Source organism: Anopheles funestus, chromosome 3RL (genome assembly GCF_943734845.2).
Source record: "Anopheles funestus chromosome 3RL, idAnoFuneDA-416_04, whole genome shotgun sequence".
Lineage (NCBI taxonomy): Eukaryota > Metazoa > Arthropoda > Insecta > Diptera > Culicidae > Anopheles > Anopheles funestus.
Window position 1 is genome coordinate 48,462,964 of NC_064599.1, and position 571,466 is coordinate 49,034,429.

At 39.7% G+C, this 571,466-nt stretch overlaps 61 protein-coding genes and 1 long non-coding RNA gene across 126 annotated transcripts; 25 read left to right on the forward strand and 37 right to left on the reverse strand.

The window, feature by feature from the left end:
• Positions 1–5,742: 5,742 nt before the first annotated feature.
• LOC125772340 (uncharacterized) lies at positions 5,743–9,807 on the reverse strand. Its single transcript, XM_049443948.1, has 2 exons — positions 6,798–9,807; positions 5,743–6,461 (listed from the first exon to the last, which is right to left on the reverse strand). The coding sequence occupies exons 1-2, from the start codon at positions 9,760–9,762 to the stop codon at positions 6,088–6,090; spliced, it is 3,339 nt and encodes a 1,112-aa protein (XP_049299905.1). The 5' UTR covers positions 9,763–9,807; the 3' UTR covers positions 5,743–6,087.
• Positions 9,808–47,479: 37,672 nt separating this feature from the next.
• LOC125772348 (frizzled-2) lies at positions 47,480–52,769 on the forward strand. Its single transcript, XM_049443958.1, has one exon. It carries the CDS (start codon positions 47,556–47,558, stop codon positions 49,617–49,619), a length of 2,064 nt encoding a protein of 687 aa, XP_049299915.1. The 5' UTR covers positions 47,480–47,555; the 3' UTR covers positions 49,620–52,769.
• Positions 52,770–61,898: 9,129 nt separating this feature from the next.
• LOC125769918 (cytochrome c oxidase assembly protein COX11, mitochondrial) lies at positions 61,899–62,818 on the reverse strand. The gene is made up of 2 exons (XM_049438972.1): positions 62,316–62,818; positions 61,899–62,254 (listed from the first exon to the last, which is right to left on the reverse strand). The coding sequence occupies exons 1-2, from the start codon at positions 62,685–62,687 to the stop codon at positions 61,934–61,936; spliced, it is 693 nt and encodes a 230-aa protein (XP_049294929.1). The 5' UTR covers positions 62,688–62,818; the 3' UTR covers positions 61,899–61,933.
• A 232-nt stretch (positions 62,819–63,050) lies between these two features.
• Positions 63,051–66,440, forward strand: LOC125772343 (fas-binding factor 1-like). Its single transcript, XM_049443951.1, has 2 exons — positions 63,051–65,363; positions 65,424–66,440. The coding sequence occupies exons 1-2, from the start codon at positions 63,252–63,254 to the stop codon at positions 66,438–66,440; spliced, it is 3,129 nt and encodes a 1,042-aa protein (XP_049299908.1). The 5' UTR covers positions 63,051–63,251.
• Positions 66,441–66,508: 68 nt separating this feature from the next.
• On the reverse strand, positions 66,509–67,922 carry LOC125769916 (anionic trypsin-2-like). Its single transcript, XM_049438970.1, has 4 exons — positions 67,612–67,922; positions 67,106–67,551; positions 66,873–67,037; positions 66,509–66,793 (listed from the first exon to the last, which is right to left on the reverse strand). Exons 1-4 carry the CDS (start codon positions 67,748–67,750, stop codon positions 66,509–66,511), a joined length of 1,035 nt encoding a protein of 344 aa, XP_049294927.1. The 5' UTR covers positions 67,751–67,922.
• A 129-nt stretch (positions 67,923–68,051) lies between these two features.
• On the reverse strand, positions 68,052–115,932 carry LOC125772358 (rab11 family-interacting protein 4B). 29 transcript variants are annotated; one of them, XM_049444003.1, is made up of 13 exons: positions 115,801–115,931; positions 114,676–115,326; positions 101,672–101,794; positions 100,528–100,663; positions 100,327–100,416; positions 98,564–98,608; positions 94,558–94,596; positions 93,473–93,575; positions 72,528–72,662; positions 71,200–71,486; positions 70,793–71,087; positions 70,400–70,438; positions 68,052–69,519 (listed from the first exon to the last, which is right to left on the reverse strand). In XM_049444003.1, exons 3-13 carry the CDS (start codon positions 101,778–101,780, stop codon positions 69,400–69,402), a joined length of 1,398 nt encoding a protein of 465 aa, XP_049299960.1. In that variant the 5' UTR covers positions 101,781–101,794; positions 114,676–115,326; positions 115,801–115,931; the 3' UTR covers positions 68,052–69,399. The 29 variants fall into 29 exon arrangements, with proteins under 29 accessions (XP_049299960.1, XP_049299958.1, XP_049299959.1 ...); XM_049444001.1 differs by having other exon boundaries at positions 93,473–93,587; XM_049444002.1 differs by having other exon boundaries at positions 94,558–94,599.
• A 36,427-nt stretch (positions 115,933–152,359) lies between these two features.
• Positions 152,360–154,924, reverse strand: LOC125772357 (uncharacterized protein K02A2.6-like). Its single transcript, XM_049443973.1, has one exon. It carries the CDS (start codon positions 154,022–154,024, stop codon positions 152,360–152,362), a length of 1,665 nt encoding a protein of 554 aa, XP_049299930.1. The 5' UTR covers positions 154,025–154,924.
• A 1,213-nt stretch (positions 154,925–156,137) lies between these two features.
• On the reverse strand, positions 156,138–157,510 carry LOC125769978 (gamma-glutamylcyclotransferase-like). The gene is made up of 4 exons (XM_049439091.1): positions 157,396–157,510; positions 157,295–157,329; positions 157,075–157,214; positions 156,138–157,014 (listed from the first exon to the last, which is right to left on the reverse strand). The coding sequence occupies exons 1-4, from the start codon at positions 157,398–157,400 to the stop codon at positions 156,574–156,576; spliced, it is 621 nt and encodes a 206-aa protein (XP_049295048.1). The 5' UTR covers positions 157,401–157,510; the 3' UTR covers positions 156,138–156,573.
• A 179-nt stretch (positions 157,511–157,689) lies between these two features.
• LOC125769974 (39S ribosomal protein L2, mitochondrial) lies at positions 157,690–158,810 on the forward strand. Its single transcript, XM_049439086.1, has 2 exons — positions 157,690–158,268; positions 158,329–158,810. The coding sequence occupies exons 1-2, from the start codon at positions 157,794–157,796 to the stop codon at positions 158,745–158,747; spliced, it is 894 nt and encodes a 297-aa protein (XP_049295043.1). The 5' UTR covers positions 157,690–157,793; the 3' UTR covers positions 158,748–158,810.
• LOC125769965 (lon protease homolog, mitochondrial) lies at positions 158,797–162,489 on the reverse strand. 2 transcript variants are annotated; one of them, XM_049439057.1, is made up of 8 exons: positions 161,966–162,489; positions 161,642–161,909; positions 161,228–161,498; positions 161,022–161,151; positions 160,647–160,951; positions 160,150–160,572; positions 159,872–160,059; positions 158,797–159,797 (listed from the first exon to the last, which is right to left on the reverse strand). In XM_049439057.1, exons 1-8 carry the CDS (start codon positions 162,341–162,343, stop codon positions 158,914–158,916), a joined length of 2,847 nt encoding a protein of 948 aa, XP_049295014.1. In that variant the 5' UTR covers positions 162,344–162,489; the 3' UTR covers positions 158,797–158,913. The 2 variants fall into 2 exon arrangements, with proteins under 2 accessions (XP_049295014.1, XP_049295013.1); XM_049439056.1 differs by having other exon boundaries at positions 161,228–161,549.
• A 246-nt stretch (positions 162,490–162,735) lies between these two features.
• On the forward strand, positions 162,736–170,003 carry LOC125769963 (uncharacterized). Of its 2 annotated transcripts, XM_049439054.1 has the most exons (9): positions 162,736–163,684; positions 164,034–164,167; positions 164,235–164,372; positions 164,448–164,629; positions 165,001–165,336; positions 165,770–165,911; positions 166,713–167,143; positions 167,783–168,041; positions 168,111–170,003. In XM_049439054.1, the coding sequence occupies exons 1-9, from the start codon at positions 163,468–163,470 to the stop codon at positions 169,260–169,262; spliced, it is 2,991 nt and encodes a 996-aa protein (XP_049295011.1). In that variant the 5' UTR covers positions 162,736–163,467; the 3' UTR covers positions 169,263–170,003. The 2 variants fall into 2 exon arrangements, with proteins under 2 accessions (XP_049295011.1, XP_049295012.1); XM_049439055.1 differs by lacking the exons at positions 165,770–165,911; positions 166,713–167,143 and having other exon boundaries at positions 162,737–163,684.
• A 159-nt stretch (positions 170,004–170,162) lies between these two features.
• Positions 170,163–171,660, reverse strand: LOC125769969 (WD repeat-containing protein 74). Its single transcript, XM_049439067.1, has 3 exons — positions 171,453–171,660; positions 170,363–171,380; positions 170,163–170,292 (listed from the first exon to the last, which is right to left on the reverse strand). The coding sequence occupies exons 1-3, from the start codon at positions 171,538–171,540 to the stop codon at positions 170,241–170,243; spliced, it is 1,158 nt and encodes a 385-aa protein (XP_049295024.1). The 5' UTR covers positions 171,541–171,660; the 3' UTR covers positions 170,163–170,240.
• Positions 171,661–172,342: 682 nt separating this feature from the next.
• LOC125769972 (luc7-like protein 3) lies at positions 172,343–177,250 on the forward strand. 4 transcript variants are annotated; one of them, XM_049439083.1, is made up of 9 exons: positions 172,343–172,668; positions 172,729–173,094; positions 173,162–173,367; positions 173,449–173,586; positions 173,666–173,796; positions 173,878–174,124; positions 174,862–174,984; positions 175,071–175,195; positions 176,221–177,250. In XM_049439083.1, the coding sequence occupies exons 1-6, from the start codon at positions 172,567–172,569 to the stop codon at positions 173,922–173,924; spliced, it is 990 nt and encodes a 329-aa protein (XP_049295040.1). In that variant the 5' UTR covers positions 172,343–172,566; the 3' UTR covers positions 173,925–174,124; positions 174,862–174,984; positions 175,071–175,195; positions 176,221–177,250. The 4 variants fall into 4 exon arrangements, with proteins under 4 accessions (XP_049295040.1, XP_049295038.1, XP_049295039.1 ...); XM_049439081.1 differs by having other exon boundaries at positions 174,862–175,195; XM_049439082.1 differs by lacking the exons at positions 174,862–174,984; positions 175,071–175,195.
• A 126-nt stretch (positions 177,251–177,376) lies between these two features.
• LOC125769967 (uncharacterized) lies at positions 177,377–182,542 on the reverse strand. 2 transcript variants are annotated; one of them, XR_007419122.1, is made up of 3 exons: positions 181,230–182,542; positions 178,812–181,091; positions 177,377–178,733 (listed from the first exon to the last, which is right to left on the reverse strand). XR_007419122.1 is itself a non-coding variant. In XM_049439065.1 (2 exons), exons 1-2 carry the CDS (start codon positions 182,100–182,102, stop codon positions 180,306–180,308), a joined length of 1,659 nt encoding a protein of 552 aa, XP_049295022.1. In that variant the 5' UTR covers positions 182,103–182,542; the 3' UTR covers positions 177,377–180,305. The 2 variants fall into 2 exon arrangements, 1 of the variants encoding a protein (XP_049295022.1); XM_049439065.1 differs by having other exon boundaries at positions 177,377–181,091.
• A 2,069-nt stretch (positions 182,543–184,611) lies between these two features.
• On the reverse strand, positions 184,612–218,851 carry LOC125769966 (protein Fe65 homolog). 6 transcript variants are annotated; one of them, XM_049439064.1, is made up of 13 exons: positions 218,536–218,850; positions 204,464–204,519; positions 191,222–191,453; positions 190,820–191,148; positions 190,427–190,739; positions 190,164–190,353; positions 189,966–190,093; positions 189,138–189,236; positions 188,725–188,855; positions 188,460–188,659; positions 188,194–188,376; positions 187,941–188,108; positions 184,612–187,856 (listed from the first exon to the last, which is right to left on the reverse strand). In XM_049439064.1, the coding sequence occupies exons 3-12, from the start codon at positions 191,413–191,415 to the stop codon at positions 187,962–187,964; spliced, it is 1,914 nt and encodes a 637-aa protein (XP_049295021.1). In that variant the 5' UTR covers positions 191,416–191,453; positions 204,464–204,519; positions 218,536–218,850; the 3' UTR covers positions 184,612–187,856; positions 187,941–187,961. The 6 variants fall into 6 exon arrangements, with proteins under 6 accessions (XP_049295021.1, XP_049295020.1, XP_049295019.1 ...); XM_049439063.1 differs by lacking the exon at positions 218,536–218,850 and adding an exon at positions 208,748–209,118; XM_049439062.1 differs by lacking the exon at positions 204,464–204,519 and having other exon boundaries at positions 218,536–218,851.
• On the forward strand, positions 205,334–207,143 carry LOC125769973 (thymidylate synthase). Its single transcript, XM_049439085.1, has 3 exons — positions 205,334–205,988; positions 206,077–206,423; positions 206,488–207,143. The coding sequence occupies exons 1-3, from the start codon at positions 205,628–205,630 to the stop codon at positions 206,695–206,697; spliced, it is 918 nt and encodes a 305-aa protein (XP_049295042.1). The 5' UTR covers positions 205,334–205,627; the 3' UTR covers positions 206,698–207,143.
• Positions 218,852–219,136: 285 nt separating the features above from the next.
• LOC125769983 (ninjurin-2-like) lies at positions 219,137–220,070 on the forward strand. The gene is made up of 3 exons (XM_049439097.1): positions 219,137–219,476; positions 219,551–219,736; positions 219,802–220,070. The coding sequence occupies exons 1-3, from the start codon at positions 219,387–219,389 to the stop codon at positions 219,985–219,987; spliced, it is 462 nt and encodes a 153-aa protein (XP_049295054.1). The 5' UTR covers positions 219,137–219,386; the 3' UTR covers positions 219,988–220,070.
• A 1,980-nt stretch (positions 220,071–222,050) lies between these two features.
• Positions 222,051–224,698, reverse strand: LOC125769968 (transcriptional adapter 3). The gene is made up of 4 exons (XM_049439066.1): positions 224,066–224,698; positions 223,316–224,000; positions 222,383–222,779; positions 222,051–222,313 (listed from the first exon to the last, which is right to left on the reverse strand). The coding sequence occupies exons 1-4, from the start codon at positions 224,382–224,384 to the stop codon at positions 222,149–222,151; spliced, it is 1,566 nt and encodes a 521-aa protein (XP_049295023.1). The 5' UTR covers positions 224,385–224,698; the 3' UTR covers positions 222,051–222,148.
• A 353-nt stretch (positions 224,699–225,051) lies between these two features.
• LOC125769980 (uncharacterized) lies at positions 225,052–226,359 on the reverse strand. Its single transcript, XM_049439092.1, has 4 exons — positions 226,104–226,359; positions 225,870–226,030; positions 225,587–225,797; positions 225,052–225,519 (listed from the first exon to the last, which is right to left on the reverse strand). Exons 1-4 carry the CDS (start codon positions 226,173–226,175, stop codon positions 225,427–225,429), a joined length of 537 nt encoding a protein of 178 aa, XP_049295049.1. The 5' UTR covers positions 226,176–226,359; the 3' UTR covers positions 225,052–225,426.
• Positions 226,360–226,968: 609 nt separating this feature from the next.
• On the reverse strand, positions 226,969–228,125 carry LOC125769976 (histone H1-like). The gene has a single exon (XM_049439089.1). It carries the CDS (start codon positions 228,011–228,013, stop codon positions 227,291–227,293), a length of 723 nt encoding a protein of 240 aa, XP_049295046.1. The 5' UTR covers positions 228,014–228,125; the 3' UTR covers positions 226,969–227,290.
• Positions 228,126–230,225: 2,100 nt separating this feature from the next.
• Positions 230,226–231,957, forward strand: LOC125769977 (histone H1-like). The gene has a single exon (XM_049439090.1). It carries the CDS (start codon positions 230,341–230,343, stop codon positions 231,043–231,045), a length of 705 nt encoding a protein of 234 aa, XP_049295047.1. The 5' UTR covers positions 230,226–230,340; the 3' UTR covers positions 231,046–231,957.
• Positions 231,958–232,474: 517 nt separating this feature from the next.
• On the reverse strand, positions 232,475–240,212 carry LOC125769962 (ATP-dependent helicase brm). The gene is made up of 3 exons (XM_049439053.1): positions 239,255–240,212; positions 233,399–237,731; positions 232,475–233,320 (listed from the first exon to the last, which is right to left on the reverse strand). Exons 1-3 carry the CDS (start codon positions 239,771–239,773, stop codon positions 233,157–233,159), a joined length of 5,016 nt encoding a protein of 1,671 aa, XP_049295010.1. The 5' UTR covers positions 239,774–240,212; the 3' UTR covers positions 232,475–233,156.
• On the forward strand, positions 237,865–239,177 carry LOC125769975 (uncharacterized). Its single transcript, XM_049439087.1, has 2 exons — positions 237,865–238,650; positions 238,731–239,177. Exons 1-2 carry the CDS (start codon positions 238,180–238,182, stop codon positions 239,106–239,108), a joined length of 849 nt encoding a protein of 282 aa, XP_049295044.1. The 5' UTR covers positions 237,865–238,179; the 3' UTR covers positions 239,109–239,177.
• A 472-nt stretch (positions 240,213–240,684) lies between the features above and the next one.
• On the reverse strand, positions 240,685–242,097 carry LOC125769981 (acyl carrier protein, mitochondrial). 2 transcript variants are annotated; one of them, XM_049439094.1, is made up of 4 exons: positions 241,817–242,097; positions 241,623–241,733; positions 241,158–241,245; positions 240,685–241,089 (listed from the first exon to the last, which is right to left on the reverse strand). In XM_049439094.1, exons 1-4 carry the CDS (start codon positions 241,979–241,981, stop codon positions 240,998–241,000), a joined length of 456 nt encoding a protein of 151 aa, XP_049295051.1. In that variant the 5' UTR covers positions 241,982–242,097; the 3' UTR covers positions 240,685–240,997. The 2 variants fall into 2 exon arrangements, with proteins under 2 accessions (XP_049295051.1, XP_049295050.1); XM_049439093.1 differs by lacking the exon at positions 241,623–241,733 and adding an exon at positions 241,417–241,542 and having other exon boundaries at positions 241,817–242,095.
• A 6,310-nt stretch (positions 242,098–248,407) lies between these two features.
• On the reverse strand, positions 248,408–253,211 carry LOC125769971 (SPRY domain-containing SOCS box protein 3). 3 transcript variants are annotated; one of them, XM_049439078.1, is made up of 3 exons: positions 253,050–253,211; positions 251,705–252,061; positions 248,408–249,320 (listed from the first exon to the last, which is right to left on the reverse strand). In XM_049439078.1, the coding sequence occupies exons 2-3, from the start codon at positions 252,047–252,049 to the stop codon at positions 248,568–248,570; spliced, it is 1,098 nt and encodes a 365-aa protein (XP_049295035.1). In that variant the 5' UTR covers positions 252,050–252,061; positions 253,050–253,211; the 3' UTR covers positions 248,408–248,567. The 3 variants fall into 3 exon arrangements, with proteins under 3 accessions (XP_049295035.1, XP_049295034.1, XP_049295037.1); XM_049439077.1 differs by lacking the exon at positions 253,050–253,211 and adding an exon at positions 252,273–252,720; XM_049439080.1 differs by lacking the exon at positions 253,050–253,211 and adding an exon at positions 252,128–252,258.
• LOC125769982 (uncharacterized) lies at positions 250,946–251,704 on the forward strand. Its single transcript, XM_049439095.1, has 2 exons — positions 250,946–251,106; positions 251,181–251,704. The coding sequence occupies exons 1-2, from the start codon at positions 251,055–251,057 to the stop codon at positions 251,597–251,599; spliced, it is 471 nt and encodes a 156-aa protein (XP_049295052.1). The 5' UTR covers positions 250,946–251,054; the 3' UTR covers positions 251,600–251,704.
• A 624-nt stretch (positions 253,212–253,835) lies between the features above and the next one.
• LOC125769970 (dual specificity tyrosine-phosphorylation-regulated kinase 1A) lies at positions 253,836–261,303 on the forward strand. Of its 8 annotated transcripts, XM_049439073.1 has the most exons (6): positions 254,454–254,716; positions 255,741–255,785; positions 258,261–259,117; positions 259,787–259,967; positions 260,139–260,297; positions 260,372–261,303. In XM_049439073.1, the coding sequence occupies exons 3-6, from the start codon at positions 258,534–258,536 to the stop codon at positions 260,588–260,590; spliced, it is 1,143 nt and encodes a 380-aa protein (XP_049295030.1). In that variant the 5' UTR covers positions 254,454–254,716; positions 255,741–255,785; positions 258,261–258,533; the 3' UTR covers positions 260,591–261,303. The 8 variants fall into 8 exon arrangements, with proteins under 8 accessions (XP_049295032.1, XP_049295031.1, XP_049295030.1 ...); XM_049439075.1 differs by lacking the exons at positions 254,454–254,716; positions 255,741–255,785 and adding an exon at positions 253,836–254,297; XM_049439074.1 differs by lacking the exons at positions 254,454–254,716; positions 255,741–255,785 and adding an exon at positions 254,350–254,428.
• Positions 261,304–262,699: 1,396 nt separating this feature from the next.
• LOC125771743 (probable chitinase 10) lies at positions 262,700–265,212 on the reverse strand. The gene is made up of 3 exons (XM_049442691.1): positions 264,231–265,212; positions 264,050–264,161; positions 262,700–263,958 (listed from the first exon to the last, which is right to left on the reverse strand). The coding sequence occupies exons 1-3, from the start codon at positions 265,118–265,120 to the stop codon at positions 263,722–263,724; spliced, it is 1,239 nt and encodes a 412-aa protein (XP_049298648.1). The 5' UTR covers positions 265,121–265,212; the 3' UTR covers positions 262,700–263,721.
• Positions 265,213–265,544: 332 nt separating this feature from the next.
• LOC125771750 (probable chitinase 10) lies at positions 265,545–266,857 on the forward strand. Its single transcript, XM_049442699.1, has 2 exons — positions 265,545–266,240; positions 266,366–266,857. The coding sequence occupies exons 1-2, from the start codon at positions 265,662–265,664 to the stop codon at positions 266,648–266,650; spliced, it is 864 nt and encodes a 287-aa protein (XP_049298656.1). The 5' UTR covers positions 265,545–265,661; the 3' UTR covers positions 266,651–266,857.
• A 3,057-nt stretch (positions 266,858–269,914) lies between these two features.
• Positions 269,915–270,773, forward strand: LOC125771755 (peritrophin-1-like). Its single transcript, XM_049442704.1, has 2 exons — positions 269,915–270,552; positions 270,636–270,773. The coding sequence occupies exons 1-2, from the start codon at positions 269,963–269,965 to the stop codon at positions 270,640–270,642; spliced, it is 597 nt and encodes a 198-aa protein (XP_049298661.1). The 5' UTR covers positions 269,915–269,962; the 3' UTR covers positions 270,643–270,773.
• A 218-nt stretch (positions 270,774–270,991) lies between these two features.
• LOC125771741 (uncharacterized) lies at positions 270,992–274,184 on the reverse strand. The gene is made up of 3 exons (XM_049442688.1): positions 274,060–274,184; positions 273,388–273,950; positions 270,992–273,204 (listed from the first exon to the last, which is right to left on the reverse strand). Exons 1-3 carry the CDS (start codon positions 274,064–274,066, stop codon positions 271,099–271,101), a joined length of 2,676 nt encoding a protein of 891 aa, XP_049298645.1. The 5' UTR covers positions 274,067–274,184; the 3' UTR covers positions 270,992–271,098.
• A 28-nt stretch (positions 274,185–274,212) lies between these two features.
• On the forward strand, positions 274,213–275,979 carry LOC125771756 (peritrophin-1-like). The gene is made up of 3 exons (XM_049442705.1): positions 274,213–275,205; positions 275,273–275,508; positions 275,585–275,979. The coding sequence occupies exons 1-3, from the start codon at positions 275,199–275,201 to the stop codon at positions 275,891–275,893; spliced, it is 552 nt and encodes a 183-aa protein (XP_049298662.1). The 5' UTR covers positions 274,213–275,198; the 3' UTR covers positions 275,894–275,979.
• A 3,525-nt stretch (positions 275,980–279,504) lies between these two features.
• Positions 279,505–281,394, reverse strand: LOC125771748 (probable chitinase 10). The gene is made up of 2 exons (XM_049442696.1): positions 280,403–281,394; positions 279,505–280,337 (listed from the first exon to the last, which is right to left on the reverse strand). Exons 1-2 carry the CDS (start codon positions 281,123–281,125, stop codon positions 280,125–280,127), a joined length of 936 nt encoding a protein of 311 aa, XP_049298653.1. The 5' UTR covers positions 281,126–281,394; the 3' UTR covers positions 279,505–280,124.
• Positions 281,395–285,184: 3,790 nt separating this feature from the next.
• Positions 285,185–286,958, reverse strand: LOC125771749 (probable chitinase 10). Its single transcript, XM_049442697.1, has 2 exons — positions 285,821–286,958; positions 285,185–285,744 (listed from the first exon to the last, which is right to left on the reverse strand). The coding sequence occupies exons 1-2, from the start codon at positions 286,399–286,401 to the stop codon at positions 285,432–285,434; spliced, it is 894 nt and encodes a 297-aa protein (XP_049298654.1). The 5' UTR covers positions 286,402–286,958; the 3' UTR covers positions 285,185–285,431.
• Positions 286,959–290,960: 4,002 nt separating this feature from the next.
• On the reverse strand, positions 290,961–291,758 carry LOC125771753 (protein obstructor-E-like). The gene has a single exon (XM_049442702.1). It carries the CDS (start codon positions 291,657–291,659, stop codon positions 291,024–291,026), a length of 636 nt encoding a protein of 211 aa, XP_049298659.1. The 5' UTR covers positions 291,660–291,758; the 3' UTR covers positions 290,961–291,023.
• An 8-nt stretch (positions 291,759–291,766) lies between these two features.
• LOC125771747 (peritrophin-44-like) lies at positions 291,767–293,383 on the reverse strand. The gene has a single exon (XM_049442695.1). The coding sequence runs from the start codon at positions 292,892–292,894 to the stop codon at positions 291,938–291,940; it is 957 nt and encodes a 318-aa protein (XP_049298652.1). The 5' UTR covers positions 292,895–293,383; the 3' UTR covers positions 291,767–291,937.
• Positions 293,384–293,884: 501 nt separating this feature from the next.
• Positions 293,885–295,445, reverse strand: LOC125771744 (uncharacterized). Its single transcript, XM_049442692.1, has one exon. The coding sequence runs from the start codon at positions 295,396–295,398 to the stop codon at positions 294,277–294,279; it is 1,122 nt and encodes a 373-aa protein (XP_049298649.1). The 5' UTR covers positions 295,399–295,445; the 3' UTR covers positions 293,885–294,276.
• A 295-nt stretch (positions 295,446–295,740) lies between these two features.
• On the reverse strand, positions 295,741–296,935 carry LOC125771751 (probable endochitinase). The gene has a single exon (XM_049442700.1). The coding sequence runs from the start codon at positions 296,788–296,790 to the stop codon at positions 296,092–296,094; it is 699 nt and encodes a 232-aa protein (XP_049298657.1). The 5' UTR covers positions 296,791–296,935; the 3' UTR covers positions 295,741–296,091.
• LOC125771742 (uncharacterized) lies at positions 296,923–298,548 on the reverse strand. The gene is made up of 2 exons (XM_049442689.1): positions 298,435–298,548; positions 296,923–298,340 (listed from the first exon to the last, which is right to left on the reverse strand). Exons 1-2 carry the CDS (start codon positions 298,439–298,441, stop codon positions 296,998–297,000), a joined length of 1,350 nt encoding a protein of 449 aa, XP_049298646.1. The 5' UTR covers positions 298,442–298,548; the 3' UTR covers positions 296,923–296,997.
• A 314-nt stretch (positions 298,549–298,862) lies between these two features.
• On the reverse strand, positions 298,863–301,421 carry LOC125771745 (probable chitinase 10). 2 transcript variants are annotated; one of them, XM_049442694.1, is made up of 4 exons: positions 301,166–301,421; positions 301,002–301,066; positions 300,146–300,938; positions 298,863–300,080 (listed from the first exon to the last, which is right to left on the reverse strand). In XM_049442694.1, exons 1-4 carry the CDS (start codon positions 301,170–301,172, stop codon positions 299,914–299,916), a joined length of 1,032 nt encoding a protein of 343 aa, XP_049298651.1. In that variant the 5' UTR covers positions 301,173–301,421; the 3' UTR covers positions 298,863–299,913. The 2 variants fall into 2 exon arrangements, with proteins under 2 accessions (XP_049298651.1, XP_049298650.1); XM_049442693.1 differs by lacking the exon at positions 301,166–301,421 and having other exon boundaries at positions 301,002–301,112.
• A 2,444-nt stretch (positions 301,422–303,865) lies between these two features.
• LOC125771752 (peritrophin-1-like) lies at positions 303,866–304,730 on the forward strand. Its single transcript, XM_049442701.1, has 3 exons — positions 303,866–303,898; positions 303,979–304,565; positions 304,639–304,730. Exons 1-3 carry the CDS (start codon positions 303,883–303,885, stop codon positions 304,684–304,686), a joined length of 651 nt encoding a protein of 216 aa, XP_049298658.1. The 5' UTR covers positions 303,866–303,882; the 3' UTR covers positions 304,687–304,730.
• Positions 304,731–304,893: 163 nt separating this feature from the next.
• On the forward strand, positions 304,894–306,048 carry LOC125771754 (peritrophin-44-like). The gene is made up of 2 exons (XM_049442703.1): positions 304,894–305,009; positions 305,074–306,048. The coding sequence occupies exons 1-2, from the start codon at positions 305,006–305,008 to the stop codon at positions 305,673–305,675; spliced, it is 606 nt and encodes a 201-aa protein (XP_049298660.1). The 5' UTR covers positions 304,894–305,005; the 3' UTR covers positions 305,676–306,048.
• Positions 306,049–310,165: 4,117 nt separating this feature from the next.
• LOC125769602 (pleckstrin homology domain-containing family G member 5) lies at positions 310,166–384,887 on the forward strand. Of its 9 annotated transcripts, none has more exons than XM_049438360.1 (17): positions 331,451–333,709; positions 334,064–334,242; positions 357,930–359,785; positions 364,380–364,469; positions 366,957–367,427; positions 369,569–369,660; positions 370,752–370,843; positions 370,925–371,208; positions 371,294–371,456; positions 371,611–371,705; positions 374,620–374,754; positions 374,900–375,226; positions 376,328–376,579; positions 377,896–377,967; positions 378,847–379,475; positions 379,928–380,035; positions 380,486–384,887. In XM_049438360.1, exons 3-17 carry the CDS (start codon positions 358,289–358,291, stop codon positions 380,835–380,837), a joined length of 4,659 nt encoding a protein of 1,552 aa, XP_049294317.1. In that variant the 5' UTR covers positions 331,451–333,709; positions 334,064–334,242; positions 357,930–358,288; the 3' UTR covers positions 380,838–384,887. The 9 variants fall into 9 exon arrangements, 8 of the variants coding, with proteins under 8 accessions (XP_049294316.1, XP_049294322.1, XP_049294321.1 ...); XM_049438362.1 differs by having other exon boundaries at positions 331,451–332,615; XM_049438361.1 differs by having other exon boundaries at positions 331,451–331,985.
• On the reverse strand, positions 320,234–323,065 carry LOC125769713 (protein snakeskin). Its single transcript, XM_049438522.1, has 4 exons — positions 322,944–323,065; positions 322,650–322,831; positions 320,735–321,061; positions 320,234–320,669 (listed from the first exon to the last, which is right to left on the reverse strand). Exons 2-4 carry the CDS (start codon positions 322,698–322,700, stop codon positions 320,574–320,576), a joined length of 474 nt encoding a protein of 157 aa, XP_049294479.1. The 5' UTR covers positions 322,701–322,831; positions 322,944–323,065; the 3' UTR covers positions 320,234–320,573.
• A 124-nt stretch (positions 384,888–385,011) lies between the features above and the next one.
• On the forward strand, positions 385,012–399,753 carry LOC125769603 (anoctamin-5). The gene is made up of 12 exons (XM_049438367.1): positions 385,012–388,858; positions 391,028–391,551; positions 391,916–392,318; positions 395,669–395,974; positions 396,041–396,994; positions 397,086–397,250; positions 397,319–397,632; positions 397,699–397,838; positions 397,921–398,126; positions 398,478–398,583; positions 398,656–399,024; positions 399,263–399,753. Exons 1-12 carry the CDS (start codon positions 388,274–388,276, stop codon positions 399,379–399,381), a joined length of 4,191 nt encoding a protein of 1,396 aa, XP_049294324.1. The 5' UTR covers positions 385,012–388,273; the 3' UTR covers positions 399,382–399,753.
• A 127-nt stretch (positions 399,754–399,880) lies between these two features.
• On the reverse strand, positions 399,881–401,540 carry LOC125769659 (tubulin polyglutamylase complex subunit 2). 2 transcript variants are annotated; one of them, XM_049438467.1, is made up of 4 exons: positions 400,904–401,540; positions 400,677–400,844; positions 400,379–400,611; positions 400,174–400,290 (listed from the first exon to the last, which is right to left on the reverse strand). In XM_049438467.1, exons 1-4 carry the CDS (start codon positions 401,094–401,096, stop codon positions 400,264–400,266), a joined length of 621 nt encoding a protein of 206 aa, XP_049294424.1. In that variant the 5' UTR covers positions 401,097–401,540; the 3' UTR covers positions 400,174–400,263. The 2 variants fall into 2 exon arrangements, with proteins under 2 accessions (XP_049294423.1, XP_049294424.1); XM_049438466.1 differs by having other exon boundaries at positions 399,881–400,611.
• Positions 401,541–401,668: 128 nt separating this feature from the next.
• LOC125769698 (alpha-endosulfine) lies at positions 401,669–404,419 on the forward strand. The gene is made up of 3 exons (XM_049438506.1): positions 401,669–402,038; positions 402,785–402,908; positions 402,997–404,419. Exons 2-3 carry the CDS (start codon positions 402,837–402,839, stop codon positions 403,312–403,314), a joined length of 390 nt encoding a protein of 129 aa, XP_049294463.1. The 5' UTR covers positions 401,669–402,038; positions 402,785–402,836; the 3' UTR covers positions 403,315–404,419.
• Positions 404,420–404,715: 296 nt separating this feature from the next.
• LOC125769674 (viral IAP-associated factor homolog) lies at positions 404,716–405,827 on the reverse strand. Its single transcript, XM_049438481.1, has 2 exons — positions 405,582–405,827; positions 404,716–405,488 (listed from the first exon to the last, which is right to left on the reverse strand). The coding sequence occupies exons 1-2, from the start codon at positions 405,585–405,587 to the stop codon at positions 404,796–404,798; spliced, it is 699 nt and encodes a 232-aa protein (XP_049294438.1). The 5' UTR covers positions 405,588–405,827; the 3' UTR covers positions 404,716–404,795.
• Positions 405,828–406,063: 236 nt separating this feature from the next.
• Positions 406,064–407,461, forward strand: LOC125769678 (protein crossbronx homolog). Its single transcript, XM_049438485.1, has 4 exons — positions 406,064–406,376; positions 406,454–406,518; positions 406,608–406,711; positions 406,782–407,461. Exons 1-4 carry the CDS (start codon positions 406,309–406,311, stop codon positions 407,229–407,231), a joined length of 687 nt encoding a protein of 228 aa, XP_049294442.1. The 5' UTR covers positions 406,064–406,308; the 3' UTR covers positions 407,232–407,461.
• On the reverse strand, positions 407,317–409,840 carry LOC125769639 (uncharacterized). The gene is made up of 5 exons (XM_049438442.1): positions 409,254–409,840; positions 408,902–409,177; positions 408,497–408,799; positions 407,945–408,109; positions 407,317–407,882 (listed from the first exon to the last, which is right to left on the reverse strand). Exons 1-5 carry the CDS (start codon positions 409,377–409,379, stop codon positions 407,529–407,531), a joined length of 1,224 nt encoding a protein of 407 aa, XP_049294399.1. The 5' UTR covers positions 409,380–409,840; the 3' UTR covers positions 407,317–407,528.
• Positions 409,841–415,457: 5,617 nt separating this feature from the next.
• On the forward strand, positions 415,458–439,293 carry LOC125769613 (uncharacterized). Of its 3 annotated transcripts, none has more exons than XM_049438400.1 (7): positions 415,458–416,595; positions 428,285–429,067; positions 429,179–429,305; positions 432,748–432,868; positions 433,359–433,435; positions 434,285–434,666; positions 434,804–439,293. In XM_049438400.1, the coding sequence occupies exons 2-7, from the start codon at positions 428,510–428,512 to the stop codon at positions 436,293–436,295; spliced, it is 2,757 nt and encodes a 918-aa protein (XP_049294357.1). In that variant the 5' UTR covers positions 415,458–416,595; positions 428,285–428,509; the 3' UTR covers positions 436,296–439,293. The 3 variants fall into 3 exon arrangements, with proteins under 3 accessions (XP_049294357.1, XP_049294359.1, XP_049294358.1); XM_049438402.1 differs by having other exon boundaries at positions 415,458–415,836; XM_049438401.1 differs by lacking the exon at positions 415,458–416,595 and adding an exon at positions 426,593–427,392.
• On the reverse strand, positions 439,253–442,139 carry LOC125769619 (sodium- and chloride-dependent glycine transporter 2-like). Of its 2 annotated transcripts, none has more exons than XM_049438414.1 (7): positions 441,980–442,139; positions 441,604–441,838; positions 441,113–441,536; positions 440,112–440,850; positions 439,820–440,029; positions 439,585–439,755; positions 439,253–439,506 (listed from the first exon to the last, which is right to left on the reverse strand). In XM_049438414.1, the coding sequence occupies exons 1-7, from the start codon at positions 442,007–442,009 to the stop codon at positions 439,405–439,407; spliced, it is 1,911 nt and encodes a 636-aa protein (XP_049294371.1). In that variant the 5' UTR covers positions 442,010–442,139; the 3' UTR covers positions 439,253–439,404. The 2 variants fall into 2 exon arrangements, with proteins under 2 accessions (XP_049294371.1, XP_049294372.1); XM_049438415.1 differs by having other exon boundaries at positions 441,926–442,112.
• A 937-nt stretch (positions 442,140–443,076) lies between these two features.
• Positions 443,077–445,334, forward strand: LOC125769633 (ankyrin repeat, SAM and basic leucine zipper domain-containing protein 1). 3 transcript variants are annotated; one of them, XM_049438434.1, is made up of 5 exons: positions 443,077–443,526; positions 443,583–443,727; positions 443,792–444,250; positions 444,332–444,819; positions 444,890–445,334. In XM_049438434.1, exons 2-5 carry the CDS (start codon positions 443,641–443,643, stop codon positions 445,227–445,229), a joined length of 1,374 nt encoding a protein of 457 aa, XP_049294391.1. In that variant the 5' UTR covers positions 443,077–443,526; positions 443,583–443,640; the 3' UTR covers positions 445,230–445,334. The 3 variants fall into 3 exon arrangements, with proteins under 3 accessions (XP_049294391.1, XP_049294392.1, XP_049294393.1); XM_049438435.1 differs by having other exon boundaries at positions 443,077–443,467; XM_049438436.1 differs by lacking the exon at positions 443,077–443,526 and having other exon boundaries at positions 443,553–443,727.
• Positions 445,335–445,351: 17 nt separating this feature from the next.
• Positions 445,352–446,473, reverse strand: LOC125769663 (exosome complex exonuclease RRP42). The gene is made up of 2 exons (XM_049438471.1): positions 446,284–446,473; positions 445,352–446,218 (listed from the first exon to the last, which is right to left on the reverse strand). Exons 1-2 carry the CDS (start codon positions 446,338–446,340, stop codon positions 445,376–445,378), a joined length of 900 nt encoding a protein of 299 aa, XP_049294428.1. The 5' UTR covers positions 446,341–446,473; the 3' UTR covers positions 445,352–445,375.
• Positions 446,474–448,084: 1,611 nt separating this feature from the next.
• Positions 448,085–450,159, reverse strand: LOC125769464 (uncharacterized). Its single transcript, XM_049438197.1, has one exon. The coding sequence runs from the start codon at positions 450,101–450,103 to the stop codon at positions 448,085–448,087; it is 2,019 nt and encodes a 672-aa protein (XP_049294154.1). The 5' UTR covers positions 450,104–450,159.
• Positions 450,160–471,132: 20,973 nt separating this feature from the next.
• On the reverse strand, positions 471,133–473,232 carry LOC125769723 (uncharacterized). Its single transcript, XR_007419090.1, has 3 exons — positions 471,873–473,232; positions 471,708–471,805; positions 471,133–471,637 (listed from the first exon to the last, which is right to left on the reverse strand). It is a non-coding gene; the product is annotated as an uncharacterized LOC125769723 (long non-coding RNA).
• Positions 473,233–478,277: 5,045 nt separating this feature from the next.
• LOC125769465 (uncharacterized) lies at positions 478,278–480,069 on the reverse strand. Its single transcript, XM_049438198.1, is given in 2 exon segments — positions 478,278–478,730; positions 479,396–480,069. Coding segments are annotated over 2 exon segments (915 nt in total). The 5' UTR covers positions 479,981–480,069; the 3' UTR covers positions 478,278–478,400.
• A 5,440-nt stretch (positions 480,070–485,509) lies between these two features.
• LOC125769672 (uncharacterized protein K02A2.6-like) lies at positions 485,510–486,626 on the reverse strand. The gene has a single exon (XM_049438479.1). The coding sequence runs from the start codon at positions 486,293–486,295 to the stop codon at positions 485,534–485,536; it is 762 nt and encodes a 253-aa protein (XP_049294436.1). The 5' UTR covers positions 486,296–486,626; the 3' UTR covers positions 485,510–485,533.
• Positions 486,627–517,245: 30,619 nt separating this feature from the next.
• On the forward strand, positions 517,246–520,634 carry LOC125769630 (uncharacterized). The gene has a single exon (XM_049438429.1). The coding sequence runs from the start codon at positions 518,710–518,712 to the stop codon at positions 520,186–520,188; it is 1,479 nt and encodes a 492-aa protein (XP_049294386.1). The 5' UTR covers positions 517,246–518,709; the 3' UTR covers positions 520,189–520,634.
• A 12,069-nt stretch (positions 520,635–532,703) lies between these two features.
• Positions 532,704–553,281, forward strand: LOC125769466 (uncharacterized). Its single transcript, XM_049438199.1, has 2 exons — positions 532,704–533,433; positions 552,908–553,281. Exons 1-2 carry the CDS (start codon positions 532,927–532,929, stop codon positions 553,268–553,270), a joined length of 870 nt encoding a protein of 289 aa, XP_049294156.1. The 5' UTR covers positions 532,704–532,926; the 3' UTR covers positions 553,271–553,281.
• On the forward strand, positions 541,836–548,149 carry LOC125769694 (uncharacterized). Its single transcript, XM_049438503.1, has 3 exons — positions 541,836–542,014; positions 547,156–547,356; positions 547,416–548,149. Exons 1-3 carry the CDS (start codon positions 541,981–541,983, stop codon positions 547,592–547,594), a joined length of 414 nt encoding a protein of 137 aa, XP_049294460.1. The 5' UTR covers positions 541,836–541,980; the 3' UTR covers positions 547,595–548,149.
• Positions 544,462–547,156, reverse strand: LOC125769721 (putative nuclease HARBI1). Its single transcript, XM_049438526.1, has one exon. It carries the CDS (start codon positions 546,980–546,982, stop codon positions 546,233–546,235), a length of 750 nt encoding a protein of 249 aa, XP_049294483.1. The 5' UTR covers positions 546,983–547,156; the 3' UTR covers positions 544,462–546,232.
• Positions 553,282–571,466: the final 18,185 nt, after the last annotated feature.

Consider the following 571,466-nt stretch of genomic DNA (forward strand, 5'->3'; position numbering starts at 1 on the left):
GGTACCAGCTGGTGCTGCTTGACATTAGGTAGGAAGTTGGTATGAACTGAACAGTATAAAATTATTTTACTAGATTATGGCAGCGTTTTCTTACTTCGTTTCAATAACACTTTACTTACTTACGTTCATGTCAATTGAAATGGATGTAACCTACACATTTCGTTTCGACATGATGTGTATATTACATTTTTTATGAAACATAACTTGGGCGGTAACTTTAAATTACATTTCAACATGCCATCTGTGACTGATCACTCTTTAACATTTGAAACCCCAAGATATTACGTATAAATAAAGTAAAAGCTGTCGAGCAATATAGTGTAACCAATACCAAACCTAGTCTTAGTTGGATTAGAAAGGACCCAGCGACAAAAGTTTTACTCACTCGAAACATTCTCGTGTTACAAAAATTTAGATAAATTCATATTCCAACTTCAGCTTCAGACAATGTCTACAATACACATTTCATAACATAAATTATTTACCGCCAACTATTACGGGTAATCGATCTATACATTATGGAAATGAACGTACGCTATCCATTCCAAGGAGCAGCAGTTGCTGGATCAGTGTACTCCAACCAAATCGTTTCACGATAGCATAACGTAGTGGATTCACTACAAAGCACTTAGAAACGTTATGGAAAGGATTTCCAGCGGGAATCATTGAGCAAAAACTCCATCTATGTCGTTTCTGTTTGGGGAGTGCTAAAATATAAACAAATTGAAATGGTTGTATGACCTGAAACAACACGAACGTGTATAACATTGTAAACATTTTTTAACTCTTTCCTGAAAGTCGCATGCTACTCTTTTCTTCTCAGCAAGGGTTGGAAAACTGATTGAATAAACTAATCGTTCTTGAGGGATAGCGTCTGTGTGGAACACTATTTGTTCGAAGCTACTTTAATATTATTATATTGAAATGTTTCACTGTAAATGCTTAAATTATTTTATTTCGTTATCTTTTGTTTGTTCTACATTTGATAGATGTAAAACTTGTATTGACCGTTATTGAGGTACAATTTTGTGACTTGTACTTGAAATGAACGTATTTATAGTATTTTAAAATTTGATGTATACTTGATACATTTTATTCTAGTACTAGCCATCCGATATATTCATAGCTCAATATTTTTTTAGTTCTTAAAAAAATGTTATGCACATAATGTTTAACATGTTTAAATTTATTTTATTAAGATCAACTGCATGCATATAACTATTCCTGCAATTTGTTTTCACAAGAATCAATTCAGATGATATGATCATTATAACCAGTCCATCTACCGCGTCCAAATTTCCATTCTTGATTGACTGACCACCCATGTTGGCAAATCGTTAAAAGTTCCTGTACGACCCACCAATTATCATATGCGTTGAGTGCGAAATTGCTGTCCGTATTCATACAATCAAGCTGCATCAGAAGTAGCAACTTGATTAGTCCGAACCGAGGCTGTTAAGTGCAGTACTGGAGAATGTGCTTGTTAAATCTGCCACAACTACCAGTAGCAGCAAAAAAAAGGAGCGTGAGCAATATTCAGCACTGCCAAAGGAACGTACCACTACATTCCCGTGGCTCCTCCGGTTTATGTGACTCTGTCTCTGATCTGTTCCACAGTTTGCAGCTGTATCCTGTTCAATGTTTCTTTTACCCGTCCATCCTCCCCGTATGGGGCGAAAGTCTGCGATTGTACGAGCTCTCGCCAGCATGTCATCCTGAAACGACAGCTAAATCAGGTCAACGCCAAACCATCAACGCCAACAGTTGGTGCCATGGTCGGTTTTATGAGTCACGATATGAAATTATAAACAATCCATCCCATACAATCAAAGTCTTTCAACGTTCATTGCATCGTGGTACCGTTCACCCGGCGCTTCTACAGCTTGATGGAACACAAATGGCAAAGAATGAAAGGTTTTATCAGTAATTCTAACAACACAAACCCTTGGGGTACGTTAAAATGCTGCCACCGGACGTCGCGTGATGGCGTTTTATTAATTAATATTTCCTTCAGATTCACATCACTGTCACGTTTTGATGTTCAATTAATTGTGATATTTATTGAAAACATTGCCTTCATATCCAGTGTATATCAGTATCCGCGTGTCACAAGTACCTAGCAAAGCAGTTCCATGTTGTGCGAGATTATTCGTTCAACATGCCACCCAGACTGACATTTAAATAAGATCAAATACTAAATTTACACGATCGACTAGTTACCGGGAACCGTATGTTAGTGCAGCTGAAGTATTTTGTAATTCAAAAGCATCTGTTCTACATACTGTAATATTAATATGACTTTATATGTGATAAGAGCATTGAGTTGATAGCCAGTGAAAATTAACACACAGCTCATTAGCTTCTTGTTTTTGTTTCAGTTTTTCTTTAATTGCAATGCGTATTAAAATAACTATAAAAACATCCCCAACTCTACTATCTGCCAGTGTCACAACTTCGACTCATCGTACATGACAATATGTCGCCGTAAGGCGCTAAATCGAACACTACGGATGAGTGTTTCGTGTGTCCTTGACGTACCCTGCATCTTGGGAGTTCGGCAGATTGCACCAATGTACGAAATAATACGTCTTATGCATAATCTTTTATTTTCTTACCACTTTGATGACCCCATCTAAACTAAACCTCGTTGATAACGTATCTCCAAACAGTACGGATGAGTGTCGAGCAGAAGCCAAACAATTTGTGCCGGTTGTTTAAAATAGACTTGATAGTGACAGTCGCACGTTTTTATTTCAGATTATCGCCACCTACTTTTGTTTTCATGCACTCATTCTTATTTATTTTTTCTTTTTTTTTCTTTCATTCTTCCTATTTTTTGTATGTAGATTGGTGAAGTCCAATAACCTACAGCTCGTGGAAAATATGTTTATTACAAACCATTTGAAGGTCTCAAGCCAGTTATAAAATCAATGAACAAGTACGCGTATTACACAGAAGAATGATTATATTTAAATAAAAATCATCACAGACACGATACATTCACAAAATCAATTTCCATAGTCATTAGAATCGTTCACTGATGTTTTGTAAGCAATCAGGTACGTAGTTACCAGGCCAATTGTAAAGATTAAATGTATGAAAATGTCACCAGACGTTTGTTTAGAGGATGGTGCGTACGATTGTACAGATTGAGTGAATCTCGTTTTGCCGAAGTTTGTTTGGTTTTCTTGTTCGTTGTTATTTTATTTTCTAATTCAACTTTCTCTACCACCACACCAACCGAACTGATCCTTTTCGGGGCTTTACGTATATACACACATACCATTATTACGGATCGTCATCACTGTCTCATAAATATTCATTTTTTCCAGCACTTGCACCTTGCAAGGCCCGCCTAACCTTTGCCCCATCAACCATGAATGCGCACACACCGGACCTAACTACATATTTCCAGTGTGGCGTAGGCGAGGGACGATTATTTGGGCAGTGTGTCTTCATCGGGGTGCGGGAAAAATCTCGGGAAAATATACACGCCGTAAATGAAGTTACGCATCGAAGGTCCTCGGAAAGATCTACTCCCTTTTAACAATCTTGACGTTTGTTTGAGGTGAAGTTTACCGAAAACAATGCCTAGCCGTTAGAAGCTGGACCAGAAAATCAGTCCGCACGAAGCCTGATACCCATCCCAGTCTACGTACGCACTTTCTCGCCGCACCGCGTGTCTACGCACACATTGGCTGGGTTGAAATATTGCGATCTATAAATATTTATGAAAAATGTCCTCTGAAACCACGTGTTCCTGTCGAAAGCATATCACTAAAACCGAACCCCTGAACGCCCTTTGGAAAAACTCCACCGTAACCCAATGCATTGGGATCACTTTCCCTGACAGACGCTTTGACGATGATGGAAACATAATTGGAATGCGTACGTGTGGTGCTGAGCAGTTCAGTTCGGTAGACCTATATCCAGAGTCAACTTGATGACGGCTGGCGCTGGCGTACGGTAGATGATTCAGGATTTGCGAATCTGTCATCAGTCATACCATTGTTGGTGACATTTTGTGCGTTCGTCAATTTTCCAACAAAAATAACAAAGATTTTAAGAGAAATATATGCGTTTGTAACATACAGCTGTAACACGTAACAATATTGATGTTTTAAAGATGTTATTAAACAACGCTTACAAGGAATCCCTTATGTTAACTGAAGCACAATCAGACGGTTATATCGTAAAAAATTTAAATATTTTATGTTTAGGGCATATTTGAGAAGGTTTCAAATGTTATCCGTGGACTACACTACAAACGAGACTTATCATCGAGTCCAAATAGAATTAGATGCATTTTTTTGCAGCAAGTAAAAAAATGAACAAATTAGAAATTGTTTACTATTTTCGGTTTCTGTACTTCTCACTGTTAGATGATAATCATTTAAACTATTTACTTTACTTCACCTCATGCAAGAAACTTATTGGGAAATTTTTAAACGTAAACAAGTAAATCGAACACGGACAACGCCATAATAATGAATTATGAATAAATAAATTAATAAGTAAATCAAACGACCAGTTCAAATTGATTGTAGTCCAATTTTCACTCTATGCAAAATGCGTGTATTTATATCAATTTAAACTTTGCCATGACCAATTTCAACGGTCGTCTTCGTATACGTTTTCCTTCTCAATGCAGTGAAATCCTGCTCTAGCCTCCACAAAGAGCCAATAAACTATGGAGACTGGGAAAACTAAGAAATTAGCAGTAAACATTTTTCTCTGCAGCATACAATGTAAGTGTGTGCGTGGATTGTTCCGAAAAAAATCGACCACTTCCGCAAAAACGGCAGAAATCGATGGCCCTAATTACCCATGGTCGATCGATGTTTACTGGATCGTTAGCCAGTCAAGCAGCAGACAAAGGCAAACAACAGCAGCAGCAGCATAAACTCCATCCTATTCGCCTTTCCCCGTTCTACGCTTCCTGTGATTAAGCAGATTTCCCATTTTAATCCTTTCTTTTGCCTCTTTACGCTCCTCGCTCGCTGCGTAGACGACGAACAACGCGAACGAAGAAAATGTGGTGAAGCGTTCGTCATCGTAGTTTGTCTACCAGCTTCGCTTGCCCGAACGCACCGCAAAGGGAAGCGCACTGAGTTTAATTAACTGGGTTGATTACTACTTCCGCTATTTTCCACATACCTGATTAACACGTCTGCCACTGTGCTGCGCTGTTTATAAATAGACGTACCAATGGGCTGGTCCCGGGGAAAAACATTGAAACGGCATCGAAACGCATCGTCCCGGTGGATCAGCCAGACAGCCGGCCATGTACGCGAAGGGGCAAATGCGAAGATGAACAATATTTATGCGTGCTAGGCTTGCATGTAAAACGTATCGTCACACAGTTTGTTGCAGATGATTTATAGAACAGCTCTTTAATAGTTTTCTTCACTCGACCGTAGTTTTGCTCCCGTACCTTACCGTCGGTAGAGCCGCCAGTTTGGACGCGGTCCTGCTGCTGCTGCTGCTCCTACTACTGGAACTAGTGTTGTTTGTGTTTTAAATTATGCATCCACTCGTTCACGTTCAATTTCATTCTGGCTCTTGCGCTCGTGTCGTTACCGTTAATTATTTCGTTCCCATGCTGTGTTTATTTGCGCTTCACAATTTAACGCAATTTATTAGGATCATCATTATTGGGGGAAAAATAATATGTTCGCGATCGATCCCTACGTTGTGAACTTTTGCTTTTCTTTCGGAACGGTGAAAAATTAATCTGGAGCGCGGTTTCTCGCTTGACCGTTCGGCGTACGTATTTTATTACAAGTGCAGTGATTTTTCGCAATGGTTCTTAGCCCTAACGGTCCTTACACTAACACAACTAACCTCTGCGTTCGTAACGCTACCCCGGTGAAAACAATCATGCATTAATTGGAATAATAAATTTCAACTGTCAAATGAGTGTAACGCATACGAAACGTAAACATACTCCTCGCCTTGATGTACCATCAACAAACAAACTTATCCTTGCTCGCCTATGTCAAAACACCGCGTGGTATCGCAAACGGATAAAAGTGTTAAGTATCAAGTGATTCGTGATCTTTGTGCAAGTGATATTTCCTGACTTCCTTATGCTCCTACATTTTCACTGGATATTGGTAAGGGACAGATCTTCGTGATCGGACGTTTTATAATTCCCTTAGGTGTTCGCAACGTGACTACGCGTACTAGTCCATCCGCGCCGGGGTGAACCTCTACGACTCGTGCAAGCGGCCAGCGAGTAGTTGGCAGCAGCTCGTCCACTACGATAACCATTCGCCCCGGTTGAATGTTATCCGTGTTCTTAGCGATGCGTGGGTCCTTCTGCAGTTCTTGTAAGTATTCCTTCTGCCAGTGTTTCCAAAACTTCTGAACCAGTAGTTGAAGTTTGGTCAAGTGCTGTTCGGTGTTTATGTGTGCGTGCGTTAGTTCCGGATCTGGTATCGCCGTCATCGATGAACCTACTAAAAAATGAGAAGGCGTTAGTGCGGCCAAATCATTAGGATCATCGGAAAGTGGCAGCAGCGGACGAGAGTTCATTGCTGCCTCGATTTGATGCAGAACGGTGTAGTAGCCTTCAAACGATAATCGTGTACTGCCCAGTTGACGAAACAGGTGACGCTTGGCAGTTTTTACCGCAGCTTCCCAAAGGCCGCCAAAATGGGGAGCTCTCGGTGGAATCATATGCCAAGTGATTCCATGTTCCGCGCACGACGCTGCGATGACACTCTGTGCAGTCTCACTTCCCAATCTCGCAAAAAGTTCCTGCAGCTCGTTCCTGGCACCTTCGAAGTTTTTACCGTTGTCCGAATGGATGTGCTCCGGAACACCTCTCCTCGCCGTAAATCTCCGTAGAGCAGCGAGAAACCCTTCGGTTGAAAGATCACCCACTAGCTCTAGATGAACCGCCTTGGTTGTGAAACACACAAAGACACACAAATATGCCTTCAGCGATGCAGCCCGCCGATGCGCAGGCTTTAGATACAATGGGCCTGCGTAATCCACTCCTGTGACCGCAAACGGACGACTCGGGACTAATCTACCTGAGGGCAGTTGACCGGTATGCTGCTCTGCTGCCGTAGGGTGATGACGAATACATCGGATGCAATTCCTCACCACGGCTTTCACCAACATTCTTCCGTTCAAGGGCCAAAATCTTTCCCTTATCGATGACAGCAACAAACGTCCTCCACCATGTAGCAGCAACTTGTGGTAGCTCTCTGCAATTAATCGAGCCAGTGGGTGGCCCTTAGGCAGCAACGCGGGATGCTTCGACTGAAAGGGTAGCTGCGCCAAGTTCAATCGGCCACCAACTCTGATGATACCATTTTTGTCCAAAAATGGGGTAAGTCGACGTAACTGTGACTGCCTTCTAATTTGTTTCCCCGTTTGCAGATCACTCAACTCTTCCGCGAAAGACTCACGCTGAGCAAGCCTTAATAAAGCGTCTTCCGCTGCTGCTCGCTCAAGAACGCTCAACACCTTCGGAGATGCGGAATTACTGGAATGCGCATTGCCTTCGTTGGAATGCATGGCTCCTTCACGTCTTATGCGCCGCAGATGTGGCACCATGGCAATGAAACGTCGACAATAACCTACGACATTTACCAGGCGAGTGAATGATGACCAACGCAAAAACAGCTCGTTGGTACACGTCGCAACGGCTGCTGTTAACACCTTCTTCTCTTGAATTGCCTCAGGAGGCTCCGTTGGATCAGACATAGGCCAAACATCCTCTGGTTTCGTCAACCATGCTGGCCCATGTCTCCATGCCATGCTGTTGTTGAATTCCAACACTTCCATCCCGCGTGACACCAGATCAGCGGGATTTTCGACTCCAGCTATGTGTCGCCACTTTGCGTCACTCGTAAAATGCTGTATCTCGGCCACACGGTTGGCGACAAACGTTTTCCACGTGGTTGGAGGCGCCCTAATCCACGCCGTGCAGATAGCTGAATCGGTCCAAAACCATGACGCATCAATTTTCGTAGCGATTGCCCTTTTTATTCGATGGTGCAAATGTGCTGCAAGGACGCAGGCACATAACTCTAGTCTGGCAACCGTTAGTTGCTTTAAGGGTGCTACCTTACTCTTAGATGCTAGAAGCATCACCCGAACTCGTCCCGGCTCTTCACACCGTACATACGTGCATGCACCATAAGCTGCTGTTGAAGCATCGGAAAAGGTGTGCAGCTCAATCTTACGTGCGCCGGGAACCAATACGTATCTTTCCATACGGTACTGTGAAAGGGATTGGATCTCCTGTTGAAGCTGCTTCCACTTACTAACGATGCCTGCTGGCAGGGCATCATCCCAATCACACGAGTACGTCCATATTTCCTGCATTATCATCTTTGCCCGAATGACTATCGGAGCTATCATTCCCAGCGGATCATACATTTTAGCGATGGTGGAAAGTACAGATCGCTTTGTGATGATATCGGTAACTGGTTGACACAATCCTTCAAATAGCAACCAATCTTCTTGTGGAACCCAACTGATCCCAAGTGTCTTCACGGCTTCATGGGAAGCGAAGCTCATCTTGGGAGTTGTTCCAATTTGCGACTCATCGAGTCCGCGCAGAACATCAGGACAATTAGAGGTCCATTTGCGTAGCTCAAATCCGCCTTTAAGTAGCAACTCAGCTAACTCATCTCGTAGCAACGTAGCCTCTTCTACCGAGTTCGCTCCTCCGATGAAATCGTCTACGTAGAAGTTCTTTCGCAAAGCCGGACCCGCTCGTGGGTATGCGTCACCCTCATCATCCGCCAGCTGAATCAGAGCACGCGTAGCAAGGAACGATGATGGTGCCAGTCCATAGGTAACCGTATTCAGCTCATAAATCTGGACTGGTTGCTGCGTCGAAAATCGAAAGAAGATTCGCACTAATGGACGATCATCAGGATGAAGTAATATCTGCCGGTACATCTTTGCTATGTCGCCTACCAAAGCCACTCTGTAGGTGCGAAAACGCAAAAGTTGATCAAGCAGTTCGTCCTGCACCACTGGTCCCACACAGAGAGCCTCATTAAGGGAATAACCGCTTGTAGTTTTCGAAGAGCCGTCAAACACGACTCTGATTTTCGTTGTAGTGCTCGACTCTTTGAACACGGGATGGTGGGGCAGATAGTACGACTCAACTGGCTCCGGCAGCTCATCGCGGACCAAACGCATATGCCCCAACTCGTAGTACTCCTTCATAAATGCGTGATACTCTTCCTTCAGTTTGGCATTTCTAACGAAACGTTTCTCCAACAGCTCGAATCGACGTTTTGCACTTGTTTTGGATGCACCTAATCGTACCCCAAAGTCAGGATGACGCGGCAAACGGACGATGTACCGACCATCCTTATCTCTCGTCGTGGTTGTCTGAAATAGCTGTTCACATCTTCGTTCTTCGGGCGAGTATCCATCTTTCATTACCAAAGATTCGATTTTCCAAAACCGTTCCATGCTTTCTTCCAGTGACATCATGCAAACAGCGTTGGAAATAATTGTCTGCGAATTAGCAGGGTAATGCAACATTGCCGAACCCGCTACAATCCAGCCAAACACGCTGTCAATCAATGATGGAAGGTCAGGACCCAAGTGCACTCGTGCAGCACTAGGGAAAAACGAATAATAGTGCTTCGCGCCTATTAATAAATCGATTGGCTGTGATTTATTAAATTCCGGATCAGCTAGCTCAATTCCTTTCGGGATACACCAGTGGCTAATAGCTATGTTCTCTGAAGGAATATTAGAGGTTATTTGGTCCATCAACATAAATTGTACGCCACAACTGAAACGCTGTCTTTTCGACCGAATCTCAGCAAACACAGATTCACGAACATTGCGAGATACCTTACCAGCTCCCAATACTTTGACGTTAGCTGGAGACCGTTTTATCTGCAGCAATCTGGCAATCCTTTCGGTCATCAGGCTCGCTTGCGACGCACTGTCTAGAAGAGCACGCACCGAATGCTCTTTGCCGTCAGCATCTACGATGTTCACTCGCACAGTTAGCAGAAACACCTCCTCTGAACGCTCCGTCGTCTCAGTAACGTTGAGCGACTGAGCGTATGCGCGATCCTTCGGCTTCGGTGAATCGGGACGTTCCGGTGAGCCTTCTTTCGATCCTGCTGGTTCATTGGAGCGGTGCAAAAGAGTGTGATGTCTGTCACGGCAATGCTTGCATCGGGAAGACGTAAGACAATTTCTTGCCCAATGGCCCTTCCGTAAGCAGTTATTGCAAACCTTCTTCTCATTTGCAATCTGAATACGCTCAGACAGTGGAAGGCGGCAATACTTGTAACAACTGCTTAGGGCATGCTCGTGTTGGCAATATGGGCACTCTTTAGAATTGCTCGTAGTGGATGAGCAGGAAGAAAGCTGCTGCGGGGCGCGCCGCACGGGATTCGGGTGAGTACTTTCCTTCGTAGACTGATGATTCATCGATATGGACTCTAATATCCGCATTTTTCTTTGTAGGAAATCTATTAGCGTTGCGTAGTCAGGTGTATCGAGCGTGGAAGCATGATCCTCCCAGTTCTTCAACGTTTCCTCAGGCAGTTTTGTGCACAACACATACTCCAGAATAGTGCTCCACTGTTCAGTTGGCTCACCCAACTGGTGGAGCATTTTCACATGTCTGTCGAAATCATCGACCAGCCTATGCAGTGCTGCATTGGATTCCTTTTGCACTCTCGACATGTTGAACATGGCTTGCAAATGCCTCTTTTTTTGTAAATACTCATTGGCATAGCGATCGACCAATGATTTCCATGCAATGGAGTAATTTGAGGAACACAACGGGATGGAATCCAGCAGCCTAGCAGCTTCTCCTTTCAGTGCTGCTCGCAGATAGTGAAACTTTTGGATATCCAGCACTTCGGTGTTGTTGTGAATAAGTGCTTCAAAAGTGTCACGAAACGTTGCCCATTGCATTTCATTACCGTCGAATTCAGGCAACGAAATTCTTGGCAATCTTAGCTCCGACGTTGCAACGCGATTCGATGATGACGCGATGGCTACGCGCGGCGTCGGTTGCATTAGTGCTTGGAGGCTTGCTCTCACAGCCATTATAGCATCCTCCATCGTGGCGCGTAAATGGCTTTCAAGCGCGCGTTCCTCCGGTGCAGCACCATTTTCAATCATCTGCTGCACACCGTCGTATTCGACTGAAACTCGTTCAACTTCCGCGGCATAAAAAGGCACTTTAAGCTCGTCGCGCGCCGGAACGAAATTTGCAGCAAATGCAGCAGCACGATTAATCTTCTCCTCCAACGTCACTCTTCTGGAACGCAAGTCAGCTGGTGATGCCATTGAACCGACGCTAATGCTCACAGCGATGGCCGGTCAAACGACAAAAAACACAAAATTCGCGAGGACGAGTTCACAACCAAAAAACTCAACACCACAAATTTCCACAAGCAGCCAACAGTCAATAATCACGATCAACAATCACGGTACACGTACAGTACGTTACAGATAGCTGACAACTTTCAACAAATAATACAAGTGTTCACACTCAGTGCAATAGTGCAATCTTGCAACACGCAGCAATGATCACTCTGAGAAACCGAAATTAATTTCACTCCGAAAGAATATATCCTGGTCACGGCACCAAATGTTCGCGATCGATCCCTACGTTGTGAACTTTTGCTTTTCTTTCGGAACGGTGAAAAATTAATCTGGAGCGCGGTTTCTCGCTTGACCGTTCGGCGTACGTATTTTATTACAAGTGCAGTGATTTTTCGCAATGGTTCTTAGCCCTAACGGTCCTTACACTAACACAACTAACCTCTGCGTTCGTAACGCTACCCCGGTGAAAACAATCATGCATTAATTGGAATAATAAATTTCAACTGTCAAATGAGTGTAACGCATACGAAACGTAAACATAATAATTTAAAATAACAACCACACCAACAGCATTCCGCTGTACATTTATGTTTGTCACAGTTGTTATTAATTGAACGAATTGTTTGTCGTACAACATGTTGCCTTGAACCGTTTCTCTGGTTTTCTTTTTCGCGTGATTTCAACTGCGAAGAAAAACATTGATACCGTAGTAAGTATTGATCTGTTTTCTGATGATGATAAAAGCTTCATCTAGAATGTGATTTGAAATGAGTTCATTTTTGGCGTACACTCCCAAAACCATAGCCATATCATCATGTTTAATTTATCAATCCCCATTCCCATTCGGTGATGATCATCAACTGCACGAGTATGATACTTCATATCGGTTGATGGCAATAACTCAAATCATTATCGCTTCGACGCTGCATTTCAAAAACTCCATACTCCATACACTCCACTCCAGCAGATTGTGTAAAGAAATAAACATACACAACCAACTCCTGCACAGCACAAGCGACTATCGTTCTGGCACCGACCGACCGACCGAAGCTGATCGGGACACATCTCCTCCAAATGTCGACAAAGGCCCTCACACTTTCAATCGATTCCTCAGCAAAGAGAGATAACGAGCTGACGATATACTGATGCCCAATCGGTTACACGGAGGCTTCGCTTAATTGAGTAGCACCAGACGGGACTTGCTACTGATTATTCTGCTATTAATCAAAGCGTTATCGGGAGGCATACGGTCGGCTGTAGTATCGCCACACATTGCGCCGTCCTCGCCGCAATACTTCGCTTGACGCAATCCAATGACATGGCTGCGTTGCGATAGACGAGTTGTCAATGCCTGTTATCAGTAAACCGCGGGAATTCAGCTAAACATCATTGCGTCGATGAGCTCTACTCGCGTACTGTTTACTGACGACCAAAGCACTTTTGCTTCGTAACGTGCTGCTTCTATTCCCCCATCAGTCTATTTGAACGGACATACATATATCCGAAAAGAATCGTATTTGTTCTCTTGCAACCTACATATGTGGTACAATAATATTGCAAATGGTTCTATATTCCATGTCGAAACGGAAAGTAAATTGTTACCGATTATTAGAATTATTTTACAGAAACAATTTGTAGTATCATTTGTTCAAAGTTTTTACCTTCATGTAACACCATCCATACGATTACTAAGAAAACTTGATTTTCAACGGTAGTGGAAAGATGCATTATGAAGTTTCAGGTAGACTAATTTAAGAAGAAAAATAACTTTTGTGACAAAGCGAAAAAGGTCTTAAAAAAGACCTTAGACAGAGACTTTACATGCTGTATCATAGAAAAGAAAAGCAATTTGAATAATTAGATGCATTTAATTCAATAATTCTATGAAATAATGAATAAAACAGATCATTACTACGAACTTGGTCTTATGAAACAGAATACGGGTTCAAGTCTGACAATTAGCACTGACGACTTCGTAGCAAGAACTGAATATTTGCTCACATGTTTAAAAAAGGTTCTGTGAGTCTACCTAGTCATGCTAATCATGCTAAGAATAGCAGAAAATGTAATCAACCCAAAAAAATATCTCTTAACAATTGAAAAAAAACTTCCTTCGGTAAGTTTACGTTTGGTAAGTAAGTAAAACGATTCCATTTTGTGTTAAAAGTTAAACAACTCATATTGCAATTCCCTTCAACATTAGACCACAACAAGTACATGATTACGAATGAAAATCTAAAGACTGTCAGTCAAAGCTCTATGCTCATCTTTCGATTACCTTGTCTAAACCAGACGAACCATACAGAGCTAATCAGCCAACCGTTTCAGGATTCATTTTTCTTCCACCATTGAATCGTTGGTCGTGACGCCGTCGTACACCATCAACGTTCCCGCGAGTATCTGCGCCTTTAACTAGCTTCTCGTTATGCGAATGGAGCATCCACTTCCACCCAGTACGCTCGAAAAACTTTTCCCTGCCAAGCTTTGCTACTTCTAGCAGAGTATCTTAAACAAAGCGTGGGCTGGTGCCTAACCTTCGGTTTGTTTGATCTGTGCTTGTCGATAGCACACAACGCTCACCGTAGCGTCCAGAAATTCGGGGGTGATCGAAACAAATTGCCTCATTCCGAACACCCTGCTAAGTCAAATCAAACAAAAATCCTCCTCCACTCGCCACGGTGCCATTGCCCATGTCGGGGAACCTTCTGTGCGAGCATGCTTCCCTCTGCCCGTAGCACCTTACGCGTGCGATGAAACCCTGCCGAACCTGCCAGTCCACCAAAGCCACCCCGAAGAGATCCTGCCGAGATTGTGTGCAATGATTGATGGGACCCGCACTGAATCCTTAACACGCATATGCCAACTCGAAAGCGACGATGTCTTTTCGGTAGTTTTGTTTTATGGTTGCTGCCATTTTGCATTTCCAACCGAAATACCGAGAAAAGTGTTCGGCCACGGAACGAAGATAAAATGAAAGTTTCTTGCCATATTGCTTCCCTAAACTTTACTCTCCATTTGGAACTTTCTGGAAACCATTACCAGATGTCTAATTTTTTACAATTATTTCATTTCAGATTTTGGTGTTTCTTCAATGATCGACGTCAAATAATTTCCTCAGTGCAAGGTAAGTTTTTTCCACTCAAAAACATTATTTGATACTAAGATACACTGGGTAGAAGACATTTTATTTTTCGCATGGTTTTAAGACCAACTGTCCGTGACAGATTTGCTTACTTGTGGTGGGCTATGTGGTGATCGTTGATAGTTAATAGTTCACGTATGACTCAGCAGCAATCAAAAACAACAAACATATATGCAACCCTGAAACTTTGACTCTTCACCAGCATCCATCTGTTTGATCGATCACTGGAGAGGCCATGGTTCGGGAAAATTGGCCTTTTCTCAAAGGACGCATCCAAAACAAATTTTCAATAATCGAAAGATAAAGGCAGCTCGAAAGATAAAATCATAGCCACCTGGTGAGGCAACTAGAGACGCATGAATCGCTACAGAACGGAATTCAATTATAGAAATTGAAGCCTAGGCCCACATAAGCACACCTCCAGCAATTTTCAAACCGCCCCTGTTCGACCTTTCTCCCACCACTTGTGCGTCACTTCTGCAATAGGCTCCAGTAGTTCGATCGAAGGGATGGACGCATAAGTCGATCGTTTAGTTTCGTCGTGTCGGTTTTTGTACCAACAACGGTGAGCTGCCAGCTCCAGCCCCAAGCCCAAGAGTTTCCCCCCGAAAGCGGCGCGTTCCGTATGAGACAGGAAACATCCACGCTCGCCACCTGCCCCAACTTTTACGACCGAATGAGTGGCATGGAAGGCTGATTATGCTTATGTTTATGCCCCACACACCTTGAGAAATTTTGAACATCAATCGAACACATCTCGTTTGCTTCACACCGTTTCGACAAGACACGGTTTGGTGTGTTTCGTCTTCACATCCGAGATGGTCTGCTCATATTTCGTTTGCTAGGCTTTTGTGGAGGATGCCTTCCTGGTCTGGTAGTTGCTTCGTACACCGGCGGCACCAACCAGGCACGGTTGCCTGTGTGAGTGCGATGTGATCGAGGTTTTGTCTACCTTCCTACACCTTCGTTTGCTGCTGATTACCATTGCTGTGTGTTTTTTCCTCCCTGCTGGTTCAAAAGCCCGTGCACACACTGCACTGTTTTCGATTTGGTATGCTTCTTTAAACTTTATTCTTGTTGGTTTTCCGCATCAAAACATTTAAAATTCATCTTGTTAAGATGTTTTATTTATGGAGATTAGTTTATTCTCTTCTTCCACCTTCTCTGTTCTGTTCTGCTCTGTTCTTGTGGCTCTCGTTCTACCTCTTACACGATCTGCCCACCCAGCGGTTGCATGCGTTCCTGTCGAGGTATGAGGGTGTAGCTTTTGTCGCGGAACCTCAACTGCTGCTCACTCGCTGGTCAAAATGCGGCAGCCGACCAGTCAGTCGGGGCAGTCAGGTTTTTTTTTCGCCTTTTGGTTTTGTTAATTTTCAATTACGTAAGTTGCAAACAGATTAATTTCGATTATCGTTTACAGCTGTGAGCCGTTCATGCGTTCAGTATCAAAACAAACCATAAGTCATCTTTTGTCTTCTACGATAGTTAGCAAAAATTATTTCAACATACACGTTGTGGCCCTTTTTATTTCTATTCTTTGAATTTTGTTAAAGTTGGTTAAGATTTTTTCTTTTAATTTAAGGAAGTTTTACTCCCATCATCGAAGAAAACGCGTTTGTTCTTTATTCTTATTGTTCGTTTTTTGTTTTGGCTACTTGATTTAAATCTCGCCGGAGGATCGGACAAGGTAGTTGCACCCCTCAAACATCATATCTGCTAACGAGACAAAACCCAAGCGTTTGGTTGTAAAAAGGGAAGAAAAATAAAAACCGATTTACTCCTATAACACACATCACCTTCCCCTGCGCAGGCAGTACAACACGCAGTCCGTGCTGCGGAATGGAATTGGAGATTGCGTTTTGTTTGTTTAATTTCGAACACGGTTTTCTTCCTACAACGGCATTGTTGTAGTTACTTCTTTGGCTCCTTCGTTTTCGTGAGCGATTCGTGGACTCATTCCATTCCGATCCATCTTCGATCAGTCCAATCGATCAGTAGGGTCATATATTATGGTTTATCATGATTTCGACTTGTTTCTTCGATTCTTTGCGCTGTGCTTTCTGTCTATCTTTTTTTTTCTGTGGTTCCTTTAAACCACATCGTCTCCTTCGCACAAGTCACAAATGCCGTTGTGTGTGTCTACCTCAGCGTGTTGCCTGCGTGTTCTGCAGATGAATCTGGAAGTGAGCGATGTCTCCGGTACAAGTTTTAGTGTGGAAATTATTTGTTCCCAAACGAACGTGTATGGCAAGGAACGATGACAAACGAAGATACGAGAAACATGAGGCTAACGGAGCTGCTCAAAAGGCTGCTCAAAACACCACTGCTGTTTGTTGTATGCTAATGTTCAAACACTGATTTTTTCTTCCATACACAATATGTGTATGCCCCGGGACGTACAAGGCGCTTGAACCAATAAAACTTGCTTAACTGGAACGGCGATGGATTCAAAACAACTTTTGAGTCACTTTAACTGGAAGTTTATTTGTGCTTTTGCAAAAACATTAAGTCACTTTTCTCCAAAAGTTACCGTTAGTCTCGGATGGAGAAATGTCAACCTTTTCTACAATTCTGAGCAAATAATATTCTTCATCATCGATTGATATTTTAATGAAAATGCTTCCAAATGAATGTAGCTTTCAAAGCAAAACTCTATCTTTTTAAACAAATCAAAACCCTTAACATGTTTGTTCTTTGATTGTGAGACAACAAATTTAACAAACATCTTTCACAATGCATTTCTATTCTTCAAAAACGATACATTCCAACAATTTTAAAACATAAAATGTTTATACAGGTACACTTTAATATTTCTACATTTATTAGCATCATAAACCGAAAAAGGTAAAGTAAACACCAAAAGGTACCAAAAGACCAATTTCGTTCCTAATCGTCTAAATGAAGGACCAATGTGTTAAATAAACAGGAAGGCTGGGCTTGTATTTTACTTGCAATTATTTGATAATGTAGCGAAGGTCAAATATTATCCGACGAGATCCGAGCAGATAAATTTGTCGCTCGGTGCGTGCCGTTTCTTCTTACCTGTGCACGCTGGAAAGCTAAAACGCCAACCCAAAGAAGACATAAAAACAATTTATACACTCATTGAAACGTTCTGCCAGGACCTTGTGCCGGGCTGGAGGATGGATGGAGTAATATATCAATTCTCACCAGACGGATTCTACAAGCAAAATGGTTTCTATACGTTTAATAAGTACTTTCAGCATACTTACTGACATTAGGTGCTGTTTTATGCATTATATTGAAAGTCAGCAAATGACCAGCCCTTTCATCAGCGTCCGGTACCTCAAATAGTGTGCCACATTCTTCAATGCATCCGTTATGTCTGGGAAACCTCACCTCGTTCCGTTTACTCACTTTCATCGTCGCGCTGCTGCAACATTTTCTTGCTGCAAACTTTATCTTCCACTCTTCAGGTACCATAAGGTACCATTATTTATCTACTAAACTTCACGATGGAGAACCACCGCGCCAGACAGACAGATGCATCACACGGATGCGGTATGCCGTAACCAGTCGAACGGGGCATCTTCTTTATTTGCACGCTGCACTGCACTGTAGTGCACGAAGGGGAAATTATTTCGCTTTAAAGGAAAGTTGTTGCGATTCTTGCATGTTGTGCCAGCCGCAAACAGATAACGTTTTAGATCCATCGATGGGGAAAAAGGTGAAGAAAAGTTGCAGGAGACCGCAGCTTATGAAGATTATTATGCTCCGAACGTTTAAGAAGGGAAGAGAACGTGTACGACTGTTTACACATAGTTTTTAATCAAAGATAGACATAAGAGTGCACTTGGCAGATATGCTCGGCGAAAAAGCATGGGATTGAGGAACTGAGCCATCTATCAGTGGTCTACATTTCAGTAGTGTCACTTGTGTTAGCAGTAAAATTAATACTACAGACTATTTCATAAGCATACTTTTAAAAAGTGTTGTTTGATTAATGCAGTTTTATTTTATAAGACGTAGACACTTTTCTTGGCATTATTTTTTTTTTACAAGTAGCATTTCACGACCTCCATAAATTTGAAGCAGAGCATTCAGCTTGCAGCGCATTTGGATGTCGTTCGTCGACTTCACCGTATTCATTGCAGACGATGCACTCACGCAAGACACCACAGATGGAATGAGTCTAGCCTTTGGAGAAAAAAAGACAAAAAATGCAACAAAAAAATCTTTAATGGTTTACGAATGCACATGCAAGTCAAGCAGGGTTCGTAATTCTTGTTTTTCAGCCAGTGCTAACAAATATATTCCAAAAAAGGTGGTATGATTGTGTGTTCTCTTTCCGTGCAAAAGAAATTCCATAAGACTTATTCAAATAAAACAAACCACAGTCACAAAACGCAGAGTGTTCATACAGAGTTAAGCAGCTTTTTCATGATTTTTTGAATATTCCAAAATGTTTCATTTTATTTTTTATTTTCTGATTCCTAAATGTTTACCATTGAATCATACACGATCAACGAACCCTGCATATCGTCGATGTAAATACATGCTGAAACGCACACCAACTTGTACGTAGTATTTTTTTTCTCGTCTGTTCCCTCTCATGTTGCTCTCACAATCTTCTTTTTCTCTCTTACCCATGCAAACGCTCTCTCACCTAACGTGACCAACCGATGTCACGCACACTAGCACGACTATACGCTCGTACTCACGCACTTTTTCTTCACTCTCGCACTTCAATCTCAACTTCGGTCGCGTGCGGTTTGACAGTGCTGCGCTCGAGATCACGGCGCTATACTTTGTAGCAAGTGAAGTGAAAAGGTGTTTTTATCAAGTGTACCACGAATCTTTCCCGAACTACAGTCGTTTTCCTGAAAAGTGTAAATGTGATGCATCAGCGTAGTTTGCAGTGAATAGTGAATTTTGTGCCAGGTGAAACGGGTTACTGAACGCAAGTTGTTTTCCACTCGAGAATGTTTGAGAGTGCGCTACTCAGTGTGTGTACGAAATCGAAAACCACCATGGAGTGAAGGGAACGCGCGTGATGTTGTAGGTGAGTGAGATGCTGTATAATGTTGGCAATATAATTATTTGCGGTACAAAGTTAGATTTTATATGATGGTTTTCACTGTGTCATTTAAGACGCACACACGTCTTTAACTTGTGTTAGAGAAAAAAAACACAGCCCAAGCAAACGAAACGAGCAAGTGAATAAAACGATGTGTCCGTTTTCGCTCTCTCTCTCGTGAAGAAAGAATAATGGCTCCCAAGTGAGCCGCGTGGGATGTAAGTGCAAGCGAGAAGGAAAACCCCGTATGTGCGAGAGGCATTAGTGCGTGAGATGAAAAAGAAACCCCAGAAAGAAAAAAGCCACTGTGTGTATGTAATTGTGCCCGCTTCGGCGTAATGTCAACAAAGCAAACACTCTGAAGCAATGCAAAACAACCGCGTCCGGCGTTGCTAGTGAATGGTGATTGCTAGGATGGGATTTTCCGAGTGATATTGCCAGCGTGCCACGAATGAAAGGAAAACATTCAGTGAAAAACGTAGCACACCCGTGGAAACTGTGTTTAACCCTTGGCCGGGCTCGATGCTGGAAGGATACATATATCCATAAGAAAATTTTAATCCAAAGTGTTTTTCTAATACAACATAAGACATGAGTGAATGTGCCAGGTTCTTCAACGTTTTTGCAAGGCGACACGGTTCATGTGAACGATCCAAACATTGGTACACGCGCTGGAAAAGCAACATCACCATCGAACATCACATTTCAATTAAGAGAGCTTCGGAACGCCTAAACCATCGCAAATCGTGGTTGGAAGATATTCGAACGTTTTATATGCGAGCAAAATTAATCGATTTATTGATAGGAATTTCGTAAATAGCTTTATGACGCTAGCCTATTTCGGACTACCATTCCGGAAGATCTTTAATTCATACGGCCCGATACAGCTTTGGGTGCAGAACTGTTTCGCATTTTCAAATCGTAACCAGTTTATAGCAACTAGCTGGTAATTTTTTTTGAGAGCGGCTTCTTTTTGCTACTGTGCTCCAAACAAATGTTCTAGAAATATTAGTACTGTTGGCCGTTGGTTAGTATATCTGCCGATGGGATTTTAATTGGCATTAAGACAGGAACACAAAGCGGAGTAAAAAAAGTATAAGCCACAAAAGCAAAAAGCTTCGCTACGACCTATTTTAGGTGCATGAAGTTTTAATAATTTTGTAAAATCAGAATTTGTTCAAGCAACTGCATAAGAACCTACGATTGTTAATTCGTCAATGCAAATAATTTTAGCATTAAAATTGCGTTTAATGTAAAACTTTCAATAGTTTTTTTTTCTATTAAATTCAACGCTTGCATACATTTTAATAAATTGATTCAACGATAGTGAAACCGCAAACGTACACTTAAAAAATTACATAAATCTCTCTCATAAAAACAAACCCAGATAGAAAGCTTTTTTCTATTCGTTGAGTTAAAGAATGTTTTTGCTTGCACTTAACAAACGGGATGCAAATCACTCCATCCTCAGACTGATGACGTTGTCCCAGGCCGAAATGCAAATGAGCTCTTTGAACTCCACCCGGCCCATATCATGTGACCATTGGACCTATCGAAAATGTTGGAAAAAAAAGGTCCCTGCACGTACCGTACTTTATATTTTAGGTTGTTTTGCTTTGACACAATACCATTCTATCGCTGCTGTACAAAAACAAGAATGAATAGGTGGGACAAAACAATGGATAAAACCAAACTATGCCGAGTTGCTGAAATAGTCCCGACTGTTTTGGGATTTGGTGTGGAAACGGGTTGCCCCAGCACCGTATGATGTATTCACGGTTTTCCGATTTGACCGCACCGGTTACCGGTAGTTATGCGCCATCGCAATCAACATCAACGAAACATGAATATTCAAATGCAGGTGAAGACAGAGCGCAAGGAGCAGCAGTAGTAGTAGTAGTGCACTCATAAGAACGAAGATACACCTTTGTAGAGGAATTCGGCAAATAGCTGCAACAACTGCAACTTAGAATAATACCGCTCGGTGCATTTTTGCTCCAGTCTTAATTCAGCAACGAAGCGTAAAAACTGGAGCGAGTTGATATCTTTGTATTGAAAGTATTCACTGAATCACTAAGCAGTAAGTGCTATTTGTTTTAAAGTACTACCTTGGTCGAGAACCAAATATTTGTACTAGTACGTGAGATGAATAAAAATGGTATGTACATTCTGTAATCAAACACTACTACTACCAGACTGTCAAAAAGTATAAAAATTGCCATGTTTTTTATGACTTCAGCGAAATGTGCGATGGGTCTAATCGCCATCGATTTGCAAACGTTAAACTGTACACGAATTGATTAAAGTCTTCGTTCCCGTGTTCTGCCCATGTTTCGTGACTTGTCTGATCGTTTTTTTTTTTTTCAATCAATTCCTCAATCGTGTTTCAAGAAACATTGTGGTCAACTCTCATAAAATTCGTATCCGTATAGTTGCGCAAAAAGTACAAAAGCTGATGTGTCATTTGCTCTTAAAGGGAATTGGCGATGAATTTAAAATTCGATATATTTACATACAAATTTCAGTCATGCGCTATTTCACGTACCTGTACTGCTTATCAATTGCTCCTGAGTCACGCACATGGTACAGCTTAAATTTCAATTAAAAATGGTTGCAAATAGTGATTTTCTGGGCATCCGTTTGTAACTGATAGATAGATTTATATACTTACAATTCCAATGATTAACTTTTGTTAGATCTAATAAATAATAAGCATATAAATAAACATTGTTCTGGTGTGACATATTTTCGTCATACAAAAACACTAAAAGAAAAAACTGTAATGTTACAAACGATTTATCTGTTTACTCGCGTTGATATAAATTATTTATTTTACCCCTTTAAATGTATCTTGCACCAAATCCATCCCAGCGGTCATCACCATTGCTAGATTGTACAGAAATGATGAACCATAGCTTGGGGCAGTTTTAAATTAAAAAAAAAAAACACCAACGATAAAAGAAGATCATCGAGCAAACAACGACCTTAACTTGCGCCATTTGTTGCCTTTCGTACCAATAGCGGTTGTTATAAATAGATGTGCACCATTGGTCGTACGCTTAAATCATGCCCGTAAAATCTTTTTTCCTGTGCAGTGTAGGAAGAAGAAAAAAATAAGACAAAATTAATCGCTGACCAAAGGAATGCGTACATAAAAAAAAAATACGTAAACGAATGAAAAAAAATCGTGTCTGAGAAAAAGACTCATTGAAAAAAATGTATAAACTTGGAGACAGCAAGAGCTCAGTAACGGAGAAATAGATGTGAGAAAAGCTTTAAATGAAAATTCCATTTCCTCAGCAATGCCAAATCATAACCCACACACATACAATGGGCGGAGAACTCAGTTAACTAAAAAGAAAAGTTAAATTGGTGCCACAAAAATGTGCCCGCCTGTCCACAGTTTTGTGAAAAACGATCGTTGATCGTTAGGCTGCAGCCTAGGACACAGGAAAGAAAAAAAGAAGTGCTGGTCGATTGTTGATTCACTAAGCATGAGGAATAAATTCATCACAGCTAAACTCAAGCAGACGAACTGAAACAGTTGCTGCTGGACGAAGTTTATTTGTTATTGTTTCAGCACCCGTGGAATTAAACAAGAAAAAGCAGTGCGCAGTGCTTCCCAAGCGACCAAGCGACTCCATGAAACATAACGCCGGGGAAAACACGGGGTTCAGCATCCACGCTCTCACATCCCACCGAAACCGCACCGCCACGCACAGTCACTAAACAACTTTCGAAGCGTTTCAGCTACTTGACGAAACGGAAATTTAACGAGCACAAATTTACAGTTCTAATGAGCTGGACTAATTTTTCACTCTTTTTTTTTTTGGTTTTTGGTGCGCTTTAAAAGCACACGCGTAGTTAACTCGTTGGTCTCATTTTGCAATGTTTTCTATCTTCTTCTAGTTCCGGAAAAGTCACTCAACTGTAGCGAGTGGTGTCATGAACAGGATGGAGCAATCGTCTAACACATGCATTTGAAGCCATATCTACTGCCCCTGAAACGCCCCGTTCTGTGATGAACGTAATAGCATTGAATCAACAACTTTAAGAGGTAAGAGTTGAGCGCTGAGCTTGACAAATGTATGCTGCTGTACAATTGCAAGCGCTTAAAGGATATTTTATAACGAATATACAAATTATAAACCACAACCGGTCGCTCTGATAGTTGCTACCACTTCCGACTAATAGACGATAAGCAAAGTTAATTAAATATGATGTTGTATGCACCGTAGAACAACTACCCGCGAAGAGAATTAAAGTTACCCTAATGATGTTAAAACGCTCCCGAAACTGGGGCATAAAAACGAGAACGAAAAAATGTTACATGATCATCGCCTTCCCATAAGCTTCTCAGCTCATTAGCAGATTATCCACGACACGACCAACCTTTACCAGGGAGGAGCTCACCCGAAACCAATCGCTCGGCTTCTGCGTTTCGCGAAACACTGCCACACCACAAGGGGCGGAAATTGGGGTTGGATTGCGTTGCTTTAAAATGCAAACAAGCCATTCTTTCGTACCCCCAATACGCGACACAGTACGTGGGCTCACGCAAAGAATTTGTCCCGGTGGCTCTTCCATCGCCTTAACGAGCATGAAGTGATCATCCGCATGGATTGATAAGTTCCTTGAGATAAGCTACAATACTTTCTAACTAAATATTTGCCACACAACATTACGGCTGTGCTTGGTTTTGTGTGTCATGTTCTGGTTCCACATCGGTAACGAAAATGGTTCAAACCAAATCGAGAACATTTTCTACAAATGCATACACTTTTCAATCCGACAACCCAAACACGATCACTGGATAGGTGCTGATGACGGTCGGAAGGAATCCGTACTGGAGACGCGTCGGTCAGCCGAGGGCAGGATTCACCTTCAACAACACCGGCCATACCCCATTCCCGTCGCTTCAGCGAAACAGCTCACGCGAAGATCGCCAGTTGCTGATATCATAAATTTTCTTCAATTCTTTTGGTTTTGTTTGTTTTTCCCCACCCTAAACCTGCTTCGCCGTGCCGGGTTCCACCGTTCTTGAGTTGGAGAACCAACTTATACGAACATTATGCTACATTTCTGCCGTGCCATTTATGCTGCTCGCGTCCGCTACTCTGTGAACTGCTCCGGGGAGTTCGATCAGCAGAAAAATAACTATAGCAAAACCACGGCGCGCGTGAGCAACAGGGACAAAATGCTGCCGTCCATGGAGAGGGATAAAGCCGTTGACGTGTTTAGTGGTCTTTCGTACTTTGCCCAACGATCGATCCTGTGCATATCGTTATGCTTTGCGAGGCAGATGATGCTGGTCCTACGGTCACTATGTGGACATGGTCAAAGAATGCAATTTCTTCCAGTTTTCTTTTATTGGAAGTTTTGCTCACTGCCCTTGAAGATATTTTTTCGTGCATCTTATATGTGTTCTTGGTTTGGGCAGCGAATGAAGGATGTAAGGAGTACAGCAGAATATTGGAACAAGTTAATTAAATTTTGATAAGAAATATCGTGACACGTGTGCTGATGTAGAGTTTTAATTGATTTAGTTTGATTTACCAAACCGTTGAGCTATGTTGGTCCAGTAATAATATTGTTGTCGTCCCATCTTACAATGTCTTCTCGCTGACGCAATACACAACTGAACCGATGGAACTATTCCTGCAGAAACCGCGGGAATGATACTCTATTTTATCCCATCACGCCACATACAATGTTTCCGACAGATATCTTGGGAAGCTTGGAAAAATTGAACGATGCAGAAAATGTACTATGTAAATCACTCAAAATAGCTTATGGAGGCAAAAGCAACATTCCATCGATGGCACTGGCGAACGAGATGCCGTGAAAGTATTGTCTGCTCTGAGAAAGAAAGTAGCTCCATAGAATGGTTGTACGATTGTTGCTCTCCGTAACAGGGGGCTTACACAGTTTGCTTTTGCGACCCCAAACGCTGAACTCTTGCAGCAGTTGATCTGCACCAAATCAAGCGTATTTCGCGCTCTCTGCTCAAACTAATTTAGAAAGTTCACGTGCGGAAAAAACAACAGCACGCAACGACCGACCCGGTGACGCACACCCTCCCATTTGCCCATTGTTGTTGTTTGTCTGCCGTAGAAGTTGAAGTGCAGTTTTCCTCTGTTTTCCTCACCAATTTACATGCGGCCTGAGATGTTCCGAGTGAACTATCACCGGATGGTCGTAACGAAACATCAGGTCGCGATCGGTAATGATTTCCTCTTTTGGGTTCGTATCTTCAAGACCCAAAGACGAGTGACGGTGGAAAATGCGAGCATGATTGTTGGCATTCGATTGCACTATAAGACGGTCGCGGGCACGACATGATGATGAAGTATGCAAAAGAAACGAATGATTTTGTTGCATTCTTCGGTCATGAGAGAAGATACGCAAGCGATCTTACAGCAGGGTAGGGCGTAGCAAAAACTTTTGCGGTGCAAAAGTTGAGGTTACGATTTGTTTGTTTTGCTTATGAACAGGAGCTTCTGTCTTGCCACACACATGCCACATGAATGCGAAACTTACGAAAAAAATCCCCCGACGGCCACGATGGTGCGTTTACTATTTTCGCATTCGTTAGGGCACCACCACCAGTGATGCGCCCTGAGAAGTAGGAGCGGATTGGGAATTCTTGAACCGCACCCCAAAAAACACGTGAAGCTTCTCCCCACGGGGCCGAGACCATGTAATATCCGCTTCGGCGCGATCATTTAGGCAATTATTCGGAAGCACAGCGGTAATTATTTGCCGAGTTTATTGTTATCTTTAATACGCGAGTTAGTTCAATATTGATTTTGTGCTTTTCACGCACCATGTTGTGCCTTTGCGTGTTTATGGTTAGTTGCACCCTTGCTTTTTTTCTGTCTCAGATCGTGCATAACGTTCAGGAGTGTAAACAATACTCGAAACGAGCTATCTGCAGCAAATCATATCTGAATCTTCCTTTTAGTATAAACAATCAAAATTGCCATACATTGTCTAAATTTTTGCTCCTCAAGTGGATCTTTCACATAGTGAATATGGGATCTTTTAAATGATATTTTTGGTTAAAATGTATAAAGTATGTGCGAATTTATTTATGTAAGCATAAATAACAAATTGTTTCTGAGAAAAAAAAACTGGAAGGGACTAACTCTTGTGTTCAGACCAATATTCGCCATAAATACATCATTTGCGGCTTTTTGCGATATTTGCTTTATTTGCCAACAAGCACGGCGAATGAAAACAATAATTACATACATAAGCAGACCCAAGCACATACACACATGCTTATCATCACCTCATCCAGTTTGGAGTTTCGTTTGTTTTTCTTCCCGTTGTTCTCCTTTCATTCTGCAAAATTGTTCAATCCAGTGCGTAGCACGAAACACGCTAAAGACCACCAAAATCAAACTATCTTCGCAGGGCGAAGAGAGCGAAAGCAAACGAGGCAGGGCCGTAAATTATTTGCCGATTTCCATCTCTTCATTTTATGGTTCTTTCTGTGGTCCTTTAGGCTAAAGTGGTTCTACAATTGGGGGAAGTGCGCAATACTTTCAATGCGTTTCCTGGGAGGAAGCTGCACTTGCATCAAATTGCACTCCGTCCGCCCGTTGCAACTGTGCCGCAAGGTGCACATTTGGCGTTGATGGGCTTAAAAAGGGTTCTTTCAACAATCGATCCTTAACAAGGATTCGGTTGCTTCGGGGTTAACGGGCGTTTTAAAGCTGTCACCATTACGATTTTTTTATGGACTTGAGATACTGTTTAATTCTGGTGTTTAAATAGAAAAGTATTGCTCCAAGGAAATAAATTGCAAGAGTTTTGCTCTTCTTGTATTATATTTAACTATATTTGGTTGGTTGAAATATTTGCAAAAGTTTTTTTTTTAATTAATGTTGTCTAACCAACATTACGTTCCAACTACATGTTCTAATTGATTTCATTTCAACGAATTGCTCGAGTACAGCGACAGCAACAGAATGATTCAGAACATCGTTGTAGACTGTGCGGACATGGAAGAGGAAAAAAAAGTATGCAAACACGGTAACACTAAGCGCGACTCGATGCTAACGATCCTTTTCAACGCATCTGACTCGACGGAGTTTTCGCGTTGTTTTGTTTATGCATGCCCTCATGCAAACACACGAACGTACGGTGGAGGAAAAGCCACACACCACGGAGAGCAACGTCCACCGTGCAATCATTTCTCACTCCAATTTTATCTCCCGCCAGCTCCCAAACGCGCATCGAGCGCGCGCAACCCGCCACCCCGGTTCGATCGGGTTGTGTTGGTTTCGGGTTTGGTTGGTGTACGAGATTTTGCCTGCGCGTATCGCGAACCGTCAGCGCAAACCGTTCCGCGTCCCAACGGTGGCAGCGACCCGTGGCTGCGTCCATGGTGCGAACGAACGACAGCGTGAGTCCGAGCATACGGAGCAGTACGGGGCTTGTTTATGCTGATGATGTAGCTGATGATGCTCATGATCGAGCACACGTCGCCCGCAGTCGCTCGTTTCTCGTTTCCGGGACCTGGCGGAATTTCGTTCTGTTGCTTTCTCGCTCCGGTCCACTAGCCACAGTTTTCGTGCCAACGTGCCAACGAAAATGCTAAAACAAACGACGTGTAATGTTTGCATTACTCATTCCCCCGGCGTGAACGCTCCCTCGATTATCTCGCTGAACGTTCCTTTCGAACGTTCCTTGCCCCAACGCTCCAAGCACCACGATCGTCTCTCTCCGCGCGATCATGCTGTCATTTCCAAGGCTGGAATTGGCCGTGTCTTCATCTCGCGCCTGCCGGGTAAGGCAGCCGCTTCCTCAACTTGCCTCTCGACTTTCGTTCGATGAAAAATTAGCATCAAATCAACTGTGAAGAGAATAACTTACCCGACCTTGCCTTGCCTCTGTTAGTTGTTGAGGATAATGGTAGGTAGTTTCTCGAATGACTAGATTTGGACTGGTGTGCGTAGTGTATTGGGTGCGTTGATTTTCTGAACTCAAAAAATATCGTAAATTGTTTTTCTATATCGACGTCATCTAAAAATCAATCGTCTCTGGATATACTTGGTTATATTGTTGAAGAAAAAATTGTTCTATTATTTAGTCGCAAGTTTGTTATAGAATTAGCTTCCTGTCATAATATTTGATTATAGTTCCTCTGGTATGATTTGTACGCAATGCATGACTCTCCTCCATTTCTTCGGTCCGCAGCTAATGCCACTGACAATGGAGCTAATAAATGGATGACATTTATCAAAAACAAAAACCTTATTCCTTCGGTAAAGTAAAATTCCACGCAATAAGAAAAGGAACGGTGCGAACGAAGCACAATACATTGTAGAAGGCAGAACGCTTTCAAAACAGATAAATCTTGCAGTCAAAGTACACGCAAACACCTGAGCGTTGGTTTACATTCTTCCAATGCTTTACATGGTAGTGATCGCAAGCCTGGGTACGAACGAAGGGTAGGGTAACGTGCAAGAATGGGAAACCAACGGTACAAAACATAAACCAGGACATCTCTCCGGACGGCAAGGATGTTCGACGGGTGGTAAACAACGTAAACTTGCCCGTCCAGTCCGATGCAGGGGACTCCCTGAGGGCAAGAGCAGCTAAACGAGGCTGAATGATGCATACCAATTTGAGGCTTCCAGATACGCACACACTGGAACCTTGCTCGTCTGCCAGCGCGACATGGTGGCGATGCATGTGGAGTCGAGCATAGTTTGGGTTAATGAATTTCCATTCTTCATATGGTGCGGTGTAAGATGGTGGTGTGGTACATGTATACCTTGTCGTTCGGCTAGGGGCTAACGCACATGTTCCCTGATCCTTCCGCCGAAGAAACAGGTAGGAAATGAGCATACGCTTTCTCCCTCGTCATAAACACCATGGACCGCAGGATATGACCAGTTGACTGACGACGCCTTGGTTGTAATCTCAAACTCTTATTTGTCGCTGTACTTCATCCCCATCCTGAACGGATGAACCCCATTGAGTACGGAACGACGGCCCCCGGCACCAGCTGCTCTGTTCGGTCCGGCAAAATAAATAAAATAAACACACCACCCTCAGCCCTTCGTTTGGTCCGTTCCAGCGCTAAAGGGAAGCCCTACCAGGAACGGAATGAAATCAGATATCCTTTAAACGCTTCGCTCACAGACTGGGCTACGGCATGGGGTAGGTGAAACCAAATGCGTGGAGCTGTGGTGGCGCGAACGTATGCCGCAATGTTCAACAAGCAGCGTGTCGTGTTTGAAAGACAGACATCAGACCGAATACATCTCACATCTCGCATGCACGTTGTTCGTCTCTCCAGGCAGCCCAACATGAACATGAGCATATAAACAGTGCGAAGACGACCGATGTCGTCGTGCGTTCCTCGGAGATTTGTTTCTCCGGCCGAGGAATCTCTCCGGTTTTTGTATGTCCGGCGCGTCCACGGCCCGGCTTGGGATGGACTTGATGTGTGGACCGTGCCGCATCGTAGCGGTCGCCGCAGAACCACGAGAACCATGCAGCCCTCCTGCTGTGTACGTTCAAGTTGTTTAACTAAGCGTCGCGATCAAGGCGGATGGCTCGACGTCAAGAAGGAAACGTCAAGAGAGGCAGTCAGCGCAGCATAAAACACAAGTGGATAGAAGCAAGACGCCTCCTTGGCACATTCCTGCTCGGCGGAGCTGCTTACGTGTACAGGTTTCTTTTCATTATTTTTATGCTTTGTTTCCCAACGGCAACAGTGGCACCGCATGTCCAATATCCCATGGTGTTCTCGGTAGTGTCAGATTTGTTTTGTTTTGATTAAATATTCATCTTATTTTTATTCCTGCTCGTATACATCGCAATGTCTTTCCGCCGCGAGAGGTCCTATGCAACTCGCTTTTTATTGCAATGTTGTAAACTGACTCATTCCACTATTTGGACAGAGTGATCTGCGATAGTATTAACTACGAGTGATTGTTTGTCTACGATCATAAAGTTTGTTGCGATATGTAACGTTTGATAAATTTTATAAAATGCCACATTTTTGTGCGTGTTCATTGAAACTTTAAAATTGGTTCTCTCCATCTTGTGGATATTGAAAAAAAACAAGCTGGAAATAATTTATTTCACTATAGAAAAGAACAATCTACCTCGACGGTTTTAATTTTCACTTCCTACGCGATGAATTTTACCGAGGCGACATCTTATGATGAGACGATGGTTATAAATTGTAGAAAATATCGTTATTGAAATTCTTGTATTCTGATACGATCGTAAGGAATCGGAAAGAAGCACCACAATAAAACAACACTGCTAGGGAGATTGTTCCAGGAAACGGTGTTGGCCAGCAACAAACCAGCGGGCGAACTAACATTTTTTTTTTGGAAATCTGATCCGATCCATTGAGGACGATGACGGTACAACCAGCCAACCAAGCTTGAACTGTACGGGGGATGGCAAGACTGGCGCGAAGGTCGACCGTAAAGTAGATCCGTGTTTCGAAACTGAAAGAAGAAGTATCGTACGGTACGAATAGCAAGCCACCAAAAACGAGGAAAAGAAAAAAAAAAGATCAATTGCATCCACGACCCTCAGACTTGCGTGGGACTGTCCCAGAATTTGGAATTCTACTGGCTACCTTTTTTTTCGCCGCATTTCAAACAGAATCGGAGAGTGCATCTTTGCGCGGGCACATCTGGTGGTGGTGTCCTTTTTAACTTGGATGCGCTTTGTTGGTTTTATTCTCCCAAAACCATCTTATCCACTGCAGAGCCGCACTCTAACCCAACTCGTGGGATGTTTTCACGAATGCAGGAGACAGGCTGAGTCTCGAGAAAGGCCAAACACGGACGGTGCAATATTGAGAAGCCACCGCTTTTTGCTGTCCGTTATCTACTCGGTTGCATCTTCTAGATCGATGACAGCACAAGGACTTGGATTGGTGCGGTACACCACAGTACACCTTATCGAATATCCACAAGGGTTTTCTTTTTAATTTTGTTGCAAGCTAAACTTACAAGTATTTCGTGAGCTCGTGATTACCACCATGGACACCCGAAGTTCTGGTCGAGTGTCGTTGTCAAGCGCAGCACATTCGTGTCTTGTCGATTTGCAGTACACTGCATTCGGGCTATCCGTTCTTCTGCGACGAAAACAGTGCTAGACTAATCGAAAAGTGAAGAAACATCATAAGAGCGTACTGCTTTATCACCCACCCGTAATTCTGCTCCCTGAAACGCTAACCAGTAGGTAAAAATTTTAAAAATAAACAGTACATCATCGGCCATGCATTTGCTAACGAATAGGGATGGTTTTAACTGGCAAATACCGACCCCTGCCAGTTAAAATGAATGGTTGTCATCGCCGTCTACCGGTACGGTAGTTGCTGCGAGGTCCAAGATGTCATATTTCGCAGTCTGTAGGTCAATAGCGTCTACGTCGACGCCGAGCGGCGTCATGGACATGGTACATGGACTACAACTAACGTGTTGCAATCGCTCGGACCACATTATCTAGCAAGGGTTTGTGATTGGAAAGTGTTGATAATAGCTTTCCTACGCCAACGTGGCGACAGGCTGAAAGTTGTCGTTGGATAAGTCGTCTGTGTTGAACCAGTGTCCAGCGCTAAGGGGTTCTATCGTCTTACCTTTTTGTGCTTTTGGGCTTCGTACGGCTGGTCTTGCGTTACTACCCGGAAGCACACCCGCTGGGATTCTGCAACATATACGTTATTTCTTCGGCTTTAACATGGACGGTTGTGTTGGGTGTCGCATAGGAATGGAATGGTAAAAGAACGCTATGAAAACTATCCCAGTGTACTGTCTTGTCGTTGTGAAGGTAATGCTTCATCCGAGCGAATGTTAAGAATCCCAATCGACCACATTTTCTGTTCAAGTTGTCACACGATTCTGGCGTTTTTTGGCGACATGGTTATGGTTGGTGAGCGCCGACGCTTCGTTACCACGTTAATTAACCACGTCTGTTGGGTTGCTTTCCTCGTTCGTTCGCTTCCTTGTGTTGTGTTGAGCGGTACGCCGACTCGTTAGCTTTCGTGAAGCGTGAGTTGCGGCTCCGGTCATTAACGCTCGACGCCCAAGCTGTGAGCTATCGAATTTCAGGGATCGCTACAATATACGAACACTGTGCCATGCTTATGCTCGTCTCAGGAGACGCTGCATGTTTCGCTGCATGTTGTGTATAAATTAAGGACAACGAAAATGAACTCACCTCCAGCCAAATGTAAAGTGTTTCAGTCGTGGGTCCTATCAATCCTTCTGCATCACTTAAAATAAGTACCTTTTCAAGGACAAGATAAGGGCTTGTGCACTGTTGCAATAAGTCATTCCTTAAATTAACTCTGTTCCAAAATCTTGGTTTGTTTAAACAACTAAATTTTCCTATCTCTTCTAAACTTTTTCGATGCAAAGTATACTTAACTCCATAGTAAAACTCTTCCAGTGGCAGCCACACTAATCAAGCCTAATCTGTAAACAATCAACCTGGAAACTCATACTTATTCGGGCCTTCTACAGCTGGCGTGCAGATGTTGTTAGAAGCCGATTAATCCGATTTCTACACTGAATCATATGCCTACATTGGCTGGTACAAGAATGGCGTGCAGACAACAACAAGGGAAGTGGTAGACTAATCGAAAAACTTTGTCTCTTTGATCGCTGGGGTTTTCGTAAGTTTTACAAAAAATAACAACTTGAACAGAAAAAAACGGTTTGCCCATGACAAGAAAAGTCAGCATAAAACTTTTTCCGGAAACATCATTTGAAAGCTATGTGCAAAATTGCACAGAAAAAAAACACCTCAACTTTGGATAGCCGGGGTAGAAAAATGTTGCTACTGATAGAAAGAAATAGAAAGGAGCGGACAAAGAAAATCCTTCTTCAACCCACGTGTGTCTGATTTGGGGGGGAAGTCCGACTTGCGCACCAGGTCCGCACACCAAAGAATAGGGCTAGAGAGTTTTCTAAATGGAATTATGCCCATCGCATGTTTGCTATTCAATCGTTTGTGAACAATTTTTTTGGTTGATTTTTTCTTAATAAACAATGAAGGACATAACAATGAATTTTATGTCACAATAATGAGATGGGAACAAGTCTTTTTATTGCAGAAAAATGTAAAACTATGATCTATCTTTTTTAAGACGAACTCAAACCAAGAGAAAATTAGAAATAATTTATCAATAATTTAAATGTTTAAAAATGAAGTATTTTTCATGTTTCATTCTCCAAAAACATTATTTTCTTTAATTTTGTTCGAGTGTTTTACATACTCGGATGTGACTGAAACTACGAATATTTCACTTAATAATTTAGAGAACTTGTTACTTTAATATTTCTAAATAAAATGTTACTATACCTTGCGATAAACCTAACGTTTCACGCCCTTTATATTTTGTTTCATGGTTTCATGTCAAGTCTTAAGCGATCGTATATACCACAGCTTACATTTAAAAAATTCAATTACGCTTCCTTTCCATCTGCGATACAAGCTTTCCCGAAATCTTTATTTATGTGACATCAAACTAATTAATCTTTTTTTCTTTTCACTTTAACTTCTTCTGCATGACACCATTTTTCTCTTGTACACATTTTCTTGCCCTGTCTACTTTTTGTACCATGACCATGGTCATATTCGCAGGTATGCTTCCGCAGTATTCATCTCTGTCAACTGACCGAGAATAAATACACCAATGTTTAGTCGACGATAAACCAAGAAAGGTGCAAACTATGTTTCGAACCAATGCTGACCAACGGTCTGATGTGATGGTTGTCGACTTCCGCTACTTACAGCTAGCCACGCGTTGTCCGGAAAGCGTATTAAGCCTGGGTGGACATTCAATCTAACCGCCTATGTTGGTGGCCTGTTACAGTTGCGTGTCCGTATCTTCCCACTCGTATGACAAACGCGTAGCTGTGATCGTAAATTAAACCGCTTGCCACAGCTCAATACACGAATACTCTCTGAATATGCGCCTATAGACGTTGGTTCACCCTTTTATTAACCTTCTTGACCACTTCTGCATGGCTCCAAGTACACTAGATTCGAAAAGAGATTCGAAAAGAGCACAATTGTAAATATTATAACTTTATATTACTCGGAAATATTTTCCACATTTTAGTAAAAAAACTCGTTTAGTAAATTTACCTTTTCCAGTATTACTTTTATCAAAATTTCGTAAATTTCGAAATATCGAACTGCATATCGTATATCGCAAGACACGATGCAAAAATCACATAGAATGTGTAATGAGAACAAAACGCTACATTTAAACATAAATTACTTCCACATTAAAATCAGCTTCTGCCCTCTCATGCACAACAAGGCGTTACTGGGCAGCTTCTGGTTCATCGCGTTTTTTTCCCCTTACACACAGCTACAATTCACTTTTTTGTCATTCGATAAAGGGAAAGACAAGCTCCACACAAGCATCATCAGCCCGAGTAAGCGGAATATTAAAAATGCAAAATATCAACTTCACCGGAGCAACGAGCAGACGATATGACGAAAATGGTCGAGTTTAAGATGGTTTGAAGAAAAAAGGCCATCGAGTATCGCAACCTTCGCGTGTCTCCTTATGATGGTTACAAGCGTGTTTCATCGTGTGCCATGGCAACATGGCTGATCATTGTGTAGGACCTTTGCAATAGGAAAAACCACAGACTTTGGCGGGAATGCACGCACTCGCCCCGTTTGCCCATCGCCAAATAAGCGAGAAAATATGAAAACGCGAAAGAGAAAGGCGATTGGCAAAGCCAACGCACACGGGAGTCGAGTGCATGTATAAATAAATTGTCATAAATAATTAAAATTTATTTATTTTACTTGCTCCGGTTTGAAACCCCGAAGGTTTGTTTTCTTTTGCGCCCCTGCGGGAATTTTCCTAGGACCTTGTTGTGGCGAATGAAGCCGAAAACGGGAGAAGAAAAAAACAAATGATAGGAATGAAATGTTCGTTCGTCATCGAATCGCGATGCTATCTGTGTGTTTGTAGGCAAGCAGGAAAGTTGGGGATGAAATCAACCCCATGAGCAATTCAACCACGCCTGCTAATAAATACTATTGCCGCTATGTTCTGGCCTACAGGCGAAGTGAGATAAAAAACGTGCACATACGCATATACACGGTACGCTGTCGATCCCAATTAGCCCTTTCTCCCTCTACCTCACTAACGATCATCCTGCTAAAGCGAGAATGCGCGTTGGGATCGCGCATCGATACACACTAACACATTCAAAGACACCATGTGTGTACGCTGCGTACGAGCGCCTGCACGATCCTAGGGGCGTGACGCGGGTCGATGTGGAATCCATGTGGAACGTTCCATCGTACGCATCGGGATTGCTCGCAGCGTACGGGCGCATGCACGATCCTGGCGGATGAATATGGAAGCTTTCGAGTCCATGTGGAATCCTGTCGGAATCCATCACGGCGTCCATGTGGAAAGCAACGCTAGCCCTCGCAGTGTACGAGCGCTTGCACGATCCTTGCGGGTGAATGTTTAATGCCGGTGAATGAGTCCATGTGGAAAGCAACGCGTCCGCAGCGTACGCGGTGGTCGTAGCGTGCAAAAGCGCATTCACTTTTCTTCATTTATTTGTATTAAAATTATTATTTATTAACAAACCACCGATTACAATATGTTGACCACACTTTGGGCTAATAGTTGCAAGATTTTCCCGTGAGATATTTGAATAAAATAGTATTATATTTCAATTACAAAACCGAGGTATTTTACGCTACAATTCTATGCCTTGCTTTAGCTATTTCCTCGTGGCCGCCCGTAACGTACTGGCTTTGGTTTTTATCAAATAACTAAAAAAGTTGAAGAGCTAGACGAAAATGATGTTCTACAAAGTTGTAAAGAATAACATTTTGCATCTTTTAAAGATTTTTGCAGATTTTTATACAATTGATTAACCATGTTATTTTGATTAAATATATCGGGGATTGCTTCTGCGTCACAAATTTAATTTTTAAATTCTTTCAAACATACGATTTGGATAAAAGTGTAAAGGACAGTGTTGACCTACTTATGAACAACTGTTATGAAAAATTTTGGACTTCTGAACAGCTTTTAAAGTGATCGTTCACTGCCTGTAGTCCCATCGTTCGACACCTAATCGACGCATCCTGTTACATTCATATTCTTTACCTATGTACCCGAACGCATCACTGGTAAGCGAGTCGGTGTTTAGCCGGTAAACATTACTTGGCTAAGCAATGCTTTGTGGTATGACTCAATTCTGATCAGAGGTATTCGGTTTCCCCTAGTCGCACCTACATAACATCCTGTGTTCATTACCTGCCTACAAGAACCAGTAACACCTTCCGCATGCATAGGCGCGTAGCGACAACGAACAGTGCTAGTTACCTGTCGTCTGTCTAAACGCTCATGGGGAAAAAATAGCACGTGTAGCAGCTACCTCGTATTTCTGTGTGTTTAAAGAAATGTTCCATAAAGCCACACCTTGAGGGTAGTTAAAAAGGTCCAAACAGCGTCTAATATTTTTTATCGGAACGGCCGTATGGTAGGAAACAAACCTGTCATGCAATATTTTTCCCCAAAAATATCTAAAAGCACGAAAGAATAATTTTTTGCATCATACGTGCAGTGAAATCCATTCCCATTCAGCTTCATTTATATACGGTACACAACGTACCCCCTCAACGACTGGTCGGATGGCGCAAATGTAAGCATGACTTTCTTCTACACCAATTTCTAATCCAATGTTCTCTATCATTTCAGCAAAAGCTCCAAGGAAGTTGTATGGGGAAAAAAGATTCTCTCACGCTCTCACGAGAGAGTGAATTTGAGGAACCCCCCTGGCGTTTTTATTTTCTGGAATTCATTCATTTTTTTGCTAAAATCCGGCGTAGGTCCACACGCTACGAACGCTCGCGGGCGACTGAAGCGGGCGTGGCTACGCGGGGCTTTATATACCAACCCGGTTTGAGTGTGTGCGTGTGGTCGCTAAATGTCTTCCTCCGGGACTCCGCGGTGGATTCCGAACAGACCCGTTAGGGACCATGAGAACAAAAGAAACTCGACCGCATGAACTCGCTTTTGCATGACTGGGAAGTCATGTTAGAATAAATTAACCACCGCGGTTTTACTTTTCGAGCCGGGTACATACTTGCAACTTGGAACATTCGAAATACGCCGTAGAAGTGTTTGCTTATGCACATTGTGTGAAAATTTCCAATGCAGTTTATGTGGAGCGTGTGTGTTCATGAAGATGATAATTGCAATTAAATCTCTGATGTATTTTGTTTTGGAATATGTAAAAGCCCATACTTCGTTACAAGTATGTGCTCCGTGAAGCATTCAACAATGTGAAGGATTCCTGCTATTTTAGTACATGCTACAATATACCTTTATATGGCGATCACTCATAAAAAAATAATAAAGTATATATGCCGCGAAAGAAAGGAAAGTTTTGCCGAAAAATTCTTTTTTCTTGATTTAAAACATAAATGGATCATTTTACGATCAACAGTACCTATCTATCAAATGTGAATAACGATAGCGATCCCTTTTTTTCGTCGCCCACACGATATTTTCTTCTAGTTTTAAATGACATTCAAACGATGAGGAAGGCAGCTTCCAGTGTCGTAGGTCTACTTTCAGATGGCAACTAATTTATGATTACCATGACCATTTTCTGACACTAATGATCCCTCGAACTTGCACGATTAACGCTAGCAATGATTTGAACCATTGATGCTTGCGACATTCTTGAGTTTTATTTAAAAAAAATGTTTTATCGAAATATCATTTTTACGATTGTGGAGCAGGAAACATAACTCGGTTTTATATTTAATTACCATCGCCCCATGTTGCAATAGGTGTCACTAAATTATTTCAGAAATTTCAGTACCAATCTCTGGAATTGCCGTAATAACCTCAGATACCATGGGAAGGGAGCTCACTACATCGCCCTGTGATAACCATTAGTCTAAGTCAATATGACAAAGTCATATGAAATGGTTCCATCGATCCATTAATCGAGGGTTACGTTTCGGAATCGTACCATATGGGTTGGAAAAATACACGGACTCTGGTGAGCGATTACAAACAGGACACATGACACCCAGATGAGGGTACTCTTCTCAATGTGGATGTTATTTGCATTCGAAACGAAAGTGACAGTTACCATTGTACTGGATTTGGTGTAATATGCACGGTGTATCAACTATGATAAATTGGTGATTAGACATACATCTTTTTTTCATACATATCTCAATTTTTGTTTTTAGAGCAATTTTTTTGCCTAATTTCTCCGAACTTCACAACATAAGTTATAGTGTCAATCATAGTTCATACAGGCGTCTTATGACATACAATTCACGCAATAAGATCATTCACTTAGCATGATGTGAGTTTTCTTTCAACATGTATGTCATTTTTCCTGCAGCAGTAGAACCGCTTAGGAATGATGATGAGATGTTTACCAAACGCCATGCTGGCTGACAGTATTCGATTTCCAGCAAAAGCGGGACCTCCACTCATGTTTTTCCAATTTGGAAATAGATTAGACGAAGCGGCATCGCCGTTAGCGGGGGCCCCTAGTGCTTCACATCCGCTGCATGCAGTGTTCAATTTCCGGTGACAGACGTCGCGGAACACCGAAACGGAAGATGCCCGAGTTCCTGCTGCGAGTGCCTGTACGCATGTAGTTGCGCTGCACTGATACGCGAGCCCGTTGTTTGTTATTGATTGTTGCAGTGAAAATTAAGATTTTAATAGTGTTTATCTAGCAGTTCCACAAACAATTTTCACTTTTATTTATTTTCCTTAACACCGCTCCGAAGCGTTACCATTCCGTTGCGCCGTATACCAAGGAAAGTTGCTTCCATTTGTGCAGTTTCTTACATTATTTGCCTGTTTTTAGTATGGGTTTCTTTCAATTCTTCTCCCCTTTGGATGACCACATTTGAGGAGTGCATCGGAGCCAAATGCAAATTGTTGTTTGTCACTGTCAACGCTAACGCTGATACGAGTGGTTCAGCTTCTCCAAACGTCCTGTGCGCCATTGCACGATCATCGTTACAGCGCATATTGGTAGGCATATTAGCATGCGCATCTTGATCGTGAAGTGCAACGGTGGATTTCCCTTATCACGCGATTGTGCCTTCCCATACTCCCGGTGGTCTATCAATCGGGCCTTCGACGGACAGCTTCTTTCGAGCAAACAGAAGCGAGCACTTAAGAAAGCTATATCAGTGTCGACAAACAAGAACGCATACAGTGGACACAATGTCAATGTTTGCCGATAGGCGTATCCCTCAGCAAACAGCTATGTGTTTCACAATCGATGATGGTGATTTATGCACAAGATTTGCACTACTTCTGGGCAGGTTTTGTGCAATATGAGTCTGTTTTCTTTGCATTAGGAAAGTCAAACAGTTTACATTTGATCGGCATTTAGCAGAACGCGGCAGGAAAAGATTGATGAAGCTAAGTAAAGCTCTCGTATGAAAAAAAGTACACAAACAACAGTGTTTGAGTTTTTTGTACGCCGGAGCAGCTAAATTCATCCAACGCCATCGCTCGAACTCTTTTTCACACAGGATATGGCATCTGTGAACTATTTTCAAACAACTGCCAATTTTATCCAGCAGCTACGCAAAATTGGCGTTGAAAAGTCAGAAATTATTATTAATTACTATCTGTCGTTAAGTTGGAGCATTTTTCTCTTTCACCCTTCGCTGCGTGTCACTCCTAGACGTAACGAAACCTTCCCATTTCTGGGTGCGAATAATTTCGCTACGTCTGGTACTAATTTCTTGTCATCCGCTTTCCGCCTTCTCGACGAGTCTCTTGTGGCGTGGTTAAGAAAAGTGGCAAAATTATTTTTTCCCTCTGCGCCTTGAACGCGGACAAAATAAAGGCACGAAAAACGCTACGTTCAATATTTTCACGCTATGTCAATCATCGCACCGATCATCTCGCGGCCTACGGGGTGTTCTTATTTTCTCCCCAGCGCTACCGACGGTTTTCTACGCGGCGAGCCAACCGTGCACAACCGTGTATGTATGTGCGTCGATCGGTTTTGTTTGTCTGACTAGACCGCCAGCGTCTGGGCAAGCCAGTGGAATGACGGTCTGACGGTGTGATGCATTAAGCGAGAAAAAATTAGACTACAACTTACACAGGAAAAATAAAAACCAACAAAACACCATACAGTCGCATGCATCACGTCCAGTCGGGGCTGCTTTAAAAAAGCGAATCTATGTGGTAGAAAATATTGAACATGTTGGAGAAGTAAAATAAACAGAAGGACTAGGAATGTCGAGCTGAGAATACATATTTAAACAGTTGAAGCCGCACCAGACGCTCGTGTCGATACCAATCTAGGGTAAAACTTTGAAAACCTTTGTGTATTTTGTCTGGTGGTTTGTCGTCAGTAGCTGACACACGAACAAATGCAATCGTGTTGGTATTTTTGGTGTATTTATGGCTGTTACGGAATACGCAAATACCTAATACAAAACCACATTGGCTAAATGATATATAAATCGTAAATCATAAACAAATGTATGTGAACGATCATCTGGCCGTTTCTTTTCTCTCTTGGCATTAAAAGTCGTCCAAACAATCGACCTACCGCAGGTCGCCCATCAACAGTGAATTGTAAAAATTTGCACCTCGAGAGATGTTTGGATTTGTCCACGGAGGCGTGAAAAAAATTAATGCCACTTTGGGGTAACACTGTCCTTTCAAAATGACCATGAGCCGCGAGTTTACTTTTTTATGAAAATAAACATAACATCATGTATTTTAGTACCGACAAGGTAAAGCTCGTAGCAAATTCATGGTATTTTAGCGTCATTTAGAAGATTTGTGCTACATTTTCTAACGGTTCAATTTTTTTTACGAAAGCTTTGATTATTGAACCGTGCGACAAACCAGCTGTCGTGGGCTCACAGTCGGGTGGGATCGGTTATAAGTTTAATTTGTGTTTTTATTTAAAGCAATTTCAATGTATGTTCTGGGTTTTGAACACACAAACAAGACCAAAATTATTATCTAATAATTGTCTACATATTAAATTATGCTGTCTAAAAATGACAGTGAGTTTCGTTAGTTCCTGCAAAACCAATTCAAACTTGGATATCCGTAGCGTCATCTGGATTTCACAAAGTTGATTTTATGTTTTATAAGAGTAATGGCTGTATCAAACAAAATTCATTTCTTTGCTTCTCTTTGATGCAAAAAACATGTGTGTCCACGGTTTGTTCCTAGCTGCCCCATAGTGGAGTGTCTCCCTTGGATATGAGTTGTTGTACTAGGCGGGAAATTGTAAAGGTGTATATCTATTACATTACAATCGATTTAATCGACGTAGGTAGTAAAAAACAGGCATGTGCGGGGGCCACATGCGTATGCTAAACAACTGACACATCGAGAACGATTGTTTGGTAATCGTATTTCCTTACGCGGGCCCGTTACATAGCGATTGCCTTTGGTTACCTGTCGATTTTATACTTTCCTTTTATCCGCTACCTACAGTATACTTACCAAGCGTAACGGATGCTGTACCATCACACAACCCTTGAAGCTGTTTGAAGATTCAACGATAAGTGAGAAGGAAATGTCTATGCGCATATTTTGCCCGTAGTGCCTGATAGCACAGAATCCACGAAACGAAAAGGATGGTTTCATGCAATACGGTTTAGCAATTTCGCATATTCAACATCGTACGGCCCAAGCGTTTCGGGGTGAAAAAGAACAACCTTTACCAAACCGTACGATGGCGATGTTGCATTCCGGCCGTGTGAAATGCTATTTAGCGCCTTATTGAGATGACATTTTTTTTATTCGTTTATTTCTCCATCGCAGTCATTCGAGAATTTGCCGCGCCAAAAGATAGTCTCATAGGAAGTGCGAGAACCACCAATCGGTCGGTCGATTGGAAGTCAATTGATTCGACTTGATTAAAATTGTTAAAGTCCATTTGCTCCATTCCAATAGCTCAAACAGTGTTCACAGAAACTATCGTTGATTGTTTTTTTGTATGGTTTTGGGTGCGTGTGTGTCCGCGGGTGTTTGTATTTTACAGCTATAGAGAATTGTTCGCAGAAGGTCATCACGAAACAATTGCTCAGATTGCTGTCAAAATATTTATTGGACACCATCATGCTTTCAAAACAGACGACGTTCGATTTCGCACGAGAAAGTGTGATGATCTTGAGGAACCCTGAAGGAACGCAATGGACAAAGCTTTCTTCGCCACAGTTGCAACTTTTTGCACGATGCTTTGTTCACATTTATTTACACACTCTTTCACCCTTTCCGTTCGCTGTGTAATTGGTCCACACAGCTTAAATTAATCGAACATCATCAAGTGCACGGCCGGGATGCAAAATACCACAATTGCCCACGCCAACCAAAACCACGATCGATGGAATTGAATCGATGAAGCCAGCCCACGGAGCGCGCTTAAGTAATTGATTGGAAAATAAATATAAACACATGACATATTCTCGTCGCCAACGTGGCTCCGTCCGTTCGTACGGTTCCTCGATACCCACGGCTTAAGTGCCATTACCGGCATAGTACCGCCAGGAGGATGATCGAGCAATGACGCCATGACCCGTAACTGTACACCGTTTCTGTGAGGTTGCTGTGCATTAAAACCCAACGAGGTGGATGAATTGTTCTGTGTGTCTATGTGGGTTACCCACAGAGCCGGGCATAAATTCATAAACTTATAAATTAAAATGCAAATAATCGACACGACGATCGAACGCACTATCCGAGTGTTGTTGATGTTAAAGATTTATGTACGGTGCTCAGGAAAGTGCGGATTGGAGTACGGCTCGGGTTGTGTGTATTTTTTTTTGTTCTACTTTCTCATTCATTCTTTGTCCCTTTCCTCATTTTATACAAATCTGTCCCATAAATTACGTGTATGTACCTTTAGCGAATCAGAAAGTGGCGGAATGCAAGGGAATCTGGTTGTTAAAGAGAAGAAGAAGAAAAATCCACAACACCAACTGACGGGGTCTACTACAGCCTCCTCCGTAATCGCCAACGAATGAACCAGGCCTGCAAGAGTGAACCCTAACCACGTCGAGAGATATTCAACATTTTTCTTTATAAACAGGTTGTCAGCGGGACAAGATCTGGTTCCCGGGCGTTGGGAAACGATAAATTTGAATAACAACAAGCGCATTGCGTTGACCTGCTGCTGCGCCAAGGGTGTTGCGATACTGGGGGCCCGTTTGCACGCTTAGTTTAGAGCGTACGCGTAAAACTGCGTTCAAGATTGGGCGATCATGCTTCAACTCATGCACACTCCGTCCACTCTGTTCCTCGACGATGTGAACAACTCGGGGAACCGTTTTTTTTTTCATTTTGTTTCAGCTCATTTGTACGCTAATTTCAGCTGCTAAAACCGTCAAGAAATGGTATATAAACTAGCTAAAAACTTTTTGTAAAACAACATTCGTCTGCATAACGAATGTGATTTCTAAGAATATGAAGTTTAGATAGACTTGTTTGCTAGACTTTTCCCTCCTAGCATCGTTCAGCTGAGGTTTTTTGGGAAGACTCTGTGTTCCGTAAACACCGCACCGTATCTACTACACTTATTGTAAACAATCCAGCCCCCGGTGTCAATCGATACACACTAGTTCGAGTCAGTTCAGTTAGTTCATCATGTGACCCGTTCACTTTCGCCTACCATCGCCCCGGAACCATCCAGTGCCCGAATGTGTGCTCACCGCTCGTACGTAAACTAATTCAATTCTATTCATGACGGTTTCAGCATAATGTAAACGCAAACGGATGTCCCTACGCTTCGATGCTCGTTTTCCGGCTGTTCCGATTTTTTAATGTACCGTATTGCGTTACTTTCCGGGGCTGATGCGCTTCTGCTGACCCGGCCCGGCTGCGTAGGTTTATTTGGTAATTAAAATGCAATTAACGGTAGATATTTTCGTGTTCCGGGGAAAATTGAACCAAACAAAGTAATTGACCGAAGGGAGCTCGGTCACGGGACAGAAATATGTCCTGTGGAAAATCATAAAGAGATTAATGGTAATTCAATGTTTGTGGCATAATTCAGTCAGAATCGGTTGTGGTATACGCTAGATACAAATTAGTCCGGGCTCTAGGTGCTCCATTTTATTCAATTGAATGCATTTTTTTTGTTTTACTTATGATAAGCTCAGAGCTACAAAACGATGGTAAAAGCGACAGTAAAAATGTAATGTAACGATCGGAAGAAGATTTTCAAAGCAATATATGGAAAGTAATATTGAAAGCTGAAATCATACCAGCAACTCGCATCTCGCACAATCCAGCATAACATTGTGTACATTTTCTCGATTGTGCTCTGTACAGTGTGCGCAGTCTGTTGTGCTGCCCCCAAAATGCAACAAACTTCCAGATGCAGTTGTTTGTTTGCGTTCATGTTTACTTCATCGCATTAGAACTAGCTGCTGCAGCTCGTACCTGTGTGTGCCAGGGTTCGGGGGCTTGAACGTAGACTCATGCATTACTACTTACTGCTGGTACGCATAGCGCATCCGCTTGGTTTGCAGACGATGCAACAACAACATTCGAACATCATCTCTCAGCTAACAGTCTTTCGGTATCTGGTTTGATTTTGACAACCTCCTCTCTACTGCTGGTTCTGTTGTTCCTTTCCGCCGTACCTTCCGAATTGCTACGTACCTTCCACACATGCACCGCATTCGAGTGCAGGATAGCCGTGTCCGCGGAGCAAGTGCAGCGGGCAAGAACGCTGAAAGACAAACAACGTCGGATACCCGTGCAACTCAAGTTCGATAAAAATAGTTTACAGATAATAAAATTTAATGCTCTCCGTCTTTCTAAACCGTATCTGCTACCGGTGCAGACACACCGACTCGATGAAACATTAAGCGAGTTACCGTAGACACACAGCACATCCAAACTTTAACGTGAAATGGTTGGTTGTGCCGTCCGTGTCATTCCATTTTCCTTCGCTTGCAGGACCGGATGACATATGCCACAGTATACATATGATGGCAAATACACCTGCACACGAGACTAATGATAGACACGCCCTGCCGAGAGATGTTGCGAATAGGTCGTTATTGATCACTTCCTGTTGCCCCGTAACGCAACACGACCTGTGTATCTGTGCACGCAACAACTTGCAGGCGAAGAGTAGAAAATAGAAACCTTTTACAAGCAGTGCAAGCAGAAGATTTTGTAATCCATTTGCAATCTGTTGTTGCACGTGTATAATTTAACGCATAGAGCACGCGTTCCATTTTAATCATATCATGATCGTACCCGGCTGTAAAGTGTACTGAAAATAAGACTTTATGGTGTAGACCATCCACCCAAACCCAAAGATAATGAAAAGATTGCGAACAATCCAACCAAGAGATTTGGAGGACATCACTGACATCAAATCACCATCATAAGTGTGAATTCAACCAAACATTTTTTTTTCAATCGAACGAAACCCGGCACGCTTGACATTTGTTCTGCACATATGTTGCTGAACACAGTCTTCCGCACGATTGGATTACCACCGCCGGGATAGGTGCGGGGCATTGCTTTGCCAGAAACTGATAGAATGACGCGAAAACATGGAATAAGAAACGCAAAGTGTCAACCTTTACCAACAAGACAGCGTTAGGTTATGCTACAACACCTATCGAATGCAAGTCACCTTAAGCTTTATCAATACGGGCAAGAATGGGGTGCAAAGGAAACTGTTTGCCAAACCACACACACGCACTGGGTGGCAGAAATCTGATACACTGATGGTAACTTAACGCCAGGCGTTTTCCTGGACAAAAACTTACGCCGGCGGTTGGATTCACTTTGGTGCGGGACAATCTGCCCAAGTGTCCCTAACACCTTCTGGACGTATCGAACGGCTTACCGAAAGAGGAAACCAGCTTGTGTAATAATTTTAACACCTTCCAAACACTTCACCCAAAGCGGTCGTCTGCTCCTCAAACAATTATGTGCGCTCTTTGTTCTGCGGCTCCCCGAGAAGCCGTAGAAAGAGCCTTCCGAGAATCTGTTACCCGGTGCAAGAGTACACACCCTTAATGACAAGGATAGTACGCCACTTTCCGATTCCCCATTCGTCGAGACATAAATTGACTCCCAAGTCAAGCTGCTCGTCTTTGCTACTTTCCTGCTTTGGCAGGGGGGAACGACCACATCATTTAGACATTTACCCATCGTTCCGTTTAATCGAAACAGTCCTTTCTTTGATCGACTCCTTAGGGAGAGGGCTCTTTCATTAACGTGCTCAAGCTTTGACATGAGGACAAGGATGCCTTTCTCGAATGCGCGCACACACACAGAGGCATTGGTTCGTTTCGAACAGAATTCAACTTCATTTCGCACATCTGTTCCCGTCATGTATTTACTCAGAGTACTCACAGCCACCCCGGGGGAAAATGCATCCGACAACACTAATACAGGATGCGCATTGTTGTTGTAACTTGGAAGAATAGAAGTGCATCAAATTGCACAATTTGCCAGTCGCCAGTTTACGGAACACTTTCATAATGTAGTTTCATCTGAATGTTCAAGTCTAACGATATTCATGGTATAAATAATGTGACTCTTTCGTGAATCATATCTCGTATGAAGTGCCAAAGTGACCAAATATTAAATGCATAGAAGATTATTTTCAAAAAACCCTCTTTCGCTTTAGTTTCCAATATTGATATATCGTCAATGTCATTAGTTTATCATTACTAAACGGTACCATTTATTTCCGTTTCTTCCACAGAGTTCATCGTTTTAGGCGATGCCGTAAAAGCGTTATAAAAGAACGTCCGAATGCAATTATTCATCGTATCGGCAGCACACACCGTTTGGGGATGTTTCGGCACGATGTGGACAATCTAACCGTAAAGACCACATTTACCACGGACGCGAAGCTACCTGCCAAAGGGATTTAATCAGCTTATCGAGCAATTGAGTGTAAAGGCACCAGAGCGCCTGCCAGTAAAAAGAAACCCCAATCAAACGAACACCAACGTACCACGTTTGGCAAATATACAGACACGATGGCACAGGCACGAAGTAAACACAGAAGACAAACAATGCGAAGTGCATTGCAATACGCTAGTGTACGTTGTATTACCTGCGTACTGCCGATGCTATTGTTGCTCGCGATCAGCGGAAGGGTCGATGGCAGCTATCACTCCGGTGTTAGCCCGATGCCGCACGTGCCAGCAGTACCGAAAGATCCTAATTCACGTTGCGAAGAAATTACCATCCCAATGTGTCGCGGTATCGGATACAATCTAACATCGTTTCCGAACGAGATGAATCACGAAACGCAGGAGGAAGCCGGACTGGAGGTGCACCAATTTTGGCCACTGGTAGAAATCAAATGCTCGCCAGATTTGAAATTCTTCCTTTGCTCAATGTACACACCGATCTGTATCGAGGACTACCACAAACCGTTACCGGTGTGTCGGAGCGTGTGCGAACGGGCGAGAGCCGGTTGTGCACCGATTATGGAGTCATACAGCTTCAACTGGCCAGAGCGAATGGCTTGTGAAAATTTGCCTGTTTCGGGCGATAGTGATAATTTGTGCATGGAAATGCCGAGTGAGGAAGAGCATGGCGATCGCGGTACAGGCGGTGCCTCCGCCGGCGGCAGTGGCGGTTCGGGACATGCTGGCAAACCGACGCGCAAATCGCACGGTGGCAGCAGCAGTGGTGGTCAAGGCAGCGGTGGTGCCAACCAGCAAAACAACAAATGCAAGGGCAAGAATTCAAAAAACTGCCAAAATCCCCCAGGGGAAAGAACAAAAGAGTGCATGTGCCGGTGCCGGGAGCCACTGGTCACCCTGGGGAGGGAAAGCACCACAACACTACTGCACCATCACGGCAGCCTAAGCAGCAACCAAAGTGTAGAAAGGGTCGGCGACGTGCAAAACTGCGCGATCCCGTGCCGGGGAGCGTTCTTCACCCAGGAGGAAAAGGACTTCGCTGGCATCTGGATAGCGCTGTGGTCCGGCCTATGCGGCATAAGCACCCTAATGACACTGACCACCTTCCTCATCGACACCGAAAGGTTCAAGTACCCTGAGAGACCGATCGTTTTCCTGTCCGCGTGCTACTTCATCGTTTCCTGTGGCTATCTGACGCGCATCTTTCTCGGCCACGACGAAATCGCATGCGATGGGAAATCGATCAAATACCCATCGACAGGGCAGAGCTCCTGCACTATGATTTTCATTATGATTTACTTCTTCGGCATGGCTTCGTCGATCTGGTGGGTCATCCTTTCGTTCACCTGGTTCTTGGCGGCTGGACTGAAATGGGGCAACGAAGCGATATCGAAACATTCGCAGTATTTCCATCTTGCCGCGTGGCTCATTCCGACCGTACAGACTGTGTCGGTTTTATTGCGACCTGCCGTTGACGGTGATCCTGTCGCCGGTATTTGCTACGTCGGTAACACCTCCGTCGAGAATCTGAAGAACTTCGTGCTGGCTCCGTTGTTCATGTATCTGGTCGTTGGAACTACCTTCCTGATGGCCGGATTTGTATCGCTGTTCCGCATTCGATCCGTGATCAAGCAGCAGGGTGGTATCGGTGCCGGGTCCAAGGCAGACAAGCTGGAGAAGTTGATGATTCGGATAGGCATCTTCAGTGTGCTGTACACCGTTCCTGCGACTATCGTCATCGGTTGCCATCTGTATGAGGCGTCCTACTTCGAGGACTGGATGACCGGACTAACGTGTCCGTGCAAGGTGGCACCCGGTCTCCGACAGAAACCACTGTACTCGGTGCTCATGCTGAAGTACTTTATGGCGCTAGCCGTCGGCATTACATCGGGCGTTTGGATCTGGTCCGGTAAAACGGTTGATTCATGGCGGCGGCTCTGGAGAAGGCTGTTCGGTTCGCCCGATCCTACCGGTGCGGGACAGGTACTGATTAAGCCGCGACCTCCGCTACCCCAGCCGTACGCGACGTCCGGTATCGGTGTGCCAGGATCAGCGGCAGCTTCGCTTCTGGCTACACCGTACACACAGACCGTTGGCAGTGTGGCTTCCACCAGCCACCATCATCTGCACCATCACGTTCTCAAGCAAGCACCGCTGAGCCACGTATGACCTGGAGATATAGGCGGCGCATCTACCTTAACAGCCGGATCCGGATCGGTCGTTGATCCGCGCGCCGTCTCAGTCGTTGTAACGCTTCCCGGCCCGCAACCAGGGCAAGCACTCAGCGATTATGGTCCGATATAGTTGACCGTACGACCAGATACGGCAGCTCGAAGAATACCACCCAGCAATCTAAGTGAACTGTGAATACCGCATCGGTCCGCAACACTTCCAACTCGACGATTTGCTTCTGGAGGACGAATGCTTTCTCTCGAGCCATATACAGCCATTGCACATAGACACACACACAAACAATTGTTTGCGCGAGTTTTGTAAGAGCAGAGCAGTGTGTTTTCGTCCATTGTCCAGCAGGTGGTAGCAATACGTTAGGAATGGAGCCGACCGAATGCGAATGCGGAGCGTGAAAGCAATTCTTAATAGTATTAAAACCAACTCAACTCAAATCGATACTACTTCTACTATGCGCTAACTATGTGGACACACTTGTCATTGGTGTACGCGTGGTGGCGCGAACCAGACTAAAATGCTGCTACCACTGATCACACCATACGCTATCATTATGCTCTATCTACCTTATCCGTAATCATGCGCCCCACATACATCATATGAATATGAATTAAAGCTCCCTGCGAATAACTTATCCGACAGACAAGCATTATTGTAAGGACAGTTTCAAGTTAGCGGCTCTCTTTCTAGTCGACGATGTGGTTAGTAGTGGAATAGTGTTTTTAGAGATGGTAATAGATACATTGTTCGTGGCGATGGAGTATGGAGTTGTGGATGTTTGTAAGTTATATTTTATACATAGAGCTAAACAACCCACAAACGTAAGGAAAGGAACGGAACAAAACAGTACGGGAATGTAAGCACTAAAAAAAACCATTTCTTCCGATCGTTGTCGATCGGTAGCGATCGAAAAAAGTGAAGTGAATATCGAACAATAACTGCGCAAGAAAGAAGGAAACCGCAAGTGACAATACCTTTTCACTCCTATTCATACAGGCAAGAAACGAAGCAAAAACAAACGTGTTTTTTTTTTAAATTATGTAATGAACATCGGGCATTTTAACCGATCATCGACCCAAAAGGAAGGCATCCTCTCAAATGTCCTCACTGCCACCAACAATTATGTTTCTTTCGAATCATTACACTTTAAACAATTTCCACCTAAAAAGGACAGTATTGCATTGTCCTTTGTACTATAGTGCTTCTACAGCAGCGAAACACTCAAAGTAAATCCTACTTCTACAAAGGTGCATTTTGATGAAACTTTTATACGTAATTAGAGTTAATTTGAAACGCTATTCGAAATTAAGCAACGAACGTAAATTGAAATTTACTACTCCCTGCGTCCTTCCGGGAAGCAAATAGCAGTGTGCTGTCCAAATCATACATACATATTTGCAAATTATTGTCATCCATTCTGTATCTGTGTTTGATAGAGTTAAGTGCAGTCTCGCCGAAGTGCGTAAATTGCATTTCGTTAGAGAGCAACAACAAAAAAACATACAAACGCTTTGAAATCTTGTAGTCCCCTTAACTCAACGCTTCGAATGTCTTCATGCCTTCTGTGCACATTGTTGCAAAACGGATTGCATTTGCTCTGCACGTTATTGTTTTGTTTACGTTTGTTTCTTTCGTTTGTAGCGCGTTCCGTTCTTGGTTCTTGGTTTAGCTTTCTCCACATCTGTTTGCCAAGTTTCATACTCTCGTCCAGTGCAAGTTTCTCTCAGATTGCCATATAAATGTCACGGGCTCGACACCCTATCCACGCCATTGGGGAGGGGTTTGCAAGTGACGGTTAAGGTGTAAGGTTAGGTTTAAGTTAAGCTTTGTTCGATTCACCTTCCACTAGGGATTCACTTTACGGTCGTGTAAGATACGTTTGGAGATGCTTCATGCAACGTTTTTTTTATTATTTACTTAGTTTGTTTCATTTTTGTTACTATTTGTTGCCTTAGGTTCGGAATGGACGTTGCAAAACTGTCGGCAATTCTGTTTTGCATTTGGTGAACCAATGAAACGTATGTTGTCTCCGCTTTGTTTAATATATGGCTTAACAATAGAGTAGACACCGAATCTCATCCTCCACCCGTGATAGCATCCGATGACCAACCGGTGTAAGCCACGGGTTGAAGGATGAACTGTACATATCAACCGGACGCAATGGCAAATACATTTGGATGCAATTTTGTACGCAGAGTTCATAGTATCCGTTTCAAATTGTTGCCACGTCAACCATCCCACGTTGTAATGTCGCCAAACACCTACAGACAAAGGGACATAGGTAACGGATTATCCAAAAAAAAATGAGCAAAGTGTAAATGTTTTGTAATTTATTTGTCACCCTTGGATAGGTTAGGCTTAGGTGAACCGATCAGCTTGATCCAGATGTTCGTTATATTGTATGGTCGGAGGCTCCTCCAGCCCCAATACCCAGAAGCATGGTGTATTCGCTTTTGTACAGTACGATAAACAGATACTTAGATGCGTAAGGTACAAGAGATAAAAGCAGAACAATAAGAGCAAACACTATCTTTAATCAGTCAGCAAAAACATCGTGCTGGCAACAGATAGATAATAGCACATGATGATGTCAAACAGTACGGATATTTCGGATTCGGTTGCTTTCCTGAAAATCACAAAAACCTATCAAAAATGAAATCTCGGCATAAAAGCAATTGCAACACTAATCGGAACTGTCCTACACTCATTAAGGTACAGGGCAAAATATTCGTTTGTTGTCTTTCGAGTCTTTTCAACGTAAAAAAGCAACCCCCAAAACACTATTTATGTAGCGCAGTGTGCAGACTGTGTGTAATAGAGATCAGGGAACACCAAAGGCAACTAAAGCTCCCACATTATGTTATCCCTTCGAATGCTGCTGTAATTACATCTCGTTTCGATCTAAAGGTTACTGCTGATAACAAGTTAGTGGTGAGGGAAAAATAAAACAATTCCAACGATCATGCACAACATGGGAAGATGGACATGCGCGCCCAAAGTGAAGCGGCGATAGTATCCAATGGATATTGTTTTGCGCTGAAGGTTCAACAGAAGTGAAGAAGAGAAAAAGAAAATTTACAAATAAAGGACAAGTTTTAAAATTATCTGGTTTTAACAGATACATAGACTGTATACGAATATTGTTCATTTATTGTGTTGCGTAGGGAAAAGCACAACTGTCGCCGAAACCAAATGTTTGCGTTTTTAATTGTTTCCTTTTTTATCAATATAATGCTTCAAGCTTAAAATCTTGGCCTTGGTTCAGTTTCGTTTGGTTTCGGCAATAGGATGGTAGGTAACAGCATAAACTGTCCAATCAAAGAGCAAGCAAGGATACACCCTGGGGACAGCTACCCGGGGAACCTCGCTGCGCAGGAAGAAGATAGTCATAAATCAAAACACGAAATAACAATTGTATATGTGTGTGTGTTAGGATTATTTTCCGCTCCCAGTGGTACGCACGTGCGGGAAACTTATAAATACTAGCGATAGAAACCCAGCCTCGGTGACATACAGAATACAACCCTTTTTTGTAGGCTGGTAAAAAAACAACACATATATATATATGGAACGTACGCGGATGTACGGCATATGGGAAGTGCACACAAACAAAACAACAAAACAAAAGAAATAAACTGAAAAACGCAGTAAAAATCTACTATTGTAAGAAGACAACCTCTTATACAGTGGAAACGAAAGCATATTTTTAATTGTTTAATAAATTATTAAAATAATAAAAAAATAACTAAACTGTCTTTCAAAATTATTGCTGTAAAGAAATGAAAAAATTAAAATCATATTGCCTCATATCAAATTCATATCATATAAACTATCATATCTTATAACATCAGTTTTTTTTCCAATATTGAATTGGAATTTTATGTTTTAGTAGATTGAACGTTAGCAATCTAAATTATGGTCTTCGGTCATGTTTTTATAGATTTTATATCCAATTTTTGAATAACTTTGAATATTTAATAACGTTACAATAGTGTTCCCAAACGTGGATTGTGTACATCGAGACACAAAATCAATTGACCAGCGTCGGTTATGGAGGTTAAGTTTACTTACATTTGTAAAGTACTAAATGTAGTAAAGCTTTGAGTAAACTCTTCATTTTTCTGGTAGTTTTTTTTTCTCCTGGTGTTTCTTAAGTATTTTTTGTCTTGATCAAAATGTTAAGTACCATCTCTGTTGTTTGTTTTCTCCTTCAGCATTTTTTGCATTCTTTTGCTATTTGATTCGCTATTTGTCGAACATTAGTTGGTAGTACGTATTGTTAAACATTTTGGTATTTTTTCGCTTCATCTCTAATTTTCATTTCTTTGAGTTGAACGTCACTTGTTTCATCTGTATGTTGTTATCCTGGAGTGATACATAAACTCCATGTTGGATAAAACTTTAAACTATATGTTTATGGCGTTTTTACTGAACAAAAACCGTTGAACATAACTTTTGGGTTCAACGTTGGAATCACATCTGATTTCCTAGCTAATTTTTAAATGATCTCTTTATTGGGGCTTGGTATCGGTTCCACACGACAGGACTGTGTATCAAATCCCATCCGGAGCATCGCCCCGTAGCAAGGATTGACTATTCGGCTACGTGATAAAATAAGTCTAGTAAGACAGAAATGGTCGGCCAGACACCTCTAAAGCCAAGAAAAGAGAGATACATCATTTTTAGTATTAAAGAATGTACTCGAAATCGATTCGATGTGCAATCGAAATTCAGATCCTCGCATCTGCTTTACCTTGTCTATCTATATCTACATTTTCTCAATATTCAAGATTTCATTTCAAGATTTAATTGATGTTACAATCAGCGATGTTTAGACGAGTCCTCTAAACCGTTCACGATCGAGCGCCGTCGTCTGCCGATCCAATATCCAGGCCTTCCTGGCGGACGCATCAACGCCATCGTTCTATCTCAGTTTGGGTTTACCACGCCTCCTCTGTCCATGTGGACGAACTAAAAAGACTTTACGGGCTGAGTGGTTCCACCGAAAGCTGGCGAGTCTAATTCGTTATGTGATGAAGTTCATTATAGCGTCTCTTTCTGGACATCTCTCGAACGCGTCTCATAGGGTTTCGTCAGTTTTGGACAGATACCACGTCTATCGACTCAGAGGCATATGAGTACTGAGTACTGGAACTGTATATAGTCCAAGCTTCGGACGTCGCGACAAATGTTTTTAGCGAAGAAGCTCCCTTCGACTGTAAAAAGACCTGTTGGCAGTCAGTACCGTAGTACGTATCTCAACATCAATGTTGTTGTCGATGCTCACCTAGGATAGGTGAAATTGTGTACTTGTTATAAATGTTTTTCATCATTATTTGAACTAGCTCAAAGTTCCATCATCGCACATCCGATGCCCTAACTGCATCCTGCCGATAGGGTCTAAAGACATCAACTGCAAAGAAACCAGCGAAACTCTCATCGAACCCTCGAGCTAAGATGAAATTGCTGAAGAATAACAAATTGTTCAAAACGCGATCAATGTTTGCCTACAATTCATTATTTTCAAAAAGTACACCTTTATCACTCGATCACCTTTAAGTTATGTGAAAAAGTTGAAAAACTGTAAAAAATAGTTTATTTTAACTTATTCGAACAAAACAATGTAAAATAAATATGTTGACTTTGTAAATGACTAACAAAATCGAAACATTTTTTCAATGTTTAGTTTTCCAGATTTACATTCGGGGCATTTCGTTTAATGGATAACTTCATTATCACTATTTTCTGTGCAGTACTTCTTTTTATATTTCCATAATAAAGAACAAATAGCTGTTGTTGGTGTTTCAGTTGTAATTTAAAATCATCCCTTTCGTAGTGTCAATTTACTTGAAGATGAATACCTTTCCACGCTGAAGATATCTATAAGCCTAGATTGAACAGACATAAATTGTTCTACCAACCTACCAGCTGCTAGCCTGTCTCTATCAAACACGCCATGCTAATAATTTCTCCCCCGATATAGTCAATTTTCAACGCCTAATCTGACATAAATGTGGGGCATCACTTCATACCGTTCATTCCACAAGACATCGCACCGTCAAACGTGATCGTACGACGAGAATAGCAGATGGATTTTGAAATAAAAGTTTCACCCTTGAAGAAGAACCAACGTTACCGCGTAAACCTATTTGCGGCCTCGTCAAATCGTTGTCCTATTGACTCCATGATGATGATCGTCATCAGTGGAAATTTATCTCAACGAATCTGCCACCCATTGCTGGCCCCGTTTTATGATGTCGTTGAAATTCGGTCCGCTGCATTTTCACCGAATTTTCCTACTTGATGTGCGTACCGACCGAGCCAGGAGAAGCTTTCTTTTTCCCCTTTCATCTCTCTAGTTGTACTAGAATTGGAATAGATTCATTATTCAAGTTGCATGGCTTTGCACAGTTGTCAGCGTTTTTTCATACTGTTTTTTTGTTGTTGTTGCAATTCAAGAAAATACCATCAAAAGAACGCGATGGAACTGCAGACGGAATGTGGCGATGCGAACGTCGATTAGTACTGCTAGAATACTAGTGTTTGGTTGGCCACATCCATTCGGTTCTTTATGGTACAGTTCCCGAACCCATTTCACATTCGTGTATGTGACAAAGTGTTCAAGGCAAACGTCGATAAACTAACACAATGAATTTTTGGTAATTGCTTCGTACGACGAACGCATTACTTCTAATGCATCTTCCGTTTCCCTTTGATGTGTACATTAAACATCACACAACAAATTAATTGAACTTTAACACTGATGAAAAATATTGAATTTTAGACAACTCATTAAAATTGTTATATGATTTGCACTTGCATGATTTGCGATAAGCGAAACAGATACACCCAAAACCAAAAATTCAAAGAAATCTGTATCTTATACCAACAATTCCTATGAACATTTAGGAATTAAAATTGAATTGCTTTGAGAACATTGAAAATTGCTACAGTTCCGCTTTGAACAACTTTCACAATAACTTCTTTTAGTATCTACTCAGTTGACAAACTGAGTAATTTCAAACAGATAAAGAATCGTTTCACATGCCAACATTTCTCTTTTCAGTGTATTTTTCCCGTTGGGCGAGGAAACTAAAGCTCGAATTTCGGGATATTTCACCTCTTCAATGATTATCCATTATTTTTGGGGAAAAAGTAATACCAATTAAATAAAACTCAACTTTACACTCACCAGCAGATCACAGCATCAATTTTAGCATTTGCTCTACGATTGGGTATTTAATTCTACAAGCCGGGTTTCTGTACAATTTGAAAATTTCATGTAAGTTGTAGAGAGCCCTCATCACTTTTTAAAGATTTACGAATTTTGATCTTTTCGTAATAGATCTTTTTAAAAAATCATTTTTACAGCTGGCCCTCCGTTTTTTGGGGTGTTCTTTGAAGTTTCAATACACTAATTCAAAGAATTCGTTGAATAATTGGATCCTTCGACGAACTTTCGAATGACTAGCATCTAATCATAGGTACACTTCTGTATGGAAAGACGGACAGACGGCTGTCCCATCGGAAACCAAGATTTAGATCATCGCGTGTTGTCTTGCATGAAGTTGGAGAATGTTAGGCACTCCTTGGTGACCAAAAGATAAGATCTATCTTAAAAAATACGTCGTGTTTTATTAAACGTTTCCTAATAGTTTTCCAATTCATTGAGAAAATGTGTTCCTATTGTATTTTGCAATTGTAGGAGTTATATTTATACAGGGTCCCATAATCTTTTGAACGCGTCCCAGAAAATTTTGATTTCGTCCCATAATCTTGAATTCGTCCCATAATTTTTTAACAGGTTCCCAATTATTTTTGAATGTTACTATATGGAGCTAATTTCTTCCCTAAAGTTCTCAGAACACGTAGTGCTACTGAGTAGCTATTTATACATTAGATTGGAAGAACGCAAATAATCAGGGTGTGTATAAATATAGTTAAACAAAATCATCTCTATATTTAAAAAATGTATATCAAAAGAACTTCATATGAGTAAATTTTCTGACACAAGCAACAAATCGAAACAAGCAGAAATAATTTTTTTCGCTGTTTTTGTTTACTACTACTAACTTGACTATTTTCCTGGTGGTGGGTCATGTTGCTTCTAGGCCCTAAGTGGAATGATAGTTAGCAAATCACCCCTAAGTTAAGGATCTTAGGGAACAAATCGCAAAACAATTGATCGGGTTGAGGCTCATGTTTGGTTACTCATGTACGGATTTCAAAACGACTGACCATGGGACGAATTCAAAAATTTCTGGGAAGCGTTCAAAAGATTATGGGACGAAATCAAAAATTTCTGGGACGCGTTCAAAAAACCTTAGGAAAGAGTCAAAAAATTACGGGTACCCTGTAATACCGTGCGCATCATGTGATAAAATCGAAGTGGACACTTATCACGACAAGAACTGAAGATTTGTCTTGTCTTTTGCAACAAAGCACGACTTAAACCATTTTTCGAAGTCCTCATAATACTGTAACTGCTGTTCAGCCAGTCATATGTCGAAAGGAATGCGGTAATTTTATGATAGTTTAATGTCTGGGGAATGAAGAGACAGAGAGAGAGAGAGAGAGAGAGAGAGAGAGAGGTACCACAATATTGAAATAAGTTTTTACCAGTTTGGCATTAAACAATCAAACGTTGAACATATTGGACAATCACTTTGTCAAGCTGAGCCGGTCCCTCAATCTCTTGAACTGATAGTGTTCTTCGGTGGTAGTATCGTTTTTATTCAATAAGTCATAATAGTGCATTTCGATCAATTACCTCCTGTTTATCGTCTTCGAATATTGTTCGCTTTCGTTCACGGAGAATTTCGGAAACGATGGAACCAACCTTGACACATAGATCCACTTAGAGAAACATCTCTGTACACATTTACCAGTAGTCAATAAGCTTTATCTGCCGTTTGACTCATTTAAAAAAGACATTCAGTTCCCTAAAATAATGATTACCATCCTACTTATTTAACTGTGTTCATATAACCAAACAGTAAATGTGTTAAAACAGTTGGTTGCTATATCCTCTACCTTATATTTGGACAATTTGAATAAGTTTAAACCAAAGCCGCAATTTCAGTCACCTAAATTGATCCAAAACGAATGAAACTTATAGCTTTTGTTAATGTTTAATACATTTTGAAAATATCCATGAAATTATTTCATGGGCAAATATTTAAATGCTTCCCAAATCAATTAACTTCTTCACTAAATGTAATCGAGTATGAACAAAAACAAACAAAAATATAAAAAAATGTCGAGTAGTTATTCGCTCACTTTAAAACTCAAAATTTTACGCTCTGCTTGTAAGTTAAAACAACTATCACCGGATCCCGGTTATCTCCCACAAAGCAAAATGGCATTTAATTGATCCCTTTTAATAAATCCTTTTTTGCGCGCGTGGTACACTGGCGTGAAATTAAAATCCATCATCACTGCTAGTATCACGCCGAGTGTATCACTCGGTGATGGGATTTCTTTGCGCGACACCATGACACCTGCTGCACAAAAAGCGTATTGCCATCGCACTGTAGGTAAAATCGTTTTGCTTTAACTACTAGCGCACTTGCCATTTTGTTGCTTCGTCCATACGACAAGGGTGATTATTTTGCGAATGTATACCAGAAATCTGCTCACCAGGGTGCCTTTTACTGCCGGCAGATGAAAGTTACACTCATCCTCCTCTGCCTCGTGCCTCATTTCAGTATTAAAGGTCCTTTTTTTCGTGTTGTTACTTAAAAAAAAGGTACCACCCGTGGGGGAGTGGGGTCGTTGTTTTTTTCCCCTATCAAGCTCTGCAGAGCTTGTTTGCCTGTCCTGCTGTCCTGTTTCGGCAGTGACGGAAACCGGGTTGCGTTATTTTTTCAACCATCCAAAGCGATCACAAACGATGACAAAAACTGCAACGAATGCAAATGAGAAGGATCGCTCGGGGATGTTGTGTGTCGGTAGTACATTAACACAAAACCAAAAAAAAAAAAAAATGGCGCAATTTTCCACACTTTCACTCTTCGTCATCCTGTGCCGGAATTATAAGTGTGCATGTGTGTGTTTCCCCTCCCCATCTTTTTGTTGTTGTTTGTCGACATTTTCGCTCATTCCAAGGTGTTGCACCATAAAAATTAACCACCAACATATTATGAACGCTCCGAATGTGCGATGCACGGATAAACGTTTCCGCATACAAGGTGCCCGCCTCATCTCATCTCCACTGCGTATAGTGTTCTTAGTACTAAACGCCTCGCATTACTCGGTTACTTAAAAAAAATGAAAGTAAATTACAAAAACATTTTGTTGTATTTTCCTCCTTTCGCAGGATCACTCCGTTGCTTTTAGGTGGCATTTGTGTGCTGTGTGGTTTTTTTTTACTTCCAACATTTTCCAACTGTTCATATGATAAGTCTGTTTTAAACCGTTTTTGAACTCCATGTTAGTGTGTGTGCGTATGTAGGAACATATTTTTGAAAGAAAATTAACAGCCACAACACAACAGCATGACGAACAGCATCACAAGCACGAACAAGCCGCCCATTCTGGCTTTGATATGTGGAGCGATTAATTAGGTGTTAATTAAAGGGCTCCTTTGCATCTATCATAGCCAACGCGACGACAATCCTGGCACTAGAATTGGCCTTGCTTGACACACACGTACGGTACATCCGCTATACGCAATGAACAATCTTGTGTGCAAAGTGTCGGTGTGGAACGCTTTAAAACGGAAGCATGTGTGCACGGAAGTGCGTGTGTTTTTCTTGTTCCTTGTTTACAATTCTTTTTTTTATTAATAATTTACTAATGTACTAACAGAAATGCATTACGTTTGTTTCTCTTTCGCTCCACTTTATAAAAAGGATATAAAAAGGCGGCCAAAAAGGATTTTAAAGTTCGAAAAGGAGTAAAGTGGCAAATATCCTTTTAAACCTCTCGTTTCTCTAGTTCTTCTCTGCATATTCTAGTAAATCCAACGACCAACAATGCTGACAGAGAGATGGTTTCGCCAAAATCACGGATTGTCCTTTCTAAACATTGCACTCAAGACAGACAACTGTCGATGTTTTAGCCTTACATTTACCATTCCCATTGTCCTTTTTTGTAAGTATTTAAATTTAAAATCAATGAATAAATCGTGCTAAACTAGCTATTCTGTCGGCTACATGTTTGTAATTCTGTTTTCGAAGGAAACAAAATAAAAAATGGTTTAAATCTAATTGATAATAATGTTTTATAATCCAGTTTGCATATTTTCTTACTGATATATATATATTTCAATTTTTTTTGTAGGTTAGGGTTTTAGTCGACAACTACTGTAAAGCTATGAAGGATGCAATAGTTTTAGTATTCCATCAGGGAAATCATCATTAATGTTCGATTTATGTTATTTTAAACGTTGTAATGAATAGTCAATATTCCGTTCTACATACTGATTTGTTCAAATGCAATATATTATGGAGGGCAAATCAATAAAAATGAACAGTTGAACCTGGTACAGTTCGAGTACTCAAATACACCTCTGAGACATGTACGTTTTTCAAAATTGACTAAAACCTCTTAGCTGCGTTCGATAAGAATAAAGTTATGAGGATATTGGTTCCCTTATATATGCAAGGATCGTGTATCAAAACCTATTCGGACCGTACCCTCGTACGCTGAACTGACTATCGTAGTATGATTAAATAAAGTACCGCTACATATAACAGGTAGGCCAAGATCTGTTGAAGTTACAGTTGATGTAGGTTAGGCAAAGGGCCACTTTATGTAAGATAACGTTAAGTAAGTAACCTATACTGTTATTGAATCATATCGTAAACACTGATAAAATATAAATAAAAACAGATTTGCTAAAACATACTTCTTTGCTGATTCGTGCTACAAATAGAGAAATTATTATATTGCTTGATTTGGTTAATTGACTGTGACCCAAAACACTCATACCAAAATAGTAATTCTTAGGATTCGAAGATAGTCACGCACAATCTATTGTCCTTGCAGATCAAACCATTGTTTGGAAAATCTTTACAAATTTTATTTTATATCGCTATTCACAGAAAAATGATTCGAAAGAGGTTTGAGAGTTAAAACGATACAAAGATACATTCCTTCTAAACAATCTCCTTGTAAAATTTTCTTCGACATTAAACATAAAAAAATAAATACGGGTGAAAGTACGCTTCATTGAATCATAAGATGGAATACTCAAAATGGCATCTGAGTTAAGCTATGTCATCAATGAACATTTTAAGGATGGACAAAACTCTCGTGTAACAACGTTTTAAAACTTTAAACATATTTCTGCTTTAACCATGATTTTTTGCATACACTGGCATCTGTATGTTTACACCATCTTTCGATTCGAAGAAGGTGTACGATAACGTTATTGAATCTACTAGTTCCATCTTAGGGTCCTCTATAAATTCCGGGTCGATATAGAAAAACACCGGCAAGTCTACTTCTTCGTGCGGATTAAGCTGCTGTTCCTCGAAGCAGAAGCACTGTATTTTGTTGAAATATGCTCCTGCTTCGAACGGAATCACATTGTATGTACTAATGCCAATCACAGGATGATCGGTAGGATTTTTGGCGGAATAGAACGCCAAAGCAGTTTCACCGGGAACGACCTAAAAATAGAAGAAAATTGATATCATTAGTTAAAGGAAAAGCAAACCTTATTCAAAATACCTTAATTTCGGTTTGTTGTGGTTTGAAATTCCACCGCATCGATGCACCAATATCCGCATTAAACTTTATCTTTAACACTCTGTCCTTCACTTTTTGCATAGTCTCAACCTTCTCACCATCGTGTCCCTGACTAGTGGTTCCTCCATAGCTGTAAGCCTGGCAGAACATTCGATATAACGGAACGGCTGCATAGCTTAGACCGACGGTCAACACACCGGCAGCAGCCACATAATACACTGTAGATCGTATTTTAAACTTTCGTTCCGTGTCGATACCTTTGCCATTGAGCCATCGTACCGGTGCCCTTGCCAGCGTTGAGCTACCAGCTTTAAAAGATGACCTACAGGCAGTGCGTACGATGTTTGTCCACATTTTAATTCAAAGCTATTGTAACACAATATTTGTACTAGTGCAGTACGTTTCCTAGTTCATTTCACTTGTATATTTTATAACATTTTCCTCTACCAATTTACACTTTTTGTGCGAGCCGACCTTTGTTGATGTTTTATGTTGTTATGTCATTTCACAGCTGATTTCGCTTTTCGCCGCAAGGCCCATAGAAACGTCAAAATTGGTGTGCCTAGTGAGATGGTTTCGTTGCACAGTGGGTTTGTTATTTAAATTCAAATTCGGTTTGTTCTGTTTCTGGAAAGTCTGTTGCTACATTTGCTTTTACGGTTTCTCGTGGCAAAAAAGTAAATTATTTTAAAGTTATTTTCAAATTGTTATATAATTAGAATTCAGAAAAGAAAATACAGAAGAAAACTTCAGTTGAGGCATGTTTTACCGACGAAGAACACAACCAAGCTGTTCAACTACAAGCCGTTTCTATGGCAACAGAAATTATTCAACAAACTTGTTTATTATTTGTAATCTGCCGTATTTTAGCATTCATCCGATACGATTTTTATCAGTTCTCTTCAGTGTATAGTAACAATGAATTTCGACCTAGACGATCCCCTGGATGGTTTGCTAAGTGATGGCAGCAATGATAGTTTGTTTGGAAATGAAACATCCAAAAAACCAACTAAAGCCAGCAAACCCGGTAAAATGGAGGACTTGTTCGGTATCAAAACGGACCCAGCAAAAGGTACTTCGATTCCCAAAGCTGTGGAACAATCTGGTGCAGCGTCGGAAAAAGTACAACCAGCATCGTTGGATTACACGAAACCTTCCATTTCGAATACCCAACAACCGTCGAGCTTAACCAGTATACAGGGCAGGAAACCGGACACCCTGGCTAATAAGCCCGGTAGCTCTACTGCATCAAACAAACCCGCTACTCCTCAGAAGAAAGAAATTTCATTTGATGATAGTGACCTGTTGGCAGATTTGGGTTTCGATCCGAAAAAACCCAAATCCAAATCCAGCATTCTTGACGACATCCTCGGTGGTACATTAACGGCATCAACAAAGGAAATACCACCAAAAAGTGTTATTGCCAAACCCAGACAAAGCCTTACCACGACGCTAGAAGAACCGTCCAATACTGGAAAAGTCGTTTCACGCCAAACAACAGAGAATCCAGACAACCCACATCCCGAAAGTACAGTTACGGGAAGCTATGCACCCACTGGCAATAGTGTTCCAAGTTCCGGTGCAATGCCAAAGAGAAGTGGACGTCGAAAATCTTCCGTCTCTATGCTGAACGATCCTTTGGGGCTGTTTGGTTCCACCACCTCGGAAGAAAAACCTTCACGCACCGAAACAAAGCAACCAAAGAAGGGAGGCGCTGATTGGTTGGGGTTGAATGATGACACACCACTGAAGGAAATGGATTCCATCGCAGCAACTACAGCAACACTCACCAAGCAACGTGAATCCATAACATCGAAAGTACCAGTTGTTTCTGTTCCTCAACAGCAAGATATTTCCGTTGAAGTACCTGTCCTACCAAAGTCAGATAAAATTCCATCGCCTACTAAAACAGTCGTTGTACCTTCTCAACCTATTATTCAACCCAAACCAATATTGCCCGACCCTCAAACAATCACCAGCACGCTTCAGTTTGTAGAGGCGGAAGCACAAAGTGCCATAGCAACGATGCAGCAGCAAGAGTTTCAACTGTCCGTTGCCAGTCAAATGAAATCCCAAGAGCAAGCACTGATCGATATGCAGCAGAAACAACAAACTATCCTGAAGCGGCAGGAAGCTCAGTTTAACGAACTGCTTCAAAAACAAATGCAACGCCACACCGCACTGGAAGATGTCCTTGCAAAACAGCAGCAACGAATAAATGCAAACATTCAACTCATAATGAGCCAACCAGCTGCTATGCCCGTCATCCCACTTCTGAGCAGCCAAAATACGGCAGAACACTTCGAAAATGATCCCCAAAACGCTTCGGAAAAAAATCCAATCGCAACGATAGAACTGCAAACGGATGTAAAACGGCTCGAAATGGAAAAACTTCGACTGGAAGATATGATTTCGAACCTTTCGGCGAACCATGAACAGGAATTGTCGATACTCGAATCAAGCTACAAAAAACAACTCGCCTTCCTGGAGGACAGTCTTCGTATCATGGAAGCAAGGCTAAAGCACGATAATAAGCAGCTGGAAGAGTTTTATCTGGCCAAAATTAACTTCGCCGAACAAGAGCAACTAAAACTCGTCAAAGATCACGAAGCAAAGCTACAATCGATGGAAGATCAGCACCGCAAAGTGATCGAACAACTTAAACAAGGATACGAAGAAAGTCTTGAACAGTTACGTCAGGATCATCGCGAAATGATCGGTACCATACGCGAATCGAAAATGCTTGAATTTTCCGTCGTACAGGAAAATCAATCCTATCTGAACACGCTCAAAAGTGCTTCTAGCTATCTAGAGAATGCATCCGGAGATCTACAGCAGCTGCGAGATACGTTGCAAGATCAAATCGAATTTTCACAGAAGGAAAAAGAGCTCCTGTTGAAGCAACGCGAAAAACAACTCGAGGATCAGCATAGGCTTCTCGAGCGCACCCGAGAGGCGACTGCCGAAGAAAACGTCCGATTGCTTAACTTGGTGGAAATGCTCGAGGGCAAAGTTACCGAGATGACGAAGGTTAGATACTTTTTACTATTACTTGCATGAACCCATTTTTATCTCAATACAACCTTGCAGATATCGTCCGAAGAGCGATGGGAACATCAGCAGAAGTGTATCAAGTTAGAAGCAGAACGGCAAAGTTTGGACAAAGAAAAGCACTTTCTTCGCGAACGCCACGAACGTGAGGAAACTCGTATCGCTGAACTGAAGCGCACACAGTTAGAAGAACACGCTCGTCTGATGGATAAAGTGACACAAGAACGGCAGATGCTGTTGGAGGAGAAAGCCAAGCTGGAAACTATGGCTCAACTGACGTCCGGTGCTGGGTCTGGCCATGGTTCCGGTACATCCCGGGCTGAAGTGGATGCCGCTCTGAAAGTGGCCGAAGAAGCTGCTCGTCTAGCCGACACCGAGAAAGAGCGCTACCTTCACCTGCAGCGTCAGCTCGAATCGAAACGCCGTGAGATGCAGACGCGTGAAAGTAAACTGCGTGAAGCTAAAGATGAATTAGAGACCGCTATTGATAGAGCTTCCCAAAGGGAGCGGCACGCGGAAACCGTCTACCGTAGTCTTCGCAAGTCGGAGCAAAACATACAGCTCAAGGTGCAATTAATACAGCGACAGTTTCTTGAGGTATCCGAACGGGAAGATCGACTAGCGAAGGAAAAGATCGAATTCAGTAAGGAACGGTTGGAGCTTCAGGCCGCTAGAAGGAAGCTGCTTCAGACACGCTGCAGCCTATGCAAGATCGGCGATAAGTCACAGGAAATTGGTGATCTGCTCACAACCAATACGGATTCCGTGGCTGACGATTTGAAGCTCGAGGCTAACTTTGTGGAAATGCAAAATCGGTTGGATTGCACGGGTCTGAAGTTGGATAACTTTTTCGACAGTGAGGTTGATCGTCAAATGAAGCTTTTCCTTGAACGTAACCAGGTGGATCAGGGAGATGATTTGGATTTGACGGACAACCAAAGAAGACATCGAGAAATTGATCGTGATTTGGCTCTGCTGAATTTTGATGCTCTTTTTCCGAAGCTTCGATCGGATGAGGGTCAAGGAAGTAATGCTACACACACTTTACCTTCGTAAGAGTGTATTACAAATGTTCGTTCTTCAATTACATAGCAAATATATCATTTTAAAGCTACAGATTCGCATCATGGAGTTTGCATTGAATTTCTCATCGCTCTGCGACGCCGCACAGATTCTTTGTTCTGCATCAATAGTTGGGCTGCTACATTTCGTACTGCACGACACATTTCACCAAAATTTACATAACTGTAGTCAATGGTTGATGTTTTCCTAATCCATTCGTAGTGGTTCCAAAGCCGTTCGAATCCACCCGGAACGTACGAATTGCACGCTCGGTACACATATGACATAACACCGACGAGCTGCGGTTGCCCATCCTCGATAACCACCAGGGGTCCACCAACGTTACCCTGTTATGGAGCAGATTGAATGAAAAATACCCTTTTACTATGTTAAGTCACATGGATATGGTGGTGGGTAATACAACACCGTGCAGATGCTTCCTGTTCCGTTCGTGTAGATGCACACTCGAGTGTCGTACACCAAATCTTGCAAATCCCAAGGGCTCAGTAGCTCTTTGCACAGGTCGTTTGATATTGCTCGTGCATCTAACTTTTGTAGCTTCTCCTTGTACTCATCCTGTGCAGCAGTATCCTGGAAATAGTAAAACTTTGTTTAAGCGCACGAAAGCATATTCTCTCTTTATATAGTGCATTTGTTACCTTTTCAGCTCCCCAATCCGTGTACATTACTGCACTGCCTTCCGGAATGAAACCTTTCCTAATTACAATTGGCTGTACGAATCTATTAAACTCAATGTACTCGAGTGTGCGAACCAGGGCTATATCGTTACGAGCAGCTTCGAAATCAAAGAAAGGGTGATACGTGTACGAGTGGATGGAGCGGAATTGATCATCTGCTTTAGACTTGAGTTCCACCTGTCCAAAACGAATCCGAGCTAATGTGGACAGCGGTTGCTCCGGATAGGTACGGAGCAGTTTCCATATGAAGGACGCCTGCGTTATGATGTATCGCACGTTAAGGATGGCACCACTACCTAAATGACGATCCTGTTCAATAAATCGAAACGACACTTGGTACGGTACTTCCTCCTGCTCGACATCCGTTCCCGAAGCCATCCTTTTGTCGCGATCTGCTTGCAAAGATGCTGCACAGGAGGGAAACTTTGTATAGTTAAAGGTGAGTGGTTAGATTTGTTTTTCATTACCTATGTAGAAGCAGAGCATCGTTGCTCGTAGGAGCACTCTTGACCAGCGTCCCATACTGTTGGTAGACGATTCGCTAATGAGAATAGGTGCCATACATAACGATTTCATTGAACCATAAATTATCATTGACATTTGCATTCCGTCTCTAGCTAGAGCATTCAATCAATGATGTCGCACATACTTTCTACCAAAAGCGCGAGTGATAAGCGCGATCGATGAACAGCGACAAACCATTGGAAACATAACATCATTTCGGTTGTTTGACTAATGATAACATCATCATTATCAATTCATCAATTAGCTGACATCATCTACATTTTACCACCGATATACACACAAGCGCACACCTTAAAATGAATCATTTTCTAATGTGAATGTCACCATAATTCAGCCCCATTCTCAATATAGTGAAACTCTCTAATAGATAGCGAACCAAATGTTTCTATGTATGTTGTAAGTATTTTTATTTCTGCTTCTAAGTAGTAATACAGTTGGGTTTTGTTTTAGTAGAACGCTATTTTGGCATCCATGCTGTTAAAAGAGAGTGCTTCTTAGATCGCTCCCTAACGTCTTGCACATCGATCGCATCGAAAACGCTTCCTTCCCCACCTTTCTTCACTTCGTTAATTGCTCTTTAGATACGCCAATTATACCCTTGCTATCTGCTTCTCATCAATCATTCATTTGCTTCACAAATCACTTCGCAGTGCAACATTTGCACCGCAATAACAATAACTTGCTCACGAAATAGTCGCAACTAGTTATTCGCTGTAAATAGTACCTTCCGAATATGTTTTGTTAATACGCTTTTAAACTGAACTTACTCCCTGACACAATTGTTATCTGTATTATGGATACATCAACACACGGTTGTTGGGATGCTACTTAAAAGAATTTTATCAAAAACTGTCTAACCCTTTTGTGAGCCTTTCTAACCATGCATCATTGTTCGTTGCTACCGTAAACGAGCAGTCATGTAAGATAACAAAAAAAAACCCAACCGAAAAACTTGCCACAGCTAAACCAACATTTTGTGGGAATAATTTAAAATGCGAACATGATATACACGACTTCCTGGTAATTAACTGATTTAAGCATTGCTTCTTTTATAATTTTAAATTTAACCTTTCATCTTGGCCACTCGTTTGCTCGTTCATGAACTACCCTGCTGTACGTATAACAATAGTTTACAACACTCACATCAAAAGGATTCGAAACATATAGTCTACAGTTGAAGGCTACTGTTGAGTTATCACGATTTTGGTAAGTGCTTAATGCAAAGCTGCACAGATTTGAATGCAAAGGCAATTTTTGATGTGCAATTTTATGCTAGCGACTTGGAGCAACCATTATGGAGGGACGTACTTCTTGTCGAACAATACCAATGTGTGACAGTATCATGACGCGAATTTTTCTATGATAAATAAACAGCGAATGTTTCTTTACACTCGAACAAACGAATTATGTACGTTCGTCGTTTTAGCAATGCCTAAGAAATTATAAACTAACAAGCTACGGCGTTCATTTTGTTTGTGTAAATTCTTAATGTAGTCAGTTATATAAAAACATTATATTGCTTGCTATTTCCCTCCCTAGACGTTGCTCAAACATGAACGTTCGCTCTACCCTGACTTCTGCCTTCTGTTTTCTGTGCCTTTTACCATACACTCAGTTCTACACTGTGTGCATGTGTGTAAAGTGATGCATTCGGTTGATTGTAAAAAAGCGAATGTAATTTACAATAAGCGAACCGACCGGCCCAACAGAACCCAAATCCCAAATCCAGTTCAAGCGGCCTTCACTTCTAGCAACTGAGGATAGTTTTCCACCACGTTTAACAGCATCGTGTCGATGTAATGCTTCAGTCGTCGGTTTTCATCCTCCTTTTCCTGGAATGCCACCTGTAGCTGTAAAGAAGCACAAAAGGCATATTGTCAATATTAAATGATTAAGCTTTTGTACAGCCTGTGAGTGGTGAGAAAGATTTGGAACCAACACCAGCATATAATACGAATTATAATACGAACGAATTTAGAGCACACTTAACACAGATTAGTTTGCAAACAGATAAGATTGTGAACCAATAGTTAGATAGACAACTCAATGATAGTACATATTTTTTCGTTTTAGCACATTAGCCCAAAAATAATCCTTTCTTTGGCATCAAATAATATATTTACAATAGAAAAAACGAGGCATCAAAATCCTTTGCTTGTGGCGATAGTTGAATATTATTAGATAAATAAAGGTTAAGTTTCAATAAAGGCAATGTTTCAACATCAAATACATTCACAGAATTTTCTTTTGAAACACCTATCACATAAAACATAACCTTGCATTTAAATTGATTTTTAAAGTAGTTTTAGCCATTACGAATGTGATTTGGTAATTATTATTCAATATTTACAATCTTTTTAATTAATCGTTATAAACTCAAACAATATTATTCCATTAAACTTGTATGTTAATACGCAAATAGTCCTGCTTTTTAGAACACTAAAAACACATTTCACTTTTAATGACCAAACTCTATTTTATAACATCATCGAATATTGTTAATAAATCAGTAGAATGTTAAGTCTGCAAACAATAATACCAACACCACACCCAAAGCTAATGTTAGTATGAATAGAAAATGAAAAAATCCGCTAAAATAGAGACAAAGAAACGTAATTCCAGCTTGATAAGTACGAGGCAAAAGATTCCCATTGATCGCAAAAAATATTATATGGAACGGTGGAGTGAGAAAAAAAGAAGAGTATACGCCATCATTACCGTCAAACTAACCTGTGTTAATGACGCTAAAGTGGTCGAATCAACGGTATCCTGTGAAGGGGGCAAAAAGAAGAAGATACAGAAGCGTGACAAAGTGGAAATAAACAAACAAGTAGACGGTGAGGACCTAACCGACGACGTACCACAGACGGATATTCGGTTCCGGTAAACGAATCACCATCAAGTAGGATAACGGGTGTGACGCAACGCCGCCCTACCATGGATGTGGTGATATCTAAACTAATTTAAGCTCTAGTGATAAGAGTCTAGATGCAATGTGATTGAACACAAAGAAACGAAAACAAAACACCCTAACCATTCTGGACGTAGAAAAGCAAACTTTTCATCACCGTACGACAAAGCGACGCCTTGGGCATACGATGGGGCACGGGAAGGCTGTATTACCTGATTCTGGCTCATGGCTTCTAGCTCTTGGGCCAAACTATTCGATGTGCCGTTCAGGAGATTGCGCCCTTCCTCGATGCTGCGAGTCAGCATCATAGCCTGAAGTTCTTCATTCGCTTCTTCCAGGGACTTATTTTTCTGGCGCAGTTCGTCCATTTCCTGATGCAGTTCCTCAAGTCGAAGAGACTCCGGTGAAGTCGTGGGCAGCGCGGGCCCACGCTCAGAACGAAGTCGTTCACACTCTTTGTCCAGCTCTACCATCAATTCTTCGGCCGCCTGCTTATCAGCTCGATGTCTACAAAGTAAAGTGGTGTGCAAGAAGAAGAAACAAACATTAAACATATGATCAGACCATGCTCGGAACACCGAAACTGCCTTGACTATTTATCAGCGGCAACCACACTCACTTCTTCTCTTCCGCTCTCGCCTCAACGAGATCTTGCTGGGAGATCATCAACGAGTCGCGGGCTTTCTCTAACTTCTCTTCGGTCGCATGCAGATCGGCCGCCTGTTTGTCACTTTGCAAACGCAATCGCTGAATCTCCTCGCGCAGGCCAGTTACTTCCATCTCCATCGTACGTATCCGGATCTGGCAGTTTTCATTCTGCAGCTTTGCCTCTCGTTCGACACGGGCCAATAGCTCCCGATGACGCTTTTGTTCTTCGGCCAATCGTTCTTCCGCTCGTAGCTCAGTCTGTAACAACAAATCAACAGTTTATAAATGAAAACAGTTTTACAATGCGATTGCCAATGGTCGATTCTACGACCGGATGGGTGGAAGCACCCTTGGGTGGGACCATCCGCTTCCGCCCGATCGGCATGATCATTCATGCGACAAAAGAGCAATCGAATCAAATGCGACAAATGGTTTGCAAGTGAATGTGGTCACCGTCGTCACCGTTTCATTTGCCAGAACAATTTCACGCGATTGTGTTTGTGGAAAACGAACAGAATGAAAAAAAACCGGCACCATTGAACTGCCATTCAATTTAGTTGTTACAACTGGGCATTTATAGCATGATGAAATGATTAATGTAACAACACACACTCCTATGTCAATGAACTTTAGCAAAAATCAACACAATCTATGTTATAATAAACGTAACCACAGCATATAAGCATATTGTGCTGCCGTGCATTGCATACGACAAGTAAATCTTACACAACTGAGTATGAATATTCAATTTCATTTTACCCCTTTTTCTTTAATCATCTTTTACTAATAGTAAGCCACACTGCGATAATATCGTCCATATGTCCATATCGCCATCACCAAAAAGGGCCGAGGCGGTGAATTGCTAATATATACCTTTATTTAATTTTCCCTGATGGGCAGGTTAGGCATTTTTACCCATTACGATCATTTCTTTCCTTCCCGTGTGGTGAATGGTGCTTGCTTAGTGCCGCACATTACTCTACGTCACTTCCTTCAGCTCGCACACGCACACACACATATGATTTTATGTTCGTTTACATTTTCTATGAATTTTAATTAAAACAATACATCGCCAAAGATTTCCAATTAAGCAATCAACGAAGTATTGTGTAAGCAAATTTCTTCTTTTAAACCTTTGTTCGAACAGAAAAAGCTATGTTAAGAAGTATGTATGTACATGTACAATTAACATTTTTTTTAAACAGAAATGCACTTAAAGTATGCAAAAAAAGTGTGTGAAGCGTTGCTGTTTACACTATACTAGTAGAAAAAAATTATCCAATTTCACCGATATCTTACCTCTCTCAACTGTTCTTCCAGCATGTGATAACGAGCCTGAAGAACGGCATATTCCGTTTTGGTTCTACTCGTACGATCGTCGACATTGCTCTGGGTGTCTGCCAGATTGGTGACTTGCCGTTGTAGTATTTCCAGCTGAAAATTTGTAACAAAAAACAAAAACATGTTCGTTAAAGCGAATCAAATTGATCACAAAAGCAAAACTTTTAGCATACACAAAATATGATGAATCATTTGCCGAAAACGACACGCAAACTCATAGATCCAGCTACCTAAGGTTGTAGACCTCTACCTAATTTCTTACAAGAATAGCAACTTTATAAATATTCGCAACAGCAGTATTCGCAAGACGTCACACATGAAAGATTTGTTCGACATACAGGCTTGCCAAAAATACCGCAAAAATTTGACTTTTTTAGATACCGCTGTCTTTCCTTGCTCCTTTACAAATACGCAACCCAACTCCCTCCGATGATGTTTGGCAATGCTACTTACTTGTTCGTTTAAATTATCACATAAGTCGGTCTTGATTAGATCGCTCATTTTACTGCTACTGTTACTCGATTTTAAAATGTACTTATTGCCCAGCTCCGGATTGTCGTTGATCAGCTTCAGATTATTGTTGATTAGGTTGTTTTTGGCGTTCTTCTCCTCGATCGTTCCCGAGCTGATGAGGTTGTTCGTTTTGTTGTTGAGCATTTTGATGTTGAGTATGCCGCCGCTCACATTACCATTCGCTGTAATGCTGTTGTTGTTCAGCTGGTACGTCTCGTGCGCATTTCCGTTTTGGTTTGGGTTACCGTAATCGTCCAGGAAAAATCCCGACTGTGGTCCGGACGAAGGGAAGTCATTTGGATGCAGGCTGAGGAACGTTTCCTCGTCGATCAGCACCGGCTGATCGGGTGGGATGTACCCGTTTAAGCGTAAATCTTCTAGACTAGATGAGGACGTGCGCGACTGCTTGTCGAGCGACGTAGTGCCGATGATGCTGTTGTTGCTGCTGCTGCTACCATTTACAGCGTTGATCGGCACAACAACGGTGGGACCAACGAACTCAAACTGACCCTGCCACATATCGTAGTCTAGATCCAGACTGTCCGGTTGGCTGGTCGAGGAGGGTGTCGTGGTCGATGTCGGCGTCGTCGACAGGTAGTCGACTTTCTTCGTGGTAGTCATCATTTTTAGCGGTGAAAGTTTGTCACTAAGTCGGTGCCAATTCATTGGGCTGGTAGCGATCGGTCATTATTTACACAGAGTACAGTCACAGGCTAAAGGCTTCGCGTGTGCCTCCACCGTTTCAAACCGTTCACTATTTGCACTACACGCTAATGTATTATTTTAAACATTTGTTCGCATACACACTGGATGATCTGTTTAATGATAATAATTTTTACGCAAAATTATTCGCTAATTGTTTGCTTATTCGTTTTGTTTTTATAAGCAGCTAATAATGTTGTTGATGGATATGCACTGAAGTTATCATTACTGTCCAATAGTTGATATGATAACAAATACCAGATCATTAACCAACTAGAACAGATTTTGTATTCGTAAAGTTCGAACGCACACTCCACTGAAAATAAAGTTCCCATTTATATAGTACAATGATCTCTTCTTGGCGAAAAGTGAAGACATATAAAACACTGCACATACATATAGTAATAAAATTAACGAACCGCATGAACTTTAATTCGCTTCCAAATCGGACGTAAAATGGACTGGTCGAAAAAGATTTATAATCACACACTCCAGCACGGATTGTTTGCTGTGTAGTTGCTCCGTTTCTGTCTACATCTCTGATTCGGTTCACTATATCGGAAGCAATTTTGGTGATAAATCAACATTCACTTGACATCCGTCGCTCTACAATGCGCACGCCGAAACTGGGTTAATGAACTTTCAAATCTGTTTCACGTAGACCTTTACGATTTCTCAAACCATGCTTAACACATGCGACGATGTTGATTACGTACACGTTTTGTACGGTGGTGTTAAAATGTTCATGTTTAAGTCATATTTAATATCATGTATGAATTAATCAAATTATTTGTATTTTTGATTTGATGCATTAAATACGATTTCAGAGGAAATGACACGCAACCGTAAAAACACACACTTATGTATGTAAATAAACAATTGAATATATTAACGCTATTTTTCATCTTTTCTTCAAAATTTCATAAATGTACATTGCTGACGTGAACATGCTTGAAACCTTTTTTCCAGCTGCTACATTTAACTGAACCGTTCACGAATGTTTCGACACCTGCACCGGTACCTGGCATAAATTAATTGTCTATGGCACTAACATTGCTTGATTTTTCATACCGCTTCGTGGTACCCTCGTGCATTTCTTAATGATGAATTTTCTGTCGATGTTCAATTAATGTTTCGTTCACTATAATTGTGTCCATTACATTAGAGCTGCCCGTTCACCATTCCATTGGCAAACCAAATTAATGAAATTTCAACCAACAAGGCGTACACATTTTTCACATAGCAACAACATAAATATGTCATTTGTACATCCTAATCTTGATGTTGTTACGTTTTATTCAGCTTTCCACACTTTGTTGAAAATAATTTGCTCTGCAGTTTTAAACAAATCACACACGTAGCAAATGGAATTGTACATAGAACAAAGAGTCTAACATAATACAACACTTAATCATTCACTGTAGCATTTTATAATAGTAAAAATACCCCTATAAGTAACCTAACTCCTAGATTTTCGATTCTGACAAACAGTTTCGACTGATACTAACTCCAAAGGTAAGAGAGCTGTGAACTACTGAAAAAAACACAACATTGCCTTGACAGTAGAATCTACCTCACAGACAACTGTACCGTGAAATGTTTTATTCGTTCCGTTCGCATAAACAGTTACCATAATCGTCGAACCAAGCCACCAACTAGGGGACTCCGTGCACGCATACAAAAACGCTTGTTGAGCTACAAAGCTAGCTTCTGCGTCGACGTCCCTCAGCGTTTTTCTTGAATGGAAAATCAATTTACCACTTGGTCCGTGGAATTGGCTACAGTCATGCAGGAAAGCTGGTTGGCTTTGTAGTACTACTGTTGGATAACAACGGTTAGACGTTTATGCTGCCGTCTGTGCTGGTGGGAGTCGTTACTACACACGCATAGTGAACGAATAACGACCGTACCAATTGTTGATCCGGATACAACCGGATGTGTTGCTTTTGGTCAACTTCATCTTTTTCTACAGTATGTGCAGAAATTCTTCTTTCAGAAATCACCAAATTACTATTAAAGATGACTTCTTCAATTCCATTACTGCGCTCATTTATATTACAGAAACCGGCCAAAATTTCCTTTATTGCCATTCATCCATCGATCGTCAATGAGTTTTTTTTTGTGGCATTTTCTTGATTGATGCAGCAAGATCAGCCTCATCATTCATTTGGGATGGATTTGGTCGCTCCATTTGATTGATCCGCAGAACCACCATTTGTGTTATGCAAACATATTTCGTTAAAAATCGCTCAAAGATACAAAATTGCTTCCGAATTTGAAGTTAAAAAAATGTATCGCAAATCATTAATTAAATGTTTCTTCATACAATTTCAAATCCAAAATGTATGTTTAAATTTTATGAATTTATGAGCAACATAACCCATATTTTCATCCTACATGTCTTTTTAATAACAGATTAAAATTGGAGTTCCAATATTGCCACCAAATCTTATTTTGGTATCTAATAATGTTTTTTTTCTTTTATTGGTAGGTATTTTCATTTTCTACATTCAACAATGTACTCCTCAGCATTCATTCCACAAAAGTTTATCGATAATATCACACATTTTACTTTCGCTGATGGCTACGCCGCTCCATTCAATTTTTCTGCTTTCGCTTGATGCTTAATTGTAGCATTCATCAAACATGTTGCATCTGCCTGGATCTAATATTAGATGCCGGAATCTTTTACTTGCTCACTGCCGATGGCTCTCGGACCGGAGCTGCTCTCGGTACCGACGATCCGTTTCGCTGTGTTCAACTCTCGTTCAAGTACAGTTGTTCAATTTCCGTTAAACAAACCATTGCATTCACCGATTCCGTATGAGAACCGGGCTACGAATTGTGGTACATGCAGCGAAGGTTCCACCCTCAATACCCTTCACCTTCAGTAACAGCTTGCGCGCCCAAGGAGGAACGCCGCCATTCGAATGGACTGAGTTTCATGAATAATAAATCTCTTTTCAATCGTACATTCGTTGGTGTGCCGTGTTCCTTCTGCTTTTCGTCATGGTTTAGAGCTGCACGGTGCGCTAAACCTTAAATCCATTCACGCTCCTTATTTTCTTATTTTTGGGATCGTACTGGATGGAAACTGGATCGAAAAACAATGACCCTACGGCTAAGCTCACTACTGCTGGCGGCCTCGAAGGGGTACCTCACTACAACCACTATTGATCATTGCATTACATCATGCTGGCCAGTTAGACGAACCCAATAAAGTTACCTTCTTTTCTTTTCGATTACTTTTCTTCAACAACTAAACCGATCGTCGTTTCGACCATCAATAATGCCCGGAACCAATAGCTCTTGTCAATCTAAATTCAAGTTGACGGTGACATGACTCTCGTGAGCGGAGATTTAACTTCCCTGCTTTTCCTGCTGCACTTATAAGAAACACAGTTTCAGTCGAATATCATTCAGTTCAAAATAAAACGAAAAGATAAAACAACCACAATGCTTTACATTCCTTCGAACACTGAAACGTAAACAGGCTCCATACATCACTTCAACTGAAACAACTAGCTTGGTGGCACGTGCCGAAAGATTTTTCTATCGTCGTTTCTGGATGTTTTGTTTTCTGTTGAAATCCAACATAAAAAAATACAGTCAACAGCGACTCGACGTTGACGACGTCCAAGGAAAATGAAGCAACTGTTTGCAAGAAAATTAAATGTCTTGCAAACGATGGTTGCAAGTGGAAGGTTGCATCGTGTATCAGCATACATATGCAATTCCCGTTCCATTTTGCTTCGAGTGGTCATCGGCCCTTGAGAAAGAAGCCGTTTTCAAAACAAAGAAAGTCTTTACACACATTCACCATTCAATTGAAACTTATGCTTTTTTGCAGCTGTACAAGTAAAATAGTACGCTGATGAAATAACCAAGGGACCAGAAGTCATTGATCAAAGTCAAATCTATTAAAACGATCACTACCCGCACAGCGAAGCGTTATTGGTGGTGTCAAAGATGATCAAACACATTCTTAGTGTGTGAATGACGAAAAAATATTTCTTTTTTCTTAAAAAAAAATATTTTTATATATTGGATCGTTTGAGTGTCCATTTAAAAACTAACGCGTTCAAAACTGAATTAAGAACCTATTGAAAAAATTGATATTTAAAAAAATATACAATAAACCAAAGAATAGTTAATAAAAAAAAATAAAATAATAAAAAATCCAATGACAAGTACAAGTAAATTGTGCAAAGAATATTTAGTAAAAAATCAATCGGATCTAATGTTTCCGAGATATTCGCGTTTGAACAAATGCATTTTTGCATGAAGATAAGGTAACTCTTAAGGTTCTGTTTTTTATTTTTCCCTAAATGGATCTGTTATTTTAATTGCTCTTGAAACCGTGTGTTTTAAGAAAACACAAAAAAAAATCAAATTTTTGTTTTCAAACATGCTTATTGGCCGCAAATGTTGTACATATCGCGATCGAGCCATCAACTGAAGGTTAATGTGATGATCATGTGAAATTTACTCACAAGCACACAGCTAGTTGATCAATTTCATTTTCATTTGCATGATATTCTCCTTTATTCTGATGGAATCAAGTAATGATCACACTTAGTGTAACATAAGTATTAAACGAAGACTAGTGCATTAAAGTTAGTAGTATACAGTACACATTATAATCATAATATGCCTTTCTAGTAACATAAAAATCTTGTACCAATTACAAAAATCATAGAAATTTCCACGAAGAGAAAGCTTTGGAAAAAAATACACATAGTTTAAGCAGCGTACTTTGCTCGACGGCGAAAATTATACCATTTTATAGCTTTATGCAAAACACTCCATCAACAAATTATCGACACTGTTTAATGCCTACCATAGCACAGCCCACAGTATGCTTTTTTCCCGGAGGTCAATTGAATTGGAGCTTACGCAAAGTTTGTTATGCAAATGGTGCAGCACACGGTGCAATTGCCCTGGTGCAACCTCCTTCAATATATTTGCACGAAGCAACACTATCCCAACGGCACGAACGTACAGTACGCGAGCGTTGTTCCCTCCAACACATCCATCACTGGAAGCGAACGGTAACAGCGATAAACGAAAGGAAAATTTCCTGCTCGAAAGTTGAAAAAGCAAAATAAACAGTCGTACTATGTGCTTGGCATGCAGGAGATGCAAAGATAGAAGACATATGACCAAGTGGTACACACGGTTGCTACCAACGCGATCGTCTACCAGGCGAATTGTTATTGCTGTCTTGCCCCGCGCCGGTGTGATTATAAACTGGTCTTTTGAATGCACCGGAAACTGTAGGCGTTTGTGGGTAATGTATGATTGTGCTAGTACACATTGGCAGAAGCTATGTCAAGAAAAAAGCATGTCTAGTATGGTACAACATAATAAAATTAACCATAAAGAATTACAATTCTCCCAAAAATACGTTGATTCGTTCTAATCAATAAGAAATATGAAAGATGTTAAAAAAATTAATTGATATAAATTAACTACCCTTTTTACTCCTCATCGATTATCGTCCACTCGATCAAATAACGAAGTTGAGATCAAATTATAACCAATTATCGCATTTACACGATCAACCACAAGAACATAAATTTTTTTAATTAAACTTATGTGTTACGTATACCTACATCCGCCAAAAAAAATCTGAAACATGTATCGTGGAAAATCAAACCACTTACTGCGCTATTGCAAACATATTTATGCATGGGAAATTGAGCATCATCACACATCGCTTGGGAAGTTAAATGGACTACAATTTGGTTCAAAATTGCACTCACAGCTCTGAAGAATTTCCTAATCTCAATAAATTAAACAATCAGTAAAAAAAATGTATTTTCAGACATTTACGGTTTACTTAAAACAGAGATTTATCCCAGGAATTGGTTTCATAATTTACACCAAATTACAATGCTACGTTGATGATCGTCAGCGCTCGCACATACAACATTCGTGCAACGGTGTAATGGAGCCGGAACTAAAGTTATATCCCTTTTTTTTTCTTAACTCCAACCAAACACGGAAAACTGTCGGAACAAAAACAAGACGAAACAAATGAGGATGCTTCACATCGAACCGTTGCCATCATCTATGGTTGAGAAATGTACGCCCTATCAACATGCATCTGATTTTGAAATGCTTTCGGGTGCGATGAATGCAACATCCGTCCCACAATCGACGATTCGGGCGACAATTTATACGCCCATCAACCGAATTCCCCTCGCTGCAGCAACGTCACTTTTATGCAACAACGTCGCAGATTTAATGCAAAGCTTAGCTGCTCCCATCGGGGAAGATAAAACATTCTCCCGCGGCGGATCAAACGGCGCACATAAATAGCAGTAAAGACCCGGCTTTAAAAAACAGTCCAGTTTTTTGTTTTTTTTCGACGGCTGCATACAAATCAGGAGTGCAGCAACATAACAAGCGTTTCAAACGTTCGCCAATGATTGTGACACCGGCCACCAAATCCCATGTCGCGTTTGAGACGGTTTCAAGTTGGCAAGCAATGGCAGCAGATGTTGAACTTCCGTTGAGGTCGTGAGACATATTTACCTCACTACTGATGTTTTGTCAACAATAGTGGCATAGAGTGGTGTTGCATGTTGCTCCCGTCTTGTGAAATTTTACCAAGCTAATGCTTTCCAAATGGGGTAGGTATGAGAACAAAATTTAAATAAGGCGCACTTTAATCAAACACTTCTAACAAAAACGCTCCATGCAATATTCAGTGTTCACGAACTTCTGCGACGTTCTAGACTAATTACAAATAGAGCAAACAAAGCAAATCTTCCTAAACATTTGCATACTTTGCATACGCAAACATCATCAGTTGGAGAAACACAATGGTCTCACAACATTACGAACAAAGCTACATCGGGAAGACAAATGATGACATTCATGAGCGAAACATCAGCTGCTCTACTGCTATAATATCCAATTCATCTTCCACCGTTGAACCAATGCTATATAATACGGCAATCAAGGATAGATCCCTCCCCAACTAGCGAAACAAAACCATGTTCGCATAAACTGCTTGATTTTAGGTACGAACGAGATATTACCTAATGTCTTGTGTTTCGAGACGAAAGGTGCGACACTTCCGTACCAATGTTGTCTCGCTGTACTGTACTTTTGCCGTCTTCGGTTGTTTGTTACACTAACCCAATGCACCATTAAAACTCCTTGCATATACACCGAACATGTCTCGATCGGAGACAGTGAAGCAATGAAAAGAAAAGCATTACATAACCCTACCCTGAGGTGTGATTGATCACTGCACAATGTGTTTCCAAAAGTAAAGCAGCGCTCGATACTGCTACAGGAGGATTTAGATTGCTCTCTTCAAGTCATGTTTTCTCTTTCACCATGAACCCGGCATAACATCAAAGTGTTACGCTGCCCCATGTTGAATGTTCACCCTTGAGCAAGATGCTGCCTTTGGGAAATGAGCTACTAATCCTGTTTGATCTTAGATCTGACCATTACCTAATCAAAAAGCTTAAACGGTGTTTTCCGGTAAAGAAACATACTAACCCATTGGACCAAGGTTTGCTAAATGTAAGCAAGGTACGTTCTATCCACACCTCTGTTTTTTTTGTTTATTTTAATTCCAGAAACCATTGGTATATCGTTGGAAAACAAGCACTGACGATCATTGGGCTGTGTAAACTTTAAATGTAAAAATTAGCTCGAAACAGAATTTGATGTACTAATTGAAAGAATTTGTCGATGGATAGAAACGATACACACCAGTGAGCAACGGTATTGCACAAGGTCCTCGACTAACAGTCAAACGACCTTCGTAAATTGTAGACCAACGTTAATAAACCTTTTGGAACAGACAATTTGGCCTCTTCCTACTACTGCCCAAATCTGACCTGAATCACCTGATTTCCAAACTTTCCACTTCATAAACCCCGGGTTTTGCTGTCCCTCTGCCCCAAACCTTCTCACAAATGGTGATCTTGCCTGTATTCGCCAACACGGTTGGAGACCGTGAATATCCTCATCGAAGGAAAATGCACGCGGAAACACTTCAATTTCGGACGATTTTCGCTTTACACCTCAATTAGTGCTCTGCATGAGCGATTTGTGTCAGCAGATGTGATGCGGTGCAGGTTCGATATTCGTCGAATCAATCTGCCGGATCTTTCAAAGCTCGAATTTCATCCAGTGGTAGATCATTTCATTACAACGACTGTCGGCAATGGTTCAATCTTACCTGATTTCCCCCGTTTCTCATTTGCAATCCGCACCAATGCTTTGAAGAATTGTGTTTTGCCAGCACACTAAATACCAATCAATGGAATGTCTTTTTTTGCGCTCCAAAATAACCGCTCGAAAAGGAAAGGCGTGCAAATTGACACCCAACGATTGTTCCCAAGCAGGAAAGGAAGGATCGATTGAGTACAGCAATTTGAATTTCAATACGACTACGGGCGCTAGGTAGAAAGGCTGATTATTTAACCGACTGCAGCGATGGGGCTTTTCCCTTGCATTTTCTTCTTGCAGATCATTTACTGCTTTTGCGATCGATTTACTTCCGGATAAAGTATCTAATTTAAAAAAAAACCATGTTTTTTTCTTCTAACTTCCTTAGTTGGCTTATGCAGTACAAAAGCCAAATATTAATGTCAATTATTGTGCCCTCAGTAGGTAACAGAATGACAGCTAGTGACTAATAAACCAAAAGTCACGACATAAGGAATGCTCCACGCACAACTTCAGCTCTTGCTCTACGTCAGAAACTACCAACCAATTCAGGAGCTAATTGAGCTAAATTAGTGCAAGTGAAACGTTGAAGGCCAATTTGAACAAACTTAACATGTGCGTGAGGAGCGATGCACGGATAACCGACTCGTATGTACAAATATAGCGGTAGAATCTGTTGTGCGAGTTTCCCATCTTCTAGAAAGGTAGACAGCTCACTGGCAGGCCTATGGAAAAGCATGTTAGAATTTCAACCAGAGCAGAAAGTCTGGCAATCAAGCAGGAAAAATAAAAATAAAAAATCTTCAACCGAATTGATCAGAATTGGATGGAAGAATAGCGGTGCATAACTTGTGCGAATTCACCCACGAGATTGCGCAAGAGAGTTATAGTCCGCTGAACGTACTTAACACTACCGCACAACTGCTCCCACTGAAGATAACAGATATTTGCAGCAGCAAAAAAAAAGGGAACAGGCACCACTCTCCAAATACACCACCACGGACCCTTTTCCAAACGGAACGTATTTTTATCGCACCAGCAAGGCGTATCCTATCCATTACCTGCGTCACACGTGCCGTGGTGGTATACAGCGTATGTATGTTTTATCGGATGTTTTGGAGCTTTTTTCATGTTACCAACATCCAGCTGGTAGTGGCTGTAGCGATTAGCGATGCAATTGTTTTACCGCATGTTTAACACACCTTTGCCATGGTCTAGTTACGCGGGTTGGCAGTTGCCGCACCAGAAAACCCGAACTACCGATTTGGTGTGTGCTAGAGAAATGGGTCAGCCAACGGAATTGCTTTCAAGCTTTAAAATTCGTTAGCTCCCGTAATACTGACCAATTCATTGGACAAGGGCATTGCGTATGTGGGAGAGTAGAGAACATTTTTCAAGCTACCGTAAGAAGTATGTGGTTAGTATTAATCAATTATAGTTGACTAGAAACGTAGAATTACCAAGATTGAGACGCTGGCCGTATACCAATTGTTGAAAGGTTCGTTCCGATATTTCATGCGTTCTTTTGATTTTACCTTTGTGATTTTAATTACTTTTGGTTTCATCTGTCTTCAATAATCGTTTTCTAAAGTTTTATGTTCCATTGTTCTTTTAATACGACAAGAGCAAGATTTTATAAAATATTTTTACATCTGTTCAGCAATATAACATTTTCTGGACGTATAACTTTTCCAATATATCTTAAGCAATATATATTGCGATAAGTTAGGTAAATTTATTTAACTCAAATGTGATTTTGTAATTTTGAAATAGTGGACATACTAAAACGACAAATTTAGTGTTAAAAAACTCTCATACAATCTATTTGCGAAATTTCTTGCATGATGTTTAAGTGTCTGTAACACTTCTATGGATTTGACGACCTCGTTCGTCACACACATGTCCATGTAGGGCACCACACGTACAACTGTAAAAATATATCCAAATGTAGTCTTTCTTCCATATAGCTGCCGGACTTGGCGGCATCATACTTCTTCAAAATGAATATATGTATGTGCATAATCAACTGTGCACAGCAAACAAACTATACTTGCTCGCGAATGTTCAACAGTTCCCTGACCAGCAAACCGGCAACTTGGCCCATCTTGATAGAAGACAATATCGTAATTTGATGCAGTATATGGTGCGCTAGGTAGGTGTGCTATAGCCATAGTTGTAGTAACGAATTCGTTCTGTTTTACACAGTCATTCCCACCTTTGCAAAGAAATTTGTGTCTGCTTCAAGTTCAGGTAAATTTAAGCGTCGTTTTGGTTGGAGACGTTCAATTCAAATGTTCCTTTCTACGCCATTGTTTATTCCGTACTTTATCTCCAGCCAACGAAACGAAATCTTTACTTTTTTTCTATGTAATAAGGTAGTGAACCGACCATGACTCTTATTCTCTTATTCTCTTTGTCTTTAAACCTCAAGAATTCACATTTTCGAAACATTCTTTGATTATCCAAATGTCAACTCAAGTTGGTTTTAGTTTTAAATGCAAACACAAAACAGTTAAAACATTCAACTTCTGCATACAGAATCTCATCACCTACGAATACTCTAACCACTGACTAGAACAAGCAGCAATATTCGTACATTTTTGCGTTAACAGTAAGTAATGGCAACAAAGCACTAGTATTGGTATTAACACTGGTTACGCATGACGTAAGTGAGCTGAAATTAGCGCTGATGTGAAACCGTCGAACGACCCAAGTATCATCATTCCACGCCAAGCCGAAACACGGCACATCGCGATTATGGACACGGGTAATTACGAACGGAAGAGGGCACATGCTCATATGGTTGGCTTCTACATTGGGAGGGGAATCCATTTACTTTCAGCTGTGATGTTTCGTGTGCTTTGCGGACAGTTGGGCCAAGTAAAATCCTAAGCCAAACACCGATAAACGATTTGTCAGGCGTGAACAAATTCATTCCTTTTCCAGGAATGACCTTGATCGACAAAGTCTTCAGGGTGTCGTTGCGGAAATAGAACGCAACGTTACGCTGATAAGATTATCTTTCCTCACTGGTGTAGATGGTGTGGTGCAAATATGTTGTCCGCGCTGAAATCAAGTCTGCTAAACGAGAAGTTTCATTTTATAAACTGCTTCAGTGGCGAATGTCTTCCTATAGTGCCTCTTCCTATTGTTTTTTCCCCTATACTTTTGTCCAATCTCTTTTCACTGTGGACCACTCAAACGAAACGAATTCTTTCATGCTCGATTGACGACCATCAGCTACAGCCATGGTTCTGTTGTGTTGTTTCTAGAATCCGCATACGCCACTACTTAGGCAATCATCCATGACCGGTACCAATGCTTCAACTTCACATAAGCGAGTAAACTATATGGGAAACGACCATATGATTGTTGGTCGGATCTGCTGCTTCCATAACAGTAAAGTTCCCGTTTCTTCAAACACCCATGCATCCAAATGAGGCAAACCTTCACCAATGCATACTTCTGGACAGAGGCAACAAAATTATAACAATCCAAAGAATCAACAGAAGTACGTTCTTACACGCAATCAATCCACCAGTAATCGTGGCATTACGCTTGATAAAACTAGCCACAACTGTTCTCTAACGAGGGCCACCAGTAGTGCTACATTGTAGGGTTGAACAACTCGGGCAAGGCCACGTGTTTGAACTGGAGTATGAGAATTGAGAAACCAGAAAAATAACCATTAACAGCACCAATTAGAGACGACAATACAGCACCACGGTACTGTTGCGCCCTTTTGTCGGCCCTCGGCAATCGTTTGTACGGAAGGATCCAATACCAACCCTTGCTCTCTTAGGACTAGACTATTTCTTTATTTCTCGACAAATAACAAAACACGATTGGTAGAAAGCGACCTCATAGGCAATAATGCAGCCCATGCACTTCTGTCAATATCTGGAGCATCAGCGTTTTCCCACGACTTTTACGATTTTCAATTTTCCACTCTTCAAGGTACGTATGTCGACCTTTGCGTTCCCAGCATATTTCTATTATTCTTTCCCATACTTTACGTTGGTTCCAAATACGAACAATATTCTGCTATTTAGGTTCGAAGTGAACTTCCTCGTCGGATTACTCCCCTGCCGTGTCTAAGCGACTGAAAGCTTCATGACATTTTCATGACATTAAATGGATCGACGGTTCTCTTTTTGGGAAGTTGTTTAGATTCTGTAGACGATGCATCATTTAAGTGAAGAAGCTGGTAGTCATCCTGATCGTGCTTCGCTCGAGGGACGCCAATCTATTCTTTGTCCATTTCCACGACTCCCACAGAATCACTCAAACAACGGATGAACAGACACTGTTACATCTACATTGTTCGCTCTTCAAACGTGATGCACACATCAGGGAAAAGCGTGAACCGGAACCAGTTTCGTGATTTCGAAACATAACTCGCCATAACTTGCCACGGGAGATCCAAACTTCAGATGGTAAGTGTGTCATCGTGCGGACCTTATCACTATTGTTGTGATGAAGCAGCTTATGATGAACCCATGTTCGAAAGCCATGCGATGCGATCCGGTCAGCGCACAAATGCTCCTATCATCAATAAACTACGTGTTAGACCAGCAGAGGACGTTCAGGAGACCCTGCGCCTTTTCGAACGTTTGAGTGCGCTTCAGGGTAATACATAAACCGAAAAAGTGATGCCTCACTGTTCACAACACTATCAGCTGCTATTTCAACGCTTTTGTAACCATATAAAATCACATTTTATTTTATGCCGTCGTGGCGCATGTGTTATCACTTTCTTATCTCTCCCACAGCCTCACACACTCTCACGGTGCACCACACACTCTCACACCTCGAAATGATCATCAAATCGCGCGCGCGCACACACATTCACACAAACACACAAACAAAAACGCAAAAATCGCCACTAACGCCGAAGAAAGTATTTCGAAAGGAAAGTAAATCACACTATTCATTGTAAAACACGCGCACACATCAAAAAGACAATCGCTCAATCTCTGGCCTGGTGGTTTGGGTGCGATTGTGGAATGGTGCGCGAAAAAGAAAAGTGCCATAATTAAGGCTTCGAAGCCGAATACATCATCCTTCTTCTCACTTGCAAACGGTAACGGATGGTGTGCAGGCTACTGAAGATCGCGAGTAGCTATAGCTAGGCAGCTAGGTAGTGAAAAAGATCCGTAAAAATGTTTTAATAACACAACCCAACGCCATACCGAAATAATTGTGGTAAATAATGCACGAACGCAGCCGCACACGAATGAAACTCGAATATGCTCTTGCTGTCGATGATGATCACGAAAGATTTTTTTTTCCTATCTGAACTAATGCCCCACTCGTGTTGATACGTACGTTCACACACCAGAAACACACACACACAGGCGTCTAAAGCCCCAAGTGCATTCACACGCACCCCAATGCACGATAACGGATCTCTCGGCCAAGATTGTTGATTTTTGGCTTGCAAACAAGGTTTCGAAGGTACGGGGCACAGATAAAAGGAAGAAAAAAAAAACAAAATAGTTGCAAAGTAAATTAACCCTCAAAAGGAAATCAACGCACCAACAACCAATGCACGGTACGGACGTTTCGCGAGCAACTGACGCGTTTGTCCGCGATCAAAACAATGCAGACCGCGATCGAGAGCTGTAGCGATTTTGTGGGGCTCTCTCTTTGTGCAAGCGAGCTCTCTTTTTCGCTCTTTTACTCCCAAGTTTTCTCACGCTGCTTGCCTTGATTTCATGATTTACACAGTCTCCTCCAAAGCAAACACGCTACGCATATAAAACTCTCCAACTAGCGTCGACCTTTGAAAAGTACAACTGAGCGTACCGTTTTAAGGGATTCTCTCAAAAATGCCTTACATGCCGATGAAAACAAAACCTTTGGCATTCAATATACCGCAAGCCTGTTTTATCAATGAATTGTTTGCAGAAAAAAGGTTTTATGCTTTAAGCAAACAAATCGAAAGATACTCACATAAAACGACATACAAAGACACTAAGTTTTTAGTCATAGTGTGGAATTCTTGTATGACAATATGTTTAAACTAAACTTAAATAGCACATTACAAATGTACACATTTAAAGGGCACACAACGTGTCAAAATAAATAAAAGCTGTTAAAGTCTGAAGCGAAACCCAAACCCCAATTTGTCCTTCAATTTCTGAGTTCTCGTAGTTGATTATTTATTCAACCATACTAGATAAAAATTTACATATCACCCCATCAAGTTCCTGTCATTCTTGAACACCCAAAATGAGCCTTCAATCTTCGCCCAACGTGAAAAACGAAGCACAAGATGGTGTTGATCTTTTACGACAAATAAAACATATCGCAGCGCATCAGCTGTTAAACCTCTTAACATCAACGATATTCAACGAGATTTCAACATCCACTATCGCCGGTGAGCGCTGTTTGGTAGTTTATCTAAATTTAGCTGCTCTCGGTTCGTTGACAAAGAGCTTCAACAGCACAGAAAACCGTCACCAGGGCATAGTCTGCATATTTGATGCAAAGATGCAGAGGCATGCAACTACCATGATCGCAATATGGCGCGTGGGATTATAGTTTACATTTTTACGAGCGTAGTACGCCTTTTCGAAAATAAATAATTAAGTGGATAAAGTTGCGTTGGAACATTAAATTTAATGCTAATTTATGTAATGTATGATTGACCAGTTTGCTATTTCTATTGGCAAGTTTGTCGAAGGTGCGGTCCTATAATAACGCGTTGAACACCTAACACTAGCACAGATTGTAGGAGTTGGAATCTATTTGGATTCCAAAGCAAATTAGCTATGTTCGTTATGTAGAAGGACATATTTCTTTAAGCTTCAAAATATAATTATATACAGTAAGCAAGGGAACAAGCAAAAAACATAATTTGAAACGCATTCTAATAGTCCTCCAAAGGTTACATGCTATGGAAATGGACGAATGTAGTTTACGAGAATGAGGATGTTCATTTCTTCTGCTGTCGTTCAATTAGACAAGGCACTGATTGTGCAAAATACTAATTTCTCATGTTACTTAAACATCTGATGGCCATTAGGGAGTTTGTAGCAGCTGAAACTAATTTATTTACATCATCTTTAGCATTCGGCTATTTCTTTCCCCTTGAAAGTGATAGTCGAACAGCGCGTGAGTGGAAGTGAGGTAAGTCTTTTTCAAAATCACAAGCTCTGTTCTTGGTCACATTTGTAGCCGCCCATCCCAGTTTAACATCGCATGTGATTCATTAAACAATTAGCAAACGTAAGCCAAAGCAACGGCTTCCGGTGAATGTCAGCTATTCACAGCATAAATGTCAAAGATCAACACAAACTGTTATCAATTTAGAACACGTTGCAAACTTCTGTTTTCATGCATCTGTAAGTAAATTAATAGCACCATTTTGTCGGATGATCTCATCGCCGATAGATACCATTCGTACGAATGGCGTATGCAGTAGCATGTTGCTCAACATTCATGACAATCGTGCCATGACGCAGGGCCATGTCGTCCGAGCGACAACAACAACGAGACACAATTCTCATTCTACGCGTGGGTAATCATCTTTCAAGCACCAGTTAAACAGCTTCACATCCCACTAGAGAAAACAAACTGCTCTAACACATACATCTTCAAAATAGCATCAGACATTTGCAAAACGATGACATTGTTTTGCTCAACAGCATTCAAATACGTCTAGTCACAAGCTGTAGGAGAGCTGCTATTCAAATTGATGCTGAAAAGGATCAGCAGGAGACCCAACAACAACGAACAACTTGGTTTTGTAATCATTTTTCGCAGAGTACCAATTTTGTTCCAACTATTTAGTATGTTTAGTGTTCAGTTACTACCCATGCACAATCAAATGAAATGTCTTGAATTTCACACACCACAACAATATTGCAGCATATAAATGAAATTCTCCCCGGAATAAACACTGTTTAAGTTTAGTGTTTTTAGCACTGGAATTAATTTCCTAATTAATTTTAACTCATGCTTAACCGAGTAAAAAAATTAATTTTTGGTGGACGCGTTTGCTACGTTCGCTATATTTACCATATGAAAAACATATGGTGTTAGGTCTATTTTTTATATCATTTCGCAAATTTTGTTCTAGTTGATAATCAACCCCTCCTATGCTTGATCACACCAACGAGTAAACATCTTGGAATGATTCGTAGTGTATCTACCAAATCATAAAAAGACAATATTTCTGTCGCGAACATTTCAAAGAAATTAATAAACCTCATTTGTGTTTCTTTTAACATTTGCTATTGACATGTTTCATTCGTAAACAGTCAAATGAGTTGAAACTGCACTGTTATTACGAAACTGTAACTGTAATTTTTATAAGAGAAACTAATTTCATTTTACCGTTTGGCTAAACAGTAGCACTGCAAACAATCTGTTTACTCATTGCTGTCGCTTTTGTTTATTCATAAATAACGGCCCCCCCTAATGGTCGAAGAATGCAAAAATAAGTATACTCCATGATCGCCAGATGTTCCAGATGTTCTGCGAAAGAGCAATGAATTACCTAACACAACCAGCATCTCTCTGCTTCCGCTTAACTTTACCTAACCTCTTTGAAAAGATTACCTACATTTAGCAAACTATCTAGCCGGAATTAACTTGCGAAAATGATATCAAATGTTTGCAATTACCGTGACAAGATTGTTCATAGCTCATCGTGAAATTAGGCGTTAAAGCGAATTAATTTTACTTCCACCCGAAATAGACCACCTAGATGGTTGAAACGCACGACTCTCAAAACAGAGTGATTTAATTTGAACAACTTTGAAATAGCATACCACTAAGCGCGTCCACCAGCAGTGACGACCAGCGACGAAATCGACCGTTTGTCTTGAGAATTTCTCAACGCAAAAATTTCTTCCCATGATGCTTAGCACAGCGCAAATAAAGCGAATGTGAGCTTTTTGTTTGGTGCATAAATATACCATTTTGGGCCAAATCTCCTCCCATTAGCACAAAGGAAAATATGTTTCTCTTCCAGGCAACAGAATAAACGAGAGCAGGTAGTTTTAATGTATTAAATTCATCACATTTTTTCTTTCTAATGCCAATTCTACGATCAGGTATTTTTTTATTCTTGTGGCTAATCCACCAATACACTTCCGAACATCTGCATTCACAATCAAATCTTTTTTAAATATGTTAAAGATTAAAACTCAATTATTAACCCAGACCAAGATAAACTTCACCTAAATATTTGCTTCATTTTCGTTTACACCGTCCATTGCCAATGCCATCGAGAATGATCGCATTTTGCTGAGTAACTCAGCTGATGCTTAAATTCGAGAGCAATATTCTAAATATAAACCTCTACTACTCTGGATGTTACACCGTTCACCGAAGCGTCTGTAACCAGCAGAGTAAGTATTGCAACTATGGCGCTCACTATCCCATTTTATGTCAAATGTAAATCATATTTTCTTCAGCAGCTACTTTAGACCTTGAGGAACCCGGCGAACAAATCATCTCCCAGCTACATATTAAACTTGCGTCAGCAAACTGCACCAAAAATAGATCACTTTTTGCATTCAAACGCATACTGCTGAAACTTCTTGGAACAGAATGATATCACCACATCAACATTCCCAGAAATGTGTGCGAGTAATAAAAGGGAAAGACCAAACACGAGAAATCATACTGTTGCGCAGAAAACTGTTTCAAACCATTCATCTGACATTGACCTCAGCGGAAAGTGCGTTATAATCATCTTCATTTACAGTTTAATGTGATATCGCGTGATATCAAAGAATACCGTTTTGCATCTGTATTGTACATAAAAGCGTCACCATCAAGATTTAAAAACGGATTAAAAAAAAAAAAAACAAACGGACCAAAACATCGAAGAACTATCGCTCTCTTAATCTTTCATATCATGGGCGTATTTTCACCATTACCTTTCCATAGAATATCATGTTTATTCAGTGAAACCTAGATTCCATCGGAACTTGCATGCGTATTGACAGTCATTCCCTGAATTGAGCTATTTTCTCACCCAACTACATCTGCTAAATCTTAATAGACCATTGTTAGATCTCAACCGCTGTACTAATGCTGCCTGCCTACAGCCACATTTAAGAAAACAGGGTCATTTTCCGCTCACTGTTACTTTTTTCTCAAATATCTTTTTCAAGTGTCACAATAACACTCACAAACGATTTTTCATTTTTCACCACTTATGTTAGGGCAACAAATGATGATTTACTGTTTCCGCATGATGGTTAAGGGTGTGAAAGTAAACGCAGCAACTGAGCTTCAGTTTAACTTTCAAATAATGTACATTTTTACTTCACTTCAAATTTATAAATAAAAAATTAAAACAAGAGGCAAAAGCATAATTTTTTCGAATGACTTATACACAATTATCATTAATCATTAACTGAAGACGAAATAACTTTATATTAAATGTCGTATAGAAATCAAATATCGTAGAAACAAAAAAACAAACAAACAAAATACCCCAATATGCTGACAGGAATACTACAGAAATGTTCAACATTGCGAATATCTCAGAGAATTATAATCAATAACCAACCACATAGTTATACTTTAAATATTAATCTTTCGTACATTTCTAACCAAGATTTTCTTTCTAATTTTTTTCACGATTTCCCTTTTTTTATGCTGGTCATGATATTTTAATATTTATCGAACACTGAACTGGATTGGATATTATAAAAATCCAACTTAAAATGAGAAATCTTACGTCGCAGTTAAATTCATTTCTTCGTGGATGAATTTTGTACAAATGTTGAATGCTACTAGAGCACAAAACGAAACGACAAATTTTCCGCATCATTTAGTCGATGCATTACATTATTGTACACAATTATACGCACAGGCAAGCAAAAGGGAACGTCCTCATTATGTCGACTAATGTCCCACTTGTTCTTTCAAGCACTAATCTTTTATTTTTTTTCTCTCATGTTTGCGGCTCACACGAAATCTCATTTACAAATATTTAGGTTGTGAGCATAATTCATTATTCATTAACCATCAGAACGATTCATTATTGATATCAGAACCATGTTTGTATTACATTCGCTGTGTTATTATGTTATTATGTTAAATTTAACAATCTTATCAATACTGTTGTTTGCAATTTAATTATCATCATCAATAAATAAATTACTTATCATTAGTTTGGCATGATTCATCATATGTGTTTTAAAATAAATACATTAACAACTAAATTACATTCACATCCAACGAATCCTTCATTACATTTTTTTTAGATTTTTTTTCATTAAATACCTGACGTATTCTTGATCGTATGTACTGTAAAAGTACTAAACGTACGGCTTCTAGATTAGTAATCCCCAAGCTAGAGGGTATCTGATGTACACGGTTTCGAAGATATGCGAATATATCAAATTGAAAGCTCAGTGAGTATAGAGCACAAAATTCACTAGCCACAAAGTGTACCTTGGGGAGTACTTGTAATTTCTATATCAACAACTAACGTAAACTTCATATTTCAATTTACATACCTTATGGTTTATGTCTTGTACGTCCTCCAAACTGACATCGCTGTACATGTCTTCGGCCGTATCACAGTTAGAGCTCCTGCCGGATGAGTTAAAGCTCGACGATCTATAAAGATGACTAGAGTTGCAATAAATGTGAGTCAACATTATACCATCGTATGCTATAAAGCTATACGAACAAAGCGAACAAGCTTCTAGTTTGCTATAAAGCTTATGGTGAGTGAGCTTTTTCTCTCACTCAGTGCTCACTATAGCCAATTTTTTTTGTACACAAGGGTTAATGTTTAGATGGCTTTGAACTACGCTTTTGCTTCCTACGTGTTGTTTTACGATACGTATGGAACATTTTACTAAGGACGTAAATTATGTTTCTGCTTGCATTTTATATTATTTTATAATGTTCGATAGAAAGAAAGTTGATCTTTTGTTATGTTAGTCGTTAATAAAACAAAACTAAATTATAAACCAGCTTTTTACATTTAGTTCAAAACAATGACAACTTTTCTTGAGCGGCTTTCTTTAATCAATGTTTGTCCTGTAGTAGATGTATGCAAATTAAAGTAGCGAGTGTCGAATAATACGATGTGTGTTTACCACTTACATCCCTAGTTTTTGTTTTATTTCAACCTTTCTTTTTATTTTGAATAGACAAAAAGCTCTTTGTTGAGGGCTGTCGACGATATCAAATTATGAAAAGACTCAAATAAAGTCTTTGTTGAAAAAAGTATGAATCAGCCAAATGTTAATACATTCTCCTACCAAGGTCGAAAGGGTAGTTTTACATATTCAGACATGATGGCCTTCGTACAACTAAATTTACCATGCTAAGACACATTTTAATCTAAACCCATTGTTGATCAGGTTGGGATAAAACGAAAATTAGAAATTTAGAAAACACTCGACCGGTAAATATTGTTCCCAGTGTTTCAGGACTTTCAAAGGACTAAACATGTATAATGATATACATTATACCTAGAACTGAACGAAAATTGCATCTTATTTCTAATCAATTTAAATTAATTTGCACTAGATGATTTGTTATAGTTTGACTAACATTCAATGATTCATTCAATCATTATAAAACTTACTTTGCTAAGGCATTGGATCCTAGTTGTCGTTTGCCAGAACTGCTGAAATGAAAGAAGTAAAAAAGGTTATGTTTTAGTGAATGTAAAAGTAATCAGCGATAGCTTCCATCTATGTATTTGTAGATTTCGGTTAGTTGGCTCAAGAACATTACTTCTAAAACATATGTGACATGAAAACAATAACGGAAAATATGCTTTGTTCTAGATTGTCGATCAGTTAGTTATATGTTCATTTTAATATCACTTGAAGTGACTACCGTGCAGGTATGCTTTTTTTACATATCTTTTCATATGTATTCGCATATATTTTCCGCTTTACTTCTAACAAACGAAGAAAACCACAACCTTGTGAAGCAAGAATTTATTCGTAAACAATCGAAAAATCTAGCTTACTGAACTTATAGAACAAAACATTCAAAAGGCTGATATTGTTGATGTTTTCCATCTGCTGATACCATCAAAAAACCGCCAATGAAACCAAAGTAGAGGCTATAAAATAATTAATATAAACCTGAAGCCGATAACGAAGTATGATTTAACGTGTCTAATGATATGACGTAATTGTGCGCTCTGGGGTTTCCAAATACTAAGTTAAGCCGATACATCGTATGGAAAAATTCGCAAACAATATTCATGGACCAATTGATTATTGTAATATACAAATTTGTATTTCTCAAATGCAATTTCTTAAAAATAAATAATTGTGCCAACGTGATGATATAACATTTATGTTGATTCCGAATAAATTTCTCTTTTTTTCCTTGTATCTTCTCCAAATATCAACAGAATTTGATAATGGTCTACATTCTCATGTATAAATGATTGACGCTTGTTTTGCTACCGATGGGTAACCATTTTACTTTAAAGCGTCAATGAATTCAGTTACGATAAGATGCGGACCCTTGCCTATGTTCATTTGATACAGGTGTACGATATGCGGCATACACGTAAGTACCAGTAAAAAAACATGTTACATTACGGAATAAACAACATCATTGGTTTTAAACAATCTCAGCATATTTGGTTGCATTGTAGCATTTAGTTTATCAACTGATACTGATATGGGTTTCATACCATTGGGCATCAAAAATATTTTGATTAGCACAGGCACATCTACCGATAATTGATATATTCTCTTAACTTTAGACAAATGCATTATGTACCAGTAAACTTGTCAGATGTAAAATCAAATTGTAAATTATATCTGCTTTTACAACGCGTCGGAACGAAACATACAAACAAATTGCCGGCTGAATACACCGTTGGCGTCTATCACGCTGTTTAAGGGTATTCCTAAACCGTGTCAGTGTCCATCGTTGCTACACGTTCATCCAAAGCACTATTATGCCGAACCATACTAACACCGCGCTAAGTAGCACCAAGCCTTCCAATAAAAGCGCAACTAAGCAGATTAGATAGGGATAGAGCTACGTAGAGACCCGATTGTGCTGGTAACATAAATGAGACGAAACAATAACATATGCATAACCGACTTTTACACAACCCTCTCTCCTAATCCCGTAGTGCACGTCCACAAACCTACATATATCACCCAACAACAACAAAGTAAAACTATGGATGCGTAACGTCCAGATAGAATTCAACAACAACCACACGCGGTCAAGCCACGGGGGCGTGGGTTAATACAAACTTTCTAGCATTGTTATACACCATCAATTTATAGAGGTTATCCATGGTGTTGGGGGACGACTGGCAGCGTAATGCGGGACGGTTACGGGAACGAGAATTTCAATTAACGGTTATGTCTTGCCAAGGTAGCAAAATACTATCAAACTAACGTTACCGATTTTCACTATCCGGGATTAAAGTACACTTGTTCACTTATCGATTTCAACATTAAAAACTAATACTTCATCTTTGGTGGCAGCTAGAACATTGATGACGATACAAGCAACTAACTAAACTCTTTCTTTTAAATAACGGATAAAACGGATTTTTACTCTCATTCGCAATTGGCTTCGTACGGCAGCAATCTTTTTGTTATCAGCTGATTAGCAAACACTTGCGTTACAACAAACACATACACACTACGTAGCGAACATGTGACACTACACACTAAAATACCTCAAGCGCCACACGGTTAAAATGACAATGCTTGTGCCACTTGTGGACAAATTAACTTTCAAAATACAACCCGCAGTCAAGTTGCACAGAACTGCACATTGCTCGGGCAGTTTAAATCTCGCTTCGTCACCTGGAAGCACTTAGCTTCAGCTGATTGCACGAGGGACGAAACATTATCTTTCAGCCGGTGTTCAAGGGTTTCACTTTTGCTTGTATTTCGATCACGGTTCAACAGTGTCACAATTCCAAAATCTCGCTTCGACTAAATCGAGACCAGCAGAACAAATTCACATACACTGTGGGGTTTTTGCACACCGGATGATATCATCGATCGCACAGCGAAAGCTGTTTGTCACGAGAGCAAAAATGTTTTTGACCGATCCCACCACCTCGATCAGGTCGGTAGGGTCCACCGAATAGGGTGTGTGTACGCAAATATGATTTGCGGTATAGAGCTCGTGCAGCTTGGATTTCGTTTACTGCTTTGTCTCTACCTTGCCAGCGGTTCCACTGTACAACTACAACTGACTACTTTTGTTCGATTGTGCCGTGGGGCAGGCTGGCAGGCAAATGTACGACACCAAAGCACTCTGACAGCCGATGAGGCTCGCTAACGGCTGCAACTAACACTATGTACGTTATGTTATTTTTGCTTGCCTGTGACAACATGAACGTGAAACGCGCTTTATTGGATATCGTGGTAAAGCCTTCGCGGTGCGGCTGTCTGTGTGATACGCCCGAACATCATATGCGTGTGCAGCAGGCAAATGGATTTATGTTTTGTTGATTTTTTTTCAGTTTTTTTGTCTTTTGTTTTAATTTCTACCAGTTTTACGCGTGGCGATTGTCTGTCAACGTAGATAGGCTGGCATGATTCGGTTTTCTCTCCAACAAATATTGTGAGCGTACGGAACTTAAATCTGTAGGTCGAATGCTTTAAATGTTTCTTCAATGTTTCGATTTCATTACAAGCATTTGTGCAATTCTTTATATGAATCATAGCTATTGACTGTTAACAACCAAAATAGCTGTGGTATAACGCAATCACCTAGGGACAATGAAAGATTTTCGTTAAAAAATAGACATAACATTCCAGAGGGAATTATAAAACATTAAACATTCCTAAGTCAGTGACACAAACGCAAACGTTCCGTTGTATGAACGAAACAGCATATGTCGGCAAAGGAAACCAGGTAGATTGAAACGTGTCGCTCGCGTGCTGAATACCTTCATCCAATTACTGTACAAATCTCGACGCATACACATAACCAGCGTAAAATCTCTACCAGTAGTCGAACAAATACATGGATACTTTCACCGTCATGAATTGATGCACGATACGCTATCATTGAAGAATGGAAAATCACAAATAGTGAAAAATATGCAGTTTAAGTAATAATATTACCATTCAAACCATGTGAAATATTTATTCAACGAAAGCATTACAAACACAATCTTTCCAACAAACAGAAAGAATGTTCATACAAGTACAACTTTCTATCACACTACTTTCTTTTCATTTATGACACTTTCACACTACTGTGTGACAATTCTTGTAAAAAATTGCAATAACATTCTCCATATCCACTTTCTCTCATTGCACGCATCGATATCGAATTTATTGCACCAGATAACTAACAACCACGACGCTCAGCCTCAACCACGAGGAAGTCAGAAAATGCAATGCATATAAAAACTATCAGTTTTCCAGTACAAACAGGAAACAGAAGAAATTATTTTCTTCATGGTTTTTTTTATAAAATAATGCGGTTTATATGTTTTTAAGCTGACATACAAAGATCTACAGAAGTTATTGCTTGAAGCAATGAGGAATTAGTATTTCATGGTATTAAATAATACTTTTTTCTCCGACAAATTCCATTTCATTTTATCAACCAAGGATTGCTGAACGAATACTTACTGTCTCATTGATCCCCAGCGTCTGTTCGGTAGGTTGTCGTTGTGGCTGAAAGATATGTATGGAAAAAATAAAAAAAGAATAAGTTACACAAACATTTTTACATTACAGAAATCACAATGACACATAAAATTTAAACACAAACATTTAATTCTATGCTTCAAAATATCAATGTTTCTACAGATACGCAAAAAGAAGATCAACTGCTATAAATATGAAATAAAAGAATACAAAATGTTGTATTCTGTTGTATTCAAAAGAATGCTACTAACGACCTACATAGCTTTACTGAATATCATCGCATCTGCTAGATGTACACTGTCAATATTCTTAGAATTTGAAGAATTTGATTACTAATAATTTGAAGAATTTGATTAACTCTTAGGATATAAAAAATACAGTGCAACATTTTGAAATTTGAAAAATAATTTTTCGATAATGTTAATTTGTTGCACTTTTCTAACTTTTGTTCAGAGTTCTCTAAATAAGTTCAAAAACACCGTACAACACTCGGATACCCTATTATGATAACTTGGAATCGTTCTATTTTAGTTAAATTGGAAGTCGTTTGGAATACAATTATCCAAACAAAAATTTATTATCATATGTCTAGATGGAAGCTTAACTACAGAGAAACTTCATCGAAATTTAATTGAGAACTCGGCAGAAAAAACTTTAATGATGGATTTTGAATCAGCAGGAACAATAAAATTATGTTTAATTTGTCAACTAATTCTAACATTCAGGAATTGTCTTTATTCCTTTTCTAGACCATGAAAAATGTGAAATCGTATCTTTGGTTAATGGTCATTTACTGCCCTTATTTTGACCATTTCTATCACAAATATATTTTATAAATATTAGACAAGCTTTTAAACTTACACAGAATAGTCTATAAGTAACATAACAAAATAACATTTTCGTAAAAATGAATTTAAACCGAAAAACTTTACACAATCGTTTCAATGCAATAGCTTTTTAAAGCGTGTCTACGGCCGGAAGTAAACTAGAGATTTTCTTTTCATTAAATACTGTAGAATTATACTATCCAAGCTTAAGCGTCTGTGTTTGAATCAATAACTAATTAAATTATTCTCTCTATCGTTTTACTCTGCTTTTAAACTTGCTTTATCATATTCTCACTCTTGGTAATACATGGTAATATCATGAATCCTAACTGCAGTGTTGTCGCTTCATAATGTAACTGAAGCGTACAAGCTTTAGATTAAAAAATGATCCAACTGTTTCCACTAGCAAGCTTCCGTTATTTTTGTTTATCTCAGTACTCTCAGTATTTCTATTGATTTTGCCCTCATTGCTTTTTACTTTAACGACACGATGCGTATTTCAGAGACAAAAACCGTAAGAGCAGCCATTCTACAAGCTCTTGTTATTTTACATCAAACAATATACATAATCTTATGATTCTTTTTCATAAGCACTGGATATTAACATATCATTAACAACGTTTATTGACGATTACATTTTTTTTTTCATACGATGTTAACCATAATGGTACCTAGCCAAAACGAAGAATCCTTAAAATCTCTTAAAATCCTCAGATAATTATTGCATTACAACTGTGTTCTGTTTACCTTCTAGTATGCTTTGCTACACATTGCCAGATTTTTCATAACTTTGTTGTATCCTGACACATTTTTCTTAGATATTTTGTTCAATGAAGCACATTCAATAGATATATTTAATATTTTCGATTTGTTGTCAGATTGCATTGTTACTTTGAGAAAAGTCATCCATAATCGAACCTTTTAGGTGCACCGCGCAAACTGGTTCGGCTCCACGAATGTCTGGTAATTCCGGAATTAGTAGGATTGGTCGGATTGCCATTGCTTTCACTGTTACCGCCAGCCAGATACATAAAATGAGGGAAAAAACACAACATGCATATGTTAAACCTCGCTTACATCTTTTGCCATGCAAACACAGAATGTTCCAAAGTTACTTACCCAACCGTTGTGGAGTTTAAATGTGGTGCCAATTCCAGATCGACACCACCCGCTTCTGAGATTGATATGTCGTTATCACCGTAGCATTCAAACGATTCGCCATCTGATAGTGAGGAACATTGGGATTTTGGCGCATCTAGGAAGAATGAAAGAAAATATAACATTAATAAAAATAATAATCATTAATAAAAACTTTATTATTTGTATTAATATTATTAGTATGGTTACAACATTAATAATGTATGATGTGCATACAAACAAAAAAATTCCACTTTCCGCCCAATTAGGGTTTCATACTGTCTCAACCAACCAATCAAAGTTAAATAATCGATGAAAATAGATATATCAAAGCCATTATTACGCAATGCACGTTCCAACTAACTTAGCTTGATTTGCTATCATCGTAATTTCTGTGTGAACTATGGATACCCACGATTCCACATATCGGACAAATGAGAAAGCATTCCATGGCACGTAACTATGAACCATGGGCAACTGTTCATCGCTAGTTGTTGCACATAAACAGACATTAGTTCCCTACGCACTAAATATTGAAAACATGCTGAAGATGTACCGTAGAAAGTGTTTCATAGATGACAGCATGGCATTGACATTAATGCATATCTTCGGAAAAGTACGGTAGCATAACCTGAGGCAAAATCCATCATCACAGGAAAGTGATAACTTACTTTTGCCACAAACTCTCTCTTTCATTGTTCCGACAGCATACGCTTGGGACGAAACCGAACAGCAAAGTGAAGAAATTTCACGAAAAATAGTGGGGAAATGAAAACAGAGCATATGCAAACACCCTGTGTTCTCTCAGCGCACGCATCTATTCCATTGCCTACATTTAAGCAATACAGCCTGTGTCTTGCTACCGATGAAAACGATCAACACTAATTTATGGAAAGTGAAAATAATAACAAACCAATATCGGTCACGGTAGACACAGAGCCAGTGGAAATTGTACATGCTCAATTCAATAAATGTAATGACTATGAGATGCACAACATTAATACTCAACAACGACGAATAGTTATAGTAAATGTTCATAAATAAGAAAAAATCTTCCGAAGTTTGGTTTTTAATTGTAGTTGTTGATATATACATGCAAATCAGTTAAAAAATGGTTTAATCTTACCTGTACTTGGCGGGCTCGAAGGAACTGGACTCGTATCTACCGAGTCAGCTGTTATTAGGAAAGATGGATGTTGTGTTTTTGAACTTTTTGAAGGAGAAGGAGCCATCATCCCGAGATAGTAATCTGAAATAAAAGTGTGTATTTATTAAAAAGGCAATATAATATGTGTGTACATGTGTCGAACATGTACATGTAGTTGAAATAGAAAATGAGGATTAAATATATCATAAAGTGTTTGTACATTTTATTATGCCAAACAGATGCATGTTTACTCTTTGTAGCGAGGAAAACAGATAATGTTATCTTTGTATCCTCCCCTTTTCATATTTAATACGCCTCTTTTTGTTAACTAATTTGCTATAAAAATAACTTCTGTATGGTAATTCCTTGCAAGAATAGTTTTCTGTTTCAGAAAACAACTATCTATTTTTTCGAAATCCTAAATAACAGGTTTAATAAAGATATACTATAGCTAGAACTGCAAAAGTGCTTACATTGTAGCAAAGATAACGCTCTCTTTCAATTGTTTTATATAGCTTACTGCTTGAATCGTGCTGTTATTGTGCTGTTATTCTCTAATACCCTGACTCGAGTATATGCTTGAGATTGAGAATATTGAGAAATTTTTGTAATTATTTTTCTGCAACCACCATTTAAAATTGAAAATTGGTTTATATTTTTCACAAGTATGAAACTTTTTGACGAATCTTTGACTTGATAGGGAATGTCCACAAGTTGTTCAGATCAATTTTAATACACAAAACAAGGGAAAAAATTAATATCACGAAAAATTTATGAATTACTGTATGTTACATTAATAATTTATTTTACGTATTTATTTTAAATAAATAAACAGAACATATTTTTCCAATTTTTCATTTCATCAGGTGTAAATATATGATATGTACATTGTATGAGCTTCAATTCGGCGTGTATTGGATTGTTTCAGATTTCATTTCAATCGTATGAAACAAAAATCTACCACGTAACGTGATTTTCGTATAACGACTAAAACACTGGAACAGATTAAGCTCGTTATAGGAAAATGTTTATACCATCTGATGATGCCCTCAAATATGTTGTCTGTGCAGCTGCACTATCACAAACCATATATCCCCACCATACTCTGGCGTGCATCAACAACGATAACGACCACCTGGCGTGTTATTAAAAACTAACGGAACACAGTTGCACATGAACTGATTCTGTAGTAAATAACATCACTCCGCAGAGAACATAGAGCTAACCAAGAGTGAATATGAACGAACGGGTTTATGCCAGTACCATGACTAATTATTGCTAGAAAGCACACGCGTTCACAATACCAAAGCTTCGACTGCACAAGAAAGTATAGAATAGTTTATCTTCCGAAGGCATGCATCTGATTCTATTCTCTCCAAATGCTACAGAGGTAAGAATCTTACACCGTCTACCATGTTCACCCACCGATGCAACATGGAAAAGTGTATGGAGGTTTTCAAAATGTGCATTTTTTAAACATTCCATCGACAGCGTCTGAATATGTGTAACTCACCAGAACGCGCAGAGAAACAAAAACTCGTACAATTATCCGCAATGTGTGTAGAGAATACAATTATGTTTCTTTTTTGTTATTCTTTTACGTTGAATGATTCGAATGTGTGGCCCTAGACGCAAGTCATCTCTTCAAACTCCCAACTAAACTCCCCCTGCGTTCAGAAAAGCTATCACGACTTCAAACTTTATAATAAACCGTAAAGTTATGCATATACGTACAAAAGCTCCGGATTATTACACACCGTAGCCTATTATCCTATTAAATATCATAAGAATAATCGCACAGGTTAATTAGGTTTGGCATTGTAAACCTTCATCAGCTACAGAGTTGCAAGCATAGCTCTATGTCCACCAACCAATCAATCAATTCGACCAATAATCATGCCCTGGCTCTATTCTTTCTTCGCTGCTCAACCTTTTATGGATGAAATTCGTTAGCAGCAACATGCTCATACAACCAAGGCCGCAACATGACTGCCGAATGTTTTGGTAGCAGCGAAACCATGACCAAATTTGCATCAATTCCATACTGTTGCTTGATCGAATCTGTGTGTTTTCTTCTTCTATAAATCCATATAATAACGCTGAATGTCACTGCAGCGCAAGAGTCATTCCAAGCGAATGTGTCGAAACGATATTTTCCATTTCGCAGCAGTACGAAACATATTTCGAAAAGCTTTCTTCGTGCATTCATTTCAATACTCATTCCAAAGAGGTCATTACACCTTGACCTACTACAACTAATGTTTTCGTGCATGTGCTGGGAACCACCCATGACAAAACATGTAAAATTGCTTTTCTTTCCGTTCTTCTTTTGCTGTCCGGAATAAAATCAGTCTGTAGACAAAGCGATCCCTCCAGTTCTCCTAAGTTCACAACTTTTCCGTCATGAACATTCCCAAAGCCACGTTGTCTGACCGCAACGGCACACAAATGGAAACGTTGCTGACGATGGCGTGCCTTGAATAGGTGATTGTTGGAAAAATCACCCAACTGGCACTGAAGAACTTTTCCGACCACATAACTATTGATTTTTTGGTGCTACGTTTCAACGAAAACTAATGATTAGACTCTTTTTTTTCTTTCGACTAAGCGGCTATTGATTTTTACATATTTTTTTTTTTGTAACATATCTCTTCTGTAGCTGTGTCTGCTAACACTGTCTTAATTATTGCTTAACTGTGAGAATATAGTTTAATAATTTTCTAGATTATAACTGTTAAAGATATTTTTTCAATGAGACGTCATATATGTGGTTAGGTTAGAAAAAAAAGATGATCGGGCTACCGTTCTGTTTGTTCGTCGGGTCATGGGAATTAAACGAGGGGACCCGATGTGACAGGACGCGATGACAGGAGTGAGAGTTGCAAATGAACAGCCGTGAACTATAGACGTGTTATAACGAATACCAATATTATGTAAACACCGTTCCCAAACCAATAAAAAACCTGGAATTATCATCCCTTTATCATTACATATATTTGTTTGTAATTTAAAAGGCTTATTTTGCTGATCTGTTTGCATGGAAAACATGCAGCAAATAAGCCGCCAAACGTAAAAGTCCATATAAAAAAAACTAGTGGAAGGTATCATAGAGCCCAACATCAGTGCATCGTCTAAACAGAATCTTATGCAGAAGTTTTAGCATTGTTTTCTTTATTTACCAGAATAATCCAAATAGCCAGCGACTAGAAAGACTCACAACAGAATTGTAGAACCAAACACAACCATCGGCATAATTGCATAGCCCATTAAAAATGTAGCTGCATTTTAAACCTGGCGCCCCCTATTATGCATTTACTACATTCTTGATGAATTGAAAAATGCTGCACAACCGAACAGAGCATAACCAAAAAAAAAACCTGGTGACAACATTTTGTTCCATTCGTAACCACATTCCACAAACACCAACATACCAACGTTCACAACATTCAGTCACAATCGATCAATGGTTCGAGTGGTGCTTTAAGACACACCACGGGCCAAAGATAGAAGAAACACTCGTAAAAGAAATTGTATCTCCCAATAAACCTACCTTACCGGATGCATTTCTATCCATCCTGCCATCGTGGCAGTGTAGGGTAAATAGGAGCCATCGCTTGAGGCTTGAACCAAAGTCCGAAACCGATTGAACCATGAAATTTGTTACAGATCATTGCTTCACTTTCTCTATTTTTCCCTCCCAGATCAAAAGACCATCAAACGGGGGGGTGGTGTTATTGTCCCATCCAAGCCAATCATTTGAATCGTACGCCAATCCGAGCGTGCAGTTTCAACCCGATCAGAATCACTCTAATTTAATACCACACCTAGCGCCCTGCCATGCATGCCAGCAGCCATAGGCTGCCGACAGGGACACGGGATTGACCTGCACCGACACCGTTTCCGGATTAGACCGGCATAAAAATAGCTTCGACTCGGACGCTGAACGTTCGTTGAATGGGAAAGGCAATTGTAGAATCGCGTAAATTAGCCCTGAGCATAATTTTGTTTTGATTTTTACTTTTCAAACCCTGCCTTCCAGGTAATAAATCGGGAAAACAAAAGCATAATTTAGCCCAAAAAACTCAGAGCTCGTCTTGACAGCTTTTATTTCGAAACATCACTTGTAAAAATAACACACCACTGTAACAGGTCCACATACAAACACACACACACACACTGTGTCGCATAGAAGTGATCGTAGATGCTGTCATCTTGTCTTTGAGTTTAGAGAGGCAGTCGTCACTATATACTGACCTTTACTTAGTGAACAGCGTTGTGTGAAAAATTATACGACAAAAAGACGAACGAAACCAAGGATAAACCCACATTTTCTTATGCCGAATACAGCTAAACCAACGAGAGTAGTTTGAAACCCCCTAGGCCAGTCTCAGAGATCAGTAAAAACGTTGTTTACCTTCTCAGTCCGTGATGCACTGTTGCAAAGAAACATTAGACGCTATTTTTAATTTCACACTTAACTTTTCTGCCTGGATGATTTCTGCTCGTATATACAGGTTTCGCACCAGCTGTATATGTTTAACAGAATCGATATTTTTAATCTACGCGAACAGGAATATTTATGGTTTGCGTTTTGCACTGTTTATAAATCAGAATGTGCTAAAGCATCGAAACATCCGTTTTACGCACTGTACTATAAATTATTGTTGCTTTTACTATGGTTTAATTATTTTGCTTCCAAGCAAGTTAAAGCATCCTTCAAAAATATGATCCTGCTTCTAAGTAATAAAAGTCAAATTGTACATTTCAACACTTTCATCGTATAACATATGTGTTGGCCGTCGATGATATTGCGCAATAGTTCATTTATCACCCAAAAGCCACTGTAGCACATGGCGATACGATCATCATTTTAGGTTTCCTTCGAAGAAGTGCATCTGTCATGCCCTATCGCTAACACATGTTGCCCTATAAGCGAACCGAACCATTTATTGTCTTCAGTATCCCTCCGTGCTCCATTAACACGATTATCTTTATTTCCGTTTCATCCCGTGTGCGATATGCCGGTGCGAAGTGTCACGATCATCCTGCTCGCTGCTGCAAAGAAAGATCCATCTGTCCCAGTTTCCTATTGGTCCATTTCTTATGCGATCCTTCACCAACCGAACCGGAGCTTCTCGACAACATGTGTTTTACCAGCGTATGACCCGTCTCATCCTCTGCACGGCCCATGACGCATGAACATGTGCAGGGATGATGAAGATGAGTGCAACTGCATCTTGTTTTTCTTTTCTACCGAAACCGCGCTGCACTCTATTTAGGCAGGCGTTGAAATTATCCGGTTCGAAAAAGAAATTCAAATCCAACATCTGCCTGCATTTGAAACCCAGCGGAAGTAAACACATCCTGGAAGAAATATGAACCTATGCTCAGAAATGCACAACATCACGCTGGAAGACATTGCTAATCCTCTAGACTTTTCTGCAAAATAAAAAAAAGGTTCACATGCAGTGATAATATGTAAGTGAAATAACGAATGTGAGCTTTTCGAGACCCAAATCTGAAAAAGGTTCCGTGGGAAAAATCGGTTCGCTGGTAGTGCGCTAATCAACATCCCCTCACGTGCCCTCAGAGGAGCCCTAGCGATTATATACAACAGCAGCGCCTAACTATTAAAGCACCCAGAGTAACCCAGTCGTTGATCACACGTTCGATGGTAGCCACGTTTTCCGCCTTTGGTTGTACCAGCCGTACACGGGAATTGGAGCCGAAGCCTAAAATCGCAAGCGCCTATTTTCCGCGCTTTCGCTAACTATTCGGTTGCATAATTATGATGCCAAAGCGTTACGCGATATCTGCACCGATACATCTAACCCCCCAAATGAAGAAAACCAACCTCAGGACCGGTGACTAGTGATGCGCGAGTCGCTACATCGCCGGCACTACCGATTTACAATTCTTCTTTGACGGCTCGGTAACATGCTAAGTCATTTCCAAGCTAGCAGCGGCACCTAGGCGACTGTCTAGGCAAGAGTCACGTGAAATTACATTTCTACTCGCTATAAAAACGATTTTATCTTAAAATAAGGTATGCATATTAATTACTACCCCTGATTACATTATCGTTGGGAGTTTCGAAAAATGAAAAACAAGCCATAAATCCGTACATTACAGAGTTAAAGAGTTCGATACAAACGTACCATCATTCATAGATGCATCTTCGAAAGAAAATCGTTGCACATCATTAACACCTTCACGCCTCAAGTATTTTGTTTGTTTGAGACTTTTTCCGAAAGGATGATTTATTCCTACCATGGCATTGTTTACTATTTTAATTGTTTCATTTTCCAAACCCCGAATGGAACTCGTAACAATTAAATGCTGTGCGAAAGTAATTGTACTAATCAATCAACCGAGAACTCGAAACAAAGTACTGACATTTAAAGTTTAACATCGTACATTTGTAGGATCTACAAACTGTCATTTAACGAATTAGAGTCGTCTGTCACGGATGCATTGGTCATGTCATGAGAATGATTCCGGACTACCAAACCCATATATCTTTTTAGATCGCACTGATGGACAGAAAAGACGTGATAGGTCTGAACTGGCATTCCAACTAACATTGGATTAAGACAAAAACACAAGTGCAACATGATGTCCAATTAAAATAATACCGCCGCGGATCTCTTTTTAAGATTAGCTAACATTGAAAACAATATTTCTTAGATAAAATCTCTACGTTATCTTGCTGCACCAAAGTAGAGGAAATCATTAAAAGTACCTATAATGATAACTATATTTTTTCACTACACCACCACAATCAGAGCACAACCGCAAGTGATCAGTTTGCTTTATCGAACACCATTTGCAAACAAAAGCTGTACGAAAGCTGTGCCGAAAGTCAAGTGCAATCTGTTGTTGTTCATGAAAAATTCATCAGAAAGCATTTCTCCCTTGCTGACCGGTGTAATATATTCATAAACTCTTGCCATCACGTGGCAACGTTTTGCGGCGTCTTTTCCTCCTACTTTTCATAGTGAAGCTACACAGCTTAATGTTCACTATTAATTTGTACAATTTATACTACATTTAGATTTTCTTAAGTATGCAATACGTCATGTATGGTCGTCTGCTGTTATGAACTGGAAATTGGAGAAAGTAATGTGGGATTTGTGAAAGAGAATTTAATTTTTTTATCTAAAGTTCAAAACGATAAAACAATTAAAATGAACACTAATAGATTTGGTCACATCCTCTCCTTAAATAGATTACAATACGATGTGTAAAATAGAACAGTAACACGAATAACACAAATATAATGGATGAAAGTTGCTGCGTTTTTCAACATTGACCATATACAGCTTATATTTGAACAAAATAAAACTGGAGATATTACGAAAACAGAAAAGTGCCTCATAGTTGGTGAAAAGTATTAACCCAATAAAAACAGATTTGCCTTACTTTTCTGCCAACCGGGTCACATGACACGTTTCAGTGGAGTTCGGTCCATAGAAATTCATACCACCAAAAAGCGCACTATATACCCAAACAGCTGATTATCTCCAGCTCCAACTTTGAGGACGGATGGTGAATGAGTGTAAGGTGTATGAAAAAAAAATAACAATCATTTTCTCAAATGACCCATATACACAGCGGCACAAAAGCCACATAAAAAAGTCACTTTAAAATGAATTTTAAGCTGACAGCTTAGCAGCTTCACTGTTTGATATGCCCTGAGAAAATTTAAACAGTACCAAAAATTAATATCAAAAGATGTTTTTTTTTTAAGTCCAAACAGGTTAAATATTGGTTAAAAGCATGTTTTTCAAACTTCCCTAATTTCACACAATAAAGTAATCCGCTTACGGCCTAAACTACTTGACAATACAAATGGTTACTAACAGAGGCTGCTTGAGAATAATTTATCACTTACTAAGTTGTTTATCACATTAAGCATCTTTCAACGGTTATCGTAATACTTCACCATACATCACCGAACATATCATATAGATGGTACTTGAAAAAATAAGCAAAACCCTTCAAAATGCTCCTTTGTATGCAGCTGAAAGAATACCTTTTCTATACCGCAGACAGGAAGTTCGTCATTATTCCTGTATTCCAACTCGTGCCACCATTTTTAAAATGCACCTCTAAAGGAAGTAAACTTTCCGTCGTAGCCTTGTTTCGATTTTCAACCCCTACCACATGGTAATTGTTCTACCACAAACTTTCAGTCCGTTCTCAACCCTAAGTTCGAACCTCTTTCAATGAATTCCGGTTGTTGTTTTTTTCTGGTCAGAATTTAAAACTTTATAGGTAATTACAATCTCCATATTTCCTTTCTGCCTCACAACATTTAACACATTTATCAAGTGTGCACCATAAAGGGACGATGTGGCAGCATTTTTTTTATCACCAGCATGTACACAAGCGACAGTACGTGATTTTTCAATAAACATACTCAACAATATCCGCAAATACGTAACAACCAAGACAGAAGACGTGTTTCGTTACACGACAGATGTCTTGTTCGTGCTTTTATGGACAATGCTTTGCAACAGAAGAAACGGAACCCGGCACAATACGCAGCTTTCATGAGATTCCTTTTTCCCAACTTTCAGCTTCATACATATTTTAATTTCACACGAAGTAGTGCGTATTAAAGCCCATCATAATTAACATTTGATTGTTTAAAATGTTTTAAAATAAATTCCAACCGTAACCATTCAGGGGAAATAAACACTCAAAAGCTGGACAAAAATATATGATAAGATTTTTAAAAAGAACAATTGCTTCATATATCGGACGGCAAGCATTCACATGTGAAAGTAAGTTAAAAAGCAACTGTTACAAAAAGCACAACATATTACGCCGTGTTGGGGATGGCTTGGGAAAAACATAACTTCGTTAAAAACCATGAGAAAACCCAAAGATTACATTTTTTTGTAAAGAGAACACTTGAAGAAATGGCTATTGGCGGACGTTTAAAGCATTTTTAGACGAAATATATTCTTTTCACATTTTTACTATGTTTAAAATTTTATCTTCAAAAATATGCAAACACAAAAAAATATTTTTTTTGAACATACTGATTGTATGACTTCGTTATGCCTAATGTTTGTCCAGAATTTTAAAATGTAGTAAAATGCACGACACACCTGACACGAAGTTATTTTTAGACATTATTTAAACTATGACTAATCTTCTTTTGTGACAAAGTTTTCTCATACATGCACCTTCGGTGCAAAAAAAATTGACAAAGATAACATTTCCACTCATTCGTCCTATTTCTGAACGGTTTACCGGCTCGTAATAAAACATTGTTGTTTTCCGGTAACCATATCCCACTACACATCCATACACACTAACATTTTAACATTTTAATCAACCGTCCGCACATAAAATATACTTCCACTGTCTTCAAGCGAAAGACGTAAAACAAACGCGCTCATGGCGAAGGTTTCCTTCAAAGAGACCACACCAGTTTCAACAAAAAAAAAAACAGTACGCATGAAATGAAACAACGTGTGCTGTACACGGTACCCCGGCCACCATTCGCTTGGTGGTGAATGGAACGAAACATACTAATGCATGCACGGCGATCGATGGCTAACATCCTCCCGCGCACGTCCGATTTCCTCCACGTATCGATGATTTTCTCACATATATTTTTCAAACTAAAACCCACCCTTCGTCTTGCATATTTTTTTTTGTTTGTTTCATTCTTTTCTTGGCCACATTCGAATGATTCAGTAACCTGCGAAGCGAAACACTTTACAAGCCACCCGATGAGATGGATAGGTTTCGTATAGTTAGCAAAACACCAGAACCAATACGACTCTGCAAGGAGGAGTAGTGGCAGCAAAATGATCTTTTGATAGGCAACCGATTTACACGCTCGTTCGGATTATATGTTCGTATGTTGGGCCAATTGTACGGATGAAAATCATTATATTCAATTTTATCTTCCATGTATGCCTGTATGTGTGTGTGGCCGGTGGAAATTTTTAATGGAAAAAAATTACAACCACTTACTATCTTCATTTTTTTCACTCTAAATTTATGTTTTGCTCATGCTTTTCCCAATTTTGGAAGGTTCAATAATGCGCTGGTTATCCACTCACATGGATACAGCAGCATCCTTCGGGTCAAGGGGTTCACGCGAAATCAAAAACCCTGCCTCACCGAAACGAATAAATTAATGGATTGAAGTGTTTGTTCCCATTTACACATTTCAACCAATATATTACATGTTCAAGCAACTTTACAGCGTTTTAATTAAAGAATTCGAAATGTTATTATTAAACTTCGTCAGAAAATTTTTATTGAAAGGATTGTTTATCAGAAATTTCTTTTATTCTTTATATCTCTATACTTTCTGGCATATTACGAATTGCGAACATAAACAAAATTTTGTCTTTTGAGTATAACAACGAATCGAAACAAAATGTGATTTCCCGGACAAAAAAGGAACGTATTCCAAAACAAGAAATTGTTGAATAGTTCCAAGTCTGGACTATACGACGAGTGAGACAGAATTTCCACTATTGGCCAAATTTTTTAAAAAGGGGCCTAGCATTATGAAGGTGGAAAATTACTGATTTGTGTTTAGTCGCTTGAAACGAATTAACTATCCTTCCCCATCTGATGGTTTGAACACTTGGAAGCAGCTCGTAATATAAGACATCGCTCTAACCACTAATCAAAAGGTCTCGTGTCAATGTTTTGCAAATTAATTAATAATTGCGATTCACGCAAATGACGCATTTTTGGTACAAAACTTGTCATGAATTCGACGGATGCAATGTTTCGGTGACGTCAACCGTTGTAAAACGCTAGAAACTTGGCAGTAGACACAACAGAGCAACAGATATGTGGGATGGCAGAACAAAGCATTTCAATATATCGCTTGAACTTGCAATGTTATAAATGGTTATCCAGCATTTGGCGACCTTCCCAATCCACACCAGCATCACCACCAAAACCCTTCGACAGATTATGGTTGGGAGACTTCCGGATGCAAAAGTAGCCGTGGAGACACCTTCCGTAAATTGGCGATGGGTTGGGAAGAATATCAGCAACCACCAACTGTCGTCAGTCCAGCGAAGCCCTCTGTATTTGCTGGTCAATAACAAAATCGCTCACGGACAGCTAATGCAGAGGATGGATCGAGCGTCTTCGGCTTGCTCAGTATGCTCTCAGATAGAGACCCTGGAGCACAAATTTTCCAAGTGTCCTAGGGTATCTTATTCTTGGAGCATACTGTTGCAAAAAATGGCAGTCTTCGTTCCGGACAATTCGTTTCCCTCCTCTTACCTGTCCTAAGTAACATTAATTTAAGTAAGAGGATTCTCGTCCTACGTTTGTTTGCAAATTACGTCATCCACATTGTTGGAAACAAAAATGCTGTGATTGATATAACAATCCTTAAATGTTCTTTGTAATTCCTGTACGTCCGTATGTGTTCTATACAATGTGGAAAATAGTTTGTAAGATGTTTTAAATAAACACTTTTATAAAAATAATTGCAATAACTAAACTTTCAAGTCCAATAGGTTGAAAACGATAGAAACTATACTCGTTTATAGTCAATAAAAAAACCAACATTTCAAATAACGACACTATGAACCATTCTAGCTAGCCTTTTCTCCTGAAACAATTTTACTTATTGTATTCTTCTGAAAGGAACACAATACCTATATACCATCGTACATTATGTTTTACTTTTTTTAACTATAAATAATAACCTGCATTCTTCTGAATGTACCATATTCAGTACGCGTTCGTTTTGTTTGCATTATGCCGGTTGTTTTCGCAGGTACCTTAAAAGATGAAGTTGTTTTGTTTATGTTTGCTCAAGATGTTACTCATCTTACATGTTCTATCGATCAACAAAAATAGAAAAAGGGTTCTATTCGCCGTAGATATGCTCTTCAAACTCTTTCGAAACATTTCGAGATCAATGATCCACTTAGCTGAAGCTCGGGAGAGGATGGTACTAATGTGCTCTGTTGTGAGGAAGTTTTTTGGGGACTACCGGTAATGATTGATAACACATTTTTTTCATCTTCGAATATGTATGAAATGTGTATTTCTTTAAATAAAATTATTCTAACTTTGTTCGCTAAGGTTGTTTTTGCCTCTTGTTTTCATTCCTTCACCATAAATCCACCGTTACTATTACACAATCTACGCACTGCTCTCAATCAGAAAACTCATCACCGTAAGCAGTACTTTCCTGAGTCGTACACTGAGTGTTCAATAGAAAGGGGAATGCGTGTGCTATTTGCATGCCTCAACACCACCACCCGCTCTGTCTTTTACTGTTCGGTGATCTGCCTGAAAATGCGATCGTACGATTTGAAGCCTACCGCAGAAACTAACCGAAAAAAAAGCACCAAGAAAGCCAGATCTTAGCAGGCATGGTAGCATATCGTCCATCCCTCAGGTTACATGACGAAACGATTAGGTTCATTTTACACCAGGTTCACATTTGAGTGAGCAAAAAGAAAAAAGAAAACAAAAAGCAACACAGCCTCCTGCCTTCGCCTGTTTCGCTCTCACACACACCCTGTTGGTGGTGGATGCGACTCCAAAACCGGTTCACCATGGCGGTCAAAGCAATCGTACAATGGTGTGCACGGTTGCTTTTGGGGTTTCCCCCGCTCGAAGTGACGGGTCCGTGACTATTGAGAAGGGACCGAAGACGCCGTCCATCGATGCAGAGAAGAAGCAAGACACGATGGTACGAAAATATAAGGTAAATGCAAGCTACGGCTGCTGTTCGGCCGGCCATAAAAGTGGAATGAACGGGGACTGGAACCATCCGGTCGGGAGAAACACAAGCGTGCACGAGCGAATGAGAGAGCTTCAGCCTGGCGGCCGGTTGGATGGACGAGTGCGAACAAAACCGCTCGATGGATAAGCATTCGAGAACAGCGGGTGGTGGTGGGGTGCGATGAAAACAGGCCAGAAGAAAAACTTGTTTCGCCACAAGGCGGCGCACGGCCAGAGAAGCCTACCTTGAATGAAGAGACCGAAGATATTTGCTTCGAATGGTACTGCAGACGAATTCCAGGCGAGGCAGGTTGTGTGTATGCCAGGAGGGTTCTGTTCAGGTGGGATGGCGATGAACACGCGATGAGCAGGAATTTCAAAGGTGAGCTTGGGTTCACCCTCTGCTGCTGCGATGTGATGATCGTGAGGCTTTTGTTGCTGGTCTGTTTTTGCTGCACTCAACCCACGTTCGCCTATTCTACGACGCTTTGTGTTTGCGTTGCGAATGCTGCCTGCTCGCTCGGTGATGACTTTTGCCTTTCGACGGCTCGGATGAGCTTTAAATTGCTGCTGTTGTGGAGAGATATCCTCGAGATTTACTCAACGCGCACCGAGATCCCACTTTGCTGCAACGGGAATTTGCTGTTTGCAACTGTATGTGGCTCACTTTCTATTTTTCGTTCCCGGCGCTGACGCAACTGCCTCTTTCTAGCAGGACGTTTTTGCGAGATAACTTAGAAAATTATTCAGTAAAAAAACACTACTTGCTAAGACGTTTCACTAAACAGACACTCCTTGCGTGATACAACTACACAAAACCGATTCACTGTTGAACAGATACACACACTAGTTGTTTAAAAGAGACAGGTTACACGACACACAACATTTTAGCACTGCTGAAATGAAGGAGAAAAAAAAGATAACGCCTCTCTGTAGAGTTGCTGCTTCCGCTTCCGCGGCATCAAAAACAATGATCGTTTCCTCTGGAAAATACATAGTAATACGTGGTAAACACCCAGCCAAATTTGGCTTCTAGCTCCACCATTTCGTACCAAACCGGATCGCACTATTTACGGTAATTAGATCGAACATTGAATGTAGTCACAAGAGCCACACGCAAAATATCTACTTCTCATGGCTCGGAGAGAAGAAAAAACAACTGCAACAGAGCAACACACTTCAATGCACTTGAGCTTTTTTCTGTGTTTTCGTTTTCCACCACTCACACTCCACAGAATGCACTTGGGTGCGTCTTCTTTTTTTTCCAAGGGTATGCATGTGTGTGACACCTGTGCATTGTGTCAGCGCGCTTCAAGGTGCAACGAAAATACCGTTACTTTCTCTAAAAACCAATTGTAAAGACATTCTACCTTGCTACGTCAGAACGAGACGCGGTTCTCTCTGCACTTTCCGTCCAACACTTCCGTCGTTGAGCATGAAGCAACACCGAAAAACGCGCGATGCTCACTGAAAGTAAATAGAAAATAAAATACCGAGCCTCGCTTATCCGGGGGAACACATTTTAACCAGTGAACGTTTCAATTCCCATTGTGCTGCGCTTTGATGTGATGCGGGCGAAAATTCCCATACAGCAAACTTGTGTTGAATGTTTTGACAGATTTCGCTACCAGCTGTTTCCCAACTAACAAAAAGGAACAAGTTTGCACGTTATAATGGCGCGGCGCTGGTAGCTTTTGAGAGAAAATTTAAATCTCATGCTTAGAGCGATTTCACTCTCGCACTGAACTGGTAACCAAATATAATCTTTTCCAGGCATTATTAAAATCGCACAACGTTTATCAAGCTCTCAGTAATTTCAATACTACCTATTTTATTTCTAATAAAACTATAGTTTTTCTTTGATAAATAACAAGAAGTCTATTTTGATTCACTTTATATCCAATAATTTATTCAAATTCAATGCACTGAATATGCGGACTATTAGAAACATGTACGTCCAGCTCAGATCAAGTTAGATCACTGTGCAGAGTATAGGCCAGTTGAGAAACAAACCAATATTTGGGTCAGGAATAATTCAGTTTTGTATCGCTTTTTTATTATAATTTTGGTGCGTTAATATCTGCGCATTTTTTATGCAACCAACGTTACACGAATTTAAAGCAAACATACTAGTATTATTGTTAGGAGAAACAATATTTGCAATAGTATTCGGCAGAATTGAGCAACAAACTTCAACTTAAGTGTGATATAATTGTGCATTGATGAAATAAGTCACGAACCAATAAAGCAGAAAGACGTTTTCATAGCATCCGTGTATAATTAAGAGCTACCCGAATAAATATAATGCGCTTACCACGTGGTTCTAATATAAAAAACTAGTTTAAGTGTATGCAATTAAACAGATTTTAATACAAACTTACTTTAAAGTTTATCTACTTTGCTATTCGATATCATAGTTCATACCTCATTTCACCATAGAATGGCATTTTTAGCGCTCTGTCGCCGGAAAATCAGACAAAAAGTTTCCCATGCTTGTAATCAACAAACATGTCCAACACCCTTAGATGCCCTACCATTGCCCGCCGAATCCGGTGAAAGTAATGACCAAGCTAATGAGCAGGGTAAAATGTTTTGGCCATCGCTTTCTTGATATTTGCGCAAACAAAAAAAAACAATGTCTGTCCTTTTTATACATACTTTTGACCCTTGCAACCGGAACTTCCGCCCAAGATTGGATGGAAAAAGGTGACCAGCAAATCAGGTGAAGTACTTTATCGCTTGTGTTCACTTTTCCTTTTACACGGTCAGCCTTTGCAACATTTAAAGGTTTCTCTTTAGTATATGGAGCTTCGGATTTTTCTTTTGAAAAATACGGGAGGAAATAAAGTTCCATAAACATGGATACCATCAAAGCCAGGGAAAGTATTGAAATATATTATTTTTATACTTGCGTTGATTATGTTTTAAACGAATTACAAACATTTAATGTTTTTGTAAATTGTTTATGTTTTACTATCTTTAAGGTAAGGTGTATTTAATCATTTGTAATAATTACTACTTGACTTTACTTGATAATAAATAAAAAAACATTAATTTAAACATATCCTTTAAGTACATTAAGCGCAGAACAAATTTGAGTTTTTTATGCAGCATGATCTACAACGATGTTTAATGTTGATATAAAGTTTATGTAAATGGATAATGGTTAGCTTGTATTATTATTGTTGAAACAAAGCTAAATCCAACCAAATTGAAATTATCATCTAGTGTCTATGCTTGGTGGCAGGCTAATACCATTGTTTATCAGTTGATGTTATACATATTATTTGTATCCATTTTCAGCCATACCGTTGGAGTCTCGCAGGATGCAACAAAATTCGCCTCGATCCCAGGTGCTTCATTCTAGCAGGTCCTGCAGTTTCCATCTAGCCAATATCCAACAAGTCGGATTCATAATCGAAACGCTGTTACGAACAAAGCACGTACTCGTCTTACGATCAAACACCCCGAGGAAATCAAGGTCGGAGTGAAGCTAATTGAATTGTTCGCGTCCTGTTCCTTTTGCGCTTCGTGTGGTTGAGGAAAGGATCTTCTGATACACATAGTTCTGGCTATATAGTGTACTATTCTCCGAAACACGAGTTCGTAACGCCGAGGAAACGGATATTGAAAATGATTATTTTTACGAGGAAATCATTCAATAAGGTAGATCGTTGAATAAAAACGACCAGTAAACGATTTATATTCATGATGTTATTGCATATTTTAGATTGATTCTCAATAGTTATGGAATCTATTCGAATGAGCTTATAGCATACTCCAAAAATGTCTAAAGTTTTATTAAACACTGGAATAGATTCTAAACACTTTTGTGTTTAACGTTTATACAAAATAATCACTTATCTTCGTTTGTGAGGATCATAGCAGCTTGAACGAAAGCTCCTTTTTAAACCATGCTAGGCAGTCTATTAGCATGGAAAAACCAAGTGCGCGTAATTTCGGCCATAAAACTAACAAAAAGTATAAAATGGTAAACGACCGTTGGCGACATTCACATTTCCGGCTGAACGGGGGGGTTCGCTCACATGAGTGACTTTTTGGTAGTTTCCTTGGCTATTACGAGAAGACTTGGACACGTTGGCTACAATTCTGTTCATCCGCTGGCTGTGTCTCTCCGGGGTCGTATTTCAAATGGCAACTTTTTTGGCAACCATTCTTCTCAACCTTTTACGGATGAATGCTTTTAAAATTTTGTCTTTAATTACGACAAATGCGTTTGGCGCCTTGTCAACATCAATATTCTTGACGCACTTTTTCCTTGCATTGCAAAACTTTCTTCTATTCTGCGTCCTGCTGTAATTCAATTCGTGTTGAAGCATATACGAACTGCGTGTGTGTGTGCGTTGCGATCTTTGATAAGGGTGGATTCTCTTTCATTCAAGTGTGGAAATCATGTAATTTAAGACATATTTCGATAATTTTTCAGTAATTAAAATCAATAGTTGACTTCTACAGGCCGTTCTGCATGAATAAAAAAAAATCAATACTTGATATCCAGTATAGATCTTTCTTTTCATTTTTCTTGTGAAATATGAACGGAATTTAACGGAATAATATTCCGCATTGTTCTAGAATCAATGACTTTCAAAGACTTTCCCGGTTGGCTATGCTATTTTAAAATGAGGTTTTTCAATATCATACTGCTATAAGTATATAGCTTATTTAGTATATATGAAGTAATTTCAAATCGTAAAAGACAACTAATGCTATCGAAATACGTTTTGTTCATTTTTATAACGTGGTTTTAACACTCCTTTTTCCATTTCGAGTAAAACGTTTAAAAGTGATAAAAAATATTTACAAAATGCGCTGAAAGCTACAATTGTTGTTTCAATTAGTTCAGTTTATATTGTAATTAATTATTTCCCAATTTCAATTGGATACCAATTACACGCAAAACAAAACGTTTTATGAATAGAATGAGATCACACAGCGCACTAAATGACTCGACTTTTGGGGGTTATTGTGATTGATAGTTTCAATTTCGAAAGCTTTTTCCAAACCGTTTTTTTTTTTTTGCACTGAACGTTGCTCCATTCACTCAGAGCGTTAGTACCAATCAATTTCGACGGAAACAATTGCCTATAGTGTATGAAATCTCCGTACAAAATATTCACTTTTTATTTATCGTTCTCCCCAACCAAAATACGCATTCGGGATAAAAAAAGGAATGCAAAATTTGACCCATTAAGCTACGCAAGTGCGACATTTTTAATTCGTAATTGGAATATCAGATTCAGCAGTTGGCCGGGTGTCAGTGGCTGTTGTTTTCTTTCAATCCTGCAAACCATACACTTTCCACAGCCAATGAAAGGTTTAAACGGAAAATCATGAATCAAAATATTTTTGCAAAATTATCAATTCACGAGCCTTCGTTTCAACGGCGTACACGTAAGCAATGCGAAATTAAAAACGCTTTTGCTGGCCGATAAAATTCGTTGAAAAACAAAACGATTAAAGATGTATTGGCTAGTGGGTTTCGATTGGACGGAATGTTTGATCATATTTTCCGTTGATTGATTTATGGTGTAATTTGAGAATGCATTGTGCCCTTGTGCACAAATGGTAACGAGTCATCGGTTCAAATAACATCGAAGGGAATGGAAATGGTAAAATTTCGTTCATAGAGATTTTCACGAAAGGAAATATTTCTGTCAAGTACTTTTAAAGATTTTTCTTTTTTTGCAAACATTAGATTAACTTCATTATTCACAATATAATTTATAAATTAATTCATCCATTTTTATTCCATTTTTAGATTTTATCATGCCTTTATCACAATGCACACTGACAGTTCATTATTAATGATATACATTGTGCATGTTTAAGAATATAAATATTAACTTCAACGAAATAAATCACCTGCAAAAAAAAAACAAATGCTTTGGCCGCAGTTCATTTTTATACTTGCATCAAATTCTGCAAATCTTTTGCCTGTGAGCCGGACCGGTGTGTGCGCAATCTGTCACCTTGATATACGTACAATTGTGGATGCGAAATTGAATATCTCGTTTTCTGGACGGTTGCGAATGGCAACGGGATCTCCTGTAATGCCGATGTGATTTGTTTAGCGTAAAAGCTTCCGATGCTTTCCGAGCTTCAACCAATGTGTCCTTTGCGATTGTGGAGCAACGTACCGCCATCGCGCACACATTACAGTTTGCCCATCAATATCAATAACGGTGACACATTCATGTTTATTTAGCACGACCAGAACGCTTTGCTTTGACTAGCACCGAAGCAAAAGGTACGAAGGCGCGGTGACGTAATAAAAACGAAAGAGAAATGGTACCATCTTCGTGAATCGACCGGAAGAAATACACACAGCAGCACCTTCCATATATTGAGACGTTTTCTACTGTTGATGGTGGTGTTGGGTTGGGCTGGTCGTAATGTAAAGTGATTGAAACACCTGCTGCGTAAAGTTTCTGCTAAAGAACAGCAGGAATGTTAATGTGGATGTGATACAAAAGCGGGCTGTTTACTGTTGTTCTGTTTGTCGAAGCTAAAGACGGAAGGTATTGTTGTTGCTATCCAAAATGTCATACGCAGCATAACCGTGAGTGGATATGCCATATCGTTCAGAATTTCTAGTACCCAAGGCTATGTTCCCTCATACAAGCATTCACGTCATGATCATCACTTTAACGACCACTTCCATTTTGATATTGTAAGAACTTTGTTTCCATATTCCATACTGGCCAAAAAAAATATGCTGATAATTAATCAAACTATCTAGAACAAAGTGATGTCCTTCAAACTATTTTTAAAGATTGGAATGATTTCCTAGACAACGTCTCACTCTCAAATCCACTTCCTCTCAATATAGAAAACCTAACATATGGACAAAAGAGTGTATAAACAGATACATAGGTGTACTTTCAAAGTTATTTATCGATTTTTTTTTCATTCTTCAATAGGTTCAATTATTAGTGTAAAATATTTTGCCACATTTTTATCATGTATTTTATGTTTTTTTGCTGCATCCCATATCCTTAATTTCTATATCTTTATCCTAATATCTTGTATTTCCTCAATAAACGATTCATTTCGGGATTGTGGTAGTATGCTGGTGATTATAATCATGATTTTTCATGTCTTTCGTGTAATCAAATTATATTTTTGATATTTTACTTATTTGAAATTTAACTTATGAAGATATTTATGATGCAACTGTTAATGTTTAGGGGAATTTGGATTTTTTCTTTTATTTAGAATTCCTTAGTTGTTGCCCCACTTTTCTATTTTGCAAATAAGAAATCGTAGGATTCTCTTGAATTCAAGTTGTATGAAACACTACGCACTACACAAACACTACACAAATGACTTCGAAATAAATGAAAATTATACAATTCGGTACTTGGTAGGATGATCCAGGACAGAATAATTCAATAAATAATACTATCCTAAAAAGGAGGCCACTCAAATGACCAGCTGTTTGAAGCTTCCCATCAGGCTCCGTGTCATTAGAATGGCACAGGAAATCGGTTAAGCCTTTTTAGGCTGGAACACGTGGACAGAGGACGCGTGATGGCGTTGGTTGATACTATGCTGAACAAAGCAATACCTTTCATATTTGAAAAAAAGCCAAGATATGTAGGTATTGAGAATAGAAAGTAGTAGAGAATTTTTGGGTGGCCGTGTAGTGTATGTGATCGGTCTCTATACGACAGGATCGGTTATCAAGTCCTATCCTGACCCCGTACACGGGATTGACAATCTCGCTACAGGTATTTAAAAGTCAACGAAAGCCAGAAGTGTCAAGCCAATACCTCTTGAGGTTGTAGAGCCACTAAAAAGACGAAGAAGTTACATTAGTATTAGTTGCAGCAGTAACAGTAGTTATTTTTTTCGTGCAAACTACAAGAATATTAAAAAGTAAAGTGAAATAAAATCGTTACATTTCCAAGAATTTCGATTTGCGTTCAAGGCACTGTATATCATTAACATTCTACTGTATTAGACAAGACGCACAGTTTAACGACGTGTTCGATAAAGTCAAACTTAGACTATCTTGCAAAACACTTTCGTTTAAGTATATCACGGTTCAAGTATAAATGTTATCTGGACGAAAGTTACTAAAAGATTTGCTTGACTTCTCTCGAGGATGGTCATTCGTTAGCACACAGACGGAAATTTATGATACAACTTTGGCATCCCCTCGATTGTTTCGATAAAAGTTAACTACGCTTGAGTAATGAGTTGTTGAACTTACGGTGTGCAGAGGACAATCGCACCCACGCTGTAACATCCGTCCCGTCCGGCAAAGTGTTGAACGATCGCCAGAAGCATCGAGCAACAACAAAATGACTGGAACAAATCGTCAACGCTGCCTTAAAGATGCTGCAATGGAGCAAGTTTCGAGTTTCGTTTAACGCTTCGGTAGATTAATTGAATTTTATACAGTATAGAAACTTTGTACCTTCAGCTCGTCGCCACACAAATGAACTATCATATGCACTTTTCCTCAACGGACACAATCACTCCAAAACACATCCTTATGCAAGACCTCGCCCCCTCCCAAGCAACAAGTTGATACCACCAAGGCACCAAGACCAAGTGCCACACTGTGAATGACTTCTAAAGTGAACCAATGCATTCAAAATGGGTGTCGGTTGCTTCAAAAACCTCCCGTCCCGGAATCGAAAAGTTTATCTGCCTTTCGTAACGGGCAACCGGGTGTCACCGCAATTGTATGTACATACATCGGTATCGAAGGCCGTTTTTCTGGTCGCACCCGACAACAATGGGCACTTTTATGACCACTTAACCTTCTAATGCTACTCACATCACCCTGGCGAACTGGCGAAACGGAACCGGAAACTGTGGTTCTGTCACAGCTTTTTGCTTTCCCCTGGAGAGAAATCCTTGCACGATACGCGTCACTGGGCTGCTGTGGTAGCTACATACACTTGCACCATTTACTTATGCGCTTTAAAAGCTTGGCAAACTCAATTTTAAACTATTTATAAATGTATGATAACCATTTACTTAGTAGCATCGGGATCGGGTAACATCGACCCGTGTACATAGTGACACGGGCGAGCAGGAAAAACAGGAACAAACTTTACTATTTTGCAAATTCCAACGCGCCGTTTGGCACTAGCTAGGATATTTCCCCAGTCGCTGTCAAGTAACGAAAATTACTTTTCTTAGCTGGTAGTAGTGTTCTAGCTAGTGCCGTTCATAGCTGACACTGGTAGACGATGTTTCTATACCCTTCGAATGACAGTCCAATTTAAAAGTCTCTACAGAATTCAGGACTAATTGGGTTTTCGATCCTAACACTAGCTATACTATAAAGAATGTAAGTTGAATGATAGAGTTATATACATTCTACTAAATATTTCGACTAAATACGCGTATTGATATATTCCTCAAATGAATCAAATTGGAATTAAACGACCTTTAGTTATAAGAAACTAGTACGCTTTTTTGTATACTAGGTCCTCTATCCATCCCATCAGTCAAGAGCACATTAACAACAGGAAAGCTTTCATCCAAATCATTACCACTCTCGCAAGATGAGATGGGCATGAGGAAATTGATATAATTATCACCATTTCCCGAAAATTGACCACCACACAGAACTTGGCCCACACGCGTAACCGTACGATGTCCACACGCTCGCTAGTGGAACTCATGCATTATTCATCGCAGAAATCAAACACCCCAAAAGTTTGACTAATTACTGATGCTTCACCGCCCGGTCACGGGCCCGTCAAATGGATTATATTGACGTTTATTGGGGGTGATATATTAATAAAACACGATGTCAATGAGCAGCACCAAATGGAACCACAGGAACGCCCGTCCCTGGGTTTTCGCGCGTCCAGCAAAATCGGGACTAAACCTGACAAGTATGACAAACGAGACTGACGGCCGGATACCGGTGTGTATACCGGTCGTACCGGGGGTTTCACGGCCAACGCCAACCAACCATCACTACCGTTTGGTGAAGTTTTTATCGCACTCGTCGCACGACCACCGTGTGATGAACTCGTTCGCGAAAAAAAGTACCCCCGGGAAGAGTAATGACATTTTTTATTTAAGTACTACTACACCATTCCAAGTGTGCAAGCGTTCCCTGGTGCCAATGCAACATAACAAAAAAAAATGAAGATGAACTCATGAAATTTTGATGTCATTTGCTTATTTCCTTGCTCATGTGCTCGGGGGGCAATTTCGTTTGCATTTGACAGCGAATGTTTGGTGATCATCCTAGATCCCAGGCCGCAGACCAATCCCGGGAGGTTTTTTATTTTATGTTAATATTAATCCCTACAAATGTACAATTGCTTGTCGAATTTGTTTTTTTTTCCTCAAATGTGCCATATTATGGAATTAGGTATAGCAGAGCTTTGCTTTGATTTTTTTTTAGCCTAAAAATTAATTCAGCTTCATAAGCTCTAAATGATATTTTAAGCTTTTGTTGCTTTTCACTAAAGTGTAAGACATCAACAGAAGAAGTATAAAACTTAACCTTCGAACATTGGGCTAAAATTAGGCTGAAAACATACCGGAAGAAAACCATAACGAAACGCACCCGTGCCACCCCGGGGGTTAGGTTTAGGATACAAACTTAATTTAATCCATTAATTTGGTGCCCGATCATATCTTCCCTTTCGGTGCACATTTTCATATCCGCCCCGCAGCCGTTGTTCATCGAAGATTCCATTGGCATGTCTTATTGATTCAATTATTTTATATCATCCAACACCAGCGGGCGCATTTTCCGACGTCGGTCGGTCGCAAATAGTGGTCAGATTGAAATGGCAAAACAAGATAAAGAAACACGACCTGACAGTGTGCAAAGGCAGCACAGTCCTTTTTGATTTCCGTGTCTGTTCTTTCTTTCCCGGCCATGTTCGCTATACTGCTGCCCGGCCGGGAGCAGTTTTCGTTGGCCTCTGGAACGAATGCCTTAACTTTTGGGAAATTCGTACCGTATCCGGACCGTCGTCCGACCATCGTCACTGGTTGGTGGACAGTGGCAGTTTAATGGCAGAAAATTGACCCAATGTGACGTGATTGCCATATTCAATGTCGGTTGTCGGATTCTTTTGAGCGCTGACGTTTGCTGGACCGCGTTTAAACTCTGTTTTGCCGTAAGAATGGGGAGCCCCCTCCGTCTCCTATTTATCATTATTCAGCAAGTTTGTTGTTGTTTTTTTATTTTGATCCAATGTTGAATTTGTGCTACTTGTGCGATTACATGCAAATCAGTTTTCTGTTCGCTATTTTCTTATACCAGTGTGGGCAAATAATGCAGAAGTACGTGCAGCGTTTGCTGTTTTCGTGATATGGGTGTGAAACATGTATTTCATTTTGTATTTACTTTAACATAAGAACACTCTTTAGTATAATCAATTTTGTTCGCTTAATCTCTAGGAAGATATTTTCGTTTACAAATAAATAAAAAAAAAATGATTGTTTTTTTTTGTTGCTAAACGATGCTGTATCGTTAACACCAATCACTTGAAGTTAAATATCACACGACCATTGTTGCGGTATGGCTCTCTCTTTACGAAACCATTAGGATTGTTTTCTTAATGGAAATTTTTGTAAGCTCCACAGACACAGATAAAACCCGATGGATGTTCATTCGCGTTACCCCCCAAAACCATAATTCATACACGAGTATTCCGCACCGTGGTACTAATCTTTTTAAAAGCTTCACAAAATCGTTTCGCCTTTGTGAAATTCACAAGAGAATTTGCTTTGCACTGAAACGCACGAGATGTTTTGCATTTCTTTTTTCTTTTTTTTATGTTTTTTCCTGCCGTTTTCTGCCGTTGTTTTGCTTCATCAATAGCCCACTCAGCGCGGGGCAAACGAGCGAACGAACGAACGAACGGTGTGGATGTGGAATGCGTTTTTATGCCGGGTGTGTAGTATTTCATACCCCACAGCCAGCATTCGGGAACTCGAGACACATTAATGTGTCTATGGCTGCACGCGCATTGTTGTATCTTGGTGGTAAAGGTCCTGCCATATACCAAATCTCGCTTCCCAAATTGAAAGCGCACACAGCGAAAGCGCACATTCATTCACAGCACACACAAGCGGCAGAAAAGCAACGAGTTGAGAAATAAAGCACATACACAACGGGGCGAAAAAAAGTATGTTAGAACATATCTAAATAACCTCCCGAACTGGCCAACTAAATCCCAGCAGTAAGGTTTGAGCCCAAAATGAACAGATGTGGTGCGTTCCGTTCAGATGAGGTAGTGTAGTACGGTTCCCTAACCGTTGCGGCAGCATAACCATAACCGTAACATGAAGAGCACATTACTCATATGATAGTGCCTTTGCCATGGTTATGGCCAGTACGTGCCCGACCGCTGGAAGGCGGTGGTGGTCGAAATAATCGACAACGATACGATACCGGGTAAGATAAAACAGATTTTATTTACGGAACAGGGAAGGAGCGCAAAAACAGAAAGAAAACAACAAACCTTCAATGCCGAATCAAATGAATGTGCACAATAAAAGTGGGGTTTAGATCTTTATTTTTATTCGACCAAAAAGGTTTATATGAAATACTTGCTGCGCATTGATTGTGTATCGATCCCGCCAGATGATACAAAAAAAAACATTGCGTAAGTGAATATGTTTGCTAAATCACAGTTTGAAAATGTTTCATTTTATTTGTTGATTTTTTGGGGGAAGCATTCAGTAAAATTCATGACAATTAACAAATAATTGAATAATCGATAATTAATTGAAACTAACGTTAGTAATTATTATTTGATTTGAATGATTTTGACCACATTCAGTAATATTTTGTCCTAGAATTTTTAGGACAAATAGAGTCATGCTTTGGATGTTGGATGCAACATACTCAGACTTCATAAACAACCCATTAACCAGCTTCCCATGAAAGTAAATTAATGAAGGGGTTTTCATGCTTCGGCTAATTAACAGACCAATTGCATGATTATTAAATGCCTTGTTGACTACCGATTGGTTCATTTTGATGGTTGTGGCTTTTTTGCACAAACAGAGAACAACAAACAGTTTCCGTTAATGAGGAACCATCCGCAACGATGTGGTTACTTAACTGCTACGCATCTGGTAGACTACACTTAACGTTTACCGAAAGCATACAACACAAATAAGGGAAAAATGGAAAAAATATTTAAACCCCCCGGGTGTTACTTACGAAGGTTGAATTTTATCAATTTTCTACATTTAACCAACAACCGTACGGTAATGATTCCAATTCAATGGAAGGAATATACATCTTAGCGAAGTACAAAATTGACGGGTCATTGCATGCGGTCCATCGATTTCGAAATAATGTAACGTGTGCGCGATTTCTGCCAAATCACCATTTTGGGGCACGAACGTAGCGTGAGTGTTACGTATTTATTTCCACGCCAAAGTAAAGCCAATATTGTCACCCGCAGTACAAACGTTTTGCGGGCAGATTGTGGTTACAGACAGCTTCTTTGTATTTGCACAGCGCGCTTGGGCACAAATACGCACGAGAAACTTTTCCTACATGCTAATTGTTCTTCGTGCATTTGGAGAAACTTTTCAAATCTTGATAGCATTACTGTCTCATTTTTGCCACTTTGCTTCCTTTTGGTTGGTTTGCTTGGAACGTAGCTGTGCTTGTGGGAGATTTTTTTTTGTTTTGTTTGCGTTTGCTTCACAATTCAAACCATCTGAGTGTGTGCACATGTGTGCGGAACGATGCGGGTGGATTTATACTTCTTGTTGTTCGCCGTGTGCTTCAATTATTATGACAAATCAGAGTATGTCTTTGCTGGCAGATATTTCAGGACGGAGGAAAAGGAAACCGAAAGTAACACAACAAACTTTTACCTTTGCAGGTACACGCATTGCGGGAACGATTGTTTTTAAAGAATGTCCCTCCTGCCTTTCTTTCTTCCACGGGTTGTGCAACCAAACCATTCGTTAGTAAACTTATCAAAAACACAAAGTTGGTAGCAAAAGTTTAAAGCACAAAATTCGAAGACATTCGATTAACGTATACAGTTGTTTAAATTTCGATGGTTAGAAAATGGTAAAATTTTTATAATTTCTTTTCATTTCATTTAATCTTTACGCTTAATTATTATTTTTTATTATTGTTTTTATTATAAATACATATATCTGCCATTTAGGCTAAACAATGATCCTATTATAAACCTAGAACTAATACAAAAAATTAATACTAAAAATTAACAATAAAAATTAACAATACTAACGTAAACTCAAAGCGGAAGTGAAGGAAAAGGATAAAACAAGAGACAAGGATAACATTAAGATACATGAGGGGTGTTTAAAACACGAGTACGAAAGGAGCAAGTTAAGTATACGTTATCAATTTTACATTCCTTGTCAAATGATCTCTTTATGCATTTTCAACATTTCGGTGGAGGCGCATGGTGGCTCGTAGATCAGGAAATAATCATTTTAAGAATGGTGGAACTAACTATTTTGCTATGTCGTAAAAATAAGCAATAAGTATACATTGGTTCTGCCAAGAAAAGAAAGATGATAATTATCGATTATTGTCAATATTGTAGCTTATCGATAATATTGACTATTTGCTAAAATGCGAATAAATGATGAATACATCAACATTCCACAATGATCGACGTCTACAGTGCTGAAATAGGTTAACACACGACTAAACCTTTCTTTTATACACACCTAAAAATATTTTGTTGCAAATTTTCCTTACTTTCTTACTTATTTTTGTCCCTTTCATCCTTTTTTTCTTTCTATTTCATTTATAGTTCATCTATCCTGCTTGTTATGTATGTTATTCCTGCAATGTACTGCAACCATATTATTCAGTTGCTTTAAATTTAATTCAATAAATTGTGACAATTTCGTATAACAAAACGTTTCTTATTCATGTGCATTTTCAATACGTGGTCATTTAGTTTAACTTCCAGGGTGAAGGAAAAGATCACAATATCTTTAATCTTTATGTTAAAATTTAGCAGCACTTAACGTGACGTCTGCAGTGAGCCAAAGACTTCTATTTGACACTCTGACAGCCTTTCTCGAGATGGAAGAAATTATTCCCCGATCGGATATATCCAATATACATAAAGTGACCCACTATGCAAAATTACTACGCTCCGGTTTGACGCATGGCGGTCAAACAAATCTTCCAAAGGAGTTGCCTTACCGGTTTACTAGTGTGCTCATTTTCCATACGGTGTATGTAGTTTTTGTTTCCATTTAAAAATGGGAAGCTACAAAAGACGAATGATGGATTCATCTCTATTAGGTTGCAAAAAAATAAAATGGAAAATTACTAGAATCAGTCCATTTTTTAATGCATACATTAATACGAACTGCATACTAATATACATGGTTACATAATATTCCCGCTTCTTCAAACGTAACAGCAAACTACTAAGGTACTAGCAGCAATTTTGCGACAAAAATATGTCGTGGTTTCACCTTTTGATAGCAAAAAAATTCCCTTGTTTTTCGTGCTACATTCAAATAAGACCAGTTTCTGCATTCCAATCCGTTAGCTGGCTAACTTAACAGTGCACATGGTATTGCAAGGCATGTTGCAGTGCAACAACCAGGCAGAAATTTTACAAAAACCTCTCTTACAAACCATTTTGATTGTCAAAGCTCACCTACAGATAACAACGAACGGTGGCGGTCGTGTTACAAAACCGTACAAATAATTTTCCGGTTTCCATCTCCCGTTCAACATCTCCAAACCTAGAAAAACATAACGAAAAAAAAAATTTGCGAGAAAAACAACACCAGCCGGTATTAATGCTGGCCACACGGAGCCAGGTTGCAGAAAAGCATTTGTAAAGAGCTTCAACTATCTTCATGGATGCTTGTGGTCGTTGCAAACACGCTCGAAGGCTTCATTTAGGTCAAATGAAGTCCTCCAGGTGGTTCATTCGTAGAAACTGAACTGAACAATGCTTTTTCCCTGCTAGATATCAAGCACAATGAAGATGAATGGATGGCACACACAAAAAAAAAACAAATGGCACACGTGACTTTGCTACAGTTCTAATGTTTCACAAAAAAAGGTTATTGTCTTCACTGTCGTTGTGAAATTTGTTAACCCACCCTAGCAACACAGTTTACACACGTCATGCTACCTAAGGCTTGTTAGTTTTATAGTAATCAATGCCCAAAAACAACTGCTTTTGGTACTGCTTGTTTGAGTCACTCCATGTTAATGCACATAAATTGCAATTGCGAGCCTTTTAAATTGAAACCAAAGTTTTAAACCAAAAACCAGCTGCATAGAAAACCACGAAAAATGAATCATTTATTGGGAATGATGTAAATAAATAGTGCAATGATTTAGAAAATTTTAAATAAATATAGAAAAATCACACCATTAGTTTTTATGTATTAGACTAGCTTTGTTGGAACAGTTTATTTACAGTTGCTAAATCAATTTCCTAACAACAAACATGGGCAATAGTTTCATTCATTCGTGTGATATGGATAGTACAAAACTTCCTTGGAAATGTATAAAAATATTCCATGCTTTTGTTTTGTTTTCTAAAAAATGGATTTTTATTCAACCCTATTTCAAAGAATAAATCACCAAATCTGCCTGGACTCAACTTTAAAAACATATGATTCCAGTAAATTGCAGTAAGCTAGCGTCCAATCCATGATTGCGATGATCAATGCAGTAGTAGTACGAAATGAAAGTGATTAATTTATGTAAAAGAAAAGAAAGAAGATACTTCGAACCTTTTGCCAGCAAACTTCGGCTGACAAAGAGTATGAGAAGTTTCTGATGGTGGATAATATTCATAAATATTTACCTTATAACTGGTTATCAAACTACACATCTGCCATCCGAAATAGTCTCGATTTAGTAAAGAGTTGAAAGAACTGTAATGATTTATTATATATTATAGTAATTCCAAACATTAAGAACATCCTTTCGTAACGAAACGATAAAAAACTGAAACAGCCTTAAGTTATAATTAATTTTCTACACTAATCATTGATTGTTCATAAACTTAACGTTTGGATATTGTTATAAACGACTAGTTTAAACCATATAAATGAGGATATAAGCAAAAGGAAAAAGTACACTTTTGCAAAAAAATCATCTTTCATGAAATTGCTATAAAAGGAATAATATGGAACAATTAGAAAAGTTTTTAAGTAGATAATAAAGGTTATAAAGCGAATACGAAATATAATACTTAGACATATTTGTGGTATTTTACTTACATGCTATGGTTATGTTATGTTTGAGGTTTATTTTAGCAATATAGCTATATCTCTCTACAGATCCAATTGAAGTAAGTAACATATTTTTGTACAGCTTAAGCTCGACGAATATAGTTCCTCGCTTGAGTTTTTCAACAATAATATGCATCGTACGCTCCCAAACAAAGCCGTTACGAAAACCTAATTTCTAAACTGAAAACTCAATTACGAACACTTCCATCCATTCAGCACAATGGAAAAGTTTCGTCTATTGTGAACAATGCCCCCGCTGCCAGATAAGGGAAGTAAAATATGGCTACGTGGCAAATCATTCCTCAACAAGACGCGGTCAACGCTGTTGCTATATCGGAATCATGTGTTGAATGAAAGATATAACCTAAATGTGGAGGACAATTTTTTACCAGCTCGCAACAACACCCGCCACCATCATCGTTGGTCCATCCTTTGCCGTAGGCCATCATTTTCAACCCAAAAGCTTCCGAAAACGACGGATCTGGGCACACCCGTGTCTCTGATGTGCTTCTGTCGCATTACGGTTATCGCTTGCTCCATTACCGAAAAGTAATGTCTGTCAATGTTCGGTCTTTAGTGAGTAAGACGACTGTTTGCGAGCTTTTTCCTCTCCTTGCCGCCCATCGTCGCCTTTTCTTTGTCACAAATTTTACTCCCCCATCAGGCCGTGTTATCAGGTGGTTTTTATTTTTCCCACAAGAAAATGGGTCTTGGAAAATTCAATTATCGTAGACGCTGTCATCGTGCCCACTAATCTTGGATGTCTGTTTTATTTGAGTTAAAGTATTAGATTTTTATTTCCGCTCTATTGTTCTATATTGGCATAAACATTTAATAACATCCATTCTTGCTCTGTTAAAAACTAAAGTGATTACTGTAAGTCTTCATGTTCAAGAATGAATAAGCATACATTCGACTAACAATTTCCGAATGAAAGTTCTTCGTGGTTGAAATTTATTATACCATTATGTTGATTATTATATCAAATAACATGCTTAATATGCAATGAAATTATCTGTCTCTAAGAAACAGAAATATAAGCCTAATGTAAATCTGCTCATTCTGATTTTAGTTGTGTTTGTTAATATTTGAGGAACAACTATTACTTGACAATGAACCAGTTCTAGCAAGTTATAAAGTTTTATAAATATAATAATTGGACATGCTCATTTAAGGAAAATCAAATCTTATTATTTAAACTCATAAGCAAAAATTGAATTTTAAAACAAAAATTTAATAAATTAAAACACTGCTTGCAGTGTCCTCCTTACTGAAATATTGCAAGATAATGTCCAAATAATTATTTGAATAATCCTTAAATTTATAAATAGTCACATTTCAAATCAGCAGAAAGCTTAAAAAATTACGTTTGTTCCATCCACAAATTATTTACAATATCTTCATTTTATGGAAAGCTACATACAATATTAAATCAAGATAGACCTCATTCCTCAACCTATCGCAATCAATTAAGTTCAAACTCACACAAACTGCTGCCATGCGTGAATCAATATTTACATTCAAAGATAAAACAACAACGGAAGCAGCCCGAAACGTGGAAAGCACTTATGCTTTGCTCGTGTATTCCGTTCGTTTATTCTTCATTGGCCATTGGCATACTTGCCGCATGAGCCGACGCTAGTTTTCAAGTGGCGGGAAAAGAGAAATTTTCGAAGCTGATAGCCAAGGTTCTACTAGCAATGGCGCTTTTCCTTCAAGCCATGCAAGGAGCGAGCAGCGAGTGAAGTGCAAAGATTGACCAGTGACGGTTAAATCCTTGCAAAAAACCTCTTCACGTTTCTGCACGTGGTATTAAAAGGTATACCTTCGTACGCACGTGCTAGCCGTGTGTTTTGTGGGTTTGTATTATTTGTGTAAACCGCACATTCACGAGGCATTCCCGGTATTTTGGAACGGAAACCGACAGGGCGAAGGGTTTGTGCAGGGCCCAAAAGTTGTGCTTGTGTTTGTGCCGCTGGTTAAAGCGCGGTCACAACAACAATTTGGAAAAGTTCCCCAGAACCGAAGATTAAACTTTGCTATCGCTGGTAATTCGCTCGGTACCCACAGTTTGTGGAGAATGCGCGCGGTAACCACCATGTAATGAAAAGCTCAAATATAAACCATCTCACTGATGAACAGCGCAGCAATACGTTCGCCTACTTATTCGCACACGCTTTGTTTCCGTACCTTTGTGTTCCCACCTTCAAGAAATATCTTGACAACCGAGATTTGTGTTAGTGTGTGTACTACGTTAAAGGAAAAGTAACGCGAACTCTTCGTGGAGATTCCGCACGGGTCTTCTGTACGGGTGGCAATCTATGTAGCTGGGCTGCAGGAAGCAGGATTTGCATATTTTATGTTTATTTTAAGCCCCGGTCTGATGTGGGATAATGATGTTTTGCCGCGGCAAAACAAACGATTCACCGTTTCGCTCCCAATTCGTGTCGCTCTCCAGTTTGCTGGTTTGAAGTAGGCAATGGGAACTATGTTCCTGTGTTCCCCCCCACCTGCAAAGGGGGTGGTAGGTAGTACTCAGGTGGATGAAATGCACCGCGGCGGTACGATATAGCAATGCGAATCAAATCCTTCGCTCCGGCAAAAGATGGCAACAGAGCGAAATGGGGCGCGTTCGGGGAGGAGTGCCAAAGCAAAAGGGTGACAGATCCTTGGAGTTGGGTCATACTTCGCACGTAGGTTCGTTTTGGGTTTATGTCTTCGCGTGTGGGATTTGTGTAGAGCATTATGCGTACCGCAAAGGCCGTAACCACCGGCGCTTTAAACGCTGTGCTTAGTGGACTTCGTTCGTTGAGTGGCTGGATTTCGTTGGAAGGATTTTTCTTTTAACTACCTAGCTCTATTGCATATACGTGGTACGTGTGCTACAACATATGTTATTTTTAAGTTGACTGCCTAAGTGGAAATATTTGGCAATATTTAAAGAAATTCAAGTTAAACAATATCAAACAAAATTCATTAAGCAAACCGATAAAAATGGCAGGTTTTGGCTAATCGTAACAACATGATAGGTTGTACCTTCCATTTTTTATTTGATTTATATTTACCACTACTAGTCGGAAAGTTTTGAAACAAAATTCAAACTTCAACAAACAAATTCAAACAAACGAAAACTAGCATGGTCAACAGTATTAGTTACAGTAATAACTGTATTGATTTGAAAGCATAGTCAAAAATAATCTTTATGAATTATTTAAAAAAAAATACAACAATGAAAATTTGTACTAATCCAATTTCCAGTCAGTACTGCTATCAGCTTTAAGCCATGACAAAAGCTACTCTATTTTTTTCTGCAGGCAGTAGTTTTCCCTGTGTTTTCGTACACTTGTTTTACAACCGCCAACATCTCTATTAAACTTGGTAATTACCTATATTCGAGGACGCTTCTCTTTGTCATGGAGTTTGCTTTAAGTTCGGACGACTCTTTCATACCCAAACATTTATTCACCCTGTTCCTGCCCATTCATTAACGGAAGTTTTGCTTTCATACTGAATGCGAACGCTAAACTGATGCACCGAACCAGGATGACTCGGTGCACATTCAACAGTGCGGTAATTTTCAGCTCTGTTAGGTCTCCTAACCACACTGCCACAAAAGTTAGTCCAACGAATGGGCAAGAACATTCGTTGCTTTATCGACTATTGCTTTAACTATTGGTATGTAGCTGAAAAGGGAAGCCGAACATCGAAGTCGAATCAATAGCACGCAAAGTTTCCAGATGAGTTTTGACGTTATGAAATAAAGTCAACTTACAAAAAAAAACAACAGCATTTCAGGCGTTGACGATTGCACTGCAGAAAACCAATCGAAAATTAAGCTAAACTAATCCACGTGGCATACCACGCGGTCAGTAAAAACTGTACACAACCATTTTGTTTCTAGGTCAAGCAGCATTTAACACATCACAGCAGAAGATTTAGCTTAAAATCCACAAATTCCATCATGCTACTCTTTCATGGCCGTCGCTAGGTTCGTGCAGGAACATTCTTCGGATTCCGACTGGAAGCCTGTTCATTCCGAATCGAGCCGTCGTTCGGGTCGTTCATTTAGTTTCCCCTTATTTCCCCTTCACATTCCAAATTCTCCTATTTCGTACTGTTTCCCCTTTTTTCCAACGAGCGGGGAGAAAAGGTTTTGTGATGAACGTTTAAAAAACGCTTCGTTGTTACACAAGCTTAGTTGAATCTATTCTAATAAGTTAACAATTTAAAATAAATTCCTGCTCATAAAGCCTCTAAAATAAAATCTTTATCTGATTTTCGACCCTCATCAGTTCTTTCATCAAATCCTGATATATCTGTTCTACATTTTCCAACTGTTCACTTAGCTTCAGTATGATGTTGGCCACGTTTTCCAGTTCAACAAACATCGTTATGTATCTTTTTTTAAAGTTTTTTTTTTTGCTCGGTTAGAACGGCCTTGCCTTATTTTACCACGTAGCAGGATAGTCAGTCCATGCTAAGGGGAGACGGTGCGGATAAGATTTGAACCTGATCCTGCCGTGTGGGCCGGCGCCGTTTATCACATACACCACCGGGCCGCCCGTCTCTTTTTAAAGTTCATAAGTAATAAATTTCAGCGGCTCTCAATGATGATTCGGCCGCACATTGTAATGAAAGATATAAGCGATGTTTCAAAATCATTCTCTAAGTTGCTGAATACGCCTGTCGCCGACAGGGTCACTCCGTTAGATGCAGACATAAGAGCTGCATCGGCAGTCTGTGTGCAGAGGTTGATCGAGTTTCGCGCCCCAAGCCGGTGCCGCGGTTTTCGCGGCGTCAACAATTTAGGTGCTACGATCAATCGCAGCCCAAAATGCTGGTGCATCGTTGATCGCACGCACCACGAACCTTTGCCACGGCTTTGCAACGTCGGCAATTTGGGTGCCGTGCAACGATAAAACAAGCCAGCAGCAGGTGGTGCGCGTATGTAAACTTTATTGTTAGGTAAGCAAAAATTTAATATTTAAGAACGTTAATTTTAACCAATAAAACCAGTATGTCTCAAAGTACCCCGGTGTGGAGGCTTCAGATATTAGTGCCCAAGTCGGCGTGAACTGCGCCTGTCTCGGGAAGGTTTATCCGAAAACTCGCATAAACTACAACGCCTTTTGGATATCTCAAAGGCTCGTTTCAACCATACTTTCCAGATTTTCCATCAAATTATGGCAGTTTGGTAGGTGTCTTAGTCAGCACCCTAGCGCGTATCTCAACAACCCAAGATAGGTAAAGTTTTGGATAACTGCAAAAGTGCGGTCACATATCCGTATTGGTACCAGAGCCATAGGCATAACCAAAGTGTCCTTTACTATGGGCTCATTCCTGTGGCAAGGATCCGGAGGCATATGTGTGCCAGTGAACAACCTAGCCTTACCCCGAAACCATGGAGGACTAAACCTGCATATTCCGCATATCGACACGCATAACATCCATTTCATCGACGTATCCATGCCTTAGAAAGGTTGTCATGCAACTGGTATACATCCCGGACAATTCCCAACATTACCGCCCGAGAACTTCAACGGATTTCAGTTGAGAGGCTTGCTGACTCCAAAATACAGCAGGTATTCCCAAAACTGGCGATTAGTTTGGGCCAGCATCAGCTCTAGGCGGCTTTCATCCGTACAGAGATCCGTTCTGTATCTGCTGATCCACAACAAGGTAGCGCATGGAGAGCTAATGGTAAAAGTGAACCGAGGATCATCAGCTTGCACAGAGTGCTCTCAGGTGGATACACTGGAACACAAATTTACGTTGTGTTCCAGAGTGTCATCTATGCTGCAAGCAATCTACAACATCGATCCCGCCCTTACTCCTTCATTCCTGTCCCTCCGCTTCCCTATACCAACGAATATTAGTAACAGTAAGTGGATCTAAATCCTACGTTTGTTTGAATCCACATTGTTGGAAACAATAAAGCTGTGATAGATGAAGAAGTCCTTAAATGTTCATTGTAACCTAAGTTTTTGTTTTTTTCCTCTCCTTTTTGTTCTACCTATTTCTATTTTAAGCTAGTACATAAGTTTATTTCTCTTTCTTTTCTTTTAATAAAATATTTTACAAAAAATCCGTACGTCACCCTTGCGTAAGTCGAGATTTGTTTGCATGCCCGCTGTTGCGTGCCCAACGCGCGCATAAACGGTTCGTTGCAAAAAAGCTCAAACGTAGCGTTTTTTGGTAACACACGACGTGCGCATGAACGGCGTAAGCCACCTTTCATGTAGGTTGCTTACAAAACATTCCTAACGCCACAGAAGCGCTGACGCTTTCCAAAACATTCTGCACCGCGGAAGCGCTAGCCGTCGGCGTACGCGAGGTATGGCCGTTCTAGTTACGTCGTCGTAAGTAGGTTAGGGTTCCTACGTTCAGGTGCAGGTTCAGTTAACAAATAGGAAGTAAGTAACAAATAGGAAGTAAGTAACTAAAATAATAATAAGTTAAGTTAAGCTTGTAAACCAATTCTTGAGTATATAAGGAGTGCTCGCACTCGAAATAAATTAATTGCAAACCAGAACTAGAGAGTTTCTCTTCAGCTTTCAAGCTTCCAGGTTTCAGTTCACCCGGGACGGCTCGAAGTGTTGGCAACCCAACTCCCCCCTCTTGCGGCATAGGTTCTCGATCGCGAAGAACAACTAGCGGAGAGGTTTGTCATTTCGACTTGGGAGACGGGATCATCAACAGCGTTCGAGTTCGCTCCCCATCGGTTGACGGTTGGGGCTAAGGTTCAGAGTGGCCATTTCCTTCGCTTGGTCGAACCTGTAGTCCGCCGCGCAACATTGGTGGCTCCAGAGAGGAGACTCACCTCATCTCTCACATAGAGAGAAACAAGCTCACAGGAAGCTTACCCCATCTCTCACATAGAGAGAAACAAGCTCACAGGAAGCTTACCCCATCTCTCACATAGAGAGAAACAAGCTCTATTTTAGGTGTTGAAATTAGAATATTTTACACTATTCAGAAAATTTGAGCTTGCATCATGACAACTCCTTTCGTGGATAACAAGAATGGCCATTGCCGTCTCTGCGTTATGCCAGACGACGAGGATGACATGATCGCCTGCGACGAATGTGATCGCTGGTTCCATATTAAATGCACCAAGTTGAAGATTAAGCCAGGCGTTGACACTCCTTGGATTTGCATTAAATGCACAACTGATCGCATAAAATATGCATCAAAATCAGCTGAAAATGTGACCATGTTGGAATTGGTCAAAGCTTTACAGCAGACAACCCTTCAAGGGCAAACGCAATTGAAGCGATCTACGCTGTTAAACTTACCGTACTTCGACGGAAAGTCGAAGGACTGGCCCAAGTTTAAACAAGCGTTCGACGAGACGACCAGGGAAGCTCAATTTAGTTCCTTGGAAAATCTCAATCGGCTGCAACGCTTCTTAAAGGGCGATGCAGAAAGAGCCGTACGATCTCTTTTCCTCGATCCCGACAATATTCCGAAAATATTGGAGCGATTAGAGGAGCAATTTGGTCGGCCAGACCAAGTGTACCAGGAAATGCTGAAAGATGTGTTAAGGATCAAGATTGATAACCAATTTAAAATTCCTGAACTTTCAGACGCCTTAGAAAATTTAATAACCAACATGAAGGTTTTAAATAAAAGCGAATATTTTCGTGATCAACGTTTGATCAATGAGCTTGTCAGTAAATTTTCTACTGACAAGCAAATTCGCTGGCTGGAACATAAAACTGAAGTAGAAAAGGGCAATAGGGTTGTAACGTTAGAAGATTTGAGCGACTGGTTGGTTCCTTGGGCAAGAAACTTACGACAGTTAGTAAACAAAAGCGACCGTACACGTAACCCGATTAATTTTCATAGAGACTTTAAAAATCAAAGAAAAGGAAATGTTAGAACCGCCGCTCCTATAGTAGAAAACATAGAAGTTGCAAGCAAGACAGTTCGTAACTCACGTGACTACACGGCGGATAACAACAAAACTCTGCAAGGTCAATCGAAATCGGTCATCAATAATCGTCATGAATCAACGAACGACCGTGCATTCTCCAAGCAGAAACCACCACCTACAGCAAAACGCTCTTCAAAACACCCGGCCGTGTCAGCAAAGTTTGAAAAACAACAACAACATGCCTCTGTCTGGCCAAACCCATCTTCAAGCAACTCCACTATAACGAAACAAAAAATGCGCACTGAACAACCATCCACTATGTCAACTCAGCAAGAAAAGTTCCAATCGAAGAATGACAAAGAAAACTGCATCGATAAATTCGAACTCAAGAATGAGGCGGACACCTTTGAATCTACTCAATCGAGCCAGCAAGTGTACTACCAAATAGTTCCTGTTACCTTACGAAACGGAAATATCAGCGTGAAAACCTTCGCCTTCCTGGATGGTGGATCATCGCTAACTCTGATTGAAGAGACCATGGCGGAGAAGCTTAACCTACAGGGGCCCAAAAATCCATTCATAATGACTTGGACCCGGGACTTGCATGTGCAAGAAGACGAAAGTCGAATAGTCCGATGCCAAATAAAGGGCAATTCAGAAAAGACTGAATTCCTCCTAGATGGAATCCGAACCATCCATAATCTACAACTTCCACGTCAGACCATCGATGCCAAAAGAATGGCAAAGGCCTATCCCCATCTCGCCTTGCTTCAGAAACGTAAACTTGTTACATCCTTTACAGACGCATATCCAACCGTTCTTATAGGACTGAGGCATAGTCATCTTATGATTCCCTACGAGCGTAAAATGGGAGGCCCGAACGAACCCATGGCAATTCGAACCAAACTTGGATGGGTAATCTTCGGCACAGAAGAAGACCAGGAACTAGGTGACACCGAACACCTCATGATCCATCAAAACGAGGAAATCATGAACCAGATGATTCGACAGTACTTTTCCATAGAAAACTTCGGAGTAAAATGTGTTGAACCGGTAAGGTCCAATGATGAAGAACGCGCCAGAGCCATTATTCAACAAACCATAAGAAAGAAAAACGGTCGATATGAAGTAGGTTTGTTATGGAAACATGACGAACCGAAGCTCCCGAATGGACGTAACAATGCAGTAAATCGTTTACGTAGCTTGGAAAAACAGCTGACAAAGAACCCAGACCTCAAAAACTGGGCACAAAAAACCTTCGAAGAATATGTAGAAAAGGGTTATATCCGTAAACTGACCGCTCATGAAGAAGCAGCAAAAACATCGAAAACGTTCTACCTGCCCCACTTTATAGTAGTAAATCGCAACAAACCTACGCCCAAGCCGCGTTTAGTATTCGACGCGGCAGCAAAGGTAAACGGTGTCTCTCTTAACTCGCTACTCCTAACCGGTCCAGACGAAATGGCTTCACTATTCGGAGTTCTAGTGCGTTTTCGTGAAGGAAATGTGTGTGTTACTGGTGATATACAAGAAATGTTTCACCAGATCAAGGTTCGTCGCGAAGATCAAGACGCTCAACGCATTCTGTGGCGTAATTGTGAGGAAAGAGAACCCGACACGTATGTGATGCAGGTGATGACGTTCGGAGCGACTTGTTCTCCGGCTTGTGCGCAAATAGTGAAAAATACAAACGCGGAAGAGCATAAGGAGACACATCCTTATGCATTTAACCCCATAATACGGCAACATTATGTGGACGATTACTTGGACAGCTTCCACACCTTGGATGAAGCTATCACCACCGTGCGTGAAGTAATTGAAGTGCATCAGAATGGAGGTTTCCACATTCGGAATTTCACCTCAAACAAGTGCGAACTACTGAACAAGATCCCAATTGAAAGAGTGCAGAAAAGAAATGAAGTGGTGAATTTCGAGGAAAAGAACGCTGAATTCGAGAAAATATTAGGTGTTCAATGGCACACATCTACGGATCGTTTCATGTACAAAGTGAACTTTACTAATATTGACGTACACAAGAATCCTACAAGACGTGAGGCTTTAAGTTGTGTCATGAGAATGTACGATCCCCTTGGCTTAATAAGTCACCTAACTATCCAGGGCAGGATCCTCATGCAAGCTATAACTACTGCGTCGGACTCGTGGGACGAGCCCATTCCCAACAAACTGGAAGCTAAATGGAAAGAGTGGTTGAAACTAGTGTGCAGTGCAGAGCAAGTTAGTATCCCTCGGCAAATTGTGGCTCCCAGTTGTAGCGTAGCGGAACTTCATACATTCGTCGATGCATCAGAGGAAGCATTTGCTGCATGTGTGTATGCCAGATCGTGGTCAGGCTCGTCATATGTCGTCAGGCTGGTAGCAGGTAAATCACGTGTTGCTCCTATCAAAACTCTCTCCATTCCACGGCTGGAGTTGCAAGCTGCAGTGCTGGGCACGCGTCTAACTGAAGCAGTTAAGAAGGAGCTTCGAATCGGCGTAGAACGAACGGTATATTGGAGCGATTCTAGTACAGTTCTGGCATGGATCAACAGCAATCATCGGAAGTATCACCAATTTGTTGCCCACCGCATCAGTGAAATTTTAGATTCCTCTTCGGTAAATCAGTGGCGATGGGTTCCTTCCAAACAGAACCCAGCCGACCTTGCAACCAAGCTTTCGAACGATGAAGTTATGTGGTTCAACGGACCAAACTTTCTGAAGAACAATGAGGATGATTGGCCGCAAAAGATACCCATATCTACTACTGATGAAGAGAAACGAGTAGTAGCTATCCATCGAGTAATTAATTCGGTAATACCAGAGGAGCATTATTCATCATGGGAAAAGTTATTGTCTCATTCGTTCTATATGAAAAAATACATCGATTATCTGCGAGATAAGAAGAACTTCACGAAAAGTATAAATCTCCAAGATGTGATCTCGACCAGAAATGCCCTGTACAGAAAAGCCCAATGGGAAGGGTTTCCCGAGGAAATGACGTCCCTTACGAAGGGGGAGGCCGTCAGCCGTAAAAGTTCGCTGAACAAACTAGCTCCATTTTTGGATGAAAATGGATTGATGAGATCGCGAGGTCGTTTAGAAAATCTCACATTCCTTACCAACGATGCAAGAACTCCAATTCTTCTTCCTCAAAAGCCCCGAATCGTCAAGCTAATCGTGCGCCATTACCATGAAATAAACCTTCACCAAGCAGACAACGTGGTAATTACAGCTCTACGACAAAGGTTCTGGGTAATTAATCTTCGAGCGGTGTTAAAGAATGTTAAAGCATGCTGTCAAAGATGCATTCTTCGAACAGCTGCTCCTCGATCCCCGATGATGGCACCACTTCCAGCATTCAGAGCAAACCCGTACAAGCCTCCATTTCTTCATACAGGAGTCGACTACTTCGGTCCAATCGAAGTAAGTGTCAGACGTTCTACTGAGAAAAGATGGGGAGCAATCTTCACTTGCATGTCTACTAGGGCAGTGCATATTGAAGTAGCCGAAAAGCTAGACACAGATAGCTTCTTAGTGTGTCTGAAGAACTTCCAACATCGTCGTGGCAAAATAACACACCTGTACAGCGATAACGGTACCAATTTCGTTGGAGCCGAAAAAGAATTGAGCCAGCTGTTGCAAGAAATAGACCGCAGAATGGGGAAAGAAGCGGCATTGAAATATGACATTCAATGGACTTTCAATCCACCCGCAGCACCACACTTCGGAGGATCATGGGAACGATTGATCCAAACAATCAAAAAGGCCCTTAGATTCATGTTCGAACAATGGAACCTCCGAAAACCAACACCCGAAACCTTGCGCGCCACGTTAATTCAGATTGAAGCTATGTTGAATTCGAGACCCTTAACTGACATTCCGGTAACGTGTATGGAAGATGAAGTGTTAACGCCATTCCACTTCCTAATTGGCAGAGCAGTGGACGAAGTACCTCCTTTCGCAGACGTTCCGTCAGGTGTAAATCGGAAGCAGTGGAAGTTGGTACAACACCACGCCAAAATATATTGGGATCGATGGAAGAAGGAATATCTTCCTACCCTTATCCGACGCAACAAATGGACGGATAAGATCGACCCATTAAAAGTAAATGACGTCGTCGTCCTTACCGACGACAACGCACCTCCCGGAAAGTGGCTAAAGGGACGAGTACTTAAAACTTTTGAGGCGAAAGACGGCCAGGTTCGCTCAGTGGAAATACAAGTTGGAGAGACTGTACTGACAAGACCAGCAGTAAAAGTCGCGGCAGTGGATGTACGCCAGAAAGAACATCTCTTGTCACACTCATTGGCAAGGCATAAACCGCCAATGAAAAGAGGACGAGACGTCAGCGATAACAATTCTATTCAACACCACCCCCCACCGAAACGACGCATCGCCCCATGCTCATGGGCCACGAAATTGTTATTAACCACAACAATCCTCAGCGTCTTATGTTCATCCCTTGCATACGATGTACAGCCAATCACCCAAGGAGGACTCGTGTTTACTCATCTTGGAACCTGTCTGGTGCAGCGTGGAGAAGTACTGAGAACTTTCGAGACGGACGTTCAACCACGGCAGGACATCAGCAGGCTGCACAAGGTACGATTCGAATTGGAGAGGCTCCGCGACAATGTACGAAGTCAACCTTCCGTCGATCATGCCCTACACGATTCGGTGGCCATGATACGCCAACAGACGATAGCTGCTGAACGTGAGATCTGGTACGTAGCACGTGGATCGCGTAGGGTCAAACGGAGCGGCGGATTGTTAGGGATGATAAAAGGAATGATATTCGGCGGAGACGACGTAGAAGATGAATTGCATCGCATGCAAACAGTCGAAGAGCTTAAAAATAAGAAACTGTTCGGTACCCTCGATGCGATCAGCGAAAAAACGGTTAGGATCGCTGGAGATTTTGCCAATCGCACCGCCACACTAGATAGGGAAATCGCGCTAGCTAATGACGAGATCAAACGTGCTCATGTTAGGATAGGTATCATACAGCACACTCTATTGGCCCATCAGTTGGTTGACAGTATCATTCGAAAGTACGACCTACTGAGAACGGAACCTATAGCTCCTGGTGATCTTGCTAAAATCTATTCCCATATCGAAGAAGAACTTTCTACAGATGTCATGATTCTCAAAAATTTAACATCAATTGAAATTGAGGAAATGGAAAATCGTATAATCATTTCCATCACAGTAACTATTGTCGAAAGAACAGTGTACGAAGTATTTCGGGCATACGCAGTGCCGGATGAAAGAGATAGAACAATTGCCGTTTTTGAAAACGCTTTGATCGCCGCTAGTGAATCAAAGCAGCATTTTGTCCCTCAAACTCTTGAGAAAATAAACCAGACACATTTCCTGACTTCTCAGCCAGTTTTGGACAGTCAGGAGACATGCGTATCTGGGAAACTTTTCATGTCGAATGGGGTCAAATGCGAGACTACGAAGATATCGAAGCCTTACTCTGAACTCATACGCATGCACGAATCCAATTCCGTGTTGTACTACGTAGACGATCTGGCCAAGGTTGTTCTTACATGCAAGGGACAAAAGGTAAAATTATCAAACACGGCCGGCATAGTGAACTTAGGAAATGATTGTGCGATTAAAACGGACAGCAAGGAAGTAAGAGCTACGATTATAAGAGGAAGAAAGAAAAAACTCTTCTTCCAAAATAATCAAATCCAAGAGCCATTAGGTCAAACGCTAATTCCAACTGAACACTACGCTCTCGCTATTGCGATTTCATTTAATGTTTTGTTGATCTTAGTAGGAGTTACCGTCGGGGTAACGTTCTACAGGAGAAGAAACAAACAAGACGTGCCTATCGAACAGATAGAAATAGAAGTAATCGCGGAACCATTACCTAACCCAACGGAACAACCCAAACCCAAGTTCAAACCACCGTTTAAGCAGCGAAATAAGGTAATCCTAGGATCGAATTACGAGGGGGAGAATGTTGCGTGCCCAACGCGCGCATAAACGGTTCGTTGCAAAAAAGCTCAAACGTAGCGTTTTTTGGTAACACACGACGTGCGCATGAACGGCGTAAGCCACCTTTCATGTAGGTTGCTTACAAAACATTCCTAACGCCACAGAAGCGCTGACGCTTTCCAAAACATTCTGCACCGCGGAAGCGCTAGCCGTCGGCGTACGCGAGGTATGGCCGTTCTAGTTACGTCGTCGTAAGTAGGTTAGGGTTCCTACGTTCAGGTGCAGGTTCAGTTAACAAATAGGAAGTAAGTAACAAATAGGAAGTAAGTAACTAAAATAATAATAAGTTAAGTTAAGCTTGTAAACCAATTCTTGAGTATATAAGGAGTGCTCGCACTCGAAATAAATTAATTGCAAACCAGAACTAGAGAGTTTCTCTTCAGCTTTCAAGCTTCCAGGTTTCAGTTCACCCGGGACGGCTCGAAGTGTTGGCAACCCAACTCCCCCCTCTTGCGGCATAGGTTCTCGATCGCGAAGAACAACTAGCGGAGAGGTTTGTCATTTCGACTTGGGAGACGGGATCATCAACAGCGTTCGAGTTCGCTCCCCATCGGTTGACGGTTGGGGCTAAGGTTCAGAGTGGCCATTTCCTTCGCTTGGTCGAACCTGTAGTCCGCCGCGCAACACCCGCTTTTGGAGCCACCTTCAATTAGAAGGTTTGCCTTGTTAATCTCCAACCCGAGATTTTCTGCCACCTCCACGAACCTTTGGAAGGCGTCTGCCAGGATCTGGGTTTATTTATAGAAGGAGGTCCACAAAGTTTAGTCACAGGTGACCCTCTATAGCGCTAATCCATCTGCTTGTCGCAAACCCACGGTGGTAGCAAAGTGTTCTGAGAGTTTTCCATTCAACAACACCTGACATATGGCTTTGGTCACTGTTATTCGTACAAATCGGGTAAAATTGGCCGGTATTTCAAAAGAGCTTTTTGCATCCTACAGTTTTACACTGGCCATGCTAATCATATGCGGCCTTGAAAGCTACGAGAAGATGGAAGGAGTAAAAATGTTGCTTCATCTTATCCGGAATCTGACACACGGCGAAAATCTGGTCAGTGATTGATTTCCATTTCGGAAACCCCTCTGATAGTTTCTTCTACGAATGGAATAAATCGATCTTTTAGTTTTAGGGAGAATATCTGGTAGGTGGTATACAGTGGCGGATCAAGCTTGTCGAACGTTTCGTTTGTGGTTTTAAAGGGGCCTCTAGTGTTCGAGTTCGATCAGGTATTATATTAGCGAGGAGGGGGGGGGGGGTTCTTCTGCTCGGGTTCCGTTACGTACGATATGTTCTGTCGTCTTTCGGGGCCCCTCCAAACGACGAGGCCCTAGGCGGCTGCCTACTCCGTCCTTTCTGTTCTTTACGATATCTTCGCTTCTCAGGAACTGACGATATTATACTTTCAATCTTCCATTCCTTTGCTTCATACATACTATTCCGATTCTATTCTAATGTTCTACTACTATTACTACAATCACCTACAATTCTTTTTACGATTGGGGATCCCACGATAGTTCATCGTACAACTTGTGGAGCTCGTCTTTGTAGTAGTTCTGCTTTCACACAGCTAACGTATGCATTGAAATGCGAGTTTTTTCGAATGAATAATAATAAAAAAAGGAAAAGATATTTTATCACATCAAATTGAATTTTATTGATTATGAAATTAAAAACAACACACAAATATGTGGAATCTCTAGCGTGCAGCCATCCCCAGCCATCGTATCCTTCCGGCTGAACAGTCAGGATATCTGCACCGCCAAACAGGTCAGCTAGCTCGTGGTTCCTTTTCCTTTTCCACACGCCCTGCGTGTTCTTCTGGATGGCAGGACTTTATGGAGCCCGTGTAAGGAACGATTTCCCTGAACCTGAAATCCTTTCCCGGATTTCGCTGCTTATGTTGTTGTCCGAAGTTACGATCGTACCAAAGTAGCGGAACTCCTCTACCGCTTCCGCTTCTTATCGTAGTTGGGTCTGTTGCCTTCTCAGCCGTCTGTAGTTTTCCTTATTCTGCCAGATCTCACGCTGGAGCATACGGGGACGCACATCTATGTTGAGACTTAGGGTGGGCTGATAGCGCATCTTAATGACTACGCACAGTTTCCAGAGTGCTTAACCATAACCAGGAAATGGTCTGATAATATCCGAGAAGTGTCATCCATCGATGAGAAGATCTGGCAATATGTCTGCTGTGGTGATCTCCAGGTGTAGTTGAAGCAAGGTGCGTGATGGAAGAATGCGCAGCGAAAGGTCATGGACGAGGCGAAGTCATTACTAGGCGAAGCCCATTGTCAGCTGGTGAGTGCTGAAACTTCGTATCATGGTCTTGAATGCCTCCTTCCGTCCGACTTGTGCGTTAAAGTCTCCGACGACGATCGTCAAGACGTCGTGTTGTGGGCAGCGGTCGTACTATCTCTCCAATTGCGTATAGAAGTTGTCCTTATCGTCATCGGTGCTTCTAAGGTGCCGTATTGCTACATACAATGACAAGATAACCACATCCAACGACACGTATGGTTTACGTTCAAACATCGCCTGGACGTACTTCCCATATGCAAGACAAACCATCTGACCAAAGGTATTGACAGTTAATCAGCTATTGAGTGTCTCGCATCTGATAAAGGTTGGTTCTTTCGTTATCTTTGGGTTAATTTTTCGTACTTAGTTTAAAATGAATATCTCACATACTGTCGGTTAATCCAACATGATATAATTTCTCCTGGCGCTCGCAATGGAATTTTCCAATGTGCCCACTGCGCGTCTCTTAAATCCAAGCTACTTAACGTTCATTCTATTCCATCACAAAAAAAAGATACCATCGTTGCTATCAATATTCCATTCTATAAAGTAAATTGAAAATTATCTTTTTGAATAAGCAGCAGTTTACAAAATGTCTTACCCTACACCGTCAGTAAATAAATCGGTTTGGTTTAGGTTAATAATGTATCAGAAATTTTCATTTTTCCTTAGCATAGTTATTAGTTCGTCAAATCTTGGTTTCACTATCGCCATCTTCATCAGCTATTGCTATTGCTATGATCGTGACCTACGAGGTTGTTATCTCCCGACATCTCAAAAATGTTCGGCAATCTGTGAATAAAAGCAAGCCTGACACAGCCTGACCGTCCTTCTGGACATTTACAAATCAAACCAAAATCCTCTACAAAAAAATAAACTTCACAACAAGGACTAGTTTGAGTTTCGTACAGTTACAGAGACTCTGTTTCCACTAGGTGAATTCGCGTTACCGTTCTAGGACTTATGCTGAGAGTCAATCCTTTGTGTGTTACGAAGAAAAAGATCGGCATGTATGTGGTGTAGTGTCTTGAATAAGCACGTCTTGTCAGCTTCGTGATCCACAATCAACTGTCTCATTTATTCAAGGTCCCTTTAGGAGACCAGGTCGAATATTAGCGAGTTTTGCCAAAATTCTTCTTCAGATATTTTGACACAAGCGGGTGGGGGTCTTAGGTTTACAACACTGGTTTTAAGTTTATAGTCAATGTGTCATAATGCATAATAAAATGATTATGGTAAAATATACCTATTACTTAAATAATTGGTACGAAAATGTTATTATTTTATCTATGTAAAATTAGTTTGAAGCATGCAAATATTTAAACATGGATTTTAACTTCTCTCTCTCACTCTGTTTGCCTTACAGTCCTCTAGGGCCAGCCAGCCATTTCTGACTTACTATACTTATTTTTATTTTATAGTCGGATAATGAATCCTTGCTACGGTTCCCATGGGATTTAACCTTATTTTACTTTAATTGATGCATGCACAGGAGGTGCAGTAGAAAGCTTCTTTTCCAGATGGGGTGTTACGCTATACCTGAAGATGTGATGCCGTATATGGCATTTATAAGTTTACATGTTTGGAGCTTTCAAGAATAACTTTAACAAGATCATTCATATCGAACGTACCCTCCAGCCACCTTATCCCTTAAACATTTTTATCTTAAATTTAAATACCGTTGCAATTTAAACAGTCGGTGTATCTTAGCTTAGGTATTTATTATGCTGTCAAACGCCCCCACCCTTGTCAAACGATGTCTTCTTGTTTTACGTCTTCTTGAATGTCAAAATGCTCTACATTCCACCACCTGGTCTTTTTAAATAGCCTTGCATTTATTGTTCGCTCGTTCGTCAATTCCCTACTAACATGCCAAGGTGTCTATAACTAAGATACAACACTACATTCACTTTCCCTTTTTTTTAAAGATGACGCTCTACTTGTTTTGGACTAACGCATTTCCAACTGCTGATACATAGTCTTGCAAGTAATGAGGTTTCTGTCGGATTCGTTTGCATCTTGGTTCATCTGCCTCTGATGAGTCACTTATGACCTTTTGCTTGGTTGATTTACCTGCAGGACTAACTGTTCTATTTCCGTTGCTGTAAGGTGCGTTGTCGTTATCTCCTGCTTTTGATGTACAGGAAACATTTTTATCAGCAGGGACTTTCAGTAAATGAGAAACATGTCTACGGTATTCCGTTCCTGTTTCTTTTTCTGATACTAATACATCTCCTCCTTTCCTTTTTACTACTTTGTAAACTTTTGGACCAAAATTTGCAGTGAGCTTGTTAGACTTATACATTCTTTTAACGAGAACATCGTCTCCCTCGCATATAGGATTAGGTTTAGCGTTCCTTCGTTGATCTGCGTATGCTTTACCTCTTTCTTTTGCCTCCTTATCTCGGTCGGCTACTTCATTCGGTTCGATTATTGGTTGATAAATGGAGGGTAATCGATCTCTGATATTATATCCGAAGAGCATTTCTGATGGTGTTTTCTTAGTTATCGAATGAGGTGAGGAACGATACATTAGCAAATATTTGTTTAAATCAGCAGTCCAATCGGAATTCGTAGACTGGCTTATAATTAGCCGTTTAAGTAAAGATCGATTTTGTCTCTCAACTTCTCCATTTTGTTGTGGCCAGTAAGGTGTAGTGCTGATTAGTTTAATATTGTTGGCAGTACAAAAATCAAGAAATTCTTGACTGGAAAATTGCGGCCCGTTATCCGCAGTAATAGACAGCGGTAGGCCAAATCGAGCAAAAATTGAGTTTAGTCGGTTTATAGTCTCACTAGAATTTATCTTCTTCATTATTTCTACCTCTATATACCGACTGAAGTAATCAACCACTACTAATAGTGAGTGACCTGATGGTAACGGTCCAAGGAAATCAATTGCTAGGTGTTGCCAAGGTGCCGATGGTAGTTCTCTGCGTTTCATTGGCTCTGGTGCAGGTGGTGCGGAGACTAACACACATCCACGACAATTCCTAACAAAACCTTCTACCTGCATGTCCAATTTTGGCCACCATACTTTGGCTCGCAGCCGTTGTTTCATGATGGTCATGCCTGGATGACCCTCATGAGCCAGCTGTAAAGTCCGCTCTCGCAACGAAGACGGCATAACAATTCTGTTTCCTCGCAACAGTATTTTCCTCACAAAACACAATTCTGTAGCAAATACTTTGAATATAGCAGCATCATCTGTCCATTCACCGTTGTCTACGCCTTGGCGAACTGCTTGAATTGTTTTGTCCGCTTCTGAAGCTTCTTCTATTTCAGTTAATGTTAAGGCCACAGGTGATGCATTTGAGACTACCCATGAAACATAGTGCTCAGCAAGTTCATCAAAGGTTTTTCCTTCTATATCTTCTACTATTGAGAGTCGTGAGAGAGGGTCAGCGATATTGGATTTACCTGGTCTATAAATTACTGAAGCTTTGTAAGATTGCAGACGAATAACCCATCGTTCAATTCTTGCACATGGCTTAGATTTAGTACCGAATATAGTTTCTAGTGGCTTGTGATCTGTAATCAATTCAAATTGACGACCGTACAGATAAAAATGGAATCTTTCTACAGCCCATACAAGAGCTAGGGCCTCTTTTTCGATTTGCGCGTATCGCCTCTCTACGTTTGACAAACTTTTGCTAGCAAATGCTATAATTCTTGGTTGGTTTTTAGCATCTATTTGCATTAACACCGCTCCTAGTCCCACTGGACTTGCGTCTGCGATTAACTGCGTTCTATCTCCGATATCAAAATACCCAAGCGTTGTTGGACGCATTATTAATGATTTTAGTTTTTCGAATGCCACTTTTTGTTCTGATTTCCAGACGAAGCTTTGTCCCTGGCCTGTCAACTGTCGTAATGGGTGTGTAATAGTTGCTAAATCTGGTATAAATTTCCTTAAGTAATTTACTAGACCCAGAAAACTTCGAACTTCTTCTCTGGATCTGGGTTGCCGAAAATTTCGAATTGAGTCTAATTTATCCTCGTCTGGCTTAATTCCGTCTGCGGATAGGATATGTCCTAATACTTTCATTTGTGACACCCCATAGATGCATTTCTCTGCGTTAAGGAGGACATTCCATTCTTCAAGCCGTTGGAGTACTTGTTTCAATCTTTTATCGTGTTCCTCGCGGCAAGATCCGTGTACGATTATATCATCGATGTAGTTTAGACATCCTTCGCACCCGCTTAATATTTGTTCCATTGTCTTTTGAAACAATTCTGGTGCGCAGTTTATTCCGAACATTAGTCTAGTATAGCGAAATAACCCTCTTCGTGTGATGAACGTGGTTATTTCACGGGATTGTTTCGAAATTTCTACCTAAAAGTAAAACAAAAAGAATTATTCACTGACAGAGGTATTCCATATATATATTCTTCCAAAATATTTCAAAAATTATTTCATAATTACATAGTTCAAAATTTTCATTTCATAATTCAAAATTACGTTAGTTACATTTCCTTTAAAAATCGAAAAATCAGTCAGCCTTCGACTAACCCACCTGATGGAAAGCATTCTTTATGTCCAGACGAGAAAAGACTTTTGCCTTAGCCATTTGAGGTAAAAAGTCTTCAAAAGTTGGTAAAGGGTGATTTTCCCTTTCTACTGCCTCATTAGCGCGCCGCATATCTACACATATGCGAACGTCAGTATTTCCTTTAGGAACGACTACTACCGGCGATACCCACTTGGCCGGTTCATTAACAGGCTCAATAACTCCTTGATGTAGCAATTCATCGAGCTTTTTATCTACCAGTTTCTCCAGGCCAATTGGTATGCGGCGGTAACGTTGGACAAAAGGTGTCACGTCTGGTTTAATTGGAAGTTCCAATACGATGTTTTTGATAGTTCCTAATTTTCCAATTTTGCTATCAACTGCATTCACTGGTACGCATATTTTTAAAACACCCATATAGGTAGCAGTATCCCGGCCAATAAGAGTTTTCCCATCACCTCCGACAACATAGAAATCTGCAGTTGTTTTAGCTATACCAAGGGAAATCGCAGCAGTAAACACACCAACTATTGGTAAAGATTGCCCACCATACGCTTTGAGAGTTAATGTGGTCTCCCGTCGTTGGTTTGTCACTTCAACGTGCTGGGATTTCATTTTTTCCCATGTTACTTGGCTAATCAAGTTATATTTTGAACCGGAATCGATTTCTACTGTCAAAGGGATACCACCGATTTCACAACACACTTCGCTGTTGCTGTCTGCAGACGTTAAATGGAAAACATATTCCGTGTTTCCTTTATCAACATGGTGCACTGCGTTTGTCGTCTCTTTATCCGTTTTTACGTTGTTCGACGTTTTGTAGCGATCCTGTCTTTGATAAGTTCTCTTCAGGTAGTTTCCCGATGGCTTAGTGCGGCACTTTTTAGAAAAGTGGTCTCTGCCGCCACATTTGTTACAAAATTTCCCTTTTGCCGGGCATTTATCGTCTTTTGCTAAATGCCCTGAGTATCCACAACGATGACACTCAGTTTGTTTGGCTTCAAATATCTTTCTCTTTTTCCGATTCTGAGATTCTTCGACTACATTCACCTGTTCTACAGGGTCTTTGTGATCCGAGAATGACTTTTCTTGGTGGCTAACCGTTTCGAATATTTTCGCTATGCTTACTACTTTATCAAGGCTAGCGTTCTCTTGTTTTAGTAGCTCTCGCCGTAATGTAGCCGATTGGCAATTTTCAATTATCAGATCTTTCACGTACTCTTCCGTCCTATCACCAAATCCACAACGTTCCGCTTGTAACCTCAACTTCATAATAAAAGTATCGAAGCATTCTCCCGATTGTTGTTTAATTTTACGCAATAGGTGCCGTTCGTATGTAGAATTTTGCTTCGGTAGAAAGAATTGGTCCAACTTGGCTATTGCTTCCTGGTAAGCCGTCATGTTCGGAGTGTATCGCTCCACATTTAAAAATGGTCCTCGCATGTTGATGTTTGGTAAATCCGGTAATGTCTCAAATATTTGTTGCACATTTGGGCCCAGAAAGTGTAGCAGCAGATCTTTCTTCCAACCTTCGTCGTCAACGCGGCATGCTCGAAGCATAAATTCGAATGATCTGAGCCACTTTTTCCACTCTACGCCAATGCTTTCCGAATGCCCTTCATAATTGAATGGCTGAAGCGCAAGGCCTGGCATTCGTAACATGTCTGCAATAAAATTTATAGGACAAAAATAAATAAGTCAACTGTACGGAAAATACCGCCATACTTTAAAGTAATAAAAAGGAAATCGCATCCACCCTTTCTCTCTTTCTCTCTCTCATACACACTATGCAAGAAAACATGGCTTCCAACTTGTAACTTTCCACAATTTTTTTTCTTCCATGTTTCCGAAGTATCGTTACGATCCGACGCGTCTATGTCTTTTTTTCACTAGGTATAACTCATGGTTTCTCCGAACCGTTCTATTCTGCATTGAAGCAACGCTTGTTGTTCTCATCCGATCGCGCAACCACTTATACACGTTTATGCATGTTTTCTCAGTTCATCACTACTCGTATCCGAGTACTTTCTACCTTGTAATTTTCCTTTCTTACTGCATTGAAGCAATTCTTAAGAAACGGACGCCAAGCTCATCATTCCATTGTTGGCATTCTCCTTTTTACATTTAGGCCAAACTTTTCCCGCCACTTTCCGGCGTTAGTTGTGTTCGAAAAAGAAGTTCCTTTTGAACTCTGCATTGAAGCAAATTTCTAACTTTCGTTTTATACGGCATTTAAGCTAAAGTTCTGCATTTAAACACATTTCTGCATATAAGCACGATCATCTTTCCGAATTTAATCAAGATTTACTGCATTTAAGCAACTTCGCTCACATTCGTTTGTCTTCTTTATTTCCACTGCAAGCTACACAATGCTTACCGGGTGTATTCATTGTCGCTCTTTTCCTGTTAAATCTGTTTATCACTCGTCGCCAAATGTAGTGTCTTGAATAAGCACGTCTTGTCAGCTTCGTGATCCACAATCAACTGTCTCATTTATTGTTCGCTCGTTCGTCAATTCCCTACTAACATGCCAAGGTGTCTATAACTAAGATACAACACTACATGTGGTTCCACAAAATAATAAGTAATTATGTCGTGGTTACTTATGTGGCCTGGCAGTTCTTAGGAAGTTAAAAAATCTGAAATCAGAATTACGCTAGGGTGACGTTCAGATGGGGTTGCCCGGTAGTATATGGTAAAATACTCATTGTCTAGACTACTACGTGTAGATAAAGTCGATTAAAGCCAGAAAAGGCAGGCCAAGACACTTGGCCCTTTGAGATTGTAGTAGTGACCTAGGGATCAACATCAGGCTAGGTCCTTGTTCGATTCGTCCATAAAATCGGACTACTTTGGTAACTTCTGTAACCAGGATCCGGTAGGTTAATGCTTATGATCAGCGGTTCGCCAGTTTGCATTTCTATCGGCAGAGCATCACCAATGTTATGAATCAAACATTACATTACTCCTGTCATTACAACAGAATCTTCCGATATAACCAAACAGTTGAGATACAAGAGTTCCGATGTCAAACAGGTGATAAGTATCGGAATCTTAAATAAAATGTCCAAAGGGCTGTAGCAAAAGAAATATGGTTACAGTAATGCATTAAGATGAGGAGTGGAAGTCTATCTCGCAAACGTCGGGAGGGAATACAGAGAGGAATTCAGGATAGAGGTCTTGTAAAACGTGACAAGCAATAAAATATGATTAGTAGTGAAAAAATCGCCTTTCTAACGACTTTCATACTAGCATCCGTATTCATGTATAAAATTTGAGTAAAAAAAGCATAGCAACAGAAAAAGGATAGATTTTATTCATCCTACACGCCATGAAGATGAATAGCTGGATTTTCTTTATTTTACTGGAAATATCAGTAATTAACAACAAAACAAATAGGAATAGTTTTCATCAAGTTTCCAAATGCATAAACAGCGTCGTCCTCTGCACCATCTCTACTCATTGTACCGGCACTATAGTTCACCTGTATATGTGATGTATCTATCTTTCTAAAGGTAAACCACGAAAAGAGAGGAAATACGCATAATCTTTTGTTTTGTAATTTCCACTACAAGTCAAATGAAAAAAAAATACATATTTCAATAAACATTCTCTACTTCATTCCAGTACAATATTTCAGTAATAATCTCCATAGTTCTGTATGTAAATATTTGTGCTTATTAAATATTTTATTTGCACTATATGGAGAATGTGGATTAAATTGCAGGATACTACACTTAGCGGCAAGCAGCAATCGGGTAATCGTAAAGCGAGGTTGGTTGGATCATTTGTAATTATTTTATTTTTAAAGTTTTTGCATTATCTACACCTTTGGTCATTCGTGTCTGCTTTAAAAAGTTAAATATATAAGTCCATTGTAGCGCAAAAAAGAAGCTATTATTCTTTGATAAACATTACATCAACACTGTTTGCTTCACATTTTGATAAAGAACTCTGACTCAACGATTTCAAAAATAAACCATAAATATTAACCAGTCATAAAGACCATCAGATAAGCTCCGCTTAGTTGTTAAGAGCAGCATGTTAATAAAAATACATTTTAAAGATCAGCTTGTTCAGACGTAATGAATTTAACTTGATCTGAAATATAAACCAGCAAAATGTAAATACAACAAGATGCAAAATCAACAATCGTACGCAGTAGGAACGTGAAGTTAAACATTAAAAAAACACCTTACTTTTCCTGTTACTCACAAATCTTCTATGGGTTTTTCTAACTCCAGAGAAAGCTGAGGATCTCCAGTATTCCCGTTGTGTTTAATTCTCTTCAATAACGTGATGTAATCATCTGGAAGCCCGGTTTCTTTCGCACCGTTGACAATAATATTCATGTATGTTTTTGAAGGCTGCCTTTCGTAGGGTCTGTCTTCCGCGTCTGGTGCTAAACAACACGGGTTGCGAACCAACTGATAAACACGGCAGTCCATTGTAGTACCACTAGGCAATTCAACGGGAAGCGTTAAAGCTTTGTAAACGCTATTATGAACCCCTTCCTGGCGATCTAAATCAGCTAAATTGCTATTATCTATCTCCCATATGGCCCCCCAAACCTTCTCCCCTTCCTGTTCAACGATTGTTGCTGGAGCTCCTCGCCATCGAGCAGCGTAATGGAAAAAGTCCAAACTATAATCCTAAAATTGAATATAAAACATTATTAAGTTTTGAAAATGAGGCAAAATCACTCCAACCACCTTTAGGTATCCGAAGCCTTTTCGTACTGCACTTGGGTTCTGAATGTGAATTCGTTTCGCCAGTAAATTACTACCATAAGCAAAGTAATAGAAAGTTCCGCTGGCCATGGTCATGCTAGCCAAACAAAGAGATAAGAATCCTAGAGCAGAACAAACACATTATCAGTTTGGCTTGATAGTTTGAAGTGGACCAAGACTATACAAATTTGCGTCCGCTTACCTAGGGTTGTGACCGAGTGAAGAGACTTAATAGATCTGGAATAATAAAGACTTTCGCTGTTAAAAACGAATAATCAAACTGGCGAGCGAAAGATTGCTTACTTCATTTTTTTGCGATTTGTTGATGCCCGCGAAATTCTCAAAATCAGTCAATGTCACCAGTTGAGTTGAACTTAACTAATGGTTTTGTTCTGTTCCGATACAATAATTACAAAATAGGATAGCCTACATCGATTTTAAACAATAATGATTCTAATTTGGGTCAATGGAACAAATTTAAAACGTTCCAGCTTCAAGTCAACTTTAATATATGAGACATTTTTTCCAATTCAAACCAGGTTGGAATAGTTTCAAGATAGTTTGAAATGAGGCGCACTGTTCGGCCGAGAATTTGTTTTCATTTTCATTCCATATTGTCATCTCGCATGTGTGAGACAGCTGTCAAAGCGTTTGTTGCGTAAATAAATTATTTATTCTGGCTGCGAACAGAATACCAAATAATGGCTACTTTGGCGAGATTATTTCAACGATTATCGGTTTCGTCTTGGCCCAAAGACATTCGCTACACAACTGTTCGCCCCATATCGCTGGAAAGTTTGGAAACATTATTGAACAAACCGAAACCGGGTGGAGGAAAGTCATACCGGCGTATCGTCCACTATCCAGAGGAGTACACCATTGAACCACTGCGCGTCACGAACCTAGCAGGTCGAGATCCAGTAACGGGACGTCTGGTAGCTAAAGGTATCGGTGGCGGTATCAAGCACAAATATCACTGGATCAAGTGGGTACGCGATGGACCAAGTGAAGGACCACCACAGATAGAGAAAGTTATCGATGTCTTTGATGATGGTTGCCGTACGGCAAAGGTGGCACTAGTTGCAGTGGGAAATGAGATGAAATATATCCTCGCAACAGAAAATATGAAGGCGGGGGATTTATTGAAAACTTCACGCTTCATCCCTCGAATACCCGGTAAGAAATGTTATACAGTTTAAATTGCCATTTGCTAATTATGGTTTCGTTCGTTTCTAGTTCGCGCCAACGAAGGTGATGCCTATCCATTAGGTGCTCTACAAGTAGGCACCCTAGTTCATTGTCTGGAGAAGTATCCGGGACAATATTGTCATCTGATTCATTCAGCCGGCTCGTATGGAACAATTCTGCGTAAATTCGGCGAACTGGTCGTTGTTCAGCTGCCTTCGAAGCAAGAATTTGCTTTCCAACAAACATGTATGGCTACGGTAGGACGCGTTTCCAACATCGCGCACAGTAAAACACCGATTGGATCTGCCCAGAAAAATCGAGAATTGGGTAATCGTCCGCGTTCTGGTCTATGGCAACGTAAAGATGGGCGCCACGGTCGAAAAGTGCGTCGTTTACCCCCGATGCGGGTCATTTCTCCTCCTGCTGCCAAGCCTGCGGAGCCCCTTAAATTGACCTTAAAACTGTGAACAATGTTTCTATAGTACGTGTGAAAGCATTATCAATTGAAAACAAACATTAGCGTAAAACAACGTGTTATGCTTGTTCATTTATTTAATATTCTGCTGCTCGGCTTCTTATTCGCTTCCAATTACTACTAGCTATTCGTAACACTTTAACAATGAAATATTAATTCTAAGCTTCAGGGAACACAATACGGTATACATCTGCGTAGGTGCTAGCATAATGGACCTCTAACCCTTCCGTAATGAAGGTGGCCAAATCGGTGAAGTCTTTTTTATTTTCCTCCGGCAAAATGATGCAGTTCACACCGCTCCTTTTGGCCGCTATCGTCTTCTCTTTGATTCCTCCAACGGGTAAAACTTTTCCCATCAGCGAAACTTCCCCAGTCATTGCGACATTCTGCCGAATCGGTTGACTCTTGGCTAGCGAAAGCAATGCAGTAACGATCGTCACACCCGCACTAGGACCATCCTTCGGTGTGGCACCTTCCGGGACGTGCAGGTGTATGTGACTGGATTCCAAGAAGTTATTAGAGGGATCAGATTGTTTTATAAAGTTTCGTGCCACAGTTAGTGATATCCGTGCGGATTCCTTCATCACATCTCCCAAATGACCAGTTAGTTCTAGCGTACCATCACCCGGAGATTGTTTTACATCCCCAGCTGCTTCCAATAATTTGCGCTTGGCCGTTTCAATATACAATGCAGAACCGCCCATTGCTGTCCACGCAAGACCCATTACCACACCGGGTGGAGTTGTTTCGTACATTCGGTCATGGGTAAATATCGGTTTGCCTAGCAAATCGCTGAGATTCGTAGCGGATACTTCCATGAATTCGGTCTCCTTCCGTACAACCTTGAATGCCACTTTTCGAACAATCTTTTCGATTTGCTTCTGTAAATTACGTACACCTGATTCGCGACAGTAGCATTTGATCAATGCATTCAATGCATCGTCCGTTATCGCGATATGTTTATCTTCAACTCCACTGTCACGTTTGGCTTGAGGAATGAGGTACTGTTTGGCAATCGCCACTTTCTCTTCCGCCACATAGCCTATGAAGGTAAAGGAAAATGAATATTGTTTTACTGCTACTGTCATAGCACTATTTGCATTAAACTCAACTTACCCGACATGTCGATCATTTCCATACGATCGCGTAACGGTTCGGGAATTGTATCGATCACATTCGCTGTGCAGATGAATAACACTTTTGAAAGATCCACTGGCACATCCAAATAGTGGTCAAGGAAATTTACATTCTGCTCGGGGTCAAGCAACTCCAATAGCGCAGAACTTGGATCGCCTTGATAGCCTCTGTACAGTAGCATAACAATATACACAAAGTCGAAATAGTTATTTTAAACTGGCGTCAATTAAAAACTTACAACACATGTTATACATTACCTTCCAATCTTATCGACTTCATCGATCAAAACAAGCGGATTTTCAGTCTTCGTCTTTTTTAAACACTGTATCAACTTGCCCGGCATTGCACCAACGTACGTTCGCCGATGGCCCTTGATTTCCGCCACATCCGTCATTCCGCCCACACTGAACCGAAAGTATTCTCTATTAAGCGCCTTCGCAATCGAACGTGCTATGCTGGTTTTGCCCACGCCAGGAGGTCCGTAGAAACACAAGATTTTACCCTGCGTAGTGCCTTTCAGCTGACTAACTGCTATAAACTCTAAAATGCGCTTCTTGATGTCATCCATTCCGTAATGATCTTCGTCCAATATTTTGTTAGCTTGATCAATGTCCAAGTTTTCTTCGCTCATCACACCCCATGGCAATGTGGTTAACCAATCCAAATAGTTCCGTGTCACACTGTGAAAAAGATGGATGAAAATGAAATTTTAAATTATTCGATCCGCAGAACAATGATTGTGTATAGAACGTACTTAAACTCGGAACTGTGACTTTCTAAGAAGTTCAACTTGGTAAGTTCCTCCTCGATAACATCCGCAACAGCTTTCGGAACCACCTTGTCTTTGATGCGCTCTCGATATTTTTCTCCAATAGCATCCTTATCATCCTTTTCGATTCCTAGCTCCTTCTTTATTACTTTCAACTGTTCTTGCAGTATATACTTACGATGTTGCTGTTTCACCTTTTCCTCCACTTCACGTCCAATTTTTGCCTGCAACTTCGAAAGCTCGAGCTCTTTTTTCAACAGTGACAACGAGAGCATTAATCGCTTAGGTATCTACAAACCAGAAAGTTAAACAGTGAATACGATTGCCGATAAGGTGGTTCACAGATAAATTGATTCTCACGTCCATCTCTTCTAATATTTCCTGCAATTCTGCTGGTTCGGCAGCTGATAAAGAAGCACCCAAATCACACAGATATACTGGGTTGTCAACAACTCGTTGATTTTGGTGTAGCATTTGTTGCAGACTTTCGCTAAATAATAGAAATGTTGTTACTTCTTACTTCTGAATCAGAATTGAATTTATGTATCACTTTTAATTATCCTTACCGATATAACGGGTTCATAGTTATGATGTCACGAATAGTTTTTATCACCTCCTGGGTAAGTGCTTTAACTTCTTCCGTGTTTTTGAAACTCTCGTGTTTCACGTTCTCCACCTCTACCATAAGCAACGGTTGCTGCTCACCTTCTTTAAGCAATCGTCGCTTTGGAGCTTCCTCTAATGGAGCTCCGTCTGCCGAGTGGTCGTTGTTGGCATTGCGCATTTGCTTATTTCGTAGTTTGTGCTTTCGACGACGCTTTTCCGCATCCGGTTCGTCTACCGAGACGGCGATTTGCGTGTTAAAGTACGGATATTTTATTGTCATTTCTGATAAGTATTGCCAATTGAGGGGACAAAAAAACAGCTGATCACGATCAACGACTTCGATATCCCCGCGCAACACGCTTTACGATACTTACCCTTACCAGCTGGTGCTGGCGCATCAAGATCCTCGTACAGTTGACCAACAATCTTTATACGACGATGTGCTGTTACCACCAGCCGCAAACGGTCCCCAAGATCTTGCATTTCCTGGATTTGGGCGAATGTTCCGATGTCATACACCTCCTTCGTCGTTTCCATCACCTCATTCGGGTTATCATCGTCTCTTTTCAGAAAAATACCAACGTACGGTTGGTTCAGTTTCACTTTTCTACGTATGAGATCTATCAGCATCGGATTGGTCACCTACGAGATATTCAACATATGTAATAATTATGGTTGATATTGCTCTTTGATCGTACCTCAAGAATTTTCATGAACCGTGGAAAAACGGGATTTCGTTTCGTTGCTATTACGGGCAGGTGTGGCCAAACTTCAGGTATTGCGACTGTTGCGGGAAGTTGATTTGTATAATTCACAGATTCTGCCGGGGGTTCTACTGGATCTTCGGAACTCGAATCATTTTTGCTGCAGAAATTTCTAGAAGCCATAAGCCAGCTCTGAGATGTTGGAACCGTACTTCCATTGTTACTGAACCGTATCCAAGCGGCACGAGAAGTAAACACGGTTGAACAATATGCTCTATGTTCGATATTACCGACCACACAGGTTGCCGGCCGTACGCATCGCGCAAAATGTTTGATGGTGGTTTGAAGTGGAGTCCGGAGTATCTGCATCATAGCTAGTGGATAAATTTAACGTTCCAGAAAACCACAAGCGTCGTTTAGCAACCACAATAAAATGGTATTACATCAGAAATATCAGGTGCAATTCCTGTAAATACCGCGGCAACGGGAATGTGCTGGAAAAACGTGACAGTTCGCTTCGATGAAAAACATGCTTTTGACAGTTTTCGTCATTGGCATTCAAAACAAATGCCGGCAAATATGTTTTTGAAATCGTTTGCTATTGCAAGTTCTTTTTGTTCTTATATATTTTTAAATATTTTTTTAAACATTTTTTTGTAGTAACCATTATGTTAGGTTGCAATTTCCAGCCGTAAACTGTCGCAATTATATTGCCGCTATTTCGGAGCCAAGCGCACGCTGTGCTTCACAACATTTTGCTGTCAAACATCGCGTCGTAGCTAGATTGACAGTTGAACTTTGCAAACATCTCGTGTGCAACCAAAAGATACGCGATACAATTTGGAACGCAAAATCGAAAGGTTCTTTTGTCTTTCCAGCAGAATTTCATTCCGATTTGTCACCCCCATAGTGAAAGATTGTTGATCATGTTGAAATCAAGACTGTGAAAGGAATTCCTCGCTCGGAAGCGTCCGTTTGGTAGAACTCATTTGGAGAAAACGATATCGGGATTGGAAAAATTAACCTCACTTTCTGCATCAGCGGGTGTTGCGTTCGGGCTTGCAAGAGAAACAAACCGCCTAACTCGAACTACAAGTGTTCGAAGTTTAGGCAAACCCACGCGTCATTATATTACGAATTTTAGCGTCAACCGGTGTTTGTGTATTGAAATAAGTGCAACAGGCTTCAGCACGATTAACAGACGGGTTTTATAAGTGTTATCTTTGTTAATCGCAAGTACTTCGTTTATGTTTGCTATCAAGGTGGATCTCAGTTTTAACAGTGTTCGATCTGAGAGTAACATTCGCAGTAATGTGTATGCTTGAACACATCATCGATTAAAACGTGTTGCCAGTTTCGTGAGGAAATTTCCGTGTATCTTGTGAAAACTAGGTTTTTTTTTGCTTGATCTACGGACGTAAAACATCGGTGAACGTTAATCGTTTGAAGAGTGATTGCTAAACGTATCAAGCAATCTGTGAAGAAGAAAGAGTAAGATGGCTAATCAACAAGGATTGCAACAACGCGAGACACTAGCCGGTGGAATGCTGCAACCCAACCAGCAGGAACCGGATGAAGAGGAAGAGGAAGAGAGTGTTAGCATGGATGTGCGTCCGAATGTTGGCGGTAAACGTAGATACAGCGAGCTAATGCGTGAGAGTGATGAGGACGACTTTGCTGGTTTCGAGGAGGATGCCGCAAGCAGTGAAAACGGTAATCGATTGTTTTTTTTCTCTTTCCCTGACTGGCACACGTACGCTTACAGTATTTTTGCAAAACATTTTTAATTTCGCTGTCCCATATTCGTACGATTCTATTTTGAACTGTACTGACAAGAGGCTTTATCTACAGAGACTGACAGAGCATATTCATGGATTATTTAAGTTTTATCAATGCAGCCATTGTTTACGTGTATTTAAGCTCAGCCATAAGTAATTATTCGGTGTTATAATGCGAGGAATTAGCCAAATATTCCAAAAGAAGGTTTACATCCGTTTAATTACATAATGTTTATGTACAATCCCTCTTTTCTAACCACGATTTTCCCACACTATTGTTACAGGTACTATAAATTCTCCGCGAACTATAGACAGTATGTATGAGGCAATGTTGACAGCCGTGGAGAAAAAACTGACGAAAAACAATAAACTTGTCGAGGACGATAGTGTTTCCGAGATGCACAATAGTTTGAAGCAGGTAATAATGCAAAAACAGGACCAACAACATCCGGTACTACATACGTTATGTGGTTGTAACCTTTCAGGAAGATATGGACATTGTGAGCGGAACTGCTCTCGGTGAAAGTAACAAAAGTTTGGTGAAGAGGAAAGTGAACGTACCAGTAAACACGCAAGATGAAATCTATAAGGTGCCGTTTAAATATGGCTGGAAGCGAGAACTGGTAAGCGCTCATTGTTTCATTCGATTACAGCAGCTGGAAAATAATAAAAAAAAAATTGGCAAACTATAATTTTAGGTGTATCGAGCCAACATGGAAGGCAGTAAGGATAAGGGCGAAGTGTATTACATTACACCCAATGGCAAGAAATTGCGCACCCGTAATGATATCGTGTCATCCTTGCACGACGATCTCACGATGGATAATTTTACGTTCGTAAAAGAACCTGTTGGAGGAACACCAGAAGAAGAAACGATAAGGTAAGTTGTCCTGTTTATACCAATTTTCATTAAGAAAGATACACGCTCAACATGGTCGAAAACTTTGTTAAAAATTGGCGATCGGTATACCGAAAAAATGTTCCATTTTCGCGGATATTTACGAAATGCCAACGCGTATCGCATACTCGTTTGTTTTACTCCGAAGAAAGGCTTGTAAATACGATAGTTTTTTTTTAGCTTAAATATTTTTTTGTGCTTACTCTTGAATAACATTTAAATGGAGATACTACCCAATCAAAATATGAGTTAGTATCCGATGAAATCTTTTAAGTTACATAATAACATTACACGAATTAAAACGTGATTCCAATCATCCGTAATTTCTCTAACATTTGATTTCACACTTTCAGGAGCGCGAAATCTTATAGTAATGTTCCCAAGCGGTCCACGACTATGGATACTTCAGGTGATCTTGGGAAACGGGTTCCAAAGCCCAAAATGCCGAAAGGAGCAAGCCCTCCTTTACCTTCATACAATGCCCGAGCTACTACACACGGTCAAACGCCACTATCGAAATCTTCCCAATTGAACACTCATATATCATCGAAAGTTAATGCAACTGGTGCAAGTTTACTAGTTTCGGCGAGTGGACAACGCAGCAATGCACACACAGCAACAGGAACACCCAAAACAAATGAAAACAGTAGTATTTTAGGGAAACAGACTAAATCAACTGGAAAAAATAAGTAAGTATGACTAAAGTTATCTATTTATACAAATTATCTAGATTATGGATACTATCGCAAAGGATGTTGTTAAACTTGTTCAATTTTGAACATAAACGTTCAAAATAACATTTCATCATTTGCCGTAGTATCCAATCTAGGATTGATATTAATTGGTTACGACATAGCCAAATTAATTAAAAAAAACATAGCAATTGTTGGTAGTGTAGAAAAATCTTCCTATTTCATACGTCCATCTTATTGCCCAGCATAATTTATAATTGTGTCCCTTTCTTTTGTACCGTGTATCTTGATCTTATGATCTTTTTTTTTTGAAAACTTGACGATTCTGGTGTGGTCTACCATCATTGTCCTTATATACGAAAAAAACATGTATTTTATAATTATTAAACGTCTATGATGAACATAAAATACTGTATGGATTCTATCAAAGGGTGGAAACTTGTACAATCCAATGTCTACCAGCGATGGGGATGATACCGCAGTTGCAGTGTATGGTTTGCTACTGCATGTACCATCCGGAATGTGTGAATGCTACAACAGCAGAAGCGTTGGCTCGACGATTTACTTGCAAGGTACGTTTTTGAGAATGCGTTTTCTTCAAATTTTAGGTTAACAGTACGATCTCACTAATTGGACGTAACTTATTTGTTTTGTTGTACGTTCAATAGTTTAAGTCTCACATGCCAACTATTGTGTGGATATTACACGATTCGTTTTGTTGTTATTCGATATAGGAAAAAAAATCTTTATTGATGGTTTTAGCGGGATACGCAACAAGAAAAAACTGTCTTTGTGGTATTCCTTGCATTAAAAATTGAATATTTGAAACATTTTTCTTCGTACGGTTGATAGTACAAAAAAAAACAGTACATACAATTCAGTAATTAGGTACAATTCATCACATATTTTAACTGTTAAAAATTCAACGATAATAACTTATCAATAAAAATAAATATCGATTTATAAATCAGATAAGATATTCTCTAACGGTTCTTCGATCATTCGTTACTTTTTTATAATTATGTGCAAGTGATGAAACGATGTTTATTTAGAAATTATGGAAATAGCATTTTGTTATTTCAAACAAACATAATGCACAAACCACTAAAACCGCCGCTTTGAAGAAGAATCGTAAAAGCTATTTTTAAGTTGGCTAAGAGTTGCATATAACTCAATTGAACGGATGAAATACAAAATCGGTACCAAGAAACGATCTCGTGTAGTAGCCGCATTAGTGAGTCGTACCATACATATCTTTCAATGTTTACTATCGGTGGAAGTGTTATTTTGCAAAATTTCAACGATACATTGAAAGACGTGTGCACAAATTATGATTGGTTAAAAAGTATTAAAATTATCCATTGCTTTTAAAGAGCTGCATGGAAGACTCTATGACAGCGGAAATACAGCATCAACAAACGTACAAAGAATCGTTCGGAAAGTTTGGCATGAATACTAACGGAAACGGTAACGTGAATACCGCAAAACCGTTGGCTGTCACAAACAATGGTGGATCGTTGTCATCGAAAGTGGTAGCGAAACCGACACAGAATAGTAGCACAGCTAAGGAAAAGGCGAAACGCTCTCAACAACAAACTGCCGGGCCTAAGACAGTAACCCCCCCAGCTAATGCTTTGGAAGGCACCTGTGCATTTAGCAACTCGTCCACAAAGGATATTCCACCACAAGATGTTCTCGTTATTGGCACTCATGAATATGTGGTCGTTCCAAAAGGCAAAGCAACAAGCGTGAAAAGCAAAAAATCTTCTTCCAAACCTACAAATCCTCTACCTCAGGGTACAATGTAAGTAATCGTTCATTAGTGTCAAACAATGGTGTAGAATTTGTTCGTTTCTTCTCATTTCATAACTACATTAGAAATTTCGCGCGATGGTGAGGGATCTTGCTAAATAATCTGCTAATGTTGGTCCATTGGTGCTGACCTCGCAATTAGGTTAAAATCATATTATGGTGAATTTACGTTTTATTTCTTTTTCATTAATCATTATCGCTACTGTTTCATTCCGCATGTAAACGAATCAACATGTATAAATAGCGGGTGTTTAGAAACCAGAGACTTAATCAGATAAATGTACAACCGAAAAAGTTCGTTTTGTCTGTGAGATTTTTTTCTTCTTTCTTCTTTTCGATTTCAGGCAGAAACCAGAAAACTTTCACTTCCCGTCCAGAGTCCCTCATCCAAACGTCACAATTTTCAAAACCTTTCACGATTTTCATATGAGAAAATTTTAAATTTTACCCTTTTTTTGTTCTTATTATGTACGCTGTCTTCATACATTTTTCATAATGTTCGTATGATTTGTGAAGATTAAATCGGAAGAGAATTCTACACACCTGAGGATTAGAATCAATAAGACCAATATGTAATATAAATACTGACGTTCTTTTGATACATTTTTTGTTTTCTATTTGTCAAATATAGCAAAGCTCCCGATGATGGACGTAAAATATACAATAATGCTACCAGCGTTTCTAGCAGTACAAAACAAAGCAACATTGCAACCGATCGTACATCAGATGACGACACATCTTTGACGGTGGGTGCGGGAAAAGGGACACACGCGCTCAGCGGTTCAACTGTGACACAAAGTGGTGGCGGTCGTGATCCATCCAAATTTCTATCTGATGTATCAGCAGGATACACTTGCTTGATGTTGAGCTTCAATTATCTTAAAGTACAAGTAAGTGTATTGCTTTCGGCGTTTCATATGATGCATGTATGTGACAAAGATCTATGTGATTTTTTCTAGGAGCTACTTCGCGCCTGCAGTGTGTGTCGTATGTGGAATCATCTGGGGAATCATCCACGATTTTGGAAAACTGTACGCATGAAGAACTCCTACATCAGCGATTGGGCAGGCATGATAGCCAAGCTACGAAAAAATGGTACAAAGCATCTCGACCTACGCAAGGTATTGAACGTTGGCAGTAACGATGAGATGTGGCAAAGTTTCAATGATCATATTGGTCAGGCAGACCAAATCGAAATTATCGATTTGTGTCGGTGTTCATCAACGGTTGTAGGCAACCTGCTTCGATCGAATCCAAACCTTCGAGTAGTGAATGCACTGGCAATCAAAAATGATCCCATTGAATTCACAAACTTTGAGCACGGTGTTAGTTTAGAAGAACTGCGTCTAAAATCTTCCGCAGCCATTTCATTGGAAGGCGATCTACATCAACTGGCTGCATTGCGAAACTTGAAACACCTCTCCTTAACCTCGATAACCAAACTGGGCTCTACTTCTATCGAAGCATTGGGTTCACTCGTACTGTTAGAATCACTTGAGCTTGGCGAATGTACCGAGATGGGAACTAACCTGGCGAACGTGTTGTCCAGTCTAACGGCGTTGAAACGGCTGCGATTAGAGAAAGGCCAAGAAAATTTCGATATGTTTACCATTTTGAACGGTATATCGAGGGTGAAAACCTTAACTCAGTTAGAGTTAATCAATTGTGATGTAAAAATGGGGTTTGATCGACATATCACTAATTGCACGAATGTGAAAAAACTGCTACTCATCCCCACATACGTGTCTCAGTCAGCAGCAACGAATCGCATGGTTTTGAAAGGAATAATCAAGCTACACCAAACTTTGGAAACGGTAGTTTGGGCCATAACCGTAGAACTGTTGCGTGTCACAGAGCTATACATCGATGCGAATGTAGAAGACGCAGAAAATCAAATGGGCGGTAGCATTCCCATTTTGAAACCAGTACCGGGAAGTGACGATCCCCCATCTGCCGTTGGGTCTCAACTGGATCTTCCTGAGGAGGTAGAAATTGTGCCGCTAAAGCGAGTACATTCTATTTTGAAGCGCAAAGTTCCCAATACGAAGCTACAAATATTGAAAATACCTTTCAACAATACCTGGAAACAAACGCTGTGCGACACTTCGTGAAATGTATGGAAAATTGGTTAATGATTCCGCGCACATGTAAATAGGTTAAAAGTATGCTACATTCATTTACGTGTAGGATATTGGCTCTATTCATATGTGACTCTTCGCTGGATGAAAGTTCCGGAATTGTTCCAGATGTGAAATATTTGCTTTAAAATTTATTTTATTTTACTTCACGTCTGGGCAGCTTCCTTCTAGTTTAATTTGCTTTTGCTAGGAGAGGACATAACTGGACGCTAACATGTTTCCTCGAGTAGTGCGCAAAACGCAGGAAGGTAATGTTGTCTTGTAGAATAATTTTACATTGATTTAAATGGTGCATAAGCAACATAAATTGGAATACTGTTTTAAATTACCGACCAGTAAAGTATGGCTTAACAAACACGCCCTGTCTGGGTTTCTAATCTGTTCTTGGCCGAGCATCAACAAGCTTAAATGTTTTTAGTGAGCAGAATGCTAGCAGGAGCTAGACTGGCCGCTACTAGCAATGGTTACAAAACGAAAGAACAACAAAAAAAAAAATTACTTTTACGTTTTGAATGAGCAACGTATTTGTTAGCTATCAGAAAAAGCGTAGAGTGTAAGCTAATTACAAAACAAATGAAGAATACAGTCGGCCAAAAGGTGTACATTTTAAAGTCGAACAATGAATCGGTTAAGATGCATAACTAAATTAAAATCCGAAAACAAATCAATAAAATAGTGTTATCGCATTGATTTTCACTCGAATGGCAAACTATACCCTATGTTAATAAATTTATATCAATAATGAACGTATGTAACAGAATGGTTAAGATCAACTATTTTGCAAGTACATTTCAATGTTAATGGCGAACAGTGTCAAAGCGAAATACTATTACCTACTACTAATGTAATTAAAGATATCGTAAACACCGTAGGTTCTCTGTTGATTTCCTCAGGCTTTATTTCAGATTGCTTTGTGTAAGATGATTTTTTTTTCATTTTTAAGGCTACCGTTCAAGCTGCTCCATCGCTGGCCATCTTTCGTTTCCTTGTTGTTTTAGGTTCGCTAAAAGAGTACATAAAAGAAAATAATTTTAAAACAATATTTTTATCGGCTTGAATGCTTTTTTGCTTACTTGACTGTCGCCATTTTAGAAAACATTTGATCGTATTCTGCATCCGATCCTTCTTGATCAGATAGTATATGAACTATGTCGTCATTGGTATTTTCACCTGCATTTTGCTTACTCATTTCCAGTTGTTCTTTCCATTCAATGCCCAATAACTGTGTTGGCTTTGATTTCACGTAGCAACGATACTCTAAAGCTGTTCGATGAGCATGATGAACACGCACATATCGATCGAGACAACTCGTGAAAACATGGTTTCCGGACGGATCAACCCGGATAGATGTTACCGTACCAGTGAATCCTTTGTACACATGAATATGATTTTTCATTTTTCGCAAATCGAAGGCTCTCGCTCCAAACGTAGTCGTGCCAGCATAAAGATAATCGCCGTGGGATGCCAAACATGAAAATGTGAGCTGATCATCTGGGTCTGATGAAGTGAAATCTTGAACCGGTCGTCTCGTTGGTCCTCTTGTGTCATACAAGCGAACGTATCCGTAACGGGAGCATGCAGCGATTAGATTGCGGTTTACAAATACGACATCATTGTCCCAAACTTTTTGCTCTAATTCTAGTACTTTCTTAACATTTTTTGCCTGGAAAAGAATCTTCTGTGTCTCCAAGTCCCACAGTTTAATGATTTGTTTCAAAAATTTCCCCCCAGTCACCATGAGGTTCTCATCGTCTGGGCAGAGGCGTAACCGGGAGAGATTTTCGCCGACACTGAACTTAACTGGTTCGGGGTATTTAACAATTTGCACTGTGCCATCAGCGCATCCCACGACAATGCATCCATTGCTTCGCGCTAAACCTACTATTTCATCGGTGCCAACCTCAAAGTTAGATACGCTTTCCTCTTTTGCGCAATTGAAAACTTTTACACAACGATTCGCGCGTCCGATGAGCAACTCTGTTCGTTCGGCATTACCGAATTCCATGCATGTAATCTTCGATGTTTTATTCAATACCTCAATCGGTTGAAGATTTTGTTGATGGAATGGGTCGTCGCCATATAGATTGATTCCTGCCGCAAAGCCAAAACGGAAAAATGGGTAACACACGTTGTGTTGTTAAATTTGATCTAAAGATAACTTACGTTTGAATGATCCGGTGTGAGCTCCAACATATATAACGTGCTTTTCCGTGTACGTGGGACACTTTGCATTTACAGACGCGTATTTCATCCTGCTCTCTGTTGAACGCGAATATTGGAATGAAACAGACCTCCTTCTAGCGGCGAGCCGATTTATCGAACACAGCGCATGGTAAACACGAAAGCATGGTCGTCATGTCAATTATGCTTGCTGTCAAAATACGCAATGCAGTCCAAACAGTGTGACCAGATTGTTTTCCTCGTTATCGGTAGGAAAGCTAAAAAATTAATCGGTAGTTGTCGGTATGGTCCTAATTCTGTTCAGCTCATGTTCTCTTCAGCTAATACGTGTGATCGGGGGAGGGGGGTGGGAGGGAGTTGTTCGCAGGGAAAATGGAAATGTTGAACTTGATGAACTTGTGAATTTTGTCGTTTTCAGCGGCGCAAAAAGAGACAAAACTCGGGCGAAATATGCAGTTTTTGATTGTCTGTAGACAATTCATTCTTGACATTTATGACTTCTTCAGTAATATTAAGAAAAATCTGTGATTTTCGGTAGGATTCTTCAAAAATCGGTAGTTTCAGGGTGCACGTCTGTGAATCGGTAGGCTTATCAAAAATCGGTAGGAATACAGATAAATCGGTAGTTCTGGTCACAGTTCTGAGTCCAAATGCATATAGGTAGGAAAATTTTAAATGAAAAATAGTTTGTTCACTAAGTTTGGTCTTCATAACTTTTTATTACAAACATAGTAATAGGCACCTATTGTAATACAATTCTTCATTTCTTCCGGAAAACTCAACGTTACGAATATATTTTCGACAATGATTTCCATTTCGTTGTGACTGGCAACACTGCGTATGTAGAAATATCTGCTGACAACGTCATTGCCTAGACGCTGTCAAAGTAGCCCTTTTCATGGGATAAAAAATTATGCATCAATTACGACTCGCTTAATTTCTGTGTTTCTCATAAAACTGTTGCAATTTAACTCGTATATAGGAGCTTAGCTGAAGCCCCGTCGTGCTGGCGAACTGGAAACTATATTGAAGCAAAGAAAATCGTTAATTGATTCATCATTCCGTGTGTCCATTGGTGTTATCGTAGCAACTCATCATGGTTGATGTTGCTCGGCAATTACTTGATGAACTGATGGGAAGGAACCGTAATCTGGATCCTTCTGCTTCGGCAAAAGAAGTTTCGTGGTCTGATGAAGAGGTAACAGTGCAAACATAGTATGAAAGCATTTATTTCCTTCACTGTTCTGTTTTGTTTCAGTTTTGTCCATACTTTTTGGTTAAGTTTTGTCCACACGATCTGTTTGTAAATACCCGCGCCGATTTGGGCCAATGTACCAAATTGCACGACGACGAGGCGAAACGGTTGTTTGACGAGGCAAAACCTTGTCGTAAGAAAACTCAATATGAAGAGGACTTTCTAAGATTTTGCACCAATATGATCAACGAAGTAGATCGTAAGATAGTGAAAGGTAAGCAAAGACTTCTACTTATGAACAGCAAAACGGAAGGCGGAAGACCTGCCCCTAAGCACCAGGACCAATTAAATTCCCTAACCGAACGGATCAATAAACTCGTGCGTGATGCTGAGGAAGCTGGGACTCGGGGGGATGTGGAGCAAGCACAGGTAGTGTCGCGAATTAGCAACTTAATGAATCAGTTGTACAGCACTCTTAATGTATCTCCTCGGTAAGGGTTTGATGGAGCAATGTGACCAATTGAAGGAGGAAAAAGAAGCTTTGTTAAAACAGCATGAATCAAACGGATGGTCTGTAACGGCGGAAATTGCAGCATCGCAGGAAAAACAAATGGAAGTTTGTGAAGTGTGTGGAGCTTTTCTCATTGTTGGCGATGCACAACAAAGGATTGATGACCATCTTACGGGTAAACAACATCTAGGGTATGTAATTGAGGAATGGCTCCTGCCAAAACGTGTGTAATGAAGTGCAATGTGAATACTGAACCATTTTTTTTTGTGCAGGTACTCAAAACTACGAAAAGCTGTTGATGAAATGTATGAAGCGAGGAGGAAAAATACAATAAATCTTGAGGAGCGCCGTTCTAAGGATGATGACCGGCGCAGAAGAGATAATCCAAAACGAGAAGAACGCAAATCTCGGTAAGAAAATGTTTCACGGAAAGAACTATAAGTTTTTAGTGTTCTGATGTTTATCTGTTTACATTCAACTGCCTTGCAGTGAACGAGACGATCGTTATAGTAACAAACGAGAAGATAGAGATCGTAATCGCTATCGGCGTGATCATCGAGATTATAAAGATCGTTCTGATCGTTATGATAACCGCCAACGGGATCGGCATAGTAGACGCGGTAAGCAAAGTAGAACAATGCATAATTTAACCACGCGAATGTTTCTAACATTTACCATTCAATATTGTTTGTCTCCCATAGATCGTAATGAGCGAGATCGTGATCGTAGTCGTAGTCGTAGCTACTAAAGGATCACCTAATGCAATCAGAACACATGAGTTAGTTTGCAGCATGAAGTTGTGCAGTCGGATGCGAAATTCTTCGCTCAGAGTCGTTTTTCTTCATATGAGGTATCCCTACTAAGAATAGACAAATTAAAAAAAAACGTCCTTAAAAGACCAATATAAACGATATCTAAACAATCGTAAAAAATCTTCTAGTCCGTAAGGTAAGCATTCGTTTCGACTGTATCATTAAACTATTAATGTTTTATTTATTTTTTTACATTGCGAATTACGTGTTGTGTGTGCTATCATTTTTGATGCGATCTATTCGAGAAAGCGCTAGTTTAAGCGTTTTATTCTTTTCTAGGTATTTATATGATCAAAATCAAACAATTAATGTAGTGTGCAATTTTTAAATAAGTTGTTCATAATTCAATCAACGTTTCACTTATAGTCTGTTTATACACGTAATTACATGGGAACGACAACCCGTCTCAATTTAATGAATCCTCTAAAAGCATTGTTAGTCATCCAATTTTGTCCCCTTTTTTTAAGGGCAATCGAAGAACAATTTCTTTTGCATATGAAAAATTGCAAGCTATTGCACATAGTCAATTGTGTATTTTTTGTTTACAAATCCTTGTTTAGAAAAGGACAAGGATACATGGTTACTAAAAGCCTACAATTCGTCATGTTTACCGTTTGCCGTAAACTATGGGTTATCATTGCCAAAGTAAATGATTAGCAGATGATACTTACGGTAAGTTCCGTAAGTCTCTCTGGGTTAGATTATGGTTCAGTAAAGCTAGTCACGGTAAGTGCTGCTAATGCTTGTAGAATGTTCGTTAATGATGTTTGTGCCGCTTGGTGCCAACAATAAGGTACAAAAAGTTACTTTATTCAACCCTAAGATCATTTTACAGCACGATTCTTAATGTTCTTCTTTTGCTTAACTCAATAGTAAACTTCAAGGCATTTGTAATATCAACAAGCTCTCGCTAGAATAGAGTACTGTGCATCTGTAGCTTATGCAGTTTGAATGATTGGTCTTGGTAGGACACCTGACATAGGACTTGCAGACGAGGTAATTGATGCCTAGTTGTTTATATTTCCAATGCAAGGGTTAAGGGAAGCCTTGAATGTACATCCTTTATGCTTCTTCGTACGCAGGATAAACAACGAGTCTAAATGAGAAAGAGAACAGTATGTCCCTATCCTGTTGCATTGAATACGTTGCGTAGCCATACATGCAACGTCTGTACTAAGTTTGGTGGATCGAAGCAAAATTTATCGAGGTAAATTTTCATTCTTAAGAAGTTCTAGTTGATGTAAAATACAAACTGTCCACAGCATTGTACTATGTATCAAAACTTCCTGCCGGCATAACCGTTGAAGGTAATTGGATTTACTGTATATGCTGTACCTCATGTATAATCATTGTATTCCAGAATGAAAGGCTTTCGATGAATTAGTTAAGAGTGCAAAGTGGATGAATGTGTTGTTTTCTCAAAACTCGTAGCACATCTCAAACCCTGACTATTAATATCCAGTAATTGATGTTCATCGTGGTCGCCTTTGTTCTTTACTTAAGTTGTCGAGATGCGTGTTAGAAATTTTGACTGCGGAATGTTTTAAAGGTCGTTTCTCCAAGCTTTTCGAACCGTTACAATATGTAATAACAAGTTACGTCGCCGTCGCCGATGCTGGCATCTAACATCTATAGAATCTGCAACCAAAATCCATGCCCGTACTCAAGCATAAGGGCAAACACAACACAACTGCTCATATTTCGCTCGAGTTCGAGATAGAGCCGCCTATCACAGTTCGCCATTTATACTCAATTTCAAAAATGATATGTATCGAGGTATTTATTCACATAGTTTGTATGATAAATATTTTTATTGTAATATTTTCAGTACCTGTATCATGTTACATTTTCAACTATTGTATTGTAATTTTACCACGGAATGTTTTACAGAATATGACAAATTTTTCAGTATATCTCATTGCATTAACTTATGTCTTTTTGTGGGCAAATAACTTATCTTAAATAGACAAAATATATTACGCAAATCTAAGATGTACGTCATTGGACGTCCTTGTATAGAGTTATCTTTTATAATTATATAATGAGCAAAACGATATTTATCAAATCCTTCTATAAATATATATGGAAAAGTTTGTCATTAATTAGTCATTGAACTAAAATTTTTTTACCTATTCATCTCCTCGAGATACTGAGTATTATGATATTCTTTTTGTTTACTATTATTTTCACTTTGTTTATTCCATGGCAATTTTTCTGTTGGTTTATTTGCAGTTGGATCACTCATCGTCTTCTAAACTGATGCGATCATGTTAAAGCTATCTAATAACACGATTATTTTTACGTTATGGACTGGTCATCTGAAGGAAAAACAGTTGGATCTTCAACTTCAACAATTCAGCAGGTAGCGTGACATTAATAATTATTTCGTCTATTTAGGACATTGACAAGTCATTTAAGTCATCAAACGAAAAGTAGCGAAGCGAGTGCAGGATAAAGTACTAAAAATGTGTAATAGCAAGCGATTGGTCTCAAGCTTATACATTAAGCTTGATTTTTAATTAAAAAATGATTGTGATAAGCTTCCAAGAATATATCATTCAATGGTAACATTATTTCACCTGTTTTGCTCTATAGACTTGTGCTGTTGACAATTTTTGCATTAACATCATTTTAATGTCATTGTCAGCAAGAATTAAATATCTCTATAACATAACTTTCTGTTCAAATATAGGTTAAAAAATATGATCTGTAAACTTAAACACATGTACCGTAAAGGCCATCTGTTCCAACGAAAATGACAAAACACAAAGCATGATGATGGCATTGAAAAAAAAATTGCAGTTCTGTACGTACATACCTCTAAAATGTACGTAATTTGATGCATTGTTTGAGAGTTACTAGCTACTTTGAGGCATATAGAGCGAATTAATTTAAAAAATGAAATATCCGTACACTTTTGTATGTATCAGTGAAACAATCGAACGAATGCTTAATAACACATGATAAAATCCAACGGAAATAAGGTAGATACCTATAAAATGAGAAGAAACTGTGTTGGAACGATTCAGCATGTAACTGCATAGACAAACCGCACTAAACTAAGTGCTGCAACAATTGCAATCGTGTTACAAGATGAGATTTTGAAATATGGAATGTGTGATGGAATTGGTAATTTTAATAATCCAACATTCAACATCTGCGTATAGCGTGACGGAGTTCTAATTTAATTAAAATATATTACATAGATTATCTTCTCTTCAAAATTCATCTTGAAATAAATAAAAATTGATTACATGAATAACTATTGCATCGATCGATCTATAATAGGCCGATAGTATCCGAAAGTAAACATGCCATTTCGATAGTATCGATACTACGAATGATTATTCGAGAATTGATTTGTACCTATATAATTTTTTATCACTACAAACCACTACAAGAGATCTTGTATGCCATTTTTGGGTTTCATTCACTTTAATTACCCGTAGCGAGATAGTCAGCCCTACTTACAACAATACCGTGCGGAAGAGATTTGATTCCCTTCCGGGAATGTTCTATGATGTAGAGGTGCCGATACCATCTACACCACAGAGATCTCAAATCTGCGGTCCGTGGCATAAGTAGAAATGGTCCGTGAAACATTTTTTTGGGACCCAATCGATTTAACATTTTAATTGCCATTTCCAGCAAATTTATTTGACAACTTTATTCTACGCTTCTTGAGCTGTTAACATATAGTAGTTCTCGAGAGACGCAGTACCTGATGTACACATATTTTGAAATTTCACTCATTCAATTCTATCTAAAAAACATGTTACAATTATTGTTAATGTTTTCTTTCACAAAATCGCCTTAAAAGCGGCATACAATACGGGCTCATTAATGGACGGCACATGTGGGCTGTGATAAACATATGTCGATCAAAATGTGGTCCGCGGTACTAAAATTGTTGGGGAACCCTAATCTACACCACTGGGCCTTCCATGAAATATAATCAGATGTATTTACAGAGTGATCTATAAGTTCGAATGGAATTTCAAATGTGCTAAAAAAATAAAATATTGTATTCTACGTGGCGACGCTGTCATCCCTTTGGCGCTGTCCAACCTCTTCTTCTATGCATCCTACGTTATCTCTTGGACTCTATGTTTCTTGCACGGTTTAAATCCCAGGTCCTTCGTCATCATGGTGTCCCAAACTGATGGAAATTCCACTTCACCTGATGGTATTTCAGTCGTCGGAATATGTCACCGGCTCGCTCACCTCTCTTAAAAAACTAAAATACAAGGTCACGATACTCCTTCATGGTACGCAGTGAACAAACAATAAATTACAGCTAGCTGACTCCGTGGGTGTCGGTTGCCCTGTTGTGGAAACGGGCACTAATCCTCATGGATTACAACACACATGCTGCTGATATGAACGATGCAAAGTTGTATTCGAACTTATGGAACACATTGTATAAAGATATTTATTCTTCTTGGTTTTGACGCAGTGATAAATAAAGATTTTTTAGAAAGATCGAAAGGACAATTCGCTTTAAATGAGGCAAAAAGTCCAAACTATCAAACTTTGCCAAACAACTTGGTTTTGTAGATTTTAATCACATTAGATATACCATCAAATCCATCTATCATCATACCCCATAAGATTGGCTGATCAATCATTACGCGCTCTGCACCATGTTCAATAAGTTTAACAACTTCTTCTTCCGTAAAGCTACTTCCGCCCGCATATAAAGATGTTTTAGAGGAAAAGCGTTTTATCGCCTGGATGGCATCAAGCTGTTGTAAATAATAAAAAGCACACGCACACATGTTAGTAATTACTTTGTGACGGAAAGGTTGTTATATCGAACTCACAAATCTGGAAAAAGGTGTGTATTCATCAATGATAATACTAACTCCATCGACACCTGCACGAATAGCTTCGAAAATTATTTCTTTCTGTGTGATTGGTATGTTAAGAATGATTGAATGTTCGGTGAGACAACGAAGAGATTGAATATTATTGGTTACACGCTGTCTTTGCTCTAATAGCGATTGCACCTTATTGTATCGGTATGTACCGTCGGCGTTCATTGTTTCAAGATCAGGAAAACGGATACGGCGAACATCCGAGTGTTCGGGAAATATGCTCGTTGCTAAGTCGTAAGGCTCCATCAAGGACAGTACAAAAGCACTAAAACCACACGTTTCTGCTTGTTTCACCAAAGAACGTAAAATCGAAACATCTACGAACGGGAAAACCTCAAGCCACCGCACCATCTTTGAATCGAAATGTCCATCTAATGCATTTATCGATAGAGGCGATCTTGGCGTATGGATATATGGAATTCGGAACCGTTCAGCCACCTTGGCAGCCATAAGATACACCGATGAGTGACGCTGAAGGGCTGCAGCTGTAAACGATATCGGTCCTATTACCAGCGGTAGTACTTCGTCTTGCTGATAGTTGTTTGGAATATCTAGAGCGATACGGTTACTATCCATCGCGGCGTACGTTCAATCGGATACTGAAGACATACGAGCATGTACAGCATTTGATGAATTTGATTCATATAGGAGTAGTGAACTAATCCTAGGAACTGTTAAACATTTGCAGAAGAGGGATACTTAGCCCTAAATAGAACACTAACACATATGCAACAAAACGATTAGCATCTATAACTATACTAAATAGGAAAGAATTGCAAAAGCTGGTAACCTTACCACCTTACCTCCGAGCAGAGGTACCATGGCGCCATGGGAAGGGAGGAAGGACAAACAGCATTTGTATTGAATTGTTTCCGGGATTGTTTGTTGAATAAGATGAACCATAGTGTAGGTATAGTTGCACCAAGAGTCTGAGATTAAGATTCATTCATTGTTATTTTCCAACGTGGTTGGTTCATAGGAACTTAGAACTTGCAAGTTTATATCCGTAACAAACTAGGTACATATATTTTCAAGTAAGTTAGCCGTTTACCTTTTATTCATTTTCTAGATCCATCAGCAGTACCTATTCGGATCGACTGTATCGAGACTTATTTGTTGCATCGTTTAACATTACGTTTTTTACGTCATTAACTGACTTTCTGCATGTTGTATATCACCGGAAAACATGCTGCATGTTGTGGTGACCAGGCCATGTCTTCGCGACGTTCTTGACCGTGAGCAGGCCACGAATAAAAGGAGAAGATATCACCGGAAAATGATTTTCCATTTCTGGCCTTTTCTGGCTTACTGGACTTATTGTACCACGTAGCCGGATAGTCAGTCCTTGCTACGGGGGTCGGTCCGGATGGGATTGTTTATTTATTACATCTATTACAAGCAATAAATGTGACATACCATTCGTCGATATTATGCCTTGGGTTACTTAATGCAATTTCCGATCTCTGCGCCAGAAAGATTTTGCATAGAATGTGATTTTAACCGTCTTGATGAAAGTTCCTTTCTATTAATGACGGATCTGGCCGTTTTCACATTTCCTTCAGCAGAGCACCCCGATGCATTATTGCCGTTACATTTCGGCAAATTGTTGGTGTTCGAACGGAATATTCCTCGCGGAACACTTAGCTGCAAAGGGACGTTTCGATATGGAGGAGCCATCACTGTCGATGATGACTTCGGTAAGAGAAGCTTTGCTTCCGGACATGATTGTCCATCAGCGGTTGCTTGTTGAAACGTAACCCGTTCAGAAACATTTTCCACTCGTATACCCACGTTCTCGACATCATCACGTTCTACGGTTTGCAATGTATCACCGTCAAACGTTTCGGTGGTACTTTGACGATCGCGTGATCGATAACGATCGCTTCGAAAGCTTTCCCCTGGCCAAGATCTTCGCAGCTGATCTGCTACCGAAGGATAGTACAGCTGCACCTCATGACATACGTGCTGAGGTGTCAAGTCCGCCAACGTACCGCAACCAGCATTTAGCATCGTAGACTCGAGCTCAGTTTTAAGTATGTCCAGAACCTCCTCAACGCCTCGCTGTCCGTTTACGGCCAGCCCATACACTGCAGCCCGTCCGACAAATACCATGCGAGCACCAATTGCTAGAGCCTTGAAAGCGTCCGTACCTTGGCTAACACCGCTGTCTAGCATAACCTCGACGCGGCTTCCAACGGCACTCACTATCTCTGGCAGGACCTCAATCTGCAACGGAATATAATTGATATGTAACGCCTTATCTATTTCTATATCAAACAAATAATTTGGAGAAATTTTTAAAATGTTTGTCGCTTTGTTCATACTACGTTATGAGTAATCAAGTAATGCGACCATGCTATTTACCGCTGCAGGTGCATAATCAAGCTGACGACCTCCACTGTTCGACACGATCATTCCATGCACGCCAATGTCTGCGGCAATCAGTGCATCGGCCCGGTTAAGAATGCCCTTCACAATGACCGGTAACGTCGTAATGCTCATCAACCACCGTATCGCGTCCCATCCGAGGCTAGGATCCAGCTGACTGCGCACATAGTCCAGCACGCTAGCCGAGCATGACTTTGCCTTGTTGCTTCCGTTTGAACCATTTCCATTCGGTACGAAATTAGCACACGTCACCTTTGCTGGTAAGGTTAGGGGATTCCGCCGTTCTGTTCGACTCAATCCTGGTGCCGGTGTGTCTACGCAAACTACTAGCGCCCGAAACCGAGATTTTTCTGCACGCCGAACTAGACATTCGGTTAGTTCGCGATCTTTAAAAATGTATAGCTGAAACCACTTTGGTGCGCGCGGCACAGCTTCCGCTAGTTCCTCGATTGATACGCTTGAAAGGACGCTCAGTACAAAAGGAACACCGTACGTTCGTGCCGCCCGTGCCATGGCTTTCTCACCCTCGGGATGTGCGAGACACTGGAGTGCAACGGGCGCAATCCCGATCGGCATACGGTAGCTAACACCGAAAGATGTCACTGCCAGTGAACGGCTACCTCCAATACGTTGCAGGCAACGTGGTCGTATAATCAACCGGTCGAAGGCGGCGCGATTGTGTGTGACGGTTCGTTCACTGGCCGCTCCGCCTCGACAATAGTCGACGACGGAGCTATCAGCCGTTTCGCACATACGTCGCTCATAGTCGGCCACCGAAGCTAGCCCGCAGCGAAGACTTTCGGTAAGTGTCGGTGACCGCTTCGTACGAAAGAGCTGATCCAAAAGCATCCGTCCTGCGGTACACACTGTTATTGGTAACTGGCAATTGTAATAAACGAACACCAATTATAAGTTGCGTTCTGGTATCGATGTTCACTTCTTGATGGCCGTTTACAAACTGGTATAACTGTAATGCTGGTTTGGGTGGCAATCGCTCAAAAAACATGGCCAAGCATTAAATGCGGTCAGGGGTGGGAGTGAAACATACACGGTACTATATGTGCTTGTAACTGCGTTTACTAATAATTTTAGATTTAAATTTTCTCTAGCTATAATATATTCGTTTATGGTATCCAACAATCTGGATATTATTTAATTTTTTAATTTTTTGTTCACAGAAATTCGATAGGCGGTTGATGAGCGTCAAGGCGCCTCCATATTAACCAACTATTCTTCTTAGGTGTAAGGAAAGTTAAAAAAAGCTAAAAAATGGTAATTATCTCGTGCTTGAGATTTTACAAACAAGAAAACACTTAAAAAGTCAACCAAAATGCGAACATTTATAAAATACAATGAAGTTCATTAGAAGATAGGTGTATGTTTCTTGTTCATATATATATATTTATATGTGTATATGTTTTTTTTTATACAATTTTACATTATAATCAAAAGCGATGCAGTCATTGTTTGTCGCCCGTTCAAAGCATTTCATTTTCCTTTTTGCTGTTTTGCGCAATGCAACGATCTTTGGCGCTTTCGCCATTTGCATAGAATATTAATCACTTTCCCATTTTTTTAAGCTAGCTGCTCATCTAGCGCGAAAAGTATTGAATTACATGGATTCCGATGTATGTTATAGATTCCCTTTTTCAAGCATGTAAATGTTGACATTCTTGTGCTGTCTATTATGGCCAACCTAGGACATGTGCTATTCATTTAAGTAAATTACACTGAACTAAAATTTTAAAATAAAAACAGTAATCTCATTTGAAAATACTTTGGTCCAACTCTTTTCGCTACGATTATGCGTTGGGCTATTTGAGAACTCCGACCAACCAGCAAGAATGGTCAAGTTCAAGATCTTACCTATCGGTTGAATAGCAAACTGTATCATAACACCGGTGTGTGTGTTTGTGTGGTTCAGTTTTGCGTGTTATGCTTCATTGCTCAGTAATGCTCTAATTACATACACAGTAGCAAAACTGCATTCGTTCTTTACCCTTCATACCGATCCGTGTTAAGGGCAAAGGAAATTAAAAGCAGTTCCATTTTCAACTACTAGCAAACAAATAAAGTGAATGAAAAGAACTGATAACTAAAGGAATAACATTGTTCCGTACCTGCAAAACATGTGCATTCCAGTGTTTGTTGTTCATTTCTATTTGAGTTATTTTTTTGGTGTGATTATTGTGGCCATACATTGTTAATAATCTGCATCGATCTTCGATTTTTCCATACATAGGTGTATTATGCTATGGCAAAGGATCGGATTTTTTCATAAATTATCCCATACTCACTACACATGCAGGTCATGTTGTACACGTGCTATAGATTACATGGTGTGGTTCCGTTACATTTTCTTGAATCTTTGTTTGGTGAATCAATGTGCAAAAAAGACTGGTAGCAAGTGGTGTTTTTTTGTTTTGTTATTCAGTGTTGCTTCTGCGACGTGATTTGTAAGTTTTTGTAGCAGTTGTATATTGATATTTTGTTCCATTGTTAGCATTTTTACGTGGTTTTGTTGGTTTTATAGCTTAACTGCATATTATTCATTGCAACGATGCTCCGCTTAGCTGTCTTGTACATAATTATTTCTGTGTCTTTTGTTCATCGCGTGTGTTGGTAGAAATGCAAAGCATAAAGCCTTTATGTTGTAGGCGTTATTTTGGGACAGATAGAAGCTATTCTACCCCTGGTCGTTCTAAGCATCCATTTGATAGCGAATTGTTTGTTTGCTAGTATCGTATTTAACTTTAACGTGTGTTGTTGAACTGGTGGCCAAGACTGGTGGAATCGATTCACTTCGTATAGTTTATTGCTGACTGAATGAAGAAGTTGATCTTGTACAATCGCGGACGATTTATGGAATCATTAACTGGGTTTATGTAGTGAAGAGAGCTTAATTTTGTTTTTTTTTAAGGATAGAAACAATGTCAAACATTCGCTCCTAAATTATGTTTTTTTCCGTAGAACTATTTTGTATTCTGTATTGTTTAGAATCGAGGTTTGCGTTTCTTCATTGACGCATCGTAGGCTAGGCTAGCAATTGGAATGGCAATTAGGTTTGGGAAAGTGTTATGCTTTCACCGCATCACGTATGTACAACAGCTAATAAACTTAGTTTTAGTGTAGTTAAGAATTTTGTTCGGAACCAAAAATAATGAAAAACGATGCAAATTAATAAAAAAAACACATTAGTAAAACTTTCTTGACTACGAGTTCATATGAAACCGCTGTCGGTTGATGTTGTCTAATTGAACAAAATCCATCGGGACCATATTAATCCATATTAATTTTTGCATATGTTACCAGAATGATACAACCAAATTTATAGTCAATTGATAAATACACTGTAGTATACTGTGAAATTTTGTTCAAGCCATTTATTTAAATCATACGTAAACGGAAATTGTTCATGTGTGACAAACCGGTGGATCAACTGTCTTTAACTAAATTATTCCTCTGCTACAATTCGGTATAGCTAGTCATACAAAACATCTGCAAAGATACATGATATTAGCTTCTTTTGTTTGTTTGTTTTTTTTTCATTACTCTCCTTGTTGTATTGTAATACACGATTGTTTCTTGCAAGCTTCATCAAGCCATTTTTACCTATAGTATCGATTATGTGTTATGCATCATGTTTGTAACATTTGTCTTTTTTCTGTTTTGTTATATCTCTTTGGTAGCATAAAATAGCTCGATGTGATACTGCGTTCCGCTTTCCTCTGTTTACTTATTCGCTTTTAGATGATTTTTGGTATCGGTACTCCTCCGACTAGCTGCTACTTGTAAGCATCAACAAAAATATAGCAAGAAATATAGCTAAGAAAAGCTTTTCTTCTGTTTGTTTTGTTTGTCTTGGTGGCAAACCGTGTGCCGTACTCTGTTCCATTTAAATTCCTGATTCGTGTTTCCGGTGTACAGTTTATGTGATTCCGCTGTATATCGAATATAGCACAATTGGTCCATGCAATGTAGTACAATTGGAAGGAGCATAGGGTGCACTCTCAATCCGTAATCCAAGCAATGGTTTAACGAACTTAACCGAAAACAAAAATAAATCGTCAAATCGGCATTGTAATACGTACTAAATGAAAAAATAAACTTTTAAATTGGAGGAATAAATTAGACCATAATAAAATGATCACCGGGACTGATCGGTGAGGTAATGGTAAAGGCGCCAGTTATTCACACGACAGTACCAAATTCCCATTAGGACCGGTCATCCCGTAGCAACGTTTTAAAATAGATTGTTAAGCCAAGATTAGGAAAAAGTATACGATCACTTGTATCAATCGTAATAAAATTAATAACTTGCGTTTGAGAGCATAAAGAGGACTGACAAAAAATGGACTATACTATTGAAGGGCAATTTGTTAAGTATGGTAGAGTTTGCACGCTTACAAAGGCGAACCAAAGCATACCAATAGACAACCGACAACATTTTAGGGACGTTACTGAAAGGACGAATATGTGTTCCGCTGCAAAGTTCTGCAGGAGACATAGGGATGGAAGTAAATAATCCAGGGAGGGTTCTGGTTTTTTTTTACAAATAACTTTTTTTTCGCTATATCTACTTCGCGAGCCTTTGGTTGTTTGGTTTTTACTGCACTTTTTTTCATTTCAACAGGTTTCTGCATGTTTTCCTTTTTGTTTATCTCCTTTCCCCCTCTCTCTCTCTATCTCTCTCTCTCTTTCTGTTTCGCTCTATAAAACTTTTATAGAATTTCCAATCATTTATCTGTTTTCTGATTTTATTTCACTTCCAACATCCCTATCGTTCGGTATTCTTCCTTCCTTGTCTTATGCATTATTTAGAATAGTTCCTAAAGCAAACGCAATCTGTTACATAGCAAAAATAATACATATACGTCTATAGTATCGTCACTTTCTTATCTGCATTGTAAGCACCGCTACTATCGTTACCAAAGAGGCGGTAGTTATCACGTTTCTTTCGGAAAATCAACGGATCATGGTTTACGTACACGCAAGGCAAAAGGCGTTACACAAGCGTTTTTTTTTCATCATGTTGTAAAACTGATTCTCCTGGTGCACTTAGCATTTTATATAGTTGTTTAACATTTGTCCTACAGGGTTTTTAATTCAATGTTAAATAATATGCTCTTTCCTCTGTTCTTCCTTCTGTTCTTCGACTGTATTTACTGTTACTTGCCCTGTTTTTTTTTATCTTTCTATTGTTCCTTTACAAAAATATATAAGAGTATAAATGTATATACACCGAGCGTGGAAATATATTTAAATTGAACGGCAGTTTCGATTTACTAACGATTTGCTTTATTCTAGTGAGTTGCGTTTTTGAAAAAAAAGACAATGTCTAAAACATAAAAAGTAACGAATCACATGGAATTCAAAATCGATCGAAAAAAAGCACTCCATTAACAGAGACATTTTTACAATATCTAGCTCAACGAAGGAATATTCGACTAAGGTAACACAGTAAAAACAAATCTGAATTTGATTTCAAAACTATATTTTTCTTAAAGAATATTTTGAGGAATGATATGGGAGAAAAATGCAAAAATATTAATGACTATTAGATAAAACCAAACAAAAATCACTGTTCAAACGTATGCGCGCTTGTCTAGAAACGTCACTGCCGCTTAATTACCAACGAACAATCATTCCTAACGCATGTTGAAGCTTGCAGCACTTGTGAAGCCAAGCATTGCAATCTACTTTGTATCAGTTTGATACCTAAATACTCTCACAATTGATCCTGTGATACATTCACCTTTCATAGCTACATCCACACACACAGCTTTGTCGTAAAATCGATCATTATTGCTAACAATCGTGAACCGGCTATGATCATGTGACTAAATGAAAAGCATATTTTTGTTTCACGCATCGACCGCACAGCAGCCAATTTTTGCACGCACAACAGAGATCTATGATAAACACAGTTTTACAAAACGTGTCCGATGATGGATGCTCAATGTTCTTCGCTTATGATCTACAGGGCGATCTACGCTCACAGTGCACTAAGGTGATGTACCAAACGTTTCTCCCTAATTCCATCAACACAGCGCCGAGGCTAAAGGTAGCAATATCGAACGTTACTCGCAAGCACGCATTGAAGCGATTGCATGTTTGATATAGTATGGTTAATGCGTTATCATTCGTCTTGCATTATTTGCGTTGCTTTCTATTTTTCACAGCTGCTGTAGCTTTAAAATTGTGGTTGAGGGCTTTTCATCGACTACCGTGTATCTACTGACCATCCGACCAGTTTCCAAATGATTCTTCCATGACGGAATCAAGCGTCTTAATACTACCATCCTCCACCATATCGATAACAGCTTCTTGGTTGGCATCATGGTTTATAGTTGCCGGTATCGGTAGGTTGTCATCCATCACTACTGCGCTCAAGCGTCCATCCACCACACTCGAACCCTTGCCGTAAGTAGTCTTCCGATGTTGGTTGCTGTTGTATTTAGCAAGATTAATCTTTTGCCAGCTTACTGGCAGCATCGTATGCTACGGACTGTTGGGATGCTCAAATATTTTCTTGCTGATCAGTGGCGACTGTAGATGCCGATGCGGAATGACTTCCCTCTCTGGAGGAAGTGGCCAGATTTCCTACAACACGTCCGTATCAAACCGAAAGGATGTTACATTCTGAATCAGTGAAGGTAATTAAATGAAGCTGTAACACAATCATACCTGCAGAGATCTGGCTCGTTCTCAGGAGCTGACCTTATCCTTTTTAAGCGAGAACGAGCTCATCAAGTTTTTTAAAGTCGCACCAATTCCCTTTCCAGGCGTTTGCGAATCGGCTGAGTAGCGACCGCTGCCTTCTGGATGAGCATCCAAACATTTTTGGTATCGTAGCTATCGAAGAGACAAACAAACAATGAATTCATTATCCAAAACTCGAATCACATAAACCAGTGAATTACACACGCCACACGCTTACCTTGCAAGCTGCTTCTATCGTCTTGCACAATGGTCCGCTTGTAGGCTCGCAGTAGAATACATGGGCCACAAATTTATCCTGAGCGGTATGCATGATAAATGCGCACTGCTGGACGTTCTTACCAATACCCAAAAAACTTAAGTAGCGCACACGGCATTCGCATAGCAAGCGTCCGTCAGGATCCTGATGTATGCAGTTAATAGTAAATAGATTCATATGTAATTCGTAAGGAAATGCACCTGAAATGTGTGAGTTTCAATACAAACCGACGAATTAACGCTGATCATACTGGGCGCAACAGCAACGTTCACATAGTCCCAGTTTTCGGATGGCGTGCAGGAAGTTAATTTATCAATAGCATCGTTCAATACCTCCATACCGGTCGGTTGGTTTACTTCCGCACATCCAACGTACTGTGCCCGTAATACTTTCTTCGGTTCTTCCATTGGGGTTGGGAATGATTGTGCTAGAGCAGGAAGAGGAATAGTAATGACATTAACATGTCGAACTAGTTATTGATGTTTCACCTACGATGTCGTATCCAGCGTCTGTTCTCAGTCGGTAGATCAGTGGGACGTATCGCACACCGTGTGCTGTTCATGTTGGATCCATTTGCGTCTAGCTGGAGGGAACGTTCGATCATTATCCGTTTACAAATGTCTCTGAAAATAGTAAATGAGTTGAAATGTAACAACCAAAATCGTTGGTAAATGGTTAGTATGCCCATTATCCTATGACGTCAAACAACCTGCAATAATTGCTCATTACTAACTTCTTGTACTTGTGCAAACAATGTTTCACGATATATATAATTTTTTTTTCGAGAATCGTACAAGACTCCTACAAAGCATGCAATGTTAGTATCTTTCTTGTGCGTTGAGCACCCTCTGCAGGAAATTAATCATAGCTACAGTATCTCAGCCACATCACTTTGCCTAACTAACCTGAGCGTATTTGCAATCGTTCTGGCTGCCGTTTCACAGCGAAACACGTGACACATGTGTATTCTGGTGAGACGATCCCGAGCCACATACGCGAAGTCCCTGGAACGAAAGTAAAAACACAAAACACACCAATACAATCTGACCTAGATGCCGATGAAATACTTATTGCTTTAACGTTATCGATTTTTTTTTTCCAATCCTAAACTGTGTCTCGCTCATCGGGAAAGCTCACTTCTGCGTATAGCAAGGACTTTCAGGGGTTGATGTGGTAGCGAAACGTAACGAACTTAGGGTGGGCTCCATTAATTTACCTTTCACTGCAAACCGGACAAAACGTCCGCATCGTTCATATGCGCGAGTTTGTCATGTTTGTGTTTAGCGTATAAGTGTGTCGTGCATCGTTAACACCATCATCAGTATCATCGTCGCCATCAATAAAATGCCAGTACGTAGAAAACAGAACAGAAAAAGATAAAAAAAACATATGTAGAAAAAAACGAGAAAATCGATAACGAGAGACAGAGATTGGAAGATACAAAGATGAAAAAGAACGTCAGGGAAAACATCTTGTGAGGCAAGTAATAGAAAAAAAAAGTTTTAGTAAACACCTACTGTGTGTAAAAGAAAGAACAAGTAACAGATATGCAGAACACTACAAAGATGAGTGAAAACATATAAAACGAAAGCTTGATTTTGGTAGAACATGATTATTATGGATGTGGCGATTGTGTTGTTGGCCATTTCCGATGCTATCGGTGATGGGTAACGTTTTGCTGTAAGCTAAACAAAATGTTCTGTGCTAAAGCACATTGGTCGAATAACACTTACCGGCCATTATCACGTCCTACGCCCCATACGCGTATCGTGTGTATTGGCTGTGAGTTTAATATTGTCAAATTTTCCGGATCTATCAACTTTAGAGCTCCTTCGTCCAGGTCCATGAACAAATCTTTGCCCTTTAACGAAAAGAAAGACACAAACTCTTTAGGCATAGTAGTGGTTACGAAAAGAATCAAAATGGCTTACATCGCCCCAACGGCCAACCACATCCAGCATATCATTGCGCCCGAGTGACAGATCAACGATGCATTTGTTAACGGCTTTCGACGATCGCTCCGGTGTTAAATCTTCTTCCGCAATCTCTACCCAACCGAGCGAACGCACCGCAAAACGAATTGGTCGATCCGTATCCGATTTCAAGGGGAAACTTCGTCGTCTATGAGAAAATAAGCGAAACATCATGTATAATTTAACAGAACTTGCATCGAACATCGAATCAGCACACTTACTTTAACGCAACATCCTCCCGGCGGCGCCGTTCGTCTTCTTGATCCAACGCCGAGCTGGTGCTACTTCTGGTGACGGACGACGTCATACTGTCGTACAGGGCGGATTTACTGTTGCCACTGGCGCTAACAGTACCATCCTTGGGATTGCCGTACAGGTTGTTCAAGGCTTGAGTGAAGGAGGAATTCTGTATACTTCGCGGTATGGGAATGCTAGGCGTTTTCAACTCTCGACTGCTCGCGTCCCTTGGCCACAGTGGTGGTTCACGCTGGATGGTACCCGACTTAATATGCCAGTAGTATGCACCTCCGTTATCTATGTTTTATCAAGCAGAAGAGACGAATTCAACACTTGTTACCTAAACCATTCGGGGATTTTGCGCTACCATTACTTACCTTCGTGCTTCTCCCAACCCGGTGGTAAATCTTTCGTTTTGTCCTTATCCTCAATGGCTTCGATGTCCTCTCGCTTTCCTTTCTCGTCGCCATCCAACCCGTCCCTATCGAGCTCTTCATCATCTGCGTCATCCTCTTCCGGTGGCACTTCCCCCACTTCCGACTGTTTTCGTTTATTTGGTAACGCGTACAGGTCGTCTGAATTCAATGTCCCAGGAATGTGTTGAATCTCTTGCGTTTTTTCACCATGCTCCGGTTCTTGATCTTTCTGTGTTTTCGACTCGTTTGGAGACGTATCACTAAGCAACGTTTTCTTCTCCTTTGGGGAACTGGAGAACAATGAAGATGGGCAACAATATAATAATTATAAAAAAAGGTTTGCTAAAACCACTCCGCAGCTACCTTTCGTCTGGACCACTCTTCCGATCTACACCCATCGTGCCGAGGTCGAGCACTCCGTAGCCTTTGCGATTGTTACTAATCATTTGTGAACCATTTTGTACGCCAGCGATCGGTCGAAGTGTTCCTTGCTGTTGCAATTCTGAAATGATCTCCTCGTACAGATGTGAATTGCGTTCCAATCGCTGGGGATCCATATGATAGTTGGGATTTTCGTAGCTCAAAAGACCATTTTCTGTAGAAAAGAATTAAACAATAACATCGAAACATGTTAGTAAAAAGTTACTTTAAATGTAGTATTGCACAAAAAAGATAGAACAACGATGGAAATTATATAAAAAAATGGATTTGAAAGTACTGTGAAAATACCTATTTTCATGGTATACTTAAAAACATGGCGATACTTATATGAATTATATGTGTGGAATCTTATACATAACGCACAACAGTAATAGTCCTCTATTTACTACATAACGGAATTATAATTATTTACACAGAACACCTGCTACGCGAAACTGTAAGTATATTTATCTAAACATTTTACAAAACTTACACATTGCACATAAAACCATGAAAAGTTATACCAAGCATAGACATTGGTGTAGTTTATTTATTAATGGGAGACATAACGTAATGTGCAACATAACGTAGCATAAACATAACAAAAAACACAGCAAACGTAACATGATTTTTTCGATTTGTTGAATCCCACGTTTGGCAATACATCACGAATTTTGTTTACTAATTGGCTATTTTAATTTTAACTCCAGCGGTTAAACAGCAAGTGTATGCACCTATAAGTTATATTGAGTTTATTCTCACAAATTAAAAAAAAAACCTTATCGTACTACTGGTTTATACCTTGAAATGAAAATGTCGTATTTCACGCGGAAAGTAAATAACTAATTTAAACATTTGGAATACAAATTGACTGTATCTTATACTTATTGAGAACATAATTCCTCATAAACTCTTTTAAAACCCCAATTTCTAAATCCTTTGCTATTGTACAAACATTCAAATTCCGCCATTAAAATGTACAAATTTGATCTTTGAACTTGGTGACAATTAATATAAATTAGTGCCATGTAGATAAACCATATTTGCATGTATAAATTGCAGATTAATGTAACAAGAATTAATTTTATATTTAGCTGCTATTTAAACATTTTGCGGAAAATTACGGTTGTTGGTTAAAAACAGTAAAGGGTCAGCAAAGTATTCAAATGCTGCATTTTGTAATATAGACAACATTTGAAAACAAAAGTAAAGTTTGAAGGTCTATGCTATACTTAATTTAGTCAAACCTGCTCTCTTTTTGATAGAATAAACGATTTATCATTGGGCAGAAGTTTATGTACAATGCAATGCAAATTTGTTTTTATGTCCACACTTTGTTAACGGTTTTTTTATCATAACAAAACGAGTGGGTTTGTCGAAACAAAACAAAAAATATATAAAACGTACTATTATTTGTCCTAATGTTTTGTCGAACAATGAATGCATTACACTCATTCAATAGACAAACCAATCGATATTACATCCTTAATTTGTAACGTTCAATTTCTCTCAAATGCTTGTAAATGACGTAAACACTGAAATGAAAGCGTGCACCGTGTTTCTTAATTCTATCTCGCTATAAACATTTCCAAACAACTGCTTGTTGATCGATTTTCCCGTCGGTTTGTATTCTTTTCTACCGCTCCGATAAAGCTAAACGAGCGTAGAAAAACGGATCAATTTTCAAACCACTCTCTCGCTCTCGCTCTTCCTTTCTCTCTCTCTCTTTCTTTATCACGAACGCACAGATACTAGCGGTGGCAACGGGTATGTGAACACACCACGTAAAGGACCTTATTCTTTCTTTTCTCCAAAGGTCGCCAGAACAGAAACCAAAGGGAGCCGTTTTGTCCTACACAACGAGCGGCACGGCTACACGGTACAGATGGTTGCCCATAAGAATTCGTGGGTCACGGTGCATGCCTTGATCATTTCTGCTTTTACTCCGAGCGTTCAGCTTAACATTTACCGGCAAGTATAAACCGCCCCGACGTTCACCTGAAACGTGAATGCCGGAAAAATACCTTGCCAGCAAACTTCTCGTAGGCCGACAACAGGCGTCAGGCGTCATAAAAGTGACGCACGTGTAATGAAATCTGAATCATAAAAGTGTGCCAGTCAAGCCGTCTTTTGCTCCACCACCGGTGTGTGGTTGTCTGACCGACTACCAATGGTTGACTTCGAAAGACTTTGACGATAGCGATCCAATTCTGCTCAGGATGTCAGTGTTTTTTTTTTTCTTTTTTCCTTTTGCTTTCCTTTCCAACCCTGAATGCTAAAAGGAATAAACGGGAACGAAATGGCGAACACCACGTTCTTGGAAAGGGGAAAATGTTTGCTCAATTGGAAAAAAGCCACGGTACACCGGGGCACAGGATTTGCAAAACGGTATGAATTTTAAGTTGTAACGATTCCTGCGAAAGAACATAAGCGTGGTGGGGTGCGAAGCTTTAGAAATCGCTTTCTGGTGCGAGAAAAGGTATTATTTTATGGATCAGCTGCCATCTACCAGTTGTGCCATTTTGTGGTGTTTTTGTTAAAATACGGTATTTCTTCTCTTATTGATTGTATTTTTTTTCATGTTGCCCTTCCTACAATGGCCGCGTCCAATTTCACGATGAAATCTGTTAAAGTTCAAGCGCTGTGCGGTGCTGCCTTGCGACACTAATTTCGAACCGGTAATGACAAAAGTTCAGTGAAGCTGCATCTTCCACACCGCTACGATAAGCACAAACCGGGAGCACATCCTTTGGAGCTGAAATTAATGTGCGAGTCACCTAGGCGACTAACTACTGCTTCGGAAGCGTACATCATCGCTGTACGCGTTTGGGTACTGGTGTGGGAATAACTATCAGACGATAGTGCCTTCATTTGCTATACTTAAGACTCGTTTCACTCTTAATGGTGGCCCATCCATAGTAGGTTGCTTTTGAATGTGAATAATGATGTGACATTCATCCGCCACTAATGTATTTCTTGAGGAATATAATTAGCAGATTAAAGATTGTATGAAATAATGACCACTTATCATTCGATACAGCTACATTAATAAATAAAAGTCCATAAAACTAAAATTATCATTAACGACACTGCAATGGTCTTATTTGGATTCGAAATTGTTAATTGTTAGGGTTAGAAACCTTGAGGCAACGCATCCAATTGAATTCCATTCTTTAAAGGGCGAATAAACTAAACATATGGAAATCTTGTGCTTACTTACCATAAAAATATTTGAAACATTTATATTTTTATATTTTGAAATATTAAAAAAAACTATCACAAAACTAAACTTTTAATTGAAATATAATATAAACAACATGGAAGTTCTTTTCTACCTTTCCACAGTATATGCAACTGTGAGACATATGTTTTGCTAACATATTCTATTGTTTGCAGAGTACTAACAAACCTCGATTTCAGTATCAACCGCTGTGTGCGGTGACCACTACACAGTCACTAACCTCATCAGTCATAACCAGCAATGAGGTCACAGCCGTGCGATTCATTTTGCGGTCAAGCGAACGGGTGGCCAACTGTACCATCTTGCACGATTTACTTTACGACCCAGCTAGTCCTTCTTTAGGACATTCACTTGGTTGAGGGAATAAATAAATTAAAATGCAATAAAAGCACACTTTCACGAGCCAAAAATAAACACCATAAAACTAATTCTGCTCTAATCTAATAATCCACCAGCATGCCAGAAACGCTTGTCGAACATTCATGCGGGAGTGGCTGCAGACCAGTGAGGATGGGTAAACCACATCCTGTTGGGTTGTACAGATGTGTTCATGGCCATGTAAACACTTTCGGCAGTCGTTCTTAGCCCAACCAAAATGGTAGAGCGCACCCAGTTTTGGGTTAAGTGTTAGTGCGAGAAAAGCGCACTAGCGCGGCAAATGGCAAAATGGACTTTCGCCTAATATCCCTCATTCTCTGCTAGACGGTATGGAAGTGGACGTGCTTGATCTAGAAGTTTAGATAAAATCCAAAGGTTGTTTCTAAATACTGATAGTCGTTCATGTGACCGACTTTTCATGTGGCTGGAAAAGCAAAGGTAGTCGAACAAATCGATTTTATTTGCAAACTCTCAAAATCGATTAATGTTTCAACAGATATTATGTCTCTGATTAATTACAGTTACCATACTGTGAACAATACCTCTAGCAGTAGTATGTAATAGAAAAAAAATATAATTTTCTTTATATTGTAAATACACAACACACTTATTGATCACAGCACCATTATCAATCATCAAACAACGAACAAACACCAAAGCATTGAATTGGTAAAACAATAGCATTTTTTGTTTTAGTTGGTTTCCGTGAGGTATTCAGGAAGAGTACAGCAAAAGCATGTATGCGAAAATCAAAAACGAAGCATTTACAGCAGTGCTTTCGACGACAACGTTACATTTCACAGCGACAAACGCAAAGCTCTATGTTACCACAATTCCAATTTACCTAGGAAAATGTCATCATCGTCGATATTTTGCTGATTGGCTAGCGTTGCAATTGCCGCCATAATTTTACAAAACTCTATTAATGAGGGTGGCGGCAGCAAGGCCACACTCAAAGGTTGACGGATCAAAATATCACCTGACAACATTCAAATACTAACGAGCTGCGCCTTACCTGAAACGAGAGGAAAAGATAGAAAAACATTAATCAACTTATTAAATATGTAGGTATTCGAAAAGAAGTTCCATTGATGTTGTTTGCAAGATCATATTAAGAAAAAAAGCTGTATTTCTGGAAAACTGATCCAGTTTTCCAGGACCCGGTGCTGTATGTGATATATGGAATCGGTTCCACACCGGTAGCAAGGACTGACTATCCGGCTGCATGGTAAAAACAAGTCTAGAAAGCCAGAAATGACCGGCATGACCTTTACAGATCGTTAAGCCAAGAAGAGAGAATTTTTTTTCTTTTTGATTAGAATTAATTTTTGTTGATTTTTTGTTTATGTGCTAGGCATACATCATAAGAGGATGATCTATTAAATATTGTTTAATACGTAGCAGGAAACTCGATTCTTCACACAGCGTATCAGTCCAGATGAATCTTGATCCTCGGCATTCGGAATATCATATCGAATGCCAATGCACTAGACCATGGAGCACGCTATCAAAAATATGATTCATGGCGAATCAATAAAATAGTCACTACTTTACAATACAACCATACTAAATATATTGCCACTCTAATAAGAAAATAGTCTTAATTTTCAATGTCGTTCAACGTTTTATCGTCGAAAATAGTCCACGCTTTCCATCGTGCGTGTTTAAGTGATTATAATTGTATCGATTATTTTCAAATGATATTAATATCGTTTTACAATTCAATTAAAAACTAGCAAAATTCTATCGATTGCATAGAAGGTTTTTTTTATTGCATCTCAGAAATATTTTGAATTCATTGAAATTTTCGTAAAACTATCCTTCCGAGCTATTTTCATCCAGAGGTATTCATCCATGCTATCATGCTACCGTACTGAATTGTCCTTTGTGCAATGAAACGTGCACAATTTCATACTATATTCTTTGTTCATTTTCAAGGATCTTTCGGAACGAAATTGAAAAGAACCGAACAAATAAAAGCTCCATCGCTTCACATGTAGTCGGAAACACAAAGGAGCTATAATACAAAAACGATGTGCAACAGTACATATTCGGCAGAAAGAACTTCGAGTCGACGGCGAGGACAGAAAGTAGTTGCTCTATATTCTGGGCTACATGGTTTACTATGCACGTGATATGATCCAGCTTCTGATTACAATTGGAAAAAAGGAATGGGAAAATCTTTTTAAAAAAAGTCATCTCATGTCGGTACAATTAAGCAGAATGAAGATGTAGGCAATAGTAACGTTATAAAGTATATTCCCGCTTTACACATTACTCGAAATATGGATTCAAGATATGCGAATTTTAAATTTGACAGTACATAGAGTTTTTTTTTGAAGAATTTAATTTTTAATCCTTAAATATTCCTTTTTTTCTCGGTTAGAACGGCCTGGCCGTATCTAGACTTATTTTACCACGTAGCAGGTTAGTCAGTCCATCCTACGGGGGAACGGTCCGGATGGGATTTGAACCCGGTCCTGCCGTGTGCACGGGCACCGTTTATCACATACACCGCCGGGCCGCCCCAACCTTAAATATCCCTAAAACTATGGGATTTTTTATAAGAATATCAATTCGTCTACTTATTTTGGCACAATGCAGATTGTGGTGTTTAGCAGATTTATTTAGAACGCCTTATCCGAGTAAATCGGGAAATGTAGTATTGAAAGGTACCTACACAATATTTCTCAACGGATTTTTAGATGTATTCTGAAGCTAATGATGATGTTGTGATGTGTTTAGCATGTATGCGTATATAATAATAAAACTAACCTATGAATATGTTGGTTCCTTTCAGACCCATCGTAACCATGGAATCCGTACTTATTTTGATCGTCAGTATCAGGCCAGTAGTAAGCAGATTTAGTCGAATCAGCACATCGAGTAGCACACTATTGATTGTGTTTATAAGTAAACACAACGACAGCAGTGCGGTTCGATACTGCACTCGATGCCCAAAGTACGCCACTTTGTCCAGGGGTTTCAAACACACCGTATGGAAACTGACCTAAGTCTCACTAAAGCAGGGATAAACTGACTAACAATAAGAGGAAATTTGAGCTGCTCGATAAGCTTAGTTTTACAGTATCTTCTCGCACATATTAACGTCTAATGGACTACGAACTGTTAAACAAATACTACACCCACTTCTAATGTTCAGTTTTTTTTAGATAAAAATTAGCACACCGGTAGAATATCGATTCACAGTGATTTTCTTGGCCAGATAGCACCCACACTGTTCGAGCATACTGTAGAAAATCACTTGGCAAATCAGCAGCATGGCTTCCGTGGAAAAGAAACGATGTCGCACACAGTCGGACGGTACCCGTGATTCTCGGTTAGGTTTCACCAAATCAGACAACGTGTATAGTTGCTACACTGCTAAGCACCCATTTTTTCGAACAGCAGAAAGCCATAAAAATCCACAATTGCACGTAGTGAATATTGGTGACACACCTTCGCGCACGAGCTGACGGGAATGAACTAAACTCCTGGAAAATATCTCCCGATGTTCTTAGCTGTCAAAACGTTTCCAACCGGCCGACGATGATGACGACGACAACGCCGTCCACTTCCGGCGGTGACTCATCGTGGTCCAGACAAACCGGCGTCTGCGGCACAGCGATAGCATCATCCAGCCACAGCAAAGAAGCACCAGAAGTGCCGGTACGGCACAAGCTGGTGCTAACAAAATGCCAACTAGAAAAAGGGATGAATATGTCTTCCACAGCACAACTGGAGCTTGCTATTTTAAAATCACAACGCCGTAGCGTTCGCAACTGACACATCTATTGCACACCATGGCGTCTTAAGTGTGTACACTAATAAACATATGACAACTATCGTGCCCTACCCTATTACTATATAGTCCTGAATATCCTAACAGTTACGCCAAAGGCTCGTAACGAATGCGACTAATGTTCTTTTTACGTTGCTCTTTGTTCAGTCACTTTTGCAATTCTCTCCAACAGTTCGCAAAAGCTCTCCTTTGGGGGAAGCTTTTCGGTGCATGCCGTTTTTTATACCATTCCATAGCATGTTACTGTATGATTCATTCTATTCTCAATCCCCAAAAAACCCTCTGCAATTTTTGTGCACTCTCGGTGGATGCTCGGGAATGGAATGGTTTATGATGAGTCCACTAATCCTTCTCCAAACAGGTACGATTCGAACCGTAGAACCATGGAGTGCATGAGTCTGTGTTTCAGGCGCACGAGAGAAAATACTGTTGCAGTTCATCGGGGAGTGCCACCGTTCTTGTTCCTCTGGGGTATGATTTATTGTTTAGTCCTGTTCGTTGTTAGTCCTTAACGTGCGATTCGCTCTGGCGAACTTTTATGAGAGCATTTTATGTACTGAACGTGTAGAGTGAGAGACGCCCGTTCCGCTAAAGCTCACTGTTAATGAAGAAAAAACACGTAAAGTTACTCACGTTCTGACCGTTCAAGCACCCGAGCCGTAGAACATGTTTCCCCAGTGACGGAAAAGCGCTGGTGAATCATTTTACGTGCACTGTTCGCACGGTACTGCATCATGTCTGTGCGAGTGTTTGGAGTTATCGGATTTTTTTCAGATACCAGGTTAGAATTCACACACCGGGCCTATTTCTTATTCGCTAGCACAGGTTTTGATGTTATTGATTGTTATTAGTAATCAAAATTCTAACTTATGTTTTCAGTTAAACAATCTTTTTATATGAAAAGACAAAGAACATTTCTTGTCGGCTTCAAAGCATCTGAAAGTTGATAAATATCGTATACATCAAGAATTGTTTTTTGGTTCAAGTACTTAAGCGTTTTTAACAAGAATCTACTTGTTTAGAAAATGTAGTAATTTATTTAGAATGTTTAAAATTACATCATATTAAACCTATACTAAAGCTAATGATGATGGCAAGGCAGGAAATAGTATATTGGGTACTTTCTTTTGTGAAACTACAATCAAAAGGTCTTGGGCCTGCCATTTCTGGGTTTCCTCAACTTTTTTTACCCGTAGTGTACCAGTCAAATCCTTAGTACAGGATGGCATTAGGTTTGGATGGGACTTGATATGCGTTCAGCCGTGTGAAACAGACCACAGGACCAGCGGGCCGACGGCATTGCGTACATACGGTAAAGTAAACACGCCTCAAATAGTGAATCTGTATCAAAAATAAACAATGTTCTTGCTATTAAAAAAGCTTTTTTCGTACAAAATAATATAATGCACGTCAAAAGTTAGTCGGTTGGCCTAGAGGTCGGTGTAGTCCAAGTAGATCAATTTTCACCAGCCTACACTTGCACTCATTAATAAAAATATTATAGGTGAAAAAGTAGGTGAAAAAGTTACGATTATACATATTACATTGCGTTCTATTTCCTGAAACGGGGAAAACTTTTCACAATTTTGAAGTTTTCTCATTGTCGTGATCATTGTCACTTTTTCTTTTCCGTTTTGTTGTACAACTTGTACAGCTGCTATGCAGCATGCAGGAACGTGAACATTTGCCAAATGTTCGGATGAAATGAGATGAAGCAAAAATCAATATCCAAAAACCTAATGAAGAACGGAACAAAACAAACCAAACTCGAACAAAAGTTAACATCAACACCGACCTACGGATATTGCTGTTTTTTTTTTGCTTGCTTGGAGTTTCAATAAAACTCGTTCTACGTGAAACATCTTTTATACCCTACATTTCCCAAACTCATACGAAGATGGCTCATTTCTAGCAGAATGTGAAACTATGTATATGCCTAACATCCTCGAGACCTTCTCTCACCTTGTTCTATTTGAAATCATTTCAGTCACACCCTGAAGTTCTGCAAGCAAAATTAAATTCATGGTAGTGAAACCATTAACCAGGAACTATCGTTGAGAGCAAACATATGTCCTGCAGTCCCTTTTTGTGCTGAAGAAAGAGCAGACAAAGACCAGTTTTCAACTCGTTTGCTGCAAGATTCAGGAGTTTATTATGTACTTATTTTTGACCATAACAAAAGAATCATAATATTCGTGATAATCAAACCATCCCCAATAAATGCACATCCAGCGAACTACCAAACAACACTTTTAACGAAAGTGGAAACTGAAGCTTTTGACACACTTGTGAAGGTATCCATGTGTTCAGAGAGAACACTTTTCAAGAGATGTACAGTTTGTATTGCAAGTTGAATTGAGGAGAGCGATCAATCTGAACAACGCTTACTATAGCCGACCCGATGGATGAGTAACAAAAGTCGTTGGCAAAATTTGGACAATTGCCAAAAATGCCCATATATTGCATCAACTCACATCCATTGACATGCTGCTACTTGTTTGGCACATGTTCAAACGATGCAGCGTAAAAATAACAATAACAAGATATGCTGAATTGGGCAACACCTCCTATTGTTGGAAGTTGATCATTCGGATGATTAGCTGGAACAAGCATTTCGTGACCATTACGCAATCAGTTCATAAATCAGATGATAAATCTTAGTCTAGTGATTTTAAAATTAAATTTAATTAAATTATTTTTGGAAATCTTACAGGCTGTCAGGATTAGATTACTCATTCCCTTGAAATTTTCTCAAGGGTACTATTGATGTATTGGTACAGTGTCGATGTCCAGTGGTTGGGACTCAATTTTTTGTTTTTATTCTCGAAATCAGATTATGATCGACACGTTTCCTGGACTCGAAGTCACCCTCTGCATCCTTTCAATTTGTATGGAGAAACAGCTGTCATCGAGCCAGAGTACTACACACTCCACTTGTTGGCAAAGAAAAAGGTAGAACATGGATCGCTACTAATCAGGATGAAGAGAATATCTCGTACATCTTCAGTCTGCTCCCAGATAGCGACCTTGGAGAATACGTTTAGTAAATTCTCTGGAATATCTTGTGCTTGGTATCTTCTGCTCCTACAAACAAAGTTAATATTCGCTCCTAATCATACTCTAATATTCCAATCTATCCTTTCTTTGAAAGTGTCAATCATGTTCTCTCTTTATGTATTTCTATCAAAGTTTGTAAACTATATTGTACTTGATAAAACTAATAACTTAGGCATAGAAACCGCCGTCCATTAACAGTTTGTAAGATCAGTAATTCTACAAACCATGAAAGCTACGTTATATCTACGTAATCATAATGTATTTTCACTTTCATATCCCTACTCTTTATTATTTCCATGTTTTTTTAAACCAACACCATTTTACTTTGATACATAACTATCATCCATAGTTAGTCATTGTGCTATTGTTTCTCTATTTGAATCTTAAGTCGTCCATTTTGCTGACACATCAGCATACAATGCATGCAATGCCGGACCATGAAGGTCATCGTTCGCTCGCACGTGCAGTAGAATCTCGCCTCAAGGGAAATAGCGAAACGTTTTATCCTTCACCTTCGTGTCTATCACCTTTGCATCGTTTTCTATTGGTCACTTTTGCTCATTTCCATCCGACCACGCGCTATCACCCACGCGACACCATGCACGATCGATGTTTGGAATGCCTGATACAAAATGACCTTGAAAGCTTTGTACTGGCCCCAGAACTTTGCAAGCATATCAAAGCGTAAACGGAGGTGAGGTGTTGGCGGACGGAGAAATGTAGCTTTGCATTGGCGCCCTAATGTCTGGAATCGATCCGTTAGGGCTCCATGCGAACATCACATCAACTCTAATACAATCAACTTGAACCTTGTGATAAGGCACTCATAAAGCCTTCCGAAAATGCCAGCTAATGGTATCAATTTCATAGCATTTGCTTTTATCGTACAATCCACCAATACAATCCACCAAGATCTTCTAGAAGCAACATAAATATTACAGATGGAAGAAGCAATTCAAAGATCTCATTCTAGACAAACCTTCTTCACACTGGCACATGACAAATAAATCATGAAAGAATTCATCAATTACTGAAACTATATTTCAGTACCCAATTTTAATTAAATTTCAATTCATTTTCCTTCTAAAAATTGTTTGTATTTTTTTGGTTAAAACATTGTAAGCGTCAATGCCTTAGCTCATGCTTTAGCTTTACTGCCAATTCCAAAAGGCGGGTTTTTCCTCTTGAACACAACAAAACATTTACTTGTAAATTAATACAACCCTGTAATCCATGCTAGATCGAGTGACCCATTACTCAATGCCACAAAGAAAAAGTACACGCCAAGCGGCCAACCTCGCAGCAATAAAAATATTTGTACTTCGTAACGACTCCGGGCATTACGATGTTCCTGTGTACATGAGGTTTTATTACCTGACTCATTGATGTTTATATGCGAAGGTTCACATTTTCCGCTTGTTCACGGTCCTGCAAGCCAACATCAAGTTGTGTTGTTTTGCTCTGAAGTTTGTGCAAATGTATCTATTTTTTTACCGTACCGCAAACGGTCGCTGATTTTTTCGCTCTTTCCCCTGTACATTCTCGACAGTAACCGAACGTAATAGAATGTTACGCTTTCGCTAGCCTTTTTATGCGAAATGTGCTTTTTCAAGTGAATATTTCATGTATGACCCTTCCGTATGTCCCTTAAAATAGAAGCAGACATCTTAAGTGAACCCTATTGTGAGTGGCAAATATTTTATGGAGCGAACTTTCTGTAATGAAACTTTGTAATATTCCCTAACTTTTGTAACAAGCTTTGTTTAGAGTTTGTTTGTGAAATTCAACTACCAAATATGTTACTTGTACCTTGTAAGTTGACAAATAGCTACACAGAAATAAATGTGTAAAAAATTTATGTTAAGTTTTATCACGTTCACACGTTACAAAACGGTTGTTTCAATCTAATCTACATCAACTGTGTCGTAGCAAGAGCTAACATTTGAATTAGGTTTCAGTTAAACTTATACAAATTAAGAAAGCTTTGAACCAATTTATCAATCAATCAATCAATTAATCAATTGGATTATCGTGCAACAGTTTCCAAACGTGTTTTTGAGTTCACGTTGTAAAATTTGAGGCATTTCAAAATTCTTTTTAAATTGAACTGGAATACGTGGAGGTAGATGTGGAATCTTTCCAATTTTCTAGAGCTTTTGCAAGATGAAATAAATTGTGTACATAGCAACTTACACACTTGCAAAGCTTTCCGACGTTACAGATGTATCAGTCAGGAAAGCTCTATATCTAGGACCAAATTATTAATGATTTAGATCCGGACAGAGGTAAGGATTTCACATCCACCTCCACACATTCCTGTTGAACTTGCAAAGAATCTTGAAATAACTTTTACTTTACCATTATAACATGCAAATTCTGTAAGGTTTACACCGCATCTGATGGATTAGGAAGTGACACTAAATAAATTCTGCTTCTTCTTGGAGTGATGGCCTATTAGATCATACTTGTCACAAACTGGTTTGTTGGAATGATTTTCACCACGTATTTGGATAGTCCTTGCTACGATGGAACGGTCATAACGAGATTTTCGTACTGATACCGTCTAGTTTAAGACTAGCGCTGTTACAACTATTCTACCCTAATTTACTATATGTAGAAAAAAAATTCTTAAAATGTTCATAAATTCAACAAATAGTAAATGGTATGCACAATGCGATGAGTAATTTACTTTGTTTCAAACACTTACCATCTATCTGTACTTTATCAAAAATTGGAAATTTGTTAATGATTTAAGTAGCATTCCTGAAAGAAAACAAACGAAATATTATTATTAACAAGCGCAGTTCAACAATCTTTATTTGTTATTCAAATACCTAGTGCTAGTGCAAGTTTACGTGATAACCATGCTTGTTCTTTTAGTTTAGTGCTTTTGAAATTATCCTATTCGTATGGTTCGTCCCTACGCCGGGCTGTCAGCAATCCAGCGACGGTTCTTCTACTTCTTGGCTTTTAATGCCGGATAGTCAGTCCTTGCTACGAGGGGACGGTCCGGATGGGATTTGAACCCGGTCCTGCCGTGTGGAACGGCGCCGTTTATCACATGCACCACCGGGCCGCCCCCGGTTAAACAGAATTAATCAACGCCGTAATAGGCAGGTCAAAATATCCTGCGATTGTAGGGATGCGTAAATGAACAAAAAAAATGTTTTCGGTGCAGTGTACTTTTTACGCCTGCCTTTAGCGATCTGGGAGATTTCGAGCTTGACATCCTGCCATGCCTAAGAGTTAGTTATTTGTGGCTTGCATTATTCGTAAAATAAGTAAACCTCAACCTTGAGTTCAGCTTCGTCTGAAATTTGAACCTATGGCTGGGCGGGTTGTTGAGTCGTATATTACCGAATTTGCTATTTTACCTTAAAGATTAGATCAAAAGCGTAATCAAAGTGATTCACAAAACTGAAATTCAATTTTGCTAAAAGATCCAAAATAATTGAATGCCTTCATTAAAGTTGCTATAAAGCAATGAGGCTTTTTTCAAATTTTATTACGTTGTCCGGATATTGTTCTGTACCATTTGACAGCATCGCAGCAAAGCGCACAGCGGTCTCGGAACAGCTCATTATCAAAAATACAACAACAAAAAATAATAACTAAAACTCAATGTTTTATCGTAACAATCTAAACGCTGTTACTCGCACCCCCTGGGCTGTAACCATGTTTGGAGTGTTCAATTGGGGATTCATAATTTTATTTAAACGGCAACTACTTTAAAAACATCGCAAAAATGATCGCCATCAATCCCAACCTGTCAAACACGATATTATGGCGCCAAATCATTCGTCACGCAAACACAAACACGCCTGTAGGCATTATAAAGGCAGTGTAAAAACCAGAGAACAGTGTGTGAACTATGGAAATTGAAAACGGGAATGTAGTTACTGTGGACGGCGAAAATCAATGCAATGTAGAAGAGCAAGCATATTTGCAGTTGATTCGAGACATCATCGATAAAGGGAGCAAGCGGCTTGATCGGACAGGCGTGGGCACTTTGTCAATATTCGGCAGCCAGATGCGATTCAGTCTTCGCGATGGAACCATTCCGTTGTTAACAACAAAGAAGGTATTCTTTAGAGGCGTTGCTGAAGAACTACTTTGGTTTATCAAGGGTTCAACCAATGCTAAGGAACTGCAGGATAAAGGCATTCGTATTTGGGATGGCAACAGCACTCGAGAATATTTGGATTCCTGCGGCTTTACGGACCGAGAGGAAGGTAAGGGACTGTTTGTGGTTGCAGAATGAGTGACATTCATACCTGAAATGGTTACATGCGCTTCAAATACGTTTTTACCCATCCGCAGGTGACTTAGGTCCAGTTTATGGCTTTCAGTGGCGTCACTTTGGTGCAAAATATAAAACATGCCACGACGATTACACAGGACAGGGAATCGACCAGTTGGCAGAAGTGATACACAAAATAAAAAACAATCCTTACGATCGTCGAATCATCATGAGCGCTTGGAATCCTTCCGATATTCCCAACATGGCCTTACCGCCGTGTCACTGCTTGGCACAGTTTTTTGTTGGCAATGGAGAGTTGTCTTGCCAGATGTATCAGCGATCGGCTGATGTAGGATTGGGTGTTCCGTTTAACATTGCTAGCTACTCGTTGCTGACCCATATGATCGCCCATGTTACTGGACTGAAGGTAAATGGTATTATCATAACAGATTGATGAATGAAATTATGCAAATGTTTTTTGACGCTTTCAGGCAGGAGAATTTGTCCATACTACTGGTGACACCCACATCTATCTGAACCATGTCGATGCGCTTCGTGAACAAATAGAGAGGACACCTAGCAAGTTTCCATCGCTTATAATCAAGCGTAAAGTAGAGGCAATCGATGATTTTAATTTTGCTGATTTTGAGATCGTGAATTACAATCCTCAGTCTGCTATCAAAATGAAAATGGCCGTTTGAAACTCGGTAGCTTATATAGCGCTGAATTTCATTACAGAATATTATTATCATATACAATTCTATCGAAACATACAGAACAATTTTACTTTAATCTTCTACCAACTCTTACATTGCCATTGTTCATCACTCTTCTGTTTTGTTCAACTAATCAAACAAATGTTGTACTATAAAGACATTTAATACAACAACAAAAATACATATCCAAACTTTCGTTTGCATCATCAGAGTACTCTTTGGCGTATGATATTAACATTTTTTATACCATTTGCTAACATAAAACATTAAAATGTATCCTAAGACATCATTACACATCGCAGAAACTAATCTGCTAAGATTAGTGCTACCCTAGTACTATGTTTGGTATACGAATTTAAATAACTTATTCCAAAAGGTTTGTTTCATTTATGGAATGAAATCACTTTTTGAAAATGAGTTTTCAACCGTGATCAATGCACGCTACATCGTTCCATCTACAGTTCTATTGCATAGATTCTAAAATTTGAATCGCAACCCCAATGTCGCTGGACAGGAAATTGAACTTTACCAATCTTCCCATTTCCCTAATTCAGAAACAAGTTAGAAAATGATTTACGAAGAAACAACATACAATCCAATCCACGCAACCTTTAGGTAGATAGATGGATCATCCGCTTTATTTTGACTACGTTGTTGGGAAAAAGGACATCAATAATTTGTCCTACCCGTACAAACCATAGGAATTGAAATGTTGTTTATCATTCAACATGTTACGGGGGTGTTACAATGCTTCGTGGAACATAATTTATTTATGATCTGAACGGTTTCATTCGTATGATTGATTCGTTCGTATTGCATACCTTATCGGATGGTTAAAATCGATCGGGCACAAAATGGTTAAGAATAACCTTGAAACAGAATTTGCTTTTCGAGGTAAGCATACATCATAAATAATTGTTGAAGTTTAATCTAATAAATCTACATCTCTTCCATATAGAAATTCTCTTCGTTTTGTATGGCAGTACAACCTCAAGAAGTATTGAAGTGCCATTTCTGGCTTTCCGTGTCATTTGTTTACCCGAAGTAGGATAGTTAGTTCTGCGTACGAGAGTCCGGTCCTGCCTTGTAGGAATCAACTGCCAGCCCCAATATAGACATTACCCTGCAGTTACACTTTGTCTGTGGTATCTAATGGAACATTCCAATTGGTTGGAAATAGAACATAGATTTAGGAAAGTAATAAAATGGATCAGTACTCATTTACAAAAATGCCTTACTGTTTATTGCATTATGTGTTGTAAACGATTAATATTGATTTTAATGAAATCTTTCGATTCCACGGAACTAGTGGAACTCAAACATCTTCCTTTGGCTTCTGTTTTGTGTAACGATTAGCTAGTTCCAGACCTGGCATAACTGGCTTGTTTTAGTTTTTTCACCTATTCGTATAGTTAGCGCTTTGCTCCAGTCCATCGCCAGTCTTGGCGTGTTATCCACCGTCACCGCTATCAGCTAAACCGATCGGAGACGCCTTGAATACTTAACGAACGTCATTCAATTTAATGAAAGTTTGGAGTTGGAGTTTACAGATATTTCCATACAATAATTTGCTACGAGAAAACCCAACGCTCTGTAACCTTATACAGATATTCCCCGATATATGCTATTGACTGCAACCGAACAAATCAGCGTGTATCGAGTATGTATTGCCACATGCCAATTAGTTTTATAAACCAGTATATTTGTGTTTGCTGGTTTTTATTTTTGAAACTAATTTCATATTTATTTTCATTTAAATGTTTGTGGTTGAATATCCAACAAATTCATGTATTTATAAAAAATGTTTACAATAGTGAACATAAGTGAAAAGTGTTTACAACAATTAGTTTACACATTTTTTGTAATAAATGTGGTTTTAGTTCAAAATATTTATAAACAGCAATAAATCGCTATTGACAGTTGCACCACTTATCAGCTCTGCCTTGTCTCCATATCAGTTACTCAAATAGATACTCAAGCAATATCCTGACAGGATACTACATACATAAAAATTCGAATAAATGACTATACATACCTTTATGATTATTAAGCATAATCCTCATGAAAATTGATTGCACAAACCCAATGCATTTCAACAGTTGTACCTTTGCCTACAGGTTTTATTTGCATTTCTTCAAAGCCTTGCTGTTGTTCCACTTTTGCACTGATAATGGTCAACTATTGGTGGTTATAAGCACGAACCGAATTCCCACTTTGAGATGTTTCAGTTTTATGTGTCCAGTTTTCGAAAAATAACTTTAACAGATTCACAACGCAGCATAAAACATAGCGATGGATAAGATGATTTCAGCGTAGTCACTTGCACATAGAATTATGGTAATTATGTTTAGGTGGGATATTGTATGATTTATAGTGGTTTAGATTTTTTTCACAATTTCCACATATTTTGCAAATGCGATACACTGTGATAATTAAAATATTGTTCTAAACAATTAAAAAACATTCACTGTAAAAAAAGTAACAATAATTAAACTTTTTCAATTTTTGAAAAGATAAATTATGACCGCAAAACATAATTATTATAATAATCCGTATCAAACATAACGTACCTACTCCCTGTTATGATTTGAGAACGGGACTAAAACATTTTTTCCTTCTTCTTTTGTAAAACTGGCATGTTGTCTAACTGGGACACTGATCTTTATTTTAATTAATTACTTATATTCAAGTTTTATGCTACACAGCGCAGTGTTGTAGATAAATCCAAAATTTAAATGAATGTTATGTATTTTTATACATACATTATACGGTGCTTGAATGTTATATGATTTCATTATGTTTGTAAGAGCAATGCTAATCTCAAATATTGCCCTGTAAGGCAAACATATTCTAGTAATTGTGCTATTTTCATTCGATGTCAAATATCCTGCCCAGTTATTGGAAAAAAACATTGAATTACATAAGCAATCACTGTCCAGGATAGTTGCACAACTGTATGTTGTTTAACTGCCAACATTTCGCCAACATTCTTTTACTTTCGCTTCTTCATACGATGACCGATTTTGCAGTTTTCCACTCAGCGGTATTCTCGTTTCGCATTGTGAACAAATTAGATTTTAATTATTAATCATCTCCAGTACAGTGGAGTCCAGTACACGGCGCAAGAAAACCGCGGAAACTACTTCAACACATAAACGCTGGACTGCAGTGCAAGTTCCAAGTGTGCTTTTCTTTTCTACTGTTCGTTGTTTTTTCCAACAATAGTACCGTTTGTTAGCGGTCGGCTGCCGAAGAAGGAAAATCTAATCAACTTTGTTCCATTTTTCTTCAAATGTCTTTCTGTCTGTCTCTTTCTCCCGTTTTTTTCCTATAAAATGTAGCTAACTCATTCCTTTAGTTTCACTCGTGCTCTTTCTATCTCTCGTTAGCTTAATCTATCTTTCTTTTGCTTTCAATAGTGGTCCTGATGGTATCTTTCATTTCATTTCCACACAAAGGATACTTCGATGTCTTGTTTCGGTTTCTCGAGCGAATTTTTCACAGGAATTGAAAAGTATCTCATTACTGCATCACAGAGATGTGCGCGATGTTGTGTTATTTTTTTTTAACAGTGGACATGTTTCAGAATCTAGAGTAAAAGATCTCAAGCACACTACTGGAAGCGAACGTTTCTACAGCGCACCGGGCGCCGGTCATAATGAGGTGATAAAAGCGAAGTTTCAAACATTTCCTATGCTTTGCAGTTTTACGCGTGAATGAGCTTGTTGTGCGTAACAACAGTACACGCATTGTGGCTCAAAAACATAAAACATGACAAATATTTACGATTTTTTTTTGTTTTCAAGTAACAAATTAATTGCAAGACAAAATATTGCACCGCAACTCACATAATATTACACCTATGAAGAACCGAACGATGGCTCTACTTTACTGTCACATCATTGCACTGCACTCGGACAAATTTATCCACCACCGTTTATTCACCATTATCTATATCCAATATAGGTCGTCCCACAAACCATTATATAACGAATGAAAACCCCGTTAAGCTTGCCGAACAGAATTCCATTATTTTCCTGTGCCGGTACCAACCAACCGTTCACATTTTTCCGTAACCGTTGTGCACCTTCACCAGCGAATGCATTCAGAATTAAAATTTTAATAATTTCCCATTTCACTTTACGAACATCGAACGCAAAATCACTAAGAAAAAAAAACGCTCTCACTTGTAATCTCACCGTCCTTCACTATCCGGCCACCGTGCACGGGCGGTGGTACACCTTTCTCCTACAGAAGCTGATGTCCTTTTGAGCTCGGGTGTGCATGACGAACGAACTAGCTCCGCCCGAGAACGATCCCGAGCTTGTACACACACGCACGCACACAAGACCCGTGGAAAAACGAGCATGCTTCGATGGAAGAATACTACTTCAATTTTCCACCGCATTTAGAAGTATGCGTGTGTGTGTGTTTGTGTATGCGAGAGAGAGAGTATGAATAGTACAGTGAGATAAAGAGAGCGAAAATGCCAGAAAAACTGCGCAGGATACAAAAACACCAAACCATGAGTGCGTGACGTCAAGTGCGAGCGTACTGAAATTCGTCGGTGTATTAAACTTCTCACAGGTCTGGCTCACATTGTACGATGCCGGAAAATATGCGAAATGTTTCACAATGTATTGGCTTTGGGACAAGCATAAGTGTTACAGACTTTATACTTTAAAACCCGATACAATCCTCAATTTCGATGCATTGTGTCACTGTGCCTAAATATATATGAAGACTACATTGTTGAATCACCCCTTAATACTAACCAATACTGTAGAGGGGCAAGCCTAACACTAATACCGCACTCGTTTCTGTACTCGTGGCACTCCGCCACAATTCATCCTTGAAGTTTTGGAAGGGAGAAGAGATGTACAGCCATTGCCGTCTTGTACACATTATACATTGTGCTAGGGAATGCAGAGAAACCTGCCCGTCAGTCAACAAAACAAGGGAAGTGAATGCTACACGTTACTAATACTAACATACTACTAGGATGAAGGCGCATATTACGGCAACACCATTCAACGGACGATTAATGCGTTTTCCAGCTGGCCTTATTTTTCTTTTTTTGGCGATCTCTTTTTGGCCTTTTCGAAACAAGTAAAAGTGTATAACTATGTGTGATTTTCCTAACCGATCGATCATTTATACAAATCTACTGTATTTCGGCATTGACCGGTATTGGGACGGACCTTATAAAACACAGCGAATGTATTTAAATGTTAATGTGTGTGTGTGTGTTGTTTGTTTGTCTGTATTAGATTTACTCGGTAGATGGGGAACGATGACTCATTGTTTCGGGTTTTCCTACATCCATAATGTGTTCTCTATTTCACTTCTTTAGCAGCGATAACGGCAACAAACTCATATAACCACGCGAAGGGCAACTCGGAGGGCAGCGTTTTTTTATGGTGGCTAGACGTAAATAAACCAAAATGGGGTACAATTTCATTGTAATACGATATGGGTAAGATGCAGAAATCAACAGTACCCACGGTTGCAAAGCAATGAGAGGTTGTCCAACGGCGAAGCAGTATAAGTAGGACATTTCCCTTGGTTTGGTGTATTTGAAATAATTCCACCAGGCATTGATGGTTCTCCCTATAGGAGGCTTTACTCGTTATTGAAAGATATGGTTTATGTATGTATAGCTCAATAGCAGGCATAAACTGAGTTAAAATCTCAACTGGACCGTGACCGTGTTTTGTACACACCGGTCTAACCAGACAATTAAGTTATGGATGATTAATGTCACAGGTAAATAACCAGATAGGTAGAACAAGATCGACAACAATGATAGCAAAGAGATAGATAAGAAATTGACAATGCGTAGCAACATACATCTCGAACTTTAAACGTTTCACTTTGTACGCAACAGGTTCACGATCGAATGTCGGTTAAATTGAACAACTCACAGAAATGTTTGACTATCATGTGAATCAACTTAATTTAATGTGATCGGTTTGTCGTTTTCATAATATAGCCATCACTCGAAGTACACAAAATTAAATTTTACACAACGTCACGATAGTATAAAACTTGCTTACATGCCACATTGATTGTTTTTTGAATACCAAGGCATCTAACCAACGCTTTATGTACATATAACATATTAGTTAGGAGCAGTAGTTAGCTGACGTAGAAATATCAAAGTAGGTATTATTTATCATCGGTCCACGACAGGGTGAATACTTAATCGCAAATCCGGCTATATGACAAAAAGGTCTAGCAACCAATAATAAGGCAGATAGCATAGGTCATTAAGGCAAGAATACAGAGGATTGGTTACAGGCATGCCTGGTGTTGGGTGATTGGGTTGATGCACCTTTAGTAGTAAAACAAAGTGAACCTTTGTTTATCATCCAGCGAGTCTTGTCGTGCAATTATCAGGGTCTCAGCTCTATAAGATCTCAAGGAATGTTTAGAAGAAGAAAAAACCTTTACGCGATACTGATCAATTTAAAAAGTACTGCATTTCTAAAACCAAATGCAAAACAGTTACATTATTTTGTATCAATTTAGGTAAAACTGGGGAACACCCTGTTCTTAATCTTACCTCTTATGAAAATTCATTATTTTTTTATAATTACAAACATTAAAACAAAGAACATTTTTTTGAATACTCTACCGAGAACATAAATTGAATATATAGAAAAAAATACAAAAAGATTAACAAATATGAAATATGTGATTAATAGTTATAAAGAAGAAATCGTATATATTTAATCGAGCAAAGAACTAGGTATAGTGAGTTTTACCAACGCGATGTCGAACCGGTTGAAGATATGTTCACGCAACACTTAAACATCGATCTAAAAAATTAGGCTAAACGCCTTTTAGTTGCCTTTTGTTCAGCTTAATTTACCACTTAATGTATGATTGCTATATTTCCAACGATTTGAAATTGACTGAGGGTGTGTTTGTTGCTTTAGGTGAATTTGTTTTTTTTTGTTACCTGTATAGTGCCAGCCGCCTAATTTGTTGAATAGAAATGGAATACGTACTTGACTCAATCTCGCTGTTTAAACGCAACCGAGGGCTTCACGTTGGGCGTATTTGTATGCATAATTAAGTAGACCAAATACCGAAACCTCAAGCGAAGGGAGAGAGAAGTAATCAAAGCGCACCAGGATGAACCTGACCATTCGTAAGAATCGAAAGACTCCTCAGAGACTTCTGCGTAGCACTCGCAGTCAGTGGCCGGAAACTCCGTAGACATAAAGTACAATTAAAATGGCTGCTAGTGGTGGCACGGTACCAGCACGGTAAACGGCAGAACGGGTGTAGTGTACACCAACGTGCCACTCGTATTTGTTTGTGCCGAGTGCGTCAGGCTTGACTGGCTGGACGGAACCAAGGTGCCAAAATGCTTTGGATGAAGGCTCAATAATTGGTCAAAGGAAAACAAAAAAGCCCACACAACGAGTTTGTAAGTGAACGCCCGATGCAATATCCTTTCCTGCGATGTGCAGTCACATCTTGCTACAGAACGATATTACACGAACCATTTCAGAAGGCATACACTAAACATGAAATAGAAGAAGCAAAAAAAAAATGACGAAATAACAGGAAGAACGCAAAACTGGTGGGAAATACCGAACAATCACTGCGGTAAGCAAGGGCAATAACAGTAAACTAATCCGTGGCATTTATTTTCATTTCAGTCGCAATCCGGCCCACACCTGAAAACAACATGAATTCTTAAGACTTTCCGACACCTGGCGAGCGCACTGGATAAAAAAAAGAAACGTGGACGAAACAGAATTTGTATTGCTTTGTTTTTTCCTTGTGTTCTGGTTATCTGGTTATCAGTTTTTTGCGTGGTCTGCTACAAACTATACATGGATAATCAGCCTAAAGATTGCAGTAAAGAGCTCTCGCTGATATCAAGGACATAAATCTTTAGTATGTATGAATGACCATAAGTAGCAATAAAAATTTTGATTTAAATATATCTTTATTTAAATACTTTCATTTTTTTAGAGCTATCAAAGTGCCATCTTTATGTTTATTACAAAATGTTCAAGTATTGTAATAAATCATTTCAAACTATGTTCTGCTCACTATGAACAAAGATAAAAAAAATACGAAATGCATCCTTCTAAAAAGAAATCTGCTTCAATGCGACGTTTAATGCATTAAGAAATAGCCATCAGTGGTAGCGCACAATCAACACTAAACTCATCATACTTTTTGCGAAAAAAAGTTGTTTCTCGATAGCACCTTGAAACTAATCTTTGAACCACAGCACAGACAATACTACAACTTGTAACGTTTCAGCATATCAACAGGCTCACTCTGCCACTGCTCCCGCATGTCCACGAACTGTTCCATATACTGGTTGTTGTTGTTTGTGTGTTTATAGTAATTTCGGGCATCGTATACTGGTAACCCAAAGGTTCCTTACCATTCCTATGAACAAATCATTCCTACTGATGACGCAGAACAGATCTCGATTCACGCATCCAGTGAAAGATGAGCAGCACAATATTGTACAATTTTGTTTTCATTTCGCTTTATATTTATTCATCCCGCAAGAGAGCCCTACGAGCTAAGACGGTTGCAAACATAAACCTGCGCTCCTTAGCGTAGCGCACAACCACCCGACAACAGGGAACAAACTGCTAAGAAATGACGGGAGTAAAAAAGAATCACAACCGCAACGCACAGACCGAACCGTGGATGGTTCGGAAATGGAGACATTTGGGACATGTCATAAGAAAGACACAAGTCCTAGTTTTGCGTGAAAGGACACCTCCCCATGGGAAGAAAATTTGCTTTGCCATGTACAGCGTCATGCGGTGGCACCGCGTGGTCGATGTTTCTATTTCATGAATATATTTATTTCTTGCTGGATCCGGGGAGCTGGAACTTACTGCTGGAGATGTGGTTTAGGTACTACTTAGGGCAGAAAAACATATTTCGCTTTCCACCAACTCAAGAATCATCGTAATGAAAAACGGTGTAATGTTTGGTGGTCCGGCTCCGTGCTTCGACTACATTTAGCTACAACTTTGTATAGTTAATACTTTAGAGTGCGGTTGATGATTTACTTTAAGCTTCGACGAACATACACTAATTTGTCTTATTGAAGATGGCTAGAGTTTTCCAGCGTTAATTTTACCGGATTATAGTAAACAAAAAAAACGTAAGATTCACGCCCAATTCACTGCACTTTTTCACCGTTCAAGTGATAAATATTTTGCCTCTTAAATCGAACACCACTTAAATCTCAATTTAGACTAAAACATATCGATTTGTGTGGAGCCGAATGTAGCAAGCTAAATTGAAGTGATCGAAGCTTGTGATTTCTATGCTCCGAAGCATCCAAGCACGGTCAAAGGCACGAACATGAAACCTGGATGAATGCAAACCAAACCACTCTAACCCCACCTGGCGATGACCTGACTTCTTGGGTCTGTTTAGGTGATTTCATTTAAATTTTATACCTTTACCGAATGCTGCAACTGGGCAAGTAGCTCACACTGCCCTCACTGTTCTGAGAGTACACATGTTTCAGTAAGTACTCCAACCTGTTTACCTAGTTAACCCGGTAGCTAAACGAGCTTTCAACAACCCCTTAGTTTGGACGAATGCCAGTCGTGTGAGAAAATTGGTACGCCGGATGCTGCATTTACCTGGTTAATAATAGCGACCAGAACTTTCGTGGCGGGTTGTTGAAATATTCCACGAACGTGTGGGCCAGATTCTAAATTGGAAGCAAAGCAAATGTTCTAGTGCGATTGCTTGGTTCTCGATCTGTGTGAAAATTCGAAGAGGTGCAGATTCCCTAGTATCCATTTTACCCGTTGATTAAAATTTATTGATAGCGATATTTTTTAGCATTACTGATAGGTAGCTTGGTAATACTTTTTGTGGGAATAATTTGACTGTAATTTATTATTAACATAAATTAATATACAAGTTAAATATATCGAACCCTTAGTTATCATTTTACATAAAAGCTGGGATTAGAATTATGTTATTTTACTCAGGCATCGAGAGCATACGTTGGCTAGTCAAACAAAAATCAATTCTGTATGACAACTGCAATAATCGCCATTCTCACACTATGACCCAGTAAGCTGTAGCCAAGTGACTAATGTGTGTGTGTGTGTTTTATTAAGAAGAAAGAGCATCGAAACTTCACGGCTGATATCGTACGAAGCGTAACGGGGTGGAATGACTACAGATAAATAAAATAGTCTGTAACGCTCATCCGATGTCGCTGTCGGACGCCATGGCAATACTCAAGGCAACCATTACGTCCAGGCAACAACACAACAGGGATAGGACAATTTTTGCTCATAACGTTTAAGGCATCGTAACCGAGTAGCAATTGTAGGGATACATTTTCATTATAAAAATCTCGGCTTAACGTTGCAGCAGCTAGTGCAATCTTGTACAACATGTATTCCGTCTATCGCTGCGTGATACTTTGTTTGACCGGCATGGAGGCTTTTGGTGTTCCAACATCGTTCGCTACAAGCTGGTCAATGGCAATTGCTACATTGAGTACATGTGCCACATGAAGTATACATTCAAAAGCACAATATTCACTTAACAAACAATAGCCATTTTTATTTTAAACTCTAAACCACCATTACAACTAATTTCAAAATATCAGCTTTACTTCGTTAACCTATCAGACCTATCAATGAAATGATTTTTACAGAAACCAAGAGCATATGACTAAATAACAGTAAAGTAGATAGTAAGTGCTTTAAAAGTTTAAGTAAGGAAAAACGTATTTAAGTGCTCAACATACATAAATACTTCATTGATTGATTTGTAAAATATATTTTACAATAGAAATAAAACACATTTTCTTGCATACGAAAGCAAAAACAGCAGAACTTAAGCACAATTATTAAAAAAAAAAAAACAAATACAATGAAAAAACATTACACATAAAAATTAGTGATAAATGATTACCCTATACATTCGTTAACAAACTTAAGTGTAAAGGATGTTCCCTCAGTATATGAAAAAAACACAGGAAGAATCGTAAGCTATACTAATACATAGAATATTAAAATCGATTCGACTTTTGTGGCAACTCCTTCAAAATGATACAACAAGTTCCTTTTGGCTTCATCACCATCTACCCACTCAATGGGTCCGTGCAAACAGTTCAACCAACTACAAGAAGTCGCTTGAAGCTTTTTTGCGCATAGCCACTAGCTTTCCTTCTCCCTTCATTTGACTCGTTCTAATAAAGGATAAAGCATCACGATGCATCTGAAATATACATGAAGCATTCACTTCGATTGTGCACGTCCACGTTTTAACAGTGGCAAGGACGCAGCAATATGCTGACTATGGAAGCGTGCCCCCTTTGTGAAACGGGATGGAAATTGGTCCTTTTTGTCAAGCACGTTTGAAAAAAAAAACAAAGGACCTATGTTTTTCATAAATCAATTAATATTACATTATATAAAGACAGTTCTGGAAATATTGGCGATTGCTTGTTAGTATGAAATGAAAAAAAACTACATATTTGACTTATTCATTCAGAACTGCTTATAACTATTGATTACAATAGAGTAGATGATACTTAATGCTATATTCACTATAGTAGTGCTGTAAATGCAGTCTAGATTAAATTAAATAACGAATTTTAAAGAAAAATGCTCATACTAAAGCAGGCATTTGGTGTGGATTTTTGTGAGCCGGGTGTAAACGATAACATTTTCCAGATAATAACATAAAAATTGTAGCTGTACAATGTTTGTGCTTAAAAACTTAATATTATGAATTGACTTTAAAAAACTGCTTTAAAACATTGAACATAAAACATGTTTACATTCTTACCGTTCATAATCCTTATATATACGTAAGTTCCGATAGATATGATTCGTATATGAAGAACACTAGCAGGAACTGTTCATCACTCGCTGAGCTTACCGAGAATATCGAGAATTCTCACTGTTTCAATTATTACTGCGCTAATGCATCCTTCCACTAACAAATTCACTAGCATACTCGCATGAACTACTCTTGCAACCGAAGGCTTTTTTACACTTTTGCAAACAGATAAAGAAAAACAATCTCCGGCGGACAAAATATTTTCTCAAATCCATTCAACAAATTTCACAACCCACATAGCAGTGGACGACCATTCTCCTTTGACAATTTGGGAAAAACAACAACCTGCCTACGGCCCCAAGCGACCTTAAAGACCGTCTTTTGACGAACATGCGCAGTTCCTTGTGAGACAACAACATCCCTCTAGAATCGAATATCAAATAACGCACTACGGATGGCGTACAGTTTGGTGTCGCATGCATTAGCGCTGCACAGTATTCGTCTTACATTTCAAACCAACCGTTAACCACACTTAAAATTACACAAAATTTAAAATTACATTGTCCTCGATATTTCAGCTCGGTGACGTTTATCAGGTGCCGATAGATAACAATTTTAAGTGTAACAAAAAACCTAAACAGCACAATTCCGCAGGTAGTGGGTATTCGTATGGGTCAAGTGTATAGACTATCACACGTTTGTTAGTTGTTCTCCGAAACATCATCTTCGAGACGGGTGACATTATCGTGCAAAGATAAGATTGCATTAAAATGGTTATTGAAAATATTTCATGGGGACGCGTGCCGTCAGTATGCGATTGAACAATTACAGCAATAGACGCTACCGAGAGTAAAGGCATGGCAAACAATAAACTAGGAGAACAATCTACAACAAGGCAAGATTCTGTAAAACCTACAGATAGCCCTGACATATCTGCGAAAGATATAGTAAGTAGTTGGTTCTTGGTAAGCAAATACTTGTCACCAAGTTCCCAGACCATTAACAAATTCTTCCATTTCAGTTTCAAAGTATCAAGGGGCTGAATCTTAACAGCTATGCAACGCGTAAATCTATTGCACAAGGCATGCTTGACCTTGCACTACTTACTGCAAATGCATCACAATTGAAGTACATTCTGACCGTGGGAGAAGCACATCAATTTTACCACTTCCTACTCGTCCTGATCATTGTATCGATTTCTCTTCAGGTAAGATGGCCCTTTAGACTTGAAGGTGTTGATTTTTCTAAAAACATTTCTCGTTTCATCAACAGATATTTCAAGCGCTGCTCATTATCGTTCTGGCAGTTGTTTTCGACATTAATAAGGTTGAAGAACAGAAACGGTCCGACATCGTTAACAATGTGTTGATCGCATTCACAGTGATCAGTGTAGTAGTGAACGTGATAATAAGTGCGTTTGATATGAAATCTCAATCGGATGTTTTAAAGCAAAGTTAAGTTAAGCAGATTTTTGTCAGCTATAGCAGTGCCCTTAACCACTATTAACAAAAACAAAAATAAAAAATATCTAATATACGATATTTAATATACGTTCACTGCACATGTGGGTCAACGTTCATGGTTCGGTTCATGAAAGATTTTCAAATCTGCCTTTAAAAGACATTTTCTATTTTTTCTGTTTTCATGTTAGAATTTCTTATTTTTCAAAAACTCATTCATTCACGTCGAAATAGATATCCTCCCTGACTAGTTGCGAGGAACGGATGCAGCCATTTTACAGAGAATTTAGGCTGACTTCCGAATTGGCGGAATAATCGTTCTCTTTTTATCGCGCGCTGTTCACGTACACTGCACAATGGAACGAAACAAGGGGAAGAATATAGTTTTTAGATGAAAAATTGCAACGCAATCAATGTTCGACAGTCTTCCAAGAAAGAAATTTAACGAATGGCTCAATATTGGGATCCTAAGATGACGCGTTCGTCACAATTCCTCGGAACGTTTGAAGCTCTTTCACATCATGAAACGTTATTAGCAGAGAAAAAAATTTCGTAACTTGCTAACAAATAAAACAACGCACCAGGCATGGTTTAAAGCAGGCATGAGCAACCTGGGGCCCGCCGGGTGGTTTTCATGCGTCCCGCGAATTTAGTTTCTAAGTCTCAAGTCAAAAGCTCCATTATATCAAATGTTATTAAAAAATAAGCATGCAAAATAACCGGTTAATACAACAATCAAAAATAAGAAAAAAAAGAGTTTAAATTCTAATTCACTTTTCAAGAACCCAGCAATGCATCTAATCCGCAACAGACTGGATAAAAGGAGCTTTACTACATTCATTATTATATCAATGCATCCTGCAATGTGAAGCGCCAATCAGTTTTTATTTTTGAATGTGGCCCGACGCTCTAAACGGTTGCAATCATCCCAGGTTTAAAGCATGGTCGCTTAAGATGAGATAAAGACAACGGCCATCTTTGACGCATAATGCTTTTGGGTCAAGTTCAATTATTTAACTTTCTTTTCACAGGATGCTATTACCGAGCAGAATCATTTGACCTGAAGCTAAATATGTATATTGTTTCAAATATCAAGTTTTTAATGGTTTCAGAGAGCTATTCGTTTCGAATTGTCCGCTACTGATCTGACTTCGCAGAGAGTTTATAAATTCCATCAGTGTGCGTAATAGCTATACAATTTCTCTTTTACTTCTTAAGAACGGCCTGAAAATATGATTAGTAAACAATTTTTGTCAATTGATATAATGCGACATATGTAATCTTAACAAATTATTTGATCTCGGCATATGGCGATTTCAACTGGCTTACTCGTTAGGCTGATTTGATTGCGGCTATGTTCGTACGTTTTCTTGTAGGGATACCACGACTAAAAGGTTTATGCTTGTTCATCAACCACTCTTCAAGAATTTTCGAGAATTTTAGATCAAAATATGGCGAGAAATTGTTGCCATTTAACCCGATACACTGTTTATGAAAAATGCAAAACTAAATTTGTTCATGGCCTCTAAATTTGGACGTTGTTGTTTGCTTAAAAATATGATCAAATTAAAATCCAATTTGAATTTAAAAAAATTCCACTCAATAACAGAAAATATATCACAAAATATTCAAATTATAAAAATCACTACACGTTAACCAGCTTGCATTGGAAAAAACTAATAACTTGCGTATCACATAATATGATCTGGGTTCTTCAATGATCTGGAGAACAGTTAAATTTTTTTATTTTCCTTCGCGGGCCGCATGCGGATCGCAAGTCGTATTTGGAATGTCTGCTGTAAGCTATTAGGCAATTAGAATCGCCGGTTGGCAGCCAGACAAACGATTGGCAACGCGTATCAAAACGTCAATGTTGTAATAAGTGCTGACATAGTGCTAGGACAACAGCGACGGTCAATTATTTGAACACCACTCTTTGGTTATTCGAGATTTGTAAAAGTACTCACCTAAGATCTTGTTGCAGCTAGAAGTTAACTAGCATGTTTCAGATTGAAAATGTTTACATTTGTCATCTATGCCGTTCAGATGAATGCATACATATGATCTACTGAATTAAATTTATGAAGAAAATTAAATACATCGCCTTCTATAAATGAATGATTCGCATTCGCGTACGCTGTAAAACGAAAACCTGCCGGTTAATTCGTAGTTCTTCCAAATGGCCCATGCACAGGCATAAGTTCTAACTGATCCGAAAGACGCTTTTGTTCTTCCGTTAATCGATACACCTCATCTCGTTCCTGTTTGGTCAACGGTCGACGTTTAAGTCGCGCCGCAATCACCTTTTGATATGTGTCCATTATCTTGAATTGAAAAGAAAAAAAATCGTTAGCCAAACCCAAGAACACAAACACATTCAAAATACCTCTTACCTCTTGATCTACCCGATCTAGCTTTCGCTTGACCTCAATCCGCTTCATTTCGTCTTTTGCCATCGATTGGAGTTTACGAATTTCGTTTGAATTGTATTCCGCTATAACTGCGAGCTCGGTACGAACACGGTTGATTTCGGAGAGAATTTCATCATCCTGCTGACTTTTCGGCATGTCATCTGCATCAAGAATGCCCTGCTCGATTAACTCTCTGCGGAGCCTTCGCTCAATACTGATTCCATTTTTAAGCAATGCGACGGCACTGCGTGCATGATTGCTGTGCGTTGCGTCCGAGCTGCTGTTGCTGTTCTCGTTGCTACTACAGTCTGGATGGAGGTTCTCCTCCATCAGTGCCGATACGAGCCTTTGAGTCAGCGGACCAGTGATTCCTTCTCCCCTGAAAGTGATGGACATTATTAAAAAAAAACCATTACCAATAAACGTTTCGTTCAACGCAATGTACCACCAGTTGGATTAATTATTTGGCTGCGTATTAGAAGCACGTAAGAATGAAATTAAATGTTCCACTCGAAACTAAACTAACGTATAATTCGGTAAAAGCAATAAATAAGCAATAATGTCACGTGAAAAGATCAAACTATCGTTGCGAGTGAATTCAGACCTGCAACAGAGCACATTAATTCAGACCTCCATCCTCCATCTTCCATTCCCAATGGAAGCCAATGCTCGAATTCAAAACTCGATGAACAATAACCATATACGTTCGTATATAAAATTAAATAAATGCAGAAAATTGATGGAAACGTAAATACTAATTGAATAAGTAATATTTGTTTCTTCTGTTTCTTTTTTGGCTCTATAATCGGGTTTGTTCTAACTGCAAATTGTGTTTGACTTAACGAAAATGACAAACGATAGAAAGTACATGCTTCAACAAGATTCTCAATATAATACTGAGAGATATGTACTTACATTACTTTTTCTTTTTTGCTAGCATCACCATTGGTCAGGGTTTTGGACTTGGATTTGGATCCAACCGAATTTGCTACACCATCCTGTTCCTCCTTTATATCATCCGCTGCCCATTGAGTACTGTAATGCGGACCCAGTTCCGGAATGGGCGGAATCAGTGGGCCTGAATATTCCTCCAGCAGATCATCCAAAAGTTTTAAATCTTCGTGCGAGATCGGCATACAGTACGGTTCTACCGAGAGCCAAAATTTGTTCGGTGTATCATTTTTTGGCACGATCGGTTTCGAGCTATCGCTGCTCAAATGCTGTAGATGATGATTCTGAGGGAGAAACGGTACTGCATCCATGCTATCATCCGTATTTTGTGACGGTGCCGGAGATGGTGGCACAAGGGTGGATGAGTGCTTCATCTTTGACAGCTTCATCTGATGACCAAACAGCTTTCCGGCACTTTCTCGCAATTTCTGTTTCTCCTCCAAGCGCTTTCGCTTTCCCGGCGATGAAGGTGCCCGTTCCAAATGCTTTCCTTTGCGTTCGCGACGCTCGTCCGCTTTGTCAATCGTTTCCAGCTCCGCTTTTAATACCCGAGATCTCAGCGCAACCGTCGACAGAAGTAGCTCCAGCTCCAGCTGAATGGTGTCCAAATCTTCTGCCGGTATTAACTCTTCCGTAGTGTTTGCCAACGCTAGTCGAGATACAATTAACATATTAGCATAAAACTAGCTAAACAACTGCATGCTACATCCTTACCTGCAGTATACTTTGGTAACACCTTCGAGTTGTCCAATGTTTTGATGTGTGGAAACAGCACGGACTGATCTGGAGAACCAGGTGACGGAATGCTGGTTACTAGTGACGGTTTTACTGGTGGAAGCTTACTACACCCTGGTCCAACACCGACAGTGTTCGGAACAGATGACGCCCCTGCTGATACGCCACTGCCGGAGGGAAAACTGGATCGACTTTTCGACGATAATGAAATTCGCTTCAACAACCCTTTGTCCGTCATGATTCCGATTCCGAAGATATATCGACAAAGTTCAATTTGTTTACAAAAAGAACAACGCATACACCAAATACTCCACGATGGTTCTTCTGATGCGCCCTCACTAACACTATGGTAATCGTTTTGTATCAATTCGATTTCCTAAAATTTCACTCCAATCATCCTTCCTGAGATAACATTGATTTCCGCACCGCTCAATTGCTTAAAATTCTTCTTACTTTCAACGAATGTGCTATCGAAATGTTTACTGCAAGCACAAACAAATCCAACCATTGGGGTACATTTTTCAGAACACCATCAGCTTTGCTGCTGAACATAACCGCAAATGTCAAATCAAACCAAAGTCGTTACATAAAGCAGGTGCTATGGCAGGGTTGCCAGTTTACCAGTTTGTCGATATTGTCGATTTCATTGATCAAATTGCATTTCTATATTTTAATACGACTTTTATTAAAAAAAGAATATATTTTATCAAACTGCTACGATAAACCATTGCATCAGTTGAATTGAATGAAAAACTCATTTCAAATTGTAAAATGTAGCGCGCATAGTATTTCCAACGTTGCGCGGCAACTGGCAAAGCTAACAGCAGCAAACTAATAAACATGTTTTGAAACCAAAAAAAATGTGTCGATTGAAATAGAACAAAAAATCACTATGATGTCAGCTCATTATTGGCCATCATTAGACGACAACTGATTATTTACAGTGATCAAAAGACACAGCGAAATACAGTTTCCTTAGCACTTTTTATATCCCTTAACAATACAGTTTCAAAAGCTTCAAGTACATCAAGCTCGCTTCGCTTTAATGCTTATCTGTTATGTTTTTTCTGCGTTAGTTTTTTTTTTCAATTTACATCGTTTTTATGCATGGCTTACAAAATTTGATTATTAAGTAATCTTAAATCGACGATTAAAGCAATTCTAACCATCTGGTGAATCTGAACATTTCAATCTCTACGTATGCTCACGCGTACATATATTGTAATCGGCGATGATTCGTAATCGAGTAAGACAAACCAGCATACATTTCACAAAGAAACAGAAGACCAACACAGTATATGGTGAACGATATTTTACAAATTCCGTTTGACGGCGTAATATTATGGAATTCGGAAAGGCACAACCAAATTTTCCGTATGAGTCACCTTAATCTCCGATACAGCAACATTAGCCTTTTGCACCATGCTTTTGATCTGAAATGAAAACAAGAGTATTTGTATATACTCCAAATAAATGTATATTATCAGACATTCGACATACCATGGCCAGATCGTCCGAAGCTATCGGCACAGAAGCTAAAACCGGTTCTGGATTGGGTATATCCTTCAGCAGACTTGAGTTTTCTGTCTGGTTCGGGTGGTTTACGTTGCTCCATTGCTGCTGTAGCCGCTGTGTGTACAATTTAATGCGATCATTGTACTCACTAGCTTCTAGCTTTTGTGTATCCATTGCTGCAACATCTATGATATTCCTACAACAAAATATAAACCAATTTAAGTGATCCCGTGCTTAATAAAACTAGCAGCCATGTATCATCTCGTACTCCGAGGTTTCTTGTAAAATTTTTGCTAACGCTGACTGTTCATCTTTCTTGGGCACTGAATTGGGATACTCCTGGGTAAATGTATCGTTGTCTCGGCGCACAGCAGGACTATTGCTAACCGGATCGGCTAGTAAGTGAGTACGTTCGCTAGGTTCGTTGCCCTGACAAAAAGAATACCACGATTGCAACCAAACAATATAAAAGTTGAAAAATTTTGCGATGAATACCACCCACCTGAGTGGAAGAATCTTCTTGGCAGGTGAAACATCTGGAGGCATAACTCCACAGAGAGCGTACACATTCCATACTGGATCCCTATCTTTTACTCGTTCCCTGATTGTAGCTAATATGAATAATCGCTTTGTATTATGTACGTTGTACAATTGCTGTGAGCTCAAAACGATGACGAAAATAATCGAAAAGTGATAACTATTTCAATGAAGAAGCAACGTAGCTCTGACACAAGCCGTCAACTTGCCATGTTTTGTTTTGATAGGAGATGTTAAGTGGCTTTTACACGTTCAAATACAATTTTGAGACAGCGCGTCAAACGCTGTCTCGTGTGATGTTTAAAAAAGTGATCAATAAATTCTATCATTTAATTGCTTTTTAATTTTCTGCCCCGAAATAACTTTTCTTTTATGAAGGATAATCTAAAAAAATACGAATGGAATCTATTACAATACTAACAATTATTCGTACAATTTTACAATTCGTACAACCATTCTACTCCACTCTGCTGTTTGTTTTTTAGGATTTACAACTACATACCTATTCGTGTTTGATTTTGTTTCTTTGGCTACCATAAATACAAGGGTATGTGTGACAGTTTGCATGGAATAATTTCATTCAACCATAAAAGTTCGCGTTGGTGTCTTTTTTATTTCACATTAAAATAAGCCCTGTTAAAAAGAAATCCACGAGGTATACCCGACTATCCGCAATTCTTCGTACTATCATTCTCTTAAGAATGATAAAACCGAAAACGCAAAATTAATCTGCTCGGGTGGGATTGAGCCCATTTCAATGCTATCCAAAAAACTCAGAAACCAAGCTTCATAACTTCTACATAATAAGAACACAAATACTTCAAAACGGGTGATTTTGTACATATTGATAAGTTTATTTTTATAACATACATACACACATTGTTTGTAACTACTATCACACTTAAAATTAATATTTATGTACATTTTAACGTCAATGCTGAAAAACTAAGCTTTGTAACTTCATTGGAGTCGAGATCAAGAAATCTTTACACATTCGTCCGCTTTAGACCAACTGCAATGTTAGTCAACCGAACAATAAAGAGAAAATTAACTTTTAAGTAAATCATGCTGTAGTCCTAAAAAGGACTGTTGTGAGAAATAAAGCCGATGGCACCACTAGTAATCGTTTTCCGCCATTGCTAGTCGCAGATTTTACTTCTTGGTTGCAGTTGGCTTCTTCGCTGCCGCGGGCTTCTTCTTGACGGGTGTAGCAGCCTTCTTCGGTTTGGGCGTCTTTGGCTTTGGTGCTCCTGTCGTCTTCGAGGGCTTGGTCGCCTTCTGCTTTGGGGCTTTCACTACTTTCTTTACAGCCTTCTTCGCCGCGCCAGATTTCTTGGTCGCAGCTGCTTTCGGTTTCTTGGCAGCAGTTACGGCCTTAGCTTTCTTGGTAGCACCTCCTTCCGCCTTCTTCGTTGCCACCTTCTTCTTCTCGCCAGCGGCCTTCTTGGTCACTGCCTTCTTCTTCTTGTCAGCTGTTGAGGCCGATTTCTTCTTCTGCACTGCAGCCTTCTTCTTTTCCACGACGGGCTTCTTGGCCTCTGCCGACAGCTTGAACGATCCCGACGCTCCGACACCTTTCGTCTGCACCAGCTTGCCACTGGTCACACCGGTCTTCAATGCCTTCTTGATGAACGGTCCCAGCTTGGCCACGTCAACCTTGTAATTGGCCGACAGGTATTTTTTGATGGCCTGCAACGATGAACCGTTGCGCTCTTTCAGCGCCTTGATGGCGGCCACGATCATCGTGTTTACCGGAGGGTGCGTCGCTGGCTTCTTCGGCTTTTTTGTTCCGGCAGCAGCTTTGGCCTTTTTCGGAGACTTGGCCACGGCAGCCGGGGCGGCTGTTGCTGCGACTTCCATTACTGTTTCAGCCATTGTTCCTGCTGCACACTTCGATACGACTCACTTTGTTTTGAAATGGTTTGTTTTGATTTGCGATCTCACTCACACTGCTGTGACGTTTCACTTTACCACGACCTTTCTCATCGTAGTAGGGTACTCGATTTTGCGATCCCGGATTTAAAACACGATTCATCCAACGTTCACTGTCATGGCGTCGCTGTATGGCGATTTGAAAATTACCTTTTCCTATTTCCGCTTCAATCGCTTTATTTTACTAGAATAGTGCTTAATGTAACTATTGATTATCATAATCAAGATATCTACCTATCTAAAAACTGTCCTGCCTAAGATAGTGTAATTGGTTAAACTGCCTTAAATTGCAAGCGAAGTCTGAAAAAGCACATTTTTCAATTGAAGGGCCCGATAATATGCTAAATTTGAGCTATTTCCTACATTTTTCGATGGTAAAAATGTGTTCCAACCGTTAGAGGAACATCTATACTAACGGTAAAAATACCCTTATCAAAGCTACAACACCTATGATAAACTTAAATCAGTCATGTAAGTTGTGACTATCGAACCTCCAACATGCCCATCTCAGCTATCAGTACGGAGATGGCGAAGAAGTTAATTTCGTTTAAATTAGACAATTTTTAAAATATTTTCTATAATTTGGGGTCTTTGGAATGCTGGAAGGTTGGTTTCCTAAATAGAAAAGATAGCAAATATAGTAAAAAGCGGTATTTCACGGTATTTTCATCGAAAACGCACTTACGTGCATTGACTATGGTGGCGTCATAGGGAATGTGTCAGAGGGTTAAGGCATAGTATAGGTGAATTAAAAACAAAAAAGATGGGACGTTAATTTTTGCATTAAGGATTTAAATTACGTATGCTTGAAGAAAATGATTTAAAAATACAGTACCTAGCAGTTATTTTCCCTTTAAACTTAGTTAGTTTGCAATTATTGTTTACAGTGCATTTTACAGTCCATACACCAGCATATAGCACTGCAATATAATGGTCGATTAAATTGTTTTGGTTTTTAATGTTTCATGAAATATATGTATTATTGTTATACATACGGTACAGTATCGTTTGAACAATACCACACTATAGTAAAACTAATTGAAAAATAACATACATAACAGAATACTTGTAAAATCTTGAAAGATACTTGCAGCATAATATATCACCAACTCGTACTGCTGAATGACCTAGTTTCAGGTTTCCATTGAATTTGCTTAATCCACTTCAAGTGCAATAATTGTTAACACTAATTAAGAGTAAGATCTTTCATAAATTGCTAAAATATTAATAGAAATATTTTGAATATACGCCATTGAATATACGCCGAAACATTGTTGACATGGTGTACCATATCAAAGACAGGATAGTGCAAGATATTTTTTGTTTTAATTTTCAATAAACCATGTTTGAATTAGCATCTTTTTTAAACACATGCCATGAATAGAATAGAAAATGTATAAAATATATCAAAAAGAAATTTTAAAATGAAAGGTTTTACAATTTCAAGAACGACTACCCATTCCCTTCAGAACCAAGCGCCCGAAGGAAACGTAACAATTTTGCTATGACGCCACCATAGTCAATGCACGTAAGTGCGTTTTCGATGAAAATACCGTGAAATACCGCTTTTTACTATATTTGCTATCTTTTCTATTTAGGAAACCAACCTTCCAGCATTCCAAAGACCCCAAATTATAGAAAATATTTTAAAAATTGTCTAATTTAAACGAAATTAACTTCTTCGCCATCTCCGTACTGATAGCTGAGATGGGCATGTTGGAGGTTCGATAGTCACAACTTACATGACTGATTTAAGTTTATCATAGGTGTTGTAGCTTTGATAAGGGTATTTTTACCGTTAGTATAGATGTTCCTCTAACGGTTGGAACACATTTTTACCATCGAAAAATGTAGGAAATAGCTCAAATTTAGCATATTATCGGGCCCTTCAATTGAAAAATGTGCTTTTTCAGACTTCGCTTGCAATTTAAGGCAGTTTAACCAATTACACTATCTTAGACAGGACAGTTTTTAGATAGCTAGATATCTTGATTATGATAATCAATAGTTACATTAACCACTATTCTAGTAAAATAAAGCGATTGAAGCGGAAATAGGAAAAGGTAATTTTCAAATCGTCATACAGCGACGCCATGACAGTGAACGTTGGATGAATCGTGTTTTAAATCCGGGATCGCAAAATCGAGTACCCTACTACGATGAGAAAGGTCGTGGTAAAGTGAAACGTCACAGCAGTGTGAGTGAGATCGCAAATCAAAACAAACCATTTCAAAACAAAGTGAGTCGTATCGAAGTGTGCAGCAGGAACAATGGCTGAAACAGTAATGGAAGTCGCAGCAACAGCCGCCTCGGCTGCCGTGGCCAAGTCTCCGAAAAAGGCCAAAGCTGCTGCCGGAACAAAAAAGCCGAAGAAGCCAGCGACGCACCCTCCGGTAAACACGATGATCGTGGCCGCCATCAAGGCGCTGAAAGAGCGCAACGGTTCATCGTTGCAGGCCATCAAAAAATACCTGTCGGCCAATTACAAGGTTGACGTGGCCAAGCTGGGACCGTTCATCAAGAAGGCATTGAAGACCGGTGTGACCAGTGGCAAGCTGGTGCAGACGAAAGGTGTCGGAGCGTCGGGATCGTTCAAGCTGTCGGCAGAGGCCAAGAAGCCCGTCGTGGAAAAGAAGAAGGCTGCAGTGCAGAAGAAGAAATCGGCCTCAACAGCTGACAAGAAGAAGAAGGCAGTGACCAAGAAGGCCGCTGGCGAGAAGAAGAAGGTGGCAACGAAGAAGGCGGAAGGAGGTGCTACCAAGAAAGCTAAGGCCGTAACTGCTGCCAAGAAACCGAAAGCAGCGGCAACCAAGAAAGCTGGCGCGGCGAAGAAGGCTGTAAATAAAGTAGTGAAAGCCCCAAAGCAGAAGGCGACTAAGCCCTCAAAGAAGACAGGAGCACCAAAGCCAAAGACGCCCAAACCGAAGAAGGCTGCTACACCCGCCAAGAAGAAGCCAACTGCAACCAAGAAGTAAAATCTGCGACTAGCAATGGCTGCAGATGATTACTAGTGGTGCAATCGGCTTTATTTCTCACAACAGTCCTTTTTAGGACTACAGCATGATTTACGTAAAAGTTAATTTTCTCCTTCTTGTTCGAATGACTAACATGCAGTTTGTCTAAAGCGGACGAATGTGTAAAGATTTCTTGATCTCGACTCCAATGAAGTTACAAGCTTAGTTTTTGAAGTTAGATAAGAGTATTTTTACCGTTAGTATAGATTAGGGATGATAATTTCTTTCCGAACCTACTAGGTTCGCTCCGTTCCTTGAATGTTCCTGGAAAAAATTGAGGAAATGTTCCTATTTCTTGTCAACGATGATGATAAGTCCCACCTCTTACCCCAACACAGGTTTGAAAAGGACGGAATTATCTTTACGATATTTTTAAATCTAATAATAATACGCCAAAAACGAGTAAGTGGGTCTGATTATGATTTTACTGGAGGAACACCACAGCCAAGCGCAAAAGATTGCAGCCATGCTGGGCGTAACTCGTCAACATAATTTATTCAAGATATGACGATGTACTTCATACGACGACACTGTAATTAGGGCAAATTGACTAGCGTAGGGGTCTCCAAACTACGGCCCGCCCGAGGCCCTTTCCGAGAGATACGGAAATTGGCCCTCTGCTGTGGCTATTCCACTCAAAGCGGCCCGACATCTAAAAATTTTGGAGGCCCCTGGACTAGCGTAATTGAATCGCTAATTTGACAGTTTTAGAAAATATTACTTTAAATCTGAAAAGATACCCTAGAGATGTTTCACGAAATTTAAGAATAATGGACTGACTATGCGAAATATTGCAATAGTTGCCTGTCCAACTATCCTTACTGATGAAGCAATACAGATAAAGAAATAATCTAATTTTTACATTGATTCAAACATTAGATTTTTTATGTAGAAGTAGAAGATAATGTATGCATTTAAAAGATAACGTTCAATGCCCTGAACGGGGAATTTACTTCAGAGGTAGATGAAACATTCCAAATAAAATAATATCTTACACAAAACAAATATAAATAAGCTCCAACCTAGTTAGTAAATCGAGTATTATTACAATGCCTGCTTGTGTGGCATTAAAATCTCGGTGGAAGCGTTGGTCTGCGATTTTTAGCTTTTTTTAAATTTTAATTTATCCTCAATTAAATAAAATCGGCAAAAGATATAGCGAGTAGACAATGCAAAGACCATTATATCAATTTACTAAATAAATGCCGTGCCCCATCTTTCTGAAGGTATCTGTGATGCGTTCTAATAGCCGGATTAATAGTAACATTCTTTTACTAATGATGGCCGATACAGAGTTGTTCTCTCGGTTGGTAATTCAACACCTACATAAACAAATACCGTTTTTTTTAAACGGACGTGTTCGGATATGTTCAAAGAAGAACGCTACAAATTTTTATGTTGATTCCATTACACTTATTAATAACTAGATCCGAGCGATACAAGCCTGTCTAATAAGATTAATAATAGTTGCATGGCAAAGACGCCACTTCCTATCAGAGTGCTTAAGGAAAAAGAAACCCAATTCTTCCGTGGTTTGTCTTTACACGGCGATTAAAACGCATGTACTAGCTACAGTAACACAGAGCTATAAATATTCACCTCACTAAAAGAAAAGATTATACCATCTATGAACTCTATGAATTGATGATACAGCACAGAATGATACTGAAAGGAATTTGCCTTCGTAAATAGGTGGTCGGTAACAAGCCAGATCAATCTATTTGTTTGTTTTTTAATTTCTGTATGAAAGCATAACCTATTTATATAAAAAAATAATCATTTTCAATTCTTTATCTCCATATACGGTGCATCAGATACGTAGCATTATCTCACCTTTGTTGCACAGTTAATGACGCAATAGGATTAAAAGGATAAATTATACGTTAAGGATAGACTTGGCTCCTATTTAAATGTGCCCTGTGTATTTGTAATTTGTAGAACTAAAGTGTAGCGCATTGTATTTAAAGTTACTTATGATCGTAATACACACACACTGACCTAAAACCTCCAAATACATCCGTTTGCCGCTATTTGTCAGTAAAAGATAGATCCTTTGCAAATGTTCCGCACATTTAATCAATATCGTCATCATCGTCCGAGATGGTATATTTTTTCTGCGCCCGCTTCCTCCTTACAGGTGTCGCTTTCTTTGCGGATGAGCTGGACGATGTTGATCCTTTTGATATTTTAAGTTTCATCTTCACACTGCCTCCTTCCTCATCCGATTCATCTTCCTCTGTAAATACAAATAATGGATAGTTTCGAAGTTAGTACACAAAATAATAATGTACCATAATCAATCTCGGTGACATACCTTCCTCGTTGGACTCCTCTTCCTCATGAGTGTCCAAAATCTTTGCCTTTGCATTGCTAAACACCGACTGCAACTCTAGGCTATCTTCATAGATGAGTGACGCCTCTTCGTTGTACGTCTGAGCATTTTGACACAATAGGAAAAAATCGTTCTCCAAATCTGCAAAATCGACGTATTTCGCCTCCTCAATGCGTGCCAATATTTTCTTGATATCGATCGGTTTCTTGATCACCTCGTAATAGTCGGGTAAGTCACGTCTCGAAGGTAACTTGAGGAACGGTTTGCTCAGCACGCGTCCGTCAGCATCGGTGTACTTGATAACGGCTTTCAGTACCTTTTTCATCTGCTTCCTTATCTTCGGATCGGTGATGCCCTTCTTGCGTTTCGTCATCGTCGAAACAATGCTCTCGTCGTCCGAATCATCTCTTCCCCTGCCCTTTCGCTTCCGTCCCTTTCTTTTCTTTTCTCGTTCCTCTTCCTCGAGCTCCTCGTCAAAATCGGCTCCGTCATCGATTGCCTTAAGCCACTCTTTCTCCGTCAAGCTGTCGGTATAATCTACTTCCTTTCGCTGACGCGAACCACGACCCAAAATCGACGTCTCTTCCTCGTAATCCCATCGGTCTACTTCCTCGTCATCCTTCGTCAGCCAGTCGGGAAGTTCAGCTTCGTCCAATAGACGAGGCTTCACTTCTTCCGCCTTTCGTTCGGCATCCATCTTCTTGAATAGCTCCAACTCATCGTCGGTACGTGAGATCATTAGATTAATCATCTCATCGTCTGGTACCTCGTTTTCCTCTTCTTCGTCCATCTCATCCTGGTGCAAAATGCTTTGCAAAAATTGTTGCCGTTCGCTGCCGGTCGATTTTTGATCGAACATGCCGGCCTGAATGACTTTTTCGTCCATGTTGAGCTTATAGCGGGCGGCTGCCAGAATACGCTCCTCAACAGAATTCACAGTCATGAGCCGCAAAACGCGCACCTCGTTTCGTTGCCCAATTCGATGCGCACGATCCTGTGCTTGCAGATCTTGATGGGGATTCCAATCGGAATCGAAAATAACGACCGTGTCTGCCGTCTGCAGGTTCAAACCCAATCCACCGGCACGTGTCGACAGCAGAAAGAGGAAGTAATCGGAATTTTTCGAATTGAACTTTTTCAGTAAATCACCACGCTCCTCTGACTTGGTGGTACCGTCCAGACGGAGGTAGCCGAAGCCTCGCCACGAGAGGTAATCTTCTATAATCGTCATACATTGAGTCATTTGACAGAAGAGTAGTACTCGATGTCCGGTAGCCTTCAGCTTAGGTAGGATACGATCCAGTAGTTCAAATTTGCCGGACGCACGGTACAGATCCGGACCAGTGACCGTTCCTTGGACACCAATATGATCGCAATATTTTTCCTCTATATGCTGAAACATAAACGGATGATTGCAGAGCTTACGCAGTTGGACAATCGTGTTCATGAGAGCCTTCGCACCACCCTTGCCCTTGTTGCCCTTCTCGGAACCATCGGTCAATAGCACTCCTTTGCTCTGCATGTGTTTGTACAGCACGCGCTGCAACCCGGACATGTCACATTTGATGATGTACTCTACCTTGTCTGGCAGCTGCGATTCGACCTCTTTTTTTAAACGTCTCAAAAGGAATGGACGCAACACCTTATGCAGACGGCGAATAATGAGAATTGTCTCCTCCTCGTTTAGCTCCACCTTTTCGCCTGTTGTAGCAAATGGTGCATTAAACCACTGCTCGAATGTAGAACAGGACTTAAAAATAGAGGGTAACAAAAAGTTTAGCAAAGCCCACAGCTCGGGAAGTTTGTTCTGTAACGGTGTGCCTGTAAGCAACAGTCGATGTGGCGCATTATAGTGAGTGTTAAGCACTTGCGTCAACTTGCAGTGGTGATTCTTCATTCGATGACCCTCGTCAATAATCATGTACTTCCAGGAGATCTTCGCCAGTACCGCCTTATCCTTGATCACGTATTCGTAAGTAGTCAGCAGCACATTGAACTTGGTTGCTTTCATTTGATTCTGAACGGCACGACGGCCAGCTGGAGAACCTTTGTAAGCAACTACACCGACTGCTGGGGCCCATTTTTCGAATTCCAACACCCAATTCGAGAGTGTTGAAAGTGGAACAATAACCAAGTATGGACCGTTGTTTTTCTTCTTCTCCATCAAATAGGTGACCAGAGCAATCGTTTGAATCGTCTTACCGAGACCCATTTCGTCTGCCAATATGCCATTGAGATTATTGTTAAACAGTGATACTAGCCACTCGAGGCCCTTGATCTGATATTCCTTCAGCTTGCCATTCACTAGAATCGATGCCTGCTCAGTGACCTTCTCGTGGACCGTGTGCGCAATGCTGTAGTACGTTTGCTCTTCCGTCTTGTACTCGTCGTCTTCCACCTTCGCCTTTTGGATGACTTCTTTCGTCTTGGCATCGTCGGTCAGCTCCTGTTCGCGCGTTTTCTTTTTACCTCCTTCGGATTCCTCCTCATCGTCGTCGGCGTCACCATCGGAAATAACATATTCCCAGCCGGGATGCAATTGTAGCCAGCTGTGCAGATCACGCAAGAACGGTGCATCATCACCTGAAATCATCTTGCCGGTAGCTGTTTCCATCACCGTCACGCGACAGTCCGATGCCTCGCAGTGTTCATCCAAATGCTCGATATCACCGCTCTCGAGAATGTGACGTTTTAGCTGCTTCTTGCGCTGTACCTCATCGTCCTGCTTTTTCTTTTGATCCACCTTGTGTTGTTTGACCATCTCGGTAAGGTTGCTGATGTACTCATCCGTTTGCGAAAGCAAGAACGCCAAACGTTTGTCCTTTTTCTGATCGATAAGCTTACGGTAACCTTCTTCATCTTCCGCCATCAATCGACGCATACGTTCTTTTTCAATACGCTCCTGTTCCTTCTTCTGCTCTCTTTCAGCATTCGCGTGGTAGTTCATGATGCCCTTGTTCAAGCGACCCAGCTTAGCGATATTATTGCGATGGTAGTCCTTAAAATCTTTGCCGTGTTGCAACACAGAGGCCAAGAATTCCTGATGCTTCTGGCGCCGTTTGCGCTCCGCTTCGAGTTTCTGTTGTTTCTCTAGCTTTTCCGTAGCACGTGCCTCTCGCAAACCTTGCCGTTTGGTACGTTTATACGCCTTTACATTGACGGCCGTTTCGAGTGTTGTGTCGCGTCGTGTACATTGGACAATTTCGCTACGTAGCTGCCGCTGAAAGTTCAGAACACGTAGTGCTCGCAGCTCTATTAGTGCTTTCATTCGTAGATCTTCCGGCATTGAGGCTGGCAAATTATTAAGCTCTTCCAGACGGAGTGCTATTCGTGCGGCCAGACGGTTCTCGCGCTCTTGCAATATTGTTAACGGATCTAGCCCGGCTGGTTTGGCAACGGTGGTGACGCGGTTTTGCTTCGGCATCGGTTGCATCGTTGGCGCTTGCGCCGCCGGTCTTGGACCCGGACCGCCAGCAGGTCCTTGTGAGCTGGGACGGGCAGGTTGGCCGACTGAGTTTAGCAATTGCTGTTGCGGATGCACGTGTGATGCACCTGAATGTGGCTGTTGCATTTGCTGTTGTTGTTGCTGCTGTTGCTGCTGATGGTGCGGGCCATGTCCAACTTGGGGTGGACCACCCATTGTCATACCTGGCATTGGGCTTTGATTAGGAGGGATACCCCCACCCGTGCCTACCGGAGGTTTGTTGGAACCAATCGCATCTGACGTTCCCGGTGGTCCCTGCTTTCCTGGCGTACCCTGCATGACAGGTGACGGTCCTCCAGGATGATTCGGAATCTGTGGAGGTCCTGGCGTTTGTTGTTGCTGGGGACCCTGTTGCTGATGTGGCGGTTGCGTTTGCTGTTGCGCGACTTGTGGCGGCATTCCCGGTTGTGGTGATGGTCCTCCGGCAGCGTTCGGATACGGACTGGCTGGCGGTGTGGGACATTGTGGCGGTGTGCCATCGGACCGTTGGGCTAAAATTTGTGAAGCCAACTGTTTGCTTATGGGCTGATGGCGAACCAACAAGCGGTAAGCCATGATTTGACCGCGCAATTGATGGAGCTGTGGAGCATTTAGATTCTGTTGCTTAGAATTAGCACGTAATGCTAGCAGCTGTGAATAGCGCGGATCTTCTTGCAATCCTTTCTCTTCCATGGAGTCAATTGCCCTTTGTAACGCGTTTAAATTTTCCTGACCCGGAGGTGGTGGAGGTCCCGCTCCAGGCATCAATCCAGGGTTCGCAGCTCCGGGAGGCATTGCTTGTCCCGGTCCGGGTCCACCCACACCTTGCATCGGAACTTGTGGTGGAGGTCCCTGTAAGTTATATAAAATACAACATGAGCAAACAAATGCAGAGTACAAAGATAGATAATTTTACGTATATACTCGTCTAGTGAGGTATGTTCAGTGACGCAATAACCTTAACTTGGTTTATAGAATTATATGTCGACAAGTTTGACGAGCCTACAAACAATACAATCTTTGCGGATTTACACGGTGCAAACACGAACACGGGAACGAAAGGTGCTCTCGAACCACGACAACGCGGTTCGTATTTACATAGCTTATCTGACACACACACACTAGTGTAAATGCGCCAAAACCAAAAGTCATTGGGCGTTTGCGTGATGCTGGAGCTGTCTTCATACGTCGTTGAACCGGGAACGACGGCGGTAGTATAGGTATTTGCTGTGTGTTTTAGTTTATCGCAAAATTCCAAAAGATCTCCATAGAAATTGCTATTCTACGCTTTCGTATCATCATGTGTGACGAAAAGGAAATCAAAGAAGCTTTCGATGTTGCGCTGGAACTAGTGAAACAATGCAATGAAATAGTATTGGAAGGGTTCCGTTCCGCTTCCAAGCGGGTTGAAGTGAAAGGTAAACACTGGGATCTAGTAACCGAGTACGATCAACGTGTGGAGAACGTTCTGATAGCAGGACTGCGGCAACACTTTCCTCACCATAAGTTTTGTGCGGAAGAATCATCATTTGCTAGCGGGGATAAATTGATGCTCGGGCCAGAACCGACATGGATAATTGACCCAATTGACGGAACGGTTAATTTCGTACGAGGTGTTCCATTCACGTGTATTTCCGTTGCCTTGGCGATCAATGGTGAAATTCAGATCGGTATTATAGCGAATCCGACGACCAATGAACTTTACACCGCCATTAAAGGGCAAGGGTCATTTTTGAATGGTTCCCGTATCACAACGCGCGCAACGAAAGAAGTAAGTAGAAAATGAACATTTTGTCAATTGTTTTGCCCAATCTCGTTAATCGTTAATATTTTTGCTTTCCTTTTCGACAGCTTAAGGAAGCTTTGGTGGGGCACGAATTTTCAATCGGAAGCTACCAACCCATACGGGCAGCACTATTCGAGCGCGGTCAACGATTCATCACTGAATGTGTAGGGTTACGGGCCTTCGGTTCAGCTGCACTTACGCTGGCATACATAGCTAGCGGACAGATAGATGTGTACAGCATACAATTTCTTAAGCCTTGGGACATTGCTGCAGGCTCTTTGCTTATCCAGGAAGCTGGAGGTACAGTCATTAGCATCACAGGAGGAAAGTACGATATCATGAAGCCGGATATTATAGCAGCGAGTAGCGAACTATTGGCACAGAGGGTACTGCAAATTATACGTGCAGTTGATGAAGATTTAAAACAAGTGAAATCAACGTAACACCTTTAGTTCGATCAATAAATTTGCATTGGGTTCTTTTCCAGCTAAACAATAAATACGTGCAAGGGGATTCTTTTTTCCGGTAGCCTGACGACACCTTCTGTACCGAACTAAAAAGAGGGACAATATTTGCTTACTATACTCACCGCATTTGGTGGCATTGAATGGCCTGGATAGCCCCCCGGTACCATTCCTGGTGGCAAAGGTGGACCTTGCCCCGGATGCCCGGTCATACCGGGATGTGGCGGAACCGAATGACCCATTACAGGATGTGGTGGATGTTGTGGCATATGTTGGGCTGCTTGCGGAGGCATATGATGAGGTGGTCCTCCCGGGCCATGTCCAGGAGCACCCTGCGGGCCCGGAGGTGGTCCATTCATATGTGATGGGTGCTGCGGTGGTGGAGGTCCATGAGGATTGGGTGGTTGCGTCCCGTGTGGCGGCGGAGGTCCTTGCATTGACATATGTGGACCGGGTGGAGGTCCTTGTTGCGGGGGTCCATGATGACCAGGGGTTGGCATGTGAGACGGTACCTGACTTTGACCAGGATGCGGCGGAGGAGGTGCCTGCTGGTAAGGACTGTGAGGCGAAGGTGATGGTGCAGGGCTTTGCGATGGTGCTTGCGGTGGAGGCATTGGACTATTTTGTGGCGTGGGGCTAGCCATCGATGTACGTTAATCACAATCTAGTTATAAAGTATTTACAATGGCCAGTAAGCACAACCAGCACAAACTTCAGAAAACCATCGATCCATTAATAGCATAAGCACTTCAAACACCGCTTCGCTGAGTTTCACTGCGGCTTGCCTTTGCAATAGAAAATGGCTGCCGATAGGGTTTGGTTGCACTGCACATACACACAACAAACAACGCTCTACGAAAACACACACACAACTGTTATCGTGAAGAGTGACAATTTATGCAATCCACACTTTCAAATACAGTTGTTATCAATTCGCACTATTTTTCTGTTATTCTAAAAGATTTATGCAACTTTTTTGTTCAACGCATCCCGTACAGTCACGCAGGCCGCTTTGTTCATGGTTGAATGTAATTAATGTCAAATGAGCAAATTTTTCTCATTTTTCCGGCGTTCGTGTCAAAGCTTCTCATTTTTGGTAGATTCGAGCAGTTTTTTCTCACTTATTCGATCTTTTTTTCTCACATTACTCGCATTCGAGCAGATATCATCAAACAATTCTCACACTCAAAATCCGAGTTGCCAACTTTAAAGGAAGTCGAAAGACGATTATTTCGATACACCTGCAATAGTCGCGTGGAGTATTATTGATGTAAACAAATGAATAATTTTTCAATTCTTGCGTTGAATAACACAACCGATCGAACTTGCACAAAAAATTGACGATTTCAATGGATTAGAATTTTAGTTCATGCTGCATTATATTGTACACATTAATCTTTGGTACATAAATTTCCTCAATTATTACCGGGTAAAACAATTACCACATATAGTGCTAATATCATATTGTTGTTTAGGTGCTGTAAGCCGTATTCTTTACTACTTCTGAAAAAAAAATCAAATGTACATCAATATCGATTCTCCGAAAAACATCATATTTTTAACAGGAGCGACGAAATAGCAGATACATTTTATTGTAGTTATGGTATTATTCTATTTGTTTGCTCTTTTGCAACACGGAGTGACTGGAAAACCTAATTTGTTAGGTGTGTTCTTACGTTCCATGAGCAGATATTATGCCCTCGTTTTTAGATTTACATACAGCGTCCTTTCTTGCTAGCAGCATGCAGACGACGTTGGTGACCATGAATTGTATCTGTTAAAAACATTCATCATCAAATTCTCATACTAGGATCTACAGCATCTGACAAAAACTGGGTTTTTACAGTTGGGCCCTGCTTATGAAAACCTTATTCATAGATATCTTCCTTGTCAGCAATATACTGAACAATGTCGGCAGGTCTGAAAAGCTTTTCTGCGTCTCCATCGGGAATTTCAAAGCCTGCAATAAGAGAGTTAAACGACCTATTATAGCTAGGCGCAGTTTTAATTTCGTTTAGTATTTCTTACCGAATTCGTCTTCCATGGCCATTATCACCTCGACGTGATCCAGCGAGTCAAGCCCGAGGTCATTGATGAAGTGCGATTCCAGTGTGAGCTGAAACAAAATGTACACATATATTAATATTTGCGGATGCGTATGATGCTTCCGTAATCCGTGGTACAACAAAAACAATCGTTGGCAACGAGATGAGTGAGATTGCTGGTTCTCATATTGCGTGTAACTAAAGTACTACTGAAACAAAATCCTAACAGCAACAAAACGTACCTTTTCGGGATTGACTTTGTCGTACAGCTTTAGCACCAGCAGGACACGCTCTTTGATCAGCTGTAGTGTTAGCGGTTCTTTAGCACTGTAATTTCTGACTATCTCTAGTTGCCATCGACCATTTTTCTACGGACGTACGGACGGACGGAGGGAAGGGAGGAAGAGAAAAAGAAAAACAAAGCCTATCAAATCACTAGAATTCGCACCTTATCCGCTGTAACTTTATCATAAGCTCCAACAACTTTCAGCACACGTTGTTTGACCTCATCAACATTTGGTTTGGTGGAAAAGAATCTTTGTCCGTTCCATACTTGCGGCTGTAGCAAAGGAGTATCGGAAAAGTGTGTTACATAAATGGGGCTCCGGCACGAACCAGACAAAATAACACAGGGTTTCTAACCTCAATGGGGGAGAGCAGCGCAGAGGCCGGGGCTGTCAAAAACTTCTCATTACACCGATCCCGCCGGACAACAACGACCGAGGACACCGAACGTGCCAGTATGCAACGAAGCAAGGACGTATTTCGGCAGGCCAGGCCGCGTACACTATTCACCAACGATGCCATATTCTGGTACGGTTTCACCGATTTCGGATGGCAGTTAAACACTCGCGAATTCTTCGCCTCCTGCTTGCACGTCGGAGAAAGAGATAGTGATGCGTTGCGATGAAATTCGTTCCTAGAAAAATTGGAAACACAGAGCGATGACAGCAAAACATCGCGTAGGGTGATCGTTTATACCTGTTGAAATCGTTCTTGAACATAGTCACTGGAATGATAGTTTGCTTCACATCATGCTCCTAAAAACATGTGGAACGTTTTCGCTGCAAAGTGAGTGGAATTTTTAATGGCATAAACAAACTTTTATGCGATTAGATTACTTTGTAAATTCGATACAATTCCATGTTCCATGTTCACGAACCTGGTTGCTCCAGGCCTTTTGCGTGGTTTGAAAACAGCTGATCAGATTTTTAGATACAATAGTAGCCCCATATGATCATTGAATAAAAAAAGAATATAATAGGTATATACCCAGGTACATTTGTTATAATGTACTAAGATAATGTTTTAAAGTACACAAAAAATCAAATTAATATTTTGGGATAGTTTTCAAACTATAGATATATTTTTTTTGATGATTGAAAATAACAAATACACAGAATAGTCGAGGCAGTTATAGTATTTTAAGTCACTATGGATTTTGAAGAGTTGGACCACGTTTTCCCAATATCTATTGAATGAAAATGATATTTGTCAATTTTTAAGACTGGAAATGAATCGAGATGAACTTAGAAAAAAAGATATTTTAAGCTAGATAACTTTAACGAACAACCTGGAAATTTATTTTAGATAGAATGATGTTCCAAAAATGAATGAATACCGCCAAAAACTACATGGAAGTTATATTAATAGATTTATTGTTTATTGCAATAGCAACATTCGAAAAGGACTATAAAATTGTTTTATAATGCTTTTTAAATATACAATTGGTTCACGGTCTAAGTCTGCTTGAAGAGTCCTCTAAGCCGCTCACGATCCTTCGCCGTGGTCTGCCAATCCATTATCTAGGTCTTTCGGGTAGACACATCAACTATGTTACTCCATTTCATCTTGGGCACACCACGCTTTCTTTGTCCGTGTGCCTCCGAAATGAGGAAGATGCAATGGGACAGAACCTTCAAGTTCAACCCTTCAAGACAGCGCGGATTAAGCTATGGGTGGAGTGTGCGGCCGCTAAGGGCCTAGTGACTCTCCCTTCCCTCCCCACCCTTTCTAGAGGACTCAAAGTAGCTACTGGTACCTTCAAAGAAATGTTCCCTTCCGGACAGCAGGTCAGAAATCAGTAACCGACGTATTTGTTCCATTTGTTCACCGCCACGCAATGTTGGCATATAAAAACCCACAGACTATCCCAAACCATTATTTCGCTTAGCGCTTCCCGGGAGCTTTATTCGCCACTGTCTTGAAAGTCATATGGGCTCTCCTACCCAACTGATCTTCCGTCACGTCCTCATTGTATACCCTAGCTTAATTATAGGGGCTAGTCTCAACCCTTTGGCCGGTTAGTGGTGTAATGAGACGCTAAATCTAATAGTCACGAAGCCCTCCGAATATCGGTCCACCATGTAACATTAGTAACACACGAAAGTTATAGGATTTCTCAAACCGGTTTTAACAGTAATCGACTCCCGCTATATGTTGAAGATAGGCAATTATTACCCCTCAATAGCCCATAGTTCGACGAGATAGGTGTGACATTTACGATGCAGGGAGGCAACCATTGCCCAATCTTGTAAATTACAATTACAATTACAGTCCGCCAATATAGACGTACAAGCACAGCAGAGCACATGTGGTTCTCTTCAGTGTAGAGTAATAATCCGAAATCCCAGCAACGCTTATACTGCGTATTCCCCACTCTAACAGGTTATGGGCCCAGCACGGATATAATTATCCCGGGAAAGTTCGATTGTACAGTGAAGAAAGGCTAGTTTTGCTACAGGAACGTGCGCGTCGGTTTTTGTGTGTTGTACGGCATAGTGTGTGAAACGAAATGGCGGAACCCAGCAAACTCTCGTTTGCAAAATTGAACAATTCGAACTACAGCACATGGAAGTTTCGAATGGAAATGCTTCTCATCCGTGAAGAAACATGGTATGTGATCGCTGATCCAAAACCGGAGTCACCACCGGAGAAATGGGTCAAGGACGACCGCAAGGCGCGTGCCACGATGGGGCTTTGCATCGAGGATAACCAAGTGAATTTGGTAAAAGACATAGCTTTGGCAAAAGAGTTTTGGGACAAATTGCGTTCGTTTCACGAGAAGACGACTGCAACGTCGCGAGTGTCGGTGCTAAGTAAAATCTGTGACATGAAACTGATCGAGGGTGGCGATATGGATAAACATTTGATGGAAATCGAGAGTTTATTTGATAAGCTAACAATAGCGGGTCTGGTGCTTCAGCCAGAGCTACGAGTCGCAATGATTCACCGGAGCCTGCCGGAATCATATGGTGGGCTGGTGACCGCATTGGAGAGTCGCCCGGATTCCGAATTAACGGTGGAAGTCGTTAAGTCGAAGTTGCTCGACGAAAGTGAGCGAAGAAAAGATCGATCAGGGAACACCAGCGAACTGAAGGCCATGAAGGGATACGTGAAACAAAGCCACAAAACAGTGTGTTACAAGTGCGGTAAGCCGGGTCATCTAAAAAGGAACTGTCGTTTCAAGGAACAAAAACAAAATGGCTCCCGCGCGGAGTGTAACAGTATGTGTTTCTTGTCTGGCTCATACCAGACAAATGGGTGGCTGATCGATAGTGGTGCGAGTTGCCACATGACCAGTGATAAGAAATTCTTCGAAAAGCTTGTTCAACAAAAGGGTCCTAGCGTCGCTTTGGCCGATGGGAACATTACCGAAGCAAGCGGTATTGGTTATGGAATGGTGCGTTGTGTTGGTGCAAATGGCGGCGTCATGAACATTACGTTAAAAGACGTCTTATATGTTCCGACGTTGGCAACAGGGCTCATTTCAGTGGACAAAATGGTTGCCAGTGGATACACAGTGATTTTCAAATCGAATGGGTGTGAGGTCAATGATACGAACAATAAGCTAATGCTTAGATGTGAACGCAGTGATTGCTTGTATGGGTTGAGGTTAGTTGAAGTGTCCAAAATGGCCGAGAAAAAGACACACAATACAAATTGCAAGCACACGTGGCATCGTCGATTTGGCCATCGCGATTTATGCGTCATCCCGAAAATATTGAACGAGACACTGGCTACCGGAATGAAAATCGTGGACTGCGGTGTTCAGGAATCCTGTGAAATTTGCATCAAGGGTAAATCAGCGAGAAATCCATTTCCAAAGGCATCGGAAATAAAATCGGCAAAGGTGTTGGATTTAATACACACAGATCTATGTGGTCCGATGCGGACAACAACGCCAGGAGGGAAAAGGTACGTCATGACTATGATAGACGATTTTTCACGTTTCACTATCGTTTACTTGCTAGAGAGGAAGTCTGACGCTGCAGAGAAAATCAAAGAGTATGTGCGCTTTGTGGAAAATCTCTTTGCTCGGAAGCCGAGAATAATACGATCCGATGGTGGAGGCGAGTACGTCAACGACAATTTACGTATTTTCTACGCAAAGCAAGGCATAAAGGCACAATACACAACAGCTCATTCACCGCAACAGAACGGTGTGGCAGAGAGGAAGAATCGCTCTCTAGAGGAAATGGCAACCTCGATGCTCCTTGGCGCAGAGCTTGACAAACGGTACTGGGGTGAAGCGGTTATGACAGCAGCATACTTACAGAACAGATTACCTACGCGTTCTATAAGTACGACCCCGTACGAGAAGTGGTTTGGAAGGAAGCCAGAATTAGGACATCTTAAGGTGTATGGTTGTCCAGCATACGTACACATTCCAAGTGTCAACAGAGGAAAGTTTGACAGTAAGGCGAGAAAGTTGATTTTTATTGGATATTCTGATGAGCACAAAGGATATCGTTTCGTGGATACAGAAACGAATAAAATCACAATCAGCCGGGACGCAAAATTCCTGGAGGGTGATGGTGCTACGACCAATGCGAAATCAACTGAAAGGAAATTAAAGAAAACGCCTGTAGAATCAGTGAAATCAGATACTCAAGGCTATTCTCCTTTGGATAGTGTTGTGGAAAACTACATTACATCGAGCCCAACAAACGAAACCATAGAGGAGGAAGTTGCGGAGGAGGCGAGCGAAGACAGTCTATTTTTCGATACGACTGACGTTGATGAAGCTGAGGATCTGACGGCTTCATTGGAAGTAGACAACACCGATCAACTGGGAGAAGGTGACGTGACGTCATTAAGACGTTCCAGCCGTGTAAATCGCGGTGAACTGCCGAGTAAGCTGAGCGACTTCGTAGTGGGAGTTGCAGCGCACACGGCAGAGGAGCCAACATGCTACAAGGAGGCGATTTCGAGTGCAAATCGTAATTCGTGGAAGCAGGCGATGGACAGCGAGATCCAATCGCACAAGCAGAATCAGACTTGGGAATTAGTTCAGCTTCCCGAAGGGAAACGAGCATTTGGCAGTAAATGGGTCTACAAGCAGAAGCGCAACGAGTCGGACGAGATCGTGCGGTACAAAGCACGGATAGTAGCCCAAGGGTACAACCAACGATATGGAGAGGATTACGATGAAGTTTACGCACCGGTCACGAAGCATACTACTCTCCGCACATTGCTGGTGCTAGCTGGTAAGAAAAATCTTTATTTGCAGCATCTGGACGTACGTACTGCTTATCTCTACGGAGAGATAGATGAAGAGATCTTCATGCGTCAGCCCCACGGATACGAGGTTCCTGGAAAGGAGGAGTTAGTGTGTCAGCTGAGAAAGAGTATATACGGACTGAAACAATCTGCGCGATGCTGGAACGAGAAGCTCTCGGGTGTACTGGGAGAACTGGGGTTCGTTGCAAGTTCTGCCGATCCATGTTTGTTCACGCGGGACAGAAACGGTGAAACGGTATATATTATTGTATACGTTGACGATATTCTTGTAGGTTGTGAAAACAAGAAAACTATATCAGGAGTGTATGAGGACTTGAAAGAACATTTTGAAATCGTTTGTCTCGGTGATGTAAAGTTCTTTCTAGGGCTAGAAGTTCATAAGGAAAACGGTGTTTACAGTATCGGGTTAACTAATTACATCAACAAGCTAGTGAACAGGATAGGACTTAGCGATGCGAAAACTGTAAAAACACCAATGGACCAAGGTTATTTGAAAAATGTAAATGAAAGCGAATTACTAGAAGATAGTACTAAGTACCGATCTGTGGTGGGAGCACTATTGTACGTAGCCGTTTGTGCACGGCCGGATCTTATGACAACAGCTACGATGCTGGGAAGGAAGTTTAGTGCCCCAACAGAAAGTGATTGGGTGGCAGCCAAGCGTGCTGTTAGATATCTTAAAGGTACCAAATCTTGGATGTTAAAGCTAGGTAATGAGCACGATAGAATCGACTGCAGTGATTTAGTCGCATTTTCGGATGCGGACTGGGCGGGAGATTCTTCTACGCGAAAATCAACAACTGGTTTCGTGGTATATTTCTCAGGAGGAGCAGTATCCTGGGCAAGTCGTCAGCAGGGCAATGTTACACTATCCACTATGGAAGCAGAGTACGTTGCATTGGCAGAGACCTGCCAAGAGGTATTGTGGTTACGCCGCCTTCTAGGTGATCTAGGAGAAGTCCAACGTAACGCAACAATAGTGAATGGGGACAACCAAGCTTGTCTTTTGTTTGCTCGTTCAGAGAAATCTAGCAAGCGCTCCAAGCATATCGAAACGAGACATCATTTCGTGCGGGACCTATGTCAACAGGGAGATATTGAACTAAAGTATTGTCCTACGGATCAAATGAACGCGGATATATTAACAAAGCCATTAGGTGCAGTAAAACACCATATGTTCGCGAGTAGTTTGGGGTTAATATAGAAAACAGTTGAGGAATACTAATTGAGGAGGAGTGTTGAAGATAGGCAATTATTACCCCTCAATAGCCCATAGTTCGACGAGATAGGTGTGACATTTACGATGCAGGGAGGCAACCATTGCCCAATCTTGTAAATTACAATTACAATTACAGTCCGCCAATATAGACGTACAAGCACAGCAGAGCACATGTGGTTCTCTTCAGTGTAGAGTAATAATCCGAAATCCCAGCAACGCTTATACTGCGTATTCCCCACTCTAACACTATAAACATAGGCCGTGTTCATACAAATCTTAAATAATACATTCATTACACTTGAGTTGATTGGATGAGCCGATGAGTACTAAGAATTGTTTCTTATCATAAGATGTTATGACAAAGCTGGGACTATATTACCTTTGTATAAAAATGTGTTTTTTAAAATAATAAAATTCATATTAAAATACTTTAATATTACAAATACGAAATATTTTAAATGGGTTCGAATAAAAAAAATGAACACAAAGCATTTACTAACATCGTTAGTACAAATAACGATCTAAATTTTTACTTCGTAACCAAGACGGTAAGACAATTAAGTGGATGACACTGGACATAGTACAGCCGCTTGCAGTGTAATGGTAACCGTGGCAATATTATTATAATATAATTAAAACTCTATCGGTTTGTTAAAATATTTGGTTCTCAATCATCACAGCTATCTCATCATCTTCACTGTTGGAATCAGTGGAGCTACAACGAATATTATGCTTTTTTGAAGAATTTTTGGTTTCATCATTGACCTCCTCATTACTCATCAAGTTGTCATAAATCTGCGCTTCTGAATTGATTTCTAATGGTTTGGAGACGCCACTGTAGACTGTATTAATTGCATGCGAAAGTTTTAGTTTTTTACCACAAAGAACTGCTTCGTCAGCCAAATGTAAATTATTAAGTGCGAAATCCTCGGATTGGCTCGGTTCCTTTAGTTGCAAGAACCACAATTCTTGAACGATTTTCCTCAGGCCTGGTATAGCTTTCACCTGTGCGAGAAGTTTCGGGTATTTACAGACAACCTTCATGCAATTAAACCTAAGATTATCTTCGAACGAAGCGGCATTTATAAGCCTAATGGACGATTTGGCCGACGTAGATGATACCATGGGATAAATTTCTATTTCTTCCTCTCTGGGAATGTCAGAATACGCTCGGCCAAGTGAACGTCGATTAAGATAGTATTCCAATGTACCACGAAACATGTCGACGTAAATGCCTATGATTCGTCCTCGGCTAAACTTTTTCCCATAATATTTCAGCTGTCCGTTGTGTTGGGCGACGCCTCGATAAGAGTATCCCCATGATTGGTCATCGATGCCGAGCACGCTGGTAAAAGAAAACTGATGTCGCAGTAAATCTACCTTATCAGTTCCAATGCCAAACATCTGAAAATGAAATTATCCAAAAAACATAATTAACTTTTGGGTTTGTTTGGGTTTCCGATGTGTCTATAGGAAATGAAAAATATCATAATAACAAGAATTAGGTAACTCGAAATATTCATTGTATTGTTCTGGAGATATCTGGAGCATAGCTGAAAACATTCGTTAGTGTAAAGCAAATGATAAAAATTTGGTACATTTGTGCGTGTAGCATTACCTATCAGCGATCACTACAACGCTACTACAGATGTATCGTAAAAGCGCGGATTTAAAGCCAATAAAACGATTAACCACGACCCGACAGTCGTGGTCCCAAATTCCAATCGCCTTTTTTGATAAAATCTCTAGCCGGAAATCAATCGTCTAGCTGCTACCCGTTGAAGAAAAACGGTGTACGTCAGCATTTGAGCAGTCTTGCTCGCTTGCTGTATAAACAATTACGCTTTGCATTTCGAACACAACAGTCACAAGTGATCAGTCTTCTGTGTTTCTCGTTAATTTTCCCGTATGGCTAGTGATATGAAAGCTATTTTTTGTGTTGTATATATCCTACTGGGGGCTCTTGGATTTTTGAGCAATACTGCAGAAGCTGCTAGGTGTGATGGCCTTCCCGGAGGAACTTTGCTGATGTATGATAATATGGCTGAATGTAATCGGTATATAGCTTGTCAGCATGAAACCGATCATGAGTGGTATTGTCCTCCAGGAGAATTTTTTAATCCACGCAACCTACAATGTGAATCAACCTGTCCGACGAATAGAGGTAATTATAAAACTTACAAACAATGTGTACGCCGTTAATGATTCATGTTATTTTTTATGCTTTATCTTCAGATCAATTATGGTGCGGTGGAGTTCCCGATGGCGTTTTCATCCGTGTTCCTCCGGGACAGCAACCGAATTGCCAAAACTATTACACTTGTTTTGGTGGAGCAATGTTTTTTAACACATGCCCTCTAGGATTTGTCTTTTCCCAACCATTGCAAGCGTGTGTTGATCAGAAGGAATGTTGAACGCATTTCTTGAAATAAAATATAAAACACATTCGGACATGTTCGAATACTTCATGTACAATAATGATGACTTTCACAAATTACTCATTAACTCATATAAAATTATTCATAATTGTATGTTTCCTATAGAAGTTAATCGGAGATTTCAGTCTTTAAACGCCACGACAGATACTAACGTGACATCTAAACCATTGCCTATTAAACTAAGATTAAATAAATCCTAAGAATGCCGAAAATGACAAACCAAGGTTTACCGAGGCTGTAGTGAAAAAAAGAAGAAAAAAACCCTACGTTTAAAAATCCAGAAAACTGAATTATCAGAATACCTACTAGAAAAGATAATTAAAGTTTTCGAATGATCCCTTTTTCGCAAAAATGCTTCATTAATGTATTGTCAATCAGCAATACAATATACAGTAGACACATATTACACTTTCAAGATTATGCATTATGCGCTGACGTACATAAATATGTAATTTCTAAAAGCTAAGCTAAAACGAACATTTTTTTGGTAGCAGCAGGGGTAATAAATTATTTTTTATCAAACTGCATCCCATTACCAGACAATCTTTACTTTTCGTGGTGTAATTGTTTGCGGCTTTCTCAACAGAACGCCACACGCGATAAAAGGATTCCTTGTTTGAAACCATTCTCAGATCGACTTGATAAAGTCTAGACGATAAGCTTCCACCGTAGATCAGGTTCAATTAAACACGTCGAAGAAATGCGTCCGGCATTAGTTCGTATGTTACTCGGAGAGCGAGCAGTAATGAAAGGTATGAGCACTCCGCATTTTTGCTGAACGATTTTCTAGTATACAACATGCGTAATGTTTTACTCGTCTATGTAGGTCTCGTGTGCTGTGCCATTGGAATTGTCCTACTCGTGGGAGCGGCTGATGCATATTTCTGTGATGGAATACCAGGAGGAATGAAAATAAGATTCCCACTGCCGGAAATATGCAACGAATACATCTCCTGCCATCATGGTACCGAGCACGAATGGCGTTGTCCACTAGGACGATTTTTCAGCCAACGCGCACAGCGCTGTGTAAACGCCTGTGATCCAAGCGAAGCGATCAACATTTGTGCAGGATTGATCAACAATATTTTGCTGAGGCCACCACTGTCGGAATTCCCCTTCAGCTGTCGGCGTCACTACGAGTGTATCGGAGGAAATATGGTAACGCGAGAGTGTCCTGCCGGTACCTATTTCTCGCAACTACTGCAAAGTTGTGGTTCAGTTAGAGAAGAGTTTTGCATACCATAAATTTTTCATCTTTTTGCTCGTATCTAATACATATTTGAAGTGATGTTTAGTTTTGAGTCGCTTCTAACAAAATAAAAAAAATATATATAAATATATTTAACTTACGATGTCTGTTCCCGACAGAGGTGATAGTATCTTTAGCTCCCAGTAGTGATGACGTCCTCGGTGTAACGGTTGGTTGCCACGAACTATGCTAGTGCCTTGACTGTACACTGGATGGAAAATGACTTCCGTTCCCGACACTACGGTTTCCATGGTCAAATGTTTGTCCCATGTCCAATCTAGTCTCCTGGATGTGTCTTCTCCGCAGCGGCACGGTATCGCTTTTTTCGCAGAAACTTTCCAACGAGTTTCGTTTGGATACTCGCATTTACAGAACGGTACGGACCAATTATCGTTGCTGCTTGTTCGAAGGAAAGTAACATTTTTGTTAAGTTGAGCAAGACTCATTTTGCTAGCAACCTAGAAAGGTAAAAGCAATTGTATGAGGTAGTTGAAGAATGTTTTGTAATGCGCATTGTATCCTACGTAGCATTGATGGTAGATGATTGTAAAACAATGATTAATAACTACATTCGGCACTGGGTTTCGCCTTCTTTTAGAATACGTATTTTTGAAATAAAACAATTCACAGCAAAAAAGATTGAATAGGAAATCTATGTAAAAGCTATACCGGCAAAGATTCACACGGAATATAGTGGCGCATAGTTCTGTGGATAAACTTTTCTTTTCCAGCAACACTTAGCACATTCAGAGTCTTGGGACATTACAGGTTACACATGCGAAACTGAAAATTGATGTAATTTACAAAAATTACGCGCGATTTGCATTCAGAGATAATTTTGTGTCGAAAAAGATGTAAACAAAACTGCAAAACGTCAAATTACGCTCAGCTCACAAACACATACAAATAACGGTCTCGTTTGACAGCTCGCTTGTAAAGCGAAATGTTGTAATCAGCTTTTGTCGTGTTTTTTTTTTATTATTACACGTCCCGTCTCCAGCATTTCAGTACAGCGTGCATGCGTTATGTGCGTGAAAAATAAGGAGCGGTCACTTCTGTATTTACGCAATGATCAATTGAAATGTAAATAGTGGTTTCGCTTTAGAGAATGATTTTGTCTAGATCAATTTACAGTACACTTGTGACACAAAACAATGTTAGAAACATTGTTAGAAACATACTTTTATCGAGAATATATCGAGCATTGTAACAGATATTTATATCTTATGAACTGGAAATTAATGTATAGCTTCTAAATTTAACCTAGGCACGTTGATAACAGCCGTTTCGCCCACTACACTATTCTAATGCATTCGTTAAACAATTGAAACTCGTACGCTAAAAGATTGTGTACAGATTGATAAGATTGCTCTAGCAGCAAGGCAAGGTTGAAATCGGAATTGAAGAAATGTAACAGAGATTAGCTTTGCACTTAATTTTACGTACTTGCACTTTAGCGCAACCGTTGATGCTACCGCTGGAAAACGACACTGAATACTAAGGCGTGCGATGCCTCATGTCGGCTGTATATAAAGAAAATTATCTCCTTCACAATCGTTAATAAAACACGTAAACTCTCAACAGGAATCGAGAAGAGACTCATCGCTTACGGTCCATTAGATTGATAGTGTAAACACGTGCACTTTCTTATGCAAGCTTATGCGCTGGTAGACAGCTGACGGAGCCTCTGTACAGAGAAAATGAAGTTAAATTGTTTAGTAAATGATGTACATACAATTTGAATTCCCAGATGATGGTTTAGTGCCACTGCTTATCAGTTGGTTTCGAATGACCCACTGGAGTTATGGCTGTTTTGCAACGGAAAAGGTCGCACAAGGATTGTCCATCATGATAACCTTTCAGTCATGGACAGCTCACGGGCAGAATCGCAGGAATTATGATGACATTCAGTTTGCATTTTTTCTATGATTAAGTTTAACTTGACCCTTTACAAGCGCTTTTGACTGTATGCGATATTTACATATTTCGAATTGGTTTAAAATATTTTTACTAAATATAAATAATACAAAATATAATGTGAATGGGTAGTGCCAAACTTACATTTCTAATACATGGATTTCGATGGATGGATACAAACATTCAATGTTTAAATACAAAAATAAATCGTCAATGATGTATATCAAAACCTATATGGTCTGTATAATCGTTAATGCACGACTTAAAGCGACCCTAGCTTTTTAAGTGAGTGTCCGATTTCAGTGAGTTTTTGGCAAATAATCAGACCTAGGTACGGGAAGATCATAACGCCTAACTTAGTGAACTGAAAAATGTAGCACGTGAAAAGTGGATTACACTGTGTGCAAGTAGTTTTGTAAGGGTGTTGATAATTAGAATGAAGATTTGAATGCTGTTAGAAGTATCCAAAAATAAATACGCGTACGCGATACGGATACGAATCTGTGGTCATCATCCACGCCTTGCTCATATCAAGGTGTGCGCAAAACATCAACATACCGATCGGTCATTTTCGTGTCCCGACTGGAAGAAGATCCGATGTTTTTCCGGCCGGATGAAATGTGGTACTGAATTTTCTCACGCTACTAGTGTGCTGTGAACGCGTCGTGAGCGTGAGCATTTTGCAGTTTCACTCGCAGAGCCAACGATGGGAGCTGGAAAATGTGTTTTGAAAGTTTCGTTCTCCAGTGTTGTTTTTGTGCTTATGTGGTTTTCTAGGTGAAAAATTACACAGTGGTATTACACAGAAAACAAGAACACAGTGCATAGGAAGATTTTTCATAAGCGTTAAAAACAACAAGGGCTTCGACGTGGCACAGCTGTGTGGTGTGCGTACGATAGTACAATGAGTATGTTTTCTTTACCATATAACTTGTACTATTGCTCCGTCCAAGGAGGATGTTTATGCGCTGTGGAAGAATGATTGCGAGCGCGCGAGAGAACGTAACGACATGCAGAGCTGTTTATAGCCGAAGAGCATCGCCAAGCAGTGTAGTGAGAGATGAATATGAAAATGAAAAAGGGAAACAAACCCCAGCCAGTAATCATGTCCCACCCGAGCCAAAGTGTCTGGGTCCATTCATCGTAGTATTGAGTTGATAGTGTTGCTGTGCAAAAGCACTGTTCATCGTAGATGGGTTCGATTTTTTTGTTCCTTCAATAGTTTCTCCTGTTCGGTTCTAGGTGAAAAATCAGTTCCTTTCACACAAGGATCCTTCTGATGCTACGGATGCACAGAGCCTGTCTGCACAGTGACGAGTTTGTCTCCTGTTCCATAACTGGCTTGATATCTATGGCGGCACAAATACCAAGCGACCATATTGATACGAAAAGATTCCGTCTGAGTGTATCTGCTTAGTGTGCTTGCTTGCGGGGTGCAAAAAACAAAAAAAAACAACCTTCGAGAAATTCGTTCACAGACTCCACTTTTCCGAAAACTGAGAAAAGGGATCCGCTCCCTCAACGGCCTGTGTGATACAAAAAAAGTGCTTTTCCATTGGCGCGGAATAGGTGGAAGGTGGAAATGCAGTAGGGAGCAGTGATGAAATATTGCACTCGTCACGTTGTTGGATTAGTACTACCCCATCCTACCATTTTGGAGAACAGTTCCGCACAAATCGTTGAGCTAAAGGTGGACTGTTTTTGCAGCAAAAGTGATTTTTATTTTAACAACTACCTAAAAATTGTTACCGTTTGTGTATCGTTTCCATGAAGATAAGAGAAAAAAAGTGAGTGGAAAAATTGATCATACTCATCTTGTAGAAGGCAACCTCCCCCCCCCCCCCCCCGCCTGACCACTCGGAGAATGAACAAGATGGATAATATAAGGGATAGTGGTGACTACAGCAGCGCTCTAATAAAACGTTTGAAATGGAGTGCATCTGAGGTGTAGTGGCCCCCGTGAAAAAATGATAACCCGAGTGTAGTGGCAACGTTTCAGTTGCGCTCGCTTACGAATGCATGTTTAAACGTGTGTTAGTATGTGTTGATATGAGATGCCCGTTAGAGGACAGTGTGATGCTGTTGCTTCCTTCAACGGTTCGAATGCATGTCGAATATGTGTGTAGTTTGAAGGTGGCAATAGTTTAATGTTTCGCTTCGACTAACGATGAAACATGCAATTGGAAATACAAGAGTTATCACATTTACGTTTCGATACAGGATGGATTTGGTGTTATTTTCGATATTTGCATCTAAGCTTGCAAGGTATGGACGCCTGCTGTGAGAAAATGTTACGCCGATGGTAATATCTGAAGTTCTTTAATGTAATATACTTGCAAGTCACGAAAACACGACGTCACGACGTCAAATGTACAAACACTTGCGCATACATATACCCATACATATACTAAGATGCACATGAAAATGGCATATGTGGGAAAATAGACAGAATCCTTCCAATATCGTACGAGATATCTGCAAACGACAAATTGCCATAGAAAAAGATTAGCCAGCACAGTGATGATGCGGAAGGTGTGGGAAATTCGTCCTAAGAGAAGTGAAAGAGTATGGTGCTATGAAAAAGATAAGCAAGAAAATGTGGGAGTAAATAGAAAAATTCTGCACCTAAAAGCCATAAACCACAAACAAGGATAAGGACATATTCGTACACACACACACATACTGCAGCAGTAAGATGAAAAGCATAGAAATGATCCTTCTTCCTGTAGCACAAACATTGTAGGCAACAGATGAAGAGAAAAACTTACCACTAATCCATCTCATCGTGGTGCATTAAGTGATGGACAAGTACGGAAGTAAGCTTTGACAAAGAGGTGAAGAATACGTTCGGCATGTCCACAAGCATAATGAAGAGTCTTGAATTTGCATGTTGTTTCAGTTATAGAGTGCACTTTGCTTTCAAACCTCTTGACATTCAATAACAGAAATGGAACAAAGTGATATATGAATATGAATAAGGGTTAAAACGAAAACAAAAACTTTGATGATAATTTTGTGATCTATACGTTCTGCATGCCTACACCTAAAATTACATTAACGAGATGTAATGGGTGTTAAGATTGTGCTGCAAGTTATCTAAATAGTCCAAATTCCATTAATACACGATTAATAGGTGAACTGTAAATGTGATTTACTGGTAATATTTTTCGAGTTAATTGCATCTTTTAACTTTAGGTAGGGTCAAAAAACAAATTCAACCGTTACATTGGTTTTGTTGCCATTAATTCTTTATTGTTTCATGACAGCGGTTAATCGGACGTAAAGGAAAAAAATAGCAAACGGTGAAAACTGCTAAATCATTCCACTAAGATGCTACTGTTTTCCTATAACTTTTTACAACTTTTTTCCAAGATTGCTTTTCCACACTTTTGATAATGATAATATTTTTATAAGTTACTGTATGATTATATGCATAGGGATACGCAGATAGTGCGTTGATATTATAATAGTTTAAATTATTTTCTCGAACATTAATCGTATTAATTGCCCTACGGCGAAATGAACTGCATCTAATATCCTTCACATGGCTGTGAGTAGACCAGCGGTGTTCTAAAGATAAGCAGTGTTTGTCTTATATGTGAGAACAGCTGGTGAAAATGTATGCATCGACGCCACCATCAGCTGTCGGCTCTAACTAAATTAGGCCATTGATTATTGATCGTCCCTCGTGACAACCGGATGGAGGCTGCACTCAAAGGCCGTAGTGGACTTTCAATGAAGCTTTTTGCTGTTCGGTTGGGAGAGAGCACGGTCGGGAATGATTCAATTTCAGTAACTCCATTATTAATTCAGCCTTTGTACTGTCGCACGGTGCACAGAAGAATTGATATTGACACGCAGAAAAAGCAGGAAGGCTGAGGTAGAAATTTAAACCAGCCTTTTCGCTTAAAGATGAAATAATACACAAAAGGATCGTATTTTCTACATCTACACTTTTACACACTTACCAGCACAACTTTTATAAATATCATTTTGCTTTAATGCTGTATAGAAATACGACAATGCAATTGATGAGCATTTGTTTGAAAACAATCTGGCAAGCCTGTCTAAAATAATTATAAAACGAAACTTTAGTTTATAAAAACATTACTTAAGTTGGTTTAATGGTCGGAGATTTCATTGATAGTGACATTAGTTTCTCACAAAACAGCATCGGTTCCAAATTCCATTCGTCCCGTTTATCCGTCCACAGGATTTACTATAGACACGTATCGATGAATACATGTCCAGAACTGGCCATGTTAAAATCGACGTTATAGATGTTCAGAAGAAGAAGAGGCAGAAGAAGCGTTAGATGTTCCTCAAAAGGAATGATTGAAACAAGGTTTGACATTTTTATTTCATTGGGTTAAATCAGGGTATAAAATTCACCATTTATAAAGATCATTCAAATAATCTATTTCTAAGCTACCCTATTTGCTCTGGGAACAATTGTTCAACTAGTTGTGTTTTTTTTGTTTCATTCACTGAAGGATGGCTTTTCCGTGTATCCATCTATTAATGATTTTAAAGGATTATATTTAATTATTAAATTGTTCCATTCAACAAGTCAAAACAAGAAGTATGAAAGATTTATCAAATAATGGATCTGCATACATTTATTTGTACGCCTTCTTTTTTACAAACAAAATAGATTTACATCCTTTTGTTTGAACAACAGTTGTATCTACATATATCAGTAGTTGTTTTAACGATGTTTTTTTACTGCTTTATTCATAGACCAAAACCAACAAGTTAGCATGTGAAAACAATGTAACTTTTCACCGGTGATGGACAATCGCGATCATCTGCAGTAAGCAGGAAGTTAGATGGCAAACGCATCATAACATAGTTATGGATTCAATGCTATTCAGGATATGAAATAACCATGCGCTACTAAGAAAAAGCCGGAACTAAACACGGACATCTACATAAGAAGCTTAAATTTCTGTGCTGCCCATTCAGGTGTGGTCGTAAGAACCAGAAAAGAGGAAGCGGTGGCTGCGAGAGGAAATGCATTTTTGGATTGATAAACGATCGCAAGCGTGTGGTTTCGGCAGAGCGCGTGTGGCAGCATCTTTATCGGGTGGTGGTGGTCTAGGGTTTGGCCACCCACGGCGCGTGCCTCGGAAATCAATGGTCACTCCAATACATCGGTTTCAAACGGTCGACTGTGGTCGGCCTCACATCCATCGCCAGCAACAGTCACAACAGCAACAACCGCATCCACAGCCGCAATCGAATCCGTCTGTCCCAGGAACGCATTATTCGTCCACACAAAGTCAACAATCCTCGGCTCATCAACACCAGCAACCGCATCATCCACATCAATCGCATGCAGATCCACAGCATCACCGTCACCATCCGCATCATCCGCACCATCATCAAGGCTCTGTACAGCAGCAGTCGCAACCGAATAATCAACAACAGCAACAGGTGCATCAGGTGCAGCTGCACCTCAGTGGTCAATACAATTCCCAGAGCAGTATTCTGCCTGCGCCAACGCCTTATCCGCAGCCGAGTCCAAACTTACAGCAAAGTTCGTCACCGAATGCTCTAAACTACCACGTACCTGTGTCGATGAATCACATTTACAGGTGAGTAGAATGAATCGCGCACTACAATGCTGAACATTTTTTTTAACGCGGCATTTTACACAAATTACAATATGAGTTTAACGCATTAAGCGACGCTACTCCTTCTTCTTTCTTGGCTTAACGACCTCTAAGGTCACGCCAGCTATTTCTGGCTCACGAGACTTATTTTACCACGTAGCTGGATAGTCAGTCCTTGCTACGGTGCGACGGTCCGGATGAGATTTGATCCCTAGTCCTGCCGTGTGGACCGGCGCTGTTTATCACATACGCCCTCCCGGGACGGCCAACGCAGTGTCTACTTAGGTATAACTGTACGAAGTCTTCAAGGGATAAAGTTAATGAATATTTTCAGGGTATTCTTTTCGCAGTTGGTTCTTAGTTTTTGGATAGCCGTTTCATATGCATTATATGTACTGCTCGCTTGAAAGAAGTAATCCCGCACATTTTTATTGAATCTCTACCAGTACATACTGGCTATGTTAATAACAAGCATTTTTAAAGTTATAGATTAGTAAGGAATTAGTAATAAGGAGTAGTAAGTGACATTCGATTGTGTCAAAACTACATAGGTAAATTGATGCGAAACAACCTTTTTATAACGCATTAATTTAGATCAAAAAAAAGAAGAAACAGTGTCTTTTTCCTTTCCTTACTTTATCGATCTTTAAGCGCATCAACACAATCATCCGGTGCTGAGATAGACGGCATTAGCAATGTTGGACAGCACATACAGCCGCACGTTGGACATGATGCACAATTGTTACCGGCGCACCTGAAATGTGGCATGTGGGCTTCGTTGGCTCTTGCTACGGTGTTTGTCGCTGGGGCAAAGTTTTATTTCGACCATCAGGTAATATTTCTATATTTATAAGCTATTTGTTTTTTAGTTCTGGTTTTTTGTTTATAAACTTATAAATTTACTTAACAAACTTCTGTTCGTTCGACATCACGCGATTATCTGGTTAAATTAAATTTATTTTCAAATGAAAATTAAATAACATAATTTTTATCATTCTCACAGGGCACCGGGTTAGAGGTGTTAATATTTTGTGCATTTTCGGCTACATTCTTTTTGGCTGCCTGCACCGTATCGTTATGGAGACGTCCCCGGGACATACAGATCACTAGCAACAATATGATATCGGACACGATCTCTAACGCAGAGCAAAGTTCACTACAGGTGAGCATTCGCCAATGCTTTGTACTTGATAAACAGTTTGTTGAAACATCATATGCTGTGTGTTCCGTTTTTAGAACAACCCTGAATTTCTAAGCAGCAACCCCTCGCCGCTACTGAATGGAAGTGCCGGAAGTGGTCCATTGGGAGGGCTTGTTCCGGGAAATATTCAACAGGCTTCGTTGGCAAGCATAGTAGCACCACCACCACCGTATCATATAGCGATACTTCTGCCCGATACTTCGAAAGAGGCGGAGGAAGCCCCTCCACCGTCGTACGATAAAATAGTGATTTAATAATAATCATCGACTAACGCGGGGGTTTGTAGATGGAGGTTCTTCTGTACAAAATGAAATCGCACACTTTTACAATTTCCTTGGTAGAAGTAAATAGTCTTCTAATATAACAATGTCCAGCGCACGTAAAACGTTACTGGAAACGTATGGGAAAGACAGGTGCAATAGTGTACTCGATACGTGTAGTTATTGCTCGTTAGTTTTAGCCGATAGTTTTTTTTTACTTCAGACGATTAAAAGACACATCAGCGAAGCTACAAATGGGCCAACTGAGATAGTTAGCAGAAAAGAAGGAATGGCTGCTCAAATCGTGATACACGATAGTGGAAAGAAGTATGGCTCGAGCAAGGAAAATTATTATTGAAAAATAGTTAAGTGAGGGTTTTTCGGAATCATTCAAACATTTATTGCAATGTTTTTTCATTTTGCGAATAAATAAAGCCTAACAACAAAAAGCGAAAATAGCGACAAACGTGCTACAAGAAGAAACATACAAAAGAAATATTTTTGTCACGATATATGTCAAACGGTGATTCTTTGCAACTGTTGTAAAACAGCGGTAGAACTAATGTGTCTGGTTATTAGAACAGCGTGTATTATCATTACCAGTGTACAGTTAAGACGAAAACAAAAGTATTAAGCGGTATTCTCTTTATTTATACTAAAGATAGATCGCGCAGTATGTTTTAATAAAACTCTATCGACAAGAGCTATTTAGGTTGTCTAGTTTACTTAACAATGCAGTAAAAATTTTGAGAAAATTTTTTTTTGTTTATTCTTAAACTTGTACAAACAGGAATAATTTAACATTCAAAGTTAACGGCCCAAACTTTCTTCTCATGCACACTGTACTTTTGATTGTATGTTACACTCCCCGTGGACAGGATCGAACAACAATCCGGGTGGGCATTCACGATCGGCGGCAGCTCCCATGAAACATTGCACAAACTTGCGGCAATTACCATGGACTGGAAGGTTTACGAAACCAGCGACAGGGCATTTAATACAACCGGCTTTGCTAGGATAGTCACAAAGTTGCTTCTCAAAATTAAAATGGTATCCTGAAGGACAGACTAGCGGTGCGGCAGTACGATTAACACAAGCAGTGTAATAATGGCATCTTTTGTGGTCGGGTAAAAACGTATTTTGTTTGACGTTAGCGCACTCCTGTGTATTTCCGATCGATACACTCAGCAGTATGCAGAATACAATTAGTATTATTTCTAGAAGTAAATAATAGCGATATTGTGCATTTCTTTGTCTGCATAGCTACACTACTAATGGAACCTACTGTTCATACTACACTCGAGATGGAGTAAAATGTAAGAAAAAGAACACTGAGCCCTGAATTGTTGTTCATAACTATATTTATACTTTTGCACTGACATTGTGAACCACTTGATTTGATTTTACTTACTGCGGTTACTGTCCATTTTAGACAAAGTTGATATGACGGAGATAAAAAACAACAACGAAATGATAATGATAATAAAACAAGTGAACATCATCAATAAGAATCAGTTACAATTTGATGCACTCTATCAAATTGTTCGATAACATTTAAAATGTTTGCTTGGTTTGGAAGCGTCTACCCGTTTTTCGAGGGACTAACTTTCTTTATGCAATTTTCTTTCAGATAACTTCAGTATCCGGATGGCACAAATCGAAGAAATGTATCTTGGAATAGAGTTTTATTCTAGTCGGCTTAGTAATATTGGACAAGTTGCATTGTTACATACCCTGGCCTGGTCGTATCAAGAATTATTTTACCACGTAGCAGGATAGTCAGTCCATGCTACGGGGGAATATATCTATGTTTTAATATTCAAACCTTTTTTTTCAAAGGTTGAGATAATTTACGATAAAGGTGATATAATATAGCATTGCGAATAAGTAACCATACTTAGAATAGAAGGACTTTTTAATAACGGATTCACAAAAGGTGAAAATTCAATTGTAAGGATTTTGTATTTTGCAATATTTTGCTTTAGATTTGGACTTAGAACTTGATGACAGGAAAGATCATTCACTCAGGTATAATATACAGTTGGTTTTCCGAAATCATCCAAAATATCGCTCATCTTCAGTAAAACTGCAGCTCTGCAACAAAGTCATAATATGTGCTAGGGTGCTGGTAAATATTTTTACCAAATTGTTTTGTACCCAAAACACATTTTGATGATGATAATTCTCATCTCACGCGTTAGTACAGCGTTGAGACGGACGAAATTATGTATGTGAAGGATATTTTATACACTAATGTACTCTTTCTCTCTTCTTGGCTTTACGACCTTACACAGGTCATGGTGGTCTATTTAGATTTACTAGAATTGTTTTTAAAAACGTGGGTAACGTTTCATATTCATGTAGAAGAACCCCAATCAGTTGCTGCAACCTGATTATATGTGTTTTCAGCCACAAATGGCTGTTGGCTGGCAAATGGCAGAATGGCTGTTTATTCGAATAATTTTGTCATATTGTGGACTAATGCATGGCTGCAACGATGTTATTATCGTCAGCAAGAAAAGCATCTGAAGATCGAAAGTATATTTTAATAAATAGTACCTTTATGGAATGCTGTGATGTTTCGAGATAGGAATTAAATTCGTAGCGTAACAAGTACGAAAGTAAGTAAGTAAGTAAGTAAGTAAGTAAGTAAGTAAGTAAGTAAGTAAGTAAGTAAGTAAGTAAGTAAGTAAGTAAGTAAGTAAGTAAGTAAGTAAGTAAGTAAGTAAGTAAGTAAGTAAGTAAGTAAGTAAGTAAGTAAGTAAGTAAGTAAGTAAGTAAGTAAGTAAGTAAGTAAGTAAGTAAGTAAGTAAGCAAGTAAGTAAGTAAGTAAATAAGTAAGTAAGTAAGTAAGTAAGTAAGTAAGTAAGTAAGTAAGTAAACTAATAATACGCTTATTAAATTTTTTATTTTATTCAATCAAAGTTAAATTAACTGCGGATTATGAACATAATGATCGCCAAACTCAGCAAACAAATCCACCAGAAAAATCAAACTAACGACCAAACTTGCAAAAAGCAAACTGATTCATCTGAATCAGCTGCTCGTTAGAGTGCTACAATTCCTATGAAAAAGTGCTGACGGTCGGCTGATACTCCAATGATTTGTGTAAGTTTTGTTACGAACTATTGTTTGTATTTGACGGACTGTTGGGCTTCTACACAGGAAACCATATCGGCAAGATTACACTGCTCGCGGTCCGGATCGAATAAAAGTCCGGGGGGACATTGTCTTACCCAAAGATTTCCATTTATGCAACGATAGTACACATCACACATGGTAGGATGGGGTATTTTGTCTAATTCATTTTCTCCAGTACATTGTAAAATGACAGATTCTGGTGGTGCAGGCAGTCGTTCGCGCTGTGATCGTAAAGTAATTTTCCAGTTAGTTTAAGTACAACGCATCAATCAAATTAAAGAGGATTAGCTTTTGCATCATAAAGATACTTACTTCGCAAGGATTTTCCGCATCGTCAACTACACACCATCCGTTTTCAGCTTCGTAGATGGTACCTGGTGCACATCGGCGCTCGACTGTAATGTTACCGATGCATATGAAATATCTGTAAGTAATTTGTGGAGATACGGTTATAAAAATAGCTTTCGACCAATTGTAGTTCTGTTTTGCTTACAATTGACAAGAATTTTGGCTTTCCAACGTAACTTGGTTTCCTTCGGGGTTGTTCCGACAAACAAAGTCTAAACATTCAGCTTGGTCAGGAGAATCACAAACAGAGAGGGTAGGATTAAAGTGTAATCCTGCTGGACAGGTTTCTGTTCGAATGTATTGTCTATTTTCACACATAATGTACATATTGCATTCACCAGGATACGCTAACTCCACTAATGAGTCTGACGTAAGTGCTGCACAAAGTGCAGCCAAATCTGCACCTTCTTCAACAGTAGTGGTTTCTATAGCTGCAGTAGAAGTCGTTTCATCGGTAGTGGTGATTGGTTGTGTCGTAGTATCTGCATCGCTGGTCGTAGCTGTTGTTGTCGTTTCAGGATTTTCTGTTGTCGTTTCTTCAGAGCTCGTTGTTGTAGTATCAGGATTTTCTGTTGTCGTTTCTTCAGAGCTCGTTGTTGTAGTATCAGGGTTTTGTGTCGTCGTTTCCTCAGAGCTCGTTGTTGTAGTATCAGGGTTTTGTGTTGTCGTTTCCTCAGAGCTTGTTGTAATTGTTGTTTCATCTGGGTTGCTCGTTGTTGTGTCCGGACAAGGTGGAGGTTCGATTTGACAATCCACATTCGTTTCATCGTCACATTCCTGCGTGTCAGGATTGTAGTACTGCCCAATCGGGCAGCACATTTTTACACCGACACCATTTAAGCATGCAACGTAGGTACTGCAATCAGTATCGCTTGGCTCCGTGGTCCACATCCGGGTAAAACTGCCTTGACAAGGCACGGTTACAGTTACGTCTGGGAAGCATTCTCTCAATTCTGGACAACTTTGGCCAAGTTTGACGATTACAGTCAATATTATCACCACCCTGTGCAACACACTGAACTTTCCAGAAACCATGTTGTTTGATGGCTACTAAAATAAGAACTAAGCTCAGCATTTCATACTGCCTCCAGCACAGCTGAACATATCGGTCAAAGATAAACCAAATACAGACTTGATAAGCATCAATGAACATTCAAAAATTCCATTGACCGACGTCTTTATCTTATCCATGGATTAACGAAATTCATTGCCACGAAACGAAAATCCCTAGTGCGACCAGCACCTGCTTAACACCACAATGGTGAAATAGGAAGGGTATTTCCTTCCGTTATATTCATGGCCATATCGGTGTAAAACACGATAATCACATTAGAAAAGAATGTAAACTAACTTTACAAACGGGTAAAACAAAAAACGTAATTTATACTTTATCATGTGACGGATCGATGGAGAGATTATTGTGTTGTAGAGCAGCGTATTGAAATACTCCCGAGCGTTTCGATTACGGATCATTTCCAGCAGTCAATCACGACGGACGGCTGTTGAGTGTTTTCTGTTTTCTGTACTGGAAGTTTTCTGTACTGCATTCGAGTGACTTTTACTTTCTTCTGGCACCATGAAGCGCTTGTGGCTAACCACAGTATTATTTGTCAGCTTGTTGTTGCGAGAAGCAGTGTCAAATCGTTGTGCTGGAGTGCCAGACGGCGTTTTTATAAATGATTTTACCGCATGTAACGCCTTCTTTACGTGTTTTCGTGGAGAAGCGTTTCCTGGCGTGTGTGTCGAGCCATTTTACTTTAACGAGGAAAAACAACTGTGTGACCATCCGTGGGAAGTTAAGTGCTTGATCTGTCCTCAAACTGAGGATCTTGTACCGACCTTTGTGCCTATCGAAGGCGAGTGCACATTTTATGCGCTTTGTATTCAAGGAATCGGTACGCTTCGAGAATGTGACAATGGACTTAAATTTGATGCAGTGCAAGGAAATTGCGATCTGGCTGAAAACGTCCAGTGTGATGCAGGAATTTGTCCAAGTAACGTGAATCCAAGTATACCGACATCAGTACCGCACCCAACTGACTGTTCGAGATATTACATTTGTCTCAATAACGAGGCTACCGAGCAGCAATGTGCTCCAACGTTACTTTTTAATCCAGAGACTAGATTTTGCGATTTCGAAGAAAATGTCGAATGTGTAAGTACAGACAACAATTTTTCCACAGTTGCTTCCAATTTACTCATCGTTTGGTTTATATATCATATACTTTGTCATATAACTTTCCTTAATATGGCCTGGCCTAATTTTTTCATACCTTACAGCAAGACGGAGTGCCTGCACCTACTTCATGTCCACCAAGTGGAATTCATCTCATCGGAAATCCATTGGATTGCGTTTCTTACTTTGTGTGCCTGGACGGAGCGAAAAGTGGCGATGCTATAAGTTGTGCTCCGGGTTTGATCTTCGACTTAACTGGTGCGGTCTGCCGTCTGCCAAATGAAGAGTCAGTCTGTGCTGATGGTTCGGATCCTCTGTTACCTCCACCTACACCTCCACCTGCACCACCACCACCACCACCTGTTGTTCCGTCGGTTAACCAACGTTAAAAATGTGATGCAAAGTGTTTTGTTCAATTTTTTTTAACAAATTTGAGATAACAGAAATTTAAGTAACATATTTTTGAATAATAATTGCTTATGGAATGATTCATACAAAAACATTGAAGTGTAAATAAACAAAACAAAGAATTTCTATGCAATTCACAGCATTAATCTGCAATATGGATGACAGAATTAAAGGATGTAAACAGTTAGATTGGTATGATGACACATCGCTTGGTACACATACAAATATTTCTGCCTTGTTGACACTAAACTGTGGTTTAGTAACAGTAGAAGATTTTTACTCTTGAAACTAATATGTACCCTCACAAAAAAAGGCTTAAATGATTCATTTGTTAAGGGCTAATGATTCAGTTCCACACGACAGGACCGGGTACAAACATCCATTAAACTAATGGACAAACTGCACGCGTTTGTCCATGAGAAATAACCCATTTCGAATGAAGGTAATTCCAAAATCATGAGTGTTATTCCATTTCAACTGCACGCGATCCCAATCCAGCTCTTCAAAATCCCAAATCGGTTCCCAAAGTCAAATCCCAAAGTTGATCCCAACTGGCTCGAGAAACGGTATATCCATAAACTTAAGTTCTTTGTTTTTTGGTTGCAAAGGTTGCTGAAACATATTTCAACCTGTTTATTCGTGGTTCTACCGATTCTAGTTTATAAAAGTTAAAATGCAATAGGCCTGGCTTAATGAACTCAATAACTATGTTTTATTTTGTCATATCGTTAAAAATCGTCGCACAGCGCCAATGACATAACTTCAGGTTGCGGATGTGAGTCACTGTGTTTTCGGTAAATGTTTTTTTTTTACTGTGGGTCATAAAATTGCACCCTTATAAATTGTTTGCTATGTTGGTTATAAGTTTTCTACATATAAATTAAGTTGTATAGAAGGTATGCCACAGTACTACACGATCGACTTGTCTCATTCGTAGAAAAGATAGGTAGAAAAATAGTTGAGATAATGGATTGGATGATCGCGACTCTCGATGGTACGTGGTTTAGAAGGGCTCCACTAGCAGGTTAAGATTTCGAAGGTGTGATTGTAGCACCTGATTAATCAGTAAGTAAAAAGATGGATAATATACTCTAAATTGGAGTAGAACATTTACACCAAGACTGCAATATTCACATGCTGTAGGTGTAATATAATTATAGTACAAAGCTATCCGTATAAGGATATTGGGTTACCACACAAACCTAGTTTTACCTCTAAAAATATGTTTTGTAACGAGCGTTTTCCAGTGGACATTTTTTATGTTTAGTCTTCACATAACAAATATTTACTTGAGATTCTTGACATTTATTGCAGAAAAAATTTAATAGCTTACCGGAAAACATTTGAATTAATATCCTTGTCGGTAAGAAAACTCTTCAAAAGCTGTAGCAGTAGAAACAATTTTCCTGAGATTTAACGCATCCTACCTGATTCTAGATTAAATTTGAGTAGCGAAGGAATTAAGCGGATGTAAACTCCCGCTGTGTTTGTTGGGGTTTGTTGGTCCGTGTGCCAAACTTTGATCCAGCGATCTTGACTTCATTTCAATTGTTGCTGCTAGTTCACGGTGCATGATTTAAGTATTTTTTCTTCTTTTTTGGCACTAAAACTGCAAAATACATGATATTTCTCGATTTTTTACGTTTCAGTAGTGTTCAAAATTATTCGTCCTTCAAAAATGAGTATGCCTACTTGATATGATAATAATTCTCAAAACCCCATCAATACGGCCAGGCCATTTTATATGAATAAAAAAAGTTATCAAAACCGGAGCAGGAAAGAACGGATAACATTTGCCGGAGGTCTCGTAGCGAAAAGCGAAAAATATTTAAAACCCTATTCTCGTACCTGCCGAATATACAGCGAAAATTTCATGCAAATCAGTGCAGCCGTTTCGGAACAGTTGCAACACTGTGACACGGGAATTTTGTATATACTATGTAGTACTATATACGTAGTAATACAACACGAATATCTATACTAGGAAGCTGATTGAAAGCATAGACATTTGTTTCATCATCCATCGTATTCGAATTTTATCTGCAATTTGTCGTACAACTTTTGTTTTCTTCTTTATTAAGATCATCTATGAAGTTTCTATGTAATTTATTGTACTTCTTATACCTGATGTCGTAGCTACGATTTAAATGGATAAAAAGACACTAAATACTGTTTTCTGATGAATTTGAAGTTTTCATGTTGCTAATCGTTTTCAGTCGAGGGAAAAGCATGATGCGACATTAATTGTATAGTCTGAAGGTATGCGCCGTTGTGTAAAATTTTAAATCGTAATTTTTGTTCTTTCGACTGATGTTGACCCAAAGATTTTATATTAGCAAACCGTAGGGCAAAGCTTTTTTCAAACTATTGTATTGTTTCAGTAGTGTTGTTTATGTATTAATATTAAGATCGCAAAAAGTAGTGGTTAGCTAACGGCTAAATTTTGCTGTGTGCATACCATATGTTCTGTACTAATTATGCTTAGTAGTTCATTTGAAGTTGTTTCATTTTATTTTCAATATTAACCTATAATACAATTTAGCTGTTCCGATTTTTCGGAATAGGTGTGTATAATGTTTTTTGTTGTTGTTTTACAGTTAGTTGATGTAAGTATATAAATACGCATTATGCCTAAGCTTACGAAAAACGCAATAAGTCATAGTATTCTCCGAGGAGAACCCAATTGTAATCAAATATGTTGCAATGTGTTGAAGTATGTAATTACAAAGGTGATTCATATGCTCCCCATTCATCCTCTGCCATTTATAGATTGGAGTTTGACCTAATGAGTCAATGAATCGTACGAGGCATAACAGTGAGTATGTAACTAAAATCGAATGATTGAAATTAGATGATGTTCCAGAATCAAAACAATCAAATATGTCGCTCATCGTATTAAGTAATTTTGAACACGGGATGAGATTTTCATTTTCGTACAATCACCGTCCTATTTACACGCCAGAATTTCATGCCAGGCTTGGTGTAAAAATGCAACGTAAGGATTACAACACATTTTATAGCATAAAAGTTTGTGTGCATGATTAACTATTGATAAGATAGGGGATTAACAATGGATACAGGAACTGGCAATGGATGCCATCAAATCGTACAGCGCAAATACTGGATGATATCTCTGGAAATAGCAGTAATGGCGATGGCTTTGATTTAAAAAAAAAACACGCAGTGGATGTTCATGTTTGTATAAAAGTTAACGCCGCCAAGGTAGGCATCATTAGTAGCGCTGGTGCTTTGATTTGTCTCACAACGTTGTGCAAAACAATATCAAAATCAAAATGTTTAAAATGTGGTACCATATCATCGTAGTGTGTACTGTTGTGTTTACCTTTGCTGTCACGACTTATGCACAGCGCGATCCTTGTGCGGGCATTCCCGATGGAATGTTCGTCAATGATTTCACGAGCTGCGAAAGCTATTTCTTGTGCCTCGGTGGTGTTCCTACGCAAGCCCACTGTCCACCCGGGTTTTACTTCAACGAGGCGCAGCAACTGTGTGATTTTCCGCAGAATGTATTCTGTCACGTGTGCAACCAGCAGACCGGTGTGCAGCTGTTTCCACATCCGACGAATTGCAATCAGTTTATCACATGCTCGAGCGGAATTTCCTTCGTGGGAAATTGCAAACCAGGCGAAACGTACGACGTAGTGCTGCAAGCATGCAAGAGTGAAATGCGCGTTGACTGTGACCGCCTACGCTGTCCGGAAGTAGACAATCCAAATATTGTCGTATTCATTCCGGGTTTCCAGTCATGCGATGAATACTTCTTGTGTCAAGCTGGGACACCAATTCAACGATTCTGCGCTCCCGGATTGCATTGGAATCGAGTAATTGAACGTTGTGACTTTCCTGAGTTGGCTCAGTGTCCGTAAGTATTTCCGCACGAAATCACGCACCGTCCAGGGTGTTAGCTTGCTTACTAATGACATTTCTTCTGTTGTTACTTTGCAGATTATGAAAAAATATATCTAGGATTTAGCATGTTTAGTTAGTAAGCAAAGATAAAAATATGTATACGTTCTACATACATATTTTGCTGAACCGAGGTATTATGTTTGGCACTCTCGAAAAATAAAATATAAGTGATCTTGTTGTTGATAATTACATGTATGCGTTGTTTTTTATGGTGTAATATAGTGCTTAGTGTTCCAATTTCAAAGTAAAGCTGAATAACATTCAATGAATGGTAATTTTGTTTAATCAAAACTAGGTTTGTGATAAGGTTTGCCCGATTATTTTTAATATTGCGTAATGGCATCGGTTTGAATAATCGATGTTCTTACGACAGGGTTATGAATTTCGGATGATTTTTTCGGATAAGCACAACCTTTAACAATTACTATCTTCAATCAGATTTAAGAAATAGTGGCATTTAATGTGACATTCCTGCTGACGAAGCTAAATGAAAACGTTACTATTTGGCTGAAGAGGGGCAGTTCACATTGAATGGATGATCGCAGAACTCCCTTTCCTGGTTCCAGTACTGATTAGGTGGACATTGCATGACGTGCAACGTGCCCCACACACAGCGGTAGAACCTCGTGCAGTCCGGGTGAGGGTGGTAAAACGTTTGATCGGATGGGCAATGAGGTGGAGTACCAGGAAGGCCGGGTGTTGGTGCAGGAGTTGGCACAGGAGTAGGTGCCGGAGTTGGTACAGGAGTTGGCACAGGAGTAGGTTGCGGAGTCGGGATAGGTGTAGTAGTTGTTATAACTGTTGGAGAGGGCGAAGGAGCAGTTGGTATGGGAGATGGAGCTGGTGTTGGGCCCACAGTTGGAATGGGTGTTGGTGCTGTGGGTACTTCCGATGGTGCAGTAGGAACAGTGGCTGTCACAGTAGGAGCAGTAGGAACGGTTGGTCCAACTGTTGGAACGGTTGGATCGTCTCCTTCCGTAGCGGGTGGAGTAGGAGCTGTGGGTATGGGTTCTGTTGGAGGGCCTACCGTGGGTGGTGTTGGAACCGTTGGTCCTGTCGGTGCCGGTGTCGCATCACCCGGTCCGGCAGTAGGAGGAGTGACAAGGTCTAGAGCACATATTGAGACTTCTGGTCTGTTGCACTGGCTAGTTACTACATCAAATATAAGATTGGGACCGCAGCTGAGTGGAAATGCTTGACCTTCGACGCAAAGGTAATACATGTTGCAATCAAGTGGATGAGGCACATTGACGGTGCCAGTTGCAGGGCAACCGAATAAGGGCGTTAAGTTCGGTGGTGGCGTTGGAGGCGTAGGGATATCTCCGGGGTTTATTGGAGGTGTCGGATTCGAGATGCAGGTTGACGACCCAATAGATCCACATTTGGTTGTGTAAATATCAAATATTTCGCCGGCTGCGCAATTTCGGTCCAGAGCTTGGTTGTCCATACACATATAGTATCGGTTGCAGTCTTGCGGATGTGGCAAATAAGATATTCCGACATTATTAGCACAAGGGTTAACCGCAGGTGGCGGTGGTGGGGGATATGGTTCCATTGCTGGTTCATCCAGTATGCATGTGGAAGTTTGCTCTGGTCCGCAAGCAGATTGATAGATATCGAAAATTTGACCAGCTGTGCATGATCGATCGATGGATTGCGCATCCATGCACATGTAATACAACGTACAATCACTAGGATGTGGCTTATAAACAATACCTTTGTTATTGTCACAAGGATTAATGTCCAGGATACATGTGGAAGACTGTTGCGGACCGCAAGATGTTAGGTAGACATCGAACACCTGACCGGTTGGGCATGTTCGCTCGATGGATTGCGTGTCCATACACATGTAGTACCGCAAGCAATCGATTGCATGAGGTTTGTAGGTGACACCATTATTGTTTCGGCAGGGATTGTTAGGGTTAGAGGGAGCTGGTGCTGGTGCAGGTGGTGCAGGGTTTGGAGCCGGCGCTGGCGGCGGTGGTGGTTGTGGTGCCGGGGCGACATCACGAATGCACGTCGAATGCTGCGCAGGACCGCAACTACTTGAAACAATGTCGAATATTTGGTTTCCGGGGCAAGTACTTTCGAAGCTCTGCGTTAGCACACAGGTAAAATATTGCTTACAGTTTGAAGGATCGGGTACTAAATTGACTCCTTCATTATTTGCACATGGATTAATGAACGGTTTCGGATCAGAGATTGAGGGAGTGTCGTATGCACAGACTGCTTTGCTTGCGTCCATACAACGGTTCGTTGTAATATCGTATCGTTCGTGCGGAGAGCACTGAATTTCGTAAACTTCATCAAAGATGCACAAGAGGTACTTCGAGCAGTTATTTGGATAGGCGACGGTGTTTAAACCATAGCCTGTGCCATCACAAAGCGATTTGAAGTTAAGCAAACATTCCGCTTCGCCGGTCTCCAAGCACAGTTTAGTTTTTCGATCAAAGGATTTGCCGGCGGGACAGGACATTTCGTATGCCACGGAATTAAGACACATAATATAGGAATTACAGTTGTTTGGAAGGGGCTCAAAGGTCATTCCACTGTTGTTTTGGCACAATGCGCCACTGGATGCTTGACTTGTTTCAAGTAGGACAGGCTGGAAATGACAAGGGATGGGTTAGGGTTAGATTAGGAACTTGGTATTTATAATGATGAAGGGATATTTACGAAAAGCAATAATGGAACGAATATTTACAAAGCATTCTGAGGTGTTTATTTACAGTGAATTTTATTCGATTATAAAGACCATTTGGGTTCTAATTATTCATTACTGACTTACAGCACTTGGACATGGAACCACACTTTCGAGATCACACACGTTTAGCTGCGGATTAAATCGGGTTTGTTCTGGGCATCGTTGTTGAATTCCTTGTCCACCTACACAGATGTAGTAGTTTCGGCAATCACTCAAATCAGGTATGAACGTTGGATTTTGTGGATCATCCACTGCAGGACATTCAATACAATCGACTGCCGACTGTAAGTTGCATTGTTGCATAATTTTATCAAACATCGTACCCGGTGGACAAACACGCTCAAACTGATTTCCTTCGATACATTGAACGAATCTAGTGCAGGAACCGATTATTGGGAAGTTTGCTATACCAGTCGCAGGACAAGTGACACATGCTGTTCGATCACCATAATCGCACATTTGTTTGGGTTGGCTGAAAATAAATGGTTCTACACATTCAAATGCAAAGGCTTGCCCATTAACGCAGGTATAATAGCGCCAACAATCTGTTTCATGGGGCACGAACTGATAGTTTGGCACTCCTAGGCAGGGGTTTGTCTGCGATTGAACCTTTGCGCATCCCACGAGGAATAGCGCCAGTACTAATCCTGAAGATACATAACGAAACAAAAATGAAACCATACATTAGCATCAATTTTTCCTGCCAACATCGCACTGATCACTCCGGTAGAATGAGCAAAGAATCACGTCACTCACTTATCATATTGTACAGCACTTAGTCGTATGTTATGATTGTCTCCTTAAATTAATGAACAGGTAGACTGCTTCGAGAATGTTATCACCACGGTGCCACTGTTTCTAGAAAATAGCTGCCCGTACAAGCCCAACCATCTCTTTTATAGAAGGTATACGTAGGCTACCACGGAGGCTACGCAAAACATGTCAATGTAGAAGGATAAAAAAGGTGCACATTAGATAAAACAGTGGGTAAAAAATGTGTTTCTTATCTACGGCGCCAGATTTCAGGTTCAGCGTACGCTGCTGTATAAAGTGATATCGTATGTTTAAACGTTTGTAAAAATGTTATCATTAGTAATTAATCAATTATGGCAGTCGTCGTAGCACAACAAATACAACTAAAGTCTAGGAGAGACACTTTTGTATCGTTTTAACCCGATACACCCAGGATTGATTTCAAGCGTGCAGATAAAATACGATTCTTATTTTCATACTTATGCGCGGATGGTGCGAACTATTCATGCCACAAGAATTTGGAATGACACATAGCCTTGTCCTTGATAGTGTTGTTTGATAAGGAAATATGTCTATACGGTTTGTGTTAATTTTCGATTACATAGATTGATGAGCCCTCATTTTATATTTCCTTAAATGATATGGCATTTAATGGAATCAAAATCATAAGACGCTCTATGTTGTAAAACTGGTCTTCGTCACGGTGTTGTTCTGGAACTAGGGAATTGATAAGAGTTATAAATCAATTTTATTTCAGTAAATCTACAACAACACTGAAACGCACCGATCGTTGGATGGAATGCTTAAAATTTGCACTAAAATCGATATAAGATACTACTCGCTAAAATGAATGGAGCTGTTTCGACACTACGTGATACCGATAACTGAAAAGTCCCTACGAGAAATGACAGTACAAAGGTATTGCTTTGAAAGTTATCTACAGTTACGAGTCAGAAGCATTTAGCAGTTGTAAAAAAAATAGCGCACATGATGTTTTGAGCAATTTATCATGATGACACCACGATAGGCCGCCAGGTTTCATATAAAGTGTGTTGAAAATTGCAAATAAATCGTAATTGTACGTTGGAACGCTGGCAACAACGTTGTTTTGTTTCGCCCAAAATAAAACATTGAAGATCACTATGAAAGGTGAGTTTAACTATTAGGATTGCACACACAGAGGAAGAAAATTATAAAGTTCACACGATGTTTACAGAATATTTGCTCCTCGTAATATTTCTCACCGTGGCCAATATTGTAGCATGTGCTGTAGTTCAGCAAAGAAACGAACCACTTTGCATGCCAGAAGACGATTACTTTGCTGCCGGCCCAGAATGCTATAACTTTTATTCCTGTCGCAATGGTGTACTAGACCTCATCGAGTGTCCCGCTGGATTGCTGTGGAATGATGACATTTCACGATGTGACGAGGCAGAGAATGTACAATGTCAGGTAAATCTCCAAAACCACTCGGCACAAATTTTATCTGCTAGTTTTCATGCTACTTAAATGTATTGAACATTTACAGGATGAAGGGACAACAGTCGCTACATTACCACCGTCTACGGAAGCTCCAACACTACCGCCAACGACATCAGCTCCGTCCAATACCTTCATGCCAGAAGTGGAAGGAGCATTGCCAATACTTTTTCCCGGATCAGAATGTCCACCGAATATACGGGCATTCCTGCTACATGCTAGCGATTGTCGGCGATTTTTTTACTGCTTGTACGGTATCCAATATCCACAAACTTGTCCATTTTTGGAAACTTTCAACTTTGTCGTTGGTCATTGCGTACCCCGGGAGCAAACGTTTTGTTTTCCTGGTAGCGTTTAGTGGGTAAGATATCTAGCTGCATAGATTTAAATATAATCGAAATGTTTCAGGTTTAGAAAATAAAAACAATGTTATAGTTCTACATACTACTGGCCGTATGTTAGCATTTAATGCTGCAGCAGTTTTTTTTATTAATAGAATAAAATACGGATTTTGTTATATGATGCTTATATGTACATTCAATGGTGTATCTAACGGCAGGTGGAATAGGTGGTCGCCTATGGTCCCGTTGGACAAAGGGTCCCCGAAAACGAAAGTGTTTGACAATGTTGGTATCAGAAGAAAGGTTGGCTCACTCGTTAATACGTTGTTGTGGCACCTGGAAACAAACAATGCAACCTCCCTCCCGAATTCCTTTGCACTCCCAAGCCAACGTCTGCGGGGTTTTTAGGCCCCAAGGTTCAGTTAGGATCCATAAAAATGAGGTAGGGGTTTGTCAATGAGGGCCTAACTGTCATCCGGCTTGGGGCCTCCAAGAAGCTTGATCCGGCCCAGTATGCATTTAGTATGAATGGGCTACTAAATTGGTGTACTTAATTATGGACGAGCAACTAACTGCACAAAAACCACTCCATTGTGTTAGTGTAGATCACATTGTCGCTCATAAACAGGACTGAAAATAACACAGGATAATCTGGCACTAAGCAAAGAACTACGGTCACGATGGATGACGACTTTAAAGTCAAGTATAACTAATTGTTATTATTATTAAAAATTGTTATTATTTTTTATTACGACGGTCAGTATTCTTCTGGTATAAATTCCATTATTTAGATCAATAAAATCGTTAATCGTCGAGGTTCGTCCTCTGGCAAACGAGTGTTTTTGGATACGAGTTCCCGACCGAGCATTGAGATGCGAGAAAAATTTGGGATAAAAGGAATCTAAAGGCACATTGCTACATACGACTCATGTTAGGTGGTGTTTGTAATGTGTTAGGTAGTATAGTGTGCTGCGCGTAACATTACATTATCAATTATTTTTATTGACTTGTTCAAGTTTCGCAAGAACTCTTTCTTTATTTATGAGGAGATAATTTATGATTAAACATTGTAATTTAATTTTGATATTATACTTCATCGAATATGGTTAGTTTTTAAACGTGAAAAAATGGTAACAATTGAAAAAACTATTATTTTTGCACAATCATATCACAAGAAGGTGAATTAATATCAAGCAAGGTCAATGAATATGAGCGACATGAAGAGTTGGACATTCAAAATCAATTTTATTTTGTATCAGCATTTACCGAGTACACATTCCCCATCGATGGGATCAAAATGTTTGAACATTTGACACACTTGTACCCTAGAAATGCCGTTCAAGCAGTAGATAAATTTTTCACAATTGGTAGGATGAGCTAAAAATAGCGTCCCTGTTTCTGGACAACCATAGGGATCTTGGAAAATAGCCTGAAATATAAAAAAACTTTATTACTAGTTTGTATTTGAGCACACCCTTGCTACCAAAGTTTGAACGTATGACATACCTGACATTTAGCGATCTCTGGTAAGTCACAAATTGAACGAATTCTGTTCCATTCCATTCCATTTGGACAGTGCATGATGAGAGGATTACCGTGATAGCACATAATATAAGAAGAACAGTCGTCCACTATAGGTAGATACAAGGGTAGAACGGGGTCGTCGATTGTTGGACAGAAAGCGATTGCTGACGATGAAGGGGTAGTTATTTCAGTTAGCATTGTTGTCGTTTCTGGAGCCCCCGTACTAGGTTGTTCAAAGTCTGGAGGTATTGGAACTGATCCACAGTCCACATTTTCGTAGAAATCACAAATTTGTTTCTGAACGTTATATAACATATCACTAGGGCACTGACCAGATCCTGCAGGCATGTTATTTTGACACAACAAAAATGAATTGCAGGATAACGGGTTTATTACCGTGGCATTATCTGGTTTTCCTTGACAAATTTCCATCGGATCGAACTCCTGTGCTTCAACGTTAAACCGCAGAAAAAACAGTAATACACTAATAAAGTCGAGGTACATGCTCCGTGTTATTGTCATTTCTGTTGCCACGAAGGTTTCAGGTTCCACAACAAACTATGAACTGCATGAAGTTTTCGAATACTGCAATTATTTAACGTGGAGCGTTTTATCGTAGGTATTCATTGAGATATTTTATATCTACGTGATGCAATGGTACTGTCAATCAGCATTGATGTTAGATGAAATCAGTGAACAATTCTGCCCTTGAATGTTTCGTTTGTAAGTACGCAGATACATACTGCATTCATTTACTAGGACTTTCCCAACGCTCCATTCCATGGGAATCCACCGTAGGCGAACCATTGAGGAATAAGATTGTGAATTCGAAAGAGCCCCTTTGGTTATATATCTGGTAGTCTTCAGTGAGTGAGATCACTGACCGAGTAAAATAAATGAAAGGCAACAGGAAACAGGCTGCAGCAGCTTGACGTTTTATTATTTTGCACCATTTTTACTGACTTCTATGGTGCTTGTGTGGTGCTTTGTTTATCAGAAAGACATTTTATGAATGTGTGGAGGGCGATATGTTATCGATAAACGGAAATCACACTTCCGTTTGCAACCAGATTTGTGACGACTTTACAAAAGCAGTGAATGTTAAACAACTTGTGTTTAACATTAGATAATCTGGTTACTGTCGACATGATAATGAATTTGTTTTTGTCTGATAAAGGTACCCTATTTAGAGTATAAGTCAAGTGAGATAAAATTTAATAATACAGAAACGCATTTTATCTATTATGCCGAAGTAAAATTCACCCATGGTTTCATCTGAAATTTATTACAAAGAATTATCAACACAGAGCCAATTCTTTTTAGTTCATCTTGTCGAATTACTTATGCAAACATCATTAAGTGAAGAAAAGTTATGTTAAATTAAGTTAAAAGTTAAATTATGAAATTATGAGATTAAGCAAAGAGCAAAGATGAAGCTATGAATGTAAATTTTAAATTGTATCGAGATTCGACATAAGCGGAAATTCGACTTACGTTAATTTTGAGAATTTTCGCAGTTTGTTACTATTGCCCCGTCGAAGACTGCATGCATGTATACATACTATATATAAAATTCTCGTGTCGTGGTGTTTGTATCAAACTCATCCGAAAAGGTTACTCCGATTTGTATAAAATTTTTGTTGTATATTCGGTAGGTATGAGATTAGGTTTGTTAGTACTTTTCTTGCTACTAGTGGCCAATTTTGTCCGTTTTTGTACGGGATTCTTTACACATAGTACATGTGGTACATGTGGAAGCGGTGCAGACATGTGTCGGTGTTACACAGCGTATATCAAATCATATCCCGGACCGTACTCCGCACGTAGAATTTATTATCCTGCTACGGGCAAATAAAGTCAATGAATGTCAGAAATGCAAGGCCTCTTGGAGCTGTAGTGTAACAAAAGGAGGATAATAAAAAGAAATCCAATGTAAGATTTTGTGATTGCGATCTACATATAAGAAACCCCCAGCGACAGCTGGAATGAAATCAAGATCATCAACACCAAACACAGCAAGAATTTACATTTGCTTCGTTCCTTCGCCACACTTTCTAGCGTCTAGCCCGAGATTGAAGTGATTTGAAAGTGCTCATTGGTGGGAATGGACAACGCACGTCCACTTTGTCATACGTGCAAATTTAAACTAGAATCAGGTAGGGTGTGTAAAAACATCAGGAAAAGTGCTTCTACCGCAAAAGCTGTTTTCTCTTACCGACACGGATCCGTATTTAAATGTTTTCCGATAATCTATTTAACAATTAAATAGCATTGAGAAAAGAATTAAATAGCAATTAGCATTGAGTGCTTTCTAATGATTTTTTCTTCCATGAATGGCAAGAAAAATAATGTAAAAGTCAAGTAAAAGAAGAAAATATTGGTTATGTGAAGATTAAATATTCAAGTTGTCCGCTTGTAAACTTTAATTACAAAATAAATTTTTAGACTGCAACGCTTGGTTAGCCGCGCTCCCCTAGTTTGCTACTAATGCATTTTATTATTTTTTGCCTATATTTCGAAAGAAAACATTCACAATGTTTTATATCCTACGATCGTGCTTTCACCGACCCAGCAATAGGCGAACCATTAACATTAAAAATGTTATAACAGACAGAATATATGACTAACTCTTTTTTAATAGTAATGATTAATACAATATTTACCAACGGCAGCTGGTATTGCTATTGATCTACCACAAAAAGGTGGTATGAAGAGTTGTTAACATTAATATAGGCGTTGTTTATTACATTTGATCAGGTTCCGTGAAACACAACGTGCGCTGACTGCATCCCAATCGGTAAGGAATGGACACCGTTGCGTGGATGCCTTACCATTGCGACAAAACAAGTACAGATCACAATAAGCGGGATGGCTTAGAAATGTGTCTTTGCTTTCAACACAAAGTGAGTCAAGATCCATTGAGCTGGGAGTTTTTGCCTGGAAGATAGAAATAATTATAAAGTATTTTTTTATTTTGTGGATAACGTAATAAACACATTTACCTTGCATTTAACATTTTCTGCTATATCACATTTGTTTGATTCATTGTTCCAATAACTGTCGGGGGCACAGCGCATAAGGAAGGGTTTTTGTTTGAAGCATAAGTAGTACTCTTCGCAACTTGTAGGACTAGGGGTGAAAGAAAAATCGCCAACTTCACTACGCTGACACACTTCCGCCGGATCGGCTATATGATCATGTTCGCACGGAACTTTTGTCGAATCGTCACAGTAAAGTAGGGCAGAGTTCCAGTATCTGTCAGCAGCACACTTTTGCCGAATTGGCTTATGGTCGACACAGATGTAATAATCTGAACAGTCTGTAGGACTTCTCACAAAGCTTGGTACATTTGGATCCGTAGTTAGGCAGAATGTTTCAGGATCGGTTGTGTTATGCGTGGGTAAAGTTTCGGTGGAAGATGCAACCTCTGTTGTTAACGGGGTATCTGGGAGTGTTGTTGTTGGAACAGATGGCGTTAAACTTTCACAGTCCGATGAATCGATACTACACACATCCTTGATATGATAAAACATTCCAGTAGGACATGTGCCGTGGATAACTGTGTCTCCATTGCACTGATAGAACTTGGTACAATCTTCTGGATCGGCTACGAAGGAATTGCTTTTGATACCGTCGCACAGCCCGTTCGGTGCGAGTTGTTGCGAATAAACTAATTCAGTAGCTATGCTAACCAAAACTAGAACTGAAATCCACTTGCAATCCATGTTGCTCCGTTTAACGGTGCCAGAAGCGACTAACAAACTTTATAGTTTGAAACGCCTTAAATATATTGAAAGGCCTTCGAAAGCGATAACGAAATTAGGACGCGGTATCATAGTTTAACAAACGTTGTTATCACTGCACTACTTTCACTGGTGATGTAGAAAAGATACCTTTAGGTTTGGTGATAAATAAATCAAATGACGAAGTAATGTAAAACATATTTCCAAATATTTCCAAAACATATGATGGTGGGTAGTAAGCCGTTTATCCGTAAAAGTGGTGATTACTTTTACGTTTTTTTATGCGTATGTAAGAAAAGACTTTTGTCCTAAAAAGTCACATCACATTTAAACACATTTTAACCAAAAGATGGCGCTTCATATGGATTTGGTGAGGGTTAAGGGTTGATTACATGTTAGCAACCGAACCATCCACATCGTAATAGATATGGTTTTCTTAGATTCTTTTTATTTTTTGCTCAATATGTATTATATTGATGATTCGGCACGTGTTAATTTTTATCACGTTACGATTTAATATTTTTAGTTTATTGATGTTAATTTAACACGTCCATGAAAACGTCAATGTATTCTTAAACTGTGTGTTATTCAAATAGAAATAAAAATGAAATAAATAGGCAACAATTATTCTCAACTAGTTACAACCGCAAACTTGTGAGATATGCGTCACGGAACAACTCATAGGTGTTGTCTTAGGCTAAGTTAGCATGAAACATGTTTAATCAATCTTTGCGAGCAAAAAAATTAAGAAATCTAGGTATATGAATAAATAAATCGAATGAGACGAGAGCGAGACTGAATCGACTGGGCGACGAGATCGATTGGATCGTCATGGGCTTGAGATGTCGAACAAATACAACTCATTCGTCGTTCTCATTTATTTGTAATATTGAAATTAAGTTTTTATATTACAGAATGACCACATCTCCCATTCATTATATACACACACTTGCACAGCTTTATGGTTGGTAGACATATATCTCTCCAAGTCAGATGTGACCCGAATAAAAAAGTAACAATTTGTGGAGAAAATCATGTTATTATTGTTAAACATAAGTTTGTATATGGTGCTATGTCCGGTGGTGTATGTGATATGTGGCGTTCCACATGACCCATCAAAATCACTCCCGACGGTAGCAAGGACTGACAATTCTGCTGCGTGGTAAAAATAGGTCTTGATACAAAATTGATAATTTTGCGTATAAATATGTAGATCAGAAGAAGTCAGACTGAAACCATGAACATATAGGCATGTAGTGATGACAACATGGTAAAACATGTACTTACTTGTATCCCGAGTGAACTATGTTTTAACGAAGTTTTAATTTAGCAAAATGTATCAAAATCAAAATATCAAACACGAAAATACAGTTTGTACTAAACTTTTTGTCTGTCTGTTCTAAAATCATGATATCATGTCAACGCACCTTGAGTAGAGCTTTTATGGCACGTTTATTGTCTATCTCTTTCTTCACTCATTGATACTAACCATAATTGTAGATAACATACAACTAACGATTTTATTTGCAATTAATATTTTTTGTTACCACAAAAAGTTCAATAATTTTTTTGCAATATTATGAATTCTTGTTTACTTTACGAAATACGACAACATGACTGCCACCATACATAAAGGTTTACTGGAGTTTTGTGTACCGCCTTGCCGGAAAATCTGTCGTTACTACTACAATTGTCGTACATTGCCGAATTTTGCAAAATTCGGATGTAGTGAAGTGGTCCTTTTAAATAAACAACTTTGTTTCGTTCTTCCTAGTGGTGTATGTGATAAACGACGCTCGCTCTACACGACAGGACCAGGTTTTGAAATGCTTTCCGGTACTTCTCTCCCGACAAACATTGACTGAATGGCTACGTGGTAAAAATAAGTGTACTAAGTCAGAAATGGCCGGCATTACCCTTAGAGGTCGTTAAGTTAAGGAAAGTTTTTCAGATGACATTTTGGAATAAGTGGAATAACCAATATTTCCTTAACAACTATTGACATTTATGATAGAATAATTCAGAAGCAACACTTAAAAAAAATTTGAATAAATTATTGGAAAATATTTAAATCAGGATTTGTGTCGATGAACCAAAAAAAACATAAAAAATTCAAAGACCCTAGCGGTAGAAGCACTTTTCCTGAGATTTAACACGTGATTCTAGTTTAAATTGTGCTCATGGCTCATGACAAAATGATCATTGCATTTTTTTATTTACACTTGCTTTTTATTTACCACTCGCCAGACCACTTACCCGATGTCTACTGTGTCACTGTGCCACTTACTAAACCCGATGTCTATTAGTGATGGGCGGGTCTACCCGCACCTACCGGGTCGGAGCCATTCATAAGCGACCCGAACCCGTTCGGGTCGACCCGTAGATACAAGTAGGTTCAGTAGGTGCAACGATTCCGATAGATGCAAGCTGCCAAAAGCGACTCCGACCTGTGTGTGCAGCGAGTTCGGGTCGGAACTACTGAACCTTCCTATACCTACGGGTCGGCCCGAACCCGCTGCACCCACGGGTCGGAGTCGATTCCGATATTGCTGCACCCGACTCCGGGTCGGGCCGTGAAATGAATCGTATGACCCATCACTAATGTCTATATCATTAGCCCATGCTAGGATCTGCATAGACTTATAGAAGATGGTCTCCGAAGTTTCCATCTCCGAGTCGCGGATGGCCCTTTCTAACGCTAGGTTGGTGTTACCAAAGGGTCACGAAAGTTTTCCATCCACCTTTACTTGACACGTAACGTTGGTCATTGCCATTGATACAGGTCTGGTAAGCTTAGCCGGGATTTCAAAAGATTATTGCGCCGTGTAGTTTTACACTGGCTATGCTAGCATATACGGCCTTGAAAGCTATGAAGAGATGGGAGGAGTGGTGCTGTTACTCCGCCGTCTTCTTCAAGATTTGCGGATGGTGAACATCGATCGAAGGTCAAGTCGAGCTTTTAGAATTAGGGAGAAATATATTTAGTTCCTCCTTGATAAAATTTTAATAAAACTTGTTTACAGCTAGAACGTATTGGAAACGATTTTTGGGAACTGACTATTTGATTATCGAAAATTTGATAAATAATCTTTTGAAAAAAAGCCAATTTGGTTGATGGAGTTTTTCGCTTTTCTATATTCATAGCAGTGTACTATCATAAGAGATCGTTAAACTATATGTGAAGCTGGTAGGGAGAGGATAGGGGCTACTGCCAGCGTTACAATTTGTTACATTGGAGGTGGAGGTGGGATGGCTCAACTTTGTGTCACGTAATGTGAAATAAGATGCTTCTAAAATTCTTGAGTTATAATACACAGTTAATCAATTATTTTTTTCCAGTCATTGCGAAAAAAGCCAGATAACTGCTCTTATGGTTTTTTTCGAAATATTAATACCACATCGAAGTGAGGACATAGTATAGCACATGATTTACGATATACATAGCTTATCTAACGCTTAATACATTTTATTTCGTTAGTAGAAAGGTTACACCGTCCAACAGAAGCCTAGCTCTGGCCAGTCAATATTAGAAGTAAGTTTACAGTGCAAAAAAAAGTCCAAAGGGGAGTGACCTCAGTGTAGATACCCGGAAGGATACAGTCTCCAGATCTCACATCAAGAACATAGCCGATCTACATTATGTCAGTTATATAAAACAACGAAGAAGAGATTAGATAATATAAACGATTTGTCATTACATCGAAAACGTTCTCAAGATTGCAAAATTACGTTCTACAAATGATTCTATTGTAATTTTTGTAAAGTGATTTGGGGTTGTGGGGTCCACCAAATTATTATGTAATTAATAGAGTGGGGAGTTGTTAAGATGTGCGGGGGCAGCGGCAGACCAAGTTTCTCGAAGACCCTAAGCGGAATGGTAGTTGGGGATAAATCTAAAAGTTGGGGACCCCAAAACTGAAGTTGCACTGCCGACAAACTTAAATCAGGAAGGTTTATTTTGCATTGGTCCACTATTGCAGATCGTGGGAAGCCTAATTTTGAAAACACTGACCGGGCGGTGAACTGTTTTCAAAAGTTCACATAAAAGGAAAAACATGAATTGCTGTAGTGCATGCAATCTGCATGTAATATTTTGTGTTAATGTTGTTTATTTCATCAGTTTATTTTTGTTAATTTCACATGATGTTAAACAAAATCGATCAACACAATTAGTAGAATCAATTTAATCATCTGCACATTTGCATTTGCATTCCCGTTATGGTAGTATCGTTGGTTTATTTGATATTTTGCAAAAGCCCAATCAAAAAGCAATGTAACATTTATTCGGTCAGTGTTGATAGTTGCACGAGTGTGTTGCCTCATCCCAGATGAGACCATCGTCACAACGCTTAAGCATGGATTTGCCCTTATAGCAGAGATAGTAATGGCGTTCACTCTTTGGATGTTTCACCCAACGAGCTTGATCGTCCATGCAACTAACTTTTTTGGGCACAAGCGTCGGCTCGTTCACCTCCTTGTAGGGAGTGAAGTTTTGACACTTGGATTCAGCGATTGTTGTGCACCAGTTGTTGATTGGATCCCAGTGCAGTCCCGGAGCACAACTGTGTGGATGGAACTTTCCATTGTAGCAATAGTAGTACCTGGACAGGAAAAGCAAATACACGCGTTATTAGTTAGTATTCCATGAGAGGGACACTCTTTTTTAAAAAAACTCACTTGGAACAATCGAAGCGATCGGCAACGAACACAAGCTTCTGTGGATCGTCCTTCTCGGGGCATACATGTTCCTGTAAATCGCAGTTTGCCATGTTGGGTAGTGTGCACTGGCTTTGAGCCGCATTAAAGTGTAGTCCTGGAGCACATCGCTGCAGAACGGCAGTACCGTCAAAACACAGAACGTACTGCGAGCAGCTACGTCGGTGCGGTATGCTCAGTACACCATGCGACGGACAATTATACTCCTCATTTTGAAAATCATCAGGCAGACCGTGATGATTTTCGTCTAGAATAATGCCATCACTGGTCGGCGGCTCGTAGGGCGTTGTTTGAACGGTTGTGGGAAGTTTTGCTTTGCATGAAACTAGCATCGCTGGCAGGCACAGTCGTCGGAAGTTATCCCAGTAGAGCCCGGAGGAGCATTCGCCATGCGACACATATCCGCCGAGACAGATGCGGTACCGGCTGCAGCTGTACTCATCGGCAAAAGTGGCTCCGTTACGTTTACCGACGCATTCTTCATCGAATGCCAGCGTGACACTCACAATACCGACGAACAAGGCCGCGGCTAGAGAGTACATGATTGGCACGTGTGATCAGCACAAATTTTCGATGTTAAAAGTTAGCAATCGTGTTATTACAGACACTACCCTCTTGCGGTTGAGCTGGTTAGTGTCCAGATCACCTATGTGGAACGAAATGAAGAATTTCACTTTTAAAGAATTGGTTTTTATTCCCCGAACTGGCACATCACGGAATGACGGGTAGAAGAGTAGTAAAACCTATATCAGTCTAAGTGACAGTGTGTAGCATAAATTGGAAAACTCGGTAAACATACTTATCGGATCGTATCTGAAATGTAGTTATCGTTCTTGCAAGATCACGATAGCACACGAAAAGCGTAAAAGTGTCCATCTCATTTGTAGTCTGCGTTTAAAATGCATTTTTTGCGCTACTTTCGCGAGCGATAAATTTCCAAAGAATAGATGTACGTTTTTGTTGATATCATGAAAAACAAAATATTTCCATTTTTCTGTTGCAATATCCAAGAGCTGCACTTTTGCGATGATTGTTTAGCTGCTGTCTTGAGTAGTAAGTAATATCAAAATCGAGCCACAAACACTAAACCGACTCAAAAAAAACGACCTAGAGCATGCTGTTATAGCAGTCAGCCGAATGGTTTGTATGTTTGAAATGCCAAGAAGCTGAACTTGATGATTACATATTTATTCCAAGTAACAACATTTTAAAGGGGTCTGTATGACTTTCAACGACCTGAACAGTTGCAAACATCTAGATAGTCATTTCTATTCCGGGTTGAATTAGTCACACTTGTTCGTATTGTACATTCATAAACAGATAGTGGAAAAAATTGTATACAAACTTCTTTGCTCCATTATATTATTTATTACATTATTGTTTATTTGTATAATTTTTTTTATCTTCAAGGCCTATTCAATGAAGCTTTACTTTTATTATTGTTTAGATAATTGATTCAAATATTGTTTTATTTGATTTTACTTACTTATTTTATTTGTCATGTTAATTGATGCATTCATAGAATTAGGGCGAGGTCAACGGTTGCAGTCTGATCGCATAATAATAATATGCTTATAATTTGCTTAACGAGACAGGGCTGTTAATTACTTCAAATGTATGAAACCTCATTCTGCAGTTCGAGTCACAAGCATGCTATTTTATAATTTTGTATACTTCATATATATTTAAGCTTAAATATGTAACAATAACATATATACATATATAAGAATAACATATAACTTATACATGTAAGAATAACAGAAAAACAACGAATCCATACATTCATTTCATATTTCGATGCATTGACTACGTATGCGATGAGTTGCGAAGCTCTCAATCAAACGAAGTACTTCATCGAAGATGTGTGAAAGATTCCGATGATTCAAATTACTGTCACATGCAGTTGATCTTGTTAGTCATTGAACAAATTTAATGTAAATAATAACCAGATGATACATTTTTAAATTTCGTAGACCGTATTTACTAAGTAGACGGTGTGTTTTTTTAAAGTAAATTTAATATGTGACACAAGAAATTCAACAAATCCTAAAACAAAGACATTTTTCCCCTAAACTTATGGCTATGAGGATGGAATACATTTGCTTCTCAATTCTTTTCTTTTTACATGCACCATATCCCGCGTGAACTCGGTTGTAAATAGCGTCCGTTTATGTATCTGTCAATTTAAATACGTGTAAGGAATACATTTCCTGGTGTGTAAAAAACACAATTTTCTACTCTATTTACTCCACACTTACATTATGGTGTATATTACTAGTTTACCATGAATTGTTATTGGAAGGAAATAGGAGATCAACTATATCTTATAACATTATCATATGTATCTGCTTCAGGCACACGGTATAAGAGAGATATTTCAGTATAATAGCCATAAATAGCCATCATCAAAATAGAGTCTTCAAAATTAGTAGGAATGCATAAGTAGGATGTATTATTTTGTAAGACAAAACAAAATGAAGAAATATAAACTTAACGAAATGATAGGACGCGAAATATTATCACAGTCGATAGAAGAAAAAATCCACCTGACTTATCACGGAAACCATACTTTGTTATCAACTGCTGTGCTGTTTACAAGACCGGCGCGATACGTCATACGAAGTACGAAATTCGCTCCACAAGGTAAATTCTAGAATAACAACAATGGGTGCTGAAAAAATATGTCTGAAAGCCAGACGAAGATTATGTATTTCCGTAGAGCTATAAATCAAAGAACTGAGCGCCACTACACAAACAACGTAGTTGATGCCCGTTCGTCTGGAGCGTTGTTGGCGAGTGTAACTTTGTCATTAACCAATTAAAAGCTGCGCCAAAAACCGCCAAGCGGCTTTTTTTTCGTCTACAAAAGATTGCGGAAAGGACACAAGGCACAGTGATATGCCGTTGTTATCATTAGCGAGCGTGCTTCATTGACTTGTCTGGACAGTAGTGGATTAGGACCATTCCCACAATGCCCGAGACGGTGTAGACAAATTTGTGTAAATTTTGCAGACTATGACGTAATTACAGGGCGTTCAGGAAGACCCTCAAAGCGAGCTGTAAATTGTGTTGTACACAGAATGGGAAAAAATGAAAAACATTTACCATATGCCAGACAGAGTTGTAAAAGAAACAGAAACTGCATCAACAGTCTGTTTAAAGATTAAATATATCTGTTTAATCTACTGATTGTATGTGAAGCGTCGCATACGTAAGCACGTGAGTATCGATAAACTGAGATTATGCGTTTATTATGTAATGGATATTTTGATTTTGAACATCATGGGTAGGTACACACTTATCTCAAAATTCATAGCTATTACACTAAGGATTCTATGTACGTTCGTGCCGAATAATATTGTAATCATTGTTAGATTAGCCATACTTGAAAATTTAGGTTTTCCTACCAGAATTTCTTTCGAATTTTCCTTTCGATTTAGAAGAACTGATTTTCCGGTAACGTGGTAAAAATATACCTTGATGGCTTAGACGTTCCTGAAAATTGGATAAGTTGATAGTTATTTATTAAATGCTAGTTTCGCAAGTTTAGCTAAAAGCATTGGGGAAGACAATTGTGGGGAAGACTATCAAAAGTTGCTTTAAAATCATTGTAAATAACATCTACTTGACGTTTACAAACGATATTAGACATCACGAAAGACACAAAACACATAAGACTGTTGAGGAGAAATGTACTTAGCCACTAAGTACATTTATATCTATATCTATAAAATTCTCGTGTCGCGGTGTTAGTGTGCAAACTCCTCCGAAACGGCTGAACCGATTTGTATGAAACTTTCGCTAAACGTTCGTTAGGTATGAGAATAGGTTTAGCGCTATAGTTTGTTTCGCTAGGTGGCCTCTGGCCAATACTATGAGTTCTTTTCTGTTTTTCCTACGGGAGTTATCAAGTAGGCATAGCTATTTTTTCAACACGAATAATGTTGAACACTACTGAGACCAAAAGCTTCTAACGAACAAATCAATCAAAGTAGGTACACATGACGATTTATTAGTGCAATTTTATTCTTTAAAGCAAAAAGTGGGTGATAAATAAGTAAAAAGTTAGATAAGTGTGTGAATAATTAAAAAAATGTTTAGTGATTTGCATGTAGAATTAGCGCCTTGCACGGAAGGACCTGGTATAAAACCCAATCGTCAAGGAAAGCCAGAAATGCCTCCTGAAGTAGCAGAAAAGAAGAAGAGCCACAAAAAAGAAGAAAAATTGTTTTGATTATCATTTGGGATTATCATTTGGATTAAGAATGGCAATAATTTAAGAATTTTCAATTAATCAACGATTTTCTCAAATCGCCACTCTAATAATACCACACGAATCAAGATTGAACTCTCACAATGTTTGCTTTAATTACAAAACGCATGTTTAAGGGCAAAGCTAGGTTTGCCGGATGAGCTAGTTATAATATATAACTGATTGAATTGGTTGGATTCATAGCACAGATGATGGCGATCGCCAACTTTACTAAACGATGTTGAAAACAGGGAACGATCTTGAAAATTGAAGGGGAAAGACACTACACACAATTCTTTAGGACACAGGATGGTATTCCATCTGATCTGGGAGCTAAAGATATCTTAAGTTTTGTTAGAGTTAGTAGCATCGCATTTTCTTTTCATTCGACTGTGTTACAGCTAAAGACGTTGCTAGGTGTGTAGAATAAGCTTTTGGAGAGAGACACTGTTCTGCAACATGGAACAACAAACACGTCCGAAAAATGCTTTGCGAACAGTTCGCAGCTGCCAGAGGGTGTATCAGCCACGTCATCGCCCCGGGAACTAGTGGAGGAGATACCATTGGCTTTACGATGAGCATTGTAAAGACGCCAAAACGATCGAAGGTAAGTAGAAAATTTAAACTAAAGGCGCGCTAAATATGACCTATAGCCCTGATATAAATACGATATGGAGAAAAACCATACTTATAGACTAGCATGACATGGGATGTTCGAGCACGCCTTAGAGGCCGGAACGAACGCTTCTTATCCGCCTTAAGAGCTCTTAGACATCTGTTAGACCACAACGGATTTTAAGGAGGGGGATTATGCGGTATGTCGTCAGTGTAATCAAGAGTACACAAAAGTTTGCTTTTTACAGTGCTTGATTTATTTCATGACCGGAGAGTATAGTATTGTTACAATTTTCTTTAGCAAGTTTTAGGATCACCAAAAGCGCAGAGCTTAATATCTGAGTAAAACACTTGATTTTTTCCACAAGACTGGATGTTTGGCTTGCCCAGAACACAAATGATGTACTTGTTGCAGTTACCAGGATGAGAAATCATGTCAATGATAACTCCTTTGCACATACCCTTCAACTCGTTTTGCGTTGGTTCCGGAGCAGTCGTTGGTTCTGGTTCCGGAGCAGCTGCTTCGGTCGTGGTTTCACCTTCTATCGTGCATAGTGCATTGGGCTCATAATCGCACACCCCTCTTGTCGAATCGAAAATGGTGCCACTCGGCACACAAGTAGCTTCAGCAGTCTCGGCTTCGCCTTGGCAGGTGACGAAATTGGCACAGGCGGTTAAGGATGGAAGTATGGTGCCATCAGGCTGTCCGGCACATCTATCACTCGAAGCTACAGTCGTCGTAGCCGGTGCTTCTGTATTCGGCACCTCTTTTGACGAGCTCTCGTTGGATTTCTCCTTCGAATCAGAATCTTCTTTGGATTTCTCCTTAGAATTTTCCTTGGATTTTTCCTTTGATGTTTCCTTGCTCTTGCCGGCCAAGGTGGCTGAGCAGAATACGACCAGCACGAGTAGAATGCACAGTTTCTTGTTCATCTTGTCGAGATTCGAGTATGGTACGATGTCCAACCTTCACTTAGCTTAAATACCGTTTCACAGCGCTGAAGCTGTGGAGATAATGAACCAGACAAAATCAACAGATCACTTGTTTAACAACACTGCTCACTTGTCTGGCGGTGACAAGGGTGCAATAAACAAAAGTTATATTTTCTTTTTTTTCTGCGGCGCTTCATATTGAAGGTTTACAAACAGCACACAGTGCATTTGCTATTGTTTTATTCGGGAACGAAGAATAGATATCATGAAACATTTACTTAGCGAACGTAAGAAGTAGCACGTCGGTATGCTTCAATCCAAGTTTGGCTAGCCACGCACGTCACTGGATCACCGAAACCGCAGGTTGCTAGTTCCGCAATAAAGATGAAGTTTTCCGGACACTGCTGTACATTGGGTTGACCCAACACACAGATAACGTAACGCGTACAATCTGTCGGGTGCTCCAACATACCAACGGTTACGCCACGACAAAGATCCGTGGGAACACTTGGATCCAGTGGCGGACGGGTTGGTGCATCTGTTGGCAACGGTGGTGCCACGGTACTGTTTCCTGATGGTCCCGATTCAGCACATTCGACATTTTCCGGATGATCACATACCTCTCGTTGCCAGTCGAAATATGTTCCCTGCGGCTGGCAGTTGATTTCCTCAGCAATGTCTTCATTTTCGCAGCGGAAGAAGTTACTGCAGTTGCGAGAAGGCGCCAAAGAACCATCCGGGCGTCCAGCACAAGCACCACCTTCATAGCACTGCACATTCTCAGGATGGTCGCACACCTCTCGCTGGTAATCGAACAGCGTGCCAGCAGGTGCGCAGGTGACCTCTTCATTTTCTAGCTCGTTCATACAGATTATGAAGTTGGTGCAGTTCGTGGCAGGAATGAGGGTTCCGTTTTGACGTCCAGTGCAACGATTTTCTTCAGTCCAGCAAGTTACAAACTCAGGATGATCACACACTTCACGTGCATAGTCGTACAAGGTACCTGTCGGCAGGCATTCAACTTCTACTTCTCGGCCACCCTCACAATTCATAAAATTCGAGCAGTTTGATGACGGGAATAGTGTGCCATCCGGTTGACCTTGGCAGCGACCTCTGTCGGCCGACGAGTTACGAGGCACAAAGTTGCCTTGTATCAGGATCGATTGACGCTGGAAGGTAGCTAATCCTGCACCCATGAGGCAGCATAGGCCAGCGATTAAGAGTAGTTTCTCCATATTCGATTGTACAATGGTTCTTTTCGCGGTCGTACACAAACTGATGCAGAATGCTGGGTTGAGTTGAAGCTTTATAGGGCGATTTGGAAAATTTGGCGTTTAACCGATGCCCATAATACCAAATCAGTTATCGAAGACTTAAGGCGAGTTGTGAACACTTTGTGGGGTAAGATAGTACCTGATATGGCGATTGCGTATTTGTTGAATGTGATTAGATATTGTTAATTCGATTCAGTAGAATCCGCATGTTATCAATGTAGTAGCATAACCATTTCTTGTTCAACTGTATTCGATAATTGCAACTTGATGTGTAACGTTTTACATAGCAACTAATTTTCGGATTGAGAATACGGCGAAATGCCACTATGGTCAAAAATAGATAAATAAATAAATTAATTTTGAATTTAGATATTTATATTTCAAATCACGGTTTGTTAGAAAAGAACCACGTTAAAAATTAAAAAAAAAACTTTCTTAAGATCGAGGTTAATAAGTAGAACTGGCTTAATGCCGGTTTACATGTTCGTGCCATAACCACAACTCGGTTTGTACATGCCAGTTTGTGCAAATTAATCTAACCAATGTGATCCTGTTTACAAGCACATACCATTTGGGTAAACTCGACTGCACTCGCCATTTTGAATAAAAAAAACTACTTTATACGCCGGAAGAGCACGGATACGCCTGCCAAACACCGTGGGATTGGCTTGGATCCCGTTTACACTCTCAAATTTCACCCAAGATGGAATCTTAAGGCAAATATCTGTCCGAAACAAATTTGATTTTGCCACTTTGTTTTAGTCAAATTTTTTGAACATACTTTTTTAACACGCAACAATATAACTGCGTAAACTGGCGTGAGCAGTCCAGTTTACGCAAATAGTATGAACATACATATAAACCGGCCTTTAGATACACTGAAATTAAAATTTGCTGTTTTGAAAAATATGATGTTGGGAAAATTAGGGTATGAACGTGTTTTCTGCACAGGATAAATAACTTAGTGAAAAGGTGAGCAATGTCGTATAAGCTATAATTCAATATAGGCATAAAGAAAAACGTGTAATGATGTAACAAATACAAATTTTACAAATTTGTGGATTAACTAATATCACTTATAGCACGTTTAATACAACAGGCAAGAACTTGGGAGAGGATTACATTCATTTCAATGTTTTAATATTTAAATTCATTGTATTTATTGATTGTGAAATCCTTATGTTATTATATAGTCAATATTATTCAATAAATGACAACTATCGACGCGCATTCAGGATAACAGATGTTCTTAATTTATTTTCTAAATATCCGTAATTGATCAGAAGTAAACATTATCACGACAATGATAATATTCAAAGATATTAGCTGCGTTCACAATAATTCTAATGGACATATGAAACGACTCTCTGGTAAACCTCTACCCATGTTCGGCTAGCAACACAGGTATTCGGATCACCAAAACCACACGTGGCAAGCTCTGAGATAAAGATGAAATTATCGGGACATCGTTGAATGGTAGGCTGTCCTAAGACGCAAATCACATATTGCGTGCAGTCCGTTGGATGTGCAATCATTCCTACCGTAACTCCCCGACATATGTCGTTAGGCACGTTAACGTCCAGTGGAGGACGGGTTGGTGCAACGGAAGATGTAGGAGGTCGATCCGTACTGTTGCCATTCGATCCTGATTCCCAACATTTCACGTTTTCCGGAATGTCGCACACTTCTCGCTCCCAGTCAAAATGCGTTCCTTGCGGTTGGCATGTTATTTCTTCAAATATAGCACCATCCTCGCAAATGAAGAAGTTGCTGCAGTTCCGCGAAGGGGCAAGAGAGCCATCTGGACGACCAGCACACATGTCACTTTCCCAGCATAACACATTTTCCGGATAGTCACAAACTTCACGCTGATGATCAAACAGAGTTCCCGCCGGAGCACAGGTTACCTCCTCGTTTTCAATCTCATTCATGCAGATGATAAAGTTGGAGCAGGATTCCGCCGGAATGAGAGTACCATTTTGTCGGCCAGTGCATCGATTTTCCTGGCTGTAGCACGTCACAAACTCAGGATGATCACACACAAGGCGTTCGTGATCGAAGAGTGTACCTTCAGGAACACAGGCTACCTCGCGTTCACTACCACCTTCACAGGTAATGAAGTTGGCACAGTTCGGGGCAGGGAAGAGGCTTCCTTCTGGTACGCTATCACATCGGTTGCGATTGATCGGGGGTCGTCCAGTTGATACCCATGGTGGGCGCCCAGTGGATACCCATGGGGGTCGTCCGTTTTCGTTTGATTCACTTGACGATGACGACGACGACGACGACGAAGATTGTATTGAGCTGCCAACTAGACAGCATAGCGTAACGGCAAAAATGGTCCAAAATTTGTTCATTTTCACTCGCTGTATGTCTGGTGCAGTATAACCCTGAAAATAATGTGAGATACCTTTAAAACATGGTCCTATATAAGAAAAATTGTGCGAAAATCGTTGGTCGATCATGTCGGCGTAATGTATTTATCAGCACTAGATTAGGCATAGTGATATATGGCCCTAGAGAGGCATAACGGTATAAAGTATAACGAATCACAAGAAATTAATCCACTGCTGCTACTGCAGCAATGCTATTTGATTAGATATACATATGTACATAGAAGTTAATTTGCAAATGGTGAAAAAAAAAATATATCACCTCCATATATTCACCTTCATAAACGAAAAGCTAATTTTGGAATATTGGAATTGTCAAAAACTTTAATGTTTACAATACTAGCTTGCTACTTTTATTAGACAATTCAACATTGTAAACAATTAAAATCTTTGATTGTTCCTGTATTTTTTCGAATATTAATAAGAATTGTAAGCAAGAACACATGACGTCACGGCCAAATGTCGTGTTGGTGGTTAGGTCGTTATCAGAGTTTTTTTTATTGACCAGTGATAACACGAAAGCAACTCAGACGAGACGGTTTAATTGTTTCCTGAAACTCGGATTTTTTGGCTAATCTGGTTCACATGTTGACGTATAAGATAAAATCATAATCAAACAATCGTTTGAAGCTTGGTACAGGAACGTGTATAACGGTACAGACAGACACTCACATAAGTGACGTGAATAACAACAAGATTGCAACTTGTTTCGGTGCCCAAAGTTGAGGAAAGTGCCGGATGATAAGTTCGTTTGCAGGGTAACACTCATTCAGGTGATATTGTATTAGCGGCACATTCCACATTTTCTGGATCGTCACACTCGCCTGTTTCTGGATTAAACCACAATCCATTTGGACAATTGTTCGGGTAAGCTACATTCTGATAGCAGGAGTAATATCGGTCACATAGCGTATTACTAGGGATTAAAGTGGTGTCTGGTTGGCCATAGCATATATCAAGAGGATCCACAGTAGGAGGTGTTGCAACCGGTGTGGTGGTTGTTTGCACATGATCACATTCCACATCAAATTGCGTTCCACAGCGCTGAAGTGTTTCGTCGAACCAGTAAAACAACGGACAGGATACAAGATATGCGATCCGATCGATACACTGATAATACCACTGGCAAGAGTCAACGTTGGCCACGTAACGGAAGTTTGGTATATCGTCACATAAAGGTGATGGTTCTGGAGCTGGCGCTTCTGGCAGTGCGGGAGGTTCGGCTAAATCGCATTCCGATTGCTCTTTCGGTACGCACTGCTGCTGCTGCATAGAAAACCATTCATCCTGCGGGCAGATTTGTGGATATGCGTTACCATCGATACAGTTGTAGTATAGGTAGCAAGCGTTTGGACTAGGAATGTAGCTTAGGTTTGGAACATTCTGACAACGGTCATCATCAGCCAAAGTGGACTTCTGTGATACCAAGAAAAGCTGTAGGGCAACTAGAAATAACGACCACATCGCAGTAAACTTAAAATACACTGAACAGATTCACCTTCAATGGAAGCCTGTTTTATACACCTTATGTGTCCTCGGAAGTCAATAAACCACCAAAGGAAGCGCTCAGATAAGAATTGGTCAGGTTTCTATATGTCGGGCGATAAACTGAGAGCAAAATTTATTGGAACTTTCATAAGACAGAATTGTTGAGTTTGTAAGTGCCGATTACTAGGCGTCTAATTTTTGACGGCTAACATTACACTGCACATTCTCCGGCAAATCGCAAAGCATCGTTTCCGGGTTGAAGTACAAGCCACCGAGGCAATTGCTCGGATATGCACCCTCATTGAAGCAGATATAGAAACGGCTGCAGTCGTCTAGGCTAGGTACATAGGTACCATTGGGGAGTCCAATACACTGCTGGTTACCCTGTTCTGGTGGTCCGGTAGGCGGTACAGTAGGCGGTATAGTTGGTGTTGGAGGTGGAGTAGGAGGTGTGGGCACGTTGCATATAGCATCGGCAGGTGAGATGCACTCGCGAGTGGTTTGATCGAACCATAGTCCGGGTGAGCAGTACAGAATATATCCGATACCATCGGCGCAAACGTAATATGCTTCGCAGCGTTGTGGGCTGGGTACATACTCACCGTCGTCAATGCCGACGCACACGTTCGGAGTCGGTGTGGTTGGTGGACCATTTGGGCAAAAAACATCAATAGGATTACCACAGGATTGCTGCTCGTCGTCGAACCATGTACCGTCGGGACAAAGTGTCGGATACGCAGTGCCTTCCACACAGACATAATACTGATTGCAGAACTGCGGATTGATAACCATCACACCGTCTTCTACATTGTTGCAAATTCCTGGTGTTGGCCCTGGAGTTGATCCCGGTAATCCTGGATTACTACACTGTGCCTCTTCCTCCGGAATGCAATCCTGAATGTTTTCTTCGAAGAAGAATCCGTTCCGGCAGATCATGGGGAAGGGTGTACCATTCAGGCAGTAGTAGAATAACTGACAAAATTGTGGATGCTGTACGTACGAAAAGTTGGGACGACCAAAGCAAAGATTTGGTTCTGAAGGACCAGGAGTGGGGAGCGTTGGTGTTAGCGTCGGTTCATCTATGTCACACTCAACTTCAAACCGATTACCGCAACGGCCGAGCTCAATGCTGAACCAGTATCCACGAGGGCACGATAGCCGGAAGGCGATATTATCGATGCATTGGTAATAAAACTGACAGGATGTGGTGCTCGCGAGATAGGTAAAATCAGGCACATCTTCGCATTCTGGTGATGGAGGCCTCGGTGGTGCTTCCGGGAGCTCCGGTGCTGGTTCGATGTCGCAGTCTGCCTCATCCTGAGGCACGCAACGTTGCAACTCCATAGAGAACCAAAGATCATCGGGACATGTGTATCCATATGCCTGACCGTCTATACAGGCGTAGTAAAGGTAGCATGCTTGAGGGCTTCTCACGTAAGTAAGGTTAGGTACACCGATACATATTTCGTTGTAAGCCTGGATCGAGCCCGCTAGCAGCAGGCATCCTAGTATGGTCGCCACTGGAGCTGAAGCATGATAAGTACAAAGTTTCATTTAACCGATGGCAGACTGTTTTAACTATAGAACTAAGAACACTTGTTTACATCATCACTTTCTTACCTTTCATTTTCCAGCACTCCGCTATAATTCATACAGTGAAGTACCTTTTATCGTTTATATAGGAAACATGTAACGGATCAGCAATGTACACGTTGGCGGTCGCTTGAATTGAGCTATCTGTTATCAACCGAAGCAAATTGATGGCACTTCCGACAAACTGATCAGTTTTATTATGGATGTTCCGTGTGGGCAAAGCAGCAATGTCGAGATAATTCAGGAAGGAAGTTGTAAATGTAGAATGCCACATCATACTATAGTCTCGGCATCGTTTCAAACAGCGGCATTTTTCCAATTTGATACTCGTTACAGTGTGTTATGATTTCGAAATGGCTTACGATTATAGCATTGCATCGATTGTTGATTAGACAAAACTGATCAGTACTATTTTACCATTTTGACAGTATTGTCCAGGAACCGCTACTAGCTAGCTAGTAGGAAAACCAAGGTTAGTTATGTGTTGAAATGGAAGAGTATAGAATCTCAGTATATGTAGATGTATTTACGAGGAGAAAGCATGATCCATGTAGTTATTTTCGTTTGAACAAGTTATGCAGAGCAAAGTTGTCGATAATGAACTACCAAAAAGACTCCAAAACAGTAAAACTAGGTTTATCATAATAATTGATGAAATAGTTTTAAAATATAAATGACAGTTATTATGCTTTTCTAATACTGAAAGCTAATAAATTCTTACTAGTGCAACTTTAAGTTAGCTGTTTACTGTGCGGCCATACCTGCTTAAGTGTTCCCAATATATAGAGCTACGAATTACGAACAGGAATAAAAATTGACGGAAGTATTAAGATTGTGAAAAAATATTGTTTATTTTCATTGTTGACTTTGCTAAAGAAGCAAAATATTTGATTTTGTTTTAGTAAAAAAATTAAGGGCAATAGTGTAATTTGTAGAATCGCACTTCATAATAATTGGTTTAGGGGCCACCGGGCCGGTGTATGTGTTAAATGGCGCCAGTTCCACACGACCGGACCGGGTATCAAATCCCATTCGGACTGTGTCACCGCATAGCAAGGACTGACTGACTAAGCCAAGGAAGAAGATAGTTAGTTTACTGATTATATGCGTTGTGCAAATATTAATGTACAATGTGCTGTACCAAAGGGATATTCAGTTATATTATTATTGCAACATTGAAATTAAACTAGGGTAATACTATTCCAGTTATGTTAGGGCAGTTTAGGAGTAAATTAAAATAATCAACTTATGTAATGGTTGTCTTAATTCGTAATAGTTATAGTGGGTATAAACACAATATAAATAAACAGCCGATCATTTCATAATCGGATACAGAATCTTAGCTGGTTACTTCGAAGTATTCATTAATTTCTCTCGACAAAATCACACTGAGAAAGTACGAAACACATCAAACACATGACACGGTAAGCGGCCGTATCAATTGTATTTTCTTAATTTTATTTTTTCATGCGTGAAACAAATAATTAGATTTATGCATTCGATTTATTATTTCTTTGCACAGACTGCTTTAGTGGGTAGATCGCACTGGGCCGTTTTGCTGTTCCAAAGGTAATTGGTCGGGCAGCTCATCAGGATTGGTTGAAGTCCAATACATATATAGTACTGGCTGCAGTCGTTGTAGTTAGGGTAAAAAATGTTACTACCGTAACAATCTGGTAAGTAAGATAACTGGTTAAAGAAGCGTTGTTTAAAGGCGTTTCCGTTTGATAAGCCTTACCGGGAGTACTTGATATTGTCGTCGTTTCAGCGGATGGTGTGGATGTTTCCGGTGCAGCCGGATTCGGTAGGTTCGTGCAGTCGGTGTTTTCCGGAAAGTCACATTGGTTTGTGGCCGTGTTCCAGTAAACGCCATGGCCACAGCTATGCAGGATCAGCTTACCGTAAGCGCATATGTAGTAGCTTTCGCAGGCGGACGGATGTGCGGTGAAGCTGAACTCTTCCGGCGTGCAGAAAGGGTATGGGTTCTTGGGTGGGTAGAAGGATGGTGAGGTTGTTATAACTGGACGCGGTGCAGTTGTTGGCCGAATAGTCGGGATGGGAGTTACTATCACTGGAGGCCATGCTGTGGGTAGTGCTGTAGGAGCGGTGGGTATGTAAGGTGGTTGGTATGGTTTTTGGGTTGTCGTGGTGCTTTGAGTCGGTGGTGGCGTAGGTGCTGTAGGCACATTGGGAAAACCGGTAGGTGGTTCGAAAGTTGTCGTACGGATAGGTGTGGGAGCCGTTGGAATACTGGGGAAATTAGTAGGCGGTCTAAAGGATGTCGTACGGCTGGGCGTTGGAGCAGTCGGAATGGAAAGTGATGTGGATGATGGGGCTATAAGGATTGGCGGTAGTGAAGGTGTTTGTCCACATTTGACGAATGAGGCCCAGTTGCACACCATAGAGTACGGGTCAAATAGTGTGCCGAAGGAGCAATGTTGAATTTTCTGCACATTATATTCGCATACGATGTATGAAGCACAGTCGCCAGTGACAGGTAACTTTTGTCCATTTGGCATTGCTAGGCAAATCTGGAAGAATGGGGATGCAATAGTTAGGAATTGGATTCTATGCATCCATCAATTACCACTTACATTATCCGATATGAATCTCGCGGATGTCGAACCAACCAATAGCCCAATTAGGGCGAAGCCGAAGGCTATCAGAAAATGGCAATAATGCATGTGGGAAACATTGTAGTGTTGGTTAAAAAATTGTATAAAAAGCACTAAAATGTTGGCTTTGAATCATAGCGTACCTTGCATTTTTGCGGCTACACCGGAAAGAAGTTTACTACTGAATGTCGTATTTGATGACTAACTAACACACAACGTCCAACTTTCTCATCTACTACAAGGGAGGTATATTTATACGTTCGGACGATTGAACGATACTCGTTGAAACGTAACTCATGTTTGGGGCACTTGTTGTTGCAGATGTTTTTCATATCTTAATGAACATCATGAGTTTTGTGCGGTTTTCTGTGATAGAGAAACAGTGGCCAGTAGACATGGGACAATGAGTCAAGTCTCGTCAAAATGCAAGTGACAAAACTGTTTTTTATTGTCTTAAAATATGTTAATATCTAAACAACAAAACAGTTAAAAAAAATTGAACTAAACAGATGTTTTGTTTTAAAATTTTTAGTTATTTACAATAATACGTTTAACACAATGCAATGCTTTATTGTAGCGTTCTATAAGTAACTATCCTTTCAATATATTCACTTGTCGCTTTTGCTTTCGAAACAAAGTCATTGTGATTGTTTCATGTCACTGTTTTCAACACGGATTTTTTTTTCTTGTTTGGATCTGCTGATAGCTACAATCAATATGAATGGAATGCTACCTCTACAGCCGGTCAAAATACGCATTTCCAAATAAAATATTGTGATGAATGGCATCGTGCAATGCGTATACGATGTTGTTATAACGCGACATGACTAATCTTAGCGATTTGATATCTTAATAGATCAGCTTTATTTTTGTATTGGCGTCATTCACATGCGTCTGATTACTCGACGGTTAAATGCAGGATTGTCAAACTAATAGGATACGAAGTTGCTTACAAGGGGTTTGCAAAAACATTGTTCTTTTAAACAATGACGGCATGGTTGGATTGATAAATTTTTATTTAAATATTATATAGGTGTTTTAAACTAACTTACCTATGTAAAATTATCTATTTGAGGAAGCAATTTAAATTTTACTTAGAAATTTAGTAATCGTTATTAAAGGTATTATATTCCTATGTGATTTACAGTAATTTCCCGAGTATAACATGTTTCAAAAAATTCCCGCATTTGTTGAATATCGCTCCACGCGTTACTTATACTTCGTTTTAAAGGATTATTTACTTATTTTCATTTTATGAAGTACAGCCAAAAACTAATATTTTCAAATATTTTACAACAATTTATGAAAATGTAGGATAAACTTCTTCTTCTTCTTCTTCTTGGCGTAACGACCTCTGAGGTCATGCCGGCCATTTCAGGCTTACTAGACTTATTTTTACCACGTATCCGGATAGTCTGTCCTTGGCTACGGGGGGGACCTTGGCTACCGGGTTCAAATCCCATCCGGACCGCCTCCCCGTAGCAAGGACTGACTATCCGGCTACGTGGTAAAATAAGTCTAGTAAGTCAGAAATGGCCGGCGTGACCTTACAGGTCGTTAAGTCAAGAAAAAGAAGAATATTAATCCGGTGGTACATATGATACAGGGTTTCGAATCATATAAGGGAACAGTTCAATCGGTATGGAGCTTTCTCCATGTAAACAAACAACGGACGGCTAAAGATGACATTTGGGCGGGTGACAGATTGCTCTCCTCAGCGGTTGCAAAATTCCCTACTATGATTGCACGGTTCCCTTAACTGCTTGACACATTCCCCTATATGCTTGCAAAATTCTCCTAAGCGAGTGAAAAGTTTCACCAAAGCATTGCAAACATCCCCTGAGCGGTTGAATCTTTCTCCATACCGATTGAACTGTTCCCTTATATGATTCGAAACCCTGTAAACGGCGCCCGTCCACACGGCAGGACCGGGTTCAAATCCCATCCGGACCGTCCCCCGGAGCAAGGACTGACTATCCGGCTACGTGGGAAAATAAGTCTTGATACGGCCAGGCCGTTCTAATTGAGCAAAAAAAAAAATATAACATAACCAAAAAAATATTTAAAAGTTTACGGGTAATAAATGTATTTTTCATACGAAACCTTCATGAACTGTCAATTTTTTTAATTAGCGTGTCTCTAATTCGCGTAACTCGATCATCGCATAACTCGGGAAATGACTATATGTTACGAGTCATTGTCATTACAGCAGCAATTACGATGAAGAAGAACCATGAAAGTGAAAGTGAAGTATCGAAAGATAAATTTTCGGCCTCTTGAATCTCAAATAATAAATTAATAAAGATTTGTTTGATTATTACTCTCAGATTGTAAAGTCGGAAATCTTTATTTGTTTTAAGAGCGTCATGTAATTAACAAAATAAACAAATAAGCCAGGCTGTGTTACAGAAAATGTAGAAGATTTACATTTAAAAATCGTATCCTCTTCATGCAATCTTATATTCCTCTGCTAAATACTGTATTCCACGATATAATTGTATGCACTCAGATCCTTAATGATTATTAATATTTTTCAACAAAATCGGAAATTAAATGTACAATTTTGTTCGTGAAGCATTTGACATCCCTTGTAGTTGTACATGCGCTAGGACTTGAGTTTGCACGAATTTGAACAATTACAAGACCTTCACTGCTGCAACAATGGATCATCGAAGAAATGACCGTTTGTGATAGCAAGCTTGGAGTTAAGACAAGATTCGCATACCAACGAGGTAAAATTACCAGCAATCTCAGACTGATGTGAAATCGATAAGATAGCTACTGTACGATCCGAAGCATATAAAACACCTTCAAAATAAACTCTAAGGCATTGTTTTGATCCACCAATCGCGAGATTAAGATGACAAGCGCAACAAGTAAGTATTTTAATCCGCACTACATTTGGAGAAAAACGACGAAAGTAAGTTCATACTAACTCATTGTAAACATTTCTCAGAATTAAGTGTAATAGGGGTTTTTGGCCTTATGGCCATAATCGGTTGTGCCACAGCACAAACAACTGTGGATCCCTGTGCGGAGCCGGGAGTTACTGAAGCATTCCTGCCTCACCCTACCGATTGCACGAAGTATTTCTCCTGTTATGGCGGCAAAGGATACGAACAGACTTGTCCTGATGGCAAGTTCTTTGATCCAATGAACAAATGGTGCGATATACCCGAAAAAGCAAATTGTGTAGTTAACAACTGTCCTCCTGATGGCATTGTATATTTGCCCATACCCGATGTGTGTGATCGATTCACAATTTGCATTGGTGGAGTGGCTTTCGAAGGCGTTTGCGACGATAATTTATATTTCGACGCAGAACTGCAAGAGTGCAATCTGAAGAATGAGACAGACTGTGTGGTCAATCCCTGTATACAGCCACCACCGGACCCACCAGTAGAATTAGAGATTTACCCAAATCCAGCAAACTGTCAGCAGTATCTACTTTGTTTGCAGGGTGAGCCGATTATAAGAAATTGTGCACCAAACCTCTTCTTTGATCCGACGTTGTTGCATTGTGTAGAAGCCGAAGATTGCATTGTAAGTATTAAGTATATAAAAACGTTGAACAGCAGACATTAACTCTGAAATTCTCATAATCATAAAAACCTAGGAGGAGACTGCAACTGTCATGAATGAACTAGAAGTGGACGTTTGGTAGAAGCCTGAGTCTATCTTGAGTCTATCCGATATACGTGAAAACAAAGCAAATAAAGATACCGTCGCTGCCAAACAACTGCGAAGTAAAATAAAACAGTTTTATCTAGCCTTGCATGTGTGAAACGTGTTTACATTTTTGGGGTAGAAATTGTGAAACATGCAAATTGAAACTATATAAGCCATTCTCTGTGGAATAAAACCTCCATCTTGATACTTGCTTCGGTAGGGATAAGCGTTTGCGCTGAGAACGGTTTTATTCTTCATTTTCTGAGAGTGGAAGTGGCCATTTTTTCCTGTTCAGTGGAAGCAACACGAAGAAGATGAGTAAGTAAGCGTAAGATAAAGTGTAATTCCTAGATTTGTATTAATGTTACTTGTGTTTCTTAAGACCCTGTGTGTATTTTGCTGCTTATGTCGTTACTTGGTGCATGCGCTGCCCAAACACCACCGGTTTGCGATACCACAGTAACTTCCTATCATGCATATCCGTTGAATTGCAGTCAATACTATACCTGTTATCAGGGTGTAGCTACCTTACAGACATGTCCGGATCAAAAATACTTCGATTCTACCAGAACGGTGTGTGACATTCCAGCAAATGTCCCGTGCACTATTGGCCCTTGCACTGGAAATGCCGGACTAAAGGCAATCACAATTCCAAATGTGTGTACCAGCTACACGTTGTGCGTGGGCGAAACAGCATTTAACGTAACGTGTGCTGCAGGCACACTGTTTGATGCGGCTTACGGAGACTGCGTATTAGCAGGAGCGAGCACTTGTGTGGAGAATCCGTGCCTTACTGTTGATCCCGCCACAGCTTTACCGACTACGTTTTATCCGGTGTTGAGCTCATGCAAGAAGTACATCATTTGCGACAAGCTTAATCCAGTGGAGCGCACATGCGTCGGAACAACCGTATTCAGTCGTACCGTCTCGAAGTGCGTAGCTTCCACTGATTATATTTGTCCACCGGGAACTACAGCGCAATGAAACAGAAATAAACAAAGAAACATGAAAATTCTGTAGTTTGAATAACCTTAGCAATGTTATCAGTTTAATAAATATGAATAACTGATTATCAAATAATTAAATACCATGATACGACTGCGTGGCAAATTCGATTGATATATGTATGTTCATACATTGTTCTATGTCTACTGCATATAATGGATAGTTCCACACATTTCCGTTCATGTTGGTGAAATTTACAAAAATTGTGATCACTGCAAAAGACTAGCAACAATCTATGTACGATTACGATTCACGCAATAAACAAAAGTTTCCACATTTTAATATCTATAATACATGTATTAATATATAATACATTGATTATATAATTATAACAATAAATCAATCATACTTATAATATAATTATAAATTGCTTATCGATGGATTGTACGAAACAAACTGAATTCTTAATTCTAAGTTCATTTTTAATTAATTCTTAGTTCATTTTTAATTCAGCAGTTACTGCTGACTGCTGGGGAACTGTGGGTTATGGAATTCTTAGCTATGTTGGTTGCGGGCGTTGTAGAACTGTACTCCGCCAGACGTGTTTGATGTCGAATGGAGTCTGGTGGTGTCACATGACGTCGTTGGTCACGAAGAGGTTGTAATACGACATCGTTACCGGTGGAAATCTTTCTATAAATGGAAATCTATATTTCCATTTCCCGATGGGTAAACTTCTTTTTCTATTCGGTGTCGAGTGAACTATTCGTCACTGAGAGTAGGAGAGTCATTAAACATTATAGTTAAACATAGAAATGCATACTTTTAGGCGGATAAAATTATCATTAGATTAAAGCAAAAAGGCTCCTCAAGCAGTGGCGGATTTACACTTCTGGAGGCCCTCAGCGGGTGTTTGGGGCCCTAAGTGGGAAAGCAAGGGGTCCCCTACCGAATGCTTACGCTGAGAAAATAATTCTGAATTTAAAATACACATGCGAGCATGTGACCGCTTAGTCCGCTTATCGTTAAACTCGACACTGCCTTGAAGAACCGAAATAATGAAACGCCTAACATACATAGAAGTTTTTGTCTCTGTTAACGCGTTGTTGTGGTGAAAGAATATTTAATTGATTGAGATTATCTCGGAATTGAGCCTGCTTACTAAGAAAGGATGTGATGTATTTAAGCGATATATACTATTGATCATTAGCCTTACTCACACTTTCCCATCATTTGGTGGACTAATGCGGATTTCCTTCCCCATAAACAAATCATGATCGTTAAACGCGTTGAGGGCTAACAAGTGTGGGGACACGAGGGACACTCAACGGTCATGTTACATAAGTCACGCAAGATACATGCTTAAAATTCAAATTTGTGATCGATCCTGGTTAATGATTTTGGTTAATTACATACTGAAGCTATTGCATCTTTACATCTGGGTCTTACAACAGTTATGTATTACAATTTTTTGAGTTTCCGATCCTTTACGCTGGTTTTGTAACTATCTCTTTCTAATTGGCTTCAACGACCTCTAAGGTTACGTCGGCCATTTCTGGCTTACTAGACTTATTTTTATCACTGTGGAAATATGGAAATAGTCTTAACAAGTGATGGTAAATATTTAGATTGATTCAACATGTAGATTACCATCTTAAATTACAATAATAAAAAACAAGCACTTGTTTGACATGGTAATGAATAAAATAAAACAGTATAAATGCGTTTTTATATGTGTAGATGTAACATTCCGTTATTGGGTATTTTCACAAGCTAATTAACAGCACAGCTTGGTTAAGAGTAATTTTAATTGAACTAAAAAAAGTTATTTTTTTACTTTGACTCTAGACCAGGTAGCATAAGTTGTACATAACTGAATAATTGCTTACAGTTGAAAGTTGCTGCCATTTACAGGCGGCTTTAGGTTTTGTCGTATGCGTGTTTTGGTGTGGATCACGAGGACGGTTCATTACGAAGCTTTTTAGAGCTTAAAGCTCCATAAGTAACTTTTGTTCAGAATTCTCATCCCGCCTCTACCCAATCCACCAAATGTTTGTCTTTAAGCATTAGTGACGTCATGGACAACCCGGTTACCCACCGTAGCTAAGTAGCTTTGAAGAGGAATTAAGTATGATAAAGCTAAAATTTGGCACATACACCGCACCGCATATACGCACCTCTCTATCCAATCAATTATTCCGGACTTTCTGACAGACGTAGCAGCAGGATCACTTTATTTCCATTTTAATGTACCTTGTGTCCCATGTCCAGGTGGACGACCTTACTAGATTTTACGGAGTGGATAATCTCTACTGTCGTCGTCTCTCTAACCTGTTGGTACAATGAAGTCTGGCGAGTCTAATACACATTCGTTATTCTATCGGCTCCTTCAGTACTCGCTTACAGAGTATTCAATCCAGCCTAGCTGGTTGCTACAGATCCCTGGTGGTTCCCGTTTCGAAATTCTCTCAGACAGTTTCGAACAATCTCTTCTTGGAATGGGAATGTGGGATGTTATAGTAATAGGGAAAATATGTTGTTAGCGATATTCAGTGTCACTGTAATTGATGGGCCCTAGCTTATCTCCCTTCTTGTATACCGGGTAAAAGATGACAAGATTCCAATCACAAGACGTCGATTCACTATCTCATTACTTTCCTACGTCACTTTCGTATTCCCTATTTATTTGAATGATTTTATGAATTTCATGTTCTAGTGTATTATCTCCGTGCTTCACAAAAGAATGTTCTTTAATATGTGAAATACGAAGCGATTAGCCTCGCTCGCGAAAGATTGATATAACGAGCCAAATGAAACAAAGACAATTTAACAGAAAGACACTTTGAAGAGATATTTTACTCGAGAGTGAAACGACTCGATCATTGCTGAGTCAAAGGTCACTACGAAGAATCATGACTCTTTCAAGAGTCAATATCAATCTTCGGGTACCACTATTTCTATGAATGGTATGAATGGTAATTCACTCTTTCATTAGTGAAATGACACTTTAAGGATGGTTTTTATCATTATTCGTTGTTTAAATTGTGTGGATTACATTGTGGGTTACACTGTAAAGGAATTTTAATAACTCTTTATGGCGATCCGAATTAACTAACTCACAAGTAAGATTTAATTTACTCACGCATTCTCACTCAGTTTGCACATCATACCTCAGAACTATCGCTCTATTAAATCCATTTGCACTCTTTCATCCATATTACGGATACATCTAACAGTGAACTCAATAAAGCCGTACTGTTTCTGGCTGATATAGTTAGGTAAGTACCGTACCGTAAGTACTTACTTACGATCGGTAAGTTGTACCGATCACTTTTCCCTATATAACTGTATAACTGTATAGATAATCTATTAGTCTCATCAACAATATTTTGTCCATTGTGGTATAAAACATCGTACCCCTTCCGTCTGTTAGCCGAAACTTTAGCTAAAGGTGTAAAAAATGGTGTAGGCATTTTATCCAGTTGCCTAGTTGCCGTTTTGTTTAAATAATCCAACGTTTTGGTCACAAAATTATTTGAATATATTCTCCTCTTTCAAATTGGCTCAGAACATTTAGATCGGGTTGAGATCGGACAAGTTGAAAAGGTAAACGATAGATTCTACGATCTCTACACATGCCAAATTCTTGTAAAAGTTTCCGCGATCATATCCGGCCTACAAGAAGTGTGCCATGATGGTTGATTTTGCTGTTGACCCGGAAGCATTGGACGATTTGAATAATGTACAAATCAACGTTCCTTCACTCTTCACTCTGGCCATAGCGGCCGCAAATAAAGTGAAAGAACTATCAAATTTTCGCAGAATTCAGAGAACTAGTATACATTGACCACTGATAGGTTGGTCAACTAGCAAGTGGCAAGAAAATGGTGGTCATATGAAAAATCAGACAAATTTATACATTATTTTAGATTGATGCTTGCAAATCAATCCTTAGTTCAAAACTTAGTTATTTTTTCCACAATGATACGATTTTATTTCTTCATTTCTGAATAAGTAGACTTATTTTGTCACGTGAAGATTTGATGAATTTTCCGGATGAGATTTGATATCCGATCCTATCGTGTGGAATCGTCGCCGTTTATCACATATACTGCCGGCCCGCCACACGATTACAACATATAAAAACGATATTTTAAATATTTAAACGAAATATTTAAATCTTAAGTTTAAAAAAATATATTATTTTATATTATATTATAGCAAAAATAATATTAAAGCAAAATAAATCGTTACCAATGATACAAAAGCGAAATAGCTAAGAACCGAAAAAATAGTCAGTTTTAACGCACAAGTGTTAACAATTTTTACGGGACGTTCGCAAACGAAACACATTGAATATTTGATAAAAAGTACGTATCAATAATAAAGTACAGTTGCCGTTAAAGGTAAAGATAGATAAAAGCTGTTAATTATCAAATGATTGAAACCGTGGTCGAACCACTGCCTAAAAGCAGGTGTTGTTTAAACAACACTTACTAGCACACCAATAGTGAATCTTCTGTTTGTTGTTTAGTTCTCCCACCTTTGAAGTACCTTACGAAGTACTGCCCAATGACATCATACGTTGGAAAATGTATGCTTCTTTTTTTATACCTACCATTCATCGATGTCGCTTTCAGTTGTTGGAGTGATTGTTTTTACCTTACCTCTAGTTGTGAAGCGGTATATTGAAAAGTTATGTTTGTTAATGAAGCTAAGAATCGCATTGATGATGTCAAACGCTTATGTATGATCGCAGTGTGGTTTCAAACTGTTTGGAAAAGAGCTGGCCTAGAGTATCTTGCTGACCTACAACCCAACGCTGGTCAACGAAAGTAAACCGAAAAAGGGTCGCAAAAACGCCAATGCCACAGTTGTCTGATTCACCAGCAAGCGGTCGCGCTCGCTTGTATTACATCATCATCATCGCGGTAGTAAATGTAAACTGTGAAATTGACCGTTTCGATGCTTAACGTCAGTGCCACTGTGGGTTGATTATTTTTTGCAACGAGAAAAAGAAATCAAAAATAACAACAAATCTGTGCGAGAATCAATCCAATCATTGGATTGGACACTAAAGGGGCGTATTGCAATGAGATCCGTGTATCAGGGTGTAGATATGTATAGCGTGGTTGCAATAAACCGAACTACACCGATCGTTCTATGATTGGTTTCGCTTGTCTAACTGTTGGGTCCAACTGACATTGCGTTACACGAGGTAGCACACCAGCTTACATAGTTTACACAGCGAGCGCAAGATCGATCAACTGACGATGATCGATAATGTGTGTGCGTAGCGCTGCGTAAACAGCTGATTAATTAGCGGCACGGCGTCTCCGGCAGAGACAATTGTTTCAATGTGCGTGTTGCAACCGACGATCGCACACTGTTAACGCGCACACCGGCAAACCGGTTGCTGACTAAGGCCAGAGTGCGCGCTGGTGGTGCTGGTGATGCAGCGATCCGAACAATTGCACTGTCTGGCCAATGATGGTACGAGCGCTATAACAGTGCGGCAAGTTGTCCAGACGGGCTGCACGCGACGTGGTGACTTGGTTGTGCTGTTGGTGACACCTTTACACCTCAGAAAGCTACACAACGAGAACGCGTCTCGGTTTTGTTATCGCGCTGGTTGCGTCCGAGGTGGGACGTTGGGGTGTCGCTACAGTGTGCTAAACGTTGTCACACTGATAAGGTAGAAAAAACTATTCCCCGAACACTTCTTCCACTGTCCCGCACTCATGGAACGTGTTGAATGCTGTGGAATGTGTGTATGTACCGAGTGCCGCGCTGTCAAGTTTCTCACTCGAGTGTCCCGCGGTACAGGTGCCAGTGTAAAGCCAACGTTGGGAACAAAGTCTTCGGAGGTGGAAGATATTGGTTATCAAACGGAGCCACTTGCTGTCACTATCCAGCAATCTTTTCAACCTAGAGCTCTTTCTGTGGTGGTGTTGGTGTTCGACAGTGCACAGTTTGTGTTTGACAATTGTACTGTTTACACCGCGGTGGCGGTGTAAAACAAACAAACCGCTAAAAAAGACGTGCGTTTGAGTGAGACAACTAGTACCCAGTAAAGTGCCATAAAAGTAGCGAAGGGATAAGGGCGTCCGGTGTTTCGCAGAGCGTTGGTTATCGGAACAGGAAAACCCAAAAAATAAAACATAAATGAAAACATCGAGCCTGTGTGCGTATACGAATACCTGGGCACAATTTTCGAGGTATTCACCGATCTACAGCCATTCCACTTTCCTGTAATAACAGTTCCATGTTTTTACACCTTAACTGACCAACGCATTCACGACGAACCAGATAATGGCCAAACAGTGTATGTAGGAAAGTTTGAATTTTCGACATGATATAAGTGTTGCAAAAGACCGTATGTTGTTGTCGGGAGTGACCGAATTGGATTGGAATTGATTGTGTATTATAGTAGTTAACGCGTATAAGTTTCTATGACGAACGATTTTTTTTATAGCGTAGTGCGAAGTGTTCAAAGAATAAATTGTCATTCATACGACAGCAAAGAAGGCAAGTTATGTTAAATATGATGAATCGCGCAAAAAAAAGTAATCAACAGGGCAACCAGCGTGGCAAGGACGCCAAGGCTGCTCGGCATGGAGTGGGCGCAAGTGCGAGCGTGGGTCCGGTAAAGCCATCTTTGGCTCAATCGGCACCGCAACCAGCTGCGTGCGCACCGGGTCAACCGACGGCCCTCATTACCACTGCTGGTGGAGGTGGACGTACGAAAAAAGTTAAACAAACTTCATCGAGCAAAAATGCAGCCACTGGTGGTGGTGGATCGACACGTCGGACACGTGTCACTGGGAAGGAAACGATAGACTCCAAGGCACACGGGCCGATTCGAACTGAATCAAACCCTGACAATGGCGTTGGAGGCCTGGCCTCGGTCTCGGAACACTCGGCCGGACCGAAAATGGAACGTTCGAACAGTTTCTTTCTGACGCGCAAGCTCTCCAGTCTATACAATAAGCTGAGCGGAAGTCGCGAGAACGTGTCCACCACCAACGTGGTGTCCCCAGTTTCCGAAGCTCAACCTTTTCAGTTCGTTCGCAGTCGTAGCATGTCCTCGATACAGTTAAAACGAGCGTACCGACGAAGCCAGAATGAATCTACACTGCAGAACCTACACGAAGATGCAATCTTGGAACGATCGGAGAGCACCGAGGAAACAATACCTGCTGCGGTCTCGGAAGTCGTCTTAAACGCACCGGAAATCACACCTCCTCCAGTGCCCCGATTTGAGCGCTCTAACAGCATTCTTGCTTCCATAAGACGCAAAATTAGCTTCCGATCCGAACGTCGATCCTCGAACGTGTCAAACTGGAGTACTTCGTTGCAAAATCTGCGCCAGGAGGACTTCATGATCAGTTACGACGATTTAAGCTTTATCGATTACGATCAATTCAACAGCTATGAAACAAACTTTCTTAAACGAAAGTCAAGTTACACGGTGGATTCTGTCGCTAGTGAATCGCCTTTAGAAGATCCGTCGTATATTGCTACCCAACCGGTAACCGTTCCGCCTGCGAAGAACCTAGACGATTCTCAAATTATCACAGAAGCAACCAACGGCAGTGTCGTTCGACGGAGGCGGAAAAATGACACTCTGTTGCGAACGACACTGATTCGCAAGAGCATGGATGTGGAAGGCAACCTCGATCGCGATAAAAACGTCTACCGTAACAGTTTGGATGCGGAGAAGCTGCTGTGCATCAGCAAAGTGAACCGGAAATCATTCCGATGGAGTGCGGATGTTGAACGAGATGTGGTTGCATTGGATTTAGATAGTGCCGAATTTGCAGCAGCCAAACCGCTTGCTGAATTGGTCGCTCATCGACATACACCGCCACCAGTGTATGACGTGTGTGATAGTGGTATGATCGACGGGAGTGAAAGTATCAAAATGTGTGCAATAGCCAATGGTGCCGATAACGCAGGAAGTAGTATGGGATATGTGAGTCGTAGTGAAAGTTTGAAAAGATGCCGATCTTACGGGGGTGAGCGAGACTCTGCTTTCGAGGAAGGATTCGGACATCCCGCCAAACCAGCACAGGTGAGTGAAAGAATGCTTAAATTGCTTAAATTAATTTACCTTATGCGATAATTATTTCCTCGCTAAGAAAATTCGAATTCAAATGTAAGACTTGTACTAGATTTAAGTATGCTGTGATTGTGACGTTATACCATTTCTAGTCTAGGCAGATAGCATAAAGAATATTTGAAGTGCGGCCCAGATTCCCAAAACCTTTTTTGACCCAAGAATTAGTTCGTAATATAAAACTGCAGTTTACATATGCTCTTATTGTACTATAACCAAAATCACCTCAATACTTTACAAAAAGTAATATATTTGTCTATCTTCCCAATATCGTCTCGCCTAACTGCCTTACTATTTGAACAGTTAGGTTTCTGACAAAAAAACATTGGTGTACAGTTAGAATTACGGAAGATTTTTTTGTAAAATTCGGATGTGAGCAAGATCAGAAATAATTTTTTCGATGAAAGTTTTTTTTATTAGATTGTGCACTTTACTAGACTGTGCACTCTTTCTGGACTTCACGAGGAAGCAACATTAGTAAGCTTGCAATCCAATCAACAATTAATTGATATAGAGGCAATAATCGAAATGCTTATATTATTGGTCAGATATAATACCATTTATATGATGATTGATTTATATGATGGTATACTTCGGTATTGGTGACCAGATCTTGTGCTCTATACGTATTGACTAGATCTTGTGTCCTTTTCGAGGATTTTCAGGGATAAGGGAAAACCCAGTTTTGTTAGTTGAACGCGATTCGCTTAGTTGAATCTGGAATACCATGGTTCGTGGGACTAATGAGTAGTATACGAATTACTCTTATTTGAGGCAGCTAGCTTCTTCTTGGCGTCGTTACGGTCATGCCGGCCATTTCTGGCTTACCAGACTTATTTTACCACGTAGCTGGAAAGTCAGTCCTTTGCTACTTGTGGACTGTCCGGATGGGATTTGATCCCCGGCCCTGCCGCTTGGACCGGCGCCGTTTATCACATACACCACCGGGCCGTCCCAGGCAGCCAGCTTAGCTATCTGTAAAAAGACGATTTTGGAGCGAAAAGAATGTTATTTGTATGTTGTTTATATAGTATAGTGAACCTTACATATAGCATGTCCGAGTGAATGCTCAAGCATAGAAAATAACCAATCGAACCGTTAGAGTGCTTCCTACGAAGTCTTCTTCTACCATTTTCAGATTATGATCAAATTTTAGTTTACGCGCTCGTGTATACTATGAAGATTCTCTATTTTTTTATCAGTCGATTTTTTTTATTTAGTTTTTGAGAGACTTTGATCCCCAGTTTCTTCATTCGTCTCTTCTGGTGGTTGAGGAGATTGAATTGGAATGGTTATATTTGCCTGTAATTAGCTGTGGATTTAAAGAAGTTTAATAAGTTATTTTGCATTAGGGGATTATTTGATAGTATTATGTCGATATTGATACTTAGGCGGTGAAGGGTGCGCTGGTTTTACAAAGCAAAACAGTTTATTAGTACGTGATTTACAGTTATAAAGACACCGCAGTGAGGGTATAGTGGAGGGCTGCTACACCCGAGAATGTGGCTGTGTGTGAGGTTTGTGCGGCCAGTCCGAAGTCTGGAAAGGACTCCTTGATCATGACTGGAGTCTGGATCCTTCCATGGTTTGGTGGAGGGTTTAACAAGTCGAGTGAATATGTGTTTGTTACCAAGCCAGTGTTTTTGCCAGGTTTCAACACTGATGGATTTGGCGAGAGTGAGTAGATCCTGTTTTGATATGGATGTGTCGTCGGAATTAGGAGTTCTTCTTGCTTGGTTTGCAAGGGTGTCCGATGCTTTTTTCCAGGAATGCCAACATGACTAGGGACCCAGCAGAGTGTGACATCGGCTTGTGAAATGTGATCCTCAATATATTGAATATGAGGATCCTTTGAGGTGCCTGGTTCCAGGGCAGTTAAAAAGCTGCCGCTCTTCGAGAAAATAATGTTTGGTCTATTGGGGTCAAGGCCCTCTTGTACGGCAAGTAAGATGGCTATTGCCTCAGCAGAAAAGATGAATGTGTGGTTAGGAAGTTTTATGGCACCGTTTGTGTTGTTTGAATGAACAGAACATACAGCTTGATCATCTAAAATTCAGCCATCGGTGTACATATGATGATAATGAGAGTATTTTGAGTTTAGAAGGTTAAAAAAAGTGTTTCCAGGCTGTTTCCTTGATGCTGTTTGAACCAGTGCGTATTTTGTTTGTTTTATTCCAGTCTATTTAGGGTTTTATCAGTTGATCTGCGTGCTGAGAAGTGTTATTGCCATTTATTCTTTTGCCCCTCACATCCCCTACAAAAAACTTATGTGATTGATTTTAAGCGCTATACCCGGATTATGTCCTGGTCCATGATTTGGGAGTGCGCTTGGACGTTACTTTAGTGAATCGGATTAATTTTAAGTCTTCATGTTTTAAATCTCTTTGGGAAACCCAAATTGTAAAAAATAAAATAAAATTATAACATCCATAGTTAAATTGCTAAGTGCAGTCCATATACCCGGTCCATAGATAGTCCATAGACCTTATTTTATAACGTAAGCATTAAAAAAGCTGACAAAATACTGTTTTTTTAAATCAAATTTCTCTATATTCATATGAAAATGAAAAACATCTCCAAAAATACGTAAAACTTCTGTCACGTAAACTTCTGTTACTTTTGCCATAAATCATGTTTCAACTATACGTTACGCTAAAATTTTAAACCACTTCAACCGCCATCGCAATAAATCGTAACGTTGGAAGCGTTACAATCTATTAATTAAGATCCTCTCTAAAAATTACGCAATAATTTGGTCAATCCTGTTCCTCTCATTACAACAACTTAAAACTTTATTTACAATTTAAATAACCATTTGAATTGCAACAAATTTACAAGCTACTGTCGTTTATATTCTAAGTCACTAGTTCGACGCTCAAAGATTCGATTTTGCACATCCAATTTATCGACAGTTACAATATTTCTCGTCTCATCGGTTTCAGAACCCTTGGAGTCCAAATTAATCCTCGATAGTTCTTCATCTTCTTTTGTGGCACTGCAACCTCAATAGGTCTTGGTCCATCACCGGACCACACTAATGTCTCCAGAGGTGCCTTTTCCTATAAGCGGACTAAGTGGCCACGTGGCAGACACAACTTGAAGAGGCCCTCAGCTCATGCAACAAACCAATTGGTTCTGGTCAGGTGCGGATTAAGCAGTGCGAAAACTCCTCCCCCCCACCCTTCTCCTTCACCGTCAGTGTAGTTTTGGGACCCCGGGGAGGTGGCAATTAGGTACTCCAAAAATGACTCCCCTCTTGTCCACACTTTTCAAACCAGCAGTGAAACCGCCGGGTCAGTATTTTCAAAATTTAGCATTCTTGCGACCGGTTACAGTGGACCAACGCAAATAAACATCGGTGATTGAAGTTTATCTACAGTGCGACCATCTTTAGTTTTGTGGCCCCTACTACTATTCCGTTTACGGCCTCCGAGAAGCTTGATCCGCCACTGAATGCCTTCATAACTAGTTGCACCAATTTTCTCTGAGTAAATTGTGATCTTGATGTCTTGTCTTGAAAATTTTGCCCATTGGGTTTTTTTAACCATTAGCTGACCTATCAGTTACCCCTTCGGTTTGCGTTTAAATTTTTGGATCGATCGTAGATGTCGTTAAAGCCAACAAGAGAGATAGAGGATTAGTTGTCTGGCTTTTTTCGTAAAAAAAAACTTACAAATTAACTGTTAAACTGTGCGCGATTAGGGAGCTAGCAGTTTTCCTTCATGTATTATAAATCATTAACTTTAGAAGCACCTAATTTTATATAACGTAACACAAAGTTTAACCGTTCCTCCCCGAACCAGCGTTACGTAATAGTTGAGTGATCCATAAGTGCGAAAAAAGCTTGTAAACATATTCTTCAGTTCCTTGGTTCTTGTCGATCAAATCATCCGTTATTTTGGCCACGGAATTAATTAACTTTATTCTCCTCTTCAAATTAGCTCAGAACATTTCGATCGGATTGAATTGGGTTGAAGTTGGGAGAGAAGCCATGCTTGGGGACCGCCAATGGTTTTTCCAATGGTTTTTCGCCAATCGAGTTAAATATTTAAATTGGTTTGAAAATTAGTACACAATTCATTAAAATGAATTGAAATCTACAACAACAAAAATTTAATTAGATCTCAACAAAACGAAAGTAGAACTTATGCAAGTAGACTTTTTCTCCGAACATTCACCAAGGAATAAACAATCGGAACTTTTAATTAAAACTCGCATTTCATATAATTATTTTTTATAACTATTAAATTATTCTTACAGTTCTTTAAATAGACTTTCTCTCTTCTGCTGCTTCTTCGGTAAATGTTCAAGCATAAATTATTTCAAAGAAAACACATAAGAAAAAATACACATATGTTATCATATTTCGTACGTCGTACAATAAAATATATATTAAACGGGGGTTTGTATATGTGTTGAAGATTTAATACTCCAAGAATGTTATGACAATACTGTGCTGTAAAGATTATGTCATTGCAATTTCAACATAAATATAATTTCAGGGCAAAAACAATCTATTACAGCTCAGTAGAAAGCCATAATTACATGTTTAATTAGTTAAATGTTTTGAATGAATAAAAATCAGCACTTTCCTTGGATGTTTTATTGACTGAATAAAACTCTGAACTTTGTTGTTTGTCGGATTTGTTGTTTTAGTATAATTTGCAGTATAATTCGAAACGTTACACTTTATTCCGTATTATCTTCTGTAGTCAACTAATCTTACGGTGATGTATGTGATAAACGACTTCGGTTTCACTCGTGTCGGAATATCGGATATGAAATCCCATCCGAACATTATCCCCGTAAATTCGGCTACACTAAAATAAATCTAGTAAACCAGAATTGGACGTCATCAGGTAGTCGTTAGCCTAGAAGAAAAAGCTAGTCTGAACGCCTCACACATCTGGAAATATCGGTAAAGTTTAGATTGTATGGCATACTATAATAAATATCTACACATTTAGGGGAATGTAAATCGTAAACTACCGAATCTGATGTTATGTGACAAATGGAAGAATAAAACAAAAATAACTCCATAGTTCATGTTGGATGGATTTAGTCGAGTTCTTCCACATCAACTGATGAATATAAAAATCATCTTACGAACCGGTGATCAATAGCGTGAAGGTTTGGTGTACTTCGGTGCTCTGCCAATAATAGATCAACAGACTCCTATTTTAAGACTTGCTGGTTGTAGATCACGGCTAAAAAAGAATAAATGAGTTTGTTTCATGTTGTTTACAACAAAAAACAAGCAAACGCTTGTCAGCAATCACAACTACTCGCTCGTTGCTAAATATTTGGCTCTACATGCCATGCATTTTTTTCAGGCCATTGCAGTCAATTGCCTGTTTTTCCTTATGGATGGCAATCTGTGACTTTGATTTTATTTAATCAGCAATGCATTTAAAGGGTGCATTTTAATCCAAATGTATATAGTAACCCGGACTCTTATTTCATTTACAAAAAATATAAATATTTTAAAATTGTGTTTGTAGAATTTCACGTACGATATTTGCTTTCCCAAATTTTTACACACGTAAGTGGTATTACAACCCCGCACACGGGAGATCAGTTAAGACGACATTTAATTACTTCAAAACGACATTTGCCGTCCAGTATCATTCAAAAACATAATGCATTGTGTTATCTAAACAATAAAAAAGTTCTCACACGTCTTTTGCTTCTTTTGCAAAAAAAATAATAAACATTTCCCTCAAAAAATGTTATTTATTGGTAATGTTTCGAACCGAGTCCGGTGGTGTATGCGATAAACGGCGCCGGTTCCACAAGACAGGACTGGGTATCAATTCCAATCCGGGCCGTTCCTCCGTAACAAGGATTGATTATCCGGCTATGTGGTAAAAATAAGTCTAGTAAGCCAAATTGGGGGCGGCCCGGGTTCAAATCCCATCCGGACCGTCCCCCCGTAGCAAGGACTGACTATGGGGCTACGTGGTAAAATAAGTCTAGTAAGCCAGAAATGGCCGGCGTGACCTGTAAGGTCGTTAAGCCAAGAAGAAGAAGAAGAAGCCAAAAATGGCCGGCACGACCTTAGACCTCGTTAAATCACGAAGAAGAAGATTTTTTTAAACTATGTAAAATTTGGCAGATAGTAATACTCCAGCGCTTGCCTGAGTACTAATTAAGTAAATGAGAGATAAATATATAAAGGGCCAGTCTTTCATACGATAGGATCGGTATTCGGATGTTTTCCCCGCGTTGAATAATCTGGTTTGTTTATAAAAACAAGTGCAGTAAACCAGAAATGGCAGACATATTCTAATCACGCCAAAATGATGACGCAAAGGTCGTTCATTTACAGTAATGTGGATGTGACGGAAGGATAGATTTGTTTCTAGATTACATTCAAGTAATTTGAAGTATTTCGTAATATACCGGGTGCCGCACAGCGCAGTTCTATACGCCATCGTCATCTATATTAAATAAATATATTTGAAAATACATTCAACAATTAGTGATGATGAGTTTCGATGGTAAGTTTTTACCTCTTTATTTGTTTGGTTGATGGTAGCAAGAACTTTAACAACGTTTGATAAGGCTTGTTGTCGATTTCGCAAATTCGACAAGTGTGTTTAAAAGAACGTACAATAGGGGAGAAGCATAGAGCTGTATTAAAACAAAAACACGTTTCTTAAAACATACATATGTACCTCCGTAAAAACAAAACTTCAGTTACAGTAACCAGTGTTGAAAATTACGGAGTACCTAAAATTAGTACCTTAGTCTCGCTAATCATACTCACACTACATTCTAAACAATGTCAGCAATGTTCACTTAAGGTGCATCTTAACTTAGGCGTATTTAGTGTAGTGAATGAAGGCAAGCACAGAATCTGCCAAATAGAGGGCTCCGTTGATAACACACAGTGCGCCTAATGCCAGTCCAGCCTAAAATTGGAACAGAAAAATATCATTTTAGCGCTAATTGATGCATACATCTCTATGTGACTTACCGTTCGCTCGGAAGTGATGTTCTCGAAGTCGTGTTCAGCCAGGTAACCGTGCCAGTAGTGTAGAGCAGTACCACCGACAGCTACCCACATGAACGTACCGACCACATTCATGATCGTGTCGGAAAGCTCGTACTTGTGTTTGGTGGTGCCGAAACCAAACGTCAGCAGCTGCACCCCGGTATAGATGATGAAACCCACGAACACACCGGAAGCGACGATTTCCGCATCGGGACTTTTCTCTTCATTCAGGTTCCAAGTGCCACCAATACCGAGGAAATCTCCTCCATAGCCTGTTCGGTAAATGATCAGCACTACAATGTTGATGACCTACGAAATGGTACCGATAAGCAGATCTTAAGAAAAGGTTATAGCCAAAAGTGCTGGATCTCTGCCGGGTATCATAAACATTGCGTCCAGCGCTAATGGTGTTTGCGCAATTTAATTTGGAAATGCATTATACTCGTATTGTGGTAGGGATTTTATGTTTTCCGTTACGGATGGTCGTTACGAGAAGATGGTAGTGTTTTTATCGTGAATTTTGATCATTGTCCGAGAGCAAGGAACCTTGTGCGTGTGAATCGGAACATGAATTCCCCATTCGTAACAGTGTTGGTCGGGGTACGTAACCGTACTATAGAAAAAGTTAAGTGCAAAAACCGTAACAATGTAATCCTTCCATTGGAATGTCATAAAGATGGTGAACGTATGTGTTACGGCTCATTATGATACGGACAAAAAATCAATGGTCAATCCCTATACCGCCGGTGGGTATAGTGTGAGTGTTTGTTTGTTCTGTTGTGCATTGATGCACAACAGTGAAGTGTTATCCTTGCCAAACGCTCAGCACGAGAATAGATGTTTATACTTCCTTAAAAAAAGTTCGGTAGACCGTCAGTACCATTTTCCGACTCGATAAGCTTCTAAAAAAGGGTGACCTTGTTTCGATAACCCGTACCTTATATTGGCGATATGTTTTGTGCGTATTTGTCGTGTTATTTCAATAGTATAAAATAATAAGGTTTTTTTAGCTATTCAATTTTTTACAGCTTGGTTCTTACAAAAAGTGTATACCATACAAGCGTATAGACGTTTTTGCTGATAACAAATGTGCAGGTTAAAGAATCAATGTTATCATGTAGTCGAATATTTCTATATGGCTCCGTAACCTACCGTAAAAGGGTTTGCATGTTCTGCCGGAAATTTGTGGCATACCGTCATGAACGCATGTCGGTAGTTGTAGTGATCACGACTCTTATCTTATCATTTGTGCGAACGAAATGTTGGAAGCGATAATTCTTTTTTCCACGAATTGGGCTGTTACTCAACGGGATGTATTAAAACTCCTTCACTTTGTGCATGATATTTTGATTTTAATATACAAAATTTAATCAAGGGATTTAAAAAGAAAACCCTCATATTTATTGCAGATTGTAACAAACTTCTGCAAGAACGCTTTGGATTGGATCTTTGTGTTATACCTCTGGGGAGGAATCTTTGTAACCGGCAATCTTTAGAACAAATGATGTCAAATGTTCAAAATTTAATTTTTTGAACAATACGTTACATCTTACAATTACGACACCATACACAGTAATTAGATATGAAAATTGTGTGAGCGAACTATTTCACCACAGCATTATACGTCATCTATCGGCTGGGTGTGGCCTCCTTCTTGAACTCTTGCAGCAACGCACTACCTTATGCTAACTGATGAGTAATCACCTGCACAATCACTATTTAAACAAGCTAACGAGATTGTTTTATCGTTCGATGGCAATTTTTTTAATAATAGTGAATCCATCAACGTTGAACTGCCTTTAGCCACATAGGGCTGAGCTGCTAGGTTTACCCATTAATACACATAACCAATGTTCCTACCCGGAGATGATCTCTAAAACACAGTAACCAAACTCACCACTTTGAACACTTTTATAAAAATGGAACCGATTGTTTCCGCGGAAACCATTTTGAAGCGTGGGATAGCTGCGTACGATAGCGATGCACCACGATGGTCACTTGTTATTGCGACACCTGTAGCGTAACCTCGATTCTGCGGTTGGTTCGATAGCTCCTCTCTAGGCAGGACAGACGCAGTTCCTGGTGAAAGTTAGAGTAAGGATTTAGACCTTCACTGCACACGGCATGGTTTATCATGCTTTGGTATTATTAGATGTCAGGAGAGACACGATGGTCTCGTTCACGTACGTACCTTCCGTCGGATAAAGCGGTTGAATTGATTCTGACTGGTGGCCGATACTCGTAACCGCATTTCGGTATCCGATATCAGTGTACCACCAATACCACCTGCTTATCAGTCGAGTGGGTACGTTTCGTAGATTAGATAACGGGAAATATGCTCAGTCGGTGGCCAAACTAACCAGCGACACCTTCCTTTAGATGACCTCCAGTGTGGTAGTATGCGTGGTGAAGCCAAGCGTTGTAGCACGAGATAAGAAAAGTGAACCTCAATGAGTAATATCCGTGCGGTGCAAGGTGTAGACAACGCGATACCAGGGAAGAAATGTTTCAAAATATTATGTGGAATGTTTGCGATTGTACCTGTGTTTAAATTTACCTGTCGATCTTCTGGGTCATCATTTAGGAATGACGGAAAGATTATGTTTTTTTATGGAAAATCGAACTTATGCAAACTCGCTTCCATTATAGTAAAAAAAATGTATTCTATTTTTATATGTGGGGTAAAAAAACCGACCAATATTTGTACAACATAATTAAAACGTATTTAACATTTGTTGTTAATGGTTTTCGTATTATGCACATTACATAGTTTGAACATCGAATAAAAGTTAAACGCTTTTTCATATCAACGAGATGATAATATAATAAATTTGTTTACCGATGTTTAAGTTATCAATATCTTTTTCATTCTTTGCCATTTATGTCTTTATGCACAACCAAAGTAAGAACATCGTGATAGTTGTTAGTGACTAAGAAGCAATTCACTGGAATTGAACTTTACGATACGCATGACTAACAGTAATTCTCGTTTTGCAAAAACCGTTATCTTATCGTGATTGATGTTGGCCAAGAATTCCTTCATTAACAATCACGGCAACAAACGCGAATAAAAGTTTACAGATTGTGAATATAGAACTAGTTTTCAATATTATGCAAACTTTGTTTGTTTGTAAATGATTGCCCTGTTTCAACCAGAATGAATAACGATGTCACTTTAAAAGTATAAGTGATGTATTCGAGGTGGTCTGGCGGTATATTTAACGGCATCGGTCTTACACGACAAGATTGGATACATATTCCCATCAGGATCGTTTTCCGACTATCTCGCTACGGGTAAATAAATTCAAGAAAAGCCAGAAATGGTAGGCTTGAGAGCTCTTGAGGCGGTAGTGCCACATAAGAAGAAAAATTGTATTCATATGATGTATTTCGATGTAGCATATTGTTCAGCGCCTGATAGCCATAAAAAGACTTCACATCTTATTTATATGTAAATCAGTGTTTCAACAAAGTTGCAATATTTTGAACATTGACTTATTGCATTTAAATTGTTAAATCAATCTCAAATATACACAGTAATTACGGTAAAACAATACAATCTCACGCATTTTTCTTCTACAGTACCGTCTATTGTCAGGTGATCGGACGGTAAAACTTTATCGCCGCTCGTTCTGCCAGACTGTCTCAGGTAAAGATATGTTTTTTGGTCTCTCTGCTTTATTTGCATGAACGACGATCTAGAAAAGAAAGCCGAGCTGCTCGAATGAAGATAGAGTGGAAAATTGTGCAAATTTAATCACGAATTCAAGAATGTAATCACTTAAGAATATTTGACAAGGGTCCATTTGGGAAGCGAAATGTAAAATCGACCACACTGATGACCGCATCCGATCGCAAGCCCTTTCGGTCTAACGACGGATTTGCACTTCAAGGAGCATGGAGTATCGACATTTGTTTGTTTGTTTGATTTTTTTTCGCAGCATTGAACCGCCCAGCGACGTGGAGCGTTGGGATCGTGGGCGTTGGAAATTTGTTGAATATTTATGCAAATCATCGGTACCCACGGTTGCAAGGGACATCCTCGCACAGTTAGGGAAATGTCGACGCAAAGAAAAGGACATAATAAAGTGGCATTTCGAATATTATCAGCCTCGCTACCGTGCACATGTAGAACGTTTTTTTTTTGTTTTTGTAACAATAGAGTCATGATCATTTTGAACGAGAAGTAGGAAAATGGATTGCCTTATTTATCAACACACAGCTTCATCAGTTTTGGGTGAAAAATTATGTTGATCAATTTTTAACCAATATGTACGCCCAAGGATCGTCATCGATTTAAAACACCGTTGTTGTGGAATGTCATAACAGCCCATGTTCAAACACATATTACACCATCATTGGATGTCAACTGAAACTTGTATAATTGAAATTAAGTTTTAGAAGCATTTAGAAGCCATTTAAGATGGAATTATTGGTATAAATGTTGGGAAGTAGCCAAGTATATGTAAAATATGGCAAAGTATGTTTGCGTTCAGTTGTCAGGTTTTCTCTATAAAAATAATTCCTCCTTTAATAGTGGCGCTTATTTCCATTTACAGCATATTCTCCTTCTTTAGATCCTAAGAAGACTCTTTTATTTTAAAGAGCGTCTCGTATAATAAACCTTGCCAAACTCATTGTAGCTCAAGGGCAACGGAAGTCCTTTAATCCCCCATTCTCCAGCATTTTGGATGTGTACTTTTACTGAGAAAATATTTGACAAAGTCTTTTTTGGATAAAGCTTACCCGGCGGCCAGTATATTGAAAGCGTTTGAAAGATATGCTTTTCAAGGTCGAAGCATAGTGTCTACCATAACCATCCCTATCCGACTCCAGCCACTGTATTAGCTTAACCGAACGTAAATATGTGCTTTACGTCCTTAGGCTTCCTCTTTTAAGAGGATCCTTGCCACACAGCTTTCACGTTGTTCGTTCACCTTTGCGTTTTTAGTCACCATAGAGCATGAACACCCGGCTGGCAGCACGTTGTGTATATTTTTTTAACCTCCGTCATTCACTAGCTATGACTCACTTCTACATGGCGATGGTTTACGGCAACGTGTTTAAAGTGAACGAAACGAAGTAGAGACCGTTAGCAGATAGACGTGAGGCGTGCCGTTTGATCCGTAACTTCAACATACTTTTACACGAGATTCCGAGAGGTTAGATATTAATTTTTCATACCTTACACTTCCACAAAGCGTACCGCATCGTCGGATCGTCACTCGTACCAATTCACACTTGGGAAGGCACTTACCAAACAATGTCCGTAATGTTCTTCCGACGCACGACAATCAATCGGTCCCGGCAGCCATCCTTGCTCCGGTGAAAGTGATGAGTACGTGTGACGAAACTTCCTGCACTGTCCAATCACCAGCCTTTGCCCATTGTCACTTCCTCCTATCAGAATGCTTGCCGATGTCGGATAGACAACAAACCCTCATCGCTTTAACATTTGTTTGCCTTTCGCGAAAGTCCTCAACCGTTGCGCTTACTGTTTCGGCCCTTGCTCATGTTTTACGTCTATCGCGAAGGGTGATAATCTGCACGATTTCGGAACAAGAAAGGTTATTCCTGTACCACTGTTCTTCGTGTCACAGCATCCCTTCCCGAATATAGCGCAAAGTTGCCTCTGAAAATGTTTGAAAGCGTAGTGATGTAAGTATTATCTGTTTGTATACTCTCCCGGTTTTGAACGTGTGCTTGCTTAGCCGTTAGAAAGTGAAAGAGCGAACAAACGAACCGAAGAATAAAGTTCCTTTATTTGCTCTTTTTTTTACATTTCGGAATATATTTTGCTCACGTTACCACACGAGAGGGTAAGCTTTACCTTTACACTCTGTTTGCATCGCATGCGTTGTGTGAGTATTTTTGTATCTTTTTTGTGTTGAGAGCAAGCTTGACTCTTAACACTAACCACCCCCTTGGGTGTGATAGCGTGTAATCGTGATTGTGTACCGAAATCGCTTCGGAGTCTTCGATGCATTTTTATTGTTATGTCCGTCCTAGCAGCCGCTAGAAGATTGTGTGTAGGTATGCGATATAAGGTATATGTGATTTCATTCCCACGATTGTTTTTAAATTTACTGTATACTATACTTTACTGTACTGTAAATTTTTTATATATTATCATGATTTGCGATAGCATATTTATCTGCGTTTCAATTTACCTGTCTGTTATAAACAGATTTGACAACACTGACACAGCACGAAAAATCCAAATAAACAGAGAATACAGAGCCATAAGAAAGATAATGTGCAGGTAGCGCAGGTTTACAGCGAGCGAGGATAAGCGATTTATTACCGATGGCAAAATCGGGAAAAATTGATAAATAGGAGTGCAAATGAGAAACATCGTGTACATTGGTTCGATTTCGGATCCAATAGGAAACACTGGAATTTTGATACCACAAAACCACACTGTTGCAAATTAAAGTTTTTCTATTTTTTCTATTAAGAATACGTTGCTACATTGTGTCTTTATCTCTTATAAAGTAATTATTATAATTGTCTATATAGATCAGTTTATATTGGTTATTAAGGGTAACTTGTGAGCGTTAGTTTGATAGGATACAATCATAAATATTCGATGCATACACTTTTTTCGATGCCGTTTTCCACGAGGCAGATTGTAGTACAATCGAAACGCGTCGAAAATAGATATCCTTATGCCGACAAAGCGTAAATGCTAGACACAGACGTGAGATAGAGAGGAGAAAGAATCGTCACATAGTAAGAAACTCAACGTAAACGATTAGGGTTCGTTTATTTACTTTACCATGTACATTACCGGCGAAACCGGCTGTTGTTATTAGTTGCGATTGCTTTTGTTTACAAAGAAGGCGAAGTGTGTGTAACGTTTAAATGAGGATGGTCGTGGCATCTTGGAAATTGTGAGCATAGCAATATCGGGGTTGGCGTGAGAAATAATTTAATTGTGCACCACATAGAGTGTAACTGGCCGGTAATGAGACACCATGCGTCTCCATCTTGATATAACAGGCGATTGCATTATGGTAGAGTGAAAAATAATCGCATAGTATTATTCAAAGCATTATAGTGTATGTAGCTCATTAACATCCTCATTATAGATTATTCAATCTGGCTAAACTTTCTCAAGTAATGTACTGCGAAGTTGAAGTTAGTTTTGTTGTTTTAACAGGTGGATACATATTAACACCAAGAATACATTATTATCGAACAGCTTTCTAAGCGGATGATATGCTTGACCGTTCATGTATGTATCAAGTGTTGAGATTTAAAAAACTTAGTGCAACTTTATTCTGTGTTATATAATATAAACAAAAATATCACTGTAAAAAGGTACATCGTATATTCTCCGTATAATACAGAAGCACTTCGCTAGCAACGGTTTATGTATTGTTGGAAACTGCCAACCATGCGATACTGTGAAATCCAACAGAAATATGCATGAGGTTTTTATGACGCATCCCATCGTTCCTGCACCTACCTAGCTGAATTCCTTTTACGAAGACCCATCATTTGTGTTCATACTGTTCCATCCTGTGTGTGTGTGTGAGTGTGTATGTTTGTGTTTGTGTTCTTTGCGAAATACTTCTTCGTTTGGATCTTTTAAGTCCTTTGCTGCTGAATCTTGCTAATCTGACGTTCTGCTGCAGGTAATGTAATGCTTTTCTTCTCCTTTATATCACCTGCGTCATTCCATTGGGCATATTTTTGGGGGTTTGTAGTTTCCTTGGCGTAACGAGTACGCAAGCAGATAACGTGGATCAGCAGCACAAGCTCGATGGTTTCGTTTTTGTTGCGGCTGCAATCGAACCGTGTACGCGATAGCACTTCAAGTGGTGACCAAGTAAAGTTTCGCTGGATGTCGGTGAAAATGTTGACCATCTTGAATAACATACCAAAGTGTAGTGGCCAACACCTGCGAACAGCGCAAGACTTTTTTGCCTAAGCAAGTGGATAAATAGGAATTCACTAACCGGTTGATGCTGGTGGAAAACTCCCTGATGGAAGAAAATTGGTTTTTCCTTGACCGAGAGTGGGTTGGCTTTTCTTAGCAGTTCTACGAGTGTGTTTGCTCGCGTGAATTAAAATAGCTTGAAACTTTGATGAGGATAGTTGGGTTTGTATGGTTGTGCCCATGGTGAAAAAGCTTGCTCTGGTTCGGATGTTGTTTCAGCTTCGGGATTGCTTTTGGTCCGTGCGAGTATAAGCTTTTCTTATCTACCGTTTGCAACTAATTCTTGAATTTGGAATGTGTTCTATTTTTAGAATCTCTTTTTAGATGCTAAAACTGTCACTACGCGTTGTGAAGAAACAGTATCTTTCGGTGAATTAGCGTGATGAATGCTTCTAAACAAGATTTGCGATATACTTGGAAATATGATACGTTTGACAATATTTTGTATGAACAGGCTATGCTAGGAAATACGCAAAACTAGGCAATAGTACGAAAAGGCAAACAATTACTTTATGTAATGTCTTATAATATTTGACAATACAAAACATTATAATGCAGTACAAAATCAAACAAATAAATTTAGACATTTTTGCTAATATTTTTTCATTAAATTCATAAATGAATACAATATTAATTTATTTATTTGGTTTTATATCGTAATCAACTGTAAATTTAAAATCCAATAATATTACATAATTCTTGTTATGAATTGTGTTCGTGAAATTGAAGAGAAATATTGATATAATCAATCCATTCTTACATCCAATTTCTTCGATACTCTATTGAAAGTAAAATAGTTCCATAGACACTTCTAGCACACAACATACTCTTTCTTAATCGTGCTAAGTGTTTGTACAGTTTTCCGATCCGTTAATATGCAATGGCTTCAAGTGCCGATGATTTATTGATTGTTTATTTTTCTGTTTTCTCGTTGCAGGTATGTACCTAGCAAAAAAAGAAAAGCTGAATGGAAGCAACCGCACCTCGGGGGGTTTACACGGTGAGCCGAGCAGTTTGCGAAAGCAATGGTATTTTCCGGTAACGGTATTTCCTGCAGGCGGCAATTTCTTCATCAAGATTGTTGCGGTGCGAACCCGAACCGCTACGCCGAAGAACAGGGAAAAGGGATCAAGTTAAGCATACCTTGAATCGTAGCTGTAAAGGGGCTTAAAAACTGGAGATAGTGGGAGCAAAACAAAAATGCTATCCTGGCCGTTTTTCTTTGCTCTATCTGTTTTCTACTGGGTATTTCCAATGGATTGGTTACGGGTTGCTGGCTTGGTCAAGGGATTTCGATTCTGGACAGCCTTTTCGTTGGATCTGTTTCTTAAACGCCCCAAAGGTTCCCTGGAGGGTGGAAAAACTTACTGCCGTAGCAATCATCACCGGCCCAATTGAACGTGACTTTAGAGTTGAAGGATGGAATAAATACGAATTAATCTGTTTATCGAATGATTTGAAGTCCATATAAAAAAAAAAATCCAAACATTATATGAACCATGATGAATAGATGATGCTTTTGTCAAACAATAATTCATTCATAATTCGCAAAATTCGTTTTGTTTGGTTTTGTGAAATGGATTTTCTGTGACTATTTTGGTGCTTGTAGTTTTTATCTCAAAACTGTTTGTAAAACGCTTTGAGGTTGATCTGTTTAAAACCACCAATGCTCGTTAGGAGAAAAGAGGAAACAAATTTGATAATTAAATTTGAATGGAACAAATAATACAAAAAAACAACAAAATTTGTAGAATCAAGCTAATTGTAAAGTTTCACCATATACTTTTTACGTGAGATTGTTCATTTGTAGCGCCCTTTTGTACATACTCCATGTTTGTATGATGTCACATAAAACTACCAGACCTTAAACCCAACTGTGTACACAAGTTTACGCTGATCTCAGCTCATTGATGTACTTCCCAGTGAATCTTTACCGTTTTTTTTTTCATACGCCGAATCCTTTTTGAAAGCTCAACGAAAACGATGGCAAAATCGGCTCTGAGTGGCCAGAAAAATGAGTGCTCGTGCGGAACGAAAGGCAAATAAAATCAATAACCAGACGGTGAACAAGCAGCCAGCAGTGAACGCTTGCCGCGCACGAACGGATTGAAGGGATTTTACGCCAAGAGCAATTTTGCCAGCCAAGCAGAGCTAGAGCGAAGTGCTGCGGTTGATGGCGAAGTGCGTGGTTCGTGGTAGTTGCAGGGAAAACTGAATTTATTTTCATTCAATGTCACTCTTCGGGTGTGAAGAAGTCACAGCCCTCATTGTTCCCGTAGCATATCCTTTCAACACTCGAAATCTCGGCTTCAAACTGATTTCCAATGCCGGACGAGAGGAACAACGGTAGCGGTAGAGATTAGTAAAGGACTATACATTTTGCCTCTATTTACCGCATCGAAACTTTTCTCATTTTATTGGTTATTATTAAAGCCATATCTACTACCATTATTGACTTCATGAAGAATGAAACACATAGAGCATCAAAACTTGACGCATTTTTGTTTTGTTTATTTGCCATTCTTTGCAGAAAGCAAATGTAATAATAAAGATAACGTAAAATATAGTGCACAAGAAAATGTATCTTTTATCTATTAAATCTGTTTTCAAATCTTTTCATATGGTTTGGACAGGGCTGCTATAAAACTGTAGACAGAATGTTAATAATATACTACACACAAGTGTTGTAAAGTTGATTGAGTGAAAGCATGATTTATTATCAAAATATCTGAATATCATTAGTTTAAAACGATGGTTTGCTCTCGTTGGTCTGCACTGCGGTGAAGCCGAACGGCCCAAAGGTTAACATTGTATTGTGAAGAAACGTTTGTTTAAACTCAATGTAAATTAGCTGCATACTCAACAATTATTTTTGTATCAAATGCCGGTTCCCTTTTTTATTTTTTTTTTTGCTAAGCATTTCTACGATTCCGAAAGCTTATCATGTTTTGGTCTGTTCATTCTCCTTACAACTATTTCTCGTGTGACACTAACACATGGGTGATGGTGGAAAGCTTTGCCGTACGCTTGTTTGCTTTGTGTGAATCTCATTTGGCAAGAGCTTTTCATTCATTTCGCGTATCCTTTCACCATCTGTGTGTTGACAAACGCGCACAGATGGTTTTCCCGAACCGAAGCCTTAACGGGTCGGGTTCGTGCCTCGGTTAGGTTGCCTTCGTCTTACGTTCGGGCGTTCGGCGTCGTACGTCTGGCTCCTGAACATTGCACAAAGCACATTTCGTTAGTTCCACTTTCATAGCCCAATCGGTAATACTTCATAGTAGCTCCGTGCGTGTTTATACTCCACAACACACAGCATGCAGAAACACACACATAAGCCATCATTGCCCATCACACACCCATGGATTTAGAACCGTTCACCATTGTTCACATGTCGTATTACGTTCAGTGTGCGAAAAGTGCATTACAACTTAGTTCTTGCGCTTGTGATTACGCATTAGAAGATTTCAACACTGTGCATAAGACAGGAACGGCTGACACGGCACGTTGGCAAATGTCGTTGACACTGCAAATTTCGAGAACGTTTAGAGGGCAAGTTTAGCAAGCGCATTGTCGACGCAACTATCTTTCATGTGCAATGTGAAATTTTGTAAACTTTATATACAAGTGAACCTAACGGAGAGTGAAAATAATCGCATTATATTACAATTGATATACCTGTTAGTTCACATTGGTTCACAAAGTGCTTCAATAGTGCATATCTCCCAGTTGTACCATGTTGGTTTGGGATTGTCTCATCGAACGACTCGAAAATAAACGTCGTGAATTGTATTGTGTGCAGCACAACAGCTGAATCAATACCTCAGTCACCAAAATTTGTGCCAATTCATTGAAATTCCAGCGTACGTGTGTGTGCGTGTTGTGACCCCGGTTCCCGATGACCGTGAATAACGAAAGGTCTGTCCCTTCCCGCAATCCGGTCGCAATATCGGTAGTGAAAATGTTAGCGGACCGCTTCCATCCGCTTTTATGCTCGTGATAAATTATTGCAGTGACGTTCACTACAAAGCTTCAAGCGGATCAATTTGGCCTAGAATCGAAATAGTGTGCTTCGTAAAGAGCCCACACTAGCGTGCTTAACTGGTGTACGGAATTTCTACGGGTAGTTCGTAGAATGGCAGATGATTATATTTTTTATTTTAACATAAGTATGTTAACTATTCAAACTTTTGTGTACATCATTTGTTTAAAAAGGGAAAAACAAGCGATGGAATCAAGAATTTTTTAAACTTCTACTAATGTGACGATTGCCAAGTATAACAAATTCGTAAAGATTGTGATTCTAACACGACCCAAAATTCTCGCAAACGCCTCGTAAACACGCTCCGAACCTTTGAAAATCAATATAACGTGTTTTAGCTTCGGCGGAACTGAACGTTGATCCGTTGTAGCACGTGACACCGGAAGCGTTTAGTCGAGCCGCATTAAACGCATTAAAGGAATTGTGTTTTTCGTCTTTTTGTCAAACAATCGGCTATAGTGGAGATATCCGTAACCGCATTTCGCAGCCCCTTAGCTGATCATCTTTGATTCGTATCTTTTACTGACCACTAAAGTTTTCGATTATCGCACCCATAGTGGAATGTATCAGTTGTGTATTTGTTTGCTGTCTAGCATATTTAATAATGCTGCAAATGTACCGTTTCACATACAACAGCCACACGTTGTTACAGAGAAAAGGGCAAATTTGTGGTTCATCGATCGTTTCTTAACTTTGCATTAGGCATTTTGTTGCGTTTAAACATTGGGTAGAAATTCTACTACGCAAAGGTGGCAAGTGACCGCTTCGTTCGAAAAGAACATCAAGCAACGAAATCAACATTCGTTTATGTGGTAGTGTACAAGGCTGGTATAAATACCAAAAAGAAAGTAAAGACCGGCGGCAGCAGCAAACTAAGTAACCGGAAGTGGAATTCCTCGATTCGTTCCCTATGCTAGCACTACGTTTGCCCTTTGTTAGGCTTGCACGAATGGTAACAATTTTTCATAAGGTATATAATGGGCCCCTTCATAGATATAACTCGTTCTATTTAGTCTGTTTAGGGTGCTACCATACGACCATACCACGATTTCTTTATAATCCTTCGTAGATGGTGCATGTTCATGCAAAAGTAGCTGCATAAGGCAATGGAAAATATATATATTATATTATATATACGTAAATGAAATATGTATTGCATTTAATTCATAGGAAAATCTTCGTTTACATGGACACTAGGTACATATTTAAATAATTATTTTTTGTTATAATTTTCAATAACTCATCCTTGGTAACATAAATGGGTTTGCAACGATCAACATTACGCATGGTGGCTATGTTTTTGTATTTAAATATATTATTTCAGAGATTCCAGATAAAATCCTCAAACCAAAGCGTCTAACTAGTGTGTAAGAGTGGAGTGTACATTTGTGTTATTTATTTTGTTAATGTGTGTATGTCAAAAAAGTAAATGAAACCGTCGTATCGTTAGTTTTTAGTCAATCAGGAATATCTCATATTATCGTGGAATGATCCTTCATAAAGGTAAGATATAAGCAAATGTAATGTTTTGCCCCGTTTTTGTTGTTTGTTTTTTGAGGAACAAATGAAGTTGTAAACGATACAGTAAACGAAGAAATACGCATAACGAAAACATAATTCCTATCAGATTCTGTTATGTTACCGTATAATTTCTTAATAAAATTCAATTAGTATGGATCGATTACACTAACAGATTTAACAAATTAATATACATGATCGTACTGTCCTAAAGCAAGTTTAAATCATATTTAACGTAATATAGAAACATTGAAATTTTATTTTTATGTTATTTTAATCCATCAAAATAACGAAACTCGAAGATATGTTTTACACAAGCATGATATTTTCCTAAATATATTTGCTCTCCTTTGGTCAAATAATGCTTTTATCCGTAAATCCTTATTTATTTACTACTACAAACAAAAAGAAATCAGTTTCATAAAGAAATGTGCAGGCAAAACAAAGCAAAGGAGGGTGAGCGGTGTACCACGTTGCAATATTGATTTTTTCCCTCCCAGTTAGAAACCGAAACAGACTGTATAAACTACATACAATATACATTGCGATTCACGAATCGCAGCTGTGTCGCCATTAATGTGATTAAATGTCTCCCATTGTATTCTACGCTGTATATTCCATCGTAGTGTGTGATTTACGGTAGAGTACCATGGGTTATAGCGAAACATGGAAATAGCATCTGCAACAGCAACTCTGTACAGGTATGCATCACAAATTTGCCTGATTCAGTTTAAGCTTCTTTTGACAGTTCTGGTGTCGGACTGTGGTGAACTTTTTCGACTCACGGCACAGTACCGTTGTACGAATGCCGGCCCTGTGAGCTGGCGATTCGATGATTAATGTAGCAGAAAGATTGTAAATTGATACTGTGAAAATGCTGGATATCTGGAACGGTCTGACTGTGGAATGCGCTGCATAGTTTATGCAGCAGATTCACGTTGGAGTAAGGCACGGATCTGCAGCGAACCGAGTTCCATCACTCCAGGGAGGTTGATAAGCTTGGTAGCCACTCGCACGGTTGAATTCAATTTTGAAACCCTGTATTTCAATTGATCAGCCACATACAGTTTGAAATAGGTTTGCAGTTTCTGCTAGCGACACCGTCTGAATAGATCGGAATAATTTATCCTTAACCATCTCGCTACCGGTGTGGTTCGCCGTAATGGGTACTTTTATTGTATATTTTTCATCGCCTAACCGGCAAACGGTCAATGACGTATCATCATTTCTTGGTAGAATTTGTCCATTTTTGTGGTGGTCGAGCACGTACACTGTCGATGTCAAATGTTGAAAATTTTCTAAACATATGAATGTACTATTCATTATTGAGCTATGATTGCGTTGCAAAGAATCGTGACCCAGGTTTCTATAATAACCTGAGTTAAGTCTGAGTTAGGACTAATTATCCGGCTACATGGTAAAAAAAAGTCTAGTTAGACAGAAATAGCCGGCACAACCTCAGAGGTCGTTAAATCAAGAAGAGAAATGTCTCATCTAATTCTGCTTTCCAAAAAACATAGGAAAAAAGTGCTACAAGAAAGATGTTAGTATAATATGTACTTTCACTATTATTGCTAAAATGGCATGTAATGTTTTTTGTTGTTAGGCTTGTTGGCATGGAAACTAACAACATTGATATTTTGCCTAACACATGGAAGAGATTCAACGACCCGGTCATAGCTGGTAAAAAAACGACTTTTAGTGTATTTTCGCTTAAAGATATCCTAGTTCGAAAACGAAGTTCCGCTGTTGGTTGGTTGTCTGTAATGTCATTGATACAAATTGAATCTTTTTGAATCTCTCCATCCGTCGACAATGTATTGCGTCCCGACAAATGATTCATCTTACCAAGGGGATGAACAGAGGCATCGTTAGCAGACGAATTCAGTATAAATGTAATTTAATCGAAACTCTAACGGTACGAACAAGCCGACAACCGATGGTCAACGTAATGGAGGAACTTGCTGTGATTTTCGGGGCCGGAAATAAAACAATTTTGTGGTTGAACGGTAAACTTCCTTTTCGTATTCAGCCACACACTATGTGAAGATATGTAATCAGAAATAATTCACAGAAAGAAGGAATTTGATTGTGAAACAACTAACAATGTTGCCTTTTAGGTCTCTAATTAAATGGCTGAAAAACACAAAATTATATGTTTTTTTTTATTTACAAAGCATACAAACATTGCTGTGGTACATGAACAATATGTTTTTTGAGCCAGAAGAACCTTTGTTTTCATAGTGCCTTTAACTTAATGGCACCAGTTATATGATGCTCTTTTTTTGATAGAATTTTATTTGTATCGCCATAAGCGACATATATTTGATGTGAAATACAATCGCGTCTTGTATAATAAAAAGAACTTTTCAATAAAATATTGCAAACTAAATATAAGTATTTTCATATATTTTTTCAACATATTTTCTTCTTATTTTCCCATATTATCCCACAGCACAGTACATATTTATATGTATAGATTTTCTTTCTATATCATTTTACGCAACAATCTACAAAGTGCAAATGGTCTGAACACGATTTCTTGAATTATTGATTCGATTATGTTTGCGTTTTTGTTTGTGCAAGCACTTCCACTGAAAACGTAAACAGATTACGTTCTTCAGTGATTAGTTGCTACATTCATCCGTAACTTCACAACAAAGATCTATTGTTCTGTATGAAAAACTATTCAATATGAGTATTGTTTTTTTTTGTTTATGTCAGTACATTCAAATAGGAACTATTAAAGGCGGACTTAACTTATTCTCCTGCAAATCATTGCCTTTGAAGCAGGAATCGATTTAGCAAAGCTATCGTAGGCACGTTTCAATGATACGTATTCTCGTGTAAAGCACAAGGCAGAACAAAGCACATGGCAAAATATCAACTAAAATGTGTTCTACTGTCAGCTTATTGGTAGTTCCGGAGTATTTAGGGCGTGCGGCCTATAAATAACTTAGTTACAAAAGAATCGTGTTACATTGCCAAACGGTGGTTTAGTGATTTCTATGTCAGGTGCGGCATTGTATTCGTTTATTATCAATCGTACGTAATGTTTAGAACGTAGCCAAAGCAAGTCTTACTTGGTGATTGGAATAACATTTTCTATGATCCGATTAAGCGAATGGATAGCGCAAAAGGTATGCAGCTAAACATCATTGATGGTTGACTGAAGTGATATAGATGCATAGTACGATGTTTAGCTGCTTCATATCAACTTTAATCCTACACATTAGCTTTCAGCTACCTTAAGGTCAACTAATCCGGGCAAGAATCGAACGAAAATAGATTCGATGATAAGACGTTACAAATGATCAATAACTTGCATTTGAATTAATAGATCTCTAAATTGTGGTACAAATCCAGATAAATATTTATGTCGATATTAATTCTTTACATTACTGGTTACTGACCTCAGGAAAACTGACGACAGGATGATTATCAAGATACATGATGCAAATAAGTTTATTATGCCAGCTATATGGTAGTTAATCCAGGGTTAGGCTAAACATAAAGAAAAACGTATCATATGTATTATTATCCATAAGGAATCATTCAGAGCCAGTTTCGTATTTCAAACTATTATATGATTTTAGTCGAATCTTTGCAGTTAAAACCTTTTTTTTTAAATAAATAATTTTTCAAAAATGATATTTTTAATCAATACAGGGTATTGTTTTGCTACAATCACGAACGTTTAACCGTACTGCGTAAGAGATGCCGTTTTGTTGTGCTTAATTTTCTTCTAATTTACAAGAAAATAAAATACAACACTCCACAACGAATTGTCTCAATTCAGGTCGATGTCTATAAATAGATTGGTAAGACGAATGGCTCCGTCATTCGCTTGCCATTTGATATCGTGAGCGACCAGGCGTTTCCATTGAATTGGTTGTTTGGCGGAGGGATAGAACAAATATGCTAGTAGTGCTCGACGTCTATTAATGCAACGGTGGTGTTGCGAACGGAAGGCAAAAGGAACGTGTGTAGTGTGAGAGCTGGAGGAAAATAATTTATTTGACAATTTATGATCATCTATGTTCCCAATTCCTCGTTCATATTCAAGCACCGTCGAGGACCTCTTTTTTTCGGCGAAAGATTTTGATGATGAGTGTGGCGAAAAATAGCCACAAATTCTGCACTCGTCGTACTGTGCTGTGTCGAAATTATTGCTTTGTGGAAGAACTTTGCGCAAAGGATGACGGTATTATGAACGAACGATTGTCAGAGTTTTCTTTGGCAAAAACCGTTTGGTTGTAGTAGGTGATTCCACCGCCTCACCGTAGGAGTGTTCTAGTCTTTAAAAGTTTTCCAGTCTTACGGTTGGCATGAAGTGCCCGCATTTGATCTCGAGAGTAGAATCGTAGACTGTGTTCCAAGAAAGAAAAAACGCTTTCTCTTGACTCTCAGGCATACCAAATAGGTGATGAACGAATAGCATGAGAAGAAGAGCTACTTGCTATTGTGTAAAAGTAGACTAAATTCGTTCGGTTCGATTTTGTGATAGAAGTGTAGCACAATCAAATCGTACCATAAGCGGCAGTGGCTTTTTCATCGCATTTCCAATAAAACGTGGAACAAAATAAGGTTTAGGGTTGCGAAAAATTATATCGAATCGAATTCAAGGAGGCGTAAAAGCGGATCTGGCAGTGGAGATAATTGACTTCAATTCGCGAAGTCGAACCATATGGGCGTTCTTGAAACGTTCAAGATGGCTTTCCGTTGGTCTGTTACGGAAACAGGATTAGCCGTGTAAGCAATAAATCGCATTCAAGATATTCAATTACATACGTGGAACAGTAGAATTATATGGGGATTATGTGTGCAGGTGTATGGTAAGGGTGCTTAAATTTATAGCAATTAAAGGAACTTGTAAAGAAACTTGTCTTCGCAAGAAACAAACTCATTTATGTATCTATGTGTAATAATTAACTGTAAACTGCATTTTGTGGCGCTCTATACAATGAACGCTAAGTTACTAAAACAGACATTTTTATTCGTACATATCAAGCCTGACCTTATATTGCTTACAATTACAATCATTTCCCGAGTTACGCGAATGATGCGTTCCGAAGAAATCGACGTAACTCGAATTTACGCGTAAGTCGAATATCGTTCAACACGTTGTTTATACTTCATACTAAAGGATTGAATGCTAATTTCCACATTAAGAAACATAAGGTTAAACTATATTTTTTATTTTTTTTACAACAATTTACGAACATTTTACTTAAATTAATATTTATACTGATAAAATATAACGAATTTTTAAAAATATTTCAAAGTTCACAGAAAACAAATTAAATTCCTCATATCAAAACTCCCTAAACTTCCAATTTTTTTTCAAAATCGCGTATCTGAAATTTGCGCAACTCGTGTAACTCTGGAAATGATTGTATTGAAAACATAAACTAAAATCAAATTCTAATTGGTTGAGAGTCAAGTCAAAGAAAAAGCCAACACGACAATATTCTATTAAAACTAAAAGTAACCAAAGTTTTCATGACTAATCTTGTGTATCCTGCTACGAGTAAAATAAAATCAAGAAAAGCCAGCGATGGCAGGCCAAGACCTCTTAAAATTGTATTGCAACAAAAGAAGAAGAAACAGATAACACGTTTCAAAATGCAAAAGATTCAATGTAAAAAAAACTTTTAAAATTAGAATATGTATAATATTTGTTGTTAATTAGAGATTTGTCTTTATTTTGCAGCAGCAACTTAAGACGAGTGTTGTTTGTGTGTCATTATTTTATATGATTAAGCATAACACAGTTTTATGTTGTGCTCAGTTAAGCATCAGTCAATTATTCAGTGCAATTACAATCTCGGCGTGGTAATGCATTAGTGCAAGCAACATTTAGGAGAAAGCATCCTTTATTATGCATGAGATCGTTAAAGTAAGTCTGTACGGTATCCCGACTGATACACACTTGAAAAAGAATCATTCTAGAGATCTATGGTGAAAAAGCCAGCTGCAACATTCTCAGATTTGTCCGAAAATCTCATCCCATCAATCACCTAACGAGACCCATAAATTGGTTAGACGATGTCAAAGGGACAAAATGCTAGTCCATTCGCTTTTCGGCGTCAGTCCAACGGGAAAAGGACACATTGGCTCAACAGTGGTAATGGTAAAGTGACATTGGATCGCTCCTAGTACAACCCGTTTGCCAGCGGGAAAGCTCAATTAACGCGTGCCAAAAGGAATACATTCAATGCCACGCAATCAAAATGGCAGTTTGCCTAAACACGAACAGTGTGAGTGAGAATGCCCCCGCAAATGGGTGATAAATTACGTTTAATTGATCACGATTTCAAGGTTTCCACAATTGCATGCGCCTATTTGCTGCATACAGAGAAGACGCGACATGGAAACAAGAAGCCTATCTTTGGGTTAATTTCATGTGGAGTTTTCATTTAATATGCCGATCAGAAACGCATTTTACTTGATCCAAGTTTAGAGCATAGAAAGGGAATCAATTTTTACTGCATCCAGTTAACACCGTAGCACATGCACGTAATGGCCACTCCAACAGGACAACGTTGTTTGGACGCTCTATTTGATACTATTTAGTTTTTTTGTTTTTTTTTAACTACCACCTCCTGAACCTCCTTAATTAACCAATAAAGTAAACATGTCACAAAGCGTATAGCCGCGAGCTGTTACGGACAGGACCGGACGTGACAAGGCGAAAAAGAAACCACATGCAGAGGGCATTCTGTTCGCCTGCCGGTCTATTGCGGTGTAGGTCACGCCTCGTGAATAGCTCTTGTTCTAAGGACAGACCAAAAAAATTATATAACTACGTCAGCGTTAGTGGTGCTTTGGCGTTGCAAATAAGGGCGCCCTATTTTCCGTAGTAAAATTTATTGATGCATGCGCCCTTCTTGCGATCTGATGAGCATTTTACCAAAAGTGCTGCAGCGACTGTGGACACGGTCTTACCAAAACAAACACATTTATCGAAGGGAAGTTTATTCTTTTGTTTCGCATAGTTTAGCGGCGATTTTTTTCTTATACATAAAGCTAGATGTACATGATTTGTTTTTACATTTTTAACAAAACAAGTAAGCTACTGTCCTGAAAAATTAGAACAATTTTCCAGTTTTTTTTGCGTTTAGTTTACATTTATTGGAGTGTTTGTTTTTTTTACGCTTACGTACTTTTACGCAATGTATTCCATTTATTGCAGGGTAAATGGTGTCGCCAATTGCCAAAAACCGACCAAAGCTCTGTTTGATTACTGTTTGGTCAGCTAAATGGTACACGACAGTAATAATAATAGTGGGAACCATTAAGAGCATAATAACAATAACTGTAAGAATGACAATCATTACGGTCATTATCGTCATCACAAAAGTTTGTAGCTGTTAGCAAATGATCGGCACACAATAATTCACACGGGTGGGAATTATGAAAGCACTGGAACAATTTGGCGCAGGAAATATAAATGTCCACAAATGGAATGCATCATCGTGTGACTTTATAAAGAATAATTCTGTGTTCTGTTTATCGAAGATAAGGTTGAACACAACCATATTGTCGGTTCGAACCAGTTTGTTCTATACAATTATAGAGCATTTGTATTAGTATTTGTATTTTTTTTGCAATTGAAATCATTTCACAATTTCACATTTCAGACATTTCAATCAAAGAAATAAGGCATGTTTATATGTTAAAAAAGTATAAGGAATAAAGTTAAAAAGTAAAAATATAGTAAAAAAAGTATCTGTACATGCAAAAGAACGAACCAGTAATGCTGTATGGACACTCAAGATAGTTTTTTGTTAGTTTGGCAAAAAAACACAGTGCACCCGTGCTGAATAATTGCTCGACTTGCAAATATTATATATATACCTTTCATCATAGAACAATGACCTACCTGGTGGCCTACGGTACGAAGCGATGGCTAACGTAATTGAAATTCAGTTTGCAAAGTTTACTACACTGATTTCGCCACCTACCTTATCTTGTGCATTATGCACTATCTGCTGGTGTTGATGAACTTGAGAAAATTAATTGTTTTTCGCAAACTCAAACTCAAAGAAGAGCTACGTGTGGCGAATAAATGAATAAATAAATGAAAAAAATAAATAAATAAATAAATAAATAAATAAATAAATAAATAAATAAATAAAAAAATAGATAAATAAATAAATAAATAAATAAAGAAATATTAAATAAATAAAAAAATAAATAAATGAATAAATAAATAAATAAATTAATAAATAAATAAATAAATAAACTATGTACATCAAATATTTTCAAATAACCTCAAAAAACTATTACGATGGTTTAACAATAAATAATTGTTTCAGTAGCAAATCAAACAATTTTGAACAGTGTGACTAACATACACAAAATGAATGATTCGGGTGCAAGAACCCTGTGATTATAATAACAATCTTTCTACTCCAAGTTCACTACATAAGCTTATCCATTCGTTACTTACCCCGGTCAACTTCGCTTAAACGGATTGAAGGTTAAATGTCAGCTTGGGCCATCCGGTCGGAATGAACCAAATGGCACGTTGAATGTCAGTGGTTGGATTTGTGGTTACGGTCCATTTGAACATCTTTCCAGCCTTGGCTGTTTCGTTCAATGCGATGCCCATGTCGCAGTGTTTAACCTTCCTCGGCAGGATTCTGTCGTTCGATGATCTCGAGCTTTTTTCGTTCGTGGACGAGGTGCACAAAAAGTAGCATCGTGAGTGAGCAATAGAACGGAATAGCGTTGCAGCTCGTTTCGATTCGTCATTTTGTCGCCATTCGTAAGCTGTGGAGGTGACTGTGAAGCGATGTGGTTGGAATTACTCGGCTGTGCGATGAGACCGAAAGGGTCAATCTTCTTGAAATATCTTAACGTCGGTCAATCGACTACCAAGGCAAAAAAGAAAAGAAAATTTCAAAAGTGATTCACTTCTCCAAACGATTGAAAAATAAACGACCCTGCCGGAAGTGAATTGCTGAATGCTGATAGCTTCTGTTTTATGGGATTAAAACCCGGTGAGAGATGTAACCTTGCCACACATTTGATTTTATTTTTATTGCAAAGAGATTTCAATCCTTTTCTAAACCCGTTTTTTTATATAAGCTAAAATGTCATAGCCAAATTATATTATAACATAAAAATCTAAACCATTGTGGAAATTCTGTTGAGCAAGTAAACAAATTAATATATGTGAAGAAAATGATAAAAACAAATTATCACAACAACAAAAAACCATGTATAAGAATTTTTACAACAATAATCGCTTTATAATTTGGCATGCGTATTGTTCTTTTGCTACTGACAGGTTGCAGGTGCAGATGACTGCTTTTGAGTAATTTCCATATCATATTCCAATTAGGGCTGCTAGTAGTATTTACGAAAACAGATGAAATTTTAATAGAAATCTCAGTTTTTTTTTCTAATTTCTATTCAAGCAAAGCCAACAAATAACATTGTCTGGTAGGTATTAGTGGCTAACGCACGAATGAAAGATTTGTAAGAAACACTCATCTTATAAAAATCGTTTATAATCGCATTTAGTGCACAATGCCAGTGGCCAACACAAGCTCACGTAGCATAAGGAAATCTTAAAGCAAATTCCGATTAAAATCAAGCTGTATTCCTTCATCGAAGAATACACACCAAAGTCGTTTCGTGCGGTGCACCAACAAAAGAATCGACCCAATGCCGTTGTCAAGTAGCGGTAGACATTGTTTGCAGCATAATGACGACGCTGTGCAGTAGTGCGATGGTGCCTGGCATGGTTTTGCTCGCTCGCGTCTGACAAACGGTTTGTCACGCTCGGTTAATTATCTCGGTACGGAATTGTGCGGTGGTGCACCGGACGAAGGCGCACTTGTTTGCTTGCTCGTCGTCACCCGGAGATCTGTTTGAGGCATAATGAAACAATGCAAACTGCCTGAAACGGAATCGTACGACGGTGAGTTGGTTGAGTTGAGTGCCAGCCAGAGCTTCAGTAGCTCGGAACATTTTGACACCACCATTTCAGTGGCTGTCAACAGCTAGGTTGAAAGGAAGCTGGACCTGCAAAAAGAACGGTGGAAAGGATAGCCCATTAATTATCTCGGGCGAAAGGAAATTGGGAGCCACCGGTGAACAATTAAGGGTGAAACAGAATATGATCCATTTCTCCATGGGGCTTTTCTTTCAAAGTACTATGCTTTTACAGCCAAAATCACGCGGTCGACTGGCATTATGCACGATTGCTTTAGATAGCGGATAAAGGGAAATTAGCGAGTTGTGGATAAGCATGAAATAATTCGCCAGAATATAACGCGGATACGAATATGCTCGGATATAAAATGGTGCGTTTTAGGAAATATGAGCTAAGTATGTATTTTTAATGCAATCCTATTGCTTTCAAATAATTCTTTTCTACATTCTGAAAAATACTTGATTCGAATAAATGTTCAGCATTTTAATAGAGAAAATGTAGAAGTATGAGTTTCGCTCAATATTATTTATTATGTTGATTACATAAACAACCTATCATTCAATTAAAAAACCAAAACCTCGATATTTCGAGTTGAACATGCAAAACTCATTGTCTAACTGATTCTCAACACAGGCCAACAGAAGTCCCTAAGTGAGTTTGAAGCGCACCGATATGCAAGTCGAGTAGTATTGGATTGGAGGCAGTTTTTTATAGCACAATGCCATTTTGCCTATAGCTTGCGACTATAAGAGAGCAACAAAGATGCGAAAAAAACAGGAGAAACCTTCAGGATCACTTGAGAGCCACTTGCTTTGGCACTATCTTTTCCGAAAGCAGATTGCTGCATTCTGGATTATCTACTTGAGGTAAGCAGCCGTCTATTGGACCCTCTACTAACGGTAGTTCTTTTAGAAAGCTAGCGTCAACCATCCTGAGACACATCAACCTGAGTAAAAGGGGAACTCGTGCCGATGGATGGCACAAGCACGGTGTATTGCTTCCGTTCCGGTCGTTCATCAAACGGGCTTTGGGGAATGGAGAAATCTAATCAACTTTTTATGCCACCCACCTACTGCTACTTGCTTACCGAATACCGTAGGTGACATTTTCGATGCCATCTGCCGATTCGTGACTTAGCTTCCAGGAATTTCTAGTTGCATCCGGCAGGATATTGTGCTCCGAATGGGGTCACCATTTTGTTGGAAAGAAAAACACACTGTAGAGGAGCATCGATTTTCGTGTGTGACACGAATACGAAATGAAGAATGGAGTTTTCACGGCAAGGAAAACAACATGTCTAAAATAAGGCATGATCCAATGTTATGCATAAAGTTGAATGTGTGCTTAAAAGTCTAATAGGGTTTTATTATTCCCAGTGTTTTATGCTTTAGACTGTCAGCCGGCGTCATTTTGCCACTGATGACATCAACTAATGTAATTGTTAAAAACAAAAATAGTATTGTACTTTCAATGTAGCTGACAAAAAGGCGCCGACTCAACACGACAGGCCCATATATCGAATCGAAGGAAAGACCCCCGTAAGGCTTGTAGTGCCGCACAAGAACACGAAGTTTCAGTACAAATTAGGTATTTGATTTTTTAATTTTTTAATTTTAATTTAAATTTTGTATGGATAAATAAGAAGCATTAGCAATCAATAATGAAACATTGCACACATTGGTCGAGTTGTGCAATTAAATAATGTGGAGTTAATAGTATCCTCTTTTGGAATAAATTGTGAATGTGAAAATTACTATAATTTTAGGCAAAACTCATTTACGATTAATGTTTTAATATAAAATATAATATTACTCAGTTTCAATTGTAAAACAACTTTTAACGTTTTTTTGCAAAAAATAAAAGAAAAAAAATCATATTGAACCTTCAACTTATTTACATTATTTATTGATGGCACTTTGCCGTTCTTCTTCTTATTATTATATTATTTAATTAATTATTTACTTCTCATATCAAACAAACAATCTCTTAGGTTAAGCAAAGGTCTATTCCTGTACGTTATTATAACTAACAGGGGTCAGAGCTCTCGACCAACCCAGGGATAGTTCATGGAAAGATTAAAAATAGATTTGGCGTAACGACCTTCTACGTCATATCAGTAATAACTGGTTTACTAGAACAAATTTTACTATGTGGCCGTATAGTCAGCTCTTGCTACAGAGAAACGGTCTGGATATGTTTTTTTTCAGACCTGTCGTGATAGAGATCGTCTGACACACCCGTCATTTTGAAAAGCTTTGCGAATGCGTTAGTTGAAAAAGTTTTACACAGAATTGATGCACAGAAATTGCCTTCCAAATTTACGAAGAACGTGGAAAGGTTTCACGTCTTCCTAGACATGTTCCAAAAGAGGCTTCTATTTTACCATTTGAAAAGTTTTCAGGAATATTAATCCATGTATCACAAAATCACTTAAAATCAGGTTGTTTGTAGGTATTTGTGAATAATGAAAGGAAATAAATTTCTGTAACATTGCATCACACCATCTATCTAACGCTATTTCAATCGTACTAGGTATGTAAATAAAGGAATAATGTTTAAATTTGCACATGAGGAGTGCACAGTGGAGTACAAAATACACGCAGTGATGGACTACACGATGTACGTTGGACTAGTAATTATCACAATGCTACATCTACCCACGTCAGACAAAATACATTTACTGCCTATGATTCATACGATGTATAAGCATAATATATTTTAGACCTTTTTTGTAATGCTGCTCTTATACAAGCGTCCCAAAGAGCGGATGGTACGTTGGGTTAAATATTCTGATTGACTTACATTCACCCGCGAAGCGTAACGAAAATGTTGTGGCACGCGACTGCAAAAGGCACAGATTGGATTTTGGGGTTCTCATCCGCACCTCACTACCACCATAATGATAGCAAAAGTTAAATTTAAACCGTGCGTCCTGAATACGCTCGAAATACCACTTGGCGGTTCATAAAATTTAGCGAATCTCCAAATCTTTCGCGGTCGAACCGCGCAAAAGTTTTGTCATGAAGCTTCATCGGAGACGGGACGGTTTTGACAACAAAAGTCTTTAGCCAAAGGCTTTGATGCTAAGTTTTATGCTAAGCAAAATGTAGAAGCAAGAGTTAAAGTTCAAACCAAACCGTGTCTAAGCGCTAGTTTATAACAATGTTAAGAAGAAAAAGGGCGAACAAGTAAAATAACTTTTAAGAACATGTAAAATGCGCAAATCATAGGATGTTATGGATCATATTTGGAAAAGTTGCTGCATAAGTTTACATCATTGTTCCTTAACTTGAATTGCTTTTCAAAACCGCGGATTAAATCATTGCTAAGGATTAGGTATTAGGATTAATAATTCACTTTACCTTCTGTGTTAAGTAAAGCAAAAGTTAAGTAAACAAATCTTATTCTCTGCATCGAATGCTCGGTTCTGTGGGTGCTGCTCGGCAGCAGGCTAGGAATGATCCATCACACAATTTATCATGTCTGCTTAGCAATGGGGCAACATTTTATTGTACATTCGTATCTGTCAAACCGGGAACATCATAAATCGGAGTATCAACACACTGGCTGCCGTTACTACATAAGGTACAATCAGGACTGCATGAACAGCATTAATGCTGAACATTGATAGTGTCGGAATGTGTGCTAAACCACAGGACCAAATAAAACACCATCCAAAACGAAGATGACTCATCTAGTTGTTTGTGTTCTGTGTGAGTAGCATTTTTTTTTATTCGTTTGATCATCCTATCGTTTCAAAGCAAGGTGCGAGATAAAGCAGAACTTTACATGACTGAAACTCCAGTGTTTGCTACCCATGGTGACGGACTATAAATACACTGTACTTGAAAGCTGTTCTCTTTTCGCGGGCTAACATTAGCAGCGGGAAGATGAAGAGAAAAAAGAGGTCTCAATATGATTCTTTGGAATTTGTAAAGCATCGTCATGTGCAAGTTGTAAGCGAGAGTAACCGTTGGTAATTTGTTGCTATTTTGTTGTGTTTTTATTTCACCTTTGTTCCCTAAGTTGGATTCCTTTTCAAAACCACAATCAGGCCAACATACAGGGTTATACATTTTGATGAATAATGCACTATAAATCGGTCTTAAAGTATCGGTTAACTGAAATGACATTGTTTAAAAATACGTGCACTGTACTCAATTTAAATTTACTGTTTTAATAACAAACACAACACACATCTACTGGTGAAAACAGTCCGTATTTTACCATGGACATGAAAAGAACGAATTAGTGATGATTGGTCTTGAATACTTCACACTAGAATATAGGCATACCTATATAACTGTAATAGAACAAAAGCTAATAAGATTAATATTTTTAGGTAGCTAATTTTTTCCCTTCAATGGATAGGACGTGTCTTGGTTTTGTTTGCTTCACTTAAACATGTGTTTTTTGTAAGCGTAATGGTTTTCATAACCAAATTTGAGGGCGCCTGAGATTTAATCCCATATGATGATTTCCTCCGTACGAAACAGATTGGGTTATCCGTATTGTGTACCTTATCTTCAAAATCTCTACACTTGTTTCACGTATGGAAGCTACAGGCTGTGGAAAAGATGCTGGCATCACAGCAGCAAAGTATGGGTTCATAACCTTATTCTGACATTCCTCTTTAGCTTGTGCCACACGAATTGAATGGAAAATGGAACAAAAAAAAACGATCGACTTCACCAGCTTGTCTGTGGGAGCTTGACTACGGGAGAGTTGATAAAAATGATCGAACATTTGATGGAGCATAAAAATCACCGCACAAAAGCTTCGGTCGTGTTGCAGCCTCGGTAAAAGGTGATGCTCCGGCATCGTTCAATGTACTGTGATGTTTCACGCGACATCGAGTACATCCTCCCTCACTCAAGTTGAGAACGAGAGTTTTTCTCGGCTACAAAAAAGGATACAAGCTGTGTGAATGACTTTGATGCCCTGATCGACTGAGGCATCTGCAATGAAGCGAGCGAAGCAATTATGAACATAAGAGAATGTAAGATAAAGATCTTAAAAATCAATTTTCTTTTCCATTTGATATACATTTGGCTGTCTCATTCAACATAATGATTTGCTGCACAATGATGATAGCAAAATGGCGATCGATAAGTAAATGGACTTAAAGAAACGTACGCGTTATGGTACATATATGTATGGTGAACAGTGAGACGAGATATTTTACAAATTATTATTATTACACGTTCTACGAAGTATACGGTTTAGAATAGCAAAATACAATAATTTGGTGCGAGATTTAGTGAGAAATTTTTTATTGTACCCAAAAATACACCTTTTAAAATAATGTTTATAGCTTAAATATTAAAAATATTTCTTGTTCAAAATCATATAAAGTTAACATAAAGTTTTTTGTTTGTTACGGATTGATGATGTAATACACGACTCATCAACACACTCAGTGTAAAGGTAAAAATCTCAGCTGAACCTTTTACGGAGCACTGACTAATCAGCGGCGGGTAATTCAAGGCGCAGATGGATAACTATTAAGCAAGCCAAATCTGGAACGACAATGGGTTTAGAGCGATGTTAAGAAAAGGATGATTGATTATTTTTTGATGAATATGAACCGCAACTCGGTCGTATGGTGTAATCGGTAACTCAATATCCAATTCCTCTTAAGTTCGTATTCCGTTTGGACTAACAGATTGAGTGATATGGTTGCTGTTATTTGTAAATCACAACATCAAGTCTAGTCTAAATCATCAACAGTCTAGTACGGAAAAATTAATTATTTCAAAAGTAACGTTTACAATCAAAAACTTGATCAAAGAGTTAAGATAAGTTCGTTCGATTATGATTGACATTCGTAGTCGACATTTAAATCAGGGAAAGTAAAAGGAAATTTTTAAAATATTTAAAATTTAAAATATTCATAATTTAAAATATAAACTAATATACATGCTTTTTTTAACGTAAAATTAATAACACTAAATCCTTAAAATACGTTTGCTTGTTCGGAAAGGTATAGAATATGCGTATTCTAGTCATATAAGTCATATAAGTATATGCGTAAGATAAGTCAGAACGACCAAAAGTCAAATTTATTTTACTCTCTTTTGATCAGGTAAAATATAATGGATAAACGGTATTACTGTTGTTCCGAAGAAAAAAATATATTTTAGATAACATTTAAAAAATTTAACATTTTAAATTCATACTGTGTTCAGGTTATAAAAACCTCTTAAAGTTGCTCGTTAAATGTTCGAAACAGCAAACAATATGACGTGCTTTACCTTGGCACATTCTTGTTTGGTAACTCAGATTAATCCACAGCGGTTTGCAAGTTTAAAGCTGTATTCTAGTTCCTTCGGGCATAAGGTTCGATTAAGTTTTTACAAGCAAACAAACAACAAATGAGTAAGAGTACCTGGAGTGGAGATGAAAGAAGGTTAGATTTGAAAACTAGCTCATTGCTTAGCCATTGCGATGTGTTTGACTTTCACGATGCGGTCTAAAGGAAAGATTGACCATGGTTTTTGCTTGTTTCTAATGAGTTTTGCTTGCTATCGAAAGCCGGGTGAAAGCAATGATTAAACTTTCTAAAAGTTGAAAGATTTTTACAGTAGAATCTTTTGATTGCTCCAGCGATGCGTGTTTCCTTGAGGAAATATTGAAATTAATCGACTGATGTTTTCCAATCGATTTGGGTTCACAAACTTTTTATTAAATTTCATTTCTGATAGGAGTATGTAATATCTGAATATATGAAAGACTCAAATTAGTTCAGATTAATAGTATTTAATTTTCTTTTTTTCTCTTAATTATGATTTTTGTTATTTTAATATGCGAGCTAAATTTATTTTTAAACCTTATGTAACAATCCTTGGGTGCAGCTCGGTGGTGTATGTAATAAACTGCGCCAGTTACACATGAAAGGACCAGGTTTCAAATCCCATGCGGGCTCAACCCCCTGAGCAAGGGCTGTTTATCTGGGTGCGTGGTGCAAATAAATCTAGTACGCCAGAAATGGCCGGCATGACCTCTAAGGTTGTTAAAATGACAAGAAGAAGAAGGTACATTTAATTATACACTTTACAAATATTTTTAAAATTTCTTAGCCTTAATCATCCGTTGTTTTATTTTTGAATTATCCTCACCATAACCCTTCAAAATACGTTTGTTTATTGGAAGAAGTTTAATTTCACGGGTCGCAAGTTTTGTCTTTATGGAACAACCATCCCATCTTATTAAGACATAAAGGTAATGGATGAAACTGCACTACACTTTCTCACTATAGGTAAACTGGTAAGCGTTTGGTACAGCGTAAATAATGATTTTTATTTTATTGCTACCTTGTTCATTGCCGCGAAAACTTTTACCGATTATTACTTCTCATGTTCTCGGTACCTTCAGGAAGCAGACCATGCCGTTTGATCAAGCACCGAAATTGCCAAAGTTTTTTCCGCAACTTTGCAGCTTGTTTCAAAGCTACCTGACCTATCAGTACCTTGATGCTACTGTTCGCCTGTTCGTGGGAGGTAATTGCCCGTGTTCGATTTTCACCGGAAGTTTTAGCTTTTTCGGCCACAGGTTTGTGTTTTATCAATTCCGCTTTCCTATAATTTTTAACGGTGCTCCTTTCAAAGGTAATTTACAACAATTAAGAATGGCATAATCATCAAAATGCTATAATTTTATGTCCTTTGCCATTTTGGCACTACGTTAAACCACCTAAAATTATTGCAAACGGTATGGAAGAGGCAAAACTGTAAATGTAGCCATGAAACGATTAGAAACAACCTGCTATTTTATTTACACTCATTAAGATGAAAGGAAACAACAACATAGAACATTTGATTCTATGGTCGATCCCGCGATTCCCATTCTAGAAAACAGATTAATTACACTTGTGCCGATCAGGAATGGAACGTTGAATGGAATTAAATTCAAACGCTATTTTAAATAAAATGTTTATCAAGAAGGTGTTTATTGTTGTTTATATCCCTCCACATATCTAGAGCTATAAATTATGGATATTCTTTGTAGAAATTACTATGCTTATACCAAACCTTAGTGTAAGTATAATTCATATCTTAATGCGAAATGAACTATTTAATGAAGGATCAACCGAGATGAACTTTGAAGGTGATCCGCGTAGCTTTTTTGCCGTCCCTCTTTTACTTGCCTGAAAGCAATATAATTCTCAGAAAATAATAAACAACATTGAATCCTTGATGTCTGACTGTCAATAACGGGGACGTCCTGGAAAAAAAAACTACCCTAAGGTCATTTGAGGCAATTATGCTTTGATAAAGCAGCACGCAATAGATGCTTGTTAGGATTGATGATCATCCGCTTGCTTCTGGTCGCAGTGCATCAAATTAATTTCTTCATTTCAGTGGCTCATAATTTAACGACGCCACATGCATCCACAGAAGGGAATTGTGGCAAAGCCGTAGCTAGGGTAGCTATGCTTTAATTAAACTCTGCTTGACCCTTGTGAGTTGTCGCTTTATTAAGTTGACTCTCGTCGGTTTTTCCTTCTACCTCGTTCTTGCTGTTTAATAGAGCAACGTAAATGTCGGTACGATAAGTTTGACGTGTCAAGTGACGACCACAGTTTAAGATGCATTCCCATGTTAAATTTATATACTATGTACACTGGACGTAATATAAAATCTCATTCGAACAACAAGAATTTTTTTTAATATATCAAATATGATAATTCGATTGGTACTTTAGATTTTAAAGTAAAGTAGATAGGAATGGTTTTTTCCGCTTACGCTAATGTTATTCAGTAGAAAATGTTTAGAAGTAATTAGTATTCGTGTGTGGGATGAAGATTTTCGTTATTTTAAGATTGAAAACTCGAGCCAATAATTTTATCACAATCAGCTCAAATTGCTCAACAATGTTCTCCGAAATAAGCAACTTACATCTATTCACCGCAATGGCGAGGGAAACCATAAACTAATGATTAAGCGCTTCCTTTCGGAGCATTGCATTTGATGTACGGAAATTGGCCATCACTCACAGCGGGTGGTTGATGAAGATCGATCAATATTTAAACCACTTTGAAGGATGGTTCAGCTTATCGATTTCTCGATTTCTCACTTCCTGTCCGTATGATGCTTTAACGTCATCCACACGTCACATACCGTAGATGGTGTTGCAGTGGAAAGGAATTGTTCAGTACATCCCTTTTTCTCGTTCATAGAGCTTGGAAGAAAAACGCTACCCATAGGATTCACACAATAGAATGGTTTATGCATTCGTATCGTAATTCCGATTTTGGTAGCTTGTCGTACTTTTCCAAAGGTATAGAGCATTCCAGTTACCCTTTCAACAAAACAGTCACACTAAACTCTTTGAAATCACTTCCGTTGCTAACGTTCACAAAACAAACCACTCGTCAATTCATTGTTGGCAAATACGTTGGATCAACAACCGCAAATTAGGTTTGTTTGTATACGCACTCGGTTTTCTTACTCTGCCGATCCTCAAGAAAGGCAAAAATCATGGAAGCTGGTAGCGAAGTAGTTAATCCTTGATGTCAAGTGGGAATAATAGCTGTAAATTCTCGTACGAATATCTTCATCCGGTAGTAGCGTCTCGTTACGTTAGTGCTTCGTAAGCAAGCGTCGATTGGAGTTCATAGCGTAGCTAACCGGTGCACGTTACGGAATGGAATGACAATTTTCATCCGAGAACCTGACACCGGGACAGTCATCTTTACCGAGATGAGAAAATGGAGACCTTTGAGAAGTGGGACTAATTTATTGTCAACTTAGGTACGGCAAGGTTTAAGCTCTTTCGTAGCTATAGCCTTTCCCTGGGCTCGAATAAACGTTTACCATCAACGTTAGGATATTCATTCACTAGAAGTGCTAACTTATCACCCTGATTACAGGCTCCCAATTAAGTCAGTTTGATTAAAACTAAACAAGCTGTAGCACAGCCGGGCAAATCGAAAACTGTTCTAGAAGGTGCTGCTCAACAAATTATTGTTGATTCCTGGAAGAGTGTGACACAATTAACACCCCGACATAAAGAATCTTGTCTAAGGATATTAGCAGGATCTGCTGCAGGTAAAAAGGGGGAGGAAAAGAATTTTACAATTTGTTATGCTTTTACTCATTAATATTCGGTTCTTAAGCGTAAGCGGCCCGATGATGTAAGTTTTAGTAGCGTTAGTCTTTCGCACGACAGGATCGCTAAAATATCCAGTCCGAATTGATTCCTCTTAACAAGGAATGACTCGATTTTAGTCTAGTAAGCTGTAACGGCATGTCCTAGATCATGATGCTAAAAGATATTTTGCAAACATGATTTGATCGTATATAATTTTGTCAATCTTTGCTTATATACTGTAAACTCATTTTATAAAATTTGGCTCAACAATTAATATAACCTTTGTAAGAAATTATTATTATTATTTTATAACAAATACATTGATTGTTTTACTTAAAGTATTAAGATACCTTTTCATACTATGCTAATTAATCGTCAACGTAGAATTCTTCAATATTGACAATGTAGCTCGTATTTTGAACTGTGTACCGATGACAAATCTTTATGGGACAAAGGATCTTTAAACTATTACGTAACGCTGGGAAAGGTGTGGGAAGTTTGGTTACTACTAGCGTTACGATTTGTTACATAGGGTGGGGTATGCAATTTGTTCAACTTTGTTTTACAACCATGTGCTTCTACAATTCTAGATAGTACATGCATGAAAAAATAATAGCTATCCTGTTGCGCACAGTTAACCAGCTAATTGGTAAGAGCAATTGCGAAAACAGCCAGACGACTGCTCTCCTATGGTTTATTCGAACTATCAACACTATATCGGATGGAGGACATCATAATTCACTTTGTGTCCGCCCAATATAAATTATCTAATGTTTAAAATATTTTATTTCGTTCGAAGTAAGGTTGCAGCGTTAAACAGAAGCCTAGCTCTGGCCGCTCGATAGCATAAGTTCCGGTGAAGTGCAGCAGAAAATAAAGCAAAAAAAAGTAAGGAACTGGCCGCGGCGCTTCACCATCATTTGTTTCTTCATCAGCTTTTGCTGAGATTATTGTTTGTTGTTTAGGAAGTTTATGTTTAGGAAGACACGATAATTAAGGATAAACAAGACCTATAACAAGATACGAAGATAAATTCTTGTCAGAGCACTGTTTAATTTAAAGAGAAATTGTCAAAACTATCAAGAACCTTAAGTGAAAATGAACTGAAAAAAGTTCTGAAACAGATGAGAACAGTAGCGTAAAATTATCTGATAGGATAATACCATATGCAAAATAATATTATGGATATGCAAAATCAGTTTGGCGAGACTATTAGCATGTACACGAAAGCATCCTTACCGGCTATTGTTTTTGTTACGACTGAAGGAGTTATTTGAATTAATTATAAATAAAAAAAACTCTTTAGGATGAAAGATGAAGGGAAGACCAAAGTAGTACGTAATTATTTTACCTGGAAAACATTAAAACAGCACCAATATCAATTTCAATTTCAACAGTACAACAACTCAATTTTTGCACTGCGTAATAGTTGAATGATCCTTCATATCTGTTGCCTAGAATTGCATGGAAAATGTAAACATACGCTTCTTCATCATTTTCCCAACTAAGTAAACGCCAGAATTGCACAATAGCGCCATGATGCACTTCAACTTTGTTGAACCCTGGTGCACAAACACTGCCTCGAACGGTCGTAGAATAATTCGTGCTAGAAAAAAAGCAACAAAAGAACACATAAACACACAACAAGCAATAAAAATGCTTTTCTATTCCCATCGCACAAATCAGCCGATACATTATGTATTACGCTTATAAATGTTTTATTACCAGCGCACCATCGTGTGCGGATTTTTCCGTACGAAGCGTTTGCAAGGATCCAAACATCGAACGATTTGTTCCCTTAGCTCCTAATCCTTGTGCAACTGCATCTATGCATTTATGTATACTCCGTCGGTGCACGGCCTGGGCAAGACTCACTTTACTAACGAGCAACAAAGCAAAGAAAAATAAACCGATTCCATAACAAGCGCTCTTCCGGTTGCTGCCATTCAATGCTCAACTTCTTTACCAATCCTGCTTACTTGCTGTACTTCATTTACAAAACAAATAACAGATATCCAAGGGGTTTCACACATCTTTCTAAGCCTGTACATTTAAAGCACGCGTTTCTTCCTCTCTCTCTCTAAAGGGTGTCGAAATGGCAAACTTACGATCTCACCCGATGCTTCATGTTTCCGATCACATTTGGCAATCAATCATCATTTCCTTCACGCGGGACCGGATCGATCCATAAAACCGTCCTCATAATCAATACCAATAAATCCGTTTGCGATATTTATTATTTATCCTGAAGCTGAGTAGCCCTCTGTAACGGCATACCTAGGTTCTAATCAATGTTTATGATGCTTGTTCATTCCATGATGTCTTCTGAGAAGACTAGTAGAAACTACGATGAAATTAGGTTAAACAAAGAAAAACTGTACCCGTGTTTTGTGACTGAAAGACAATAAAAAAAGTTGCTCTGCTGTATGATAGATGGTGCCATCGATAAGGTTCTCATTACAGGAAATTATTTTCATTGTTAAACCAATTTCTTGTACAGTTTTAACCTACTTCTAACATGTTTACCATTATTCAGGTTAACCTAATGCAAAGGTCTTATCTATGCTGAATAATAAGGTTATGTATTTTTGTATAGTTAAAATTCTTTGTGCATGTAGAACGTGCAAAAAACGCCGTATTTTAACTATTTGTGACTTAATCTCTCTCTCCCTTTCTTCTTGGTTTAACGACCTGTGAGACCATGCCTGACACTTCTGCCTTACTAGACTTTTTTCTAGTAATACGGGGCGGAACGAATGGGATTTGATACTCGGTCCTGTCGTGTGGAACCAGCGAGGTTTATCACATGCACCACCAGGCGACCCCAAATGTAAATGTAGAATACAATTCACATTGGCTTACAGAAATGTCTTTTTCCGAAACGGGAAGAGTTCAAAATATCCTTGGTTAATGATAATTTGGTTAAGTTCAAAAATAACTATATTGTATCTGCTTCTTACTAATTAAATCTAAAGCCAAAATATTCAAAATTTTAATTATGTTCGCAATTCAATTGCTTCGAAAAAGAGTATTTATTTCCAAAGTATAACATTTTTTGATACATTATCCACATAGAAATAAGTGTTCAAATATTTTGCCTTTGTTTTCTGCAGGCATTGCGTTCATCTCATCTAATTGAAAGCAAATTGCTCTCTGAAGTTGTAATGAAATTCTCTTCCTTCGTAGACAAGTTATTGCAGAAGAAATATTGATTACGCGTTGCAATTACGTTTATTGATCAATAAAAAAGCAAAGTGGTACATTGCAAACACCGAGCGGGAATAATAAAATTTACAGGAAAGTTGAAGTTAATATCCTTACATCCATTGTATTGTGTTCGATATTTTGAATAGACGCATTGCGTCCCAAAGATAATTTTTGTTGTTGTTGAATTAGTTCGATAATCCCTTATTTGATTTTGTTTCTGGAAAGTTAGATCGTTTTAATCTGGTTGGAATTGTCATACATCACCAAAACTGTTTATCATTTAAATAATTTATTGTTTCCCAACAACAAGCGAAATTAAGAAAATATTCACTACAATAGCAAAATGGCAAAACGTTACATAAAAAAATTACTTGAATTTCGAGTCGTGTTACTAGTAGTTGTATATCATTTATAAACCTTTCAGCTGGAAAGCAAAACACCTACATCAGCACTGTTACATCGGAATGAAAACTTATCGCACTGCGAGCCACCGGAAGCGCGTGAGCAACCGAAACGGGTATAGCTAGACCCAAAATACGTACAGAAAGCTGGTACATTTTGCCTGGAGCAGATCGAAGCCAAAGGAGTGAAATGGCAAAATCTCTCCTCTGGATGCTGCGCGATAATCCGATACGTTCGACACGGTGGTCAAATGTGTTGAAATAATACACCTGCACACTCCCTTCCAGTTTCCCGGGTAGAGTCTGTCGCTATATCCACGGGCGGTGTTTTGTACCGAGGAGTGGCATATCAAAGCAATCCGCTCCAACACCTTACCACCTTATGATGGATGAAAACGTTCCACATCGCAACGAAAGTATCAAACAACGAAAGCCGGTGCGTAGCATCGAGCAGATATCGCCTGTATGCGATGCCTATCCGGTACCACCAGAGCGTAATATGCATTCAACCAGTCAGCCGCATCCGTCTCTTCCGCAGCCACCTTCATCATTACCATCCCAGCCACCTGCCGCAGTTTCGTCGCCGAATGCAACATCATCGCTTTCCATGCTTCTCTCACCGACACAAACGACGATGCTGGATGAGGAATCACAGATGACGGTGAAAAATGAAACTCCAGTAGCAAACGTTTCGAATCCGCTCACCGCTAATGCCGCCACAACTTTTAGCTTAATTTTACCACAAAATCTAAGCCGAAGCTTCGACCAAACGGCTGCACAGTCACCGCCGAAGTATCAGATTTATCATCAGTTTAGTCGTATATCCAGTACTACGCAACAGTTCATACAACGTCAGCAACAGCAGCAGCAGCAGCACCAACAGGAGCAACAGCCACATCAGCTGCAACGACAGCAGTCTCCACAAACACAACCAGCCTCACCAGTTACCAACTATCAATCACCTTTATTTCGCAAAGCTAGTTACGGATCGTCTCACTACGCACACTATACAAACGTCGAACCACCACCAACGGTAAATGCTGGAACTGTAAAACCTACTAGTACCCATCATCAGCATCAGCCAAGCCTCCAATGCTCCAAACCAGTGGACCAACGAAGCAATAATCCTTTTATACTTAACTTTAACAACATTTCCGGATGTTGCCTAAAGAATTCACCAACGTCCTCCAGTTCCCCGTCTGCCGCCTCTCCAACTGACCGATCGACGGCTTCCGTATCCAATTCGCTCGGTAACAATACACAACCCGTGAGCGAAGGTAGTCCATCTGCAGCTATCACATCATTTGTGAGTTCGGGCACAAAACGGACTCGATCGTTGATGCTCAAATCAACCTCACCGTTACAACAAACGACACGAAGCTCACCGTCACAAGCACTTGCTTCGCCACAGGGACCACCAGTACCACCGCGACTCTCACACATACAGTCTGGTGGTTCCGTTGCTACAGCAAACATGGGCAATTCGTCCAGCAATCATCCGTCCATCAATCCAACATCATTAATAACACACTGTAACGCGTCGACTTCGCCCGGAGCAGTAACATCTGCAATCGTTACTGGAACATGCTACGTAACGCCACCAACTCCGGCCCCATTAAGTGCTAGCGATAAAAACCAGGAGCTACCTTCTATGGCGTTCGGTAACGTAACGCCCGCTATAATGTCTATTACAGAGAGCACTACGTTAGTTGCAACTACAAGTTGCAATAAAACACCAACAGACGGAAACCGGGATGGGTCGCGGAACAGTGAACGAATAGCGGAGATCGTGCCCAATAATGTACGCAAAAAGCGAGACGATTTTCTCAAGACGACTATGAAAATATGTTTGGTGGTATCGCCTCCATCAAAGTTACAGGTAAGAATTGTGGATTGATAGTCTGTGAAATATTTTAACACCTCAAGGATTTTGAGAAATTATGTCTGAAGATATTATTCTCATACTTTTTTATAATAAATAAACCTGTTTTTGGTCAAGAATAATACTACTCTGCTACAACCACACTCCGATTTCAGCGATGTTTTCCTTATTGAAATATTGATTACAAACAATATGGAAAACAATGTTTCGTTTTTTTATGTTAATTTTAATCAATTAAAATCAATAAACAGAAAGGAATAAAAAACAAACAGTAAAAACCGCTGCTAAAAGAACTTAAACCCGGTTACGTTGTTGCATTTATGGGTCTAATTCATCAGGTCTAATGGCACTTTTCCGTCATTAGTTTGAAGACAAGGAACATCCAAATAATGGTATTTCTAAAAGACCGAATTAATGTAAAAAGTAAATTAATTTTGCTTTATTGATTAGGAAAACAAATGTAAAAATATCTATTTGTAATAAAGCAGCAAATTCAGGGTCTGTACGGTATATTAGGATCACACTAACAAACAACCATGCGTCTCCATTAGTATTGCTTTCAACATTGCATATTCTCCTAAACGGTTTCTATGATAGTAAATTGTTTTCTTTAATTAATGTGAAAATTTCGTTTCACTCTTGTCTTTGTTTTGTTCTCACTTGTTCCATTTTTGGTTTCTAGAGGAAGCGCCATGACAAAAGAAAACGTTGAAATAGTGCATATTATGATTTTTTTACTGGAAAATTCATTAAAGATATTTTTAAGAATTTGTTTATGGAGTATATCACGTGACAAATTTTCCCGAAATTTACCGTTTGATTGACCAGTACAATAAACGATAAATTAAAAGAAAATTATCATACATTTCAATTTCACAGGTACATTGGGTAAATTTTCATTTGTTCATTTACTATTAATTTTTCCTTCAATTACCCAGTAGCCAAGATAATCACATTTCTCAAACTGGCAAGTTCGTACTTGTCTACTTTTCACTTATATGATGGTAGCCGTGTAATGTTAATGAAGAATTTCTTCTTTTGTGACACTACAATATGATATATTAGCTAATACTAATATGATTAATGCTTTGTATGGAAACCTTTGCAGTTTTGCAGTGCAGAAACGTGCCATTTGCAGTTGGTAGGGGAAAATATTCTCCATTATGTGTTTAGATATCCATTGTTCGCCATATTCACATGGTTACGCTGAGTAACTAATTTACACTTCTGGGAGTCCTAGGCGAGAAATCAAACGAGGCCCCTGTGAAATGTTTGGGATGAAAAAAAGTTATGATTTTATGCACTTGCGAGCGACCGCTTAGGCTGCTTACCGTTAAACCCACCACTGGTTAAGCCACACAGAGCACAGAGCATAAACTTATTCTGCAAGTGTTGGGAGCTTTACCATGGATTTTAAATGAGAATTGTTACTTGAAATTCGTTCAGTACTTCTGCCATTTTTCGGTGTGTTTGGATTGGAGATCCATTAAAAAAATCCTCCAATTCCTCTTCAATGGCAACTGTCCTACGGATTTAAATTATCACTCTTAAACTTTCGTGAACATCTTTAACATGTTTCATCTGATAGCGCATGTTCACAATATGTTGCCATAAGCAAACTATGATGGAGCCCCTTTTCGTTGAAAATAGAAAAACTAAATCGAATGCCACAAAAAGTTCAATATTTGAAACAAGACTCGATATGTTGCGTTGAATAACAAAATTATTTTCATGATTGTAAGCTAGTACATAAGTTAAATTTTCTCTTTCTTTTCTTTTTTAATAAACATTTTTACAAAAAAAAAAATGTTGGCAGAATGAAATCGAACTGTTGAAGGCTAATCTCTACAACAAAAAATGCAAAAGCTTTAAACCAATCCAGTGAAGACAACTCTTGGTGAACCTCATACGGATGCATAGAAATTACACGAATATGTTAAATAAATGAGCTGTATCAGAAAACTTCTAGCACCTTTCCTTGGTGGCTCATAGTCGCTTAAACATTTGCATGCTTTTATTTGAAGTTAAAGCATCAAGAAGAACCTCGTTATGTCGTTTTCAATATCGAACAAAGTTTATCAAATTAATCCTTAGACCTCAGATAAATCGAGGATTAAGTAAGTATCGCACATTATTCATTGTTAAGTTAACAATGTGTGTATGCTTGGCTCGCTCATTTTATCTTCTATTTTATTATTATCACATGCATAAGCAAACAACAGAAATCAATTAAACAGAGTAATACAAATGAGAGCATAACCAACCTTAATCGTATGGTAGTATCACATAATAAATCATTTAAACTCTACGGTGGCAAAAAATAATAATATGACAAACACGCAATTTATAGCTCATAGTACTTTAAGCTACATTATCCATCCAGTCCGCGGTACATCTGTCGCGACAGTGTGTTGCCAAATCAATTCTTGCAATCGGTGGCTTCATCTGCGTGATACGTCGTTTGTTCACTTCTAACGAGCAATTCGCTTTCCTTATTGAACGGTAACGAAAATCGTTCCGGAATTGTATTTACTCATTGCTTGCCGCTAGCTTTTCTTTCTGACGATGTCTCCGCTTCTTGGTTCTCGACATCCCGCGGTGCAAGGTTGTCATTTTTCAATTTGAATTTATTTCTGGAAACATTCTCCCGCTGCCGAACCGATCTGCTGCTTTTCAATTCCCATTGCTTCTGCCCCTTCACATTATTTTTCTACGCATCGTTTACCTTTCGTTTGACTTGACGCAGTGTTCACGACCTCGGATTCCTTACCGCTCCTCTCTCGTAGCTTTTCGAAACGCCTCCTGTAGCCTACATTGCTGACGGATGCCTTCGGTATGTCCCCCTTTTTCAAACATTCTTCCTGGTTTCGCTGCTTTTCTGCTACATTTCAGTGCACGATTAACAGAAAACGAAGCATTTTACCGTTGAAAATCACAATGAATTTCATTAATAACACATTTTCATCGTCAAACGACGCTCGGTTGCCATAAATTGTTGCAGCACCCTCAGGGCAGGAGAACGGATCCTTCGTTACGGTTTCTTTGTCTGCTGCCACGTTCCCGGTTTTGCATTCCAGCGGCAATGTTTAGTGTTGACTTCCAGTACAAGCAGCACAAATATTTCCTAAAAACGAAGGTTGGAAATATACACTGTTTTGGCATCTGTTTCCATCGATAGCCGGCAGACCTTTCCAAGACGTTGTCCTTTTAGTTTCTTTTTTATTTTCTACAGGGAACATGCCACTAATAGCATGAAATGAGTATTACGGTAATCGATTATGGTTGCTTCACCGATTTTTGAACTTAAGATACAAGTAGAAACAGTCCACTTAGTTTCAAATGGTGTTTTATATCACTGACACAGTTGAACATTTTCTTAGAACGAACAGTACACCTGGACGCTCGTCCGTTATCTCACAAAAAAGTGCCATCAATTTACTAAATGATTTAAAATCTTTATTTATTGCTACTAAAGATGTAAGCCTGTTTATTTTTTTTTTGTTTATGCTATTCACTCTTCAATGAAGGTGTTTTTTTCTGTCTTCCTAATTTGTATATTTCCCATCTTCATCAACAACAGTGTTCTTTATGTATTTCGTTTTGTCTTTCTCTTAATGGTCATTATCAAACGTAGCGCTGCTACTGGAGAAAAAAATCTTATTTGACCTTTTTTGCTACCTGGAATATTTTTTGTTTCCTAATTTTTCTTGTCCAATAAACCTTCAAACTGATGGAGATAAAAAGAAACTTTCCATTTTTACATTCCTGACAGATGACTGGGATAAAGTCGGCCGTTGCTTCGTTTTTGTTTAATGTGATAAGATTACTCATTTAGCATTGTTTTGTAGCCTCAATTAGCATCCGTCCTGGGAAGATTGTAAGCTCTATAGAATGTATTTTTTTTTTTTAGTTGAGAGTTATCTCGAATGATCGCCTCTCAGATTGAAAGACCGTTAAAAGAAAATGCTAAAACAATAATTACTGTAACATTTTTTCAACGCAATCTCCGTTATTTGCGCCATGCCTTGCAACAGCGCGCTGTTAATGTTTTCTTGCGAAGTGAAGGGATTTTCTGACAAAAAAAAAATTCAAACAGCGAAACGAAGCGATTGGATCTGACGCTAATGAATATGGCTGTAGGGAAATTTTAATTCAAACCCATTTCTCGTAATTTTGATGCCGTCTTCCATCTACCGTTGGTATTTAACCAGTTTATGTTTGATGAGCATAGCAAAGGTTACGGGTTTCTAATTTCTGAATCGGGGATTTTTGGTATGATATGTTTTTCTTTTGAAGCTTATCATGATTCGCCACACTGGTACGTAAAACCAAATCAGCACCATGCTCCGTCAGCCGGTATAAGGTAGATGGGGAACGAAATTGTGCGCAATGGCGCAGGCGACCCGTGATTGATGACTTCAGGAAATATTTGTAAAGTGCGTGGAATGATCTACATTATCTCTAATGTTTCTTGTTTGTTTTTTCTTTCACCATCGTACCACTCATGCTACTATTCATCCACCTGTCCTTCGGATGCTTCGCTGTATACCTCGCTGCTGCCTAAACTTGGTACGGCCGGTCCGGCTAACAGATGAAATCTTTAAGCCTTACTCACCTGGATGAGATCGAGCGTCAGGGCACGACACCAACCATTATAACAAACGATTCACACATAAGAAAGGTATGTATCATTCCCGAATGTTCTTTAATTTCGTGTTTTGCTTGCAGTAAAATGTAGACTGATTGAATATTTTATGCAATTCTGTTATTTTGCTTCGCCAAATGTTAAATGTTAAATTGTTTAATTCAGTGTCTAAAATTAGTGTGTTTACTAATTTAGACTCTTTGGCTCTAGATGAATGGCTTCAAGGATTGAGAATAGCTAGAAAAGTATAACATAAATTAAACAAACTTGCGTGTGTATAACACTAATATAGGCCACGTTCGAAGCAATTTCCTGGTATCCAAAACATCACGTACTCCTTCTTGTGCAAATACATAATTTTCCTTACATTATGTACACCGTGTTCTGGTGTTACTTTTGCTATTTAATTGAGGCTTTGCTCTGGTTCTGAAATACACGGAACCTCTCACGAGACTCTTTTTACGAACACAATTACCCTAGCAAACTGACCTAGTCTGGTCCTTCCACGACCATGTAGGCACTTTCAACGGTCCCCTTTTGTTTGTCTGGTATCATCCTAATCACGTGACTGTATAATGCTCATCATTATATCGCACCACAATTGCTATTTGCAAGTGTTTTTTTGGTTCCTGCACCATGTTAAGCACCCTGCTTATAAAATGTATGCTTGCGTGACGATGTTATCAAAGATGGTTTGTAATAAATTGGATTCTAAACGGTTTTATGCATCGCATTTCTTGTACATCGGCATAGAACTATCTTTTACTATGAGGAATATTTGCGCTAGAATTATTGATTCCATTAGTATCGTAAGAAACATTGATTGATGCTTCATTAACACAGAGTCTAAGGTATTAATATCTTATTGCAATTGCTAGTAAAAACATTACAAGCGCTTTCCTTTCTCTCACATTCTGGAGATCTGTTCTTCTAAGGTTCTAAGGTTCTTCTAGTTTATTATTTGAATAAGAAATCTTATTGGAATAAGAATAAGAAAGATACGAATCACCCGCAACATGGTTTATAATGTTTCTTTTTACCATCTCTGGTTCATGCTCACGCAGAGAGGTCCTTTCATTGAATAGTGATGAGTTATTTTTAAACACTTTCCAACCTTGATGAAATCGGCCTTCATCGATACACGTCACAACACCACTACATACAGCGTACGATGGTTGGCATTGAACCCGGTTTTGTAGTGTTTTCCATCCATCCTTGTGAAAGGGACACCTCATTCTTCGGTCAACATGCTACGAAAGTTCATTGCGGTGGGTTGCCGGAAGCGCAGGCAATACCTCGTGTAATCAGGCATTAATCAGTAATGATATTCAAGGACCTTTTTAGTTGGAAGGCATACGTCCACAGCTGACCAGACTCATGGACGTTAAATCTCATCTAAAGAAAACCCCTAACCGAAAGCTCAAAGAATAGCGTGACTGGATATCATATGGGTTTTAAAAAGCAAAAAACGTATGGCATCGGATAAGTGATTTGTGCTCTCAAGAAAAAAAATAATGCTGTATGAATCGTACGAACTGAAAAATATTTATAATCAGTGTCAAATGCTTAGACATGTTACACATTTAACTGATTGGTGTTGCATGATATCAAAAGGAAGCATTCTTAAGTTTTTTAATGTAGGTTTAGGATTTTTGAATAACTATAAAATATGCTGATGATATATTAAATATACCAAATTAATTGCTAGCGTTGTTTAAATGTTTGATATCATTTAATACATGTTTTCCAATGCACTAAAAATAAAAATAAAAATGTTTTTTAATGCGCTGAAAATACTTTACAGAGTAATACGGCCAGGCTGTTTTACATGAATAAAAAAAATACTTTAAAGCTCAATAAGTTAGTACCAACAAAAACCACTGTCTGTACATGTGTTTGCGTTTTATTAAAATCAACAACTAATTTGTGAATGTGTAGGTTGCATAAAATCGTCGCTTGTGCTGTTATTAAGCCGTGGTAAAGCCGTTTGTAAATCACTGTGGTAATTTGCGTTGTGCGTTATTTGGAGTAATTAGATAATTTTTTTATCTAAAAATATAGTAGTGCTGTATAACATTTTATGAATTGTAGTTGAATATAAGCTTCTTAAACATAGTTTGTGCAATTTAGAAACGTTCTAATTTTTAAATAAAAACAGTAGACCGATTAGATGGTTCAACATTAGTTTACTAAATGAATACGAAATGTATTTTCTTTCTCTTTCTCTCTTTCTATGTATTTCTTCTACTCTTCTTATGCTACAATTGGTTTTTGCGTTGTTTTTTTTTGGTTTACATATTAATTAATAACATCTGCATTTTTCTTTTGGTTTTTTCACGTATTGATATTGTTTTTTCCTTTATTTTTGCCTGCTAATATTTTCTAATCATTGAGTCACTTTTCACTGGTTAATCGCTCGCCAAAATTCATATTGATTGCTTCTTGTTCGGCACTTTATACACTGTGTGATCTGCGTTTGCTGTCGATGCTTGTCGTACCAAATCTTCACCTGCTGAGACACAGAGTGATAATTCCGACACATCCAACACATCGATCGCATCCGCAAGTGGATCAGCCGGGTATGGCGGTAACACCGTGTCCGGTGGGTCCTCAGTTCACGCGGTCTCGCCTAAGGACGTCTGTGTGACACTTACCTCGGGCAGTGCGCTTATCGACATCAGCAACAGTGATGGCGGATGCATCAATCCAGCCTACGACAACGGGGACGGGAACCATCGTCGCGAGACGAACGAAGGCATCTCAATCAGTGATGTGGACGCCAGAATCTGTCCGAAACAGGAGAGCATGGAAAAAGCTCACGAATGTCAGGGTTCCGGGACGTGCTGTATGCTCACGTCGCCGTCTTGTGTAAAGGCTGCCCTGAGCTATTCGAGTAAAGTGAGCGGCACCAGTTCAACGTCGGCTTCTCTTAAAAAGAAATCCTCCTCTTTTTTGCACCGTGAACGCAAGAAGCCGGTTCTCACGCGCAGCCAAGTGAGTACGATTGAGTTTCATCGCAGAGGAGGCCAGGATTTGCAAGTGATAAAGTTTCCTCGATTTCTATTTTTTTATTGAAGTCGTTACATTGCATATTAATTTCGTTTCATTTCAATTTCTGTTATTTAATCTTGTTGATGCTAAATTTTAGATATATGAATTAAATATGCATTGTGATACCGCTGCTTGCACAGGTGTGATATCTACAGAAATTAAATTAAATTTGACGTTAAAGTTTCAAACATATTTCCAATATTTTCTGTGTGGATTTTACCATCGTAAGATAAACTGTCTTTCAATATAAAACACCAACTATTGCATGATATTTTTCTCATTTTTTTACAAAATTTATCGGTAGTGCTTTGTATTATTAGGATTGATAAAATAACATCTAATAACTAATGCTATGCATCTAATAACAGAAAACGTGCATTAAGTATCGTTTTTGTCTGTTCCATTATAAACTCTTTTTTATTTCCACCCAAAATTAATAATCCATTTTATTATTAGTTCGTTTGAGCTGACAATGGCTGTTTAAGCTGTTAAAGCGCATTCAATGACTGTTAAAACGCATTCAATGCGTAACCCGACAGACAAAGAGACCTCAAATTTGAGAGAATTACGGTAAAAGATCAAGAAGAACATGGAAAACGACGGCGAAACCCGAAAAAAAGCATGAAACCCTTGATTGTGTGTGTGAGCCGACAGAGTTTGTTGAAGCTAGAATTGTTTCCATCTCGTTCTGACCTACATTGTTATCCTGCGTCCTTACTCTAGCGTTCATCCCACACTGTGACGAGCTCAGTTTGCTGTGCGCTAAGTCCAGGGTGGACGTGTTGTGGGACTTAGCAAATTTTATATTTGTTTGTGCGTGAATGATGCGCGGAAGTTTGCAAGTATGCGCGATTGCTTTGTGCAGTGCAATATGCTGACCAGTGTTGTGATTTATGTAGAGTTGATGGGCCTTTTTATGTCATTAACGTGTGGTGTTAGTTTTTTCCCTACACTCCGTGCTTGCTTCGGCAAGCGCATTGAAATGTAGTGAGGGAAAAAACTTTCGGTGCATGTTGTGGAAACTTCTTCCCCTTTTCACACGACGATGAATTCAGTTGGTGTTGTGTTTGGTGTGTGAATGTTTATGCGTGTATTTTGGTGACAAATAGTGTCAAACATATTGTACGCGTTGGTACAGGATAGTGTTTTCGTCTTCCTTTTGTGCTTCTTTTGTGCTGCGTCATTCGCCGTGCGCACACTGTAATCCTGTGTGCAGTGAAGGATCGTTTTTTCTTCTTGCGCTGTTTGCCGCATCGTACGCGCACCCTAATCCAGTGTGCAGTGAAGGATCGTGTTTTTGTCGTCCTCTTCGGTGTTGTTCGTGTGTCGTCGTGTTTGCCATGCAGCGAAGCATGCGACATGACACCCACTGTTACACGTCTTACACTATAATTGTAGAGCGGTGCTACAGCCCCGCCTACTTAAAAATCATGTAAAAGCTCAAAAAATCAAAAACAGAACGAGAGGTCGCGATACGTTTTTGAATACGGGCGCGCGAGAGGCACATAGGGTTTTCCGATTCGAGCAGTGGCTTCGCGTCGAGTAGTTTAAATGCCCATATTTTGCTATACGGGAAGTTTCGTCCTATTATGTGCCACAATTGTGCTATCATGTCCTTCGTTACGCTTTTTGGTGCGTTTTGTTAAATAACTGGTTTAAATGGTGGTTTAAATAACTTACAATAGTCTTTACCACAAATCGAATCATAACAGTAAACAAAACACTGTGGCAGTATTGTTATAATCGCTCATTTGAATATAAATTATAATATTTTCAAACTCGAAGAACGTTACGTGAAGAAAATTTATGCATATATAAAAATGTTCGCAATGCTCATTATCAATTATTAATCTGATATAATCGATTGTGGTTTTTTCTTACTTTGTTTATTTTCAACATGGTTTCAACTATAAACGATATAATGAAATTATTACTTGGACAAAAACATTACACCGTTGCCAAAACAATTGTGACAATGGCGTTGGGAATGCACTCGTCGACATTAAATGCATAATGTGCATTGTAACTGGTAATGTGCATGGCATGTACTGGCAACCCGTTACATCGTACGACCACTGAAATAGGTCTCCAGCTCTGAATACTTCTCTGTTTGCTTCGAGGGCGATCACAATGATCCAGGCGTGCTGATACCGGCCACTAAAGGAGTACGGCTTGCGTAAGTATTCAAATTTAATGTTGTCTGTAACTATTTCGAACGATACATTGTGCAAAGAGTATACAGAACATTTCTTGAAAAATTGAAGAAAACTTAAAGTATACGACCACAAAAATGAATCATGAACTAACCGAAAATATTGCACGGTTCTGAAACTATAGTGTTTGGTTTTATTAAACTATTTCTATAATTATTTCTAAACATACAATTATTAATTATACAAATAATTCTATATGCATAATAAGCAGAAATATTGTTTTGAATGTTTTATTTCCTTACGAAATAGAAAGTAAAAGCTTGATACTATTTGGAAAATAATCATTTTAATTTTTTTTAAATATTTGTACAGTATGTACTTAGTGTTAGTTAGCATGGGTTTTAAATGTGGAAACTTGATCTAACCACAATTAAATATTACATACATTTGTTTAAAATTTCGTATGTGTTGTATTTAATCACCATGGCCAGCGTGCAAATTGTTGGTTCCCGAAGAAATCTTTCGTCGGCACGCCAATAAAATTGGCAACAAAAACCAGTACATAAGCAAATGAAATGAGAACTTCGAGTACCACATAAAAAGCAAATGGCACCCAGCAACTAACGTACCGGTACGGAAAGCAAATAATATTCCACCGTCACCGCGTAGGACGAAATTCTTGAAGGAAAAACTGGAATGTACCTTGCGAATAAGTTGACTGGAATGTCTGGAACAGATTAAATGTAAAGCATGCGCCAGCCTGTTTTTATTTCATTTTTTACAGTGATTTTCTGTAACGAGATTTGATAATCATGAAGTATAATTAAAGAATGTCGTTATCTGTTGGTCTTTAGCAGGAAGCGACAGACATAATGTTCGTTTGATTGAAATATCTTTCTCTTGCAGTAGGTTAAGGATAAAATTTGATACGTCGTAAAATAATAATTTAACAACCATTGTATTATAAAACATTCCTTTTCCAAGAGTAGATTAATACTCAACTATTGTTTCATAGCAATTCATAAAATTCAACACTAAGTCCATACAACACCTTACAATATCTTCTTTTATTAAAAAAAACGCAATTTTAAATACATATTATAATGATTTCCAGAGAATGTTTACGTGCCTCACTTTCTCGAAAAAGCTTGAGTTTCTCACAAATTTATGTTACCGACAATGGTTTCAACAATCCGCACGAGACGGGTGAGTGTGCTTTCACTAATACTACGCGCGAACAACTTTGGGACAGGTTTCCTTAAGAATATTAATTTTCTTACACCTTAGGCATACGGTACACGGAACCGCTGGATGGTAACATGGACATATCTGCCCTGGCGGGTCGAACGCTAATTGTATCGGAGCGTGATGCAACATCGAATCGCCGCACGGGCGGTCACCTGACCCTACAGAAAGCGGCCTCAGTAGGCAATCAGCCCTCGATTATGTCGTCCACCAGCAAACTGTTTACATCCACCTCCACGGATGACAACTATGACCAAAGCCCCAAAGCATCGTCAGCTTCTGGCAAGCAATCGAAGCAAAAATGGACAATACCATTTGGATCGAAGGTATGCATTACATGCACGGTGATGCAGGTCATTTATTTTAGTATTTGGTATTTTAATCGTTCTACCATCCCCTTCACTTTTGCAGGGACCACAAAAGTCGAAGCTTTGCGAACTGCTGGACAGCTACAACAAAGAAATTCCCAAATCGACGTCTTCCTCCAGTAATTTCAATAACCCCGAGTATGTAGACGCTTTAGTAGGCCTTAGGAACTTACCTCAATGTTGGACGGAGATCGTCAATTGCGCTGGTAAGTTGAAGCAAAGTATTATCTCGATCCTGGTCAGTCAGTCGACCCAGAAAACGCCACCAAAAACGTCATATCATCCTTGCCTGATCTACCAATTCTTTCAATGTTCCAATGATTCCCAATCAAAATTCTCTGCACTGGCCGGTGTGCGAAGGGATGAGCGAAGCAGAAACGAAAATCCAATCCGCCATCTGGGAGCTGGTGACGACCGAAGTATACTACATTCTCGCTCTACAAACGGTAACAGACGTAAGTACGCGGGACCTTTTAAGTAGAACTGTGAGGTACGGGATAAAGTGAGTTGGACACGTCGACGAAATTTATTTCCACGGTCCAGTACATCACGATGGAATTTTGGGCACATTCGCATGAGATAAGATTCTTTATGCCATCCAATAAGGAAGGCTGACAAGGATCAAGGCTCGCGCTATAGTTTTCAACTCCCAAAACGGTTCGCTTGGTTCGAGAAAACTTTGGCCTACCGCCTGCATTGGCCTGTGCGCGTAGATTGTGAGCAAATGAATTGGTTTAACTTTTATTGCCTCATATTTCTGCTGGTAGCAGGTGCTGCGGTTGGATTTCTTTTTCTCAGAACAACGGGACATACTGCCTCGGGTACCAGTATGTATTGCTTAAATTAAATATGAGATTTGGGATGTAATAACGGCAACATTTATCTATCTTTTTCCGTTTCTAAACCTACCAATTTTTGCGCTCATAAATAGTTTGCACAAGAAGAAAGAGACTTTAAATATATATTTGGAATATTTTTATTTGGAAGTTACGTATACTAGTTCGTTTATTAAACACTATATCATCAATAAGTCCTACAAGTTATTGGACCATATTGTCAACTGAAAACATTTCCTTTTTAAATAGATACACAATTATTTCTTTACTACCTATTTTGAAGTTCTTTGGTTAATAATTCTGTATTAGTTATTTTGTTGTTGCATATTAAATATAAGCATTTCATAAAATTCGCAATTCAATTGCGAATGTATTTTAGTTTTAAAACTTATACAACAATACAATAATTTAAAAATTACTAACTCTTTTCACTATGTTTTTATTGAAAGTTGTCAATTTTGGAATCACCTGCATATTTGTATTACTTTTAAACGTGGTTATGAATATTCACCACTGTATTGAAAGCCATTCATTTTAAGGGCTTGAAAATAAAAAAAATTCCAACCCTTTTCAAATTTATTGATCCTATGTTGCAAATTCTGCAGCGAGGTACGCTATTTTTAGCATTGTTTGTTATTCTTTTTCATTCCATTCATCTTTAAAAATTGGGTCACATTTCACGGTCAAGTATACTACCATTAAGTGGATACTCTATATAGTCTCGAACAAAAAGCATTTTTTCTTTGCCCTCCTGACTGCAATTAACTTGAACGCTTGAGTGAATTTTGCGTGTAGAGGTTTGCCTTTCAATATTAACGAAACGTCGCCAGTTTCAATGTAACTCATGAACTGTGTCATATGTCAATAGGTAAAGAGGTAAAAGTCTACAGTATAATGAAATAAATTTGACACATTCCCATGCGGACAGGCACGGAAACCCTCGTTAGCTGTAAAAAGGCTTCAAGTGTGAACAACTGGCTAACAAGCCGGCAATGTATCTCAATTTACCCGAAAAAAAAACTTCTCGCCCCAACATGCTTTTGGTGTGAATTGTTTTTATTCTGTTGTAGGTCCTTAGGCTTGGGGAAGTAAAAAAAAACAGAATAAATCTCGATACCACCTTTAATCTTTTAGTCGAGAAAAAAGGGCAGGCACACGACAAGTGTTGAGCAGTGTGGGGGAAATGATTTGACTTTTTGCGTTACATAGGTTCCAGCAAATTTACGCTTTGTTTGAGAGCGCTTCTCTCGTCGAACGCATATTGATTCTAATCGATACGTTTAGCACATGCTTCCAGGCATTGATTTATTGCCTCATTAAAGAGTAGTTTTGCATGGGGATTTTGCCACTGACAAGGAAGAAAAAAAGAGCTAAACTGAGGAATGAATAAAAGGAATACGGAAAAATGGAAGCCATACCTGGATTTCGGAATGAAGAAAAAAAAAACATTCCCATCATTCACCTGCTGTATTCGAGTTCAACTACACTGTGTTGCTACTGATTGCTTCTCTCCGGTTGGATGGATAGTTCAAACACATGCTACATGTTGCACGTTAGAATGTGTGAATAATTTATAGACAAGGATCTTCCAATGTTTCAAACTACAACAAGGCAATACAATCCAATCGGTATCATTTGCGATCGATAATACGAAACGTGGATACCTGAGGAAGCGGAACCTATAGCAGAAGTGTTAATGATTTATTTTATCTTTCTACGTCAAATCAACAGTCTGTAAAGTGTGCAAGTGAAATATGTGCGATTTTGATAATTTAATTGGACGAATTTTAATACGTTTCGAAAAGGATATCTTTCAATAGGTGAAATACGAAACCGAAAGAAAGGAAACGTAAGCTGTAATGCAGTAAACATTTTTTATGACTTAAGTCAGAGTTGATGTTGTGGCAGAACAAAACCAATTATATTTACTTCCTCTTTTGTGGCACTCCAGCCTCAAGACCTGTTGGCCATGCATTTCTGGATTAATTTGCTCACCGCTTAGGAGTCAGTCCTACGTATGGGAATAAAGTCCAGATAAGATTTGGTACCTATCGTATTGTGTTAATCGTGTCGTGAAATAATATTTACAAAAATGTAAATTTATCACATTTTCCCATGTGCAGTGCAGTTAGTCTACCGGTTTTCTGGATGGCTGTTTTTCAAATATTTTGCATGCAACGCTTTATTGCAGTAACTTGTGCAATACGGAGAGTACCCTACCTGCCTAGTATTTCTAATAAAAGTGATGAAGAATTGTGTAGTTTCTATGACGTATAAAGTTATTTACCTCTTACTGATTTTTTTCTTAAATATTTGCCAAAAAACACAACGGCTTTCTTATACACGAGGGTTTCTTAGAGATGGAAGAGACCCAAGAGGCCCAAAGTCTCTATAATTCTATAAACAACAACAAACCAATTGAAATTTGTTAGTTTTATGAAAACGAATTAGAATGGAATCTTTTTCGTAAATGATATTTTTCTTATTTCAACCAACAAGATATAAAAGTTTTAAATTTTCATCCCATTTTCAGCTTTTTCTTGCATGTTTAGAAGACATTCAGTCACAAAACATCCTAACGGATGTTGATCAGAACAAATTATTTTCCAACATCCGTGACATTTGGGAGGCTAACCTACGCTTTTGGACACTGTACCTTCATCCAATGGTACGTAGATAACTCTCAAACGTAACAGCATCATAATGGTTGTAAATCTATTAAAAGCTTTTCTAGATTCTATCTGTAAAGTGCTGTCATAGGTGAACAAAGACCCTGTCTAATGTTGCACTTTAAACATTTAACCATCTGCCAGGTAAAACATAGCCAACGGACGAGAGAACCAATGAGCATCTATTACTTTCAAAGAGGTTTTGTCGATTTCGCCACGATCTTCACGCCATACACTAAATACTGTGCTGAGCAAAGCACCTGTCAATACTATTGCAAGGAGATGTACCACAATAATCCGCTATTCATGACCTACTGTGCCTGGTGCGAATCACAGAAGATGTGCAACCGGTTACGACTAGCTGACATTCTGGTGCGTCCAATGCAACGGTTAACCAAGTATGGACTGCTGCTGGCGGCTATCAAGAAACATATCAACGATGAGGCAGAAGGCGAAGCAATCGATGCCATGGTGAGTTTTATTTCTAATATTTTTTTTTTGTTAACAATGTTGTATATTATTTCTTAAAAAGATTCTTATAGTTAAACTGTAGAATCTACTCAATAAATAGATTAGTCACGTGCTTTACACATGGAAACGATATTAAAATAACAACAGTTTCTCGATATATGAGTTCTCTGCCATATGTACGTGCAGTGGCGGATTTACACTTCTCGGGATCCTAAGCGGATATGTTGGGCTCTAAGCGGGAAAGTAAACGGAGCCCCTGTAATTTGCTTGGATTTGGAAAATTGTTCTGATTTTATAAACTTGCGAGCACAGGGTCCCCCGCCAATCTAATTTCCAAGTTTCAAGCCAATTTCCCCGTTATATCAAATGTTATTAAGAATTAAAAATGCAAAATATACCCGGTTAATACAACTCTCAAAAATGATAGAAAAGTTTTTAAAACCCAGTGTATTTTTCAAGAATAAAGGTCACGGTTGTATAACATCATCTTTTGTATCCATGATTTTGATAAAGAAAATTTTCAAAGCTGTCATACATGGAGTTTTGGTTTAATCTGTTTTAATTTTTTCCTCCCATATTAATATGAACCGGAAACGCTGAGGTGGTGTACAAGCGTGGTGCCCTACATCCGATCGTTTGTCGAATATCGTTTAATAAGTGGTTTACATTTCATGTTAAGGGATCGATTATTTTTATACACGTTGTTCATTACCGCAACGTACATATTTTTATTCGTCGCATTGGTATGTTTAACCAAAAAATACCTGCAGCCGCCCGGTGGTGCATGGGGCCGTTGGGGCGGCCCGGTGGTGCATGTGATAAACGGCGCCGGTCCACACGGCAGAACCGGGTTCAAATCCCATCCGGACCGTCCCCCAATAGCAAGGACTGACTATCCGGCTACGTGGTAAAATAAGTCTAGTAAGCCAGAAATGGCCGGCGTGACCTGTAAGGTCGTTAAAGCCAAGAAGAGAGAGAGACCTGCAGCCGCACATCCAACATCATTGTTTCATCTCCATGTTGTTAAACTATTACGTTAAACCATTTGTTGATTGCTTTTGTACATTGTTCCTACTTTTTTAATCTCCACTTTTCGCGCAGATACATTCAGTAGAGGAGTTTGTCGCTGGTGTGAATTCTCATCTAACGACACGACAGGAAAGCGAGCGTCTGAAAGGAATCAATGCCAGAATCGACTGTTACGAGGTGGTAGACGCAAACAACGAGATTTTAGATCGTATGGTAAAACAGCACAGTATCATGTTCGACCTCTGCCAGCCGATGCGCGGTATCGACCATGGACGAAAAGTATTTGTAGAGGGTGACCTGAAATACAAGGATAGTACTGGAAAGGTGAGAACATTGGCTAAAATACTATAATTCAGTTTTAAACTTTGTGATATATACGAGTATATCGATACAATCGTGGCGAGACACAAATACAATCAGAAAATGGTTGCATTTTCAATTATTTCCATCCATTTTTATACGGATGTACTGTGGCATGCCATGTCCATTTTGTGACCTGAACTAATGAGTATAATAGTTCCAAACAAATATATCATCGCTCTACCCCCGGTAGACAAGCTCAATGTACGTGTTTGCAACTTCATTATGTACAACAATCATAATTTTATTCTCCAATCATTTATCTTCTCGCACAATATGTTCATCTCTGTGGGTAATAAATCGTTCCACCGGCTCTGCCAGCACTCGCTACGTGGCGCAACAAGAAGTGTGTACCTCATACACCGGATATTGGAAGCATGTGCACATAGTACACTGTCGCACATTATTAATTGCTGTTTGGTCCGCATTTCGATAGCCCAGTTCCAAGTTCCAACGCATTTGTATTATTCATCTTGCCTCATTGCTCTTCAGATTGTTTGGCAGTTTCGTGCCGCTGCATACGTGGTTTAATTGACCGTAGTCAATAATGGATGGAAAACATGACTTAATTTTAATTTCAATAATTTATAGAGCTGCTTTTTTCAATTTGTTCTATTTTTCTGCTCGGTTAGAACGGCCTGGCCGTACCAAGATTAATTTATTTTTTGAATGCAATTGAATTTATTTGCATCCTACCTATTTTCTATTTCAATAGTATTAAAGAATATGAGCAAATTTTGAATGGCCATTACAAAGGTATTATGAGATATATTGTTATTATTATATAGCAATGATACAATAATAATGTATAATTTGTTGCAAAGATGTAATTAATATATATTTTAACATGTTTTCCATTTTTTTAAATGTTTAATTCACTAATCGACTTTTTCCGTAGTACACGCGCGACGACATGCGCTTGGAAGCCATCATTGAAAAAATTACGAGCTAAAATACAAAAATTCCGATAGGCTTTCTTGTAGTTTTGGTGTCTCTTTTTTATTTACACTGATCAATATTTTATGCAATATTTGTGTAGAATACATATCCTTACGAATTTGTTCGCTGTTTTGGGATATTGTTTAAAACGGTTTAAGCAGATTAAAAATATTTATCTTAATCTATATCCCCTAAGCCAACTAAGACCATTTCTTACGTGGTCGTGTAACGAAAAAGCAATATTAATAGTCATATTAGTGCTCACCAATAAATGATCTTTTCCGAACTAACGTTATTTACAACTCTCTATATATTTAATATAAATATATTTATCTTTGCAGATGGATGTGCATTGTTTCCTTTTTACGGACTTTTTACTAGTTTGTAAAAAGAACAAGAACGACAAATTAAAGGTAAGCTATTGACTATTTGCTTTCTTCTTGCTTAGACCATAGTATAAGATTCACTCATTCTGCACATAGTTCCACATGATGGCTCGGCTTACGCTGTGGCAGACATACCCTTTCCGTTAGTCAGTAATTCATTAAACGCTATCAACATGAAGCAATTAAGCCAGGTGTGAATGGCACGGTCATAAGCAAAAGTTTGTCACATTCATTTGCGGTACCTATCCTCTATTAATTACAAACGGTAGTGTATTTTCCACTTCGTACAGCCATCTGTATTATGATCCGCAAAGCAATTATATTGTCGCTGGTTGCTCCTGTTACATGAACGACCAGTCAGTCCAGTGAATGAATAAAACAAATACAAGCAGTATTTTCTGTATTTGGATTTCTGTATAAACGCAATGTTCACTCATGAATTCAGTACAGATTAAATGTTTCATAAAAGTTAAATAAAACTAAATGTTGCCTATAGTATGGGCTATACATAGTTGCCTTTAGTAGAAGGCACACGAAAGTCTCAGTCTAACTGTAGTAAAGCAAAGTGGATTGAAATACCTTTGCATATACATGCAAGTTTATAATTTATTTTTAGTTTTTTTTGTATTTTTTATTAGTATTATTGCTGTTTTCTTTTTCTTAACGTTTGAAATGAGTTTCAAAACCAAAGAAATATCAGATGAACAGTGTTAGAAAAAATAGATGGAATGTTAGATGGAAATAATTACCAAAAGCAACACAGGAAACATCCAAGAAGTAATGAAGTAAAATCGTATGTTATGGTCTTTAACGTATCACCAGCAACTTTAACGTTCTCACGTATATTTAAAAGATAAATATAATTATTTGCTTCTGTATTCAAAAACAAATGTTTCATATTTGCAGATCATCCGACAACCATATATGACGGACAGATTAATGGTACAGCTTAAGGATCAAGCCATTTACTGCTGCTATGTGAATGAACTGAACATGGTGGTAGCGGCATTCACAATGCAAAGTCCCAAAGCCCAACATTGGTACGATTCGATCACAAAAGTAAAACATATTTACAATCGCATGAAACAAGGCACATTTGGCGATGTGCGACAGTACGGTAATATTATAAATATCAGCAACAGCTGCAACAACTCCACCAGCAATAGCAATATGAACATCAACAACGATAATCTAAGCATCAAAAAGTCACCTCTGAATAGTTCTATTGGTAGTCGCGTAAGCAGTCTGAACAACAGTCACAGCGGATCAGTCGATCTGAACGAATCGAAACAGGTATCGATTGATTTTGAGAAAACCAACTCCCTGTCGAGCGACGAAGGTGCCGGCGTCGGTAGCACAATGGCTGGTAGTGGACTCGTCATGATGCATTCGAAGTACGGTGCGGGTAGTGCTCGAAAGCCAAAGAATACCGTCTGCATTATGCAAACCAAATCCTCCAATTCATTGACTGTTCAACCGTACAGTGGACTTGGCCAAAGTATGCCTAATTTAAACCTTAATTCAATCCAAAACAGGTAAGTGCACACAGTTCTAACAACATGAACACTGTAACTTTAGCGTATTTTTATGGTACATTGATCATTAGTGCCATCCCAATGCCGATAGCATGTAGGTAATGAATTGCATACGCATATTTACATCAGTTAAATACTATTGGCGATAGTGCATAACTAAACAACAGGATTCTAATCTTGACTGAATCGTGGCTAAAATAAGGGATTCACCGTTTGGTTATGGGTAATACAATTTATAATAAGCTGAACGGATAAACCAAGCCCAATAACGGAGTTGTTAGAGTCAAACGAGACTAAACATGAAGTTCTTATTTAGTCACGAAAGGATAGACGCTACGATAGACACGATAGTAATCAGTACCTGACATCATTTTATGCACGTTCATGTATAACCAAACTGAAAGTTTTATAACTAATTGGCCTTTGTAACGCAAACTTAAAATCATTTACAGCAATACTCTCTCGGTGCCAGGTACATCCAATAGTCAATCCCATTCAGGCATGGTATTACTTTCTCCAAGCCAACGGGGCATTTCATATCCTCCTCCATCACCTACCAGGTTCGTACCCAAACTGCACGGTTTCAAGTATTCGCAAATTATTTTAATTCTTAATTCAGTACTTTAAATCATCTTCAATTTATGTTTAAAATTGTATTTCCAGATCCATTAGCCACTGTTGATGTACTTTGGTTTATTTATTACTGTTTGTTAGATTAGACTGATCCCCTTTGGTTAGTATTTATATTGATATTTTGTTTTTGTTAGTTTTCATAATCTTTTTTTTATTTCATTTTATGTTGTAGCATGTACGATGGTAGACTCGTGCGATATGTTAGCAGATAGAATTGTTGTTTCTCATCGACCATCTTCGCATTTAAATTCATCAAACAATTTACCAAATGCATTTGTTTCACATACACATGATACTAACACGTAATATTTTTACGGTTTAAATTTCTTTCATATCGTTCCATGTTTATTCCTTGTTTTGAACTTCTACTCACAAAGAGCAACGCTGCGCCGCGGATTCGCATTCTCTACGTCAATCAAAAACCCACCGTTAATCAAGACACGCAACGTGTCGTCGCAGCAAAGTTTCATGCTATCCCAGCAGCAAAGCTTCAACTCGGCTTCTCTCGGCCAACATCAACAGTGCCTACCCGCGTCGTCTAACATGCCGTCGTGCAGCTCCACAAATAATACCGGCACGAACGCAGCAAATGAAGGATGCACTGGAGGAGGCGGTCTTTCGTTGTCTTCGGCGAACATATCGTTTTTCAAGCGTAAAAATAGCTTTCAAAGTGTACCCAACAACAGCGCTACCACCAGCATGGACCAAAGTTTGCCCAACGAAACCTAAGCAATAATCCTCACCAGCTCAATGCAAAGCGAACAAAGGCATTTGAGGGCAAAAGCAGAAAAAAGAATGCACCCGTCGAACGCCACTATCAACTAGTCCACTACCACGGTGCTGTATGGAAAAAGTTTGCTACTTGGTCGGAAGTTCATGAAGCCAACCATGATGTTAAATGCATCAATGCATTCCAACGGAATCAAAAATTGTTTGCTATAAGTTAACACAACATGTACATAAACATGTTGACGTCCATCGCGATGTCTAACCCCTGCTCTGTTGTCCAGTTGCATTCGGCAATTGCATTAAAAGACGAATAGAAGTAAATCTATCCGTTGTGTACATTACGCCAACCATCTGCACCTACGGAGGCTGCAAATTTGTATAATCTTTGTTGTGAAAAGCAGTGGCACACACACACATCAACAAAAAAGCCAGAACAAAACAAAGCTGTGAATTTTAATGGAAACGCATCAATGCAATTATCAGCTTGAGCGAGTTTGATATGTAGCACCAGTAGGCAAGCATTTAACGTATTATTTTTTTTCTCCCACAACCCGGTGCTAGGATTTAAATGTTTGAAAAGTTTTAAAGCATCTCGTTCAACGAGCAATACTAACTAGCTGAATTTTAAAATATTTTTAATACATTATATGTTGGGCATTGTGTCCCTTTTATTGCCGCTTAAATACAAGTGGATCTTGTTATTGAAATCCCTCTAGTCAGCGCAAAATGCTATATTTATGACATTTAAACGAGTGTTTTTTTTGTAATACAAACACAAAAAACAATCACGTTTAGTTTGAAAATGTTGATTTTTGTTTTATGTCTTTTTGCATAAAGGTTAAAAAATATTAACATTAAGTTCCAATGAAGTGGTTCTGGAAATCCAACTTTGGTTTTTAAAATTTATTGTTACTTCTAAAGTAGCTGAGCTATTATTTCTTTAAAAAAATTAAAAACTGCTCCTAAAGATGAATATTCTGTACAAACTACAGATAAAAATTACTGTAATGACCGAAGAGATAGTGGTTTGAGAATGTGTTGAACAAACGAATCAAACATAATACTTTAGCAAGGTTTGTAGCTTTATCAACATCATAGAATGTCTGAAATATAGGCAGACACAATCGTAATGTTGCCATTTTAACTCGAACGCATAAACGCAAAAATTTTTACATAAAAAGGGGAATGCTGCGAAAATTTAACAAAATGATAACATTTTACTGTGCGTATCATTGAAAGAGTAAGCAATAACGAGTTGCACCTCAATATGACTGGTTGCCTGTTTGTTTTTGTTTTTAATTTTGCTTTAAAATTTACGATTCATTGTAGAGATGCCAGTTTAATGCTATATATATGGAAATGTATTGATTTTATAATATAACAACAAATTGCCAACACAAATTACTGTGTATCTATGAGTGTATCGAAAAAGCAAATCATTATTAACATATCGATCAGGATGTGTTGTTAAAGGAAAGAAGAACAAAAGCGTACAATGATAATTTTAAACATTTTCCAACGTTGCTATTCTCTAGCGTAGCATTTTTTCCTGTATGATAATATTGTAGGATAACGAACCAAAATCACCTATACTAACATTCCATACGCCGCTACGTTGGGCTTTTGTGTGAAAAAAATAAAACGGCTCTAATTAGAAAGTACAGTGTAATGTTGTATGTACAGTTTACAAAAGGGATAGGGTTTTGTGCATGTTTTAATAGCATAAAAGAATGTCAGAAGGACGGTTGTTTTTTTAATTTGCGGTCAGGTAACCGCTAATCAAAGCCCTAGTTTTACGAATAATCAAATATATTATAGTGTTTTGAAAAGAACAGTTGTAGCTGTAGACATAGAAAAGAACCGTTTCGCAATTATTAAAATAAACCCTTGACATGTACATCAACTACGGTTACGCGTAACTCACATTTGAAGCGGATAGAAAAGTTGCTTTGCAATACTGTGGGATGTTATAATTTACCAAATTAGAAACATAATCAGAAGCTAGGAAGATACAGATCTAGATTTGCACAGTTTTGAAGTCAGTCGGTACTGTATTAGAAGCTTACCAAACATACATTGAATGGTGTTGCCACAATAAGGTAAATCATGTTGCTGTCGCTGCAGTAAAATTTAACGCAATAGTAATTTCTATTGCACGTGTTACAGCACATAGAAGATTTCAAATTTGTAAAACCAGTTACACAATGGTTAAGGGATAAATGTACGCAATTTAAAGACATTTGTGTAATGTATTGATTGATGTGCTCTGCATTTTGGGAAGTATCATCAATTAAATCATTTGTACATGTGGTTCTATTGTTTGTTTGTTTTTTACTAGCTCCATACGCTTAATCGGTTCATTAGGTCTTCAAGAAAACGATGAGGAGTGCGATACTGCGATCATATCTATACTTAATTATTCTTATCATTTAGACCAGGGGTCTCCAAGCTACGGCCCTCCGTAGAGATCCCGAGATTGGCCCTCAGCTGTGGCTATTCCACTCAAAGCGGCCCGCCATCTAAAAAGTTTGGAGGCTCCTGATTTAGACTAACCCCGCATTTTTTGACAATCAAATATGATTTTAAGACGATCTCTCTTTTATCAATCCGATACGCCCAAATTCGGAGAGCGTTAAATATTTTACATCGGTTGATCATGTTTTTTCCTTTCAACCTGTTCATACGGCATACAATTTGTTTGCATATCTCCCATTCATTATAACAATACGCTGTACGATCGTACCATTGCGGAGGTACAAAAAGTGCTTTAACAATGAAACATTTGTATCATTACAACAACAACAAAAACCGCCAATCTGAACAACGCTTAAAGCTGATTTGGAAGAGTAGTAAACGGGAGGAAGTACAAGGCGTGGAAAATGCAAACCAAAGAATTGTCCGAGAATCATAACATGAGCGTTGAGCAAACTCAACCTCGGGGTAGTATTAGTATTGTAGTGTTTGGTTTTTGGAAATTAATACAAATATCCTTCATCCTGGCTCGTTCTACGAGCACAAGGTGGGTAAGCGTTTCTTTCTAAATCTGTCAAATCAATGCCATGTCAATGGAACATTGTTAGCATTTTAATATGGGTGTCCCCACAAGGTACACGAATGAGACCGGTCTATTCTATGATACTGCGTTGCGAGTCATTTGTGAAGCTATCGCGCCAAATGCATCAATGTACAGTTTTATAATGATACTCAAGTAAAGCATTGGAATAGGACTGGAATATATCGGTATAACTGTAGTTTACTAAAAAAAAACAAACGAAACAAACATTGAAAATAATATATACAAATACACAAATATACATACATATACATACGCAAATATATATAAAAAAATATATATATACTTATACACATACGAATAGAAGATTGGTCTTATTTAAGCTATATTTACAAACAAAGCGAATCACGAAATTTAACTATTTGAATGTTGGAAAACGATCGGGAAACGGAATAAGCAAACTACATGATTTGAAATTTTGCGAATATTAAAATTTAACAACATCCTGTGGATAGTAGTTTTGCAAAAGTCAAACGGAAACGTATTTCTACATAATTGGCCGCCACATTGTTGAAAATACCATGATAACACAGCAGCCAGTGCTGTATGGCATTTCAGAACAGTACCCTGCTAATTGAAAAACATAAAGGAATATTTTGCGTAGAAGATGTATAGTTTATACATCCCAAAAAAAACACACGAAATGAAATGATGAAGCAAATTTCAATGTGGATGGATTGAAATTGATACTCTAGCTCAATTGTTTAAATTATGAATTTTATCCATTGAACAGATGATGTCGTGCTAAAATGTAACATCAAAAGAGGAAATCAAAACATAGGATAACAGTATCTAAGGCTTGCAATATAGGGATTAAATTCTTTATGTGTGGAAATTTGCAAACTAAACGAAAGACAAACTCAACAAATGAATGGACCTAAAATACAACAAAAATTAAAATACAAAGCAACAGTAACATAGAAACGACCATTGTTCAATGATATTGCAGAAGAATAAAATCAAAATCAACAACATAACATTTTGGGTTTGTGCTGTTCCTGTTTTTCTTTATGTCGTTTTCACGTAAATTATATGCATTTACATATGCAACAAGAAAAGAGTAAATGGTATGCTTATATTAAAAAATGCGTAAGTTTCCTTCTAACTTTCCTGCGAGAAAAATATAGTGAATTCTTTGATCTCGTATGCGATCACCACCATTATCGTTAACCGGCATGTTTACCGACTATGATTCTGTAGGTATAGCTTCGGTTTCTGTTTCTACCTTTCTCCCTCACTTCCTTCCCAGCACTTACACATATAACCTCCAATTCATGGGCTTCGTGGATGACATCATAGATTAACACTGGCGGTGATGTGAAAAATTATCATCTAATTGAATTACGAATCCTCAAGCATTGAGGATCAGTAGCGGATCTAGCGGTGGGCGGAGTAGACGGCCGCCTAGGGCCCCGTCGTTTGGAGGGGCCCCGAAAGACGACAGAACATTTCATACGTAACGGAGCCCGAGCAGAAGCCCCACCCCCCCGCTCATCTACTACCTGATCGAACTCGAACACTAGAAGCCTCTTTAAAACCATGAACGAACGTTTTCCAAGGAATCATATGGATAACCGGGGCTCCAAGATTACGACAATGCGATTTTTTCTCTGTCACCCAGGTTCGGCGGTGAAGAGGTTGTGAATTTGTTGACCCTCTCGCTGAATCATACAGAGCTAGGGGCCCCTTTAAACCAAGAACGAACGTTTTCCAAGGAATGATATGGACAGCCGAGGCACCAGCACTATCAATGGGTTGTTCTTCCTTGAAAACCATATGCAGAGGTTGCGAGTCTGTTTTGGCTATCCGCCACTGTTGAGGATCAGTCCTTAGCAGAGGGTTTTCCAATTTTGAAACTGTAGATAAAACCTAGATACACTGCTAAAAAGGAAATCGACGACTTGATCAACAGGAGTGCTGGATAACCTTTTTTTACAGGATCATCGGATAGATCAAGTTGATCTCAATCTGTCAGAGATCGCATGTCGCAGTTGATGGATAATTAGTTTATTTTTGATCCGAATTTTGTAAAAAAAATACTTCTCCTTCTTTCCTGGTTTAACGTCCTCTAAGGTCACGTTCGCCACCTCTGGCTTATTAGACTTATTTTTAAAGCGTAGCCGGTTAATCAATCCTTGCTACGGGAGGACATGGTCCGGATTAGATTTGATGCAAGGTCCTGTCGTGTGGAACTGACACCATTTAAAACATATACTACCGGGCCTAGCCCTTATGAAAGCCATCGAATTGATAACCTGTTCGTATACATCTTCCTAACTTTACGGGACATAATGCAATAAGGCAATAAGTCTGTGGGGGCGATCCTTGCTAGCTGTGGAAAATCGACGCACTGTGTGTAGATCCTCCGACCCGTTCCTGATGATGTGCCGTAATTTTACCGATATCTGCGATGCGTTCGAGCCAGGCATGACAAATGCGGCATGCGTCGAAAGCATTGACCTCGCTAGCTCGAATTCTTAAGGTATATGTTAAAAAACCCGTCATGTATGTTCTAAACGCTATCGAGTGGGCTAATAGCTCCATTGACGAATAAACAATTATTACTATTATTATAAAAATGTATTTGAAAAATCTATACACAAAAATATGTACATCACTGTAAACACGTGTCCTTAGCCGGTTTTGATGACTACATCGTTGTAAACGTTCGTCATCAGTATGTACAGAGCGGCCCACGAGGTGAAAGCAAACCTCACTTAGTCGTTCGGTGCTATTGAAGGTGGTTCGCATTTATTGTATGGAATCATTTCACTAACTAGTCGTACATGGGACAAAGTGTCATGAAGAGCTTGTAATTAACTGCATAATTAAAAAAGAAATGCGATTAAATCACGTTGCTTAAAGTGACCACGGATATAGGAAACCCCGAAAAAGAAAGAAAAGTTAGCTTCATATGTTGAAATAACACTAAACAAACTTGTATTCTAGATTTAGTGTATATAAACCAGGAAAAGATTATGGTGTTACAGTGCATTAAAAAAAATAGAAACAATTTGGGTGTACAAACTAAAGTGTGAAAGTATCTCTTAACATCTCGTTCTGTTCGTTATAATAGATGCAAGTATTTGTTTGGCAAATCATATGAACTGCATACGGCAGCATACGTTCCACCATCAATCGTAAGGAGAAACATCCAGCAGTCCTACCTGTGAAGGAAAATCACATACATTATTTATTCACGATCGAACAAAATCGATAACGTTGCTGCTCAGGACCTCCTTTCTCCTGGGCCGCCTGTTTAGCCTGTAACGAACAACGTTGATGATGTGTGTTATCATCATGAAAACATGGTTTCGTTCACGAAGGCACGCACGAAAGAGTGGAACACAACAAAACAAAATTTAGCCCCACACAGTGAAAAGACGCGTGGCTATCGTGTGTTGACAACTCTACCCCCCATCGGTTCGGGCGATTAGTATACGTTCTGGTTGCTTGTGGTAGTGTAGATGGAACCGAATGGAACCGGTGACCCTCAGCATCAGGATACCAATCGTCGATCGTTGGCCGTAACTTTCACGCTGTGTTTCATCGGTGACGAAAGCACGTGTCGTCGGATTGCGGTGAGCGAACGCGGTTAGCCGATATACTGCCATATTGATTCGAAATCGGCGGCTGGAACGGTTCCGGAGAAAGTTGTTGGAGAACGAGGGAGATCCATTACGACATCGAATAATGTTTCCGTGCCGACATGCAACCCAACACATTTATGATGCCACTTTGGTGGAAGGTATCTTCAGTTGCATGACGTTGGTCAAGCCAAGCGTACGCGAACGTTCTTGCCTAGATTCAGTTAACATTTAATGTTTACAAGTGAAGCTCACTAATCAAATACATACTATCAGTTGTGCCAAATGTAACGCGCAACATGGAAAATGTAGTGCAAACAGTGTAGCTCGCATGGGGTTAAAATTGTCAACTAATCAAACCACGGGAATGCTTTTTTAGAAACATATGTGGTGGTTGTGCAGTAATCATCAGCAAGTTAAGTAATTTTTCTATTGCCATAAGTAGCTGAAAAAGTGAAGCAAAAAATCAAACCGTACACATTCCCACAAGCAGTAGAAATCGCAGATGACCGTTCACCGATCGATAGATTGTAAATGTTTTATGCAGTAAATGCATTCGCTCCGCCCCGATGCGTGAATAACTAGGGCAAATAGATGTGATTGGAGTAAAAAACACGACATCCACGAAGGCAGGTGAACCATTCCTGAATGGTACGTGTGTAGTGCTGTGACCGTAATATCTATCGTGTGTTTCGATCGGCCGTTTAGTTGAACAAAAAAGTGCAGTTGGAAATGTAAAGGGAAGAACCCATTCATCTAGTTCGGTTCTAGTAGGGATGAACAAACAACGATCGCATAGCTGTCGAGATTCACGCGCTTTGATCTACCGCTCACGAAAATTTGCGGGCGAATGTAACGGAGTATTGCACATGTGGCAGCTATCTAGTAATTTCAGCGATACAGTAGCTGTAGTATCGAATAGTGCAAAAGAACGAGCTCTAGACTGCATCGAAACACAGAAACATTGTGACACAAGAAACGATTCGTCCTCAATTGACGGTTACGCACCAATCTCCAATTCCACTCAAAGCCGATCTCTTAATTCAGCATCTTCTCGTATGGCTACCAACAGTTCTGCCGATGGTTCCGAGAATTTCAATCATTTTCCCGATGCCGTTGACGTTGGTGGCCACTTTGATGTGCTGTTGCCGAACTGTATTGTGCAACAGGAGAAACTATATAATGAAAATACTAAAACGGAAAAGCAAACAGTAGGTTCTAGGACGATACATTCCAGCCCTGTTGGAAAACCACGCAGTCGCCGCTACAGCCAAGACTCATGTGCTCCCATTTACGAACGACTTTCCGTCGCTGGATTCGTAAGAAACGGAACGGTTAACGATAGTTGCCAAAATTTTAAGGTAAGAAAAAAAAACAAGTGAATTATAAAAATAAATAAAAAAAAAACAATTTAAAGACATCCATTCTTACGAAGATTTAAACACTTTATTATGAACATATTGGCAGTTGTTGAGAAAATTCGAAAAATAGCATAGTTACTTCTTTTAAGAACAATTCTTCATTAAACCTTGAAAGTAAGAAAAAAAATCTTGAAAGTAAGAAAACTGTACACTGTACCATATTTTATAGCTGTACCTCAAATTAATTTATTAGATGGACAATATTCGACTACGTATGTATCTACGTTCGACGTATTGCGTCAAGCCGAGGTGGAATGAAGAGATTCCTTTGATTTTGATCTGCATATTATGATTCTGCTGCAGACCGTTTCGGCAGATTAACTTAACTTTTAACTTATTAACTTAACATTGTCAAATTTTGTCTGTGCTTTTTTAATACATACGATCGGGGTTACGATCGAGTGAGTGGCAACTCATAGATGGTTTTAGTACAAGCGGTGTGTGCTATGCGGCCACATTCTCTCTCTCTCTCTCTCTCTCTCTCTCTCTTTCTCTCTCTTGTTGGCTTTAACGACTAGAGTTACTTTACTAGACTTATTTTTACCGAATAGCCGGTTAGTCAGTCATTTCTTGGGGGGGACGGTCCGGATGGGATTTGATCCTCGGTTCTGCCGTGTGGACCGGTGTCGTTTATCACATACATCACCGGGCCGCTCTTGGGCCGTGACCACCGAGGCCACATTATACTCTGCTAATGGTTTGGTAAGGCGGAGCAAGGGAAATGGCTCCGATCTCTTTGGTGAAGTTGACCAACATCCGCGCGTACTCTAAGTGCTTCTGATAATATCGCATCATAGGTTCTTCCTTAATCTTAATTGGCTCCGGGTCGGGCCGTTTTGAAAGCCTTGCTACAGCTACAAACCTTGGAGTCTTGCAAGCCTATGCGTTGAAGGTGCGAGTTTAAAATGAGCCAAGACATAATACAAAACAACGTTCGACCTACCATGGGGTCCATAAGATGTAACTTTCTATGTTTTTAAGAACTTATTCGAAAGACTACCAACAGAAGAACGTAGAAGAAAGACAACGTAAAGTACAGGTACAAAAATAATGAAAAGGGTTTGCTTGAAAAATCATTTTCCAACACCCGACACCGCTTTTCCAGTTTTTGTTTTATACAAAAAATGATGGAAATGAGCGTATAGCTATGTTATGAACTGTATACATTGCGTGATTAACTGTGGAATAAATTTAGTGTCAATCGAGCAAAGGCCTTGTTTCTAATTAAGGATTGCTTAAACCAATCCGAGAGTACGAAATCATTTACGAATTACCATTGACGTATAATTCGGTCACAGTTTTCTTTTTTATGCCACACTTTTAGAAGCAACAATTTTCTAATCAGCTCGTTTCTACTCGAAGACTACCTTGGAAATCGACCGCCAAATTGAAAAAAAAATTCACTAATAAATTTTTTGTATTTATATTTTATTTTTCCATACAGTTACTACTGGTACTAATAATATGTATATGAAGAAAATAAATACATACATCATAACATATTAGTTTTAGCGATGAAACTTCGACTAGGTACATTACTCAACAATTATTAAATAATGTTTTATGCAATGTATGTTGTCTTATTATTAACTAAGATGGCCTGCAAATTGTTTGCCCACCCGTTTTGAAAATGTGTTCATACGTGGTTTAGATTAACATACCTAGTAGTTTTACAATTGAATACGATTGGTCATTTATAGTACTAGAATCAAAGAAAAGTAGGTTGGTGAGGTAGGTGCGGTGCTTCACGCTGGTTTGATTTATTTAAAAACAGGTCTGACGTAATTATTACCAATACATTCAATTTATATGCTAGTATAGATTCGTTGCAAATGAAATGCATTTAATGTCGGCGTTTTTTTCAATTACTTCCGAGGTTATTGATTTTCGATAGGGTAGCGTGAAAATAGTACAAACCACAGATTGCCGATAATCATTACCCACTTGACCATAACTATCAATTCCCACCCGCTCGCGAGAATTTTCCGGAGCTAGGCCACTATACAAGCACCACACTGACCCGGTTTTCCAACTTACGTGCACCAAAAATATCACGTACGTACTGAACATATTTACTATGTGCCATTTTCATTGTGTTTCAACCCCCAGCTGATGACCCACCAACATCAAATACTAATGCGACATAGTACGGACAATTTGAGATCTATTAATAACCACCAGGGCACGCCAGCCGGAGGACTCTGTAGCAAACGCGAAACAGTCGAAATGACTGCAATTGGTTTTGGTACAGAAGTTGGCACCGAACTGACCAACCATGGGAAGACAAAATACATCATGCATCGAATGACAGCCCAAGATCTGGGGAGTGGAAACGAGCCATCTTCCTCGCAGGACAGTACAGCCTCACCGAGTTCTACAATTCTTCCGAAGCCTGTAGAAATTGTGGTAGAAAACGACTCAGCCCCCACAAATGGCTACCCGGCAATGATCAATGGTAGTACTTCGAACGCGAGCCCAAAGGATACAAATTTCATAGATAAACTACCTCCCCTGGAGGATATTATGGAGAGTCCTATGTTAAAGACACCAGTCGAAAAGTGGCTCGAGACCGAGGATCGGCTGTCCAGCGAAGAAATTGTTCCACCGTATGGCACAGAAGAGCCTAGCCGTAGGTAAAATAGACATTTTCTCATTCTAAATATTAGGTTTAAAATTATGCACTTATACGGCTTATAATTATAGAAATATTAGGATGAATTACTTTTGTTAGCTAAATTATTAAAACCATTTATTACTACTTTATTTATATGAGTTTGTTATTTAACACCTCATTCATTTCAAATATTGCTTCCTAAATTCCAAATCACATTTGTTATTATTCAAAATGTTTAGCTACTTCATTGGCTACGTTTATTGTTTTGTCAACCTATCTTTGTGTGAAATATACACAACAATCAAACAACTAGTTACATGTACAACTGATTGGCAGTGTTATTGGTGTGTTGTCATATTAATACTATTGCAATACATATCCAGTCCCGACCTTTACAGCAATCTCTTTGGTCCGAAGATTAGTGCCAGTGAAAACATTCCTGGTACCCCAATGGATACACCGGACATCGTTTCAGAGTTCAACAAAAGTTTCAACTCTAGCACAACGAGCATTATCAATGAACGCCGACGATCGTCCTCTAAATTGCTAGGCCTAGCAACTGCCGACCGTGATCCTGCGTCAGTCGGTGGCATAGGAACGGGAACGCACAGTTCCATGAGTGATCATCCGAAATGCGGAACTGCTCAAGGTGGCCAAAACTTCGGCGGTACAAGTGTAGATAAAAATAATTCTCTTAGTAAGGGAAGCCTGCGAAATCTGCTCAAACTACGCAAAGCTTCTGACCAGTCGCAAGACACGCGGCGTTCCAGTCAGCAGGATAAAGAGGTAAGAATTCCCTGCATATCTTCCTATATACGCTACAATCATCAGACGTCATATGTGTTTTGTAAATGATTACTTCAAATCAATCATAACTAGTGCCGTAACAGCTATAGAAATATTCTTCAGAACAGAAAAGGTAGAATGCTATTATTAGACGTTGACCATTGCGTTCCGCACGAAAAGTGCACATACGCTTGTTCCCAGTCTTTCTTACTAAGTTTTTCCGCCCTGACCATAGTTCCTCATTGCAAACGATAAAAATAGAAAGGAATGATTTTTTTGAATGTTAATGATAAATTGATAAAATACACTTACACGAATACTTGTGTAGAAGACATTGTATTATGCTCGGAATAGTACACCAAACATTCCGTTGGTCATATCTAATGCTTGGCGCACTACAGAAACAATGCAATTGTCCCATTACTGGCACATACTATTTCACTCGGCTGTTTCACTATTAGTTCATGCCAGCTCCGTAGCGTGGGGTTGGCGGGGTTGGCCATCGCCAAGGGCGCTAGGTCTAAAGGGGGCGTCAAAATAAGAAGTTGTCGTAATACAATCGCCAGGCAAATTTGTTTTGAAAAAATCCTTAGGTACTCCTCTGGGATTTGTCGTATACGACGAACGACAAGAACAAACGTATAGCGCTGTATGAAGGTGCTCTGTCAGATCTTGTAAACCTCCTTCGGCTCTCATAACCCGCTGGGGCTAAAAAGTCTGAAACAAGACCCCCCCCCCCCCCCACCCCCCACTCACGGTCACTCATCTGCGTGTCAATTTTTCGTACAGGGTGGTTCGGAGACTATGCAATGTGGCCTGAATTTGATTTTTTTTACAATTACTATTAAATTGTAAGGAGGTTTTCGCATAGTGAAAAGTGATTTATTCATCGAGGAACCAAGTTCCATACGCTGTTTGTGAAACCGTAAAATTTTCCTCATTTTTGGCCCAACTTTGCCCCATAGCTCCGCCGGTATCCAAGATATCGCCAAACTTTCTTCTGGCCATGGCTAGATGGTACTTGTGGCTACATTTCGTCCATGCACCACTAATCGCTACCATGTCTGTGGCCGGAGCTATTCGCGAAAGCACCAACGGATCGCCAATCTTTGACCTGTGGTTGATAGATGGCACCAATTGCTACATTTTCTTCTTCGACGGCCATGCCCTCAGGTGTCTGTGTCTCGAAACATAATTAAAAAAACACGCAACCGATTTCGAACCACCCTGCACGAAAAAAAGTCACTCAAATGAGTGCCCGTGAGTGGGGGGGGGGTCGTGTTTCAGACTTTAGCCAAATTTTTCTCATTTTTGGCCCAACTTTGCCCCATAACTCGGGCGGTATCCAAGGGATCGCCAATCTTTGACTTGTGGTCGATAGATGGCACCAATTGCTACATTTTCTTCTTCGACGGCCATGCCCTCAGGTGTCTGTGTCTCGAAACATAATTTAAAAAAACACGCAACCGATTGCTAACCAACCTGCACGAAAAAATAGTTACTTAAATGAGTGCCCGTAAATTGGAGGGGGGGAGGGCCTGAGCTTGTTAGACTGTTCGCTTTAATTAAAATTAAGTAAAAAATGATACACATTGGAGAACTTACGTCCAGTTAATTTCTGCTGCAACAATTTGTGGGGGAAGAATTACAGAAAGAACAAAATGATTTGTATGGCGACAGTTGTATGTTCATGTTTTACAGGATTTTACAGAACATCTTCATACGTTGCCATACGATTGTTCTTCGTATACGACAAATCCCAGAGAAGCACCTAAACATACATGCTGCAAAATGGGTATTGATGACTTATTATCGCAAAGAAATCAGCGTAGGAAAACACGATTGACAAATGAATCAACCAATAAACCCAAGCTAAATTTAACTAGTGAAGATTAATTTTCTAGAGAAACTAAAAACGTCTTCTGCAAAATGAATAATGAATTATTATCTAGATTCAAACGACTTACGGAAGTGGTTAGATTGTTTGTTTTGTTTACGCCAATAACCTTAAAACGAATGGAGTGAACTGAAAAAAAAGGCTACTGAGTTCGCTCTGAAGTATTCTAAGGATGTTGAAGCGGCTGAACTCATCGCAGAACTGGAAGTATGTAAATCGGAAAAGCCATATCCGATGAATAATATCAAAAATGCAACACCTAGCGAACTTCTGAATTGTATTCAGAAGTATTCATTAGAAGATCTATATGTAAATATTACGACAAGCTTGCGAATATTTTTAACCCTTCCAGTTTCAGCAGCGTCTTGTGAAAGGCGCTTCAGAAACTTAAAAATTATATAAAATTACTTGCGATCAGCAATGGGACAGGAACGCTAACCTTGCACTAATTTCAATTGAAAACAAAATACCGTCGAACATTGATTTAGATGAAATTGTTATTGAAATTTCAAGGGAAGGGAGGAGGGCGCTGAATTGGTTTTCTGCCAAGGGCGCCAAGTAACCACGCTACGGCTCTGGTTCATGCCTATCATAACTGGCCTACTAGACTTATTTTTATCACGTAGACGAAACGTCTGTTCTTGCTACGGGTGAACAGTCCCCCAGTGGGATTTGGTACCGGTGCTGTCATGTGAAAGATCGGCACCATTACCACCTAAACCACCGGCTTAATCTGAGGATATAATTGGTATACGCTTCTTCGAGTATTTGCCATGCTGATTATATCGCTCTTCCTTTATACACAAATGTAAGGTAGTTCTTAAGAGGGAGATTATGTATATACTCAACATGTTTGGATGTAATCAAAATTTTATTTTTGCATTTTCTTAAAAATTAGGAATATCTTGTATACACTCAAAAAAAATGCATATTTTACAAAACAACATTTAGCTGAACCGTATCGAAAATTTCTCCAAAGCCCTGCCAATCGATCGGCATGTGACTAGCTTATTTAAGATGTTTACGAAAATCATTTATTACCAAATGCATGTAGTAACACATTCATGCATTTTGTTTTACAACAACATATAACATTGTAAGGTATAAAACTAAAAACAATCTTAAGAAGAACATTTTTTTTTGTGCAAATTACTGGCAAAGTTACAAACAAAAATCAGTTTTAAAATTGAAATATTCAACGTTTTGCAGTTCATTAAAATGTTCCAAACAACAAAAATCGCAGCGGCCCGGTGGTGTATTTGTTAAACGGCGCTGATTCCACACGTCAGGACCGGGTTTCAAATAACCAACAGTATGTGGAAGGATATTTTATAGGACATCAAAATTACAAAAAGAAGTTCTTAATGCTATATAACGGGTTTAAGGATAGCCTAACTTAATTTATAACTTAATTTCATACAATCTAACAATGGCACATGTTCTGCGTTGGAAGGGATTGGATCCAGAGTCTCTTATGTTTCGCGATGGACGTCGAAAGATTGATATGGTGCTATGTTACGAGGAGGATGATCAAGGTGTAATGACCGAGTTGGATGCCTTGAAACGTCACCAACGTAAACTGTTTCAAGAAAATCTCATTCGCGAGGGTTTAGAATTTGAGGTGGAGGACAAAGCACAAGCCTTCGATGGTAAAACGTACTTTGTTAAAATACACATTCCCTGGCGGACGGAGTCACGCTATGCGGAAGTTATGAACTTGAAGCTGCCTGTGAAAAGATTCATTACGATCAGTGTTAAGGTATGTATGACCGTATAACAGTGCGACAACTATGAGCTACAATTATGTTTTGGTTTTCACTTTCAGGAGGAGGAAACTGCACTACGTCGACAACAGAATAAAATTCTAAATTACTGGAACCGACTAATGTCGATGACCGAGTACAACCATGGACGTATTGAGAAGGAACCCTCCTTCTATTCGGCTACAGCAAATGGAAATCCGGAGGAACAATTCATCGTGAAGGACCGTTGCACTTCGTACACAAGCGCCCAGCGTAGCCTGATCGTTATGCAAATTCTTATGAGGACGCGGTTCGACGAAACGGAGAAGGTAAACAACGTGGGCATTCGACGGCTACTGAACGATGGCACTTATCTGGCCTGTTTTCCTCTGCACGAGGGTCGCTACGACAAAGATCATTCGTCTGGAGCGCTGTTTGATAGGCGGCTGCTCTATCTGGAATGGGCACGCCCCATCAAATGGTACAAGAAACAGCCGCTTTGTCTCGTGCGCAAATATTTTGGAGACAAAATTGCACTGTACTTTTGCTGGCTCGGGTTCTACACCAAAATGCTCTACGCACCGGCTATAGTTGGATTATTTTGTTTCTTATACGGACTCGCATCGATGGACTCTAGCGATAACATTCCGACTAAAGAAATTTGCGACGAGAATGGACCAGGAAAAACTATATTATGTCCCCTGTGTGACCGAGCGTGCAGCTACCAACAGCTCCATGAGTCTTGTTTCTTTGCCCAGCTCACGTATCTGTTTGACAATCCGTCCACCGTGTTCTTTGCGATCTTTATGTCCTTTTGGGCGACTACATTTCTGGAGCTGTGGAAACGAAAGCAATCGGTGTTGGTCTGGGAATGGGATTTGCAGAACATTGAAAATGAGGAAGATATGCGACCAGAGTTCGAAACAACGGTCAAAACATTCCGTATCAATCCGGTAACCCGCGAGAAAGAACCCTACATGCCAACGTGGACGCGAGCTGTACGCTTCATCGCCACATCTAGTGCCGTTTTATTCATGGTAAGTGGATCCGAGGATCCTCGGAGCGAGAAAATATTATGTTTAACTAACAATTTAAAACTAAAACTGTGTTTATCTTCCAACACTTAAGATTTCTGTCGTCCTTGCTGCTGTTCTTGGAACCATTATCTATAGAATTTCACTCGTATCAGTCATCTACAGCGGGGGAGGATCATTCTTTCGAACGCATGCCAAACTGTTCACTACTATGACCGCGGCGCTAATCAATCTTATCATCATCATGCTCCTCACCCGGGTATGTGTGTTTATAGTTTCGGCACAACCGACTCTTATGCTAATTAATAGTGTCTTCATACTACACAGATATATCACAAGTTAGCCCTTTATCTAACAAACATGGAAAATCCGCGAACGCAGACAGAATACGAAGATTCGTATACGGTGAAAATATTCGTGTTTGAATTCATGAACTTTTACAGCTCGCTAATCTATATAGCGTTCTTTAAAGGACGCTTCTACGATTATCCCGGCGATGATGTAGCGAGAAAAAGCGAGTTCCTTCGGCTTAAGGGCGATATTTGTGATCCGGCCGGATGTCTTAGTGAATTATGCATACAGTTGGCTATCATTATGGTTGGCAAGCAGTGCTGGAACAACTTCATGGAGTATTTCTTTCCGTAAGTGCTTTAAAATGGAACCACCTGGAGAATGTCTTATTGCCACTGACCTGCTACTTTCATTAGTGCCTTTTACAATTGGTGGCGTCAGCGAAAACACAAACAGCTTACAAAGGACGAAACACATTTGCATATGGCATGGGAACAAGACTATCATCTGCAAGACCCTGGCAGGTTAGCCCTGTTTGATGAATATTTGGAAATGAGTAAGTATCTCATTTCATACAATTTGTTCCAATTTTTTGTACAATATCAATTGTATTTCTGTTTCGTCACATTTTCACGAAGTTGTTCAATACGGATTTGTAACGCTGTTTGTAGCTGCATTTCCGTTGGCTCCTTTATTTGCGCTGTTGAACAACATTGCAGAAATAAGACTGGACGCATATAAAATGGTAACGCAATCCAGACGTCCTCTGGCTGAACGTGTGGAGGATATCGGTGCATGGTATGGCATACTGAAAATCATAACATATACCGCTGTTGTGTCAAACGTAAGTAAGATGCAATCGTATTAAAATAACTGTAACATTATCATATTATAAAAGATTTGATTTTCCATTGTCTTCACGTTGTCAGTATGTTTGGGTATATTGCTCTTCATTTATAACTAACTGTATTTTACTATTTTATAATAGATAAACATAGAGACATGCATGCAATAATTTTTCCGATTTTTACCTAGGCTTCAAATAAGATGCATATTTACGAATAAATCATACTATTATTTGTTATTCTTACTACAAATAATATATTATTCATACCTAACATTTATCATTCAAATTCAGCATAGTCGTTTTTACTCAATGTAACGCTGTTAACTTCGTTTTCCTCCTTTTTGCAAGGCCTTCGTTATCGCTTACACTAGTGACTTTATTCCACGAATGGTTTACAAGTATGTTTATTCACCACAATTTTCATTACATGGATACATTGAGCACTCGCTTTCAAGTAAGTTAGTATTATCGATGCAATTGGCAAGCTCAGTTAGCAACAGAAATGATCTTCTTGTTTTCCGGCTAGCTTTCAATACTTCTGATTACAAAGAAGAATGGGGTACCAAGACAGAATCGGACCCGGATACCTGTCAGTACCGGGGTTATCGCAACGGTCCCGAAGCTGACGAGCAATACGGGCTGAGTCCACACTATTGGCACGTTTTTGCAGCACGTTTGGCGTTTGTCGTTATATTTGAACACATTGTATTCGTGTTGACCGGTATCATGCAGTTCATCATTCCGGATATACCGATCGAAGTTAAGACGCAAATGCAGCGTGAACAGCTTCTAGCGAAAGAAGCCAAATATCAACACGGGTTGAAGAAATCGCGCGAAACCGACTATGAGGAAATTCTGCATACCCTACGCGAGCAGAGCAACAACAGCAGGCAAGGTAATTGTAAGTGATTAATATATTATCCTGTACAATAAACTTTTCTAAAGTCAAAGTTTTAACTACATATAGGAAAATAATTTAATCAAATATTCGAGTACAGTACAGAATTACAAAATGTCTTATGTTTACTTTTCTGAACTGTTTCTGTCGGTTTCTATTCTTTTATCGAGAAACTCTAATTGTTTTCTAAGTAAATGCTTACAAATTAAGTTATTTTTATATCGCCTAAATACAGGAATGCGTGGCAGCTGGGCACGTCGTCTAAGTAGACTCAGCGATGGACTCGATGCTCACGTAGAAGTTCCAAATCGTCCAAGGCACTCGTTAGAATCCACTGTTTGGGAGGTTACCTAGCATTAGCTGTTGTATGTCCGGATGAAGCTCTCTGGCACAACGGACGATGGCATCACATACTTCTGCGCTATGCAATATATTGAAAAATATAAGGGTCGTAGAACGAGTTCAACTTATAAGATTATCTTCAATAATATTTTAAGTTAATGGAAATCTTTCACACAACTTACTAACGCACAGCATAATATCATAATTTTGCCACAACAAAAAATGCTTGACTTCACAATTAAGTTGGGATTTTTAGTTTCAATCAAAAGCAGTATTTTCATTACATGTACAAACTTTAAGTGTTTGTCACGCTCGATATGATTCTAATATAATCAGGTGTTTTTCCCACACAGTCAATTCGTACAATATAAGTCAAAAAATAAAAACGATCGTTTGACTGGTTGTAAAAACTGTAAATTACTGTTGATAAGGTGATAAAGTATGAAACAATATACACTGAAACTCGTAAACGATCCCTCCTTGCAATGCCTTCACTAAGCAGAGCCAAATGTACTAGAGCAAGAATCTATCAATTTTTATTTAATTTCGCGTGATTGGGTAAGCACAAAGTTGATAAGGCCTTTCCTCCTTGTAGTTTGCCTTATACCGGGCCTTTTCTGTTGCGAGAAATATATATATAGGTATAAAGTTACTAATTGTTCAAGCGCATTTTTTGTGTTTGTCGCGAGCATCGTAACTTCGTCCGAAACACGCCAGCGTCTAGAACGTTGTATGGTGGGTTTTCATTGATACATACAATATTCTTCAACCTACGGTTATCATTTTTCTCCAAAAGATGCGGCGCCAGCAGTAGAAACAGCTGTTCAGTCCATGCCGGTAAGCCACAGCTAGAAAAGCACAGCTCCCAGTACGGTAAGCCCAGATGTGCGATACTCATTCGCAAATATTCCGTGAATGATTCTGCAAGAAATTGCCATCGTAACGAGTTTGTTTCAAGCAGAAATATTTTTGGACTCGAGCTTTCGGGTGTTTCATACACAAGACACACCTTAGCAAGATTGGCAATGGTACTGAGCTCAAAAATTTTGCTTCTAGAATTTAAATTAAGATGATCCAAGTGGCCTGAACTCATATCGACATAGTTGGACTGTCGGATGATGGGCGGAACCGTGAGGGTGGTGTTTGGGCTGACGGTTAGAATTGTATCAATGTTGTCCCTCACAAGAGTTATCTGTATGAGATGAGGAAAGTGTATGTGGCCAACACGCCGGATGTCGTTAGCTATAAAGGTAATGACATGTTTGTATAATCGATAAGTGTTAGGCAAGTATTTTATATGTACTTACGGGAATATTGATAGCTCCAGTAAAAATTGAATCCATCCGTTGAAAGATAAAATCGCTTCATATCGTCAGGCAAATACACATTATGTCGCGATTCCCAGGCCGTAACTTGTGCTTTTTCACAAGGTAATCTTTTTTCCAACGTAACGTTTGCTATTCTTGGGATATTGTCTACAAATTAAATCAATTAATTACGACAACATTTACTTACACCATACAAAAATACTCACTTAGAACTTTAGCTAAGCCAAGCGAAAGATTCTCGTAAAACATATCTTCCGTATCATTCCCGATTTTAAGGCTAGCCATCTTGCACAAAAACGGGCTGAGAATATTAACAAACTGTGAAAACACACCCGTTGCTAAGGTGATGTACATAGGAAGGTATCGCAATGTTAGCTTCAATCGCACATTGCAAAGCATAGGAACGCGCGCAATTTGTTGATTACCGGTATTGGAATATAAATATTACTTACCTTATCGTTGATATACGAAGAATAATGGCAATTGATGCCTAATTGTGTGTGTGTTTTTTTATAAAAAAATCCATTCAGGCGTGTTTTTTTTAACAAATTGTTAAATTACTTTGCTTTGGAGATAACATCCCGAACATTTTGCTTGCAAATAAAAATCTATTATCTTATTTTCTTTACTTTCGGTGCCATGATTCAAATTCCAATTTCGAAAATTTTACCGTTATCTCACTTACGTTGCAGATACGATTTCAGATACTTCATAGTTGAACTATGTTAGTCCCGAAATTACTTTGAATTTAACTTAGTTATAAGGTGAGTTTCAAAGAAAAGTTCAAAACTAGATACAATAGTTGATAGGTATACAAAATTCCATAACCTTTTTCACCGCTATATTGTTCATGTTCGAAAACGTACGCAACCAAAATTGCAATTTCGTATTTCTTCGGCACCTTTTCGGGTAGTGCGTTTATGGTTGAGTTGAAGAGTTCTATTCTTCGCCACATTTGTTGTGAATTTTTCTAGGAACAACTACAGCTTCTTTTCTCGAAACTTTTTGTGTTGAATGTTGTTACAAATATTGTTAAAATTTGCTAAATAAGAAATTCCACACCTGTACGCAGATTGAGAACCACAAGCCGATTCACCATTAGCAAACGGGTCTACCCTTGGTTGGCAACAGCGAACATACTTCGGAATCTTTTCGATTCCGTAAAAAACGGGAAGCGAGAGAACTAGAACAAGAGTGCGAACAAAAAGTTACGCGACGGCCAGCATACTGTGGTTTGCGATAATATTCTAACACGGCCGCTGATTGTGTTTCGTCGTGTAAAATAGACAAAGTAATTGTGCGAAACGGATTGTTATTCCACCGTGCAAACACGATCGCTGTGTAAGTAGTGTACTGGGTAAATAACTAACACATCGGTATGAGAGAAAGAAACAAGCTTACGGCATCCATATCGTTTGTGTCCTCCATTGTCATTTCGTTCGCGTCCTGCGTGCCTTTCCGTTTGGTGGGAACATTTTGAAGGATACGGAAGAAGAGCGGGCTGTATGTGGTGCATTGAGATTGTACCTTTTTTTAATATTTGAGTAGGTAGCATGAGCTTTATTACGCATTTATAGATTTTGCAAGGCAAAAATTAGATTGATCACCGTCTGCAAGCAGCGGAAATGGCAGTGTGGTCATGCGTCTTCGAAATCCCACCGATAAGATGATAATGTTTATGTTGTATAGTACAATATAAACAGCTAACATTTCCGCAAATTCATCCAGGTTCTATAATACGACGCCCGGTTAGCTGTAATGTCAGGCAGGAGTATATGCATGCAATTTTTGCTTGCTCATAGGTAACAAGCAGCTAATTGAAGCGTTCAATACCAATATCAAGCTACCGGTCCAAGGATATCCATTTTCAATGTCTTTCGATTGACATAGCGCAACGATTCAATAAGGGAACGTGTCAAAGGATTTGTTTTTATAGGGATACAATTCCACCGTAAACAAGTTTAAACGTGTTTTATGTTTCACTTATTCACGCCGCTTTCAGCGTTTTGAACAATGTTGTTGTGAACTTGTACATTTATTACCGAACGTTAATATTAGTAACAACTTGCTTTAACATCTTTTTTCAGATATCTTCATCACTAAAGACCACATTCTACAGCCCCAAATAATCACACAACCATGAGTGCCGAAGAAAGCACAGAACAGCAAAACACTATTGCTGAAGTAGCTGAAGATCAGCAGTCCGAGGATGTGAGTAGAAAGGGATTTCAGTTCGTTATTTACTTGTTATGAAAAATTATCCTTTGAGTCGCATTGACCTCCTAAAATTTGGTTACAGACCCCTCAGGAACAGCAACAATCCGTCAGCGAGTTGGAAAAACAAGAGGAAGAGAAAATGAAAGCTAAATACGGTGCAAACGTTGGCATGGGTGGTCCTCGTGGCTTGGGCGGCCATTCGGCGTTCCTGCAAAAACGTCTCCAGAAAGGTCAGAAGTACTTCGATTCCGGTGATTATCAGATGGCTAAACAGAAGGGTGGCGGTGTGAAGCAGGTGTTTGCCAACAAAGTTCCAACTGGCGAGGCGATACCGACACCCGAAACGGTTCCAGTGCGGAAAACCTCCATTATTCAGACATGCAACAAGTTTCAAAGTTAAAAATTCAGCCGTGTTTCCAGTGATCACCAGTATCTATTGAGGGGGGAGCTGGCGAACTGCCCGCAGAAGAGCACCATAATGTAAAGCATCCCTGTTATTCATTTGCTGCCGTCATCTTTATGCTTGGTAACGGTCATTTTTCGAACGAAACGAATAACCGTCCCTAGGCTAAATGGAGAAGGGATTTTGCTAGAGAAACCTTAAATATCTATTCATTTTGCTACTTGATTTATGTATCGATTCATCAATCTGCTATATCCGTAATGTGTCTCATTTTAAGACGTAATGAACCATTCTAATTATTTAAAAAAGGAAGTTAAATGGCATAACCGTTAATGAACCGAACCGACTAAAATTATCTTAATCACAAGATGTAGTAATATTCGTTTGCTTTCTTTAGTCGAGTGAAAAAATGTAGATTCCAACGATTGGCAAGAAATAGGACTGCGCTTTGTTTTTTTTTCCTTCCTTTCCGTTTTCGTAACGATTAGCTCCCCCGATTTGGATGCGTTATTGGTAAATGTATGTTTATTAATTGGTAATGTACTTCTAATCCATAGTGAATAGTTGATGGGAATATTATGATGCAGCATAACATGGCATTAATACGATCAGAATGTTTGCTGAATGTTCTGACCAACTGTGTATGTATGCTTAGGGTGTACTGAGTGTAAGTAAACTGACGAAGGTGAAATGTCGTGCCAGGAGCCGCTACCAATCCACCACAGTCCATTTGTGAGCAACCACCCCAGAGAGAACAAAAAAATGATAGCAGCAGAATGTCGACTGTTCAAAATGCTATATGTAGGAAGAAAAATGTATGGGGTAGATTTGAGTGATTGGGCCTGGATTAAATCTACAACGATTACATATTCATTGGCGTAGACATCTTTAATGAAAATGCATTGAGCCGTAGTTTTGCGGAGGGAGGAAGAGAGGGCAAGGAATAGATTACAACATATGAATGATACACACTCACGAATAAAAACTGATGGTAGCAGATATTTTGTTAAGCAATCTGACTATATCAATAAATTGTTAAAGGAGAAAAATACAAAGGATATGTCGGAGGGTAACGATAACAAAAATAGAGTATTTGCATTCACTAGTGTTGCGTTTGTTTCACATATTCTAATGGCTTGAAAAGATAGTCCCCAGTACGAATCTTGACTTTTACCATACAACCTGCAAATGCCTGATGTTTAAATCATTTTCATTTCGATTCAAACAATATGGAAGATTGTTGATACAAAAAATATAACCCGTTGCACAATCAGTTTTTTTAAGTTTCAATATGTAATGATTTTTTTCCAAGCGTTTAATCGTTCATGCGAAAGAATCTTGAATTAAATTGCAGTACCTGCGCTCAGAACAAATATTGCCTGAACATAAACGCCAAACTTGTTTATTATCAATAAATAGCAGATAATTTTATTAGATTGTGTAGAAAAATGCCGACATTTGCAACACCAACCATCCTCCTACCAATCGTTATTGTCCGACAGTTCCGCAAACATTTTGTCTTTAATCTTCCGCGACTCTCGTGGATCTTCTTTAATTAGGCTTTCAATTGCTTTGGTTTGCCCGAGCATATATTCCAACTCATCGCATGTAAGATTTGGCCCACCCAGTTCAACTGCCCCGATGAATTGTTTCTTCAGCTGACCCTCAAAGTAAACGAATATGGTTGGCACGTTGCGTTCTGGATAGTTTGCAATACACGTGGTAGCGATTGCCCGGACAAACTTTGTCATCGGAAAAGCGATTGCCAGCTGCGTTAAGTGCTGGTTGATCAACGCACACAACGGAACTCCGCGGCTATAAAGGTGAAGCACTACGTAGATACCTTCTCCCGCTTTTGTCACTTCCTCGACGTAGTCCTGGCCTGAAATTTCGCGCACCGTGCCATAACGTGCCTTGGTTGCTGCCGCTTGCATTTCTGCAATACGCTTCTGTCGATACTGTTGCAGTACTGCCTCATCCTCCGAGTCCTCCAACTCATCCAGCTCGTCGAGATCGAGCTGAGACAAATCCTTCCCATTTTGCTTCTCAGCGATGGTGCTTTCGATCATGCCAATAATTTCATCTTCGGTAATTTCCTTTTCCTTAGGCTTCTGTGGAATAATGCCCTTGGCGCGGAGGACATCATTCCATTCGGTATCTTCGTTGGGGTCCTAAAAAGAACGGATGCAACAAACGAGGTCAGTGATCGAATGCACATTGCTCTTACTTTGCTACCATAAATGGTCATTGTTTTGTTAACTTGCCTGCATATTTGAAGTGGATAACTAAGGCAAAATTTGGTTTGGTTGAATCTTCACAAACTGCGGATATTGCAACGATATTTTTATTTCCCGTATATCTTTGTCTTTAGGGAACGGCCACTTGCGATTAGAAAAGCGTATTTTTAATTAGATCCACCGTGAAAGAAGGCAACGATGCGTGCGGCCTCCACCACACGATATTGTGAGTCAACCAATGTGATTTTGACGGAAGATTATTTATCTTTTCTTATTTGGCAGTAGTTTACGTCATTTTAGAGGTCTTGTACAAACAAGAAAAACACTTGAAAGGATTAAAATAAATAAATAAAATGCTTTAAACTATGCGACAAATTACGATAATGAAGAAAATTTCCAAACTTTTTGGAAATATTGTCATCCACGCGATTATTATATGTGCTACCTTTTATTTGCGACATCAAATGCTCATGTATGTATGGGTGCGTGTGTGTGCTGCGGCGCGTTTGCTGAAAAGTAAACGTCAAAGGGCTATTCAGCAAGCAGATGTTTGTTTTGTTTGTAAATTTTAAAGCGCGATAGGTAGTTTTGGAACCTTTTATTATGATATAGCGTAGTACAATGAGAGTTTGCTGCTCGAAGAAAAGCAACTAAAGTACAAACTGAACGCCCGTGCAGCCATCAAACCGCCGCAAAGCAGTTTCAACGATTAACTAGTAAAACTACTCACGTACCACCTTCCTGTGTAAGAGCGATGACGCTCGACGCGCACGATAAGCTTTTGGAAACAGTTCTGCAAGAGTACAAAATTTTAGCCGAATAGTAAGTGGCTGGTGGAAGATGCAATACTGTGTAATTTAATATCTATTTCAGTAATAAAACATTTATATTACTTCCAGCGAACGACTGCAGAGTGAAGATCTTGGTGGTATTTACGTAACACCGTCGTACGAAAACCCCTTCCGTAAGTGATAACAAACTTCCGCATGCGCTTTTTGTTTGTTAGTCTTTCAATTAGTAGAATATTTTTTATACGATTTTGTTTCTTTCCAGTTTGGTTCGGTGTCATATTTGTGCGAAGTGGAGTATACAAAGACGGAGTATTCAGGTTTACCCTAACTTTTCCGAGCCGATTCCCCAACGATAGTACTGTTCCAGTAAGTATCTGCACATGCATCGGAATGTAGCTGAAAAGACTTAACATTTCCAAAATGCCTTTTTTTGTAGACAGTAACATTTCAAAGCGATGTGTTTCATCCACTGATCAATCCTAACGATGGAGTACTGGACCTTTCGGAAGCATTCCCCAAATGGCAGGCTGGGGATAACCACATCTGGCAAATGCTCAAATTTGTGCAGTCCGTCCTTCAAAACTTGGACGACCATACGATACATTCGAATCCCGTAGCCAATAATGAGGCGTACGAATTGCTGGTGGAAAATCGTACAGAGTTTTTGGTACGCGTCGAGCAAAGTGTAGAGGAAAGTCAGCAAAAACTCTACGACCTGCCCGCACATCCAGATCGGTTCTATATTTGCTTCGATCGATTCAACCCGGACGTTCATGGGCCCGCACTGCAGTCAATGAAAGAAAACAAAGGAACGGAAGTAACGACACCTCCATCGTCTGGACTGTCGTGGGTACGAAAAGGAATGTATCAACCGCTTAGCAAATAACGATTTTCCCCTGCAATTGCGTCCGTTTATTGACCGATCTCCTCCATGAAAGGAAATCTGGCGCGCATAACGGAGAAGAGCGTAGTTAAATAATTTTAATGTTTTATTTCAACGTTAAATACACTCGGCGAGTCACAGAAATGTTTTGGTAAACTACTTACTAATACTTGTGAATGCTGCAAAGAATGTGCTAATAAAACGCGTAACGCACTACAAAGTTTTTAACATAATCTTAACTCTCGACGATGATTGATGTGCGACGATTTGTAACCGAACCGTGCGAATGAAAAAAAAGCGTTACGTTCGACTGTACTTGCCAAGATGCAATCGTTTCGCGCGACGGTTTGCGATAACGCGCCTAATGATATCGATGATCGCTATTCCAAGGACGGAGAAGAATAAAACTGCTGCACCAATGGCTATATTGCGGAATCCAGGATACGCCTGCCCAAAGTCCAATTCGCTGATATGAATGTGAATGTTTTCTGGCTTCGCCACGATAGCCTTCACTGGAGGCTGTCCTTTGTCCACCATGGCATTACCTTCGTTAGCGATGGGCAGTACTGGTGGTAACACAGGTGGCTGGGAGTCGTACAAATTGACAGGCAGTGCATATTCCACGTGTGTCTCTGTAAGCTTGGTTTCAATAACCTAAGACGAATTGATGCATGTTAATTATTTATAATTCAAACACACCTAGTGCACATTCTTACCGCAGCTTCAATCGACGATAAAGATTTTGACCAACCGTAACCCTCCTCATCAGTGTACACGGTGACTAGTTTGGCCCGGAATTCGCGATAGTCACGTCCTTCGGATCCAACGACGGTAATGTTTATAGTGGAGTAAGGGCTCATGTAACGAATGGCATTAATAGTCTGCAAGAAACACAAAAAAACAGCTAAATGATGTTATCTCATGCTCAACAACCGTAAGATACTTAAATTACAGTACTAGTCAATGGCGATGACGTTCAAAAAAACATTATTGCATCGAATTTTCTTGCAGTTTTATAATCCTTTTCAAAAAGTAGCACCTTTTTGCTTCTCGTATTGCCGTTTCTTCGATTCCGTAGCATAGCGAATTTGATATTATCAAACCGATATCAGTGAGCCAACGGGTGGTAAAACCATTAGCGTTTTACCACCTTTCGAGGAACATCCCTCGTAGATAAGGAGATAAATCGACCCGAGAAGCATATGACAACCGGAATGACACATACACCGACTTCCTAATACACATTATCAGACACGTTGTTAACCTACCTTAAAATTTCTGCCGTAATAAGTCTCACCGGCGACTAGCTTGTAGGTCTCCGTTTTACCACGGAACACTGACAGCGACATACCGTGCGTCACGGTCGCTGGTAGTACGTACTCGATACGTGTGTCCGCTAGATAAGAAATATCCTGATCGACATACTTGTATGTTGGTTCTCGGTTTTTTAATGTGGCATAGGCCAAAATCGGTGTACCGAGATGGGTAGAATTCCTCCATTTTTTATACACTAAATCACGCAGTTCGTATCGTTCCGGAAACTTCTCGGCCAGCAGCAGAATTGATCCTTCCTATGATAGTAAGAATGAAAAAAACACATTAAATAATCACTTTTTTACATGGATTTCACATATGTAGAAGGCTAGGGACGCCTGTTTTTGCAATAAACTTACCACAACGCCGCTATCAGTAGTGCACGATTTAGTCATTACGTCATAACTGCAGTAGTCGGCAAAATCTTCGTCACCAGCACCTTTACCTAGGTAACGACTAGAAGATCCTACCTCGGCAAGATTGCCGAAGTTTCCTACCGGTATCCATAGTAACACTTCGGTTGTTTCATTGCCACACAGGTTCTCAAACGTACGATCGCTGTACTCGTTACTGAGCGACTTCACACCGATACTGAGCAAGGATGAATTGGTGCCACAAATTTCACTCAGTAAGGACTGAAAGCACATTCGAACACGTGTACATATATTCAAAGACACTTTGAATCTTATATTAGCTCACACGGGGGCTTACCTTAACGTTAACTTCCATTCTGCTATTCACTAGAAACTTGCTGTTCTCGTTGGAGGACGTTGCAAAACCGACGGTAGCGAGAAACATTGCAGCAGTCAGCAGGTGCAGGGCGTTACCTAAAGCCATCGTGTATGCGGACGGATGGATTCACCGGACCCGATCGTGTTCCGTATCGCAGCGAACGGATTCTTCTGACTGACTGACTAGGTCGGCACCTCGGATCGATACGCGAACTACAAAAAATGTACACCCCACCGCTGTGAATTAAGTACCCGCCCTTGCGCGGTAATTCGTGTAACGAAAGGGCAGGCAGGTGGTAAATGGCGCACCGTTATCTGTTCGTAGCGCACGAACGGATCTGGCGAACTTTCTTACTACAAACCGAAAAAATCCGCAGCAAATGATATTGACCTAGCGGAGGCGTTATCGTCGAAATGACGAACGATTAATCCTACGGCACTGATAACTCGATACCAATGCTTCAATAACGACCACAGGGAAAAACTGAATTCACCCGAACCTCAATGCAGCACACATCGTCGAAATGCTGCAAGGATTGAGCCTGCTGCTGTGAGTTAATGTTGTAGCTATTGGCAACGTTGATATTTTTATAAGTAAAATACGCACACCACTAAAAACTCTTCCACCTGTTTGGACAACTTCTGGTGCACGCGTACAATGTCCTCGTTGCAGGCGCACCGCGTTGATAAAGATTGTGAAATCCAATCAGAATGTCCACTTCAAATCTTTAGCCACACCAATCGTGTCGAATGTGTACCGGACAGCAGTTTTTCTAAGGATTAGCAATACGAGCACTCCAGCCACTTCACCGATGTGCCAATTCTCTATTTTCTCACAATCGCTTTGAGTTGTGTAACCCCTACGCTGGTGGTGGCGGCGCCTATAGACCGCTGCTTCGCTTGCCTCTCAACCTGATCAACTGCTGTGGTGCAACGCTGCTGCAGACAGATTTCAACCAACCATCCGCCAGTGAATCACGCAGAAATTTGAAATGGAAAGCCATCCCAGTTTGTTTCCATTCTGCCTATTCAAATTATCACTTCCGCGGATTCTATTGGACGTGCCAACGATTCCGGAATGTTATGGGTTTCTTCGCCTTTTTACCTTACGTGTTTGAAACGCGACGACTGACACTGGGCTAGCTTATCAGCTTTCACGTGAAGCACTGAGGGGACGCCGAACGGAGCATGGAATACAATTATCACCCTTGACGATTGTCGGGTGACGGTGATGAGTTATAAAACGGGTGGGTCAATACCGGCCGAAACCTCGCGCCAATTTAATCTGCAGTCGGAACTAAGTGACGTACAATCGATAAGCGCTTGCCAGCAGCATGTGGCAAGCGGGGGGGGAATTATTAAGCTGACTGGCAACACACTTCCTCCGGTGACGGTCCGGTGGTGGTCGGAAGGGCATAATTCGACTATTGATTCTTCCTTGTGAAGAAATCTCACCGCAACATCTCTCGATCGGGCAATGCTGCAAAGGGAGATAACCAGTTTAAAGTGACTACGAATTTCTTAGGGCGATTTGGTGCTTTGCTGCACGAGGGAAAAGTCCTGATAATGATGCGTGATTTTAGACCAAAATAGTGTTTCGCGTCACACGTTTCATTAGCTACAGGGGGGTATCTGCATCGAACAGACAAACAGGTGATTGATGATCCCGTGCGACTGCATGGTGGCTCTTTTTCAATAGGTTACAATTAAACATTTATCTGCTGTGGGAATTTGCGCAAAATATTGTTTTACATCGTATTACAATGTTTATTGAAACAACAACTTTGAATAAATAATTTGTAATTGAATCACCACAATCATTAAAAGATAATCATCACAGCACATCAATCAGTTCGAACAAGTCTAACTATAAACGGCTGTTTTTCCTAATGAAAAATACCTAATGAAAAGTTTTGTACACCCCACAACGTTGTTATTGTTTTTGCATCTGGGTTATTCGTTGGGCTAGACACTGCTATATAAAGTATGCATTAAAAAAGGGGAATTTTAGCAAAACTCTAAAACAATCATTTACCTCTTTCTGCGCCAAGTTGCGTGTCTGATAGCCAACGCTTCACTTGATTTTCCAACCGGGTTTTCTTCTTGCTGGCTTGGATTGACGCTACCGTATCTGGATATCTATTTTGCCAAAACATTTATTGGCCGTTTGGTCGGTTACACCGTCCCTTTCGATACAATGCTCGACCACCTTGCCAAAGCAGGTGCCCATATTGACATCAGTTTTTGTTATGAACTTCTGTTGATTGTTCTGGTCGCTTAACAAGATAGGATAGCCGGAACCCGACCTCCAAACGATGGATTCCCCAATCTCCAGACGAGCCATGCGCGATCGTATCCGCCCGACATGAAGTGTGCCACGATGGTTGATATCGATGTTGTCCAAGATTGAGCAGGTGATTTAAACAAATTTCAAATCAACGTTCCTTCACTCTTCTGGCCATAGCGGCCGCTAATAAAGTGATAGAACTATCAAATTTTCAACAACATTTAGACAACTGACAAGACCACTGGTAGGTTGGCCAACTAGCATCGGGCATGGTAGTCGCATGACCAATCAGACAAATTTTTAATACATGGGTGATTTGAAAACATGAAGTAATAACTGCAAAATTTTGCTCGACGTTAATCAACTTCAAATACACCGACACAAATAGTCACCATTCATTAGCCGTTCTATGCAACGCTAAAATTCAAGACCATAGTTGTTTGGCTGCAGATTTTCACTATCATACACTAATTTAATTTCTGGTGATTGCAATCTAGGCTAATTTCCGAAATTAGCGTCCATATACGTGATCTACGTCTGTGCTTAACGATTATGACGCAATAATCCCTGATACACAATAAATGGAAAAAGTAAATATAAAAGAAAGATCTTTTGTATAATGATCTCCCATACTCATTTGAAGGAATATTAAAACAGTTTCTAAACCTGTTCGTATTTTTAAAGCAAATTGTATGATTCAGGATATATCTATATTGGTTTCAGGCATTTTGTTTAAATTATCTTTGTCTATGTTTCCTATTACTTATTGATTAAAAAATTGAATAAAAACTCCTTTATCAAATGAATTCAGAAGGTGATTGTTTTGTCTTATCATTTGTTCCTTACAAACTAAAATGGAACCAATAGCAATGTTAGACTTGATTAAATTCAAAAGCAATAACAATGTGCTCTGCGGCCAATGCTGCATGTGATAAACGGCGGCCCAATGGTGCAAGTGATAAACGGCGCCAGTCCACACGACCGGACCGGGTTCAAAACCCATCCGGACCGTCCCCCCGTAGCAAGGACTGACTATCCGGCTACGCGGTAAAAAATAAGTCTAGTAAGCCAGAAATGGCCGGCGTGACCTGTAAGGTCGTTAAAGCCAAAAAGAGAGAACAATGTGTCTACCCTAAGCAGGCCAAGAAGAGGATAAAACAACGTTTGAATTTCCGCAACGCTGGTCGCTAGGAGAATATGAGAATGTTACCAGTTCTACGTAAAACCGTTAAGAAGAAATTATCATCTCTCTACTAAACATTACGATGAGGGGGAGCAGATGGGTGTGATATGGTGGGCGACTGCTGCGATATGGGAAGAGAGAAACATTGCAGAATTGTTTCTTTCTTTGCAACAGTGAGTCAAACTCATTTTGGCTTTGCAAACAAAAATTATTTTGAGGGCCAATTTTCTGTTTTTCCATATATCGTCAACCCGAAATCTTTATTCCAATTCAGCTGCGTACTCCCAACAAAACCTACCCCTACTACTTACCTCAATTCAATTACAGTGTCAATTGAAGCCCCCGTAAATCATTCACTGTTTCCTTCGGTTGATTGTCCAAATCAGCAGAGAGGTCCGAAATTCTCTCTGCTACTGTGTTTCTAGACAGACTTAAAATCCAAATCCAGAAGCCCATGGAAAATGGGCTGTGGAGGACTAGAATAGAATCAAACATTTAAGCTGCGCTGATTGCGGTTCTCAGAATTGATATCACGCATGCTACGGCGGGTTATTCGCAGGGAGAACACATATGGAAAAACGGTCGATAGTTGAGCATTCCTGTTTGCGCCGCAAAGTCGTGGAGAAGTCGGAATGGAATAGAACTCAACAGTTGCTTGGACTTCAAGAGGGATTCAAGAGCGTGTTAGTTAAGTGTAAAAAGAGTACACGCACAACCAATACAGATTGTTAATCAATTTTCCAAGTCACACCTCAATTAAAGCCGGATTATAATCGATGGTCTCGTTATTCCTGTGCGGGCCGGATTCAAAGACCTCGTCGTGGGCCGGATCCGGCTCGCGGGCCTTATGTTTGACATGTCTGGCCTACAATAACAAATCTGGTACCAACAGGTCAGAGTTAAGTATGCTGCAGTTAGTGTTGGGTCGTGAGCAAAAGAGTTACCTCAATCGTTCCGCTCACCTAACTGAGCATGCTCACTGCACTCCATATTTAAAATGAGCCAGCTCTTCACTGAGCGAATTGCGCTCTAAAAAGAGTGTTCCGTAAAGCGCGTTCATAGCGTTCTATGAAGTGCGCTGACATGACAGCACCGGGTATCAAATCCCATTTGAACCATGCCTCCGATTAGACCCGATTAACTATACGGTTGCGTGGTAAAAAGAAGAGAGATGTTAATATCTTCCACTTATTAAATAAGTGCGTCCGGAACGCACTTTAGTGCACCCACGGCTCTGGAGCCGGCTAGGACCAAATGGCTCCCGTTTTTCCCATCACAAGTACAGATAACTAGCTCAACAAGTTACTTTTAGTGCTATTCATACAGCGCTCAGCGCGCTCTTTTGAGCTCTATTTCCCCTACGCACTTATTTGCTACATTGAGCTCACAGCTCACCAAGGTCAGCTAGAGCGGTTCGTTCCGCCTATTCGAAAGAACTACTTGACCCATTATTAGCTGTAAGCATGAATATGATTAACACGTTGTGTGCCATGTCTATCATTTTTGATAGACAGTGAAGTTTCCTGGGGGGCCATGTCTATCATTTTTGATAGACAGTAGTCATCATTTTCAAACTGTTATTTCTCCGCGGTGCCTGCACTTTTCTACTTACAACCTTCGGCAAATATTAAGATAAGACTTTTATGAAACTAATTACATAGTTGGTTTTCGCAAATCTTCAGTCCATCAATTTATAAAAGTATATTTTTGGGATGCCTTTTTTCGAAAAATCTTAACGTTTTGTTCATATTGCTATCTCTTATGTCGCGCCGTTTGATCGTCTGCAGTGCGAGTGAGACAAATATATGCTTGAACAACAGACGATGGAACGGCGCTTCACAAGAGATAGCAAAATGAACAAAACGTCAAAATTTTCGAAAAAAGGCATCCCAAAAATATATTTTTATAAATTAATTTACTAAGGGTTTCCGAAAACCAATTATATAATTAGGTTCATTAAAGTCTAATCTGCATATTTGCCGAAGGTTTTTTGTAAAAATGTGGTATCTCCGCGGAGAAATAACAGTTTGAAATTTACATTTCCTGGGGGGCCATGTCTATCAAAAATGATAGACAGTCAATTTGTAAACAAAAACGCCGTGGCCTGCTAGGAAACATCACCAAAATAAGCGTGGCACACAACGTGTTAAAACTACTCTGAGCCGTTTAGTTGTACGCAGCAAAGTTTAACAAAAAATAAACATATGTCATTGATTTATTGGCGTTTCAAGTTCAATCCTCTTTGAAAGAGTATCACACTGGTCCAGACACAGGTCAAGTTTATTCAACATTTTTGGTTTTAAATGGTTGGATTATGTATAAAGCTGTTTACAACATTAAAATTTCCCAGTTTTTAAACAAAACGTTCGTTATAAATGTGGTTTTTAGTTCAAAATATTTGTGAATTGTCCAAATTGAAAAATACTGTATTGAGCACATTTACGACATTCGCAAGCGCGATTATCGCAAAACGTATAATAATAACACCATTAGAAATGAATGACGTTAGGAGGACAAAAATAATTATAATTAAAGCGAAGCTGAAATTATACGATTTTTCTTTTTTTAATTACATGTTTACTTCAGCTGCCTTATTATTATACTGTATTTGAACTGTCAAAGTCGGAAAAGATTTTGCGATTTGTTGGATCGGGCCTGAAACTTCAATAGCCTGATACCTTACGTCAAAGTGCTTGCCATGAAGCAGCCTTTGAAATTCATGAATCATACTGACAATTCACAATTTTTTTCTAGAAGCCCTGGGAGACGGATGTGTGTCGAACTTTCTTTGAAAATTAAGAAATAAAACCACTAATTGTAATCACGAATCTTTACTCACGCAAAGACCAAACGCACCCGGTAACTACGAGTTCGAACAACAAGCAATTCCAGTTTTGGAATCATATCCGCACGGAACAGTTTCGATTCGAATTGATCCATTTTCCACGGACAGCCATTGTGAAAAAGTGAAGCTGAGAGCTAGCTGCTGATGACGAGCACCATCTATTCAACGTCTGTAAACCAGACAAGCTGAAACTTGGTAGAGATAGCTGCAGTGTGCGGTGAAATACAGTCGAATCTGCTAGGATTTAGGTAACAATATTTTCGCTACTAAAAGTGTAAAACTAGCCTGCCAAGACTCGTAATCGAATATCACATAGGCTGCAAAGTGTGTTAAAGTGTGTGTGTGTGAAGCGCAATAGTGCAGTGGTAGTGGTGAAACGAAGGAAGGCCGTGTTGCCAGTTATTCTACTATGTGACGTTTGAGCGATCGATTCGCGTTTTTAGCAGTGTGATCTTTGTTTTGGTTTTACTTCGCTTCTCGACCAAAAATAACACCGAATTTCCCTAGAAGGCATACATTTTGTAGTGAAAAGTGAGAGCATATGCGCATTGTTTGTCTTGCATTTATTATGTTGAATTCATTCACGGTGCCGCTTTAAGTTTCAATGTTTTGATAAACGATTTGGCAAAATGTTCTCTGTGCAATGTTTTGTTCGTTAACCGAGCGGGGTAGAGAAAATATGGTGCGTCAACTAGATGGTTGTTGTGATTTAAGTTTAAATTCATCGATACCGACGACGATTCGTACTTGAATGAGAGAAAATTTCCAATGTGCGAAAGGGGTTTTGAGTGTTCGTGGAGTAAAATAAAAGCTAGTAAGAAAGTGCTAATAGGCATACACTGACGCATGAAAATAGCCAGTTTTCTGTTGTATTTATAAATAAAACAAAGTGCTGGGAGGGAACCAGCTGATCGACGATTAGCTTTCGTTTGAAGTAGGTGTAAGGCGGTGTATATTACGTGCACCACACCAGAACACGAACTGGAATTTGAATGCAAACAGCCAAGGTTAGTCTAATGTTATAGTTCGCTGAATCGGTTTTACGTAGATATGCATATATTATGTTTATTTCATAACTTTTGTATTTTAGCTTCTACCAAGCTTCAAACATCGGTTAACATTCACAGGAGTTAAGATGCTTACTTAAGATTTTAAGCTTCGTTTTATCTTGTATGTGCGTCATGTTGCAATCCGGCAAGATAGGAAGTTTAGAGATTGGACAAAAACAAAACAATCGCATGACTGCGTTGAAAAGGAAATCATCACTCCAGAACGTCACTAATGAGAAAGTTGAACTTAGGTCATGTATCTGTCCGTTGTTTCAAAACATTCCATCACATCAGTAGCATCCAAATATTTTCATCGATCACACAGCAATGCGTTAGTGTTGGTAATGGGAAATTATATGTACAACGCTTATTGGGCATGCGCATGTACAAAATCATAAAGAACAGTCCATTCTTTCATGCTGCCGCAGCGTACATTGTAGATGATACAATGGAAAAGTTTATCTATGAAAACACCACGACAAATGCACACAAACGACGGTACGTCCCTTCTTCCACTGTCTGCCAGAAGTGGTCGAATCGATGAAAAACTCGCACATAAGCGAAGGTGTTCGCTGGTGGTTTTCACTTTCAAACGGCTATGCATGGGGTCGTCTGACTGTGTGTCACTATGCATCAAGAAATTGGCTTAAGGGGAATCCCACTATATTTAATGGCGGGGATATCCGCTACCGCGTATGATCTAGTGCGTCGTTTTCCCACGTTTTCATCTGGTTAATCTCAACATACATATGAATCATGCCCGGAAGCAAACAGTGGTTCGTTTGCTCGTTGACCAATTACGTGGTAAGCTGTACCGCAATGAAAACGCATCCTATCGATACTTCAGTGTGCGTTCTACGGAAAGTTAAAGGTTATCTCTAGCAGTAACAGCTATTGGTTCGACCTTGGTAAATGGCTGAATCCGGTCTTCTGCATTCTATAGTAAATATACCGTTAGTATAATGATATCGCGCTGAGCCTACAAAATACGATTAAAGCAAACAAGGGAAGCATGTCACTGCTGTCATATATTATTGCTTTAATTCTAAAACAAGTCTTTTAGATAAAGGTTTAAGTTTTGTCAATTATTTTCACCGGATTCTTGTACCTATGAAACCTTAAAATTGTTGTGTGTGGCTGTGTGTGTTGTCTTTTTATTAAAATTATCCATACCATTACCATTCTCATCGCATACCCTTGGACAAAGACGTTGAACTTGTTGTTTTACAGTGATTCGATGATTTTCTTGTACCATTGCATATTTACTTTTGCCACGCAGTTTATCGAGTATTATATTCGATTCGTATCCCTCTATTTTATGTGGTAGTATCTACTGTCCATCGAATATTGTTATAGAATCTTGATCGTATACATTCTGAATAGTCAAATCAAGAAAGCGGTGGCACACGCCAGCTAAAGATAAGCTCTACGGAATGACCGAAAAGACAAATGGCATTGTAAGGCTTGGCATTATCTTTCCCGTTGTTTTGTTTCGTCTCGTTGAACGCTATAAAGTTGGTTGTTTTATACTAGCCAACAGTGACGTCACTACCAACATCAGTCTTTGTCCGTTTTGGACCAGTGCAACGAATAATCAGTACCTGGTAACAGATTCCGGGAGATATCGTCTTTGGACGATGTTTGTACAGCTCTGGCACAGACACTACGGAACGATTGTGAAGCTCAATGGATCAAGGAAGTAAATAAAGCTTCGTTCATAGTGGAAAATATGGTTCAGTACATTCGAAGCAGAAAAAAATAGTTAAATTTTCAGTCAATGTTTGACAAATATTTATTCAATAAATATTGTATCAGTCCCATAGCAAAGACCGGCTGCGTGGTAAAATTAAGTATGCTTTTACATCGTTGCAACTTTCCGTCATCGATAATTTTTACGACTTGTCAAAAAGTAGAACAAAAGCAAATAATTAACAGTCTGGCTCGGTTCAGGGAAATTTTTATTGCACTGAAATAAGTTTGAAAAATTATTGCTTACATCGCATATATACCTTTTATGATCAGTTGCACACAATTATAATAACATAAACATAAGCAAGTCGTAGTACGTTAAAGCGTACACAAATAAATGGCTAAATGTTACACGGCGTCATACGCACGCAGACGTGTCGACGCGATCTTGTTGCATAATTGTTGTTTAGCAGAGTGTAAAAATAAAGTTTGAACTATGACGAAAGCCACATTCGTCAGATACATTCCCCTTCAGAGAAAGCTAGCCTTTGGGTACAACAAAATGCTATTCTATGTGTTTTGTTTTCTCAATTTATAGGGATGTATAGGTTTTGCTGCGTAAGGCGCTTTACTCGAAAACAAAACTAATAACACAGGTACCAATTTTACTACTGATAGGGGTGTGCGTGTTTTCTTCCATTAAAAAAACGGAAGCTATTTTCTTGAGGGATTAAAAATAAATAACCTTCTATTTATAAAACTCTAACGAAATATTTATCGATGTTAGGCTTTTATACATATTTGTTTTGCTTCTCTCTACTGAACAATAGGAACTAGAGCGATGGTTACATGAACAGTTTAATGAACATTAAATATTTGTTCGGTTCAAAACAATCATTCTATGGCTTATGAAAGCATAAAACAAATTAAATAAATTCTTTTATAGTGCATTCACTCATTTCACTAGGTCAGCTAATCAACTTATTTTTATAAATTTGACATCTCTACGCCGTTTATAAAATTGTTCAATTGAAAAAACGCATCGACAGATTGTATTTATTTAATTTAATTTAATATCCACTACGACGATGTTGTTATCTCGAATGTAATGAGATGTACAAAAAAATTGTACAAGAAACGACGAAACGCTATAAGCTTGTAAGAACCACATTACCTTTGAGAACCAGCAAACAGGCCTTTGTTCTTTGTCCTTGATATATACACAGGTCCAGTTTCAAGACAGCTTATATGGAAGGGCTTAGAAGCTGCTTTGGATACTATAGTGGACCTTTGGACATATCGAGCGCAAGTCTTTTGTAACAAATCTTGAAGTTGAACAGGGTGTGGTTTTTCGGGGAACTTTGGACTTCATTCGCCAAGTGTTTTAAAAAGCTTAATAACAAATATTTATTGAGAAGGAAAAAAGAATCGTCACCTACAAATATTCAAAACTTGTTTGGGCAAGGCACACGTTATTGGACAAGCGAAGTTACTGTCTTGAAGCAAACTCGTTGCTGTATGATAACGAATGTACGGCTCACAAAGGGTGTAAAGTGGAAGAATTTATTTCACAGATTAGCAGCTATTGGTTACATTCCTAGCTCCACGAATACGAAGATCGCACGAGAGCAGCAACATATTATTGACGATCTGATAAGAGGCTCGACTACCAATGACTTTCTTGGCAAGCAACGATACTTTGCTAAGAGCTAAAAGTATAGAAAATATTTATTTAAGTTTCGTAGTGGTAAGTTTTTAATTTACCATCTTCGCATGTTCATAATCATGTGTCGAATTATATGCCCAAATGTTAGATTAGAGCGATCTGCGATCATCCGGCGTGGTTTCGAACAGCAACAAAAACAAAATTTACCAATCAGCTTCTTATCGTACTCTAGCCTTTTCAATGTACTAAAACCATAATTGACATGATTACCTTGTTAAGCGTAAGTCTACCAAAAATTTAACTGATTACTCTGCTACGCTGTAAAATTTATCAATATTTATTATCGCGGTAGGATACTTTCAAGTATGTAGAAGACAACTTTGCCAAGCCCCACGCGGAATCAGCTGATCAATGTCCCAGTTTAATTTGTGCAATGGTACGAAAAAAGATTAGCACACAATCTTACCAGGAAATATTCAATTTTTTCTTAGGTAAGCAGCAAATAAACCGCGAATGCGTAAACAACGAGTAGTGTAAAAAGTAGCAAAATTGCTAAACGTGTATCGCTTAGGCGGGCGAGCAATAATATTTTTGTTTTTCGTTCTCTGTTCGTTACCTCCCTTTAAATGACGTACACTGAATGTGTCAGTCTAAGGACCACAGCTTCGTTTTGGCGAACACATTCGTTAAGAAAATGCAAAAAAAGTTTAATTATTGATGTACTTCGAAATCGTTTTTCCGGCGGTGCTTAAAATTGTTGTTTAGTTTGGCAAGTAGCTGGAAACTATTTATGGGAAGAAAGACGCTAGACGGGGCATAAAGTGTTGATAGTTTTATTCAAGAGCAATACTATTTTTCATTAGTCGTATCGTTTGAAGTGTTTAATTTTAAATGTAAATAAAAGCTTTGTATACATTTAATACGGAAAAAATGAAAACAAAGCGCATCCTAACAAACTATTAATTATGGTTCGTACTTAACACGTGAGTTTTGTGTTTTTAGTAAATATCAAATTAATAAATTTATTATTAAATTTACAAATTTAGTAAATTACAAATATTGTTGGCTTATGGTTCAAACATTGCTACGCAATATGGGTGAAAATGTGCGCATGAGAATAAACCACCAGAATGAAAATCCGATCAATATTTCGCTGACTTATCATGGACACCAGGTGTTCTGTTCAAATATTCTTATGTACGCACTCTCAGACAAGCGAATCCGAGACACCATAACCAGCTCGATTTAAGTCCTTTGCTTTTTTTTATAAGGAGGCTCACTGTTCCATACGTAACATGTGACATTATGACTGACGCGAGCGATTCTTCACGTTTCTTGCCTCCTCAAGGTCAAGAAAGGATAGTTAAGTCGTAAAAAAAGGAAAATCTCTGTCACGATGTTGCGGTTTTCTTCAATAAACTGTCATCGATTGTATGCTTCATAGACATATTGGGGCCTGTCAGTTAGAATAAAACTAAATCTACATAAGCATTAGCTTAGGTTGTAATGAATTATTTATATCAATGTTACAGATTTTTTTTTAATGCAGTGAAACCAAATACTTTTCGTCTATCTGTATATTTAATACGAAAAAGCTAATTGAGGATGTTCTATAGGCATTCAACAATATCATTGGCGATGAGGTGTGCAGCTTAATCAATTCATAACTTTTTTTTCTCAAAATTACACGCACAAGTACTGTTCTAATTGGTTTACAACAAATACATACAACTAAATGGCTAAAACGCCGATCATTTGGGCCAAACGGCTTAGTGGACGAGTAGCTAAAGAGATAATGGATCACAAAATGTAAATACAAATGTTAAAGGAAAACTTAAAGGGGCCCTGCGCCGTCAAATTAGGATTTCAAAATTTCTACGTCTTTTACAGGATAACGATACGAAGCACACGGTTGAAAATATAATACGCTCAATCAATTCCCACTCAACCGGGAAATCGGGAAAACCGGGAATTAGCCGGGATTTTTTTTAAACCGGGAAAAACCGGGAAAACACCGGGAATTTCTCCGGAAAACCGGGAAAATTCAAATGCTCATAATTCCCAAATTCCCATTTCTTTTAAAATGGTGTCAACTTTGAAATACCAAAACATGTAAACTGCTTATACTAACTTGAAACTAGAAGATTTTATTTAATTTTTTATTAGTTTAATGCTTTTATTAGATTATTAGATTAATGCATCGAAATTGAATCACGTATGAACAAGTTACAGGCCTCTAAAGTTGCAGAGAAACCCGAATGTGGTTTACACACATGAACGTAATTTCTGGAGCCCTAAGGAGAAATGAGCAATCGAAATCGGTTTGTCAACCCAAGTAGCCATTTGCATGGAATTGAGTTAAATGATATATGATAAAGAACTTTGGCATTAAACTACCGCGCAATGCGTATTTACAACCGAGAAACTAAATGTATCGAACCGCCAAAAACCGGGAAAAACTTGGAAAAAACCGGGAGAAAACCGGGAAAAAACCGGGAATCTAAAATTCTGATTTGAGTGGCCACCCTGAATTCCAAAAGTCGCATATATTTATTTTGCCCAAAATTTCATACAAAATTGCTCTGAAAAAAAAACATTGAAAGGAAACTTTATTAACTTATTGCGTTTCGCACTTTTAAAATTTAATAACATTTGATAACATTTAACAAAACTGACAACAGCTAAAAACAAATACATTTATTTATTTTGCGACACAGAAAAGTCCAAATACAGGTATGAAATGCGTGATATAGCCACGTAACTGGTTATAGAAGTTTGTAAACATGTTTGATAGAATAAAAGTGTGATTTTAAATTTAAAAAAATAGGTAAATGTTTATGATGAAATTGTTTCGTTTTTATATTGAAGGCAAACATCTTTTACAACTAAATAAATACGCATTTCAACACGGAAAAGTACAAAATTCTATAAAAATTGTATGACCTACACGGGTAGGTAGTTACAGAAGTAAGTTTGAATTTTAAAACATTCAAACAAAGGTTAAAATTTAAAGAAAATTATCAATCATCAATTTATTTTAGTATATCACGTCCTAATTTTGTAACAAAAAAGTATTAATATATTGAACTGCTAGTAAATCATATTATTTATTTTACTCTATTATTAATTATGCATGGGTCGGCCTATAATGTTTGAAGTTAGTCTTTTTGTGCAAAATATACAGATAGGAGCATATTTATTGGTTTCACTGTAATCACAGGGATACATTGGCTGCTTTGTTGTGATTGTCCTGAAAAACACGGTAGAGATTTTTAACATTTTTTATAGTGATTTTATGATAAAACCATAATAAATCATTTCAAATAAAGTAAAAAATATAAAACGACATTAAACTAAAAAAGAGGGGATAATTGCGATTACATGACACACTTTACACATTTTCGGCACATTCATTTTGTTGTGTATTTGAAGGTGTTAACACTTCGAGTGCAAATAAGGAAAGAATTGAAATCAAAAATAACCACCGGACGCACATCACGCATTGAAAATAGGATGGTTGTTGTTGTCAGATACACATAAACACAGTTGTTGTTATCTACGGCTCAGAAGTCAACTAAGCATCAGCATATGTGCCTGCTGTGTACTGTGCAGCACCACATAACACAGCAAAACAGTAAGCTGACTAAGACAACGCAAACGATTACGTAGGTAATCGGCTGTTGTTACCCTCGCGTTTCTAAGCACATCGCTTAACTAATGTTGACAGCAATATTTATCCTGTTTTCCCGGTCGTTACCCATAATGTAATTAAACTTAGCAGGTGCGCAAGGCCATACTTCCGGCAAAAAACTTGGCCTTGAACGGGTTCTAGTACGCTAATGGTTCATATTGTAAGACATTTTCAAACAGATTTCATTTAATCATCTGCTTCGTTTGTTCGTCAGGAGTCTTTTGAAAAAGATAAAGTTGTTTAAGTTTATTTTTAAACTTTAAATAATAAACAAAACAAGCCTTTGGTTTACGCGTCAATTACGTAGGCAAAATTCTGATACGTATTTGCATGCCTGATCATCGGTTTATGACGCCATGCGGACATCAATCTGTTACAAGAACTTAAAAATGTTTTAAAAATATAAACTGATAACATTGATTGTTGAACAATTTGTATGTTACACAAACATGGGTTCTTATTTAATTACCAACAAAATTGCATCTCAGGCTTGTCATTATTTATCGAAGACACCTACATACAAGTAGTTAAATTCATCAAAAACGTGAATATATCACTCTTTAACCGGCTGATTTGCACATGACTCAATTTCATTATACTCGTGCTGAGTGCCGACTAATTAATATTTGTAGCTTTTATGGATGAAGTATAACGGTGCTTTGAGCAGCGTGACTATTTGTTAAGTAGTTTACGGTACACTTAAGCGCTTTATAATGCCACAATGCAGACGAACGTAGTTTCCGAGAGCCAATGTATAAATGTCTAGGTCCGTTCTATTCTTGAGCCGGTTGCAATTTCGTTGCAAATTACGCTACGTTTCGTGGTGCAGCCGCAATACTGCACGGAAATAGGGATTTAAACGATTTTCTTGTCGGCGCAATGTCTGTCGAACGCGAAAAGCCATTTACAGGACCTTTGCCGGAAGAAGCTCGTTGAATAGCACGCGCAAAGTCGCCATTTGCGTGATGCAACCCTTGCATTTCGATTGCAAAAGATGAACACTCGCTACGGTAGTGTAACGTTGTTGCAATATTTTTTATTTTACTTTTTGTGTGTACCTTTTTGACCTGTTCTGCATATAAATGTACGTGTTCACACAGCATTCTATCGTATTTTGTAATCATATCAAGATATACTATAATCACGCTACACCTATATTAAAAAATAATTGTGAATTGATTTGGTGCTAATCATTTTTGTACAGTACAGAAATCGGATCAGTTTGTTCGAAAGATCAACGCATCGGGATTCCCTTGTTAACGTGATCTCGGAGTGGTTTTTCATTGGTGCAATCAGCTGAGCGCTTTGTCTTACCAGTAAGAATTTGTTATTATTATGCTTAGCGCAAGCACACATGCAAGCTGATGTGCTTCAATCCAAATTAACCATCTTTTTTGCTTTTGGGCTTTGAGGTGATTACCATTTTCAGTCCCATTAATTTATTTGGCCGATATGTTTTGCTTACCATGCTGTGTTTACCTTACATATAGAACGAAAAAGATAGATAGAATGTTTTTCTTTACAAGTTTCTGGTATTTTTCTGCTCATTTTATGGAAAATATTTTTTTTTGGTAAAGTTACATGGACACAATTGAGGCATTTTAAGGAAATTAGACAACATATAACTCTGACAGGTGTCATTTTTTTTGCTCTCATTTTTTTAAATAGTTTGTTTATAATATCACGCCAACTTTTGTGCTGACCCAACGAATGGAAAAAATATTCCATTCTGTCTTGAAATAGCTGGTTACCGGTTGTTTGTTTTACAATTGCGTTCCTTTATCAGCTCACTCACCTCTCGATCCACTTCACCTTTCAACCATCTTCAACTTCCCTTGCCCGATTCCTAGCAAAAGGCGAATGTAGTGTGCCGCCATCATGCGAGAGTTTGCATTCTGGTTGCGATCGACAGTGTGATTCGCACGCGGCACCTCGTGCGCGCAATTACTACCTTTACGGAAGCGCCAAATTTGATGACGATTAGCTGACGACTCGAACTCCGTCCGATCCGGTTCTCCCACTGGTGTGCTACGCCCTCTCCCGGCATGCGATCGTCTCGTGGTCGCTTGATTCGTCTACCGGGGTTTGAGGTAGTGTGGCGCATTGCTGTCTATGTTTGTTTTGATCGCTCACCTTCGTTGCAAAGAGCAAACGGTTGTATGGTGTTGGTAATTCTACGTCGAACGCAACCTGACATAAACCTATTCAGCACGTACATACATCGACGAATCAGCTGATTCAAGTTTAATTCAAGTCTGTTTGCTTCGTGTGTTTTCTTCCATGGAGACGCATGGTGGGGGTGTGTCACATGTGTGGGGAAGAAGTTGAACAAAGTATCGCGGAACGGAAGTTTGAAGTTGAAAACATGTGATACAGCGGTTTTCAGACCTGTTATCTGTTGCCACCGATACGGTTTATTGTTTAAGTTTTCTTTTTCTAGACGTCTCCTGCATATGGGTCGATTTCTTGCAGGTAGCGTCTTCTCCGTTTCAAATTTATATTTCATACAACGATCGCGACACCATACCACAATGACACCCGCAAACATCCTTGAACCCCCCCGGGCGGAACAATCAGCTTCCGCAGTTCGGGTTTAGAAGCCGGTTTCTTTGTTCTGGTGGTGAGTGATTTAAACCATTTCGGGACACGTGTACTTGTTGTGGATGGCTTGTACATGGAATATCTATCCATACATAAGCCTCTTACCTCGGTCCTTTATGGTGCTGACATTAACGTGTACCGTATGACCCGAGACGATCGTACTTGGAATTTGGAACGCTGCAGCTTCTGTCACACAGAGAACAGCTTCAGTTGACATTTGTCTCTCGCAAAATATGTCTCTTCGAACGAGAGTGATGTCGAAAAGTCGGACCACTGTCAAGTGCTGCCGCTGACACCTATGACACTTTCGTTGACTTGCTTGCTCCTGTTTGTGAAGGAAGCTGCTATTGCAATGAGGCATGTGTGTCCTCCGGCCTGTAAAAGGACGTGCGCGTGCAACGGGCAACTTGCGCCTGGTTGAATGTGTGATCACACGCCTCTCTTACACGTCCCATCGCAATAGTACAGCGTGGAGAAATCCTAAAATAGTACCGACTACGATGGCATGAAAAAAACCCAAACGATATACGATGCAGGTGTGTGCGTTGTGTGTGATACAAATTTATTCATCAACCACCAAAGCTGAAACCAAAACAAAACCAAACCCACGATCTTCTCCCGCTCTATGTGCGCTGATGGCGAGCCGGATAAAGAAGAATATAGCGGTGTAGTAGCACCAACAGTTTGAGGGATTCGCTCAGTCGTTGATGTGGCGCATGCCATTCAAGTGTGCTAGTAAAGTTTCGACCAGTTCGTATCAGTCTGTGAGCTCGATTAGCTCGGTTACCTTGTCTGTGGTTAAGTTAGCGAAATTTTAAGCGGGTTTCTTTACTGCTCACAGATCAAACAGTTTATCGGTTAAAATTTTAAAGAAAGGATCCTCCAAAGGATTGTTGTAAAAAAAAACTTTACGGCCCAGGTCAACGGCATCTTGGAAGTTCTTCTCGTTACTAGTACTGAGTGTGTACGCGTGGTAAACTGTGTTTTCGAGAGGAGCCGGTGGTGCATGCCAGTGAGTGTAATGTCAAAGGGTAGGGTCGTTCGTCGCCAACGCTGTCGTCTGAACCTGTTCGGATTGCGAATCGAATGCAATCTACGACAAACTTACGTAAGTGTTTAATGATGCACGCGAATGCAGTGATGGTAGTTGATGCTTTTTTATCACACCGGCTGCAACTGTCGTTGAATCGGTGAGTGTGCAGCCGCTTGTTGCTGCCGGGTCCGGGTTCAGCGAAAATGGGCAACTTCTTGCAAAGCGATGGCCAAAAAGCGATCGAGGCAATCTAATTTCTGGTGCATAGGGTTTGAAGTGCGGCATGGTTCTATATTCCAACGGTTCGAAGATTTACTCTTACCAGCCAGCCTGTTTTGTATTTATAGGACATGCCTTAGTGATTCAATCGTCCTCAAAATGTGTATTGTTACACTACGACATTTATAGTTCGAGCTTCTTTGTCACAAAAAATCGTCATACATTAACACACGGGCACTCGTTTTGTGTTCTAACTAGTTTTTTTTTTAATTTTCATCCTCCACGTGTAGAAGATTAACGATGAAAACAGGAATGTGTGTTTTTTTTTATTTCATTCCTAAAATGCCAATCACAATTGTGATTGTTAAACGAGATAATCCGTTGTTGATTGTTGTGCAAAAGGCCCAACAATCAATTAGAGATAATTCTGAGAAGTTGTTAAACATCGACATCGGCGATGTGTTGTAAAAGTGATAACAATTTATGGTTGTTTTTAGTGTCACGTTAAAGATATACAGCATTATATATGTGGTTTGTAATAATTGACATGCTTCCATGCTATATAGCATAGCATATAGAATAGCACAAATCGTTTTTGATCATGGAAAGCAATAAGTATTTTTTGTTTGTTTTATTTTATTCGTAAAGCATGGGCATTGTGTATTGCTGACAGAAAAATTATATGAAAATATAATTAAACAAATCAAATTTTTAACTGAATCAATTGTTTATTTTTTCTCGTTTGCAGTTATTTCCCTATTCAATACCAACGCATATAAAAAGGACTCAACTAAACATACTTTTATCTCAGAAATATATCTGACCAAATATACCTGAAAAAAAAATCGGCTGTAAGGATAACATTCTGGCCGTTATCGACAGCGTTATCCATCACAAAATCGATTACCCATTCAAAGTCACGGCAGCGATAGTAGCTTCCACCGATCAAGAATAAGATTTGTGGTATAGGGGTATGGTATATTTTCTGGGTGATTGGGGCATGGGAGATATTGAACGTACTACGGCGCAACATGTCCCTACAAATCTGCAGCAACTCAATTTCCACAACCATACCAGTAGCCATCAGCAGCAGCAATCGCAACAGCAACATGAACATCAGCTTCAGCAGTCGCAATCTGCACAGTACAACAATGTTGCCCAACAGCTACAACTGCAGCAACAATCGCCGCAACATCAGTCCCATCGTTACGAACGGTCGAATGTTGCCGGTGCTTTCCATGTAACGAAAAGTGACAATCTCTCCACGTACTTTAAAGAGGTTCAGCAACAACAACGGGCTCAGCAGTTTGAAGTTCTACAGAATAACGGCAAACACATCAACGGCAGCTTTCAGCAACACCTTCTGCGTACCGGATCTGGAGAACATCATGAACAAGAGCACCACCATCAATTGCAGACTCTACCATTTCACCACCATAACCAGCTTCAACAGCAAAAGCACCAGCAACATTCACACCACGATGTCGAAAGTGACGAGGACGAGATCGCCCTGTATCCTCTCAACAATCAGGTAAGATGATCAGAAGACTTTTACCAGCGGAAGGAAGCGCGTTATGCGCGTATATGCGTTTCCTTTCAATTATAGCCATTGGTACAATGTTTGTTTTGTGTTTCATTTCAGGTTGGCGGACATACGAGGCTTCTGTTGCTAAATCAGAGCACTGTGATCAAGCCCCTTAACCTTCGAGAACTTGAGTTCTACCAAAACATTCCCAGCGATATACAGCAGTTCGTTCCAAAGTACAGAGGTAAGCGTAAAGTTTGTATGATTCATTTTTGATTGGTGTTCAGGATTTTCTTTCCGAATTGTATTTGCTGCGCAGAGAGTTTGTCGTGCTTGTGGCGAATGGTATGCTATTTTTGAAATTGTTTTTTTTTATGGTCACTCATGTCCACTGACTGGCGCCACTCCGGAATGTACAGGCCGACATCTCGCGTATCTTCTGTAGAAACCATACGAGGAAAAAGGGGGACCGATGGAAAATATAAAGTATTGAACAGCTTTTCACGCACTTCGAACGTCCACGCTTAAGCGATGTGTTTTCATTCCTTGGGTGTGGTTGTTTTTTTGTTACATTTTGCGTCCTCTGTCAAGTACGTAGTAGTAGCTCTGGTTTAATGGCACACTGGAACGGTATAAGGTAGACAGCAAACAAGAAATTGCGTTGGATGTAACGTCGCGGGGGGTTTGTTGATTAATTAGTGAAATTTTCTTAATGTAAAATTCAAGGTACGTGGAAACGGTCGACTTTTATTTTCAACGTTCGCTTCCGATTTTCTTATACTTGACGCGGTCATTAATGGTGTTCGGATTGATTTACACATCCAAGAATGTTCAATTTCTTATTGTCTAAACCAATTGTTAGTATTGTTTTGTATCTGCATGACATTTCATTGATTTGTTTATGAGAAATGATTCAGCGATCCATCAAACAGTATGGTTGATAATGATACATAAATCCCGACATAAATCTAGCCTGGACCATGTCACCTCTGAACACTGAATTCCGACTATGAGTAATTCCAATCATAGATGAGACGAAAAAAAAAACGTCGGCCTGTGCACAGATTTTATGAAGCTTGAATAAATTTCTTATAGATTAAACGTTTTTGTGGATAGGAATGCGTTCCGCGTTGATACATTTCCGTTTCGTCTTTCGTTGAATGGAATTTTCCCACATTGCGACGTTGACAACAGAAACGGTTTCGACCACACTACGCTCTACAAACCTCTCTGAAGTGTGTCATCTCAACTGTATGTATAGGATGAGGTAGCAAAGTTTATGAATACCAGCAGCTGCTGTGAGTGAAGAAATAACTATAGTAAAAAAAAATCTTTCACTTTCCCAATGATCTCTCACCTCTCGCCATTTCCAACCTGCATCGATATGCCCATCCAGTACAGCCGAATGTGGTGGATGTATTCTTGGCGATGTATATGATTGGATACATTTATTGCTTCGCTCCTGGCAACAGTCGATGTGTAGTTGTGAAGGTCATTCTACCGACTGTTGTAGTGTGAAGTCATCGTTCTCGGCTGGCTACAGATTTTTGAGCGTTGTTGGCAAAGCACATAGTTCGTTTGTTTTCACGGAAAGGATGGCTCTTGACTCATTCTGCAGTGCATTGCATAAAAATAACAATACACATCTATGGACATTACATGTAACACGGGAACAGTAGCAGAATGCAACACGACCAGGTGTTCAGGTTCGATTACATTTGTTATAGTGCACATATTACACTTCACAAGATGTAATGCGTAGTAGCGTTTTGTTGTTAGGATTTCTATTGCTCTTCGAGCAGCAAAATTATTCTAAAGTCTAATTCTGCCATGTGTAATATTATATCTATCATTATGATAATTTATATCATTCTTACAGTTGCTGGGTTGCTGAGTTGCCATACAAATAAATATTTGAAAATGAATGTAATAGTATATTCAATAATTCATTTAATGTTTTGTTGAATGCTGGATCTGTGCGATGTAATACTTTAACGAAAAATTGAGTTCTTTTTTCTAATTAACGTTTCAACGTTGATACATCCTTCTCAAAATACGCACATGGTAGAACTGTAAAGGTATGCTAATTAAAATTATTCGTCAATAAGATAAGTTATTTTTGCTGACGTTCTATAATGGTGTTATGTACTGCTGGGAGATGAAATCCAATAGATAAAATACTCTAAATTCCTTCGTCATGCCAGAGCACTTTTTTTCTCCGTTCGATAGAGGAACATATTTTTTGGATACTAAAAGTAGCGTTCATACGTTTGCACAATTATAACGCGAGTTCATCCATCAGTCCAGACCACAGGCATGCCGAGGTTGTGGAGGACGTGGCATATAGTAGCAAAAAAGATATTCTTATTATAGATACGAGTGGTGATAGTTGTGTTAGTTCTAGTGAGCGTATGCTTATCCCTTCACAAGTGCACAACACTTGACTAAGGTTTTGGGTCTGGATGAGTTCGTGAATCGTTAGCATAGTTAAAACATTGGCGCTTCACACGATAATGTACATTCTTTCCTTTCAAACGTCCTGTATGTATGAATATTGTCCTATGCATGACATAACATTACAGCTACGACTTTGTGTGTCTCTGGCTGTTTATCCAATAAGAGCGATTTGATTTTGTTTTTATTCATAAGGAACGGCCTGGCGGTATTGCTAGAGCGATTTGATGTGGATAATAACGTTTGCAGAACAAACGAACTAACGGATTATCTTATTTGACGGTTAACGAGATAAATAAATAGTTATCTTTCCTTTATTTGTCTTAGTTCGTGTAAATAATTATTTTACTCTGGTATTTACCCTAATAAGCAAAACAAAAGTGTATACAGCGTTGAATGTGTTTATAACAGAAACTGTTTAGGCAGTAAAATTTTTACTTCGTGTCTAATTCATAGTGCTCATAGCCAAAGACGAAATGTAGTTTGTTTTACCATATGTGGATGAAGTTATAACTACGCATATAGGAAGAAATGAGGTCATACTACATGAGTTTTGAAGTAGGGCTGCATTCTAGTGGTAGATGAACCATTAGCCAGTTATTGCGTGTCTATTGCAAAATGTGTTCGATATTAAAAGTAAATGAAAATAAAAGTACGACATTTGTAAAATTATTCTATAAACATGGGCAAACTGTTGTTTTTAATAAATGGTTTTGAATATTATAAAGAATATATGTGGCTATGAATTTGTATTAAGTTACTTAAGCTTTTTGAAAGTTTTAGAAATGATTACATTTCTTTCGATCAACATACTTCATTCTAGAGAATTAGCTAATTATAACTAGGCGCCTCCATTTTGCAGAACATTGTTTTTAATAATTAAAATAATCGATTAACAACGTTAAGGACTGTGCATCTTGAACCATTCTAAGTTTTTTTTGCTCGGTTTGAACGGCCTGGCCGTATCAAGACTTATTTTACCACGTAGCAGGATAGTCAGTCCATGCTACGGGGGGACGGTCCGGATGGGATTTAAACCCGGTCCTGCCGTGTGGACGGCCGTTTTTCACATGCCCCAACCATTCTAAGTGAAGTCTGAAAATATTCGAGCAATATTCAGATGAAAAATGTATGACGTATTTCGGAGCCCATTCGTTGATTGGCTTTAAAGTTGTTTGTTTTTGTTTAGTATGTGCATGTTATTCTAATTTTTTTCTCATTTTTCTTTGCAGGTGTTATGCAAGCAACTACCATGGGTGGTTCTAAGCTTGAAAAACGCTATTCACCCAGCTTCCGGGATGATCCTGTACGAAAGACTGCAGCATCGAAAAGAAAGCGTGAAGAAGTGCTACGGTTAGTAGAATGCGATAGGGATAGTTACGCACTGTTTATATGCATGCTCTTTTCCCTAGAGAGCCAATATTTCGAAATACTAGTTCTGTGTATGAAGAGTTCATATTGAGCAGGCAACCGACTGTTAATGGTTCTATGTCTCGGAATACTTTGGATATGGTTAGCAAAAGGAAAAAGACAGAATAACGTCTGTCAAATCGAACAATTCAGGGTTCTTAGCCCCGCTGAATTTGTTACCAATCGTTGAATTGGTTTGATACAGAAGCGTATTTACCATTACGTGAATGGATATTCAGTTAATCCGGAGAACCAGTTCTTTCATACTATGGCCGAATATAAACAGGCCTATGTGCATCTAATGCGCCTGTATGTTCTTTAAAAGATAGAACACGCAACACGTAAAGGTTAATTCGTCAAATATTACTTTATCACAACTCTCAAGTACAGTCCGGTTCTAATCAAGGTTTTTTCTCTACTCTTCTACTTACAGGATGAAAATACATAAAAATGGAATACCTTCCGAAGTGTTAAAAAGTATTGCACAGATAGACAACTCTAATAAACAATGTTAGTATAGCATACGCACAGAAGCACAGCATTGTCTGAAAATATGCTTTTCCATCGCTTAATGCGATTGGCGTAAGATTGAGATCTTACTGCTGAGTTCTGTTTTCTTGGTTTTCATTAAAATTTTCTCATCAAAATCAATCAATCGCAAACCATCGCTTCACTTCCTGGCCATTCACACTTTTGTGCATTTCTTTTGAACATTCATCGACGTTAACTACAAACTGACTATTAAAATCAGTTTTTTTGCGTTAGAATCGATGCGGCATGAATGAAATAGATTAATATGGTTTAATCACTAATATTGTTCCAACATACAATCGTTCGTGATTTAAGTATTCATTGTTTCGGGCATCGGTCTACCATTTATGGAATGGATTATATGTCACTTTGGCTAGTTACAACACATTGTTAGTAACACATTTAGGCCAGGCTTATAATACGCCACTGTTATAAAAATGCTGTATATGTTCTACATAAGGGAATTTTAGGTTTTAGAGAAAACTTTCTTCGTCTATAAATTTTCCTGCAAGAACTGTTTAGTGTTTTTCGTGTGGAATCCGACAACTGACAACAAGAAAAACAGCGTGTTTATTATTGGTCTACATTTATATATAGGGCGAATTGCTTCCAGTTATCTAAAAAATACACTTCCGTCATCATCTTCACCGTCATCAAATTCACATCGTGTTTTTCTTTAGCTTTTGCTGCCATCCTTTCCAGCGAAGGAGCTTCGACGGCTGATTCTCTGTGCAATGTGGCGTTGTGTAGCAGCAATACATTATTCTAATGGTAACGTAACTCTATCTTTTTTCTTTTCTTTTCATTGGCATCATGTTCGGTGAGCAGATTTTTTGATGCTGGAAAATATAACTTCCGCTTATCGGAACCCATGCATACTGGATCTGAAGATGGGCACCCGACAGCACGGTGATGATGCGTCGGCAGAGAAACGTAGCAAGCAAATGGCCAAATGTGCGGCCAGTACTTCGGCGTCGCTTGGAGTACGGCTTTGTGGCATGCAGGTTTATCAGGCAAATCTTGATCATTACATGAAGCGAGACAAGTACTGGGGCCGTGAACTCACCGAGGACGGCTTCAAAGGAGCGCTACACAACTTCTTCCATAATGGCTACCGGTTACGGGTGAAGGTTATTGCGAAGGTGCTAGGCAAATTGGAGCAGTTACGACGGGTTATCGAGAAGCAGTCGAGTTATCGCTTTTATTCCTGGTACGTGTTTATATATGTTCATTGGCTCTTAAATGTATAGACCAATAAGTTATGAAGTATTAAGTTTATAATGAGTTTATAAATGAAATATTTTTCATACCACTCATTGCGTCCTCTTTCTTGTTTGTTTTCCGCAGCTCGTTGTTAATTGTTTATGAAGGATTCGAAGAGATGCCCACACCTAATACCAATGACTATCATTTGCTGGAAACGGAATCAAACTCCTGCTGCTATGATGCGGACGCTTCGAACAGCTCAATTGAGCAGTACCTGTTGTCCTCTTCAAACGAGGAATCTCCAATACCGTCGAACATCACCGCGTGTGTAGAGCAACGTCGTAAATCATCGTCTATGGCCTCGGCAATAGCTGCAATGGCAGCGGCAACAAAGGCTACTACGCTTACCACTACAGCAACCGCCACTCCTACCATGCTGCCACCACCGGTAATAGCTGCTCGTGTTGATGATAGTACAAGCCGAGGCATTTTCGACGATCATCACTTCCGCAGCGTTGTAACGGACGATGATAATAACCGGCAAAGGCGGATCAACAGTAACCCCAGCTCGCACGATGCCCTTACTCCCGAAACCAAGATAATTCCTTTTGTTCCGATATCGGAAGAAACGATCTACCCTGGGGGACCTACGGATGAAAGGTCATCGTCGCCAAGTGATGCCATTCCTATGCCGACTGCTGGATCCTGTGCGGTACAAGGGCTCACGAGTTCCAGTCCACACTCGATGGATTCATGGATGAACTACAGCAGTAACAGCAACAGCAGTAGCGACGATTATGCTTCTGCCTTTGTGGTGCCGAACCATCTGCAAAGTTCTTCTGCAGTCCAACCAGATGCTGGCTCTGATTTCGAAGTTAACTTCGATGGGGAAGGCGTTTGTGATCCAATCGATAAAAAAGACCACAGAATGGCAAACGCCGGTGTAGTGGATTTTAGTACCAGTATTAAGTTCGGTCACAACAAGCTCGTGGAGCAGAGCAGCAATATTAGTAATAACAACAGCACACCGAATGGTACTAATCCTAGGGACAACCACGGTGCAAGGATGGAGATGACGGAAGATGTGCATAGCGGAGTGGAACTTTCAAGCACGTTCGAGGAAGGGCAGCATGACAACTCCGACGCTGGCTACCACGAGGACGAAGAGGTGGACGATGACGATGAGGAAGAGGGCGAGGTGGATGATGAAGAGGAGCGACAATTGCTTCGACAAAAACTGTTGTCAAGCAACAGTTCCAAACGGCTTCGTGGCAAAGACAGTTGTTGTGCAGCTGGATCTGTTGGTCCCGGTGGCAACAGCATTGCCAATAGCAACAGACCAAGCGACGGTCCCTGTGCGATACCGTTACGGCGTAAACTTAGCTCCAAATCGAAGTCTGGATCACTGGGAGGTGGAGCGGGTATTGGTATGGGTGCCGGTTCATCCGGAGGGACGTTGGCGGACGTACGCATGATTGATTTTGCGCACACGACCTTCGAGATTAAGAACGGCGGTGCATCGCTGTGCAGCAGCACAAATATTAAGGTTCATCATGGACCCGACAGCGGGTTCCTACGTGGCCTCGATAGCCTAAAGCGCATCCTGTCTGAATTATGCGAGGAGTACTACTGAAGCTGCCAAAGATGGCAAAGACATGAAGCGGGCACATAGTGCTACTAGCATGGACTTGATGGAGCTGTTTATAGGTAGTGTAGGGAATGGAAGAGCAAGCGCTTGTGCTACGGCTCAAGTACAGTTACGTGCAATTCACGATATAACCGGTTAGTAAAAAGATCGTGCGCCATCGATCACCAATTCCGAACTCACATTAAAGTGATGTTTTTAGCTGATACCTTCAAGTTGTTTTACATATGATTTTTTTTTTAAATTGAAATCTCTAAAAATATTCATTGGGATATTTGTCAATTCTTCTTCTGATCAGTTTTGTATGATTTTTATGAATGCGTTATTTTGCCATAGAGAAAAAAACCAACAATACTGTACCGTAATAATGGTTTCCCGCTCTACGGTGTACTGCAGATGTGAACTGGTCGGCAGGATTGTTGTATCGCCATATAGTGCGATTAAAGCTAGGATTGATATTCATAATCTCGCCAACGATAGCTCGGACGACGTGATAGAAAGGTGTAATAGGGTAGCAAACGGTAATAGGAGTTAGCAAAGATCGCATATAGCTATTCCGCTCGCAAGCTATACGATAGTGTAATGGTATGACAAACTACATATTTGTTGTTGTAACCAAAGCAAATCACTGGGACGCAACGTAATGGAAATTATGAAGGGATATTGTGATACTGTGAAGCATTTGTTTTGTCGGCTCTCAAAACTCAACAAAAGCCACCTAGCCCCACCCCTATTAAGTTAACGTTAGTTTCAATTCGTTCAATATATTTCGTATGTTTTAAATGTTATATGTCGCATGTATCGTAAACAGTTTCATGTGTGTATTTAAGTGAAGATAAAGGTGGTTTAAAATATGATAGTACAATCTTGTAAATGTTTTACTTTTTCTCCAGCCTCCCTTGATGTGTATTCTCGTTTTGTCGTAAGCCCGTTTCGGCTACTTTTGGTGAATGAAGTGATAAATTAGTAGCTTACGACTTTCAACCACAATATTGCTATTAGTTTTGTACTTATCTTGCAGGCTCATATATTAAAGGAATGAATTTGAATAAATTGTACACTTCATTTCCGTGTTAGGAAGTATATAAGGACAAAGTTCCAATTTCATTCTAGGCAACACATTTAATTGATCCCTGAATTATAGCACGTTCGCGGCTGAACAAAAGCGGTTGTATAGTGCAAGAGGGAGAAAGTCGTTCAACATACACATACGCATACACCTGCAGTACAATCAGCAAAGGTCGATATAGATTTTTTTATTCGTCAATTCGCTTATCGGCCAGTGGTATATGGTTTAGCATTAAATACAGGTTCAGAATGCAAATCAAATGGTCCCTCCATGTATTGTCCAAAGAGATTAATCAACATACGAAGAAGGAAAAGCATTATAACAAATTAACCATGGTTGTTGTAGAGTCCTTTCGACAGATGGGATTGTACCGTTAAAAGGAAAAATAGCACACATACTTTAGATTGGACCGTTTGTCTATCCTCCCTTTTCACGTTAGTCAGTATTATTATATCTGCTGGATATGGTAAACTGTTGTGAGTAGATCTCGTTATCTTGGTATCTAATAATGCTATCCTTGTTGTTATGCAGAAAATCCGTAGAGTTGCACAAAATAAATTGTACTTTTTAACAAACAAAAAAACATGCTACAAGAAACAGGCAAACGAGTGGACGAACGTTGTATAAGCGTTTATGTACGAAAAAATACACATTCAAGCTCTACTTGTATTGCGTCAAATTCCTTACAATGAGGCCGCTATTTTTACTTCCATTAAGCAATGTGTACGTTTGGCAATTGTCTAACCGTGTTTAATTTAGCTCCGGTTCCTTCGCTTAAAACAAAAACAAATGTTGCAAAAGTCTTTCAAATCGTTGGCCCAGTAATTCGTACGAATATCGACAGTTCCACACACGACTTGAAACACACTTGTTGCCATCACTTTGTAAGTCGCTGCAAGTCGCTACCCATCGGTACACTGCTCCTCGCTTTTGTAATGTGTAAGGATGTGTAATTTATTGTCACAAAATATGGAAATAATCATTACTTTTAATCGCACATGTATATTGCAATAGTTAAGAAAATGTAATGCAAGCCATCAAATGTGAACAGCAGCACAACCATCAACCAAGCGATAACAAACATGAAGAAGATGTGTACAAATTACATGTCGATTAGTGTGCTGTATTATTGTGATGGACTATAGTAAAGACTTGTTTCTGCCGTTCTTAAAATTGTTTGGGAACAATGTTACCAAAAACTAATCGAATACATGTTAGCAATACTGATTGGTACCACAGTTTCATTGGTCTGCAGTGATCGGCAGTATTTTGCAATTCCATTGTTCCTGCTGTCGAAAGCAAGTGAAATGATTTGTCCAGTAAAATTTGTATGTAACGAATTAGAAAGTGTTGGCTAATAGAAATCGTTTCAAAGCAACTTTCTTTGTTTTTGGATAGCGGAAGCGAAAAGAAAATCCGTCAAATATTAATGCTCTTAACAGTTATTATTACAGGAGAAGGTTTGCATTTTAACGAAAGTTTTTTGCTGCAAATTGAACGGCTTTGCAAAATTAAAACCAGAACAACAAAACACAACATTTGCATATAAATATTGCGATTGAAAAAGTAACAGTAAAAAAACAGACATACAAAACAACCGAAACAATTGTGTGATCGTTTTGTGTTAATTAACGGTGGAAGGTGATGTATCGCGGAGAAGAAAAATGGATTAGTAAACGGCATATTTATTTGTAACAAAACTAAACAAAGAAGATAAAAAAAATTAAACCATCTTGGAAGACAAATTTCTGCCAATGCTGAAAGTGTCTGTAAACGAGAAAACAAAACAAAAAAAAATACTTGAATTGCAGGATGAACAGGGCGAAAAAGATATGAAAATTATGAAATAACAAAAAAAAAGTAGCATTAACATACATTGATTTGAAAGACCTGAATAAAGATTTAATCATTTTGAAACTTCCGTGTACACAGCCCTATAACTAATTTGCGTTGAGTTGGCAAGGTGTATTGGTTATAGTTCTAATTCTATCTACATCTATCTAATAATTCCAACGAAGGGATTCTGCGTTATAGTTCGATACCGCTACTGTTTGCATACGCCATTTCCGAAGCCAATCGGGGCTGTGATGGTTTCCATTCCACCGAGGGTTGCATCAGTTTTCGAAACGACTATATGAAAGAAATGAACAGTGAAGATATGATAACAAGTTTCCTATTAAACTACGTAACGGGGAGCAAGTAATTTACCTGCCACGTAAACGGCCCGGGATTGATGCACATTTTTCTTATAGCCACCAAGATCACAATTCCAGCCGGTGCCAATGCAATAATCCACCCAAATACGTCGGCCCAGTCCGGATAGGTGTACCGTCCGTATGACACTGGTTTGTATTGCAGCCAGTTAAAGCAAAGTATAAACTAAAACCCAACAACATAAATTACGCATACCGTTTGGTTGTATCGTGGGTCAAGTTTATGTTACCAACAACATTGCGGGGGTGATGTACTTCCAAACCGTCACCCAAAACCGGTGAAACCATTTCGACCGTTTGCCCATCATTTCCTCTATGTTGCAGATGAACCGTTCAGCTCCGTAGATCCACCCGACCAGAACGCACTCAGCGATGGCTATCAGCAGCACGGACCAGTTTGCAGCGTACTTATCAAACAGCTGGAACCAGTACATTCCGCCCTAGTTTTCGTATGAAAGTAGAAAAAAGTGTAAGGAACATTATTTTTTAACTATACCAACAAGTAAATCTCGGTCACATTACGTTTGTCACAAAAATTAATCCACCGAGGTATCCGACGATGCTAACACCGGCCACGACGGCTATCTTCCTTCGACGTAACGCAGGAAACGTGTCCAGTACGGCGGTCACAACCGTTTCCATCAGCGTAAACTGTGAATCTAGCCCGAGCGTAAGAAGCATGAAAAAAAATAGAACCGACCACAACCTAGGCATCTGTAGCTTTCCCACGAGCTCGGGAAACACAACGAATGCCAACCCGGCACCCTGATCGATAACGCTATCCACCCCAGTGTCCAGTTCGTGTGCCAAAAAGCCTATGATAGCAAATATTACGAATCCGGCAAAGAATGAGGTCAGTATGTTCGATATTGCTACCACGATCGCGTCCCGATAGCAATTGTTGTCGAACCGATTGTATGAGGCCAGAGTCAATAGCCCGCCCCAGGCAGGGCTGAGAGCGAAAAAGATTTGAACGGCGGCGTCTCCCCATAGCTGAGCGGTGCGCAGTTTGTCCCAGTCGGGCCGCACGTAGTACAGAATGCCATCGTACGCTCCGGGTAATGTTAGGCCACGTATGAAAAGTGCCGCAAGTACCACGTACGGGAAGAGAGCGGTGAAGTAGACTACCTTGCCGGAACTCTTGACACCGCGGGACAGGCAGAGGAAAACAATCGCCCAAGCTGCTAGCAGACAGATGGCGAGCCGTTGGTTTATCATGCCGGTCTCCTCGATGCCAGACGATAGTTGAAGAAAATAATTTCTTGGGAGAAAAGAAAATCATTATGTGTGTATTACAGAGCCCGTATTAGAAGTACGCTTAGAGGTTATAAAACCTCAAAGTTCTCGGTGTGCCATTTCTGATTTTTTGGCCTTTGTTTTAATCGAACCTCTTACTCGTATCGGGAATCTGTGAATTGCAGTTACCTAATGTAACTACAACTAAACTAATAAACTGTCCCTATGACTGTTCGAACCGTACGTACTTAAGCGAATAGTGGAGTGGTACAGGTTAGGTGACTTACTTGAAAAATTCTTCCGCTGGTGGTTTTCGTGGCGTGCGGACGGTTGCATTCAATAAGCGATATTGTTCCATGGACAAGCAGGAGCCCTTATAATAAGACCCATCGGTGGCCAGACAATCGTCTTCCTCTTCGTACGAAAAACAGTTCGAAGTAGCCCACTCGTGCTGGCAGCCTCTCCACGGTAGTGGTGTCTCGAATGACACCACCATATAGAATACGGTCCAGGCGATAATGACGTTGTAGTAGAGCATCACCATTAACGACACCAGTATCATACCGTATCCGATACCCTCTGACAACGGCGCAAGCCGTTTAAAAAGAATAGCCGGACCCAAACCCACGTACTGCGCCAGAGAAAGCTCCATGAACATTAGTGGCAGCCCGGCTATGACCAGCATCACGGTGAAGGGTATTAGGAAGGCACCTGAAATAAGCACCAGGAATGGGTAAGCCCGTCTAGCATACCAGAACATGTGACACGGTTCACTTACCTCCTCCATTGCTGTAGCACAGGTAGGGAAATCGCCAAACATTGCCCAAACCAACCGAATAGCCCAGTAGCGAAAGGAGAAAATCGTAGCGCCCTGTCCAGGAGCCACGTTTCGCTACCACCTCATCGTTCATCTGTTGATCACTGGTAAAATCGTAGTCGGATGTGTAGGCAAGTTGTCTTCGACGTTCTACACGCTTCAACCAACTTTCGACGGTAAGTTTTGCACTACAGTCCTTTAAACAGATAAGAAGCGTTGGAGTAGCGGGTTATACTAATAATGGTAATTACGGATTGCTCTCATATCAACCAACTTTATGCACCTAGTTATAGTGCTGGCCATAAAACCGTTATTTAACAGAGATTAATCTTCTTACTTCAATTTCATCATGGACGGTATTATTCATTGCGGATAGGACCGAATCACCAGTTGAGATAGAGCACAGCACAGTTCACGCACAGAGCCGTCGTTACTAGGAACTGGTTATCGGATCCAGTAGTAAGATAGTCTCTTCAGTCAGATGACTTTGCCGAAGATCACAAAGCGATGAGAAATGTAACAAATTAACTTGCTGTGAAGGCCGAACAGTGCAACACAACTTACCAGAAAGGTGTATCGCATTTTAAGCAAACTAAAAATATGTACAGAATTCGTTTAGTATATTTCACATATTGTAACATTTAACAGATAATATAAACAACGTTAGTTTTGTATTACAAAATATAGAGATATTATTTACCTACTAATTTTTACTTGTTTACAAAATTACAGCTTATGCAATTGTAAAGTTCAGCAATATTTAACTAGGTATATGAAATGAATGTTGCTGTACAATTAATTCTTTTTCAATTAATAAGAACCGAGAAATAAATTGATGTACATCTACTTCTTAATTCTGAGCGCAATTCTTTGTAAGATTAGTACAGTATCATAATAAATCAACATCAAATGAATGAAAAAGTAAGCAAAACTATTTTTTTCCACTATTATTGTAATGAGAAACAGATCTTAGGTCATTTTGTCTGGCACCAAGTATACAGAAGAATATGTTAAAGTCATTTTTTTCACACTAGACCAGTGTGACCAGATTGTTTTCCTCGTTATCGGTAGGAAAGCAAAAAATTTATCGGTAGTTGTCGGTATGATCCTAATTCTGTTCAGCTCCTGTTCTCTTCAGCTAATATGTGTGACCGGGGGGGGGGGGGGGGGGGGTTTTCGCAGGGAATATGGAAATGTTGAAATGTTGTGAATTTTGTCAGCCAAACCTCGGGAGAAATATTCAGTGTTTGATTGTCTGTAGACAATTCATTCATGACATAAATGACTTTTTCGGCCATATTAAGAAAAATCTGTGATTTTCGGTAGGATTCTTGAAAAATCTGTAGTTTCAGGGTGCTCATCTGTGAATCGGTAGGCTAATCAAAAATCGGTAGGAATACAGATAAACCGGTAGTTCTGGTCACACTGCACTAGACTAAAGATTACACATAGTCTAGCAATGATTACCCGAGCATCATGTTTTAACTAGCTTTTGTATCATGATACAATGTATTGAACAAGATCTGAGACGCCTTCACAGCTCTTCGATAACATCACCCTATCTTCACAATTGCTAAGAATAAATTAGGAGCGTTTTGAACTTATTTGTTTTTCGTAGTAAAACTTCGAATTTTTTTAGCTAGGTATCTTAAATTAACGGCCAAAATACGAATTCGATTCAAACATACCGACAGTTCGAAGGTCGAGGTGCATATAGCAAAGATGTCCATATCTGTTCTGCCGCGTGCGAAAAATGCATGGCGAAATTGTAGCTGTCAAATGCTCCGCAAAAGTAAATAAACTTCAGAACGCGTTTCATTCAAAGGTAAACCGCTATTCTCATGCTACCAAAAATAAACATTCAAGAATAGGGAAAAACGATACGTACGTAAAGCATTGTTGAATAATTTGCACGTTTTCGATAATCTTTTTGGTTGCAGGATAAAATCATAAGGCTTCATTAAACGAATCTATACTAGCTAAAGGAAATTAGTTATCATGTACCGTCCGGCGGGTTACGATGATTCTGATGAGGATGAACTTGACGATTTTGGGTATTTCTGCAGTTCATATTCGGAGAAAAAGGTACATGTATTTGAAACGAATCGTTTCGTGCTTTACTAGATATCGTTTTCACTTACCACCGTAGGAAAATACTGCGTTTATGCCGATGCCGGTGGAAGATGATGACACGTTGCTATATAATGCTGTCCTGGACGGTAATCTAGAGGAAACGAAACGCATTATGAAACAAAATGAGTTTTTGCGCTCTGGAAAAGAACTACGTCAGGGTTGGCCTGCACTATTTTATGCTTGTTACGAAGCCAAGGTGGCAATAGTGAAGTACTTCGTGCAGGAGGAACACATGGATGTGAATCGAGAGTATGATCTGCAGACGGCTCTCATGATTGCTTGCAGCTCAACACAAGCATCCGAATGCGTGTATCAGATCGTCCGTTTGCTGCTCGATTATGGAGCCATCATCGGTATGTTGGATCTGTACGGACGCTCGCCGCTCATGTTTGCCTGCAAGGAAGGTCACGTGGAGGTAGTTAAAGAAATAGTAGCAGAATCTTCGCTGCTGTCGGTCGATAATGAGGGGAACACGGTACACAAAATTACAAACAAAGAACTAGCACTTGTATCATTATAATGAGTAATTTTGTGGGTTTTTCGGTTTTCTTTGTAGGCGCTGTTCCATGCGGTTAATAATAATCGGTTAGAGGTGGTAAAGGTTTTGCTGCGTGCCGGGGCCCAAACTCACGCCGTCAATAAGCAAGGTTATACTCCGAGACAGTGTGCTATGAACAACAACTTCCTGGATATCGCAGAGCTGTTTCCGCCGGAGGCGAAACCATTCGAAATACCGTACAATTACTTGTGCTACAGGAGCTATCGTAACTTTATTCACGGCGTAGAGGACAAAGATCCGCCCGGATATTATCCCGACCTAGGACTTATGTTGTATGGTATGAACAGCGAAGCTAAGCTTCGTATTTTCGTGGAACCGGGATTGAATTTGGTAGACTTTCTCACACTTACTGATGAAAAGTTGCGCGAGCTTGGCCTCAAATATCCGATTGAACGAAAGCGCATTTTGCTGGGGTTGTACGATTTTCATCGTCAAAAATGGTCTAAGAACAGTTTATGGACGATGGAAAAGGAGCGCGTTCTAGAGTGAGTATAGCCCAATTGTCGGTCGGTATGTTTTCTAATAGTGATACATTTCTCGTGTTTTTGATTTCAGCTTTTATGACATTTTGGAAGCACTTGGAAACATGCTTAAACATCTGACCGTCATGCATGCATCCCTGTTGTATACGAAGCAGTTAACAGAAAGCCACAATGCGAAATGTTTTGTCAGCGCTGAACAGTGTACCGATTTGAACCAGCAGCTAATTGAGCTCCGTGCGTCAGTCAACGAATTGCAGGACCGAATTAAAACCATACACAAACTCTCCGCGTCAAAGCCAGTTTTACTCGTAATGCCATCGAATAAGGACCAAAGAGCGTATGCTAAAATGATGAAATGTGGTATATTGCTAATAGTCGGTGGATTTGTAATGTATCGTAAGCTAATGCGGTGAAAAATGAAACAAGGAACGTGAAGTCTTTACAATAGGTTCCAAATGCTGTTAATAGAAAAGCACACTAATGTTACACTTCAAATTGCTTTTGTCATCATTTCTCGAATCCAGCAGTTAAAATATCAGATGTTTGCAATCCTTATGCTTTACTTTAAAAATCCAAAAATTTCACGTTTTCCCAGTCCTTTGGAATTTTTTTGCTCATCCTGCTTTAGCGCAGACATCAGTGCGTGGTTGAGCGCTGCGCCTACACTGGTTGCCATATCGAAGCTTTTTTTAAGCGTCTCTAAACGGATCGATCCTTCGCCTGCGGTGTGCACCGTGGTTATCGATTGCTTTCCATTCGGACTACTAGATACGCCGATCGCCACACTTGCAACGCTGCATTCTTCTTCTTCGGCCGATGGATCCACGACGCACTGATCACCGATCTTGCAAACTGTCACCAGAATGGGCGCGGTTGCGACATCTAAACGTTCACAATCGTACGGATCGTCGGAAAGTATCAGATCCATTGCACCACCGTCATGCATCGCAGTTGACACGCGTGGAATTCTCGTGTTAAACAAAGCTGCTTTCACTGCTAACGACACTGCATCAAACAAATTTCCTCCGCATTCCAATATTAGTACGTCAACATACAACTTCCAGCATTGATGTTTGGCCATAATGCATAAAATGGACAAATCGAAACCTTTCCGTGATTCGTACGCCTTTGCCAAAGTGTTTGAGATTTCTGTAGCCAGTTGTTCACCACCTCGCCCCTCAAATTCCGGTGCAGCGTTAGCGGAGCAATCGATGAAAAAATCAAGCTTCCCCTCATTGGGATGGTCAGGGTGAGGCGTGTCGATTTCAGCTTTAACGCCTACCAGTATATCTGTGTTGGCCATTCGGAGACGAGCCGAACCAGCAGCATGCACAACTATTTCCGATTCAAGTTCCATTGGCCTGTATTCGCGATTAGTTCGTCCATCATTTCGGAGATTTTTCTAAACACAAAGCGTAACAGTTGACAAATGGTAAGAAGGTAAACAAAATTTCGATGATACGTTACCTGAATTCCATGGAGGATGTATGTTTTTTCTGCCTCACTCAACAGAACATTCGCCATTGTAAAATGTGGCGTGATGTGCAAATAATATTAAATTACCACCAAAGCTTGTAAATAAACAAACATTGCCGACCGGTTCGAAAGCATGCGCTGCTGTCATTATTCACACAAGGACACTAAACCGGTCATACCCCGTGACAGTTTGATGATATTTTACGGAGAAAATATGACAGGTACCATTCGAAACCCTGCCCATATAGCAAAATTTAGTCACGATTACATTACAGCATTTCTCGCCAATTTAAGTCATGTCTTATTGATCTAGATTCTTTTGATTGATAATTTTTTGATAAAAGGGAAGAATGCTGTTCATCCCAAAGCGGGTAAAGAGACTATGCGGGCTCATAGCTTTGACGCGGTAGACGTGCTGAAAACCAATTTGAAGCTTGTGGGTTCGATTTCCGACCGGAAATGTCAGCACTTTTTGCAGGCGAAGTAAGCATGTAGAAGTATGAAAACTTTGAGGAAATGGATGTGAAACTCTCCGGTGTGCAAAGGGCGAAAGAAACGGACCATTTTGGACTACATGTTGACATGTAGCTTCGGTAAAAGTTTCAGAAAAAGTTGATCGCGACGGTTTTTCTCTCCGAAACGTAACTATAGTGGTCCGTTTCTCTCGCTCTTTGCACACCGGGATTTTTCAATCCATATTGAACAGCTCCGGTCCTTTCGTACCCATCACTACAATCTAGCTGTGGAACTGTCAATGGTGGCCTGTTGTTTTCATAAAACTACCGGCATTTGGACGCATCAAACAAAACCGTTTGTTCACGAATGAGCAGAATCGGGTTTTGAGATAGGACAAAGTGAATTTAAATCGGTCGGGTCTAACAATTCTTACTTGCTTCTAAATGTAAGCGAAAGTTTGAAGCAACTCGTGCTGGATTGAAATCGTGCGTGGTTCGTTTGTGATTGAATAATGGTTTCGAATTTCGACATAAAATGGCGAAGAGCCATCACCGCGGGTTACTGTTTGCGAGATTGTATGGCGCTGAAGACATTATGCGTGCTGGATGTAAGGTTTGTGTTGATAGTTTGTGAACATCAATTTGAGGAAATATGTGTCTGCATCTGCGCTAAATTGTAACGTATTTCGTGTATTTCGTGTTGTTTCTTTGCGACAAAGAACTATGACATTGAGCCGAAATACTTCTTCCGATCGGTTGAATTATATCACCGCACGCGAATAAAAAATCTGTGAGCATCATGATTTGCATAAAATAATTCACAACCTGCTGTGAATTGGAATTGGTGATTGGAATTGCAGTATGGATGAAACGATGTACTGAAATACAGTTAAAGGTATTTATGTTTTTCTTCAATTCACAATTCAGAGTCTCATTCAGTAATGCGTAGGAATTATGTCTTATTGCAGTTACTTACTCCATTATTTGTTTAAGTTTCTTTTCTATTAATTTTGTTACTCCTGCGAGCAAAATGCCTCTACGTATTGTAACGACTTCATGTTGGTTTAAAACTCACATTTTCTTATTCGTTAGTCATTCGTTGAATCGTATTTCATTTTATAACCACACTCATTTTTGTTTGTTCCTTGGGATTTGTTACGTATTTATTTTGTTCTCTTCGTATACTTAGGTACCTCTGATTTACACATATTTTATACCACTTACGTTTTACTTTTAATTCATTCACATTTATCTTTCTTAGCTCATTTCTCGTTTTACAATTTTTTACATTTCCTTTGTTCCGCAATACACAATTCTACGTTTTTCAATTCAATCATTCAATTTTCCATGTTGTACCTATCGCTTGTAAATTTCTTCTTCATTTCGCTAGTTATTTCTATACCTCCATTTGCAGTTTTATGAAGGTTTACATAATCTTTCGATGTCAGTAGCCCTTCCAGTACTTCGGGTGTCATTCGATTCCTCAACTTATTTTTATTTTTATTACATTGCGAAAATAACCTTTCCACAGAAGCCGTGTTGTGTGGAAGGGACAGCAGTCCTGGAACTACTCTTCGCAAAATAGGAAACGCTAAGCTTCCATCAGCACGTCGTACATTTAGAGTTTTACTCCAAAACCCTACACTACAAGTCAACTCTTCCGGTTGAAAGTCCTTTAACTCTATGTTCCTCAGTTCCCGATATTCCATATCGGCAGCTTGTAGCTCTGATTCGGGGACCAAGTTTGGGAAGTTTTTAACCAACGGATATATAGATTCAAATTTCCTGTTCAAAATATTTTTTGGATCCAATCTCGCGCTTTGGACAATAATAGGATCACTTAAATCAATACGTTTGGTAATCTGATTGCAGAGCGTGACATAAAAGTTAAGTATATTTGTTCTAACCTCCGTGGCAATTTGCTGGTTGAGAGTGCGAGACTGTAGATATTGTTCCATGAGCAACATACTTTCCGTGCCGATAAACATTTCTTCTAATGCTTTGTAATTTTGATGAGAGAACACTACCTTGCTCAATTCGTTCAAATCGGCCATGTATTCGGATGCCAAAAAGTTATCCAGAATTGTACGGTATAACCGTGAAACATCACCATGCAGCCGACAGAGTTCAGGTGACGCTGACTGAAAAAGCTTATTGATTTGGTTGATTACCGGGAGAATGTATTTCAAAAATGTCAGGTATACTTTAATGGTTGGGTCTTCCAATCCTACTCTGATGGCTTCCATTTTTTCTCTCGTTAATTTATCTGTGCGAACGTCTTTGAAGTTAAAATAAATTTGAAGTATATCGTATCTTTCCAACATTCGTACAACGACCGATTCTAACGATAACCAACGTGTAGCAGAAGGATGCAACATTTTGAGAGGTTTCAGTTCCACGAGAGTTTGCAGTTCCTTGAAACAACTCCCACGCTGTCCTCCAGAACTGAGGAATTTGTATACATCCCGACACAGCTGTTCGACCGAGCACGGGATATGCTTACAAGCATATGATGAACAAAGGGCTAATGAATGGCATATGCATTTCATGATAAAAGCATATGGGCAGTCTCGCTTGATCATGGTTGCAACTGAGTGATGTGCCCCCATCATTACGTTTGCGCCATCGGAGCCGAAGCCGATCAAATTAGTTTTGTATGGAACACCATCCGCCTCGAGCTTTTTTGAAATTATCTCATATAAACTAATCGCGCTAGCCTCCACCACAGTTTCAATATGATAAAAAAAATCATGTACCAAGAGCTGGTCAGCTTGCCAAATGCCCGCTCTTACGATCATTGCGAGTGATTTTTGTCCCGAAAGATCAGTCGATTCATCAACAAGTAGACTAAAGAAGTTTACTTGAATAATTTTCAGTAGCTCCTCCAGACCAGTCCTACCGATGACATTGGTTTGAATCGCTTGAATTTTTGTTCGTCCCAGTCTCAAGTTTTGTGCTGTAGAAGAGTCCTTGAAAATTCTTTTAGAAAGTTCTACGAAACCTTCAAGATTTCTAGCCGAGATATTATGCTCAGCACCCCAAGCCGAAATTTGCAATTCTGCGTTCATAGCTTTGTCGTTTCGGGACATGAATGTGTTGATACCAGTCGAGCTACCCGTTGATTTCAATTTTCCACTATTAATGACATGCTTTGTCGTTTTTTCGTGCCTTTTCAGGTCAGTGAAACCACCTGTGCTTCTCACATGCTGATCACATATTTTGCAATAAGCAAAAGTTTTACCTTTGTCACTTTTTGTTATCCAAGATAACTTTTGCTCCCAATGAATTGAATATTTTTGTATCCATTTCTTCGTTGGTTTTGCCTTAGTGCCTTTGGAATCTAAGGAGGTAAACATATTAAAATTGAAAAAATAAATAAATATAAATAAATAAGTTATCGATGAGTATAAACGTGTTGAAGTTGAATGTTAAGATAAACTAGGTATATACTAGAAAATTTTATAAAAAAATGATTTCTGGTGTTTGTCTTTGGGTTTTTGTAACCTATTGTGACCCCTTACTCTTCTACAAATTGCGCATTCTTGTTATATGTATATCGTTAGTCATACAGAATAAGGAATAATGTTATTGTTTTCACACAATTATTATTGTATATTATTCTATATTAATTCTTATCTGTCATTACAGATTGCTACATCTTTATTACCGATAATTAAGAATAGTAGCATAGAACAGAAATAAGGACTAATATATTATTATTATATTGATTATAAATATCTTTCAATGGCTAGAAACCTCTTTTAGCATTCTTTATAATTAAAGGAGTTCGTATTTTCTTCAGCTATACATTATAAAAAGATTAAACAAATGTCTCAAGTCAACTTTTCTCTTCACTGTGATATTTTATGAAAACACCATTACATACGATTGTGACACATCTACTTTTTATTGCGTTTACCGCAAGACTCACACAGGTACCCACACCATCGCCTAGGTGTATCCAGTATACCACATTCACCTTTTAAAATTCTTTCAAATATTCATGAAAAACTGAACTATTAAAAACGTATTCACATCATTGGATGTTCATAGTTTTTATTGTTGAAAACTGATTGCAATTTCCATGCTTCGGTCCTGTCAACACTTACCTGCACCATCATCACAATCCATTCCATCATCCGATTTTTTTTCAATCGACTCGTTTGCGTCTTCAGTTGAAGAAATATCATCACCATCTAAAACAACAATAGCACAATCTGGATTATCGGAAGAAGTGGTACTATGAAAAGGTATCAAACAACAGTAAACGTATGTAATCTATATCATTATATCAATCTATAGCTAATCTATGCACACCAGAAGAGAATTAATTTCTATATTAGTATTAGGCTGCGAATAGATGGTCCGCCTCCGAACTCGTATAACTTCAGTTATGAAAGCCATCATAAATCTAAATAGTAGGCTGGACGGATGTGTTTCGTCTTAGTAACAAGCCGTGTTTATCCCGAATGTAGAATTGCAGAACGTTTGCGAATCTGCGGCAAGCAGTTCGCGTTCCATTTAACACTCCAAACTGTTCTATAATTTTGGGAGCAGTTTCCCGCTGCCGGGACGGATGCGGATCGTCTATTCACAGCATAAGAAGAGATGGAGTGGTGCTACGTCAAATATCTTTGATTTCATGTCACACAAAATATCAGCATACCGGGGAATCGAGTACATTCAGTTGATTCTGCAGAGGAAAGCATTTGTTGAGATGTTTCTCCAGTCCTGGTACTGGATACAATTGACTTTTTCGTCGTTTTCCCATCGTCGGATCCTGAAAATATTTTGATTTGCGGTCAAATTACAAAATACGGCGCGTTTCACAAAAATATGTGCTCAAAGCATATATAATTCAATATACTCACCTTTTTTCAAAAAGTTCAACATTATTGGATTCATTTTCAAGTCTCTTTTTGACTTTAACTTTAGTAATTGAGATTGAAAAGTTGTGAATTTTGTCGTTCTAACTGGTACAAAAAGAGCCAAAACATGGGATAAATATTCACACGAATGCGGAACGATCAAAGCCTGCAAACTAGAGATGGCGAGTTCACGAAAACACAAGTCTGCATGCACACTATTTTCACAGTTTCGTTGCCGCTCGTAATGACACATACATCAGGTAACGCAACGATACCATGACAGATGCAGTCTTTGATTGTCAGTTGACATCGCATACCGCATAAGAAGGTGTGGTTTGCATACAATAGATATTGCCATGAAAAATAATTTACAGTGGTGGGTATTCAAAATCGGACACTCCGAATTCAGTCGCTTTTTCTACTTTGCGATGTATTTATCAGAATTCTAGAATTGTAAAACGTCATGAAAACTGTTCAGTGTGCTTCTTCTACTTCCCATATACACGGTAATGTAAAAAAAGAACCAAAAATGCTCTTTTCTACGAAAATAATGAGGAACAAATAAAAAAGGCTTCATAACACGCTGGGCATTCAAAGTCGGACACCTTGATTTATTAGGAATTTTCGTAAAATATGAAGAAATTTTGGCTTAGTACAAGCTAGAACGTATAATTGCTTTCAGTGGCAACTTAGTAATTGGTTGAAGAAGTTCGTACAAGTTCGTTGGGTGAGCAAGTTATAATGCCGAATCAAACAACTGTTGCAGTTAGAAAAATTGTTATTTCTAACACGGAAAAGGGTAAAAGTGTCAGAGGAATAAGTGAAATCACAAATATTAGCAAATCTACAATACACGACATCATAAAAAGATACAAAAATGAGGGTAGAATTGCAAATAAAAAACCTACCACTTCGAAACTTCGAAACAATCCTTTCCTGACCTCTGTTGAGTTGAAAAACAACATCAGAGATGTTCGGGGTATTAATGTAGATTCGTCAACGACATCCAAGTGTTGAACAGTCAGGCATAGCAGATGATTATGTGTTCTACCAGGACAATGATCCAAAGTATAGGGCTTGGAACACACGAATGTGGTTGTTGTACAACTGCCCATCGGTATTAGCAACTCCTCCACAATCACCAGACCTGAATATCATCGAACATGTTTGGTACCAACTAAAAAAAATGTTGCAAAACGCAAACCTTCCAATTTGAAAAGTTTGGAAGTAATAGTGAACGAAAAATGGAATAAAATTGATCCGAATTTTTATTTAAAATTGGCCCAAAGCATGCCCAAAAGATTGCAGGCTGTAATAGATGCCAACGTAAATTCTACTAAATATTAATAAAGCTCTTTTTAAATACATTTTAAAGTGTCCGACTTTGAATGCCCAGCGTGTTATGAAGCCTTTTTTTATTTGTTCCTTATTATTTTCGTAGAAAAGAGCATTTTTGGTTCTTTTTTTACATTACCGTGTATATGGGAAGTAGAAGAAGCACACTGAACAGTTTTCATGATGTTTTACAATTCTAGAATTCTGATAAATGCATCGCAAAGTAGAAAAAGCGGCTGAATTCGAAGTGTCCGATTTTGAATACCCACCACTGTATGACATTCATTTATGATTTCTTGACCTATTTTATAAAAAATCTGTGATTTTCGGTAGGATTCTTGAAAAATCGGTAGTTTCAGGGTGCTCGTCTGTGAATCGGTAGGCTTATCAAAAATCGGTAGGAATACAGATAAATCGGTAGTTCTGGTCACACTGGTTGTCGTTCCACGTTTCGTTGGTGCGACGTCCGGTTGAAACGCGAGACGCCGTGCTGCGTCAGCAAGTCGAGTCAGAAAATTGTCACCCAGCTGTTGGTAAGCTGAGGTATAACGTATTAATGTATCATTTAAAAAAAAAAGTTAATTAAAAGCGCGTGTGTTTGTTTTTAGAGTGAAAGTAAAACGTTCAGTTTTATTCTGTCGTTAACCGGAAGTAGTACAAAGTAAGAATAGTTTGAAAGGCATGACTGCCAACATAGAAAATATACAAAATGACACATGTCACACTCGTACAGGCACAAGACAGGGGTTGTCTACCTTAACACCCCCACTCAACAAGAGACGAAAGAATTCCTAAGGAATCAAAGTCTCTCTAAAACATTCCAACAACAACCCCCACTCAACCACTGCAACTTGCCAACTCTATAGATTGACAATTTCTCCGAAAAGCTGCGACAGGTAGTCCCTTAGTCATCATGTACGCTTGTTGGTTCGGCGTTGGAACATATTCCAGAACGATCTGCTTTTCCTTTACTAAATCCTTTACGAAGAATAACTTGACGTCGATGTGCTTCAATCTTCCGAAGCCCTTCGAATCCTCAACAACACACGAGACGATCTTCTTTCAGAACGCGACGGAAACGGATTCCGTGTTTGCTTCCCTGCCAGGCAAGACTGACAAACAATACTATTTTTGACCGTATTATTATACTATTTTGACCTGCAGGCCTGTAATCGTTCCATTCCGAATCAACTGCTCAACACCGCGCGCGTTCAGACTAGTGATGGGTAAATCCGACAAAAAAACGGAATCGCTTCCGAATGACTCCATAAAATTTGGAAGCGGCTCCGGAAGGTAGGTGCAGTACTCCAAATTCGGAACCGTCCGGAACCGCCCGGAGCCGTCCGGAACCGCCCGGAGCCGTCCGGAGCCGTCCAGAGCCGCCTAGTCGGCAGCCGGAGCCGTCGGAATCGTCGGAGCCGTCCGGAATCGTCGGAATCGTCCGGAACCGTCCGGAGCCGTCCGGAATCGCCTAGTCGGCAGCCGGAGCCGTCGGAATCGTCCGAAATCGTCCGGAACCGTCCGGAACCGCCTAGTCGGCAGCCGGAGCCGTCGGAATCGTCGGAGCCGTCCGGAATCGTCGGAATCGTCCGGAACCGTCCGGAGCCGTCTAGTCGGCAGCCGGAGCCGTCGGAATCGTCGGAGCCGTCCGGAGCCGTCGGAGTTGTTGGCAATGATATAACCTAGATTATTGCACTATCAGCAAATTTTATACAATCTGGTAAAAACAAAAAAATAAAGCAATCTTTATTTAAAAAAATAAAGCGCTAGCAATAACTAGCGGCTCCGGACGGTTCCAGACGGTTCCAGACGGTTCCGGACGGCTCCGACGATTCCGGACGGCTCCGACGATTCCGACGGCTCCGGACGGTTCCGGACGATTCCGACGATTAAGGACGGCTCCGGACGGCTCCGGGCGGAATCGTGGTTTTAACCTAGCCGGAATCGGAGCCGGAGTTGCTATGCTCGGAAGCGATTCGGAGCCGTGGGTGCGATTCCGAGAACCCATCACTAGTTCAGACGACCCAGCCTCCTAAGCCATAATTCCATGCATTTCCACACACTACCTGTTGTCAACATCAAATATCCATGATATGGTTGAAAACAAAAATCCAGTTGGTACAGCTTTCCAACACGCGTACCATACGCAACAATTTCAGCACCGCGCCGGATTCGAACTGTCCCGTTTTTGTATGCCACTGTCATCCCCGCAGCATCCACACGCATAACGGAAATCAAATTGCATCTTAACACGTTGACTGCCAAGCAATTTTGAGCGAAATTTTTCGTGAGGCCACGCGAACCGCCCGCGGCTCACTCGTATGTGTTGGTGCGCAGCGCATCGCAAATTTACAGCAATATGGTTCTAAGAAAGACAAACTTATTGTGTTCGGGAAGAAATTTCTCATTTTATGTCATTACAGGGTTTCTCAGGCCAGCTCAACACCTTAACATCCCGCATAGCAAAAAATGGGCTGTTGGCACAATGTTTACGATTTGTAACGCCACCATCACTATCAAGAGCGGATGGCGTCTCAGGCGGAACAACCGTTCTTTAGGTTATAATAAATAGGGGGCAAAAAAGCCTTTTGGGCTCTCTCTGCTCTCTGCTCTATCATCGCTAAGTCAAATGTACACAAACGGTAACTATATTTTCACCCGAAAGAAAACGCGCACTTTTCCGAAATTTCCCGCGAGCGAACATGGGCATTTAAACTGCTTGAATCGCTTCCACTGCTTTTTTTTTTTTGACAAAAGCAACGTCGATGACGATTGACAGGAGGATGACAGCCGTGCGCGTGAAACGAGCCCGAGTTACCAAACCCGAGTGCGCCTGCCGGTATGCACTCAGGAAGATGAGTGCTATGTCGATGACCGACGGGCGAAGGCGATGACCGAGGCGATGAGCGGGCGCGAACGACAAATCGTCTTTTGTAGCGAAAAAACATCCGACAGAGGAAGACGTTAAATTTTTTAATTTTTTTTTTTCTGCTTCTGCTTTAAAACAATTTGTAAAAGTAATAAAAGGAACAATATTAAAAAGCGCGAACTCCTATTCGGATTATTTGTTGCCCTGTTGCGTTTGCAACATTTTAAAAAATTTAACACAATTTACCCAGTTCGGTAGCCTTCTTGTGTCCTTACGAGTGGAAGCTATTTGCCACACATACGATAGAAGTACGGACAATTTCATTCTTGAGGAAAGTCGGAAGAAATTACAATCGCGTTTTCTGTGCGTAGTGTGCGTTGCTGGTTACCGCGATTCGAGTGATTATAAGATTCCTGAGGAAATTCGGAACATTTACTAATCGCGGAACGCTCGTGAAAACGGACAAAAATGGAGACTTCAACGATGGAGAACCAACAGCCTTGCACGATCTGTAATGCTGTTACGACCGATAAAATGGTCGCGTGCGACGCTTGCAACGACTGGTTCCACCTCGGGTGCGTAAACGAGGATGAAACCGTGTTTAATCGCGAGTGGCTGTGCAGGGTTTGTAAACCAAACCCAAACGAGGAAAGTATAGCAGCGTCCCCGGCGGTTGGAAGCCAGCCAGCCACGATGAAGGAGATCAGCCGGCTGTTCGAAGAGATCAAGGCGTGCATGGAAAAGTGTAACGCCCCGCAGAGCAGCAGTTCGATCGACGAAACGTGCGACGCGTGCAACCAATCCAGCAGGGGTGTGATGGTGAAATGTGATGAGTGTGCACGGAAGATCCATCTAACGTGCATCGAAAACGACGAAACCACGCATGGAAGAGGATGGAAGTGCTCCAAGTGCGCGTCTCAACCGGTGCCCATTCAGTCTAGTACGATCGTCACTATAATGGAGAGACTGTCGGCCATGGAACGAAAGATGGAGACGAACCGCAGTAGAGTTGAACCACGGGCGGCGTATGGATTTCCGCACCCTTGTTCTACCGTGTACGACCACACTCACTTCACCAGCGAAGGAGAGCTGACGCGGAGCCAGGCTTCCGCAAGAAAGGTAGTAAGTGGTAAGCTGCCTATATTTTCAGGTGATCCCGATGAATGGGATATGTTTTTCGCATCATTTGAGGAATCAACCCGGCTTTGCGGCTATAGTGATGGGGAAAATATGCAACGCTTGCGAGAAGCGTTGAAAGGCCACGCGTTGAAGGCCGTGAAGCGCCGTCTCTACTACGGAGACAACCTGCCTGAGGTTCTCGAGACGCTGAAAACAATGTACGGTCGACCAGAGCTCGTTATCGGCACGCTTCTCGATAAAATCCGCCATGCACCGTTACCTAAAATGGAGAAGCTAGAAACTCTAGTTGAATATGGGCTCGAAGTAGAGGAAATCTGTGCAACAGTCAGGAAAAGTGGCGTGGAAAACACGTATGATGGTCCTCTGCTCGAGGAATTAGTAGCTCGCCTCCCAGCGGTACTTCGTCTGAACTGGGGTATGCACTGCGAAACCCTTCCGAGCATCACTCTGGCACAGTTTGCGCAATGGATGACGAAGGTGAGAAACGGAGCGTTAAGAGTAAGTCCTAGATCCACTTTGCGCGAGGAAAAGCGGGTCCTGAAACACGTCAACGTTCACTCGCAAAATCCAACAACGACTCAGCCTCGACAGAAGGTTGTGGTGACGAGTCCAGCTCAAGCTGAATCGAGCCAAGGTGGTTCGAGAAAATGTGCGTGCGATGAAGAGTGCAACCGTCTGACTGAATGTGATGCATTCCTGCGCATGAGTGCAGAGAATCGCTGGAAGTACGTCACAGAGCATCACGTGTGTAAGTGCTGCCTACGACGACATCAAAGCCAGTGCCGACTACAGCAATCCTGCGGAAAGGTAGGATGCTCGAAAAAACACCACACACTTCTCCACAGCTACCACAACGAAGAACGGAGTTCCAAGTACGAGACGAATAATTCTCATTCTGCAGACACGCATCGTGAGGTGTTACTCCGATACGTTCCTGTTACGCTACGAGCCCCTGGCCAAGAAGTGAACGTGATCGCGCTGTTAGATGAAGGATCGTCGGTGAGCCTGATGGAACACGCCCTAGCCAAGAAGCTCGGCATAAGCGGTAAGCCGAAACCTCTTTGCCTTAGCTGGACCGGAGGCCAGCACCGCGACGAGCCGGAGTCGATTGAGGTCAGCATCAACATTTCGGGCATTCGAGAACAAGATCGTCAGTTTGAGGTCCCAGCAATTCGCACTGTCCGTAGTTTAGGGTTGCCTACTCAGAGCCTTGATATGGACCAGTTTGGGGGAAAATATCAGCATCTGTCCCAGTTGCCAATACCATCGTTCGAAACTGCTGCACCACGGATTTTATTAGGTATGGATAACTACCATCTAACCCGTCCTCTTAAAACCGTAGAAGGCTACATCGATGAACCTGTCGCCACGAAAACGCGCCTCGGGTGGGTGGTATCCGGACGATGCGACGGACAGAGACACATTCCAAGGAGACCCGAAGTCATATCATCGCACCGAGCGCGGCTTTGTGATTGCCGTGATATCGAGGTAAGAATCGATAATGCTTTAAAGGGCAGCTTTTCTTTAGAAGAACCTCGGGGTGTATTCCACGAGGTCATCCGGTCCAAAGAAGATGAACGAGCCTTGGAACTGCTAAGGAAGAAAACAAAGCTAACGGAGGGTAGATACACTACGGGGCTATTATGGCACTATGACGACACAGCTCTTCCAAAAAACCGATCCCTAGCATTGAAAAGAATGGAATGCCTCGAGCGGAAGATGAATAGGGACAAAAAACTCAGAGACGTCATGAATACAAAGATGAAGGAATATGTAGCAAAGGGCTACATCCGCCTGCTAACCCCTGCAGAGAAGCTTTCGAACCATCCACGGGCATGGTATCTACCCATATTCCCTGTGTTCAATCCGAACAAGCCAAATAAAGTTCGTATCGTGTGGGACGCGGCTGCCACGTTTCGGGGACATTCGTTAAACTCAGCACTCTCCACGGGGCCAGACCTTCTCGCTCCTCTGTCTAGTGTCCTGCAACGTTTTCGGGAACGAAGAATAGCGATCGCAGCGGATATCTCTGAGATGTATCACCAGGTCTGTATCAACGACGAAGACCTTCAAAGCCAACGCTTTCTTTGGAAATGGAGTAACGAGCAAGCCGAACCGGATGAGTACATTATGCTGCGAATGACATTCGGAGCATCCTGCTCGCCAAGCTGTGCTCAATATGTGAAGAACGTCAACGCGAATCGATTCAGAGAACAATACCCCGAAGCAGCGAAATGCATAACAAATGACCACTACGTCGATGATATGTTGGCCAGTGTGGAAGAGGCCATCAAATTGGCGCAAGACGTTACCTTCATTCACTCGCAAGGAGGATTCCCTCTCCATAATTGGATGTCCAACTCGACGCAAGTACTCCAAGCTGTCGACAGCAGTACGCAACACCAAAAAGACCTCACTTTAGAGCCCAGTTCAACACCAAATAAGGTTCTAGGCATGTGGTGGGACTCGCAAAGTGATACCTTTTGCTTCAAAACCCCGGCATCGGTACATACCTTCCTAGATAGTAAGACAGTGCCCACCAAGCGTCAACTACTAAGCTTGCTTATGTCGATATACGACCCGTTAGGACTAATTGCGGGTTTCTTGTTTTTCCTCAAAATAATCTTGCAAGAAGTTTGGAGAGCAGGAATAGATTGGGACCAAACGATTCCACCGGCTCAGTATGAAAAGTGGAGAAGTTGGTCTAAATGTTTACCGGAACTCGAAGGCATTTCAATCCCACGATGCTATCGGCGACAAATCGAACTCGACAATAATAATCTACAGCTTCATATTTTTGTAGATGCAGGGATTGATGGATTCGCCGCAGTCGCCTACTTCCGTTACGAACAAAAGGGAAACATCGAGGTCGCCCTCGTCGGTGGAAAAACAAGAGTGGCGCCTCTTAAGTACGTGTCAGTCCCGAGATTAGAGCTTCAAGCCGCCGTATTGGGCACTCGCTTAGCACATGCCGTAAAGAAAGCCCATCGTCAGGAGGTTAGAAGTACGTGGTTCTGGACCGACTCAAAAGATGTAATCTGCTGGCTGCGATCCGACCATAGAAGATACAGTACCTTCGTGGCACATCGAGTAGGAGAAATCTTAGAAGAGACCGACGTGAATGAGTGGCACTGGATATCAACTCATTTCAACGTAGCCGACGAAGCTACTAAGTGGTCCAAGCTCAACACACACATAACGGCAAGCCAGTGGTTTGCTGGACCAGCGTTCTTATCTTCCTCAGAAGACAGCTGGAATACCGAGTCAGTTCCGGTATCAACTACTGAAGAGGAACGAAAAATTGTCAACACTCACGTTGCCAGCTGTGTAATAATCGATTTCGAACGTTTCTCCCGATGGAAGCGTTTGTTAAGATCGGTTGGTTATGTAGGCCGTTTTCTCCATAACAGTCGACGACCGTTGGCCCGGCAAACTGGACCATTAACAGCTCGAGAACTGCAACTAGCCGAACGAATCATAATCAAAGAAGTGCAGCGCAACACGTACCCTGAGGAATATCGCTTGCTCACAGACCAGACCACCATCACCGCTTCAAAGAAACTGCCTCGCAACAGCCCTCTGGTGAAACGCAGTCCGTATATGGACCCGGATGGATTGTTACGAGTCAGGGGAAGAATCGACGCATGCAGTCAAGTAGGTCACGATACCAAACGACCCATCATCCTACCGAAGGCTGGAAAAGTCACCGATCTTATCGTGGACGATTATCACCGACGGTACAGGCATCAAAATCACCAGACAGTCATCAATGAGGTACGACAAAAATATGACGTTCCTGCTTTAAGAATGGCCTGTCATAGGGTGAGAACCAATTGCCAATTTTGTAGAGTGAGGAAAGCCGCCGTATGCGAACCCATGATGGGAGATCTACCAGTCTCTCGATTATCCCCCTTCTCACGCCCGTTTAGCTACACCGGAATCGACTATTTTGGGCCATTCATCGTAGTAGATGGACGCAAGACACAAAAGCGGTGGGGAGTATTGTTTACCTGCCTCACGGTGCGCGCGATACACATCGAAACAGTTCCCTCATTGTCGACCAGTTCGTGCATCCTAGCGATACGAAACTTCATCGCTCGTCGCGGAACGCCAGTCGAAATCTTGTCAGATAGAGGGACTAATTTTGTCGGTGCAAGTCGTGAACTTCGAGAGGCCCTAAAAGAGGTAAACGTGAATGAGATGATCGAAACGATGGGCTTACCGGACACAAAATGGAGCTTCAATCCGCCAGCGGCACCGCATTTCGGGGGGGCATGGGAGCGACTAGTTCGGACGGTAAAACAAACTCTACGCAATATCGAGTTTACGAGGCAACCGACGGACGCTATATTGAACAGCTGGCTGATCGAAGTCGAGCACATCGTGAACGCTCGTCCGTTGACGGATGTGCCAGTTGATAGTGAGGAAGATGCCCCAATAACACCTAATCACTTTCTTTTAGGGTCGTCGGCTGGAGTAAAACCCTTCGTTACACTTGACGACTCACCAGATACGATACGCAACAATTGGAAAACGTCGCAAATCTACGCCAACATGTTTTGGCGAAAATGGGTAGCAGCCTACCTTCCTACCCTTACCCGAAGGACGAGGTGGTACCAGCCACGTGAACCACTGAAAGAAGGAGACGTAGTCCTGATCATCGACGAAAATCTGCCACGAGGTTGTTGGCCCAAAGGTCGGATAATCCGCGCGATACAATCCAAAGACGGAGCAGTTCGGCGAGTACATGTGCGTTTGGCAACCGGAAAAACATGCGAACGACCGGCTGTTAAAGTAGCAGCTATCGACATCGACCAACGAGGAAGTGTTTCAACAAGCTGAAACACTGGGGGCCAGTGTTGACAAAAGCAACGTCGATGACGATTGACAGGAGGATGACAGCCGTGCGCGTGAAACGAGCCCGAGTTACCAAACCCGAGTGCGCCTGCCGGTATGCACTCAGGAAGATGAGTGCTATGTCGATGACCGACGGGCGAAGGCGATGACCGAGGCGATGAGCGGGCGCGAACGACAAATCGTCTTTTGTAGCGAAAAAACATCCGACAGAGGAAGACGTTAAATTTTTTAATTTTTTTTTTTTCTGCTTCTGCTTTAAAACAATTTGTAAAAGTAATAAAAGGAACAATATTAAAAAGCGCGAACTCCTATTCGGATTATTTGTTGCCCTGTTGCGTTTGCAACAGCTGGAATCGACGACCCCTATGTGCTTCTCGCGCGCCCCTATTCAAAAACGTATCGCGACCTCTCGTTCTGTTTTTGATTTTTTGAGCTTTTTCCTGATTTTTAAGTAGGCGGGGCTGTAGCACCGCTCTACAATTATAGTGTAAGACGTGTAACAGTGTGTGTCATGTAGCATGCTTCGCTGCATGGCAAACACGACGACACACGAACAACACCGAAGAGGACGACAAAAACACGATCCTTCACTGCACACTGGATTAGGGTGCGCGTACGATGCGGCAAACAGCGCAAGAAGAAAAAACGATCCTTCACTGCACTCAGGATTACAGTGTGCGCACGGCGAATGACGCAGCACAAAAGAAGCACAAAAGGAAGACAAAAACACTATCCTGTACCAACGCGTACAATATGTTTGACACTATTTGTCACCAAAATACACGCATAAACATTCACACACCAAACACAACACCAACTAAATTCATCGTCGTGTGAAAAGGGGAAGAAGTTTCCACAACATGCACCGAAAGTTTTTTCCCTCACTACATTTCAATGCGCTTGCCGAAGCAAGCACGGAGTGAAGGGAAAAAACTAACACCACACGTTAATGGCATGAAAAGGCACATCAACTCTACATAAATCACAACACTGGTCAGCATATTGCACTGCACAAAGCAATCGCGCATACTTGCAAACTTACGCGCATCATTTACGCACGCACAGATATAAAATTTTCTAAGTCCCATAACACGTCCGCCCTGGACTTAGCTCACAGCAAACTGAGCTCGTCACAGTGTGGGTTGAACGCTAGAGTAAGGACGCAGGATAAACAATATAGGTCAGAACGAGATGGAAACAATTCTAGCTTCAACAAACTCTGTCGGCTCACACACACAATCAAGGGTTTCATGCTTTTTTTCGGGTTTCGCCGTCGTTTTCCATGTTCTTCTTGATCTTTTACCGTAATTCTCTCAAATTTGAGGTCTCTTTGTCTGCCGGGCAGCACTTTTCAACAACGTAAAATGTGTATCCGAAAATGTATATCGAATTCTAATCCGGTAACTCTTTTCAACTTGAACATCGATTACAATGGAGCATCGAAATACGTAGACTATGGCTGCATGACAGATCTGCCGAATACGCATTTCCCAGTGTTGAGTAATGATTTTACGGATTCGAGACCTAGTTTTACCATGTTGAAAAGAGTTACCGGATTCGAATTCTATATACATTTTCGGATACACATTTTACGTTGTTGAAAATTGGTGTTCCGGTGTTGAGCTGGCCTGAGAAACCCTGTATCGTTCTCAGAAATGATTCGTTTTTTTAGCGCCTTTCGCAAGCTCGGCATGGTATTAGTGTCTTTCGTACACGGTACGTTGTGCGCTTTTATCATCACCCAAAAGTTGGGTGATGTGGCCCCCCGGGAAGTGTTTGTATCACCCACGAAATGGGTGATGTGGCGGTCAACGTGTTAAATTCGGCACATATAAAACGTTTTTCACAATGCAATCGATTCTCTTCCCGTACACATTGCTTACAAAGTGGATCATTCCCGAAAATTCCGCACGAATCGTAAAATCATCTTTCGCGATCGCAATGTCGATCGGTTGCTTTAACCGTGTTAATTCCGAGAAAAAAGCTTTGTCTTTTGCCAAATGTTCCGAGCAACTAGAGTCGATAAACCACTCCATTTTGTTTAATTTTTCCGTTCTCACACCTACAAAGCTAACAACATTTGCTTTACTCATGTGAGCCTTCGATGTGTTGGTGACACTGTTCTTCTTGTTCGGGCACTCAGACAACTTATGTCCCACCATTTTGCAGCCAAAACACCTAACCTTACTTTTGGGTTTGTTACAAATTCCAAATTCAGAATTTCTGCCGGCAACGATTCTATGGTTGTTACGACGGTCGAATATGATGATCCTACTGTAATCAGTAAATAACATATCACATCCAGCTCCTCCAGCGTAGCACCGGTAGCTCGATAATCTCGTACTAACCGATCGAACTTAAGAAAGTGTTTGTAGGCACGCGGAGCGCAATAAAAAAAGCGGTTTTCGTAGTTTTCGCGGCTAAAGTCTGAAACACGACCCCCCCCACTCACGGGCACTCATTTGAGTGACTTTTTTTCGTGCAGGGTGGTTCGAAATCGGTTGCGTGTTTTTTAATTATGTTTCGAGACACAGACACCTGAGGGCATGGCCGTCGAAGAAGAAAATGTAGCAATTGGTGCCATCTATCGACCACAGGTCAAAGATTGGCGATCCGTTGGAGCTTTCGCGAATAGCTCCGGCCACAGACATGGTAGCGATTAGTGGTGCATGGACGAAATGTAGCCACAAGTGCCATCTAGCCATGACCAGAAGAAAGTTTGGCGATATCTTGGATACCGGCGGAGCTATGGGGCAAAGTTGGGCCAAAAATGAGGAAAATTTTACGGTTTCACAAACAGCGTATGGAACTTGGTTCCTCGATGAATAAATCACTTTTCACTATGCGAAAACCTCCTTACAATTTAATAGTAATTGTAAAAAAAATCAAATTCAGGCCACATTGCATACCCTGCGAGCAAGGTAACTCAAATTCGGTTGGTTTTAGCATGCCGCCTCTGTTACTCCTACACGAAAAAAATGCTCGTGCTCCCTCTTCTAGTCCTTTGCCTTTGAAACGAACCGTCTTCTATAGGAGAAGTGCACACACACGCAAGCACACAGTTAGTGATGCCGTCGATCGTGTTCAGTTTGTGTTATCGTTTTGCAGCGACAGACGCGTGCCGAGAAGCCATCGATAAAATAAGGGATATTTGCTGAATATATTGATAAAAAGGTATGCTAATGTGCTTAATTTGGCAGCTGGGTAAAATCTTACTAATTACGATTTTCTTTCCAGTTTCACAGCTTCGTTTCAACCAATAAGGAAGAGAAAAACATCTAGCCGGCGTCGTTGGTGTATCGAAGCTACGTTGGAAAATCACAGCGCAAAGACGGAAAGCAGCTGTGTTTAGTGATTAAAAAGTTATAATATGGTGATAAAAAGTTATAATATTAAGCAAAACGCAATGAAAAAGTAATAAAATTGTATTTAATGTGAAAAATAAAGTAAGTAAAAATAATTTTCATCGTTGTCACACAAATATCGTGTCCATCACTATCACTATTCTGAAAGAAATCATAGAAAAGAGATGGCAATGCAAGTGAGCGAGAGCGCCTGTCAATCACTCAAACGAGGCTGAAACGTTGACTGCCTTTCAGCCTTGTTTCAGCCTCGCAGGTAACTCAGTTTTGTATGGGATATTGCTCGCAGGGTAGTCTCCGAACCACCCTGTACGAAAAATTGACACGCAGATGAGAGACCGTGAGTGGGGGGGGGGGGGGGGTCGTGTTTCAGACTTTAGCCGTTTTCGCTTTATTTAACAAATCTTCAAAAAAAAGGTCCGCCTTGGTTCTGTTCGCTCCCGTGTCCCTAGCTGTACTGCACGCATACTTAGCCGCGCTCGGCTACGCACTCTGAGTGCCACGCACCTTTCATCCGGGTACTCACGGTCCATCGGATCTTTTCTACTTTTCGCCCCGTTGCAGGGTTTACCTTATGCTTATCGAATTCGAACAGTGTTCTTGGACGGTTCCACCTTTAAAACGGAGAACAATCATTTGACGTTTCAGGTGCATCCTGCTCGCAATGCTGTGTCTTTCAAAAACGCGTTTCAGCGCGTCCCATACATCCTTCGGCGTCCTATGGTCCTGAACATACTCTAACTGCGAATCGTGTATTCGCGACACGAGTATCGATTTGCAACGCCGATCCTTTTTAGTACGTGCCTCACGGTTCTGCTTCTTTTCCTTCTTGACCGCCTCACTATCTCCTTCCTTGTCCATCAGTTCCACCAATTCATCCGCATTAGCATGAACGTACACCAAGAGCTCGTGCTCCTACAGGAGGACCGATATTCGATAATTGCCGTATAATTGGTACCGTCGAACAGCGGGAGAAAATGACGGTCGTTCTTTTTTGCAAGAAGCTCCATCACAACACTGGATAAACAACTTTTTACTTTCTTTTCACTACCCGTTGATCTAAAACGTATCTGGGCCCATAACCTAAAAACGCGTGTGTTTGTTTTTAGAGTGAAAGTAAAAAGTTCAATTTTATTCTGTCGTTAACCGGAAGTAGTACAAAGTAACCCCGTGCCTACATGCTTAGCAATTGTCGCGTTTGCGAACGCGACAATCGTAGAACAGTTTTCCCAAAAAATTTGCGACTTTCGGCGCGACTTCAAGGTTGTTAAAGTTTTCTCGTGCAAGGTGGTATGTTTTCAATCTAGCCGGTAGCGGGAAATTAATTTCGAATTAAATTAAATTAATTTAAACAAAGCAAAATTATAATAAATAATAAATTTATTGTTTAGATGAAGTTGATGAGAAAGGCAAGTTTTTTAACTCCAGTGACGATGTTTCAAAACAATGGACCATCAAGAAAGCTCGTGGCAGGATGCTGTTGACTCCTGTGATACAAATAACGGCTGTTGCTAACAGTACCGCAGATTTGTCCGTTTTGTTTTCTTGTGTGTTCAACGCTAGAAAATCTTGTTATAATTTTTTCCGGTAGCCAGAAAGAATTGTAACAAGATAAATAGGTGAACGAAGATGTGTTTGCCCACCGCGTCATACACCGGGCAAAATAGAATTGGGATCGGCAGCTTCGAGTAGTATAAAGGTAAAAATCTTCGAATACGGGTAATCAAACGTGTATGGCTCCTTTCTCATTTCATGACCGTCACCGTACCCTCAATATACAGGTATACATAACCACAATTCCAACACAGCTTCCAAACTACCATCAATATACAGGTATTCATAACCACGATTCATAACTCAGCTTCCAAAAGGGATCGAACACTGTGCTGTGGACTATCTAATATTTTTTAACTCTATTTTTTGTAACTCTAATATTTTTTCTAATTAATTAATTTAATTAATTGTTAATTAATTATTAATTAATTTATCTTGTTCAAGCAAGTTCAACATACAAGTAATAAATTCATAAACAATGCAGCCATGCATTTGTCCACGATATGGGATTTTTTTAATTAACAGCATTTTTCTGATTTAAAAATAATATTAACATTCACAATAATTATATTGTGAATATATACAATATATGTATGTGAATAATACAATATTGTACGTATTGTATACGTACGTACTTTTAATAAATAAATAGCACTCGATTTTTTAATTTAATTTACAATATTTAATAACACTCAAAATATTTAATTTTTTAATTTGTATTTGTTTACCTTGTTATTGCCATGTTTACCTTGTTATTACAGAAAACTGTCATGGCGTCAAGTCGCGCTTCGAATCGCGATTTTTCGCTGAAAATACACGTATAGCGACTTTTCACAATTTTTTTTATATGGAGTTTCGCAAAATTTTTCTGAATCGCGTTCGCAAACGCGACAATTGCTAAGCGTTTAGAGCCGGGGTAAGAATAGTTTGAAAGGCATGACTGCCAACATAAAAAATACACAAAATGACACATGTCATACTCGTACAGGCACAAGACAGGGGTTGTCTACCTTAACATTAATAGGCCCGGTTACAGATATAATTAATATAATAATAATATAATTAATGTCGAGGAATATTTCATGGAATTTTCGTGACTTGTAGTAGAATATCATGCTGAAAATTTACTGATGTAATTACGTCTTACGGTTGCGTCCCGATTTCATTGCGACTTGTTATCGGCATGGATGCATATGTGTTCTAACCTCAAACGCGCTCCCCTCAAGCAGGACTATGCGTTACGCCTTTTATATTCCAAGTAGCACTTAGTCAGCTATTAGGCTGTCTACACATGAATCCGCGGACGCCGCGGTCCGCGGAAAACACGTATAACTTGTATACCAGTTGGGTCCGCTCGGCTGTCAAATTCCGCGGTGGGCTGTCAAACCTACCGCGGCGCCTGCTGGTCCGCAGATTTGTTGATGTTCAACAAAACTGTGTTTCCGCGGTACCGCGGTTGATGACATTTTATTATTGTTTACATCTTGCACGCTGGTGGTTCGTTGTGAAATATTGTACGTTCGTTGTGAAATAATATAGTAGGCATCGGTTTATTATTCAATGTTGAAAGTTGGTATAACATAATTAATAACACAAGTTATACGTGTTTTCCGCGGACCGCGGCATCCGCGGATCCATGTGTAGACTGCCTTAAGCATCAAGCGCAGCCTTTTGAATACTTGGTTAGTGTTGTGTCAAAGTTTGATGATACGGTGAAATCTTACGTATTTACAGTAAAATCTAGCCTTACAGACTGAATATGCCAATTTTAGCTTCGAATATCAGGTGTATTTCGATTTGAGAATTATTCGTCCTTTTGCCGACTCGAATGTTTCACATAGCCAATTTCAACCCGGCCATCGTAGAATTGCTTCTTTTCAACCATCTTATATTTCCAATTTACTATCTTTTTGCACAACGGACTTGTCTCCGTCAGAAGTGCGCACAAAAATTCTACTACAATCCCCAAAAGAGGGTAAATCTTTAAGGCGCACTGGTGGTCTTCAATCCGGATTCCATGATCTAATATTGAAAGATCGATCACGGAAAAGGAATATTTTCGGATTGCATAGCATTATAAATTACAAAGTTTCTTACCCCTCGGTAGCTCGGTCGTGGTAATATTATCACCATCTTCACCAGCTATTGCTTTTCTCCTGGACGAACATCACTTGGTATTGATTTCATCCCAAGAGGTATTGGCACTGTCTTTTACAGGGTTTTTCTATTCAGTTTAGACTAACCGCACACTTTTTCCTACTCGGCGCACTTGTTTTTTGACGCGGGTAGGCAAACGTTTGCTAAAAACCAAGTGCGCCGAGTAGGAAAAAGTGTTCGACTAGTCTAAACTGAATAGACAATCCCTGTATTGACTTTGTTTATCTGTACCGAGACAGTCATTCCTGCGTAAGGCGGTTTGGTGGGATTTGATTCTGGTTACACGGCAGCGCAGCAGATCTAAGTTATGTTCAAACTCCAAGGTGAACTCTATGGAGTTTTCTTCACATGTAGTAGAAAATCCGTTTTCATTCATGCTGGAATTTCTGATATAATTCAATATGATCTTACGTTTGCTTTTCGATTATCCGTGACCATTGCATCTTGTTATTGGCTTAGATTCGTCTGGGTTCTTAACTCAAACGCGCTCCCCAAAAGCAGGACTATCCATTACGCTTTGTGTCACACCTAGTCAGTGTGATGCTTACGGTGCAATCCAGTCTAACAGATGTCTCTTCGTTCCTGAGGTCCTGAGATCCGATTTGGAAATTATTTGTTCTTTTTGCGGATTCCAAAGTTGGTCACGGCCAATGTCAGTCCGGGCATCGTAGAATTGCTTCTTTTCAACCGTCTAAAGTTTCCAATTTACTATGGTGCTGTTTCTGACGAACGATTGTTCGTTGTGTAAAATCGTTCATGAATGAATTGATTACCCCCCCGACAGACAAAGAGACCTCAAATTTGAGAGAATTACGGTAAAAGATCAAGAAGAACATGGAAAACGACGGCGAAACCCGAAAAAAGCATGAAACCCTTGATTGTGTGTGTGAGCCGACAGAGTTTGTTGAAGCTAGAATTGTTTCCATCTCGTTCTGACCTATATTGTTCATCCTGCGTCCTTACCCTGTGGGCAATTTGAGAGAGACTCCCATACAAAATTTTGGCCTTGTTCTCGCTTTGTTCTGGCTTTAGAGGTACAACCAAAACAAGGCGAAATGAACTACACGATCGTGACGTCACTAGTGTTTTTATTTGATTTCTCTTCAAAATGGTACAGTGGTGTTCAAAAAAAAGTATTAAGACGACGAAATTTTTTTTTTCACAACATTTTATTATCACTTTTTTACAATATTTCACACAGTAAATTCATTTTAAGTTTCCATAAACACTTTATAACACTCCAATTAACTGCTAGTGTGCTCCAAGGTGTCCTCAATCAGCGATTTTTCGTTGCATCGAAAACACGGCGAGATGATGGTACTCCTTAATTCCGCTCGAAATGTGGTGTTTAACTGCAATTAAAATCATTATTAGCAAGTAGCTGACATAACACTGCTACATTCAACACATTTACCTACCTTTTATAAAGAATTGAAGCAAATATATTGCATTTTATCGATGGCTTCTCGGCACGCGTCTTTCGCTGTAAAACGATAACACAAACTGAACACGATCTACGGCGTCGCTACCTATGTGCTTACGTATGTGCACTTCTCCGCTCGTTATCGCTTGACCCCTCCGCTAAGCCATCCGCAACGGACCCACAAACTCGTGCGCGCCGCGCTTGTCAAATATAGAGTGTGGGCACAGTGCGGGAAGACGGAGGTAGAGCGTCGCAGGAGACGGTTCATTTCAACAGCAAAGGACTAGAAGAAGGAGCACGAGCATTTTTCAACTGAAGGAGAGACAAAGTCGACATGTTAAAATCGAGTGAATTTGAGTACCTTTGCCCACAGGGTTGGCTAAAGTCTGAAACACGACCCCCCCACTCACGGGCACTCATTTGAGTGACTTTTTTTCGTGCAGGGTGCTTCGAAATCGGTTGCGTGTTTTTTAATTATGTTTCGAGACACAGACACCTGAGGGCATGGCCGTCGAAGAAGAAAATGTAGCAATTGGTGCCATCTATCGACCACAGGTCAAAGATTGGCGATCCGTTGGAGCTTTCGCGAATAGCTCCAGCCACAGACATGGTAGCGATTAGTGGTGCATGGACGAAATGTAGCCACAAGTGCCATCTAGCCATGGCCAGAAGAAAGTGTGGCGATATCTAGGATACCGGCGGAGCTGTGGGGCAAAGTTGGGCCAAAAATGAGGAAAATTTTACGGTTTCACAAACAGCGTACAGAACTTGGTTCCTCGATGAATAAATCACTTTTCACTATGCGAAAACCTCCTTACAATTTAATAGTAATTGTAAAAAAAATCAAACTCAGGCCACATTGCATAGTCTCCGAACCACCCTGTACGAAAAATTGACACGCAGATGAGTGACCGTGAGTGGGGGGTGGGGTCGTGTTTCAGACTTTAGCCGAACTTTTTTGCGCATGTGTTAGTGTGTAGCGCCGCGTAGGTATGGTTGCGTTATTGGCTATGCATAGTGGAAAGTTGTCATCAATTAAAAAGGACATAAAATGAAATTTTTTTTTTTTTTTTTTTTTTTTTTGTTCGGTTAGAACGGCCTGGCCGTATCAAGACTTATTTTACCACGTAGCAGGATAGTCAGTCCATGCTACGGGGAGACGGTCCGGATGGGATTTGAACCCGGTCCCTGCCGTGTGGACGGGCGCCGTTTTTCACATGCACCACCGGTCCGACCTCTAAATGTTTTTTTTTATTATTATAATTTTATTCACAAATTTCTCGCTTACACTTCACTTGCTGGAAAGTGCGGGCAAATGTGTTGGTCTGTAAACAGAAAATAGTTGAAATTAGCAGTTATTTCAATAAGTTTTCTGTAATATTTCGAAGTACGTACTTACGAGGTGTAAAATGTTGTCCTCTCTGCATGGTACTTCGTACACTGTGTTAGCGTGGTTTTCTGCGGTCCGTGCCAATAAATTGTTTCGGATGTACCTGCAATTGTAAAAGCGTAATGTAAATTGCATGTAATTGATATAATTCGTTGCATTAAACGCCTTACCAGACTCTCAGCAGCCATGAAACAGTTTCAGCACCACTTTGTTCCGGAGGCACGCTGGTCAAGTATCCTCCTTATTTCCAAGTGTTTTTTCACTCCCTATCCCTAACTAAACTATCCAGTCACTTGAAAAACGCGTGCTCTTTTGATTCGAAGCCATTTTTACCCTTTTATAACCATTTTATCTCCCTGTTCTATGCAATAAACTAGCCAAACCTTGCACTTCGAAAGCAACACAAAATATGACGGCCGAAGAATGACGGTACTGTCAAAATGGTTTTCTACACACACAAAGATATTCCATGAGCTCGGTGTGTAAATACACAACGCGGAGCACGTCGAACTTCGGCAAAGTGTGAAAAGAGCGAGACAAGAACATGCTTGACGAACGAAAAAACAGAGATAGCTTGTGTTGACACGCAAAAGTATAGGCCAACGAGGGTTGGAAGGGGATGAAACGAGGTGAAACGCATGAAAGCTTGACCGCTGGGTAGTTTGCTAATTTTGTGGCCGCAAAGTGGTTAAAAATGTAATTTTATGCTGCCTGTTTCGACAATTTTGCTGTCAGATTTTGACGTTTTCATGCTGCGAGCCAAGGCTATTTAAAAAGACCAGGTGGTGGAATGTAGAGCATTTTGACATTCAAGAAGACGTAAAATAAAAAGACATCGTTTGACAAGGGTGGGGGCGTTTGACAGCATACCAAATACCTAAGCAAAGATACACTGACTGTTTAAATTGCAACGCTATTTTCATTTTAGGTAAAAATGTTGAAGGGATAATGTGGCTGGAGGGTACGTTCGATATGGTTGATCTTGTTAAAGTTATTCTTGAAAGCCCCAAACATGTATACCTATAAATGCCATATACAGCATAAAAAAGAAAACGCATATCACATCTTCAGGTATAGCGTAACACCCCATCTGGAAAAGAAGCTTTCTACTGCACCCCCTGTGCATGCATCAATTAAAGTAAAATAAGTTTACATCTAATCCGAAACGTAGCAAGGACTGATTATCCGACTACGTGGTAAAAATAAGTTTAATAAGTCAAAAATGGCTGGCTGGCCTTAGAGGACGTTAAGGCAAAAAGAGAGATAGAGAGAAGTTAAATCCCATGTTTAAATATTTGCATGCTTCAAACAAATTTTACATCGATAAAATAATAACAATTTCGTACCAATGATTTGAGTAATATGTATATTTTACCATCATTATTTTGTTATGCATTATGACACATTGACTATACACATAAAACCAGTGTTGTAAACCTAAGACCCCCACCCGCTTATGTCAAAATATCTGAAGAAGAATTTTGGCAAAACTCGCTAATATTCGACCTGGTCTCCTAAAGGGACCTTGCTGCGAGCTGTGAACAATGCTGTCGGTGGTTTTCAAACTCACAGACTAACGGTTAACACATGCATTTCCGTATTGCACTAATTATTTCTAATCAATCTTATACTTCGTGCTATTTTTTTTGGAATTTAGCATGACATCATGGACGAACCGTAGACTAACAGATGTGTCTAGTTGGTATGGGTTATGCCTATAATGAACCTTTTTTCGAAGTTAGAAGTGGGGATTCCAAATGTGTTCAGTCTACCAGTTATACGCAGCCTTGTGCAGAAGACCCTCAAATTAATTTTCATCAAGTGAAATAAAGATAAAGGCAGAGTTTATAAAAAAAAGTTACTGTTGGCACGTGTAGTGTCGTAAGTGTAGGTTAGCGTATAAGCGTATAGTGTAAGCGTTAGATGTAAGTATATGTATGTATGTATTAGACTAAGAATAAAGAGTCAGTCGATAAATAGCACTCGAACGAGCAACACCTAACTCCATAATAGTTGGCGACGAGGAAAAAGCAAACGAAAAGTCAAATATTAGTCATGTCGTTAATCGGAGAAATTGAACCATTTGTCATGGGCGAAAGCATCAGGGAGTACTTGGAACGTATTGATATTTTTTTCCAAGTTAACGAGGTGGAAGATTCAAAGAAAACAGTGATGTTGTTAACGTTGGGAGGAGCATCGCTGTATAGCCTCATATCAAAGATGGTGTTGCCTGAACAGCCAAAGACGCTAAACTACGAGAAGCTGTGCATTAAGCTGCAAGAGCAATTGGAACAGAAAGTCAACGTAGTGGCGGAACGGTTCAACTTTAGAAACTGTCTACAAAAAGATAGTTCTGTTGCGGAGTACATCGTGGAACTGAAATCGCTCGCACAATCGTGTAAATTCACGTGCTGTCTAAAGGAAAGCTTGCGAGATCAATTAGTAGTTGGTGTCCGAGATGAAGGACTAAGGAAACGTCTTCTTCGAGAGTCCGAGTTAACATTCGAGAGTGCAGAAAATATCGCCAGAACATGGGAAGCTGCGGATGAACAAAACGAAACATTTACATCGAAAGAGAAACAGAGGGAAATGGCGGTGATTAAGTGTGCGCCAAAACGAAGCGTCGGTCCAAAAGTGCACTACCACCGTGGGAACAGTACACCTTTACATCAACAGAGCTACACGCATAAGCAGGAGAGCAAGCAGCAGCAGCAGCAGCAGCAGCAGCAGCAGCAGCAGCAGCAGCAGTGTTACAGATGTGGAAGATCGCATAATCCACAGACATGTCCTGCGCGTATGTGGCAGTGTTTCAACTGTAAGAAGTATGGTCATGTGTCGTCGTGTTGCCGAAGTACGAACGTGCATAGTTTGCGAGCGGAACCGAAGGATGTGTCGCTAACACGCATATTAGAAGAGAATACGATCAGTAATCCAGAAGTGTGCGTTTTAAATATCAACGGTGTAGACATTGCGTTTGAGATAGACTGTGGTGCGTGTAATACGGTAATACCGGAGAGTGTGTATCGGAAAGAGTTTGCTAATGTCGAATTAGAACAAACACATTTGCGTTTTATTACGGCATCGGGTCAACGTCTGACACCGTTAGGAAAAATATGCGTAAACGTAGCGATAAAAAGTAAAACGGTCCGTCTAGAAGTCAACGTAATTAAAACAGAAAATAACGGTAATCCTTTACTAGGTCGTGATGCGTTGGATATATTATTTCCGGATTGGCGAAAAGGTTTTAAATTAAATCAAATCGAAGCGGACAAATGGCTTGGAGACATGAAAAAAATGTTTCCGAATCTAACAAACGGAAATAACAAGGAAACGATAGAAGGGTTTGAAGCCAGTTTAGTGTTAAAACCTAATTTTACCCCAATTTTCCATAAAGCGTATTCAGTGCCGTTCGCATTAATAGAAAAAGTTGAAGCCAACCTAGATAAATTAGTGAATGACGGTATACTAGTACCAATACGTACATCAGCGTGGGCGAGCCCTATAGTGGTTGTAGGAAAAAGTGATGGCTCAGTACGTATCTGTTTGGATGGAAAAGCTACGATAAATAAATATCTTACGGTAGAACATTACCCATTACCGAGGATTGATGATATTTTGGCGAAAATTGCAAATTGGACAGTTTTTTGCAAAATAGACCTAACAGGAGCGTACTTGCAAGTAAAGTTATCAGAAAATTCGCAAAATATTTGTACTATAAATACGCATAAAGGGCTATACAAGTACACTAGAATGCCATTTGGAGTACAGTCTGCGCCTGCAATATTTCAAACAATAGTAGATCAAATATTGTTAAAGACTAAAGGCATTGCGTATATGGACGACATACTCGTTGGCGGAGAAAATGAAAAACAATGCATGGAGAATGTATGCGAAGTTTTAAAAAGGCTGGAATTGCATAAAGTAAAGATAAACGAAAAGAAGTCGGAATTTTTTAAAACAGAAATAGAGTACCTAGGCTACAAAATATCAAAGAACGGAATAACACCAAATGAGTCAAAAGTAAAAGCGATTATTGAAGCACCGGTACCATCAGATGTGATGCAATTACAAGCGTATCTAGGCATGATAAATTATTACAGCAGGTTTTTGCCAAATCTAGCAACAATATTGAGTCCGATGTATGAACTTCTACGCAAAGACAAAAAATATGTATGGTCAAAGGAATGTCAGGAATCATTCGAAAAAGCGAAATCAATGTTAGTAGATAACAACGTTTTAGTACCATTTGATCCTAAAAAACCTGTTATTTTAGCAGTAGATGCAAGTCCTTACGGTTTAGGTGCAGTTTTGTCTCATGAAATTGGAGGGGTAGAAAAACCTATATATTTTGCTTCAACAACTCTTTCTCAAGCACAGAGAAATTACGCACAGGTTCATAAGGAAGCATTAGCCGTTGTTTTCGGTGTCCAAAAGTTTCATAAATACATTTACGGAATCAAATTCAAACTGGTAACAGATAACTCAGGCGTCAAAGAAATATTCAAACCGTCAAGAACAACTTCGTCTATAGCAGTAGCTAGGCTGAGCCGATGGGCATTGTTATTAGCCAATTATGAATATGTGATAGAGCATAGGCCAGGAAAATGTATGGGTCACGTGGATGGGTTAAGTAGATTACCTTTGGCAGAAATTTTAGAGATAGATGAGGAGTTCACACAATTAAATGCGATTTCGTCTTCCTCAATTATCGATATTGAGTTGGTCAAACAATTCCAAAAGTCAGATAGTATTTTGCAAAAAGTCTACAAAAATGTTAAGTATGGATGGTCGAACAATGTGAAATGGGAGTTGAAAGATTATGCTAAAGTTAGTAACAGTTTAGCAATAGAAGATGGAGTATTATTTTTTAACGATCGAGTAGTAATACCAGATAAGCTGAAAGATAAAATAGTCAGTCTATTCCATGAAAACCATGATGGTTTGGTAAGAATGAAAATGTCAGCTAGGAAACTCGTGTGGTGGAAAAATATGGATAGAGATTTTGAGCAGTATATAAAAGCATGTCAAGTCTGTCAGTGTAGACAAATCGTACCAAAAGAAATAGTCGCAACCAAATGGTTGCAATGTACGCGTCCGTTTCAAAGAGTGCATATAGATTTTTTCTTTTTTGAAAATAGTACGTTATTTATAATAGTCGATAGTTTTTCCAAGTTCATGGAAGTAAAAATTATGAAAAGTACTAAGGCAGAAAATGTTATAGAGATGCTAGAAATATTTTTTGCATATTTTGGGTTACCAGAGGAAATCGTGTCAGATAATGGTCCTCCATTTAGTTCAGAAAAGTTTTTGTCGTTCTTAAGAGCAAAAGGTATAAAAGTGAGTAAGTCCCCGCCGTACCACCCACAGTCAAACGGGTTGGCCGAGAGAGCGGTTAGGACAGTAAAAGATAGTCTAAAAAAGTATTTGTTGGATACAAGATTAAAACCATTAAGTCTACAAAGGAAGCTGAATCACTTTCTAATCAGTTATAGAAATAGTCCATGTACTGTAACTAAAGTCACGCCGTCGGAGAGAGTATTTTGCTACGTACCACACACATTAATAACAAAAGTAAATCCTATAAAAGGACACGAAAGACAAATCTTAACTAAGGTAGAATCAAGAAGGCAAGTTCCAATGATAACAAATCATGATCAGTATGAAGAAGAGGAAGAAGTGTATTACAAAAATCACTTTAAGGAACATATGAGATGGATTCCAGCAATAGTCAAAAAGAAAATAAGTGGTCTAAGATACTTAATAAGTCTGAATGGAGTAATACGCATGGTGCATAAAAACCAAATAAGGAAAAAGGATAGTAGGATGAGTAAGAATGTAATTGTAGTACCAACAAATGTAAATATTTCACATAAAAGGAAAAGGAGTGAATCAAGTCCTCCACCGTTAAGACGATCGAAAAGACTGGAAGGACAACCAAGATTAAAGTATCCTAGATAGAAAGTAAACTTCGTTTAAGGGGGAGAATGTAGTGTCGTAAGTGTAGGTTAGCGTATAAGCGTATAGTGTAAGCGTTAGATGTAAGTATATGTATGTATGTATTAGACTAAGAATAAAGAGTCAGTCGATAAATAGCACTCGAACGAGCAACACCTAACTCCATAATAGCACGATTCACTGTCTTGTAATACGCGTAATTACAGACCGCATGTAACAGATGATCGTAAACAAACCAACGTGACATTCGAATCGGCTCGAACTAATTGACATCTAGAGTTGCTGAATGTTCACTTGGGTTGACGGACCGCACACTAGGTGGCGCTAAATGCTAGGATTAGGTTCGGGAAAAGGTTCGTTAGGGTCATCGTTCTACCTTCGGCGAACAACCAAAATTAGTATGCCCAAATAAGGCAAAAACATTTATGCGCACGGATTATGTGTGTCCATAGGTCAAGCATAGGGCAGTAGCAATTGAGAGACGATCAGAGCAAGACCAATTTTTGAACCTCGTCCACAAAACGCTAAATAAAATTGTTCAGTAAAAAAAAATAAGGGAAGTTCGAAAATTCTTGCTAAAGTCGATTGAGAAAGTTTCGCTTTTCTCAACAGTTACACAATGCACGATTAGGAATTATATTTTTAACCAAACAAATAAAAAAATTATGGCATTAAGGAGCATAAATAACCTTGTTTCTATTAGCTACCTATAATAATTTCTTGCGCTTATTGCTCTGTTTCTTTCAATCTTTTTCGTTTTTTCTCTTCAATCGAGCTTCTTTTTTCGCTATTTGTTCAGCTTCTCGTAGCTCTTTGGCTTTTTGGCATTGCACAGCTTTAAATTTTCGTTCCTCCTGCTGCCGAACTTTTTCCTCTTCTTTCATGTTCATCTCGTGTAATCTTTCACCTGCAGTTAACACAGGATAATAACGCAATTTGAAATTGCGATGTTTCACGCTTCGGTGAGGAGTAGATGGCAAATCAAAAACTTGTGAAAGTAGCAAATTTTCACTATTTTGAGTATTACTTATAGTTTCATTTACAGATTCCTCCCTCATGAATACGACGTCGCAAAGTTATTTTGGAGAATGCTGTTCGATTCGTTCGATGGATATACTTTGATTAGATCGATTTAATCCATGATCCTGTTCGATGTCAAGGTTTTCAATAGTTAATCGTGAAGACTTAGAAGTACTGAAAGGCTGACCAGAAAAATCTGTTCCACTGGTTTCGACTTCATGGTTTTCATCTACAACATACTGATTGGTTTGTTGGCTTGATGATCCACTTAAAAGCTCTTCGTTCATGTCGCGAGGGTGTAGTTGACGCGAGTGGTCTGATTCAATAGATATGTCGATTCCCAAGTTGTTTAACTCTTCGTGTTGCAGTTTACCATTTTCGTATTGAGAGTCTATTTTTATATGTGGCTTAATGACTTCCGTGTAAAAATACTTGATACACCTTTCAGTATGCGATAGGTTCCATATATCGTTTTGCAATATTTTATGCAACGTATCTTCGCCAATCATGTCCATTGCGTGGCACAATTTGTCCACTGGGATAGACGCAAATTGTATTGGGTTTTGCGAATGTTCAGGTGTTATTGTAGCTTGATCCGTTGCATTAAAACATGCGTTTTCTACGAGGTTTTGATCATCACGATTGGACTGGAGCGGTCTTTTATTCAGGAATTTCGAAAAATCCTAATTTTCCGGGGAAAAGAGTGCAATCCTCATGCTTGGAACCCACTTTCGATACTGTTTGCTTTAATTCCATTTTTCATAGCAGTTTCCAACATTTGACCAAAAGAATTGAGTGTAAAATTTTCAGTAGGATGTTCAAAGCGCCATTTTTCCAATGAAATTCTCCAAGCATCTTAAGGTGGTTTAAACACTGCAACATCCGCTGGCTGTAGTATATGAGTTGAATTTGGATATAGTGCAATCAACATAATTCCAAGTGATTGGCAAACATCTGCAACTTCTATAGACTTATGGGATACATGGCCATCGACGAATAATATAGGAAATGTTGTACCTTCTCTAACGAGACAGGGATGAAATACTTTTTCTATATAATCTCTAAAGTTATTCGTGTCCATCCAGCCACGTTCACTTTGCCCTATACCCCATTCAGAAGGAAATCCTTGAATAATTTCTTTTCGTATTCTTTGTCCTGGTAGTATCACATGTGGATGCACCATAAAGCCATTCGCACTAAATGAAATCATTACCGTTATATTTTGTTTCGCTGGCGCTTTTTCAATTTCGTACACATTTCGAAATCCCTTTTGTGCAAGCACTTCTTTCGTTTTTGGATGCATATAGAAAGATGTTTCATCTCCATTAAAAACTCTTGAAGGGTCATTTAAAATATCCGCAAAATTGTTTTCACAGAGCCATTTGTATACTGAATCGAACCAGCTTCTGATATCAGATTCACTGACTCTGCTACTCGCTGACGAAACTGTTTCTGGTTTTCGAAAAGAAATTTCTGGGTTTCGCTTTAAAAAAGATTGAAGCCATTTCCGTCCTGTATTTTTTTAATGTAGACATTAAGCTATGACATGAACCATTTATAACAAAGAACATACCAGGCATGTTATCCTTGAATGGAGTTGTTCTTGAATCGATATTTATGAATTCTGCAATTTTTGTTAATAAATTGTTCCTTGTCACTGGAAATCCTCGTTGCTGCACTATCCAAAGTGCAATTTTTTTCACCTCATCATGCGACAAAATGGATGAGGGACCATTGGACGTTCCTGACTGCCACCGATGACTAAGGCGATATTGAATTGTTGTTCGCGGAACTTTATACTGCTTGCAGGCTTCAGATAAACTTACGTTTGAATGATTAATTAATTGAATACAATCACGAATTGCATTCTCGTCGTAGTTTTTAGTTTTATTCTTCATTTTATAAGATCGTCCACAAAAATGTGTTTCGTTTCGAGTTTCAATCTGCTATTTGATACCGAAATTACAATTCAGCCTACTAGGTCGATTTTTTTTGCTATTAAAATACACAGCATTTAACTGTCAAACATCCTCTTTCGGCATGTACCCATTTTCGGCAGCCTTTAAAGTGAAAAATAAATTATTTATCGAATTTTTAAATTTTTTTAAAAAATAGCATAAATTTTAGAATCATTTTATCATTCAGAAAAGTGCTTCATTCATTTTTTTTATGCAGTGGTTTCTTATTTTCAGTACCTGCCGAGTTATCGACTGACAGCAAATTGGACGAAATTTTGTTAACACTTTATGAAAATTGCGATATCTCTTACCGATAGACCCTTAACTTCTCTTACACTTACCCTCGATATCTCTTACACTTACCCTACTTTTCGATAGATTTCATTTACCATGTAACGTCTACAGTTACTCGTTGAGCAACTGCAACGAATCGAACGATCGTTCGTAAGTGTAGTTTTCTTTGCGGAAATGCGGTTCATAGCTCGTGTTCCTTTTAAATTGACGCCTTTAAGTACCAGAATGTTATTCTATGGTCTTTATGTATATTTCTTTTTGTTTTTCAAATATCATTTTAAAATACATTTTATATGTACATGAAAAGGTTTGTGCATAATATAAAACCGTAAGGATTTATTCTAATCATTCGGACCAGACGGTGAAAAAAATCGAGATAAACCAAACGCGTTTAACAGCTCAAGCATCTTCTTATTTTGCGTACCGCTAAATCCGCGCCTGACTAGTACCAATTCGTTTGGGAGCACGCGGCCGCTTAGTCTGCCTTTAGGAAAATCCGCCTCTGCGAAGTTGGCATTTTTACGAAGAAAGTAAAACAAAACTGGAAATAAATACTAGTATTTTCAATGATTCCCTTTCATATCAGATTTTACCTTTACTTATAGATGATTACGCCACAATTGAAGCGGTTTACATCCCAAAGCTATCTATTTTATCCCTCGGTTAATTATCTTTGTACACGTTGTGGGGACTATACAAGGTTATTTTTCAGCATTATGGAAAAATACGGAACGTACATGTCCTATTAAAAAAATATCAGAACCCGAGATTAATAAGGATTTTTATCCAGCGAAAAACTATGATAGCGTAAGGTTAAAAATTTGAAAAAATCATTCAAAAATTACTTTTTTTTTCTCTCCAATTTTGTTGAACATCACTTTTATCTACCTTTTCAACTTTTTCGGCTACTCTCAAAAAACTAGGTGTTGCAGACTGTATGAATAACATAAACCGTCACATTGACGAAAATTTGAAAATGTGGTATACATATAACATTCGTCAATGATACGATGATAGATTCACTAGAAACTATAGTTTGTGAACAATCGTTCGTCAGAAACAGCACCTATATCTATCAATTTACTCCTGCACAATGGTCTTGGCTCCGTCAGAATTGCGCACAAAAATTCTAATACAATCGCCAAAATAGGAAAAATTGAAATATGGAAGAATTTGATAGAAGCCTACGGGCCGCGGAAAACGCGTATAACTTGTGTTGTGAATACCATACTTTTATACGGTTGACTACAGACGACCCGCTGAAGACGTGGTACCGCGGAAAACGCGTATGCGAGCGTACACACACAACGCCCCCGCCCTGGCCACGTCCACAAGTAACTTCGTAGAAAGCCGAAACAAACCCTCTATGCTTACAGCACGCTTAAGCAAAACAACGCTTTACCGATTGCTACCCCGAATGCAGCGTACGTGGCATTCTAATGCGGATCGCAGGTATAATTTAATATTTCCCGAACCCTCTTTCGCTTCGCGATTTGTGAACGCGTCCAGGGCAGGATCCAATTTTTTTGAAATTTTGTATGACTTTGGCTTTTTTGGACGTCTCATGAGCCGTCATGTGTACGTCGCCTATAACTATCATTGTCAAAACAGCACTTCGGTTCGACTCGGCTCGGATCGGCTCGGTACGAGTCGGCTGTCAACAATGAAATGTCATCAAACGCGGTACTGCGGAAACGCAAAATTGTTGAACATCTACAACTCTGCGGAACTGCACCCGCGTTTGGAGGAGCGTCGATTTGTCAGCTGTTATAAAAGAATGGTATTGACCTGTTACTGTCATAAAAGTATGGTATTGACAACACAAGGTATACGCGTTTTCCGCGGTACCGCGTCTTCCGCGGCCCGTCTGTAGTCGACCTTAGAAAGTTCCGTTTGAGGCGCCCTGGCCGTCTCTTACATCCAGGTTTCATGATGTGCCATTGTAGAATCGATCACGGAAAAGGAATATTTTAATATTTTCGGAGCGTAGGACATGTATTCCGTTTTCTACAACCAAAAAATATAGAAAATTGTTGAATAAAATGTCTAAGAAATTTCTAAAATTCCTCACACCTTAACGACAACGAATGAGATCAGTTTAACGCCGTATATTAATGGGTGTTTTCACTGTTTTTCAAAATTGAAAGTGCCCAATGGTGGCCCGGTTGCCCGGTCCTGGTAATATTATTACTATCTTTAATTGCTATTGCCTTTTCGCTGGACAGGTATTACCTGGTATCGATTGTACTCTCATTCCTTTTTTAAATTTACTGCAACTTGAAGAGGTCTTGGCCAACCATTCTTGCCTTCCCTTTGCTTTATTTACCCGTAGCGAGACAGTCAGACCTGCGTACGGGGGTTTGGCTTGGATGGGATTTGATCTTCGGTCCTGTGATGTGGTGCCGCTACCATTCATCAATTCCCGCTCAGAAATTTAAAAATGTCAAATCTTTGTGCAATTGCTTCAAAATAATATTCTGGTGGTAAAATACGGTCATTTTGCTTTCTTGAATACTTTCACTTGGCCAACACACTCAGGAAACCGAACCACTTGTACCATTTTTTGAGCCAGCCTACTACGGAATATTTAGCTTCGTCCTACCGTAAAACATCCTTTTGAGGTGAAAATACCGTCGGGATGTTTGGCATAACGGTCGCTGCTGGTGGATTCAGTATTGGGGTTGGACTTCTTGGATCGGAATACTGAATGCTAGATGTTAAAGGAATGTTCCATGTATCCATTAGCAAATCTAATGCAACCTTTGGATTCGCATCATGTGTAACCCTCTCATTGTCTCTTGCTCGCTTGCGCAACTGGTTAATATGGGATCGAATTATCCGTTCTTTAGTCCTTATTTTGTACATGACTCTACCTATGCTTCCTACAACAGTACCTGGTACCCATTCCCAACTATTAGGTTTAAACAACTTAGCATATACTGGAGCACCGTTTTGAAATCCTCTTCTTGTTCCATGCTGACTTCCTAACAAAGGGGTTGGTACGGGATGTAATAACTCTAAGCATTTAGGTATTGGCCTTCCAAACATTAGCTTTGCTGGTGTACTGTTTTCTAATTGTGCGTTTGGTGTTGAGCGATATGTTTGAAGGAAAATATCTAAGGCCTCCTGTATTCCCAGTCCATTGTATGTGATTTTCTTGATTGCCCTTTTAAACGTGTCAACAAAACGCTCGGCTTGGCCATTGGACTGTGGGTGCTGTAGTAATATGATTTATGCCGTTCTTTAGACAAAATTCCTTAAATTCTGAGCTAACAAACTGTGTGCCGTTATCGCTGATGATAGTAACAGGCACTCCGAAACGTGCAAAAATCGATCTCAATATTGCTATGGTTGCTACTGACGTGGTGCTGGACGTTTTGATGATCTCGGACCATTTCATAAACGCATCGACTACTACCAAGAAATACTCGCCGTTTAAAGGTCCTGCGTAGTCGATGTGGACCCGTTGCCAAGGCGTACTAACTTTGGGCCACGGTGCTGGAGCTGAGTGTGGTGGAGACTTTGCTGCGACGGCACAGGCTGGACAAGTCGCAACAACATCCTGTACGTCATTATCGAGGGATGGCCAGTAAACGTAACATCTGGCTAGCGCCTTCATCCGTTGAATGCCTGGATGCCCTCGGTGGAGTTGCGTCAAAAATCTGGCACGAAGCTTTGCAGGGATCACCAATCTCTCCCCGAACAAAATGCAGCCGTCTACCTTAGACAAGCCTTCCTTCCGATGATGGAATCGTGCCGACCCGAAAGATGCGTTACGGGGCCATCCGTCCGTTACATAATGACTGAGTTTTCTTAACAATGTATCTTCTTGTGTAGCTTTCTGCACATCTACAAAGGTCAGAGGAAATGAATTAATGGCTTGCACTGCTACGAACCTTAAATCATCCTCCAAACTCAAATTAGAGATGATGTAGTCCGATTCCGGCTTAGCGTAGTCCCTGATCAGTCGAGACAGGACGCGTCGGCGTTTCCAAACAATCCAGTAGGCACGTACTCTATTGAAAAGTCGTACAACTGTAACGTCAAGGCAAACCTCTGCAGGCGGTTCGCTGTGTAGACTGGACTGCCCTTTTTCGATCCAAAAATACGAAGCAGGGGCCGGTGATCGGTTTGCAGATGGAAGTGTCGGCCGTACAGCATCTTGTGAAATTTTGTGACGGCGAAAACGATGGCTAATCCTTCACGATCTATTTGGCTGTAGTTCTGTTCAGCTTTTGATAAGGCCCGTGAAGCATGTTGAACTACCTTCACTGATCCGTCCGGAAACTTGTGGCTGATCGTTGCCCCAAGTCCCACGGATGATGCATCCGCTGCGACAATGATGTCTGCTGCCGGATCGTAATGCGTAAGAAGCAGCTTTGATGAAAGGATCTCTTTGAACGTGCGAAATGGCTTTTCGCATTGTTGATTCCAAGTGAATTTGCCGTCGTTCTTTAACAGATTGTCCAGCGGGTAACGAAGGTTGCGCATTTTTGGGACAAACTTTCCATAATAGTTGACCGCTCCCAAAAATGAGCGAACACCACTCACGTCTGTTGGTGCAGGCAGGTTGAGGATTGCTGCTATTTTTGCCGGGTTTGGTTTTAATCCATTACGGTCGACGATCCCAAATACTCGATGCTTTTATTTTTGAAGGCACATTTTTCCTCTCGAATTGTGAACCCATAATCTTGTATTCTATGCAGTAGTCTGGACAAATGATCGTCGTGCTCTTTGCTTGTTCTGCCTCCAACTACCACATCATCCATGTATCCGCAAGCTCCCTTTAAACCGGCCAACATAGCGTCCATAATTTGTTGAAATGCTGCGGGCGCTATTTTCACTCCAGGCGGCAGTCTGTTATATAAATACAAGCCACGATGAGTGTTGATGGTTAGTAGTGGCCGATACTGTTCCTCGATTTCTACTTGCAGAAAAGCGTCCGAAAGATCGATTTTGCTGAAATATTCGCAATGGGCTAATTTTGCGAGTATGTCTTCCGGTACTGGTAGTGGATGTTCGTGTGATTTTAGAGCCGAATTTAGTCCAGTGGAATAGTCGCCACAGATACGAATGGTGCCATTTGCTTTGCGAACTACCACTATTGGAGCTGCCCATTCTGAATAGTCGGTAGGTGTAATAATACCTGCTTTTTCTAACCGATCTAGCTCCTGGTCCACTGTTTCTTGCATCGCGTATGCTACTGGTCTTTTTGGGCTGAAAACTGGTCGACAGTCGTGCTTTAAATGAAGCTGCACTTGAGCCTTAGTGCATAGCCCCGTTCCACTAAAAACTGCTGGAAACTGCTGCTGTATGCTACTGGGTATAGCTGCTACACTACAAATCTTGTTACAAAAACTGTCCATTGGGATTGAACCAAGATTAAAAAGCTCGATGAAATCTGCTCCCAGTAGCGATATGTCTACCGTCACTACTCGGATTGTAGCCGTCTTCGTAAAGCTTCCGATCTTGATGTTGGCCTGAAACTCTCCACATATCTACAATCCTGCTCCTGTAGCGGTTTTAGCTTGAACTGCAGGTTGAGTCAATGGTGGTTTTACGATACGCTGCCACAATTGCCGGTTGATGATCGAAATATCGGAACCCGTATCTAGCTGAAGCTCAGCGGGAGTTTCATTAATCGCCAGCTTTACGTACTTGCGGCGCCCACGAACACTGCACACGTTGACTGTGATGACACGCAAGTTGGCTTGATGCTTTCCTTGAAATCTTCGCTGATGTTTGTGGCGATTTGTTCTGTTAAGCTGCGGGGCCACGACAGTTGAGGATTCCCTCAGAACTCAAAACCTCAGGAACTCATGAGTGATTTTGAGGGATTTGCGTTTTGAGGAAAACCTGGCCGATCTACAAAAACCTCAAAAACTTTTTGAGACTTTTTTTGAGGAATCGTTTTGACAGTTCCGATGCCTCTGCCGTTCAGAATGTAAACAAAACATATTTTTGTTTGAGATTTTTTTCAATAAAAGTACACTTTTCTTGTGCCATTGTTAATGCAAATATCTATTGAAGAACTAAAATTAACATTAATTATAATTTAACACCGTATATGTGTGTTAATTTTTTTTGTTTTTTTCGACGGTAAATTGTTCATTTGTTGCACAGTGTGTGACACAATTTATGTATACGTTTTAATTTAAAAACTAAACTTTATATGCGAAAGACTATCCTTGAATTTCGTTCTTTTGATTGATAAAATGTTTAAATACTTTCTTTTCTTTAAAATAACATTTTATTGACCATATTTTCCATTAAATTGATCAAAAAACGCCTTTAAACAAAGTTCACAATTACATGAAATACGTAGCATTTGTCAAACACTGTTTGTTGTCGCTGACGGAAAGAGAGGCAGCATGAGTGATTGTTGACCAAAATTGAGGAAAACCTCAAACGGCCACGGCAACACTGGTTTTGAGACGTTTTTTGAGGGATTTGAGTGACTGAGGAAGTTTGAGGGAAAGTCTCAACTGTCGTGGCCCCGCAGCTTTACAGTGGCCCTCTCGATGACCCGTTCGACCACAATCACGACACTTATGCGATTTGTAGTGCTCCGCATAACCAACATGGGTCTGTCGGTTTGTCCTTTCTGTTGTATTGCTGATGATGATTTTGCCGCTGCTGATGCTCTTGTCGATGACCTTGTTGATGCTGTTGGTTAAATCGAGACGCTGGCCGCTGGTGTTGTATTGCCAACACTTTTTCATCCTTGGCAGCAAGCAAGGTGGTGTCTTGCTTAATACTTGCAATGTATTGGCAATCTGCTGCAAGTTCTTCTAGGTTCGACACCTTTGCCTTCTCGATTGCTGCTAATGCTCTGGTTCGTAATTCGGTGTCTGCCTCTTCCTTCATGCCACATACGAACGCAAGGCATTTAAATTGATCTACAGTCATGCCAGCTAACTGAAAATTCTCGCATGCTCGATTTACCCTTGCAGCGTATTCCAAAATATCCTCTCCGACTGCTTTTTTTGTTTGCATACACTTGTAGCGCTTGTTTAACAGTGACTCGACTTTCCCGAAGATGAGCTTCAATTTATCTACTGTCTGTTTGAAAGACAAATCTCGGGGTAAGGTTGGCAGAATGAAGTTTGTAAACCTTTGATGCTCAGTCGGTCCTAATTTGCGCAAAAGCAGCCTGCTTTTGGTCACGTCGTCCAGTCGGGAAGTCTCGCTGGTGAAACGGGCCTCATAGCGTGAATACCTCATTTCAAATGTGAAGGCTGACTCGGGCTCGAACCGGAACTCGGTGATGCTGCTTGCTAGCCATTCAATAAGCTGTTCAGTGCAGTTATTCTGTGCGGGAGGTGGGTGCGGTGTTTGTGTTGCTGGTTGTGGATTCTGCTGCGTGAATTGAGCCATAAATGCTTGTTGCTGTGCCAATTGCTGTCGCATAAGTTGTAGCATTTCCAAAATGATGGTACCTTCTCCCGATGATGCCGAAAATGCTGACGCCGATGATGACGCTTGTGCAGCATTTTGCGATGGCCGTTGGTGCAAATTATGTGGCGCTTGCTGGTGAGGGAAAATAGCGGCTGTATTAAATAATTCCGATATTCGTCGCTGTTCATCCGATGATGGATCTCCTGCTGGTTTGCTCATCCTGCGTCGTTTCCTCGAAGACGGAATTTTTAACACACAAAACTCGGACGCGCTGAGCCGATCCTCGGTCAGTGCCCTACGTCACTCGCGCACACGTCCTGCTTATGACGATCGCTCGTCATAGCTGAGTGGCTGTCAGTGCGTGGTTCCGACAACACAGGGTGCACCATAACAAAATGCAAAACGTTCTTCGCCGAACTTCAATCGCTTTTCCAAAATTTTGTTATGTTCCTGCATGGCTTCCAATTGACGTTCGGTTCTTGTTTTTAACCTTCTCTTCCTCGTGCGGTGCATTACAGAAGATTGTTCTACAGTCTGTTCGTCCGCATTTTGTTGGTCGAAAGATTCAGGAACGTTCACGGCAACTGAGGAGGTCTGGCTCATAGGTTCCAAGGAGGTATCGTGATGGCTAATAGATTCAGGTTCATCTTGAATATTTAAGTATGGGACAGCGCTTTGTTCCGAGTTAGATGGTAGTAGTAAATTTTCATTCTGTGGATTTTGTGCCTGTGAAACATTTGGCTTTGATGGTAAGGTTCCAAATGCAGATATATTCAGCGCTCCAGCAGATTGATTCATTTCCATTAGCTCTAACACACGGGATTTTATATCGTTAAAGCTTTTAATATTGTACGGCCAACCACCAGTTGCTCGGTACTCTATATTGTTATTAGCTAGTTTCCTCTTTAACGAACATTTAAAATTTTCTGTCTTATTAGGTCTATTAGCTTAGGAATGTTTTGCTTCTCAAACTCCGTATATATTTTTGAGTGTCGTTTAAGGAAACAAAACCAGATGCCATGCAGTTGGTTGCTCTCAATACTTACGGTATCCATTTCAAATAAGTGCTCTTGCTTTTTACTTCTTTGTGTATCAGCGAATTTTTGTTACTAATGACAATGGTCATTGACCACTATTTGACACTTCCACCTGGATTATACACTTGGTTTCTTGCGTTTAAACTTGGTTCCAAGCGTTTTCCGTACCGTACCGTATTTCCGCAAAGAAAATTCCACTCCGCACGATCGTTCGATTCGCTGCAGTTGCTCAATGAGTAACTGTAGACATTACATGGTTAATGAAATCTTTCGAAAAATGCGCTTTCAATAAAGCCGTCGTTTTTGTTCTAGTAGAACATTTTGTATTGTTGAAAATGAGAATGACTGAGAATGAAAATGTGAATGACTAAAATGAACTAATGACTCCTGAAATGAACTTTTAAATAATTAAAATGAATTGAAACGAGGGGAAATCAGTTCATTAATGAACGATTTTACACAACGAACAATTGCTTCTTAGCAATCAGCAGAAACACGGGTTTACGGTAAATCTGAAGAAAAGCCAGTTCATGAAAACGAATGTAGAATGCCTGGGCGTCGAACTTTCAAAAAACGATATCCAACCCGGAACGGAGAAATGTAGAGCAATAACAGAGTTCCCCACTCCCAATGAAGTGCAAAGATTCCTCGGGCTGGCAGGATATTTCAGAAAGTTTTTAGAGGGATTCAGCATCATAGCAAGACCGTTGCACGCGCTAACTAGAAACGAAACTGATTTTAAATGGGGCAAACAAGAGGAATAGGCATTTCGAATCCTGAAAGATAAACTAACAGAAAGATCCTTACTGGCCTTATATGATCGGGAAGCGAATGTAGAGTTACATATGGATGCTTCCAAGGAAGGGTTGGCAGGAATATTGATGATCGAGAACGCGGGACAATGGAAACCGGTTAGCTTTTTTAGCCGAAAAACAACTGATTTAGAAAGCAGTTATCATAGCTTCGATTTAGAAGTTTTAGCGGTAGTAGCCAGTGTAGAAAGATTTCGACAGTATCTGCTTGGGCGACCCTTTGTGGTAAAAACGGATTGTACCGCGGTGAGGGACACATACGCCAAACGCGAAATGAACGCTAGGATTGCAAGATGATTCCTAAAACTACAAGAGTACAACTTCCGCATTGCGCATAGAGTAGGGAAGAGCATGGGTCACGTACCCAAGCAAAAAGTTTCGACTTGTCAAGAGCAAATGACAGAACGTCTCCCTCTAAAAAATATTCCGTGCCTGCTCGCACTGACACTGAGCGAAAGATGGTCAGAAAGCTCGTGTCGAGTCTGATACAGCGTTTTACGATTTTTTTTTTAATGATTGAACTCAACGCTTTTGCCATTGATCTCAACATTTTCGGTTTTGATGTCAACTCTATAGTGGACTTACTTACACACACAGCCACATTCTCAACACCTTGTGTGTGGATGTCAACTCATGCCGCTTCAATCTAATAGACGTCAAATTGGAGCCCGTTTGTTTTGATTTTGTAAACAGTTTAGGTGAAACGGTTCAAAGCGGAACAGAAAAATTTACAAATTTAAATAGTCCCAACAGTATCGATCGGAAAAAGAAGTAAATTTTGAATAAAATTTACATTTTACAAACATGTACAATAATGTAATGATTTTTGCATTCATGCCAAGCGGTAGCGAAGACGATTACAATTTGACGTCTATTAGATTGAAGCGGTATGAGTTGACATCCACACACAAGGTGTTGAGAATGTGGCTGTATGTGTAAGTAAGTCCACTATAGAGTTGACATCAAAACCGAAAATGTTGAGATCAATGGCAAAAGCGTTGAGTTCAATCGTAAAACGCTGTAAGTTTTCTCATGCTGTTCGCTTCTCTTGGGTTATGCACTCTTGCTCGTACTCACGCTCGTTCTACCGTCGATACAAAAGTGTACAATCCGTGCAGTTGTCAGACTGCTCCAAACACCAACAAGAACAACAAATGCATTGATTTACAACAACACATCGAAGCTACTCGCGTTGTTCGCGGGATCGTATACAGAATCGCTGTACGTTTGCTTTCCTAATTTTTATCATTATTATTAACATAATTATTAGTTCATATTATGAGAGGCGAATGCACCAAGACATCATACAAAAATAAAACAACAGCAAACATGATCGAAGCCACTTTATGTTACTGTTTTCTACCACGATTTTGTTGTGAGCTAATAGACGTTTTGGGCGTTGGAATCCGATTTGATTATACGACCGTGAAATAAAGAACCACCAAAGTACTAGTTCGTCATATGCTCACACTGTAGAATTATCCCAACATTTGTATCATGTGTATACGTCGTATCATATGCATGGAAGCTGTTGATGATAAAACAGTCGTGAGTAGTCAAAAACTGGTACGTTCGTACAGCTTCACACGGTTGTGGAATAATACTCATAATATACTGAACAATAATATTAAAACAACATTGAAAGTCATTGTGAATTGAAATATCTACACACAGCTATGTTGTGTTAATGTAGCTCTTTTTAAGTTTCATAACATATTTTGGAACACGTTACAGCTTTCTTCGTGTTGTGAAAGATAAACAGTTCTATCAATTTAATATGAATAACAATTCCGTTTGCATTTCTCTTAATACAAATCGATTGCGTGGCCGATGTTCCGCGAAGCATTCTTCTAATGCTTGCCTTTGCCGGCCAGAGTTGCTGATCACAACATTTCATTTGCCCTCGATCCTTTCATTTAATTGCTCATTGCATTGGATTGCATTGCACCAGCTAAGCCCGTGGCCAAACTGTTTCTGTAGGATGCGACCGTAGCGATACTTCCTGGAAAACTAATATTAAGTGCAAAACATATCACAACACAGCTGAACGTAACACACGGAACATTCTCTAGCGTTCCCTTCTTACCAGCGCAATCGATGCCGTGCAAAAGATGCTCAGGCACTTTAAATAAAAGGCGCATGTAGAAATTCAAACGCAATGAAACATTTAACATCGCACTGTACATGAACGTACTTCGCGACATCTGTAATGATCCTATTCAGTATCAAGCAATAGCCAAGAATATGTACGATTGATAATGTTCTGGTACGGCTTTGCATATTAGATGTCACGAAAGCCTACGAAAAAAGGTATGTTTATTTTAACAACAAACCCATACATAATTCAACAAATATCATTGTAAAATCGTCACACTAAAGCTACGTAAAAACGGTCCGTGTGCGAGGATCGCCATTCTATGTTGAAAAATAAAAACACTCGTACAACAAACACCAACCTAAAAATCATTATTGCTCAGATCAGTCCACAACATTTTGATGCATCGCGCACGAACCATCACCAACAAAAGAACCATAACAGAACAGCTGATAGTATTTCGTTCGAGGCACTGCACGTAGAACAAAACTTGGTCCGTATCAATCCTTTTGGCGCCAAATTGTTGGTACCATCGGTTCGCGGACGCTTGAAACACCACGGTAAATTGCCTCCAAATGTAAGTCTGGGATTGATTCCCGATATTTCCTACCATTACCCGACAGACAAAGAGACCTCAAATTTGAGAGAATGACGGTAAAATTCTCTCAAATTTGAGAAAATTACGGTAAAAGATCAAGAAGAACATGGAAAACGACGGCGAAACCCGAAAAAAAGCATGAAACCCTTGATTGTGTGTGTGAGCCGACAGAGTTTGTTGAAGCTAGAATTGTTTCCATCTCGTTCTGACCTACATTGTTATCCTGCGTCCTTACTCTAGCGTTCATCCCACACTGTGACGAGCTCAGTTTGCTGTGCGCTAAGTCCAGGGTGGACGTGTTGTGGGACTTAGCAAATTTTATATTTGTTTGTGCGTGAATGATGCGCGGAAGTTTGCAAGTATGCGCGATTGCTTTGTGCAGTGCAATATGCTGACCAGTATTGTGATTTATGTAGAGTTGATGTGCCTTTTTATGCCATTAACGTGTGGTGTTAGTTTTTTCCCTACACTCCGTGCTTGCTTCGGCAAGCGCATTGAAATGTAGTGAGGGAAAAAACTTTCGGTGCATGTTGTGGAAACTTCTTCCCCTTTTTTCACGACTATGAATTCTGTTGGTGCTGTGTTTGGTGTGTGAATGTTTATGCGTGTATTTTGGTGACAAATAGTGTCAAACATATTGTACGCGTTGGTACAGGATAGTGTTTTCGTCTTCCTTTTGTGCTTCTTTTGTGCTGCGTCATTCGCCGTGCGCACACTGTAATCCTGTGTGCAGTGAAGGATCGTTTTTTCTTCTTGCGCTGTTTGCCGCATCGTACGCGCACCCTAATCCAGTGTGCAGTGAAGGATCGTGTTTTTGTCGTCCTCTTCGGTGTTGTTCGTGTGTCGTCGTGTTTGCCATGCAGCGAAGCATGCGACATGACACACACTGTTACACGTCTTACACTATAATTGTAGAGCGGTGCTACAGCCCCGCCTACTTAAAAATCATGTAAAAGCTCAAAAAATCAAAAACAGAACGAGAGGTCGCGATACGTTTTTGAATACGGGCGCGCGAGAGGCACATAGGGTTTTCCGATTCGAGCAGTGGCTTCGCGTCAAGTAGTTTAAATGCCCATATTTTGCTATACGGGTACTATCTTTACAGAAAACACACATGGGCGAGCTGGCAATATCACTCCAGTATATGACTATCATACTTACCCTTGCGCACATCGCGCGAGGATACCCTAACCTTGAAATAATAGTACGGTCTAAATCCTATACCACTAGTCAAAACGAAACAAACCGACAAGCCAAAGGCAGAACGAACGAACGAACGCGATGCAAGACACACCAGCGCAGAACAGAACTCGCGAATCGAACAAATACTAGAATTAGCAGGAGCAAGCAAGAGAAAAAAAAGACGGTCGATCGCCACACATAAAAAAAATAATGTGGCAACGGCTGTGACAAGCTTTTTTGCTTTGAATTTGAAATTGAGCTTTTTGCTAGACATCCGCACGATGACAGCAAAAATCCTGCAGTCCTCCTGCTGTTTGGACGAGACTGACTGATTGTCGGAACAAATAGCGGAAAACGTTTCGGTATACGAAAAATAGGACGCAACTTTTGCCGAAACTCATACAAAACGTCAGATTGGGGTAGATGCCCTCAGTCGCGGTGCAGTTGAATCACCCAAGGCGGAGCTAACAGTGGGTTCTATGATACCTTAAGTTAGAAAGCTAAAATTTTTAGCCCGGATCTGTCAAAACATCGAGCAGAATCGAGCGGGAAATTGCCAGCAGGACATATCGTCATGCAAGGATTCCTCAAGGACCTAGCATTTTGACATAAAGAAGTACATTAGGCTGCAGTTTTGTAGAACCGCGTTTTAACGAAACAGGAATTACAGCTTCGAAATGTAGGTCGAAATATAGGCATAGCACAAGTAAAAATTTGTATTATTTTTCATAAAAAGCTTAACATAATTTAACTTATGTAATTTCATTGTTGTTTTCTAATGAAATTCTAATGTTGAAATTCTAATTCAATCACTATTTACCCGAATCAAATGTGGCCTAACCTGTTTCAGACGAGAAAAATGCCTTGTTTTGACATTTGTCGAGTAGCTGATCGAAACTAACATTAGAAAAATTTACTAATCAGAAATACGCAGGCTTATTTTGCTGAGCTGTTTGTATGGAAAGCATGCAGCAAATAAGCCGCCAAACGTCAAAGTCCATATGAAAAAAACTAGTGGAAGGTATCGTAGACCCCAGTGACAGAAAAAATATTAGCGATAGAAGTAGATATTGAGGATTTTCTGGCATCTATGCAGAAACAGGATGAAAAGAAAGCTAGCATCATGAAAAGATTACAAAACCCAGTCACCAATAATGCAGAAAAACAAATCCACGATAATTATAGGGTGAAGCAACAGAGGCTTATGAGAAAGATAAAGGGGGAATTAAAGTGGGTAGTACCGGTCAGAGTGCGATGGAGGATAGTACGCGCATACCATGACGAAATGGGACACTTCGAAGTAGATCGAGTACTAGAAACGCTAAGGAAAAGGTTCTGGTTCCCGAAGATGCGAAAATACGTACAGGGGTACATAGAAGCATGCCCGAAGTGTGCGTATAATAAAAAGAAGACAGGGCGACCAGAAGGGTATATGCACCCAATACCAAAGGAGCCAGTACCGTTCCATACAGTACACATGGACCATTTAGGTCCTTTCGTGAAATCAGATAGGGGGAACCAATACTTACTCGTAATGATATGCGGGTACTCGAAGTTTGCGATACTGAAAGCAGTGAGTTCAACAAAAACAGGGCTAGTAATGCGGTTTTTGGAAGAAGTAGCGGCAAATTTTGGAACACCAAGCAGGATAATCACGGATAGGGGTACGGCTTTCACATCAAAAATATTCGAGGAGTACTGTGTGGCAAACGCAAGCCAACACGTGAAAGTAGCAGTAGGTACACCGCGAGCAAACGGAGGTAGATCGAGTCAATAGGACTATACTGACAGCACTGAGATGCTCTATAGAAGAAGACAGCCAAAGATAGGATGAAAAGTTACCACAAATACAATGGTCTTTGAATAATACACAAAACGCCACAATGAAGCGAAGCCCAAGTGAATTAGTCATGGCTTACTGCCCCAGGGACGTACACCAAAATATCATCGCGTTAATACTCCACGACGCGGACGATAATAGGACGCAAGGAGTAGACGAAGTAAGGCGCAAAGTCATAGAGAAAACGATAAGGGAACAACAAAAGCAAAAAAGAGACAGTAGGAAGTTGCAGGTGAAATATATAGGGGACCGTATCGGATCGTAGAGAAATTGCCAAACGACCGATACGTAATCGAAGACATACCAGGAGCCCAAAGAATCCAGCGACCCCTAAGAACGGTATACGCAGTCGACAGAATAAAGCGATGGGGAAAACACTCAGTGTTAGAAACAGATGAGATCGATGACGGCTACATGTACAAGGAGATCGCCGGGGACAGCGATATAAATGTGGTGTCCGATTGTAATCAGTATTTTCGAAACCCACAGGAGTAATAGTTAGTTAGGATAGGATAGTTCCATCTTATCCACTCAGTATGCCTGTGCGGTTGCGGCACCGCATGGTTTGGAAGTGCTAGGGATCTGTGTATCTGTGTTCTTTGCGTTAGTCGCCTTAGTGCTGGAAATATTGTTTTCTGTGTTGGTTGTGTTTGTTTCTGTGCGTTTGTTGATCTTTTCTTTGCGGATTTTTTATCTGTAGGTTTGGTTTCTGTTATACATAGTGTGTGGATTTTCTTTTTATTTTATGGTTTTGGTCTCTTGTTGAGTCGGGAATACTGTGTGTGCGTACGATCTGTCGTTTGAGGTATAAATTCTGGGTATAGCCGGACATTGACTCCGTCTGATTTTTTTGGTTTCTGCGTACGATATACGGTTAATTGTTTTGATGTACGGATCAATCCTCTCAGAGGATACCATCCAAAAATGATCGAGCTAGACAGCTGAGCAGATTTAAATGATATAATGGCCGTTTTCGTGTTTACGAGTTCGTTTCCCTTTTTTCTTTTCATGATGACTACCTCATGGTATCTTTCTGGCCTGCTAGTCCAGTTAGCACTTCGCTTTCTGTTAGGAACTCCAAATCGGGGCTCCTTATAATTCCCTTCGTGATGTTTAGTGTCGGATGTTCATAAATGTTTACCTTTTTTCCTTGGGCTCTTTCCGGTATTGACTCAATCAGTTTCAGCCTGTTGGCCTGTTTTTCGTTTTTGACCTTGATTAGTAGCTTCCCTCCCTTAGCTTCCTTACTGATTCAGGGTCACCATTGATGTTGCTGTGGATGATTTTTTGCATAAGGAAAGGATTGCATCTTCTCAAATCCTTATCTTCGCACGTCGATTCCATCACCATAAAGAGCGATCCCTTTGGCCGTTCACTTGCGATTAGTATCGTGTTTTTATTTTTTCTCCTCGCCCCATTTTTCTCCTCGGTTCACTAAACTCCCCTAATGTTTCAAAATAATTTCTGAGGGGAATTCCCCCTCAGGGGTCCACGACCCCCATCTCTATTACGTTTCTAGACCTTTTCGTTTTTTTTTGCACCAAACTTATAAAAATTGGCCTAACTTCTTTAAAAGGAAAAACTATTCCGTGTGGTGATCCCAGGAACGGAGCGCGAATCGCGTTGCCTTTCGTTGAATCGATTCAAGCCGCGCCAAGCCCCGGATAGATGCAGGCCACCATTCTATGCTTGCATACTCCATCAGCGAACGAATCAACGAGCAGTACAGAGTCTTGGCACATAACGGATCATTAAGCTCACGAGTCATATTAGCGACCAGTCCTAATAGCAGGCTGCAATTCGCAACGACATGGTCAAGCTGTTGCTCGAAGGAGAGTTTGGATTACGGATTTATTGATGGATTTTAGCATTGTCCGCGTAAAGGAGGTGATTAGCTTCAAGAAGCACCGTCGATAAGTCGTTGATGAACAGTATGAACAGCAGTGGCCCTAAGTTGCTGCCCATAGCATTGGCAACCGACGTGGTGCTAACTACTGGAAGCATTGGGCGAAGCGTATCGGTAGGCGTATTGATAAGTGCGGTAGATACTGCGTTGGAATCTGTGGGGTAATCTGGTAAGGTGGTAGCGAGAATTCCGTTGTATCGAATAGCCGTTGGATTTGCGTTTACAGGGTTTACCGCTCCTATTCGACGTTGTTGCAAGCACTACCGTCATCGCCTCATTTATTTCCGTCACTTTTGCACAACATTTCGTCACTCGCGCACTATGGCCGTCATCGCATGAAACCAATTCGTAATCAAAGCAATCTCAATTGACACTGCTGTCAATTTGACGGAATGTTTATATTTGTGTATATTTAGTGCGTATCTCAATGGGACCAGAATTTGTACCATAGGACAAATGTTTAACATAAAAAGAACGACTGTTGTTGCGTCCAGCAACAAAGATTGCGTCCAGCAATCACAAATTTCTTTCCCTTTAATGTTTACTCGCGACACGCAGTTTTCTTTAACTCTAATATATTGCACACGTGTATTTTGTGTGTTAGTGTGGTGTGTGGATTGTGTGTGGTGTGGTGTGGTGTTAAAAAAACCTCTGCCTTGTCTTGTTACTGAGTCGCTAGGGAAAGAGCCCTGGCGCCAGCTTCGGTGGGCTTTTATTCAGCGGCACTCATCTCGCTCAGCCGAATATCCTCGCTTAACCGAAGCTCCTCACTCAGCCGAAATCGCTATCTAGCGTCATCTAGCGGGAACTCATCTATCTAGCGAAAGTTCAATTGAACCGTTTTGCAGAACAACTGTACATACAATCATAAAACAATATCAGGAAAAGGAAGTAATTGAAGCAGATGGAAGAGATGGTGCTAAAAAAGCGAAAGAAATTAAATGCGGAGCAAATAGCACAAATACAATACAATACAATACAATACAAATACAAGTACAATCGTGGATTGATGCTGACTGTACAATTTCCTTAAAAAAATAGTTCAGAAAGCTCAGGAGGAATTTGGAACAAACGTATCTGTAAGCACCATAGCCCGCGTTATAAAACGTTTTAGTTACACCTTAAGACGAGTGCACAAAGTACCGGACCGTAGGAATATTGAAACTACAATTGAGATACGCAGAAACTATGCAAGTGAATTTCCATCTCTTCTTGGTTTATATTCAGAATCCGGAGTTATTTTTATAGACGAGGTAGGGTTTAATGTAAGCATGCGAGAAAGTAGGGGCAGGTCAAAAATTGGAACCCCGGCAATACAAAAAGTAGCTGCTATATGATCCCGAAACTTGTCTATAGTTTGTGGCATGCATCGGCATATTGCATGGCATATTGCACTATTTTGTTAAACATAGAGCCATTGATAAGGAACTATTCATAGAATTCATTCAAGGTTTAAAAGGAAAGCTCATCGAAAACAACATTGACAAGACAGTCATTGTTACGTTTATTGTTCAACAGGTGTTTTGAGTGTGAGCGGGGTGATGCGAACACTAAAACTCGTCCTGTCTCCTCGGTGGTTGGATGGAAAAGAGGCTGATCGCTTGACGCAGCGCACGCACATTTCATTAACCGGATGCGTGTCCTGACGTTTTATCATCCAACGCACGTTTACAGGCGTAGGTGCAAGCGTTAGCGCCAACAGTCATGATAATGGACAATGTAGCTTTTCACAAATCGTTGAAAGTCTAGGAAGCAATCGAACAAGGTCAAAATACTAAAGTTTTATTTTTGCCACCATACAGTCCATTTCTAAATCCTATTGAGAATTTATTTTCAAAAAGGAAATGTATAACAAGACGAACAAATCCAGCAAATGAGGCCGAATTAATTCAAGCGATGGAGAATGGAGCAAGTACGATTACAGCTGTAGATTGTGGAGATAATTTCCACCATATGTGGTCATATATTCCTCGTTGCTTAAACAATGAATGAATAAATTGCTAGTTAAAGAATTAGTTGTAATGTATAAGAAAATTATAAGTACAAGCAAATTATGTAATCCTCAAGTAGATCTGTTAGATGTTCAGCAAAAATTCAATTATTTTGTATTCAGGCACAATGTTACTAATGGGCGGTCCGGTGGTGCATATGATGAACGGCGCCAGTCCACACGGCCGGACCGGGTTCAAATCCCATCCGGACCGTCCCCCCGTAGCAAGGACTGACTATCCGGCTACGTGGTAAAATAAGTCTAGTAAGCCAGAAATGGCCGGCGTGACCCGTAAGGTCGTTAAGCCAAGAAGAAGAAGTTACTAATGTACAGGTATAGGCAACAGATCTGGGAAATTTAATTGAATTGTTATGTTTGAAATTAATTGTTACATGAGAATTTGTCTGTAAAAGCTCTAGCAATTAATTAAATACATATGTATATATAATTGACTGAATTGTTCCTTGTAAGCCATGCAACTGAATTACATGCAAAAATAAATTTAAAAAAAAATTAAGAGATTTCAACATTCCAAAGTACCACTATAATGTTTTTGTTTTGTTAATTACTTTCAGATAATATCCTATTTACATGAGATTCTACTTGCATTACCACCTCCCTAGCTCATTCTTGATCAATTATAGAGTGACAAATAATACAATGTTTTCGATTTACGGTGAGTAATGTTTATGAATAATGCTTACGGTATATGTTTGTAATTGTTGTGGTTACTTTTTTTTAATATTTAGAGATATCATATCTAATATAAGATACAGCAGCTTGGAAAACGTTGTAGACACCGTAAGTCACTGTTTGGAGAAGACCAGTGGAAGCTATGAGGTAATGATTAAAACACAATTAAATATATTCTACGTTGTTAATTATTGCTCATAATTTTAAAACAAAGCAATCGTAAAAGAAAATCACCTGTGTTGTAGGCGGTACAGTGATCATTAAAGACTTGTTACAGAAGAACTATTGTAGTATCACAGTTCTATTGTGACAATTGGAGATGCAATACCAACGTGCTATTTGATTGAGGTAAGTTTTGTTTTGTGTAGTAATATAAACTTGTTATTTATTTATTGCTCATTGTAATTTCAACATTTCAACATTATTCAACATTTCGTGACTTTAATTGTGTAGTATTTTATCAAATAACATTTTTGGCGTTTCAAAATTATCGTTGAATTTTCATTGAAGTTCTTTTTGTTGGTGTAATCACCTGCTGTAGGTTATGCTTATCATTTATGCCTCGCATTTACTTTACAACGCAACCGGGAACGATCCTGATGGCATTTTTTGGTTCTGTGTTATGACATGGAATCCGTAACCACATACCACAAATGGAACTTTTATTCAAGTTACGATGTTTCAAGAGGCCGACCACCAGGATAAATAAAATAAAAAATAAGCTAAATGTTTCAAGAGGTTGTGAAATATCCTGAAAATGTTGGAAATATGTTCTTTTGATACGTTCAGATTTTTTTTTATATTAATGGTCTATTTACATTCATTTTTATAGGTGGTAGAATATCAGATACACTTCCACAGAGCACGCTTATGACAAATAGTGTAGAGTAAATTATCTGCTGCTCATGTAACTAAGGCATATATGCTACATCGTGTCCGGTTTCGTGTGGTATATTTCGATCTCTCTAGGGTAAGCGTGGACTTGTGCATTTAGTTTAATATTACATCGTTCCTTACTGATTTAACACTGAGTAGTACAAGTTTCTGAATTTCCAAGTAATGCTCATTTTCAATAAAAAAAAACTATGTTATTTGTTTATTTATTTGTTTTAGACACATCGATGTTCAAGGCTGCGGTAGATTTTCGATTGAAACTATACATTCCAACCAGTTTGCCAGATAGGCATGGTTCAATTGTGTAAATGTTTCTTCTGTCCAAATCCATTGTCCAGCAATTGTTTTTAGATTAACTTATTCAAATAATGGATGTAAGCTAATAATAATTTAAATAAGGCGTCAGTGGTATTTATAAATTATACAGCCTTAACAAAATATGATATTTTTCTTACAGAGGTCTAGTCAATTTAGATTCAATTAGTTGTGCGGCCCAGTCGTGTATGTGATAAACGGCGCCGGTCCACACGACAGGACTGGGGATCGATTCCCGCCAAGAAGAAGAAGAAGTAGTTAAAACAGATGATGTGCACCAGTTAAAACGAATCTACAATCCTTATATGGTGTGAGTAATTTTAATCCTTAGTTATTTATCTGCATCTATGAAGTGGATTGTTTTTCTTATTCGCTAAATAGGGGTTTTAAATTATTTGACATTATTATGCAATTGAATATTACATCTATCTCATACATATCTGGCATTTATTACTGTTAAAGACTACTTATAAATCGTTAGAAAGAATAACTTTTCTAAAAGATTATTGCAAATGTCACATGACTGGAGTTTGAGGGAGTCTCTAGATTAAATTGAAAATAGTCAAATATTTTATTTGGTTAGGATTTTACGGTTTAATATTTACACGTAAAACGAATGTTACCACGTAAGCGATACATGGGAGGAATATATTTTTGGGAAGGAGATTTTGATTAGTTTATACCTGGAGCGTTAAATACTTAATGTAGGCGAATACAGATTAATTTTATAAGACGTGATCAAACGTTTAGTGTTACGACTGCAAAATACGATTTATGCTTATGCTTATGTCGGGAATTTCTTGCTTGAATTGTTTGGGTTTATCGCGATTTTCATATCAAACTATATGTAACATGCTTTTCAATTTGACAAATCAGCATGTTTATTTTGCTTTGACTGGTTTTATCGTTGGTTAGGCAGAGCGTGAAAATATGTTGATTTGTCAAATTGAGGAGCTTGTTTGAGTTTGACAATTATTGTTTGTTTAACTCTTATGGTTTTCCTGATTATTTCATAAACAATTATTATAGTCCTTGGTCCTCGTCCTTGTTCTTACGGATTTATTTATTTAGGATTATTTAACGATCTCGACGAAACCATAGTTATTGTTTCATCTAAGATTCTTCTTGTTTCATTCAGTATTTATTGTCAATTTACTTTCGGTCTAGTTAAACCCGTCGCTTGATTTCAGTATCCGTTCTTACAATCAGGTTACAGTTATCCAACGAAGTGCGTAGCATTATTTGAAATAATTCTAAAATCTCTACGGCTGATTAACTTATACTGATTTCTGACGTTTTGCGCACGAGTGTAGAGCTCAAACGACCGACGTATGATATAGTAATGAACTTTTACTACACCTGATACTAACTTAGTGGCCGAATTTAGATATTTTAAAGCTTCTAAAGATAGTTCGATTACATCCCATTCGTGGTTTTGTAGAAAAAATTTGAATTTTAAAGAATTTATACTAGAAAGTAATGCAATTTTGTTTTTCAAAAACCTTTGCAACATGTCGAACGTGGAATTCCATCTAGTTGGAACTTCTTGTTTTAACTTTAGTTCTTCTAAGTTTAATTGTTTTTGAACCGGAGTTAACAATTGAGTAGCTTTGGAACTTTTTTTAAAGAACATAACTGTCCTTTTCACTTCATCCACAATGTTTTTGATACTATTCTTTACGGCGTCTTGTGCAACCAAATTTATCGTCTGAGCGAAACAAGGAATGTGGGTAAGGTTTAGCTCAGTGGTCGCAAGCTTCATATTAGTTGCATTGTTATGGCTACTACTTTTCTCTGAATAATATAATTTTCTTCACATTCTTTAATCCAATTGGCAATATTTTTCGCGGTGTGCGTGGTAGACAATTCGGAACATTCTAATAAATTTGATTGTAGTTTGAAATTCGAATCCATGAAATGCCCAGTTAATGCCATAAATTGTAAATTGTTCGAATTACTCCATCCTTCGCAAGTGAGTGCAACAGCCTTCACAGAAAGCTGTTTTTGATTCAGCAGCTCTTGTTTTTCGTTGTAAACGCTTGCTAATAAAACGTTCGGTGGTAAATGGTTTTCCGACATGGAATATTGCAATTAGGGTTTAACTTGTTAATAAATTTCCTTAAAAAATTCGCTCTCTACTAATCTAAACGGAAGACATTCCTTGCATATCATGTTTAATAACAACTCATCCAACTCTCTTTTTGCATGCGCACTCATGGGTTTTTTCAAACAATTTTCCATGCTAGCTGTGTAGACTGTTGTGTGGATGGTCCAGGTTCGGGATCTTCGTCTATGTTGATTGAAGTACTAGTTGTTGGTTTGGTTATTTCATAAGGAACTGTTTTTTGTACTGTGGTTAAATGACGATTTAAGTTGGAAGTTGAACTTTTGGACTCTGAATATACTTTCAGGCAGTAGCGGCATTTAGCTCCGTTTTCGTCCTGAAAAATATGAGTCCAGATGGCACTAGTGAAACCATTGACAGGAGCCATTCTTCCTACAAGTATATATGTATTTTTTTAAATAAATAAGAAGTATTACAAAAAAATACTTTCTACCTCAGGAAACTCCAGATGTGTGATCGGGGCCGAGTGCTTGCCTCGTCGCGATCGGGTGGAGTGTTCGGATGAGATGTAGGCGGATGGTAATGAGCCGGAACCGAGTTCTAGCCTCGTCGAAGGTTTGTTTCAATTGACCATGATTTATTGTAATTAATTCGAGTTTATATACCTAAAAAATGCTTACGACTAATTTTTTCCCCCTTTCCTTAGCTTACAGTTGTTTTGCCCCCTTTTCCTAGATCATACCTGTTTACTGATTGATTTGCAATTTTTGATGATGCGTTGCAATTTTTACTTTTGGTCTGCGTTTATGGGCTCGCCTCGACGTTGTTGCAAGTATGTGGCGCTGTCGCCGACAAGTAGAGTAAAGTTCAGATAAAAAATGAACATTGGAGAACTTGTGTCCAGCTCGGCTTTGCTTACTTCATTGGTAGCTCTATTAGAAACAAGGGCAGAGAAAAAATCGCTATGGGAGGACCGTACGTCGAGTGGAGAATTTACCATCCTTTTCCAGCACCTTTCGAATCAGCCGAAATTGTTTCATCAGTATATGAGGATGTCGAAAAAAATATTTTTCTACATATTAGAAGCAATTCGTTCACAACTGCCGCATTCCAATATATCTCCAGAGCATCGATTGATGCTGACCTTAAGGTGAGAGAAAATTATAATATTGCATAATGTTCCTCCTTTCGTCGTAGATCTATTCTGCTGTTCACTTATTTTATTCACACCTGCTATATGATTGTTTCTATAAGGACATGAGGAAAAAGGTCATTTAAAAGGGTTGATTACGGTCCAGTTTATTCACTGTAGTGTATTGTACGCGTGCGATAGCTCTTTCGCTCACCGTCCTAAGTAGAAAGATAGTGTGGGAACAAAATAGCGAAACGAATCGAAGAGACCCGAATGGCAAGGCCGTTTATTAGGAAAATAATTTCTATCGTCCGATAGGACGAAACGAATTTCGTCCTCGTGTTGATCTCGTAGAACTGAGCGCTTGAGGCTCCACCAGCTTATAACGTTAGTTTCATGTAACGCTACAATAGGAACGAATTAAACGGTTCAGACTTATTACGCGCATGTCTAGTTCCATCATATGACTGGTGATGTATGTGATAAACGGCGCCGGCCCACACGGCAGGGCTGGGGGTCAAATCCCATGCTTCTTACTCCGCGTACCGTTAAACTCGCTACTGCCCCTATCCCCTAAACGAAAAACTGTAGTAAAAATAAGTAGATTCGACATGGCCGTTCTAACCAACAAGGAAAAAACACAGAAGTTTGTAAGGCAGTGTGCCTTAGTGGATTAGTGGATTAAATTCCACTATTCATGTAACTATATAAAATTCATGTAACTAACTAACTACAAATCTAATCTACACACTAATACAAAAACTACAATGCTAATGTATAAAATTCATGTAACTAGTGTTGTAGTTAGCACACTGCTAACACACTGCACACCTAGTACAGAGCTAGCACACTGCCAGCACACTGCTAGCACACTGGAAGTACACTGCTAGCACACGGTTGCGGGGTCCCCAAAACACTCCACCCCGCCCCCCCCCCCCCCCATCCCGGTTATCGCAATTACACATTTAGGAGCTCCGAGGGTGATTAGTAAGGGCCTCCCAAAATGTCTCCCCCCCACCCCCTCAGCACTTTAAAAACTTCATTTCCTCCGATCAGTTACACTGGATCGTGGATCGTTCCACGCACAGCACACCGTTGAGTGCTTACGTGTGCGCACAGCACACCTCAGTGTGCTTTCGTGTGCGCACAGCACACCAATTTGTGCTACTTTACCCAACACTACATGTAACTAACTACAAATCTAATCTAGTCCTTAATACAAAAACTAAACTAATGTGCCTGTTCCGCTTCCCACTCTTCAGCGTGTGCGTGGAGCAACGCCATCATGTCCGCTTTAATATTTAGCTGCCTACTGAAAGGAAATTTGGCGGTCTCCTTCGCAAGATCAGCAAAAAACGGATCAGAAAACGTCTCCATGATCTGAGTTAGCTTCGAAATTTTCTCCTGCTCGACGTTCAAAATTTCTTTTACTAACTCAGCGGTCTTTTGTTTTTGCGGACGGGTGCGTCGCGCATCGCTCACTTCCCGATCAGAAGCTGAGTTAGGTACTGGAGAATAAAGTAAAAAGTACATGAGTACATTGAGAATTAATCTTACTTTATTATTGCTCATTACCTTCGGCGATAATAGCTGGCGGGATAATAGCATCATCCGAGCCTTCGTCCAGGTACTCCGACTCGAAGTATCTGTTCGAATTGTCTAGATATTCTAAATGAGAAATAGAAAAAAAAACATTTATATAAGTACGATTGTACACATCTTCATGTGCATCTATATTATCTTCAACAACATCACCAAACTCTTCTGCTAATTCTTCTTCCGATGCACGGTGCGGTTGATCATCTGTAATAAAAATTAGAAAATAATTAAATAATTCTAAAGATTGTAATATGATCTATATCGTTACCGTTACTGCTGTTCCGCACTGGTGGAATGTTGCTTACATACTTGCGTGAAGCGTACACGTCCTTCAAATATGCTAGCGCCTCAAAATAGCGCCATGACGTACGGGGGCAGGCAGCTGAGCCAGTGGGCTGGTTCAACTTCCGCAGTTCTCTGGTATACTGCGATCGCAAGCTTTGGCATTTTGTTTTTACTAGATGAACTGAATCAATAATTTTTATTATTTTTTTTCCATTCATTTTAGATACCTGTCTACTGGCTTGTACTACGCCGCAACCAATTCATATGCCTTTTCCAACATCCGACCACCTTTGAAAAATATCCGAAGAATTCGAACGGCAGAATGGGTTCCCTAACGTAATTGGACCTATAGACTCGAAACATATTCGAGCAAAATGCCCAAAACTATCGGGGTCTCAATACTACAACTATAAAAAGTATTTCTCCATACATCTCCAGGCAATTGTAGATGCGAAAGGGAGACACATTGCCGTAGATATTGGGGATTATGGTAGACGAAGCGATAGCGGCGTATTTATGAACAGCAACACATGCCAGAACATAGAGCGCAATATTTTAAAATTCCCGCCAGTCAGAACAATTGAAGGATGCTCTATGCAGATGCCTTATGTCTTGCTTGGAGACCAAGGCTATCCATTAAAGGAATATTTAATGAGGCCTTATCCTGCCAACAGTGGCGAGGCTGAAGAAGTGTATAATCAACACCACAATAAACAATTCGAAAAATTGTCGAATGTACTTTCGGCAAAATGGTTTGCAAGTGGCGGTGCTTGAAGACTGAATTGCAACAAGAACCGAAGAACTGTATGTGGCGCTGTCGCCGACAAGTAGAGTAAAGTTCAGATAAAAAATGAACATTGGAGAACTTGTGTCCAGCTCGGCTTTGCTTACTTCATTGGTAGCTCTATTAGAAACAAGGGCAGAGAAAAAATCGCTATGGGAGGACCGTACGTCGAGTGGAGAATTTACCATCCTTTTCCAGCACCTTTCGAATCAGCCGAAATTGTTTCATCAGTATATGAGGATGTCGAAAAAAATATTTTTCTACATATTAGAAGCAATTCGTTCACAACTGCCGCATTCCAATATATCTCCAGAGCATCGATTGATGCTGACCTTAAGGTGAGAGAAAATTATAATATTGCATAATGTTCCTCCTTTCGTCGTAGATCTATTCTGCTGTTCACTTATTTTATTCACACCTGCTATATGATTGTTTCTATAAGGACATGAGGAAAAAGGTCATTTAAAAGGGTTGATTACGGTCCAGTTTATTCACTGTAGTGTATTGTACGCGTGCGATAGCTCTTTCGCTCACCGTCCTAAGTAGAAAGATAGTGTGGGAACAAAATAGCGAAACGAATCGAAGAGACCCGAATGGCAAGGCCGTTTATTAGGAAAATAATTTCTATCGTCCGATAGGACGAAACGAATTTCGTCCTCGTGTTGATCTCGTAGAACTGAGCGCTTGAGGCTCCACCAGCTTATAACGTTAGTTTCATGTAACGCTACAATAGGAACGAATTAAACGGTTCAGACTTATTACGCGCATGTCTAGTTCCATCATATGACTGGTGATGTATGTGATAAACGGCGCCGGCCCACACGGCAGGGCTGGGGGTCAAATCCCATGCTTCTTACTCCGCGTACCGTTAAACTCGCTACTGCCCCTATCCCCTAAACGAAAAACTGTAGTAAAAATAAGTAGATTCGACATGGCCGTTCTAACCAACAAGGAAAAAACACAGAAGTTTGTAAGGCAGTGTGCCTTAGTGGATTAGTGGATTAAATTCCACTATTCATGTAACTATATAAAATTCATGTAACTAACTAACTACAAATCTAATCTACACACTAATACAAAAACTACAATGCTAATGTATAAAATTCATGTAACTAGTGTTGTAGTTAGCACACTGCTAACACACTGCACACCTAGTACAGAGCTAGCACACTGCCAGCACACTGCTAGCACACTGGAAGTACACTGCTAGCACACGGTTGCGGGGTCCCCAAAACACTCCACCCCCCCCCCCCCCCCCCCATCCCGGTTATCGCAATTACACATTTAGGAGCTCCGAGGGTGATTAGTAAGGGCCTCCCAAAATGTCTCCCCCCCACCCCCTCAGCACTTTAAAAACTTCATTTCCTCCGATCAGTTACACTGGATCGTGGATCGTTCCACGCACAGCACACCGTTGAGTGCTTACGTGTGCGCACAGCACACCTCAGTGTGCTTTCGTGTGCGCACAGCACACCAATTTGTGCTACTTTACCCAACACTACATGTAACTAACTACAAATCTAATCTAGTCCTTAATACAAAAACTAAACTAATGTGCCTGTTCCGCTTCCCACTCTTCAGCGTGTGCGTGGAGCAACGCCATCATGTCCGCTTTAATATTTAGCTGCCTACTGAAAGGAAATTTGGCGGTCTCCTTCGCAAGATCAGCAAAAAACGGATCAGAAAACGTCTCCATGATCTGAGTTAGCTTCGAAATTTTCTCCTGCTCGACGTTCAAAATTTCTTTTACTAACTCAGCGGTCTTTTGTTTTTGCGGACGGGTGCGTCGCGCATCGCTCACTTCCCGATCAGAAGCTGAGTTAGGTACTGGAGAATAAAGTAAAAAGTACATGAGTACATTGAGAATTAATCTTACTTTATTATTGCTCATTACCTTCGGCGATAATAGCTGGCGGGATAATAGCATCATCCGAGCCTTCGTCCAGGTACTCCGACTCGAAGTATCTGTTCGAATTGTCTAGATATTCTAAATGAGAAATAGAAAAAAAAACATTTATATAAGTACGATTGTACACATCTTCATGTGCATCTATATTATCTTCAACAACATCACCAAACTCTTCTGCTAATTCTTCTTCCGATGCACGGTGCGGTTGATCATCTGTAATAAAAATTAGAAAATAATTAAATAATTCTAAAGATTGTAATATGATCTATATCGTTACCGTTACTGCTGTTCCGCACTGGTGGAATGTTGCTTACATACTTGCGTGAAGCGTACACGTCCTTCAAATATGCTAGCGCCTCAAAATAGCGCCATGACGTACGGGGGCAGGCAGCTGAGCCAGTGGGCTGGTTCAACTTCCGCAGTTCTCTGGTATACTGCGATCGCAAGCTTTGGCATTTTGTTTTTACTAGATGAACTGAATCAATAATTTTTATTATTTTTTTTCCATTCATTTTAGATACCTGTCTACTGGCTTGTACTACGCCGCAACCAATTCATATGCCTTTTCCAACATCCGACCACCTTTGAAAAATATCCGAAGAATTCGAACGGCAGAATGGGTTCCCTAACGTAATTGGACCTATAGACTCGAAACATATTCGAGCAAAATGCCCAAAACTATCGGGGTCTCAATACTACAACTATAAAAAGTATTTCTCCATACATCTCCAGGCAATTGTAGATGCGAAAGGGAGACACATTGCCGTAGATATTGGGGATTATGGTAGACGAAGCGATAGCGGCGTATTTATGAACAGCAACACATGCCAGAACATAGAGCGCAATATTTTAAAATTCCCGCCAGTCAGAACAATTGAAGGATGCTCTATGCAGATGCCTTATGTCTTGCTTGGAGACCAAGGCTATCCATTAAAGGAATATTTAATGAGGCCTTATCCTGCCAACAGTGGCGAGGCTGAAGAAGTGTATAATCAACACCACAATAAACAATTCGAAAAATTGTCGAATGTACTTTCGGCAAAATGGTTTGCAAGTGGCGGTGCTTGAAGACTGAATTGCAACAAGAACCGAAGAACTGTATGTGGCGCTGTCGCCGACAAGTAGAGTAAAGTTCAGATAAAAAATGAACATTGGAGAACTTGTGTCCAGCTCGGCTTTGCTTACTTCATTGGTAGCTCTATTAGAAACAAGGGCAGAGAAAAAATCGCTATGGGAGGACCGTACGTCGAGTGGAGAATTTACCATCCTTTTCCAGCACCTTTCGAATCAGCCGAAATTGTTTCATCAGTATATGAGGATGTCGAAAAAAATATTTTTCTACATATTAGAAGCAATTCGTTCACAACTGCCGCATTCCAATATATCTCCAGAGCATCGATTGATGCTGACCTTAAGGTGAGAGAAAATTATAATATTGCATAATGTTCCTCCTTTCGTCGTAGATCTATTCTGCTGTTCACTTATTTTATTCACACCTGCTATATGATTGTTTCTATAAGGACATGAGGAAAAAGGTCATTTAAAAGGGTTGATTACGGTCCAGTTTATTCACTGTAGTGTATTGTACGCGTGCGATAGCTCTTTCGCTCACCGTCCTAAGTAGAAAGATAGTGTGGGAACAAAATAGCGAAACGAATCGAAGAGACCCGAATGGCAAGGCCGTTTATTAGGAAAATAATTTCTATCGTCCGATAGGACGAAACGAATTTCGTCCTCGTGTTGATCTCGTAGAACTGAGCGCTTGAGGCTCCACCAGCTTATAACGTTAGTTTCATGTAACGCTACAATAGGAACGAATTAAACGGTTCAGACTTATTACGCGCATGTCTAGTTCCATCATATGACTGGTGATGTATGTGATAAACGGCGCCGGCCCACACGGCAGGGCTGGGGGTCAAATCCCATGCTTCTTACTCCGCGTACCGTTAAACTCGCTACTGCCCCTATCCCCTAAACGAAAAACTGTAGTAAAAATAAGTAGATTCGACATGGCCGTTCTAACCAACAAGGAAAAAACACAGAAGTTTGTAAGGCAGTGTGCCTTAGTGGATTAGTGGATTAAATTCCACTATTCATGTAACTATATAAAATTCATGTAACTAACTAACTACAAATCTAATCTACACACTAATACAAAAACTACAATGCTAATGTATAAAATTCATGTAACTAGTGTTGTAGTTAGCACACTGCTAACACACTGCACACCTAGTACAGAGCTAGCACACTGCCAGCACACTGCTAGCACACTGGAAGTACACTGCTAGCACACGGTTGCGGGGTCCCCAAAACACTCCACCCCGCCCCCCCCCCCCCCATCCCGGTTATCGCAATTACACATTTAGGAGCTCCGAGGGTGATTAGTAAGGGCCTCCCAAAATGTCTCCCCCCCACCCCCTCAGCACTTTAAAAACTTCATTTCCTCCGATCAGTTACACTGGATCGTGGATCGTTCCACGCACAGCACACCGTTGAGTGCTTACGTGTGCGCACAGCACACCTCAGTGTGCTTTCGTGTGCGCACAGCACACCAATTTGTGCTACTTTACCCAACACTACATGTAACTAACTACAAATCTAATCTAGTCCTTAATACAAAAACTAAACTAATGTGCCTGTTCCGCTTCCCACTCTTCAGCGTGTGCGTGGAGCAACGCCATCATGTCCGCTTTAATATTTAGCTGCCTACTGAAAGGAAATTTGGCGGTCTCCTTCGCAAGATCAGCAAAAAACGGATCAGAAAACGTCTCCATGATCTGAGTTAGCTTCGAAATTTTCTCCTGCTCGACGTTCAAAATTTCTTTTACTAACTCAGCGGTCTTTTGTTTTTGCGGACGGGTGCGTCGCGCATCGCTCACTTCCCGATCAGAAGCTGAGTTAGGTACTGGAGAATAAAGTAAAAAGTACATGAGTACATTGAGAATTAATCTTACTTTATTATTGCTCATTACCTTCGGCGATAATAGCTGGCGGGATAATAGCATCATCCGAGCCTTCGTCCAGGTACTCCGACTCGAAGTATCTGTTCGAATTGTCTAGATATTCTAAATGAGAAATAGAAAAAAAAACATTTATATAAGTACGATTGTACACATCTTCATGTGCATCTATATTATCTTCAACAACATCACCAAACTCTTCTGCTAATTCTTCTTCCGATGCACGGTGCGGTTGATCATCTGTAATAAAAATTAGAAAATAATTAAATAATTCTAAAGATTGTAATATGATCTATATCGTTACCGTTACTGCTGTTCCGCACTGGTGGAATGTTGCTTACATACTTGCGTGAAGCGTACACGTCCTTCAAATATGCTAGCGCCTCAAAATAGCGCCATGACGTACGGGGGCAGGCAGCTGAGCCAGTGGGCTGGTTCAACTTCCGCAGTTCTCTGGTATACTGCGATCGCAAGCTTTGGCATTTTGTTTTTACTAGATGAACTGAATCAATAATTTTTATTATTTTTTTTCCATTCATTTTAGATACCTGTCTACTGGCTTGTACTACGCCGCAACCAATTCATATGCCTTTTCCAACATCCGACCACCTTTGAAAAATATCCGAAGAATTCGAACGGCAGAATGGGTTCCCTAACGTAATTGGACCTATAGACTCGAAACATATTCGAGCAAAATGCCCAAAACTATCGGGGTCTCAATACTACAACTATAAAAAGTATTTCTCCATACATCTCCAGGCAATTGTAGATGCGAAAGGGAGACACATTGCCGTAGATATTGGGGATTATGGTAGACGAAGCGATAGCGGCGTATTTATGAACAGCAACACATGCCAGAACATAGAGCGCAATATTTTAAAATTCCCGCCAGTCAGAACAATTGAAGGATGCTCTATGCAGATGCCTTATGTCTTGCTTGGAGACCAAGGCTATCCATTAAAGGAATATTTAATGAGGCCTTATCCTGCCAACAGTGGCGAGGCTGAAGAAGTGTATAATCAACACCACAATAAACAATTCGAAAAATTGTCGAATGTACTTTCGGCAAAATGGTTTGCAAGTGGCGGTGCTTGAAGACTGAATTGCAACAAGAACCGAAGAATTTAGATATTATTGTAAAAACAATATGCTTGTTGCATAACATATGTATAGATTTTACAGGCATTACAGGTACCAATGATATAAGCAATCCATTACAACAGGCCACATGACGCAATAGGCGTTAAAACAATTCCACAAGAAGGGCGTACAGAATTAGGGATGAATTTAAAAATATGTTCATGAGAAATTTTGAAAACAACGAATAAAACTTGATAGCAATTAATTCAATTATTTTCTAACAATTATCACTTAAACATTACAAAAGCATCTTCTATAAAAATAAATAATTCTTATACCCATCTATTGTTCTAATTCTAATACTCGTCTCGTAATACTAATTCTAATAAAAAAAATCCAATTCTAGCTCGACTAAAACCATGCAAGGTGATTTCCATGGTTCATCATATGGATTCAGGTGATGCGGCGCTAAACGTTTTATGGTCAATTCTCTTTACTTTCAATTAAAACTACATTTTCCTCAAAATTTTGTAGCATAATATAAGTATTTCAACTCATGCGTAATTTAATTTAATTTATTTAGAATGTCAAATCTGCCGTTAACCGGTTACACAAGACGCAATTTATATGAGAATCTACTGAAGATAACGTAATCGCTGTAAATCAGAGTATTTTATTGTTGAAGTATGAACACATTTCTAAAGTATAAAAAATTAAACAGCAAAGAAAAATACTAAAATCCTGAAGGAATATTAAAGCTGTTGTAATCCGTTTGTTCGTTGTTATTCTCCAGCGGTAACATTTTCCGCACCTAACAAACCAGAGCAGCATCGCCAGATAACCAGCACTAAAGCTAACACCCGGCGTGCATTGAACGAACAGCAACAAAAAGTAACGGCGCCAGGGAAGTGTACTCAGGTTGGTTCCGACAAACTCGACCTGCAGCAGCAATAAATAATGGCCACCCAGATATAAATTGATCCCATGCTAACCGTAATAACGAGTAGCTGAAGAGTTTAAGGTTGCTCTTGTGCGTTGCTTCTTAAAAAATGAATTATTGAAAGTAACTTACTATTGGCCTCCAGCGCTCCCGCCACTTGCTTCCATAATTTCTCAACAAATGGTTTGTTGGAGTAGTTTGGATCCGTAGGACACCACAGCATCTTCCGCTTCTGCACCATGCTTATTAACATATCGATATTGATACGTTCCATTTTCTGTAATAATGATTTAAATACATTAAACATATGTATGCAATTTTAATCATCATTAGAAATACTCACAGTTCTATTGTTGAAAATTGATTTAAAAAATCAGAAGAAAAATACGCAACGAATGCCTGCTGCAACTGGTTCGGCAGTAGTGATTTTATTTTTGTTATTTATTCGTTATTTTTTCCCTGCCCCCCTCTACTCCACCACAGCAAAATGCTTGTCAGTTGTTTTTGACAACCAAGATGCTCGTTTTGAAAGATGTGCCTACGACAAGTTTTACGAGGTTTATAGAAAAAACAAATTGATTTGTATAACGACAGATGTATGATCATGTTTTACTGGAGTTAACAGAGCACCTTCCTACAGCTCCATACGTTTGCATTTGTCGTTCGTCGTATACAACAAATCCCAGAGCAGCGCCTTAGCAGTCCTGTTTCGACTCACCTTTTTTTTTAGCAATTTCGACTCACCATGTACATATGTAAGAATTAGGTTTGACAGCCCTGTAAGGCTATCCGTGACGAAAAAACAGTATAAAAGGAGCTACGAATAGAACGGCAGTCAGTCTCCTTGTGAATAAAACCCGCCACCACTCTGCAGCTTCTGTGGAGTCACAATTACAGTTTCCCATCTTCTCACCAATTGTAACGGATATTCATCTCACCATAAACAATGCAACTTAGACAGCAACATCGATATCATATTATCACCAGACCCAACAAATCAAAAGAAAGTCTTACATTTTATACGAATATCCGGACTCTTTAAAGAATTATAAAGGATTTTACGAAAGAGACGAAAGAATTCCTAAGGAATCAAAGTCTCTCTAAATCATTCAAACAACAAACAACAATCTCCTTGTGAATTTCAAAACGAAATATCCTGAAATAAAGACTCGAATTTTCCCCCTTTTACAGTTTGGTGTCAGAAGTGGGATAGACCACAAACTTAAGACGTGTTGTGTGTTGAGCGCTAAGACGGGCGCACAACCGCAAAGTGTAAGACGTGTGAGTGTGTGTGCAACAAGCGCTAGGACGGGCGCGCACCACAAACTTAAGACGTGTGTGTGGGTTGAGCGTTAAGACGGGCGCACAACCGCCAAGTGTAAGACGTGCGTGTGTGTGTTAAGCGCTAAGACGAGCGCACAACTGCAGAAAGCATTTGGCGCGAGTGTGGTACGCATAACTTTCGCGGAAATGAGTAACACAGAAACACATCCGCCAGCTGTGATGGCTCTGGTGGAAGATTTTACTAAGCTAGGCTTAGTAAAAAAATGCGAAGAACGTGGCTTGACTACAGGCGGCACCAAAGAAGAATTAGCCACGCGTATCGTCAACTATGACGAACAGGCGGAAAGCCTGAATCAAACGGATCTGGCCTCTTATGCGGATGCGGAAGAGACGCAGCGACCGCCGCAGCCAGCACAACCGTATTCCTTTCGAGATATCGAAGAAGGAATCGAACCATTTACCGCCAGAACCAACCAAGATGTTAATCGGTGGCTAAAAAACTTTGATGACGTTAGTGCAATGGTCGGCTGGAACGCTGATCAAAAGCTAATAATGTGTCGCAAGAAAATGAGTGGTGTGGCTCGTAGTTTTCTAGGCACGTAGCCGAGCTTGACAACATACCAAAAATTGCGAAATGCTCTTTCCAACGAATTTGGACGAGCAATGCGAGCAAGTGACGTACACAGAATCCTTTCGACGCGGCGAAAGAGAAAAAATGAAACGTCCTTAGAGTTCATCTACTCGATGCAAGAAGTGGCCCAACAAACAAGCTTAGATGAAGCCAGTTTGATCGAGTACATAGCGGATGGACTCACGGAAGACGAAAATCAGCGCGCATTGTTCTACGCAGCAGAAAATTTGGCAGCGCTCAAGGATAAGGTTCGGCTGTTTGAGCGTGCAACCAATAAGAAGACGGAGCCGAAAACCAACAATCGAAAGGAAAGTAGGGTTCAGCGTGTTGTTGAAAGTACGAAGAAAAGGTTTTGTTATAACTGTGGTGACGTCGGTCACGAATCGCAAAAGTGTCCCTCTAACAAAAGCGGTCCGAAGTGTTTCCAGTGTAGTAAGTTTGGTCATCGCGCGAAAGAGTGCAAGGCGACATCATCCCCGCCCTCAAAAGTACCAAATAACACGCAGGCAAACAATGCATCCGGTTGTTTCAAGTGTGGTCGTATGGGACACATAGCGAAGAATTGCGAGAACATTAATACAGTAGAGTGCTCCGGCGTCCAAAGCGACATGGTAACAACACGTAAATTACCACTAAAATGTGTGTCTGTGTATGGTAAGGAGTGTCAAGCGCTGATAGACACAGGAAGTGAAGTTTCACTAATAAGAGACGATATTTTTGAGAAATTGCCTTCGAACGGCAAGATGTGGACAAATTCGGTGCGAACGTTGAGAGGTTTGGGTGGACAACCACAAAACGGATTCAAAGAAACACAGATCCCTGTTGAGATAGAAGAGCAATCGAAAGACATTCGGTTTACTGTAGTTCCTTTGGAAGCGATTAGTGCACACATGATCATAGGAACGGATTTCTTAAATTCGGTTGAATTTAATATAAACAATAACGGTATTTCAATAACTCCGAAAACGCCCAATGGAGATGGTCAGTGGATCTATAGCATTGATCAAGAAAACCTGAACGAGGTTATAAAATAGGAGATCTAGTGGCAATCAGACGAACGCAGTTTGTGGCCGGGAGAAAGTTGGCCAGTGAATTTATAGGACCTTATGAAATTGTAAAGGTAAATCGTAACGGACGATACAATGTAAAGAAGGCAGCAAATTGTGAAGGCCCTACCCTCACTTCGACAAGTGAAGATTACATCAAATTGTGGGTGTATGCGTCGAACAATGAAATAGAATCTTCGGACGAAGAAGAGATTGAAATTAATTGAAATATTTAGAGCTGCAACTGGTTCGGCAGTAGTGATTTTATTTTTGTTATTTATTCGTTATTTTTTCCCTGCCCCCCTCTACTCCACCACAGCAAAATGCTTGTCAGTTGTTTTTGACAACCAAGATGCTCGTTTTGAAAGATGTGCCTACGACAAGTTTTACGAGGTTTATAGAAAAAACAAATTGATTTGTATAACGACAGATGTATGATCATGTTTTACTGGAGTTAACAGAGCACCTTCCTACAGCTCCATACGTTTGCATTTGTCGTTCGTCGTATACAACAAATCCCAGAGCAGCGCCTTAGCAGTCCTGTTTCGACTCACTTTTTTTTTAGCAATTTCGACTCACCATGTACATATGTAAGAATTAGGTTTGACAGCCCTGTAAGGCTATCCGTGACGAAAAAACAGTATAAAAGGAGCTACGAATAGAACGGCAGTCAGTCTCCTTGTGAATAAAACCCGCCACCACTCTGCAGCTTCTGTGGAGTCACAATTACAGTTTCCCATCTTCTCACCAATTGTAACGGATATTCATCTCACCATAAACAATGCAACTTAGACAGCAACATCGATATCATATTATCACCAGACCCAACAAATCAAAAGAAAGTCTTACATTTTATACGAATATCCGGACTCTTTAAAGAATTATAAAGGATTTTACGAAAGAGACGAAAGAATTCCTAAGGAATCAAAGTCTCTCTAAATCATTCAAACAACAAACAACAATCTCCTTGTGAATTTCAAAACGAAATATCCTGAAATAAAGACTCGAATTTTCCCCCTTTTACAGTTTGGTGTCAGAAGTGGGATAGACCACAAACTTAAGACGTGTTGTGTGTTGAGCGCTAAGACGGGCGCACAACCGCAAAGTGTAAGACGTGTGAGTGTGTGTGCAACAAGCGCTAGGACGGGCGCGCACCACAAACTTAAGACGTGTGTGTGGGTTGAGCGTTAAGACGGGCGCACAACCGCCAAGTGTAAGACGTGCGTGTGTGTGTTGAGCGCTAAGACGAGCGCACAACTGCAGAAAGCATTTGGCGCGAGTGTGGTACGCATAACTTTCGCGGAAATGAGTAACACAGAAACACATCCGCCAGCTGTGATGGCTCTGGTGGAAGATTTTACTAAGCTAGGCTTAGTAAAAAAATGCGAAGAACGTGGCTTGACTACAGGCGGCACCAAAGAAGAATTAGCCACGCGTATCGTCAACTATGACGAACAGGCGGAAAGCCTGAATCAAACGGATCTGGCCTCTTATGCGGATGCGGAAGAGACGCAGCGACCGCCGCAGCCAGCACAACCGTATTCCTTTCGAGATATCGAAGAAGGAATCGAACCATTTACCGCCAGAACCAACCAAGATGTTAATCGGTGGCTAAAAAACTTTGATGACGTTAGTGCAATGGTCGGCTGGAACGCTGATCAAAAGCTAATAATGTGTCGCAAGAAAATGAGTGGTGTGGCTCGTAGTTTTCTAGGCACGTTGCCGAGCTTGACAACATACCAAAAATTGCGAAATGCTCTTTCCAACGAATTTGGACGAGCAATGCGAGCAAGTGACGTACACAGAATCCTTTCGACGCGGCGAAAGAGAAAAAATGAAACGTCCTTAGAGTTCATCTACTCGATGCAAGAAGTGGCCCAACAAACAAGCTTAGATGAAGCCAGTTTGATCGAGTACATAGCGGATGGACTCACGGAAGACGAAAATCAGCGCGCATTGTTCTACGCAGCAGAAAATTTGGCAGCGCTCAAGGATAAGGTTCGGCTGTTTGAGCGTGCAACCAATAAGAAGACGGAGCCGAAAACCAACAATCGAAAGGACAGTAGGGTTCAGCGTGTTGTTGAAAGTACGAAGAAAAGGTTTTGTTATAACTGTGGTGACGTCGGTCACGAATCGCAAAAGTGTCCCTCTAACAAAAGCGGTCCGAAGTGTTTCCAGTGTAGTAAGTTTGGTCATCGCGCGAAAGAGTGCAAGGCGACATCATCCCCGCCCTCAAAAGTACCAAATAACACGCAGGCAAACAATGCATCCGGTTGTTTCAAGTGTGGTCGTATGGGACACATAGCGAAGAATTGCGAGAACATTAATACAGTAGAGTGCTCCGGCGTCCAAAGCGACATGGTAACAACACGTAAATTACCACTAAAATGTGTGTCTGTGTATGGTAAGGAGTGTCAAGCGCTGATAGACACAGGAAGTGAAGTTTCACTAATAAGAGACGATATTTTTGAGAAATTGCCTTCGAACGGCAAGATGTGGACAAATTCGGTGCGAACGTTGAGAGGTTTGGGTGGACAACCACAAAACGGATTCAAAGAAACACAGATCCCTGTTGAGATAGAAGAACAATCGAAAGACATTCGGTTTACTGTAGTTCCTTTGGAAGCGATTAGTGCACACATGATCATAGGAACGGATTTCTTAAATTCGGTTGAATTTAATATAAACAATAACGGTATTTCAATAACTCCGAAAACGCCCAATGGAGATGGTCAGTGGATCTATAGCATTGATCAAGAAAACCTGAACGAGGTTATAAAATAGGAGATCTAGTGGCAATCAGACGAACGCAGTTTGTGGCCGGGAGAAAGTTGGCCAGTGAATTTATAGGACCTTATGAAATTGTAAAGGTAAATCGTAACGGACGATACAATGTAAAGAAGGCAGCAAATTGTGAAGGCCCTACCCTCACTTCGACAAGTGAAGATTACATCAAATTGTGGGTGTATGCGTCGAACAATGAAATAGAATCTTCGGACGAAGAAGAGATTGAAATTAATTGAAATATTTAGAGCAGATAGGTAAATACTTCGAGGATCGAAGTACGCCAGGAAGGGCCTAATGTAAGAATTAGGTTTGACAGCCCTGTAAGGCTATCCGTGACGAAAAAACAGTATAAAAGGAGCTACGAATAGAACGGCAGTCAGTCTCCTTGTGAATTTCAAAACGAAATATCCTGAAATAAAGACTCGAATTTTCCCCCTTTTACATGTATGCAGTTGTCAAAATTTTCGACCCGCCGAAAGTGAGTCGAAATATGAGTCGAAAATTTGAATTTGAAGTGTTTTGTGCTACTGGTGAATATGTAAACAAGACACTTACATGAGAAAAACGGTAACAACGAGAGAACATTTAATCATAACGTTACGTTTTCTTGCGATGGGAGAAACTTTCATTAGTTTGCAGTTTCTATTCCTTGTAAGTAAAATTGTTATGCGCCTAAAGGTAGATAATAGAGAAAGCATTTATAGCAGATAGCTGAGTAGTATTAGTGTAAAGATAATTGCGGCGCGTTTCGGCGTTTGATAGTGTTATTTTATTGTAAATTCCTCTATTAATTCACGCAGGAAAAAAAAAACAAAACTTCAAAAAAAGGTCCGCTGCCTTTTATCTTTTTGCTCTAACTACCCGATCGAATCCGAACCGCTCACACACTCACACACGCTACTAATTGTTGAGATACAACTATTCTGCTTCAGTATGGGTTGATATGTAACAAGAAGTAAAATGATTAAAGTAGTCTGTTCGGCTAAAGTCTGAAACACGACCCCCCCCCACTCACGGTCACTCATCTGAGTGTCAATTTTTCGTACAGGGTGGTTCGGAGACTATGCAATGCGGCCTGAATTTGATTTTTTTTACAATTACTATTGTAAATTGTAAGGAGGTTTTCGCATAGTGAAAAGTGATTTATTCATCGAGGAACCAAGTTCCATACGCTGTTTGTGCAACCGTAAAATTTTCCTCATTTTTGGCCCAACTTTGCCCCATAGCTCCGCCGGTATCCAAGATATCGCCACACTTTCTTCTGGCCATGGCTAGATGGCACTTGTGGCTAGATTTCGTCCATGCACCACTAATCGCTACCACGTCTGTGGCCGGAGCTATTCGCGAAAGCTCCAACGGATCGCCAATCTTTGACCTGTGGTCGATAGATGGCACCAATTGCTACATTTTCTTCTTCGACGGCTATGCCCTCAGGTGTCTGTGTCTCGAAACATAATTAAAAAACACGCAACCGATTTCGTACCACCCTGCACGAAACAAAGTCACTCAAATGAGTGCCCGTGAGTGGGGGGGGTCGTGTTTCAGACTTTAGCCGTCTGTTCTCTGAAACCACAACGAGCAGTCGTGAGTGTCGTTTGTTCTGCATTACTGAAACATATCTTTATAGGTTATGGGCCCAGTTCCATGCTAAAGATCTCAGTTTTGTTATAAAAAAAAGAGTGAATTTCCTGCGAATCCCAGTTCCTTTTTCTTCTGAAGATTTCCTTTGTTGATCGTGATTGACCATGAATACGATGCAAGAAGAAAGGAAAATCTACCTGTTCGACGGAACGAATTTTGCCAACTGGAGCTTCCGGATGGAGGTGCATTTGGAGGAGTTAGAACTTCTGCCATGCATTCAGATGAAGCCGGAAGAAGTTGAAGATTTCCGTGTGATTGACTCTGATTCTGCAGAGGTCAAGCAGGTAAAAGCAAAGGGACTTGCGGAATGGAAAAAGTCGGATGTTCGATGTAAAGCACTTTTGATCGAAAATATCGCGGATTCTCAACTGGAATATGTGAAAGAGAATAGGTATGCGTTGGATGTTTGGAAGGCTTTACAGAACACATTTGCTCGAAAAGGAATCTCTGGACAATTTTTTTTGTTAAAAAAATTGTTGGCACTCAAGTACGACGAAACCAGTGCAATGGATGAGCATTTGTTGCTCTTTGGTAAATCCGTTCGGGAGTTAGAATCAGCTGGCATAAGGATGGATGAACGATTGATTGTATTTTTTTTGTTGCAATCGATGCCACGTTCATATTGTCAACTGGTTACGGTACTAGAAACGCTCTCGGAAGACCAATGTACTTTGGATTTTGTCAGGGCTCGGTTGCTTAATGAAAGCGTAAAACGCATGAATAGTGGTGAAGTAGAGGATGTTACATCGACAGCGTTTTCTGGCAGAACAAAGAAGAAGTTCAAGTGCTATGCTTGTGGAAAAGAAGGACATAAGCAAAGTAATTGTCCTAATAAGAGAGATCAGAAGCCAAGAAGCTTGAAAAAAGGATCAAGTAAAGAAAGAGTGTTCATAGGCCATTCGACAGCAACGGTAGCAAATGATTCGCAGAATGATTCGTGGATAATTGATTCCGGCGCTTCTGATCATATGGTTGGTACTGTTGATTGGTTGCGTGACGTGAAGAAATTGGATAAGCCAGTATTCATCAGAGTGGCTTCTGGACAACTATTGAAAAGTAACTACTCTGGATGTGTGAAAGCAGTGTCAAGGATTGGTAAGCAAAAATTGAACTGCCGTGTAACTGATGTGCTTTATGTTCCCGGTCTACACTACAATTTATTTTCTATCCAACGTATTGGAAAGTTGGGTATGGAAGTGATTTTCGGAAGGAGTAGAGCCGAAATTTTGAAAAATGGCGAAGTCCTTTGTACTGGAAGAATTAAAAATAACCTGTACGAACTGGATGTGGAAATTTTGCGAGTTAAAGAACCAATCGCATTAGCATCGAAGGATGCTATGAACACTGAAGAATTATGGCATAGGCGATTTGGACATATTGGAAAAAATGGACTGCTAAGAATGGTGAACACGGAAATGGTGAAGGGTTTGATGTTGAACAAACGGGATATAATGGAGCGCACAGTCTGTGAGCCATGTCTCAAAGCGAAACAGATGAGAAAACCGTTCATTACTATGTCGTTACCTAGAAGTTCTCGTCCTCTTGAGTTAGTCCATAGTGATGTGTGTGGACCCATAACGCCGACATCTTACAATGGTAAACGATATTTTGTTTGTTTCATTGATGATTTTTCGCATTTTACTGCAGTGTATATGCTGCGTAAAAAGGACGAAGTTATGGAGGCGTTCCAGACGTATACTGCCATGGCGGAGTCACACTTCGACAGTCGCATTTCTCGTTTACGATGTGATAATGGAGGCGAGTATATTGGAGCAGATTTCCGTGATTTTTGCCGGCTACGAGGTATACAGCTTGAATACACTGTACCGTATACACCGCAACAAAATGGTGTTAGTGAGCGGTTCAATAGGACGGTAATGGAAAAATCAAGAGCTATGATTGAAGACTCTGGAATGTTGAAAACAATTTGGAGTGAAGCAGTTCTAGCGGCAGTCTTCATAATAAACCGAAGTCCAACAGCGGCGTTAACCAACGACAAAACACCATATGAAATGTGGTATGGACATAAGCCAGATGTTTCTAAGTTTCGCATATTTGGTGCAAAGGCATTCAGCTTTGTTCCGAAAGAGAAGCGAAACAAGTTAGAAGCAAGAACCCAGGTTTGTCAATTTGTTGGATATGGTGTGAATGGCTATCGTCTATGGGATGGTCGAAAGGTTTTTGTCGCCCGAGATGTCGTAGTTGAAGAGCTGCCGTTATCTAGTGAGATGAAATTTCAAACTTCTGTTTCGAAATGCAGCAGTTCCGGTGTTGAACTGGCTGGTCCCTCGTCCAACTCATCTGAGTTTTCTCCGCTTAATATTTTAGAAAACCATTCACCAAATTCGGGTTCTCGTATGGATGCTTCAGTAGAGTCATTGTCACCAAGTGAGGCTGTAGCTGAACAGTTGCAAGTGGATGAGGTTCAAGAAGAATTTAGTGACTGCTTAGATGGCGACACGAATGTAGAAGAGTTCGTTCAAGAGCTGCGTCGGAGCAATCGCAAATCCAAACCTCCAACTTGGTTGAGTCAATACTCATGTGTTGCTTTTGCACTCAACGCGGAAAGTTATGTAGGAAACATTCCTGAGAATATAGAAGAGCTGAGTTGCAACCCGATTGGCCCGAATGGAAAGAAGCTATAGATGATGAGTTGAAGTCATTGGCTGAGAATGACACGTGGCAGCTGGTGAAGCTACCCAGTGGTAGAAAGCCCGTCGAATGCAAGTGGGTATTTCAATTGAAGAAAGATCCTGAAGGTGCTGTTATCAAAAGAAAAGCAAGATTGGTTGCAAAAGGTTTCACGCAACGATACGGATATGATTTTTTCGAAACCTATTCACCTGTCATAAAGATATCGACAGTTCGTATGATGCTCGCTTTAGTGAACCAGTTCAATCTTGTTGTTCATCAAATGGACGTGAAGACCGCGTTTCTTAATGGGCGGCTTAACGAAGACATATACATGAGACAGCCCAAAGGATTTGAGGAGGGTGATATGGTGTGCAAACTGAACAAATCAATTTATGGGCTGAAACAAGCATCTAGAACATGGAACGAAAGATTTAATGAATTTACGAACAGAATTGGTTTTCGGCGTTGCCTGGAGGATAGATGTCTCTACATATTGGATAGTGATACTGGTCCGATATATCTCTTGCTCTATGTAGATGATATTCTCATTATCGGTAAGAAATTGGCGATGGTACAGAAAATGAAAGATATTTTGCAACGTGAATTTCGTATGGTGGATCTTGGCGAAGCAAACAGTTTCCTGGGGATCAGAATTGAACGAGATGTTGAAAAAGGAAAAATGAAGCTGTATCAGCCAGGTTATACTGAAGCCATCCTTCGTCGTTTTGGAATGGAATCCTGTAAGCCAGCAGTGACTCCAATGTGTGCCAAATTACAGCTGCAGAGGTTGGAAGAACAGCAGAATTTAGAGAAACCATATCGTGAATTGATAGGCTGTCTTACCTATCTTATGGTCCTGATTTGAGTTCGGCTGTGACTTATTTCAGCCAATTTCAATCGAATCCATCGCAGGAACATTGGACACATTTAAAAAGAATTTTACGATACCTTCGAGGAACAACACTAAAAGGCTTAGTTTATACTCGATGTGAATCTGCTGAGCAGATAGTAGGTTTTGTTGACGCAAACTGGGCGTCAGATTCAGGTGACCGTCACTCTATTTCTGGACACGTTTTCCAAATTTATGGGTCGACTGTGTCTTGGAGTTCGAGGAAACAGAAGACAGTTGCACTTTCTTCAACCGAATCGGAATGTAGTGCTTTAGCTGATTGTATTTGTGAAGCGCTTTGGATCAACAAATTATTTGAGGAACTGAGGCTGCGGAAAAATCATTGGTCATATACGAAGACAATCAATCAGCAATAGCTATAGCTGAATCGGATACGTCGTCAAAGAAGTTGAAGCATACTCAAGTAAAGCTTCAGTTTATTAAGGAATGTGTGCAAGAAAACAAGATCAGCGTACGATACAAGCCTAGTATTGATCAACCTGCAGATCTGTTTACAAAGGCTCTTTCTCCACCTACGTTTAAAAAGCATTGTACATCTTTAGGATTGCAATAGTGAATAGCTTGAGGAGGGGTGTTGAGATACAACTATTCTGCTTCAGTATGGGTTGATATGTAACAAGAAGTAAAATGATTAAAGTAGTCTGTTCTCTGAAACCACAACGAGCAGTCGTGAGTGTCGTTTGTTCTGCATTACTGAAACATATCTTTATACTAATTCCGCTCAGCAGCAGTGTGGCCAGCTTGAGCGCTGTCGGAGCCGGCGCTTCCGACAACCGTTTCGCCCGGTTGCAGGGTTCGCCTACGTTGCTTTGGTAACAATTAGTGAGTTAGCCCATCGTAGTATGATGGATCATAGATCGTAGTAGTGAGAAGAGCAGGATCGGGATTGTAATAAAAAGAATCTATGCTGAACAACCGTGCCGAGCAGTTCATTTTTTTGTGTATGAGCTACGAACAAAAATGTAGCAACTATTTGCAGCAATTCATTATCATCGTTTCTAAACATGAAAATACAGGGTTTATCAGCCCATCCCGTATAACACAAAAGGTCATTTTTTAACAGTATGTGTAGTGGCATAACCCGTATAGCAAAAAGCGCTTTTTTCTAAGTGTGTGAGGCCCAACAGCACGCCCAACAGACACTCTGTTGGGCCTTGTCAAAAAATTCAACATGCTTGTTTCCCCTTGCTATGTTGGTACTCCACACCGGAGTACTTTTAGACATACTGCCTTTATTGGTTAAAATTAACGTTCTTAAATACTAAATTTTTGCTTACTTAACAATAATGTTTAACATACGCGCACCACCTGTTGCTGGCTTATTTTATCGTTGCACGGCACCCAAATTGCCGACGTTGCAAAGCCGTGGCAAAGGTTCGTGGTGCGTGTGATCAACGCTCTTATGTCTCGCATGCGGCGTGCGCTTCTAACGGAGTGACCCTGTCGGTGACAATCATCATCCTCGTTTTCCATTACTTTTTGTGTAGCGTCTGTTATGGTCGTAAATGTTCCTGCTTTTAGAAGCGTTTTTGTTTCCGCATTATGAATCTTTTCCTTTAGTGTATCTATTCCCTTTTTCACAATCATGTCGTTTGCAATTTTTTCTGGGATTCCTTGTTCTAGGTAAATTAATTTTAACTTTGCTGTCAATAATTCTACTTCATTGCAAATCTTTTGAGTATCTCCGGTTTTTATTGCTCTGAGTTTTGCTATTATTTTGTCCGGATTAGGTTTCTCTTCACACCTTAATTTTATGTCATCCAATAGTTCTTTGAATGTTGTTATTGAAGTTGGTAATCCTATCCTTGCTTTACCTGTTAATCTAACTCTTAAAAACTTTACTAGAATTGCTTCGTGGTGTTCGTTCAACTCGAACAGTAACTTAGCGGCATCTTCGAAGGTGCTAAACCTTTCGGCTGATCCATCGTAGATGGCTACTAGAGCTGCGGCTGTTTCAAAGTCAAAGTTAGTCATTTTTGTTCCTTTTGTTTTCTGTTTCCTTAACTAAGCTTTCTAACGATGAATTTATCAATTCTTTTTTCTATTTTGCATCAGATTTCTTCCCATGCATTTTTTTCCTATGCTTTTTAGTCGTATTATTTCATCTATGCCGTATTTTCTGTTATTTATTTCTATTTCCTTTTGGAATTCCTTATGTATTTCCTCAGCTTGTAATTTTTGTTGTGTTAATCTACTAGTTCTTAATTTCTGAGTTTTATCGTTTTACTTCTTAAGGATATATTGTAATTTTCGAACTAATTCTATTAGCTTTGACATACCTGTGTATTTTGCATTGATTAGTAGTTACTGTTTCACCTGCGGGTGTGGTTTCTGCAATTCATCTTCTGGTGTCAGGTTGCCGGTTGTTTTCTTCTTATCGGGTGCTCTTCGTGGGTTTCCTGATCGATGTCTTCCACGATGGAGACTCCTGTCTCTTGGGATCCCGCCGGTCAACATTTGTGATCCGTGGACTCGCCTTCCACTATTTCTTGACACTCTTGACACAATTGTTTTGCTTATCCGCTCTCACTCGTTTATTTGCTTTTACTTTGGCAGCGTTAATGTTTGGATTGCCGCGAAACCATCTTGTATGCCATTTTTAGTACTTTGATGATTAACACAATCGTCACCATTATTAACACCAGATTCAACTTAAGTTCGTGATTAACGTGCTGTTCACTGTGCACATTCTGTGTTTGAATGATCGTAAGATCATTATCTCCTTGCACTTTCGTAGTTGGAGTAGAGTTTTTGCCACCCATATAGCTTATGCAATTCTGGTACACATATGCAATTCTGGTACCCTTTTACCTGTGTAACATGTTAACTGTGCACTGTCAAAATTTGCTGTATCGTAAATTTTTCAACTCACTTATTGTTTTCTGCAACACTTTTGCAAATTTTTGTAGCCAATCATCACGTAGCACGTATGATGTTGTAAATGTTTCTCTCTTTTTAAATCCATCGGTCATGAGAATTTTCCATTTCCCGGGATCAGTTATCAATAATGAATTAATTCTTCGATGCATGTTGCTTAGTTCTCTATTCATCACATTGCACTTTTTAGTTGGCTGTCAATTGTATTTTTAACGCGGGCATAACTGCACGTTTTCACATTACGCACATTTAGTGTTTCTTTAATAGATTCACTCGATGAGACAGTTTTTCCATCTGAAGATTGCCGATTAAAGTCACGGTCGCCATGTAACAGGCTTTGACCTTACCTGTTTTGTCACCTATCATATCATCGGACTTTCTTCCCGTTCCATCACTTGGTGGAAATTAGTGAAGCGCGGATATATCTTACTGAGTTTACGAACGTTGGACACATTGAGACGTTACTCAATAGTCTGGAAATAAACCGACACAGATTGGTTACGTTCTATGCCAAGTCCAGATTAAGTCTGTCTTACTTTGGCCCGGTACTTTATTATATATCATTCTAAAAGTAAGCTTAAGTTTGACGCCATTGTCGTTCTTGGGCGGAGCCTCGCGAGTTGACCTACTTTCTTGCGCTTAAACGCTTTCGTCAGAGCGTGGACATGTTTTTGCTTTACTTAACGCCTCGTAAACAATTTTGAGCTTCGCTGCGCGGGTCAATTTTGATTTTGATTTGGTGTCATAAATAATCATCCGGATTCTACCTGTTGACGTTTCCAATGGTTGCGGCCAATGCTTACGCAGCACATGTATGTAGCCTACTTGCATTGGACTCATTATGTGGGTCATTAAAAATTTGGGTTGCATACTTGTGTTGTCTATTTCTTAAATACCGATCCCAAAGTCTTATTTCTGTAATTGCTGTTACTTTAATACTAGCTGTATAGCAGATTAGATATTATCTGCTACACAAGTATTTCATCAGCAAACTCCTTCCGTTGAAGCGTTTTTACTAACAGTTTCACCGCGTCACGAAGCTTTTTATTCGTACAATCACCACGTTGATGCTCCTTTCCGAGACAGATATTGATAAATCTGGAGCAGTAAGCCGCTATTCTTACGGTTTTCCAATAAGATGAAAACTTGTCCAATAAAAAATGTGCCTCTACACTCTCTTTGGACGTCGCCAGCAACATAGTCTTCTTCTTTTTTGTTTCGCTTCGTAAGGTTCATCTACCACCGTCGTACGATTCCAATTTTCTTCACCCGTAATGAGCCACGAAGGACCTCCAAACCAACACTCAGTTTTTGCTAGCTCCCCTTGACATGCAACCACGGACAACCTTGACAAATTTCTTGAATAGCAGCCACTCTATTCGCCACAAACGTAGTCCAAACATACGATGGAGATCTCAGCCAACAAAGTACAACAGTCGAATCTGTCCAGAAGTAGCTCGTCCCAACAGTTAGCCACAGATTGGCGCGTAGCAAAGCACCACACAGCTCCAGTTTTGCCAAACTAACTCGTTTCGATGGTGCCACCTTTGATTTAGCCGCTATGAGTAATACCTTTACTTGTCTGTCATCGTTTTCCGATCTTACATACAGGCAGGCTCCATAAGCTGTTTCCGAAGCATCGGAAAAACAATGTAATTGGACCCTGCGTGGACCAGCCAACAACACAAATCGCGTTACACTAATGTTCCTCATGGCAGGAAACTGTTCGATAAACAAATTCCACTTCATCTCGATGTCCTTGTTTACAGGATCATCCCATTCGGAGGTACTTATCCATAGTTGCTGCATGAGAATCTTTGCCCAAACTACCACAGGAGCAACTATTCCTAACGGATCGAAAAGGCGAGCAATCTGCGAACAAATCATACGCCTTGTTGAAATTTCTTTCTGGAAGAACCACTTTTTAACGTATTCGTTTAACACGTCACTATAGCCATTTTTTAAGAACCTCTCTCTATCGAGCTTCCTCTCGAGTTGCTCCAGGCGTCGTAACGCAACTTGCTTTGAATCGCCTAGCAACTGTTCGGAATGCGCCTTCAAAGGTAGCTTCACCACATTACGGCCACATGGGTCCCGAGAAACACTTTCCTTAAAACTGTTTTCACACTCTTTCTCTTCTTCCATCAGTTTCGATGCGGTTCCCATTTCTTTCCAACGCGACCGCTAAGCTATTTCCTATTAAAACGCTATACGAACTTGTCGATTGTTCTTGGAATGGATTTTTTCCATATGGAATCCACCCGAAACTTGTGATCACGAACTGTAGTCCATCGATTTCACAGAATTTCATTCGATCACTTGTTTTATGCAACTCATAAAACACTTTCTATCCAAGAAGAATGTCGATTTTATCACGTTTATAAAAATCAGGGTCCGCCAACCCCACTTCACTAATGATCTTCGGTGTACCAATTTTTAAAGAGTGCAAATGTTGTTCACTTGCAATGAACGATACTGTTCTCTTAAAATCACTGTTGCGAGACGCTATTGTGGTTTCCACTTCACACGACGCTTTCACCTCTTTGCCACCAACCACACTAACACAGATATCTGTGCGCTTTCCACTTATTTCCAGAGAACTATACAGTTCTTCCGTCATCAGACTAGCTTGTGCGCCGCCGTCGAGAAGCGCCCGCGCCATTGTCCACTCTCCTGTTGCTTTGCGCACAAGAACCAATGCCGTAGATAATAGCTCATATTCATACTTCTTATCATTTATCTTAGCCGAAGACAAGGTAATCACATTAACTTCCGTTGAAATCGAAGGCTCCGCCTGCGCCTTATTTTCTACGGTTGTATGGGTTACCGACATCGCCTCACTTTCATGCAATAACGTATGGTGCTTCTTTCCACAAGTGCGACAATTCTTCTTAGACTTACAAAAACGACTAAGATGGCCTCTACCAAGACAGTTCCAACACAATTTGTTAGATTTAACAAAATCCTTCTTATCGTTACAAGCTATACTCTTAAAACGCTGCCACAAATACAACGAATGCGATTCTTCACATGCTTGTCACTTCGACTCGCTACTTGTGTTCACTAACACTGTTGAGTGAACGCTCTCGATCCATAGTTATAAACCCTAATACTCAATTCCTAGATAGTGTGACGGTTAAGAGCCAACGGGCTCAAGGGTTAATAAGAATAAAGAGTTCAGTGTTACATGAAAAGATTCGAAGAACACGCGGTTTCAATCCTTTGTTAAAAACTTACAACTTTTAAGAAACCAGTATTCTACACTACAAACACTTTTACCGATTGCTTTTTTGACGAACTCTCCTGTACGCTTTTTTCCAGACATTGCTTCCAACAAACAATTAGCATTACGCAGAAATTAAAACAATTCCGTGCATCTGGATTTTCGATTTTCAACCACGTGCTTCTCCGATTCTTTCTGTGTATGATCATCCAGTTTCAACACTATCAACTGTGTGAGCGAAATGCCCTAACCATCGGGCTTTTCTTCTAACTGTCCAAGTATTTTCACGTGCCTGGCTAAAGTCTGAAATAAGGACCCCCTCCCCATTTTCGTAATTTTATATTTTTATTTTTAGTTTTTTTCGGCGTTGCTGGAATTATAAGCTATGACGATTGCTAGCATTTCGGGTTTAGAAGTTGACATCAGCCGAACAACATAAGCATTAGGGAAAACTAGTGCAATTTGTATCAAACATGTTAGAGCCCACGCAGCTGAATAACTCCGACGAGGATTATGTTGATAATCAATTTTGTGATTAAATTTAAACTTGAAATGGAACAAGTAATCTGGGGAAAAAACAGGACACACACGAGCATGTTTTAATTATTTATTATTATTTTCGTATTCTTTTTCTTTTAAATAATTGTTAAAGGCTTCCAGCATTGCAAGCCTTGGCCCCATTTGTCACTCTTGTGGCAGTTTGTCCAACGGCTCTGCAAAACTAGAAGCGAACAAGTAATTGCTACTTTGCTTGTTCAGGTGTTGTAGTTTCTCCTTTTCCGTTCGCAATACTTGCAAAGCAATATTGGAAAGATCACTTTGCTTCGACGGGTTTGACTTGTCTTGCCGGTTTGCTGTTATCGAGTTTGGGGTGGACGTATTTGCAAAACCGGACACTTTAGTACATCTTCGTTGTCCGACAAATCAAGGTATTGCGTCAAAACAATAGTAAAAGAAATATATCTACTCAGACGATACACAGCGATACGATAAAATAAGAAGAAAATCTCACCTTCCGTTATCTCTATGGATGGCATGTTTCCTACCATGTTCCTGGAAGTAAAGACATCCGAAAGAAAAGATAATTGATGGAAATGTTTCCATTTACTAAGAGTAGCAGCGGCTGAGCCGGTTGGTTGATTTAACCCTGCCAGCTCGCGGCGGTACTGGCTGCGCAATATGGTCCACTTTTTTTTAATAGTGTTAGCTAAAATAAAAAAAATAGTACTTTAAGATGAGTAAATTTTAATAGCGATGCCATATAACTATACAATAACAATTTACGAAAGTGTATAAAACAGTCATTTATTATTTTATTTTTGCTTTTTCCAGGTTTTTATCAACGGGCATATCTTTTAGAGCCCTTGCTTTTTCATTCCGAATTTCGCATCAAACGATAGGTTCCATAGTATATGAAACATCACAGGCAATATGGTCTTCACTACAAGCAATGCATATGCCCGTTCCCACTATTGAAACATTACGAAATGTAGCAGCTGAATTCGAAACTAAATGCAATTTTCCACATTGTATCGGAACCATCGACGGAAAACATATTCGCATAAAGCGGCCTCCTAACACTGGTTCACAATACTTCAACTATAAACATTTTTTTTCTGTCCACTTGCAAGCAGTTGCAGATGCAAACTGTAAATTTATAACTATCGATGTTGGTGATGATGGCAGAAGGAACGATAGTGGAGTGTTCGTAAATACTTCGTTATATCACCACCTTGAAAACAATAGTTTCAACACTCCTCCGCCAGAATCATTACCAGCCACAAATTTTAACATGCCTTACGTTTTACTTGGGGATCAAGGATATCCGTTAAAACCCTACTTGATGAGGCCTTACAGCAGCAACATGGATGCAGCGAAAGAAACCATTAATTATCTATTGAGTAGTGCAAGGATGACGGTAGAACGAGCATTCGGCATTTTAGAACTAAATGGAGACGCTTGAAAACCGAACTGCAAGTAAAACCGGAAAACATTGATATTGTACTGAAAACCGCATGTTTGTTGCACAATATCTGCATGGATACAAAAGACAGCAACGGGGTAAATTGTGCACCTACCGAAGCGAACACATCGTTTGTAAATCAAACAAATTCAAGAAGCAATAATCGGTCAAACCAACCAGTTTACAACATTAAGGATAATTTTAAGAACTATATGTATAACGGTGAAGTTGAACAGTTAAACATGTAGGCAATTTAACTGTATTATGTAAATAAACTCGCCATTCACTCCAAACACATCGCTGATGTGGTCCCATGCTTCTTTCTCCTTCCTACGGTTGTGGTAATTGGGGTCTTGCACATTCCATAGGAGAGGAATGTTCTCGACCATGTGATCAGCGTCAATTTGAGTATTTTCCATTGTGGCTGAAACAATCAATACTGTAAATATATAATTATAAAAACTTCTTTACTTACCACTCTTAACACGTTGTGTGCCATGTCTATCATTTTTGATAGACAGTGAAGTTTCCTGGGGGGCCATGTCTATCATTTTTGATAGACAGTAGTCGTCATTTTCAAACTGTTATTTCTCCGCGGTGGCTGCACTTTTTTACTCACAATCTTCACCAAATATTAAGATAAGACTTTTATGAAACTAATTATATAGCTGGTTTTCGCAAATCTTCAGTCCATCAATTTATAAAAGTATATTTTTGGGATGCCTTTTTTCGAAAAATCTTACGTTTTGTTCATATTGCTATCTCCTATGTCGCGCCGTTTGATCGTCTGCAGTGCGAGTGAGACAAATATATTTTTGCACATCAGACCGATGCACAGTGTACTTGGTGAGGACAAGATATAACAACTAGTGTTGAGCTTAATGAATCTTTTGAATAGAGTCATTCATATGAATCTTCAGTGAAGAATCATTCAATTCATGAGTCGACTCCCAACAGATTCATGAATCTTCGAAGATTCATGAGTCTTCAAAGATTCATGAATCCTCAAAGATTCATGAATCCTCGAAGATTCATGAATCCTCAAAGATTCATGAATCCTCAAAGATTCATGAATCTCCGAAGATTCATGAATCCTTGAAGATCCAAGGGTGCTCGATGATTTATGAATCCTTAAAGATTCATGATTTTGCGTATTCTTGAATCTTCGAAAATTCATGAATCTTTGACATTCAGATTCAGAATCATTCATTCAGTTCAAAGATTCATTCAGATTCATGAATCTGAATCAGATTTACCCAACACTAATAACAACTATTTCTGAAATTTTTTGATACAAAAACGGAAAAATGTATTATTGTATTGATTATAATAAGGAAATTATTTCATTTCATTTTGTTACGTTTTTCTTGCGTTTAAAAATTTTGAGAACTTATTTATAGCTAATGATTACAGCTCCGGCCGTATTGTCAGCCTCTGAAGCTGAAGTAGTACAATTTTCACAAGGCATTTCGTCTTTATAAAATTTTCATTTCCATTTCCCTTTTATAAAATTTTGAGAACTATTGTTTACATAATTCCCTTGATTATCTATAAACTGTAATTTTTCCAAAAACTCGTGTAATGCGAAATCGCGTATAGCGTTTGTGTGTAGTAGCATGATATGCACAAAAAACAGAAGCAAAATGTATTACTGTATTAGTAAAGAACCAATAATAACCAAATACTATCTTTATTGGTACAACATCTACATTACAATACATAAAACAACTACCAGTAAAGTATTTGCTCGTTATTTGATCAGTCGGCAAGCAACAGTTTCGTTGTATTCAGCACTGTATCATAGTAAGCAACGTTGATTCAGCATCATATCATAGTAACCTTTGATAACACATCTGAGGAAACTATATATTGCGCATCACCTCAATGAGGAATCATTCAGTAAAGTTCAACCAGTGAAGAATAACAAGTTAGTGTAACTAGTCGTGCTACGAATAACTACTACTACTACTACGAATACTTTTTATGTGTAGAAGTTGATAGTCACAAGCATTTCGATTATTCAGGTTAGTTTACTATTTGAACATTATCCAAACCGGGTAGGATGCTAAGGATTTTTATAATTTCAGTAATTACCATTTGGTCGTATTGCGATAATTTCCGCAAAGTAAACGCTATACAAAATGAGTAAGCGTAAACAACGTTTGGAAAAGCTAGTCGAAAATTACACTTCTTCTGACACAGATTCTGAAAGTCAGGTTTTTGATGCTTCTGAATCAGACAGTGATTCCTATTTTGAAGATGACATCCAAGAAATTCTCCAGCAATTAGCCACAGAAGAACATGAAGAAGACAATGACTTATTACTTGAAGAAGAAAACGATGAAGTCCAAGTCTACAATCGAAGTTCGGAGTGGACCAACTATATCGGAAAACATAAAACGTTTGAATTCACCGGTAAGACGGGATTGCAAGTGCCGATTTCCAGTGACATCACGCCCTTGGAAGTGTTTTCGCTGATAGTGGATGATGCAGTAATAGCTCTCATTGCTAAGGAGACAAACAGATATGTATCACAGTACATTGCATCAAATCAAAAAACGAAACACGCCAGATTGAACAAATGGATCGACACAAACCCCGACGAGATCAAACAAATGTTGGGATTAATGATATGGATGGGCTTGGTACCACTTGGCCGTTTGGATAGCTACTGGTCAGAAAATATGGTTTATAATTTTTCACTACCACGTGCGATTATGTCCCGAAATCGTTTTCAAATATTGTTAACTATGCTCCATTTTAACAATAATGAAGGGAACAATTCCAAAAACAGATTGCACAAAATACAACCAGTAATTGAACTGCTGCAAGATAAATATCAATCCATATTTTACCCTGGAAAAGATTTTGTGATCGACGAAACTCTTGTACCATGGCGAGGTCGTCTGATATTCCGACAATACATTCCAAATAAGGCTCATCGTTATGGCATCAAATTATTCAAATTATGTTCTGTGGAGGGTTATACATGGAATTTAAAAGTGTATACTGGTAAATCTGAAACAGGAGATCGTCAGTGCGGTCTGGCACAGGATGTCTGTATGGAGCTATCTAATTTGATATTGAACGAAGGTCGAACGATGTACATTGATAATTTTTACACTAGCTACGAATTAGCAACATATTTCTTAGCAAATAGAACCCATGTTGTGGGTACGCTCAGAGCTAACAAAAAAAATATTCCCAGATGCGTTCTAAACGCTAAACGAAAACGAGGTGAAATAATTTCCCGGGAAAATAATGAAGGAGTAGTGGTGTTGAAGTGGAAAGACATCCGAGATGTTCGAATTTTAAGTACTAAACATGCTCCATCATTAGTTTCAGTGAACGAAAACACATCTTCGCAAAGATCGACAAAACGGCAGCATAAAAGAGCATTACAAAAACCTGAAGCAGTTTTAGAGTACAATCGAGCAAAATGTGGCATAGATCTATCAGATCAAATGGGAGCTTATGCTACTACACTTCGCAAAGGAGTAAAATGGTATAGAAAACTCGCGATAGAACTCCTTTTAGGAACTTCAGTTGTAAACGCATGGGTGATCTATAAAGCTGCAACAAAACAAAAAATACAAATTCGTAAATTCAGAGAACTATTAGTGCAGCAGCTTTTAACTGTTACTCCCAAGCAAAATTCTTCCAAAACGACACATTACCTGACCGACCGGATAAATGGGGAAGGAAAAAAAATTCGACGTCAATGTAACAATTGCTATTTGCAAATATCTACAGCTGAATCCCGCGACAATGCCAAAAAGAAAGCAAAACAAATTTATACTCAATGTATCAATTGCCCAGGACAACCACAAATGTGTCGAGAGTGTTTTCCAAAACTCCACTAAGGAATAAAAATGTAATTTGGAAAAGTTATACGATAATATGGCGATGCGAACGATTGTTTTGTTACTTATAAATTAATAAATTAAATAATAAATAAATTACGTAATAAATTCGTAATAAATTACGATCAAAAAAAATTGTCTACAGTCTTTTATCATTGCCCGTTTTTTTGCTATTTTGTATGCCATTTTTTGCTTTAGCTTTTACTTATATTTTTTTTTGAAAAAAACGGTTTATTTCAGAAATAGTTGCAAATAATTTGTCCTAAGCATAAAACCACAGTGCACTTGACTGTTGCCTCACTCGCACAACAGACGATCGAACGGTGCGACATGAGATAGCAATATGAACAAAACGTAAGATTTTTCGAAAAAAGGCATCCCAAAAATATACTTTTATAAATTGATGGACTGAAGATTTGCGAAAACCAACTATGTAACTAGTTTCATGAAAGTCTAATCTTCATATTTGTCGAAGGTTTTTTGTAAAAATGTGGTATCTTCACGGAGAAATAACAGTTCGAAATTTACATTTCCTGGGGGGCCATGTCTATCAAAAATGATAGACAGTCAATTTGTAAACAAAAACGCCGTGGCCTGCTAGGAAACATCACCAAAATAAGCGTGGCACACAACGTGTTAAACAAAACAGTCAAGATCTGTTTCAATCACAGAAGAACTGATTCAACCCCCATCTGGCAGAAAGACACTCACGGAGCTCATAAATTGATCGACTAGTCGTTCGACCAGTTGAACGACTAGCGAAGTTAGTCGTTCGATATTTCCGAAGCGACCCGACCGCGCGTCGTTGAATCCGAAGCAACCCGATCGGGGGCCGATGAATTCCAAGCGAGCCAATCGCGTGCGCCGATTATCCTGAGCGACCCGATCGTGCGCCATTTCTTTCTCTCGTCGTTTCTTTCAACAGTCACGTACACAAAAATTTACACTTAAAATATTTCTTTTTATTTCACAATATTTTTTCACAATATTAACAAGTGTTGTTAATTCACCTTTTTTATCATTTTTAACTACTAAAAATTAGTAAATTAATTACATTTATCACTTTACAAGAACAAAAAAACTTCAAAACACGTATACGATGAAATCTTGGCTGTAGATGAACATCCTTCCTGCACTGTTCACTGTTGCATGATGTTGCGGCTGTCGATGCTGTTTGATTCCACCTTTGAATGGTCTTCTGAAACACTTGAAATGGAAACACAAGAACATGATTAGCATCGAATAAATGTGCTGTATATTTTTCAACACTTTTACATACCTTTGAGGACACAGTTTGTTGATAATTCACTATTTTAAACCTCCTCAAATCAACGCGTCCATATTGCACTCTCTCGGATCACGAAGTCCGGCAACGCGGACTGCCCATCTGACAATTTCCGAAGATTTTATATTGACCTCTCGCTTTTTCATCATTCCATTTCGCTATTTTTGAGTGGTTTTTGCGGTTCGTGCCCTGTGGTGAGCGGTTTTGTCAATGTGTTGGTGTTGATCGTCCTGACCGAGTGTGATTTTCAAACAATTTACAAAGAAAAAAGGAAGAAGCAAACGCGGAACACGCACATGCACACAGTCCACGTTGCCGGACTTCGTGATCCGAGAGAGTGCAATATGGACGCGTTGATTTGAGGAGGTTTAAAATAGTGAATTATCAACGAACTGTGTCCTCAAAGGTATGTAAAAGTGTTGAAAAATATACAGCACATTTATTCGATGCTAATCATGTTCTTGTGTTTCCATTTCAAGTGTTTCAGAAGACCATTCAAGGGTGGAATCAAACAGCATCGACAGCCGCAACATCATGCAACAGTGAACAGTGCTGGAAGGATGTTCATCTACAGCCAAGATTTCATCGTATACGTGTTTTGAAGTTTTTTTGTTCTTTTAAAGTGATAAATGTGATTAATTTACTAATTTATAGTAGTTAAAAATAATATAAAAGGTGAATTAACAACACTTGTTAATATTGTGAAAAAATATTGTGAAATAAAAAAAATATTTGAAGTGTAAATTTTTGTGTACGTGACTGTCGAAAGAAACGACGAGAGAAAGAAATGGCGCACGATCGGGTCGCTCAGGATAATCGGCGCACGCGATTGGCTCGCTTCGAATTCATCGGCGCATGCGATCGGGTTGCTTCGGATTCAACGACGCGCGGTCGGGTCGCTTCGGAAATATCGATCGAATGGTTGCGTACACACGACGGCTCATGAGACGTCCAAAAAAGCCGAAGTCATACAAAATTTCAAAAAAATTGGGTCCTGTCCTGGACGCGTCCACAAATCGCGAAGCGAAAGAGGGTTCGGGAATTATACCTGGGATCTTCGCGAAGTGAAAAAGGATTCTGAAATTATACCTGCGATCCGCATTAGAATACCACGCACGCCTTATTCGGGGTAGCACTCGGGAAAGCGTTGTTTTGCTTAAGCGTGCAGTAAGCATAGAGGGTATGTTTCGGCTTTCTACGAAGTTGCTTGTGGACGTGGGCAGGGCGTGGGCGTCACGTGTGAGTTCAGCCAATAACTTCGCTAGTCGTTCAGCTGGTCGAACGATTAGTCGATCATTTTATGAGCTCCGTGAGTGTCTTTTTGCCAGATGGGTGTGTGCATGTTCGTGTTCCGCGTTTGCTTCTTCCTTTTTTCTTTGTAAATTGTTTGAAAATCACACTCGGGTCGCTCGGTCAGCACGATCAACACCAACACATTGACAAAACCGCTCACCACAGGGCACGAACCGCAAAAACCACTCAAAAATAGCGAGATGGAATGATGAAAAAGCGAGAGGTCAATATAAAATCTTCGGAAATTGTCAGATGGGCCGCTACTGTTGTTTACTGTTGCAAATTGAAGAGTATTTTGACAGTTGCTATTCTTCTTTTCCTTTTTGTTTTCTATTTTCGAAATGTTCAATGAGCAAACCGAATCGAAACAAACTGGTTTGTTTTTCATTGAGCAAAAATGTTTATCGAAAACATTTTCCTACGATTTGACACTGTTTGTTGAATGTTCAGTGACTGTAGACCAACGTGTTAAACACAAGATTCGTCAATTTTTTTTCATAAGAGCAGTATTAAAACAACCATCAAAATCAAAACAAAAAACATAAACACCTCCCGTTACACTAACAAAAATAGCAATAACCAGCTTACGCCCACGCGCTGTGGGCGTCCCTTAAAAAACCATCCGACCAGGCAACATATTTGCATCTAGGTAAAATAGACGATAAGGTCGACAGGGAAAAACGCGCCTATACATTCGGTGCAATTAACTAAAAAGGCCAAATCGGACGACGGCTACAACACTCCTTAAACAACACTTACAGGTAAAACTAGGATTTTACCTCTACGTTCTTGAAACTAACACACACTCACGGCGTGTAGGATAAGAACTAATACTATCAACATTTTGTAAATTGAAGGAAAAAATTTCAATAAACATCACTTGTAACCAAACCTCCAAAGCTACGAGTTTTTCTGTTTGGCAATTGATGGGCACTCCACTGGTAGAAACTTATGTTGAATATTCAATACAAAAGAATATTTGTCAGAACCGATCTAAAGCCATTTTACGGAAAGCTAGCCTACAGTTAACGCTAGATCACACGTTAGGAACTAATCCTGGTTAATCTAGGAAAAAGCCTATCGTCCGATCCCTCTGTAACTGAAGGCAATCAGAAACTTGCGCAAGAAGTTTCCAGGAGTAAACCATATTTTATTAAGTACGCGTTACGTAAACTCCAGCAGTCCGGAAATGGTGTCTTTATCACTCCGAACATTTACACTATCTATAACCTACCCATAACCTATCTACAACCTATGTATCCTTAGAGCCGTTTCACACGGCACGAACTTGACAGTTCGCCAGTTCGACGAACATTGCTCAAATACAAATTTAAGAATGAAATTCTGAGAGTTCGCGCGGTTCGCGCACTGATCTTGTGTGAACGCAGCACGAACTCTGATCAGCAGTAATCTAAACCGGATCCAAGACTTGAGTTCTCGATGATCAAATGAAATCATTTTTTTTCGGTTACAGATTCAAAATAAAATTAATAAATTGAATCCAAATTTTGTTTTTCTTATGGTTTGTGTTTAGAATGTTTGAACACTTAAGTATGATATTCCTTTTGTTATTATATTCTTCTTAAACCGATCTAAACTGTTGTATTAACGGTTTTCTCGTACATCGTTTGTTGCGTCTGGATAGTCAGTGTTGTAATGTGTGCAAACAGTGCCACTTTTTTGAGATAAGTTTCGATGTACCGCCTACGACAAACCCTTCGGGATCGTAGATGGTGGACACGTCCTATGTTGTACCGTCGAAACGAAGATGGGAGTCGCCTTCTTGCGGACATGGCAGACGAAGCAGCAGACGATACGGTCCTTAAATTTTTAAGAATGACCCACGATGATTTCGATTGGCTTTTGGATAAAATATCCCATAAAATAAAGAGGAAAGATTCCAACATGCATTTATCGATAACACCTGGGGAAAGGTTGTTAATTACACACTTTCTGGCTACTGGTGAAACGTATAGTAGCTTGTCTTTTCTTTTTCGTGTAAGTATATATAATTAAATTTTTACCTTCATGTTTAAAATATCACATATACTTTTAGGTTGGTGTTTCTACAATAAGCAGCATTGTACCGGAAGTGTGTGAATGTTTGATTCAAGTGCCCCAGGATTATGTAAAGGTAGAATTGAAGTTAACACCTCGAACTAACATACCATTTTCCTTCTTTAACTAACTTTTCATGCGACCCGTTAATTTTGCGAAAACAATGATAAAGCCATGTTCAAAGACGGAGAATATAGCAGGTTGTATCAAAATTTCGCTAAACTTAACACACAGCCTTTAAATTAACAAATGAATCTCAAATTCAAAATCAATTTGAGGTGCGCCTATAACGCCTGTTTTTGTGATAAAATATGTAATTCAACCATATCAATCGTTGTTACCGGTTCTGTTGGATACGAAACTGAAGTAGCACGACTGCACAGTACGCCTTACTTGATTTGCCCATTAAACTGGAAGAACATCTCTTTTCATACACTTAGAAATTCAAGTGCATCCCGTATTTCTGTTGCGTACCGTTTTAAGGTTAGTCGATATAGCTAGTGCTAAGTAATCATATAATAATTATTTAAGAAGAATTAGTACGATCAACTCCTTATCAATATCTTCAAATAAGTAAAATGATAAAGAGAGATGGTGCATAAAGAAAAATATCTATTCAAGTTCAAAATAATTCGGTTTCATTGCTTTTTGGCTTAAGTTCACATAAAAAAATAATAACATGAAACTCACATAAAATTAATTAATTAAGTAAACTAAAGTAAAACTAAAAGTAATTAGTTAATTAGATAATTAAGTAAATTAATAAGTAAATACCCAACACCAGAAGAAAAAAACTAATATACAAAGGTCAACAAAACAAAAAAAAGGACACTAAAATCTAATCTTTATCGGGGAACTGATTAAGGGAGCTCAAAATACAATCTTCAATTAAAGATAAATCTTCATCTCGTTTCTTGAGCATCCGTTGGGTCAGCAACTCAATGAATGGGGCTATTTTATGCCTATCTTTTTGCCCCTTTAATGTTTCTTCAAGACTTTCTAAACATTTTAAAAGTTTTTGGTCAATTTTTTCATGCTGGTTGGCTCTTAATCTTCTTCCGTCTTCGGCGGTAGATGTAGCCTTGTCCTGACGAAGGGAAGGCTGAATATCAGGCAAGCAAGTAACTTGCCGGGAAGGACCAGGCTCAGGTGTTGATGGCCGCCCTGGTTTAGCTATCTGCTGGTCTTCTGGCGTTCTGGCTTCTGTATTTTTGTTCGTAGTTGGTGTTATCCTTAACTGTAATACATAAATTAAAAAAAAAAAACAATGTTTTTAAACATGTACATCATTACGATTCATTAATATTGATTTTATTAACATATTTATTTAAAAATGCTTTCTTTATTTTACAGTTGTCTAATACACCAGATGAATGGTTAGAAATATCAAATCAGTTTGAGCAGAAATGGAATTTTCCCCGAGCTCTCGGAGCATTAGACGGAAAACACATAAGAATACCAAAACCAATTGATTCAGGAAGTGATTACTATAACTATAAAGGATTTTTATAGTGATTACTATAACTATAAAGGATCTATAGTATAAATCTTATGGCAATTGTAGATGCCAACTACAACTTTATGTACGTTGATGTAGAAGGTAAAGGCGGAATATCGGATGGGGGAATATTCAGAAATTCTAATATTCACGCATTATTTGAAAATAATGAGCTTAATATACCCGAACCCAAAAGAGTTGCGCGTTCCATATGGGATTAAAGTACCGTACATGCTGGTTGCTGATAAGGCTTTTGCCTTTACAAAATACTGCATTCGTCCTTACGGAGGGACGGAACTCTTGCTCACACACTACGCCGCAAGGCGTGACATAGTGGTGTCCACCGATGCACTTTCGGTTGGCTTAGGAGCAACAATATGCCACAAATACCCACACGGATCCCTAAAAGTGGTTCAACACGCGTCCCGAGCGCTCAGCAAAGCAGAGAATAATTGCAGTCAAACCGTCATTTCATGCTGTAGACCGACCACCGACCACTAGTCCGCATATTTAGCAGTAAAAAAGGTATTCCAACATACACGGCAAACACCTATGTATGTGCCAACTGGCTCATTCGGAAACGCCGATGTGTTATCTCGGCTAATACAACACCACGCGAAACCTGAAGCCGAATACGTGATCGCCAGCCTGGAGCTAGAGAACGATTTAAGGACAGTTGCGGTTAACGCGCTTAACTTGTTTCCAGTTACGTTCAGAGAAGTTGAGAGAGCTACGTGGGCTGACCGCTTGCTCCGGAAGGTCCATACAGGGTTTATCAGGTCAATATGGCATCTGAAAGGCATAGTTTGCCGGCCAGAACATGTATTTCGTTTCCTGTCAAGTATTTCATTTGCCTCAACATGAAAATCCTGTTGCCCAATATGATTTTAGAGATTATTGCTTTAGCTTTTTCACCGGGATTGTTGCCTGCTCCTGCTCGTTATTTGTACCATATTTTCTAATTTATTTTTTATGCTTTTTTATAGTTTTTTTTAAATAAAATCATATCATTTAATAAAGGGTGAGGGCACAGCGTTACGCTGTTGTGCCATTTGGAGCAAAATTTGTTAGATTCATTAAATTATGAGGAGGTTTATCACGAACATTTCGAAAGCATATGAGTGCCAGGTTTAAAAATCCTGTAATAGCGTAGAATGCAATAAAACGGTTTGATATTGTGCACGGAGTGTAAAAGAACTAATAAACTATTTTTTGCAATGCAATTATATTTCCTCCGTTCATCTATTCGAAATATATAATTGCTGGAATAAAAAGTACCATGCTAAATTTTTTTTGTTTACATTTTGCTCGGATTCGGTTTGACACATGCTACACATACACATGCATGTTTTCGAAATGTTCGTGATAAAACTTTTCATAATTTAATGAATCTAACAAATTCTGCTTCAAATGGCACAACAGCGTAAAGCTGTGCCCTTACCCTTTATTAAATGATATGATTTTATTTAAAAAAAAACTATAAAAAAGCATAAAAAATAAATTAGAAAATATGGTACAAATAACGAGCAGGAGCAGGCAACAATCCCGGTGAAAAAGCTAAAGCAATAATCTCTAAAATCATATTGGGCAACAGGATTTTCATGTTGAGGCAAATGAAATACTTGACAGGAAACGAAATACATGTTCTGGCCGGCGAACTATGCCTTTCAGATGCCATATTGACCTGATAAACCCTGTAAGTACCTGCAAGATGGATGGCCCCATGATGTTACTTTCGGAGCAGATTTGGCTCGGTACCACAATAGGAAGGAATCTCTCTCCACCGTTGAGGATTGCATTCTTCTCGGAGAGAGTGGTCATCCCAAAGAAGCTGCGTTTCCGTTGTTTGCTCCAGCTGCACAAGGGACATCCGGGAATGCAGAGAATGAAGACGATCGCGCGCAGCTACTTGTACTGGCCAAGAATCGACGACGACATTGTAAGCTACGGCAGCCGCAAAAGCACCCCCTCGAACTACACCAGCAACATGGTCAACACCGACGGGCGTTTGGCGTAAAGTGCACATAGACTACGCTGGGCCATTCGAAAGTTTTTACTTTTTAGTCGTGGTTGACGCTTTCTCCAAATGGCTTGAAATCTACAAAACAATGAGTAAAACCACTTCTACCACCATCTCCATGCTACGGAACATCTTCGTTCGCTTCGGTATGTCGGAAACGCTGGTTAGTGACAACGTTCCCCAATTTACAAGCGGACTGTTTGAGGAGTTTTGCAACAGCAACGGGATCGAGCATATCATTACAGCACCATCCGCAATCGAATGGACAGGCGGAGCGCTTCGTCGATACGCTGAAACGAGCACTGCGGAAGATGCGGAGTGACGAAACATCCCTTCATGAGGGGCTGGAGCTTTTCCTCATGACGTATCGATCGACCCCAAACGCGCAGTTGAGCATGCAGAAAATTTCAGCTGATGAAATGTTCGGTCGCCCCATCAGGACAGCATTGGAGCTGTTATGGCCCCTTCATCAAACTCACTCGAGGGCAGTAAGGGCTTCGAACGACGAAAATCCGTTCGCCACCGGTGTCAGTCCCCCGTATCATGGACTGACTATCCTGCTACGTGGTAAAAAAAAGTCTTGATACGGCCAGGCCGTTCTTACCGAACAAAAAAAAAAACATTATTCATTACGATTCTTAATTCATTAATTAGATTGTTCAACACTCATTGATTACTATATTAACGCTGGCATCAAATCATTCTTGTTTGTAACTTTTCATTAACTTGTTTTGTAACTTTTCATACATATGTTTTATTTTATTGCATGTACTACATTATGCATCAGTTACATGAACAATATTTCGCACAATATAATTTTTAAATTTGTCTCGTATGTAATTTGCTTGCTGACTTGAATGGTTGAAACGCCGGCTTAACGACGCCGTTTCATTTTTACGATTGATAGGATTAAACCATTGAGATCCCTGACTTTCCCTAAAGTCGATACAAATGTTGTGCAGCAAACACGTGGTTTTTACAATTGTATCAACATGATCCTGGTTGACCTGCAGCTCGGTTTTCAAACATCCCCATTTGCTAACCAACATTCCAAAAACACATTCAACTGATCGTCTAATCTTACTTAAAAAACAATTATACACTCCTTCATCATCATCGTCTCCTGTTGAGTACGGTCTCATTAGGTATGGTTTTAATGGGTAACCCTGATCTCCTAGAAGCACATAAGACAGCTCTAAACCATCTATTACTCTGGCTGGAGGGAACTTCAAAATGTTATGCTCAATATTTCGGAACGTGTCACTTTCTACAAAAAAAACTCCACTATCAGCCCTTCTTCCATAATCTCCTATATCTATTGTCAAAAATTTTCCTTTCGCATCTCTTATCGCTTGCAAATGAATAGAATTATAATTTTCATAATTGTAGAATAACGATCCGGATGAATTAGGGCACTTAATGCGCACATGTTTCCCATCGATGCAGCTGCATACGTTGGGAAATCCGGTTAGTGCTTCGAATTCTTCTGCTGCCTGTTGAAATCGTTGCACAGTAGGAAATGGCATATGGATATTCCTCAGAGTGGTCCATATTGCTTCACATACTTTGTATATAATTTGTCCAACACGATATGCGGAATTAAAATGCTAAAGCTCTGTAAGATAATCCAGTTGAAAGGAATCTGAAAGGAAATAATACTATTAATATTTTGAATTAATAACACATTGTTATTTTACAGTCGATGTGCTTAAAGGAAAGTGGCAGAACTTGCGTAACCAGTACGCACGAGAAAAAAAGGAGACGAAGCTCCCAACTGGATCGGCAGCTACGGGATCGGATGGAACTTGGCGTTACTACCAAAACCTGCAATTCCTTGCCGCATCGTACTCATCTCGGCCATGCGTAAGCAATATTCCAGCAGCAGTTGAGGTGGTCGAAGGTATTTATTAAAGTTTCTATTCTATTTAAAAAATTATAACTTGTGTCTTATGTTTACAGAAGATTCTCCACAAGATATCGCAGGACAATTTTGTGATGCTGACAACGACAACCATCAGCAACCATCCACTAGCCGAGGACCAGCCTCGCGAAATATTGACAAACAAATACGAGACCTTATTGAGCTCGAAAATAGAAAGATCTCAACCATAGAAGAAATTAAAAAAATCCTCTATTGACCTCTTTGCCATTAGTATATCGAATGATATAAAGAAGTTGTCGTTTATTAGGCAACTTCAAGCAAAGCAAGTTATTCGGGGGCCGTACGGCGTCGTTGGAACATTAGAGGTCTGCGAAACAACCTCGACAGTCTCAAGCTATTACTGATCTGTCACTCTGATCGTTCGCTTGTGGTTGTCTCACGCTCTGTTTCTTACCAGTATTTTTGTGTGTAAATCGTAACTGATCGTTATCTGTGGCCGCATCGTGTCCTTCGTGCCTGCAATCGATAATGGGAGAAAATGTTTACTTGTGTGCTGGACTACGCAATAACACCTACCATGAAGCTTGTCTGGGGATCTCGGATGAGGTTTTGGCTGAAATCTTGAAACCAGGATCACAATCATCGTGATCTTGCGCGAGCTGTACCGTCCTACGAGGCTGCAAAGCAACGCTGCTGGAGGAGTTCACTGATATTCTGTCCATCTTTAAAATGGTGTTGTTGAATGAATTTGACGTAATGCGCCTAAACGTAGGCTAATTGATTACACTCCACCGAAAACAGCAACTACAGACAGTGCCGCACCATTGCTTTTAGGCACGGCTCGCATTTCAACACCGTCTCGTGTAGTGACGGACAATTCGATCCGAACCTGATAAAAAAGTTCCGGTACTTTGCTGGATCGTTCCGATCCATTAATTCCGATTATTTCAAGCGATACAGGTTCATGATACTTTAGGTTCGATTCAAGTCAGATTCAAAGATCCGATACTTCTACTGGTTCGATCCGCTGTTTTCAGTTCAGTTCAAGCAGGTTTCAAAGTTCCGATACTTTTACAAGATCGATTCGCTGTTTTCGGTTCGGTTCAAGCCGATTTCAAAATTCTGATATATTTTGACAGTTTGAATCGATTTCTACAACCCAGGTTCACTACTACAACTCAGGTTACTACAAACAAAACTTCGTGAATCTCCGAATCCGCGACAAATTTATAACATCCGCGTAACACCGGTACAGGCTGTATATTGCACCAGTTTATTACGTTTTCGGGTGTATAATTAGATATTTCTCTTCAATACATGTATCGAAATAGGTAGATGATCACATTACATGTAGTTGTTCTAGACAGTTTCTTGATATTTACGTACGTTCTTACCGCTAAAATAAACTTCGTTTAGAAACATCAAGTTAGGAACAAAAAGGATTATTGTGAAAACAGACCATGGTTAGAGACAAACGGGCTCATGCAACAAACTAGCAAACGACAAAACGGAACACAAAGGCTATTTTCTGGCTGGACAGCATACGAAATGCGCAAGACAGTGGATGAAAACGGATAATCGGAAGACAGACGAACAAAAACGGACGAAAACGGACTATTGAACGATTTTTTAGCCTAGACTAAAAGTAATAGTTCATATTAAAAAATATGAAAATTAAAAAAAAAAAAACATTTTATATGAAAATATAAAATGTAGATAGCAGACCAGTCGGGGAACAGTCGGTTATTTAAAAAGTCACAATATGTTTGCTGAGAGTCAGTCGACACTTAGCATTCGTTCAGTACAGATCAAATCCGTGCTAAATTACAAAGAGTGTACAAGCGAAAAGTGTTCATATTATATACCGCCAACAACAGCCAGCATTAAGATAGTATCGAACGCCAATGTCGACCGGCAGTCTTGCAACTATGTATGTTTTGTTTAAAACTGTCTCAAGTTGATTAAATTAAAAAGTGTGTGCGATAAAAAATCTGAAATAAGAAAGGTTAAAACAAAATATTTTCCATTATAGAACTCGTAGCAACAATAAAAATCTCTTCGCTAACAACAACATCTCTTGTGCAGCCCCAATCGCCGGGTAAAATAGAACAACATCGACAGGTAGTATCAGTCCTACAACCATGTAAGTTTTGTTTCGTACAAATATCCATAAGATATTTCGTTCAAATATCCATAAGACGCATAATAAGAAAATATTGAAGAAATGTTCGTACAAACACGGTCTCGGTCACTACAAACACGGCTTTAACGGTCTTTTATTCTCAAAATGTTTCTCGAAAATAATGCTGCAAATCTTGTACATTAACTATACGACAGTTTTCAAGGTAATGCTTAATGCTTAATTATCAAGCATCGCACCTGCTCCACTCCAGTTCCTCATACATTTTTGGAAAAAAATAAAGCTATATCATAAAATTACTATAAAATTGATCCAGCTGATTGATATTGATAGATTGATAGAACAGCTTAACCCTACACTTATTTGAAAACCACTTCACTAGTATAGCGTAAAAATACGACAACAGTAAAGTTTCAGAAGTTTTATGCTTACCGTTTTCTTCTCTTTGGCAATGTCTAATAGTACATTCACGTATTAGTATCGAATACTAATTCGAATTCAAAATCGTGTTTTATAACCTTTTTTAATTTACATTCAAATTACTGCAAAATTTAGCGCTCATTTCCTAATTCAAATATTGCTTATTCAAACATTGCAGATATCTTCATCCATCATGCATTCAGGCAAGAAATTGAAAGGAGCTATATGGGATCATTTTGAAAAAAACCGAAGTGGGAAAGCAAAATGTCGTTACTGTTTGAACGATTTCGCTTATGGTTGTGGATCCACTACAAATTTAAAAAGGCATTTGGAACGGAAGCATCCAACGGTACCATTAATCAGGGAAAAACAACTGACCAACAGTGAAACATCACATTCGTCTCAAGAGCCGCAAGTAGTTTTAAATTCAAATATCGATACTACTAAGGTATGCAGGAACCCTTTAAAACCAAAAGAGAATTTGGACAAGTTTCTTGTTCGGTCAGTTTCCTCAACATTGAAAAGAGACATTGATGTACAAATAGCTTTATTCATATGTAGAAGCTATCATCCGTTTACAACGGTTGAAGAAGAAGAATTTGTTAAGTTATTGAAATTATTGAATTCAAATTATGAGGCACCAAACAGGAAAATAGTTTCCAATTCATTGCTTCCTGCGATGTATAAGAGCACTTTAGAAAAGGTGAAGGGAAAATTGAGCGAAGCAAAATACGTTTCCTTGACTACCGATGGCTGGACAAATGTAAATAACGTTAGTTTTTATGCAGTAACATCTCATTTTATTGATGGTAACGGGTTATTAAGTTCATATCTGTTAGAATGCTCAGAATTTCTAGGAAGCCATACTGGTGAACATATTTCTATATGGTTAAAAAAAGTAATGAACAGTTTGCAAATATCTGAAAACACTATCGCAATAGTAACGGATAGTGCTGCTAACATGACATTGGCAGTTTCAAAATTGCACATTAAACATATCCCTTGTTTTGCTCATTTACTTAACTTAATAGTTCAAAATGCCATTAAGTTAAGCAAAAAAACCTTCTTTGTGAACCATAACTATAAAAATTAAAATAAAATAAATAATACAAAAAAATAAACAATACAAACAGGCGTTATAAATTGCAATTAAAAGAAGCTGTCTGATTCATATGTAGGGTATGACTGTTCTCACATGAAAAAAATGAATATGTATATAAAAACGATCTTTTGTAGCCCAGGTTCACGATTCGATACTTAAAAAAAAAATCGAGTTCCGAACCGGTCCTTTTTTTTCGGAACTTATCCAACACTAAATCAGACGCTGAAGGATTACATGAATCGCAGCACTTCCACAGAATTGGAGCATGTGAGATTGCGGATGGAAGTGGAACCATATTTCAAAGAAATAGATTCGAAAATAATTGATTTAAAAAAATATAAGCAACTTAAAAAATATATGAATTTAGTGCATGAAGCATGGATAGAAAATAAAAAAGTTTAAAAATAAGCTGTGAGTTGTTGCACTTACTTATGCTTCATTTTGTCCTGAATTAAAACAACAGTTTTGACTAGCAACTTTGCCATATGAAAAATTAACAAACTGTGATGCGACCCATCCTGTAGATTATAGCATAATTAAGGTATACATACATTAGTGTTAGATTTTAGTACTAGGTTAGTTAGATTATAGTAAGTACGATCGCACGTCGCTCTCTATTAGCTCACCATCAGGGTTCTGGCCATGTCGGGTCCTAAAAAATAAAGTTAAATTGTACGAACATAACAAATTGTTTCGCTAGTATGCCGTATAACTTTTGCTCTATTAGTTTGACGACCACGGTCCCAGCGGAAACGCATAATCACCAACAAAATATTAAGGTATTCGGCCGTATCGGGGAAATCGATCGTTCCGCAAAGGTCGTCGCGCGGTAAAACTCATTTTGTAGCAGAGCTATATGAGAGTATTTGAACATGCAGTTATAAACAATGTTGAAAGGCGAAGTTGGTTGTCATTTGGTGCAGATTGGAATGTCTTACGTTTTGTGAACAAATACAACAATTTTTTAACTTCGCTACAACCAGATTAGTATGAATGAAAATATTTTAACAATGAATTTTATTCGTTTTCCCGTGGATCCTGAAGCAAAAAAAAAAAGAGAAAATTGAAGCTACTTCGAAAAAATTTACGCAACGATATAGATCCTGTTAGTATTTCCGACGATGTTTGAGTAAATTCGAAAATAATTATTTCAAGCGTAGTTCAATAGTCATTTGTTTCCTTTTAGCTTTGTTGAGAATTTCCGGGTGACAAAAGCCATTTTTGTCTATTTGTTAGATAGCATTGGACCACGATTAGATACACGAAGCGCGTATGGTTTAAGCTCCAAACTTAAATTAGCGGCATGCCTTCGATTTTTTGCGGAAGGGCGATACTAGCACGGTGCTGGGAAAGATGTTCATGTAGCAATAACCCAGTCCACGTTTTCTGAAACCCTCCAGGATACTTTGCCTCCTCTTGAAACGCTTCTTGGTGATTGGATTTCATTACTAATGAATGAGAATGAAAGAAATGAGTCGAAGGAATATTTTTCGCGTAAGACGAACATCGAGGATATTACCATGTGTGTCGATGGTACACACATAAAAATTAAGAAACCACTCCACCGTCCACTATTATACCTGAATCGGAAACATTGTTACAGCCTCAATGTGATGTTGGTATGTATTTGCGATAATCAAACAAATTCTTTTTTTCGCTTGTTAAGAACGCCTGTATTAAGAAAAAAATGAAACTTATGATTTAGTAAAATATGATTTTTAATCTTTATATATTAAAACTTATCTATTGTTTTAGGTTTGTGACCATAAATATCGCATAAGAGCAATAAATGCCAGATTCCCAGGATCGAACCACGATGCTCATGTTTGGAAAGTAAGTTCTGTTCGAAAATATTTCAAAAAATTACACAGAACCGGAAAAATTGATAAATTGCTGGGTAAAATTAACCTATATACAGTTATATAATTTCTATAACTTATATAACTATAGAACTTTTTGTCACAGGTGACGCAGGGTACCCTTCAGAACCTTGGCTGATCAGACCACATAGGAATCCTGGTCGTGGTTCAGAAGAAGCATCATTCAATACATTGCTCTCCTCTGGCCGAATAATAGTAGAAATGACTATAGCAATATTGAAATCCAGATTTCGATGTCTTAATGGAGGTGATGGTTGTCTTAATTATACACCGAAAAAATGCGCTGCAATTATTAATGTTTGTAGAGCATTGCATAACGTATGTATAGAGCACAATATTGAAGGGCAACAGGTGTTCGATGACATAATGCTCAGTGCGCAAGCAACTTAAAGTTTACACTAATCTGTATTGTTTATCCACACAGGCGGTTTATTGTTAGAATTATTACTAAGCTACTACACTAAACTAAACCTAACATAACTAACTAACTGCAACTAAACCTACATTATTATTTTTGGGTGTTTAATTGCTTGCACTTAAATTTTAATTTCATTTCTGCGATTCTTAACTTAAGTGCATTTTATCGGCCAGTTCTCTTATCAAATTAAGTTGTTCTCTTTTGAGATTAAGCTCTGCCTCTTTAATTTCTAAATTCTTAATTGCTATTTCCCTTTCGAATTCAAAATTTTGTTTTTCTAAGCCTAATTTTTCTTGTTCTAAATCTAGCTGTGTTTGCTTAATCTTACTATAATGCTTATGTTCTAACAACTGCAATTCTGAAATTGTATTTTTGCGTCGTGCCGTGCGCCGTGTGTTGCTGTTTCGCACTGGCAGAGAAGTTCTCTGTGGAGTTCCATTACTCCCAACCGTATCGTTTCGTAACTATATGGGTTTGTGTGGCTGTCGTTGAAATTGGCGTTGGTGATTCCGGTACAGTAGTACGTGCTGAACTTGATGAGGTTGCTGGTGCTCCAAATTCGTTGGCGTTTATTCCCATAACACTATTCCTCAGCTGCAGGATGTCAATGACATGTTGCTCCAGTGCCGAGAAATTGTGCAAAGTGCATGGTCCTCCTCCAGTAGCTGAATATTCGCAATTGTTGTGCGTTACCTTTTTTTCAGTGCCGATTTGTAATCTGTCCAAACCTGTTACATAAAAATATAATTAATTAACACACGTCATTGTTCAAATGGGCGGCCCTTTGGTGTATGTAATAAACGGTGCCGGCCTATACGGCAGGACCAGGGATCAAATCCCATCCGGACTGTCTCCCCATAGCATGGACTGACTATCGTGCTACATGGTAAAATAAGTCGGGATACGGCCAAGCCGTTCTAACCGAGCAAAAACAAAAAAAAACATTGTTCAATAATATATAGGTACATGACAGAATTATTCCTTAAAACTATCAGAATTTAAATACATAAAGAATACTTTCCTTTTCCCACACTGAACCGTCTTTCACAGGGCGTCCTAAGGGATTAAGGGGTTTGGAAATATCTTCCCAAAACTTTGGAGATCCTTTATGTTTATCGCTTATTACAGGTTGGTTGAGCTCAATAAGCTGCATCAATTTTTCGAACTGTACTTTGGTTGTAGTTTTTCGTTTTTCCTAAAATAAAAGTAATATCAATAATTAATATGTTAGGTTAATCTATTATTTAGATAGAAATCTCTTTTTGTAGCACTGTGTAAAATGGCTTTGTAGAATTATCAGCTTATTAAACTTCTCCAAGTAATCCATAAAATAAGGACACGAATATAAAAATCGGAAAGTAAAGCGATATGTTTTGATTGTTTGGACCTAGAACTGCCCTTTTTGTTAACACTTAGTTGACGTGTGATTTTTTGCCAAAACGTGCTGGACAATATTTGTTGTCTTAGCAACTGGGCGCCTTAGCGTACCTCGCCGCATGATGTTATTCGTTACCTTAAATCTTTTGCACGCATAGAAACATTACTCTTCGATGCGCCGCTCTTCAAGACGGACATGTCCGTTCAAAAACGTTCGGCTAAGCGAGACATGTCTGTCCCCCGTCAAAAACTGTAAAGGTATGCCATAGTTGATGTCCAGAAGTTAGAATATTTTACAAAACAACTGTATGGCATTAAATATGAAACTTTCACACACAGTGAAGTCTCTCTACGTTGCACACCAACGGGACTGCCATCTTAGGGAGGATTCCAGCTTAGAGAATTTGACAAATAGTCAAATTCTGTTGCTTTGCGATATTTATTTATTTGTTCGGATTTTTTTTTATCTGGCACTTTAAATGATTGATACACGAATGAGTTAAAAAAACCAAACGAATTTCCAATGGTGCAGTGTTTATAAAATCTAAATATATTTCATTAAAGTTGTTTGGTTTTTTTTATAAAAACTTTTATTAGCATACATATTTACATACCATTAACAAACATTGTAACATTAAGGAAAAAAAAAGAAAGGTTTTAAACAGGCAATGTGTATACATATATACACAACATACATTTACGGGTTGGACAGAACTACATCAAGGACGTTTATATCAATCGCATCATCATTATTGCTAATGATGTGGATGATATAATTTGCAAACAGTTTGCAGTTTGGTGGAACGTTGTGTTGAATTTAGCTGTTTATTGTGTATGTTTCTCCAGACGTTTCTCCAGTCAACGTAGGGTGTTGTCCTCACGATTTTGGCGACTGCGAACCTCTGGATCTGTTTATTTATGATCTGTTTTGTTGAGCAGGGTTCACACGGAACTACCGGAATATAAGCCATCTCCTGAATCACTGCTCTTAAGCATGGGTACGTTGTCGGGATGCCCGAGAGGTTCGGTGGGTTTCCAGCACTAGCGATATGCTGGAAACCAACTTCCAAGCACTCCCTCTCTTTCACGTACCGGTTTGTTAGGAGCGCCATACATTTTGTTTGGGGTAGCTGAAGGTTCAGACCACCTTTCTTGCGTGGAAGAGCCAGTTGCTCCAGAGGAACGCGTATACCTCCGCTTCCGTAGTACAGCAGGTATCCGATCAAAGTTGTGGCTCTTCTCAGGTCGAAAACCCTCGGGGCACACACCGAAGCAACGTACCACAGTTTGGGGAGCAGAAACGTGTTGAGGAGAATGACCCGCTGCTCCAAATTGAGACACCTTATCCTGTGCAGTCTCACCAGCTGTCCGAATTTCGCTATCTGTACGTTCCAATTTTGGCACATGGCTTGTCGTATGTTGTTGGAAAATAATATTCCAAGCAACTGTAATCTCTCCTCGGTTCTTAGCCATGGTACATTCCATTCGCGAGCTGGGTTGACAAGTCCAACGTCGATGGCTAACGTTTTGTCGACGTTCAGGCGAGCACCGGATACACTGCCAAACGCCTCAAAGAGTTCTCGCACACGCTGGATTTTGTGGGAAGAGGTTGTTATCACAGAGATGTCGTCAGCATATGCGTTGACCAGATCATCCTGGTCAGAACATATGCTTTCTAATCTTGTGATAAGGGGTTGAAGATAGAGGATAAAGAGGTGCATGGATAGAGGATCCCCTTGTCATTGGTTCGTTTCATCAGTTCTTTCGTTCATCATATTTCATTTATATCAGTTTCAGAATTCATCACATTATAAAGTTTGCCTATTTTAAATCATTTCATGTAAGGCACTTTAGGCAATTTAATAAAAAGAAATGAGAAGAAATAAAACTTATAATTAGATTGTTTTAGTGAATTCTTCTTCTTCTTCGTTGTTGAGTTGGGATGTATCCTCCTATGCTTGGCTCATGTGACAACCCAGTCATATTCAGAGGCTTACCTACTCTGTCACCCAAAACGATTTCCCATATAGCGGAAAATGTGCGTGTAATTTTGAAACCTGACGTTTGTCATTTGATCATTTTTTGTTGTTGTTGTCTTTTTCTGTCCTTTTCTGGATGTTTTTACTTTTCCCTTTCTTTAAATTTTTATATCAATTTCTTTTATGAATTTGCATACCTTTTTAATTTCCCTTCCAGTTTTTTCTTTCCATCTTTCTTTTAGACGATCGAATGTAATGTTACCCCTCTCTTTCTCGTGTTCTTTACATTTGAATATTATATGTCTCCCTGATTTTGGAGTGTCACATGTTTGGCATTTTCCTGACTCTATAATCTTCATTTTGGCCAGCCAAAAAGGAGATAGGTCGTGGCCTGTTAATATTCTGTTTGTTATTTTATATTCCTCGGGGTTAATGTTTATGTCTTTTTCCCATGGTATCATTTCAAATTCTTTTTGAAATTCCTGGAATTTTTTCCCCTTCGCACTACATTCTTTTTCGTACCATTCTTTTGCTTCTTTTGTCATGTTCTTTTTTAGTTCTTCATATACGTCTGTGTAGCAGATTTTGTTGTCTATTATATTATCGGTGATTGTTCCCTCTTTTGCTAATCTATCAGCACATTCGTTTCCGTTAATGCCTACGTGTGCAGGAATCCACCATATTTCCACATTTATTTCTTTACTTAAGTTTAGGATGTTGTATATGTTTTCGTCAATTTGTGTTTCATGTTCCGCTTTCTTTAGTATATCGCAGCTTGTTAAACTATCTGTAAATATGGTTGGATTTGTCATGTTCAGCTCTTTTGCTATCTTCATTGCCTGCCCTAATCCACACAATTCAATGCTTGTGATGCACGCGTTGTTTTTTGCCTTAAAGCTGTAGTACCAATTTTGGTGTCCTTTTTGGATGTAGATACCTATACCACATTGGTCTTTTTTTTGCTGCCGTCTGTAAATATGTTGTTTCTGTTTTGTAATCTTTGGCTTATGCTTTCTATCACAGTTTGTTTTGTAACACATGGGTTTCTGTTATTATTTTTTTTCAAATTTTTTTTTTATATCCGTATTTATCTTTATGCCATGGTCTAAATCATTACTTTTACTGATGGCATTTTTTTCTATTAGTCTTATATTCTCTGCATACAGCTGTTCCTGAGTTGTTAGTTTTTTCTTGTTTTTGTTTGTTTTGGTTGCATTGATTAGTTGTTTTCGTATCAGTGGGCAGAATGTATAGTTCTTTGTCATTTCCTTGCATGCTATGTATTTGCATCTAATTTCTAAGGGTATTTCGGCATTGATTGCATGTACCGAGTTGATCGGAGTTGTTTTTGTGCATCCGGAAATTTTTCGGAGTGCGTTGTTTGTAATTGTTCCTATCTTCCTTCTTGATGTTTTGTTTTTTGTGATTGAAGATCCACTTTCTATTATACTTCTAATTGTAGATCTGTATAATATCCTTGCTTTTTCTGGTCTTAGGCTTCCCTGCGGGCAAAATAGCTCAGTTTTAGCATGCTGCCTCTGTTACTCCTACACGAATACAAATTTTTTTCGTGTAGGAGTAACAGAGGCAGCATGCTAAAACCGAGCTATTTTGCCCGCAGGGTTCTATTTTTTCCGCATAATATGTTAAATATGTTCAGTCTTTCTCTTGCTTTGTTTTTTAACTCTTCCATATGTTTGTTAAAGTTTAGCTTTTTGTCTAGTGTTATCCCTAAGTATTTGTATGTGTTGACATTTTCAATCTCCGTGTTTTGTATTTTTAGTTGAAACCTACTTTTTGTTGTGCCTATTATCATTGTTTTTGTTTCTGGAGGTTCATTTCTAGATTTAGTTCTTGGATTCCTTTTTTAAATTTCTGTATCCCTTTGTTTAAGTTTTTATATAATTTTGTTTCGTTGCTATCCGATGCTAAAATTGCAAAGTCATCTGCGTATTGTATTAACTTTATCTTTGGTATTTGATTTATCCTATGGTGTAGCTTTCTAGTGTATATATTAAATAATGTTGGTGACATTACGTCTCCTTGTGGTAGGCAGTCACTGACTAGTTTTTTTAATTATGTTATTGTTACTTTCTAATTCTATAGTTCTGTTTTTTAAAAATTCCCTTATCCATATGACTATTTGGCTATTCATGTTTGTTTCAATCAATTCTTGTAACAAAGTTTTTAGTTTTACGTTATTGTAGGCATTTTCTAAGTCAATAATTACTATACCTATTTTCCTTTTTTGTTTTTTCTTTTTGTATATCCAGTTTATAAGATAATTTGTACATGCCTGAGTTGACCTGTTTTTTCTAAAACCGAATGAGGTTTCTGGCATTATTTTGTATGTCTCGCAGTGTTTATTTATTTTGTTTAGTACCTCGGAGTTGATTACTTTAATTATGGTATTGATAAGGGATATCAGTCTGTAGTTTTCTACTTTTTCTTTGTCTCTATTTGGTTTTTGAATAGCTATTGTTTTTATCCTTTTTAATTCTTTTTTTATTTTTCCCTTGTTCCCTTTATCTAGTAGTTTGTTGCAATTTATAAATTCTGGCAGGTTGATATGACGTATATCATTTTTTCTATTTACCCCGTATGTTTTTTTGAGAAGTTCTCTTGCTGCTTCTTCACTATTGTGAATTATATTTTCTTCTCTTTGGGTTTCTTCCTTGTTGGAGTATTTTTTTACTACCTCCCATAGTTCCTTTGTTGTGGTTTGCTTATTTATTTGTTCTAATGTGTCTTGGTGGAATTTGTTTTTGTTTATTCTTATTTTTGTTTTTAGTATCGCAACACGTTTCCTGTACTCTATTCCATCATTTAAGTCCTTTGATCTATTATATTTTTTCCTCGCCTTGTTTCGTTCTTCAAATGCTTTTTTTAATTCTCTGTTCCACCATGACTTTGGTTGATATTTTATTTTTCTTTTGTTGTTTTTAATGATTTTTTCTATTTGTTTTGTTATTTGTTTAATTGTTTTAAATTTTCCATGGTTCAAGGGTTTTAAAGTGTCTAGAATTCTTGTCTTATTGACTACTGTCCTTATTTGTGTGCTTGTACATTCGTTTATTTCTATCCTTATCATTCTATGGTTACTATTACCTATTTGTGTCTCGAGTATTTTCCTGCTTATCCTGCTTTCTAAATCTTGGGAAACTATGGTTAGATCTATGGATGTATTTCTTTTTTTTTCTGAGATGCATGTTTTTTTATCATTTTTTTGGACTATATAGTTTGTGTTATCGATTTCTTCCAGCAGTTTTATTCCTTTTTTATCATTTTTATCATCACCCCAAAAAGTATGGTGGCAGTTGAAATCTCCAGTTATAATAGTTTTGTTTTGTTTGTTTCTATTTATTTGTTGTATTATGTCTGCAATACCTTGCGTTGTGGTTTTTGGGCTAACGTATATGGATATGATCAATAATTTTGCTTCTGTAGAAAACGCAAAAAAAAGACTTGAATTGATTAGGAACGCTATTTTAGTGGAGCGAACCAAAAAATTAGTTTTCTTTATTCGTTCACGTTTTCTAGCGGTAATAAAGCGCTCACGCGTTGTTTGGCCCTTTTATCTACTTTTTTCTCGTCCTGGTCCTTCACTTACCGCGGTACTCAGTTCTCCCGATCGCGAAGCTTTCTTCCGACAACTTCGAAATTCGACATAATGTCCGACAGTGACAGCAGCGGTCGGTGTAAACACCGTTTGTTTACAACAGCTTCCTTGATTTCTATAGCTGTTATTTGTATATTATTTTCTGGTTTTACTATTTTTAATTCTTTGAATTTTATGCCTTTTCTTATTAAAATTGCACTGCCTCCATATCCATCTGCTCTGCTGTCTTTTATTATGTTGTATCCTGCTATTTTTATTTTTTCATCTTCCTTTAACCATGTTTCTTGTAGGCATGCTACACTGAAATTCTCCATTTTTAGTATGTGCGTTAATTCGTCTTTGTTTTTTTTCATGCTTTGCACATTTGCTTGTAGTATTTTTAGTTCCATTTTTTTACTATATTGCTGAATTGTATACTATTGTTTGTCTTGTCAAAAACGGAGTTCTTCGTTTTGTTTTTTCTTGTTTTTTTTTCTTTTCTTGTCATTTTTTTTCTTCTTTTTTTATTTTTGTTTGTTTGTTTTTTTTTCATTATCTGTTTTTTTCTAGTTCTTCGTGTATGTGTAGAAGTGGGATTAGTTCTCCATTTTCATTCTGAATCAGTATATCCTCAAAATCCAGTTGAGATAGGTCACTGGATGTTTGCGATGACATTGCTATTTCAGTGTTTAGTGTTTTTTCTTTTTTTGAATTTCTATCTCGTCCAGAAATACCGGACACGTTTTTTCTAGTGTATGGTGGCCTTCACCGCACGATACACATTTTAGTACATTGCATACTTCTTCATGTTCTCTTTCGCTACACTTGGCACACACTCTCTCTCTTTTGCACCATTTCTTCGTGTGTCCCATGCGCATGCAGTTTCCACATCGCATAGGTTTCGGGATGTAAATCTCCACTTTTAGTGGGTACCATCCAAAATCTATTTTTCTGGGTACCTTTGTTGAATTAAATGTGATTACTGCTGTGCGTTTGTTCACCATTTTATCGTCAATTTTTCGTTTGAGGATGATCACGTCACTCACTTTTTCTTCTTTTAGTCCTTGCTTGATTTCTTCTTCTGTTAGGAACTCAATGTCAGGACACCTGATGACGCCTTTACTGGTGTTCAGTGTCGGGTGTTCTTTCACTTTCACTTTTTGTTCGCATTGTCCGCTGCCGATTTTTTTCATGCCCATCAGTTTTGTCGCATGTTTCCCCCCCCAGGGGTCGTTGACCTCCATCATTAAGGGTTTCTCTTTATAGTGTCCTTTTCCACTTTTCTTGTATGGCAATACAATCCTCCTTTTGCCAAAAACCACTACACCTCGTTTATATCGCTTTTTTTACGAATTCACTGCCCTTTTTAACGGCTCACTCGAACTGTAGAAAAACGCGTGTGTGCTCTATGAGGTCCACAATGACTGTGTAGTGAATTCTTGATTGAATGAAAAGGGAAATCAAATTCTTGATTAAATAAAAAAAATAAGAAAGTTAATTTTAATTTTTGTTTCAAGATCACTTGTCATACTTCTTCTTCTTCTTGGCTTAACGACCTTACAGGTCACGCCGGCCATTTCTGGCTTACTAGACTTATTTTACCACGTAGCCGGATAGTCAGTCCTTGCTACGGGGGGACGGTCCGGATGGGATGGGCACTTGTCATACCTATGTTCTAAAAATCGTTTAACAGAATAAAAGTTTTGAAACACTTCTGGTGGAACATTATGTGTCGCGTTCAGAATATTATACATTAAACTAACAGTTTCTGCGACATCTTTGGCGCTTATTGTTTCAGTAGGAACTTCATTTTCATTGGCAATATTTTCTTCTATCTCTTCATCCTCGTTCGGCAAATCATCCTTGCAAACCGATTGCAAAATTTCGGAATCAGTCATCGCTTCATAGCACAGAAGCATATCATCAATTGTTTCGTACTCGTTTGCTCTACAATGTGGATCCAGCTCAGCAACTGATGCTCTTAAGCTTTCGAGCACAGCATTTTGTGAATCTAATTCTGAAACAGTATCCAATTCACTCTCGTAGGGTGAAACGAAACCTGCTTTTCTGAAACAGTTGAATATTGTTTCACTCTTCACATCGGCAGCCCACACAGTAGTAACATTTTGGATAGCGTCTAGTATCGTTATATCGGACGGATTCTAAAGGAAATAGAAATTAAGCTAATTCAAATAAAATTTAGATTTCTTGTTTGTTATACATACCCTTTTTTCAGCCATTTCCTGTAATCTTTTTTGGACCAAGTTGTTTCTATAATAATGCTTTAAGTTTTTGATGATTCCCAAATCTAACGGCTGCAACACGGAAGTTGTGTTTGGTGGAAAGTACTGGAGCTAGATATTTTTTAATTTTGATTGTAGATCCTTTGGATGAGCTGGACAATTATCGATAAACAACACCACATATCTCTTCTCGATGATAAACTTTTGGTCTAAGTCCTCCAGCCACTCCTGAAATATTGCTGTGGTCATCCAGGCATTTTTGTTGTTGTAGTATTTTACCGGAGGTGAGTGACAGTGCTTGAAGCACCTTGGTTTTCGACTCTTTCCTATGACTAACAAGGGTAACTTTTCACTGCCATTCATGCTAGTTGCACATAAGGCAGTTATTCGTTGTTTGGAATACTTTATTCCGTGGCATTTTTCTGGTTTATACGCATAGGTGTGAGGCGCGTATTCAGCAATAAGGTTAGGCAAAATTGTGGTTTTCCATGATGTCGCACTGGTCATGTCCACAGCTGCGCTTTCTCCGCAAATACGCCGAAATGAAATGTTGTTTCGCTTGACAAACTTAGAAAGCAATCCTTGGCTAGCTCTAAAATCAGCAACATTCAATTTCTCTGCATAGTCTTTGCACTTCTGCTTAATTGTTTCACCAGATAGAAACGACCAGCGAAAACGACCTGCCCTCTTCATTTTTGTTTTGTAACCATTCGTTTCCTGGTTGAACCATTTTTCTTTGTTTTTCAAAATAGAAGACACGGTACTCCTTGAAACACCAAACGATCGACTTAGTTCCACAGTGCTTTTTCCATTTTCACTATCTTTAAGCAGTTGAATTCTTTCGGATAATGTTAAAAATTTACATTTTCTATTCATTTTCAACTACAATTTGTTTAATTTGTTTCTCTGATAGTACTTCTAGCAACAAACTTAGCGAAGGTATCAATGTAAACAAATTATCAACTGACGTCAACTCAAGTTCTCAATCAACACTTATAAACTAAAATTGCCGGCTTAGACCCAACCGACAAAAAACGCTTAAAACGCTTAGCAACCGACGTCGAAACGACGTCGTTTCGACGTCGAAGGGAAGTACTTTTTCGACGAATATTGTACGTTTATAGTGTCGAGTTCAAAACTTGACGAAATGAGAAAAAAATATACTCATCCCCACCCCACCCCTTATGCTCACTCTCACGCTCCTCACTCTGCTTCCTCATTCTCCTTCACCTACGCCTGTTATGTTATTTTTAACTCTAACTAAAACTTTTTCTATATATTCCTATCTTGTGTTTCATATTGGATTTGATCAAAGGCCCCACATGTCGGTTCTAATGCATTTATTAATTTGAATACGCTGCTTCATAGAGAGGGATGACGAAAATGAGCAGTTTGTATATTCCAAAGCAAGAGCACCGCACAACACAAGAAGAAGCACGCCTGCTGCAACAGTATTTCAAAAGATGAATGAACGTTGAATTCAATGCAGGAATTTGAAACTAATTTCGGGTTCGATAAATATAACCGAACCTGAATCTCGAAATGGCAAACGTTGTGTATCGATTGTGTTTTTAGTTGCCAATGTTAGATATGTATTAAATAATGAATAATTGTATACACTTTTGTTACACGGTAAACAATGTAAAAACATATTTATTTTTCTTTCCTTCTGTCTTTTCAATACAACCGTATCTCTTGAACCCATAGAAAAAAATAAATACTGTTTCGTGTCGTACTGACGTTGTAGTTTTTTTCTGTGAACGCACACACCACCGTTTCTGATACGCAAGCACTTTCTACCATCGTTAATGAATGTTATCCGTGATTTGTTTCGGGTTTGCGAATATATTTCGGGAAGGTATCCATTTTCGTCCACCACACTGGTCATTCCTGGATGAATTCGTTTTTGATCCTGAAGAATATTACATCTTTTGAATGCAGTGCATCTCACTTTTGCCGATGCCGACGCATCGGAATGATTTCTGCACACGTTTGACTATTTAGCACTTATTTTCTCCATTATCTGAATCGCTACTGTTTCAGGAATTGTTGATAAAACGCAACAACTACACAAATGGCTAGAAAAAAAACTAAATAAATGTAATAGTTTCTGTACCATTTCTGTGGGAACCGAACAACCAACGTATTCTACCATCAAAACAATAGTTGCGTTAGCGCACCAAACAGCCTACATAGATTAAACGCTTGAAATGTACATGTGTGTGTGAGCCGTAGAGCAAATGACATTTCAACTCGTCGTATATCGCTTGCTCTGTCGCTTGGGGAGAATATTTGTGTGCAAGTTGTATGTGCAGCAGCTTGGAGAATCCCAGGTTAGGTTAGGGAGGTTTTCCATCTTAAAGGTCCATTTAGTGATCGAGTGAAAGTGAACGTGAAATTTTGTTTTTTGAACATATTTCACAAAATTATTGTCCAAATATTATGTGTTATACACCAAAAGATAGGAAATTAAATTCCCCAAATGTTGGTATTTTTAAAGTTACTCAAATATTGAATTTAATATGTTTCCTTGTTATTCCCCGCTCACCATTAAATTTCACCGTGAAATCACCGTGGAAATCTTCATGGAGCGAATAGCTGTCAAATGATTGATGCGGTTCGCAATTACCGGTTTGCTGCGGCGAATAATTTGAATAGAACCGTTTCACTTTCAGAATAGTCAGGGAATTCTGAAATGGATTTCACCGTGAAAAATATTATTTTTAAATTCTCACAGACGAGTATTTAAATAAATTGATGGGGATTGTTATTTTTAAAATGAATAATTAATTCAACATTAATTGTTGTTTTTATTTTTTAATATTCTTTTGTTGTTTTTTAAATATTCTTTTGTTTTTATTTTACTGTCCCATAATGAAAATATTATACGTTTTTTTATTCATTCAATTTGTTTAACGTTCTTTATTCGTTGTGCGGCAAATGTTGCAACACAGTATTAAAAAGTCTGTATTTTCCATTTTCCATCAATTGTATCACCAACGATTGAAATAAACTTTTGCTATGTTTACGTTGTTTGTGTTAACTGAATGATTTCGCTTGTTTTGAAATGTCAATCTCCATCTGCCAGAATTTCACAGAGCGATTTCACGTTCACTTTCACTCGATCACTAAATGGACCTTTAGAGAGACATGAAATGTATGGAAAATGAAGGGACTGTCAAAAGTGTTCATCTTAGAGAGACTTTCCATCTCAGGGAGGTGACAGCTTTGGGAGGTTTTACTGTATTACCATCACCATTGTTGTTAGTATCGGTAGTTTGGTCTGAAAATAAAAGAAGAAGCAAGAAATTATTGCAGATAAATTAAAATCCTTAAAAATTATGGTAATCTATCAATTGATTATTATATTATGATGTTATTGCTGAGCAAACTCAGCAATTGATGTGCAATTTCTAAACTCAGTCAAAGCCAAAAATGTTATGTATAATGTTCCCTGGCATTTTTCTACAATATGCTCTTGGACACATACTATAATTCAGATCAAAACTATGTGAAAAGTCGATCCTTATCATCATCCTGTTATATTAACATGTACGAACAGTCTCTTGTACAACTATGTCGTTTAGTATACCGCAAGTTTTATTTCGAATGTATCCTTCATAAAAAACAAATAAAATAATAAGTATAGGAAAGCAAATAATACTTGTTTCCTTTTTGAAGTCCAGGCAGCAACTGTTTTGCTATTTTATTTTCCACAACTTTTATACTAAATTATTGGTCACCGAGTGACACTCACACTCCTACACGGCCTTTCCTGACTGTTCTTCCACCTGGAAGAAAGACTTACAAACATTCTAATCACCATAATTGTTCCACGGTTTCAAGCAATCCGTGGCTGTTGTCGTTACTTGTGGACCTTCTAATTCCTGGTCTAATTTCTTTACTTCTATTCGATCATTCGGAAATACCTTTGAAATTCTATAAGGTCCATAAAATTTAGCCTTCACTTTACGTCCTACTCCAAATTGTGTCACTGGTACACCCACCAAATCTCCTATTTGATATTTACGTACCGGTTTACGACGCAAATTGTAAGATCGAATATTCTCTTGCTGAATCCTTTCGATTCCTTGGCCAGCTAACTTTCTTAACTCAGCCCGATCATTTACAAATCCATTTTGTAATTCCTCTTCCAAAATGTTGTGTATAACAATATCTGCTTTCGTTTTCATTTTTACTCCTGTTAAAAGTTCAAACGGTGCCATTCGTATGGCACGCTGCCAAACTATTATTAATCGCAATCTGAACGTAACTGACATGCTTAAACCATTCTTCTGGGTTCTGAACCGATAACTTTGTCAAAGCAGGTATAATAATCCTGTGGATTCTCTCCACTTGTCCATTTCCTCGGGGGACACCCGTTACAATTGTATGTAATTCAATTTCGCGTTCCGCACAATAGTTTATAAATAATCCGGATGTAAATGCCGCTCCACGATCACAAACTATGCGTCTCGGATCTCCGAATATTTCTGAAACTATCTTCAACTTTTTAACCACTTCTTCCGCATTTGTGGTTTTTGTTGGGAATAACCATACGTACTTTGTAAATGCGTCCACTATAGTAAAAAGGTAATTGTATGATTTACGTGTCGAAGGCATCGGACCCAAATGATCCACATGGAAAGTATTGAGGGGCAACTCCCCCTTCGGGATAGGGTTAAGCTCACCTTCAGCCTTACCACGTTTCCTCTCACTCACAATACACCTAACGCAATTATCAACGCATTTCCTTATTTTGGACTCTATATCAGCAATATAGTAGTTATCCGACAAACGTTCTTTTGTCTTTTTAACACTAAAATGACCTTGCTCATGAGCTTCCCTGATGATGCTCGACTCAATTTGTGTTGGTATGACAACTTTTTCTTTACCATGTTCTGTCTTGTATAACACGCCGTTAACATTACGAAAGTCTTCGCAACATTCACCAGAACTTATCGCATTTCTAATTGCTGCTATTTTCGCATCTTCCTGTTGAGCCTGAATAATTCTTTTGCTCACCGTGAGAGATATTCGCATTACAGTCGCCCTATATAACGCATCTACATGTTTCATCTTTTCAGCCGATCGATGTTGAATCTGATAATCGAACTCTGACAACACAACGAACCATCTAGCGACTCTTGCATTTGGATTTACTTTCGACATCGATTGCTTGAATGCAAAACAATCTGTTATGACCGTAACCTTTTGTCCTAAAAGGTAATACCTGAATTTTTTCAACGATTCCACGACCGCTAATGCTTCCAAATCATACGAATGATAATTCCGCTCCGCACTGTTCGTTACGCGACTGTAAAAATAACAGGGGTGGAATAATCCATCTTCTACCGACCGCTGCACCAAGATTCCCGCTACCCCTTCCTTGCTAGCGTCTGTGTGAACTTCAGTTTCCGCACCGGGCTTGAAAATCATCAGCACTGGATACTGCGACAACGCTGCTTTGAGGTCCTCAAATGCACAATCAGCATCAGCATTAAAGACGAACTCAGCATCCTTCTTCAGCAGCACGGTCAACGAACGCGATCGTTTGGCAAAATCCGGAACAAATTTCCGAAAATAGCTTGCCAGTCCAAGAAATCGTTGCAATGCCTTAACCGTTCTTGGCTTCGAAAAATGTCGCACCTTCTCAATCTTTTCTTGCGATGGCTCGATTTTCCCTTCATACACAGAATAACCGAGGTATTCAACGCGCCTTTTCAAGAAAGCACATTTTCTCCAATTAAACTGCAGATTAGCCTTTGCAGCTAGCTCCATAACACGTCGTAGCTTGACGAGCCCTTCGTCCTCGCTCCTGGACGGAATAATAATGTCATCGATATACGACAGAATTTCACCCGCGTCGATCAATTCCTTGAACACTGAATTGATAAATCTGCAAAACGAACTGCCGCTTGTACACAACCCGAATGGTGCTCTCAGGAATTCATATTGTCCTTCTGTTGTAATAAACGACGTATATTTACAACTTTCCGCACTAAGCTTCACGTGAAAATATGAATTTTTTAAATCAAGCGTTGTATACACACGCGCCTCAGACAATGCATCAATTTGATCTTCAATGTTCGGTGTCGGGTATTTGTCGCGCTCTATCTTTTTGTTCAACTCGCGATAATCGATGCACACACGATGTTTTCCTCCTTTTTTTGGCACAACAACAACCGCACTGGAGTACGGACTAAACGATGGTCGAACAATTCCATCTTTAATCCACTCACGCACTTGCTCCTTCACGATTTGCTTTTCCAACGGAGCTAAACGACGAGGTCGCGCACACACAATTTCATCGTCGTGTACTTTGATCCTCATTTCACCTACGGTTTTGTCGTTTTCAAAGGAATCATCACACAACTTCCCACTCTCATAGTCCGATACTATGGTCAGCACCTCTTTCTCGTACTTACTGGGAACGTCCAACGATTCTTGCACACCACAATCCAAGTGATGTATCCATTGTTCGTCGTCTTGATCACAATGATCATTTTTCTCACGTATCTCTACCACATTATTAGAGATAACATACTCCACTGTGTTGAGGAAATCCATACGATCAGTACCTGTGTGTCGATTGCTTTACACAGAACCACAAGAAAGTTAATTTTTCTTTTTACGATACCAACTTCGGCTTTTACCAATAGCTCTCCTCTAACACACTGACGCTCTCCGCCATACCCGCGAACAATTCGATTACTGTTCTTATACTTCCGCCGAATTGTTTGCACTAGTGATGGGTTCTCGGAATCGCACCCACGGCTCCAAACCGCTTCCGAGCATAGCAACTCCGGCTCCGATTCCGACTAGGTTAAAACCACGATTCCGCCCGGAGCCGTCCGGAGCCGCCTAGTCGGCAGCCGGAGCCGTCGGAATCGTCGGAGCCGTCCGGAATCGTCCGGAGCCGTCCGGAACCGTCCGGAGCCGTCCGGAGCCGCCTAGTCGGCAGCCGGAGCCGTCGGAATCGTTGGAACCGCCGGAGCCGTCCGGAGCCGTCCGGAACCGTCCGGAACCGTCCAGAGCCGTTCGGAGCCGCTAGTTATTGCTAGCGCTTTATTTTTTTTTATTTTTACCAGATTATATAAAATTTGCTGATAGTCCAATAATCTAGGTTATATCATTGCCAACTAGCGGCTCCGACGGCTCCGGACGGCTCCGGCGGCTCCGACGATTCCGACGGCTCCGGACGGCTCCGGCTGCCGACTAGGCGGCTCCGAACGGCTCCGACGATTCCGACGGCTCCGACGATTCCGACGGCTCCGGCTGCCGACTAGGCGGCTCCGGACGGCTCCGGACGGTTCCGAATTCGGAGTACTGCACCTACCTTCCGGAGCCGCTTTCAAAATTTATGGAGTCGTTCGGAAGTGATTCCGTTTTTTTGTCGGATTTACCCATCACTAGTTTGCACCACGTCTTCGCGTAACAATGTCACATCGCTGCCCGTGTCGATCATTCCATCGAAGGAGTGTCCGTCAATTTTCACAGAAGTTGTCGTGTATCGACTAGTTATATTGTTCACTGCTGGTTTCAACTTTTTTGGGCAAGCTGTCGAAATGTGCCCACTGTCACCGCACGAATAGCACTTTGTTTTTTCCTCTTTTCTATTTTCTTTTTTCGGAACACTTTCAACCTTCTTACAGTCCTTACGAAAATGATCCATTTCACCACAATTATAACATGCTTTTTGTGGTAAAGCTTCCGTTGCCGATCGTGGATTTCTCAGAAATGGTTTTTCGGTTTTTCTCTCGGCTCGCTCCAGCAACACGAGCTCTTCTTTCAAACCCGCAATTGTTTTAACTCGATACAGCAACGCTCGAGTTTTGACCTCCGTAGTCACACCGTCAACTATGTACTCGATCAAACTATCCTGGTCGAGTTCGATACTCGCCGCAATCCTTTGCATCTCGTATATGTAACCCAACATATTTTCATTTTTTCTTTTCGCACGCGATGCAAGTTTCCGGTGAACATCCTTTCCCCTGACGATGGTTCCGAATTCTCTAATTAGCGCGTCACGTAGCTGATCATAATGTTTAATATCACGCAAAGTAGTCGCGAATTTCCTAGCCGTTTTCACGAGCTTCTTTCGGCACATGATAAACATTTGACTCTTTGACCACCCGGCAATGTTAGCCACGCTCTCAAAATCGGCGATCCACTCGTTTACGTCTCGACTGATGTCCTCGCCAAACGTCTCTATGCCATCTTCTACGTCGCGAAAGGAGTATGGATGGACATGATCCGATTTTTGCACCAATGCTGTGCTAACGGCTGGCATCGTTTCAACATCGAGATAACCGGTGGAACTCATGGGATCCTTCTCGGGATCACCTTCCATGTTTTCTAAGCCAGCGTCGACCAACCGCTTTGCCAGATCTTCCTTGGTACCGGCTGTTGGCAATCCGGCCGTTTCACACTTGCGCACTAGTCCCGTTCGCGTAAACTCTTCGATCAACTTTTCCATTTTTGGCTAATGGACACGTGTTATCGAACTTTCTACCGACGCGCGCAACACGCACTACACGCAACGCACACAGCAAAACCGGCGTGCACACAGCACACTAACCCGACGCACACAGCGTAATCAGCGTACACACAGTACACAACGCACACAGCGTAACCAGCGTACACACAGTACACTCTCAACACGCGAAGTGTTTACCACAGCGCACAAAGCACAATACACTTATTCGCGGAATTCTGATCCCGGTTGAGCCCCCATGTAGGAAAGCAAATAATACTTGTTTCCTTTTTGAAGTCCAGGCAGCAACTGTTTTGCTATTTTATTTTCCACAACTTATATACTAAATTATTGGTCACCGAGTGACACTCACACTCCTACATAAGTTGCACAGGATACGAATTTCATCAACACTTTTTTAGGACACTGCGTAACTGGCACAAATGCGAATATCACTGTTAGAATTTAGGATTTCACATTTTTGATTGGCCAAGT

Excerpts from the sequence above, each read along its gene's own strand:
- LOC125772340 (XM_049443948.1), bottom strand. The coding sequence starts at position 9,762 with ATGTTGATGGACCAAATAACCTCTAATATTCCTTCAGAGAACATAGCT. Across the intron at positions 6,462-6,797 it reads GCACATCCATTCGGACAACG|TAGGTTCATCGATGACGGCG; the intron begins GTAAAAACTTCG and ends CTCATTTTTTAG.
- LOC125772348 (XM_049443958.1), top strand. The coding sequence starts at position 47,556 with ATGGCACAGGCACGAAGTAAACACAGAAGACAAACAATGCGAAGTGCA.
- LOC125769918 (XM_049438972.1), bottom strand. The coding sequence starts at position 62,687 with ATGTGGACAAACATCGTACGCACTGCCTGTAGGTCATCTTTTAAAGCT. Across the intron at positions 62,255-62,315 it reads CACAACAAACCGAAATTAAG|GTCGTTCCCGGTGAAACTGC; the intron begins GTATTTTGAATA and ends TTCTATTTTTAG.
- LOC125772343 (XM_049443951.1), top strand. The coding sequence starts at position 63,252 with ATGAATTTCGACCTAGACGATCCCCTGGATGGTTTGCTAAGTGATGGC. Across the intron at positions 65,364-65,423 it reads AAGTTACCGAGATGACGAAG|ATATCGTCCGAAGAGCGATG; the intron begins GTTAGATACTTT and ends ACAACCTTGCAG.
- LOC125769916 (XM_049438970.1), bottom strand. The coding sequence starts at position 67,750 with ATGCAAATGTCAATGATAATTTATGGTTCAATGAAATCGTTATGTATG. Across the intron at positions 67,038-67,105 it reads CGGATTGGGGAGCTGAAAAG|GATACTGCTGCACAGGATGA; the intron begins GTAACAAATGCA and ends TACTATTTCCAG. Across the intron at positions 66,794-66,872 it reads GAACAGGAAGCATCTGCACG|GGTAACGTTGGTGGACCCCT; the intron begins GTGTTGTATTAC and ends GCTCCATAACAG.
- LOC125772358 (XM_049443994.1), bottom strand. The coding sequence starts at position 73,748 with ATGAATTGGCACCGACTTAGTGACAAACTTTCACCGCTAAAAATGATG. Across the intron at positions 71,088-71,199 it reads GCGAGAGCGGAAGAGAAGAA|ACATCGAGCTGATAAGCAGG; the intron begins GTGAGTGTGGTT and ends TTTACTTTGTAG. Across the intron at positions 69,520-70,399 it reads CTTTAGCGTCATTAACACAG|CTACAGGTGGCATTCCAGGA; the intron begins GTTAGTTTGACG and ends GCTTCTTTACAG.
- LOC125772357 (XM_049443973.1), bottom strand. The coding sequence starts at position 154,024 with ATGTTACGAATGCCAGGCCTTGCGCTTCAGCCATTCAATTATGAAGGG.
- LOC125769978 (XM_049439091.1), bottom strand. Across the intron at positions 157,215-157,294 it reads TCACTCGGTCACAACCCTAG|GATTCTTATCTCTTTGTTTG; the intron begins GTAAGCGGACGC and ends GTTCTGCTCTAG. Across the intron at positions 157,015-157,074 it reads AAGGCTTCGGATACCTAAAG|GATTATAGTTTGGACTTTTT; the intron begins GTGGTTGGAGTG and ends ATTCAATTTTAG.
- LOC125769974 (XM_049439086.1), top strand. The coding sequence starts at position 157,794 with ATGGCTACTTTGGCGAGATTATTTCAACGATTATCGGTTTCGTCTTGG. Across the intron at positions 158,269-158,328 it reads CTTCATCCCTCGAATACCCG|TTCGCGCCAACGAAGGTGAT; the intron begins GTAAGAAATGTT and ends GTTCGTTTCTAG.
- LOC125769965 (XM_049439056.1), bottom strand. The coding sequence starts at position 162,343 with ATGATGCAGATACTCCGGACTCCACTTCAAACCACCATCAAACATTTT. Across the intron at positions 160,952-161,021 it reads AAATATTAGAAGAGATGGAC|ATACCTAAGCGATTAATGCT; the intron begins GTGAGAATCAAT and ends TCTGGTTTGTAG. Across the intron at positions 160,573-160,646 it reads AGTCACAGTTCCGAGTTTAA|TGTGACACGGAACTATTTGG; the intron begins GTACGTTCTATA and ends TCTTTTTCACAG.
- LOC125769963 (XM_049439054.1), top strand. The coding sequence starts at position 163,468 with ATGGCTAATCAACAAGGATTGCAACAACGCGAGACACTAGCCGGTGGA. Across the intron at positions 163,685-164,033 it reads TGCCGCAAGCAGTGAAAACG|GTACTATAAATTCTCCGCGA; the intron begins GTAATCGATTGT and ends CTATTGTTACAG. Across the intron at positions 165,912-166,712 it reads CTCGACGATTTACTTGCAAG|AGCTGCATGGAAGACTCTAT; the intron begins GTACGTTTTTGA and ends TTGCTTTTAAAG.
- LOC125769969 (XM_049439067.1), bottom strand. The coding sequence starts at position 171,540 with ATGAAATACGCGTCTGTAAATGCAAAGTGTCCCACGTACACGGAAAAG. Across the intron at positions 171,381-171,452 it reads TCACACCGGATCATTCAAAC|GAATCAATCTATATGGCGAC; the intron begins GTAAGTTATCTT and ends GCTTTGCGGCAG. Across the intron at positions 170,293-170,362 it reads TCTAAAATGGCGACAGTCAA|CGAACCTAAAACAACAAGGA; the intron begins GTAAGCAAAAAA and ends GTACTCTTTTAG.
- LOC125769972 (XM_049439081.1), top strand. The coding sequence starts at position 172,567 with ATGGTTGATGTTGCTCGGCAATTACTTGATGAACTGATGGGAAGGAAC. Across the intron at positions 173,368-173,448 it reads ACGGGTAAACAACATCTAGG|GTACTCAAAACTACGAAAAG; the intron begins GTATGTAATTGA and ends TTTTTTGTGCAG. Across the intron at positions 173,587-173,665 it reads CGAGAAGAACGCAAATCTCG|TGAACGAGACGATCGTTATA; the intron begins GTAAGAAAATGT and ends ACTGCCTTGCAG.
- LOC125769967 (XM_049439065.1), bottom strand. The coding sequence starts at position 182,102 with ATGCTTTTGGATCAGCTCTTTCGTACGAAGCGGTCACCGACACTTACC. Across the intron at positions 181,092-181,229 it reads TTGATTATGCACCTGCAGCG|ATTGAGGTCCTGCCAGAGAT; the intron begins GTAAATAGCATG and ends ATTCCGTTGCAG.
- LOC125769966 (XM_049439058.1), bottom strand. The coding sequence starts at position 195,886 with ATGTTGTCAGGTGATATTTTGATCCGTCAACCTTTGAGTGTGGCCTTG. Across the intron at positions 191,149-191,221 it reads AAGAGTGGTCCAGACGAAAG|TTCCCCAAAGGAGAAGAAAA; the intron begins GTAGCTGCGGAG and ends ATTGTTCTCCAG. Across the intron at positions 188,377-188,459 it reads TGATCAGCGTTAATTCGTCG|GATCCTGACGGACGCTTGCT; the intron begins GTTTGTATTGAA and ends TGCATACATCAG.
- LOC125769973 (XM_049439085.1), top strand. The coding sequence starts at position 205,628 with ATGGAAATTGAAAACGGGAATGTAGTTACTGTGGACGGCGAAAATCAA. Across the intron at positions 205,989-206,076 it reads CTTTACGGACCGAGAGGAAG|GTGACTTAGGTCCAGTTTAT; the intron begins GTAAGGGACTGT and ends ACCCATCCGCAG. Across the intron at positions 206,424-206,487 it reads CCCATGTTACTGGACTGAAG|GCAGGAGAATTTGTCCATAC; the intron begins GTAAATGGTATT and ends TGACGCTTTCAG.
- LOC125769983 (XM_049439097.1), top strand. The coding sequence starts at position 219,387 with ATGGCAAACAATAAACTAGGAGAACAATCTACAACAAGGCAAGATTCT. Across the intron at positions 219,477-219,550 it reads ACATATCTGCGAAAGATATA|TTTCAAAGTATCAAGGGGCT; the intron begins GTAAGTAGTTGG and ends CTTCCATTTCAG. Across the intron at positions 219,737-219,801 it reads TTGTATCGATTTCTCTTCAG|ATATTTCAAGCGCTGCTCAT; the intron begins GTAAGATGGCCC and ends TTTCATCAACAG.
- LOC125769968 (XM_049439066.1), bottom strand. The coding sequence starts at position 224,384 with ATGCGTTGTTCTTTTTGTAAACAAATTGAACTTTGTCGATATATCTTC. Across the intron at positions 222,780-223,315 it reads AGCAAAAAAGAAAAAGTAAT|GGGAGAAGGAATCACTGGTC; the intron begins GTAAGTACATAT and ends CATCACTTTCAG. Across the intron at positions 222,314-222,382 it reads TAGATCGGGTAGATCAAGAG|ATAATGGACACATATCAAAA; the intron begins GTAAGAGGTATT and ends TTTCAATTCAAG.
- LOC125769980 (XM_049439092.1), bottom strand. The coding sequence starts at position 226,175 with ATGGAATGTGTACGCTCTCTGTGGAGTTATGCCTCCAGATGTTTCACC. Across the intron at positions 226,031-226,103 it reads AAGAAGATTCTTCCACTCAG|GGCAACGAACCTAGCGAACG; the intron begins GTGGGTGGTATT and ends TCTTTTTGTCAG. Across the intron at positions 225,520-225,586 it reads CTTCGGACGATCTGGCCATG|ATCAAAAGCATGGTGCAAAA; the intron begins GTATGTCGAATG and ends TTTTCATTTCAG.
- LOC125769976 (XM_049439089.1), bottom strand. The coding sequence starts at position 228,013 with ATGGCTGAAACAGTAATGGAAGTCGCAGCAACAGCCGCCCCGGCTGCC.
- LOC125769977 (XM_049439090.1), top strand. The coding sequence starts at position 230,341 with ATGGCTGAAACAGTAATGGAAGTCGCAGCAACAGCCGCCTCGGCTGCC.
- LOC125769975 (XM_049439087.1), top strand. The coding sequence starts at position 238,180 with ATGTGTGACGAAAAGGAAATCAAAGAAGCTTTCGATGTTGCGCTGGAA. Across the intron at positions 238,651-238,730 it reads CAACGCGCGCAACGAAAGAA|CTTAAGGAAGCTTTGGTGGG; the intron begins GTAAGTAGAAAA and ends CCTTTTCGACAG.
- LOC125769962 (XM_049439053.1), bottom strand. The coding sequence starts at position 239,773 with ATGGCTAGCCCCACGCCACAAAATAGTCCAATGCCTCCACCGCAAGCA. Across the intron at positions 237,732-239,254 it reads ATTCAATGCCACCAAATGCG|GGACCTCCACCACAAGTTCC; the intron begins GTGAGTATAGTA and ends TATAACTTACAG. Across the intron at positions 233,321-233,398 it reads AGAGGAGTCCAACGAGGAAG|AGGAAGATGAATCGGATGAG; the intron begins GTATGTCACCGA and ends TTGTATTTACAG.
- LOC125769981 (XM_049439093.1), bottom strand. The coding sequence starts at position 241,981 with ATGGCATCGTTGGTGAATAGTGTACGCGGCCTGGCCTGCCGAAATACG. Across the intron at positions 241,246-241,416 it reads ACAAAGTCAATCCCGAAAAG|CTCACACTGGAATCGCACTT; the intron begins GTACGTTTTGTT and ends ATTTTGTTTCAG. Across the intron at positions 241,090-241,157 it reads GGCCATGGAAGACGAATTCG|GCTTTGAAATTCCCGATGGA; the intron begins GTAAGAAATACT and ends CTCTTATTGCAG.
- LOC125769982 (XM_049439095.1), top strand. The coding sequence starts at position 251,055 with ATGCGTCCGGCATTAGTTCGTATGTTACTCGGAGAGCGAGCAGTAATG. Across the intron at positions 251,107-251,180 it reads AGAGCGAGCAGTAATGAAAG|GTCTCGTGTGCTGTGCCATT; the intron begins GTATGAGCACTC and ends TCGTCTATGTAG.
- LOC125769971 (XM_049439077.1), bottom strand. The coding sequence starts at position 252,305 with ATGCGCCACTATATTCCGTGTGAATCTTTGCCG. Across the intron at positions 252,062-252,272 it reads TTCCGTGTGAATCTTTGCCG|GTTGCTAGCAAAATGAGTCT; the intron begins GTATAGCTTTTA and ends TTACCTTTCTAG. Across the intron at positions 249,321-251,704 it reads CTCTGTCGGGAACAGACATC|ATGTTTGGCATTGGAACTGA; the intron begins GTAAGTTAAATA and ends TTTCATTTTCAG.
- LOC125769970 (XM_049439075.1), top strand. The coding sequence starts at position 258,534 with ATGCATTTTTGGATTGATAAACGATCGCAAGCGTGTGGTTTCGGCAGA. Across the intron at positions 259,118-259,786 it reads TCGATGAATCACATTTACAG|CGCATCAACACAATCATCCG; the intron begins GTGAGTAGAATG and ends TCGATCTTTAAG. Across the intron at positions 260,298-260,371 it reads CAGAGCAAAGTTCACTACAG|AACAACCCTGAATTTCTAAG; the intron begins GTGAGCATTCGC and ends TTCCGTTTTTAG.
- LOC125771743 (XM_049442691.1), bottom strand. The coding sequence starts at position 265,120 with ATGGTTTCTGGAAAGTTCAGTGTGTTGCACAGGGTGGTGATAATATTG. Across the intron at positions 264,162-264,230 it reads AGCCAAAATTCTTGTCAATT|ATATTTCATATGCATCGGTA; the intron begins GTAAGCAAAACA and ends AATTACTTACAG. Across the intron at positions 263,959-264,049 it reads ATGCGGAAAATCCTTGCGAA|CGCGAACGACTGCCTGCACC; the intron begins GTAAGTATCTTT and ends TTACGATCACAG.
- LOC125771750 (XM_049442699.1), top strand. The coding sequence starts at position 265,662 with ATGAAGCGCTTGTGGCTAACCACAGTATTATTTGTCAGCTTGTTGTTG. Across the intron at positions 266,241-266,365 it reads TCGAAGAAAATGTCGAATGT|CAAGACGGAGTGCCTGCACC; the intron begins GTAAGTACAGAC and ends CATACCTTACAG.
- LOC125771755 (XM_049442704.1), top strand. The coding sequence starts at position 269,963 with ATGTTTAAAATGTGGTACCATATCATCGTAGTGTGTACTGTTGTGTTT.
- LOC125771741 (XM_049442688.1), bottom strand. Across the intron at positions 273,205-273,387 it reads TGGTTCCATGTCCAAGTGCT|CCTGTCCTACTTGAAACAAG; the intron begins GTAAGTCAGTAA and ends TGTCATTTCCAG.
- LOC125771756 (XM_049442705.1), top strand. Across the intron at positions 275,509-275,584 it reads CAGAGAATGTACAATGTCAG|GATGAAGGGACAACAGTCGC; the intron begins GTAAATCTCCAA and ends GAACATTTACAG.
- LOC125771748 (XM_049442696.1), bottom strand. The coding sequence starts at position 281,125 with ATGGATTGCAAGTGGATTTCAGTTCTAGTTTTGGTTAGCATAGCTACT. Across the intron at positions 280,338-280,402 it reads CAGAAAATGTTAAATGCAAG|GCAAAAACTCCCAGCTCAAT; the intron begins GTAAATGTGTTT and ends TCTATCTTCCAG.
- LOC125771749 (XM_049442697.1), bottom strand. The coding sequence starts at position 286,401 with ATGTACTCTCTAGCCGCGGCCTTGTTCGTCGGTATTGTGAGTGTCACG. Across the intron at positions 285,745-285,820 it reads GATCGCTTCGATTGTTCCAA|GTACTACTATTGCTACAATG; the intron begins GTGAGTTTTTTT and ends TTTCCTGTCCAG.
- LOC125771753 (XM_049442702.1), bottom strand. The coding sequence starts at position 291,659 with ATGAACAAGAAACTGTGCATTCTACTCGTGCTGGTCGTATTCTGCTCA.
- LOC125771747 (XM_049442695.1), bottom strand. The coding sequence starts at position 292,894 with ATGGAGAAACTACTCTTAATCGCTGGCCTATGCTGCCTCATGGGTGCA.
- LOC125771744 (XM_049442692.1), bottom strand. The coding sequence starts at position 295,398 with ATGATCGACCAACGATTTTCGCACAATTTTTCTTATATAGGACCATGT.
- LOC125771751 (XM_049442700.1), bottom strand. The coding sequence starts at position 296,790 with ATGTGGTCGTTATTTCTAGTTGCCCTACAGCTTTTCTTGGTATCACAG.
- LOC125771745 (XM_049442693.1), bottom strand. The coding sequence starts at position 301,091 with ATGCATTATTGCCATTTTCTGATAGCCTTCGGCTTCGCCCTAATTGGG. Across the intron at positions 300,939-301,001 it reads CGAGATTCATATCGGATAAT|ATTTGCCTAGCAATGCCAAA; the intron begins GTAAGTGGTAAT and ends CCATTCTTCCAG. Across the intron at positions 300,081-300,145 it reads GACAATATCAAGTACTCCCG|ATTGTTACGGTAGTAACATT; the intron begins GTAAGGCTTATC and ends CTTACTTACCAG.
- LOC125771752 (XM_049442701.1), top strand. Across the intron at positions 304,566-304,638 it reads TAGAAGCCGAAGATTGCATT|GAGGAGACTGCAACTGTCAT; the intron begins GTAAGTATTAAG and ends ATAAAAACCTAG.
- LOC125769602 (XM_049438359.1), top strand. The coding sequence starts at position 312,172 with ATGTTAAATATGATGAATCGCGCAAAAAAAAGTAATCAACAGGGCAAC. Across the intron at positions 369,661-370,751 it reads ACTAAAGGAGTACGGCTTGC|AGAATGTTTACGTGCCTCAC; the intron begins GTAAGTATTCAA and ends AATGATTTCCAG. Across the intron at positions 370,844-370,924 it reads CAACAATCCGCACGAGACGG|GCATACGGTACACGGAACCG; the intron begins GTGAGTGTGCTT and ends CTTACACCTTAG.
- LOC125769713 (XM_049438522.1), bottom strand. The coding sequence starts at position 322,700 with ATGGTTTCCGCGGAAACAATCGGTTCCATTTTTATAAAAGTGTTCAAA. Across the intron at positions 321,062-322,649 it reads TTATAAAAGTGTTCAAAGTG|GTCATCAACATTGTAGTGCT; the intron begins GTGAGTTTGGTT and ends ACCATTTCGTAG. Across the intron at positions 320,670-320,734 it reads ACATCACTTCCGAGCGAACG|GCTGGACTGGCATTAGGCGC; the intron begins GTAAGTCACATA and ends TTCCAATTTTAG.
- LOC125769603 (XM_049438367.1), top strand. The coding sequence starts at position 388,274 with ATGAACAAACAACGATCGCATAGCTGTCGAGATTCACGCGCTTTGATC. Across the intron at positions 395,975-396,040 it reads TCATTACGATCAGTGTTAAG|GAGGAGGAAACTGCACTACG; the intron begins GTATGTATGACC and ends TTTCACTTTCAG. Across the intron at positions 398,127-398,477 it reads ATACCGCTGTTGTGTCAAAC|GCCTTCGTTATCGCTTACAC; the intron begins GTAAGTAAGATG and ends CCTTTTTGCAAG.
- LOC125769659 (XM_049438466.1), bottom strand. The coding sequence starts at position 401,096 with ATGCTTTGCAATGTGCGATTGAAGCTAACATTGCGATACCTTCCTATG. Across the intron at positions 400,845-400,903 it reads TGGCTTAGCTAAAGTTCTAA|ACAATATCCCAAGAATAGCA; the intron begins GTGAGTATTTTT and ends TTTAATTTGTAG. Across the intron at positions 400,612-400,676 it reads CTGGAGCTATCAATATTCCC|CTAACGACATCCGGCGTGTT; the intron begins GTAAGTACATAT and ends TTACCTTTATAG.
- LOC125769698 (XM_049438506.1), top strand. The coding sequence starts at position 402,837 with ATGAGTGCCGAAGAAAGCACAGAACAGCAAAACACTATTGCTGAAGTA. Across the intron at positions 402,909-402,996 it reads AAGATCAGCAGTCCGAGGAT|ACCCCTCAGGAACAGCAACA; the intron begins GTGAGTAGAAAG and ends ATTTGGTTACAG.
- LOC125769678 (XM_049438485.1), top strand. The coding sequence starts at position 406,309 with ATGACGCTCGACGCGCACGATAAGCTTTTGGAAACAGTTCTGCAAGAG. Across the intron at positions 406,519-406,607 it reads GTCGTACGAAAACCCCTTCC|TTTGGTTCGGTGTCATATTT; the intron begins GTAAGTGATAAC and ends GTTTCTTTCCAG. Across the intron at positions 406,712-406,781 it reads CCAACGATAGTACTGTTCCA|ACAGTAACATTTCAAAGCGA; the intron begins GTAAGTATCTGC and ends CTTTTTTTGTAG.
- LOC125769639 (XM_049438442.1), bottom strand. The coding sequence starts at position 409,379 with ATGGCTTTAGGTAACGCCCTGCACCTGCTGACTGCTGCAATGTTTCTC. Across the intron at positions 409,178-409,253 it reads GAATGGAAGTTAACGTTAAG|TCCTTACTGAGTGAAATTTG; the intron begins GTAAGCCCCCGT and ends ATGTGCTTTCAG. Across the intron at positions 408,800-408,901 it reads CTACTGATAGCGGCGTTGTG|GAAGGATCAATTCTGCTGCT; the intron begins GTAAGTTTATTG and ends TTACTATCATAG.
- LOC125769613 (XM_049438400.1), top strand. The coding sequence starts at position 428,510 with ATGGTATATTTTCTGGGTGATTGGGGCATGGGAGATATTGAACGTACT. Across the intron at positions 429,306-432,747 it reads GTTCGTTCCAAAGTACAGAG|GTGTTATGCAAGCAACTACC; the intron begins GTAAGCGTAAAG and ends TTTTCTTTGCAG. Across the intron at positions 432,869-433,358 it reads AAGCGTGAAGAAGTGCTACG|GATGAAAATACATAAAAATG; the intron begins GTTAGTAGAATG and ends TTCTACTTACAG.
- LOC125769619 (XM_049438414.1), bottom strand. The coding sequence starts at position 442,009 with ATGAATAATACCGTCCATGATGAAATTGAA. Across the intron at positions 439,756-439,819 it reads TCACCCCCGCAATGTTGTTG|TTTATACTTTGCTTTAACTG; the intron begins GTAACATAAACT and ends GTTGGGTTTTAG. Across the intron at positions 439,507-439,584 it reads CCGGGCCGTTTACGTGGCAG|TCGTTTCGAAAACTGATGCA; the intron begins GTAAATTACTTG and ends TCTTTCATATAG.
- LOC125769633 (XM_049438434.1), top strand. The coding sequence starts at position 443,641 with ATGTACCGTCCGGCGGGTTACGATGATTCTGATGAGGATGAACTTGAC. Across the intron at positions 443,728-443,791 it reads GTTCATATTCGGAGAAAAAG|GAAAATACTGCGTTTATGCC; the intron begins GTACATGTATTT and ends TTACCACCGTAG. Across the intron at positions 444,251-444,331 it reads TCGATAATGAGGGGAACACG|GCGCTGTTCCATGCGGTTAA; the intron begins GTACACAAAATT and ends TTTTCTTTGTAG.
- LOC125769663 (XM_049438471.1), bottom strand. The coding sequence starts at position 446,340 with ATGGCGAATGTTCTGTTGAGTGAGGCAGAAAAAACATACATCCTCCAT. Across the intron at positions 446,219-446,283 it reads ACATCCTCCATGGAATTCAG|AAAAATCTCCGAAATGATGG; the intron begins GTAACGTATCAT and ends CTTTGTGTTTAG.
- LOC125769464 (XM_049438197.1), bottom strand. The coding sequence starts at position 450,103 with ATGTTTACCTCCTTAGATTCCAAAGGCACTAAGGCAAAACCAACGAAG.
- LOC125769672 (XM_049438479.1), bottom strand. The coding sequence starts at position 486,295 with ATGGACAGTTTTTGTAACAAGATTTGTAGTGTAGCAGCTATACCCAGT.
- LOC125769630 (XM_049438429.1), top strand. The coding sequence starts at position 518,710 with ATGAGTAACACAGAAACACATCCGCCAGCTGTGATGGCTCTGGTGGAA.
- LOC125769466 (XM_049438199.1), top strand. The coding sequence starts at position 532,927 with ATGCATATGCCCGTTCCCACTATTGAAACATTACGAAATGTAGCAGCT. Across the intron at positions 533,434-552,907 it reads TTTTAGAACTAAATGGAGAC|CCTATATACAGTTATATAAT; the intron begins GCTTGAAAACCG and ends GGGTAAAATTAA.
- LOC125769694 (XM_049438503.1), top strand. The coding sequence starts at position 541,981 with ATGTTTGATTCAAGTGCCCCAGGATTATGTAAAG. Across the intron at positions 542,015-547,155 it reads TGCCCCAGGATTATGTAAAG|TCGATGTGCTTAAAGGAAAG; the intron begins GTAGAATTGAAG and ends GTTATTTTACAG. Across the intron at positions 547,357-547,415 it reads AGCAGTTGAGGTGGTCGAAG|AAGATTCTCCACAAGATATC; the intron begins GTATTTATTAAA and ends TTATGTTTACAG.
- LOC125769721 (XM_049438526.1), bottom strand. The coding sequence starts at position 546,982 with ATGCCATTTCCTACTGTGCAACGATTTCAACAGGCAGCAGAAGAATTC.